The sequence below is a fragment of the Triturus cristatus genome, chromosome 12, assembly GCF_964204655.1.
Source record: "Triturus cristatus chromosome 12, aTriCri1.1, whole genome shotgun sequence".
Taxonomy (NCBI): domain Eukaryota; kingdom Metazoa; phylum Chordata; class Amphibia; order Caudata; family Salamandridae; genus Triturus; species Triturus cristatus.
In genome coordinates this window covers 122,575,473-123,152,188 of record NC_140595.1, presented here as the reverse complement: position 1 = coordinate 123,152,188, position 576,716 = coordinate 122,575,473, and the positions used below count along the sequence as shown (strand labels likewise).

At 47.7% G+C, this 576,716-nt stretch overlaps 1 protein-coding gene across 1 annotated transcript; it reads right to left on the bottom strand.

Moving 5' to 3' along the window:
- Window positions 1–128,953: 128,953 nt before the first annotated feature.
- On the bottom strand, window positions 128,954–533,819 carry TDRD10 (tudor domain containing 10). Its single transcript, XM_085637994.1, has 13 exons — window positions 533,729–533,819; window positions 513,603–513,631; window positions 512,634–512,704; window positions 485,895–485,953; window positions 438,834–438,904; window positions 336,527–336,686; window positions 309,937–309,970; window positions 289,785–289,866; window positions 233,424–233,571; window positions 205,251–205,393; window positions 132,403–132,557; window positions 132,079–132,149; window positions 128,954–130,418 (listed from the first exon to the last, which is right to left on the bottom strand). The coding sequence occupies exons 2-13, from the start codon at window positions 513,617–513,619 to the stop codon at window positions 130,380–130,382; spliced, it is 1,050 nt and encodes a 349-aa protein (XP_085494120.1). The 5' UTR covers window positions 513,620–513,631; window positions 533,729–533,819; the 3' UTR covers window positions 128,954–130,379.
- Window positions 533,820–576,716: the final 42,897 nt, after the last annotated feature.

Here is a 576,716-nt window from a genome sequence, read left to right as displayed (position 1 = left end):
GATGTCACCAGTAATCTTAAAAAAATATTTTCAACAATTTTATTGCTTATTTTCTAATCTTATATCTTCCTATCCTAAGAGGCACTTTCAGTTGTTTCCTATAAGTTCATGCAACACTTTTTTGTTGCAATTTTGTGGCATCTTTATTCGTAGTCTTGTGGATGTGATTGTATGAGGAATTTCGTGTTGACCAGTCATTCAATAATTCAACTTAGTCTGCCCTATAGGTTCTCTAGTTACGGAACAGTAAAGCGACCATCTCTTACAAAGTAACTGGCGTTTCTCTAGCTTCTCTGAATAGTTTGCATTTAAATCAGACTGCAAAATAATGACGTGATGTTAGTCTACCTCATGACTAATTCTGAGCTGGTGACAAACAAGTTACTTACCTTCGTTAAAGCCTCTTCTGGTAGTTTCTCTATCTAGCTGAAGATTCCTTACCTTGGAATTTTTCCCTAAGCCTCAGAATGGATCCGGTAATTTTTTCGTGAGCAGTACTCCTGCGTGCCGGTAGGTGGCGCCGTCCACACCAGAAGCGATGTGCGTACTGCCTGTATAGGCGCCACCCCAACGCACTGATATCAGTTTCTTTTCACGACTTTTAACACCAGTAGCAGAGAGCCACGAAGAACAATGACCACTGGTGGGGAAAACTAGAGCCCTGAAAGGGGAGCAGCCGTATCCCTAGAAATCAGTTCGCAAAGTGGGTAGGATGGGTGGGTCAGTAAGGAATCTGTGGATAGATAGAGTCTCTACCAGATACGCTGGTACTGAAGGTAAGTAACTTGTTCATCTGATAAAGGATTCTAGCTGCAGATTCCTTAACTTAGAATAGATACTCAATCAAAACCTCACGGAGATGGGTCTGTGAAACTATTTCACACTAGAAACTCCTGCAGGACCGAATGAGCGAAGTGCCAGTCACGATGGACCTGACTGTCCAGGAAGTAATGCTTTGTGAACGTGTGTAGAGAAGCCCATGTTGCTGCCTGGCAGATATCTGGGAGCAGAACTCTGCATGCTAATGCGGTGGTTGCAGCCTAAGCCCTGGTGGAATGAGCAGGCAAACCCAAAAGGGGTTCCATCTTGGCCAGTGCTTAGCAGATCTTAATGCAGAGCATGATTCATCATTAGATTGTCTGTTTCTGGATGGCCTTTCCCTTCTTCGCTCCGCAATACCCCACAAAGAGTTTTTCGTCCACCCAGAATTCTCTTGTGCAGTCAAGCTAGAACAACAACGCTCTTTTGGGGCCTGCCGCAAGCGAGTGGCATGGATAGAGGGAAGTCTATGAAGGGGAGGATGTAGAAACCAGCGGTCTGATGTTATTGACCTGTAGTCGGGTAGGTGAGGTTGTTTCCTGCCTCCCACAGGGTGCCAATGATGGTAAGAGGGCACACTACAGGGTTTTTTGGAGGCAGTGGCTGCCTTGGGGTGGTAGTGGTCTGGCTGCTTGACGCACAGGGTCTGTGCGTATCGTGTCCCCAGCCACGCAGAGACTGGAAAGCTTTGGTGCCCTGGTAGCTGGGCGGGTAAAGACGCAGCTGGAAGCCTCCTCCGTGGCCACAAAAGGTGTGAAGGTGTACTGGGATTTATGAGGGGCCATGGAAAGGCCCAAGGGCCTGGCCGTAGCCCCTCTGTCCTCAGGCGCTCCAGCGCTGAATCCGCCTTGTCTCAAAAGCGGCGGGAGCCATCAAAGGGCATGTTCATAAGGGGCGCTTAGACATCCCCTGGAAAGCCAGTTGTTCTCAGCCAGCCGTGGCACCGTAAATCCACCAACAAAGGAACCATTCTGCCCAGTGAACCGGTCAAGTCCAGACCACATTGGATCATGAACTTCGCTGTATTTCTCCTGTCTGTAATAGCTTGAAAAAGTAGGTCCCGGGCCTCCTCCGGGACCGTAGGCAGGCCCTGCGAAGCAAATCCCACAGTGCATGGGAATAATGGCCCAAATGGCATGCAGGGTCCTTGGACCACAGTGCCAGGCTGGTAGAAGGAATTCTTTTTCTTTCCTAAGAAATCCAGCCTCTGAATTCCATATACAGTGGACTGGTAGGGAATGTGCCAGGATTTACACGGGAGGCAGAAGGTTGGACCACCAAGCTCTCTGGGCTAGGTTCTTCCATGATGAAATTGGGGACCCCAAGGACAGGGCAGTGGGTAATCGCCCTGTTTACAGGAGCCCCTGTGCAGTGTTTGGACCATGTCCCAAGCAGGACGTTAATGAGGGCTTCATTAAATTGGAGAAAGGGTTTTGAGGGGGTCACTCCTGGCTGAAGACCCTCAGTCAAGATGTTAGTCTTGACTGCCACTGAGGGTAGGCTAAGGTCCGGGATCTCGGCTGCCTCTCTTACCACCATAGCAAAAGAGGCTCACTCCTCTGCAGTCATGGTAGGAGGTGAGACCATGTTAGTATCTGGAGAGATGTCCTGTTCACAGGAGTCCACACATTCCTCACACCAGTTTATGTTAGGGTCTAGGGGCTAGTCTTCTTGAGGGACCAGCAACACCTACAAATCTTCCCTGAGTTCCAACCCATCGTAATAAGGCTCAGGCTCAGTCCTAGAAGGCTTGGCTCCAGTAGGAGCCAGCATCTGACAATGCCCCTCCGGCTCCATGTCGGAGTCAGGGATGAGAATAGGAGAGGACCAGGAGCAACGGCTCTGGGACCGGTGACGTGGAAGCTCGAGGTGGTAGGAGCTGCGCCGGTCCAGATTCATCAGTGGATCCAATGGGCCTGACTGGAGCCGGGGCCAAACCGCCGGCGGAAAACCGGTGGGGGCCCTTCCCGAGCCCACGCAGCTCAAAGGCATGCCTACAGGAACAGACTACCCAAATATGAGGTGCATGGCCTGAAAGAACTCGTGAAGTTGGGCAGGGGTCACTTCTGTTGCCAGAAACTTTGGAGGCGTATAGCTGGCTCAGGTTCAGGCTCAACTGGGGACAATGCTTCCTCGTTACGTTGGATCACTTCGACGGACAGAGCGAAGTCAAAGACCTCTTCGACTTCTTACTTTTCTTTTTCCTGTGGAATTTACTCGAGAATGACTTCGAGTGTGACAGGCATCTTGGATTTCGCAACCAAGCCTGGGGCCTTCCTCACTAAAGGGGCCAAGAGGTTGCACGTGGTGAAGCAAGGAGATTAAGTGCTCCATTAAGGCCTTGGGGTGTGCAGCAGTCGACGCAGATCTTCGGGTTATGGTTGCACTAGAGGCACCAGAGGCAAACAAGGTGTGGGTCGATAACAGGCACCACAGGAGTTTAAGCCGGCCTACCTAGTTGACATCCTGCCACACGAGGAGAAGATTCTCAAAAAGACCAACAAAAAGGCAGAAAGGGTCAGTCAAAAAATGATTGGGGGTAGCTCCCTGGATCTGCACTGACTGGCATGCAAAGAAAAGAACTGACATCAGCATGCTGGGGTGGTGCCTATTTAGGAACCGCGCCCATCACTTCTGGCGCAGGTGATGCCACGCAGAGCCGAAAGATGCCACCTACGGGCGCGCAGGGGTACTACTCTCATAAACATTTCTGGACCCAGTCTGACACCTGGTGATAATTCTAAGGTAAGGAATCTACAGCTAGAAGTTGCTTATCAGATAGATGTAGCATTAAGGGAAAGGCAGACCTGTAGTAATATAATGTTGGTGTGTGGCCCATTAGTGTTAGCAAATTGAATTGCCAAAAGTAAATACTGCATCACTATTACTGATAATTGGAACTATTTTATGACATACCCAATATGGAACGAGTTAAATGCCCTCCACTGGCCTTGTTTGTTTGCCAGAACATCATGAGTCACAGATTTATTAACACCATGTGATTCAGTACTCCATGTTTCTTATACATGAATTGCACTACAATCATGAAGTAGTAACATTAAATCATCTTACCCTAAAGATAAATGACTATGAACCCCTGAAATTTCAAGACCATATTTTGTCAACTGATTAATTATGATGAGGGATTTGTGTATCCTAATGGGCGCTGTTTGCTTCACGAAAAATGCCTTTGCCATGGCCTCCAGTTTTGTTCCTCTTTCTTTCAAAGTGAAAGCAGTCTTCATTGAGTATCAAGGTTTGCTCCAAGGAATTGCAGTCTCGTCATAGGCTGGATGAATAATTCTCTGGAATCAAGGGCAGTCTTAGTTCCTGGACTAGGCTGATGGAGGCAGCTGTGGAGGCACAACCCTATCCCTTTCACAGAGTTTTGCTATGCGAGTCTTCCAAGTATGTATATTCTTGGTGACTTAATCTGCAAAGAAAGGCACCTACAGATGCCAGGCACTTTTTAAAGGTCCTAGCAAAGTTTTAGTCAAAATGGAAGTGCAATGCACTGATAATGCTCCCTCGCCACTGTAAATCACAGGTACTATCTCTGATTTGCATGGATTGGGATGTGAAGATACGCAGCCTGAAGATCTAGGGAGGTGAGGTATTCCCTTCATGAAGTATTGGTAGACCTTCTCGAGTCTCACCATTCAGAGATTGCTTTGTCAATACTTTATTCATTTTTTGCAGACCCAATATTGGCCTCCACTGGTAGGATTGTTTTCTTCATGTGCAAGAATATGGAGTAGAATTTTTGATACATTTGGTTTCTTGCTTCCTTATTTTATTGCTCTTTTATTAAAATGAGCATCTCTTTCCCCCGCAAGTGTAGCTGATGATCCTTATTGGGTGCACTAGTGAGTGGTTGTATTTTTTAAAATTAAAATGCAGCACGTGACTAAAATGCACTGTTTGAATCACCCAACAATCTCTAGTTATTCATTCCCAAATTGGAGCAAAAGCAGAAATTCTTCCCCATCAAGAAGAATTGAATTAGGTAATGGGAGCAGCTGATGACATCCAGTTTGCTTGTTCTTGTCCAGGAAATGTTGATGGAATGCTCCCCCTTGTGGGATGATGGTTTGCTGTAAATTTGGCGCTGACCTTTTTTAGGTCTAGGCCTGGAGAAAGCAGCGAATGCGCTGCTCTGCCATGCAGAGGCCTTTTGGAATCGATACGATTCCAGCGTGCATGCGGGGAGACAGATGTGCACTTGGGGATTGGATGCTTTACTGGCGGCGTGACACTCTGGGGACTTTTTTTTTCGCCGCCAGTATAGCCAGTCCCCGCGTGCACATCTTCTGTCCGCCCTGTAAAGAGCCGTTCACGTCCCATGACGGGCCGCAAAGGCAGCCGCTTGTTTATAATTGCATCACGCTTTCACTTAAAGTGAAAGCGCGATGCAATTATAAATAAGCGGCTGCCTTTGCGCAATGCCGAGGGCTTGTTTGCATGTGGGTGCTGGGTTGGTTTTGTGAGCGTTAAATAGAAGACGGCATTTGGCAGCCAGAGAGAGGCAGGTAGAGGAACGGGAGGTAAGTCACAGCTTTCACTCTCTTCTTCTGTACCCTTTTGGTACTGTCCGGGCCGAGAGCAAAGTTTTATGTACTCAAGGCCACGTATAGCACACACTCCACCCCGAGATTTATGAGGCAGCGTGTACTGGCATGACGTCACCTGGCTCGGGGTAAAACGCAGGAGGCCTCTTGGGAGACTTTTTTAAGCCCGTAGCCCAGGTGTGGTGCTTTCTGGGAGTTGTAGTTTCACTTCAAATAAATTACAGTGGGTTCTGAAAGGAAAAACCCAGAATTCGGGAAAGGTTTCCACCTGTATCCACAGTGTCAGGGCACCATGTTTCCAGGACTCGGATTTTGAGGTCACTGCATTCTGGGAAATGTAGTCTTGTTTGACATCACTTCAACTAGCCCACCTGTTACCTATGATTTGCAAGGGTAAACGTGTGTTGACAACAGAGAGGAAGGTGGCAACCCTCCGACATGCTGCCTTAGAACTATATGGCTGGACCACTGGAATTATGTGGCAATGGAGGCCCAAATGATGTAGCGGGGTTGACTGACCGATGCAGAAATAAAAGGTAACTTATGTGGTGGGATGTAGCGCATTGTGTGGCAGTATAATTTCACTATTTTGTCATTTTGACACAACTTAAAGCTGTCTGAGAGAAGGTTTCCCTTTATCAACATTTCTACAAGAAAAGGGTTACTAACTGGGGCAACTCTTTTCCGATGTGTTCAGCATCTGTAAAGGGGGTTAATTTGTTTCTTTCTATCCGTGCCAGCGCTTTTGGCTTCTTCCTTCCGACAAAAAATGTCCCCCTAGTTAGCAGCAGTTAACACCTTAATATATAGAGAAAGGATGCTAAAAAGGGCGCAAGTTAGCTTTTTCGCAAAGGGCATTCGTGCGTGTGTGGCGTGTGTGTGTGTGTGTTTGTGTTTTTTTAAATGTATTTATGTTTTTAATTCAGTTTCAGCTAGAAACGTTTTATTAAATCTGCAAATGACGTAATAGCAGATTATTTCTTAAATCCGTAATTATGCTGAAAACACTGCGACTGCAGGATTGCATAGTCCAGTGACCCTGGTTACAGATAAACCTAAGCATGAATAGCAAGTACACCCACCATGCACCCAGAGGTGTCCCACTGTGGCAAACACAGACCACCCTGCACCCAGAGGTGTCCTGTTGTATGAAGCACACACACCACCCTGCACCCAGATGTGTCCCATTGTATGCAGTACACACACCACCCTGCACCCAGAGGTGTCCCATTGTATGCAGAACACACACCACCCTGCACCCAGAGGTGTCCCATTGTATGCAGAACACACACCACCCTGCACCCAGAGATGTCCCGTTATAGAAGCACACACCACCCTGCACCCAGAGGTGGCCTGCTGTGGCAGGCACACACACCACCCTGCACCCAGAGGTGGCCTGCTGTGGCAAGCACACACACCACCCTGCACCCAGAGGTGGCCCGCTGTAGCAAGAACAGACCACCCTGCGCCCAGAGGTGTCCCGCTGTATGAAGCACACACCACCCTGCACCAAGAGGTGTCTCGCTGTGGCAAACACACACCACCCTGCGCCCATAGGTGTCCCGTAGTATGAAGCACACACCACCCTGCGCCCATAGGTGTCCCGTTGTATGAAGCACAACCCGCCCTGCACCTAGAGGTGTCCCATCGTATGAAACACACCACCCTGCGCCCAGGGGTGTCCCGCTGTGGCAAGCACACACCACCCTGCACCAAGAGGTGTTCCGCTGTATGCAGCACACACACCACCCTGCACCCAGAGGTGGCCCGCTGTAGCAAGAACAGACCACCCTGCGCCCAGAGGTGTCCCGCTGTATGAAGCACACACCACCCTGCACCAAGAGGTGTCTCGCTGTGGCAAACACACACCACCCTGCGCCCATAGGTGTCCCGTTGTATGAAGCACACACCACCCTGCGCCCATAGGTGTCCCGTTGTATGAAGCACACACCGCCCTGCACCCAGAGGTGTCCCATCGTATGAAACACACCACCCTGCGCCCAGGGGTGTCCCGCTGTGGCAAGCACACACCACCCTGCACCAAGAGGTGTTCCGCTGTATGCAGCACACACACCACCCTGCACCCAGAGGTGTCCCGTTGTATGAAGCACACACACACCACCCTTGCACCCAGAGGTATCCCGCTGTCACACAGTATGTAGGAATTGTTCCCAACTTGTTGTATTTTTTCCACCTGTACTTTCGACTACTTACAATCGCAGACTTTTAATAGCTAGGGTTGTCTGATCATGCCATCTGTGCTTTCTTTTATAAATCATGGTTATTTGGCTATTAGATGTGTTGGTGGAATTTGAATGTACCTTGAGCAAAACTCCCAGAATGCACGGATTTGTTAAATGAACGCCCGGGGCAGGAAACATGGTGTTCTGTGGACTTTGGGCAACCGTAATAACGAGGGCTGTGGTGGGCGAAGTGAAGGGGGGAGGGGTGGATTAGAGAGTTCAGTTTGGAAAGGAGAACACATTCTTCTAATGAACTACTTGCTCTGGACAGGGGAGACATTGAGGTCTGTACATGCATTTTATTTCTCTCTCTTCCTCTGTCTAACATTTTGGGTCGCCCCATCTCAGCTGTAATTGGTTAACTCAGACTAAATGTTTTACCTGTAGATTCGAGGTATTTCCGTCTTGTATTCCAAATTATAAACGAAAAATTACAGGCCTAGAATGTAAAGACAAGAGAAGCAACTCGCACCTGCCACGAAACAAACTCAAGCTTAGTGTATCGTAGGAGGTATTTATTTTTACAAAGGGAAGTTTTGCAACCCGGAGATTGCAGGGCCGGACTGGGGAACCGAAGCAGCCCTGGGGGAAAATTCTGAATCCAACCCGGCTCACTTCGTCTCCTCGCTCTATCTCTTTCCATCCATTATTTTTCTCTCCATCCCTCTGTGGTCGGGTTCTCTCTCCCCTCTCTGGAGCTTCCAGGGTCTCCAGACAGCTGGGGAAGTGCCCGGTGGATTAAAAGCCCCTCCGGCCCTGGCTGATTGCTTCACTGCACCGCGTGCTGCGAGGGCTTCCATCTTCCAAAGGCTCTGCAGCGCTTGTGGGTTGTTGCTTGTCCCGGAGGGTGGTTTGCTTTTTAGGTCTCGCGAGCCAAAGGCTCGAAGAGACATTTTATATGTGGGATTTTCAAAGTGCTACCCACAGTCTTTTGGCTGGCCTAAACCTTGCTTATTGTTAGGAATGTCACATGCACGTGCACAGCTGCTCCTCTGCTCATTGCATTCCCCCCTCCCTTCTCACCCAGCCCTTTGATGCTCTGCTCCATTACTTTCACTTTCGCCGCTTTGACCCTTGCATTCCCCCCTCCCTTCTCACCCAGCCCTTTGATGCTCTGCTCGCATCTCCCTCCTCCCTGGGCTTGAAGGGAGACAGAGCCATCCTGCTTGATTAATGGCTTTGCATTCCCATGTGTTCCCGTAGTAAACATGCCCGAGGCCCCAGTCGAGCACAAGGCTCACGGAGACATTCTCTTTACCCTCGTTAGTCCCTTATCTCTATTTCCTTCAGAAGCTCCTGCTTTCCCTACCTTTCTGCCCAGCGATTTGCTTGTTATTTTTGGATCTTTATATAGCGCAAACTAGACCCCACACATCGGGTATCAGAGCGCTTTACATGAGCACCAGTTTTGTTACAGATTGACACATTAATTTTTGTTACATCGTCCTTGCCGAGACTCGAACCCGGTTCCCCCGCTCCGAGGTCCACCGCTCTAACCCTAAGGCTACATGCTTATGTTAGCCCCATACAATCATTGGGGCACCCTATAGCAGCAACTCTATTAAGAGCACCCTTTTGTTACCCCTTCATTTTACCTGCACATTGTTTCCCAAAAGTTGTACCAATTGTAGGGAGCCTGAGGATGCGGGGAAACCATCAGCACAAATTAACAATTTCCAGTGTCCATCCTCAACTTTCCTGCATCCCTTCAAGGTTCAGTCAACTTGTTTTAATTTGCGGCAGAGACGGCGGCGCCGAAGTGGTTACTTCGGAGAGTGCGGGCGGAGCCGTCCGGTTGGGCTAGTTGCGGATCGTGTTGGTTTGTGTATCTCGAAGGCACCTCTCACCTACAGCAGCTTCGGGACGCACCGCCAGGAGCCGTGAGCCGCGAAACGACACCCTAAACGTCTATTCGCTATGTCGGTTTATATGCAAATGTTTACGCGAGTGCCGTGGGTAATGCTGCCCTGGTAAGTTAAAGGAGCCACAGAGCTGCATGTACTCTTGTAAACACCCCACTCAAAGAGCGTTGTAGTTTATTAGGACGAGCGAGACAGAAAACTATCGCGACCAAATACATTCATCGTTCCACCACGCACTTTTCTCCTGTTAATCCTTTTGCTTTATGTTGGATTTTTGAGGATTGTCTGCCTGGCAGTGTGTTCGAAAAGCTGCATGCAGTTTGTATTGTGAAGAAAACTTTCCAAAAGTTAGAACATAGATACATTTTTTTGAGGGGAGAGCTTAGAGCTGAAATATCTATCTCGGCACTCTTTTCTAGTTTAAAGGCTATGTTTCACGGCCATTGCTGCTATAGACTGCCCGCCCTAGGTTTTTGCATAACACTAATGCGATTATGAGGGAGTTCGATGTCGTTAAGAACCAGGCGCGCAACACCCATTGGACTCACAGGGCTTCAGCCCCCCCCCCCCCCCCCCGTCGTGTGTGGCAGCCCGGGATGAGACACCTTCCCGGGCAAAAAAGCAGCCGCACCCGAGCACTTCACAGGTCTTTAAAAGACCATTTGCATGTTAATGAGGCCTCGCTGGTATTTCACCCCTTCTAAGAGCCCCTGCAGCTCCACTCTGCCTATTGCTTACAGTTCAGCCCCCCCCGAAATTTTTGCTCAGCCCCCCCCGAAATTTGGCTCTAGTTGCGCCTCTGTTAAGAACTAATTGGAACTTATTTCTGCTTGTTTGCAGTACATTGAACAATTTTCACAGCTCGGACGCTCTTATTTTTAAGTTCAACCAACTTTTCTGTTTACATTCGGACTGAACACGGCTCTCTTCGGGGTCCATTATTTTCCATGTGCTACTGGTGCCCACTGGATGCGCTTAAATAGCAATTTGTGTAACTTTATCGTCCCGGCCCTGGCACTTTTCACTTAACCCTGCCATCAGTCAGTCTACTGTATTGTAGAATTTGTGTAGCGCTTTCCTGCCCGTTGATATTCTAAGTATTTCGGTGACAAGCCTCGGGCCAGGAGACGTGCTCGAGACCTGATGCAACCGATCTCCGCAGCACAACTTTCTTGGGGAACTCGAATCCCTTCCTTTCAGTTGTACATTATAACTTCATTCATATCTTTACCAGTAATGTTGGCTTGTTATTGCGAATATTGTTAGGAATGTCACATTATTGGTCGGACAAACATTGACAATGTTGGGAATCGCAAAGAATGACTAAAATGTACTCCATAGGAGTGAGCAGAACCTCCAATAAGCATAAAGCAAACAGGAGGGCAGTATTGTACAGCAGCATTTGTATAGCGCTTACTCCCCGTATATGAGGCACTAAAGCGCTTAATTCGCCCTGATGTCAAGCTTCACCTATACCCGAGCCTCTACTGGGAGTGTTTTCTTGTCGTGCGTGATGACCACGAGGTGCACCTACAGTCTTATGGGATGCAGCGCCTGGAGGTGTGATGGGTGAGGGTTTGTGTGAGAGAGAGAGACACGCAAATTATAAGGACTCACCAGCTTAGCCATGGGGGCAGTGGGATGCTGTGGGCACGGTCACCAAAACCGGGGGTAAATCACAAAAGAGCCAACAATACATATGCCGGGCGGAGGGGTTGTTGAAGGAACAAAAGGACACCTGCGAGCTAAGGATGGGAATTGGTGACCTAACCAGAAGTCGTGTATCATTTTTATTTATTTATTCAAGTGTTTTTTTTTTTTTTAGATGGGGATATTGTTAACTACTGAATACATACACCCCATGATGTAGGGAGGAAGTGAAAGAGCAATTGTGACCTGAAACCCGAGCAGAAACTACACAAACTTTAGACCAGTTATCTCTTACAGGCTGAGGTACAGATTGGCACAAAGGCAAAAAATTATGCCAGCGAGGTCCTCCCAGGACTGGAAACAAGCATCCTAGGACCGGTTTCGGGGTTTCACCCCTCTTCAGCCAGGATAGCTTGATTCCAGTGGCATGGAGCGCACGGGACCCACGTCTGGGCATACCCGTCCCACTCGGGGCGACAAATGCAACAAGCATTTGCAATGCAATAGGTCTCGCATTTACGCGAGTTTGAGCTGTTGGCATTGTAAATGATAATGCCTTTTATTTTTGTTCTAGTTTTAAAAACACAAATAAAAGGCTTTGTCATTTACAATGCCAATAGCTTAAACTTGCGTAAATGCGAGACCTATTGCATTGCAAATGCTTGTTTCCCTTTGCATTCTGGGACTCGTAGTGCTCTGTTTTTATTTTATATTGATGAAAGCAATGACTGTCACAAAATTGAGTAATGCAACAGGAGAGTGTGGGGTGCTCCTCCCTGACAAGGGATCGACTCGAGACATCGAAGAGTGTATGTGATGGGGGTTGGATGCACCCTAGTACATATTAACAGACAGTGGTCCGTCTGGTATCTGCACCTGTTGAATAGTACCGGTACAGGAGACCCCTACAAGCATTGAAGGCTCGTGAGAAGCCCGGGTTGTAGTGTGGGAGGCCTTCATAGGGGCCCCTTGCCACGGTATGCCTTAGCCAGTCATGACTCTTTGGTCAACAGCTTGTTGCATTCTGAGACTTGTAGGTTTGCATTTAATATTGAATATTATTGGAGCCTATTTTTGCAAAGTGTTGTTGACGTAAAAACCAAGATTAGGCAAAGGTGTGACAAACAGCATGGGGGTCACTTGTTAGGCCCCACTGAAATATAGCAGCTGCTGTTCACCACGCATGCCCCCCCCCCACCCCACCAACGTGCTGGCAGTAGTATAGCACCACTGCTTAGAAGTGCTGTGTGTGTGTGTGTGTGTGTGCGTGTATTACAATGCTGCATGCTTGTAAAGGACCCCCTCTTACTACTTTGTATGTTGAAATGCCCGCCTTCAAATTACGGCAGAACCACCCCCCTAAGAGTGGCCGCACTGAGACCCAAGCAGCGGCTGACCTCTGACCTCTCTGCCCTTCAGTGATTGCTTATAGAGGCGGCGGCTGTATGCTTGACTTGTGCTACCTGAATCCAGTCATGTCTAGTAAGTAATAACTTCACCTTACCTGCGCGGGTGTAGCGCATAGACTGCCAATAGAAGGGCCTCGTAGCGCTGGCTACCTGGAGCGCCTTTCCAAACAGATCCAAGGGTTCTGGGCTGTCCTGTGATGTGTTTTTGGATTTGTCTGTGTGCTCGTCCTGCTGTGGTTTTGGTGATGGGGAGGACATGGCTGGATCTCAGGTGTGGGGGTGTTGATGGTTGGGTGGTGGTGGTCGGGGAGTTTACCACTTTTTGCAGGCCTGCCCCTTAGCTCAGCAACATTCTTCGCAGTTAGAGGTGTTGTGAGGCTGTGTTGCTGGCTGTGTGGCGTGTTTCAGCTGTTTTGTGCTCTTTGTATCTAGGCCTTTGTGTCTGTGCAGTGCATGTGTGTTTATTGTGGCTTGGTGTTTGCACAATGCCACACTGGGCTGCCAGAACTGCTGTTTCATTCACGTTGTGTTGCCAGTGTGTGTGCAGGCTCCGGTGTGCTTTTTTTTCGTGTGTTCCCGTGGCTGGTGCGAGTGTGTGTGCAGGATATGCTGTGTTTTTGACCGGTGTTTTCTTGTGGCTGGTGGAGTGTGTGTGTGCACGTTCAGGGGTGTTTTTGTTTGGTGTGTTCCTGTGACCTGTGTCTCCATGAATTCTCTTGCTACCACCCTCCAACAGTGCCCCTCATCTCTTCATAGCCCTTCTCTGACATAAATTTCATATTTTATAGCGCTACTCATAATTCAATTACACTTCTGTTAGCGGCATGGAACACGTTTTTTACAGCAGGCTCATTAACCCTCTGTGCTATTTTGTGATGAGTCAAAACGGCCACTAGAAAAAAACTCTGATCTCTTTCCAGAAGGAACATTAATCACCAGAATTATCACTACATTTTTATTGCTGCCTGAAAATTGCTGGACACACAAGGAACTCTGCAGCAGGTGCTTTAAAACCATGTTATTTTTAAGCACAGCACCCCCTCTCAACGGGTTCGCACCGGGTGTGGCTGCATCAGTCGCCTTGGGTGGCATAATTAATCTGGCTGCTCCTTTGCCAGCACCATCTTGGTACTTGGTGGGCTCGTGCTGGGCTCGCAGAGTCTTTTCATCTTTGCACGGTGGTGAAAGAGTCGCAGTGTGAGCTGTTGTATTAGGATAGGTAACATAAAAATCCCTTTTACGTCCAATTTGGGAGTCTGTCACTTAAGCAGGGCCACTGTAATTATGTGGCAGAAAAGGGCCAAAATTATGCTGCATGGTTGAGTATATGTGGCAAGAAGAGGCAAATTATGGAGCATAATGCAGCACATTTTGTAATAGTATTTCTTTAGTTCGGCATTTATTTTTAACTTGCTAAGACTGTATGGACATTGTTTGAACCAGCTTAACCTCCAAACTTAGCAACAAGCCATGGAAAGGTGTGGAGTCCAGCTGTGCAAAGGGCCTTCCACTCCACAGCAACACAAACACATTTTAGTAACTTTTGATCCGTTTGAGCTAGAAACAATTTTTTATTGCCGGCCCCGGTAACAAAAAGCATTGAAAATGCAATAGGTTTCGCCTTTGATTAAGTTAAAGCCATTTGCTTTGCTAATGGTATTGCATTCTAGCTTTGAATTATTTAGTGTATATTTGTGATATGAGCATATATTTGCTCTCCCCTCGCCCCTTTCTTCTGCCTCATGCTTTTGTAATCCTCACTATATGAAATTAACACACATACTATTCTTCTATTCATTCACCTCCCAAATCTGAAACACTGCTCTTTTCCTACTAACGTTATGCTTTAAACTACTACACAGCTAACAAAACAATTCTAATTACATTCAACTACAGCATATCAGAAATATACACAAAATAATGCACAACTAGAATACAATACCATTAGCAAAGCAAATGGCTTTAACTTAATCAAAGGCAAGACCTATTGCATTTTCAATGCTTGTTCTGAAGAGTAGCCTTGATCATAGCTTGACTATCCAGGCCTCCATTTTGGGAGAAGCTCCCCCTAAAGGCCTACGATACCTGCAAGCCTCGAAAATGAGTGAAAGGAGAGTCTCTGATATGTAAAGCTCCTACAAAGCGAACATTGATCGTCTTCATGTTCTGTATAGTGTCTTCTACTATTTTTACAAACAATGTTTGGCCATCAAAAGGCATGTTTAAACTTTTCACCTAAACTTCAGGACAGAAGGATGTTAACCAAAGCCAAACCTGCCTGCACAGGACGGCTGCACCTGCTAGCTGTCAAAAACCTGCATTGGAAACAACCATGGCAGCATCAATGATGGCAGCCAATGCATTGGCAATGTCCTTAATAATAGTCCTGACCTCTTCCCTTCTGTCCTCTGTGATCAGGTTCATAAGAGGTGAAATGTCTTGGCATATAACAATCATATCATCTCAGGATGGCCAAGGCATTACCAGATTTTATGGACATCGCAGCCATAGCACCGACTTTGCGGCACAAACTGTCTATGCATTATCTGTAGGTGCAGAAGCTAGAGCTATGGGGCTTTTTGATCTACGCTAGGCTGCTGCTATAATGGCTTTAGATGGCCACTCAAGCATGCTGGGACAAATTATGGTGTCCTGTATTTCTTTTCCATAAGGGGGATGACTGCCTGAACTGTGGTTGGTGTATGCATTCGTTTGAAACCCTCCTACCAAACAAAATCCAGTATCAGAACTGATTAGATCTTTCCAAGTTTGTTCCTTGAATTTAAATAGAAAACCCTGCTGCTGCACGGAAGCTGAAGCTTTTTTGCTGCCCATTCTATCTGGGCATAGAAGCGGGTGATGTCTTTCGGAGGCCAGGTTGTATAGGCAATCGGTTGCCATCCTTGGGAAGAATATAGTCCTACCACTCATGACCATCATCACCAGCATCCAGCCCTAATCCAAAAAGTTGACCTTCTTCCATACATGACATACAGTCTGAGCCAACCATTGCCTGATCCCCCTTGGCGACCGTGGGGTATCCATAAGGTACTTGTCAATGAGGTGGCAACCAATGTTGAAGGTGACATCGTCGTAGGTTTTGGCACCAAACTGGTCTTGGACTGTGCTGTCGTCTATTAGGAACTTGTCAGCAACATGATGGTCAACATTAGGGCACTGCGCTTTAACAAACATTGAGGATGAGACCTTCCTTATCGCAGGTAAATCTTTGGCGTTTGAGTACTTTTTAGCACCGGTTGTTCTTCACCCCTTTATAGGGCATTTTCTGATGGATAGAGGAATTGGCTGTGGATGCTTATGAAGCAAATTCCAGCTGATGAAGCAGCTTAGTGGAATTAGTTGGTGGAGCACATTTTGCAGAATCTTTCCAGCTACTGCACAGCCAACCTCCTTTCCCTGACCGTATCCGACTTTGAAGGGAAGGTCTTACAGATGTCAAAACAAGTCGCTTAATGATTGGGATAAAGGCAATAAGTGCACTTATCCTGAGGACCATCATTGTAACGTTCTTTTTTCTTTACCAGCCATAGTGGCTGCCGGTGACGTTGCTGGTCCCTGTTGGCCAGCACGGAGGTGAAAATCACGGAAATCCCCTAAAACAATTCACAGTCTGATGGCAACTGAAGAAAGGGCTGGCTGATGTGGACTATGAAGTCAAGGCTGCGCAAGTACGCAATCTAAGGCCAAAAATAGGCTAGAGCAGAGCCCTCCTCAAGACTCCCCCAAACACAGTCTGAGGTAGAAATCTGAGCTATGGGGGCCTTTAGGAGGAGCAGAAAGCTCAGCACTGCCACTTTATTGGTCAGATATCAAGTTGTTTCAAATTAGGTGGGGTGTGCTAGTAAACAAAGACTGTTGCAGAGGCCCACAGTCATTTTAACACTGTTTACTGCTATTTAAAGCTACTGGGGAGTCACAAGTCTGAGGAACGTATGTTTAGTTGTGGTGAGTGGAGGGGGAGGAGGAGCTATGTTACGCTGCTCTGCACGGATTTCGGAGTCAAATGGAGACCTGAGTTCTGCTGACCTGCAAACCTGCTATCCGCTAACTTCTCACAGACCTCCTTCAGCCTTCTTGCGGTCCACTGGCCGTTTCGAGGCCATCATGAGAGGTCGACCTCTGTGGGCCCCTTGCAGAGCGCGTCTTCTACATAAGGATCCAGCTTGGAGACTCTTATCTACCCCTGACCGCCTGCCACTATCAGCATTTGCCTGTAGTTTTACTTGCCCCTCCCTTGGATAGTCAGGGCCCCAAGTTGTTGTGGCGGGGGGCTTCGGGGTACAGCCCGAAGCGTGGAGAGGTACAAGAGACCCATAAGTCATAAGAAAGCCTTGAGACAGTCTTGGGCCGTAGTTAGCGACTACAGAGAGAGAGAGCCCCAGACTTTGCGAAGGCGGCCCAGCTAGGGCTGGGTGTGGCTTATGGTGTGCCTGGTGAGCTCCCGCTCAGCCCCTATATTCCAAAATAGCTAGAGCTCTGAGCTCCCCACATCATTCTGCACACGGCGTGCAAGTGATTCCTGGTGACATTGCCTACGAGGGTGCCAGAGTGAGCAGAAGCCCGCAGGAGCGGAGTGAAGCGAGCAAAGAGAGACTTCACTAAATCTGCCAAACTTCAAGGATGCAGGCATTGAATACACAGATGTCAGAGGAAATAACAACAGAACCAATGACAGCAGCAAACTTGGTAGCCCCCGGTGGGGGGTCACACCAGCGAGATCGACCATCACTGTTGGCTTTAAATTGGAAGGTCTCCCACAGTCTTTGAGACCCGAAAGCTCAATGTCATGACCAAAAGAAAGCGGCATCAGTGGCGTCACTAGGGTTGGTGTCACCCGGTGCGGGTAACTCATGGTGTCACCCCCTCACGACTTACCGCATGGACCTCCTCCGCCCCAAGTCCGCCAGTGGACACAGTTGGCAAATAACGGGACCATACAGAATCCTTAGTAACGTTTGTAAATGTAGGTCCTATAGGTCCTATATTTACAAAATGTGCCTGTTAACAACAGTGTGATAATGATTCTTGTATCTACAGCTGTTAAACAATGTTTGGGAAACTTTTAATATTGCAAATTTTTTAACTGTGGTAATTCGCACCTTGAAGAAATGAACTGTACCCTTTTAATGTTTTTAATTGGACACGTTACCTTGTTAAACCTATCTGGGTTAATGTGTTTCTTTTTAAGTTTGGTAATCCACCAAAAATGAATTCTGTTTTTTAATATGTATTTATTGTAGTATGCTTTTATGGTTTGCACTTAAACCGAATAAAGACTTTATGACTGACTGATTCGTTAATCAGGTTGTACAGTGGGCTACCTGCTAGTCAACAGTTTATTGGAATTTATATAATATCATAGGTATGGTACTTTTTACTGGTGTGGTGTTCCCACTATCCATCAACACGATATATCAGTGGTCGAAGTGGGGGAAAAATAGCAGGGGAACTGTGGGCGGAGAATCAGAGGGTGGGAATAACCCAAGGATTGGATCAGTGGGCAGAGGCGTGGCCAGAATGCGCAAACATCCCATTTTTTTGTATTTGTTTGGTTTCACTGCCCAGTTTTATCAACCAATGGATACACATGATTATTTAAGGTTATAATGAGTTATTGACAGTAAAATGTGTTCACAAAGTGGGATATGCTTCTAATCACAGAATGTCCCCAAATACGATAAAATGTGGAAGCACAAGCCATTTGTCTCCGAGCCATGGAGTTTCTGTCATCAGCACTTCTCCCTTTACCAAAACAGCAGTTCAAACATGACTGGCTAAAAATCCTAGTTTGCAAATGTTTTCTAAATAATAATGGCTCTGCCATATTTGCCTCATAATGCAAGATCTGCAGCATGATCTGACCATTTAAACTAATAAATTGTTTGTTGCTCAAACGTATCAAAAGTTAATAAAAAATGTGACTTGTGTTGCTGCAGAGTAGATGACAGTTAATAGCTCACTGTTCTATGTTAGGATTTTAACTTATAAACTGCAAGTAACAAAAGGATCTCTCTGACAAAAGCAGTAGCCCACTGGCCTATTTACATTATGTGCACTTTGTGATCTGCATGGTACATGTTCTTTGCAGCAGGTACATTAACCCTCTGAGCTACCTTTCCATTAGTCAAATCTTCCATTAGACAAAATTCCGATCTCTCTCTAGGAAGAACATTAATCACCAGAGTCATCATGACATTTTTATTGTTACCGAAAATTACAGGAAGGAGGCAGCAAGTGCTTTTAAAACCATAATATACTTGCAAAAATGATGCCTCCACCGAAAGTGAGCACCTGGTGCGGTCACACCGGTTGCACCGCCCTAGAGCTGACCCTTCTCAAGGGTCCTGTGATCTCAGTGACAGGGTCACTGTTCTAGGGTGTACTGCTTCATAGGCCTGCAGCAAAACTGGAGGTGAACTTCAGTATGAATAGTGGTGGACAAGCCTTGAAGGTTAACCTACACTTGTCATGCTAGGGTCCACCTGCTGGTGCTACGACACCGGGGCTTCTAATGTCTTGCGAAGCCTTCTAAGGTCTAGCATGAGATAGTGCTCTCTCAGGAGAGTGGTCTGGCGGACTGGTTATTAAGGCTGAACCTGGTTCCCCAGTTCCAAATTTAGCAGCTCTGGCCATAGTGCCACATCCTCTCCCCCACTGAACACCATACTGCCCCACTGAGAAAAACTCAGACTGCCTTCAACTACAACCCAATTGTTGCCAGCTATAAACACCTGGATGCGGCTCAATTTAAATTACGCACTGGGCAAGAGCAATATGTGGCCTACAAAAAAAAGTGACAGCATCCTGGAAAAAGCAAACAATCATAGGGAATGCAACATTTTGCAAATCATGTGAAATGTAAGCAGGAACAACATGGTTACCTTAACGCTTTTACACTCACTGTTCAGAAATCAGTGAGTGCTTTTGCCTGAAAAGTTAAGGACATGACAACAGGGCCCTGAATGGACCCATTTCAATGGCTATTGCTTATATCCTTACAAAACGTAAGCAGTATGGTAAAAAAAGACAACATCCCTAGATACAGAGCAGCAGTACAAATTTTGTTTTTCAATCCTCACATTGCAGTACCTCCAGGATTGGTGCACTAGCTCCAAGCCCAGGGAAAACAAAGCCAAGACAACAAAAATAGCGCTTCACTGGCAAACTCTGTAAAAGTGGCGCTAATGTGTTTGGGTGTGAATAAAAATCAATCTGGACAGTTTGCTACCACTCTGTCTTACTTTATTTAGTTATTTATTTTTCATATTTTTAAACTTTTATTCCTGATGCTGCATTTTGGAATTAAATGTCAGAAAAATACGACATTGATTTCCAGCAAAAGTGATTTTCTTTTTTGGATCCATTTCACAGGGAAGCAAATAAAAGAAAGGAGAGGAGACAGTGTGCACTGCGCACAGGCACGTCCTCTTCCTAAAAGGTTAGGTTGCTCTGCGCACACGGGCCCCAGGGCCGGCTTTACCGCTGGTGGTGCCCTGTGCGACAATGTTTGTTGACGCCCCCCCAATGACCACCTCCACCACGGATTCTCTCACTAGCACCCTTTAACAGTGACCAAGTCACCATAACCACACTCTCTCAGATGCATTGAATTAGTTATATAGCGCCACTCATAAAAGTGTAGGGTGTCCGAGCACTTTGCATCACACACACATTACACAGAGACAATCAATCATAGGTGTGTAAATCCGTGTATAGGAAATGATACATAAACCAAAGGACTGAAAGTGTAGGAGTCACATGTCATCCATAGTGGTAGGCAGTATAGTTTAAGAGTGCTTGGTGTGGAGAAGCACAAACGCAGAGTCGAAAAAGAAACAACATAGTTGGGAGTTTTCTTTAATAATAAGAATCTATTTCTAACCAAATTAACCCTTTTTGCAACATTAATCAATGTTCTAATAATGTATATTTTGAGGTGTGTATGCAGTTCTATGATGAAAGTTAATAGTTCACTATTCTATATTAGGAGTTATAAATTGCAAGTAACAAAAGGATGTCTCTTTTGAAAGCAGTAACCTGCTGATCTGCACTCTGTAATCTACTTGGCACAGGTTCTTTGCAGCAGGCATATTAACCCTCTGCACTAACTTCACCTAAGTCAAAACCTCAACTTTACAAAACACTGATCTCTCTCCAGGAAGATAATTAATCACACCAGTTATCTTGACATTTATGTGAGGCCTGGTAATTGCTGGCGGAAAGAAACGCAGCAGCAGGTGCTTCAAAAGCATAATAAACTTTCAAACACAGCGCCCCCAGGAAGCCAGCACCCGGTCGCACCGCCCTAAAGCCGGCACCTGACGGGCCCTGTTGGTGTCACCCCACTTGAGGGTGTCACCCGGTGCGGTCCGCACCCCCCGCATCCCCATAGTGACGCCGCTGAGCGGCATAAGCTACAATCAAACACCCTGGAGGGTGGAAAATGGTGCTCGGGGCCAGTTGCCTGCAAATGTACCCTATACAATACGGCCATGATGCTGAGGTCAAGAGACGGTGGTGGGGAGAGGAAACAGCCCCGAGCTAACCACTGTAAAACAAGGTCAAAGCATCACTTCCTCAAGGAACACCCTGCACAACTACTTTGCAAGGGCAAGCCACCAAACTTCATCACTAGTAACACATGCCAAGTAACACAAGACAGTTTACCGCCCATGACGCCACTTAGGCTGGCATCTGGAGGAGATACCGATTAATCTAGAAAGCTTAAATCGGAGACACACAAGATGCTGCCCAAAACGATGTACTGACCATGAGATTATTGACATCATTAAACTTACGTCAACATTTTTAAGGGACAAGTACCCAACAGAAATTAAACATGAACATGGACCGCATCACAACGAACAATGTAGTGAACAAAACAACGCAGCCTTTGACAGGCCAGAGAAGCAATGGAAAACAGTGGCCCAAATTCACTAAATAGACAATGAGCAAACATGGCACAAGGCTACAGCAGTAATAAACTGGAAGGCACAACCCCCCTATGCAATTCCAGAGAGATGTGATGGTTTTTATATAACTCCAATAAGCAGACCCCCAAAGGGATTTTGCAGTCATTAAGCCCCGCAACACTTGAGAAGTTCACGGAAGAACCAGCTGAACAGCGTTTATTCAAAGATGGTAATGTTACAGGAGAAGAAGAAGGTATGATGAATACAATAGGTGGAAAGATGGGGCTCAGTACACTGGACGACTGTCCCGCTCAAAAGACTGAAGGCACACAGAAAGGGAACACTGTCTCTTCTGACACAATGCTTAGTACTATAAACTCCAACTTATTTGCAGACATTAACCCCTTAACAAGGCAGTCACATAAATTAGAAGTACAGGTGGGTCTTATACATACTGTAGCCCACACAATGGTAATGCTCAACGAGAGAATGGAAATGGATAAGCTTTACCAGAAGCTAGGCACCTCTGCAAGCACATATATGGGTCTTAACAACGCTGACAACATGGAGGGGAAAAGGACAAAACAGGAAATAAGAATCAGGGAGGACTGCCAAATGTGGCAGGGATGCCATAGTAGATAAGCGATGCACTCTACCTGAGCTTTTAACAATCTTAGTGAACCATCTAAAAATCATAGGGCCTGGGCCGGACACCAACTCGCAAAGCAATCAAATAATAGAGCGCGCCCAGGAAGTGAAGGAGAGCGACCGACTTGGCTGCTTGATAGGGAGCCACATTAAACCAAGCCCAGGTAATCAAAATATATCAAAGGCTGAGGAGAAACCCTTGAGAGAGGGAAATATTAAGAATGAAATGCACAAGGCTAATCGTGAGACTAAGCAAAATGGAGTAATCCCCTAACCTGGAGCATTTGGCACAATGATAATAAATGATTAAAGGAAAGGGGATTAGACTTTCCTGGAAGAAGCTAAGAAGGAAACTTGGAAGTGGCGGTATGGGGCTCCCGGATTTCCAATTATATTGCTGGGCATGTCAACTGAAGAATAGCAGGATGCTTCTACTACGGCATGATAGCACACTTGTGGGACGTATGTATAATGCTAGGCTGGTTAATATTGCAAAAGTGGGTTTCAGATAAAACTTTGAGGCTCTTTAAGTTTTCAAAAAAGTTTGGCTGAAGGTATTAAAGGCTGCAGCTAACAATTTTGTATGAATGTCAGTCTCTTCTGGGTATCTCATATTACAGTGAATGGGCACCAGTGTGGGACTCGCAAGGAACTCCAGAGTGATTATTGGACGGTCTGGCAAAGCCCTTGAAAACTTGTGGAATAACACGCTGGGGGGAGATGGTGGCAGGGGACAAATGCCGCTCTTGGCATGCATGGAGAGACTTGACAAATGATACGCTGTCTACGTTTAAGTTTTACTGAATATCTGCATGGTGCAGAAATAGACAGTGATTTGCCTCAAGCGAAAATTCGATGGAGAAGGACGTTCAAGATAAAGATAGAAGGAGGTTGCTTACTGGTATAGATATTTGGTTGCAGCATCATAAGAAAGCAATGAGATCCCCTTATCTGGTCTGGGAAGGTTGCTTGCCAAATGAAAAGCTGGATGAATTATGGCAGGTATGTTCATGTATGCTTTAATCTGTAATTAAGTCTGCTGCATTAAGGGGAAATCACGTATTCACCCTACACAGATTTTATTGTTAACCGCTGAAGCTGACAAAGAGAAGAGGCGGCGGGGAGGCCAAATGCAAAAGGTGTGGAGATCAAGAGGCAGATACCATCCACATGTTCGCTAGCTGCCCGTTGTAGGAGAGTAGGATCTGCTTCTTATGGTTACCCCCACTTTTTGCTGATGTTTCTCTGTTTTTTTTACTTTAGTCTGACTGGGGCCCTGCTATTCAGGACCCCAGCCTAGCTGCTTCCTCTTTAAATTGATTCCTAGTACCTTAGGTACACCACAGATTGGATTCTGGGGTGCCCTTATAAGTCCCTAGTATATGGTATACTATGTACCCAGGGCATAGGTACCCCAGAGGCCTACCAGGGGCTGCAGCATATATTATGCCACCCCTGGGAAGCCCTCCAAAATCACACCACAGGTCTGCTACAGCAGCCTGGGTAAGGTGGTGCACGCACCCCTTACTGAGATATAGGTTTACTATATCTCACCCTATCACTGCACATATAAACTTATCAGTTACCCCTATGGCAGGCCTTATCAATCCTGAAGGCAGGGTGCTTGGTTTTGTGTGAGAGGGTGCCCATTCATGAGCAGGGCCCCTCTCCAGCCTTCAGAATCTCTTCTCCGGGGTTGTCTGTGATGCAGCCTGGCCTTATACTCTTAAGTGCATTATAACCAAACGGTAAATGCTAACTTTGGACTGGCTGCACGGAAACATGTTGTGTTTGGTGTCAAACACCTTGGAATCATAACCCCACACCAGTAACTGGTGTAGGAGTATGATCCTGCCCTTCTAGAGGGAGAGACATGACAGCACCGGGATACCCGGTACCAGCTAACAGAGCCCTGGCATCACAAAATGGATGGTGCCAGCAACAGACACGGGTCTGGCCTCCTGCTGCTGACCAAAACTCCGGCAGGGGAGGCCTGGACAATAGGTTTCCTGTCACAAAGAGGTGTTACCACCTCCCAGACAGGCCTTAGTGGATTAGGGCTGGGTGGGAGCACTCCAGGAGTGGTTTGAAGTCTGCACTGGGGGCACATTTGGTGTCCCTGTGCATAGTCCAGCTCAAACCGGTTGCAGGGGCTACCAGCCCCTGCTCTGGCACAAAACTGGACAAAGGAAATGGGTGTAGCCACCCCTCTTTCCAAACCCTCCCATAGGTGGGTCCACAGAGTAAGTCCAACCCCTTCCTTGGGTATAAGAAAGGAACCCCTGACTACAGGATTTTAAATTACACCTGGACGAAACTCTGCTACAGCAATCCCGGAACTTCGACGATCTACACGACAGATGACTGAAGAATCTCCCTTAGAGTAAAGGAGTTGCTCCCCTGCTTGGCAGGCACCAAAGACGCATCTGACCGGTCTGCATCTCCGACGCTCCCACTGGACGCCGACGACTTTGCAGCCCAGGAGGTGGGTTTCTAGACTTGCCAGAGGCTGACCCGAGTCCCCAGCAAAGCTGAGACCCGTAGCCTTCGTGGGTGCCATGGAACCGGAAACCCTGGACACCGTGCACATTTGCAAGTGCATCAGCTTCTCGACATCCCTTAAGGCTGTGCATTGGGTTACTTGTAACCCAGACCTCGAGCACCTTTTCCACTGAAGATTGCTGGCCTACACTCCACTAGTGTTCCGTGAGCCCGCCCTTAGTGTGTTCGCTCGAGGCTCCTTCGCGATCCCTGGTCAGTTGACTGGTGGGTCCCTGTGAAGGCAATTTACTTCAATTGGGCTTCCCTGGTTGCTCCAGACGTGCCCTGACTCTCCATCCCTTGGGGAGTCCCCAGAACCTTGCTGGTCGGCACCAAAGCATTTCTTCTCTTCCTGCGTGGGTTGCAGTTGCCAAGGCTTGTTGTGTCCAATCCGGGCACCGACGCTGCAGCACTCTACATCCTTCGTGTGACAGCTCAAATCCAGCTCCTGGTCGTCCTCAACGCCTCCTGGTCCTCATGGCTGAAGAGTCAAGCTTCCCCTCTTCGCACCTGAAGCACCCGACATCGGTGGGTATTCGTCTATCGTGCCCCTGGTCACTGGCAAGTGACCCAGACTCTGTTCCCTCTGCATTCAGGTTCATTACATCTTCGATCCAGGCTTGGATCTCTTCGGACACTTCTCCTCTTCACGGCATCAGCACTTTTCAGTCTCCTGCCATTGAAAATGACGACGCGACCCGACACCATTTGACACCTATGCACCCGGCTTACCTGGGTGAGGTAACACGAGTGCTCCAGTGCTCCCGTGGGTGTTGGCCCTAGAACCATCTAAGTCCAAAAGCGTTTGTTCCTAGTCCACCTCTAAGTGTCCTTAAACTTTAAAATTCTAACCGTGACTTTCCCCATAGAATCTAACGGGAGCTCGCGGCTGTGTTCTCACACTGCACACATCCCCCGTGGGTCCCCTGTCTCACTACCTTGGGTGGTTCCTTGTGGTCCCAGCGATTCTACAGGCTCTAGGCCTTGTGTCTAGTCAAGTTGTGGTTCTTATACCACTTTCTTAGTATATGGTTTGATCTGCCCCTAGGGCCTAACGTGTATTGTGCTAATTTACTGTAATATTTGAAGTGTAACATATGTGTTTTTACCTCTAGCCTCATAAAAAGACAAGTAGGGTGTGTTTAGGAATAAATACATATATTTTATATATATACCTGGTGTGGTCTCCTTTCATTTAGGCACTCAAGAGATTATAGACTGGTAAAATAAGCTGCTTTACATTCCTTAGACTTAGCCTGAAGGATGCTCTCCATAGCAACCACTAGGATAGCTTTCAAATAAGGTTGTCTTTAACCTATCATCAATAAGGGGTTGTTTGGACTGGTGCAAGGTGCCCACTATAACTAGTGGACAGCATATACCAGGCAAACTTCTCACATTGGTGTGCAGCGGTTGGGATTCAAGCTTGCCATTGTTTTACCAGATAATCTCAAGTGAGTGACTAACTGAAAACCCCTAAAGGTACCTGAGGTACATATAATATAAGCTTAAACTACAGTAAGTTCTACTGAACTTAAGAGTTGTGTGTCAAGGGCTTAGCACACCGTTTCTACAACTCAAGAGAGTTTAGTAGGCCACATTAGTGTAGGTAGTGCATGCACCACACCTCACTAGTGATGTTTTCAAGGCCAGGAACCAGTGGGTCGCTGCCAGAGGCCAGTGGGCTTCTAGCCTCCAAGTATGACACACTCCCATTCTTGGAATTGAGAGCATTGTGCAGTACTAGGAAGTTGAAGACAGGGAAAAGTGCAAACACCCAATGCCTCATAGAGGTACTGCTGTTGGATGATCTCAAAGACCTCAGGGTCTGAAGGGGCAGGCAGAGGGGGTGGGGCAGCAGACGAGGCAGGGCTCAGGGGTACAGACACCCCTGACCTGACCTCTGGAGCTGGCCAGGAAGATGACAATGATCTTAACCTGGACAATGCAACTCCTCCTGAAGATGAGGAAGATTGCCATGATGGCCCTCTCTTTACTCCACCAGGAAGAGTTGGAAGTGTGCCTAGAAGGTCCAGATCTCCTTCTCAGGAGTCTAACCATTCTGACACCTCCATAGGCACCTCTGTTTCCTCTCATAGGAGGGAATTCTCTCATGGGAGGAAAGAGAGACTGCTCAAGTATGAGGAAGCTCAGCTTAGGATCAGAAGAGAGCAGATAGCCCTAGAAAGAGAGTCCCTAGAGCTTCATAGGGCTAGAAAAAAGTTGGGACTAAAGTCCCATGGTGGCAGCAACATCCCTATTGTTAGGGAGAGGTCTCATGACCATAGAAACCTAAACAAGATTGTCCCTCCCTACCAGAGTGGGGATGACATCCACAAAGGGATTACTGCACTGGAAAGGGCCTGTAAAGTACAGAGGATCCCCCAGGAGCAGTGGGCTGCAATCTTGTGGCTCTTCGTTGCAGACAAAGGAAGAGATAAGCTCCTCACTGTAAGAGAAGAGGATACTGATGATTACCAAGGAAGCTTGAAGAGTGAACTAATTGATGGGTTTGGCCTAACCACTGAACAATATAGGTTAAAGATCAGGGATACCCAAAAGGCACAGAATCAAGACTGGATGGACTTTGTAGATTGTGCTACTAAGGCTCTGGAGGGCTGGTTGCTTGGCAGCATGGTGTGTGATTTCAAAGGATTGTACAACTTAATTATGAGGGAGCAGATCCTTAATAATTGTCAAAATCAGCTGTTGCATCAGTACCTGGTGGACTCTGATCTGACCTCTCGCCAAGAATTGGGAAAGAAGGCAGCCAAATGGGTCAGAACCAGGGTGAAGCAGAAGGTTCAGAACCAAGGCGGTGACCCAAAGAAGCAAGATTCAAAGAACTCTGACCAGGGTGGGGAAAAGGGTAAAGACCAGAAGTCTTCTCAAGGTCCCCAAAAATCTGCATCTGGGAAGGGAGTCCCAATCTAACAAAGGTAAAGGCCAAAAGAAACCATGGTGTAAAATCTGTAAACAGAAAACTCATTGGACTAGTGACTGTACAACGTCCAAAGACTAAACTCCAGCCACCATTGCCCCTAGGGCAACTGTTCCCCCTAGTGCAGCTACAATTGGTGGTACTCAGAATAAGGGTGTAGTAGGGTTAACCATGGGTTTTGAGATGGACTCTGGCCTAGTCAGAGTTCCAACTCAGGCTGTCCTGATCTGTGATGGAGGCATGGATATGTCCTCCTTAGTGAGTTCCAGTAACTTGGGCAAATACAGACAGCAGCCTTTGATTAATGGAAAAAAGGCTTTGGCATTCAGGGACACAGGAGCAAGTGTCAAAATGTTGAGAAAAGATCTTGTGGCTCCTGAGCAGATTATACTTGGTGAAATGTACCAAGTGACCAATGCTAGCAATGTCAGGACAGACCATTCCTTGGCAGTTGTTAATTTCTCCTGGGGAGGGGTAACTGGCCTCAAAAAGGTTGTGGTAAGTGCAGACCTCCCTGTTGAATGCTTGCTTGGCAATGATCTAGAAACTTCAGCTTGGGCAGAAGTGGAGCTCAGGACACATGCAGAAATGCTAGGAATCCCTGCACATGTATTTGCTGTGATTAGGTCACAGGCCAAAATGTCTAACACTTAACAGGCCCTGGATTCTGGAAGAATGGACCAGGTGCCTCCCAAGAGGAGGAACAGTAAGGTTAAGGCAGTGCCTTCCCCCCTGACCCAGAATACAGATCAGCCTCCTGAGTGAGATGATCTTGGACCTGAAAAAGGAACTGTCCCAGAGGAGTTTGAGCCTGACCAGGTTGAGTTCTTGGGGACAGGGGGCCCTTCCAGGGCAGATCTGAGCCAGGAGCAGTTCAGCTGCCCATCTCTTGAACCCCTCACAAAGCAAGCTGCTGATGAGGCTGCTGGGAATGCAAGTGGGTCCCATAAAGTATATTGGGATGATGGACTCCTATATTCAGAGAGTAGAGACCCCAAGCCTGGTGCTTCGAGGAGGTTGGTAATACCTTTGAAGTTTAGGGGTTTCCTATTGACAATAGCCCATGATATTCCTCTAGCAGGACCCCATGGCCAAAACAAGACTTGGGACAGAATTGTCCCTCACTTTCATTGGCCCCACATGTCTGAAGACACCGAGGAGTTTTGTCGCTCCAGTGTCACCTGTCAAGCCAGTGAGAAAGCAGGTGGAACCACAAAGGCCCCCTTGATACCACTACCTGTGGTGGGGGTTCCCTTTGAGAGGGTTAGGTTGATATAGTTGGTCCCATGAATCCTCAAACAGCATCTGGGCACAGATTTATCCTGGTGGTGGTGGACCATGCCACTAGGTAACCAGAAACAATTCCACTTAGGACCACCACAGCACCTGTTGTGGCAAGGGTCCGCTTGGGAATATTCTCAAGGGTGGGTTTTCCTAAGGAGGTAGTATCTGACAGAGAGGCAAACTTCATGTCCAATTACTTGACTGCAATGTCGAAGGAGTGTGGAGTGAATTACAAATTCACTACACCCTATCACCCACAATGCAATGGTTTAGTTGAAAGATTCAACAAAACCTTAAAGGGCATGATCAAAGGTCTGCCAGAAAAGCTTAGGCGCAGATGGGACATCCTTTTGCCCTGCCTTTTATTTGCCTACAGGGAGGTGCCTCAAAAGGGGGTTGGTTACAGCCTTTTTGAACTTTTGTTTGGCCATCCTGTTAGGGGTCCTTTGTGTCTGGTGAAGGAGGGATGGGAGTTACCTCTCAAACCCCCTAAACAGGACATAGTGGACTATGTACTTGGTCTCTGCTTCAGGATGGCAGAGTATATGAAAAAGGCAACTACAAATCTTGAGGCTAGCCAGGAATTACAAAAGGCCTTGCATGACCAAAAGGCTGTGCTGACTGTTTACCAGCCAGGGCAGAAAGTGTGGGTGTTGGAGCCTGTGGCCCCAGCAGCCCTCCAAGATAAGTGGAGTGGCCCCCATACAATTGTTGAACAGAAGGGGGAGGTTACCTACTTGGTAGACCTTGGAACCCCCAGGAGTCCCCATAGGGTACTTCATGTCAACAGACTGAAACCATATGTTGACAGGGCAGACATGGGCTTGCTCATGGCTACTGTTGAGGAACAGGAGAAAGAAAGTGACCCACTCCCTGACCTGCTCTCTCAGAACCCTGATGATGGATCAGTAGATGGTGTAGCCTTGGCAGGCAGCCTCACTGTCCAGCAACAAACTGACTGCAGAAAGGTTCTCAGCCAGTTCAGACATATGTTTCTCTGACTCCAAGTAGGACCACCTGGTGCACTCATGAAGTGGACACTGGGGACAGACTGCCTGTTAAAAATAAGATTTACAGGAAACCTGATCATGTCAGGGACTGTATCAGGACACAAGTCCAAAAGATGTTGGATTTGGGAGTCATTGAACCCTCAGATAGCCCTTGGGCTAGTCCAGTAGTCCTTGTGCCTAAACCTCACACCAAAGATGGAAAGAGAGAGATGAGGTTTTGTGTGGACTACAGGGGTCTCAATGCAGTCACTACGACTGATGTCTATCCCATCCCAAGGGCAGAAGAGCTTATAGATACTTTGGCCTCAGTCAAGTTTCTGAGCACATTTAACTTGACAGCTGGCTACTGGCAGATCAGACTAGCTGATGATGCAAAGCCAAATACAGCGTTTTCTACCCCTAGTGGGCATTATCAATTTGTGGTGATGCCCTTTGGTTTGAAGAATGCACCTTCCACTTTCCAAAAGTTGGTGAATAAAGTACTTACAGGCCTGTAAGACTATAGTGCAGCATATCTAGATGATATTGCTGTCTTTAGCTCCACCTGGGAGGATCACCTGGTCCACCTAAGGAATGTTTTTCGAGGCCCTGCAGAAAGCAGGCCTAACTATCAAGGCTACTAAGTGCCAGATAGGGCAGAGTCAGGTTGTTTAGCTGGGCCACCTTGTAGGTGGAGGCCAGGTTCGACCACTACAGAGCAAAATCCAGACCATAATGGACTGGGTTGCTCCCACTACCCTGACTCAGGTGAGAGCCTTCTAGGCCTGACTGGGTATTATAGAAGATTTGTAAAAGGTTATGGATCCATTGTGACTCCATTGAATGACCCTAAAGGTTCAGTGGACAGTTAGCTGTCAAAAGGCATTTGATGACCTGAAGCAGGCCATGTGCACTGCTCCTATTCTGCAGAGTCCTGATTACTCCAAAAAGTTCATTGTGCAAACAGGTGCATCTGAGTTGGGGGTAGGGGCTGTACTGTCACAGTTGAATGGTGAAGGTCAGGATCAGCCAGTAGCTTTTATTAGCAGAAGGCTGACCCCCAGAGAGAAACTTTGGTCTGCCATTGAGAGGGAGGCCTTTGATGTGGTTTGGGCTCTGAAGAAGTTGAGGCCATACTTGTTTGGTACTCACTTCATTGTTCAGACAGACCATAAGCCCCTCTTATGGCTAAAACAGATGAAGGATGAAAACCCCAAGCTTTTAAGGTGGTTCATTTCCCTACAGGGGATGGACTATACTGTGGAACATAGACCTGGGAGTAACCATGCCAATGCAGATGGACTCTCCAGATATTTCCACCTAGAACATGAAGACTCAACTGATCAAGGTTAGTTTAATGTCCCTGCGTTGGGGGGGGGGGGGGGGGGTTGTGTAGGAGAGTAGGATCTGCTTCTTATGGTTACCCCCACTTTTTGCTGATGTTTCACTGTTTTTCAACTTTAGTCTGGCTGGGGCCCTGCTATTCAGGACCCCAGCCTAGCTGCTTCCTCTCTAAATTGATTCCTAGTACCTTAGGCACACCACAGATTGGATTCTGGGGTGCCCTTATAAGTCTCCAGTATATGATATACTATGTACCCAGGGCATAGGTACCCCAGAGCCCTACCAGGGGCTGCAGCATATATTATGCCACCCCTGGGAAGTCCTCCAAAATGACACCACAGGTCTGCTACTGCAGCCTGGGTAAGGTGGTGCATGCACCCCTTACTGAGATATAGGTTTACTATATCTCACCCTATCACTGCACATATAAACTTATCAGTGACCCCTATGGCAGGCCTTATTAATCCTGAAGGCAGGGTGCTTGCTTTTGTGTGAGAGGGTGCCCATGCATGAGCAGAGCCCCTCTGCAGCCTTCAGAATCTCTTCTCCGGGGTTATCTGTAATGCAGCCTGACCATATACTCTTAAGTGCATTATAACCAAACAGTAAATGCTAACTTTGGACTGGCTGCACGGACACATGTTGTGTTTGGTGTCAAACACCTTGGAATCATACCCCCACACCAGTAACTGTAAAGATGCATCTGACCGGTCTGTATCTCCAAAGCTCCCACCGGACGCCGAAGACTTTGCAGCCCAGGAGGTGGGTTTCCAAACTTCCAAGAGAATGACCTGAGTCCCCAGCAAAGCTGAGACCCGTAGCCCTCGTGGGTGCCATGGAACTGGAACCCCTGGACACCGTGCACATTTGCAAGTGCATCAGCTTCTCGACGTCCCTTGAGGCTGTGCATTGGGTTACTTGTAGCCCAGACCCCGAGCACCTTTTCCACCGAAGATTGCTAGCCTACACTCCACAAGTGTTCCGTGAGCCCGCCCTTTGTGTGTTCGCTCGAGGCTCCTTCGCGATCCCTGGTCCGTTGACTGGTGGGTCCCTGTGAAGGCAACTCTTACTTCTATTGGGCTTCCCTGGTTGCTCCAGACGTGCCCTGACTCTCCATCGCTTGGGGAGTCCCCTGGACCTTGCTGGTCCGCACCAAAGCATTTCTTCTCTTCCTGTGTGGGTTGCTGTTCCCAAGGGTTGTTGTGTCCAATCCGGGCACCGACGCTGCAGCACTCAACATCCTTCGTGGGACAGCTCGAATCCAGCTCCTGATCGTCGTGGCTGAAGAGTCAAGCTTCCCCCTCTTCGCACCTGAAGCACCCGACATCAGTGGGCATTCGTCTATCGTGCCCCTGGTCACTGGCAAGTGACCCAGACTCTGTTCCCTCTGCATTCAGGTTCTTTACATCTTCGATCCAGGCTTGGATCTCTTCGGACACTTCTCCTCTTCACGGCATCAGCACTTTTCAGTCTCCTGCCATTGAAGACGATGACGCGACCCGACGCCATTTGACACCTATGCATGCAGCTTCTCTGGGTGAGGTAACACGAGTACTCCGGTGCTCCTGTGGGTGTTGGCCCAAGAACCATCTAAGTCCAAAAGGTTTTGTTCCTAGTCCTAAAACTTTAAAATTCTAACCGCGACTTTCACCATAGAATCTAACGGGAGCTCGCGGCTGTGTTCTCACACTGCACACATCCCCCCCGTGGGTCCCCTGTGTCACTACCTTGGGTGGTTCCTTGGGCTCCCAGCGATTCTACAGGCTCTAGGCTTTGTGTCTAGTCAAGTCGTGGTTCTTATACCACTTTCTTAGTATATGGTTTGGTCTGACCCTAGGGCCTAACGTGTATTGTGCTAATTTACTGTAATATTTGAAGTGTAACATATGTGTTTTTATCTCTAGCCTCATAAAGAGACTAGTAGGGTGTGTTTAGGAATAAATACATATATTTTATATATATACCTGGTGTGGTCTCCTTTCATTTAGCCACTCAAGAGATTATAGACTGGTAAAACAAGCTGCTTTACATTCCTTCAAGACTTAGCCTGAAGGCTGCTCTCCATAGCTACCACTAGGATAGCTTTCAAATAAGGTTGTCTTTAACCTATCATCGATAAGGGGTTGTTTGGACTGATGCATGGTGCCCACTGTAACTAGTGGATAGCATATACCAGGCCAACTTCTCACACCCGTACTGGAAAAATTCTGGAAAAGAGTGGGTAAGACAATGTCTGACATTCTGGGCGTGGAAGTGAAAGGAAGGACCACTTTATTAATTTTTGGTATTATACAGTCAGGATCTGGACCTAAAGGCTTCTCGAAGCTTGAAAATGAGTTAATTTTCTATTTAATCCTCCTGGCAAGAAGGGAGATATGTAAAAGGTGGTGTGAGGCTACACCTCCCATTTGGAGGGAGTGGTGGAACTCCGGGAGATACTTTAGAGATCTTGATCAAAAGGTTAATCTGAATAGAAAGAAGATCGAAAATATGGGTTATTTTGGAATCTACTGGACTCTTAATGGAAAGATCATGAAGTCCATTGATTAAACCTCTTGGTCAGCTTGTGATGTATGGCGTTGGTTGATAATTTGCCGTAAATATCAGTTGAGCATAAACCCCCAATATATAAGCAATTGGGTCAGGAGGGTGCTTGCTTATTTGGGGTAATATGAGGACAAAGAAAAATAAATAAAATAAATGATTATGGGAAACCACCAGAAACATCCAACCCGGAGCCCCTCTACGAGGTGGAATACATGCAAAGGCCACAATCATGATGAGAAAAGAAAAGGTTGCAGAAAATAAAATAAAAGAAACACTAGAAACCAGAAACACAAACAAACCTCGGAAAATAATGACCAGCATTAACCAGAGGAAAATATAACAATTATCAAACAGACAAGGTGACAAAAACCAAAGGGTCCCCATGATTACTGACGCTGCCAACTACAATCAAGCTAGTTGGGGACTGCTATCGCCCACCCTAACATTCAACAATCTACCAAGGTCCTAGGACACGGCAAAAAAAATCAAAAACAATGCCATGCACAGTATAAGCTTAAGAAGTTGGAATGTAGCAGGACTGACTACTATTTTAAAGAATAAAGAAGCTCTTGACCTCTTGAACTTCTTGTTGTGCCTGCAAGAAAACTGGGCCACTGTACTGTTATCTATCTCAGACTACCATGCAATATATAAGACAGAACGGGCTTTCAATCTTTGTAAAGCTTGACCTTCAGCTAAAAATAAAAGAATTAAAAACGTCTAACCATGACCCACAGTGACTTGAACTTTCAGGTTTAGCATTTGACGGACAATATACATCTATCATTCTCTTCAACATTTATATTAAACCGCTGATGTAGCGCTTAAAAGTTTGAAAATTGTAGGGGTGCGTTATATTCACTGTTAGTTGGCACCCGCATATAATCAAATGTGTGCTCAGGTATTTTATGTGCAATGTATTACGAATTGTATAACCTATATCGATTTTAATAGAAGTGTTAGCTATGTACAAGCATCTTATGTATATATTGAAGCAATGCATAGAGCTTAGTCCTTTTTTTTGAACAATGTGATGTTAAACGTGTAGATTAGAATTCGTGTCTGTAGACTGTTTAGTTTGACCACACATGAAAGAAAGACGTAAATGTCAATACTGTGATTTAAACCTGCTTGTGTAACCGAAGTAGTGGCCAGAATTCGCATATATCGTTGAGGCGAAAGGCCTGGTATTTTCTTATGTTAGCCAAGGGCAATAGGCCAAAAAGGATTTATTCCAGTAGAGGTTTTAGGCTGTAGTAAATTGCAACTTAAAAGATGTGAAGAATGTCTGCTTTGCATGATCTCACCCCAGGTGCAAGGACAGTTGCTCGTTAGTAGAGAAGCTCTTTGTTCACAAATTGACTTATGTAGTAAAAGCCAGACATGGGAGTGTATTGGAATGTGCCAATCGTAACTCCTAGTGCGGATGGCGTCTGGGACTCAAGGCCAAGCGATGGACGATGGAACTGGACAGCGCTCAGTGGAAATTTACTGAAAGACGACCCCGCAGAAGAGGAGGCGCAAAGGGCGTGTTCTGGGATTTGGGGTTCTGTATTAGGGACAGCGCCCCGAGGGTGGAGGCAGTTCAGAGCAGCCCAGAGCAGAGGAAGGCTAGGCGAAGGGATAGAGGGGGCAACTTAGACCAAGCTCTCTAAGTGAAGTCTTCTTATGAAGTTTCACTCTGACACCTTTTACTCGATGAGGGTCTCAAGGGATTGCTAAGTAGGGATGTCATCTAGTGCAGAGTAGGGACAGAGATGGTATGGTTCAGTGTCCCTAGTATCGACATTTGCTTGGTGGTTTTCTACCTCATGCTTTTAGAGATTGTACTTTTAGTTATTTTTAGCCGTATGCGGATTCTCCGTAGAGTAGCTTTTGTGTTAGTGCCTATGTACTTGTTGTGCCTCGTATTGAGGACTTTGTACCTGCAAATCTTTATGCTGATAATAAAAACCAGAGAGCCAAGAGATTAAGTCTCGAGTCCTTGATTATGGCAAATTGCGGACAGTAATTTTGATAACTGTGTTTTTCCCTCCACGCTATTGGGCAAGTAAAAAGTTCCATCTGACCAGAGTGGGTTCTAGTAGATAATTGCCAGATACTAAAATGGGCCGGAGCAGTTGGTAGCAAACGAGGATGGTTTCTTTCTGATAGCGAGGGAAGATTAGATAAGGATAAGTGACCCTTGAGGCCCAAGAGACGATAAGTGATGCTGAATCATCAGATGGCGAGCAGCAGACGGCAGCAGATGAGCATCGACGGCGAGTAGCAGCGCGGCAGAAAGCAGCAGTTCCAGGAGTGAGTATGAACATAATGAGATGTTGTAGATTGCGGTGTTGATTTGTTGTGTGATGTCTTGCGGAGTTGTTGTGTATGTTGTGTGATTGTGAGATCAGGCTGTGAGCGCGCGCAGCCCGGGAATTGTGGTGTAGAAGACACCTGAGATAGATTTTGTTGACCACCCAAAGGAGATCGTGAGGTACCATCGATCACCTGGACCGAAATAGGGGGAACGAATGCGTGTGTGTATGGCAACTTAACGCTGGTCGTGGGTTGTAGTGTGCGGATCAGAGTGTTAGTAACCTATCAGAGGCGATCTGTCTGGCCGGACGGGGGCAGACGGGCGCCAATTGAGGTCAACAAGGTCGAGAGACTGTGGACGAACAGTCAGAGGCTGTGGACGGACAGCCAGAGAAGTAACTTAATTGGTTATTTCAGTGTATGAATGGGACGTGAGTAAGCGTGAAACGAGTTTTGGAGAAGGGAACTGCTGCGAACGAAGGAAGGTGACGTCAGAGAGTGTCGCGCTGTGATAGGCCGGTTGGTGTGAGTCGCGCTGTTATTGGAGGATTCGAGAACAAGAAGTAAATAGAGCGCGAGATCGAATTTGCTCATTATGAAGTGCCTTAGGGCTTTGCGGGAGTTGTGTAGAGGCGATAAGCATGTGGTTGTTCGTGGGGGAGAAGAAGCCCCTCCCGAGGATACCCCGGCACATTACATGGCACAGAATGTGGGGTTACATACTATAGTTTGGATCGAGAATTGGCACAAGATGACACAAGGCGAAGGGGAACTAGCTTTCCCGAGGTATGGCTCATTTAGACTAGCGGTGCTGTACCAACTGAAGACGGTGATGGGGTCCTTAAGACCCTTGCCAAGACCAGCACAGTTCGAAGCATTACATGCGTGGATTAGAGCAGCGCATGATAAGGAAAAGGGAAGAAGTCAGGAGAGGATGAGGAAGTCGATTAGGGCATTTCAGGATGCCAAGTGGGACGCAGCGGAGAAAAGATGGAGAGTGCAGACAATTGAGGAAGCGAAACTGTATCCCGTGATAATAGATTCGACGGGGATACGCCATGTGAAAGCACAGGAGAAGGCACAAGAGGAAGATAGTGATTCCGATGATGGGGTATTGCAAAGATTGCTAGACGAGAGACCACCCCCTTATAATCCAGATGAAGCGGATGATAGGTGGGGTGAGAGGGGAGAAACTAGGAGGGTAACAATCCAGCCTGAGACCCGAGTGGAAGGGTTGGTTTCGTTTGAAACCGCGAGTTCACAGGGTCAGTCTGAGGCTAGAGGGAGGATTGAAAGAGAGATGAGGTTACCGGATGCCTTGAGGGTACCGGTCACCATTGGACCGATTGTGTCGATATACAGTCCGGAATCAGAGGAAAGAGAGAGGTCAGAACGAGTGGCAGAAAGAACGAGGAGAGAAAGCGGGGAAAGTGAGTTGGAAGGGGCAACGGCCCGACCTCCAAGCCCTGTACAATGGAGTACACCATTAGCAGCGGTATCAGACACATCTAGGGGCGAGGAAGACCAGAGATCGGAGAGGCCGAGGACTCTGATGGAGTCGAGATCAGATTTAAGGTCATGGGTACCGCCAAAGAAGCAAATGAGCTGGAATATGGGCAAAGCGGGGACAACTCCAGTTGCCTTTCAGAGCCCTTCTGCTCCTGTAGAACCACCAGAAGAGAGGAGGGAGAAGGAGCCAGAATGTGAATATGATGAGGGACGTGGAGCAAGTTGTCAGGTGTTGAAAGGAGCCTTGAAGGCAGGGATGATAGACGTAGTAAGGCTTAAGGCGGAGGCAGATGAAATTATATATGGAAGTCTACCTCTTGAGAGGATAGTATCCTACAGTCCAGATGACCTGCTTTTCGTGGCGAAAGATGTGACGCGGAAAGCACGAATGGCACACGAGAAATTGAGGGGATTGGCGAAGGAATATGGTGTGGATCTGTCCAAGACTAGAGCGTTGCAAGGAAGCCATAGGATGCATTATACAGAGCGGGAGCTAGAGGAGAAGAGGGTCGTTGGACTGAGATCACATACTAGAGAACTGGTCCTAGCCATGCGGCCATGGTTGACGCTTGATAAATGGGAAGAGAAATGGTCAAAGAAAAAGACCTCGAGGGGAGCGGAAGGAGGAACTCCGGCAGAGGGGTTGCTATTAGCTAAGACCTTTCCCCTTAGGGAAGTGGCGAATGGAGGATATGTGCATGTACCATGGAGCAGGGGGGATTTGGCATCATTTACGAATGATTTTCCCAGGCTCAGGGAGAAGCCTGCAGAGTGGTACAAGCAAGTTGAGCGTTTTGTTAAGATTTCGAAGGTGTTGTGGATAGACCTGAACACCTTATTCGATATTGTGGTTCCAGGGGATCTGTGGAACGCATGTAAAATTGCTGTTGATTGGCCGGACTATGAGCCTGATAGGAACATGATTACAAATGGTCCGTCGCCCGTAGTGATGAGGCTGTACGATAAAGTAATTACCTGGTTGAAATCGAAGGTTTCACCCCAAGACATTGATTGGGTGAAGATAGACAGGACAGTGCAGGAGCCAAAGGAGACAGTACATGAATTTTATGAGAGACTTTTGAAGGCTTTTAAGCAGTACAGTGGCCTAGATGAGCTGGAAACGAAGGACATGGGACAGTTTGTGTCTAAGTTCGTGCTGGGTTTGAAGCCCGAGGTCAGTCTCATGATACAGCAGCATTTGATCTGTTGGCAGAATAAGCCCGTAGATGAGATCTTGCGGTATGCCAGGTACTGCACGGATGAGATTGAGTCCAAGCACAAGAAGATGAAGGATAACCTATTGCTCATTCAGATGCAAGCTGCTCAGGGACCGCCGAATGGGGGTCCGGTGGTGCGGAGACAGGGAAACTATCAGACAGGGAATCAGAATATGCAGGGTCAGGGAAGGCCGAGGCCCGTTGACCCTAGGACAGGCATAGATGTAGCGATCTTGAAGAAGACGACTGCTTGTCACCAGTGTCACCAGGTGGGACATTGGAGGCGCGAGTGTCCCTTGAACCCCTATAATCAACCGCAGATGGAGGGAGGAATGGGTCAGGTCCCTGGGGCAGAACAGGTACAGACGGTGACTGTACCGAGAATGATGCAAGGGGGGACCGGCGTCTCGCAGGTGCAGGTTCCCCAGCCACCCAGGATGCAGAACATACAGCAGGGAGCTCGGACTTATTTGCAGATGCCCATGTTCGAAGTGGGAGAGGAGAGGGATGCAGATTTGCTGGCGCAGCTAAGTTTAGGTCAGGATGATGATTGCATACTTAGGGCTATTCTAGAGGTAGATCAGAGAGGACCCTTTGTGGAAGCAGAACTCGATGGACACCCTACTACCTTTTTGGTAGATACGGGGGCTACCAGGTCAACTATAAGATCAGCAGTAATTCCGGGGGTAGCCCTTTCGGGGGAATGCATACAAGTGGTTGGAGTGGCGAACAAGAGGCTAGTGAGCCCCTTAACGGAACCGATTCCAGTCAGGATAGGAAACTTTAGGGATCGACATCAGTTTGTGGTGTGCGATTCTAGTCCTGTTTGTTTGTTGGGAAGGGATTTATTGTGTAAGCTCAATTGCACAATCTACTGTACCCCGAAAGGAGTAGAGGTACAGACAAGGGATGATGACGCGACCTTTAAGGTTGCAAATCAGCGGGTGTGCGTGGAAATGTACCCGGCTTTGACAGTGGAGGAGCTTCCACAGGATTTGAGGGAGTCTGTATCGACCGATGTGTGGGATCTAAGCGGAGAGGAGATCGGCTTAGTCAGGGGAGTGGAACCAGTGAGAATACAGGTTAAGCCGAACGCGGAATTCCCGAGAACACCCCAGTATAAACTGTCGCCTGAAACAATTGCAGGGATTAAACCTGTGATCGAGTCTATGATTAGGCAGGGAATTCTGGTGGAGATCATGGGTAGTCCATGTAATTCACCCATTATGGGATTGCAGAAACCAAGTTGGAAGTTCAGGATAGTGCAAGACCTGCGGAAAATAAACGACATAGTTGTTCCATGTTGTCCAGTGGTACCGAATCCATCTGTGATACTGTTCCAGATCCCATGCGAAGCTGGATGGTTCACAGTGATTGACTTGTGTCAGGCATTCTTTTCGATTCCCCTACATGAAGAGAGTAGGTTTCTTTTTGCATTTAGGCTAGAGAATCGTATATTAACATGGTGTCGTATCCCACAGGGGTATACGGAGAGCCCGTCAATTTTTAATCAGCTCTTAAAGAAGAATCTTGAAGGTCTTGTGTTGCCGAAAAACTCTGTTTTGGTGCAATACATTGACGACCTGCTTGTCGCGTCAGAGACAGAAGACGCTTGCAGGGTCGATACCATTGCGTTGTTGAATTTCCTGGGAGAGAATGGTCACAAGGTGTCTCCAAACAAGTTGCAATACTGTTTACCTGAGGTACAGTATTTGGGGCACAGGATTGAAAAGGGTAAAAGGAAAGTGTCTCCAGATCGCATTGATGCGATTCTGAGAATGCCAGTTCCCTCGACGCAGAGGGAAGTTAGAATGTTTTTGGGAATGGTGGGCTATTGCCGCCAGTGGATCCCAAACTTTTCCTTTGAAGCGAAGCCTTTACAGCGGCTGACGCGAAAGGATGTAAGTGATCCGGTACCATGGGACGACGACTGTTTGAAATCATTTCTGAGGCTGAGAGAAGCCTTAGGTAGCGCTCCTGCGTTGGGAATGCCGGATTACAACAAGGCATTTGCATTGTTCTGCTGCGAAAGAGAAGGTTGCGCATTAGCAGTGTTAACCCAGAATCATGGAGGTGTCCGTAGACCAGTTGCCTATTTCTCAGCTACTTTAGATCCAGTAGCTTCTGCGTTGCCCGGATGTCTCAGATCCGTTGCGGCAACAGGTGTCAGCATCGAGAGATGTGAGAGCATTGTGATGGGTCATCCTCTTACTGTACATGTGCCGCACTCTGTTGAATTGTTGATGACTAGGACTAAAACACAGCACCTCACGAATAATAGGCTGACTCGTTATGAGCAAGTTATCCTTGCAGCCGATAATGTGACATTGAAGAGGTGTGCTGTTTTAAATCCTGCTACATTGTTACCTGTTCCAATTATAGATGATAATGAAGATTGTGAGGACCATGATTGTCTCGACGTTACGGAACTATGCACCAAACCGAGGCCTGACATTGTCGATGAACCACTCCCAGTGTCAGATGAGATTTTCTTTGTGGACGGTTCATGTTTAAGAGACAGTGTCGGTCGATTGAGAGCAGCGTTTGCTGTATGCACCATCACGGGTGTGGTTGAAGCCGCTTGTTTAGAAGGAGTACACTCCGCGCAGGTGGCTGAGCTCATTGCCTTGACTCGTGCCTGTTTGGCAGCCGACAAGATCCGTGTAACTATTTACACGGACAGCCAGTATGGGTTTGGTGTGGTTCATGACTTCGGACAGCTATGGTCCCAGAGAGGGTTTATGACGTCTTCAGGTTCTCCTATAAGAAATGGTGAACATGTACGGAAACTGTTAAAAGCATTGCAAGGTCCTGATGAAATTGCTGTTGTTAAATGTGCTGCACACACAAAGGGAAATGATTTTGTTTCGTTGGGAAATAACTATGCTGATGAAGTAGCCCGATTTTGTGCAGAACAGGGATGCAACTTCACTGAGACCTACATGGAGGAGGAGAGGGTGTATGGTCAGATGTTAGCAATGGCAGACTCATGGGAGGAACTGAAACAGCTTCAGGAAGGGGTCTCGGATCAGGAACGTGACAGCTGGATACGAGCTGGATGTGAGAAGGGAGATGTGGATATATGGGTTTCGAATGATGGACGAGCGGTGTTGCCGGAAAGTTTGTTGAATCCCATGGCGAGGTTGATACATGGTGCTGTACATCTGGGTAGGGATGCCATGATGAGAGTGTTTCGTCAGACTTGGTACAACCCGAAGTTTCGTGCAGTGGCTGAAACTGTGTGCCAGAGGTGTGTCACTTGTCAACAGATGAATGTGGGGAAAAGAACCGCTGTGACGTTGAGCCACATAGGGAGGTCAGGGGGACCTTTCAATAGGATGCAGTTGGATTTTGTCGAAATGCCGAAGTGTAATGGGTTGAGGTACATATTAGTGATAGTATGTGTCTTTTCCAGGTGGGTGGAGGCGTACCCTACACGCAGATGTGACACACTCACAGTAGCGAAACTATTATTGAGAGAACTCATTCCAAGGTACGGGTTCCCGACGTCCTTTGAATCGGACAGAGGAACTCATTTCCACAGCGAAGTTATGAAGTTGCTTTGTGCTGCTTTGAATATAGACCAGAAGTTACACTGTAGCTATAGACCAGAAGCTTCAGGGATAGTGGAGCAGGTGAATGGAACTCTGAAGGCTCGGATGGCGAAAGTGTGTTCGTCTACGTCTCTGAAATGGCCTGACGCATTGCCTTTGGTCCTTATGAGCCTCCGAAGTGTGCCTGATAGAAGGACTGGGTTGTCACCCCATGAAATCCTCATGGGAAGAGCGATGCGTTTGCCTGCAATACCTGCTACTGCTCTGATAAATATCACTGATGATATGATCCTGGACTATTGTAAAGGCCTTGCTGATGTGGTCCGTTCTGTGTCTCAGCAGGTGCAGACAGCAACGGTTCCAGCTGCGAGTGACCGGTGCCACGACTTGGACCCAGGCGATTGGGTCCTAGTCCGAAAGCACGTGAGGAAGAGTTGTTTGGATGCTAGGTGGCGCGGCCCTTTCCAAGTGATTCTTGTCACGAACACAGCTGTCAAGTGTGGAGGTTTACCGAACTGGGTGCATGCTTCTCATACCCGTAGAGTTCCAGCACCCGTGGAAGATACAGCCCCTCTCGAGAACCAAGATCCCAGAGAGCCGACCGAGCCTCCTGAGAGGGCCAGTCAAGCTGTAAGGGTTGCTGAAGCGGCTGATGGCGCACTGAATCGGATTGGGGAAGAGCGTGAAAGAAGTACTGACCCAGAAACCGGCGAAGGAGCAAGAGGTGCAGTGGGTAGTACAGAATCAAGTTCTGCCGAAGAAGAGGAGGTCAGTGCACCGGGTATCGAAGAGAAGACCGGAGGTGCTACCGAAGCAGAAAGGGTTTGGCCCGCAAGACAGAACCGGGTAAACCTGAGGTTGGCTCCGGACACAGACCTTGCACCAGTTTCGGAGGAACCAGAAGAAGAATCAGGAGACGAGGAGAATCCTCAAGGTGGTGTGAGAAGGTCCAAGAGAACTCGGGTGCCAAGTCGGAAGTACGCTTCACCAGAGTGGGCATATCAAGTGACTGATGCCAGGGTTACCGAGCACGGGAAGGTTGAGGTCGATGACATTGGTCAACAGTGTCCCGCTCCAGAGGGTGGAAGTGTTGCTGAAAGTTCCGGGATTGGAGATCGAAGGAATATTGACGATTCATATTCCGAGTCCGCCATTCCTGAGTGTCATTCGAGGTATGATCTTGGACAATTTAGAGTTCCCGACGTTCACGACTGTGCCAGACCCACAAGAACTGATCATTCTTAAGCTCGAAATATTGCAGGGAGTCCTGGAACTGTTGGGACCAGCGCTTATGTTAGATTGATTTGAGAGGGTTGCAAGCAGAAAAGAAGATAACCTAGATCCGAGCGGAAGAAGAACAAAATTAGGGATTTTTCCGTTATAGAACGAAGAAAAGTTAGGGAGGTTTGCCTAAGTTCGCGAAAGAGACATAAATGAGAAAGAGACTTACCCTTTCAGAGACTGTATTGGACACTGAGTATATTCCGAAGATGGCAGATCCTGCAAACCCACATCGTAGGGCTAAATTGATAATAGGCACATTGGTAGGAGTTGTGATAATCACCATATTTGCGGTAGTGATAAGTTCATACATGGTGGCTCACAGGCAAGAGGGGAAGGTTCAGGGAGCACCCACACCTAATACCCCAGGGCAGAGAGGTGTCAGTATCAGAGAACAGGAAATATCGAAGTTGAGGGATGATCGCAGACTCCACATGGATTTGTCGAGGGGTGATTTTAAGCTTAATGCTTATGCAAAGTTGCTGTATGAGTATGTTGATGCGATGGATGTGAAGGATTGCTATGTGTGCATGCAGTTGCCTGCTTCAGTGGATGAGGGTATCAAGTATCATCATCTCCCATTGACATATGGGATTTCTTGTAGTTTATTGCTCAGTTTATTTTATGACAGGAGACAGTTCGAGTATTTCTTTTCAAATTTTGACACGGTACTTCCTGAAGTTCCAGCAATCAAGCATTTGAACAAATATGATTCTAACAAGAAGGAGGACAGACTCCTGAAGTATTTTAGACCGACTATGAAGTTGGATACGGCGCATGCTCACAGGAATAACCTGACATGCGCGTTATCTGAGACAGAGAAGAAATTCATAGATCAGGTAGAGGACAGATACAGAAAGTTGACCCAGACACGACACACCGGAGATAGTCCAGTAGATTGGACAGACGAGGAAAGGGCTCTTAAGGCAAACGAAAAAAGGATGGCGAAGCTCCAGGAACAGCAATATGCGAGTCTTAAGAGACTGGAGGGAGTTCGACATGGCAAGGTTATGACTAGCGCGGTCTAAGTCAGTTCTAAAGAAGAGAATTGTAATGGTGTGATGACGGATGTCATCAAAGGGGGGAACTGATGTAGCGCTTAAAAGTTTGAAAATTGTAGGGGTGCGTTATATTCACTGTTAGTTGGCACCCGCATATAATCAAATGTGTGCTCAGGTATTTTATGTGCAATGTATTACGAATTGTATAACCTATATCGATTTTAATAGAAGTGTTAGCTATGTACAAGCATCTTATGTATATATTGAAGCAATGCATAGAGCTTAGTCCTTTTTTTTGAACAATGTGATGTTAAACGTGTAGATTAGAATTCGTGTCTGTAGACTGTTTAGTTTGACCACACATGAAAGAAAGACGTAAATGTCAATACTGTGATTTAAACCTGCTTGTGTAACCGAAGTAGTGGCCAGAATTCGCATATATCGTTGAGGCGAAAGGTCTGGTATTTTCTTATGTTAGCCAAGGGCAATAGGCCAAAAAGGATTTATTCCAGTAGAGGTTTTAGGCTGTAGTAAATTGCAACTTAAAAGATGTGAAGAATGTCTGCTTTGCATGATCTCACCCCAGGTGCAAGGACAGTTGCTCGTTAGTAGAGAAGCTCTTTGTTCACAAATTGACTTATGTAGTAAAAGCCAGACATGGAGTGTATTGGAATGTGCCAATCGTAACTCCTAGTGCGGATGGCGTCTGGGACTCAAGGCCAAGCGATGGACGATGGAACTGGACAGCGCTCTGTGGAAATTTACTGAAAGACGACCCCGCAGAAGAGGAGGCGCAAAGGGCGTGTTCTGGGATTTGGGGTTCTGTATTAGGGACAGCGCCCCGAGGGTGGAGGCAGTTCAGAGCAGCCCAGAGCAGAGGAAGGCTAGGCGAAGGGATAGAGGGGGCAACTTAGACCAAGCTCTCTAAGTGAAGTCTTCTTATGAAGTTTCACTCTGACACCTTTTACTCGATGAGGGTCTCAAGGGATTGCTAAGTAGGGATGTCATCTAGTGCAGAGTAGGGACAGAGATGGTATGGTTCAGTGTCCCTAGTATCGACATTTGCTTGGTGGTTTTCTACCTCATGCTTTTAGAGATTGTACTTTTAGTTATTTTTAGCCGTATGCGGATTCTCCGTAGAGTAGCTTTTGTGTTAGTGCCTATGTACTTGTTGTGCCTCGTATTGAGGACTTTGTACCTGCAAATCTTTATGCTGATAATAAAAACCAGAGAGCCAAGAGATTAAGTCTCGAGTCCTTGATTATGGCAAATTGCGGACAGTAATTTTGATAACTGTGTTTTTCCCTCCACGCTATTGGGCAAGTAAAAAGTTCCATCTGACCAGAGTGGGTTCTAGTAGATAATTGCCAGATACTAAAATGGGCCGGAGCACCGCAAAAAGGAAGAAAGAAAGCGATTGTCCATATTTGTGATCTGAATCGGGTGCTCCTATACCATTACCCAGGTCATGATGTCACTTTGACAGGAGACTTTAACACGCAAAATTTAGGTCAGCTAGGAGGAGCTCAGAAGGACATTAATCAAAAATGCCTAGATACCTGCATCAAAGAACTTGACTTGTGCACATGCGATCAACAGGGAAATCCAGATGGCACATGACACGACAGCCTACTTTCAGAAACGTCTCTACCCTGGATTATGTGTTTTTGAGCAATCCCCTGCAAATCAGATGCATGGAATTCAAGGTCATAAGCAAAGCAGAAAGTGATCTCCATCCACTGACAATCAAAATCAACTTGAGTTCTAAAACCCATATACAAGCCATATACAAGCCAACCCACCAGGCCAGCCTGAGTGTCTTTACTGAAAAGGATAAAGGTGGGGACTGACAGTAAACAGAATTATCAGAAGTGGAAGGTACAACATAAACCTCTCTCACTTGATTATAAATCTACACTGATAACAAAAGTTTGAGGCATTTTAATGAGAGATCTGAATGCTGCACTAACCTTCAAGAAGTATGAAACCAAACCACGACTGCCCTCAAAACTCACAAATTAAATATATAGCAAGGATAAATAACTCAAATCAAGCAAAAAGCTGTGTCGGAAACCTGAAATCAGATGCAGCAGAAGGGCAGGACAATTTGCCGCAACTAGGCGAAAAGAGGCAAAGAGAAAATATACAAAATTAGCCTGGGCGTTAAAACAACAAGCATTGGCATAGCCAATAGGTCTCGCCTTTTGGACCTTATAAGTGTTTAGCCATGCAACAGTTGTTGTTGCACCAAGGATATTGTGCTGCATAACTAAATACTTATAGGGTCCCAAAAGCGAGACCTATTGGCTATGCCAATGCTTGTTCTTTAATTTCAGTAGAGTGGCCTCTGTGTTCAGTGCCCAGGATTATTTCATAAAAATGTATTCCATGTGTTTTTCTTCTACCAACCTGGTTGCCACAAGAAAGGCAGCGGGGGTCGGTTGCTCTCCAGAGATTGGATCTCATTGGCCAGGAGAAGGCCATGGTCTTCTTGGGCTCATAGCCAGAATTATTTTTGCATCGGGTGCCAGGGAATCACAGTGGGCATTTTTAAATTCATTAACTGTGCAAATCAGGTCAAGAAAAATAAAAATCTCAAGAAAGATGTAAACATCTCACAATTCAGGACTTACTTCTCAGTGGAACAGAAGGAGGGGAGAACCGAGAGAGATCCACAGTGTGAAGGATTAAGATGAGGTGTGAGGCGACTGCAGAGAGAACACAGACAAGGGAAACAAGAGGCATCGTGATCCTTGGATAACATGGTACATGTGAGGAGTAAGGCGGAAGGGGGCAAAGGAGGGAAACCTGAGAGAGAAAAGACTCAACTGAGGGGTGAGTTCCAAGGTGAAAGCGAAGAAAGGTGAAGCAAGAAGAGGGCTAAGGGACGAGATAAACAGGAGATGGATTTGGTCCTCTTAGAGGTCACAATTAGAGGATGGTGGGGTGAGTATGGGAGAGGTGTCTGCAGCGGGGGCACATGTATGTGGCTACAGAAAGAGACTGGATAATAGGAGGAGCGAGGCAGGAGGGTAGAGGCAGAAGGGTGTAGGGAGGATGCAACTGATAGCGACGAGAGACGAGCAGGGGTTTTAAAGGTATGCTTTTTTTTCACAACCTTCACAATTTTCTTAGAGAAAAATCACAAAATGTGTGAAGGTCACAAAGTTCTGCGCGTTTAGGCTTTTCCATAACAATCTGGACCCCTTCGACGTTATTATTTACTCATTCTTTCAATTTTAATCAAAAGATGCTTTGCAGCATCTGAAATATGTCACAGGAAACCTTCTGTCACTGCTGTAAACATGGTATTTTTGTTTACACCTGTAATTTGGCATTAGTTGAACTCCTGAGAAAAGGACCTATCCATTTTCAGTGAACACCAATACTTGCAAGGAAATCTCTGCACATCCGGTGTCAGAAGGAAACGGTTTCAGCTGCTCTCTTTGTAGATTATTCAAGCAATAAAGGGGTAAGTGTGGGGGGAAAATATGCTTGGGGGCAATTGACGGTAAAGCGGGAAAAACCATGAACTATGTGAATTATGTGGCCGCCAATAATCCGGAATTTTGCAAAGCTTTGATCGCCTCAAAACACTTCCCACACCCCAAAGGAGGAGTCAGGAGCTGATGGGCAGAGGGTACGGGGCAGAGAACCGAGTGCTTCAGGAGAGGGGTGGGTGAGCACGGATGAATCAGTACCCGAGTACGGGAGAGTATATGAGGAGGGAAAATGTACTGAGAGGTTGTGAATAGAAGAAGGCAAAGTGAAGTGAGTGTAAGGGGAGTGGATGTGCAGAAAGGTAGAGGGAGGGGAAAATTGAGGGTAAGTGTTAAGAGATTGAGGAGGAACAGTGTGATAAGTAAGGTGAGATGCACGGAAGGAGGAGGGAGGTAGTAGGGGGACTGATCAGGTTTGTGTGGCTGCCAGACCCGGTAGGATGGGCGGAAAAGAGGTTGTAGAAATAAGTATTTGGAGGGGCAAGGGGGGGGGAGAGACACCAATATTAAGCTCTATGTAGAAAAGACAGTACATTTCCACGGTCGCTAGACTTCGAGTGCTAAATGGAGTCCGAGGCAAAGTGGCTTATGGTTCCATCACTGACAGTCTTCGCTCTTAAGACTAGTCTTCGGGAGGCCTGAGTTGAATGAATCACTCTCAGCCCATGTAGAATTTATAGCAGCCTGTGGAGAGACCCTCGCCTGACATGCATGGACAAAACTAGGGGGTTGACACCCCGCCCGTGGTGTGCTTGGAATGCACCCCCTTTCATATCCCTAATGTAGGCGCGTGAACTGTTGCCATTTTTCTGTTGTCATTTTGTGACGCAAAGTGAACAGTCTATGACATGGAACTATGCCCCCCCTTAAATTTACCTCAAACTATATTTATTTTTATTTCTTGTGAACTTTTAATTATTTTCTTTTGCGTTGGTTGCTCTGTCTACTCTCGACATTGGTTGCTAATCCTAGTGTCTGCATCAGCTGTACCTGGGTTCCAGTAGGTCAGCCTCCTGTATGAAGTGACAACTATCAGGGCTTGGAAGATGGTGAGTTCTGTCCATGGCGCTGAATAGTAGATACTAGCCGCGGTTCGCCATTTTGATTATTACTATGATGGAGCTCCTCCACCCCGAATCCTCCTCTGTTTATTTATTTAGAGAACATGTTTCATGCAAGAAGCGAAAGGGAGAAGTAGCAAAGAAAAGATTTGACATAACTGGGAAGGAAGATTACACAACTCAATATACTTGGTAATGCAGCTTGATTATAAAAGCTTTCGTACGTTTTCTGAAATTGAGAAGATTAGATTATTTTTATTAGAGGCCTTTGGTGCAATCATTGAAAAAGATCTAATGTCTTCTCCCGTCTTATGAATTCTAGGAATTTTCAACAGAATTGTAGTGTTGGAGCGGCTTGGAACCGTGACATTTCCCTTCTCCCAAAAAATGAGTCCTTGTCATAAAAATATTGTGTGCAATTTACAGGTATTTGAATCAAACAAGTTTGTCTTTTAAAATACCCTTCCCCCATAAACACAAGAGGAACGCTGTTATTATCATCTGTTTGCAAGGACCAAAGAACTGCACTTTCTGCTAGTGCACCGTACCACATTTTAAATTGACATGGGATTGCCTAAAACCCCTGCTTGCAGCACTTCGTCTCATGCAGTAATAGGGTGGAGCCTCATGCAACGAGGTAGCCACGTATTGGGATGAAGATGGGGACAGTCACAGATATAATGCTGTTTGCCAATAGGTCTCTGTACTGGCCCCTCTGGTCTCCCTCAGGTTACAGGCAGATTCCACGCATGTAAACTTCATTTTACCATAATAACAACAATGTGTGAGTAGAATATACTTACCTGAATACAAGGTTATGTTAAAGGAAGGTTCTCCAGTTCAAGGCACTGCTTCCCACCCCTGCTTCATTCAGAGGACGAAAAAGAATAGGGTGTGAGACAGTGTCAAATGCAGCCGAGTGGCCAAGAAGGCTGTCTTAGCGTCATCTGAACATAGCTGAATGTCGCCAGTGCAGCTACTAGGACAGTTCCGCAGAGCGTGGTGGCCTAAGGCCAGACTAAGCGGGATCATTGAAACCTTTCTACTCCTGTTAGGCTCTTCGTCATTTGGGGTGTGCCAGGCAGCAGTGATCTAGATCCGTGGCTTGAGGGTAAAGACGTTTCTTCACCCTTCTTTTAGGTAGGGGTGCGAGAAGAGCAGCTTTCCAATGTGAGGGTACTTTCCCATTCTGTAGTGAATGGTTGATAAGTGCCACTGAGTTCTGAATGATAATGTGAGTGGCCGAATGAATCGTCTTCATACTGCACGGGTCCAGGGCAGGCCCAGTGTTAGTTGTCTTAGTTAGATTTGCCTCCATTGATTGACCATAGCATTGTCGAAAAAACTACTGCCAGCGGAAGTATTCTGAATGGGACAAGAACGTTCTGATGCTGCAAAGGTCAGGTTAAAGGTTAGTCTAATTTGCTCGACATTTTTCTTTACAAAATATCCTCATTACAAAAGTCCTGCAAAAAATGGAGATTGCATCTCTCACAACCATATGCAAATCTATCTGGGCCCATCCCTAAAAGCGAAGGTTGACTGAACCACTAGGCCATGTCCCCTCTGAATGGGAACGCAAGCGATGCAAGAGACTGCATCAAAGAAACCTTCACCACGCCATGAATTCATCTTTCCCCGCCCCCGCTTGAAGAAGGAATTGGACCGCCCCAGCAAGTGCAGAAAGGATCTACGATTACTGCTGATGGCTGACGCAAGAGTACTCTCAGGCGTCCTGTCTGTGGGTCAGGGAGGAGTGGGAGGGGCAGATAGGCTCAAGTGGGGGTCACACTCCGAACAGATTTCTAGCACAGCCCAGAGGCGGCATGCGAGTACTCCACAAAGCAATTAAGTTAATAAATAAATAATTACAAGAGAGTCCCATTTCTGTACCTAAATCCAGGTCCTGGGAGAATGCTTTATAATTATAAAATACTGCTGGTGGGTTTCCAGGCGCACTACACAACACCAATGCATTGCATGAACTGGCCACGTCATAACATATGGTCACGTGGGTGGGAGTCATGAGACCCGGTGTCTTTTTATTGCTTCCATTGGCTACGAAATGTACCGGTCGGGGGCAAATCACTTTGCGGTTCTGCATTGCCCATCCCTAGGCGCCTCAAAAACTGAGAGAATTTAAACCAGGCTACCGAGTGGCGCCGCAGGTATAAACTGCATATTTACACTTGGCAAGGACGAGAAATTCGGGAAATAGCACCCGCGGGTTCCACGGAGCGCAGGTCAGGAAGAATAGGCAATAATGTCTGTCTCCGAGGCCCAAGAATGACTTGCAATAACCGGAGCTTTTATCAGGCGCGGCTGATGCACCGGCAGACGCGTTGCGCATTCATTCACGGCTTCTCCCGCCCTCCGAGCACCTCTTTGTCTCGCACAGATGCCTTGCACAGAGCGTCTGTCAAGGGTCTCCGGATGTAAAGAGCTTCTGAAAGTTTGAATTTGATTAAAGCCTTTGCAGGCCCCATTATCTCTCCTAACACGTTCCTAATTATCTCCCCAAACACCTTGGGAAACGCCGGCAGCGACTTAAGTGCGGCGTGCTTCTGAATGCCTGGGCAGAAGGTTGTGTGTGAAGGATCCTGGCACCGATAAACGGCTCAAGAGGAGAAAAAGTTGGAAGACACGCGAGGAACAGAGAACAAGCATTGGTCGCACGGCTGTAAAAGTAACGGCCGCGAGTCCGCGAAATCGATCGCGATGAAAGCGAAAGTGATCGCGAGGAAGCGCTCTGTGGTAAGCACGCGAGTGGTGCGCGCGCAGCAGTGATCGCGCTGGAAGGGAGACAAATGGCGGCTGCGCGCGTGCACGCTCACGTGAAAGCAAGCTTTAGGCCAGCGAAGTCTGGCAGCACTTTGAAAACCCCAATACTAAATGTCTTGCAGGGCAGCGCATGCGCTGGCTCAGGTGAGACCTAAAAATGAATAGAGGAAGATTGTAAGCACACATATTCCTTACTGGTGTCGTAGAAGTCATGGAAAGTACGGGAATATTTAAATAGCCTGCTTAATGAAGCCATCAGCAAAGAGAATGCTGTTTGTACGGAAAAATGGATAGATCACGTATCTTGCCTATATGTTGACAACGAGAAACCAATGGACGTCCTGATGATCCACTCAGTTACACAGCACAAGAACATAAAGAGAAACCAATGTATTTAACTGAGGAGGAAACAAAAAAGATACGTCAATCAATCCGTAATGACGGCGCTCTAGGGCCAAATGGCATTCTAGGAAACATCTTTAGGGAAGACTTGGATCTATGCACATCCTCTTCTGAGACAGTATCATATCATCTAATATTCTGCCCTCGTGGAGTGGCTCCCTCTTGTACCCAATTCACAAAAAAGGCGGCAAAACCTGAAAACTACAGATTAATCGCCTTGTTGGATGTGTGAGGGGAAAGCCTTTGCTAAGGTATTGCTGAGCGAGTTAAAGGCCTTGGTAACAAACAACAATATCATCCCATACTATCAGACAGGGGTACGCCCAATGGTGTCAACAATGGATAATGTGATTGCTCTCTCATACTTGGTAAATAAGGCAGAACAAAAAGGTTCAAGCCTGCTGTATGCATGCTTCGTAGAATATAGTGCGGCTTTTGATGGTATTGATAGGAGAATCCTCTGGGTTAAGCTTACCGGATGGGCGATCCTGAAAAATCTATTGGTCACGATAATAGCCCTGTATACAGACACTTGGGTCCAAATCAAGTTAACTCAAACCCATGTCACCTCAAAAATAAAAACAAACAAGGGATTAAAACAATGATGCGCTTTAGCTCCACTACTGTTTAATTTGAACACTGCAGACCTTGGTCTAGGGCAGTCGAAAGAGAATCTCTTCCTTCCAAGAGTCAGGATCCTCAAATTACCAATTATACAGTACCCAGACAACTTGGCAATACTAGATCACACTTGCATTGGTATGAAGAGGGCACTAGGCGTACTATATAATTATAACATGAAAAACGGACTAAAAGTGAACGCTGCAAAGGCCAAGGTCTTAATCTTTGGACAGCGAGTGAGAAAATACCAGTAGACCTGGAACCCGGGCCCTCTAAACATATCTACAACCTGTAAATACATTTACCATGGTGTCTGGCTGTCAGACACAGTTAAGCTTTTCTACAGGCGATCGAGGAAAAGGCTGCCAAGACATAATTTATGGTAGGAATACTGCATTTTAATTTTGAGAGCCCATCAGCTAAAGGGATACGAATAGGAATCCGGGCCAAATTGTTACCAACAATAAATTATGGGAACCTTGTCCATCCCTGAATGCTTAAAAATATACTAAAGCAATGCCAAACCACAGCTAACAGGAAAATCTTTGGTAGCCCAAAATACATAAGACGTATATTATTATGCTTGGAGTTTGGGCTTGCGAACCAGGACACGGAATGCAAAACGGCCCTTGTAAAATATTGTCATCGAGGCCAAAGAAATCTCTATGAAAGCCGCACTGCGGGTGATTTTCAACCACGCAAGAAGTCCATGGATAAGATATCTCCACAACGCTTTCCCCACACTAAATCTTATACCAGGAAATTCAAAAGAACCAGCCATGACAATACCATCTAAAGTGCATCCTCAAAAAATAAGGAGGGCAATGGTCGAAAGATCTAGATTTGAATGAAATTAAGCACCTACCGGGCGGCCTGGGTCTCTGCAAGTCACATAAGAATGTTGTTTGTGAGCCATACTTGAAGGCTCCAGTGGGGAGATGAGCCCTAAAAAATATATTATTTACAAGAATCCTGGTGCTACTAATATGGAAATTTAGAACACACTGGAGATCAAAAATACCAGGACAACAGCAGTGCCGACTCTATGCCAGTGCTTTGGAATCAGTAAACCACCTATTGTACTATTGCCCAGCATTGTTGCCCCAAAGGCTCACTTTATTAACGCCAATAGTTCTGCAGCATGGCCTGAGAAAAAAATTAATTTCTTACCAGTAACTGTAGTTCTCCAGCGTTGGTATCTTTCATGGATTCACATTCTTCAATCATTCCCATTCGTAGAAGTGGGAGTCCCATGATACCATATAAAGCATTAGTCAAAGACCTACACAGAAGTCAATGTTAAAAGACATTCACTTTAATAGCTTATTAACCTCTTTTTGAAAAAAGAAATCGAAGTCCAGCCAATTAGGCAACACCACCCTTTAAAACCCTCACCACTGAGGCTCCAGTACCTCAGATTTTCCAGCACAAGTAGGATATAATACCATAGAGCAATAAGGCGAGCCTCATTGGGGAGGAGGGTGGGTCGCATGTGAATCTATTTAAGATATCAATACTGGAGAACTAAAGTTACAGGTAACTCATTTTCTTCTTCAGTATTGGATCTTTCATAGAAACTCATGCTTGAACCACAATAGTTAGAATTAGCACATAACAACATTTTCATATGATAGCCGATAGTGGGAAAGATAGTTAAGAATGGCTCACCTTGCTGAAATAGATTGTGCAACACTGCTTGTCTCACAGCCACATCGCTCTTGTCAGAGGAATCCAAGCAGTAATGTGGCGTAAAGGTGTGCCTGCTAGACCATGATGCTATCCTTTGTCTCAATTAATTAGTTGCAAGGCACTGACATCGCTCCGGGCTCCCGTTTGAAATCAACCAAGTTGGCGATTGATTCGCCCTGGAAACTCCAATTAATTGAGACAAAGGATATTGTCCCCACACCGCAATGTAAATGCGGATGGTGTTTACTTCGCCTACAATTCAAATGGGCCTGAAGATTACCCTCTCCACTAAATTTCGAGTTTTGGAATGTGGTGTCCGCTTTATCCACAACGTACATGCGGGTACTCTGGTACACATACATCATGAATAGGTTGTTTTTGTTATCAGTCATATCCAGAACAACTTTAAATAATGTTTGTTTACTGATTCTTTTTCTTTACCTTTACTTATTACACATGAGCACCCCCTTTCACGCACCTTTCCCTGAAGCAACCTTTTTCTTTAACTATGAATACGGTAGAGAGCCTACCAACTGTTGAAATGGAACTATGACAGAATAAACATATATTTTTTTATATTAAAATCAGGAAACGCCAAGTTTGTTGTTAGGTTTGATGCACATCTGAGTATTTTGTTTAAATTCAATGATTTTTCATTGCTGATTATATGCATGCATTAAGTTATTTATAAATTACCACTTGTGTCATTAATTGTTCGGAAAGAAAGGTCCAGGAGATCTAAAGCAGTCATGTGATTCCCATTATTGGCAAGATGTAAAATATTCTGCAGGGTGACCATGCAAAAGGATTGTTTTCCGAGGTATTTGTTGAGTTTCCAAAGGTCTAAGATAGGGTGCCAGTCTCCTGACGTTTTCCGTATTAAGAAGAAACGGAGCAGAAACTGATTCCCCCGAGTCTTTGGACTTCACCTACTGCACCCTTTGCCTGCATGTTCGATATCTCCAGTAGATGTTCTTTGAGATGGGGCCCCTTATGGAAGAACATTCGGTGGTTTGGTGGTAAATTAGTGTGTATCTTCAAGCTATGACATCCAGGTCATTTCTGTCTATTGTTATGAGGGACTATTGATGTAGGTACTTGGATATACGGCCTCTAATCTTTTTCAAAATGTAAGGGGTAACTGGCACAGTTGAAAGGTCATTGCCTCTGGGGGATTGGTTACCACTTGTTGTCTGTTTGTACGCTGCTGGAGGTGGTTGCCTGTATTGTTGGGTGCATTGGGAGCGATACTAACTTTGAAAGGGTTATTAACATGGTTGACCTAATTATTTGGTTTCTGATCACAGAGTGGAGGACCGTTTACATTGATAAGGGGCGTTGTTGCCTTTCTGGGGCTCTGATCTGCATTTGATCTTGTCCCGAGGGCTAAACTATGGGAAGTCCTGTACAGGATTGGGGTTCCAAGGGACTTATTGACTCTAATTCAGGTGTTATACTCTGAAAACTACGCGAGAGTTAGGTGGGGCCCCACAGGGGAATTAACTAACAAAATTCCTACTAGGAGAGGAGTCCGTCAAGGCTGTGTTTTGGTCCCTATGCTATTCCTCCTATACATGAATGCCTGTATCCTGTATCTTTATAATTGTGAAAACGATTCACCCAAGGTGAAGGACTCCAAAACACCAGGTCTACTCTTTGCAGACGACACCTTGTTGTCGAAAAGTCCTTGGGGTTTATCCATTCTCTTAGACTAGTTGTCCCTTTTTTGCAAAGAATATGATCTAGAAATAAACAATAGTAAAATAAATTATATAGTGTTTGGTGCCTGCAAAAAAATGAAAAAAAATATATTTCTAGGGGGAGAGATTTTGGAGAGGGTCCTTGAGGTCGACTACTAGGGTGCAAAATTGAAGGATTCTCATAGATAGGCAGCCAGGTTGAGAAGAGTGTTATCATCTTAAAACAAAGAGCTGGGTCAATTTTAAGATGTGCAAACACAGCATCTACTTTTTCTACCCCCTCCCCCCCGGAGATGTATAAGCTCTAAGCCTGTGGAGCCGCCCTGTATTGGGCGGACTTACGGTGGTACTGCAATTTTGACACTCTAGAGAAAGCTGAAAACACGGTCATAAAGAACCTGCTAAAAATCCCTGGGAGTGACCCAACACTCCCAATCCGACTGGATCTTAATCTTAAAACAATTTCTGATATAGATGTGTTGAGGCCTATCCAATATTGGGTAAGACTTTGGTCTATTGAGGACTTGGAACCTTATAAGGATTGGGTTAGGGGCATATTAGAGTGCCAGTCCTATGAGAAAATTCCCTGGTATGCCCAAATAAAAAGCTGGTTATTCAAGTTCGGCTTGAAGGATTTTTGGTTATATCCCTCGGCGTTTCCTTGGGATGCACATGCAAAGTTTAAATAGTCTTTTTGGAATTTGATTTGGGAGCCATAATTTCTGGGGTTACCTCAGGCAGTTTGGTGGATTCCCATCTGTAAGTGTGCTCCAGTTTTTGAGCCATATTTGAATATGGTATCCAAACCCTTTGCAAGTAAACTTTATGTCACATTTAGATTGGGGATCTTACCCTTAGCTCCCTTTACTTGTTCTTGGACCAAAAACAGATATGTCCGAGGGGATGCGAGGTAGTCGAAAACATTGAACATGTTTTATTCTTCTGTAAGGCCTCCAAAAAGCAACAATCATGCTGGATTAAGCCTCTTTTTAGACTCATTGGGCTTCGGGATCACCACACAGCTTTGAGGGTATGCAAAACCAACACTAAAGGCCCTACTGTATTCTCAGTTGCTAGCTGTTTATCTGCAATATTGCATATTAGGTTAAATGCCAATACAAAAAGATGAATATTGCTATTCCATACTGTCACTGCAAGTTGAAAAGCTTTTATAAAATTTTGGAATCTGTTTTTAGCAAAACCTCATTCACTAAAATATTATCATTATTTTATACTGAACTACATTGAAATTGCTTCTTTTTCATTTTTATATATTACCATATGAAATGTAATTGTTATCTTGCCCTATATTTGACATGAACGTAATATTTTGTACCTTTAATGGATCGTATGAGCCAAAATAAAGGAATATGCTCATGACTTTGAAAGGGTTGCTTCTGCCTGTAAGATTGAAATTCTCCTCTATGGGAGTGGGAACCCCTGCCTCTGGCTCCTCGAAAAGGCTGTCTCCGCTTTTGCAGGATTCCTAAGGACTTGGCCGTGTCCGTATGAGTCTTGATAGTTTGAAGAACATCATCGACATGCTCGCTGAACCATGCTTCAACGCCAAACAGCATATCCAGGATTTTGCTCTGGATCTCTGGTGTTGAAAGATGTTGCCTTCAGCCATCCTGGGCATTTAAGTATCGCTGCTCCAACTAGTTGACTAAATCCAGTTGAGTAAATGTCATTTGCAGAATCAATTATCTCCTCAGAGGACATCTCTCCCTCCTGAAGAATCTTTCTGGCTTCAAATTTAGCATCTTCTCGTAAAAAGTTGAGGTATTAAGCAATATCTGACTTTATTTGTCGCATCGTCCTAAAATTGCAAGGGAGTTGGCCGCTCTCACACTGGTGGCGGCCACGGTGGAAAAGCGTTTGCCAATATTATCTAGCCGATGATCATCCCTATCTGGAAGTGTTGTGATAGAGGTTGAAGCATTCTTTAAGTATCGTTGGGCCGCTAGCATAATGACAAAATCCGGTTTGGGATGACAACTTAAGATGCTGGTGAATCATCTGCTGCTTTGTATCCAATCTAGGCAGTACTGTGGACACCGTAGCTGGGTTTCTCTTTGTTTTGATGCCTTCCTCCCAAATGAAATCTACAGTAGGGATAGCCCTTATAGATTTTTATATGGGCTCCTTAAAATCATAGAGGCAGCAATCAAACTTTTTGGTGGTAAGGGGAAGCTGGAATATTTTTGTTGCCCTCTCTATGAGATTGTGGAAACCACTGATGTCATCTGGTGGAGAGTCCAATAGTGGTGGGACAGGAGAAGATGGTTTTGGGATTGAATAGGCATTCCACTCGTTGGGGATTGAAGCTGAATCCCTGATTTCTCCTCTTTCTCTATCTTCATTTAAGGAAGGGGGATTATCTGATGGCTTTTCCTTTAGTGTACTTACCAGTGTAGGTGTCATTGGTACTGGTAAAGTACGTGGTCGAGCGACTGGTGTCTGAATGCGTGGAGACTGGATGGGTTTCAATGGTTGTTGTGGAGAAGCAGATGTTGCTGGATCTGGGAACCGTTGTAGTAGTCCTACAGCATATGCTGGAGATTGTTGACCAACTTCAATGCCATTTGTACCAACTACTACTGCTGTTTCTGCTGTCCATAACCGGCGTACTCCTCCCCATATTGTTCTGGTTAATCACCTGCGTAATGTTGGTCCACAAAGTCGTCCTTCATAATTTTCCTGGCAGTTTACATGGAGTTCAGAGGGTCTGTGTGCTAGCCCAAAGGGGCCGTCATCCTCTGAATCATCATCAAGTAAAAAGGCAGGTGAAAAAGATAAAATTAACTAGGCGATGTATGGATAGGCAGAACTGTTGAGACAGGCATCAGAGGTGTTAGGGTGCCTTTGCTGATGGTGCTACCGCTTGAAAATGTTGTTGACGAGCTCTGTAATTTAGGTATCATCTTCGACGGGGCTGATGGGGTTTTTGTTGGCATTGTCTTTATCGACGGGGCTTCCGTCTGTGCTGCCGTTGTCAGAGTTATCTTCGTCGAAGGGGCTTTTATCTTTGTTGCCGGTGGGGTCATCATCAACTTCATCAATGATGTTGTTCACAGGCTGTTGGGCATCGCCATCAGTGCCATTATGGTCTTGGATATTTTGTGTATCTCTTAGTTGATTGTGCCATTGTTGAAAACAACCTAATGTTGTTATCGTCGTTGATGCCACTGGCAAGGAACTATCATTGGTGATGCCGCCGACGTGAATGTCAACGTCATGGTAGCAGTGGTGGTCGATGATGCCATAGTTGATGGCATTATTACCGACAAATACTCAAATTTAGGTGCAGAAACTGTTTTTTGAGATTTTGTCATCAACAGAAGGGATTTTGACAACCTTTTATGAGAAACTTCCTTCTGGGAAGAAGCTGTAGGCACAGATGTGGATTTTCGGAGGAGAATCTCCCCTTTTTGGAAGTTTGTGGACACTCCTCAGATCTCTTTGAATGTCCCAATTACCATGGTGGGTCTTCTTTAGAGCCTTTTCTTGGTGATTCTGGAGGCTCCCTTCATAAGACCTATCAATTTTATGGGATTTTTCTAAGAGAAGTCGTCACTATCCTCTTCAGATAGAGGATTTCCTCTCGATTTGAGATTCAGCAGCCAGATCAATAACCTTCCTTCTTCTTTTTCAGAAAGTGCAGCAAATGTTCCAGTCCTTCACATTATGTTTAGGATGGAGACAGTAAATGCACATCTCTTTTTATTTTTTTTATTTTTTTTTATTTATGCAGTTTGGACATACTGAAAAATAATTACAAAGAGGATCAACACATTTACAGACATTCTTTGTCTTCTCGTGCTTTAATAATAAAAAGAAAGGAGCCAGAAGTCCATCCTAAATAGACATTTCAGAATGCTAAATACTCTCTCCCTCTCTCATTCTAGACTCCCTCCAATTTGAAATGGGAGACCAGACAGATTTCCCAAAATACCCTGTTTTCTTCCCCTTCTGGGCATACAGGGAGATCTCTATGTTATGCATACCCAATAATCTGGACAGCCACATTTGAAATGAGGGAGCAGTAGTATCCTTCCAACCAGAGGAAATTAAGATCCGGAGTACAGCTACAGAAATAAAAACCAGGGCTTCCTCAGCTTTCCCCAATTTTAGCCTATTGTCCGTGCCCAATAACATCAGGGAAGGGGATAGATCGATCTTTTGACCTAGCAGCCCCTCCCAGAATTTTCCTATCTCTCCCTGAATCACGGCTAGCGAGCCACAATTAAAAAACATATGCAAAAGATCTGCATGACCCGTATTACATCTGGGACATCTGTCGTCTTCCCTAACCCCCCAAGCATAAAGCTTGGCGGGAGTGTAATATAGATCGAACACGGTTTTGTAATGCTGAGCCCTCAAGTTCATAGAGCGAAATAATGTTTTATTCAAGAGGAGGGCCATATCCAGATCGACGTCGGGATTTCCTAATTTTAATGCCAAAGTACGTTCAGTTTTCTCCAGATCATCTTGAATTTCTCCCATAAAGAGCATATAGACGACTTTTAGTTTCTTACCCCCTTTAACCAACAAATCCATCATGGGGGATTCTACCAGGGGTGACATCCTCGGTCTTAATGCCTTCAGCGAGCACGCTAATTGGACATACAAGAGCCAATGATTTGATGGGATACCAGCACTACGCTGAAGGACATCAAACCCCCAAATCCCATCTTCCCCTATTATATCCCCTAGTGTCTTAATTCCCAGGTCCTTCCATACCTGAAGGTTCCTATCTAGACCCACCCGCGGAAATAAGCTCGAGTTGCAAAGGTGGAGGTATGGGTTTATCTTGGGGATTTTACAGAACTTTAAGGTAGCCCTCCAGACCCCCCACACCCCTTCCAAGATCTTAAGACGGGCCCTCTTATAATATCTGCGATCAACTTCACACATCAAAAGGCCGTGTGCTTTTCTCCCCACTAGCAGCTAAAAAATTGAGGGGGGCGTCTGAATATCCTTGTTTACTGAACTATGACATGACTGTGACTGGAAAAGGATAGCCATTTGAGTCAATAAACAGGACCAGTGATAGAGCCTCAGGTTTGGTAGGGCCAACCCACCCCTTTCCCTAGGTAGTGACATTAGGTTCGTAGGACGCCTGATCTTCCCGTACTGCCATATAAAACTTATAAAGATGGACTCCAGGTTTTTGATTATTTTCTCCTCGATTAAAAGGGGTATGGCACGAAACATATATAGGATTTTAGGGAACATTGACATTTTGAATACATTAACCCTCCCAATCAATGAGAGGTGTAATACATCAATTCTTTTCAGATCGGCTTCTATAGATTTACTAAGTGGAACAAAATTCTCCGCTACTATTTTATCTATCGAGGCGTTGATTCTAACCCCCAAATAGCTTGCTGAATCCACAAATCTGATGTCTGGTTTGATAATATTTTTAGTGCATATAATTTGCGTTTTGGATTCATTTAATAGGTACCCAGATTGACTGCCGAAAGTCCTTGCCATTTGTGCCAAAATCAAGAGTGCCTGTTGACGATCAGTAGTGATTACTGCCAGATCGTCTGCATACGCCAAGATCTTACTTTCGTAGCCATTACACACCACGGGACTGATCCTTGGGCTCTCTAATATCTTCCGGATAAGCGGATCGATGTAAAGAGAGAAGAGGATTGGGGAGCAGGGGCACCCTTGACGCGTGCCTCTATTTATAGAAATTTTATCGGAGCTCTCCCCCATAACCACAACACGCGCGACTGGATCAACATACATCGCTCTGAGTGCTCTGATAGGTCTCTCACCAAATCCTCTCCCGACTAAAATCCCCCAAAGAAAATTCCAACTCAATCAAAAGCCTTCTCGGCGTCAAGCAGGATCATGGCCATCTTGCCCCCCGCGGCGACTGAGCATCGAACAGAGCTATTGCCCTCCTAATATGATCCGTGGTGCCACGCCCAGGTACAAACCCGTGCTGCCACGGGGAGACGAGGTCGCCGATGATCCTACCCAACCTTTTAGCCCATATCTTGGAATATAATTTCGTGTCCGCATTGATTAGCGAGATGGGGCGGTAAGATCCCGGCTTCTCCCTGGGCTTCCCTTTCTTATGAAAGACAACTATATTAGTTTCTCTCCATGATTCTGGGACCACTCCTGTACAAATTATACCATTAAAGAGATCGATCAGGAGCAGGGTGATCTCAGATTCAAAACATTTATAGACCTCCAGGGGGATCCCATCTGGACCCGCAGCCTTACCCGTGGCTAGCTCCCGCAAGGCAGCCATAAATGCACATCTCATGGGGGTCTTCTGAGTGCAATCTCTTTTTGCCACAAAGTCCTACCTGGCCTGAACAGTCCTTTTTTAGGTTGATCAGAAATAGCCAGGTAGAGTTCTAGAGAAAAGTAAATATATATCTGACTTGAAGAGAATTCTTCACTGTAGATTAACTGAAGAAAACTGAACAGAGCTCATGGAGACTCCCATCACAAGACGTGCGGTAGAAGATCTGAGGGAATGGAGCTTCTGTGGTGAGGGTTCTAGAGGGTACTCTTGCCTGATTGGCTGGATTGTGGGTCTTTTTTAAATGAGGTTAATAAGCTATTAAAGTGAATCTCTTTTAAGATTGGCTTCTATGTAGGCCTTTGACTACTGCTTTATATGGTACAGTGGGACTCCCACTTTGAGGACGGGAAATGATCTTAGCATGTGAATCTATGAAAGATCCAATACTGGAGAGCCTGCAATGGCGCAGTGATTTAGGTCTATATGGAATTAGCAAGAATTGCCAAATATTTTGCAATAGCAGGAAGTCTCCTAAGAGAGAATAGCCTGTAACTCTCTACCTTGAAGTGAATCACAATAGTGACTTATTTATGGGCATACTAACGGAGAAAGAGAACTTGCCTCCCTGAATACACCCCCTCAAAATGACGATTTTGCGAGAAAGGCTTAGTGGCACTTGGGGCGCTCCATCTCTGAAGGCATCACTACTTCGAACAAAAAGGTTTAGTAAGCATTGGCACTTTGGTTTAAATGCAACTACTTGCATACAGCAGTGATTCTTATTTTGCTTTCATTCCACTATGTGTCTTGTACTACTCCATACTTGCAATTTTCCAATTGGATTTACATTAACTCCTCGGACATGGGGTCCCCCAGTATCAATGCTTACAACACACGGTGCAATTCTCCGCAAATTTGCACTAATTTTAGATTAAGGTATGATAGAGAACTTTGTTTACCACTACGACTTTTTAAGACATCCTCTTTTTAAATGTCACTTATCACAGTGAAGTGTTTGCCATACAAGGCTGTCTATTGGGAGGGAGGGCTACACAGGGAATACCTGGTATTAATGTTTACACTTCAAGTTGCAATCTTTTGCATATTTTCATATTAAGGCATGACATATGAATTAGGTGCTGTTTTTATGAGTTTGCGTGGACTCTCTAAAAGTCAATGTTCGCTGTAAAAGTTTGCAATGCATGTACTGATTTTTTTTTGTTGATGTGAAGCTTTTATTGTGAAGCTTTTTTTTTTTTTTTTAAAACCTTTATTTCTTCAAGAGTCTGGACACAGCTATTCAGCCGACAACCCGGAGGTTCGGCAGCTTCCGTAGAGAAGGACAGAGAAGCGTCCACATTGCATTAATGAGCAGTGAAAAGGTTCCATTTTTAAATAAACGCAAACACACAACAAACCCCAGCAAGGCAAGAACACTGAATGCCCATGGTGATAGCCCCCCAGGGGAGGCCGGACCCCAATCATCTAACAGTCACAGTACTGTGATAAGAGGAAGAAGGGGGACAGCAGAGGCCCAAGAAGTCAATTAACCATCACATCCTATATACTGAGCTGGAAAGAATGTCAAAAAGAAAGCTGTTCCTTGGGGGGATCCAAATCAGGGGCAAGACATATTCCCCCCCTGTATTGATTCCACCGCCCCCAGATGGCGTGCCACTTCCGAGGGCGGCCTCTAGCGCAATATACTGTCTTTTCCCTGAGCATACTCCAGTCCATATTTTCTTTCCACGCGGTCAATGTGGGGGGCCCCACGGAGCCCCACAATCGCGCGATATCTCTCTTAGCAACCATGTTACCCAGAGTCACCCATTGGGTCTGTGCCTCATCGTGATCAGTGGGCCCCCAGACATTCAGGAGACAACACCGCGCTTCCGGCTGCATAGCAATGCCCGTCACCTCCCCCATCACTGCATGGACTCTCCTCCAGAATTCCGTGATGACACCACATTCCCAAATGATATGCAGGAAAGTACCCACCATACCACATCCCCTCCTACATAGGCCTTCCTCAGAGAATCCCATATGAACCAGCCTTGGCCCCGTCACATACACTCGATGCAGTATTTTGAGCTGCACCAGCCTCAGACGCGACGGGATCGCAACCTCCTTGGGAGAGGAAACAGCAGACTGCCAATCCTCGTCATCCAACTCGAGTCCATCCCTAGTCCACTGGTCCCGCAGCCCCAGAAGCATATCCGCCCGGACATTTATCAATTTCTTGTAGATGAGCGAGATCGTGCTCTCAGGCATATGGCCATCAAGGATCCGGTCCTCCAAAGGAGAGGACTCAGGCACCTTCTCACCCTCCACGAGCACTGACCGGAGGGCATGACGCACCTGAACATAGTGGAAAAACTCGGATGTCCCCAGCTCATACTCCTTCTGCAACTCTTCAAAGGACTTCACCCTCCCCTTAATCAGCACATCCCCGACCCTGGAGATGCCGATCAAGTCCCATTTATCAAAACCTTTTGTATGCCAAAGCCTACCCAATCTTTCAGATTCAAACAACGGGGTAGCAAGGGTGAGCCTATCCTTCCAGCCCAGCGAGTCAGTTGCCATCTTCCACACACGCACCGCCACCCCAGTGGGCCCCGTGAGGGACGAGTCCAGGGACCGCGAGTACAACGCCCTGTGATAGTTACCACCTGTAGGAGAGTAGGGTCTGCAATCCTATGATCACCCAGATTTTTTGCTTTTGCTTCATTGGTTTACGACTTTCTCCGGCTGTGGGCCTGCCAATCAGACCCACAGCCTAGCTGTTCTCTCTCGAAATTAACACACATGTACATTAGGTGCATCCACTAATTGGAACTGGGCCGCCTTGTCAGTCCCTGTCTCAGCATACCACAGGTATCCAGGGCATCGGTGTACCCAGGGCCTACCAGGGGCTGAAGCATGTATTATGCCACCCCTGGAATGGCCGCCCAAATCTGACACAACTGGCTGCACGACAGCTGGGGCCACGTGGTGTAATCACCCGTTGCTGTAGGTGTAGTATTCCTACACCTAAACCCTAAAATGGACACATGGATTCCTATCAGTCACTCCTATAGCAGGCCTTATCAATCCTGAAGGCAGAGTGCAGGGAATCATGTGGGACGGTGCTCTGGCGCGAGCTGAGCCCGTCGACGGCTTGCGGAACCAAGTCCTAATAGCCGTTCCATGGTGACGCGGGCCAACTACTTTTAATGCATTATAATCCTTGCGGTTATTTGCTAACGTTGGCATCACATCACCTACACATGTCGAGTAAGGTGTCATACGAATGGGAATACGAACCCCTCGCCAGTCCTGGCGACGGGGTTAGCATTCCCCCCTTTTAGAGGGACACGACATGGAAGTAACCTTGAACCCCGGTTAAAGTTGACTCAAGCCTCAGCATCACAAAATGGATGCTGCCACCAGACACAAGTCTGACCTCCTGCTGCTGGGGGACCTTCCAGCAAGGGGAGCTTGGACAAAGGGTTTCCTGTCGAGGGCGGTGTTAGCACCATCCCAGACAGGGTTTGTGTATCCCAGGTAGGCAGGGCTGAAAGGAAGGTGATTGCAAGTGGCACCCCGGTGCTCACTGTGCATAGCCCGGCTCAAACCAGTTTCGGGGGCACACCAGCCCCTGAGCTGGCGCGAAGCCGGACAAAGGATAGGGGTGTAACCACCCCCCTCCTGGCTTCCTGGCTCCACCCATAGGTAGAACCTAGTCACGGGCCAGCCCCTTTTCTTAGAATAAAGGTAGGAGCGAGTCCCCTTCCCAAATTGGATAATCAGATAATCGGATAAGTCCGAATCACGAACCACTTTCCACGAAAGGAACTCTTGACTATTTCTGAAGACTCTCCCTTGTGGCTAAGGAGTAGCCACCCTGCACCAGCAGGCACCACCTAAGCGCTTGCGGTTTGCTGTACGTCTCCTACGGATCAAGACTGCCCAGCTCGACGAGACCCGAGTTCCCTGCCATCTCTGACCTTTTACCTACCTCATCAGCCCAGCTGAGAGTCATAGGTGTGACGAGACCTGCGGGACCGGCTATCTTCAGAACCTGCACGACGCTTATCTAGCACGCCCACCGAGGGACCCTCGAGTGAGTGCACCTAGGGTTTGAGAAGCCCTAAACCCTGAGCAGCTCCAGCATCGAAGTCTGTCTCCCCAGCATCCACGGGATCTGCGTGGGGGCCCTTCCGCTTCTTGCTGTTCCCAGCGTTGTCCGACCACTTGCCGACCGGCTTGTGGCCCTCTTCACGACGCTCCAAGATTATTTGCATCACCGGTCTGGTTGCTCCAGACTGGCTCTTGCTCCCCTTCAACAGAGGAGTACCACGGACCCTCCTGGTCCACTCCCGACGCCATCTTGACTCCCCCGCTTGGGTTGCCACTGCCAAGATCCGCTGCCCCTTCCTGGGCCCAGCATCATCGACAGCAGACACCTTCGTGGGACAGCTCGCCCTCCATCCTGGTCGCCGCCGCGCCTCCTGGTCCGAGGAACAGCCGAGTCCGACGTCACCCACTCACCTGGTCGAGGTGACTTCAGCCGGCACCCCCCTGGTACCCACACGATCGCTGGCTAGCGGTTGAGAACTGAGTCCCCTCTGCTTTCAGGTTTCCTTCATCACCGATCCAGGCTTGGATCGCTCTGAACATCGTCACTGGTCGCCTGCCAGCAACTTCTTCTTTCAGGCTCCTGAGACTACACGAGGACTCCCGACATCTTGCCGAACTTCACGCAGCCGCAGCCTCCGGGCTAGGTAACTCGAGCATCTCGGTGCTCCATCGCAGGTTCGCTCTACAAGTGTCCAGTTCCTTTTTCGTTTAGTCCCACTGATCGGAACACTCCGGAATCAGTACCTCCAGACTCTAACCATTCGCATTTCACTGTTAGTGTAGATGGTTTCTCGTGCCCCTCGGGCATTTGTGTAAATTGTGCAACTGAAGTATTTTCCTAAGAGTTTTGTAGTGTGCTTAGCTCCCTGACTCATAAAGAGCCAGGGTAGTCTTGTTATAAATAAATATCCTTTTATTTTCATAACAACTTGTGTGGTGTCCTTTCACTTGGTGTTCAAGGGGTATATGTGATGGTAAACAGCTGGCTTAACACGCCCTCTAGAGTTTAGCCTAAGACTGCTCGTATCCACGCTACTAGGATAGCTGGTCTATACGGTTGACTTACAACCAATCATCAATAAGGGTCGTTTGGAATGATACACAGTGATCACTAGAATAGTGAGCACTACATATCAGGCCAACTTCTCACATTGGTGGCAGCGGTGGGATTTGAGCTTGCTGTTGTTTTACCACACACGTATCCTAAGAATATCGCAGTGAAAGATCACATAAGTACCCAGGTACATATAACTTAACTTAGAATACTCCGAGTTCTACTGAACCGGCTGTTGTAGTGTAACAGGGCTTAGCACACCCTGACTACAACTCTTAGCAAGGGATCAGTAGGTAAACCCATAGTGTAGGTAGGTGCAACACTTACACCTCACTAGAAAAGCATGTCGGTCCACGGAGAGTCTGCAGGGACTCCCTTAGTGATCAGTGACCCTCCACAGGTCGTGTCACGATATGCAACTCTTAGCTTCAAGGAGATGAGACAACTGTGTGCCTCCAGGAAGCTAAACCAGGGTTCTAACCCTACCATCGCAATACTGATAGGTCTCTTAGAGGCGTACGATGCTAGGAGGTCCTCTAACCCAGGTCCCCCCAGTGCAGATGGGAACATGCCTCCCTTAGAGGGAACCCTCGGTGACCCAGACCTCGACCTCCACACAGAGGAGGAGGACGAGGACGAGTTATCGGGAGACGAGGCAGACAAAGGTCCAGTGGTAGTCGGCAGGCTTACAAGGACCAACTTAAGCAGGCATGAGAATGGAACTGGGGGAGCCCCGGGCCCACGCTCAAGCAGGCTTAACCTTGGGAACGGACGAGCTAGGTCTCTCTCCAGAGGCTCTGGCAGATCGGTTCATACACATGTCTCTCAGGCATCTTCTCAGAGAGGAATGACTTCCCCTCAGAGGAGGGAGCATGAAGCGAAGATGCGGGAGGTCAATCTGAGGATCGAGCGGGAAGAACTTGCCCTCGCCAAAGAAAGACTTGCCTTGGCCCGAGAGCAGAAATTAAGTGGGTTAGACCCCACTGGTGGCAGCATTCTCAATAGAGAGAAAGACAGGGGTATAGACACTAGACACCTGAGTAAAATAGTGCCCCCCTTTAAACAAGGGGACGACATCCACAAGTGGATAACTGCCTTGGAGAGGGCCTGCACTGTCCAGTGCGTCCCCCCAAGTCAGTGGGCAGCTATACTGTGGCTTTCCTTTGAAGGTAAAGGAAGGGACAAGCTCCTCACTACAAGAGCTGAGGATGCTAACAACTACCAAGTCCTGAAGAACACACTGATTGATGGGTTCGGCTTAACCACGGAACAGTACCGGGTGCTGTTCCGGGACACCCAGAAAATTCAGTCTCAGGATTGGGCTGACTTTGTCGATTGTGCCACTAAGGCTTTGGAAGGCTGGTTGCTGGGTAGCAAGGTTACTGATTACACAGGATTGTACAATCTTATCATGCGAGAACAGATTTTAAACAACTGTCAGAACCAATTGTTGCATCAGCACCTTGTCGACTCGGATCTGACCTCTCCCCAAGAATTGGGAAAGAAGGCAGACAGATGGGTCAGAACAAGGGTCAAGCAGAACCAAAATCAGAACCAGGGTGGTCAGAAGAAAGCAGACCAAAAGGGTAACAAGAACGAACAAAATGACCAGAAGTCTTCGACAGGTCCCCAACAAACCAAAGAGGGTGGGGGTCAGGCTTCACAGAAGAAGAAGACTCAAGAAGGCCAGTCAAAAAGGTGGTGCCAATACTGTAAAAGTAAGACTCACTGGTTTAGTGAGTGCACCAAGAAAGGAGGGCAAACTCCTGCCACTGCAGCCCCTAAGGCACCTGCGCCCCCTAGTACAGTCAGCAGTGGTAGTGCGCCTCCCAAGGCATTAGTTGGGTTAACCTTGGGAACCGAGGGGAGTGACGACTTAGTCGGCACGCTCACTCAGGCCGTCCTTGTCTGTACAGGGGATATGGATATGTCCCCTGATGCCAGTCCCAATACTTTGGGCAAATACAGACAGACACCTTTGATAAATGGAAAAGTGGCTCAGGCCTACAGGGACACGTGTGCCAGTGTCACCATGGTGACGCCTAACTTCGTGGACCCTGGACAGATCATGCTAGGTACCAGTTACCTAGTGACCAATGCCAGCAACGTCACTACCAATCACAGTATGGCCGTTGTTGATTTCTCCTGGGGAGGGGTAAGTGGCCCGAAAAAGGTTGTGGTTAGTTCAGACCTCCCCGTAGAATGTCTGTTGGGCAATGATTTGGAAACGTCACAATGGTCAGAAGTGGAGCAGAGGACTCACATGGAGATGTTAGGCTTGCCAGCACATGTCCTTGCTGTGACCAGGTCACAGGCCAAAAGATGCCCCACTGAACAGGTGCTGGATCCTGGAAGAACGGACCAGACACCTTCCAAGAAAAGGAGCAGTAAGGGTAAGGCTTCGCCTTCCCCCTTGCCCCAGGTCGTGGATCAAGTCTCCGAGGAGGCTGACCTTAAAGAACTGAGGGAAACTGAGCCGCAAGAGCTTGAACCTGGTCAGGTTGAGTTTCTGGGCTCAGGGGGACCCTCCAGGGAAGACCTGGGGAAGGCACAGTTAGACTGCCCCTCACTTGAACCCCTCAGACAGCAGGCCGCTGCTGAGGCTGCAGGGAACGCCACAGGTACCCACAAAGTGTACTGGGACGATGGACTCCTGTACTCCGAGGCAAGAGACCCCAAACCTGGTGCGACCAGGAGGCTGGTCATCCCCTTGTCTCTGAGAGGTTTCCTTCTCACCTTGGCCCACGAGATTCCCCTTGCAGGTCACTTAGGCCAGAATAAGACTTGGGACAGAATTGTTCCACACTTTCACTGGCCCCACATGTCCGAAGATACGAAGGAGTTTTGCCTCTCCTGTGTCACTTGCCAAGCCAGTGGTAAGTCAGGTGGCACGACAAAGGCCCCCCTCATACCACTACCAGTGGTGGGGGTATCCTTTGAACGAGTGGGGATCGACATTGTCGGACCAATGGAACCCCAGACAGCATCAGGGCACAAGTTTATACTGGTGGTGGTGGACCACGCCACCAGGTATCCTGAAGCTATTCCCCTTAGGACCACTACAGCACCTGTGGTGGCACGGGCCCTACTTGGAGTGTTCTCCAGAGTGGGCTTCCCTAAGGAGGTCGTCTCAGACAGAGGTGCAAACTTCATGTCGGGATATCTGACTGCTATGTGGAAGGAATGTGGTGTCAACTACAAGTTCACCACACCCTATCACCCACAATGCAATGGGCTTGTTGAGAGATTCAACAGGACCCTAAAAGGGATGATTCACGGACTACCTGAAAAGCTTCGGCGGAGATGGGATGTCCTGATACCCTGCCTCTTGTTCGCCTACAGAGAGGTCCCGCAGAAGGGGGTTGGCTACAGCCCTTTTGAGCTTCTGTTCGGACATCCTGTAAGGGGACCCCTTTGTTTGGTAAAGGAAGGATGGGAGAGACCTCTCAGAAAGCCGGCATCAAACATTGTGGACTATGTGCTCGGTCTCCGCTCGCGGATGGCGGAGTACATGGAAAAGGCGTCTAAAAACCTGGAGGCGAGCCAAGAATTACAGAAAGCTTGGCACGACCAAAAGGCTGTCCTGACTGTGTACCAGCCTGGACAGAAGGTGTGGGTGCTGGAGCCAGTGGCCCCAGCAGCACTCAAAGACAAATGGTCTGGGCCCCACACGATCATTGAGCAAAAGGGAGAGGTCACCTACTTGGTAGACCTGGGAACTCCCCGGAGCCCCCACAGGGTGCTCCATGTAAACAGGCTCAAGGCATATGTCGACAGGGAGGGCATGGGCTTGCTCATGGCCACAGATGAGGGACAGGAGGAGGAGAGTGGCCCTCTCCCGGACCTGCTCTCTCAGAACCCTGACGATGGATCAGTAGATGGTGTTGTCTTTTGTGGCAGCCTCTCTGGACATCAACAAGAGGATTGTAAACAGGTTCTTCAATCCTTTCGACATATGTTCTCTCTGACACCCAGTCAGACCAAGTGGTGTACCCATGAGGTCGACACTGGGGACAGTCTGCCCGTAAAGAGTAAAATCTATCGGCAACCTGATCATGTCAGAGACTGCATCAAGACAGAGGTGCAGAAAATGTTGGAGCTGGGAGTCATTGAACCCTCGGACAGCCCCTGGGCTAGTCCCGTAGTGCTCGTGCCGAAACCTCACACCCAGGGCGGTAAGAAAGAGATGAGGTTTTGCGTGGACTACAGAGGTCTCAATGCGGTCACTAAGACTGACGCCCACCCGATACCAAGAGCAGACGAACTTATCGACCGGTTGGCCTCGGCCAACTACTTAAGTACGTTTGACCTGACAGCTGGGTATTGGCAAATCAGGTTAGCTGAGGAGGCCAAGCCCAAAACAGCATTTTCTACCCCGGGTGGGCATTATCAGTTCGTGGTAATGCCCTTTGGTTTGAAAAATGCACCTGCCACCTTCCAAAGGCTGGTGAATCGAGTTCTCACTGGGTTGGACGACTTCTGTGCGGCGTATCTGGACGATATCGCTGTCTTTAGCTCCACCTGGGAGGATCACCTGGTCCACCTGAGGAAAGTGTTAGAGGCCCTGCAGAAGGCAGGCCTCACTATCAAGGCCACCAAGTGCCAGATAGGGCAGACACAGGTTGTATACCTGGGCCACCTTGTAGGTGGAGGCCAGGTTCAACCATTGGAGAGCAAAATACAGGCCATCCAGGACTGGGCTCCTCCAACCACCCAGACTCAGGTTCGAGCTTTCTTGGGCCTGACTGGTTATTACCGGAAATTTGTCAGGAATTATGGATCCATTGTGACCCCGCTAAACGACCTGACAACACCACCACGCAGCAACCACCTGTCCATGGCATAACCAGGGCTGAGGACAGGGCCATAGAGACCATGATTAATTGCGCTCAGCTGGGCGGCCCAATAGTAGCGTCGGATGTCTGGAAGCGCAATACCCCCATCATACCATGGAAGCGTCAACTTAGCAATTGCTATTCGCGGCCGCCCATCCCACAACAACGTTCGTTGGAGGCTTTCGACCTCCCGAAAGTAGTTGGCCGGTACCCAATCTAGAGTATTCTGCAATGCGTAGAGGAACCGGGGAAGAGACATCATTTTGAACAAGGCAGCGCGCCCAACGAGGGAGAGCGGCAGCCTCCGCCAGCCCTCTACATCCCGCCGCAGGCGCGCCAGGGGGGGGAGCAGGTTCCTCTCATACCGCAAAGCGGAGTCCGTGGAGATAAAGATCCCCAGATACACGAAGCCCTGCTGAGCGATCTGGATCGAACAAGTTCGCGGGATCGGTGGAGCCTCGCCACTCAGAACATATAAATACGATTTACTCCAGTTGATGACGAGACCCGAATTCCTACCGAAAGATGTAAGAACGTCACAGACCACAATAAGTGATTTCTTGGGCGAGGCAAGATATAACAGGATGTCATCAGCATATAGCGAAATGCGGTCCTCGTGCTCGGGCGACCATCTAAGTCCCCGTATATCCGGGTGCCAGCGTATCCACGCTGCCAGCGGCTCAAGGGCGAGGGCGAACAACAATGGCGACAGGGGGCAACCTTGCCGAGTACCCCTCCCAAGCTGAAACGGAGTCGATGCCCGGCCATTTCCCACCACACTCGCAAGGGGTCCCTCATACAGCAACCTCACCCAGCTCACAAAACCATGGCCAAAGCCGAACTTGGCCAGCACAGCCCACAAATATGCCCATTCCACCGTATCAAAGGCCATCGTGGCATCGAGAGACGCCACAATAGCTGGTTCACGCAGCGTGCCCGCCCTGGCGATTACACCATGAAGGCGCCGAAGGTTTAACGCAGTGTTACGATGCGGAATAAAGCCGGATTGATCTGGGTGGATCAAGTCTCCAAGTACCCTGACCAATCGGGCCGCCAGGATTTTAGCCAGAATCTTCGGCTCGGCGTTAAGGAGTGAGATAGGCCTATATGAGGCACACTTATCTCGGGGTTTACCATCTTTGTGTATAACAACAATTGTCGCCAGTCGCTGATCCAACGGGAGGGTCCCACTCCCCCGCGCCTCCACGAACATGGCGCGCAGGTGAGGGGCGACCCTATCCGGAAACAGCTTATACAGGTCAACCGGCAAGCCATTCGGGCCCGAGGCCTTACCCGAGTTCAGCGCGCGGATAGCTCCCGCCACCTCATCGACCGTTATGTCACCATCAAGATCATCCCTATCTACGTCAGAGAGACAGGGCAAAGCGATATCACGCAAGAGGTCACGCGAGTCCTCGGGCGGCCTATCCGACACTGAGGCATAAACCATACGGAAATAGTCAGAGAAACACTGTACAATCCTCTCAGGTTCCACAATCACCTCTCCCCCCTCTCCCGTCAGCTCCGGCACTACTCTATTAACCCGTTCTTTTTTTGTCCAGCCAAGCTAGGAGTTTCCCGGCCTTGTCACCAACATCATACAGGCGGCCCTGCTGTTCCCTACTGAGGGTCTTAGCGGCATTCGTCACCAGGTCCTTATACTCGGCTTGCTTCAAGCTCAGCTCATGCAGTGAGGCCTCTGTAACCTCCTCCTCTAGCGCTCCCTCCAAAGCCACGATCTCCTCCTCAACCTGCATAACATCGCCATCTCTCCGCCGCTTGGCCGCCACTACAAGGGAGAGAGCCTCCCCTCGCAGCACGGTCTTAAATGCTTCCCACAGCGACACAGCCGAGTCCACGGATCCCTGATTTTCCTTGAAAAAATTATCAACTGTCTTCACCAGTGGGGGGCGTGGCTTGGCAGCCGACGGGCATGGACGCGTGAGCGAAGAGCTCCGCATCCAGCCCAGCCATTAATCCTGAGACGAGTGTTCCCCGGGCGGTTTGACGCTCCCGGAGGGCTCCCCCTGCCACCTCGGGACCCCTGGAGCAGTCGGACGGAGCGGACCGCGGCGCAGTGGGCGGACGCAGCGACGGAAAGGTGACGGAGGCGGGCGGCCGCCGGCCATCTTGGGCGGCCTCTGAGGAGACGGGAAGCAGCGGCCCACAGTGCTGGCGGAGCGGGCCGGAAGTGAGGCTGCATCGGCCGCGAGCACCGGAAGTGCCGGCCTGGTCCTGCTGGAGAGTGGCGGCGGGGATCACCCTCGGTGCGAAGCTTGGAGCTGAGGAGCCAGCAGTAGAGAGTGACCTAGAGGCGGTGGCTGCATAACGGAGCAGTGGCGACACGGCGGAAGGCTCTGGGCTGGTGGCGGCGAAGGAGGGCCTGGGGCGCCCGCAGCGAGACGCCACATGCTAGGTGGGCCAACACGGTGGGTGCAGTGACCCCTTGGTGGTAGCGGCTTGACTGCCCACAGACAGCGAACGGGCGGTTCTGGCCCCTGGGTGGTGCGACGATCCCGACGCCGCTTGGAGGACGGTGGAGAGGGCCGGACGCGGCCCTGGACTCAGCGGCTCTAGCGGCGACTGGTGGCCTCCCCGCTGAGGAGCCTGGTGAACAGAAGGAGGGCGCTGGTCTCCCGGTGGACTGCAGGCACGGTGGAGCGGGCCCCTGGGGCCGACGAGGGGGTGCGCTGCCCGCAGGTCTGGGGAGCGGCCCGGAGGCCGCCTGGGGAGAGCCTATCGGACGCACTGCCTGGTCGGGAGCATGGTCAAGCCACGACTCAAGCCGGGAGGGCAGTCGGTAGAGTCGGCGGGGGACCCTACCGGTGGCGGCAGGGGTGGCGCTGGCGCCGAATCTGCGGCGGGCCTACAGCAGCGACAGCTTGACCAGATCTTGCAGGCCATAGCGGACACAAAAACGGCGCTGCAGAATGATATCGCCCAGGTATCCTCGGACCTGGGGCTGCTCCGGGCGGATCACAGGAAGCTGGTGGACAGGGTCAAGACCACAGAGGACAGGATGGACCTGGTGGAGCCAGCGCAGAAGGTATTGGAGGGTCAGACAGCGGATCTCCTACGGCGAGTGGTGACTTTGGAAAAGAGGGCCGAGGATGCTGAAGGGCGCAACCGCCGCAATAACATTCGCGTAGTCGGGCTACCGGAAAAGATAGAAGGGGGAGATATGATAACCTACCTGGAGACCTGGCTGCAGGAGGTGGTGGCGCCCGAGGGACTCACGCGGTTCTTTACTCTGGAGAGGGCGCATAGGGTACCGGCCCGCCCCCCGGACCCGGGCAGGCCGCCCCGGCCGGTGGTGGCCCGACTGCTGCATTACACGGACCGGGACATTATCCTTCAGAGGGCCAGAACTTCGGGACCCTATCAGGTAGAGAACGCTCGGGTCTCTATTTACCCGGATTACCCCATGGAGGTTCAGCGCAGACGTACCTCATTCCTGGCGGTGAAGAGAGCACTGCGGGACGAGGGGCTGCAATATTCTTTGTTGTTCCCGGCCCGCCTCCGAGTGGTGATGGATGGGGAAGCTGTCTTCTTCACTGACCCTGCAGCAGCCTGGAGTTGGTTGGAGTCGGCCAGGCCCCGAGCGACGGCGCATGATGCCGGAGAGGGGCCACGGGGTACTCCGACGAAGGCCTGTCGCACCAGACGCAACAGGGCGAAGACAGCGGGGGCCCGATCTCCGGGTGCGTCCCAGACGGCACTGGAGAGGCGAGCCGCGCTGCGGGCGGTCTCTGTGATCTCCGGGGCCACGGCCTCCCAGCCCAGCGAGGATTCGGGCTCTGGGAAGGGCACTGAGGACTCCCAGTCGGATGGCGCTGTCGACGAAGTGGAGGAGCTGCCAGATGTTACCCAGGGGACGGCAGATGGAATGTTGGACGCTTGAAGGTTTGGGGAGTGCTTGGGCCCTGAACTAAGGGACTTGGGTTGGGAAGACTGGGTACGTGTGGAGAGGGACACTGCTTCGGGCTCGCTGGGGCCTACGGAGGGCCGAATAGCGGGTGGCGCACATGGCTGGACGGTCTGGAGATTCTGGGGGACCCCGGGGGTGGGGGAGCCTGCGGGGGATGGACTGCTGGGGGGGGTGGCATTGATGGAGTCTGGGCATGGATGCTTTGGGGAGGACCACTGTCAGCCCGTCAGGCGTAGAGTCACCACCTCAACCTCACGGACATAGTGAGACTCTGGTGGCTACCAGAGTATTTGGTTTCTGTTTGGGGGAGTATTTGGATGGGTGACTGCGGTTTAGAGCCTGTTCTGGGGAGGGGTGGGGATTCGGGGAGTTGGGGTGTTTTAGGGTGTCAAGGGATTGTCAGTGTGCCTCGGAGGGGTAGGATGGGATGGTTGGTCCGACGATGGGATGGGGACCCCCCTTGAATTGAGAATTGTGACTTGGAATGTGAGAGGGCTCACCTCTATGGTGAAGAGACATAAAATCCATGCATACTTAGTGCGGAGAGGGGTCCAGGTAGCCTTCCTTCAGGAGACCCACTTGGATAAAGAGGAGGGGAAGGCATTGCAGCGGCGCTGGCGGGGCCAACTATACTACACCACCTTCTCGAGGTTTGCTCGGGGGGCCCTGATCTGGGTGAGAGCGGGTGTCCCTTTCCAACCCCTGATGACATTGGTGGACCCGGAGGGCAGGTTTGTGGCAGTGCAGGGGCGGCTGGATGGGAGGGACTTGAGCATGTGTAGTGTATATGCCCCTAATGTAGACCAGGCGGCGTTTTTCTCCAGGCTGTCAGGGCAGTTGGCGGCGTATTTGACGGGGCCGGTTGTGCTGGGAGGGGACTTTAATTCTGTCACGGATGTGGAGTTGGATAGATCCCACCCCCCCCTGGCACAGTCGGCGGTGCGTCGGGTGGCCACTGCTCGGAGTAGCTGGCAGGGCACCTGGGGTCTGGTGGATACATGGCGCGCTCATCACCCGCAGGACAGGGATTACTCATTTTATTCTGCCCCCCATGAGCTGTATGTCAGATTGGATGGTATATTGTGCTCCTCGGACGTCCAACCGCTGATGCGACATAGTGAGTATCTAGCGAAAACTCTCTCGGATCATAACCCCTGTCTGGGGGTGTTGCAGTGGTCCAGGCAGCGGCAAGCTATTCCCACGTGGCGTCTTAACCCTCTGCTCCTGGAGGACCCGGTCTTCCGGGCTGAGGTTAGCGACTGCTTAACACAATATTTCGAGCGAAACTCGGGTACGACGGCAAGCCGGGCGACGGAATGGGACGCGCTCAAGGCGGTGGTCAGGGGGGTCTGTATCTCGTCCACGGCTGGGGTGAGGAAGTCGCTGCTGAAGGAGGTGGAGGGGGCGGAGGCCCTGCTGCGGGCGGCGGAACTGGCGCATCAGTCGGGGACCGGAGAGCTGGCTGCGGTCGCTGAGGCGCGCGAGGCGGTGGCGGTGCAGGTGGAGAGGCTCCGCTGCTTTGACCATAAAGGCTACCTAATGAGAGCGCACGCGGAGCGTGATAAGGTGGGATCCCTTTTGGCTTGGTTGGCGAACCCGGCGGCCCGGGGGGAACCGATACCGGCCCGTGGCTGACGCGGGGGGCGCCCCGGTGTATTCCCAGAAGGGGATAAATCAGCAGTTCGCTGGCTATTATGCTGGGTTATACGACAGCACCATGGCGGGGGAGCCAGAGGGCCTAGCGGACTTCTTGTCGGAGGCCCGCCTGCCTCGCCTAGACCCGGAGGTGGGGAAAGAACTTGGCGGTGCCATTTCGCTGGGTGAAATTCGGGCGGCGATTCGACATATGGCGCGCCGGAAAACCCCGGGGGCGGATGGGCTGCCTGTCGAGTTCTATGCGGCGTTTTCGGACCTGTTGGCCCCACAGCTGCAGGCCCTCTACGGTGAAGCTTGGCGACGTGGGCGTCTACCCGCCTCTGCTCGGGAGGCGATTGTGATCCCCTTATTAAAGCCCGGAGGGAAGGCCGACGCGCACACGGCTTATCGGCCGCTCTCCATGTTGACGGTGGACTATAAGATATTGAGCAAGGTACTGGCGTCGCGCCTCCTGGGTCATATGGCCGCCTTAGTCCACCCGGATCAGGCGGGCTTCATTCCTCGACGCAGCACTGCCACTTCTGTGAGAAGGTTGCTGCGAGTGATGGAACTGGACCGGGAGGTCTTCCCGGAGGCCTGTACGCTGTCGGTCGACATAGAAAAGGCCTTCGACAGTGTGGAATGGCCTTATTTGTACCGAGTGTTGCGGGAGTTCGGTTTGGGGGAGGACTTTGTGCGCTGGACCTCGTTACTTTATAGCGAGGCTACAGCCCGGGTGAAGACAGGGGTCACTATATCGGCCTCCTACCATGTCCGGAGGGGGACGAGACAGGGGTGTTCCCTCTCCCCCTTGCTGTTCGCGCTGGCCATTGAACCATTGGCGGCTCATGCCCGACGAGGGGGAGCGTATGTAGGGGTGGCCTTGCGGGAGGATACGCATTATATCTCCCTCTATGCGGACGATCTACTGATGTTCTTGGAGGACACGGCGGGTGCACTGGAGGGAGCGGTGGCCTTATTGGAGGTGTTTGGTCGGCTGTCCGGGCTTAAGGTCAATTGGCGTAAAACCTGTTTGTTCCCGCTGTCGCGAGGGGGACAGCCCCCGCAGGCGTTAGGCCAAATCCGCTGGGAAGGCAGCTGTCTCCGATATCTGGGGGTTAACATCTATCATACCCAGGCTGATTTGCTGGACGGTAATGTGGGTAGGGCGCTTCGTGGCCTAAGGGGTAGTATGGGATTTTGGAAAACGCTCCCGCTCTCGTGTGCTGGGAGGGTGGCGCTGCTGAAAATGGTGGCGCTGCCGCGGCTCCTTTACTATTTTCGCACCCTTCCAATATGGATCCCAGCGTCGTTTTTTGCGGCACTGCGGGTACTCACCACGAGCTTCATTTGGGGGTCGGGAAGGCGTCGAGTGGCGCTGACCACCTTGCGGCGACCGCGGGCGGAGGGAGGCTTGGCGGCTCCGGACTTCGAATGGTATTATCTGGCGGCCCAGCTCCAGTGGCTCACACAGGCGGTGGCCAGGGAGTACAGGGGCCCGGACGGTCCCCAGGGCAGGCTAATCCCGCGCCACGTGCTGGCCTTTATAGTCCTTCACCAGAGGCTGGACCTCGCCCAGCTCACCATGGAGGAACGTACCCTCCGGTTATGTTGGAATAGATGCCAGAGAAAGGCCGCCATAGTTCACCCCTATGCCCCTGAGATCCCTCTGGGGATGTGCACGGCGTTCCCGCATGGAGGAGACTGGTCGGGGTTGGCGGTCTGGGAGGAAATGGGGGTCCAGATGGTAGGGGATCTATTTCGTGAGGGAGTACTGTTGCCTTTCCAAGACTTGCAGGACTCTTATGGGCTTCCGCGGGGAGACTTCCTGCTCCATGCGGCCTTGGTGGCAAGCCTTCAGAGGCATTGGAATGTGGGGCTGTCGGAGCCCCCGACTGCCACGGGTTGCCAATATGTGGTGATGGCGGCGGGGACGGCCAAGGCCATCACATGCCTTTATCGTAGGCTGTCAACGGAGAGCCTCCCCCCATTGGGCGCCTTGAGGGGAAAGTGGGAGGCGGACCTGGGGAAGGAGATCCCTGAATCCACGTGGTCCACGCTGGTGCGGAGGGCATGGAAGGGGACGAGGAATGCCAGGTTCCAGCTTGTCCAGTTTTTTACACTACACAGAGCGTACCTGACGCCGGCAAAGGTTTTACAATATTTCGGGGGAGCGCACTCTCAGTGTCCGCGGTGCGGGGCGGACGGAGCAGACTTTCGACACATGTTTTGGGCCTGTAGGCAGTTGGGGGACTACTGGGAAGCGGTGGTGGAGTGCCTGAACCAGGTTACGGATCGCTCCATTGGTCCGGAGATGGGCACCTGCTTGCTGCTTTGGTTCCCCCACACCCGTCGCACGAAGGTCACGAGCAAATTCTATGATCTAGGGCTGATATTGGCCAAGAGGGAATTGACGCTGCACTGGAAATCCCGGGGGGGACCCAGTTTCCTGCGCTGGAGATCAGCCCTGGAGCGCTGGGCGGGGGCTGAGGGCACGCTCCGGGTGCAACTGGCCCTCCGGCGAGATGACGAAAAAGCGCTAGCGACAGCCCGGGCGTGGGAAGCGTTGGTGGTAGAACTCCAGGGGCTGATGTCCGAGCCGGGGGAGGAAGGGAGCGGGCCTGATGAGGAAGTGGTAGTGGGGAGTGGGGAGTAGTGGAGGCGACTGGCGGGCCCTGACCGACTGCACTCTGGATAGGGTTGGGGGGGAAGGCATCGTGGCTGTAGGGAGAGGTGGGGCTCCTGTGTTGCATTGATTGAGGGGAGGGGAAGCATCGAGCGTGGGACCGGGGTAGCAGACGGGGGCACACTGACAGAGGGTGGGGGGCGGGGGGGGAAGGGGCCGGGTGGGATAGCTGAATGGAAATGCTGGTATATGTGGGGTATTTCCTGACTGGGCGGGGATTGAGAGCTGGTTGTTGTATTGCTGTGTATGAAAACAATAAAAAAATGTTTCAACAAAAAAAACTGTCTTCACCAGTGCGCTGCGCATCTTGGGGTCTCGAAAGTACCAAGGGTTAATAGGAGCCACCCTTCCCCCTCCCTCACGGCCGACATCCAGCCTGACCCACACTGGCGAATGGTCCGATATACCACGCGCCATGTGCCTGGCCTCGGACACCAATGAGGCGTGCGCAGCCAGAGTGAGCAGGTAATCAATCCTAGAGAGGCTACCATGCGCCCCGGAGTGTAAGGTGTATTGGCTCTTTGTGGGGTGCCGGAGCCTCCAGCAGTCTATCAGGCCGAGTGTGTTTAGAAAGTCTGGAAGCCACTTCTGAGCCCCCCCTGTGTCTCTGGGCGGGTATCTATCCAGCAGCCCAGAGCCGACAGCATTGAAGTCACCCCCCACCACAAGCATACCCCCCGGGAGATCCAGCAAGGCCCTACCCAGATCTGTAAACGTGGAGGCCTGCAGGGCCGGCGGGACATAAACCGAAACTAAAACCAAAGTTCTTCCCTCCCACCGCCCCGCCACCGCCACAAACCTCCCCCTATCGTCAACAATGGTGGAGTCCACCTCAAATGGTAACGAGGCTCTGACTAGGATGCCCACACCCCTGGACCCAGAGGAGAATCCCGAATGAGCTATGAATTTATAACCCTTCCTATTAAGAGCAAAGCACGTGTTACCTATAAGGTGCGTCTCCTGCAGTAGGGCGACATCCGGCAATGACCGTTTCAAGAATTGCAAAACAATCCCGCGCTTAATGCGATCCCCCAAACCATTAACATTCCAGCTAATAACACTTAAACCCCTACCCCCATCCCCACACGTGAAGAGGCCCACCCCACCCCCGAAGAGCCACCATGGAACAGTCCTGAAAATAATCACTACGCCTTGCAGAAACGAACCCCCCAACAACAAACCCAAAATCCCAACTATCCCCCCCACCCTGCACCCCTGCTGCAGCTTACAAAGCCCCCCCAACTTGCAGTGTGCCTGTCGCCCTACCAAACCCAAAATCTACAAAAAGTACCCTAAGGGAGGAAAGAGCTCCCCTCGTCCTCCCACAACCCTCCGTATTTACTGCATTCTGTTCAAGTCATTAGCTAGAGTCAAATCGAGTCAGTCCGGTTCCGAAGACATCAACCTTGTTCATCCCGGCCACTGTCCCCGTCTGCGGCAGTGACCTCTCCCATCCGTCGTCGGGGCAGAGCGTCCAGCCATTCATCGGCCATGACAGGCGACTCAAAGAAGAATGTTCGGTCTTCGTACACCACACGTAGTCTGGCAGGGAAGAGCATGGCATATTTCAGTTCCCTCTCCCGAAGCCGCCTCTTCACCCCCAGGAAGCCCTGCCTCTGCCTCTGCACCTGCTGGGTGAAGTCAGGGTAGAAATTCACCGACGCGTTCTGGAAGGGGACCGGGCCCGTCACCCTCGACGCTTGCAGGATAGCGTCCCGATCTCGAAAATGAAAGAGCCGGGCGACAATCGGCCTCGGTGGGGCTCCCACCTTGGGCCTCCCACCCGGCACTCTATGGGCCCTCTCAACTGCGAAAAACTTCCCAAGACCCTTAGGCTGCAGATGGTTAAGCACCAAGTCCTCCACGAGCAGGTCTACAGAAGTCTCGTCCGAGGACTCCGGGACCCCAATAACGCGCACGTTGTGGCGCCTTGCCCGGCTCTCAAAGTCCTCCAGCCGACGGGCGGCGAGATCACTCTCGGTCCGCAACTTACGGACCTCGGTCTGTAGTTCCGAGACTTCATCAGCGAGGCCCGTGGTCCTGAGGTCCAGGGTTTTAACTCGTTCATTTGTTTTGCCCAGATCCGCGCGGATCAGATTAACGTCCACCAAGATGGTATCCACTTTGTGCGCCAGGGCATCAAACTGTCTCCCAATCGAAGTCTGCAGCCCTTCGAGCGCGCCCATGACATCCTGCAGCGAGAGCTCCGAGGCCAAGGGTGAGGCAGTCTTCTGTGTATCCGGCGACTGGCTCGATCCACCCGGTGACCCCTTCTGCTGGGCATAGCGGTCCATATTATTGGCTTGAGTATAGGCTCCCCGCCTGGTGGCCTTAGGCTTCAGCCGATCCACCTCTGCTTTGCCCGACATGGTTGGTTCAAGCAGGTCGGTTCAAACAGGACGGCCCTCTCTCAGGGAAAGGAATCAGGAGTGCTCAGTCCTGCGATGGGCCGCCAGAGTAGCGTGCAGAGCGTCCAAATGATAATAAAGCAGCCGAGAGCACTCCCTGGGCAGGGCAAACAAAGGGCGAGAAAGTGAAAGTGAAAGGATGGGGACCTCCGTAGTTCACACCTCGCCTGGCCGCTGTTGTTCAATTAGAGGTCGGGCATCCTGCCAACTCTAGCCCCCGGCATCCCTCGGAGATAGGCCTCAATCCTCCGCCATGCGTAACTCCGGTTCCCGGTGGGCGATCCGACCTTGGGTAGCATCAATCGCCTCCCTGACAAGTCATCTGCACGATGCCATGCATACAGACAGGATTAGAGACAGGATAGTCGACGGAGGGCACGAGGGTCTCGGGAGCTCAAAGCTCACGCGGCCATCTTGGTCAAGCGCTAGGCTCCTCCTCCTCCTCTATTGTGAAGCTTTTAATTAATTATACAATAACGAATCATTGATTCTTTCATTCAGTCAATACGACGGACAACGGGGAATTATTAAAAAGCATGTGAAAACATGAAAGATTCAATGCTGGAGAATTCACACAACCCTGGCAAAGATTTTAACTGCCAAATATTCCTGCCTTATGTCAGTAGGAGCTGTTGCTTAACTCTTTATTTGTGACTGCTTGTTCCTTTCCATCTCAGTGCCTCAGGCAGCTGTAAAATCACACATGATCTGTAAAATAGAAATATGCTATTTACCTGTAACTACTTTACTCCAACTTTAGTTTTGATTTATATTGACTAATTCCCTGTCATTTAAGTTGGGATGGCGGAGGTCCCACAGTTGCAAACAATAGCAGTAAATATCATTATCATGTCTAAAAGCTGTAAATAAGTGTTTATTTAGCAACACATAGCCAGCCGGACTGAAAAGAATCCAAACTTCAGCCACAGACATCCCTCTTGAGTCCAGCTTAATAGTTCAGATTTCAAAGTACAAGTATGGAAAAATAAAGACTAGATTTGCCTCGGATAATGTGCATCTATGAAAGATTTCAATATTTGAGAACTGTGGTCACAGTTAAATAATTTGTTTCTGTTCCAGCGTTGATCCCTTTTGTATATTTGCATGCTTCAAATAAAATAGCGAACTGCTCCCTAAGCGTTCGTAACAGTGTGATATAGAGGAAGGTGAGAAAAACTTTGCTTACAGGTTACAAAGGACTGCCGGTTCCAATGCGGATTTTTTAGCAAATTCTGTCTCCAAATATTAGTCTTGAGAATTTATGACTACTATTCCACTTGACTATTCTCAAATATGCACCAGCTGACACACCATAAATGGTTGCTGTCATTCCTCTTATCAAGTGCGCTGTCAATACGAGGAGCTTTACTTTAACACGGCAAAGGGTGCTAGTAGCTGCAATGATCTTGCAATCCTGTTCATAATGGGAGTGACCTTTCCATTGATGTCTAAAATCATAAAAAGCTGGCTGGTTGTCCTCAAAGAACACGTTACTTACCTTCTGCAATGCTCTTTCTGTTGCATAAGATTTCTAACTGCAGATTCCTCACTTTAGGAATACCTCCAGGTGCCAGACTGGATCCAGAGAATATTATCAGAAATTCCCATGTGCATCAGTAGGTATTGTCACATGGCTATAAACAGGATTTTCAAGACCAAGATGTCAGAGTCTTTCTGTCTGTCTGTGCCAGAGAGCTTTGAGCCTTAGTATTCAGATTGTACCAGTGTGCAGATCTCTAAACTGGAATCTAATTAAAATGGAGGAAAGGAGTCAATTTCAGTAGGATTCCAATTTGGTCAGGAAACACTGAGATCATAGCCGGTATGTCCGGGACTTGATGAGCTGCGGGAAGGCTTGAAAGAGCACCTGTCCAGGATGCTCTAATGAAGAGTAGCCTCTCCGTAGAAGTAAGGTGAGATTTCGCCATGTTGATGGAAAACCCAGCGATATCAACGGTTTGGCCGTCTGGAGGTGGTTCACGACTTTCTGCAGTGAGGCCACCTTCAGCAACCAGTTGTTTAAGTATGGAAAGACTAGTACCGCCAAAGATTCTTTTTGTGAACACCTAAAGTGCACTGAGAACTGAAGAACAAGTTACTTACCTTCGGTAACGATATATCTGTAAGAAACATTAGTTAGTTGGATTCCTCACCTTAGAATATCCCCAGGCATCAGGCTGGATCCGGAAAGATTTTTCGTCAGCAATACCCTTGCGCGTCGCTAGGCGTCGTCTGCGGCTCCACGTCTGTCGTCGGCGTCGTGCGCTAGAATGACATCGGAGTACTTAGACGCCGCCCTCGTGCGCTGACGTCAGTTCTTGTACATAGCTTTCCGCGCCAGGAATGCAGATCCATGCAAGAGACCGACACTGGTGCCAAAAAATTCTAGGGCCCTGAAAGGGTTGACCTCAACCCTAGATATTGGTTCGCAGAACGGGGAGGATGGGTGGGTCGGTGAGGAAACTAACTAATATTTCTTACAGATATATCGTTACCGAAGGTAAGTAACTTGTTCATCCGAAAGAAACACGTTAGTTAGATTCCTCACCTTAGAATAGATACCCCAGCAATACCAACCTCGGTGGTGGGCCTGCGAACCAAGATCACACCAGAAAGTCCTGGAGAACAGAACGGCCAAAGAAGCCGTCTCTCCGGACTTGGCTGTCCAGGCAATAGTGTTTGGCAAACGTGTGCAGCGAGGCCCACGTTGCTGCATGACAGATGTCCTGCAAGGGGAAGTGGTCGCCGCTGTGGCCCGAGTGGAATGGGCCCTCAGCCCTACAGGAGGTTCCTTTTTAGCTAAGGAGTAACAAGCTTTGATACACAAAACGACCCACCAAGAGGTGGTTCGCTTGTGCACCGCCCGCCCCTTCTTAGCGCACACGTAGCCAACAAAGAGTTGGTCGTCCACCTGGAACTGCTTGGTGCGGTCCAAATAAAAGGACAGTGCCTGTTTTGGGTCCAGACGGTGGAGCCTCTCTTCCTCTTTCGAAGGATGCGGAGGCGGAAAGAAGGTGGGCAACATAACAGACTGCCCGATGTGAAAGGCAGTTACCACCTTAGTGACAAAGGAAGGACGAGTCCTGAGAACAACTTTGTCCGGATGGACAGAAAGAAAAGGAGGCTTAGAAGAGAGAGCCTGGAGCTCACTCACCCTCCTAGCAGAGGTGATGGCAACCAGGAAAGCAGTCTTAAGCGTCAACAGACGAAGGGGACAATTATGAAGTGGCTCAAAGGGAGCGCACATCAGATACGTCAATTCCAGATTCAAATCCCACTGAGGCATTACGAAAGGGACAGGAGGAAACATGTGAGTAATGCCCTTGAAGAAGCGGGAAACAACAGGGGATTTGAAAAGAGAAGGCTGATCAGGAAGCCGTAAGAAAGCAGAGATAGCTGAAAGATAACCTTTAAGAGTGCCCAGAGCAGAGCCCTGCTGTGCCATGGAAAGAAGAAAGAGGAGAACCTCAGAAAGAGGGGCGGAAAGGGGATCCACAGCCTTTGCTGTGCACCATGCCACAAATTTGTTACACCTGCAGGCGTATACCGATTTTGTGGAGGGACGCCTGGCTGCCAGAATCACATCACAGACTTCAGGAGGCAAGTCAAATGGAATCAACTGTCGCCGCTCAATCTCCATGCATGGAGGTGGAGACTGGACAGGTTCGGGTGGAGGACCGTCCCCTGCTGCTGCGACAGAAGGTCCTGCTGTCGTATCGGGGGGTCGATCGACAGACTGAGTAGCCAGGATGACTTGGGCCCGGTCGCGCCTGATCTTCTTCAGCACTCTGGGCAGAAGTGGTATAGGCGGAAAGGCGTACAACAGACCGCAACTCCACTCGCGATGAAAAGCGTCTCCGAGCGAGTGCCGCCTTGGAAACTCCAACGCGCGGAACTGCTGACATTGTGCGTTCTATTCGGTTGCGAATAGATCTAACCAAGGATCTCCCCACTGCCGAAAGAGGCCTTGCGCCACGTCCAAGTGTAGACGCCATTCGTAATCAATCATGCACCGGCGGCTGAGTTCGTCTGCTCTGGCGTTCAGAGAGCACGCCAGGTGTTGAACCACCAGGGTGATGCCCTGATGTTCCAGCCATGTCCAGAGGCGCAGAGACTCCTGACAAAGGGTCTACGACCCCACCCCGCTCTGCTTGTTGCAATACCACATGGCGGTGGTGTTGTCCGTGAACACCTGCACTACACTTCCTCAGACAGAGGGAAGGAATGCTTTCAGTGCAAGTCGGATCGCTCTCAGTTCCAAAAGGTTGATATGGAGCCGAGACTCCGCCGGAGACCAGAGTCCCCTGATCTCCGCCTCTCCCATGTGGCCCCCCCATCCCAGGAGGGACGCATCCGTCACCACTACGTGCTCCGGTTGGGGTAGGGAGAGGGATCTGCCACTGACCCATTCGCGGTCCGTGACCCACCACTGCAACTGTTGTGCAGTGCCCTCCGAGATCAAGACATGGTCGGACAGGTTGCCTCGATGCTGGGCCCACTAAAACTTCAGGTCCCACTGCAGAGCCCACATTCGCCATCTGGCGTGATGCACCAACAGGATGCAGGAGGCCATCAGACCCAGAAGCCGCAGCACCAACCTTACTGAAACCCGGGATAGAGGCCGAAAGATGGGAATCAGAGCCTGAATATCCCGAACCCGCTGTTCCGGAGGATAGGCCTGGAACTGCACCGAGTCCAGAACCGCTCCGATAAAGAGGAGCTTCTGGGAGGGACACAGATGCGACTTCGGCACATTGATGGAGAAACCCAGCAAATGCAAGAGGTCGGTCATAGTCTGGAGGTGGGAGACGACTGCCTGGGGCGAGCCCGCCTTCAGCAACCAGTCGTCGAGATAGGGGAAGACTGGAACCCCGAATCTGTGCAGATGAGCTGCGACCACCGCCATCACTTTCGTGAACACCCGAGGGGCACTAGTGAGGCCGAAGCGGAGCACGGTAAACTGATAATGCTCTTGGTCCACCGTGAACCACAGGTAACGCCGGTGGGCCGGCAGGACGGGGATGTGAAACTAAGTGTCCTGCAAGTCCAACGCTACCATCCAGTCTCCAGGGTTTAGGGCAGCCAGAACCTGAGTTAAGGTGAGCATCTTGAACTTCTCCTTCCGGAGGAAGGCGTTGACGCTCCTGAGGTCCAAGATAGGGCGTTGTCCCCCTTTGCCCTTCTTGGGAACCAGAAAGTAGTGGGAATAACAACCATGACCTACTTCTGGACCAGGAACGCGCTCAATGGCCCCCTTGACCAAGAGGGTCGTAACTTCCTCCTGTAGAAGTTTTAAGTGGTCCCCCGACATGCAGTGGTACTGCGGTGGCATGGCTGGAGGGGTCACCTCGAAGGGGAGTGAGTAGCCCCTTCGGACGATTTGCAGCACCCACCTCTCCGACGTGATGGAACACCAGTGGAGCAGGTGATGGCGAACTCTGCCTCCCACTGGCGTGGAATGGGCCTGAAAGCACAGACTAGGAGGGTTTTGAGGCGGATGCTGCTGGGGTAGATGTGGAGGCCCGGCACGTTGTCCCCCAGTACCGCCTCGGCGGAATCCACGTCCACGGCTGCGTGGAAGATGGTTCTGCGGCCAGGCAGACGTGAGGGGGCACCCCTTCCTTGGCCATGGAAGGGGCGGAAAGCGGAGTTTTGCAGGCGCGGGGCCGAGAGGCCCAAGGACTTGGCCGTAGCCCTGGAGTCCTTAAAGACCTCCAGCGCACTATCCGCTTTGTCGCCAAAAAGGCAACTGCCATCGAAGGGCATGTCCATGAGGGTGCTCTGGACATCCCCAGAAAAACTCGTGGACCACAGCCAGGCGTGGCGACGAAGCGCCACCGTGGTCGACATTGTCCTACCCAGCGCGTCCGTAGTGTCCAGTCCACATCGGATTGCATGCCGTCCTGCATCCCGCACCTCGGCAAGAGCCTTGGCGAGCCGTGTCAGAGCCTCCTCCGGACACTGGGGCAGCACGTCCTCCAGCATATTCCACAGGGAGTGGGAGTAACGGTCCAAAAGGCAAGCAGTGTTAATAGACCGCAATCCCAAACTAAGGGAGGAGAACAGCTTCTTACCAAACTGGTCTAGTTTCTTGGATTCCCGATCCGGGGGAGCGGACAGGAAGGAGGTCTGGGAAGTAGAGGCCTGGATAACCAGGCTCTCGGGCGTGGGGTGTATGGACAGAAAACTGGGGTCGCCCGGTGCAGGGTGGTGGTGCCAGGCCACGTTCCGGTCCACAGGAGGTACTGTGGAGGGCTTGGACCAGGTGCCCTTCAGAACGTCAACCAGTGCTTCATTAAACTGAAACAGAGGCTCCGAGGAGCTTGCTGACAGTTGGAGCACTTCAGTGAGAAGGTTAGTCCTCACGGCCACAGCAGGTAGCTCTAGCCCAAGGGCTCTGGGCGCCTCGCGCAGCACCACAGAAAATGCAGCACCTTCCTCCGAAGCCACGGTCAGAGGAGAGATGAAGCCAGTGTCAGGGGAGGTGTCAAGACCACTGGCATCCCCCAGCTCGTCTGCCCAGTCCTATGAAAACTGGCCCTGCCGGGCCAGAGGGTCATCAGACCTCTCCCAGTCGTCACCGTCATCTGATTCCTGGTAGACAGGTGGAATGATTGGAGCCGGGCGGAAGACGAAATTGCCACCCATCGGCGTCGTGTGCGGCACTGGACGGCGCCGCTTCGACGCCGGGCCCGGACTGGGACTAAACCGGGGAACGGCGTCATCCGAAGGCGGCGCCGGGGGTGGCACCGGAGTCGGCGGAGGGGTCGTGAGGTCGACCGGCGCCGACTGGGATCCAGGCCTGGATCCCGCGGGGACCTGCGGCGTCGGGACCTGAGTCGACGACGGCGTCGGGACCGGAGTCGACGACGGTGCCGGGGCCGCAGGCTCGCTAGGCCTCCCAGTCGAGCCCGCGGGACCCGAAGGCGCGCCGGCAGGCATCGACGGCGGAGCCAGGCCTCTCATGGCCGAGAGGAAGGCACTGATCTCCGCTGGAGTCGCGTCAGTCCCAGGGACCAGCGGGTATGGGGACGGACGTGACTCCTGCGGCTCAGACGGAGCCGCGTGGGTGGTACCACCCGAACCCTCAGCCGAGTCACGCGACCGGCGAGGGGAGCCCGAAGAGCGATGTCGCCTCTTGGACTTCTTACTATGCTTCGACTTACCCGAAGACTTGGAACAGACGAGTGGTGGTGATGGCTGCGGCTCCGCGACCGGTCCCTCAACCTCCTCCTCGACCGGGACCGTGAACGGCGCGGAGCCGACTGCCAGAGCTCAAGTAGCTTGTGGGACCGCTCCCATCTAGCCTTCGAAGTCAAGGCCCGGCAGTCGAGGCACGACTCGGCATCGTGGTCGGCCCCAAGGCAGTAGAGGCACCGGCGGTGGTGGTCTATAACCGACATCAGTCGGTGACAGGAGTCACAAGGTTTAAAACCAGGCACCCTACCGGCACCAAAGTCGAGTCGAGTCGAGTCGACGAGAATAGACCAAAAGAGTCCAAAAAGTTTAGTAAAAAAATGACTAAAAGGGTAAGCTCTTCCCGGATCGGTGCTGTCTGGCGCGGAAAAAAGAAGAACTGACATCAGCGCGCGAGGGCGGCGTCTAAGTACTCCGACAACGTCATTCCGGCGCACGATGCCGACGATGGACGCGGAGCCGCAGACGACGCCTAGCGACGCGCAAGGGTATTGCTGATGAAAAATCTTTCCGGATCCAGCCTGACGCCTGGGGATATTCTAAGGTGAGGAATCTAACTAACGTGTTTCTTTCAGATAGTCTCGTTGCTTACCTGAAACCACATGTAGCACCTGTGGGACTGCAGGACAGGAATGTGAAAATAGGCATCATACAGGTCCAATGGCACCATCAAGTCGCTTGGATCCAGGGTAGACCAAATGTGGGCCAAGGTGAGCATTCTGAACTTTGCCTTCCTGAGGAAGGAGGTCAGAGGGTGAGGATAGGACAGAGGCCTCCACCCTTCTTTGGCATCAGGGAGTAACAGGAGTATCAACCAGTCCCGATTTATGATGCCAGGACCCTCTCCATGGCTACATTCTCCAAAAGAGTCTGAAACTCCTATCACAGAATTGAGACGCGGTACACAAAAAGTCATTGTGGTGCAGGGGGCAGTTTTAGAGGGGTAGAGAACAAGAGGGTATATCCAGTATGAATATATTGGAGCAGCTATCTGTCCGATGTGATGCTCTGCTGCCCATGAAGGAAGTAGGTGATCGACTTCCTGCCAGGCGACTGTGCACCACCAAGGACAACTTAAAGTGGTTTTGTTGGGTCTGCAGAAGTGGGGCGGAGGATTGGGTAGTTCGTGGACTCTGGCAGCCAAATCCCCAACCTCTACCTCAAAAGGCCTGGGAGGTCTGCTGTTAAGGCAAGGTCTACTGTGGCCTCCACTGCAATCCCGTTCCCAAGCCCTGAAAGAGGAGACATTTTTGTGGGACCTGCCGCATAGATGGTGCTATTCCAAGGTAGCGTGCTGTGGCTATGCTGTTTGAAGCACCCCAAGGTTCAGTCTGCCTTGTTTGCAAAGAAATGTGTGCCATAAAATGGCATACCCATTAGCGATTGCTGTACGTCACTCAAGAACCCTGTAGAGTGAATCCAAGCATGGTACTGAATCAACACACTGGTCCTGACTGCCCTACCTTATCAGTCAGTAGTGTTCAGAACCACACTAATCACATTTCTCTACATCCTGACCATCATATATGATCCACTGGACGATCATTCTGAGGTCCTCTGGGACTACTGGCAAGATCTCTAACATATTCCACAAAGCATGGAAATAGCCACCCAGGGGGCAACCTGAATTGACATAACGTAAGGCAAGGCTGGCAGAAAAACACATTTTTTGCAAACATCTCTATGTGTTTCAACTTGAGGTGAGGTGGTCGAAGAGGCATTTGGGTAGATGCCTGGACGACCACACTTTCCAGTCTAGGATGTTGCTAGAGAAAAGCAGGATTTTCTGTGGCAGGTCTGTGTCTCCATGTTATTTGTTAACTGGTGGGCATGAACCAGGTTTTACCTTGGTGACCAACAGTATATCAGTGAGAGCCTCATTAAAAGGTAAAAGAGGTTCCTGTGAGGTTGGCAGGACTTCTGTGATGACATTTTGCATGACGTCAGATGTTTCAGGTTGAGGACCCCTCCTGCCCCCTCGATAACCTCTGTGAAGGAAGCAGATTATTCTGTGTCTATGCTGGTAGTGGGCGAGTGTAAGCCAATATCAGGGGAGGTATCCAGGCCACGGGAATCTTGATGGTCCAAAAAGAAGTTTTCATAAATGTGAGCTATCATCAGGGTCTGGCAGAATGTAATTTAATAGAAGCTTCTCCGAATTCAAGTATGCTAGGGGACGGTGATCGGTGCAACAGCAGATTTGTTTTCATGCCTGAAAGGACTAGAGCCGCCTCCTCTGGCATTGGTGGCCACATTGACTTTTGGGGTGCCTGCATCAGTTGTGAAACTGTACAAGGTGTAGGGGTATGCACTGGCCCTGGGATCAGGGTTTACCCTGGAACTGGGTCAAGGGGCACAGTTGACCCGAGGATCTGCAGGTGGTAAACTGACTGGAGAACTCCATGGATCCTCAGTAACAGATTGCGCCCCAGAGGGATGCAGGTAGGGTGCCAAAACGTTGCGGCATCACCTCTTTGAAGGCCTGGACCTGTTGCAAGTGGGCCCAGAAACTCGGATGGAATCTGGAGCAAAGCCAAGATCAGTTCTGGGACAGCAGCCGCGACTTAGAGGTAACCTGGGCTGGTTCGACTAGCCAGGGCAAGACCAGGTCAAGCCATGGTTTGACTTTTCTTATGCTTCTTCTTAGACTTACCAGAGGACTTCAATAGAGAGGAAGAGCGCTCACGGATTGGCCTCAGAAATGAGAACTCACCCACACACACAACTTCAAGTGGGTCTGGGCAACATAGAGCTTGGCCTCGTAGTCCTAGATGACTTCTGGTTCATCCAAGAGTAATTGTTGCATGAAGCAGTCGTGTGAGGAGCCCAGATACAGACCTTGTGTGGGTTAGTCACTGACATCTCCTTGTGGTGAACCTTGGAGGGCATGGACCCCATCTTCTTAGAAGGAGACGTCCCTTGCACATTGGAAATTCTTTTTGTAAAAATAAAGTTTGAAGTAACTATAACTCCCGTGCCTGTCAGGCATAGTGTTGTCATGAAAGTAATTTCAGTGATGTTATCAGTGATGTCGTAGAACATGTCATGAGTGATGTAATATGTGAGGTCATACACTGTGCATGACAGGGCGTGAGTTACAGTTACTTTGGTCCAAAGCATCACAGAAAAATGTGATATTTGGTGGCTCTACCGTCTATAGCTCACAGACATAGCGTGTATAAGTAATTACAATGAGGACAATTATCTTAATTCACAACAACAGATGTGCATAGGCTCAAAAGGCATGCACATTAAGTACATGTGGACCATCGCTAAGGTTACAGTTATTTCAGTTAACTATAACTGGTGAATTTCAGTTTTTCAGAATTTAAAATGTTACATTTAAACTGACATTTTCACCTAAGCAAAAAGTCACTTTTATGGTTTCTCTGTGAATGTGTAAGCTTTTTCTAATGTCAAGAAAGATATTATTACCGTATCTAAATATATTGTCACTTTATCCTTTGGTTTTTTCAGTGACTACAATTCCCCTCTCTCCCCCACACATGGTTTTTCCTTGCAAAGAACTTGAAAGCCATCATGCTTACTGCTGAATTGAAGGCCCTAAGGAAACACGTCACTGTACTTAAGTTCGGACAGTCTTTGCACCTTTACTATAGACTTATAGCCCGCCGTAGCGGGCTATACCGGCTATTAAAGGCCCGCTCCAGCGTTCGGCTCGGGCCTTTAACAAGGGAGCGGGACTTTAATAGCTGGTATAGCCCCGCTTCGAAGGGCTATAAGGCTATTAGAACATTCTGCTACTAGAGGGCAGAATGTTCTAACAAATAAAACAAAGGCTTCAGGGAGCGTGAGGGGATTGGAATCCCCTCAGGCTCCCTGAAGCCTTTGTTCACAGCCACAGCTGTGAACAAAGAAACATTGCAACAGGCTTATACCAGCCATGATATGCCTGAAGCTACTCCATTGTTTTCAATGGAGCTACCAACATTCCAATGTTCTAATATAGCTTTATAGCCCGCTGTAGGGGGCTATACCGCTATTAAAGGCCCGCTCCCGCTTTAAAGGCCCGAGCCGAAGGCGAGGCACTTTAACAAGGGAATGGGACTTTAATAGCCGGTATAGCCCTGCTACGAAGGGCTATTACGCTATTAGAACATTCTGCCACTAGGGGGCAGAATTTTCTAACAAATAAAACAAAGGCCTCTCGGAGCTCGAGGGGCTTTAAATCCCCTCTAGCTCCAAGAGGCCTTTGTAAAACATTGGAATGTTGCTCTGCAGGCCTTTACCGGCCCGTAGAAGCAGGGAGCACTCCATTGTCTTCAATGTAGCTCCCAACATTCCAATGTTCTAATATTCCTGAAGTAGCACACACTTCTTTGGCTGTGGGTTTGATTTATCTTTGCTTTGTGGACAAGAATAGACATAAGTCAACAACTGAATCCTTAACAATAAACTCTATCTACTTGTTTCAGAGACACTTGATGGGAGGAGAAGGGTTGTACATCCTTACTAAATATAACTCTAGGTACAAGAGGCAAGATGTTCTATTTACAGGTCATAATTTGTGACCAGTATTTTTGTGACTAATAATACATTGCAAAAACCGACCTAAGGACTAATAGGACAGTTCATAAAATTCTGAGCTGTCGTGGGTCACAATCCGACCTATGACATGAATATTAATTAAATTAGGTGGGCCAAAAACCACTATGATTATAGGTCATCACTAGGATGGCTGCCTGCTTGGGTCAGCAGACCACCAGGTCTGTAGCTGCCTTGAAATAAAGTATTTTTTTATTTTTGAAATGCTGCCTGTTTTCCTTAAAGCAATTACACTCCACTAAAAAAGAAAAGTTTATGGTATTTTGCTTTGTTTGAGAGTTCGCAGTTGTCCTATGGACCAATCCATGCTCCCAAACAAACTTTTTAACATTTACAAAGATGGAGTCATTAAAGGACTCACTTCCCTTTTGGGATTGGGTTCCTACCCAAAGTAGGGAGTTTGTAGCTTTTCAATGGTTTACAACTCCTATATTAGAGACAAATGGATGGGAATCTTATTTGGAAGGGACGCCTGCATCCCACCCTTCCACAATAACAATTCCTTATGCATTATTAAACACATTGTAAGAGCCAGTAAAAAGTTACTGACTCAAAATGTTTAGTATATTGCTAAACGCAGTCAAACTCTGAATCGGTGCATTTGCAACCAAAAAATTGCTTTTTACATCTAACCCAAGACTTGACCCGGGGCCACTTGCTTGTCTGCTGCATAAAGTTAGATTTGCCCACTTGCACACAAAAATGAACCCCAGATTTTGACGGACACCTGGGGGAGGAGAACCCTAGTTACAGAATGTATTTCAGGTACTGCCTGTGGGGCACATTCTCTACGTCAGCTAAAGCTGTTCAGCAAAATTGGCAGGTGGGTTTTACATACTTCCCCATGGCTTTGAAGGAACATGAGAATTAAACCTTTCAACTGGTTCTTCAACAATGACGTCAGCTCTAGTATCTAGATGGATAGAATTCCAAACAGTTGCTTCACAAATATTTTGTATCTTGTCAAGTTTTCATTTCCCTTATGTGTGAGATTTCCATGTTTTTAGTATGTTTATAAGTGACATTTCAATTTTTATGTCTGAGACTTCTGCTTGATACCATGGTGCAAACAGATTAAAGTCCTTATGACCATTATTGAGATACATCTCATGAATTATCCTTCATTACTCAATATAACAAGAGGCAACCTTTAAACAGCTGCGACTTTCCTGAAGAACAAGTTACTTACCTTCGGTAACAATATATCGGTAAGAAACATAGGTTAGCTATAGATTCCTTACCCTAGAATTACCCCCAGGCTTCAGACTGGATCCGGAAAGTTTCTCGCCAGCATTACCCCTGCGCATTGGAAGGTGGCGTCGGTCAACTCCGTGTTTGTCGTGGGCATTGTGGTCGCCGGGATGACATGCGGTGGCTACAAAGACACCACCCTCGCGAGCTGACGTCAGTTCTGTACACGACTTTCCACGCCAGAAGCGCAGAGCCATGCAAGACACTGACCACTGGTGCACAAAACCAGGGCCCTGAGAGGAAGTCCTTAACCCTAGAAATCAGTTCGCAGAACGGGGAGGATGGGTGGGGCAGTAAGGAATCTATAACTAACCTATGTTTCTTACAGATATATCGTTACCGAAGGGAAGTAACTTGTTCATCTGAAAGAAACAGTTAGTTATAGATTCCTTACCTTAGAATAGATACCACAGCAATACCAACCCCGGAGGTGGGCCTGCAAACTAAGTTCAAACCAGAAAGTCCTGGAGAACAGAAAGGCCAAAGAAGCCGCCTCTCTGGACTTGGCTGTCCAGGCAGTAGTGTTTGGTGAATGTGTGCAGCAATGCCCACGTAGTTGCCTGACAGATGTCATTAAGGGGGACTCCCTGTCCCAAAGCAGTGGTGGCTGCTGTTGCCCTGGTGGAATGGGCACGCAGTCCCACTGGAGGCTCCTTCTTTGCCAAAGAATAGCAGGCTTTGATGCACAGAACGACCCACCTGGAAATGGTACGTATGTGCACGGACCGACCTTTCTTAGCGCCCACGTAACCAACTAAGAGCTTGTCGTCCACCTGCAATTGTTTGGTGCAATCCAAGTAGAAGGAAAGCGCACATTTTGGATCCAAACGGTGGAGCCTCTCTTCCTCTTTTGAAGGATGCGGAAAGAAGGTGGGCACAGTGATGGTTTGGCCAATGTGGAAAGAAGAAACCACCTTGGGAAGAAAGGAAGGTCTAGTTCTAAGGATGACCTTGTCTGGATGGACAGCCAGAAAGGGAAGCTTGGAAGAAAGAGCTTGTAGCTCACTCACCCTGCGTGCAGAGGTGATGGCCACCAGAAATGCAGTTTTCAAAGTAAGAAGCCTGAGAGGACAGTTATGTAGCGGGTAAAAGGGAGCGCACATAAGATATGTAAGGACCTAGTTCAAGTCCCACTGGGGCATTACGAAGGGAACAGGAGGAAAAAGATGAGTAATGCCCTTAAGGAATCTATTTACAACAGGGGACTTGAAAAGAGAAGGCTGATCAGGAAGGCTTAAAAGGCTGAGCGGCAGCCTTTGAGAGTGCTCAGGGCAGAGCCAAAGAAAGGAGGAACAAGAGAACCTCAGAAAGAGGGGTGGAAAGGGGAGCCACAGCCTTTGCTGTGCACCATGCCACAAATTTGTTCCATCTGCAGGCATATACCGTCTTAGTGGAGGGACGCCTGGCTGCCACTCTAACATCTCAGACTTCGAGAGGCAGATCAAACGACGCCAACTGCCGCCGCTCAATCTCCACGCAAGGAGGTGGAGGCTGAACAGGTTCGGTGGAGGACCATCCCCTGCTGCTGCGACAGAAGATCCTCCCGAAGAGGCAGTCAGATAGGAGGATCGATGGCCATGTTGAACAGCTCGGGATGCCAGACTCTTCGTGGCCAATCCGTAGCCAGTAGGATGACTTGGGCCCGGTCGCGCTTGATCATCTTCAGCACTCTGGGCAGAAGTGGTATAGGCGGAAAGGCATATAAAAGACCGCAACTCCACTCACGATGAAAAACCTCGCCTAGCGAGTGCCGTCTTGGAAATTCCAACACGCAGAACTGCTGACATTGCACGTTTTCTTCGGTGGCGAATAGATCTAACCAAGGCTCTCCCCACTGCGGAGAGAGACCTTGTACCACTTCCGAGTGAAGACGCCATTTGAGATCCAACATGCACCTGAGGCTGAGTTTGTCCATCCTGGCGTTCAGGGAACCTGTCAGGTGTGGAACTACCAGGGATATGCCCTGATGTTTCAGCCATGTCTGGAGGCGGAGGGCCTCCTGACATGGGGTCCACGACCCCACCCCACCTTGTTTGTTGCAGTACCACATGGCGGTGGTGTTGTCCGTGAACACCTTCACCACTCTTCCCCGGACAAAGGGAAGGAATGCTTTGAATGCAAGACGAATCGCCAGAAGCTGCAGAAGGTTGATGTGGAGTCTGGACTCCGCCGGAGACCAGAGGCCTCTGATCTCCGCCTCCCCCAAGTGGCCACCCCATACCAGAAGTGATGCATCGGTCACCACTGTGAACTCTGGTTGAAGACGGGAGAGGGATCTGCCGTCGACCCAATCCTGGTTCGCAAGTCACCACTGCAATTGATGTGCAGTGCCCTCACGAGATCTGGACGCAATCGGACAGATTCCCCCGATGTTGTGCCCACTGGAACTTCAGGTCCCACTGCAGAGCCTGCATATGCCATCTGGCATGGTCCACCAGCAGGATGCAGGAGGCCATCAGACCCAGCAGCTTGAGGGTCATCCTGACCGAAACCCGGGATAGAGGCAGAAAGATCAGTATCATAGCCTGAATACCCCAGACTCGCTGTTCGGGAGGTTAAACCCGAAACTGCATCATGTCCAGAACCGCTCCGATGAAGAGGAGCTTCTGAGAAGGGGTCCATGTTGATGGAGAACCCCAGCGAATGCAGAAGGTCGGCCGTAGTCTGGAGGTGGGAGACGACAGCTTGGGGCAAGCCCGCCTTCAACAGCCAGTCGTCAAGATAGGGGAAGATTGGAACCCCTCATCTGCGCAGATGAGCTACGACCACCGTAATCACTTTCGTGAACATCCGAGGGGCGCTGGTAAGCCCAAAGGGGAGCACGGTAAACTGAAAGTGCTCCAGCGTGTTGTCTGCCCTGTCGCCGAAAAGGCCATCAAAGGGCATGTCCATAAGAGTGGATTGGACATCCCCGGAAAAACCAGTCGACATCAACCAGGCGTATCGTCGAAGGCCTGTCTAGTGAGTGGCAGTAACCTGCCCAGAGCTGATGGTAAACTTTGCTACGTCTCTCCCCATCGCAACCGCACGGAAGAGCTCGGCCCGGGCCTCCTCGGGCCACAGGAGCAACACCTGCTCTACCATATCCCACAAAGAGTGGGTGTAGCGGCCCAACAGACATGCAGTGTTTACCGATCACAGTCCCAGCTTTTTGAATTACCTATCAGGTGGTGCGTTAGGGAATGCGCCTTTGGAAGTGGACGCTTCGACCACCAAGCTCTCGGGGGTGGGGTGTTGTGAGAGGAAAGTGGGGTCGCCCGGGGCCTGGCGGTGGCATCAGGCAATCATCCTGTCCACAGGAGCCCCTGTGTTCTTCCTGGACCAGGTGCCCAAAAGGATGTCTGTGAGGGCTTTATTAAACCGCAGCAGGGGCTCCGTAGAGCTTGTTGCCGTTTGAAGCACCTCTGTCTGGAGGTTAGCCCTGACTGCCACCGTAGGTAGCTCACAGTGGAGAGCCTCGGCCGCCCTACGCAACACCACTGAGTATGACGCTCCCTCCTCAGTAGCCACGGTAGAAGGAGACAACATGCCAAGGTCTGGTGAGGTATCCAGACCACTGGCTTCCCCCAGTTCCTCTCTCCAGTCTGGTTCATAACCTAACTGGTCAGTTAAGGGTCCACAGACCCCTCCCAGTCCTCATCACCCTCCTCTGGCTGTTAATCTGGTCTCAAAGAGCTAGGGTAGAACAGGGGCACAAAAGTACCCATCAGCATCAGATCCGGCGTCGGTTGACGCCGGTCCGGCTCCATGTCTACGTCGAGGTGGAAGCCGGGGTCTGACGCAGGCTCTGGATGTGGTGCCAGTGGAATCGGAGCGTAACAAGGTCAACCGGCGCTGATACGGATCCAGGCCTGGATCCAAGGGGATCCTGCGTCGCGGAGGCCGAAGCCGCCGAAGGCCTAGGTCCCCCAGCCGAGTCCGCGGGGCCCAAAGGCGCGCCAGTGGAGTTGGGCTGCCCAAAGATGGCGTGCATCGCTTCGTAAAACTGATAAAGCTGGGCAGGGGTCGCTCCCGGTCTCGGGAAGGGGGAGAAACTCAGAGCCAACCCTTCGTGCTTCGCACGCGGAGCCACGGGAGGGGCACCACTTGCATCCCCCGTCGCGTCGGCCGACGGACGGGGAGAAATCGAAGAGTGACGCTGCTTCTTCGACTTTTTGCGATTCGACTTCCCTGACCCAGAGTGTGAAGACTTGGATGAAGAATTGTGTTGGCTTCACGACCGGGACCTCGAGCGACGCGGAGCTGACTCCCGGGCCTCGAGTAGCTTTCGGGACCACTCCTGCAAAGACTTTGGGGCCATGGTCCGGCAATCGGAGCACGACTTGGGGTCGTGGTCGTGCTCCAGGCAGCAGAGGCATCCCTCGTGCACCAGGAGTCGATGAACTAAAAAAAACGAAGTCGCCAAAAACTGACTGGAGGTACCGCTCTCTCCGGATCTGCGCTTGCTGGCACGGAAAAAGAAAGAACTGAGGTCAGCGCGCGAGGGCGGCATCTATGTAGCTAACGTGACGTCATCCTGGCGACCACGACACCGAACGCGGAGTACACCAACGCCACCTTCCGGTGCACAGGGGTACTGCTGATGAAAAACTTTCCGGATCCAGTCTGACGCCTGGGGGTTATTCCAAGGTAAGGAATCTATAACTAACTGTTTCTTTCAGATGTGCTTATACAAGTTCAGTACATTACTTCTCTTTTCTAAAAGGATGCTATTGGAACCAGGTTCAAAATATTAATCAAAAACAGGATGCCTCGGTAGGCCAAGCACTGTTTTGTGTGACTGGGAAGCTGCGAAGGAGAAACTACAGCAAAAAAAAGTGTAATGCACAACTCCAGAACCAGGATTACCCTTAGAATGGCTACGGCAAAGGAATATAATCACATGCTGAGAAACGGTACCAAATCATCAGGTGACTGATTGGAATCTTGAACTTTAGCCAGCTTTAACCAAATTAATGACCATATGCCCTTGTGAAAAGTGTAACAAATTATCCCAAAAGGCACGGTGTCCTTAACTAAAAGGAGAGTACTGGTCAAAGGTTTCAGATACATAGTGCGTGGCCACTTAGTCACTATATGTGACACATCTTGAACATCCAACACACTCACATAAAAAGAGTTGTATGAAGGTGGGTACTTACATTTTTTTAAAACTAAAAACAAGGATTGGATGATATTCTTGTCCTCAGACAGAATGAATTACAATACTATAAAGACTTCTATTGGGAAAAACTTTAACGCCAGGAAACAAGGTCTATAATATTACTTGGATGAAGTCTTAATAAAAGGACACTAACTATATTATATGTATAATATAGTTATATATATATATATATATATACACATTAGTTAGGACCTACTTACTTACCAGAGGAAAAGTGTTTTTTGTTAATAACTTTGGTGCCGTCTGACGAATCTTCACGAAAATTTTAAAACGAGTTTGCCTCTCCCTTCAACTGCCGTTTGTGAAATATTGGAGAGATTAGTCAAGCAGGGCCAGAGAAAAAAGTGTGGGGGGGGGGGGGGGGGGAGATTGCAAATCTAATTTTGCCTATGCAATTTCCCATAGGGATTTTGAACATGACTACAGCCTGAACTGCTGAACAGAATACACCAAAGTTGGCAGAAAGCTAGATCTCGGTCCAGAAAGAGTGCTTTTTTGTAATTTGGAGTAAATACGTTCAGTAGTTTGAGTAATTAAAGAAAAAAGAATTATGTATATCTAGGGACACGGGCCTGGCAGATCTCGAGATGACATCTGATTGGCTGTCACCACTACAGTAATAACACAAAAAAGTTGATGGACGGAATGTTGAACATTGTCAAACATTCACCCCCAGTCACAAATCTGCGTTAAATCCATAGTTTTTTTGCTCACCATGCCACTAGATTCAAGCTAGTCTGGCTGATGAGGGGCGATACCCTGAAACCGGTCCCAGGATGCTTGTGTCCAGTCCAGGGAGGACCTGGCCTGGCAGGTCGGGCTGGACTGTTCAAATGAGGAGACAGTGATCAAAAGAATGATGGATTAAACCCAGATGTTTTGACAGGGGGCGAGTGGTGGAAAAGTTACATCACTCCGTCCATCATCTTGTTTTGTTTGCTATAGCAAGCACGGGACTCATGTCTGGGCATACCCTTCCCACTTAAGGTGACTACAGAAACACAGAAAGATGATGAACGGAATGCTGAACGTTGTCAAACACTTACCCACAGTCACAGATCAGGGTGGAATCCATTGATTTTTGCTCATCATGCCACCCCAGTTTGTACATAGCCATATGCAAATCGGTCTTGACCCTGCTCCCCATGGGAACAGGCCTGCCTGAACTACCCGGCCAGGTCTTCCCTGGAACCGAAAACAAGCATCCTGGGACCAGTTTTGGGGTATTACCCCCCTCATCGGCCAGGCTAGCTTGAATCCAGTGGCATAGCGAGCACGGGACACATGCCTGGGCATACCCTTCATACTTAGGGCGACTACAGCAACACAAAAACCCCAGTCACTTCAGTGGTGGCAGCCATCTTGGGACTCACAGGTTACATAAAACCTACAAGGGGGCAGGGTGGGAATACTGTGACTCCATAGGCTTGATGGTTTTTTTTTGCCCCCAGAGCCAGGTACTAGGGGGATATTTGTAATTATATTATGGGGAGGGGTTGCAGTCCGTCCCCTTCTCCGGGCCGTGACCTCATCGCCCGGGCTCTACACTGAAAGGGGAAGGGGACACGCAGCTCTCTTTACTGGGCTGATTTCAGCCCCTGGACACCATACCACAGTGCCAGTCCTTAAGTAGAAGTGAAAGGAAGGCACGGGGCCTCCCTCCCAGGCTCATTTAGGCTACTGGGACCCGATCCTCCGGGGCCTGGCTGTGCTTAAAAAGGTGGAGAGAAAGAGGCATGGCTTGCCGCAAAGGAAGATGGCTGTCCTTTAGAGTGGCTCCCTAAACCCACATAAATCCGGTACACCATCCGCCACGGGTCCGAGAGGTACAACAAGACAACCACACGGTGCCAACAACACCCTTGTGGGCCGAAATGGACCCGAACTTGAAAGTGGATCCGATGGTGCCTGCATGGGCCTAAAAGCCTCGGCCTCGAGTGGCAGAGTCTGAGGCGGGCCTGCCTTGCTTGGGACTCGGGAGGCTCAGGAGGGTCTCGTCGGGAGGGAAGAAGCCCCTCCCCCGATTGCACCATCAACGGCCGAGAGCAGCAATACTGCCATACTGGTAATTTGAGTTCTACTGAGAAGCGAGGTCCCACTGCCCAGCGCTGCCCACTGCGAGGCCCAAGCGGAGTACGGGCGCGGAGCGGGAGCAGACTGCGAGGGGGAGTGTCCTGGAGCCAGATAGATGCAAGTAGGTCCTTAGAGGCCTCCTGAATGGTGGGGTCAGCCAGCTCTTCCCTTGCCCGGTGTGGGGCTTCTGCTCACCTTGATGCATCGTGGCAGTGAGGAGAGGCTCTGTGAGACTGACTGGTTGAAACAGCCTGCATCAGGGATGGCTTGAGTCGTCTGCAGAGCCGCTGATCTTGACTGCGGAGGCCTCCGGAGCAGATCGATGCTTGGGAGACTGGGCGGAACGGGTGAGGAGTACTGGAGGTGAGAAACTTGCCAGGCTGCCAGGAGAGTGAGTGATACCTACCAGGGCAGGCGGTGGCGAGTCCCACTCCAGGGGCCCTCCATTCATCCGCTGAGGTTTGCGCCTGAACTAGAAGAGCTGGTCCCTGGTGGATTTGCGGGGCACCATGGGTGGCAGGGGACTGCGGTCCACATAGCAAACAAAATTAGATAAATAAGGGGTCGGCCCCTAGACCTGAGATGATGGAGGTTGAATCGGACCAAGGGGCCTCCTCTCCTCCTACTACCTCAGAGCCCACGCTGCAGGACATGATGGAAGCTATTCAGGGAGTTCAATCTGATTTGGCCAGGAGGATTGATTTGGCAACAACGGAGGTCTCCCTGCTGAGGGCTGACTTGCGAAATATGGTGGCGTGAGTGAAGGAGGTGGAGGGAGTCTTGGCTAGCCTTGCAGTGGACACAAAGGCTCTTCAGACACAAGTCCAGGATCTAACCATCACAACCAGGGCACTGGAGGCCAAACTGAAGGACCAGGTGGCCTACTCCCAACGTAAAAATGTTTGCATCATTGGTGTCCCAGAGAGAGTGGAGAGGCCGTCCATAGACCTATTCGTGGAAGATCTCATACTGAAAACGCTTCAACCCCGGGGGACAGTTGAGGTACTTCTCTGTGGAGCAGGCTCACAGGGTTCCGGGCATCTGGCTGCCTGCCCCGCCGTGCCCCATCATAGCATGAATATTTAATGACCTGGATGTGATTCTGCAGGCTGCCCGAAGTGCCCCCCGATCAAATTCAAAAACACCTTTATCACCTTTTTCCCCAGACTTCACCATAAAAGTGCAACAGGCACAGCACACTTTCCTTGAGGTGAAGAAGGCCCTTTGGGCAAAATACATCAAGTACTCCATGCCCTTCCCTGCAACACTCAGGATAATAGCGGATGGCAAGGTGTGGAGTTTCTCCATTCCGTAGGAGGTGTGGGACTGGTTAGATGGCTAGAGGATGGTGGGATGACCACGACGCACACATAAGGCCAGCAATACGTTGGAAGTGGCTGAGTTGGACATGACAACGATGAGGGGCCTCCTTGTCGGACTAGCTCCCCTGCGGCCGGAGGGGAATGAGGATATAACCTGGCGCACCATCGGACATGATTGAGCCAGTGGGTGACCCACACAGATAAGTGAGGCAGGGCGAGGGCATGGCTTGAGACAGCGGAGCCTCGGACTGAGACTGCCCGCGCAGCTAAGAATACAGTTTTCTTGTTGAATATCTTACATCCTTACAGAATGTGAGATTGCTTTGTTCCATGATGATGTTGCTGGCACATTCATTCACTGCATGGGGGGGGGACTCGGAGGGGAGGTGGCTGGCAGGCCTACAAATAGCTTAAGCCCACCTGATTTTTGGTAGTTCTGTTTTGACGCGACATGCGCTCTGCACATTGGGGTGGTGGGAGGTTTTGTGCCCACCGTGCAGGGTAGAAAGGAGGGGAGTTATGTGTTCAGGGGTTCAACGAACACACTCCAGTTGATGTGGTTTTCATGTTCAGTATGAGATTTTGCTTGGCACACATTGGGGAACAGGATGGCCTGACTGGGCAGGACTGGGGAGCACCTCCTTCCAGTGCAGCAGGGGTGGCAGGGCTCTGAGAAGGTTATCACCTAGACGATCCTCATGACTCGCTTGACTTGTGAAGCACCCTCTCTAGCTCCGACTCCCGTGCACCCCCCGAGGAAATAAAAAACTTGAGAATCATGACCTGGAACGTAAATGGACTCGGCAATAAAATTAAACGTACAATGGTGCTGCAGTATCTCTGCAGACATGCACCGGACATAGTCCTGAAATAGGAGCCACGTCTGAAAGGAAACACCTGTAAAGTTATAGACAGGTTTGGGTACAAACTATTGGCACTGGCGAGGTTCACTATGGGGTCACGAGGGGTAGGGATATTGGCCAAGGCAACCCTTCACCTTATAACCGGCTGGGTTTGGCACGATTGGATGGACAGATACGTGACACTTACGGGAAGTGAGAGGACAGAGTCCTTAATTTGTGTTAAGTGTACTTGCCACCCAGAATGCACTCAGACACTCTGCCTACACTTAGTACACTGCTTCTGGAGCTGTCCTGGTGATGGGTGGGGACATGAACGCTGCAATGGACCCAACGTGGGATAGTGTGTCAAGCTCGGGGAGGAAAACTGGGGTGGACTCCCTGAAGACTTTTACAGAGACTCTTGGGCTGGTTGATCTATGGCACGAGCACAACCCCACGACTAAACAATATACCTTTTACTCAGCACCTCACGGAGGGTACTCTTGAGTGGATTATATATTGACACACTCTACTAACGCAGGCTGTTTTCGGGGGGATTCAAAGAGCCAGAGATATATCTGACCATTCTCCAGTAGAGGTACGGCTGCAGAGACCCACTAGAATGTACACACTGCCACTCCGAATAGACCCATGGCTCCTCAAGGACAAACAGGTCAAGGACAAGATAAGAGAAAGAAAGGAGCAGTATTTCCAAGAAAATGTGGGCATTGTAGCCTCGGCCTGCATACTGTGGGAGGCCTACAAACTGGTAATAAGAGGATATGCTCAGGCCCTGGTAGGAGGGATAAGGAAAGAACAGAGGCTTCAGTATAAAACTTTGGAGAGGGAAATCACCCTGTTAGAATCTACAACCCGGCAATCTGGGGTACCAGACGCACAGGTTAGTCATCAAATCAGTCTTAAACATCAGGAGATGGATGATCCGCACAGTGCGATCTGCGAGACCGGTGAGGAGATGGCTGCAGTGTTTGCAGGTCACTTTGAACAGCTGTACACGTCCACATTGCATAGGATGGGGGCAGATTGTGCTAAACTCCTCCGAGATGCTGGCCTTCCCACATGATCAGTGGAAGATCAGGAGGAGATGGATAAAGATGTCACCGTAGAGGAAATAAGCAGTGAGATTAGAGACTTACAATCGGGGAAGGCGGTTGGACCGAACAGCCTACCAGCTGAATTGTACAAGGGAGTGGCAACGCTGGTGGCTCCACATATGCATATTATGTTCCAGGAGGCGTTGGAGCAGGGAAGCCTACCGGCAGACCAGTGGCTAGCCACGGTTTTGGTCATCCCAAAGCTGGGCAAGCCCCCTTAAGATTGTACCTCTTATAGGCCAATCTCATTATTGAATATGGAAGTGAAGGTGTTGGCAAAGGTAATGGCGATCAGACTCAACAGAGTGATAACGTCTATAATTCACCCCGATCAATCAGGATTTATGCCACACAGAAGCACCAGGCTTAATTTGTGACACCTGGCCGGACGAGGATACAGTGCTCCTGCCGTTAGACGCCCATATGGTGTTCGATAGCATTGAGTGGCCATACCTGTTCGCGGTCCTAGAGAGATTCCGTTTTGGTCCTAAGTTCTGTGCCTGGGTTCGGCTCCTCTAGAATAACCCTCTGGCCAGAGTACGAGTGAACGGGGTAGAGTCTAGGGAAATGGCTTTGTACAAGGGTACAAGAGTGGGCTGCCCTCTCTGCCGCATGTTTTTCTCTATAGCGTTAGAGCCCCTAGTGGCTTGGGTTAGGGGAGACCCACGGATAAGAGGAATTTCAGGGGGAGGAGGGGCCTGGGAGGAGAGAATATCATTGGATGATGTTGACATACTATTATATGCCACAAATCCTTGTTCCTCAATCAATCGTATACTTCAAATATTCCAATCGTTAGGCAGCTACTCTGCCTATAGGATACATTTGGATAAGTCCCAAGTGTGAGAAGGTGGCCTGATGTATGCTGTCCACTAGTTCTAGTGGGCACCTTGTATCAGTCCAAACAACCCCTTATGGTGATAGGTTAAAGACAACCTTTATTGAAAGCGATCCTGGTGGTAGCTATGGAGAGCAGCCTTCAGGCTAAGTCTTGAAGGAATGTAAAACAGCTTGTTTTACCAGTCTATAATCTCTTGAATGATCAAATGAAAATACAACCACACCAGGTATATATTCAAAATATATGTATTTAAGATAAAACACACCCCTCTAGTCTCTTTATGAGATTGGAGTTCGAAGTACTTAGTTTACAAAATAGCAATCATCAGGAATAGCACAAATACACGTTTGGGCCCTAGGGGTGTACCAAACCATATACCAAAAAAGTGGTATAAGAACCACGACTGGGATAGACACTAGGCCTATAGCCTGTAGAATCGCTGCGACCCAAGGAACCACCCAAGGTAGTGACACAGGGGACCCACGGGGACTGTATGCAGTGTGTAAACACAACCGCGGGTTCCAGTTATCTTCTATGGGCAATGTCGCGGTTGGAAATTTAAAGATTAGGGACACTTCTAATCGAGTCAGGACCAAACCCTTTTGGACTTAGGTAGATCTAGGGCTAGCACCCACGAGAGCACCGGTGTACTCGAGTTACCTCACCCAGGGAAGCAGGGTGCATAGGTGCCTTTTGGTGTCGGGTCGCGTCGTCGATTTCAATGGAAGCCTGCAAAGAACTGCTGCTGCCGTGAAGAGGAGAAGTGTCCGGAGAAATCCAAGCCTGGATATAGGATGGAAGGAACCTGAAAGCAGAGGGGACAGAGTCTGGGCCACTTGCCAGTGACCTAGGGCAGGATGGACCAATGCCCACAGATGTCGGGTGCTTCAGGTGAGTTGATGGGTGTCTTGACTCTTCAGCCACGAGATCCAGGAGGCGTCGACGAAGTCCACGAGCTGGATTTGAGCTGTCCCACGAAGTCTGTCGAGTGCTGCGGTGTTGGCGACCAGAATGGACCCAACAAGCCTTGGCAACGGCAAGTCACTGGAATTTAGAGAAAAGACTGCGGTGCAGACCAGCAAGGTCTGAGAGACTCACCCAGCGAGAGTAAGTCAGGGCACGTCTGGAGCAACCAGGAAAGCCCAAGCAGAAAAGGAGTTGCCTTCGTGGGGACCTGCTAGCCAACGGGCTAGTGATCGCAAAGGAGCCTCGAGCTGTCGCACTTGAAGCTGGCCCACGGGTCACTTGTGGAGTGGAGGCCAACTATCTTCGGTGCAGGAGGTGCTCAAGGCTGGGGCTACTCGGAGCCCAAAGCACAACTTCGAGGAGGTCCAGGAAGATAGTGTTGCTGCAAAAGATCACAGAATCCAGGGGTCTCAGCCAGACTAAGGTCGAAAAACAGTGAAACACCAGCAAAAAATGGGGTTACCCATGTGAAGCAGATCCTACTCTCCTACACCCCCCCCCCCCCCCCCAAACGCAGGGACTTTAAACTAACCTTGACCAGTTGAGTCTTCATGTTCTAAGTGGAAATACCTAGAGAGTCCATCTGCATTGGCATGTTTACTCCCATGTCTATATTCCACTGTAAAGTCCATCCCCTGTAGGGAAATGGACCACCTAAACAGTTTGGGGTTTTCACCCTTCGTTTGTTTTAGCCATCAGAGGGGCTTATGGTCTGTCTGAACCAGGAAGTGAGTACCAAAAAAGTATGGCCTCAACTTCTTCAGAGCCCAAACCACAGCAAAGGCCTCCCTCTCAATGGCTGACCAACGTTTCTCTCTAGGGGTCAGCCTTCTGCTTAGGAAAGCTACTGGCTGATCCTGACCTTCTTCATTCAATGTGACAGTACAGCCCCAACCCCCATTTCAGATGCATTGGTTTGAACAATGAACTTTTTGGAGTAGTCAGGACTCTGCAGAATGGGAGCAGTACACATGGCCTGCTTCAGGTCATCAAATGCCTTTTGACAGCTAGCTGTCCACTGAACCTTTTTGGGCATTTTCTTAGAAGCTAAGTCATTCAAGGGTGTCACTATTGATCCATACCCTTTGACAGATCTCCTACATTACCCAGTCAGGCCTAAGAAGGCTCTCACCTAAGTCTGGGTAGTTGGAGCAACCCAGTCCATTATGGTCTGAATTTTGCTCTGCAGTGGTTGAACCTGGCCTCCACCTACAAGGTGGCCCAGGTACACAACCTGACTCTGCCCTATCTGGCACTCTGCAGCCTTGATAGTTAGGCCTGCTTTTTGCAGGGCCTCCAAAACATTCCTTAGGTGGACCAGGTGATCCTCCCAGGTGGAGCTAAAGACAGCAATATCATCTAGATATGCTGCATTAAAGGCTTCCAGTCCAGTGAGAACTGTATTCACCAACCTTTGGAAAGTGGCAGGTGCATTTTTCAGACCAAAGGGCATTACCACAAATTGATAGTGCCCACTAGGGGTTGAAAATGCTGTTTTTGGCTTGGCATCATCAGCTAGCCTGATCTGCCAGTAGCCAGCTATCAAGTCAAATGTGCTAAGGTACTTGGCTGAGGCCAAAGTATCTATAAGCTCATATGCCCTTGGTATTGGATGGGCATCAGTCCTGGTGACTGCATTGAGAACCCTGTAGTCCACATCTCTCTTTTCCCACCACTGGTGTGAGGTTTTGGCACAAGGACCACTGGACTAGCCCAAGGGCTATCTGAGGGTTCAATAATACCTAAATCCAACATTTTCTGGACTTCTGTCCTGATACAGTCCCTGACATGGTCAGGTTGCCTATAAATCTTATTTTTAATAGGCAGACTGTCCCCAGTGTCCACTTCATGAGTGCACCAGGTAGTCTGACTTGGAGTCAGGGAGAACATGTGTCTGAACTGATTGAGCACCTGTCTGCAATCAGCTTGTTGCAGGGCAGTGAGGCTGCCTGCCAAGGCTACACCATCAACTGACCCATCATCAGGGTTCTGTGAGAGGAGGTCAGGGAGTGGGTCACTCTCTTCCTCTTGTCCCTCATCAGTTGCCATGAGCAAGCCCATGTCAGCCCTGTCCCCATATGGCTTTAGCCTGTTGACATGGAGAACCCTGTGGGGACTCCTAGGGGTTCCAAGGTCTACCAAGTAGGTAACCTTCCCTTTCTGTTCAACAATAGTGTGGGCTCCACTCCACTTGTCCTGGAGAGTTGCTGGGGCCACAGGCTCCAACACCCACACTTTCTGTCCTAGCTGGTAAACAGTCAGTACAGCCTTTTGGTCATGCCAGGCTTTTTGCAGTTCCTGGCTAGCCTCGAGGTTTTTGTTTGCCTTTTTCATGTACTCCGCCATCCTGGAGCGGATACCAAGTACATAGTCCACTATGTCTTGCTTTGATGGCTTGAGAGGTAACTCCCATCCTTCCTTCACCAAACACAATGGAACCCTGACAGGGTGACCAAACAGAAGTTCCAATGGGCTGTAGTCAACCCCCTTCTGAAGCACCTCCCTGTATGCAAATAAAAGGCAGGGCAAGAGAAGGTCCCATTTTCGCCTAAGTTTCTCTGGGAGTCCTTTGATCATGCCCTTTAAGGTTTTGTTGAATCTCTCAACTAAACCATTGCATTGTGGGCGATAGGGTGTGGTGAACTTTAAGTTCACTCCACACTTCTTCCACATAGCAGTTAAGTAACTAGACATGAAGTTTGCACCCCTGTCAGATACTACCTCATTTGGAAAACCTCCTCATTTGGAAAACCTACTCTTGAGAACACACTCAAGAGGGCTCTTGCCACTACAGGTGCTGTAGTGGTCCTTAGGGGAATTGCTTCAGGATACCTGGTGGCATGATCCACTATCACCAGTATAAATCTGTGCCCAGATGCTGTTTGGGGATCCATGGGACCAACAATGTCGATACCTACCCTTTCAAAGGGCACCCCCACCACATGTAGTGGTATCAGGGGGGTCTTTGTAGTGCCACCTGCCTTGCCACTGGCTTGGCAGGTTATACAGGAGCAACAAAACTCCTTTGTGTCTTCAGACATGTGTGGCCAGTGAAAGTGAGGAACAATTCTGTTGCAAGTCTTGTTCTGGCCTAGGTGTCCTGCTAGGGGAATATCATGGGCTAGTGTCAATAGGAAACCCCTAAACTTCAGAGGTATAACCAACCACCTGGATGCACCAGGCTTGGGGTCTCTAGTCTCTGAGTATAGGAGTCCATCATCCCAATAAACGTTATGGGTGCCACTAGCATTCCCAGCAGCCTCATCAGCAGCTTGCTGTCTGAGGGTTTCAAGAGAGGGGCAGGTTTTCTGCTCCTGGCTCAGATCAGACCTGGAAGGGCCCAGTGTCCCTAAGAACTCAACCTGGTCAGGTTCAAGCTCCTCTGGGACAGTTCCTTCTGCAGGCTCCAGATCATCTCCCTGAGGAGACTGATCAGTATCCTGAGACAGGTGGGAAGGCTCTGCTGGTCCATTATTCCAGAATCCAGGGCCTGTCCAGCTTTTGACATTTTTGCCTGTGACCTGGTCACAGCAAAGACATGTGCAGGGATCCCTAACATTTCTGCATGTGTCCTGAGCTCCACTTCAGCCCAAGCTGAAGTTTCTAGATCATTGCCAAGCAAGCATTGCACTGGTAGGTCCGCACTTACCACAACCTTCTTAAGGCCAGTTACCCCTCCCCAGGAGAAGTTAACAACTGCCAGAGAATGGTCTGTTCTGACATTGCTAGCATTGGTCACTTGGTACATTTCACCAAGTATAATCTGCCCAGGATCCACAAGATCTTTTGTCACCATTGTGACACTTGCTCCTGTGTCCCTGAATGCCCAAGCTTCTACTCCATTAATTAAAGGCTGAAGTCTATATTTGCCCAAGTTACTGGAACTCACAAAGGGGGACATATCCATGCCCCCATCACTGACAAGCACAGCCTGACTTGGTACTCTGACTAGGCCAGAGTCCATCTCAGAACCCAAGGTCAACCCTACTACGCCCTTATTCTGTGTATTCTCACCACCAATTGTAACTGCACTAGGGGGAGCAGGTGCCTTAGGGGCATTGGTGGGGGCCGGAGTATTTTCTTTCGCCTTGGTGCAGTCACTAGTCCAGTGAGTTTTCTGTTTACAGATTTTGCACCAAGGTTTCTTTTGGCCTTTACCCTTTCCTGGCTGTGAATCCCCACCTGAAGAAGATTTTGGGGGCCCTTGAGAAGACTTCTGGTCTTTACCCTTGTCCCCACCCTTGTCAGAGTTTTTGGAATCTTGCTTCTTGGGGTCACCACCTTGGTTCTGTACCTTCTGCCTCAACCTGGTTCTGACCCATTTGTCTGCCTTCTTTCCCAATTCTTGGGGAGAGGTCAGATCAGAGTCTACCAGGTACTGGTGCAACAGCTGATTTTGACAGTTATTAAGAATCTTGTCCCTCATTATCAGTTTGTACAATCCTATGAAGTCACACACTTTACTGCCTAATAACCAACCTTCCAGAGCCTTAGCAGCACAGTCAACAAAGTCAACCCAGTCCTGATTTTGTGCTTTTTGGGTGTCTCTGAACTTTAACCTGTATTATTCAGTGGTTAGGCCAAACCCATCTATTAGATCACTTTTCAAGACTTTGTAGTCATCAGCATCCTCTTCTCTTACAGTGAGGAGCTTGTCTCTACCTTTGTCTGCAAAGGAGAGCCATAAGATTGCTGCCCACTGACCTTGAGGGACCTTCTGTACTTTACAGGCCCTCTCCAAGGCAGTTATCCATTTGTGGATGTCATCCCCACTCTGGTAGGGAGGGACAATCTTACTTAGGTTTCTATGGTCAGAAGACCTCTCCCTATCTCTTGGAAAATTGTTGCCACCAAGGGACTCTAGTCCCTCCTTTTTACTAGCTCTGTAGAGCTCCAGGGCTTCCCTATCTAAGGCCATCTGCTGCTTTCTGAGGTTGAACTTGTCTGGCTCATACTTCAGCAGTCTCTCTCTCCTCTCCTGGGAGGTTTCCCTCCCTCTGTGAGAAGAAACAGAGGTTCCTATAGAGGAGTTAGACTGGATAGATCCCCTTGACAGAGATCTATCCCTTCTAGCCCTGTTGTCAGTCCTACCAGGAGGAATAAAGGAAGTGGCATTCTGGTCATCCTCCTCATCCTGGTGGTCTGTGTTCACCAGAGTCTGGTCATTGTCACCAGTCTGGTCAGCATTAGAGTTAGGGTCAGGGGAGTTTCCACCCCTGGACCCACCCTCAGGTGCTGCCCTACCCACACGGTCTAAATCATCAGGCCTACTAGGCCCTATGATATCATCCAGTTTCAGTATCTTTATGAGATGCTGTGTGGATGGACTTTTGCCTGTCCTCATCTTCCTAATGGAACATAAGGCCCTAAGCTGAGCAAAGGAGAGAGCCTCATACTTATAGGGAAGGAGCTCACTGGTTCCTGGTAGGGACTCAGTGGTTCCTGGCTGGTTAGACATTACTAATGTGGTGTGGTGTGGTGTATTGCACTACCTACACTAGTGTGGCCTACAGACCCCAACCTCAAGGATCGCAAAGAGCCAGAAGTACCAGCAAACCTATCCTCCCATGTGACAACGGGGAGGAAAAAGGGACAGCCTGACAGAAAGAGGGAAAGAATGTACTCATAGAAGACACAGCCACCCACAGGGAAGCGAGTGCAAAAGACCAAATCACAAGCTCTCCCAGAACGGGGAGGAAGGGCGGGCCGTGAAGGAATCTGCGGCTAGAATCGTCTCTACCAGATACATCGTTACCGAAGGTAAGTAACTCGTACATCTGATAGAGACTACTAGCCGCAGATTCCTTCACGTAGAATAGATACCCTAGCCATACCCAAGGGGAAGGAGGGTCTGCGAGAGGACCCCACCCACCGGAGCACAACAGAGGGCCGCACGGGGGCCGAGTCCGAAAACCGGACGAGGAGCCGCGTCCCCCAGGCAAAGGGAAACTCCCACCAGCAGGAGGTCACCAACCCCAAGGGGGGGGGGGGATGCGGGAAAGGGAGAGAATTAGATAGCCTGTCCTCACTCAGCAGAGGAAACAAGGCAAGGCGCTAAGAGGCCAAACACCCCACGCCCATGTGAGGCAACAAAACCTCCACCCAAGGCCAAGGCAAGGAAAGGAGCACCGAAGGAGAAGAGCAACCTAGAGACTCCAAGGAGAAGAGGAAGAGTGAAGGCAATCCCAGACAGGTCGGCACCGGCAGCAGGAAGCAGGCGGAAGCCGAAAAGGGGAACTCAAGGTCACCCAGGAAGAATCGTCCAGCGCCCTGCAGGGACAAACTGTGCCCGCAGAAAGGGTCCGGAATTCAGGGACCATCCCCCCCACAGGGAGAAGAGGTAGAACTGAGTGCAAGGCCCACTGGAAGCAGCGGAGAAGGTAGGTTGACAGTCCCATGAAAGCCACAAGAAGGCACAACGGTGCAGAAAGAACAAGAGGGCGGCACTGGCAAGCTCTGCCAGACGCCAGGGACACCACAGAATGAAACACTCAAAGCAAAAAGGCGAAGAAGAAGTGTTGTATCCGCAACATACCATAACGCCACAAAGAGCAGAAGCCCACAGGCGACCACAACTCCCCAGCACATACCAGGGCTATAGAACAGCCAACCCTGCCCCACATAGGGCATGTCATATCCCAAGACATGGGAACCTCTTAGGAAGAAACTTCCGCAGCAGAGGACAACAAAAAAGACCTGCGGCAAAAAACCCGGCAAAAGGCTAATCAAGCAGCCAGAAGGGAAATGCAGAAGGCCCAATCTCAGGCCCAGCATGGTGTAAAAAACCCAAAGGAAAAACACACAGTCAAAAAGGGCTGGCCAGCAGCCAACAGAACCACAGCCTCAGCAAGTGGACTTGAGTGGCCATGAAGCACACAGAACAGACAACCAGGGCGACCCGCCCCAACGGAAGAACAGCTCTAAGAACCAGATCAACACGCAGGTCACTGAGGAGGAGAAGAAGGAGAAGGAGGGGGAGGAGGAGGAGGAAGACGAAGCCCCGCCAAGAACCTCTGGATGGCTGAGTCCGTAGGGGCATGGAACAAAAGAGCACCATTGAAGGGAAGGTCCACCAGCCGTTCTCGAACAGTCTCTGGGAACACACTGTCCCGAAGCCAGGCATGGCGACGAAGGGCAACCTAAGAAGCCATGGCACGACCCAACACCTCCGAGATGTCCAGAACGGAGCGAAGGATAAACGCTGCCACCTCCCGACCATCCAAGACGTGATGTCACAAATCCACACAAGCACTCTCCTGAGAAGCGGCAGACATAAGGGACTCCGCCGAGTCCCACAAGCAAGAAGTGCCCCTAGCCAAAACACACAGTGAGTTAAGGGCCCGCAGAGGCACTGGTTGAGGCAAACATATTGCGCCCCCAGGAGTCCAGCCAGCAGGCCTCCTGTGACTGGGAGACAACAGCAGTGGCAAAGCAGGAAAGGCAGACTGCAAAAGGGGCCTCTGGTCGAAGGGTGAAGAGAAAGGCACACCGGATCACGCGGTGCCGGATGGTGGCGGTGCAGAAGGTGCTGGGGCACCGGGGCCCCCGTGGCGGGGCGGCCCCAAGTGAGAAGAGTGGAGTGAACCCTCGAAGGGAAGCAACAGGTCCCTACCACCAGAGCCCTGATGGAGAACCTCCAGAAGATGATCTGCGGGGAAATGGGTAGCTGGATCACCCATGCGCAAAATTCCCACAGCCATTGTAACAGCGCGGGCGAAAGCCGCACCTGCCTCCGTAGGGCCCCGCGGAGGGGAAAGCAGCTCCTCATTAGGCGACGGTTGCAAGTTAAGGCAGCCATCCCCCAAGTCAACCGGAGGAAGGAAGGGCCAAGGCTGGACAGAAGGAAGAGGGACAGAGGAGTGGGGGACCTGCGGCTCCTCCAGCGAAGACCGCAGTTGTGGAGACGGCGAGGAGCTGCCTTTAGACGAAGTCGGGGAAAAAGCCACGACACGGCGGCCCGTCTCCGGCGAGGATGACACCAGCAACTGCTGAACCTCTGGAGAAGAGGAGGCGTCCGAAGACGAGTCAACAACCCGATGTCGGCCCAGCGCCGTAGAGTCCGCAACCTGAGGCAGGACACCGTTGTCGACCGCCGCCGGAGGAGACGCCAGGGCGACCTCAGACACAGCACAGGAGACCGGAGCTGGGCCAGAGCCGGGGTGGCGAAGGGGCGGCGCCGGAACGGCGCTGACCTGACCTCCGATGAGGCAACCGCCTGCGTGGAGGGACGAGAAGGGCCCGGGGAGGGACGAGGGGTCCACCGCCAGCCGCGACTCATGACAGGGCGAGAAGGGCCCTCCGTCGACCCCTGTGGCGCGGCCAGGGCCAGCAGCCGCCGGCGCCTTAGCGGCGTCACCTCGGCCTTGGACAAGGCCGCCGCCTGTCCCGAGGACCGAGAGGGGCTTGAGGTGTGACCCGAGCCCCGGCGACATCCCGTGACACCACAGGAACTCCCGTGGGAGTTTGCGGCGAAGCAGGGGCGCCGTGGTCCGAAGGAGGGACCCTCGAAGGGCCCCACCCCAACGGCACCACATCCTCCGAGCCTGGATCCGAACCAGTCAGCGCCGGAACGCTGGCGACGCTGCGGATGACCCCGCACACTGCAAGGGATCCGCTGACATCCCAGGAGGGGAAGGAGGAGGTGGAGAAGCCAGCGAGGCCTGCAAAGCCACCGCATATGTCTCCATCTGGGCTCTGGTCGCCCACCACGCCAGGAAACGGCGGATAAGGGGACGACACGCGGGCCGCACCACCCGCGGAGAGCCAGTGCCCCGACCTGGGAGAAGATCGAAGTTGGCGAGGGAATCCGCGGGTCCGAGAACCCTCCGCAGGGGCCAGGCGAGATGACGACGCCGACCTGGACACACGAGCCGGGACTTCGGCTTCATCTGCTGGCACGCCTCACAATCAGTGGAGTCGTGGTGCTCCCCCAAACACCACATACAGATAGGGTGAGGATCCATCGCCGACATGAAGCGGCCACACAACGAGCAAGTTTTAAAGCCCGAAGGCATAAGTACACTGATCCCACACACGCAGCAATAGCGTAAGGGAAAGGCCTAAACAGGCTTGGAGCACAAACCGGATCCGCGTTGCACGTGGAAAAGGAAAAAACTGACGTAGGCACGCCGGGGTGGGAATTATGTGACCTCACCGAGGTCACGTACGCAGACTACGCCTGGCAGGATGACTACTGGGCAGAGGCAATACAGAGTCCCACAAGAGCACCGTTACAGCTCATACAATTCCGAATATTACATAGATCATGCACCACCAGGTCGATGCTCCACTGAATGGGTCGAAGCGATACTGACAGTTGTATAAGGGGCTGTGGCGTGGTGGGTACCTTTTTTCATACACTGTGGGCCTGCCCCCAACTTCAGCAGTACTGGAGTGAGATTGCTTGGGTGATGTCCGAAGGTGATGGGTCAGGAGGTCACACTGGATGCTCGATGGCACATATGTGTGGCTGGGAACAACCCATGGTCAAAATACACTAGGATATTACTAATGTTGGCCGATATTGTAGCTAAAAGGAATATTGCAAGGTGATGGGGGGGCGGCGCAACCTCCGAGGGTCAAGGAATATTGCAAGGTGATGGGGGGGTGGCGCAACCTCCGAGGGTCACAGAATAGGAGGCGGACCTTGATTGGTGCTGTGCAGCTGAAAAGGTGGTGTACCAAAGCTGTGGGTGCCCGAGGAAATGGGGCAAGGGTGTGGAGTAGGTGGGTGGAATATAGAGGAATTTGAAGCACCACAACTGAGAGCGGAAACGTGAAATGGGAGGACACTAATAACCTTCTCACTGCAATTATATGTCTTTCAGCTCGGGGTCCCCTATACTGTGCTGTCCTGGAAAGACTATTTTAACCATACATGATGAACCTGACAACCATGGCATGACCGGATGAGTCTGTGTACCTATGATGTGTAGCTGAGCATTTGTTTAATAAAAAGAATTAGAAAAAAAGGGGGTGGGGGGAGAGGAGCACACAGAAATTAGAAAAGGGAGGTGGGCCGCGCCCCCCTACTGGAGCCACATAAGGCCCTGGGGATCCATTACCCAGGGCCTGTTCTAGCTATGTTGCGGGGTGCCTTGCCCGGGACATAGCGGTTTCCCTCCACACACTCGCGTGGGCGGTGAAACCTGGGCCTGGCGGGAGCAATTTCAAAGCTTCCACCAAGACCGCAAATGCGAAATCTGCTCCCAGCTGGCAGAAGCTTTAAAAATGCTCCCACCAGCTGGGAGCGGACTTCAGATCTGTTTCTGAAACAGATCTGAAGATTGCTCCTGTGGGTGGGCACAATGACTGCTACCGCTGGATGTGGGGAGCCGGCTGGGGCAGCAGGGGCCTTGCCCCCCCAACCTCTCCCCTCCAGGGCCACCAACGAGGAGATGGTGGGTGTCCTGGGTGGGCATCACGACACCTACCGTTTGTCAGCCAGGCCCCAAGGGATGGGGCCCGGGGCTCAACACATTTCAGGGAGGGGGCCAGAACCCCCCCCCCCGCCCAGAAAAATACACCGGACCCCGCTTAATGTGGTCCCCTGGGCCAAAATTAGTCCAGGCAGGGGGGCATGTGCCCCTCTACCCCAGAAAATATGGCGGGCCCTGGGGGATGGCCTCTGGGGCTGAAACTTGCCCAGGTAGGGGGGCTGCGTGCTCACCCTCCCAGGTTAGCTTCCTTGGGAGGGGGGGGGGGGTTGGTTGCCGGGCCAGGCCCTGTGGCCACCCCCCTACTGTGCACTGCCTTGGGGGGTGGCTGGTTGGAGGGGGGCTTAGCCGCCGGACCTTGGCATAGACCAGGCACTGTGGCCATCATCGCCATTTGCAGATTTTACACACACAAAACCAAAGAATTTCAGCAGTTAGAGTTATCTTAAGTAACCATAACTCGTGCCCCAACGTAACTAACTCACGTCTTCGTCATATACTTATCCTACATATTACATCACTAATGACATATTCCATCATTGATAATATCACTGCAACATTTGTTGTAAAATTATTGCTAAGAAAATAGTGCATGGCTAGCTGGGAGTTATAGTTACGTTAGCGCACAAGTAAGTACGCGGATGGTGAAGTAATAGTCTCGAGAAACTATCTCTGGTGAATTTGCTTTTATGAGCCAATCGTTGAGGTATGGATAAATATACATTTTCCTTTTCGTATTAAAGACATTACTACTGCTATAAATGTTTAATACCAGCATTGCAAATATCGGTCTCTATAATTTTGTTGACTTTCCTTAGATCTAGAATCGATCGATGTTCAAATTTGTGGCCATTTTAGGAACCCAAAAATAATTTGAGCAGATACCAGTTCCCCTCTGTATTAGATGAACAGATTCCATTACTTGTTTTTGCAGTAGTAACAAAGTCTTCTTTCCTAACTTGTGCAGCTGATGCTTTGGTGCACCTTTTGAGGAGATTCAAATTGGATTTTGTAACCACATTCGATGATTTTTAGGATGCATCTGTCTGATGTTCTTGGGGTCCAGTCTTAAGTATTTTGTTACCCTGGAGTGGCAAACAGAGGGAAGGAACTGGAGGCTCATTGGACTGTGTCCTTGACTTGACAGAAGAAGACTGATGCTGATGCTGCTGATTTTGCTGGTCTCTTCTACAAGGACACTGGTGTTAGGGTGATTGAAACTGCTGTTCCTGTTGACCTTGATTACTCGTCTATAGGCTGACTCTGGGTATTTACCATCAGATGTTCCAGGTAATGATGTCACGTTGTCGCTTTTGTGACGTGAAGAATTCCTTACATTGCTCTAGGGCTACTACCTTAGTGGTTTTAGCTTTTTTCATGCATTCCATTTTCTCAATGGTTTGAGGGCCAAAGGAAAATTCAAGATTTTCAATTGTGAGTCAGATTTGAGGTGCAAGCCTCAGCCAACACACACCGAGACTCCATGACAAAACAGTGTAGCAACTAAGTAAGTTGAGTCAATAGGTGCCCTGATGACCTGTTTTGATACAAGCTGTCCTTACTTGAATTACCTCCAAAAAAGCTTGTTTACGCTTCTTCTGTAAATATTCGGCAAAAGAAAACGATGTCTCAAAAAGTGATCTGTCCTATGTTCTCAATAAGGCAGTATCAGTATCTGTTTTGAGATAGACCACAGCAGAGTCACACACCTTGCAGTCAGCAGTGCCAATTCTTTTCCTTTTTCAATCTGGGAGTACAGAGGTTTTTGGGGCATATGGATTAGTTACTAACCTGTAATCCTAGTTCCCTTCCAGGGGTATACTCATCAAAGTCATAAGAAATGAATAATCCCCGCCCACGTGCGGGATCCCGGAGCATATAGAAATATACATATATATGTGTATGTTGGGGGCCACAAGTGTCCAGCACCTCCGCGACATACATATATACATGTATATAAATACATAAATATGCAGCCTAAAATAGTTTCAATAGGGCAAAATGCCAAAATTACATAGGTTTTTCTTGTACAAAGATAATCTCCTACATACACTTTGTAATAGAGAACATACAAGAAACCTTTATTTTCAGGCAGTTGGTCCATAGGCTGCATAGATGAATAAACATCACAGTACAGTAAAAATCTGGCACCTTGCCTTTAAGGCTTCCAGGAACCTGGACACCGTGCCTTTAAGACCTCCAGGATCCCCTCTGCTCCCATCATGCACTATAGGTGACAGTTAGGTCAGTTCTATTTTACGGTGTACTAACTTGAAGCAACCTGAGTATAAGATGCAAACACTACATTAACGTACTATAAATGCTCGTCCGGGGAGGCGGGAGGGTTGCTTATGACTTTGATGAGTATACCCCTGGAAGAAAACTAGGATTACAGTTAAGTAACTAATCTTTCTCTTCCAGGGGATACTCATCAATAGTCATAAGCACTGAATAGAGTAGCAAGCCCATACCCACTACCTCGCGGACGAGCAAACAGTATTTAAAAACAGTTAACAATGCATCCTAACATGACATCAAGCAAATAAATTTCTCAGTGAGGCTTGCCCAACATGGGCATCAGCCTGTGTTTCAGAATCCAAGCAGTAACGGCGAGTGAAAGTATGAACTGAGCGCCAAGTCGCTGCTTTACAAATTTTTGACATAGGAACATTTCTAAGGAGGGCCATGGTAGAGGCTTTTCCCCTGGTAGAATGTGCTTTGTGTTTGCCTTGAAGAACCTTGTTAGCTAGTTAGTAGGACAAAGATATGCAAGAAACTATCCATCTAGAGATGGATCTTTTAGGAAGCTGCCGAACCGGTATTTATGGCACCATAGTTAATAAACAACCGGTCCGTCTTTCTCAAGGACTTGGTTTTGTCTAGACAACATTTCAGTACCCTCTTGAGGTCTAAAGAATGGAGGGAACTTTCCGGAGGGGTTGTGGGATTGGGGAAAAAAAGTGAGAAGAGTGATAGTCTGATTGATGTGGAAATCCGAGACCACCTTAGGTAGAAAACTCAGATGGGTACTCAAAACTACCCTATTTGCATGAAAAACAGTATAAGGTTCTCTACAACACAAGGCCTGGACTTCACTAACCCTGCGGGCAGAAGTGATGGTGACTAAAAAGGCAGTTTTCCATGATAAATGCTGCAGAGAAGCCTTGTGAATCGGCTCAAAAGGAGCACCCATAAGTTTTGTAAGGACTATGTTGAGCTCCCAAAGAGGAGATGGAGATCTCACTGGGGGGTAAACCTTTTTTATCCCTTCAAGGAAATCTTTTACCACTGGCATTTGGAAAAAAGAAACCTGCGTAGGGGACTTCCTGTATGCAGTGATGGCTGCTAAGTGCACTTTAATCTAAGAGAACTGCAGACCAGACTTGTCCAAATGCAATAGGTATGGCAACAGTACCTGCTCTTTACTCTGCACCGGATCATGAGCATTGTCCATGCACCACAAGTAGAACCGCTTCCATTTGAAAGCATAGGATTTTCTGGTGGAAGGTCTCTTGGCTTCCTACAGAATAGTCATACAATCCGCTGGTAAATCTAAGTGTCTGTATTGAAGGACCTCGGGAGCCATGCTGTCAATCTGAGGGATGAGAGATTGGGATGAAACGCTCTCCCCTCATTCTTGGACAACAGGTCTGGACGGCAAGGCAACCTCCGGTGGGGCATCTCGGATAATTGTAGAAGGTACCACCACTGACGCAGCCACTCTGGAGCTATCAGGATCATTCTGGTGTTGGTCCTGTAAAATTTGTTGATCACTGCAGGGATCAGCGGAACCGGTGGAAAGGCGTACAGTAATGTCTGAGACCAGCTTATCAAAAGGGCATTCCCTCATGATCCTGGTTGGGGAAACCTGGACGCGAAGACGGGGCATTGGGTGTTGGCCGCGTCTGCGAAGAGGTCGATGTCTGGCACTCCCCATTGTCGGAAGATGTCTTGCGCGACTTCGCTGTTTAGCACCCAGTTGTGCGCACCTACGAAGTCTATGCTTAGTGAGTCCGCTTGAACGTTCATGGAACCCGGAAGGTGAATGGCCACAATGCTGAGGTTCCTTGCGAGAAGCCACTTCCAGATTGTCTGCGATTCCAGAGAGAGAGTTCTTTACCTGGTGCCCCCCTGCTTGTTCAGATTATACATCGTTGTAGTGTTGTCTGTCTGAACCAAGAGGGAGCTGGACTGGAGAGAAGGGTACAGCGACTTGAGAGCCAGGTGAACAGCTCTTAACTCCAGGAAGTTGATGTGATACCCTCATTCTGTCTCTGACCAGAGACCTAGTACTTGAAGAGGCCCTATTTGAACTCCCCAACCTTGCAGGGAAGCATCCGTGACTATAGTCTGAGTGGGAATGTCTTGGTGGAATGGGACTCCCTTTAGAAGGTGTGACCGCTTCATCCACCATCTAATGGAGTCTTTGGCCGATTGAGGTAGAGTCACACGGTCTTCCCAGCGACCTGAGACTTGCATCCACTGGTCCTCCAGAGACTGCTGCAGAGGACGCATGTTCAATCTGGCATTGGGGACGATGAATACGCAAGAGGCCATGGAGCCCAACAGTGACGAAACCTGTCTGACTGTGGGATGACAGGCAATAAGGAGAACGCGACATTTGTCTCTGATTGATGATATCCTCTCTTCCGAAGGGGACACGCTTGCCTTTGCGGTATCCAGTGAAGAGCCCAGTTAATGGATTCTCTGGGTCGGATTGAAGACCGACTTCTTGAAGTCGACTTGAAGATCCAGCGTATTTAACAGCTGGAGACAGTAGTTGAGGTGATTCTGAAGCAGAGAAGGTGTGGCACTCTTCAGGAGCCAATCGTCCAGATAGGGGTAAATGAAGATTTTGCGTTTGCGTAGAAATGCTGCTACTACTACCATGCACTTCGAGAACGTTCGGGGAGCTGATTTGAGCCTCAACGGTAGAACTCGGAATTGAAAATGCTGATGGGTTACTTGAAAGCGGAGAAACTTTCGATACCTTTTGGACAACGGGACATGGAAGTAGGCGTCCTGCAAGTCTATAGCACACATCCAGTCTCCCTGATGTAGATGAGGGAAGATCTGGTGCAGAGCCAACATCCAAAATTTTTCCTTGCGGATGAATTTGTTTAAGAGCCGCAGATCAAGAATTGGTCTGTATTCTCTGGTTGGTCCTCTTTTTTCGACCAGGAAGTAGCGAGAGTAAATGCCTTGTCCTTGCTGTTGCTTTGGAACATACTCTATGGCGTTTTTTTGTAGAAGACTACCCACCTCTTTCTGCAACAGTAGGTGCCGTTGGATGGATCTTCTTTGAAGAGGAACTGATGGAGGTGGAGCCTTGAACCTCAGCAAGTATCCATTTTGAACAATATTCAGCACCCATTTGTCATTTGTTATTGATCTCCACTCTTCCAGATGAAAAGTGATACTTCCTCCTACTGGAGTAGCTAACGGGCACGGAGAAAGCCTCTGCTCATTGTTTGGCTGGTTGTTTAGCAGTTGAAGCCTGCTGCCTGTTGTTTCCTCTGCCTCTACCAGGTCATCTTTGATGTAATTGCGACCTCTGCTGTTGCTGATTCTGGAATGACCACTGAGGGGTTTGAACCCTCTGTTGGAAGGAGCGCCTGTCGTAGGGGTGGAACCGTTTGCGGAACTCTTTCTGCTTCTCTAGGCCGCTTCTCTAGGCCAACGGCCTTCACAGTGTCCAACTCAGTTTTCATTTTGGCCATCTCATCATCCACGTGAGACCCAAACAGCGAAGACCCATTGAAAGGAAAGTAGACAATCTTTCGTTGGGCATCTGGTTTCAGGCCTGTGAGACGCAGCCAGGCCGTGCGTCTGGAACAGATGCCGTGCATATAACCATGTGCGGCCAGATCAGACGAGTCTGCAGCTGCACTTATCACCTGGTTCGCCACCAAGCCCCGGTCTTGCAGTATCTCCTGAAAGTCCTGCTGGTCTTCTTTCGGGAGTTTGTTTGTGAATCTGGCAAGGGAGTCCCAGAGAGACCCATCATACCTCCCTAGGAGAGCCGAGGCGCTGGCCACCTTCATAGCAGAGGTATTACACATCTCCTGCCCAGTGAGTCCATATTTTTGCTGTCTTCCTCGGGAGGGACTGACGAGGAAGAAGTTGCAGAGTGTGCCTTCCTGGCCGCAGCCACAATGACCGAGTCTGGTTAGAGATCAGAACGAAGAAAAAGCGGGTCCTGATCCGGGGTTTATATTTCTTGGCAATACAAGATGGTACTGCGCCCACTGTGGAAGGAGTTAAGAAAGTCTGCATGGCAGGCTCAAAGAGGCCTGGGACTAGAGGCAGTAGAGACCTGGTTGACGATTGATGGTGTAACGTCTCGGATATGGAGACCGTCGGGCCGATATACTGATGTTGAGCTTTTTGGCCCCTCTGCAGAGAACGTCAGAGAAGGTTCCAATTTCGTCATCAATCGGGGACACCCTGGATGGTGGTGTTGCAGACAGGGTTGGTGAATAGTCCTTGATTGAAGATCTGGTGGATGTGGACCACGTTTGCGAGCTTCGTCTCCTCCTCTTGGGAGAGGAAGCATGATGCGAGCGAGACCGCTCCTGTGACCCGTGTGGCAGGAGAATGGGGACCTTGACTATCTCGGGGTTCTTTTCGGAGAGACCCTCGATGATGTCGCTGGAAGAGGATCCCTGGAAACTCTCGACGGAGAGTAGGTGCGAGAGTAATCTGAATCAGGACTTCCATGACCAGCACCCCTGTTGTCGTATCACCGGTACCTTCCAGCCATCTTGGCGAAAGATTGAAAGGATGTGACGACTTAGGCGCAACCGGAGTGCCCTCCGGCAAAATCTGAACAATGTTAATGCCCGGGGATGATGAAGGTCTTCTCGATGTCGAACGTCTTGACCTAGACATCGACCTCGCCCTCTCTGTCACCTCCTCGGAGACGACTACAGGGTTTCTGTCCCTCGAAGTCGACCGATGTTTTGACGACACCGACTGTGCCGTTCTCGACGTCGATCTCCTTGGTGGCGAGATACTGGAAGACCCTCATCTCCGCGCAGATCTCGACATTGTCCTCGATGTCGAACGCCCACACGGGTGGACAGGAGATTTCGACGACGATCTTCTCTGGCGCTTCTTCGACGTCGACTGTTTCGACGGTGAGGGCCTCGACTGCGATGGAGATCTCGGCAGAGTCTTCGCCGGCGAACCCCTCGACACCAGCCTCTGAGAAGGTGGAGGAGTCTTCCTCGCCGTCGACGGATGTTTCGACGTCAACGGGTGCCTGTCAGGTTGTTCGGGACCAGCATACTTCGAGCCCAATGTATGTCTCGACGTCGCCTTACTTTTGTGTGACGGAGAGTGTCGTCGTCTCGACGGCGATCTGTCCTTCGACGCTGAAGAGTGTCTTGCCTGCTTCTTTGACGGTGATCTCTACGCCGACGACGAACAGTCAGGTATCTGTCTCTTTCTGGACTCTGGAGAGGTAGATCTTTGCCATTTTTGGTGTTCATGACGAGAGGAGGGCTCTTGGGCGCTCCCAAGGCCACTCTTGTGATGACTTTTTCCTCTCTCCAGCATAGGCATGGAGCCTAATCTTCTCCCTGTACCGAACAGTCCTTTTAGAAAATTGGTGACAATATTTGCAAGTATCAGACTTGTGTGAAGATGGCAAATACACGATGCACACAGAGTGCGGGTCCGATTTTGCCATCTTTTTACCATATGAAGCACATTTGTTGAATAATGCTGGCATTCTGACAAAGAAAATATGGTAAATTGTCAGAAAGGTTTAAGAAAAAACAACCAGCAGTCAGAAATGTCCAAAAGTAAGAAAAAAAAACAATTTCTGACTAAAGATAATCAAAAACTGTCAAGCTCAAGCTCCAGGATCCTCACAGAAGGAGCCGGAAAAAAAACTGACCTAACTGTCACCTGTGGTGCATGATGGGAGCAGAGGGGCTCCTGAAGGTCTTAAAGGCACGGTGTCCAGGTTCTTGGAAGCCTTAAAAGCAAGGTGCCAGTTTTTTAATGTACTATGCTGTTTATTCATCTATGCAGCCTATGGGCCAACTGCCTATTACCTGTTTTTTCTTTTTGAAAATAAAGGTTTCTTGTATAACACTATTACAGTGTATGTTCTCTATTACAAGGTGTATGTAGGTTATTATCTTTGTACAAGAAAAACCTATGTAATTTTGGCATTTTGCCCCATTGAAACTATGTTAGGCTGAATATTTATGTATTTATTTACATGTATATATGTATGTCGCGGAGGTGCTGGGCACTTATGGCCCCCAACATATACATATATATGTCTATTTCTATATGCTCCGGGATCCTGCACATGGGTGGGGATTATTCAGTGCTTATGACTATTGATGAGTATCCCCTGGAAGAGAAGCATGTATTTTTCTGACAATAACAGAATCAAGTTTAGGTTCCTGATGCAAGAACATGGGATCTTGAACTCGTGGTCTGTACTCCTTTAGAAGTCTCCTGGCTGCCATCTTGATGGTCGCTGGTGATAACATGTTTTCTTCTACCAACTCTAAAAGACATGGTACTAGAAATAGTGTAAGTCTGAGAGAGTCTCTCTGTTGTAAGGTTTCCATTATAACGAAAACAGGGATTGGAGGTACCTCTAGTTGAATATTTCGTTTATTCGCACAATGTCATCCACTGGTGAGATAGGAAGTCGTGAAGCTGGAGTATAAGTATTATAAGTGCCTGTAGACATTGGAGACTATGGAGAGTTCGGTGATGGAGGGGACCTAATTGGTGTTTTATCTAGTGGTCTTTCTGGTGTCCATGGAATAATCGGTAAAGGAGATTCTTGAGGTGGGGACATGGATATGCTCCCTGGAATCATCATTAGTCTGGGTGGAATAGCCCAATGTGGTAACGGAAATTGAATAGGATCAGAAGCAGGAATTGTCATTCTAGTCATCTTCGCTGAAAGAGGAGACATTGAAAAAGAGAAAAGCAATTACTCTGGAGGAGATCCCAACATTGGAGTCATGGCAACACGTCCTGGCATCGATCAGAATGAAGAAGTATATATCAACATCAATTTGGAGTGTCTCAACATTCATCTATGAGACTTTAAATGTTTAGATGTCAGTGTTCACATCAATGCCGATGACAAGGTTACCAGTAAGGATAGGTTGAACGTCAATGGGCTTGAACTCTAAGGGCTTGTTTTCGACGGTCTCTGCATTAATGTCTCCGTTGCAGAAAAACGCTGTTGGTGATGTGACGGTCTCACCACTGACCGATATCAAGAGTGTTTGGAATGATGACAGTGATGTTTATGCCGCCTTTTCTACCTTTATTTAGCATCTCTGGAGTCCAACTTGAGAGGATGCATAGGTTCAGTAGAGAGCCCCCTCTCTGCCTTGCTGTTATTTTTATTCTTCCTGTTGTGAGTTGAGGTCTTCCAACTGCCCACTGAAGCACATTTTCTTTCTGTTCTTTAACACTCTTGTTAAAATTTTGTGGCAAAATTCACAGCTGTCTACAGAGTGGGAGGGTGGTAAACAGACCACACAGTGTGGCTCTGTGACAGCCTTTACTCTACCACAGGAAATGCACTTCTGAAATAGTGTAGTCATTTGGAAAGACAAAAATGCTCTTCTAAACAAACCAGAGGTTAAATATTTGGAATAGACAGTAAAAATGATGAATTAATTGAGGGGAAAAAGTAAGTAATATGAGGAATAAACATTGGGGAAACAGCTGAAAACTCTCCCCGGAGTGTTATAAGATCCAGCTAGAAAAAGCAGAAAAAAAAGAACTGAGGCTGTGAGGCCAACTGCCGGTACAAGGCATGCTGGGAACAGAAAACTGCTGACTTCTTAAAGGGATAGCATACTTTTAATAAACCATATGCACTTTGTAGACAGTCTTTATTTTCAATTGTTCCTCTATAATGAGAATGTCTACATCATTTTAAGGGATACATTTTCTAATTAGATGCTGCAACTGACGTTATTTTTAAAAGAAAACAATTAGGGTAAATGCTATCTGCATTTCTTGTTTTGAGGTGACTTTTTTGTAATTGGATTTTTTCAAAATAACCGTCTCCATTTACATAATTTGAGATATGTATACATCTACGAAATGAGATGACAGAACTGTTCTGGGGTCCCTGCACGCTGGCAGGAAATATTCTATGTTTAGGACTATCAGTGAGGATCCTACAATGCAGAATACACAAATATTTTCTGTCATCACTTTCTAGTCTTAAAAATAATGTGTCCCTTTGCACAATTGCATATTTTACCAAATAAAAGAGAAACAATAGTATTTGATAAAAAGATATTACTTAAAATGTATAACTTAATACTAAACAACATTTCCAGTAATTGTACTCCAACTTGGTGCTTGAATTAATATTAGGTCAATGTGAAAACAACTTAATTTCTTTTTTAACATAAAAACATTGAAAAGTTGAACATCTGAAATCTGATTATTTTCATTACAAACGAACAAAACAGTTGCAACTGAAATTTTCTGAAATTAGATATATCGCTGGAAAAACACATTCTTCCATCTATGAGAACACAAGAAACAGCTACTATAGAAACAATAGAGATCACTGAAACCAGTAATTGTTTCTCATCTGGCTCACTATTCACAGATCACGGGGAACAAAACAAATCAGGAAATTGCTACATTTTGAAGACATGTCTTAGGTTTATGTGATCATCAAACAATTTTAGGAATTAATGTAATTTGTTGCTTTCCAGGAGTAGTGGTATGCATCACATTTCGGAACGCAAAACTTCAATCTGGTGGAAACTTCTGCATGCCCAATGTGACACAAATGTGCTTTTCACATGTAACTTATTTATTCCTTCCAAAGGGAAAATGTACTTCATATGAGAAAACCTCCCTCCTCTGGACAAGATCCCACCCTAAAAATGTAAAACTTATAAAAGTGCAAAGTTTAGGTGCACAAATAACTGAGAATAGGCCCCCCTACTGTTTAACATTCAACCTATATCACCTCATGTCACAAAGCAGAACATCTGCAGAATATGCACACACTTTGTTCTTCTCCAACACAAATGTCCATTGTCAATGAAACACATCAGGGCTCATGCTAACCCAGGTAAAAGAAACAGATATGTCCAAGTGGGAGATTGCCTTGAAACAACGCTGTCTCAAATGCTGTTGCTGATCCTATGCAGACAAAAACTGATTTTCAGTTTGTACATTCTGCAGGACTTTTCCATCCAAGGCTGGTTGAGAGTTTGTGGAACGATGGCTTCAGATGTCCAACATACTACTCTTCAGCATTCTTTATAAACGTAAGAATGTGAGACTTTAAGAAAAGTACACAAAAAATTGAAGAAAAAGGAAAGATGTTAGATTTAGTTATACTCCTAAATCGTTCCTGTTACAACAATGTTACAGACTACTCAAATACACAAACGTTTTGCATCAGCACACTGAAATATTGATACATCTAAGTTGCAAGCATGACATACTTCACCACCATTGACTCCCACTGACTACAACAGGATCAGCCTCTTCAAATCAACTTTCAAAGCACCAACTGGCATCTCAAAAAGGAACTGTAAAATACACAGTAACTGACCTTCATTTGGAACTACAAGTAATCCACCCACGCAGACACACAAATGTCATAACAGACTATCAGATTGCCCCATGAGACCAGCACAACAGATCTCCATATGGCTTCTAGTAACTACTCAAACAGCTCCCAGAAGATCCACACATCGCTGCCATCAGACCCTCACATACCTCATAAAAATACCTCACATCACTACCAACAGAACTCTTCCTAGCTTACAACAGACTGTCGCATATCTCCCAATATACCCTTAGAGAGGCACAAAAACCCTTGTGCAGCTATCAGTAAATCCTTGCAAGATTGCCAGCAGAACTGGGCATGAGCTGAAGGTTCAGACCTCATCAGGCAATCACCAATCTTTAGACAGCAAAAACAAACCAGGACATTCCTTCCATGATCGCTACAGTTTCCAAACTACACTCATACAGGTCACAACAGTTCCTCATATGGTTTTGAATAGATCTACACATAACACGGACACAAGCACAGTCCCCAAAAACACTTCTCTAATCTCCAAATGACTGTCCGAATGCCACCAAACCTAAAATCACATAACCTGTATTGGCCATATCAGACCCAGTTTGAAACGTTTCTTCAGACAGTCCTTGACAGATACCGAAAGACCTTCAAACTGGTCCCAACAAACCAACACATGGGCTGAATAGACCAGGACATGGGTCCCAAAGAGACCTATATAACCCACACCAAGTCTGTCTATTGCATACAAAACACTCATACACCACCATAGGTCAACCCACATAGTCCCCTATAGTCTCTAACATAGTTTTTGCTTCGGATGCCACCAGATCTACTTGGACTACAGATTCACCCAGGCTTAACCTCTGAAAAAACTTCCCATACCCTCAAAAGACCCCATTCACTACAAAGGAAATCAAAAGACCCTTCTCATACAGTCCTTCCAAACCCTTGCACAGTTTCAAGAAAACCCACACACGTCTCAGCAGATCTCACAAGACATTTAGAGTTCCGAACAGATCGCCATATAGCCCCAATAGACCTTTGCATGGTTCTCCCTACACACAACCACCTTAGCTCAACAAAGACACCCACATAGTTAAAACCAATCACATAGTTCCCAAAGTACTCACACACTTCCCAAAAAGCCTCACAAAGTTACCTACAGATCTACACGTACAAATTCTCCACAATCTACTTGCCTAACCCTTAAAAATTCTCTCTGTAAAACCCACAAGATCCTCACAGAGCCCCAAATAACCTTGCAAAGCCTCTGAAGACCTACATCTAAACCAAGCGGTTCCCTTTCTTTCTTACTTTCTTATCCCAAACAAGTGCCTCGTTGCCTGTGCCTTGAGCACTAGGTGTTTATAACGCGGCCCATGATATAACAGACAGTTTAGAGTAATACCTCACTATGAGAACGGCCATTTATCTTCCCTTTCAAAATGCTGCCAACAATATGTTCTGAATGGAAGACACCTGCAACAACAAACAAAAGAGAAAATGGCTTACTGGTAACACCAGTCCTCTATCAAAGGAATGTATTTTCACTTCATAAACACTGATTAGTACCACCTATGCACAGAGATCCTGGAACAGCGTTAGAACGGCGAGAAAATAACTTTCCATGTGAAGCTAAAAAAGTAGACCAATGCCTAAACACAGGTAACATTTGGTTTACATTTTCTATTTTCATAAATGCAATTAAAACAAAGAAAAAATTGTTGAATACCATCTTGTAGCATAAATGGCTGCGTCAAGGGTGGTATTGCCCAGAATGTCTTGTCTTCAAGTGCTCTTAATGATGATGCCAGGACTGTGGCAGAGCGACCAAAATCCACAAAAAACACCACTGCCAACTCTTCAATAACTTCCATCACCCAGCACCTGCAAGAACAAGATGCCAGAGTCTTACTGCACCTACGCCGCTTCTTCCAATACATAGGACAAGTATTTGCTTGGTCATTTTCAGTGTCCAATCTTTACAACGGATGTTATGAGAGATGAGTGCTTAAAAAACAAACTTACCAGCACCGTAACTTTCTTAGACGATGCATATATAGTGTGTCTAGCATGTACATGACGACCTATACTCACACTGTACGTATGCATACTCTGTCATATAATTATGCCACCAGGGACTGAAACCCTCACCTTCCCTTCCCAAGTTCCCAAAGAAATTAACTAGTAACTCCAATTATCCTGTGTTGGTATCTTTCATAAACTTGCATGCCTGAATCATTACTGAGCGTCAGGCTGCGAATCCTCTGTAAATTTAAACAGTCAACAATGTGGAAATGGCCATAGGACCCAAAACACTGCTTTTTTTAGCAGCACACCCACCTTATTTTAAAGCACCCCAAACTTGGTCCAATGAGGTGGAAGAGCTATGCTCTGTACTCCGCCTAGACACCACCATAACGCAGACTTGACAGCACAGTAGTGAGCCTCTGACCGTAGAGGAGAGAAGGTTGTATGTGAAAATGAAAGACACCAATATTGGACAAGGTGCTTACCTGTTATATTAGTTCTCTTCCAGGGGAATCCTCATCAAGGTCTTTAGCACTGAATAGTCCCCCCATGACGCGGGGAACCCAGAGCACTCTCAAAAATGTTATATATATATATATATATATATATTATAAACTTTGTATACAGTACTTCATGTATATCTGCAGTCTAAAGACAAGCACTTTTCATTTGAAAAAGAATCCAATTACATAAGGATGTGTCATTAATAAACAAGCATTGTCATAGCCAATAGGTCTCGCCTTTGGGACCTTATAAGTGTTTAGCCATGCAACAGTTTTTGTTGCACCAAGGATATTGTGCTGCATAACTAAATACTTATAAGGTTCCAAAAGTGAGACCTATTGGCTATGCCAATGCTTGTTTTTAATGTGAGCGACCTACTTAGGACACCAAGCAAGACATACAGAGGGGAGTGAGAGGCCTTCTTAGTATGGGAGCAATTTTGTGGGTGGATGCACCTTTAAATGTAAAACTTTTCTCGGTGGAAACCTCCCATTGCCTTCTCCATACTGTCAGCAACGGTTTATCAAAAAAGTTTAGATAGGTTATTAAAAGAAAGTACATTTGTATTTGAATAGGCTAACGATCCATTTAGCAACCTTGAGGAGGGGAATAGGCATTGAGCAACTAGGAATTTGCCCTTCTGACAAAGGAGAGGGAACTGCAAGGGGCCAGGTGGCAAGACAAATGGCGGCACCCGTGCATTAGCTTAAACATCTTAAGCTAAAGTTGGGTGCCGAGATTGCTTCAAAAGTAAAGAATTGTCTATTTCTTTACTTTTGAAGCAATCTCAGCACCCGACTTTAGCCTAAGATGTTTAAGCTAAAGCACGGGTGCCACCTAACAGAATGGCTCATGGAGAACATAAAAGCGGCCGTGAAAGTGATCGCGATCAAACATCAAAGCGGCCGCGAAAGTGAAAGTATCAGCGATCACGCACATGCACTGTGGCTCTAGGCTGGCCATGGTAGCACTTTTTGGAGCCCTCACAAAAAGTCTCGCCAGACCAGCGCATGCGCTGGGTCAGGCGAGACCTAAAAAGGACTATAGAAAATCTTTCACAAACCTTTTTCTAAAAGGAAAGTAAATGAGATATTGTTAGCCAACAGGCTGTCATTCAAAGAACAGTAAAGAAAAATGGCACTGTACCTTTAAGAGCCTCACAGTACCCACCCTAAGTATTCCATCATGCCTCACAGGTGACAGTTAGGTCAGGTCATTTTCACAGAAATTAGTTATCCTGGGTGAGGCGATTGTTGTAGGAGAGTAGGATCTGCTTCACATGGGTACCCCCACTTTTTGCAGGTGTTTCACTGTTTTTCGACCTTAGTCTGGCTGTGGCCCTGCTAATCAGGACCACAGCCTAGCTGCTTCCTCTCTAAAATGGTTTCCATGTACATTAGGTACATATCTAATTGGATTCTGGAGTGCCTTATAAGCCGCTAGTATATGGTATACTATGTGCCTAGGGCATAGGTACCTCAGAGGTCTACCAGGGGCTGCAGCATGTATTATGCCACCCCTGGGAAGCACTCCAAAATGACACCATAGGTCTGCTACTGCAGCCTGGGTAAGGGTGTGCTTGCACCCCTTACTGTGGTATAGGCTACCTATATCACTACCCTATACAGACACATATAAACCTATAAGCCACTCCTATGGCAGGCCTTGACAATCCTGAAGGCAGAGTGCTTGGTTTTATGTGAGAGGATGCCCAAGCATGAGCTGAGCCCCTCTGCAGCTTTCGGAAATACTTCCTTATGGCTGTTCTGTGATACAGCCATACCATATACTCTTAAGTGCATTATAAACTAGCTGTAAATGCTAACTTTGGAATGGCTGCATCAAAACATGTCATGTTTGGTGTCAAACGCTTTGGAATACTACCCCCCTCCCGCCAATTCTGGCAGCGGGGGTAGCATTCCACCCTTTTAGAGGGAGAGACATGTTCACACTGGTTAAACCCGGTAGGACTTTCCTGAGCCCTGGCATCACAAAATGGATGCCTCTGCTACAGACACAGGGCTGGCCTCCTGCTGCTGACCGAAACTCCGGCAGGGGAGGCCTGGACAATAGGTTTCCTGTCGAGGGGAGGTGTAACCACCTCCCCAGAAAGGCTGATGTGTATTGGGGCTGGGCGGGAGCACTCTCTGGTGCTTTGAAGTCCTGCACTGGGCGCACACTTGGTGTCCCTGTGCATACTCCAGTTCAAACCGGTTGCAGGGGCTACCTGCCCCTGCTCTGGCGCGAAACTGGACAAAGGAAATGGGTGTAACCACCCCGCTTTTCCAAGCCCACCCATAGGTGGGGCCTTAGAGTTAGTCCATCCCCATAACTTAGTATAAGTATAGGAATCCAGTCCCTGGCACTTTAGAATACCCTAGACGAAACTCTGCAACATATATCCTGGACCTTCGACTTTCTATCACTACTAGAAGACGGAAGAAATCTCCCTTGGGGTCAAGGAGTGACTCCCCCGCTTGGCAGGCACCAAAGAAGCAACTGACCGGTCTGCATTACTGAAGCTCCCACCGGACGCCGAAGTCTTTGCATCACCAGAGGTGGATTTCCAGACTTCCCCGAGGCTACCCTGAGTCCACAGCAAAGCTGAGGCCCGTGGCTATCGTGGTTGACGTGGAACCGTGACCCCTGGACACTGTGATCTTTTGTAGCAACAGCATCTTCCTGGTCCTCCTCGAAGTTGTGCTTTGGGCTCCGAGTAACCCCAGCCTTGAGCACCTCCTGCACCGAATATTGTCGGCCTCCACTCCACGAGTGACCCGTGGGCCAGTTTCAAGTGCGACCGCTCGAGGCTCCTTCGCGATCACTAGCCCGTTGGCTAGCAGATCCCCACGAAGGCAACTCCTTTTGTGCTTGGGCTTTCGTGGTTGCTCCAGACATGCCCTTACTTACCCTCGCTGGGTGAGTCCCTCAGACCTTGCTGGTCTGCACCGCAGTCCTTTCTCTGAATTCCAGTGACTTGCCGTTTCCAAGGCTTGTTGGGTCGAATCTGGTCGCCGACACCGCAGCACTCGACAGACTTCGTGGGACAGCTCGAATCCGGCTCGTGGACTTCGTCGACGCCTCCTGGACCTCGTGGCTGAAGAGTCAAGACACCCATCAACTCACCTGAAGCACCCGACATCTGTGGGCATTGGTCCATCCTGCCCTCGGTCACTGGCAAGTGACCCAGACTCAGTCCCCTCTGCTTTCAGGTTCCTTACATCCTAGTTCCAGGCTTGGGTCTCTCCGGACACTTCTCCTCTTCACGGCAGCAGCAGTTCCTTGCAGGCTCCCATTGAAATCGACGTCGTGACCCGACACCAAAAGACACACACCTATGCACCCGGCTTCCCTGGGTGAGGTAACTCGAGTACTCCGGTACTCTCATGGGTGCTAGCCCTAGAACTTCCTAAGTCCAAGAGGGTTTGGTCCTGACTCGATTAGAAGTGTCCCTAATCTTTACATTTCCAACCGTGACATTGCCCATAGAAGATAACGGGAACCCGCGGTTGTGTTTACACACTGCATACAGTCCCCGTGGGTCCCCTGTGTCACTACCTTGGGTGGTTCCTTGGGGTCCCAGCGATTCTACAGGCTATAGGCCTAGTGTCTATTCCAGTCGTGGTCCTTATACCACTTTTTTGGTATAGGGTTTGGTACCCCCTAGGGCCCAAACGTGTATTTGTGCTATTACTGATGATTGCTATCTTGTAAAGAAAGTACTTCGAACTCCAGTCTCATAAAGAGACTAGAGGGGTGTGTTTTATCTTAAATACATATATTTTGATATATTTTGTGTGGTTGTCTTTTCATTTGATCACTCAAGAGATTATAGACTGGTAAAACAAGCGGCTTTACATTCCTTCAAGACTTAGCCTGAAGGCTGCTCTCCATATCTACCACTAGGATAGCTTTCAATAAAGGTTGTCTTTAACCTGTCACCATAAGGGGTTGTTTGGACTGATACAAGGTGCCCACTAGAAGTAGTGGATAGCATATATCAGGCCACCTTCTCACAATTGTTGCAAGCTGTAATAGCTTTGTTAGGGGGAGGAAGAAGGGTTGCTTAGGACTTTGATGAGGATTCCCCTGGACGAGAACTAGACCAATTGTCAATAGTCAAAAGCACTGAATAGAATAGTAAGCCCATCCCACAAGATGCGGACCTGAAACAAAAGCAGCTCCAACAATCACTCAAAAAGGTTCCTCAAAGAAGCCTGTCCTGCTTGAGTACCTGCTTTACAGTCTGTATCTAAACAATAATGCCTAGTAGAACAATTTACTTACCTTCGGTAACGATATATCTGTAAGAAACATTAGTTAGTTAGATTCCTTACCTTAGAATATCCCCAGGCATCAGGCTGGATCCGGAAAGATTTTTCGTCAGCAATACCCTTGTGCGTCGCTAGGCGTCGTCTGCGGCTCCGCGTCCGTCATCGGTGTCGTGATCGCCGGGATGACTTTGGAGTACTTAGACGCCGACCTCGCGCGCTGACGTCAGTTCTTGTACATAGCTTTCCGCGCCAGGAACGCAGAGCCATGCAAGAAACCGACACTGGTGCCAAGAATCTAGGGCCCTGAAAGGGATGACCTTTAGCCTAGATGTCAGTTCGCAGAGCGGGGAGGATGGGTGGGGCGTTCAGGAATCTAACTAACTAATGTTTCTTACAGATATATCGTTACCGAAGGTAAGTAACTTGTTCATCTGAAAGAAACACGTTAGTTTGATTCCTTGCCTTAGAATAGATACCCCAGCAATACCAACCCCGGTGGTGGGTCTGCGAACCAAGATCACACCAGGAAGTCCTGGAGAACAGAACTGCCAAAGAAGCAGTCTCTCCGGACTTGGCTGTCCAGGCAATAGTGCTTGGCAAACGTGTGCAGCGAGGCCCACGTTGCTGCCTGACAAATGTCCTGCAGAGGGACTCCCAGGGCAGTAGTAGCCGCTGTGGCCCGAGTGGAATGGGCCCTCAGCCCCACAGGTGGTTCCTTCTTAGCCAAGGAATAACAGGCCTTAATGCACAAAATGACCCACCGAGAGATGGTTCGCTTGTGCACTGCCCGCCCCTTCTTAGCGCCCGCGTAACCAACACAGAGTTGGCCGTCCACCCGGAACTGTTTTGTTCGGTCCAGATAAAAGGACAGCGCCCGTTTTGGGTCCAGACGGTGGAGCCTCTCTTTCGAGGGATGCGGAGGCGGAAAGAAGGTGGGCAACGTAACAGACTGGCCAATGTGAAAGGCAGTGACCACCTTAGGGAGAAAGGAAGGACGAGTCCTGAGAACAACCTTGTCCGGATGGACAGAGAGGAAAGGAGGCTTAGAAGAAAGAGCCTGGAGCTCACTCACCCGTCTGGCAGAGGTGAGGGCAACCAGGAAAGCAGTCTTAAGAGTCAGAAGATGGAGAGGACAATTATGAAGTGGCTCAAAAGGAGCGCACATCAGATAGGTTAACACCAGATTCAAGTCCCACTGAGGCATTACGAAAGGGACAGGAGAAAACATATGAGTAATGCCTTTAAAGAATCTAGCGACAACAGGGGACTTGAAAAGAGAAGGCTGATCAGGAAGCCGTAAGAAAGCAGAAACAGCTGAAAGATATCCCTTGAGGGTGCCCAGAGAAGAGCCCTGCTGGGCCAGGGAAAGAAGAAAGAGGAGAACTTCTGAAAGAGGGGCGGAAAGGGGATCCACAGCCTTTGCTGTGCACCATGCCACAAATTTGTTCCACCTGCAGGTGTATACCGATTTTGTGGAGGGACGCCTGGCTGCCAGAATGACATCACAGACTTCAGGAGGCAAGTCAAATGGCATCAACTGTCGCCGCTCAATCTCCACGCATGGAGGTGGAGGCTGGACAGGTTCGGGTGGAGGACCGTTCCCTGCGGCTGTGACAGAAGGTCCTACTGAAGAGGCAGTCGAATCGGGGGATCGATTGATAGACTGAGTAGCTCGGGATACCAGTATCTTCATGCCCAATTCGAAGCCACAAGGATGACTTGGGCCCGGTTGCGCCTGATCTTCTTCAGCACTCTAGGCAGAAGTGGTATAGGCGGAAAGGCGTACAACAGACCGCAACTCCACTCACGACGAAAAGCGTCTTCCAACGCGCAGAACTGATGACATTGCGCGTTCCCTTCGGTGGCGAATAGATCTAACCAAGGCTCTCCCCACTGCCGAAAGAGGCTTTGCGCCACGTCCGAGTTCAGACGCCATTCGTGATCCATCATGCACCGGCGGCTGAGTTCGTCCGCCCTGGCGTTCAGAGAGCCCGCCAGGTGTTGAACCACCAGGGTGATCCCCTGATGTTCCAGCCATGTCCAGAGGTGCAGAGCCTCCTGTCAAAGGGTCCACGACCCCACCCCGCCCTGTTTGTTGCAATACCACATGGTGGTGGTGTTGTCCGTGAACACCTGCACTACACTTCCCCAAACAGAGGGAAGGAATGCCTTCAGTGCAAGTCGGATCGCCTGCAGCTCCAATAGGTTGATATGGAGCCGGGACTCCGCCGGAGACCAGAGGCCTCTGATCTCCGCCTCTCCCATGTGGCCTCCCCATCCCAGGAGGGACGCATCAGTCACCACTACATGCTCCAGTTGGGGTAGGGAGAGGGATCTGCCACTGACCCAATCGCGGTCCGTGAGCCACCACTGCAACTGTCTTGCAGTGCCCTCCGAGATCAGGACGTGGTCGGACAGGTTGCCCAGATGTTGAGCTCACTGGAACTTCAGGTCCCACTGCAGAGCCCGCATCCGCCACCTGGCGTGATGTACCAGCAGGATGCAGGAGGCCATCAGACCCAGCAGCCGCAGCACCAACCTGACCGAAACTCGGGATAAAGGCTGAAAGATCGGAATCAGAGCCTGAATATCCCGAACCCACTGTTGCGGAGGATAGACACGAAACTGCACTGAGTCCAGAACCGCTCCGATGAAAAGGAGCTTCTGGGAGGGACTTAGATGCGACTTCGGCACGTTGATGGAGAACCCCATCAAATGCAGGAGGTCGGCTGTAGTCTGGAGACGACTGCCTGGGGTGAGCCCGCCTTCAACAACCAGTCGTCGAGATAGGGGAAGACTGGAACCCCTAATCTGTGCAGATGAGCTGCGACCACCGACATCACTTTCGTGAATACCCGAGGGGCACTGGTGAGGCCGAAGGGGAGCACGGTAAACTGAAAGTGCTCGTGGCCTACCGTGAACCGCAGGTAACGCCGGTAGGCCGGGGATGTGGAAATATGCGTCCTGCAAGTCCAACGCTAATTAATTAATTAATGTTTTGAATGTAACCACTTTTTCATATGTTGTATATATATTTTGTTTCAGTGCCAGCGCAATAGACGGTTTCCCTGATGAAGGCTGTCAAGCCGAAACGCGCGTAGTTCTCATCTACCGCATTGTATTTTTTCTACTGTATTGTGTTTATATCTTTTCGTGCTGTTGTTTTGTGATGTGTATATAGTGTGCACATTTCTTTTTATCCTTTAGGATTAACCCTATCACATGTTATTCTTAGATTTGCATTTATTGTTATATATATCCTAGAACTGCACACCATGTCAAACCAATAATGAATATATCATAAAAAACATCACTTTATAAAGAAATAAAAGTATTTTTCTAATTTATGTCTGTGCTTATATGATTAACACTGAAGTGGTTACATTGTATGATTTATCCTGGATATATATTATTTTGGACATTCATCCACTGGTTATAGTCCTTTACCTACCTAGTCCAACGCTACCATCCAGTCTCCAGGGTCTAGGGCAGCCAGAACCTGAGCTAAGGTGAGCATCTTGAACTTCTCCTTCCGGAGGAAGGCGTTGACGCTCCTGAGGTCCAAGATAGGGCGAAGGCCCCCTTTGCCCTTCTTGGGAATCAGAAAGTAGTGGGAATAACAACCCCGACCTACCTCTGGGCCAGGAACGCGCTCGATTGCCCCCTTGGCCAAGAGGGCCGTAACTTCCTCCTGCAGAAGTAGCAAGTGATCCCCCGACATGCGGTGGTAGTGCGGTGGCATGGCTGGAGGGGTCGCCTCGAAGGAGAGGGAGTAGCCCCTTCGGACGATTTTCAGCACCCACCTGTCCGACGCGATGGTACGCCAGTGGAGCAGGTGATGGCGAACCCTGCCTCCCACTGGCGTGGAATGGGCCTGAAAGGTCGGACTAGGAAGGCTTTGAGGCAGATGCTACTGGGGCAGATGTGGGCTGACCGGCTCTCTGTCCCCCTGCTTCGCCTCGGCAGAATCCACATCCGCGACCGCGTTGAGACTGGTTCTGCGGCCTGTGGCTAGACGGACGTGTGGGGGCGCCCCTTCCTTGGCCCGAAAGGGGCGAAAAGCAGAAGTTTGCGGGCGTAGCCCTGGAGTCCTTAAAGCAATCCAGCGCACTATCCGCTTTGTCGCCAAAGAGACGATGGCCATGAGGGTGCTCTGGACATGTCCGGAGAAATTCGTGGATCTCAGCCAGGCGTGGCGATGAATCGCCACCGTCGTCGCAATCACCCTATCTAGCGAGTCAAGCCCACATCGAATTGAGTACCGTGCTGCATCCCACCCCTCAGCAAGAGCCTGGGCGAGCCGTGTCCTGGCCCCCTCCGGACACTGGGGCAGCACGTCCGCCACCGTATCCCACAAGGAGTGGGTGTAACGGTCAAAAGGCACGCGGTGTTGATAGACCGCAACCCCAAACTGAGGGAGGAAAACAGCTTCTTCCCAAACTGTTCCAACCTTTTGGATTCCCGATCCGGAGGAGCGGACGGGAAGGCGGTCTGGGATGTAGAGGCCTGGATAACCAGGCTCTCAGGGGTGTGGTGCACCGACAGAAAGCTGGGGTCGCCCGGTGCGGGGCGGTGACGCTGGGCCACGTTCCGGTCCACAGGAGTGACTGTGGAGGGCTTGGACCAGGTTCCCATCAGAATGTCAGTCAGTGCTTCATTGAACTGAGGAGTGACAGTGGAGGGCTTGGACCAGGTGCCCATCAGAACGTCAGTCAGTGCTTCATTGAACTGCAGTAGAGGCTCCGAGGAGCTTACTGGCGGTTGAAGCACTTCAGTGAGGAGGTTAGTCCTCACGTCCACTGCAGGGAGCTCAGCACCACAGAATAGGTAGCACCCTCCTCCGTAGCTACGGAGGGAGGAAAGATGAAGCCAGTGTCAGGGGAGGTGTCGAGACCACTGGCATCCCCCAGCTCTTCTGCCCAGTCCTGATCAAACTGGCACTGCTGTGCCAGAGGGTCCTCAGACCCCTCCCAGTCGTCTCCGTTATCCGACTCCCGGTAGACAGGCTGAAAGTTTTGAGCCGGGCGGTGGATGAATTGCTCATCCATCGGCGCCGGGCGGCGCCGCTCCAACGCCGGACTGAAACTGGGGACAACGTCGTCCGAAGACGGAGACGGGGGCAGCACCGAAGGGGTCGGCGGAGGGGTCGTAAGGTCAACTGGCATCGACCGGGATCCACGCAAGGATCCCACGGGGGCCTGCGGCGTCGGGACCGAAGTCGACGACGGCACCGGGGCCGAAGCAGCCGGCTCGCTAGGCCTCCCAGTCGGACCTGCAGGGCCCGAAGGCGCGCCGGCAGGCCTCGACGGCGGAGCGAGACTCCTCATGGCCACGAGGAAGTCTCGGATCTCCGCCGGAGTCGCATTAGGCCCAGGGACCGGAGGGTATGGGGCCAGATGCGACTCCTGCGGCGCCGACGGAGCCGCGCGGGTGGTGCCACCCGAACCCTCAGCCGAGTCGCGCGACCGGCGAGGGCAGTCAGAAGAGCGATGTTGCCTCTTCGACTTCTTCTTACTGTGCCTCGACTTAACGGAATGCGAGGACTTCGATCCCGACGAGCAGTGATGGCTGCGGCTCCGCGACCGGTCCCTCGACCTCCTACTCGACCGGGACCTTGAGCGGCACAGAGCCGACTGCCGGATCTCGAGCAGCTTGCGGGACCGCTCCCGCCTAGCCTTCGAGGTCAAGGCCCGGCAGTCGAGGCACCACTCAGTATCATGGTCGGCCCCAAGGCAGTAGAGACACTGACTGTGGTGATCCGTGACCGACATCAGGCGATGACAGGCGTCGCACGGCTTGAAACCGAGCATCCCTACCGGCACCAGGAGTTGAGGTTGACTCGAAAGAGGAACCAAAAAAGTTTAGTAAAAAAGTGACTAAAGGGTATGCTCTTCCCGGATCTGCGCTTACTGGTGTGGAAAAAAGAAGAACTGACGTCAGCGCGCTAGGGTGGCATCTAAGTACTCCGACGACGCCATCCCGGCGATCACGACGCCGAACGCGGAGCCACAAACGACGCCTAGCGACGCGCAAGAGTATTGCTGACGAAAAATCTTTCTGGATCCAGCCTGACGCCTGGGGATATTCTAAGGTAAGGAATCTAACTAACGTGTTTCTTTCAGATAAGGTATGTACAGATCTCCAGGTAGCAGCTTTGCATATTTCAGAAATGGGGACATTTCTAAGAAGAGCTGCAGTTGCAGCCTTCCCCCTGATAGAATGTTCTTTAGGTCTACTAGGTAAGGAATATTTAGCCAGTTGGTACGAGAGAAGGATACAGGAAACTATTCACCTAGAGATAGTCTGTTTTGATGATGCCAACCCTTTTCTCACTGGGCCATAATTAATAAAGAGGTGATCTGATTTCCTAATTTCTTTGATTTTATCTAGGTAGAACTTGGGAATTCTTAACATCAAGAGTGCAAAGACCTTTCAGCTGGAGTATATGGACTAGGGAAGAAGGTTGGTAATGAAATGGTCTGATAAATAAGAAAGTCTGAAACTACCATAGGTAAAACATTTAGATGAGTGCTCATCACCACTCTATTATTGTGAAAAACTGTGTACGATTCTATAGAGCATAATGCTTAAATTTCACTCACTCTGGGTGCTAAGGTGAAGCCTTAAAGCTGCTTTCCATATCAGTAGCTGTGAGGAGGCTTTATAAATGGGTTCAAATGGGGGAACCATTAATTTGGAAAGAACAATGTTAAGTTCCCAAGGAAGGGATGGGGACTTAATTGGAGGGAGTACCTTTTTAAGAAGCCTTTAATTACAGGAATTTTAAATAAATACATTTGTGATGGAGATGTCAGGGCCCGTCCCCCTGGCCATTCCATCTCAGACCAGTGTGGGACGATAGCATATGCGAGGCAGGCGTTATTACATCTGCGCAAGGTATTGCCGTCTGAATGCGCACACACGCTGCACATGGAGCAATGGCCTCTGAAGTGTAAGGGTTGCGGCTATGCTATTCTCAGAGATCAAGAGATGTGTAAGGAAGGTAATGAACTTTCTGCCTTTCTGCTGAACTGTCGATCACTGAAACGGCATAGCCTGAATATATATGACATGTTGATAGATGACAACCCTGATTTGGTATTCCTGACAGAAACATGGTTGGATGAGCAATCCCTCCCTGATATTATTGAGGCCCTTCCATCTGGCTATAACATTCTCCAAATTAATAGAGGGAGTCAGAGGGGGGGGGGGGGCTAGCTATTGTACATAAAATTGAGCTGATATGCACTCTCGAACCGACTGTCATTAATAGCTGTGAAGCTGGACTTTTTTCCATCTCGATTAGCCCTAATTGCACTATTAAGGGCTACCTTATCTATCGCCCTCCTGGTGTGGCGACCGAGTTCATTGAGAGCCTCTTGGAGGCTCTTACGCAATCTGCTTTACGCCATAACAAATTTATGATTGTAGGAGACCTTAATGTGCATTTGGATGATGTCAATTGCAGAGAGGCTGTATCCCTGATTAAATCGCTGAGAGCTCTTATGTTTGTGTTGGCCGATAACAGTGCCACCCACCAAGCAGGGCATTTGTTGGACCCAATTTTTGTAAACTGGGAAGATACAAGCGTATCTACCCCAATTAAGATTCTGTGGTCAGATCATTATTTGATCCCTTTTAAACTCAGAAGACCGCCTAACAGAGGATCCTTACAGAAACCCCCTGCTATTAGGCGTAGAGACTGGAGGAAATTCAGTCACGATGTCTTTAGTCAAGCCCTAGGACTGGAATCCCCTAAGCTCAGTGATAACCTGATTGAGGCATGTAGGATGTATGATGAATGGGTTGAGAGTGCATTGAATAAAGTTGCCCCTTGGACTCTGAAAGCCTTGGCTCGGAGCACGAAATCCGCCCCATGGTTTACTACTGAGCTGCGAGCCGCTAAAGCTAAATGCAAGACTCTTGAGCGTAGATGGAGAGTAGAATACGCCCCTTCACTACGGGAAGTCTACAAGAGTGAATTAAAGTTTTATCATAGACAGATTAGGAAATCTAAAAGAGACTACTATAGTAAGAGGATTGACTGCTCAGAGAACACATCTAAAGAGCTATTTATGATTTTGAAGGAACTCTCCACCCCGCTAGCAAGTTTAGGGGAAGTCCCACCCTCGACAGAGTCATGCAATAAGATTGCAGATTTCTTTATTGGGAAGGTTGAAAAGATCTACGCATCTTTTCAGACTATTACAGAACCTACATATTCGCCTAACTCTAACTGCGAAAAACAGGTTATGAACAAACTTGGGAAGTTTGTGGTCCCCCAAATAGAGGAGCTAATTAATATCTTATCGGACATTCACTCTGGCTCTCCCTTAGATGCAGTCCCAGCGAGGATTCTTCGCAGTCACCTTCCCCAGGTAGCGGAGCACATAGGCAACATGGCCACGCTTTCCTTCCAAGAATGTCTAGTTCCGGACAGCTGGAAATTGGCCCAAGTTGTCCCGATAAAAAAGAAAGCCCATATTAGTATAAATCAACTAGACAACCTTAGACCTATCTCGCTCCTCCCTTACTGTGCGAAGGTAGTTGAGAAACTGGTTAACCGACAACTGGTGAGCTTTGTGGAGGAAAAAAAGCTCCTCCACTCGTCTCAGTCGGGATTTAGAGCCAAACATTCGACAGAGACCGCTCTCCTTCTCTCTATGGAATTGTTGCGGCGTCAGGCGGATGAGGGTCACACGACCGCACTGGTCCTATTGGACTTAAGTGCGGCGTTTGACACCGTATCACATTCCGTATTACTGGACCGCCTGAGCGAGAAGGGCATAACCGGGCCTGCCCATGAGTGGTTGATTTCCTTTCTTAAAAACAGGAGATTTCAAGTGCATTGTCCCCCATGTAAATCCAGTATAAGATGTCTTAGACAAGGGGTTCCCCAGGGCTCGATTTTGAGCCCCACGTTATTCAATCTGTACATGGAACCCCTTGCCAAACTGGTGGAGTCATATGGTGTTGCCATAGTCTCTTATGCAGACGATACACAACTGGTGATCAATCTGTCTCGTGATCCAGTTGTGGAGGCTGAGAAATTCTCGGCTTGCCTGGTGGCACTTGATGGGTGGATGAAGCAGAACTATCTCCGTCTCAATGGTAATAAGACGGAAGTTCTTATTGTTGGCCCTTGTCCTTCCAGCTGGACATCTGCCTGGTGGCCCATAGAACTGGGCTCTGTCCCTGTCCCGGTAGACACAGTCAAAAACCTCGGCATACTCCTTGATTCCAATCTAGCGTACACAAATCATGTGGGCAATGTTGCTGGTAAATGCTATGGCATTTTGAAGGTCCTGAGGAAAATCCTGGACCTACTGCCTCCTAGTACCAGAAAAACAATGGTACATGCCTTGGTTACCTCCCATTTAGACTATGGGAATTCCCTCCTATGTGGACTCAGCAAAAAAGGTCTAATGCAGCTGCAACGCGTCCAAAATGCAGCTGCCAGGCTCGTCCTGAGTCTCCCTAGGAGGGCCTCTGGGAAACAGGCATTGCGTTCCCTGCATTGGCTCCCAATAAAGGAACGAATTAAATTTAAAACGATGTGCATTACCCATCGCATAGCTCATATAAAAGCACCTGCATATCTTCAGGATTTGCTTCCTATTTACCGTCCTTCACGCCCTCTTAGGTCGATGGGCAGTATGTTATTAGTAGTTCCTAGGATTCACAGAGCAAGGATGGGAGGTCGTTCCTTCAGACACCTTGCCAGTAAAGGATGGAATGACCTACCCATCGAATTGAGGATGGAACCGTCCGAAATTAGGTTCAGACAAAGGTTGAAAACCCATCTTTTCCCCAAGACATACTCAGTATAGTTTTCCCTGGCCCTAGTGCTCCTCCTCCGTGAGCCACGCTCGTGAGATCTTAGTGGGATTGCCAGCGCGGGGACGCACTGCTCCTTGTGCAACCATGCGCTTAATAAATACCATTAATAATAATAATAATAATAAGATGTTCTATAGGCTATTACAGCGGCAAGATGCACCTTAATAGAAGAAAACTGTAACCCTGACTTTGCTAAATGAAGAATGTCGGGTAGAACTACTAATTCTTGGCACAAGATTGGATTGTTGTCTTTTTGAGTGTAACAGGATTAAAGCCTCTTCCACTTAAAGGCATATGATTTTCTTGTTGGAAGGTTTTTTAGCCACTCTCAAAATGTCTATGTCTTTTGGCAGGTATAAATGACCATATTGGAGGAATTCAAGAGCCAAGCTGTAAATTTCAGTGATAGAAGGTTGGGGTGTAGTATCTGTCCCCCGCACTTGTACATGAGATTCTGTGTGCATGGCAATCTCTTGTGTAGTCGTTCTGCTGGGTGAAGATCCGTGAACCACCATGGTCGAGGCTATTTTGGAGCTATCATTATCATTCTGGTGTTGGCCCTGGTCTGATGATCACTGTCGGGATGAGAGGAATTGGCTGAAATGCATACAGAAATTTCCCTGACCAATTTATCAAAAGGGCATTCCCTTATGACCCTGGTTGGGAGAATCTGGATGCATAGTCTCAGCATTTTCTGCTGCTTGCATCTGCAAACAAATCTATTTGTGGAAATCCACAGTCCTGGAAAATGTCTTGTAGGACTTTGCAGTTTAGAAACCCCGTCATGATTTTCTGGAAATACTCAACTGTGTGAATCTGCTTATATATTCTAAACCCCTGGAAGGTGGATGGCCGTTATGGTTAGGTTTCTTGCTATTAGCCATTTCTATATTGCTTGAGACTGAAGAGATAGAGGACAAGGGTGAGTCCATCCTTGCTTGTTCAGGTAGTACTTTGTTGTGTTGGGGGTCTGAATAAGAAGGGAATCTGTTATTGATGGGTAAAAGGGTTTCAAGGCCTGATAAGCTGCTCTCAATTCCAGAAGATTGATAGAAGTTGTTTCTTTTTCCGAACAAACCCCATGGGTTTGCAAGTGTCTCATATGAATTTCCCATACATGGAGAGAGGCATCTGTGGTCAATCTTTGAGTTGGTAGATCCTTATGGAGTGGTACTCCTACCAAGGAGGTATTTCTACCATGGGAGAGATAGAATTTCTCTTCCCAGTGGTCCAAGAGCTTTTTTTCAACTGGTCTTCTAAGCATTGCTGCAGGGGCCACATCTGTAAACTTGCATATGGAACCAGAAAGATGCAAGATGCCATCGAACTTAAAGGGATGCTGTTGGACGGCGATTGTGTAAGAGTTTGTGACACTTCAGATTGATTGATGAATACACTGTTGCAGATTGGGTATTCAGTATTGCTCACAGGTATTGTATCTTTTGTGCTCAACAGGTTGTAGACTTTGTGAGGTTTACTTGCCCAGACCCAGATTGGCTAGCGTTTTGAGACAGACTTGGTATGTTTGTCTCTGCTGGCGACATACCCTTTATTAACCAATCGTCAAAGTAAGGATAAGCAAAAACCTTTGTCTCCTTGGATAAGCTGTGACAATGGCCAAACATTTTGCAAATGTTCATAGATCTGATTTTAGTCCGAAAGGTAGGACCTTATATTGTTAATGATGGGATCCTACTTTGAATCGAAGGAACCTTTGATGCTTTGCTGATACTGAAAAGTGAAAGTAGGCATCTTGGACACCTATGGAACACATCCGGTCTCCTTGATGTAGCTGCTGATACATTTGGTGTAACGTTAACATTCTGAGTTTTTCTTTATGTACTTGTTTAGTACTAGCAGATCTGGAATGGGTCCAGATTCTTATTTTTGTCCTTTCTTTCTCACCAAAAAGCATCAGGAATAAATTCCCAGTCCACACTGGTGATGAGGAACCTCCTCCACAGCATGCTTCTGCAATAGTGTTGACTTCTTTTTGCAGTAGGTCTTTCTGAAAAGCCAATGTTTTTAGTGGTGGAAATGAAGGAAAGGGGACCTGAATTGAAAAGAATATTCAGTCTGAGCAATATCTAAGACCCATTTGTCTGTTGTTACTGAGCACCACACTTCCAGATGTTTGGTAATCCTTCCCCCCTACCGGAGCGGAAAACAGAGAAGGGGGAAGTAACAGCTCATTGCTTCCTCAATGCAGACTGCAGCTGTGTTCCTCAACCTCTTGATGGTTTTTAGGGGTGGTAGTGTTGTCCTGACCGCTACAGGTGCTGTTGGTGAGACCAGTGAGGGTCTTGAACCCTCCGAGTGAAAAATCTCTTATCATAGGGCCTGTACCTTCTATACTATGTTTTTTGTTTCTCTTTAGACCAGAGTTCTTCAATCTGTGGGGCGCGCCCCCCTGGGGGGGCGCGACACCATCTCAGGGGGGGCGCGCACTCCACTCTAATCTTACTTTCTTTCCCGAGAGAGGCGATATCGATGGGGCACTACGTGGCCATGCTTTTGTCTTGTTAACTGTCCCAGGAGGGGGTTAATTGATAGAGCTGAAAAAATGCTTCAGCTGCAGTGGGAGGCAGGACGTCTCCTCTGCGAAAACCAAAAGCCAACCAATACAGTCCTGTTCATTTGCTTTCGATATCATCGCGGAGGAGACCCCTGCCTCCCACTGCAGCTGAAGCATTTTAGCTTTATGAATTAACCCCCTCCTGGGAGAGTTAGCTCTTCCCAGAAAGGAGACAAAGTTTCCAGAGACCTTTTAAGGCATGGGCAAAGTGGGCTCTGGCCCAGGGCCCCAGCCTTTCAAAGGGGGTGGGGTGGGGGTGGCTGAAAGAGCCAGCTCTGTTCTATGGAGTCTTGCCCTCATGACCTTGAATAATTTTTAAACACAATGTTGTAAATAGCGTTTTTCTATTCATTTTTAATGTGTAAGAGTCTATTACAGACATTTTGCAGACAAAATGTGTTTATGCGTCATGCATATAAAAAGTTTATTTTAGCTCAAAAGAGGACCTCACTTATGAGAAATGGGAGGGTGTGACAGAGATTATTTGCAGTAATATTAGTGAGCTGCAGTTGTGTTACATACTAAAAACACACATCACTATCACTGAATCAGATGTACACACATTTAGTATTTGACCAAAGAAGGCATGAAAGAGCTGAGACTGGATCATAAAATCAAAGCTGGTCCGAACAGGGGCCCCCAAAATACATTTGGCCCAGGGCCCCCAAAATCCATAAAACGTCCCTGAAAGTTTCTTTTAAAATTGCACAGGCAGGCGCGCAAAATGCCAGCCAGCCGTGTGTTGTTTAAACAGCCTGCAAATTGCTTGTCTTGACACTAAATAGGATTATAAATAAAGAAGAATGTATTCATTTGTAATGTGACTTTTCTGTCTTTGTTCCCTTTTATTATCAGTCATTGATCATTCAGGCAGCTCTAGAAAACAATGAAAAGTACTCTCTATTTATATTTGCTGTTCAAAGTATACACAGACAAGTGCTGAAAATACAGCTTTAGGTGACTGCTTATTTTATACCATCTGTGACATCAAAATAATGAGCTGGCAACACTAATCATAAGACTGGAAGTTTGTTGAGGGATCAGCACATTATTTATTTCCTCCACCCTGATCCCTGGTTACTGCCATAATAGCAATAGTTTAACACATTTGAAACCCTACGCTGCCGTAAATAACATGCTGAGTTACTTCAAGTGTCTGGGATTGCACCTTGCATTCAGACATCTCGCTCCTCATTCTCGCCCTTCACTTTCACCCTCACCCTGCACTCACACTGATCCCGATGCACTCACACCATTCACCCGCTTACCTTCCACTCACAGTGATCACTCTGCACTCACAGCGATCACAATGCGCTCATGCTGATCACATGCACTCACACCATTCACCCACTCACCCTGCACTCACACCATTCACCCGCTCACGCTCCACTCCCAGTGATCACTCTGCACTCACAATGCACTTGCTCTGTTCAGCCTGTACCTCCCCCTGCAGACACACGAGCACACTACTCAACCTGCACTCGTGACACTTCACTCACCTGTCCCTCTCACTGCTCAATTTGCAATCTCACTTAAATAAGCCCACCACTACATTCATTTGTCCCACTCTGCACTAACATGCGCACCCAAATTCATATGGTCACCTCACTCACCCCTGTACACAAGTATGGGCATGTCGTGCCCCATCAAGGTTTTCGTCCTATATTACAAAAGGAGACATCTAAATGCACTGCAATTCAGTCTTCCAGGGGCCCCTTGATAGAGACAGTTCTGTTTTTGCCTTGATGGCCTGGAATAATTCCTAAACAGATTCTTGCAAACACCGTTTTGTTTAATTTCTTTTTAATGTGATTGATGTGAGGGAGTCTATTACTATTTGCAGAAAAATGTGTTTGTTTCATGCAACAACCATAAAAAAGTTAACCATAAAAAAGTTAGATCCAAGCGGGTCCTCACATATGAGAAATTGGAGGATATCACATATATTATGCACTGTAAAATTAGTGGGCTGCTGCTTTGTTACAACAGTGAAAACACATCACTATCTCTGAATATTAGATGTAAACGCTTTTAGAATTTCGACTACAGTGCCTGTGCACCATTAGAAGCCTGGCTAAATAGGGTATCGCAGAGCTGAAAGTAAATCCTTTAAACTCAAAGCTGTACTGAACAGGAGCCCCCAAATTACTTTTGGCCCAGGGCACCCAAAATCCCTAACATGTCCCTGCCATCACAAAGTCTGTCAGACAACATTACTCTGAAGTAAAATAGACAACATCATGAATTTATTATTAGTTCTATTTTTTTTTTTAAACATAAGCCTGACGTGTCCTAAACCCGCACTGCTTCAGGCAAGCAACTTATCGTACCACTAAGGAATTCTCAATTAGGTGTTTGTTCAGTGCCCCCTCTGTGGACTTTCAACTGTCTTCGGATCCATAACTGGTTGGTGGACAATTATCCCATTATGATGCTGCCTAAAACATTTGTTAATGATTTCTAGAGAAGATTTGTTTCTCTTGTACCAGCTCTGAGCTAGGGAGTGCTCGAAAAATCTGCTAACATTGTCTCCCTTACAGTCCCTGTCTTGGCTGAAAATGTCTGCAGAATATTCAGCTTTGGGAGAAACTGCTATCAAAACTCTCTTGCCTTTCAGCTCGTCCTATTTGTGTGAGATTGGGTTCTCAGCACTTGCGGTATTAAAGACTAAGTACCGTTCACGACTGGATGTGGAGCTCAACCTGAGGATGGCAGTAGCAAAAATCCATCCACAGATTGACCGTCTCTGAAAAACAGGCACACCTGTCACATTTATGTTGGTGGTGTTATTATCAATCTATGCCATGTGTAAAACAAAGCATCCTAGTAAAAACAATTTGCGCACATTTTATCTTGGAAAGTGGTGTTTTGAGCTGTGTAATAAGCCTCTGTCATTTCACCACACCCACTCACATACCTGCGGTTTACCAAACACTCTTAATGTATTGAACATTATTTGCTGGATATGCCCCGAATATGCGCGTGGCGGTCGATTCCAGAAATTTCTGTCAGGTGGTGGTGGTGGTGGGGGAGGGGGGGGGGGGGGGGGTACCCAACATCTAAAAAAATTCAGCTGGGGGGGCTCAACCTACAAAAGTTTGAAGACCTCTGCTTTAGACCAGCAGCCTTCAAAGTGTCTATCTCTGTTTTCATTCTGGACATCATGTCATCCACATGAGACCCAAAGAGTGTTCCCTGAAAATGGTAGATTTAAAATTCAATGTTCAGCCTCTGGTTTAAGTCTGGTTAATCTGAGCCAAGATGATCTACGTTCACAGATTCCATGACAATATCCATGAGAAGCATGATCCGATGTATCAGCTGCTGCACTAATTATCTGTTTCGACACCAGGCCACCTTCGTTTAAGATAGTTTGGAAATCTGCTCTATCCACTTTTTGGAGTTTTCCATAAATCTGTTTAATGAATGCAACAAGGATCTATCATACCTTCCCAACAAAGCAGAAACACTAGCTATTTCCCAGATCATTTGATTGCTTTCCTTGTCTGGTGGCACAGAAGACGTAGAAGCGTCCGTATGAGACTTTCTGGCTGCTGGACGAGGGTTTGCTCTGGGGAACAGTAGATTGGGGTCAGGTGGCTTATATTTAAGAAGTTGAGATGGAGCAGACTTCACTGATGCAGGTGTGAGGAATAACTGCATTGCAGGTTCTATTAGACCAGGAATCAAAGGAAGCAATGGTCGAGCAGCTATTCTGTGATGCAAAGTCTCAAAAATCACAGACTATGGCGGTAGCAGTAGTACGGATATCAATGATTAATTTTGTTGCCCCTCTTATTAACACCTCATTGAAGATAAGAAGGTCATCTATATGACACACTATTGCAGAAGGTATATCAGTCAGAGTAGGTGAGTAATCGGACTGATGAGCAAGTAGTGGTAGACCAAGAGGGAGCTCTCCTTTTACCGTGTCTATATCTAGACCAGTGAGATCTTCTAGATCTGGATGCAGATCTGGTTCTGGATGTCACTTTAGATTTGGAATGGGGACATAGTGGACTCCTAGATCTTCTTGTGGATTTATGCAGCATGGCTGTAATGTGGAGGATACTTAAGGGCCCTATTAGTCATAGGTAGCTCAGATCGTGTGCCAGGAGAAAATTAGGGAGATGGAAACCCCCTAGGAGAGGGTGTACCAGAAATTTGTATCTCAGGTGTGACCCTGGATGGTGAATAATTATGAGAGTACTCAAAGTCCGACATATGGGGCACAGGTCTATGATGTAGGCTTTGAAGCCAATGTGGAGGGATATTTAAAAGGGAGTGTGATCTGTCTCTAGATGTCCTAGATTCAATTGTGGGTATTGGTGTTACCTTTGCATATAATGTTTTTCTATTGATGCTGACAGAGTCATTTCCACTGTTTGCGACATCAAATGTTTTTCCCCCTCAACTGCAGCTTTGGCACTGGCTTCGACCCTGAAACCTGCTTCCTTGAAGCCGATGGGTGGCAGAATGTCAACAGTGACTTTGATGCTGATGTATGTCTTGTCGGCGAACAGTGAGGATGTTTTGACGTTGAGAGGTGGCTCAATCCTATATTCGACGCGTACCTGTCGACTGCGAGAAGACTTGTAACTGTTCGGTTCTCGGCGTCCAATCTCTCGACGTCGATCGGGAACATCTCCTTTTGTGAGGGAGAAATCTCTGTCTGGATCTCCTTCTGCGAGAGTCCTTGCAGTGAGAGGACGGCTCTTTGGAAGAAGACTGACCTTCCCGGAGGCCTCTTGATGAAGCAGATGTCCTTCTTTCAGGACATTTTTACACTCTCTTTAGGATGCAGATATATATGTAAAGTACTGTGTACAAAATGTATTACTTATATATAAAACTTTAAGGGTGCTCCGGAATCTCCGCACCTGGGCGGGACTATTCAGTGCTGAGGACTATTGATGAGGATCACCTGGAAGGGAACTGGAGTTACAGGTAATTAACTACTTTCTTCTCCAGCAGTGGATCTTTCATAGAAATATGTGCTTCAATTAGAATAGCCAGTAGTACCTCAAATGTGAATAAGGCAGGAAGCAGACTCTCCTTTACTAAAACAGGCAGCATAGACTTGTTTCATCCAATTAAGCTTCAGCACTCGCATTTTCATCCAGATAGTGGAGCTTGGTGAAATTATGCCTGATTTGCAACATTGCTATGCGGCAAATGCCTAGGTGTGTATAGCGCAGCAGTTGTTGCCATGCTTTTCAAGACATACCCCTAACTCAGTGTTGAATTGGGAGCGTAACTTTACAGTGATAAAAGGTGATGCAGGCTGACAGCCGGTGGGTAATTTCTTGTTTAGCTAGTGGGAGATCCCTGTCTGAGTGGCAAAACAAGACATTTAATTGCTCAAAAGCACACAGGTCTTTAATTTTGTTCATATAGAACTGGATATTTGCAAATTCAACAAATGTTAGGATATCACCACTCAAATGGATGAATTTGTGAAAAACTGAGCTGAATGAGACCGGTTCGTTAAGGGCACCTTGAATATGAACCTAGAGATGGTGTGCAATGTGACTATACTTTGTGCAGAAAAGGTATGGTTCCTTTATGATGAATGCTTGGAGCTCTCCTTTCTGAGTTAACAGACAGCAACAACACCGTTTTCCATAAGAGGTATTCAAGATGCGCCCTGTGGATAGACTCAAAGGGAGGATGCACCAGCTGGCCAAGCACTATACTCAACTTCCATGGGCGTCTCATAGGTGGACGAGCCCAAAAAAATAATTCCCAAATTTTTTGATGAAAATAATACTGAAACATCTTTCGTCCTCCTAAACCTTGATAATGTGGCCAAGTGATCCATGACTGAGGAGTATTTGAGACCTTATTGGGCAAGGTGCATTCAGTACAGCAGTACTTTATGGGCTTGCATCAGGATGAGGTGAACATCTTTATCCATACACCACACACAGGAGCACTTCTACTGAGCACTGTAAGGTTATGTTGTAGTAGGTGCCTGTGCTTGTTCCAGTATTTCCCTGCAGTCTGCAGGAATGTTGAAACAGTAAAGTTATAAGAGGTCAGGAATCAAGATGTCAGGATGAGTATCCTCAGGTGGTGGTGTAGGAGCTGTCAGTTGTGCATGGAGAAAAACCTGGCATGGTTCTTGAATTGTATCTGTGGATATGATGATAGTCTACAGACAGCTCTACTAGAAATGGTGAGGCCGCGCTGGAGCAATCTGTATCAGTAAGCAATGTTTTGCCTGGGCCTTCCTCACCACTCGAAAAATGACAAGAAAGGGCAGAAGCCCATAAGTGAAGATATTCAAACATATCATCAAAAAGGCATTGCCATTCTGCCCCGGTTCCAGCCCCTGCTGCAGTAGCAGAGGCATTTCTTTTTCTTCAGGGTGGCAAACAGGTCTACAGATGGACAACCTAATTTTCAGAAGACATTCTGCAGCTCATCCTAGTACGGCTCCCATTATTATAGTCTAACAGGGAGCGCCTGAGTGCTTCTGTTTGTTGTGTTGCCCCTCTAGTAAGAGTTCCTCATAAATATTCACCTTGTTTACTATGGCACAGTCCAATATCATCTGCAGCTCCTGACAGAGAACGCGACTCATGCCTCCCTGCTTGACGATGTAGTAGATGGAGTTCATGTTGTCTGAGCTGACCAACGTCGCTTGTCCCACCAGTCTCAGCAAGAAATGTTTTAATCCTAGCTTGAAGTCTCACACCTCTAGGATGTGCATGTGGAATGATTTGTCCTCGTCTGTCCACAGACTCTTGCGGACAGTTCTTGCATGTAAGCTCCCCAGCCATCAAAGCAATTAAAGCATCTATTTTCAGAACAGTTCTTTCCATGGTGGGTTAAAATGGAAGGCCTGTATTTAGGCTGTCTAGGAACGTCCATCTCTGCAGCACCTATTGGAGTCTTCAAGATACCACCACAGTGCCACTCCAAAGCCTGTTGACTGTCGCCACTGCAGATCCAGATCTGATCTTGTTGTATCAGTCTCATTCACAGCCTGCAGAAAGGCACTGGACTGGCATGAGGACATCAGAACCAGTAATGATTTCAAAATACTGATAGTCACGTTGTGGGGGTTGCAATAAACGCCGCTATCGTCCACACTGTGGCGATGCATTCCATTGATGGATATGTCTTTCTGTGGTGAGTGTCCAGGATTGCAGCTAGAAATTGGATTCTTGTGGAGTGACAAGTACATTGAGTACCAGTTCCAACCAATGGAATAGGTTGATGCAAGCATTCATGAAGGCATGGGCTTCTCCCACTAAGAGTTCTGTCACCAGACAATCATTCCGATATGGGAATATCTGGAGTCCCAGTCTCCAAATGAAGGCTGCCACAGGAGCAAGACACTTAGTAAAAATCTAAGGGGCAGATTTCTACAGAGAGTCAGTGCTTAAATTGATAGTCCAGCTCTGCCACAAGAACATTAGTACGGTCTCTAACTTGGGCAAAAGGGGACGTGGAAGTATGCAACCTGTAGATTCAAGGATGTGAGGAACTCCCTTTACTGCAACAACAGAAGGACATCTTTCAGGGTTACCATTTGAAAGGACTGTTTTTAAGGAACATGTTGAGTTCCCAAAGGTCCAGAATCAGTCCCCACCCTTAGGTTTCCTTTTTCATGGGAAAGAATTGGAAGTAGAAACCCTGGTTCCTTGGTGCCTTGGGAACCTTTTTAATTGGCCCTTTGATGAGAAGGACGAGGCTCTCCCACAACAGTTCTTGGAGGAGAAAGTGGTGTTCTTGTACCTGTGGTTTTTGAAGGAATTCCACTAAGTGACAGGATTTCACATTTTGTTGTACCAAGGTGTCAATAGTAATCTGCTGCATTTGCTCCTTCTTTAACAATGGTATTTTGTCCTGATTATTCTGTCCTGATGGATAAGGTTGACCAGAGGGCAAATGTGATGCTACATCTGCCAGTTGTACTGACCCATAACAGCGAGGGTCTTAGATGCATTGACGAACATTGCCAGCAAAGCGCCGACCCTTCGTTCCAGGATACCAATGAGAGCCTTGTCTCGATATTTGCTGGAGAAGGAAAAGTTACTTACCTATAATCCTGGTTCTGTCACGGATACGGATAAATTGTTAAACTGTAATCCTAATTCTATGTCAAGACAGGAGGCTCAGATTATGCAATACCTTTCTCCATTTTATTGCTCAGCAACCAAAAAAACAACATTATATCAAACAATAAAGAGTACAAATCCTATAAGTTTTTTGTTTTTCTTGTTCAACAGTTTAGCCATCGAGTCCACCATATAAAACATCCACAAGGAACAGCACTTCTCTTTCTTCAGCAGCCAGTTAAGCGCTTTTCCTTGGTGATGTTATTCCCATTTGATGTGATGGTTTCTTAATTTATGCATGCAAATACAGCTCTTTGCCGCTGTCTTAGCTGCTGTCAGAGCGCATTGGGGCATGGTAACCATAGTGGGGGCCTTCAGAGCAATTCCACCTATTGCCGTGCCTCCTGTGCACCATTAGAGGGCGTACAGTGTTTTACGATCCTCCTCAGGCCCGCCACGAGGCACAACGCATGCAGACGGAGCGTCTGCATTCCTATCAAATTTCTGGCATAGCTTTCTCTGCGTGGCTCATCAGCGCCGTTTTCTTTGGAAGGAAAGCTAGACCATATTGAGCGTGAACACTTGGAGAATAACCACCTGATCAATATCCTCTAGTGGTGATGTGTCTGCAATTTAGTTCAGGTTGCTCCAGCTGTGTGGTCTCGTTACTGCGGAGCGCATTTGTGTTTCATGTGCATTATATTTAGAGGGGCGCGTGCAACATTTTCAACATACTGGATAAACAAGCATTGGTACCCTAAGTTCCTGCCACCCTGCTGAAAATTAACAAGGCCCAAGAATAAAGAAGTCACTGTTCTAGCTATCATTTTTGCTGATTACTCATACTAGGGTTAACCCTACACACACTGCCTTTCTTTAGGGGTCTTATCTACCTGATTATCCATGGCAGGTTCCAATATTGAATACTGGGGGGCTGGGGACAAAGAGCAGTCTCACCTCCTCATTCATATGAAGTTGGCTGACGCCACTGACATCTCCCTCCAGAGAGCAATCTCGTCGGCCTTACAACCCCTGAGTAAGTCCAGGTTACAGCCCAGGGGAAGGGGTGGGACCTACTCATGACACTCAGGGTGCCTGGCAGGGTAAGCAGGCGGCAAAATCTTACCCCAAGACCAGGGCTGTAACACCCCAAGAGGACACATTCTAAAGGGTGCATAATGCTTTCTTGCGAGAGGATAGATTTTGCTGAGATGATCAGGAGTCTTGGCCTTCGTCAGCGAATGGTCCAGTTAGGATAGACAAATATTCCTTCCTTCATACAGCTGCAGCTACCACTGCAGTGCACTTGGAGAAAGCTCTGTGGGCAGACTTGAGGCTTAATGGGAAGAACTAATTAGCAGTAATGAAAGTGATCCACTGTGAACTGAAGGAACATTGCATCTGCTTTGAAGATTGGAATATGAAAAAAATAAATTCTGCAGGTCTGTTGATGCCATCTAGTCTCCCTGATTAGGGTTAAGGAAAATCTGATGGAATGCTAAAACTCTCTCCCTCTCAACCGATTTCTTGGCAGATCTAAGGACCTGAATGGGACAATTTTTTTTTTTTAATTGGACCTTTTTTTCCAAAAATGGAAATAAGAGCATATTCCTGTGTTCTTTTTCAGTTGAAGGCCCTTCTAGATAGCTCTTTTGTAAAGAAGCGTTTCAACTTCTTGAACTAGATGGTTTAGGTGTTATGGATTGAATGATTTCAGATATCTGGCAAGAGGGGAAAAATGGAAATTCTGAAAGTATCCTTCAAACGTAGAAGTCACTTACCTTCGGTAACGATGTATCTGGTAGAGACGATTCTAGCCGCAGATTCCTCAACGTAGAATTATCCCCAGGCGTGAGACTGGACCCGGAAAACTTTCTTGCCCAGCATCTCTGCGCGCCGGGGGGCGGTACCACGCGACTCAGCCCCGACGTCCTCCGCGGGCGTGACGTCAGCGAGGTCACATAAGCCCCACCCCGGCGCGCTGACGTCAGTTTTCTTCTTTTCGGATCTTGGCCTGTTTCAGGCCTTCTTTTTCCGCTTTTAGGCTATATTCTTGAGAACAGTGTGCGAATGCCTTCGGGCGTTAAGACGTAGTCGTCTTGCGCGCGCCAGATGTCGGCGACGGATCCTCACCCCATCTGCATGTGGTGTTTGGGGGAGCACCACGACTGCACGGACTGCGAGGCTAGTCAGCAAATGAAGCTGAAGTCCCAGCGGGAGCACTAGATGAAGCTCTTTTTGGCGCGCATGTCCCGGTTGGCGTCGTCGCCACGCCCGTCCCCTGCAGAAGGCTTCAAGACCCACCGCTTCCGTCTCCGACATCATCCCTCTCCCAGGCCGCAAGGGCGTCGCTGTTGGTAATTGTCGACGGTCCCCGGCCTGTTGGGGCCGTGGGTTCCCTGCGGGTGGTACGGCCCCGCGTGTCGCCACCCTATCCCCCGGCGCGACCAGAGCCCAGATGGAGGCCTATGCGGCGGCCTTGCAGGCCTCGTTGGCTCTTCCTTCTCCCTCTCTTCCTGGGACGTCTGCGGATCCCTTGCTGCGTGCAGGGACTCCTGAAACGTCCCCTCCGGCGCCGACAGGTTCGGATCCAGGTTCGGAGGATGTGGTGCTGTCGGGGTGTGGCCCTTCGGGGTTCCCTCCTTCGGACCACAGCACCTCTGCCTCGCCGCAACCACCCGCAGGGGTCCCTGTGGTGTCGCGGGAGGTTGCCGGGGCTCTGGGCGTGTCCTCGAGTCCCCCTCTGTTCTCTAGCCAGGCGACGGCCTTGTCCGAGGCCGAGGTGATGCCGCTCAGGCACCGGCGGCTGCTGGCCCTGGCGGCGCCGCTGGGGCTGGCTAGGGGTCGGGGCGTGTCCCCAGGCCCCTCTCGTCCCTCCACGCAGGTGGCTGCCTCATCTGAGGTCGAGTTGGCGCCTTTTCGGTTCCGTTCCTTAGCCGCCCTGGCTCCGACCCCGCCTCGGTCTCCTGCGCCGCACGTTGTGGCAGAGGTCGTTCCGGCATCCCCTTGGGCACCGGTCAACGTTGACCTGACGCCGGTGGCGGACTCTACAGCGCCGGGCCGACATCGGGTCGTTGATTCGTCTTCGGACGCCCCCTCTTCTCCAGAGGTTCGGCGGTTGTTGGTTTCATCTTCTCCGGAGACGGGTCGCCACGTCGTGGCTTTTTCCCCGGCGTCCTCCAAGGACGGCTCTTCGCCGTCGTCGCGCCTGCAGTCTTCGCCGGAGACGCCTCAGGTTCCCCATTCATCGGCCCACCCTCCCCCGTTTCGAGCTTGGCCTTTCCTTCCCCCGGTTGGGCTGGCGGACGGCTACCTTAGCTTGCAGCCGTCGCCCACGAAGGAACTGCTTTCCCCGCCGGCGATCCAGCTGCCCGTTTCCCCACGGATCATCTTCTGGAGGTCCTCCATCAGGGTTCTGGTGGTTGGGAGCTGCTCCTTCCCTTTGAGGCTTCGCTCCACACTTCTCTTTTGGGGGCTTGGGGGTGGACCCGCCACGGGGGACCTGGTGCCCCAGCAACTTCTGCACCGCCACCGTCCTGTGCCATATGATCCTGTCTGTCTTTCCCTCCACCAGGGGCCCTCTTTCACAGACTGCCATTCCCTCCCTGCCGTCGGTGTTGTCTCCCCCGTCACGGGAGGCCTGCTGGTTGGATTCCTGGGGGCGCAATATCTTCGCCTCCACCAGTGCGGCTTTGCGGGCCCTTAACACTCTTTGTGTACTGGCTAGGGCCACTTCTTGCTTGTGGGATTCGGCGGAGTCCCTTATGTCTGCCGCTTCTCAGGAGGGTGACTGTGTTGATCTGAGGCACCATGTGTTGGATGGCCGGGAGCTGGCGGCGTTTATTCTTCGCTCGGCTCTGGACATTTCGGAGGTGCTTGGTCGTACCGTGGCTTCTTCAGTGTCCATTCGTCGGCATTCCTGGCTACGGGATAGTGTGTTCCCGGAGAACGTTAGGGAACGGCTGGTGGACCTTCCCTTTGATGGTACTCTTTTGTTCCACGCCCCTGTGGATTCTGCCATTCAGAGGTTTCTTGCAGGGCTTCGTCCCCCTCAGTGACCTGTGAGTCAGTCTATGTTTCGGGGGGTGTTCTTCAGTTTTTTTCCTGGGGCCTTGTAGCGAGTAGCCCCGGTGTCTGTTCTGTGTGGTTGATGTGCCTTCGGGTCCTTTTGTTAGGACTTTGGTGCTGTTTTCTGGATCCAGTCTCACGCCTGGGGATAATGCTACGTTAAGGAATCTACGGCTAGTAGTCTCTGTCAGATCTCATATTTATCTGGTTTCAAACACCCTCACCTAATTGCATTACCAGCCTCTTCACTCCTCATTCCCTACTGCCTAGCCTGCAAACAGCATATGACAATTCAATTTCACACAACCATGTATACAATCTCTTCTATTCTAATCTCCACACTATCTTCAAGTTTGTACCTACCCATCCTCTTCTTAACTAACATATCAGTAAGCATCACTACTCTTGCTATCCCCACATATCATTTGGCTAAGGAATCCCTTTAATTGCTTGCTTTATACAAATGTATCTAATTATACTTTAATCACCTCTGTATCATTAATTAACACCACCCTTAGCTGTTCAAATTCCCCCAAAACTCCTTCTGCATACTGGTTAAAACAGCCATCAGAATTATAAACCACAATATCCACATACAACCTACATCCTAACCCATAACACCCTCTTACAAGGGAACAAATGCATTGCTAACATTAATAGCACTCAAGCTACATTCTGCTCCTGCTCCTAACACCATTAATGCACACTCAATTCACAAGCCAAAGACACAAAAGGAAAAGAGACTTTCACCATTGTTAACTAAATAGTTGGTTTCACCTCAACAAATCTCAACTACAGACTCCTATTATTCAAAACAGCAATCATTCTAGAATCACTTGCATTCAAGACACATCACAATTACCTGATAAATCTAACCCCCTTAAATCTCTACGATAACTCTTTAAATTTAAACAGAAAGTGACTCCTCAGACAACAATGACTGCACTACAACCCTGGCCTCTACATCCTCAACTCGTACATGTATCACCCACTTCAACGCACCTCACATCCTCGAACCCTCTCCTCTATCTCCCTAAACAGCACCTGTGCTGAAACGTACCTCAACTACCTTCTTTACTTGCCTCTGACCTAAACACTTCCCCATCTAAAGTGCCTGCTGGTTAATGAACAATAAATGTGCAAGAATAGATAAAATATCTTTGACTTACTGACAAATCATAAACTGATGTATTTTTTTTTATTAATGAAACCAGGCTAGGAGATTACATGGTACCAGTATTCTATAAAGCAACCCCACAGGATATCTAAGACATACACAGAAGGTTTAAGACCCTTGCTATGGGGATTGTTCGAGGACATAATCTGGAGGTAGTATTATAAATAGCCTAAGGGGATCAGCTTTATGCCAAGCTCATGTATATCAGTTTGGTGAAGCTTTAATAACAGGTTCTGTGCTAGCCTAAGATGCTTAAAGGTCATTATCACACATTATCCCCTCTTGTTTTTTCTCCAACGGCCCACCCATCCCACTCTGCGGACTATCAAGATGTCATTAGCTTTCAAGAAGGGAAAATCCATTTTGAGATGAAGCCAGTGCAAAACTTTATTCCTAAGCTGCGAAAATTATACAACTGCATGCTGGGGCAGTGGCGGAACATGAGTCATTACCATTACATATGGACAAGCGGCCGGGGGTAAATCAATCACAATGCTATTTGGAGACTGTAGGGTTGCAATTTGATTCCTTATACAATTAGCTGTCCCCGCCAGTGGCCTGTCATTTACATTGTGTAGAGCCAAGTTGACTATGGAAGAAATGCATTATTTACCCGTAACTGCAGTTATCCAGTATTGGTACCTTTCATAGATTCACATGCCTGAATCATTCCCCGTCGTCGGGATGGGAGCCCCCGGTACATAAGTAAAGTAATGTCCCATAAGACATAGAGAGTAATAGGCCTAAGTCCTCACCTTAGTAACAGATCCAGGTCCTTTTGTAATAAGGACCAAACTCTAGAGAACAACCAATCAGCTGTCACCACCCTCTGGAACCTTCCTGGAAGGAGCTCTAGTCCCTCAGATTTTCGTAAGCACAGTGCTATATAGAGGTACAACTGAGAGTACTAGGTGAGCCCTTCCAAGGGAGGCGGGTGGGTTGCATGTGAATCTATGAAAGATGCCAATACTGGATAACTGCAGTTACAGGTAAGTAACGCATTTCTTATCCAGTATTAGGGTATCTTTCATAGATTCATATGTCTGAATCAGAATAGAAAGCAATGATGAGCACATTTCCTTTTGTACAGAAGGCATAAATGCACCAGTTAACAAATATATCAACATTAAAATGCGGAGCAATAAGTTACAATTATGGCAAATGTGCGTCTAGAAAGAGACAGAGGTTGGTGGGATGGAAGGAAGGCTCACCTTTTATTGACATAGACGACGCAACACCGCCTGTCCCACTGCAGCATCCTTCATTAGCTCCGTATCCAAGCAATAATGCTTGGTAAATGTATGCGGCGTCTTCCATGTTGCTGCTCTGCAAATGTCTGTGATAGGCACGCCCGCAAACAATGCCATAGAAGTAGAAACTGCCCAAGTGGAATGGGCACGAATTCTTGATTGTAAAGGCTGACCAGCTTGTTGGTGACAGAAGACAATAGCACCAGAAATCCATCTAGAAATACTTTGTTTTGTAAGGGGAAAACTTTCCTAGGTAAACTGTAAACCACGAAAAGTTGGTTGGACTTGCGGAAGGCTTTTGTCCTGTCAAGGTAGAATTTAAGGCAGCGTTTCAAATCCAATGAATGCAGAGCTCTTTCAGCTGCTGTTTGAGGATTTGGAAAGAAGGGCTTTAGGACAATAGGTTCGTTAAGGTGGAAGTCCAACGGGACTTAGGGTAATTCTTCGGACTAATCCGAAATTTATACCCAATCATTCTTGAATTGAAGAAATGGATCTTGTATCATGAATGCGTGAAGCTAACTGACTCGTCTTGCGGATGCAAGGGCCAGAAGAAGTGCAGTCTTCCAGGAGAGGAATTTGAGGTCAGCTCTGTGTATCGGCTCAAAAGGATGTCTCATAAGCTGAGCAAGGACTGTGTTGAGCTGCCATGTTGGAGGAGGAGACTTTACAGGAGTGAAAGTCTGAAATAGACCTTTGAGAAATTGTTTTACCAGTCTACTGGACCAAAGAGAGGTTCCTTTAGAAGATCTCCTAAAACTGGAGATTGCTGCCAGGTGAACTTTGATGGAAGCGTGAGCGAGGCCTGAAGTTGCTAGATGGAGAAGGTATGATAACATTTCTTTCGGAGAGGATGTAAGGGGATGCACCTTAGAAGATCTACACAAGATACAGAACCTTTTCCATGTGAAAGATTAAGTTCTGTTTGTACTATCAGCGCGAGAAAGAACTGCCCTGCAGTCTGGAGGAATGTTCAGGCCCTGAAATTTGTGGAACTTAGGAGCCAGGCTGATAATCTGAGAGACGCTGGATCCGGGTATTAGACTTGTCCCTGGTCCATTGTGAGGAGAGATGGAAACGGTGTTAACGGAGTTGGAGGCTGCAGGGAGAGGAGACGGAGTTCCATGTACCAATGTTGGCGAGGCCATGCTGGAGCTATTAGAATCAGTGTGCAGGGCTCTGCCTTCATCTTCCTGAGGACCCTGGGAATACGCCGAACCATGCTATTGAAAATGCATTCCCCAGAGATCCCAGTTGGGGTTGCCAGCTTGTGAAGTGTTGGCATTTGGCGTTGTGCTGTGTGGCAAAAAGATGCAACAGTGGTTCGCCCCACTGAGAGAAGTTGCTGTTGAGAGTATCTTGGTTCAACTCCCACTCGTGCCAGGTTGTCTGTAGTCTGCTTAGCGAATCTGCCAATGTATTGTCTTTTCCTGGAACATACTCTGCCCTCAGGGAAATTTTGTGTTGAAGTGACTAGTTCCAAATTTTTTGAGTTTCTAGAGAGAGGGACAGCGAACTAGTTCCTCCCTGTTTGTTCAGGTAGTGCATCGTCGTAGTGTTGTCTGTTCTGACGAGCACTAGTGAACCTTTTATCCTTGGAAGGAAATCCAGGAGGGCTAGATAGACTGCTCTCAGCTCTAGGAGGTTTATGTGCAGGTTCCGCTCGGAAGATGACCACTTCCCGCTGATCTGAAGCTCCTGAAGGAAGGATCCCCAACCTTCTAGAGACGCATTCATGGTTATCACTTGAGGAGAGGCTTGAGTTAGAAAAGGTAGGCCTCAAGAGAGATTTCGTGGATGAGTCCATCAGTTTAGAGAGGCAACCATCTGAAGAGTCACCTAAATTACGTAGTCGAAAGATCCGTTGATTTGAATCCACTGAGTGGAGAGAGCCTCTTGGAGAGGACGCATGCGGAGGCGACAAGGGTACTAGAAGAATGCAGGAGGACATCATTCCAAGGAGGGATTTGAATAGGTGCACTGAAAGAGACTTTCTTTTTCGTATACGCTCTGCCAATTGCCGGAGTTTTGTTGTTGTTCCTGTGATGGGACCGTATCCAGGACAGCTCCCAGAAATGTTATCTGCTGCGAAGGTTGTAGGACCGATTCGTCCGGGTTGAGGGTGAGACCCATTTTTAAAAAAAAGCCGTAAATAGGCTCTGGAAGACTGGGTGCCTTGACGAGCCAGTCATCGAGATAGGGGAAGACTTGGTGATGCTGCTGCCTGAGGTATGCAAAAACAACAGTTGATGGACAGAATGCAGAACAAGGTCATACATTCACCCTAGTACAGAGATCTGGGCCTAAATCCAGCTTTTTTTGCTCACCATGCCATTCCAGTTTGAACCCAGCCCTATGCAAATCAGTCTTGACCCTGTGCCTCATGGGAACAGTCCAGCCCGAACTGCCAAGCCAGGTCCTCCCTGGACTGGAAACAAGCATCCTTGGACCGGTTTCGGGGTTTCACCCCCTCTTCAGCCAGGATAGCTTGATTCCAGTGGCATGGAGAGCACGGGACGCACATCTGGGCATACCCGTCCCACTCGGGGTGACAAATGCAAAAACAACAGTTGGACAGAATGCAGAACAATGTCATACATTCACCCCAGTACAGAGATCTGGGCCTAAATCCATTGTTTTGTTGCTCACCAAGTTATTCCAGTTTGAACCCAGCCATATGCAAATCAGTCTTGACCCTCTGCTCTGTCCATCATCCCCTTTGGTATCGCTTTGTTCGCCCTAAGTTGGCATGGTATGTCCAGACATGGGTCCCTTGCTCACTTTGCCACTGGATTCAAGATAGCCTGGCTGATGAGGGTTATGAACCCGAAACCGGCCCCAGGATGCTTGTTTCCGGTCCAGGGAAGACATGGCTTGGCAGTTCGGGCTGGACTGTTCCCATGAGGAGACTGATTTGCATATGGCCATGTCTGAACTGGGGTGATGGAGTGAGCTAAAGAATGATGATGGATTAAACCCAGATCAGTTGACTGGGGGTGAGTGTTTGATTTGCTCAAACGCTCCGTCCATCATCCCCTTTGGTATCGCCTGAGGTATGCAGCCACTGGGGAAAGACACTTTGTGAATATGCGCGGGGCTGACTTGAGTACGAAGGGCAGGACTCGAAACTGTTAGTGCCTGCCGGCCACAGCGAACCTCAGAAACTTTTGTGTCTTTTGTGGATAGGAATATGAAAATAGGCATCTTGGAGATCCAAGGATACCATGTAGTTGTTTGCATTGAGAAGCTGCAAGACTTCTTGAATGGTGACCATGTGAAACGATTGTTTCTTAGTTTCTTCAAGAATTTGTTTAGACTTCTCAAATCTAGGATTTGCTTCCATTTCTTTTCCTTTTTGCGCACCAAGAAGAATCGGGAGTAAAAACCTTGTCCTCTTTGATGAACAGGAACCCGTTCTATAGCTCCCTTCTGGATCATTGATGATATTTCCAGGATTAAGAGGTGTAAATGTTTGTGAGCCATAGGTTAAGGAGGTGTCGGTGGAGGAGTTTGCACAAATTCTAGAGAATGTCCAAACTGTACTAGTTGGAGAACCCAACAATCTGTTGTGATTTGATTCCAATTTTGAAGGTAGTGGGATATCTTTCCTCCTACTTTGGAGGGTGGAGATTAAACGGAGATCAGCGGTAGAGAAAAGTCATTGGCGTCGAGCGGAATCCTTCTGTCGTCCAGCCCTTCCGCGAAAGGAAGACTTGTTGTATGAATTCTGTGTCTGTTGCCTCTGTTGAATTTGTGGCCTGTATTGTTGGTTAGATGAGGAGTAGGTAGGATACCTATATTGCTGGTAGCCTCCTCTGTAAGAAGATTGCCCTCTACCCCTTGAGCCTCGGAAAGGGGTGCTTTTATATTGAAGGGTACCTAAAGCTCTGGCTGTATCTGTATCTTTTTTGATCCCTTGGAGGGCTTCATCGATGTGAGTTTCAAAAAGGAGTTGTCCATCATAAGGCATGTCAAGGATTTTGGTCTGGATCTCAGGCTGGAATATTGTTGCCTTAAGCCACCCTTGGCGCCTTAGGACCGCCGCCCCAGCCAGTTGGCGGAAACCAGTGGATGCGATGTCCATCGCACAGTCGATAATTTCAGAAGCTGATCTTTCGCCCTCCAGCAACACCTTTTTTGCTTCCTCTTTAGACTCTTGCGGCAGGGTCTCTAGGTATGGTGCAATGTCTGACCACATCTGCCGGTTGTAGCGTTCCAATAACGCCAACGAGTTAGACGCCCGTACAGTTAATGCCGACATGGAGGAAAAACGCTTTCCAATATTGTCTAAGCGCCTGCTCTCTTTATCCGGAGGTGCTGAAAGTGGGGCAGATGGGTTATTTGATCTGCGTTGAGCTGCCCGAGTAATCACTGAATCAGGCTTGGGATGGCCTATAAGGCAGGCCGGAGCATCAGGAGCTCTATACTTTTTATCCAATCTTGGCAAGACTGGAGGAACTGTAGAAGGGTTTTGCATTATTTTGATGCCTTGATCCCAGATATTATCTATGATAGGCATAGATCTAACAGATTTTTTGAAAGGTTCCTTGAAGTCGTAAAGGAAACCGTCCTGTTGGTGAGAAGGTATTGGAAGTTTAAAACGTTGTGCTGCTCTATTCAGGAGATTATGGAATCCTCTGATATCTTCTGGAGGCGAGTCTACCTGAGGAGGTAACAGCGACACTGGAAGAGGGATAACATAGTCGTCCCATTCGTCATGATGTGACGGAGTATCCTGAATTTCCCTTTCTTCTTGTGGCTCATCCTCTTTGTCATCTGTAGAGGGGAAAGGCGGCACAGGCACTTCAATGGCAGGAGGTGGTGGAACTTGCAAACATCTGAGGCGGAGAGAGAACTGGAGCAGGAGACGGAGCAGAGGTAGGGAACCTCTTTCTATAGTCTGAAATCATAAATTGCAGGTCAGAGACCAGGGCCGAAGGAAGACAAACCATCTGTGGTTGTTGATGATGGCGTTCGTCTTGATATTACGCCTGCTCATCCATATCTTGATTCTCATACTCACGAGTCCTCCTGATATTTAACATTGAGTTCAGAAGGACTTCTTGCAGCCCGAAACATACTGTCCTCGTCGGAATCATCATCTTCGTCCAAAAGATGAGAGGGAGGCAAAGGTTGGACCCTACTGGGTGATGTCAGGGAAGGCGTCAGCCTCTGCTTGCTGATTTTCTGTTGAAAATATGTATTTTCTGTCTTTGATTTGGGTGTCGTCGACGAGGCCGTCGTCAGTATATTCGTCGTTGACGAAGTATCCTCGATGGTCATACGGGGCACTGCCGCCGATGAAGGAACTCTTGTCGCCCTGCTCGTCGTCGAGCGAGCCGTCGACGCAATCGTCGAGGAAGACTTCTTGATCGTCGAGGACAAAGGGGTATGTGCCATCGACGAGGACGTCGTCGTCGACGAAAAAGATGCCGACGAGACTGAAATAGTGGAAACTGTCAACGAAGTCACTCCAGTAGCTGTATGAGGCGATCATGTCGTCATCGAGGCCACCGTCGAGTAGATGGTAGTCGACGGGGCTGAGGAAGGCTTTTTAAAAGTGTGTTTCACCCTCGGGGGAGGAGTAAGAGGGTCCGAAGCTGGTTTCTGCAAACTATGAAGGGGAGGAGACTCCCTGGCAGGCAAATCCTTAACCTTTGAAGCCTCTGAAGACTTTTTGTGCATCTTCTTTTGAGGTTGCTGCGAAGAAGGACCTGGAGAGACATCTCTGGATCTTTTTTGAGGAGGATCTTGATGAGCTCTCACTCTCCTCAGAGGACAAGGGGTCTTCTTTGTCCTTAAGCCTCTGCAGCAAAGTCAAAAGCCTTCCCTCACGGTCTTTTAACGTCTTTGTAGAAAAGGTACGACATACCTTGCAGTCTTTAGGTGAGTGGTCCGGATAAAGAGAGTAGAGGCAGTCCTTATGTTGGACATCGACATGTAACCTCTTCTTCTTGAAGTATAACAGGGCCTAAAAAGGCCTTTTTTAGGAGTGTCCGACAGAAAGGACTTCACTCAAAGAGAATCCTGAAGAAGAAACACTTTGAATCCAAGAAACAAGGAAAACCTGAGCAGAGCTCAATGGAGACTCCCTTAGCACGACGTGTGGTAGAAAATCTGAGGGACTAGAGCTCCTACCAGGAAGGTTCCAGTGGGTGGTGACAGCTGATTGGTTGTTCTCTAGAGTTTGGTCCTTATTACAAAAGAACCTGGATATGTTACTAATTTGAGGCCTTAGGCTTATTACTCTCTATGTCTTATGGGACATTACTTTACTTATGTACCGGGGACTCCCATCCCGACGACGGGGAATGATTCAGGAAAGTGAATCTATGAAAGATACCCTAATACTGGATAAGCAGCACTTCCAAACTTCTGAACCCTCCCAGAAGTAGTAGCCCCTACGCTATCGGATTGTACATGCTTAGAAGCAGGTGTGGGACAAATGGTGGCCCTTTCTCCTTCAGAGGGGCGGATACTACTGGCAGTGCCGTTATTGCAGAAAGATGACCTACGCACCTGGTAAGTGCTAGGGGGTTGATCACCCGTGAAACTTCACAGGACGTGTGCGCTGGTGGTGTGTAAAATGGTTGCATGCACAGTTAATGTTCTATGCCCTCTAACCACTCCTCAATCTGTAAGAGTAGCGGTTTAACAGATGCAGTACATTTACCCAATAGTGTTTTGCAAACCAAGTCCTCATGAGTGGACAGCCGAGGTGGTGTTTAAAGGTGGTAGTCAGTGAAGTTGAACAAGCACCAAGGCTTGAAGGTTTAGATTTTGAGGCAGGAAGACACTTTTTGCGTTTGACTGGTGGGCCCACGTCAGAAAGAACACGTCTCCGGGCCCTGATGAAAAAATGTAGTAGCATCAGATAAAATGTGCCCTTATTAGATTTGCGAGTGGCATTAGGGAGGCCTGTGGCAAAGTCTGAGGGTGATCCAGTGGAGGTCTGAGGGTTCTGATAGGAGTTCAGATATTCGTGAGAGGTCACATTCCATTTCTTTATTATTCACTCATACAGCCCACTGCAAAAATCAATCAACTGATGAATTTAGTGATGGCTTGGACAGAGATGGTAGTGCTTTGCACTTCCTCATGGTGTGCCACTCAAATGTTGGCTTAACAACAAATGGAGCAAAAAATGGAAAGCTTAAACAAAGCAAGTTCATAAAACGAAAAGGACCCAATAACTTCAGTCCAACCTAGAGCTGGTTGTGAACTATTTGTAAAGAGCCTTCCAAGTAGATTGGAGTGTGATAAGAGCAATGCACTTATTAGTTAGAAAGGTATAAATAGGGCAGGCCCCACTCTTGATATCGACTATTAAGTACACTTCCTTACTTGATAAAGAAGTTAAAGAAGTTACAGGTGGTCCAGAACGCCGCAGCCAGACTGTTATCAGGTCTGTCAGCCAGGGACAGTGTCCATAACCAGTTGCGCTTATATCACTGGCTGCCCTTAGCAGCCAGAGTGAAATTCAAATTACTGATTATGATCCACCACGCGCTCCATGGGTGTGGCCCTCTTTAATTGCAGAGGCGTGTTTCCTTCTATGCTCCTGCACGCTCTTTACGATCTTCGTCCCTATGCTTTGCCCATGTCCCACGTTTCAAGCGTCAGAGGATGGGGGGCAGTTCCGTCTCAGTTAAAGCAACGGTTGAATGGAATGCTCTTCCTCTGGTCCTACGCTCTATCCAGGATCCAGTTGCATTAAAAAAAAATTTAAAAACACATCTATTCACTTGAAGTCCTCTGCCGCACCCCGATGGTCTCGCGCCGGGACACTCATGAGTAGCAGTGCGCGTAACAAATTCATATAACATAACATAACTTGATATACAAGTGAAAGGATTCCAAAGCTGTAGATGTTAGATGGGGGCCCAGTCCAGTCACCTCCGAACATGGATGGGCCTGCCCTTGGCTTCACCTGCACGTGTACTGCGCTGTGGGTGTCAGGGTGCGCTATACAGCGCTGTTATCTCACGCCTTTACCCCTCTGGGGCACAGTACAGGATGGGGCTTATAGTCCCCATAGTCCTCAAACAACTAGCGCATCCCCTTTTCTGTTCTGATTTGTTTCTGTTTGCTGTTTTTGGAGACTGAATCAGAGATATCATAAGCATGAGTTTGTGAAGGCTCTCTTTATCAAGAGATAAGCCTTCTGTTCTCAAACAGTAATCCTGGCACCCAAAAAACTAAGCTAGAACAATACAGGCCGCATTTCTTGGTATTAAGAGTGAGAACCCTGACAGAAAGCAAGCGGATGAAAAACTAGCATGGTTGCTCAAGAGATGAAACCACGATGCCCCATTTATTGAGGCACAGGTAAACTGTCAAAACTAACCACCACAGGCATGCTGTCATTGGAACCATCCATTTGGTGAACATCTGATAAGCGAATTTGGAGACAAATTGGAAGAGCTTAGAAGTGCTAGTGCTATACATAACCAAAAGGCACAAATTCTTTCAGTGATAAATATCAACTTAAGTTATTAAAGTAAACATTCTCTAAATCAATGGAAGCCAGGAAGTGATATTCTCTGAAAAAATGGTGGGTTACCTAAAGTATGACCAGACTGGAACCCTGTTTTTTAAAATATTTTTTGCTCTCGCAGGTCTAGTATTTGGTGCCATTTTCTAGATTCGTTCAATGAATGAAAGAAGGTGAAGTAAAATCCCTGACATTTTAGAGATTCGGTTATGGTTTCTATGTTTCTCTTCTGAAGCAATTTGATAATTTTGACCTTTAGTTCCCACAAATGCTTTGAGGCCTCATTAAAAAGATGCACATAGATATGCTGTATTTAGTCCAAGGTGTGCTTGTGTTTGCAGATATTGAGCACCTAAATGTATGCGTTAATATTTCATGCCAATTATTCAGAAAATGTAAAACCCTGCCTCCCACTCACAGAGTCTAGTGGGAGATGGAATGCCCAGCAGAGTAAAGCTGGTTTGTTCTGGTCACAGGATGAGAGGGCTGCCCTCTTATGTGTTCTGGCTTGAATTATTAAATAGAACTCTTTGCTTTTGCTGTGGTTGACTAAAGATGGTTGTTTTCCATTAGTTCCTTATCAGTGATGTGAATGAAAATGTCAACCAAGATGCTGGTAGCCACTTTGATAGGTTGGCTCTCTGTAGTCTAAATACGGTGGTCCCCTTTGAAGAGTACCTAGCAACTTTTCTGTTTCTGTGCCAGGCTTGACAGCCTGTAAAGTGTCATCATCAACTTTCCTTCAAATAAATTGTACCTTTAAAAAATGTATGTGCATGATTTTTGTTTGGAAAATACATGATCTTATTCAAGACCTACCTACACAGCACTGTTGAATTTCCAGTCCATCTGAAACTGGCTGAGCACATCTGCAGGGAGGTGTCAATGAACGCAGATCAAGTTAGTTTTGTCCTTTATCAAGATGGCTCTACCTGTGCCTTCTTTTATAGCTACTACAGTAGAATTACAGCAATGATGTAGTGCCATATAATGGACATATATTGTAAAAATTGCAGAGGCACTAGAAATGTTGATTGAGCTGGTGGTCAGTACGTCGACCAACTTCCCCAGAGAGTTCCATTTGTGGCCCTCTCAACTCACTGGGGTTGTGCAAGGCATGGAAGGGTTCTGTGACCATTGGTGAATGAAGGATGTGCCACCAGAATCCGTTTTAACCTGTTTCAAAGGACAAACAGGAGAGGTGTATAATGCCTTATATTTTTACCTCAACGTGAAGTGAATAATGCTGTTTCTCCTTTGTGTTAATCCTAGCTTCTGAAAGTCATCTCAAATAGGAACTGTGCTACTGCCTCTCTGGGACTTCACATTAAAATTAGACAGAGAGCATGACTTCTTATAGGAGACAGGTAGGATTTTTTACGATTCCACTCTAGCAGATATGGAAAATGCCAAAAACACCAGGAGCATCCCATTCAGTATACATGGAAGTAGATGGCTCTTCTGGTCATCAAGAGAGTCTCAGAAGTAGTCCCCTTTAAATTATCCTCTTAGTTATGATCAACATCTTAATTGTCATCAACTTCTCTTTGCTCCTCACCTGAAACATGTGGCTACTGTTACGGAGGTGCAGATGGAGCCCATAGTGCAGTTGGTGGAGTAGGGTAGATTACAGCAGAGGAGCTGAAATTAGAAGAGGCTGAAGTCTTGGATGCTGGAACTTAGTTGATGGTAGTATATAACCTGAAGGAGAAGGCACTGGAGGAGGAATTCTTCTATAAATGCACACAATACCAGTTTGTAGATTAGTCAGAAATACCCAAACCCTTGGCAGATGAGGGCTATCAATGCGTCCGTCATCCTTGTGATGAAGCAAAAGTGGAAGTCATGAGCAGAATTCTCTGTGCCTGTAACAACGTGTATGCAGCTCTTCCTAGTTTTATTCCAAATGCACATTCCAGGGCTAGTAGCTCCTAGACCACTGTGTCTTGACTGTCAGAGGTCTTAACCTGCAGTACATCTTACTTCTCATCCTGTTCCTGATCTTAATACTTCCTTTCCTATTCAGAAAATGGGGACTCAAGCATCTTCAGAGCTTCATCGGCTACCCATACCAGCTTCATCATTTACACAACCAGTCCCTCTTCTTATCTTGCAGACAAGCTCTTTGGTTCTCAGGACATCATCAGACTGCAGATTAAGAAGTAAAAAAAGAAAAAAAACACCATGACTTTGCCATCTATTTACCAGGAATCTGGACCACTTCAAGTGCTGCTCCAATTTAGGGAACAGTTGAAGACTCACTTCTTTAAGAACACTTCTTCACAATGAATTAACCATCCAACACCCAGCTTCCTCTCCTGTTGAAGTTATGCTTACCTTTGACCAGGCACAGTGTTACACTGTCTTTTGGCTAGGTTGGCAGTATAGAAATACCACATACACAAACATACTTTGAATGGCCAGACAAATGGGGTTTGGCTAAAAGCAACAAATAGTTTATTTGTCTTGCACTCAATTTGATACGGGCAATGTAATGAATTAGAGCCCTCTTAATATTCAATGTGAGCCATGCTCTTTCTGCCACCGAGTGAGGTTGCAGAAAATAATGGTAAGTCAATGGTCTGATTGACATGAAACGAGGAGAAAGTCTTTACCAAGAAAGACAGATTTGACCATAAGAAAACCCAATCCATAAGAACCTGAATGAAAGGCTCTTCCACCATTAAGACCTACAATTCACTAATCCTCCAGATTCTATTTTGCATGTAAACACAGCTACTGCCAAATGAAGTCTAACAGTCTATGTCAACACTGGCTTAAGTGTAATGGGCAGTAATTGATGACATGTACCGAAGCTTGCAGACGCTGTGTATGTTTACTCATACATTAGTGGACAAATTGTTTCCATTTTGCAGCTTCACACACTTGCGTGGTGAGTCGAAGAACCTCATACAAAAAGAGCATACACTCATCTGGACGTTGTAGGTAACCAAACTCTAAGACGATAGATGCCAAAGGTTCATTTCCTTGTGATGATGATATCTCAGGAGACCCTGTTGCAGGAGATCTGCTCTTAAAAGCAGCTTCTCATGTGGATGGCAGACATTTCCATCAGCGTTGTGTACCATGGCTGCTTTGCCTACATAAGAGTGATGGCAGTAAGCAGCATGGATGTTTGTCTCAATCAACAAGTCACTTATCTTTGGTAATGCTATTTCTGGTGGATACTCCCATTTAACCGTAGATTCCTCACTTTGTGAATACTCCTTAAGTGTCCGACTGGATGCAGAAACGTTTAAAGCAATACTCCTAACTACTGGAAAGTGGTGTCCTGCGGGTCCATGCCAATGTCGGTCCACCCCAGAAGTGATGGGAGGAGCTGCATATAGGAGCCACTTGTATGTGCTGATGACAGTTGCTTTCGTTGGGTATTCTGCGCCCTCAGATGCAGAGTCCATAAGCAAATTGGTATGGCCAATGTGCAAAACTCAATTAGGATATTTTTGAATGGAAAAGATTACAGTTCACAGAATGGAGAGGCGGGAGGGTCGGTTATGAATTTGCAGTTAGGAGTAACCACCAGAAAGAGTTACTGAAGGTACGCAACTAATTCTTCTGATGGATACTTCTAACCATAGATTCCTCACTGTAAGAAAATATACTATAGCAGTACCTGCCTAGGAGGTGGATCTGTGATAAAATAAAATCCTGCAGGACTGAGTGGGCAAAATTGCCTTCTCGAAGGACCTGACTCTCAAGGCAGTAATGCTTCATGAATGTGTGCACTGATGCCCACGTAGCTGCCTGACAAATATTCCTGCTCTGTGTGCCAGCGCAGTGGTAGCAACTTTGGCTCTGGTGGAATGAGCCATTAAGCCCTCTGGAGGTTGCTTCTTAAACAATGCATAGCATATCTTAAAGCAGAGAATAATTCATCAAGGGGTCTGCCTTGTCCAGAGAACCCCACAAAGAGTTGTTCGTTGTTGTGATCTATATAAGAGCTGACTGCTCCCTCGGATCTAGATGACTGAGTCTCTCTTCCTCCTTGAAGTGAGGAGGTGGAGCAAAGAATGCCAGAATGGCGATAGCCTGTACGACATGAAACAGAGGCCACTTTCGGAAGAATAGACTCTTGGGTCCACAACACCAGCTTGTCTGGTAATAATGTTTTAGAAGGTGAATTGCCAGAAAGAGCCTGTAGCTCACTCACACGCCGAGATGTTGTTATAGCAATCAGTAAGACTTTCCTCAATTTTACGTCTCAAAGAGAGTACACATCAAAAAAGTAAGAACTAAATTCAAGTCTAAATGTGACATCAAAAGGGATTTGGTTGAAATAATTCTCGCAAACATTTAATAAACCAATCACAACAGGTGATTTAAATAAAGAAGGCTGATCCGGCAATCGTAAACAAAGCCAAAAGAGCAGACACAGTCTTTAACAGTGCCCAAAGCAAGTTGTTGCTAGGCCAGAAACAGAAGAAAAAACAAAACTTAAGACAGCTTGGCATGCAGCGGGTCAATCTGGCAAGCTCAACACAAAGCCACATATTTGTTCCAGCAACTGGCAAACACCTGTTTAGTAGAAGGATGCCCAGCTGCCAAGATGACATCAAAGACCTAAGGAGGAAGTCAAATGAAATACAGTGCCATTGCTCATTCTCCATGCATGGAGGTGCAGACTGCATAGGTCCGGGAGTAGGGCCCTCCCCTGCTGCGACAAAACATCCTCCCAAAATGGCAGCAACAGATGCTCATGTCCTAGAGCTCTGGGTACCACACTCTCCTGGACCAATCTAGTGCCACTTGAGTGGCGTGGGCGCCCTCATTACTCATCTCCTTCACAACTCAGGGCAGGAGAGTTAGCTGTGGGAAGGCATACATGAGTCTTGTGCTCCTCTCTATGTGAAATGCATCACAGAGGGGGAGCCTTCCTGGAAACTCCAGCGATCAAAAGTGCTGATATTACACCTTCTCGGTGGTGACATAAAAATCAAGCCAGGGTTCTCCCAATTGCTGGATGATGCCCTGCACCACCACCTTCAGGTTTAACTGCTATTCATGATCCGCTAGGCGCTGCGCGTTTACTTTGCTGCCCTGGTATTTGGAGATCCTGCCAAGTGGTTCACCACCTGAGAAATTGCATCCTCATCAAGACGTTTATGGCTTCCCAACACAGGACCTAAGACCCCATTGCACCTGTTTGCTGCAGTACCACATGGCTGTGATTTTGTCCATGAGCACCTGGACCACCCTTCCTCTGATGGTGAATAGTAAACCCTTCACTACCTAGTGAATTGCCCTTAACTCCAACAAACTGATCCATAGTCTGGCATCTGCCGGACACCAGATTCCTTCAGTCTTCACCTCTCCCAGATGGTCTCACTCACCCAGACATGGTGCAACCATCACCCTTTTCAAATCTAGATAGGGTAAGAAGAGGGGTTTGCCCCAGACTCAATCACTGTCAAGCAGTCACAATTGTAGATCTTTTGCAGTCTCCTCCGAAATCTGGATGCAATCTGACAGACTCCTCTTGTGCTGTGCCCGCTGGGACTTCATATCCCACAGCAGAGCCCACATGTGACACCAGCCATGTTTCACCAGCAGGATGCAAAAGAGACTAGCAATCCTAGCAGCCTCGGTTCACTGACAGAATATCGACTAAAAAAATATAGATGAAAAAAATACTGCTGAAAAAATATAAAATGCAAAAATATCGACTCCCTATACTTAAACAGATAAGTACAAAAATATCGGAAAAAAATATCAATGTAAAAAATAAAGTGGTACAAAATATCGATTTTATATATATATCTATAAAATAAAATGCATATTAAATATGTTTAATAAAACGAATATAACAAAATTAAGTAGATTTAATATAAATGTAAACAAATTTAACAAATAAACTTTTAAAAAGTTTAACATCTACATAATAATTAATACATATATTTATTTTAAAACAATAAACTATTAATTGTAATTGATTTCATAATTTTAAAATTATATAAACATTTACAAATATACATATATGTGTACAAATAACAAAATCTAATTTAAAAAAATCTATTATAAATGAAACATTAACCAATTTAAAAATCTTCAAACTTAAATTTTCCAGTCCAGTCAGTGCAACATTAGGGAAAGTGTTGGATAGTGGAGGGGTAAAAATTATGATTCCCACTCAAGTGAGTGTGACAGTAGGGAAAGTGTTGAATAGCGGAGAAGTAAAAATTACTATTCCCACTCCAGTGAGTGCAACAGTAGGGAAAGTGTTGTATAGCGTAGGGCTAAAAAGGACTATTCCCACACCAGTCAGTGCAACAGTAGGGCAAGTCTTGGATAGCGGAGGGGTAAAAAATACTATTCCCACTGCAGTAAGTGCAACAGTAGGGAAAGTGTTGGTAGTGGCGGGATAAAATTTACTATTCCCACTTTAATCAGTGCAACAGTAGGGAAAGTGTTGGATAGCTGAGGGGTAAAATTGTCCATTTCCACTCCAGTGAGTGCAACAGTAGGTAAAGTGTTGGAAAGCTAAGAGGTAAAAATTACTATTCCCAAATTGCAACACAGCCCACCATAGCCTATCAGAGACTCCATCCCCCAGCCTACTACATGGCAGGAGCTGCCAACGCCTTTCACATGCCAGGATGCGCTTTATCCTGTGGCGTAGGACGCGCATGGGCGTGCCCGGGCTGCGCCCGGGCCAAGGGCAGGCCAGTCTGCCCCCGTCCGCGGCCGACTGAGGTCGGGCCGGGCTCACCCTCTTGGTCCCACACTAGCGGGCCGGTAACCATCATTCACTGGTGGAGTGGTGGGTCCCTGTTGAACATCGGCAAGGTGCCAGTAGGGAAAGAAAGCAGTTTGGAGCTGCCGACCACAGGACAGTGATTGCTGAATCAGCTAGTGTGAGTACTTTTTCCCTCCCATCCTCTCGTCTTGTTACCCCTTAAGTATCCCTACCTTGTGCTGGGGAGGTGGGTTCACTAATTTGACTAAGAACACCATGGGGAAGAGGAAAGGTGCTCCCACGTGTTCCCCACAGGATTCAAGCAAGGGAACCATTGACTCTTTTCTGGTAAAAGCAGTGAGGGCAATCACCAAAGAGATAGATTGCTCAGAGAGGAGACTCTCCCTGGATAGGAAAGGGGCAGCTGCATCGCTCCTGGAGGAGTGCATGGCCCAGGTGACTGAAAAGTCAGTAGAGGTTGCCCTGGGTCAAGGCCAAGAAGAGGTAGTGGACGACTCAGGGGGTTCCAACCCTGGCAACAGCCTAATTAACATCGCGGTTGGCCAGGTCACACAGAATAGGGCTATGTTGACAAATACTTACGGTGCGGATCTAAGTGGCCCACCACTCCAAGGAAACAATGGAAAGTAACCAAGAAAATAATTCCCACAAAGAAAGGGGAAGGCACCGCAGGCTTAGACATCAAGATTGTCAAGGACTTTGAAGACTTGTGGGGGCCCCTGAAACAAAACATTGTGGAAACAGTGACTTTTGAATAACTTTTTTAATGAATTCTCAAATGTTCTGGTGGAAAAAAGGGCAACGCTTGATAAAATCGATAAAACATTATCTCCCTTTAGCTAGGCCACGCAGAGCGCAGCTGCTAACAACAATGATGCCCAACAAGTAACTCCCCCTGTAGCTCTTCCTGTAGAGACACACACTGAGACCCAGATCCCTCAAGTTATCCCCGGTGTAACAGGGCCAGTGACACAGGTCACAAACTCGGGGTCAATTATGCCTGGGCCTCGGACTTCCTATAACAGTGAGCCGATTCAAAGGGATCGCCAAGGGGGTCACCAACGGCAACAGCATCCAGTCAAAAGGGTTTCCTTATTTGCCCCCTAATACCCAAGACTCCCTCCAGCAAGCTGTCCTTATAAAGTGGCCCTGGTAGGCGCCCCAGGACCTAACAGTGCAAAGGACGAGTCCACCATCCAGTTGATCAATAAAGTGACTCACTGGCTATGTAAACATGCTGGGTTTAACATTGCTGAGCATAGGTACATCCTGATGGCTAGGACGGTAGCATGCATTGGTAGGACCAAGAAAAATTTTCAGGGGACAGTGTTATTGTCACGGTTAGGCATCCTGAATTGGTCCACAAGATCCTATTCCCCTCCTTGCAATCAGTGCCAGCAGAATCAGGGATTAAACCACTACTGCTGGGTTTCTTTTATAGGCCACCTCTTGGTCCTAAACCGTCCCAAAGTTTTGTTATGCATGAAGAGGGTTTTACCCTGGGCGGGGGACCCTTGACTTTAAGAAATGCATTTGCACCGTTGAGGGACCTGAATGACAGACTGACTACATGAAGGGGAGGGTATGGGTAGAGCTACTGACACCCGGGTCAAACCCTTCGCTGAATTATGTGTGAAGGAGGGGACTAAATCTAGGATAACAGAAAACTCCCACAAGCGCAGGAATCAAAGTTAGCTGGGACTGGACTGGATAGCATAGAGAGCGCTTCTATTGCCCCGCCCTGCTCTCAGGTGGGGTGTATCGGGGGCGACTTAAAAATGGTCTTGTGGAACGTGGCTGGCATAGCCAGTAAGTTTTTGGATAAGCAGTGGCTCTACTATATTAAGAGATTTCCATATATTATGCACACAGGAAATGTGGGAGCCAGATAATAACTTCTTTATTGAAGATTATAAAACTTGTTTTTGTCCAGCATTAAGGTCGAGTTCAGAGACAGCAAGGGGGGGGGGGGGGGGGGGGGGGCCTAATCATATTTATAGACCTTAGAATTCACAGTAGGTGGAAGACCTCGTCATGGGACCCTGCCGTTGCCCAAGGACTCCCATTCTCAAGTAACACTTACAGGCTAGTTTTAATGAACTTTTATACCGCAAAATCACACTCACAGGGGCTAACTAGCCTCGATGAATTAAGTAGACGTTGGAGCAAATACATGGCAAAGGTCTGTCACAGTCTCAACTGATTCTAGCCGGAGACTTTGTCAACTGTGCCCTAACTTGAGGGTGACTCATCGTGACTGGTCGACCTTCACACTAACAGAGGGTCCACACATGGAACACACTCAGGAAGGGCGAGACCAGAGTGTCCTGCTATACACATATGGTTTAACTCACACTCTGGACCTGATTACTACCCACTCCCATATATCTGTGCCCCGACTTACAAAGGTAGAGGCTGCTCATCATGTATTGATTTTATATTTGTGTGTCTCACACTGAGGTTTATATCCTTTTTTAATATCGACCACAGCATATTTAGTGACTATAACCCGCTGACCATGTCCCTTGTTGCCCCTCGGTATCACCCAGCACCTTACAGAATAACCAGGGAAACGATCTCCACAACTGACCAAGGCAGACAGCTACGTTGGACACAGGTTGATACCATGGTTTTTAATAATCACATTTTAACACAGGCAAGCATGAGATTCTGAAATGTCTAGACCCAGAAGTGCAGGGGTACTAATTAGTTCAGGCATTTACCGCTATTGCGTATCTAGTGGATGGTTTACTTACAGAGCCAGCTTACTCTACCAGGTGGGATGCCCCAAGACGGTTTGACGGGCAATGCTCTCGGGCCCTTAGAGATCTAAAGATGACTCTCAAACACTCTTCGAGAGACAGGAAACAGGTGGCGGCCTGCTGTAAAATTTATAAGCAAGCCGTCAAGGGGCGGAAGTGCCAACTCCAACAGAAGGCCTGGGAGCAGTTAACAGACGCATCTGAGCTAAAGGACTCTACCTGTTTCTGGAGGGTCATTAACAACCCCTGCTTTAAAGATTCAAATAATCCAGGGCTAGGACACAACATTTTACCTGAGCAATGGCAGGCTCACTTCGGAGATTGTGCAATCATTCCCACAGGGAGAAACAAACACAGGCACCAATTCCTGAACAGAGAGCTGATCCCATTACCTTCACTCTGGAGATGAGATTAGGAATTGAGGGTCTCTCAAGGAACAAGGCGCCGGGACCAGAGGGGATCCTGCCAGACCTCTTCCGATGTAACACAGAGGTATGGGCGCCTCTCCTAGTAAGGGTCCTAAATGCCGCAGTAGCGTCAGTAATGCCAGTATCATGGTCTACTGCCACCATTGGAAATAGGGACAGTCCACATTGCTATCGCCCCATATCTCTTATCGATGTGACAGTGAAGGTTTTGGGGCGGGTGGTACTAAACAGGTTGTTGGATTGGGCAAAGGCCAACCAAATAATGACAGACATCCAATAGGGGTTCCGACCCGGTAAATCAACTGCTGATAAATGCCTCAAACTTTATCTTGTCACTGCTAAATACACAATAGCCAAATCAGGGATGTTGTATTTAGTTTTTATGGACCTCACTGTGGTCTTTGGCCGAGTGAACCGCTGTAAACTTTGGAAACTTATGGGAGAGCTCGGGTGGACCCATCAATAACTAACACCCTAATGGCCCTTTATTCGAACACTACTGCATCAGTTAGATACACACAGGAGGGGAAAACCACGGATCATTTTAACTGCACTAGTGGGGTCAGACAGGGTTGTTGTTTAGCGCCGTTCTTGTTTACATTATGTATTAATGGTCTTGATTCTGCCCTGATGGCCTTACGAGCAGAAACCTTGAGGAAAGGTACAAGATAGATCCCTGTTCTGCTTTATGTGGATGACGCTGTACTCCACGCACTGCAGCGTTTACTAGAAGGGTTTGTGACTTTTATGAACAAGATGGACTTGTGCCATAATTTATCTAAATCCTGCATAATGGAAATTGGGAACAAGTGCAGGAAGCCTCACACTTACACAATAGGCACACATACCCTAGGGAAAGTACCGGCCTTCTCATATCTAGGTGTTTTATTCGATGAAAAACTGAGTTTTAAACATTTATTAGAGGAGAAGTGCCTTGGTTTGACGAGATCCACCGGAGTAATCACAAACGTTGCTCATAGATTAGGTCAATGGTCACCTGGGATTTTGAAGATATATAACTGCTGCAGTTCCAAAGTTTTATATGGTAGTGAGGTGTGGTGATTTAAGGTGGCTAATACATTACAAACCGAAAGAAACAAATATTTTAGGTGCTTGATGAAAGTCCCTCATAGCACCCCTGCACACATTGTTCATGAGGAATTGGGGTCAAAGTACATTTCTGATATGGTGGCTGTGAAACCCCTATTGTGTTGAGTGATGATCTGGTCCAACGACGTGGCAGGCTTTACCAGGCTGGCAATTCAGGACTGTCTCTCCCTCGATCATGCGCCAAATACCCTGTGGTTAAAATGTGTAAAGGACACCCTCCTCACAATAGGACATGCAGGTCTGTTTACCAATCTTGATAAGGTGAAATCACAGGGAAAAGCTCTTATCAAAGATCTGTTTTATAAATATGTTACTGCACAACCTGAGGAACAGGAGCTAAAAAAAAAAACACGGTCAGAGAACACATTATAGTTATGTCAATGCAGGGTATGGAACCCTGTTTATCCCGTATAACCAATGCACGACAGATTTTTAATCACATGTTTTAGGCTGAACTTATTTCATCACTTATTGGCTGACCCCCCCCTCCCCCCCCCCGGCTTTATGGCACACACCGAACATAGAGGGCCCTGTGGCTGCGACAATAAGTCTCCACAGGACACCTTTTACATTTTGTCCTCCTCTGTCCGCACTACTCATACCTGAGAGGAGTGTTCCTTAAGGGGCTTTTAAGAAAGCTTAGATTCTGACAGGCATGCGTTGCCTTACTGTTTTTACAACCGTCAACAGATGTTTTTACACTTTTTTGTGTTTTTAATTTTTCAAGATATGCTCTAAAGCTGAGAACCACCAGGGGTGTTTGAAGGCCACAAGATTCTTTGTCAATCTTGCACTGTGTAAGGGTGCCATAAAAGTCTTGATCTGTGGGTTATTTTTGTGGGGCCAGGCTCAATTTTACATGTTAAACGAATACTAAGAACAAATGTTACTTTCCTGTAAACTGTGGTTCTCCAGTATTGGTGTCTTTCATAGATTCACATGCTTGAATATTCCCCGTCGTCGAAGTGGGAGTCCCACGGTACATAAAAAGCAATAAGTCTCATGTATATAGATACATACATAAACCATATCAGAATAAAATACATATATAAATAAACTTTATATAGTTCAAAGTAACATATCAAGTCAAAAGTACCATAGGATAACATTGACACATAGGAAAGCATTGAAAACAAGGAATCACTTTACTGACATATCCATGTCGTTTTTATAGTCCAAACTCCAGCCAATCAGGCGCAAGCACCCTCTAGATCTAGAACCTTCTCCTCAGAGGCTCAGGCCCTCAGATTTTCGTAGCACAAGAGTGACAAAAGAGTCTAATGAGGAGAAGAGAGCCTCTGAGGGGAGGAGGGTGGGTCGCATGTGAATCTATGAAAGACACCATTACTGGAGAACCACAGTTTACAGGTAAGTAACATTTGTTCTTCTCCAGTATTGGGGTGTCTTTCATAGATTCACATGCTTGAATAGAATAGTGAGCAGTACTCTGCAGCCTGAAGAGGCCGTATCAACGTTGCATGAAATACAATAACATTGTATGATAAAAACACACAGCTGATAACAACCCAAGGAGGAGGGAAATAACAGAGGCTCACCTTATTTGAAGAGATTTCGAAGAACTGCTTGGCCCACAGCCGTATCAGCTTCATTGATTGCATCCAGGCAGTAGTGCCTCCTGAAAGTGTGCCTGCTGGACCACGTAGCTGCCCGGCAGATCTGATGAATGGGCACACCAGCGAATAAAGCAGTGGAGGACATTGCTCTTGTAGAATGCGCCCTCACTCCAGAAGAAAGAGGCTTGCCAGCCTTCTGATGGCAGAAAGATATCGCTGAAGAAATCCAACGTGCAATTGTTGCTTTGGTAACAGAATGTCCCTTACAGGTTCGCCTGTAGGCAACGAACAGTTGATCAGACTGGCGAAAGGGTGCCGTTCTGCTGATATAAAACTTGAGACACCTCTTTAAGTCCAAAGAGTGTAGACTCTGTTCCGCTGGAGATTGCGGATGAGGAAAAAATGTTTTTAAAATTACGGGTTCATTAAGATGAAAATCGGACGGCACCTTTGGCATGAAAGCTGGGTTAGTGCGAAGGATAACAGTCCGATTTAAATTGAAGAAAAGGAGGCTGGATTGTAAAGGCGTGAATGTCACTTACTCGGCGAGAGGAAGTCAGTGCAAGCAGGAGGGCGACCTTCCAGGTTAAAAATTTGAAATCCGCTGAATGGATTGGCTCAAAGGGCGCCTTCATAAGCTGCGCCAATACGATGTTAAGATGCCATGTGGGCAGAGGACGCCGAATGGGTGGAAACATCCGGAACAATCCTTTAAAGAATTGCTGAATTACTCCAGATGAAGAGAGAGGAAGAGCCGTCCTGACGAAAGCGAGAAATTGCCGCTAGAAAGACTTTTAAGGTGGAGTGAGACATTCCTGACTGTGCCAACTGCAAAAAGAAAGGCAGAATCTGTGCCGGGGAGGCGTGCACTGGGTGGATGTGAACAGACGAGCACCAGTGACAGAAGCGCTTCCACTTTAGCTTGTAGGTCTTCACCGTGGAAGGCGCCCGCGCCCTGGCAAGAACTTCCCTGCAGGCAGGTGGAATGTTCAAGTGAGCAAATTCAAGGTGCTCAGGTTCCAAGCAGACAATGTGAGTGAACTGGGATTCGGATGGCAGATCCGACCGTTGTTCATTGTTAGAAGGTCCGGCCGAGGGCGAAGAAGGATGGGCTCGCACAGCGAGGAGCAGTAGCTCCGAGAACCATGCCTGCCGAGGCCACCGTGGAGCAATCAGGAGAATGTGGCACGGTTGTCTCCGCATTTTCCACAACACTCGAGGAATCAGAGGGATCGGCGGAAAAGCGAAGGCAAATATCTTGCACCAGTCCATCGAAAGGGCATTTCCGCGCGACCCTCTGTGGGGAAGCCAACTTGCGTAAGACTGGCATTTGCTGTTCTGTGGTGTTGCAAATAGATCCAGGTTCGGGTGACCCCCAAAGGCTGAAGACAAAGTCTAGAGTCGGCTGATGCAACTCCCACTCGTGGGTCGATGACGTTGACCGACAGGTGGACTGCAGTGAGCGTGATCCGATGGAGTATGGCCCAATCCCAGATCTTCTGAGCCAGCTGGGAAAGCAGTGGAGATTTTGTCCCACCCTGCTTGTTCAGGTAGTGCATGCTGGTGGTGTTGTCCGTTTGAATGAGCACTGATTCCCCTTGAAGCTGGAACCGGAAGGATTTGAGTGCAAGGAAAATTGCCATCAGTTCTAGTCTGTTGATGTGCCAAGAACGTTGAGACAGAGTCCATTTGCCCTTGATGGACAGATCTTGAAGGTGTCCGCCCCACCCTTCCAGGGAGGCATCCGTGGTAAGAACAAGTTCCGGGGCGTTCGCCAGAAAAGAAGTTCCAGCTGCGATGTTGCGAAGATGTGTCTACCAGTGCAGAGCTCGTGCCATGCGAGTGGTTACGAAGATCCGGTCGCTGAAAGAACCGGAGATCTGACGCTATTGTTTGTCTAGTTCCTCTTGAATGGGACGACTCTTCAGTCTGCAATGTGGGATCAAAGAAATGCAGGAGGACGCCATCCCCAGAAAGGACTTCAATATGCGGACTGAAACGGACCGCTTTGATCTGATGGAAGCTGCGAGCTGCAGGATCCCTGTTTGCCGATCGGCGGAGACGAAAGCCATGGCCATGGAGGTATTGATGGTGGCGCCTAGGAACGTTCTGTCCAGAGCTGGCGTGAGCTGAGATTTCTGTATGTTGACAGTCCTAGAGAGTGGAACAGAGTCCGATAATACTGAGTATCTAGGGATGCTTGGTGGGAGGACTGAGACTTGATGAGACAATCGTCCAAATATGGGAATATTTGGATGCCTGCAACCGCAAATGGTCCACCACCGGGGCAAGGACTTTCGTTAAGACTCAAGGAGCTGAGCGAAGCCCGAAGGGCAGGACTTTGAATTGAAAGCCCCTGTGGTCTACACGGAAGCGTAGGTATTTCCTGTGGCGTGGTAAAATTGGCATGTGGAAATAAGCGTCCTGAAGATCGATTGTTGTCATGAAGTCGCCTTGAGAAAGGAACTGAAGAATGTCCCTCAGCGTGAGCATGCGGAATGATTGGTCTTTCAGAAACTTGTTGAGCGACCTCAGGCCGAGGATAGGGAGCCACTCCCCAGATTTCTTTAATACGAGGAAAAAACGGGAATAGAAGCCTAGCCCCTTCTGAGATTTCGGAACCACTTCGATGGCACCTTTCTTGAGCATAATGCTGATCTGATGGAAAAGCTCTTTGAAATGAGCGGGAGGAGGACCGGATGGAGGGGTGTTTCGAGGGAATTTGACGAATTCTAGGGCATGGCCCTTTAAAACAATGTCCAACACCCAATGGTCTGAAGTGATCAATGACCAATTTGAAAAGAATTTGGAGATCCGTTCTCCAACTCGGGACGAGGGGGCACTGAGGGGAGGGGGACATAAACAAAGAGAGTCATTGTTTTTTGGAGGAGTTCCCCCTATAGTTGGACTTGCCTCTGTAGGATTTACCAGTCTGTTGTCTGTAAGACTGTGGGTTTTGGGAGGAAAAACGTTGGTGTCCTTGGCTGTAAGAGCGGTATTGAGTGGAATTGCCACGAAAGGAAGAGGTGGTGCTGCGTCCGCGAGCAACCCGAAAAGGCTGCCTTCTAAACTGTAGCGTGCGAAGGGAACGAGCCGTCTCAGTGTCCTTCTTGATTGTTTGGAGGGCCTCATCCACATGCTGTCCAAACAAGGACTCCCCATCAAAGGGCATATCGAGAATCTTTGCCTGGACTTCTTGACAAAAAAAGTGGAACGAAGCCAGCCTTGCCTCCTTAAAACAGCTGCTCCAGCCAGCTGTCGAAAACCAGTGGAGGTGATGTCTACAGAGCAATCAATAATCTCTGAAGATGCTCTTTCACCTTCTTGCAAGATTTTGAGAGCGTCCCCTCTAGAGGGCTCTAGAATGAGCTTAATGAATGCCTCCATGTCCGACCACATTTGGCGATCGTAACGGCCCAAGATGGCCAAAGAATTTGCTGCCCTTACTGTTGTGGAGGTCATGGTAGAGAACTTCTTCCCAATGGCGTCCAGGCGACGGCCATCACGGTCAGGTGGAGAGGAAAGTGGAGACGAGGGATTCTTCGAGCGACGTTGTGCCGCCTGGGTGATGACTGAATCCGGCTTAGGCTGGGACACCAAGCAAGCAGGAGAAGAGCCCGGGCCTTATACTTTTTCTCCAACCGCAGAAGAACTGGTGGGATTGAATTAGGTGTTTTCATTAGCTTAATCCCCCATTCCAAATAAGGTCAATTATGGGCACGGCCCGAACTTGTTTCTGTGGTTGTGATTTGAAATCATACCGAAAGCAATCCTCCTCTCTCACGATCATGGGGAGATGAAATCGCTGCGCCGCTCTTTCCATCAGCTGATGGAAACCTGTAATGTCAACAGGTGGAGAGTTCACTGGCGACTTTGGAGGCGAAGAAGGCGAATTTATTTGATAATCATCCCAGTCGGCCATGGTGTCGTCGTCATCGCCCTGGAGCTCTCCATCTTCCGTATCCCGAAGAACGTCACCGTCACCCTCTGCAGAGGGTACTAGTGAAGGGGCGGATGGCGTTGGCTCCGCCGGCACTGGAGGAGGAGTCGGAAAGTTCGATGGTGCGTCACATGGAGAACTGTGAGAAGAAGGTGGAAAACGGCGATTGTAATCCTCCAATATAAATTGGAGGGTAGAGATGAGGGACAAAGGAAGCTGTGCCATTGGGACCTGTGTAGGAGGATCCGGCTCCTCTTCCTGATAATAATGATCGTCCAGATCCTCATCTTCGAAATCCTGACATTTAATGAAGAGTTCAGATGGACTGCGAGCAGCCCGGAATGTGGAATGAATGTCCTCATCAGAAGCAGAGTCATCCTCGTTGCCAGAGGCAAACAACTGTTGCGGTGGCTGAGTGGCCGGTGGCATAGTAATGGAGTCCAAAACAGCGTGACAACGCTGAAGCAAGGAATCGTCAACAGGAGCAGATGTTGGCGTAGACAACGGCACCAGAGGCAGAGATGCAAAAGTTGACAACACCGCCGACGAGGCCGCCGCCGACGATGTCGCCGTCAACGAAGCCACCGTCGACGAAGCCACCCTCGACGAAGCCAACGCCGACGAAGATTTAATCATCAACGACGACGACGACTTCTTTTTTATCGTCGATGAGGATTTGGACATCGACGGGATAACCAGCTTCTTCGTCGTCGACGAGGAGGATATAGGAATCGTCGACGAGACAGCCTTCAATGAAACACAAACCACTGTCGACGGAGAGAACGAAGGTTGAAGAAGCAGCAGATTTCGTCGACGGAGGGACCGTCGACGAGCCAGTCAACGGTTTGGCACGTTTTTGAGTAGAAACATGTGCTGAAGGAGTCACAGACGCCTGAGAGTGAGATCTCGGGGGCGTTGACGTAGTAGCAGAATGTACTGGCACCTTAGAAACTCCCAAAAGGTGAAGCTTTCTCTTTTTTAGAAAGGGAGAGGGCAAATCCTGTACACTACTACGCTTGGAAGAGACTCCGGTGCGAGCAGAAGCCACACTTGGACCTCAGAGAGAGGATTATCTGCGTCCTTCAATTTTTGGAGCCACAAAAGGAGGCGACCATCCCTGTCCTTTAGAGTCTTTTGTGGAAAAGTTCTACAGATTTTACAGTTGCCCACCTTATGGTCGGGGTAAAGGCAGTAAATACATTTTTCATGAGGGTCCTCAGAAAAAAGTCTTAACTTCCCACAAGAAGCACAGGGACGGAAAAGTGACTTCTTACTTGAAGACATGAGGATAAGTTGAGGAAAATCCAAACCAGAGAAATAAACCGAGCAGAGCTCAGGTAGACTCCCTTCACACGACATGCAGTAGAAAATCTAAGGGCCTGAGCCTCTGAGGAGAAGGTTCTAGAGGGTGCTTGCGCCGGATTGGCTGGAGTTTGAACTATAAAAACGACATGGATATGTCAGTAAAGTGATTCCTTGTTTTCAATGCTTTCCTATGTGTCAATGTTATCCTATGGTACTTTTGACTTGATATGTTATTTTGAACTATATAAAGTTTATTTATATATGTATTTTATTCTGATATGGTTTATGTATGTACCTATATACATGAGACTTATTGCTTTTTATGTACCGTGGGACTCCCACTTCGACGACGGGGAATATTCAAGCATGTGAATCTATGAAAGACACCCCAATACTGGAGAATGGTAGTGCCTAACCACCAGTCTGTTCACCACCAGTGCAGTAGTGGGCTACTTCGAGGCTGCCTTGAAGAGTTCTACTAAGGCTTCATTGAATGGAAGCAGAAGTACTGAAGTTAGTGCTGATGGAAGAAGACTTCTATAAAGAAGTTAGTCTTGACATCAACAATTGGCAGTTGCAGATCCAGCACCTCAGCTGCCTTCTTGAATTCAGAGTGAAATGACATGATCTCTGGTGTTCGGAGGTGAGAGGGGCATTCCATCTCCATTTCTGGTGAGGTGTCCAACTCACTAGCCGAGGAGTAGCCAGCCAACTCATATTGGTGCTCTCCCTCAGTATCCCCACCGTAAGCATAGAGGTAGAGGGGTCTGAACCGGATTCAAAAAGGTTGTGTTACATCTTCCTGTACTTCTCTTCTTCCAAGAGTCTTTGAGCTTCCCTCCTGGATCTGTCCTGAGGTGGAGGCAGCGCAGACAGTTCAGAGTCTGGCACTGGAGGTGGTGTGGTTTCTGAGGCGGGACAGGCCATCTATTTGGGGATGAAGGCAGCCAGATATGAATATATGAAAGATACCAAGGCTGGAGAACTGCAGTTATAGGTAAATAAATTGTGTTCTTTTGAAGCACTGGATATTTCATTAGCTTGAATCAGAATAGCAAGCAGTATTTACAGTTTTATTATACAACATCAAGAGGACAGTGAGAAAAATACATAGGCTCACCTTATTTGAAAAAATGTTGTAAAATCACTGTATCTGAATCTACAATTGCTTCGAAACACTTTGTAAAAATGTACTGTTTCTCCATGTTGTTACTCTGCAAAAATCTACAAGCGGTACACCATCATAGAGTGGTGACCATGTCGCAATACCTCTTGTGAAATGGGTTTTCATTTAGCTAGATAGAGGTCTTCCAGTTTTTATATGGCAGAAAAGTATTGCAGTCACAATCCATCTGGTAATACCCTGCATTGAAATGGGCAAATTCATAGATGGGATGGAGAAGGAGACTAGAAGTTTGATCAGTTTCCTGAATAGTTTTTTCCTTCTGGGTAGAATCTCAGACAACTCCTGACATCAAGCAGGTGTTAACACTATTTCTGGAGCAATAGAGAGATTTTGAAAGTAAGCTTTCAAAACCGGTTAATTCAGCTGAAAATCTGTTGGTACTTTTGGCTAGAACTTGGGCTTAGTTCCCAGAGTGATTCCAACTTTGGAGAAATGTAAGTAAAGCCCGGTAATTGGGAAAGCTTGACTATCATTTACTTGTCTCAGTGATGTAAAATGTCAGCAGTATTGTGCTCTTTCATGTGAGAAATCTTATAGACGATCTGTGGTTAGGGTAGAAAGGATATGATATCAACTCTGAAAGAATGGTATTGGGTTACATACATTTTGCAGGTGTCCTTGATGGTGGGTACACCCTAAATAAATCCTCTAGGAATTACTTAACACTCCTATAGGATCACATTGATGGCTTATTTGAAGAATGCTTATAATGTAAGATTGGTACGAGGGGAACTTTTATTGAAGCATGTTTTAGTGCTGATTTAGTCAATTCTATTAAGTAGGGTAAGATCTGGTGAGCTCGGCCTGAAAGGGCTGTAAACCTTTAGAACAGCACCATAGACAGAATATTTTCATTTAGCAAATAGGTTTAATTAATTTATAAGGTTCTCGGTGTGCTAAGCTATGTCTAAAGTCTTCCAAGATATCTATGTGTTAAAATTCATTGAATTCATGAGCCAAGCTGTCAATCCTAAAGACTAGGTCATGATGAAGTATTTGACCCTACCATCTCAATACCCGGTCCTAATAGAATGAGTGGAGCTTCCGTAAGAAGTAGAAGGTACATAAACCAGTACTCTCTGTCGGGTGGGCTCTATGAAATGAGTCTGTAGGGCTCCCTCTTAATTTTGGCAATCAATTTGAGCAATAGGGGAAGTAGAGGTAAAGTGTAGGGAAGCATTTTGCACAATCCTATTGAAGGAGAATTCCCACATAAGTTTGGCTGCAGATGCCTACTTGCATGGAAGCAGCAGTTCTTATTGCTGTACATGATGAAGAGATCTATGTTTAGTTTTCACCACGCACTGAACGCTTTGGTCAGAATGTTTTCTTTCAGCTCCCTCTCCGGACAATGTTCCAGTATTCTGCTTAGGTAGTCAGCCTGGTCGTTCTCTATCCCTGGGAAGGGTTCTCCTGCTAATGCGATATGGAGGTGAAATTCCCAGTAACACAGTTTTTGTGCCCAGAGCGACAGTAGTTGAGAGGGGGTTCCTCCCTGTTTGCCGATATACAACACTGTAGGGGATGCGGTCTATATGGATTAACACCATGAAATAGCGCAGGCATGGGAGAAATGATGTAGGTCTCTTCTTACAACTCGTCATTTGAAGTCTTATGTGCAGATTTCTTGTCAGTGGGCACCATAAACCTTTGGCTGACAGCTCTTGAAGATGGGCACTACATCCATTTATTGAAGCATCTGTCATGATAAAGTGAGATGGAGGCAGAAGACATTTAAGCTCTGGTCCTGTATTGTTTGGTTATGCCCAACAGGAATGTTTGTTTAATTGCTTTTGTGTCAGTGATACGTTAGGGCGAACCAGTCTTGGGTTGCTTGTGTTCCGGTTCAGCGAGGATCTGGCTTGGCAGTTTGGGCTGGACTGTTCCTACTGGAGCAGGGTCAAGACAAATTTGGTTGGGTCTAATCTAAGGTTGAATGGTGGACATAAGAACGATCAACTTAAATGCTACCCCAAGCGATTGCAAGTGGTTAGACTTAATGCAAGCATCCTTTACTCACCTTTTGTGTGTTTGATGCACTGCTCTTAGTGACCAAGGGTATATCCAGACCTAGGTCCCCTGCTCACTGTGCCACTGGAACCAAGCTACAGCTGACTAAAGAGCTCCAATCAGAGTGAAACCTGTCTTGGGTTATTTGTATTCCAGTTCAGAGAGGACCTGGCTTCGCAGTTCGGGCTGGACTGATCCTATTGGAGTAGGGTCAAGACTGATTTGGATGGCATGGTGGGCAAAATAACAATGGGTTGGAATGCTCTTGTGTTTGCTACAATTATAGCATCATTGAAAGATCCTAACAACTAAGCCCACTTGCTGCCCAACCCTTCCTGAATGGGCCGTATGTGGCGTCAATAGAAAGGAATCAGAACTGTACATGAAATCATCATGCCCAGAAGATGCTATTAGAGGCATACTTGGACTGTTGACTGCTTCAGTATCTGGCTTGCCAACGCACTGAGAGGGGGTTGCCCTTCTGCTGTTGAAACACAATTGTTCTGCTTGTGACCAAGCCTGTTGCTAAGAAGGATTAGTTACTTACCTGTAATCCTAGTTCTCATCCAGGGGTATACTCATCAAAGTCATAATCTATGAATAATCCCCGCCCATGTGCGGGATCCCGGAGCATATAGAAAATACATATATATAAATATATATATATATACATATGTGAAAACATATAAATGCAGCCTAATAATGTTCAAAACATGGCAATGCTGTAAATTACATATTTTTGCATAGTAGTGCCCCCGTAACCCGTAAGGAAAAAAAGGAAGCATCAGGCAAATTATAACACAGCACTGCTTTATTGCCATAAAGCAACATGTAATTGTAGGCATTCGCCAGTAGGCTGCAGTAGAGTATCAAGAATCCAAGAAAACTGACACCTTGCCTTTAAGGCATTAGAGTAGGGGGACCGTGCCTTTAAGGCCTGCCCGTGACCCCCTGCTCCCATGATGCACTACAGGTGACAGTTGGGCCAGTTCTTTTTGGCGGTGCCTCCGCACCTGAGTAGATCTGCCTTCCATACATCACTTATTTAAAGAGAAAACATTGCTCGTCCGGGGAGGTGGGTGGGTCGCTTATGACTTTGATGAGTATACCCCTGGATGAGAACTAGGATTACAGGTAAGTAACTAATCCTTCTCATCCAGGGGATACTCATCAATAGTCATAATCTATGAATAGAGTAGCAAGCCCATACCCAAAGTCTCGCGGACGAGCAACAAAGCAGTTAAAACATACATTAAAAGACACATCTTGCATTACAGTTATGCAAATAGGTTCCTCAAAGAGGCCTGCCCCACCTGGGCGTCGGCCTGTGCGTCTGAATCTAGGCAATAATGGCGCGTGAAAGTATGGACTGAGCGCCATGTAGCCGCTTTACAGATCTCAGACATGGGAACGTTGCGAAGGAGTGCTACCGTAGAAGCCTTCCCCCGAGTAGAGTGTGCTCTAGGTTTACCCTGCAGAACTTTGTGGGACAGTTGGTAAGCCAAAGCTATACAAGAGACAATCCATCTAGAGATAGATCTCTTGGCCGCAGCCAGCCCGGTATTAGTGGGTCCATAGTTAACAAAGAGCCTGTCTGACTTTCTAAGAGTAAGGGTCTTAGCTAGATAGAATTTCAAAACCCTCCGGAGGTCAAGAGAGTGTAGAGCTCTCTCCGGGGGTGTGGTCGGCTGAGGAAAGAAGGTGGGCAACGTGATCACCTGATTAATATGGAAGTCCGAAACCACCTTGGGCAGGAAGCTCGGATGAGTACGGAGCACCACCCTATTAGCATGAAACACCGTGTAAGGTTCCTTGCAGCAGAGGGCCTGAATTTCACTAACCCTACGGGCCGAAGTGATGGCTACTAAGAAGGCAGCCTTCCAGGTCAGATGTTGCAAGGAGGCCTTATGAATCGGCTCAAAAGGACCTCCCATCAGTTTAGAGAGAACGATGTTCAGTTCCCAGGAAGGGGAAGGAGACCTCACAGGTGGGTAAACTTTCTTAAGCCCTTCTAAGAAATCCTTTACCACTGGCATCTGAAAGAATGAGGTCTGGGTAGGAGACTTCCTATAGGCTGTAATAGCAGCTAAGTGTACTCTGATGGAAGAGTACTTTAACCCAGACTTCGCCAAGTACAGTAAGTAGGGGAGAATAACCTGTTCTTGACCCCGGATCGGATCAAGGGTGTTATCTCTACACCAGAAGCAGAATCTTTTCCATTTAAAGCCATACGACTTCCTCGTGGAGGGCCTCTTTGCCTCCCGAAGAATGCTCATACAGTCCGGTGGAAGATCTAGATGTCCGTACTGGATGAATTCAGGAGCCATGCCGTCAAGCGGAGGGAGGGGAGATTGGGGTGGAACACTCTCCCCTTGTCCTTGGTCAGCAAGTTCGGCAGGCATGGCAACCTCCTCTGTGGTACCTCCGACAGCTGGAGTAGATCCGGGTACCACCACTGCCGGGGCCACTCCGGTGCTATTAGGATCATCCGAGTTCTGGCCCTGTAGAACTTCTGAATCACAGCCGGGATGAGAGGGAGAGGAGGAAAAGCGTAAAGCAATGTCCTCGACCAGCTGATCAAAAGCGCGTTCCCCTGCGACCCCCGTTGAGGGAACCTGGAGGCGAAGACGGGGCATTTTTTGTTGTCCGCGTCTGCGAACAGATCGATGTCTGGTATGCCCCACAAGCGGAAGATGTCTTGAGCGACGCCTTCGTTGAGCACCCAGTCGTGCGCTTCGACGAAGTCTCTGCTGAGGCCGTCCGCCTGCACGTTCAGGGTCCCTGGCAGGTGAACAGCGACGATCGTCAGGTTTCTCGCCAGAAGCCATTTCCAGATTGACTGGGCCTCCAGAGACAGGACCCGTGATCTGGTCCCTCCTTGCTTGTTCAGATAGAACATAGTTGTGGTGTTGTCCGTCTGAACCTGAACATAGTCGGTCTGCAGGGATGGGTACAGGGACTTGAGAGCGAGATGGACTGCTCGTAGCTCCAAGAAGTTGATGTGATAGCTCTGCTCGGTAGCGGACCAGAGACCTTGTACTTGAAGCCGGCCCATATGAGCCCCCCAGCCCTGCATGGAGGCGTCTGTGACCACCGTCTGTGTCGGAGGCGCCTGATGGAATGGGACGCCGTGAAGCAGATGGGAGCGCTTCATCCACCACCGGATGGAATCTTTGGCGGCTTGATGAAGGGTAATGTGATCTTCCCAGCGGCCGGTCCTCTGCGACCACTGATCCTCTAGGTCTTGTTGCAGAGGACGCATGTGCAGACGTGCGTTGGGCACAATGTAGATGCACGAGGCCATGGATCCCAGGAGAGATGACACTTGTCTGGCTGTGGGATATTCCGTGCTGAGAAGCGTGCAGCTTTTTTGCAGCATGGAGGATAACCTCTCCTCCGAAGGACACACGCTTGCGCTTGAGGAGTCTAGAGAGGCGCCCAGGTAGTGGATCCGCTGAGTTGGATTGAGGATCGACTTCCGGTAGTTGACCTGAAGGCCCAACGAGTGTAGAAGGTTTAGGCAGAACGAGAGATGACTCTGGAGTTGAACCGGGGTGGAACTTTTTAAGAGCCAGTCGTCTAGATATGGGTAGACGAATATCTTCCGTTTGCGGAGAAATGCAGCCACCACCGCCATGCACTTTGAGAACGTTCGTGGCGCGGACTTGAGGCCGAATGGCAGGACCTTGTATTGATAATGTTGGTGAAAGATGCGAAATCTGAGAAACTTCCGATGTTTCGCTGAGACAGGAATGTGGAAGTATGCATCCTGTAAATCGATGGCACACATCCAGTCCCCTTGGTGTAGATGTGGGAAGATCTGGTGCAGTGCTAGCATCCTGAATTTTTCCCTTCTGAGAAATCTGTTGAGTAGGCGGAGATCGAGGATGGGTCTGTAGTCTCCGATCGCTCCTCTTTTCTGAACAAGAAAATACCGGGAGTACACTCCCCGATTTCTCTGCCTGTTTGGAACTTCCTCTATGGCGTTTTTGGAGAGGAGAGTGGCAACTTCGTCCTTTAAAAGCTTGTTTTGGCTGAGAGGGAGTGGCTGTTTCCGTGGGGGTACCTGCGGAGGGGGAGATTTGAACCTCAGCAAGTAGCCACGCTCTACAATACTCAGCACCCATTTGTCGTTTGTAATTGTATTCCACTCTGCCAGGTGAGCGGTGACACTTCCTCCCACCGGAGTGGCGAACGAGTGCGGAGGAAGTAAGTTTTCACTGCTTGGGAGGTTGCTTGTTAGAGGACTGCTGCTGTTTAGCATTTCCTCTTCCTCTGCCCCGGCCCCTTTGCTGAAACTGGGACCTCTGTTGGTTTTGAGAGGACCATTGGGGCGTTTGAACGCGCTGGTGAAAGGCACGTTTGTCGCCCTGGCGAAAGCGCTTGCGGAACTCTTTGCGTTTTTCCAGTCCCACAGCCTTTACAGTGTCCAATTCCGTTTTCATCTTGCTCATTTGGTCGTCCGCATGAGCTCCAAATAGCGATGATCCATTAAACGGCAGGTTAAGAATCCTTTTCTGCGCATCTGGTTTGAGGGCTGTTAATCTGAGCCAGGCCGAACGGCGGGAGCAGATGCCATGGGAGTAGCCATGCGCGGCTAGGTCTGATGCATCCGCCGCTGCGCTTATTACTTGGTTGGCCACCAGTCCGCCTTCATGTAGGATCTCCGTGAAGTCCTGCCTGTCCTCCCTAGGCAATTTCTCCACGAATCTGGCCAGGGAATCCCATAGGGAACGATCATACCTCCCTAGCAGGGCTGAAGCGCTAGCGACCTTCATGTGCGCGGCAGATGTGTTGCACATTCTCCTGCCGTAGGAGTCCATCAGCTTGCTGTCCTTCTCAGGGGGGACAGAAGCAGATATTGAGGCTGAGTGAGACTTCATGGCCGCCGCCACTATCACCGAATCCGCTGGCGGGTCCGCCCTCAAGAATAAAGGGTCCTCGGCCGGAGCCTTGTACTTCTTTGCTATTCTCGAGGGGACCGAGCCCGCTGTAGCCGGTGTAAGGAACGTGGCCATCGCTGGTTCTAACAATCCTGGCACCAACGGGAGCAGAGGTCTGGGAGCTGACCGATGGTGTAAAGTGTCAAAGATCACAGAAGTGGGTGCCTGAGGGGCGTGCAGTGCGATGTTCAACTTTTGCGCCCCTCTACCCAGGACGTCCGAGAAAGTTATAATGTCATCCACCGGGGACACTCGCGATGGAGGCGTGGATGAAAAAGTAGGAGAGTAGTCCCGGACTGAGGATCTTGTGGATGCAGTCCCAGTGGACGACCTGGTGCGTCGCCTCTTGTGGGAGCGTTCGCTTTGGTGAGCCCTTGATCCTGATCTGCGCTTGGACGGAGATCTTGGACGTTTTGGCGCGGTGCGACGGTCCCTGGAACGAGACCGGCGTGGTGAAATTGGCCGTGGATCCCTCGGAGGCGATTTACTCCTGCGCGGTGGGGAATACATGCGGGAGTAGTCCGATCCCGGACTCCGACATGCGGCAGCGCCCACATCTCGTAACCAGCGCGGTGACAGTCCAAACCGCTCTGGAGCCTCGGGTGATCTTTCTGGAGATATTTGCACGATGTGCAGTCCCGGAGATGATGACTGTTCTCCTGGGGACCTCTCCGCGGGCGGTCCAGTCTTCGCCCTCGACGTCGAATCCCTTGACGTCGACGACGTCTGCGTCACCATCGGCAAGTGTGAGGTATGCCGTTCTGGTCTCGACGCCGGTCGTGGAGACCTCGATGTCGATCTCCTCTTCTCTGGCACCTGACGTCGGCTAGATGACCTCGACGTCGGCCGTGTCTTCGACGTCGACCTCTCTCGCCGTCGACTGGGCGACTTCGACGTCGACCTCTCTCGACGTCGACTGGGCGACTTCGACGTCGACCTCTCTCGACGTCGACTCTTCGACGTCGACCTCTCTCGACGTCGACTGGGCGACTTCGACGTCGACCTCTCTCGACGTCGACGTGTGATCTTGACGGCGACCTCTCTCGACGTCGACTTCTTGACGTCGATCTTCCTCTCGACGTCGACCTTCTATGTCGCCGAGTGGGGGTAACCATCGACGGCGACCGGCCCACTCGCGGCGGAATGTACGTCGCCGCATCTCTCGACGTCGACCCCCTCGAGGGTGGCGGAGAGTGTCTCGACGTCGACGGAAGCCTCGACGTCGACGGAGACAGTTCAGATGTCACCAGACTAGCAGCCTTCGAGCCCGAAGGGCCGCCTCTCGACGCCGACTTACTTTTGCGCGGCGGAGACTCTTGATGGTGGGATGAATCCCTTGACGCCGAAGTTCTCTGCCTCTTCGCCGGCATCCTCGACGTCGACGGCGAACCTCTTGGACTCCTGGTCTTCTTGGAGCCCGGGGAGCTGGTATGTCGCCGTTTCTGTACTTGCGTAGCTGAAGAAGGTGGTCTTGATGAGGAATGCTCGCCTTCACGACGGCTTCGTTCCTTCTCCAGTCTTGCATGCAGTTTAATGCGCTCTCTGTCCCTCAGAGTGCGCTTTGAGAACTTCTGGCAGTGGGGACACTGGTCAGGATCGTGTTTTGATGGTAAACACACAATACACACCGAGTGTGGATCCACCAGTGCCATTTTATTACCACAAGAAGGGCATTTCCTAAATAAAGGAGACATTCTGACTGGAAAAAAATTGGAAAATTCACTGGAACCAGCAGAATTAGCCCTTATAAGCCAGAAAACGTCGAAAAAAGCTAGAAAAAAATGTAATTCAAAATTTCAGTCAAAAAACTGAAGAGCTCAAGCTCCAGGATCCTCACAGAAGGAGCCGGAAAAAAGAACTGGCCCAACTGTCACCTGTAGTGCATCATGGGAGCAGGGGGTCACGGGCAGGCCTTAAAGGCACGGTCCCCCTACTCTAATGCCTTAAAGGCAAGGTGTCAGTTTTCTTGGATTCTTGATACTCTACTGCAGCCTACTGGCGAATGCCTACAATTACATGTTGCTTTATGGCAATAAAGCAGTGCTGTGTTATAATTTGCCTGATGCTTCCTTTTTTTCCTTACGGGTTACGGGGGCACTACTATGCAAAAATATGTAATTTACAGCATTGCCATGTTTTGAACATTATTAGGCTGCATTTATATGTTTTCACATATGTATATATATATATATTTATATATATGTATTTTCTATATGCTCCGGGATCCCGCACATGGGCGGGGATTATTCATAGATTATGACTATTGATGAGTATCCCCTGGATGAGAATTGTCTTTGTGTCGGGGTCATGTAGGATGCTTTTGTTTAGCTTGAGTCCATAAGTTTTGAAGAGTGTGATGCAGGCTGTAATAAAGTGTTTTGTAAATGGTATATATTAGTGGGAAACAACCTTTACAACACAGTCATTACATCGCACTACATTTACAAGGCAGTCATTACATCGCAACATCCTTTACAACGCATGTCACTATAACGCAGCCATTACATTGCATGTCACTACCACGCATTTCATTACAACGCATGTCACTACAATGCAGGCATTACATCACGTCATTACAACGCATGCCATTACAATGCATAGTACCCCTACGCTATCCAACACTTACCCTACTGTTGCACCCCCTGGAGTTAGAATAGTAATTTTTACCCCTACACTATCCAACACTTCCCCAACTGTTGCACCCACTGGATTTATAATAGTAATTGTTACCCCTGTACTATCCAACACTTACCTTAAATGCAATGCAATGGTATGTGTTGTAATGGTATGCGTTGTAAAGAAATTATGCGATGTAATGGAATGCGTTGTAAAGGTAGTTTCTAAAAATGCGATGTAGTGGCATGCGATGTAAAATAATGCGTTGTAAAGGTTGTTGCGATGTAAAAACTGTGTTGTAAAGGCATGCGTTGTAAATGTATGCGTTGTAACGTTATACATTCATATTAGTCTTTGACCATCCAGATATCTAGGTATGGATAGACCTTGTTTCCTAAATGTCAGAGATGAGATGCCACTGGGTGGGGCCATCCGTTTCGTCAATATTCTGAGAGATGAGTAAAGGTCAAAGGGTAGTGCAGAAAACTGATACGAGCAACCGGTTACCTCGAATCGTAGGAATTTGCAGTGTTTTCTGTGTATGTATATGTGTAAACACGCATGTTTAAGAGATAGCAATGTAAGTATTTGTTCTTCATGAGTAACTGTTATACCTCTTGAAGCATTCTTATGCTGACCTAATGTTTCCTTGGAAAAAGATCGAGTTGTCTTAGGTCAAGAATGGGTGTCCATTGTTTTCACGTTGTCTTCCATAGGAGAAAGCATATTTAATAAAACTAACATTTTGATGTTTCGGGACTGGTTTAATATTTCCCTTTTATACCACGTTGCAAATCTCTGCTTTTAACAGACTTAAGTGCTTGTGTGACTCTTGCCAGGAGAGTTGTTGGTGGACCCTGAGTAAATTGTATTGTACGGCCACACCCGAGGACATTCATCACCTGTTGGTGCTTGGAAGCTGCCAATGATGTCTAGCATTCTGAACCTTCAGCTAAGCTGAATGAATCTCAACTATAGAGCTGTGTATGGAACTATCTCTATGCTAGAGTTTGTTGCTGTTGAGGGGCATAACCAACATTAATGAGGTTGATTTGAAGCATCAGTATGATTGACCTGATCCACGGCATGGGTTTTGTCTTGCCCTTTTCATTTTCTGCTTTAATGTTTTGGAGTGTGTAGTCAACATGCTTTCCAAATAGCAGTTCTCTGTCAAACAGAATATCCATGGCTTTGTTCTGGACTTCTGGGTAAATGAAATGGCTTTTAAATTAACTGTGGCGTCCGCGAACTGCCGCTCCAGCTAGTTGATGAAAGCCACTATTTGCTATATCCATGGGCAACTCAAGGAGTACTGCAAAAGCCTGTTCACCTTCTTGAAGAATACCCTTGACCTCGTGCTTTTTATCTTCTGTTAACATGTCCAGAAATGGGGCAATATATGACCACATTCAGGAGTTGCATCTTCCTACTACTGTCATTGAGCTGGCAGCTCTAATAGACTATTCTGTAACTGTGGAGAATCTTTTATCAGACATATCCAATCTGCATCCGCCCCTAACTGGTGGTGCAGTGCAAGTAATAATCTGATCTTGTGAGCAACACTGAGCAGTCACTTGCTCCACATATACGGATACATACTGCATTATTGGGTGGTGTGGAAAGGAAACAATTTGCCCGGAACATCAATTACTCATACATAATCAACCCAAATACTGAAAAATATAGGTTTTGCGGTTCAGTGTTATTGCTTACCAAATACATGGGAGAAAGTCACAATCTGTGACACTACAGAACATACAGAATACTTACAATTGAAGGTATTTACTGTAAAGGTCATCTTAATTGTTAAAATCAACAATGAAAATGTTTAAATATAAAAAAAAACGTTTTCAAGAAATATTTACAATTTTATTTACAAAATTATAATAACCTATGTGAGATGTACTCCTGATTTTTACACCACCTCGATCAGCCATGCGATTCACCCCATGTTCGCCAGGAAGTTCCCATCACCGCCACATCTTGAGATCATTGATGGCAACAATGGGTCAGGGTAATTTTGTGGGCAGTGGGGTTGTTTTGTGGGTTGGGAGGTGGGTCCGGAAAGTTTTGTGTGCTGCGGGGTGGGTCGGTAATGTTTATAGGCCGGGAGGAAGGGGGGTGGGGGGGGGGGGACGGACGGAGTCCGGGTAGTGTCGCTACGGACGGATAAAAGCAGAAAAGCAGCAAGAGATCCGCGGTGAGGTGAGTGGGGCTGGGTCGGGGTGGTTTTGTGGACTGGGCGGTCGGGGTAGTTTTGTGGGCATGGGGGTTGGTCGGGGGTAGTTTTGTGGCCTGGGGGTGGGTCGGGGTAGTTTTCTGGGCTGGGGGTAAATCTGGGCTAGTCTTCAGGGCTGGCGGTTGGAGGTAGTTTTTAAGGCTGGGGGTTGAAGCTAGTTTTGGTCGTTTTCAGGGCTGGGGGTTGATTGGGGCTAGTTTTCAGGGCTGGGGGTGGGACTAGTTTTCAGGGCTAGGGAGGGTGGGGCATGTTTTCAGGGCTGGGGGTCAGAGGTAGTTTTCAGGGCTGCAGGGGTCGGAGTACTTTTTAGGGCTGGGAGGGTGCCGAGGTAGTTTTTTTAAATTGGGGGTTAGGGTATTAGGCCTCAGAGCAGTGGGAGGGGAAAGGGTAGTCGGGGTAGTTTTTTAGGGCTTAGGGGAGGGTGGGGCAGGGCTGGCCAGGGTCTGGTTAAAGGACAGGGTTAAGGGACAGGGTTTTAGGCATTAGGGCAGGTGAAGGACACAGTGTGGGAGTTGGGAGGGGGTATGGGTATTTGCACCTCAGGACAGGAGAGGAGTTTGTACCCTAGGACGGTGAGGAGAGCGGTGGCAACCTTAGACATGCATACCCCTTTACCATGCGTGCCTTTACCACAAAAATTTGTGGTAACGGCATGCGTGGTTAAGACGCAGTCGTTATTCAGACCTCGTGGTTTAGGAATGTGGGTAGTGGAACTCGATCCATCATACAACCCTTCTTCTCCACTGCATACATATACCTCTGACGGCCAAAAGAAGTAAGGGTTATCAGAAAGTTTAGCCATGTGTCCACTCCCCCTATTTTGAGTGGGCGAATACATAGTCAGTTTTTATTTTCACATACTGTCATGTGGAACCAAAAACCTTTAAATTACCCCACACCATGGGAGTAAACTCCCATAGCGTAGAGAACATTGTTTTTTTTGTTGAAAAATTGTGCTTTGGGAGAAAAACAAAATGTTAAAATTACGGCGTATGGCTCCATTAGGATGACAAAACCATCTGTCAAACTTTCAATGCATTTACAGGAATCACTATGACGGGAGTTCCTTGAAATTCAGGAGACTTCCACTTACCAGTAGACATTTCTAAATTTGGTGGGCAGATAACCCTCACCATGGTGGAAGAAAAGTACTCCGCCACAGTGACCATAGATACTCTGTACTCGAAAGGGTAAATCAGGCCCTAAATTTCAATTCCCTCTGTATGGGTTAATCTCCTCTAAAAACATTAGCCTTCCACTACTACTACAGTGATGTTATGCAGCAAAGATACTACCAATGAACACCTACTCTGGCATTGTTTCTACCCCCCTTTCTGAGTGATCAACATGGCATTTTTTGGCTTTTGGAACTCAGTGCATCACAATGTCTTATTGCTCAATACCATTCAAGAACATCTGTGACAGTGGATTCCTTCACCAGCTTTATTTTCCATACTTAATGTTCCTCACCTGTTCCAAGCATCCCCATCACCGAGATTACATTTTGCCAGGCACCGTGTCCCACACTTGACATCCTTCCGCTGCAATGGCGGCTGCTTACATTCCGCTTCTGCCAGTGACCTGAACAGTTTCATCATTTTCAAATGCATTTCCTAAAAAATATCGAGGACACAATTAAGAGGGCTCAAGCACAAATAACTGCAGCCATTGAATATTCACAGCTAATAGTGCCTCAAACATCACATGATAACCCCATTCCAGAGCCAACTAGAGCAGGACATCTCAGAGAGACGCACATCAAAGATTCGAAACAGAAATGGATCATAATCAGATGCACGCTTACCCCCTCATGCAAACTTGGACCAGAGACTGGTTGAGCAAACCCATATGCAGAATCCCTGTTCTATGTAATTCCCACCAAGTGAGCTAAAGAATGATGATGGATTCAACCCAGATCTGTGACTGGGGGTGTGTCTCTGAAAAGTTTCAGCACTCCGTACATCATCTCCTTGTGTTTGCTTTGTTCGCCCTAAGTCGGCAGGTTATGCCATGACGTGGGTCCCTTGCTCACTTTGCCACTGGATTCAAGCTAGCCTGGCTGATAAGGGGTGTTACCCCAAACCGGTCCCAGGTTGCTTGTTTCCGGTCCAGGGAAGACATAGCTTGGCAGTTCGGGCTGGACTGTTACCATGAGGCACAGGGTCAAGAATGATTTGCATACAACTTTGTCTGAACTGGGGTGGCGAAGTGAGCTAAACAATGATGATGGATTCAACCCAGATCTGTGAATGGGAGTGAGTGTCAGAAAAGTTCCAGCGCTCCGTCCATCACCTCCTTGTGTTTGCTTTGTTTGCCCATAGTTGGCAGGGTATGCCCAGACGTTCGTCCTTTGCTCACTTTGCCACTGGATTCAAGCTAGCCTGGCTGATAAGGGGTGTTACCCCAAAACCGGTCCCAGGATGCTTGTTTCCGGTCCAGGGAAGACATTGCTTGGCAGTTCGGGCTGGACTGTTACCATGAGGCTCAGGGTCAAGACTGATTTGCATACAACTTTGTCTGAACTGGGGTGGCGAAGTGAGCTAAACAATGATGATGGATTCAACCCAGATCTGTGACTGGGCGTGAGTGTCTGAAAAGTTTCAGCGCTCTGTCCATCATCTCCTTGTGTTTGATTCCCACCAAGGCAATAATCATTTCATTTCAAGACCGGTTACAATCGTTTTGCATATATAATTTACTGCTACTCCATGTGCAGCCATTTAAAGCAACTTTTAACCAAATTAAAAACTATAGAATCGAGAGGAGCCAAGATGGCGACCGGGACGGCAGCGTAGACTCCCGGCTCCGTGAACCTCCGCATCCCGCACGGATATCCTGCCTGAGATCCTCAACCTGTGCTGTGTGGTCGTGTCTCTGAAGGAGAGGGGCTCCCGACTGTGTGACTCCGAGGTTTCTAGCTGCGGTATCGCCGGAGAAAACTGCATCGGAACTTTGCGGCCTGTGCGGCCCTGGAGCCGGGACCTCGAGTGGACGCCGTGGCCGGGTGGCAGTGCAACAACAGCGGCCGGTTGTGACTGGGTGGAGTCGGCCCACCGGAGCGGTGCCAAACTCGGCCTACATTTCGGCGTGGTCACTTCTACTGCCAAGCGTAGCGGACCGAGTGCATGTCCGGGGGTGCAATTCTTAGATCCTCCGGTGACTGCCCCTGCCTTGATGGTGAGCTGCCCGGCCGCCGTCCGTATCCTGCCCTGATCATTGCGGGCCGCCCCCGGATCTACGGGAGCTGGTCCGTGGTGGGGACGACTGTTGCCCGTGACCACGCAACGGATAGTTTTTTTTGCCTGCCCCCGGAACCCGGTCACCCGCGACGTGGACATCGCAACGCTTGTCCCAGGGTCCCGGCCCCGGTGAGGGTCGGGCATACTTGGCGGCCATCTTGTTGTGATGAAGCCTACCATCCTGTCCGCTGGGTCGCAGCGGGCCTGTGAGGGTGCGACTTTTGGGAGTGTGGCGGCGCGATCGCAGAGAGCTGTGCTGGGGTACGGCGACCTCCTCGAGGCTCTTGGTGCTCTTCACTCCTCCTTGGTTCATGGTTTCGGGGTCTTGGGGAGTAAGCTCGACGGTGTTGCGTCAGAGTTGGGGCAGTGGCGGCCCGCCTGTCCGCACGCACACAGGGACTACTCACACTGCGCACAGGAAGACACGGTGGCGGCCACCCCTGAGGTTAGTGCACAGCTGTACGCTCCGGCCAGTATACTACAGTGTGTTCGTCCTGCTGAGGGCCTGATCTGTCCCGGAGGCGTTGGACCTGAGTGGGATGTGGTGGCCTCGTCCCGTACGTGCCCTCCTGCGACCCAGAGACAACTCCAGCAACTATTGTCTGCTTTGGCTGCTTCTGCCTTCCTGGACCTTGAGTGCAGTGCACATCCTAGGGCAGCACTGGGAAGCCTGTTTCTCCACGCGGCGGACTGTGTTGATGCTCAGAGACTTCCACCCCACCTGTGTGCGTCGCTTCTCGGTCGTTTTTGGACACTCCTCTACCGTGGAACATTGGATATGGTGCTGGGTCGAGGGGTTGACATGGGCAGAATTCCAAGGAGTGGTCAGGGATAAGGCTGATCCTTCAGGGGTGGTCATCTAGTGGACGGGCGGGTTCAGGGGTTGCGTGCTCTCCGGGCATGACTACTAGCATAATAGGTGCCTAATGCTCCCCATCTTGTTTTGAGACGATTGACTTTGTGCTGTTCATTGTTCACGCTGGGGGAAACTTACCGTGCGGGAGGGAGAAGCCGGGGGTATGTTTTTAAGGCCCTCCTCCAGTTTATTAATACTCTCTCTACCCCCCCGTCCGGTGGGGTTCTTTTCCTACTTCTTTTTCCCTATTCTCCTATATTTCGGGTCTGGTTCCAGGGCGACAGGCACACTGCTGGGGGGGGGGGGCATACTCATCTGCAGAGGTGCGGGGTGGGGGTTGGGGGAGGGGATTCTGTACTCTTTCATCTCTTTTTCCATGGCCTCCTTTTTCTTCTCTGATTCTTTTTGTTTTTCTTTTTCTGGGATCAGCGTGATACACCTCCTTTGCTATGACTTGTTGCCGTTTCCTGTGTTCCACAACTTCCGGGGTGTTCTCGGGGAGTTCGGCGGGGGACTGCGGGCGCAACGGTCTATGCTATTCTTCCCCATCCTGATGTTCTTGTGTTTGCGCCATTGACCTAATAGATTGCTGTAAATCGCTAACGTCTATTACTCTGCATACTTGTACTCGCTGTTTGAAAATTGTTTGTCACCTGATCCTTCAGCCTTGTTTCATTATAAAATGAAAACCTTTTTCTCCTGGTGCCCTACTCATGCTGTCCACAGTATTAGCATTACGATTCTGCTCCCCGAAGTGCTGCCTGTGTTTATACTTGCCCGTTTTTGATCTGATTGCTTAGCGGCCGGCCCCGGGGGGTTGTAGGCCCATACTTGTTCTTATTGAAATGTCAATAAAGGTTTTCAAAAAAAAAAAAAAGAAAAGAAAAAAAAAAACTATAGAATCAGAATGAACATGGCACTCTATAAACCCTTGACCAGCAGCCATATTCCGCTTTTCTTTGCTGCTCCATATCAGTTAAGTATTTGCATTCTTGAATTACCTAATTATTGAATTAAAGGTTTTAGAGAGTGATACTGTGTGTTTAGCGGTTGATTTTAAAGCATAACTAATTACTAAATGCTTTTATTATATATTGTTTATTCCAATTTTGGGAACTTTTATGTGGCAGGTTATAAGGTGCACTGTTTATTAGAAATTGAGTTTTTTTAACTGGCTATACTTTTAAGAGTAATATGGCTTATTGGAGGATTAAATACCTTTTAATCCGTCTGACAGCTGAGTTTTGTCTTGTGTTGGCAGTTTGGAAGGGGACTAAACGGTCTGCAGCGCGAGACACTGCAAGGCAAGCGATTAGAGCTACTCAGGCGAGGGACGCTGCATGGTTAAGCTTGCGCTTGATCTACATGATCAAGGCCGCCTTAGGCCTTCAAGTTTGCAAATGCGATTATACCATTGCATACAGCGTGCTCGATTGGGTAATCACGCCATGAACGGCCATCTTGATAAAGGCTATGTTTTCCTATGGGAATGAAGCGTGCAGAGACCATGTTGTTTCAATGGCATGCACAATCGGATTTTGATGTGGCATTCAAACTATTATAACGGGCGCTTCATTTCTTCTCTGCATTCGGTAGTAGCTTTTTTTGTGTGGGAGTTACATTAAAAATAAGTATATATTTAGAATAAATAGTGCTGAGTTGAAGAAATAATGAATACAAACTAAGCGACTTCAGAGTCTTAGAGTCAGGGAGACTCCCTTAGGAAGGTGGCTCAGAACGAGGCGAGTCCTCAGTGAAGGAACTATTAAAGTCCATATTTAGCAAAACAAGGAAAGGAAGGGACCTCTCAGATTTGGACGAGGAGTTCTGCTCTCTGGATGAGGAGTACGTTTCTTGTGACAAGAAAGGGAACAGTAAAAAGAAAATAAAGAGAAACATGTAGAGAAAGGACTGAATGAGGACATATTCTCTTGGCAGAGAAGTGTTCTAAACACCACAGAAACTGAAGGGGTCCTACGAGGGCACAATGGATGTGTCTCTTGCAGCACAAAGAGATTTAGTCTAGATGTGATGAGGGAGATGCATATGGTCAGGATGGTGCTAGTTTAAAAAAAACATATTTGGATGAGTATGTTTTTGATGCTTATAGGGATGATTATCGGGATCTGTACTATGACAAAATATATAAGGTACATAAGGAGAAGAGTGTTGTAAAAGATCCTCAGGGTGAAGAGATGTTTAGCCGTGACACATGAGAAGCGCATTTAGGTGGCCTTTGACTCTTGTCTGATTTTACAAAACTTTGGATATGTAGACCTTTAGAGAAAGAAGCAAGGACAGTGATGAGGGCTAAATGTTCTCGTCCAGTTATTGATAATAAGGCTTGCTCACATCCGGATCTGGATCCAGATCTTACAGGTTTTTATATTGAAATTGGGCTGAGACCCCAGAAAGGGTTGAGAAAGCACTTAAAGGGTGCCTAGACAGGCTGCTGGATGTCACTGAACCTTTATCGAGATTACTGGACATGACAGAAGAAGCTACGTTTAAGGGAGTTTCTATAGATACAGATTTATTAAGGGGATGGAGTAAGAGAGCAATGTGTTTTATTGGCAATGTGAACACTGCTTTAGTGGCAGCAAGGCAATTCTTATGGGCATTAGTCCAAAACTAGAAGATTTTCCAAAGGGGAAGCCTAGTAAGGATCTCTTTGAAGAGGGTCTGGTGGAAGGTGTAGATAAATATGGGGCAACTTTAACAGGTTTTGATAAGGCTCAGTCTCCTATGAGGAGAGTGTTTGGGGAACACGATTTTGACAGGGCCTGAGCAAGGGTACGTTTCTCTGGCCGTGGTTTTTGACAGTCCCATTATCTAACCCAAGGGCGTGGCCACTCAGAGGATTTCAGTCTGCCACTGGTTTCTATCCTCCAGGACTGCAGGTTGGTAGAGGACGTCAGGCCAGAGGGAGAGCACAAAACTTGCAGGCAAATCAATGAAAGAATGAAGAGGTTTTTTGGTTCTTCCCAAAGGAAATGTAGGGGATCGGTTCAGAGGTTTTGTGAACAATTGGAAGAATTTGACAAGGGACCAGTGGGTCTTGAATACAATTCTGGGTTCTGTTATAGAGTCCAGAGAGAACAGATTTCAGATATTGGAACCTTTGGAAATGGTTTTTCCAGAGGAACAACAAAGGTTGGTGGACTTGGAGTTCAAGAGCCAGAGGAGGAGTTGACATTTGTGAGGACGATTGTTTTGGTCAGGAAAAAAGACAAAGGTTGGCGTCCTGTAATCTATAAACTAAAATAGAATTTCTGGTGAACAGGCATTTCAAGATGGAGGGTATCCATCTTTTAAGATATATTTTGGAAAATAACAATTGGATGGTCAAGTTCGATCGAAAGGATTCTTACTTTACAATTCTAACAGCAGATGTCAGTTGCAAATATCTCCAGTTCAGATGGTAAGGAGACCTTTACCAATTCACTTGTCTTCCCTTTGGGCTAGCGTCCGCTTCCTGGTTCAAAGGTTTTGAGACCTGTTGCTGCATTTCTCAGTGAGGGGAATTCGCATGATAATGTACTTGGACAAACTTTTGGTTATGTCTCAAGATCAAGAGGAGTTGAAGACGCAGCGGCTTCAATTAGTAATGGATAGGTTAGAATCCCTTGTGTTTCTGTCAGTGCTAGTTCCTTGTCAGGAAGTGAGTTTCCTAGGGTTTCAGGTGAATACTGTGCTTGCAACTTAGAGTTTACCAGGAAAGAAAGTTGGAAAAATAAAGACAGAAGTGAAACAGGTTTTGAAGAGGTGCTTTGTTACATTAAGGAGTTTAACAAGGATAATAGGTTTGTTTTCGACTAATATACAGGCATTTTTTCCAGGACCCCTTCATTACAGAGCCTCACAGAAGATGAAGGCAGAGAGTTTAAGGAAAGGTTTGTGGTATGGAAACCTGGTGGCTCCTTCGTCAGAGGCACATGAGGAGTTGAATTGGTGGCTGGATATTGGACGCTTGGAATGGCTGTACAATTTTTGGACTTTGTCCAGATTATGTACACGATATGGTTGTGAGTCTTTATGGTTGGGAAGTATGTTTAAATCAACAGGAAACAGGTGGCAGATGGTCATGGGAAAAGAGTTGGGAACACATAAATGGATTAGAAATGACAGCAGGTTGCATTAAAGCCTTTTGGGGACATTTTAAGGAACTGCAATGTCTTATTGAAGATGGACAATGTTTCAGTAGGACAATGTTTCAGTAGTACATTACATAAATCGAATAGGTGGAAGCAAATCCAAGAATAGAGCTTTGAAAGCAAAAGGGATTTGGGGTTTCGTCTGGAGCACAAGATGGGCTTGCAGGTGGATTATTTTCAGGGTTGAACAACACAATTGCAGATTAGAATTCAAGTTAACTGAACGATTACAGCAATTGGAAGTTGAATGGTCACATTTTCAAAAGAATACAGGAGATTTGGGGTCCCTTGGAGGTGGATAAGTTTGCGTTGAGATTGACATTCCAGTTACAACGGTATTTCAGCTAGAGACAAGATCCACTAGCGAAGCCAGAAGATGATATTCCGCAGGATTGGAGGAATCTTTGTTGCTATGCATTCCCACCATTTGCAATGATTCAGGGGGTGTTGTCGATGGTGAGGAGGCAGAGGTGTCAGTTCTGATTACTTCTTTTTGGGTAGCTCAGCCTTGTTTTCCAGGGCTAGTGGGTGGTGGAAGACCCTTTTTTGATTCCTTTTTTGATTCCTGTCTCAGACGGAAAGATATTAGGTCTGAAAGAAGAAGTTCATCCTTTGGTTGTAGAAGGGGTATTGAACCTTGTTGTTTGGAGGATTTCAGAGGAGGAGGAGAGCACTTTCCAGACATTTCAGAAGAGGCTAAGGAATTGCTCAGTGTCATGGGCCCCAGAGTCGCTATGTTAGAGTAGGAAAGAGTTAGGTTTATTGGTGCTTGGAAAGGGACTTGGATCCCATCAAGGCATACACTGCAGAATTATCAATGTATTTGTATATTGTTGAAAAAAATTTGAGATATAGGACCATTAATTGGTATAGATCTGCTGTGGCAGCTAGCCATTCTCCAGTAAACTGTTTTTCTACAGGGGGAGATAATTATATTGTGTAGACCACCTAGGACTAGATATAGTAATTTGTGGGATGTGAATTTGACTTTTTGGAAGACTGAAGAGTTGTGCTTCTAATGGGTAACTGACTTTACGACAGTCATCATGTAAATTGGTGACTTTATTGTGCTTGATTTCATCTAGGAGAGTCTTTGTTGTAAATCCTTGGAGGTAAGTAATCGATTTTATAACCCAGATGAGGTTTTATTCCAGATTACAACAATCATTTGCAATGCAATAGGTCTCGCATTTACGAGACTTTGAGCTATTGGCATTGTAAATGTCAATAGCTTAAATTTTCGCAAAGGCGAGACCTATTGAATTGCAAATATTTTTTATTTCCAAGCACCCCATGCCGCGCTTGCACATGAATAGAGGCCACGCCCATTTCTTTAGATGAGCCGTGTCTAAAGAAAGTGGCATAGCCACCATTAAAGTGAAAGCGCGGTATGGGGCTATTTTTTTTTTTTTTTTAATCAAAAAAGAATTTGTTTGAAAAACAATTATTTTTGTAAAAGAGCCCCAAACAGTGCTTTCATTTTGATGGTGGCCGCGCCCCTTTCTGTAGACACGGCTCATCTAAAGAAAGGGGCGTAACCTCTATTAAGTGCAAGCGTGGCATGGAGCGATTGGAAATAACCCCCAAAAAACTGCATTTGCAAAGCAACAGGTCTCACATTTGCGAGAGATTAAGGTATTGTCATTTAGAATGCCAATAGCTCAAACTCTCGTAAATGTGAGACCTACTGCATTGAAAAGAAGCGGCTGCCATTGTGCCGGCTGCTTGGAAAGTGAAAGCGAGCCTGGCACTTTGAATGTTGTTGCAAAGCATGTCATGCCTGTAGTAGAACAAAACTCACTAATATAAATAGTGCTTACAGACTAAATAACAAACCGTGTAACAATAGAAGTTAAAGGGCCAGTTCTCATGGGAGGTTACAAATAAAGCCAAAGAGGTACTAAGGAGGGACTAACAAGCCGATTATCAAACCAGAAGCCAGCATTTACAAAGGACAAAGACACAAGGCAATGAAAAATATGGGCGGAGAGTGGGCAGAGCTTCAAGTACATACTCTAGTGCAGGATGCCTCACAGAGCAGCGCATGCGCTGCCCTGGCTGGGCCTAAAAAAGGACACCAAGGCATCTCAGGGAAGGAATGTAAGTCTGTAAATTATTGAATGTATTGGTTTACGACACAGTCACACGAGTGCACGTTTGTGTACTGAAAGCAAAGTTGTGTCATTCTACTTACTTGAATAAATTGGTCACTGTATCTAAAGTGATCAGGCTCTTAACACAGTTTTAGCACATGAGCAAATGCTTTAAATATTAGGTAAGGAATAGCTTTATTTTGCTCCTTCTATGTTCTGAATAGGTTACATTATTCGGTATTTGTATACTAGGAGGTAGTTACGGACCCACCAAGCAAGACAAGAAGATGTGGATATGCTCAACTGGTCATTAAGCTGCACTAAGGAACAGTAAAACACTGACAAGCACAACATAACCGAAACAGAAGACCCAGTAAACACACACAGGTGTAGCAGCCAACGGGAAAACACGTAAGCAGAAGACAGCAGTCTGAATACCAAGACATCATCGGTGGCAAGAGGTCATGTAAAAGGATTTTTGTGTCCCATTCCAAAAAAATGCCTCCCATCAAGCACATATCGGTCATTGGTATAACACGAAAGCGCTGTGAGACATCTTAAATGGCTCTGGGGTCTGGAGTCTGGTTTGAAGATTGGTGGTTGAGACTTACTTGGCTGCTGACGTTTTATGAGGATGCTCTCGGTCATGCTTGCCTGTTCAATCTGGAGACAATTTTATGTATGTGTGCTGCTTGCCTGACATAGGTTCTTTTGTGCCTGTAAATTGTTCTTCAGGAGGCCCCAGTGATGAGATGTTGGTTTCATAGTGCTAGGGTTTGCATGCGTACTGTGTCGGACCATGGTTTTGTGATCCCAGAGACAGCAGTTATCCAGTGCCTGCTATTTCATATTTAAAGCGTGACATTTCTGGAGATTATTGTGAGCTGCCGGTTGTTATATGTTTGAATAGTGTGAGCCTGTGTGTAGACCTGATGTTAGGTATTTTCTATAACTAAGCTAAGTATACTGGGGCACAACTGAAGGTAAATAAGGACATAAGTGGCAGTGCGGGAAACCCAAGGCCGTCACCTATTGCTAGATGCAAAATTATGATATAGCTCACCACAGGGTTACACAACGTCATGTCCGAATTTCGTGCAGAAAAGTATTCTGCTACAAAACGATTGTAGCCAAAATATTGACTACCACAGTATGTTGAAGGTAAGTACCTCTAGGTAAGTGCACATGTCGTGGTCTTCACTCCAGATCTACATACCTTTAAAAGAGAGACATTGTCAGGGTACATACATGTGGAGGTAAGACTAGTACACTTACCAGTATATAGTTATCTTCCTGATATTGTGGAAGTCGTGATTGTCGCTACAATCTTTTTGTTGGGCGATATTTAATGTACGATATTCTGGCAGTGCACCCTTCCCATGTAATATACTGAGGCATTTTGAACCTCCTTCTCCATCTCGGACTCGGTGTTCCTGAAAGTGCTGGAGCTTCATCGGTTTCAATGAGTTCTTTCTGCATGACAGCAGGTGAAACATGCCGCAAAGGCCTCGCCGTGCTTCCTGGAAGCATGGCCGAAGGCGAGGCACTCCTCACTGCTGCAGACGAGTGGGGCCGGGCTGGAAAAAACACACTGCACAAACGTCTCTTACCTTTTGTACCTCCACGTCGTGTTTCTGTTGCATTGTAGCTTTTCTTCGTGGAATTTAGCTTCCATTATTTTTGTCTTCATTTCCAACTTTAAAGAGAACAAGCGCGTGTCTGCCTTGTACAGTTGCAGCGTGCAGTGAAACTAAAAGCTGAATCAAGTGCGCGGTGGGAGCATGTGAGCGCACGGTGGGAGCATGTGAGGCAGAGAGGAGATGCCATGCGCGTGCACGTCGCCTGTCCGTGCGCGCACATGGTTTGTCTCCCTTCATGCACCAAACCGACAACAATAGTCTCGCCAAGGCGAAGCAACGCATGCACTGTATTTGCTAGGCGAGACCTAAAAAGGTATAGTTTCTCGTCTGTAACTCCAGTTCTCTCATAGGGGTATTTCCATGATAGTCATAAGCGTTGAATATTCTAGCCCGCCTGCGGGGGACCCCAGAGCACTTTTTCCAATATATCTTCTTAAGTGCTGTAGTTTGCCTTTCTTCAGGAAGGCCTTGAAAAGTCACTTAAGAAAGTCATATTGCAACCTAAGGACAAGGCTACAGTGATCAGAATTATTCATCTTGGAGTGGCAAAAGAACAGACTGTAATAAAAAATGTGCTTAGTGCATAAATAATTTTGTAAAGACACAGAAAAAGAATCTTCACAAATCCTTTTGCTACTGCCATTCTAAGTAAAGAAAAAGAGATACTGTCTTTAAGAGCAGAGAGACCATAATGCTCAGCCAGCATGAACGTGTCTGTTTACTCCACCGGGGATGGGAGAGTTTCTTATGAGTATCATGGAAATACCCCTACGAGAGAACTGGAGCTACAGATAAGTAACTATACCTTCTCTCGTAGGGGATTTCCATGTATAGTCATAAGCACTGAATAGAGTAGCAAGCACATCCACCCTGAAGCGATGTAGCCGACAGGAACCAAAAGATAGGGAAACAGCTAGGCAAAGAGATTTCTGAGGAATGCCTGTTCTACTTGAGCATCTGCTCCAGCATCTGTGACAAGGCAGTAGTGCCTAGTGAATGAGTGGATTACTCTCCAAGTGGCTGCTTTGCAGATATCCGCCAAGGGGTTATTCTTCATGAATGCAGCAGTAGCTGCCTTGCCTCTAGTAGAGTGTGCTGTGGGCTTACCAGTAAGAGCTTTATTAGCTAGTTGATAGCAGAGGATGCAAGAGACCATCCACCTGGAGACTGACTGTTTGGAGGTAGCTAATCCTGTACGAACTGGGCCATAATTGATCAATAACTGTTGCGATTTAGGAATAGATTTGGTTTTATCCAGGTCGAATTTTAACACTCTTTACATTCAGCAAGTGGAGGGCTCTTGTCGCTGGAGAAGATGGGTTTTGAAAGAAAGTGGGTAAAGAGGTTGTCTGATTTACGTGAACATGTGAGACCAGTTTAGGAAGAAACTTGGGATGGGTGCGCAACACTACTTTGGAAGAGTGGAAGACTGTGCATGGCTAACGAGTACAAAGGGCCTGTATCTCATGAACTCTACGGGCTAATGTTATAGCCACAAGGAAAGCAGTTGTCCAAGTGAGATGTTGAAGTGATGCATTATGAATAGGCTCAAAAGGCGGAAGCATGAGGTGAAAAAGCACTACGTTCAGCTACCATGGAGGAGAGGGACGTCTAATCAGAGGAAAGACCTTCTTAAACCCCTCCAGAAAATCTTTAGTAACAGGGATCCTAAAGAAAGAGGTTTGTGAAGGACTTTTCCTGTATGATATGAGTACAGACAGGTGGACTCTGTTGGAAGAGAATTGGAGGCCAGATTTAGCAAGGTGTAAAAAAATATGATAGAATGACATCCTCTTGGCAAGAAGTGGGATCGATCTACCTGGAAGAGCACCAAATGCAAAATTTTCTCCATTTAAAGGCGCATGCAGATCACGTAGATGGTTGCTTTGCTTCCTTTACAATGTCCAGACAGTCCTGAAGTAGTTTCAGATGGTCATACTGCACTAGCTCAGGAGCCATGCTGTCAAACTCAAGGAGGAGAGGCTGGGGGTGTAGTAGTTGAACTCTGAACTTCGTGAAAAGGTCTGGCCTGCATATTACCTTGGGATGTGGACGGTGAGACCAGCAAAGCAGGTCAAGAAACCACAGTTGTCTGGGCCATTCTGGGGAGATGAGGATCATCTTGGCTGTTGTGTTTGAAAGCTTGTGCATGACTGCCGGTATCAGTGGTATTTGAGGAAAAGCGTAAAGAATGTTGTTGGACCAGTTGATCCATAGAGCATTCCCCAATGAACTTGGATGGTACAATCTGACGGCGAAGTCATGGCATTTTTTGGTTTCCCCTGTGGCCAAAAGGACTGTAGAGGGTGTGCCCCACAAGTTGAAGATATCTTGTACAACCACTTCGTTTAGCACCCACTCGTGGTTTTCGTTAAGAAACCCGCCGAGCGCGTCTGCCTGGATGTCCTGCACAGCTGGCAAGTGAGCAGCTATCAGTTTCAAGTTCCCAGTGAGGACCCAGTGCCAGATCATTTGAGCTTCTTGTGACAGGGCTCTGGACAGTGTACTCCCCTGCTTGTTCAGATAGTACATGGCGGCTGTATTATCCGTCTGAACAAGTAGGGTGTTGGCCGTGAACGAAGGATGAAACGCCTTGAGTGCCAGGTGGACTGCACGGAGTTCCAGGAGGTTGATATGGTATGTCTTTTCTCTCAAGGACCATAGTCCTTGCATCTGTAGGTGATCCACGTGGGCTCCCCACCCAAGCAGAGAGACATCCATCAAAATGGTCTGTGTTGGGTCCAGCTGGTGAAAAGGCATTCTCCTCAGGAGATGTTTTGGGGAACACCACCACTAGAGTGAACTGACAGCATGAGTGGATAGGATTGTCTTGTCCACCCAGTTCCTTAAGAACTGGTTCCACTGATCCTCCAAGCACTCCTGGAGAGGGCGCATGTGGAGGCAAGCATTGGGAGTCAGAAATATGCAGGAGGCCATTGAGCTGGGGAGCGAGGAGACTATGCAGAATGTTGGACGGGCCATCAACTAAAGGCTGTGACATTTCTAGAGAATGGATAAACATCGTTCCTCTGAAGGAAACACCTTTTCCTGTAGCGTGTCGATGGTAGCTCTTAAGTAGTGCAATGTCTGGACTGGTGTTGACATACTTTTGAAAACTGATGTGAAGACACAAGAAGTGAAGAAGATCGCAAGTCCATTGGAAATGCTCTTCGGCTTCTGGGAAGGAGGGTGCCTTTGATCAGCCCGTCGTCCAGATAATGGATAGAGAAAGATCCTGTGTTTTCGTGAGTGCGCCCCTACCGCAGCCATGCATTTAGAAAATGTCCTGAGTGCTGACTGGAGGTCAAATGGTAAAACCACGTATTGGTAGTGGTTCTGCCCCACGACGAATCTGAGGAACTTCTGATGTGACTTTGCGATGGGAATATGAAAATAAGCGTCATGTAGGTCTATTGAGCAAAGCTAGTCTCCCTGGTGAAGTTGAGGTTATATCTGATGTAACACTAGCATCCTGAACTTTTCCTTTCGGATCCACTTGTTAGTGATTCGTAGGTCGAGAATGGGACTGAACTTGTCTGCCCTTCTTTGGCACAAGGAAGTACCTGGAGTAAATACCCTGCCCTTGTTGGTTTCGAAGGACCGGTTCCACTGCTTTCTTGTGACACAGCATACTACCTTACTCCTGTAGAAGCACGAGACGTGGATGACCTTGCGAGAATGGATGGTGGTGGGGCAGTGAATCTTAGACAATAGCCATGTTTGACGATATTCAAGACCGAGGGGTTTATGTGTTGCCACTCTGCCAGGTAATTTGCAATGCTTCCCCCTTCTGGAGTGGGTAACAGAAAAGGGGGACAAAAGGATACAGGGTGTTTATCTTGTAGGTTGTTGGCCCCCTTGGTTAACTGGTTGAGTAGTACGTCCCCTCTGCTGCTTGCGCTGAGACTGGTAGGGCCGTTGATACTGTTGTGATCTCTCGGACTGCCATTGAGGGATTTGAACCCTCTGTGAAGGGAAACAATATTGGTAGGGTCGGAAAGAACGTCGCTGTTCTTTAGATTTCTGCAATCCCACTGCTTTCAAAGTATCCATCTCAGTCTTCATTGTTGCCATTACATCATCAGCGTGCAAACTGAAGAGAGTGGAGCCCGAAAAAGGTAAACATAGCTGAGCGTCAGGCTTCGGAGATGTCAGTTGAAGCCATGCATGTCTGCGAAAGGAGACCCCGTGACAGTAACTGTGGGTGGCTAAAATCGAGGAATTCACTGCCGCACTGATGAGCTGGTTGAAGACCATAGCTCCCTCCTGGACAATATCCAGAAAAACCTACCAGTGTTCTTTTGGGAGGTGATCTGCGAAGTGGAGAATGGAATCCCAGAAGGAACAATTGTACCTTCCAATGAGGACCGTGACGCTGACTACTTTCATGGACGTAGCCGCTGTGTTGCAGACTTTGCAGCCCTTAGAGTCCAATATTTTGCTCTCCTTACCAGGAGGAAAAGTAGCAGATGGAGACGTGGCATGGTATTTATGTGCAACCAATATTACCACTGAGTCAGGTGGAGGATCACCATGTAGAAACAGCAGATCTTCCTCTGGTGGGCGTATTTCTTCTGGAGCCTGGAGGCTGCTGATTTTGCTGTAGCTGGAGTGAGGAACACTTCCATAGCTGGATCAAGAAGACCCAGCACTAATGGGATCAAAGGTCTCGAGGCTGTGCGCTGGTGAAGAGTTTCAAAGGTTGAGTCAATGGAGTGGGAACTGCCAAAGGTATATTCTATTTTGATGCGCCTCAAACCAGAACCTCTTGAAGGTGTTGATATCATCAATTGGTAAGGACAGAGGTCAAAATGAGACCAACAAGGTAGGAGAGTAGCCCCTGGTGGACAATGACGTATCCCCATGGTGATGAGATCGGTGATGAGTCCGTGCGTGACTCGATCTAGTAGAGGAACGTGAAAGGTGTCCATGGCAAGAGCGATGGTGTGTCCTTGAGCGTGATCTCCTGGGCGCTGGTCTGATAGAAACCGGAGGCACCGCAGGATGTGGAATGGCAGGTGCGGTAGAGCTGGTGGAGGTAGAGTTGAAGTTTGAGGTACCAGAGGAGGAGGCAGAGTTGGTAGTGCCGGAGGCGGGGAGCTGTTGGAGCGCCAGGTTGAGGAGATACTGGAATGGGAGTAGAGGTACTTCTACCAGAGATGGAGACCTGGAGCGACAATCAGATGATGAGTAGATTCTCCTTCTTTTTTGCGGGTTTTCGCTGTCTTCTAGACGTCGATGATCTTCAACATCAACCTCGGTAGTCGTCGACCAGCTTCTCGACGACGATCTGCTTCTTGACGTCCAACCCTGTCGACGTCGGCTTGCCCTCGATGTCGACCGGCTTCTCGACATCGGCCACTCTCGTAGTCATTTGGCTCTCGGAATCAATCACCTACCTCTCGGTGATGGTAAGTCGGAATCCACTGACTTCGAAGCAGGTCTGGACGTCACCCGAGTGTTTCTTGACGAACGCTTATAAGACATCAAGCCAGTCAATGAGGTCGACCATTTCGGAGCTGTACCTCCTTGCGATGTCGAGCGAATAGACATCGACCGGGACCGATAGTGTTTTCTGCTTGAAAAATGCTTCTCAGACCTCCCATGACCACTGGAGGCTGAAGAAAGAACTCTGGTGGAAGAATTACCTTCCCCTCGCTCAAAGGTCCCACTGGCTTCTTGCTGTCTTCTTCTTTCTTCCCTTCCCTGCAGGTGAATCTTCTCCCTGTCACACAGGGTTCGTCTGGAGAAGGTCTTGTAGATTTCACAGGAGGCAGGAAGGTGAGAAGATGGTAGGCAGATAATAAAGACCTCGTGGGGGTCTAATTTGGCCTTTTTCCTGCCACAGTAAGAACATTTGTTGAAGAGAGAAGGCATTTTAAACAGAAAAAAGCCTTTTTCCTGTCAGGAAAAACCTCACTCAATAGAGAAACACAAAAGACGTAGAGCGAATCAAAAAACACCAAACTTTAAAGTTAAATTTTAAAGATAAAAAACCTAAAAAGGTTGAGTTCAATGCTCCCAGTGTCCTGTCATCAGGAGCCGGAAAAAAGAACTGAGGTAACTACCTCTGGCTGAGCATGATGGGATATCGGAGGTCTCTCTGCTCTTAAAGACAGAGTCTCTTTCCTTTACATATAATGGCAGCCTATGGCCTACATTACCCTGCACGTCTTCATCTCGGTTTCTCTCATAGCACAAGGGTTTGTGAAGGTTCTTTTTCTGTGCCCTTACAAAATTATTTATGCACTAAGCGCATATTTTTTATTACAGTCTCTTCACTCCAAGATGAAGAATTCTGATCACTGTAGCCTTGTCCTTAGGCTGCATTGTGACTAAGTGGCTTTTCAAGGCCTTCCTGAAGAAAGGCAAACTTCAGCTCTTAAGAAGATATATTGAAAAAAGTGCTCCGGGGTCCCCCACAGGCAGGAATATTCAATGCTTAGGACTATACATGGAAAACCCCAACAAGAAAACTACGTCATCCTCTGCGTTTTATCCACGGTTCGATGAACATTCTAAGTTATGTGTCGTGAGAGGCCTGAAAGAGAATGAATTCCGGAGGGATGGTGTGACGCAGTTGTTATGGTCTTATGACGGATGTTCTGTGGTGTACTTTGTCCGAGGAAAAAACGTTTCTTCCAGGGGATACTCATCAAGAGTCATAAACACTGAATTATCCCAGCCCACTTGCGGGACCCCGGAGCATATACAAAAATACATATATATGTGTATGTTTAGCTAAAAAAGTACGGAGTACCTTCAAACATACATAGATACATGTATACATACATAAACATGCAGCCTATCATATCATAACTCAAATAGGCTAATATGCCAAAATTACATGGGTTTTTCATTCAAATGAAAATAATTTCATATATCCTTTCTGTAACAGAGAACACAGACTCCTTTAGTGTTCCAACACAGCCCTTTTTTTCAGAGAAAAAAGCAAGTAATAGAAGGCAATTAGCCCATAGGCTGCATCGATGAAAAAACATCACAGGAATAAAACTGGCACCGTGCCTTTAAGACTTACAAGAACCTGGCAACATTGCCTTTAGGACCTCCAAGAGCACCCTGCACCCATCATGCAACACAGGTGACAGTTAGGTCAGGTCTTTTTTACGGTGTACTAACATGTAGAAATCAGGAAATAAGGTGTGAAAAGCTACTCTACTGTCAATATTTGCCTGGGGAGGTGTGAGTTGCTTATGACTTTGATGAGTATACCCCTGGAAGAGAACTAGGATTACAGGTAAGTAACTTATCCTTCTCTTCAAGGGGATACTAGTCACTAGTCATAAGCACTGAATAGAATAGCAATCCCATAGCCACTTTCCCGCAGACGAATAACAGCATGGATACAACAAAGAAAACACTCAAAGGATAAATTATCCAAACAGATTCCTTAACAAGACTTGCCCAAACTGAGCATCCGCCCGAGTGTCAGAGTCTAGACAGTAATGGCGCGTAAAAGTGTGCATTGATCGCCATGTGGCAGCTTTACAAATCCCTGCAATAGGTACATTTCTAAGGAGAGCCGTGATAGAGGCCTTTCCCCGGGTAGTATGAGCCTTTGGTGTGCCCAGGAGGGGCTGGTTGGCTAACTGGTCAGACAAAGTAATACATAAGACTATCCATCTAGAGATGGACTGTTTGGAAGCTGCACAACCAGTATTTATGAAACCATAGTTTACAAACAGGTGGTCTGATTTCCTCAACGCCTTGGTCTTGTCTAGGTAGAATTTCAGAACCTTCTTAAGGTCTAGTGACTACAAGGACCTCTCCTTGCGATTCGAAGGGCTGGGAAATAAAATAGGCAGAGTGACCGAGACCACTTTAGGTAGAAACCTCGGATAAGTTCTAAGGACCACCCTGATCGCATGAAAAATGATATACGGCTCTTTGCAGCACAACGCTTGTATCTCACTCACTCTGCGAGCAGAGTTGATGGCCACTAAAAAGGCAGTCTTGCATGAAAAGTGCTGCAGAGGCTTTGTGAATAGGATCAAATAGGGAATCCATTAATCCAGAAAGACCTATGAAAAGCTCCCATGGAGGAGACGAAGCTCTGATCGGTGGATAGACCTTTTTTTAACCCCTCTAGGAAGTCCTTAACCACAGGAAGTTGAAAGAAGGAAACCTGCATAGGGGACTTTCTGTATGCTGTAATAGCTGCTAAATGGACCTTTATAGAAGAGAATTGAAGGCCTGATTTGGCTAGGTAGAGTAAGTATGATAAGATCACCTGGGATCATGACCATTATTAATGCACCATAAATAAAACCGCTTTCATTTTAATGCGTATGACTTCCTGGTGGATGGTCTTCTAACCTCTTTTAGTATGTTCATACAGTCAGCGGACAAATCTAAATGCCCGTACTGGAGGACCTCAAGAGCCATGCAGTCAATCGTAGAGATGAGAGGTTGGGGTGGAACACCTTCCCCCCGTTCTTGGATAGTAAGTCTGGCCGGCATGGTAACCTCCTGTGCCGGATCTCTGATAGTTGATGAAGTTCCGGGTACCACCACTGGCGAGGCCACTCTGGTGCGAACAGTATCACCCTGGTCTGGGACCTGTAGAACTTGTTGATCACCAGGGGAATCAGTGGAATAGGAGGAAAAATGTAAAGTAATGTCTGAGACCATTTTATCAAAAGCGCATTCCCTCTGGAACCTGATTGGTGAAACCTGGATGCGAAGACAGGGTATTTTGCATTTGTCGCGTCTGCAAACAGGTCGATGTCTGGAAATCTCTCTTGGTGGAAGATGGCCTGCGCGACGCCGTTGTTTAACACCCAGCCGTGAGCTTTGACGAAGTCCCGACTTAAGAGAGTCTGCCTGGACATTGAGAGAACCTGGGAGATGTATTGCTCAAATGGTCAGATTTCTTGCAAGAGGTCATTTCCAGATGGTTTGAGCCTCCTGAGAGAGAGGTCTCGACCTGGTTCCCCCTGTTTGTTCAGATAATACATTGTTGTGGTGTTGTCCGTCTGAATCAACAGGGAACGCGAGCAGAAGGACAGGAGCAGTGATTCGAGTGCAAGATGTACTGCTCTCAGTTCCAAGAGGTTGATGTGGTAACCTTGTTCTGTCTCTGACTAGAGTCCTTGAACTTGAAGAGGAGCCATATAAGCTCTCCAACCTTGTAGGGAAGCATCCATAACGACTGGGAAGGTCTGGGTGAAAAGGAACTCTCTTCAGCAGATGCGAACCTTTCATCCACCATTGTCAGTAAAATTGCTCTCCCTCCCTCGCAGCTCCACCATTAAGTGAGGTCTTCCCCCGAGCCCCTGCACTGTCGAGTGTTGGTGTTCGAGGCCCTGCGCCTCATCCCTGGTGGTCCAGTGGACCTCTGTCTCCATTCTCTCCCTCCGCTTTTTCTCTCCTTTTTTCCCCTCACTTCTATCTCCCCCCTTCACTCTCCTTCTGGGTTTTTCCTCTGTTTTCTGTTGTTTTCCCCTCATTTCAAGTTCCCCCCTTCACTCTCCTTCTGTGTCTCTCCTCCGGTTCTCACTTGTTTTTTACCCTCATCTTAATCTCCCCCTTTCACTCTCCTTCTGTGTCCTCTGTGTCTTTCCTCCACTCTTTCTTGCACTTTTGCTGCCTTATTTGCACTTTTCTCTCTTTTTGCCTTTTTCCTTTCGCCTTTTTCAGCCCGTTTTTCCCCGCCGCTGCTGCTCCCGCGGCCCCTCCCCCCAGCATGACCAGTGCGATCGGCCCAATCCAGCTCCCCTCTCGCTCCCAGCCCTCTCTGACCCCTACTTAATGGCGGCCGCTGCGGGGACAGACGAGCAAGACCACTGACTCATTGTCAGTGAAATTGCTCTTCCTCCCTCGCAGCTCCACCATTAAGTGAGGCCTTCCCCTGAGCTCCAAAGGCATGCACGTCTGCGTCCATCCGCGACCCGAATGCGACCAGCGCTAGGAACCCTGGATCTCTGCACCGCCAACTCTACGACCCAGCGTCACTCCACGCTCTCAACCCAGGCCGCAACAACAACTGCAAGCTAGCATCACCAGCCGACACCCACGGACCCTTCGGCTGTCACCGCTGCCGGAACACCTGCAGCACCGCCAAGACCAAGGACCCAGCGCAACCCGCCCGCAAGAACACAACCGAACCGAAGACCCTGCAATGCATCCTCCTCAACGTCCGATCCCTCCACAAACACCACTGAAATCTGGAACCTCCTCGACAGCACCACCCCGGACGTAGGATTCTTTACCGAAACCTGGACCAACACCACCTCGGGAGCGGACATCGCCATCACCATACCCCAAGGATACAAGATCTCCAGGAAGGACCGCCCCACCAGCTCGGGAGGAGGAATCGCCATCGTCCACAAATCCACCCTCCGCCTGAGCACACTCCCCGACGAGCCCAAAGACCTGATGGAACACCTTCACTTCAAGATACTGGCCAGCTCTACCTCCACCCTCCGAGGAACCCTCATATACCAACCCCCTGGACCCCGCGGACTTTTTGCCAAATTCATCACGGACATCATCTCCCCGCATGCCATCGCGTCCACCAACTACACCCCACTGGGAGACCTCAAGTTCCACATCGACAACCAACTGGACCCCAGCACCACATCCCTCCTGGACAACCTCCACAACATTGGACTCCGCCACATCGTGACTGAACCCACGCACTCAGCAGGACACACCCTCAACCCCCTCTTCACAACAGGAAACACCATCACCTTCAGCCACACCACCGAACTCCCATGAACTGACCATCGAGGCGTCCACTTCACCTTCAGAACACCCACCTTCCACAGACACCAGCACCTGCTCCCACGAAGAAACTGGACCAGAATCACTGACGACCAGCTAACTTCATCACTCAGCAACTCCACCCAAACCATCGCGGAAAACGACAACCCTAAAACCGCAGCCCAAGCCCTGCACATCTGGATCTCCAACAGCGCCAACACCATAGCCCCCCCTCAAGAAAAACAACAACACCCATGCCAAAAAAGCTAGATGGTTCACCAACGAACTTCGAGAGTCCAGACACACTTGCCGCCGCCTCCAAAAGGCCTGGAGGACCACCAAATCCACTGAAGCCCACAACAACTTCAGAGCTGCCACCAACTCCTCAGAAAAACGAGGAAAAAAGCGATTGAAGACAGAATCTCCACTCATGCACACAACAGCAAAGAACTCTTCAACATCATCAAGGAGTTTACCCAACCCACCAGCGAGTCCACCGACACCCCCCCTCACAGGACCTCTGCGACAAACTCAGCACCTTTTCCCACCACAAAATCAAGAGCATCTACAACAACTTCGACGAAGACAACCAACACCCTGAACCCTCACCAACCACCCCCGACACCCTGAAGCCAGCGATCGAAAACTGGACAGCCCTCACCACCGAAGACACACTGAAGATGATTAAGTCAATCCACCCCGGGGCCCCCACAGACCCCTGCCCCAACCATATTTTCAACAGAGCCGCTGACACCATCGCACCCATGCTCTGCCACATCATCAATCGCTCCCTGGCAACCGCCTCGTTCCCCGACAACTGGAAACACGCTGAGATCAACCCCCTCCTGAAGAAACCCTCGACGGACCCCACCGACCTCAAAAACTACAGACCCATCTCCCTGCTCCTGTTCCCAGCTAAAGTCATTGAGAAAGCCATCAACAGCCAATTCAATTCATCGAAGAGCACAACATCCTCGACTCCTCCCAATCCAGCTTCAGAAAAAACAACAGTATGGAAACCACCCTCCTCGCTGCAACAGACGACATCTGCACCTTACTGGACAAAGGAGAAACAGCTGCCCTCATCCTCCTCGACCTCTCAGCGGCGTTTGACACAGTCTCTCACCGCATCCTAATACGCAGACTCCTCGACACAGGGATCTAAGACAAGGCCCTCGACTGGATCTGCTCCTTCCTCCCTGGCAGAACGCAGCGGGTCAGACTCCCCCCTTTCCTCTCGGACCCTACACTTACCACCTGCGGAGTACACCAGGGGTCCTCCCTCAGCCCTAGGCTCTTCAAAGTCTACATGGCTCCGCTCGCTCCCATTGTCAGAACCTACGGACTCAACATTGTGTCAGACACCCAACTCACCCTCTCCAACGAACCCAAAACCGCCAGACACAACTTTCGAGAAGGCATGGAAGCCGTCGCCAAATTGATGAAAAACAGCTGCCTGCAACTAAACACCAACAAAATGGAAGTATTCATCATGGGCCAAAACCCAGACGCCTGGAACGACACCTGGTGGCCCCCCGCCCTCGGAAGCCTGCCCACCCCCACGACCACGCACGCAACCTGGGAATCATCCTGGACTCAGAGCTCAAAATGGACTGCCACATCAACTCCGTCTCGTCCTCCTGCTTCGACACCCTCCGCCTCCTACGAAAGACCTTCAAATGGATCCCCCTCGAACACAGAATCACTCACGCCCTGGTCACCAGCAGGCTCGGCAACGCACTCTATGCCAGAATAAACAAAAACATCACCCGCAAGCTACAGAACATCCAAAACGCCGCCGCAAGACTGCCAAGAAACTGCCACATCTCCCAGCACCTGCTCACACTCCACTGACTCCCCATCGAAGCTATAGTCACCTTCAAGATGCTAACCCACTCTCACAAGGCCCTCCACGACACTGGACCAGCATACCTGAACAGCCGACTCAAATTCCACACACCCCAAAGGACCCCACGATCAGCCCAGCCCTCCTACGCCATGGTCTCCCGCACCAGAAAGACCAGATCGGGATGCCGCTCTTTCTCCTTCTGCGCGGCCAGAGCCTGGAACGACCTTCCGCTCCACTTCAGACAGACATCGCTCCCCATCTTCACAAGAAACCTCAAAACCTGGATCTTCGACAGACCCCCTCCTTGATGGATTGGAACCTGCGACCCCACCCCCTTGAGACCCTTACGGGTGAGTAGTCGCGCTTAACAAACACCTGATTGATCGATTGATGGAATCCTTGGCTGACTGTGGGAGAAACACAAGGTCCTCCCAGCAACCTTATATCTGCGACCACTGGTCCTCCAGAGATTGCTGCAGAGGACGTATATGCAGTCTGGCGTTTGGGACGATGGAGCTTCACGATGTCATCGAGCCCAGAAGTGCGGCAACTTGCCTGTCTAAAGGATGACTGGAATGGAGTAGATTGCAGCACTTTTTGTGGATTGAGGATAACCTCTCCTCTGAAGAACAGACGCTTGCACTTGCGTGGTCCAGATAATCCCCCAGGCAGTGGATCTTTTGGGTCTGGTTGAGGATCGACTTCTTGTAGTGGATTTGTAGCCCCAGATTGCTCAGCACTCGCATGCAGGATGAGAGATGATTCTGAAGCAGAGTGGGTCACGAGTTTTTCAGCATGCAGTCGTCCAGGTACAGGTAGACGAAGCTCGTTTGCTTGCGAAGAAAAGCCACAACTTCTGCAATGCATTTTGAGAACGTGCGGGTGCTGATCTGAGCCCAAACGGGAGAACTTTGAAATGTAAGTGTTGAAGCACTAACTGAAAACGCAGGAATTTCTGATGTTTTCTGGAAATCGGCATGTGAAAATAGGTGTCCTGCAGGTCTATGGAGCACATCCAGTCCCCTTGGTGCAGTTGAGGAAAGATTTGGTGCAGTGCCAACATTCGAAATTTCTCTTTGCAAATGAATTTGTTCAAAAGTCTCAGGTCGAGTATTGGTCAGTATTCTTCGATAGGACCGCTTTTTCTTACCAGAAAGTAGCGGGAATAGATTCCCTGCCTTTATTGCAGAGAAGGGACTGCTTCTATAGCGTCTTTCTGTAGTAGGATGTTCACCTCTGCCTGTAACAAGTGGTGATGTTGAAAATACCTTTCTCAAGGTGGTACTGATGGAGGTGGGGATTTGAATCTGAGCAAATAACCATTATGCACAATATTCAGTGCCCACTTGTCTTTTGTTATCTTTCTCCACTCGTCCAGGTGAAACATAATATTTCCCACCACCGGAGTGGGTAACGGGGATGGGGGAAGCCAGGGCTCATTGCTTTGCAGATTATTTCCCTGCGGAAGGTGTTTGTCTTGCAGCTCCCCAGCCTCGACCCGGTCTACGCTGATGGTAATACAACCTGGGTTGATACTGTTGCGTCAACCAGAGAGGGGTTTGAACTTAGCTAAAAAAGAGTCCCACAGAGACCTGTCATACCTCTCCAGAAGAGCAGAGGCACTAGCCACTTTCATGAAAGATGCAAATGTGTTACACATCTTTTTGCTTATCAAGTCCATTTGCTTAATGTCCTTCTCAGGAGGGACTGCAGATGATATTGCTGCAGGATATGTCTTCCTGGCTGCCACCACTATGACCGACTCCGGAGGAGGGTCCGATCTAAGGACCAGTGGATCCTGGTCCGGGACCTGTACCTTTTTTAAAAACATGGGGGAGCTGAATCCACTGTGGCCAGAGTAAAAAACGTCTGCATCGCTGGTTGAAGCAGACCCGGAACCAAAGGAAGTGGGGGCCTTGCCAAGGATCTGTGGTATAGGGTTTCAAATATAACCGACAGAGAGGCAGTCGGTACCGACATATCAATGTTAAACTTGCTGGCCCCCCTGCATAGAGCCTCATTAAAAGTTCTTATGTCATCAACTGGAGACACTCTAGCTGGAGGTGTAGCAGACAGGGTTGGTGAATAGTCTCTCATACATGGACCATGACGGAGACCTTCGCCTACTTCTCTTTGGAGTGGGGGAAGGGCGAGATCTAGACCGTCTACGTAGTGTCCTCGATCGTGAATGGTATTGAGGAGTTTCCCATGGAAGAGAAACGTTTTTTCCTCTGGCGAAGTACATTACAGACCAGCCATAGTCTTTTTCATGTACAAGACTGCATCCAGGAATGCTTCCCACATGCGGCCTGTCTCATTTGATCTGGAGAAGACATTTGGCACATGGCACTATCTCTTTTTAGGGCAGCGACTACTTGTCTATATCTGGTTACTCTATACCAAGCCGAACTCTCGGATATGTCTGGGCCTGATTTCCACTCCTTTCCCAGTGGATCGAGGGACAAGGCAAGGGTGTCCCCTCTCCCTCTGCTCTTTGCACTCACCATGGAACCCCTACCCATACACCTGCAAGGGGAAGACCAAGAGTAGGGTATATCCCTCGAGGACAGAACGCACGCAGTATTCCTATATGCAGATGACCTACCAATGTATCTCAGACATCACGTCTGATCTCTCCCCACTACGGGACCTACTAACTGCATATGCTGCGGCCGCAGGGCTTCGAGTTAACTGGGCAAAGTCAGCCATCTACCTGCTCTGTTCCGACCAGCCACAACTCATACTTGGGTGAGACCCCCTCCCCCCCACCCCCCTGCTGACACAAGGTGGCAGTCCGCTACCTGGGAATCCGCCTTTACTACGCCACATTGGATTTGTATGAGGGGAAGTCCCATCCAACCCTAGCAAGTAATAGATTTCAGGTGCACTTTTGGCAACCTTTAACCCTGGCCCTGATAGGTAAGGCAGCAGTGGCAAATATGGTAATTGTGCCTAGCCTTTCAGTCATCCCACCGTGTTCTTTTGAGAAAAAACTAGATTCCCTATTAAGAACCCTCATCTGGGGTAAGCATCGCCTTATTGCCTTCCAAAGAAATTACAGATTCCGGTGGACTGAGGAGGATTGGGCGCCCCACCCTTTGCGGTGTGCTTTTTAGGAACACAACTACAATCGCTGTCACGCTGAACTGCCTGGCGCTATTAGGTGAGATATGCAGCGAACAGGGAATACTGCTGGTCTCAACAATACAGGGCTTTCTCCTTATGAAAGTTTTGCCTTCCTCCCACTGGCATTTGGCAATAGCAGCAGCCCAGACGAGCATGGTCCGTATCCATCGTTTCACACATGAGACGCCAACATACGCCCCTGCGTTGCCCCTGATTGGCCTCCCCCACTTCCCGGGCTTTTACTCACGCAGGGACATGGCAACCTGGATAGAACACTTGCTGATTACATTAGGAGACCTCTTTGTAGACGGTGAGTTCCTAATCGAACAGCTAACCACAGACCATGGCCCCTTGCCACAGAAGTTCCTCCTTTATAGGCAACTTCGCATCATGTGCCGTACCCTGTGGGACTCCACGGAGACAGAACCTGCGACACATCCAGTATTACAAACCATACTTAACATTGGTCATGGCAGTCACCTTATCCCCTGGTTATACAAGGCTATTCACGAACTAACAATGGCTCCCCTCGACATGTTTCGAAAGAAGTGGGAGGCCGATTTCAGGGCTACACGAATGGGAACAAGCTTTAGAACTCCCCCAACAGGTATCCTGTAACTCAAGTTTTAAAAACATGCAGTTTGTTGGAATCCAGAGTGTACCTTACCCTGGTCCAATTGAAACACTACTTCCCTGATGCACAGGTAGACTGCACATGTTGCCATACCCCCGACACAGACCATACTCACATGCTAATGTCCTGCCCATCTCTACACGATTACTGGAGGTCTGTGCACAACACTGTGCAGGAAGACCCGGAACTACCAGACACACCTGTGAGGTGTGCTCCTTAGGCATTTTTAAATGTCACTAACAATATAAGGAAAGCGTCCACTTCGCATCACTGGAGTTCCTTGCCAAGCACACGCTCATCCTCCAATGGCACTCTCCAACGGCCCGATGGTAGCAGCATGGCATGGAGAGGTACAGAAGTGGGGAGCCGCTGATGACAATGACCTCCGCTATGAAGTAGTTCGCCACTTGCGGTGGGGAATGAGGACCTTCCCCTGTTACTCCTAAGCACCCCCCTTATATTTCACCGCCTGTACCCCCACGCACGCACTCCACCACGGTGCTGCCAGCCTTTTTATCGGTCCACATCCATTTCTCCATTGCACAGATGCAACCTGCCACTGCCTCCTAGTTCTTCAACCCTATTACTGCCCCATTTCCTGGCTATATCCCCACATTAAATTCTTGCGGCAGTGCACTCCCGGCATTTATAGTGACCCTCTGGGCGAGTGTACGTGTACACTGCTGTTCCACGTGCACTTGTTCATCTCCTGTTCCATGCTTTCTTACACAATATAATACTCATGCTACAGACTGCTGTGTTTGTCTTCTTGATGGACTCTGCCGATTGTATCTGTTGTTTATACAGAAAAAAACCAGTAAATATATTTTAAAAACAAATTTGTATACTCCAAGTAGAGCAATATAAATTACAAATGTGTCAAATGTTTCTAAAACTGTACAAGATGGCCCTTATGTTAATTAGCAGTACAGTTTCACGCAGAGACTTAAACTTGCCACTGTGTTTCTCTGCACATTTTCCACCGTGAACAACAGTGACTGAAAATATCAACTATATTGTCGCACAGGAGCAGAATTTATAAAAGCTGCCCTACAGATTCAAGTAGTCTTCTAAATATATGGCATGGGCATGACGTAATTTATTGAACACATTTCTAAACATAATTATGCTGCACCTGGAAGTCAAAAGAGTTTCTGCAAGACAGAGGGTGTCCCTCTGTCTACATTCTGCAAAAGGACTCCTGTAACAAAAACTACTTGATGTCTCTACTGCAGGTTCATAATTTTACAAAATGCATGCATTCGGTCTGCCCATTTGACTCCTAGCAGGTACCATTCTAACAAATCAAACAATACTGGATGCTTACCTCTGTGAGATACACTGCCCAGAAGAAAGGTGAGTTCGGAACAGTGTCTGTTATAAGCAGTCCTGCATCCCCATTCCGCCGACTGATGGATGCAAGCCAGTCCAGTTCCTGAAAACAATCCTTCAGCAGATTCACCAACAAAAAGCCCCTGATCAAGAAATCAGACTTTCACTCTGCCAGGTTTGAAATGAAAAGCAAAATAATTTTCACATTCAGTTAACACAAGTTAGCCCATATCGGTTTGACTCTACCATGGTGGAAGGAGAAACAGATGGTCTATTAATCTAAAACTGCTATACCTTCTGAACTAGCACCGCCCTCCTCTTGGGGAAGAGGGTGAAAACGTACATTTGTTATTTCTTAGAGGAAAAAAACCAGATCCTGCGTTCATAAAGCGATGTTTCCATGAGTGTGTCTTAGGATTGGAAATTCATGAGGATGTCACACCTAAACAGAGGGTAAGGTACAATTGCTAACTAACCTTTGCGACTCAGGCTCAAGAGACCTGAGTGATAAGAGGAAAGCCGGAGTACGCTACTCAAGGGACATCTAGAGGATAAATAAGAGTGTCATGTTCTGTTACCACTAACTATAGGGCTTCACAGACCAATGTATGGGTGCCTTCACTCACTCACTCACTCATGGTCTCAAGTATGCAATTACCAAAGCTCCCTGTTGAGAGTGGCCTGATCAAACTTGTGTTTCTGCAAGGCTGTTGGCGGATGCGGGAAGCATGTTAAACTTCTCAATAGTTCTCCTGCCTCAAAATTTCCTATTTTAAAACAAGATTGTCTAACCTGATCACCCGGAGCCATATGCACACTCAAAGCAATATGTCACTTTAGGCCTAAATCACTGCCTAGAAAATCCTCTGTACTGAAATGCAGCAGTGGGGGGTTGCGTTATACCCATTACTGTATGTAAATAAAACAAACAATAGTTTGTGCAAATACAAATTAGGCAACACTGCCATAGCTGTTGATCCAAAGAAAAACCACCTGCATATTAATATTTTATTTTTCTTGTGAATGTTGTGCTTGCTTGGCAGGAAAGAGGCATATGTTTTTGAAGAAAGCTACAATTTCCTCTCTCTAAATCACTGAGTTGTGATCAACTCTCAAAAGAATGCTTGCCTTTCAATTAAATTTTCAGGAAGAGTAAGCCAGTGAATCTTTAGTCTTCTGTCCTACAGATTAATGAGCTTTCCTAGCGGTAGGCCAACTAATGAATAGCTAAAAGACTGAAATTGAATCAGAGCCACCTACACATTCAGGAGTGTGTGCCCTCTTGTGCATCTAACAAATCCCCAAACATGTCCTTTTCTCAGCTCAAGTGCAATGAATTCCAAAGCCTGATGTAAAATGGTGTCTTGCGGTTAGTGAACTGACTTGTCTTTAGTAACCAGGTATCTTTTAAGGTCATTGGTTACATTCAGGTGTTCTTTCATGGCACTTTGTTTAAGCACTTGAATGCAATTGCCTTTAACGGCCTTAATGTAGCTCCAGCCCTCTCTATTTTTTCAGTCTACATGCACAGAAGGCACAGCCAGTGAAATTGAAAGCAGGATAGTTTGTCTGCAGGAGGGTGTTTCACGGACAAAAGAGCCAGCGCCTTTACCGAGAGTGTGACTGTTGGACTTGATACTTGTCAGGTCCCATTTCCCTAAACATTTTGCGTTTTCCTCTTATGTTTTCTGGCACTCATGTGGAGCTGCAAGGCTCTGGGCCCTTTCCAACTGTACTGCAGTGTGAAAATGCATGCACCCTTCTAACACATGTTAGGAAATGATGAGGATATGATGTTTGTAAACGTAGGTCAGGCCCGCCTGTGCGGCCTGGGAGCGCACTTGCACCCCTGGCATCATTTACCTATGTGTCTGACCTTCTACTGCATACCGGTGTGCGCACTCACACCGAATGTGTGTGTGTCCGACCTGCTACAGCAGATCTGTGAGAGCACCCTAGCGCGCAGACTCCGGCTTGCCTGTAATAAATACAGTCCAGCCGGAAGGGGGGCCTTTCACTGCCACTCGGATGGAAGGTGAAGGGCTGGACAGGTACTCACAGGTGTTCGCTGCCCAGGTAGAACGGAAGACCCACAGGGATTACCCTACCAAGGAGGCTTGCTATTCCCTTAAGTAAGCATGGGGGAGGGGTCACCTGAATTTTAAGCTGCAATAAGGAACTGCAGTCTCATGATTTTGGATCTGCTAGGCCAAACTAATTCCAATGTTAACAGTGGGCTTGGCATATCTTGCGTGAAAATGCCACATATGTAAAGTGGACATTTCTATGCATCAAAGTCTTGCGTGCCATGGTATTTGGCGCCAATCAAAACTAAAGGTGAGGGAGCACATCTGTGCATTCCCCAGCGACAGTCATAAACCATTGGGCATGCAATCGAGTTAGCCGACCTCTGCCATTTGCAGGCCTGGCAGAATATACGGAGCAGAGGTTGTGACACCTTGCTTCTGGGGCCAGTTCATGGCCCCCATAAAGGCAGAGATCTTCATTCCGTGGCCTCATGGCAGACAGGACGGAAAATTTAGGGGACACATCTGTGGTTCACAGAAATACTTTTTTAACCTTGCCCCAACTTCAAATGCCCATTAGGGTATAACTACACAGTGCCAACCCACAGGGGGAGACAACCGCGTGTAGGGATACAGGACTGGAGAACCTGGACTGTGTGGTGCACACTGTCAGAGGACTCTGTTGTGCACATGGAGGATAACTACCCGTGGAAAGAACTGTGTGCTTGTTTCTGGTCCAGGGAGGGACTGGCTTGACAGTTCGGTCTGGCCTGTTCCCATGAGGCAGAGGGTCAAGACTTATTTACATATGGCTGGGTCTAAACTGGGGTGGCATGGTGAGCAAAAGAACGATGGATTTAACCCAGATCTATTGACTGAGGGCGAATGTTTGATTTGCTCTACATTCCGTCCATCATCTGTGTGTCTTTTGCTTCCTGAATAGTAGCTGGCCTGGGCCTGCATTTAAATGCACACAGGTCCGTTCTCAATGAGCTGCAAACACTTCAACATGCAGCAGCACGTCGTCTTCTCAATATCCCAAAGTATCAGTCTGTGTCTAAACTCTGTAAAAGGCTCCATTAGCTACCGATTAAACACAGAAATGTTCCAGGCTCTTTGTATCGTTTTCAAAGCCCTGCATGACCAAGGTCCTACATTTCTGAAAAACAGCCTCAGCTAGTACATTCCTAACAGGGCATTAAGATCTGCTTTTGCCAAATTTGTGACTATCCCCAAATTCAAACGCATGGCCTGGGTGCCTGCAGTTTTATGTTTAGTGCTTCCACCGCTTGGAATAGTCTACCATTCTACATCAAATCTTCCACCAACCTTCTTACCTTCAGAAAATCCCGTAAGACATAGCTATTTAATACAATTTAAACGTAACTGTCCCTTTTTCCTGCACTCAGTAGCTAGCTCCAAGACGCCCCTGGGCATTCGTCTTGCTTAATAAATACATTTAACATAAAAACCTCCTGACTTGGGTCACCCTGAAGTGAGCTCCCAAGGATCAGTTGGCTGGTCTCCAGTTCTCTCGAAGGTCTCAGGGACATCAAAGATCTCCTACGAAGGGCCCACACCATCAACGGGTGACATCTGGAGAGCGGTGTCGTTTTAAATGCCTACATCGCCTACTGAAAGCTGTTCAGTGCAGTGTGAGCTTGGAACCATAGAATTGTACCTGCAGACTGGAGTGCCTAGCGTGGAGCTCAAGACATTTCCCGCATCTACGGCGAAGTAGTTCCAGTACTGCAGGGACCCCGGCGCGCATAAGCGTCTTGGTGGCCCGCTTCGTCGACTGTGAGGCATTTCTCTCACGCGCCACGCCGACTGCATGCTCATTGCAAGTGGTGTTCGTTTCACAGGTTGCTACCCTCGGAGGTGGGGGACGCATGCATTGCAGAGTCTCATTCTACCTCATTAGGCACTGCTGAACTTGCAGCCCTGTGTGTTTCAGGAATCGTCTGGTGCAACCCACATCAAGGTATGCCGGACATAGTGCATAATTTCCAGGAGGTGTGGAATTGTAACTACTTTGTGTAACCTGAAGTGTCTGGTGTGTCATCTTGTTGTGCGCCAGACCCTGTGCACGGATTGCTGGCGCACCACTTGTATCAATGTGTACCATATGGGGTGCCTCCTCAAGTCAAAAAGCTTCCCTGTGTGTTGTTCCCATCAATTGCTTGCTCCCTCACTGGCCCCATCACGTTGGACCAACTGCCCTCTCCCCATCTGGCCCTTCCGAAGACTTTGTGGCACCAGGTAGGAGAGAGAGGCATGAACTAGGCTGGAGGGATGCTTCTGAAAACGGTTTGGGAGCAGGTCAAGAGACTGCGTGACCCCCCCCCCCTGTGCTTTGCAGAACTGGACTGGTGCCAGAAGGCCCTGGTGGACCCCTATTTGTAATGAATTGTTGCTCGTGGCCCGTTTCTGCTTCGTAACTTGTTGGTAAATTTCTCAAGTGGAGCCATGATCCCTTTTGCTTGTGTCTACCTCTTGTTTATGCTTACTGTCTATCCCCATCTGCTTTCCTGGGACCCAGACGAGGTGTGACCTCAGACATAAGCGGCCTTGTGTTCGGAGGAAGGGTGTGGTGATCTTCTATCCAGGGTGTCTGGGACAGTCGGGGTCAATTGGAGGGTGGCGGGAGACTTGGAGCCATGAGATATGCAGCATGTTATGTATTAACCTGCTTGATATCAGGGGTACTGCATTAGGGTGTTAAGTGCGCATGAGTGTGAAAGTGCCCATAAGGACCGGGCTGGTATCTGTTGCATTGCGTAGCGAATCAAAGTGAGTGTCAGTGTATGGGAGTGACCATCTGTGGACCGCCTGTGTTTCATGGCACTAGTCGGCGGAGTTGGTTTATACGTTGTTCTCTTGCCAAAAGAAATTTACTTCTCATCAGTGGATGTGACCGCAGTGCCTCGTCCTGCGGCGCTACTTAAAGAGTTATACGGCTGTGTAAGCACACATTACGGATATCGTTGTAGCCCAGGGTGCACCCTATAGCCATGTGAAATTCAATGATTAGGACTGTGAGGGTGGGCTGGGGGGATTACAACGTGTCACCGCATAAGGGTGATCTGTGGGGTTTAGAATAGTACTCTTCCCATGTGTGCATTTTATTGGGATCTAATCAACACGAATTGGGCCTAGTACTGCTAGTAATATTATCAATTGAGATTTATGCCCAGAACTCCGCGATGGATTAGTTACTTACCTGTAATCCTAGTTCTCATCCAGGGGTATACTCATCACAGTCATAACCTATGAATAATCCCCGCCCACGTGCGGGATCCCGGAGCATATAGAAAATACATATATATATATACGCATATGTGAAAACATATACATGCAGCCTAAAATGTTTCAAACATGGCAAAAATGCTGAAATTACATAGGTTTGCATTGTAGTACCCCTAACCTATAAGGAAAAAAGGAAGCACTAAGCCAATTGTCACACAACAATGCTTTATTGCCATAAAGCACACCTGTAATTGCAGGCATTTGTCTGTAGGCTGCAGCAGAGTATCAAGAAAACAAAGAAAACGGACACCTTGCCTTTAAGACATTAGAGTAGGGGGACCGTGCCTTTAAGACCTGTAGGAGACCCCTTGCTCCCATGATGCACCACAGGTGACAGTTAGGTCAGTTCTTTTTGACGGTGCACATGCACCTGAATAGATCTGCAATCAATAAACAATGACTTGAGGAGAATGCTCGTCCGGGGAGGTGGATGGATCGCTTATGACTTTGATGAGTATACCCCTGGATGAGAACTAGGATTACAGGTAAGTAACTAATCCTTCTCATCCAGGGGATACTCATCAATAGTCATAATCTATTAATAGAGTAGCAAGCCCATACCCAAAATCTCGCGGACGAGCAATAAAGCAACTAGAACATGCAGTAAAAATTACATTCGAATAGCAGTTATGCAAATACATTTTTCAAAGAGGCCTGCCCCACCTGGGCATTGGCCTGTGCGTCTGAATCTAGGCAATAATGGCGTGTAAAGGTATGTATAGAGCGCCATGTAGCTGCTTTGCAAATTTCAGATATCGGAACGTTGCGAAGGAGAGCTACAGTAGAAGCTTTCCCTCTAGTAGAGTGTGCTCTTGGTCTGACCTGTAGAACCTTGTGGGCCAGTTGATAAGACAAGGCTATGCAGGAAACAATCCATCTAGATATAGATCTTTTGGAAGCAGCCAGCCCGGCATTTGTAGAACCGTAATTGACAAAGAGCCTATCAGACCTTCTAAGTGAAAGGGTTTTAGCAAGATAAAATTTCAATACCCTCCGGAGGTCTAGAGAGTGTAAGGCTCTCTCCGGGGGAGTGGTTGGCTGAGGAAATAAAGTGGGAAGCGTGATAACCTGATTAATGTGGCAGTCCGAGACCACCTTGGGCAGGAAGCTTGGATGAGTACGTAGTACCACTCTATTGGCGTGGAACACAGTGTAAGGTTCCTTGCAGCACAGGGCCTGAATCTCACTTACTCTGCGGGCAGAAGTGATGGCTACTAAGAAGGCAGCCTTCCAGGTCAAATGCTGCAAGGACGCCTTATGGATAGGTTCAAAAGGAGCCCCCATCAACTTGGAGAGAACGATGTTGAGCTCCCAGGGAGGAGAAGGGGACCTCACAGGTGGAAACACTTTCTTAAGCCCTTGTAGGAAATCTAGACTACTGGCATCTGGAAGAATGAGGCCTGGGTAGGACACTTCTACACCAAATGTAAAACCTCTTCCACTTAAAGGCATAGGACTTTCTAGTGGAGGGCCTTTTTGCTTCCCGAAGAATGTTCATACAGTCAGCCGGAAGATCTAAATGTCCGTACTGGATGACTTCAGGAGCCATGCCGTCAAGCGAAGGGAGGGGAGGTTGGGGTGGAAGACTCTCCCCTGGTTCTTGGTCAGTAAGTTCGGCAGGCAAGGCAACCTCCAGTGAGGCACCTCTGACAGTTGGAGGAGATCCGGATACCACCACTCGCGGGGCCACTCCGGAGCTATCAGGATAATCCTTGTTCTGGTCCTGTAGAACTTCTGTATGACCGCTGGGATGAAAGGGAGATGAGGAAAAGCGTACAGCAATGTCTGCGACCAGCTGATCAAAAGTGCGTTCCCCCGTGATCCCTGTTGGGGAAACCTGGAGGCGAAGACGGGGCATTTTTTGTTTGCCGCGTCTGCGAACAGGTCAATGTCCGGTACTCCCCACTGCCGGAAGATCTCTTGGGCGACGTCTTCGTTGAGCACCCAGTCGTGCGCTTCTACGAAGTCTCTGCTGAGGCCGTCTGCCTGCACGTTCAGGGTTCCTGGCAGGTGTACAGCGATGATTGAAAAACCTCTCGCCAGTAGCCATCGCCAAATGGACTGAGCTTCCAGAGACAGGACTCGTGACTTGGTGCCTCCTTGCTTGTTCAGATAGAACATAGTTGTTGTGTTGTCTGTCTGAATCTGAACGTGGCTGGTTTGGAGAGACGGATACAGGGATTTGAGAGCCAGATGGACTGCTCGTAGCTCCAAGAAGTTTATGTGGTAACTTCTTTCCGTATTGGACCAGAGACCTTGTACCTGAAGCTGGTCCATATGGGCACCCCAGCCTTGCATTGAGGCATCTGTGACCACTGTCTGTGTCGGAGGCGTCTGATGGAAAGGAACACCTTCAAGCAGATGGGAGTGTTTCATCCACCATCTGATGGAGTCTATGGCAGCTTGGTGGAGAGAGACCAGATCTTCCCAGCGACCTGACCTCTGCGACCACTGATCTTCGAGCGCTGGTTGTAGAGTTCGCATGTGAAGGCGTGCATTGGGAACAATGTACATGCACGAAGCCATCGACCCCAGTAGTGAAGACACTTGCCTGGCTGTGGGGAATGCAGTGTCGAGAAGCGTGTGGCATTTCTGAAGCATGGATGATAACCTCACCTCCGAAGGACACACGCTTGCCTTTGCAGAGTCCAGAGAGGCGCTCAGATAGTGTATCCGCTGAGTGGGATTGAGAACCGACTTTTTGTAGTTGACTTGTAATCCCAATGACTGTAGTAGATTGAGGCAGAACGAGAGATGGTTCTGGAGTAGTACAGGTGTGGAACTCTTCAGGAGCCAGTCGTCTAGATAGGGATAGACGAAGATCTTCCGCTTGCAGAGGAAGGCAGCTACCACCGCCATACACTTGGAGAATGTCCGTGGGGCGGATTTGAGGCCGAACGGCCGAACTCGGTACTGGTAGTGCTGACGAGAGATCTGAAACCTGAGGAATTTTCGATGTTTCACTGAGACAGGAATATGAAAATAGGAGTCCTGTAGGACGATGGCACACATCCAGTCTCCCTGGTGAAGGTGCAGGAAGATTTGATGCAGGGCTAGGATTCTGAACTTTTCCTTCTTGACAAATCTGTTTAGCAGACGCAGGTCGAGAATGGGTCTGTACTCTTTGGTTACTCCTCGCTTTTGAACTAGAAAATAGCGGGAGTATACTCCTTGATTTCTTTGGAGAGGTGGTACTTCCTCTATGGCGTTCTTGGAGCAGAGCGTAGCTACTTCGTCCAGTAAAAGCTGATTTTGAATTTGAGCAAGGTGCTGCCCCTGTGGGGGTACTTGCGGTGGGGGAGACTTGAACCTCAGCAAGTAGCCATGCTGTACAATATTCAGTACCCATTTGTCTCTTGTAATGGCTTCCCACTCTTCCCGGTGAAAACTGATACTTCCTCCTACCGGAGTGGCAAACGGGCGCGGAGGAAGTAAGACTTCACTGTTTGGGAGGCTGCTTCGTGGTGGACTGTTGCTGTTTGGCGTTCCCTCTTCCTCTGCCACGACCCCTTTGTTGGAATTGGGGTCTCTTCTGGTTCTGAGAGGACCATTGAGGGGTTTAAACCCACTGATGAAAGGACCGTTTGTCGCTCTGACGAAAGCGCTTCCGATATTCCTTGCGCTTCTCCAGCCCAACAGACTTGACGGTGTCCATCTCTGCTTTCATTTTTTCATTTGGTCATCGGCGTGAGCACCAAACAAGTACGATCCGTTAAAAGGTAAATTCAGAATTTTCTTTTGCGCATCAGGCTTGAGGCCTGTCAGTCGCAGCCAGGCTGATCGTCGAGAGCATACGCCATGGGAGTACCCATGAGCGGCGAGGTCTGAAGTGTCCGCAGCCACACTAATGATCTGATTGGCTACACGCCCACCCTCAAGGAGAATTTCGTTCAAATCCTGTCTGTCTTCCCTGGGGAGCTTTTCAGCGAACCTGGCGAGGGAATCCCAATGTGAACAATCATAACGTACTAGAAGGGCTGAAGCACTCGCGACCTTCATGTATGAAGCAGATGTGTTGCACATTTTTCTGCCAGAGGAATCCATCTGCTTACTGTCCTTCTCTGGGGGGACAGAAGATGAAACAGACGCAGAGTGCGACCTCATGGCAGCCGCCACAATAACTGAGTCCGCTGGCGGGTCCGCTCTTAGGAATAAGGGATCCTCGGCTGGAGCCTTATACTTCTTGGCGATCCTTGAAGGCACAGAGCCCACCGTAGCAGGAGTGAGAAATGTGGCCATAGCTGGCTCCAACAGTCCTGGCACCAAAGGAAGTGAAGGTCTGGGCGCTGATCGATGATGTAAGGTATCAAATATAATCAATGTGGGAACCACAGGGGTGTGCAACGTGATGTTCAGTTTTTGTGCACCCCTACCCAGAACCTCAGAAAAGGTAGCGATGTCATCGATGGGAGACACCCGCGATGGAGGAGTGGAGGAAAAGGTCGGATAATAGTCCCGGACCGAGGACCTCGTGGAGGAAGACCATGTGGGTGATCTTGTGCATTGCCTCTTGTGGGGACGGTCACTGTGATGAGCCCTGGACCGTGATCTGTGTCTAGAAGGAGATCTTGGCCTTCTGTGAGGAGAAGAACGATCTCTGGATCGTGACCGGCGTGTAGAAGGTGACCTTGGTCTACCAGGAGGAGACTTGCTTCTACGCAGAGAAATTCTGGAGGGCGAATACGTGCAAGAATAGTCCGAGCCTGGATTTCTGCAGCCACCCGTACCCACATTCTCCAACCAGTGAGGTGAAAGTCCAAACTTTTCTGTCGCCTTAGGTGATTTCTCCAGAGAAATCTGAACGATATGTAGACCTGGGGATGATGATCGATCCCCTGATGATGATCTGGATATGGACATAACTGCACGTTGGATCTCCTCCGTGGCCGCTGCAGTTTTATCCCTCGACGTCGATGAAGTTTGCGTCACCATCTGTGTCTATTGCTGGGAACGCCGCTCCGCTCTCGACGGTGGTCTCCACGCGGATCGCCTACGGTGATGCGGAGACCTCGAAGTCGACCTTCGTCGTCGGCCCGGTGACTTCGACGTCTATCTTCGCCGTCGAGTTGGTGACTTCGACGGCGACCCGGCGTTTTCTACGCCGATCTTCCATGACGTCGAGTTGAGGTCGATCTCCTCAACGTCAAATGATGAGCCTTTGACGAAGATCTTGACGTCGACAGGCCCACTTGAGGCGAGCTATACGTCGTCGCAGCTCTCGACGCGGACCCCCTCGAGGGTGGCGGAGAGTGTCTCGACGTCGACGGAAGCCTCGATCTCATCGGACTAACAGACTTCGAGCCCGAAGTGCCGTGCCTCGACGCCGACATACTTGTATGCGGCGGAGAATCTCGACGTCGAGATGGTGTTCTATCTCTTGACGCAGAAGAAGCCCTGGGTCTTTTCGACGGTGACTTCGACGTCGACCGCGAATCGCCTGGAACCTTGGTCTTCCTGGGATCAGGAGAGGTGGTATGTCGCCGTTTCTGAAGTCGTCTGGCTGAAGATGGTGGTTTGAAGGATGTATGGTCGCCTTCATGACTGTTTCTTTACTTCTCCAGCCGGGCATGTAATTTTATGCGCTCTCTATCGCGTAGAGTGCGCCTGGAAAATTTCTGGCAGTGGGGGCACTGGTCAGGATTGTGTGAAGTTGGAAGACACACAATACACACCGAGTGTGGATCTGCCAGTGCCATCTTATTGCCACAAGAAGGGCATTTCCTGAATCCTGAATAAAGCAGGCATTCTGACTGGAAAAAATTAGAATTATACTAAAAAACCAGCAGAATAAGCTTTCAGGAGTCAGAAAATGTCGAATTTTCTGAGAAAATCTGAAGAGAAAAAACTTTCAGTCAAAAAACGGAAGAGCTCAAGCTCCAGGATCCTCATAGAAGGAGCCGGAAAAAAGAACTGACCTAACTGTCACCTGTGGTGCATCATGGGAGCAAGGGGTCTCCTACAGGTCTTAAAGGTCTAATGCCTTAAAGGCAAGGTGTCAGTTTTCTTTGTTTTCTTGATACTCTGCTGCAGCCTACAGGCAAATGCCTGCAATTACAAGTTTGCTTTATGGCAATTAAGCATTGTTGTGTGACAATTGGCTTAGTGCTTCCTTTTTTCCTTATGGGTTAGGGGTACTACAATGCAAACCTATGTAATTTCAGCATTTTTGCCATGTTTGAAACATTTTAGGCTGCATGTATATGTTTTCACATATGCATATATATATTCACTGAAAAAACCATAGGTTTCACACATGTTATAGTTAGCGGAAATTTTACTGATAAAAAACCAGTGAAATTGCCCCGTTATAGTTCGTGCTGGCAACTATAACTCACGCGACCGCAATCCTCTGCTGATGCTAATAGTTTATTTAGACACTTATTTGCCCATGTCTTCTTCCATACATTTTTAGCTATACATATATTACAAATATTTTTTTTTCATGAAGACACATATGTCATCAGCAGAAGATTGTGGTCGCGTGAGTTATAGTTGCCAGCACTAACTATAACGGGGCAATTTCACTGGTTTTTTTATCAGTAAAATTTCCGCTAACTATAACATGTGTGAAACCTATGGTTTTTTCAGTGAATTTGCAAGGTTTTTTAAATGATGATTCCTAACTATAACGTGTGTGAAACCTATGGTTTTTTCAGTGAATTTGCAAGGTTTTTTAAATGCTAATTCCTAACTATAATATGTTTGATACCTATGGTTTTTCCAGTGTCTTTGCAAGATTTTTAAAATGGTAATTTCTAACTATAATGTGTCTGATTCCCAAATTCATTTAATTTGTATGGTTTTTTAAATGCAAATTTTTTTTATGTCATTTTTTGTAAGCCTTTTTATATAATAATTTATGTACTATATCCTGCATTATGGAAAGGTTTTTTTTTTTTTATGCATTTTTTTCCGTGCGCGTACGGTAAGCTGACGCTACGCGCTTGTAGGATACGCGTACGGTAAGCTGACGCTACGCGCTCTGGACGTCATTAGTGCAGCGCGCCTACGTGATACGTGCGTGCCGTACGCGTATACCCGGAAGCAACGTTGCGGTTACGCAGGGGCGTGTAATGCGCATGCGCGAAAGTGACGTAAGCGCTGCGTAAGCGCACCGTAAGCGTCACGTGCGCGCACGGCAGGTCATGTGACTTACAAAGATCACTTTTTATTGGTTGAAATTACTTTCACTTCCAGAAACTTCCCACACCACACCCATTCCCCTCATTTCTGCTTGTGATTCTCTAGGAGCAGGAGCTGGATTGACATTGGGATACAATGGCAGAACAGCACACCTCTTCTGAGAGTGAGTCCAGCAGCACCACCATGATCCAGAGAAGGAGGAAACAAAAGACTTCTTTTGTATGGGAGTATTTCACTTTTCCAGAGGGGGAGAAAAAGGTGAATGCTCAATTGGTCACTTGCATACTTTGTGATCGTGTTTTATCAAGAGGAAATCCAAGGAAGAAATATTCCTTTGGAAATCACTCTATGAAGAGACACCTTCAGGACAGACACCCAAGGACCTTTGCTCGACATACTGGAGAAAACTCTTCAGTAAGTCACCAGAGCCCAGCCTCAGATGCTCAGCCGAGTACATCATCGGCAGCTCAGCTGAGCCCTTCCTCTGTTGTTGGAGCATCACCTTCTTCTTTTCCTTTGGACATCAACCCTCGATTTGGGAGTGTTGAAATGAGGTGTACAAAATGTGGTGGTCTTATTGTTTTTGGGGAGGTCAGTCTTCCCCTTATTAACAATAAGATAGACCAGCATGTTTGTAGACGCTCATAATATTCCCATTCTTTCTTTCCTCTATCCCTGTATGAACCCAACGGCTCTTATAAGAGCCAACCTTACCTCACAATTTTTTTTATTTTTTTTTAAGCTTTCCTTTTTGCAAATTTTTTTTTGCCGTGCGCGCACGGTACGCGTAATTCCGCGAATTTCGCGGAATTTCGCAGATTACACCGTGCGCGTAGGCTACGCGCATACGGCGATTTTTCGAAAAAAAAAAAAAATTCATTTTTGCCCTTGAGGGTCCTTCTGGGACCCCCTGACCAAGGCTAGGGGGTCAGGAACTGTCGAGCCTGCCCCCTTTTCACATTATCCACCTTTTTTATTCACCCCCCTGACAGTGCGAGTGAGAAAATGGCGGCCGCCGCTTCCTGGTTTCGACCGATTCGAATGTTTACTATGATCTAACAGCCAATCAGAATCGCGCTCGAGCACGGCACCGTACGGTAAGCTTACCGTAAGCGCACCGTAAGCGCACGGTAAGCTGCCACAGATATATATATTGATTTAAATGCTATTTTCTCAGAATCTACTGAACAGATTTACACCAAACCTACAAAAGGCACTTCCTTGACCTGAGGACTACCTCTCTGCCAAATTTCAAGTAATTCTGTTCAGCCGTTCGGGCTGTAGCTGTGTCTAAAGGTCCTATGGAAAAATGCATGGGAAAAACGCGTTTTGGGACCCCCCTTTTATCTCAGCCCCCGCTTGACGAATCCCCCCCGAGACTTTCAAGGTAGGAGCGGAGCGTAGCGCCCCACCTATTTTGAAAAATTCACGAGGATTCGTCGACCGGCGCCAAAGTTATTCAAACTAGAATGTTGAGGTTTTCCTATGGAAAAGGGGTCCTAACTATAACTACCTACTGGCGACCGCCAGTAGGTAATGTATATATATGTATTTTCTATATGCTCCGGGATCCCGCACATGGGCGGGGATTATTCATAGATTATGACTATTGATGAGTATCCCCTGGATGAGAACTTCATGATACATTGTTTAATATAAGTGTTGAATATAAACGGCATTTCTTGACGATATTATTTGGGACACATTTCCCTGGGGGCGAGGCACCTTTCATCAGACCGAGTGAAAGCACTATAGGCAGTTCCCCATCCTATGGCTCAATCCAGAGTCCCCAACTTTTTGGGAAGGCAGGACACTGTCATCACTGGGTTTTGGGATATCCAGAGTCGGCTAAGCCTTTGAAAGATTTTACTAAGTGGTCTATCTTGGATCTCTTCTAATGGACAGAGAAGTCTTATCCGTTTTAAAGCAAGCCATAGATCTGCACCTGCACTGGGTCTCCCTGAATATACTCAACACTGCACCCTTTACAGCCATGAAAAGAATTGCTTTGCCACGGGGTTGCTGACACAGAAACAGAGATTAAAAATGTGCCCCTGCTTATTCTACTGTATTGGATCCAGTGGCAGCAGGCCTCCTGGTGTGTTGGAAATCCGTTGCTGCTGAATTAGTGAACTATTGTTCTTGACTCCACTTTGACAGTGACTGTTACACATGCTGTTGAACCTTTCCTGTTGAAATATAAAACACAACATTTACCAATCTTCGATTAAACAACTGATTCTCCTTGCACCAACTAATATGACCAAAGAGCAGGCACTATCTAGTGTGACCAAAGTCCTAGCCACATTGTTCCCTGTCCCAGCCAATGGGAAATCAACATGACTGTTTGCCTGTTGTGTTGTATATTGTAAAACCATGTGATTATTTCTTTCATTAGGCCATTTCTAACAATAATTGTGTTTTCCTCGTAGAAGACTCGTCTGTGAGCTGAAAATGGTCATTGGGTGGACTCAGTGCACTGTATTTACTGTTGTGGAAGCGAATGTTTTGAAAAATACTTCCTCTGCACAAGCTGCTGAACTGACTGATTTGAAAAGAAAATGTTTTCTTAGCGGAAAGTAAGAAACTAGTATACTGATTTTTAGTACGCCTGCTGAGTTTTCCATTACTTAAGAGGTTACTTTAATTCAACCCACACGTCGGTCCAAAATGAAACATGGGCAGCCCCAATGCTCACTGCCATCCAGTTACCATCTAAATGGCCTGTGGTCAAGTGTGCTGCCCATTAAAGAATCACTGACAGTGTTACCAGAGATAATAATTGTGGAGATGGTGTTGTGATGTTTTAGGCCTTCCATTTTCCTAATTAATAACAAGACTGTGAGAAGTTGGCCTGATATATGATGTCACTAGTTCTAGTGTACACCCTGTATCAGTCCAAACAACCCTTATGGTGATTGGTTGTAAAGTCAACCTTATAGACCAGCTATCCTAGTGGTATCATGGACAAGAGCAGTCTTAGGCTAAACTTTGTATGGCATGTGAAGCCAGCTGATATACCATTTGCAATCCCTTGAATACCAAATGAAAGGACACCACAACAGATATATTATAAAAATAGAATGTATTTATTCTAGTCAAAATACCCTCAGCACACTTTATGAGATTCGAGGTACGTACAACACAATCTTTTTAAGCATACATAAGTCACACAGGTAAGTAATACAGTTAGGCCCTATGGGCCACGCAAACCATATACTAAGTAAGTGGTATAAGAACCACTGTCACGAACACAGGTTAGGCCTAGGCCTAGGGAACGCTTGGGCTACACTATCCTATCAGTTGCTAGGCAGTGGGAGGCCCACTGGATTCAGGTGCAGAGTGGAAACACTCCTGCGTAATGCGTTAAAGTCGATAGAAATAGTAGTATTTAGAAATTAAGAGTTTTAGAACACTTCGGAAGGAACTAGGAGTTAGGGACTTGGAAACTAGACACTTGGATAGTGTAGGACCTGGGGTCTCCAGGCCCTATGGGGCGGTAACGTGACACGAGCGGTCGGGCCACCAAAGGTCTGTGTGTAAAGCAACCATACAACACGCACCTCACATGGGACGAGGAACACACACAATAAGTGACGCCACACTGTAGGAGTTATGTAAATACTCAAGTAGATCACGTTAGATGCAGTTCATGAGGTAGCAGTACATTTCATAAGCTTATAACACAATTCCTAGCGATATACATGTCAGTCAGGAGCTATAAAAGTTGGCCATACCCTAAATGCAATTCATGAAATTTCAGTACTGCCTGAGGGACAACTACTATTCACGTAGGTGTCCACGCGCGCTTCACTTTCCTGTAGCGCCTTAGGGGGGTGATTACAGCGCTGTGCGCGCTAACTGGTGACGACCTCAGAACGGGGCATCTAGCACCGAGAGCTACTCTTAATAGATGACATTTAGCACTTCAATATGGAACATGAATAACAGAGCGCTACTCGTAATCAATAGCACGTAGCACTTCAATATGGGCGTGAATAACAGAGCGCTACTCGTAATCAATAGCACGTAGCACTTCAATATGGCACATGAATAACAGAGCGCTACTCGTAATCAATAGCACGTAGCACTTCAATATGGCACATGAATAACAGAGCGCTACTCGTAATCAATTACATTTAGCATTTCACTACGGAGCATAACTAACATAGCGCTGCTCGTAAGCGATGACATTTAGCACTTCAGAACGGAGCAGGCATATCAGAGCGCCACTCGTACTCAAGGACAGTCAAGGTTTCCCACGGGGCTGTCAGCAGGGAGCGCACGGGACTTGCGGAGCGAGTCTCTCGGGCTCCGGTGCAGTTCGTAGGGCACCGCGCTTCACTGCAGTCACGGGGGCACCAGGGAGGGATCCCTCGGCGGGGTCTCTCTGTCGCGAAGACAAAGGGGACTCCCACGGAGAGGGAACCCGGGCTGAGGGTGCGGTGTGGCTCCCAACCAGTAGGGGGCGCACCAGGGACAATCCCAGCCTCCGGGCTTACCTCGTTCTCGGTGTCGGAAGGCGTCCGCTCCAGCGACGATGGGGGAACTTGGCCCAGGCCTCGCGCACCTTCTCACGCAGCTGCGACGGCAGCGGCGGGGCCCCGGGCTTCTCCGCGGGCCTCGCGACTCTGCAGGGCACTTCTTCCGGCCTCCGGGCCGCGGCGGTGAGCGCGCTGGCTTCCACGTCACAGGGGGGTGCTCAAGTTAAGGATGGGGGTTCCGCGCTCAGCGGAGCACGCTGCCGGGGGTGCCAGGTCAGGGAGCGCAGGGGTCACAGCGCTAAAACCTGGTCGATCCCCGGTGGCTCTTCAATCTGCTTTGCATACAGCTTCAGGGGTCAGTCTGGACACGCAGTCTCAGCGCTTGGCATATAGGTTTAGAGTTCAACCTGGACACGCAGTCTCAGTGCTTGGCATATAAGTTTAGAGTTCAATCTGGACACGCAGTCTCAGTGCTTGGCATATAAGTTTCTGTTCTCAGATGTTACGTGAAGTCTGGTTGGCGCAGATGTATCTGGCGCCCTTAAGGGGTTCTGTTACAGGGGGGTAGGGATGGAGAAGGCGACTAGGTCCTTCCTAGTCAGGCTGGGCAGAGGTTCTCTGGGTCCTCCTACTGCTGGGCAAGATCAGTGGGTTTCACAGGGTCCCTCACTCACTTAAGAGGCAGCACCTAAATCCTGTCACTCTCAGAGGCATAAGTCCCTGGCTAGGCCCTACCGCCTACACTCCTGGTGGATTCTTCCAGCTCTGCTTCACCCCACTGGCCAACTCACCACAAAAGGTTCCCTCCCTCACTTAAGTAGCCCTAGGTCAGGTGACCTCTAGCCAAGGCGGCAAAAGAAAAACCACACCTCCCTTCTAGAAGGTTCCAGCACATTCCAGGAGCTTCCCCACTCTACCTATGGGACAAAAAGGCGGGCTGGTGTCGCAACATTGTTGTGGGGTTCCAGCCAGCTCCTGGCAGCTAGGGTGCTACTATGAAAGACCACTCTGCAGTAGCAGGGGCCTGTGGCAGCCATCTTGGGAGAAGGGAGCACCTGCACCTTAACACTGATTGGCAATGAAAAGGCGCCCGGAGACCTAGTCCAACATAAAAATGAGGGTGGAAAAAATGAGGCACGATCAAAAATGGAAGGGGAGACCACCCTAGGGCTGACAGGTCCAACAGATAGTCAATACCCTTGTGAGCACCGGAGTACTCAAGTTACCTAGCCCACGGGCTGCGGGTGCATAGGTGTGAACTTGCGTCGGGTTTCGTCGTCGACTCCTATGGATGCCTGAAGAAAGTTGCTGACAGGCAGTCAGTGAAGAGTGTCCGTTGGATTCCAGGGATGAAATCAGGAAGGAGGATACCTGCAAGCTAAGGGGACAGAGTGTAGGTCACCAGCCAGGAGCCGGGAAGGAACCAGGCGATGTCGTGAAGATGCAGGTGAAGAGGTGAAGCTTGTCGCAGCAGCCACGGGTACCAGGAGGCGTCGAGGACGACCAGAACCAGGAGTCGAGCTGTCCCATGAGGGCTCTTGCTGTCGGCGGCATCGATGTCGAGTTGGGACACAACAAACCTTGGCAAGCGCAACCCACGCAGAATGAAGGATTCGCTTCTGTTGCAGACCAGGAAGGCCTGAGGTGCTTCTCTGTCACAGGGAAGCAAGGGCCAGTCTGGAGGAGCCAAACCAGCGGTGGAAAGTTACAGGTTCGCCGAAGAGGCCACTAGCCAACGGGCAAGCAACCGGACAGACGCGTCGAGCAGGAAAATGCAGAAGGGCCCCACGCAGAACTCGTGGAGTGTGGAGGGCTGATCTTCGGTGCAGATGGTGCTCGGGGTTGGGGCTTCTCAATCCCCAGAGCACAGCTTCGAGGATGCCTCAGAAGCTTCGCTGGAAGCAAGTCGCCAATTTTCCCAGGCAGCCGGTCCCACGTCTCTCGTCGCCTCCACGGATCTCAGCTTTGCTGTGGATGTGGATCAGGGTCAGAGAAGTCTGGAAGTCAAGGCGCTGGTCGGGCTCTGCAGTCGGTTCCTCGTAGAACATTGAGCAAAGCAAACGGCAGGTCGCTTGATGGTGCCTGTTTTCACAAGGTGGCCACTCCTTGGCCACAAGGGAGATTCTTCAGTCTTCTTCCGTAGTCGAATGTCGAAGGTCCAGAGTTTCTGTTCAATTTCAGTTATCAGGATAATCCAAAGGCCTAGGGACTCAGCTCCCACTCTTATACTAATCTGGGGGGCTGGGTTACCTGCTAGGTCCCTCCTATGGGTGGGACCAGGGAGGGGGGTGGTTACACCCCCTTACCTTTGTCCAGTTTCGCGCCAGGACTGGGGCTGGAGTGCCCCAGCACCGGTTTGAACTGGACTATGCATGGGACACCTTGTGTGCCCCAGGCAGTGTCTCGTTTCATTCATCCCTCCCTGCCCTAATACACTAAGGCCTGTCTAGAGTGGCGCTAGCACCTCCCAAGGCAGGAAACCTATTGTCCAAGCCTCTCTCGCTGGAAGGTCTCCCAGCAGCAGGAGGTCAGACTCGTGTCTGTGGCAGCAGCGTCCATTTTGTGACGCTGGGGCTCTGGTTAACTTTAACCGGGTAGTAGGTCTTCAACATGTCTTCTCCCTCCAGAAGGGGGGAATACTATCCTCACCGCCAGAAATGGTGTGGGGGTAGTATTCCAAAGTGTTAGACACCTTACACAACATGTTTTGATAAAGCCAAACCATAGTTACCATAACCGCGAGGATTATAAGGCACTTTAAGAGTATATGGTAGGCGATATCATAGAACAGCTATAAGGACATGGTTCCGAAAGCTGCAGACAGGCTCAGCTCATGCTAGAGCACCATCTCACATGTTACCAAGCACTCTGCCTTCAGGATTGTTAAGGCCTGCCATAGGAGTGACTGATAGGTTACCCATGTGTCTATATATAAGGTAGGTATAGGAATACTACACCTAAGCAAGGGGTGATTACACGACCTTGCCCCAGCTGAGTGATCAGCCAGTTGTGTCATAATGGAAGGCTAGCCAGGGGTGGCATAATACATGCTGCAGCCCCTGGTAGGTCTAGGGTACACCTATGCCCTGGGTACCTAAGGTACACTGTACAGGGTCCAAAAAAGGTGATCCTTACCAATTGGGTTATGTACCTAAAGTACATAGTGTGAATTTAGCGAGATAACAGCTGGGCTGTGGGTCTGATTAGCAGGCCCACAGCAACATCTAAGTCGAAAACCAGTGAAGCAAAAGCAAAAAGTGGGGGTGAACATAGAAAGCAGACCCTACTCTCCTACAAAGACCTTCCACTTGCTTTTCCTTTCACCCCCTAACCTAGTCTTCCCTACAGTGTCAGATAATTCTTTAAGATTTCTGTCCACGGTAGTTGGAATGAAAAGTTATGGGCAAATTCAGGGGGAACATGGCGGCCGCTAGTCAGTAACTGTCGCGAGCTCTCCTATGCCGGTGGAGCGAATGATACTTCAGAAGCCTTAGTATTGTGCTTACCGCTTGGATCCTACAGAGTGAAGGTAGAGTGGGGGTGATGCGCAGTCTGCGGGGCTGATTCCCTTCCCATTTTGTCACGTGTTCACGGTCGGTATCCCTGCCGAGAATCCTCGGAGCCTCGGCGGCGCGGAGGGCAAGGCTGAGTCGGTGAGACGCTGGAAAGGGGGCTGAGAATTGTAAGCACAACACAACCGCAGCAAATAAGGAAAAAAGAGGGAGGGCGAATGCCACTGCTAGTTACATAAGCACAGTAAATAGGTATACGTTAAGAAGCAGAGGAGCTTGGGGAAAGGAGGATTTGATTACTCTACATACCGGGAGTACAATTCCTAGAATTCAGGTGGTCTCTCCTCCCACGCAACCTGAAAATATCGCGGATAATTCACCAGCATATCTTTAGGGATCCAAGAGAGGTAAAAATGTTTATAGAGCAGATTAAGGCACAAACTATAATAGTAATATTCATTCGACCATCAGGACGTAGGAGAGTTCATAATGAGGAGTCAATAGTATAGCTCTAGTTGTTAGGGAGGGTTCCCCAGGGTGGGTGCGGAGGGTCACGGGCACAAAATTCAAGTATAGGAAAACTCAAAAAAAAGGATTCACAAAGGGTGGGGGAGAATGTGGGAGAAAATAAAAAAAGGGTCCTCATGTTATTTTCAGTTAATTTCAAGGTTAGTTTTTTCATGTTATGGCTGCCTTTGCTTTATGAATGACTGACCGATTTAGAATATTGTAGGGAAGTAATTTCATTCTATGGTAAGTCCAGATAACCCTAGATGTTTGAAAATCCTAACATGGAATGTTAACGGGTTGAGGGTGATACCCAGAAGAAGAAGGATACTGGAGTATCCGAAGTTGTGTGATGCAGATGTTATTTTTATTCAAGAATCATATCTTGTAAAAGAAGAATGGTCAGAAATGTTAAAAAGCCAACTATGGATAGAGCACTGCATCTGTAGCACCCAAGGGGTCACGGTAAAAGGGGTGGTAATCTTGTTTGAAAAATCTTCTCAATGTATTTAAGGTGAAACGTTGGTGAACTCATCAGGTTGATGGGTAATCGCAAAGGCAAAGATCCAGGGAATATGGCTTGCATTTGTTGGTTATTATGGTCCAAACCTGGATGATCAAACTTCCTTAAATACTTTATTCTTACATTTAATTGAGTTAAACAAACCTATCATCATGGAGGGGGGGATTTTAATGTAGTACTTGACCTAGCCCAGGATACAACCTCTAAGAGGGCGGCTGGTACTGTCTCCAAAATGAGAGCAGCTCTAAGGCATATAATCCAGGAACTGGACCTTGTTGATATTTGGACCCTTAAGGGCGTAAATAGAGGGGCAGAATCGGGTAAATGCACCTTTTACAATAAAAAACATGGTCACCGATCAAGAATAGATTTTTTTTAGGTAACGGCAGCCATTAGTAATCATATCAAGAGTGTCTCCCATATTCGGGAGCATTTATCCGACCATTCGGCAGTCTCTCTTCAATTTTTGGTCAAAGATAAGGCATCTGAACGACGCTGGACTTTGTAAATTGAAATTGTAAATTGATACTTGTATAGCGCACTACTCACCCGCAAGGGTCTCAAGGCGCTTGTACGAATACCGCTGTGGAACCCATCCTGGCTTTCCCTGTGAGGCGTCCACTCCTGGGCACCCCCAAGGTGGAGGCCAGGCATCCTTAGCGTTGTGGGGGCCGTTGTGGAGATTAAGCAAGCTATTGCCCAGAGTTGCAGAGTGGGACTCCATGACTGGAATGGCACCGAGGCGAGAATGATCAGGTCCGTGGAATCTTTTGAGCCCAAGACCCGCCGAGGCGGGGAATTGAACTCTGGTCCCGGGCTAGACCTCTGCATCAGGGTCTGCCGCTCTAATCATTGAGCCACACTTCTCCACTTTGATAGATCTTTCCTTTTAGACGCTTCAATAATTGATAAATTGAAAAATTAAACAAATGAGTTTTTAGGTCGAGCCTGTAACAGCGCACATGCGCTGTTCTGGCGAAGACTTCATGTAGGGGATTTCGAAAACGGACCTAAGAATCGCACACGCTTGTGCGTGTGCCTTTTGTTTTGGCCCACGCTAGTGGCCTTTGCGTGCGTCTTTTTAACAAAGACAGCATGCAATTGGCCAAAGGCGGGCGCATTGCTCCGCCCATGGCCTATTATGTCGGTTATCCGCACGGCCGCCATGTGGTTTCAAATATCGTGCCCAGATACGGGCGTGATAATTGAAACCAGATGTCTCGCTGTGGTGCGCGCGCGCGCACCAGTCGCATGCTTGTTTTAGGTAGGATCTTACAGATTGTCGGGGAGCAGAGACAGACAGGCGCTTGCTCATCCTTCGAGAAACTGCGAGCCTTGAGAGAGGTCGATCTGACGAAGTAATGTTCAAAGTGGGATCTTTCTCTTATAAGCTTCTGTTTGGAAAAATCATGTCAGAAGCAAGCGTTCTCATTCTAACTTGACTTTGGTCAAATCCCTGCACAGACAGACAGCGTTTTTAGCCTGGCATTGTAGACTGTAAAACTAATTCTCCCGTTCTGGGAATAATCGCCTTTCCCTTAAAATGTCACTGGGTGGTTAGTTTTCATCTCCTACTGCAATTCCTCCGCCCCCAGCCCCGAGGGGGTGGGGACTAATATCCGCACTTTGTTTTTGCCGAAGATCACACTGCTTTCCAAGAAATCCCAAAGAGGGTCTTACCCTGCGCAGATCCTGGCCGGGTCTGTATGAATAACTCCTGGTGCTCGGCGCGGGCTCCAGCTCCAAGAAGGAGTCTGTCTGCGAGCAGGGTCTGTTCAGCATTAATGCAGGAATGTCTTCCTCGGGAGAAGGGGGTTTCCCAGGCAGCCGGCCCAGTGCTGGCAGCAGCGAGCAAGGAGGGAGCTACTGGCCTGCAGGCCACATCCAGCAGAGAAGCAAATGTGCCACAGATCACACGCTTACTGTGAGGAAGGTTTTCAAACTAGCAATCATTGCTACTTACTAGCATGCGCTAGTACTGAAATCTGGTATAGAAAGTATGGTGCAGACAGAAAGAAGCAACAACAGAAATTACCTTTACACTTTTCACAAGAAAACTCCAAAATACAAAACAAGTGTGGGCTTTTATGTATGTCAGAAACTTGGTATTTTTTTATTTTAAGTTAGTTTTTTCTACTTTGCATAACAATCGGGTGTGGTCGTGCAGATATTCTAGTTGGCAGCAGACGCTGGTCACTTGGTTGTGCAATACTGAAATGAATAGTGCTATTGGGAAACTAGGTTACAACATTGCTGTCAATTCTATTTTAATATTCAGAGAGGGGTCATTAAAAATGCTCTTTCTTTCCCGATCAAGGAAAATAAATAATGGAAACCAAAGCCAGGCAATTGATATGGTTTAGTCTGGCTATTGTAAAATCACTATTATTCAGATATTAGTGAACAATTTAGGAAAATACTGGGCATCAAGTGTCAAAAATAATGTTTATTAACCTACTGCTTTACTGTGAGAACTAAGCAGATTTCATGATGCAAATAAACGCTGATCTCACTCCAGGGAGCGACAAACACATGTTTTTTGTATTACATGAGTCTATATATTATGTGCACTGGAGCCAAGAAGAGGCAGCTTCCAAGATGGCTGAATAACATGACAGGGTGAATGTAAAACTAGCACAACAGGCCTGATTTTGGGTATAAAGAAATCAAAACCCCACAAACCTCCCTAAATAAAATACCTGAATCGAGTCTGATACGTCCACCCTTTCCTTGCTTACGTGCCTTGACCTGGTTCGAACATTAACATTAATCATGTACCTTAAGATTGACACAGTTTGATCAGATCAGATCTGAGGGAAGACCTAGTTTTATGTGAAAATGAACACGATAAAACAAGCATTTGCAATGCAATAGGTCTCGCATTACTAAAAGTTTGAGCTATTGGCGATGCAAATAATAATGCTCAAACTTTCACTAATGCGAGACCTATTGCATTGCATTGCAAATGCTTGTTTTTACAGTGTCTCGAGGCGCTGCCTGGTGTATCTTTACGTTTCACCACAGGCGCAGAGACAGCTCCAGCAGCACTTCCCCGGCCCCTTCCGTGCTGAAATGAAACCAGTGGTGCGCGTGCACCACACAGGAGCGGGGGCGGGAATCGAAAGCAGTGGTGCGCGTGCACCTCAGAGGAGGTATAAAAGTTGGCCATACCCTAAATGCAATTCATGAAATTTCAGTACTGCCTGAGGGACAACTACTATTCACGTAGGTGTCCACGCGCGCTTCACTTTCCTGTAGCGCCTTAGGGGGGTGATTACAGCGCTGTGCGCGCTAACTGGTGACGACCTCAGAACGGGGCATCTAGCACCGAGAGCTACTCTTAATAGATGACATTTAGCACTTCAATATGGAACATGAATAACAGAGCGCTACTCGTAATCAATAGCACGTAGCACTTCAATATGGGCGTGAATAACAGAGCGCTACTCGTAATCAATAGCACGTAGCACTTCAATATGGCACATGAATAACAGAGCGCTACTCGTAATCAATAGCACGTAGCACTTCAATATGGCACATGAATAACAGAGCGCTACTCGTAATCAATTACATTTAGCATTTCACTACGGAGCATAACTAACATAGCGCTGCTCGTAAGCGATGACATTTAGCACTTCAGAACGGAGCAGGCATATCAGAGCGCCACTCGTACTCAAGGACAGTCAAGGTTTCCCACGGGGCTGTCAGCAGGGAGCGCACGGGACTTGCGGAGCGAGTCTCTCGGGCTCCGGTGCAGTTCGTAGGGCACCGCGCTTCACTGCAGTCACGGGGGCACCAGGGAGGGATCCCTCGGCGGGGTCTCTCTGTCGCGAAGACAAAGGGGACTCCCACGGAGAGGGAACCCGGGCTGAGGGTGCGGTGTGGCTCCCAACCAGTAGGGGGCGCACCAGGGACAATCCCAGCCTCCGGGCTTACCTCGTTCTCGGTGTCGGAAGGCGTCCGCTCCAGCGACGATGGGGGAACTTGGCCCAGGCCTCGCGCACCTTCTCACGCAGCTGCGACGGCAGCGGCGGGGCCCCGGGCTTCTCCGCGGGCCTCGCGACTCTGCAGGGCACTTCTTCCGGCCTCCGGGCCGCGGCGGTGAGCGCGCTGGCTTCCACGTCACAGGGGGGTGCTCAAGTTAAGGATGGGGGTTCCGCGCTCAGCGGAGCACGCTGCCGGGGGTGCCAGGTCAGGGAGCGCAGGGGTCACAGCGCTAAAACCTGGTCGATCCCCGGTGGCTCTTCAATCTGCTTTGCATACAGCTTCAGGGGTCAGTCTGGACACGCAGTCTCAGCGCTTGGCATATAGGTTTAGAGTTCAACCTGGACACGCAGTCTCAGTGCTTGGCATATAAGTTTAGAGTTCAATCTGGACACGCAGTCTCAGTGCTTGGCATATAAGTTTCTGTTCTCAGATGTTACGTGAAGTCTGGTTGGCGCAGATGTATCTGGCGCCCTTAAGGGGTTCTGTTACAGGGGGGTAGGGATGGAGAAGGCGACTAGGTCCTTCCTAGTCAGGCTGGGCAGAGGTTCTCTGGGTCCTCCTACTGCTGGGCAAGATCAGTGGGTTTCACAGGGTCCCTCACTCACTTAAGAGGCAGCACCTAAATCCTGTCACTCTCAGAGGCATAAGTCCCTGGCTAGGCCCTACCGCCTACACTCCTGGTGGATTCTTCCAGCTCTGCTTCACCCCACTGGCCAACTCACCACAAAAGGTTCCCTCCCTCACTTAAGTAGCCCTAGGTCAGGTGACCTCTAGCCAAGGCGGCAAAAGAAAAACCACACCTCCCTTCTAGAAGGTTCCAGCACATTCCAGGAGCTTCCCCACTCTACCTATGGGACAAAAAGGCGGGCTGGTGTCGCAACATTGTTGTGGGGTTCCAGCCAGCTCCTGGCAGCTAGGGTGCTACTATGAAAGACCACTCTGCAGTAGCAGGGGCCTGTGGCAGCCATCTTGGGAGAAGGGAGCACCTGCACCTTAACACTGATTGGCAATGAAAAGGCGCCCGGAGACCTAGTCCAACATAAAAATGAGGGTGGAAAAAATGAGGCACGATCAAAAATGGAAGGGGAGACCACCCTAGGGCTGACAGGTCCAACAGATAGTCAATACCCTTGTGAGCACCGGAGTACTCAAGTTACCTAGCCCACGGGCTGCGGGTGCATAGGTGTGAACTTGCGTCGGGTTTCGTCGTCGACTCCTATGGATGCCTGAAGAAAGTTGCTGACAGGCAGTCAGTGAAGAGTGTCCGTTGGATTCCAGGGATGAAATCAGGAAGGAGGATACCTGCAAGCTAAGGGGACAGAGTGTAGGTCACCAGCCAGGAGCCGGGAAGGAACCAGGCGATGTCGTGAAGATGCAGGTGAAGAGGTGAAGCTTGTCGCAGCAGCCACGGGTACCAGGAGGCGTCGAGGACGACCAGAACCAGGAGTCGAGCTGTCCCATGAGGGCTCTTGCTGTCGGCGGCATCGATGTCGAGTTGGGACACAACAAACCTTGGCAAGCGCAACCCACGCAGAATGAAGGATTCGCTTCTGTTGCAGACCAGGAAGGCCTGAGGTGCTTCTCTGTCACAGGGAAGCAAGGGCCAGTCTGGAGGAGCCAAACCAGCGGTGGAAAGTTACAGGTTCGCCGAAGAGGCCACTAGCCAACGGGCAAGCAACCGGACAGACGCGTCGAGCAGGAAAATGCAGAAGGGCCCCACGCAGAACTCGTGGAGTGTGGAGGGCTGATCTTCGGTGCAGATGGTGCTCGGGGTTGGGGCTTCTCAATCCCCAGAGCACAGCTTCGAGGATGCCTCAGAAGCTTCGCTGGAAGCAAGTCGCCAATTTTCCCAGGCAGCCGGTCCCACGTCTCTCGTCGCCTCCACGGATCTCAGCTTTGCTGTGGATGTGGATCAGGGTCAGAGAAGTCTGGAAGTCAAGGCGCTGGTCGGGCTCTGCAGTCGGTTCCTCGTAGAACATTGAGCAAAGCAAACGGCAGGTCGCTTGATGGTGCCTGTTTTCACAAGGTGGCCACTCCTTGGCCACAAGGGAGATTCTTCAGTCTTCTTCCGTAGTCGAATGTCGAAGGTCCAGAGTTTCTGTTCAATTTCAGTTATCAGGATAATCCAAAGGCCTAGGGACTCAGCTCCCACTCTTATACTAATCTGGGGGGCTGGGTTACCTGCTAGGTCCCTCCTATGGGTGGGACCAGGGAGGGGGGTGGTTACACCCCCTTACCTTTGTCCAGTTTCGCGCCAGGACTGGGGCTGGAGTGCCCCAGCACCGGTTTGAACTGGACTATGCATGGGACACCTTGTGTGCCCCAGGCAGTGTCTCGTTTCATTCATCCCTCCCTGCCCTAATACACTAAGGCCTGTCTAGAGTGGCGCTAGCACCTCCCAAGGCAGGAAACCTATTGTCCAAGCCTCTCTCGCTGGAAGGTCTCCCAGCAGCAGGAGGTCAGACTCGTGTCTGTGGCAGCAGCGTCCATTTTGTGACGCTGGGGCTCTGGTTAACTTTAACCGGGTAGTAGGTCTTCAACATGTCTTCTCCCTCCAGAAGGGGGGAATACTATCCTCACCGCCAGAAATGGTGTGGGGGTAGTATTCCAAAGTGTTAGACACCTTACACAACATGTTTTGATAAAGCCAAACCATAGTTACCATAACCGCGAGGATTATAAGGCACTTTAAGAGTATATGGTAGGCGATATCATAGAACAGCTATAAGGACATGGTTCCGAAAGCTGCAGACAGGCTCAGCTCATGCTAGAGCACCATCTCACATGTTACCAAGCACTCTGCCTTCAGGATTGTTAAGGCCTGCCATAGGAGTGACTGATAGGTTACCCATGTGTCTATATATAAGGTAGGTATAGGAATACTACACCTAAGCAAGGGGTGATTACACGACCTTGCCCCAGCTGAGTGATCAGCCAGTTGTGTCATAATGGAAGGCTAGCCAGGGGTGGCATAATACATGCTGCAGCCCCTGGTAGGTCTAGGGTACACCTATGCCCTGGGTACCTAAGGTACACTGTACAGGGTCCAAAAAAGGTGATCCTTACCAATTGGGTTATGTACCTAAAGTACATAGTGTGAATTTAGCGAGATAACAGCTGGGCTGTGGGTCTGATTAGCAGGCCCACAGCAACATCTAAGTCGAAAACCAGTGAAGCAAAAGCAAAAAGTGGGGGTGAACATAGAAAGCAGACCCTACTCTCCTACAAAGACCTTCCACTTGCTTTTCCTTTCACCCCCTAACCTAGTCTTCCCTACAGTGTCAGATAATTCTTTAAGATTTCTGTCCACGGTAGTTGGAATGAAAAGTTATGGGCAAATTCAGGGGGAACATGGCGGCCGCTAGTCAGTAACTGTCGCGAGCTCTCCTATGCCGGTGGAGCGAATGATACTTCAGAAGCCTTAGTATTGTGCTTACCGCTTGGATCCTACAGAGTGAAGGTAGAGTGGGGGTGATGCGCAGTCTGCGGGGCTGATTCCCTTCCCATTTTGTCACGTGTTCACGGTCGGTATCCCTGCCGAGAATCCTCGGAGCCTCGGCGGCGCGGAGGGCAAGGCTGAGTCGGTGAGACGCTGGAAAGGGGGCTGAGAATTGTAAGCACAACACAACCGCAGCAAATAAGGAAAAAAGAGGGAGGGCGAATGCCACTGCTAGTTACATAAGCACAGTAAATAGGTATACGTTAAGAAGCAGAGGAGCTTGGGGAAAGGAGGATTTGATTACTCTACATACCGGGAGTACAATTCCTAGAATTCAGGTGGTCTCTCCTCCCACGCTACCTGAAAATATCGCGGATAATTCACCAGCATATCTTTAGGGATCCAAGAGAGGTAAAAATGTTTATAGAGCAGATTAAGGCACAAACTATAATAGTAATATTCATTCGACCATCAGGACGTAGGAGAGTTCATAATGAGGAGTCAATAGTATAGCTCTAGTTGTTAGGGAGGGTTCCCCAGGGTGGGTGCGGAGGGTCACGGGCACAAAATTCAAGTATAGGAAAACTCAAAAAAAAGGATTCACAAAGGGTGGGGGAGAATGTGGGAGAAAATAAAAAAAGGGTCCTCATGTTATTTTCAGTTAATTTCAAGGTTAGTTTTTTCATGTTATGGCTGCCTTTGCTTTATGAATGACTGACCGATTTAGAATATTGTAGGGAAGTAATTTCATTCTATGGTAAGTCCAGATAACCCTAGATGTTTGAAAATCCTAACATGGAATGTTAACGGGTTGAGGGTGATACCCAGAAGAAGGAGGATACTGGAGTATCCGAAGTTGTGTGATGCAGATGTTATTTTTATTCAAGAATCATATCTTGTAAAAGAAGAATGGTCAGAAATGTTAAAAAGCCAACTATGGATAGAGCACTGCATCTGTAGCACCCAAGGGGTCACGGTAAAAGGGGTGGTAATCTTGTTTGAAAAATCTTCTCAATGTATTTAAGGTGAAACGTTGGTGAACTCATCAGGTTGATGGGTAATCGCAAAGGCAAAGATCCAGGGAATATGGCTTGCATTTGTTGGTTATTATGGTCCAAACCTGGATGATCAAACTTCCTTAAATACTTTATTCTTACATTTAATTGAGTTAAACAAACCTATCATCATGGAGGGGGGGATTTTAATGTAGTACTTGACCTAGCCCAGGATACAACCTCTAAGAGGGCGGCTGGTACTGTCTCCAAAATGAGAGCAGCTCTAAGGCATATAATCCAGGAACTGGACCTTGTTGATATTTGGACCCTTAAGGGCGTAAATAGAGGGGCAGAATCGGGTAAATGCACCTTTTACAATAAAAAACATGGTCACCGATCAAGAATAGATTTTTTTTAGGTAACGGCAGCCATTAGTAATCATATCAAGAGTGTCTCCCATATTCGGGAGCATTTATCCGACCATTCGGCAGTCTCTCTTCAATTTTTGGTCAAAGATAAGGCATCTGAACGACGCTGGACTTTGTAAATTGAAATTGTAAATTGATACTTGTATAGCGCACTACTCACCCGCAAGGGTCTCAAGGCGCTTGTACGAATACCGCTGTGGAACCCATCCTGGCTTTCCCTGTGAGGCGTCCACTCCTGGGCACCCCCAAGGTGGAGGCCAGGCATCCTTAGCGTTGTGGGGGCCGTTGTGGAGATTAAGCAAGCTATTGCCCAGAGTTGCAGAGTGGGACTCCATGACTGGAATGGCACCGAGGCGAGAATGATCAGGTCCGTGGAATCTTTTGAGCCCAAGACCCGCCGAGGCGGGGAATTGAACTCTGGTCCCGGGCTAGACCTCTGCATCAGGGTCTGCCGCTCTAATCATTGAGCCACACTTCTCCACTTTGATAGATCTTTCCTTTTAGACGCTTCAATAATTGATAAATTGAAAAATTAAACAAATGAGTTTTTAGGTCGAGCCTGTAACAGCGCACATGCGCTGTTCTGGCGAAGACTTCATGTAGGGGATTTCGAAAACGGACCTAAGAATCGCACACGCTTGTGCGTGTGCCTTTTGTTTTGGCCCACGCTAGTGGCCTTTGCGTGCGTCTTTTTAACAAAGACAGCATGCAATTGGCCAAAGGCGGGCGCATTGCTCCGCCCATGGCCTATTATGTCGGTTATCCGCACGGCCGCCATGTGGTTTCAAATATCGTGCCCAGATACGGGCGTGATAATTGAAACCAGATGTCTCGCTGTGGTGCGCGCGCGCGCACCAGTCGCATGCTTGTTTTAGGTAGGATCTTACAGATTGTCGGGGAGCAGAGACAGACAGGCGCTTGCTCATCCTTCGAGAAACTGCGAGCCTTGAGAGAGGTCGATCTGACGAAGTAATGTTCAAAGTGGGATCTTTCTCTTATAAGCTTCTGTTTGGAAAAATCATGTCAGAAGCAAGCGTTCTCATTCTAACTTGACTTTGGTCAAATCCCTGCACAGACAGACAGCGTTTTTAGCCTGGCATTGTAGACTGTAAAACTAATTCTCCCGTTCTGGGAATAATCGCCTTTCCCTTAAAATGTCACTGGGTGGTTAGTTTTCATCTCCTACTGCAATTCCTCCGCCCCCAGCCCCGAGGGGGTGGGGACTAATATCCGCACTTTGTTTTTGCCGAAGATCACACTGCTTTCCAAGAAATCCCAAAGAGGGTCTTACCCTGCGCAGATCCTGGCCGGGTCTGTATGAATAACTCCTGGTGCTCGGCGCGGGCTCCAGCTCCAAGAAGGAGTCTGTCTGCGAGCAGGGTCTGTTCAGCATTAATGCAGGAATGTCTTCCTCGGGAGAAGGGGGTTTCCCAGGCAGCCGGCCCAGTGCTGGCAGCAGCGAGCAAGGAGGGAGCTACTGGCCTGCAGGCCACATCCAGCAGAGAAGCAAATGTGCCACAGATCACACGCTTACTGTGAGGAAGGTTTTCAAACTAGCAATCATTGCTACTTACTAGCATGCGCTAGTACTGAAATCTGGTATAGAAAGTATGGTGCAGACAGAAAGAAGCAACAACAGAAATTACCTTTACACTTTTCACAAGAAAACTCCAAAATACAAAACAAGTGTGGGCTTTTATGTATGTCAGAAACTTGGTATTTTTTTATTTTAAGTTAGTTTTTTCTACTTTGCATAACAATCGGGTGTGGTCGTGCAGATATTCTAGTTGGCAGCAGACGCTGGTCACTTGGTTGTGCAATACTGAAATGAATAGTGCTATTGGGAAACTAGGTTACAACATTGCTGTCAATTCTATTTTAATATTCAGAGAGGGGTCATTAAAAATGCTCTTTCTTTCCCGATCAAGGAAAATAAATAATGGAAACCAAAGCCAGGCAATTGATATGGTTTAGTCTGGCTATTGTAAAATCACTATTATTCAGATATTAGTGAACAATTTAGGAAAATACTGGGCATCAAGTGTCAAAAATAATGTTTATTAACCTACTGCTTTACTGTGAGAACTAAGCAGATTTCATGATGCAAATAAACGCTGATCTCACTCCAGGGAGCGACAAACACATGTTTTTTGTATTACATGAGTCTATATATTATGTGCACTGGAGCCAAGAAGAGGCAGCTTCCAAGATGGCTGAATAACATGACAGGGTGAATGTAAAACTAGCACAACAGGCCTGATTTTGGGTATAAAGAAATCAAAACCCCACAAACCTCCCTAAATAAAATACCTGAATCGAGTCTGATACGTCCACCCTTTCCTTGCTTACGTGCCTTGACCTGGTTCGAACATTAACATTAATCATGTACCTTAAGATTGACACAGTTTGATCAGATCAGATCTGAGGGAAGACCTAGTTTTATGTGAAAATGAACACGATAAAACAAGCATTTGCAATGCAATAGGTCTCGCATTACTAAAAGTTTGAGCTATTGGCGATGCAAATAATAATGCTCAAACTTTCACTAATGCGAGACCTATTGCATTGCATTGCAAATGCTTGTTTTTACAGTGTCTCGAGGCGCTGCCTGGTGTATCTTTACGTTTCACCACAGGCGCAGAGACAGCTCCAGCAGCACTTCCCCGGCCCCTTCCGTGCTGAAATGAAACCAGTGGTGCGCGTGCACCACACAGGAGCGGGGGCGGGAATCGAAAGCAGTGGTGCGCGTGCACCTCAGAGGAGCGGGGTCGAGGGTGCCGGTCTGTGCCGCGCTGGTGCGCGTAACAGACACCGCGGGAATGGGCTGAGCAAAGGCGGGACATGCGCCCACCTTTGCCCAATTGCATGCCTCTTTAACAAAACAAAAAAAAAACACGCGAAACCCAATGGCTGCCGGCAAAAGCGTGTGGTCAGCTTCCAGAACCCCCTTACAAGACGTCTCGGCCTGCGCGAGCAGTGCTACGCACTGCAACGCTAAACGCGAGACCTAATAACGAAAGCAGCCAACATTTAAGGGAATGTGCTTACGAAGCATTGTTAACTCATATAAACAACAAAAATATACACTGAGCGCCGAAGCCACATATGTATTGGCTGTTAATAATGACAGTATTGTAGGTTTAGGGTTGGGTAGAACATTAGGGTTAGAATTAGTGTTGTTTTAAGGGTTAACCTAAACGCAGTTGTTAGGTTTCGGACTGTGTTTGATGTTAGAGTGTGACTAGGTTTTTGCTTAAATGTAGGGTTAGCATTGTGCTTTGATGGGGTTAGGGGCACAGGCGGTGTTGGATTAAAGTTAGTGCTTGGTCACTATTTTTTGGTCTGAGGTCACTGTTTCAATATGGGTGAAGCTCAGGGTTAGGGGGCTGGATTTGATATCTGCCAGGGACTTTCTTCAACACAGCATTTCTTCTCACTTTGTCTCCGTGTTTCCAGGATTTCGGCTCCCTCTCATTATGGAACCCACTCTGGCTACAGTATGCGTTGATTCATTAAGCAGCACTAATTGAATAGTCCTCGAGACCACCAAGGTCTTACTACTTCCTGTCCTTGACGTTCACTGACTGGAAAGGACTGATATGCACCTGTGTGTGTAACTATTTCGTGAAGGGGCGTAATGATCTTCAGGCGTGATATATGTGGATCTTACTATCAAGTAATCTCCCTTCTGCAACGATACAAAACCCATTAGCTAATTCTAATGATGTGAAAATGTCACATAACTGCAGCACAGGTTTTGCAGCAGGATGTCTGTAATAGATGTCCATGCTGTGTATAATTCAGCAACTGGTGGTTAGTCTTGACAGCTACATCTTTACAACTTTTTGAAAAAAGCATTGGCATAGCCAATAGGTCTCGCCTTTGGGACCTTGTAAGTGTTTAGCCATGCAACACTTGATGTTGTTGCACCAAGGATGTTGTGCTGGATAACTAAACACTTATAAGGTCCCAAAGGCGAGACCTATTGGCTATGCCAATGCTTGTTTCTTTTTAATCTTGACTCAGCCCCTTTAAATAAGGTTGGGACACATACAAAGCCTATCTTAGAGGCATATTAGCCAGCATTAATGCATCACATAACAAAAAGGTCAAGAAGGAGATTAATTCTTTAGAAGAGTCAATCAAAGCAATACAAGGAAGCATAGGGCGTAACCCAACCCATCTAACAAGTTAGATCTAGAAACAAATTTAGCAAAAGAAAAGCTAATCTAGCAGACTATTTGGAAATTAAAGTAAAACAAAAATGGGAAGCAAGTAAACTTGCTAATTACGAATACGGGAAAGGATGCGGTAAACTTCTGGCCTGGAAGGTCAAAGCAAATCAGGCCAGAAATGCACTCAAAGAACTAAAATGTCAAACTACTGGCAATATCATCACTGCCGATGGGGAGATTTCACATGCATTTGTCCAATTTTTCCGTGAATTATATACAGAAGATATAGTTCCGGTAAAGGAACACAACTTTTTTTCACGATCTGGATCTCCCCCTCCTAAGTGATAAATTTAGAGATGAACTATCTGACCCTTTCACAATAGATGAAGTCTATAGCGCAATAAAAAGTTTTTTTAAAAAGGCAAGGCTGCAGGGCCTGATGCCCTCCCAAATGAAATATACTCTAATTTGAAAGAAGAGCTGGCTTCTATCTTGCTTAATCTTTTTAACTCAGTCTATATATCGAAACAAGAGCTTCCTCCTTCTTGGGACCTAGCTACAATAATTATCCTGCTTAAACCCAATAAAAATCCAAGGGTATGTGAATCGTATAGGCCGATCTCTCTTCTTAACAGTGACTATAAACTGTATACACAGATACTTACTAAAAGGTTGGATCGGATGGTCGGCCTATTGATTCATAGTGATCAGAAGGGTTTTATGAAGGTGAGGCATTTACATGATTTGACCCATGAATTAATTGGGACAATAGACCTAGCAATAGAAAATGCCAGGCCCCTAACTGTGATGACATGTGACACTGCCAAAGCATTTGATAGGGTCAGCTGGTCATTTCTCCAAGAGGTAATTTCGCGTTTTAATCTGGGTTATACTTTTGTTTCTGATGGGTTTTCTATAAAAACCCATCCGCTCGAGTTTCAGTGAATGGAAACTTATCTAAACAAGTTAAAATAGGTAGGGGCACCAGACAAGGTTGTCCCCTTTCTCTCCTGTTATTTAATTTGTATATTGAGCCACTCACCATTAAACTAAGGACATGTAGGAATATTATACCATTCTCCTGCAATGGGTGGGAAAAGAAAATCAGGCTTTACGGAGATGACCTGATGATTTTTACTGGCCAGCTGCATTTGTCAATTGCAGCCATATGGGAAACACTAGAGAGCTTTGGCAAATTATCTGGATATGCTGTTAATCCAGTAAAGACAGATTATGCAATGGAACACAAATTACAGGAGTGATCTAGTTAGGCAAAATATCAGGTATTTGGGGATTGAAGTGGTCAAGAAACTCGAGTCATTAGCAAAAGTAAATTTTGATAAGGTCACAACCATATTTAAGAAACAACTACAACAGTGGGAATCTTTACCGTTATTTTTTCTAGGCAAGTCCAACCTTTTAAAAATGGCAATCCTACCTAAATACCCCTTCCTATTCAACTCAATTCCCCTAGAATTTAAGAAGGAGTGGTTAAAGAAAGTGCAAGGACTCTTTTCCAGTTTTATCTGGGAAAAAAAAAAAGACCTAGAATAGCTTGGCAGAAGTTTAGGGAAAAACCAGGAAAACGGAGGCATAGCAAGCCCGGACCTTCTCCAATATCAGAGAGCCTTCCACCTAAAAGTCTTCAGGCAATTGTTAAAAGATACCCCCAAGCTTTCACCACTTTTCCAAGCACTCACTTTCGGCCCTCCGGACCAATCCAGCTTTTTTCTCTTTAAATTTGGAGACCCGAATTTTTTTTAAGAAGGTGAGATTAAAAATCCTGCAGGCGGCATGAAAAGTTTGGTCGCAAATCAGGGATTTACTTCAAATCCCGTATTATAGCTACTACGCCCCAAATTGGAGATCACCTGGAACACCAGCATGCCTACAAGACTCTAGCAGTTCCAATAAAAGAAAGGAATCCATAGATGGGGTCAACTGTTAAAGGGTATGGATCTAATTTCTTGGCAGCAAATGCAGGAGATTTCAGAAGGTTCTGTCTCCAAATTTAAGTACTACCAAATGCTAAGCTGGGCTAAAACCTTAAGAAAAAGTGGAAGGGGAAATAAGTTTTACGAATCGAAAATGGTTACGCGTCCCCTGGACCAAAAGGAAGTCTCAGTATGGTACTTGATGTTGATACACCCTCATGAAGAACCGAAGCCTGGTTTAAAGAGACTTGGAGGAAGGAGCTGCCGGAGCACGATCTTGACACACTATGGCATGTATCTTTATCTTTTTTATGGTACAGTGTGAAGTCTGCACCTCTAAGGAAAAACCACTTATTTACCATCCACAAGGCATATTGGACTCCCCGAAGACTCTAAAAAATGGGCCTACAAGCTGTGAAGAAATGTCCAAAGTGCAGTGAAATAAATGCAGACGAAGCACACATGTTTTGGTAGTGTCCTCCTTTATATCCAAGTCTTCTGGCAGAAAGTGGGCACAACTCTCTCAGGTATTGTGGGGCATGAAATTAAGGTGAGTTTAGCATTGGTAATTTTTGGGGCGATTCCGGATGAAGACTCCACAAATATTTTATCTAAACAATATAAAACTCATATCTTTATGTTAATTCTTTTGGCGCGTAGAGAGCTCTGCATTAAATGGATTTTACCTGTCCCTCCTTTTGAATGCAAGTGGCTCAACTCAATACATAGAATAGCAAAAATGGATAGGGCAACTTATAACACGAAAACAACATTTTGGAGCTTGTGGGATAATTGGTGTAAGACTACACCTCTTTAATAAGATATTTTCTTATCATTTTACTTAACTTTCTTGCTTTTGTCTTTTCTTTTTTTCCTCTTCATTATTTACTAAGCCTTTTATTTAGGTTTATAATTAGTCCTATGATTAAGAATCAGTATCACAGGTTGTGAGGCCAGGAGTGGCCAAGAGGGATTGGCAGTCCTGGAAAGGTGAATCCATAAGCACCTGTAGATTTAGAGTAAAAGGAAAGGCAGCTAGGCTCGGAGGGGGCCCGATATGTAACACATCACCTCCCTGATAAGAGTGATTGGGTACCCCACACAATTTGTGCTAGAAAAAAAGCCGGAATTCCACTTTATCTTTAAACAAAATCTGTTCTGACAAATGAGGACATTTTTTTTTTTTTTTTTTTTAAAGATTTTTGTCCACAGGAGGAGAAAAGGCATGGTGGGGTATCAGACCTGGTTGTGCAAGAAGCTTACACAGTTTTTCTGTAATCCAATCAATCTCTTCATATACCTTCAGAGCTACTAAACACACTTCCAGAGGTATAGTTGAAAACAACCTCATGCAAGTCCCTATAGTGCACGGCCCCATCACAATTACTACTAAACCTCGGCTAAAATGTATACTTCTAAACTGTAGGTCAGCCTCAAGACATGCCGCTGACATAGCCGACCTCATACTCACGAATGATCCAGACATTATAATTCTGACAGAAACATGGCTAAACAAATCATCCACACCCACCCTAGACATACTTGTACCCCCAAACTATCACATCACAAGACTTGATAGAACTGAGAGAGGAGGTGGTATTGCTTGCATACATCGGAGCAACCTCTCTGTGATTCATTCCGACTCACAATTACCTACCTCCTGTGAATACATGGGCGTAGAGACCACGAATAACAACAAATTAATATGCTCATTACATGCATTCTACCACCCTCCAGGGGATAACCTTACCTTCATCGAACATCTCATGGGTATCATAGCTACAAATGCAGGTCAACAAAAGACTCAAATATTCCTTGGAGATTTCAACCTCCACTGGAATGACCTTGACGATCCAGGGGTTAATAGCCTCAAAGCGTTCCTTACAGAACGTAACCTCTCCCAAATCTGTGACAGCCCCACTCATGATAACGGCTCAACCCTTGATCTTGTAATCTCCAAAGCGGACTTGCCTCAGCTGGAATTGACTGGTCGGACCACCACATCATCACATTCCACATCAATGAATCAGTTAAACCACTTTCTGTCCAACCCCTGAGAAAGAAAATCTGGAAGAGAAACCTAAATAATGTAGTTTCCAACTTGCTCACATCCTCTAGTCCTAACCTCATGCATCCACCGGAAGGTTTAACCGATGTACAAGATCTGACTAACCACTATTTCCACTCCATGAACAGGGTACTAGACAACATAGCCCCCTTACAGCTGAAAAGAGTCACCAGAAAAGACTCAAAACCCTGGTATGATGGTAGGCTAAACAAAGAAAGATGTTCATTAATAGTAATTGAACGACGATGGAGATCAGCACCATCCTCTGACCATCTCAAACTATTAAGAAGCACAAGACATTCCTATTACAGAAAGATTAGAAGATCAAAAGCAGACTTCTTCAGTAAGCAATTAGACCAAGCCAAGAATCAACCCAAAAAGCTATTCGATCTAATCAAATCTCAATCGAAAGGTGGTTCGCACTTCCCCCAAGCTAACACAGACACATTACCAAACTGCGAGGAATTTCCCTCCTACTTCACTAGGAAGACAGAAAACTTAAACCTGCGCACCGACCTACTATCCCATACAGATACTCACATGGTCACCTCATTGCCCCCGCCAGGAGCCTCACTCTTATGCTCCGCAAAGTTTGACCGCAAAAACAACGCCTCCTGATCCGCCTTCAATACTTACAGCGAATAAACTATTTTGAGAACGCTTACAGCCCTGAGTCCCTCCAACCACTATACAGACACTCTACCCACAAACTACCTAAGAGACTTCATCCCAATGATATTGCCGTCATGGACCAAGATTATAAACACTTCTCTCCTCCAAGGAACTATCCCTGAAATCCTCTAAGCAGGCCAGGCATGCCCAATTCTAAAGAAGCCATCTGCGGATCCTGCAGAGCTGAATAACTAACGCCCAATATCCAACATCCCCACCTTGGCCAAATTGCTAGAAAAATGTGTTCACACGCAACTGGGCAACCACATATAACGATTCAGCTTGCTCGATCAATACCAATCGGGATTCCGTGCAGGACACAGCACTGAATCAGCCATGACCCCCATAATAGATGACACATTAACAATCTTGGTCCAAAACGAAGCCTGTCTACTTATCCTGCTTGACCTATCCTCGGCCTTCGACACCGTCAAACACGACAACTTGCTTGACCTCCTGAAACATAGAATGGGTCTATCTGGCTCTGTGCTTAATTGGTTCTCCTCCTTCCTCCAAGATAGAACACAAAGATTCAAGATCAATCAATACTTATCCAAGCCCACTCCAGTCACCTTAGAAGTACCGCAAGGATCATCCCTCTCACCAACACTTTTCAACCTTTTTATGGAACCACTCACCAAGCTTCTCAGGTCCTCAAATGTCCATTATCACATGTATGCAGATGACACACAACTTTATATAAAGATCCACTCACTTGAGGACATGAAGTCTCTCAATGCAACGCTTCAACAAACACAGTCCTGGTTGGCCAATAACCATCTGAAACTAAACACCCTCAAAACCGAATTCCTCTTAATCACCCCCCCCAGCCAATTGACCATCATCCTCGAGTGGATGAAACACCTGACAGCACTCAACGGTCAACCTCTCATTATCGACTTAGCGAAATCGCCGGGAGTAACTCTAGTCAGTAAGCTAAACATGCAGAAACATCAGTACCTCCACAAAAGGAGCACATTTTCAGATGAACACCTTGAGAAAACTCAAACCCTTCCTACCCGCAAATGACTTCAAACATGCAGTTCAAGCGCTAGTAATCCCTAGAGTGGACTATGGGAGTGTAGATCTCTGTGGCCTTCCCAGATCAATGACGGCCCCTCTAAGAGCTTCAATCAACTCAGCTGCTAGATTCATCACAAGCTCCATAAGAAACTGTCACATCTCCCCTGACTTTCGTGCCCTCAACTGGCTACCCTATGAGGCGAGAATACACTGGAAAATCGCCTGCATGACACACAAGGCATTACATCAAAAAACTCCTAGTTATCTAGCTGACAAATTGGTGCTCTCCTGTGGTAACAGATCCACCAGGAGCTCATATAACTTGCTACTGAAACCACAACGATTTGCGAAGAAGAAAACGTACAATCCGACCGTCTCAGGAATGGCCCCCAAGATTTGGAATGCCTTGCCCCCAGAAACGAGACGGAACCCTTCCACTGCATTATTAAAAAAAGCAGTGAAATCTAGTCTCATGGCCAAATTCACCTGAACTATTGGAGTATCCTGTATAGATTTGTCTTTTGTAATATTTTACTAGTACTGTTTTATGCTAAACTATATTTTTTTGTTTTACGTGTCTCTATTACTCACATCTGCCTGTACAGCACTCCGATACCCACAAGGGTCTTGTTCGCGCTATACAAAACCTTCAAAATAAAATAAATAAAATAAAACATAACCTGGCTTTCTACTACCAGCCTGTGTTGTCTCAGGATGGCACATGTCGGTAAGAGGATTGTGTCTTTTATCTAGTGGCACTGGTCTCGCCTGCATTTTCAACCCAAGCAGAACATTACTGCTGCTCCTACACTATCTACCAACCATCACATTTTAGAGAGTTGCCAACTGGGTTCTCGAAATAAGGTTGGTACGGCAGAACAATGTCTTAACCTCAACCTTATTCCGGGCAAATATACTGTAGCTCGCAAAACCCCCATCTACCTCGCCTTCATGGATTTATCCACCGCCTTCGGCCTCGTTAACAGGTCGCTGCTCTGGAAGGCATTATTGCAATATGGCCTGGATGAATCTTTGGTTCATTTCTTGGCCTATTTGCGTAGAGACCTGAAGGCCCGTATTAGGATCAGCCAAGGGGGCGAGGTGACCGACGTGGTGAGAGTACACAGAGGGGTTAGACAGGGCTGTGTTTTAGCCCCCCTTTTATTTATTATCTATATTAATGGGCTACATAAGTCCCTGGTCTCCCTAACCCGTGACGTCCCTAAAATTAAGGGCAATTATCTTCCTGCTCTGCTATATGCAGACGATGCGGTCCTTATGGGCCGCACCCCTAACGCGTTACGAACTCTAGCGAATGGTTTCGTCAACCATATGGACTCTCTGAATTTAAAGACCAATTTTAAGAAATCTTTTGTCATGTCCTGTGGCCCGAAGAAACGACACATTGGAAGTATTGCTGTGGGGAATGAGAGACTAGGGTCTAATAGTAGCTTCCCGTACTTGGGGGTGGTCTTTGCTGCGAACAACTCCTGGAGTGGGCATATCGCCCACTCAAGGGGTAAGTTCTCAAAGGCCATTAACTCCATTTTAAGTCTCCCCCGCCCCAAAAGGACGGGCGCATTGACCGCTACTTTAAAAATATATAAGGCCCAATGCGTTCCGGTAGCCACATACGGAGCTGAGGTTTGGGGAATATCTAGATGCTCACCCATCCTCGCAGAGGAAAACAGATTTTGCAGGAAGCTCCTTCATGTCCCTATCTCTTCCCCTCATTATATTTGCCATAAAGAACTGGGGTTGCAATTTATCGAGGACTTTATTCGTGCACGGCCGGCTCTTTTCTGGTTGGCCATTTGGAAAAACCCTGCCGCTAAACTGACCCAGGATATTATAGAGGATTGTCTATGTTGCGACAGAGGCATGTCTATTCCTTGGCTCTCTGGAGTGCAGAGCGTTCTTGGTAGTGCGAACTTTCAAAATGTTTTTTCTGACCCTACCACCACTCAGCTCCCACCCAAGTGTGTACTTAGACAAGCTCTCTACACATTGTTTAGCGACGAAAGGGCTGTGAGAGAGTCTGCGAAATCCAGTGTCACTAGATACCTTGCCTGTAATTTTTTAACACACCCCATGCCCTGTTATTTAACTCTTCCAATGAGTTCTTGGGAGCGAGGCCTTTTATTTCGTCTTAGGGCTGGCACTATTAAATATGCTCTGAGCTTCCCATTATGGAATTTTAACAATCAAATTGCTGTGCCCTGCCCATGTGACTGTCGGAGTGACCAAACCATCTTACACTTCTTATTCTTTTGTAAATTTTATTCCAAATATATTAAATGGTTTTTAATTCCGTATTTAAAAAAATTAAAACCGATTAGCCTGGATCTTTCACTACTTATGATATTAACCCTGGATGAGCCCGAACTAGTTTTCCGCGTGGGTTCTTTTTTAAAAACTGCGGTTCGTGCCCGTCTGACCATATCTTAACATTTGAATGAACTGTCGTTTTTATTATGTGAATATTTGTTCATCTTACATTTTTTCATGTTATTTGTATCTTGTGCTTTTATGGATTTTTCTTGTAATTCGAATAAATTCTTTTTGACCTTTTTGAACTTCTACCAACCACTGAACATAGTAAAAGCAGTCAGGACAGTGCAGGGAGAACAGTCCCCACCCTGGGGGCAATTTGTACAGATCGAGTTTAACTTTATACAGATGTCAAAGTTTCGCAAATTTGAATATGTGCTAGTTGTAGTCAGTTTGTTATCATGAAGGCCAGAGCCCTATCCACGCCCATATGCACATGAAATTACAGTAGCAAAATGCTTGTTGGAAGAAGTTTATCCAAGATATGGAATTCCAAGAAGAATGGACTCAGGCGATGAAAGTCACTTTCTAGGGGAAATCACAAAAACAGTGAGCAAGGCCCTCAATATTACACAACAATTCCAATGCCCCAGTCTTCCAGAATTCTCCGGGGCTGTGCAATGCAGGAATCGGACTCCAAATAACAAAGTTGCTAAAATATGTGCTGCACCAAAACTTTAAGTGACAGGACACATTGCCTCTAGCTCTCAAGTCTATAAACAACTACTCCCAATCAGAAGACAAGTTTCAGCCTCTATGAAGTTATTATGGGAAAGTCTATGAGAGCAATCTCTGTGCAACCATTGTGGGTTTGCAAATGTGCATTTGAATGATGATGTGATTTTGGACTATTGGCAAACATTGATCAAAACTTGAATTCTTTCCATCTACAAGTTCCTGCCGCACTGCAACAGCCCCCAGCGGATCTTTGCCAGGACCTGGAGCCTGGTGATGGGGTCGATACCATGGTGCTCAAGAGGAAATCAACTTTGCAACCACATTGGAAGGGCCACATCTGGTGCTGCTGGTGACCAACACGCTATATGTGTAACTAACATAACTTGTGTGAACAACAGTCACTGAAAATGGGCCACAGCACCTGTTCGTAAACAAAGGTCGAATGCGGGAGATGCACAAGTGCTAGTAACCTCAGGTGTGGAAAAGCGAGCAGTTCAGATTAAAGAGATACAGATGACAACCATGTTCATGATGAGAGCTATAATATCCATGACACCAGTTAACGGAAGAAAATGCAAGGAATATGATGGATGAACAACAAAAGGAGAACACTTGAAACATGTGGACAATAAGGAAATGCCTCTGTATGCTGGTAAGGATGATTGGTATGAACATAACATCATGGGGTGATGTGTGTACGAATTATACTTATCTGTGTAACTCATCATTTCCCAATATCACTTATTTGAATGCAACAATACCTTATAACTGAAGTAAAAGATTTGACGTTTCAAGATAATGTTTTTTGTGCAAATGGTGATGGATTATAAACAGGTGTTTAATGTAGGAAACTGTTCGATCAATGCCCACCCCGAGCACATTTGGAGGTCTGCCTACCTTACGCGCTCCTATTTCCATTGCTAGATCAACATTTTTGCTTAACATAACCCATAGGAAATAATATGGAAATACAACAATAACAGCAAATGATTTTGAATATTGGATTCTTTTATAATAATCTTTCTTGTTTACATAAAAAACTGATGTTCCACCTGCAGTAACAAATGTGTTCCCGGAAAATGAAAGAAATATTAGTCAAGAGTGGTTCAATTTTCGAAGTTAACCTACATCACAAAAGGGGAACTTTGCATCAAAGACAATGGAGACAAAGTCTTAGGATATACTGGATGTAATTGTTTTTTTAAGCTCATTAACAGATAATACGGATAAGTAATTGATGGTAGCATTTAAAATGATTATTTGTGGAGCTTAAGCTCATTCTTTGGTTGCCAGAGAATTATGGCCGTGTGATCAGCGCCAGTTATAATGATGTTTAACAGCCTAATATGTTTATGGGGCTGCCACCTCATTGGCTACATACTGATCACATGTTTATGGTATGAATGTAAAGAATTGAATCCACTGTGTATTAAGTAATGCCCGCCTGACCTTTTGTTTCCAAGAACACCCATGAACATTAATTTGAAAGAATGTATTTAAAGAACCTTGAAGTTTCCCAATGCTTTACTTCTTGATGTAGATTTTATTTGATCAATAACTTTCTTTGTGCTGGCGACTTTCTACTCCAAGCAAACCCTATTGTAAGGCATGAGCCCTAATAGATAAATCTAAGTGAGCATGGTCCTTCCATGAAGGTTTGGTTACCTGGGATGGGACAGAGGTAAGGTCCTACTTTGAACGGCTGGGATAGTGGGATTAGCACTTCCGTTGTTTTAATTTATTATTAGTTCACAGTACTGCGGATTTGCAAAGGAGCCTGACGGTTGCGCAGGGGGTAGCTGGACCCCAGTTTATTTCCACCTTATTTGTTGGCCACTGGTTCTGCCCTGGACTGGGACAGGCCCCCTACCACATGCGAGAGTATGTAAGACCACCTAGAGCGCGTCTCCGCAGTTCTGCTGATCAGGGTACAGTCGCCTGTAATTGACTGTGTTTGCTCATCATCTTTCATTTCCTTGTACGCACACGTGGTGCAAATTGGGAGGGGACTAGCTCCCGCGAAGTGGGCACGTCATACTGAAGTTACTTCAGCATTTCATTACTTTTATGTTTTTAAAGTTTCTCCTTGTTGTTTTGATTTGTTATAACTTCACAGTACTGTGCGATCGCAGGAGAGCCTGCTGGGCGTGCAGGGGGCAGCTGGACCCCAGTTATTTGCACCTTATTTGTTGGCCACTGGTTCGGACCTGGGACATACTCCCCTACCACATGAGAGAATTTAAGACAAGCTAGTGCGTGTACGCACAGCGTGCGCGCCGGTGGCACACCGAAGGTGGCCAAAGGCAAGTCTGTCTGCACCCGTCCGTGCTCAGCCCACCTGCTCATTGCCTCCCAGAAGACAAGGATTAGTTACTTACCTGTAATCCTAGTTCTCTTCCAGGGGTATCCTCATCAAAGTCATAAGCATTAGAACATTCCCGCCCATGCGTGGGACCCCGGAAACACTATATTATATGTTATATATATATATATATATATATATATATATATATATTACCTACTGGCGCTCGCCAGTAGGTAGTTATAGTTAGGACCCTGTTTCCATAGGAAATCCGCAACATTCTATTTTGAATAACTTTGGCGCCGGTCGACGAATCCTCGCGAATTTCTCAAAATAGGTGGGGCGCTACGCTCCGCTCCTACCCTGAAAGTCTCGGGGGGATTCGTCAAGCGGGGGCTGAGATAAAAGGGGGGTCCCAAAACGCGTTTTTCCCATGCATTTTTCCATAGGACCTTTAGACAGGGCTACAGCCCGAACGGCTGAACAGAATTACTAGAAATTTGGCAGAGAGGTAGTCCTCAGGTCAAGGAAGTGCCTTTTGTAGGTTTGGTGTAAATCTGTTCAGTAGATTCTGAGAAAATAGCCTTTAAATCAATATATATATCTGAGCCAGCTTACGGTACGCTTACTGTAAGCTTACCGTACGCGTACGGTGGCGTGCGCGAGCGCGATTCTGATTGGCTGTTACATCTAAGTAAACATTCGAATCGGTCGAAACCAGGAAGCGGCGGCCGCCATTTTCTCTCTCGCACTCTGAGGGGGGGGGCTGTAAACAAAGGCAAAAAACATATAAAGGGGCTGTTTAGACAGCGCCCATGCACATAGCCATGTTAGTTGAGTCCTCAAAGATCCCCCAAGGCCAAAAACAGTAAATTTTTATTTTTTGAAAATTTCGCCGATTACGCTTCTCGTACGCGTACGGTGCGCTTACGCTAAAAATTTTAATAAAAAAAAAAACACTCTCTGTGCATGGCATATTATTGTCATCACTTACAAATTAAATTTAACAGATTACCTATCACAAGGAAGCGCATAATATGTCCTCCATGTGCGCACGGTGCGTAACGTGGGCACGCGGTGCGCGTAGCGCACTGCGTGCCCACCTTGCGTGTACGGCACTAACTGCGTAAAGTGGGCGCGCGGTGCGCGAAGCGCACCGCGTGCTCACTGTGCGCGCACGGTGCGCGAAGCGCACCGTGCGCACACGGAACGAACTGCGTTAAGTGGGCGTGCACGCCACGAATGGCGTAAAGTAACTTAGCATTTAAAAAAACGTACAAATTCACTGAAAAAACCATAGGTTTCACACACGTTATAGTTAGGAATTAGCATTTAAAAAACCTTGCAAATTCACTGAAAAAACCATAGGTTTCAGACATGTTATAGTTAGCGGAAATTTTACTGATAAAAAACCAATGAAATTCCCCCGTTATAGTTAGTGCAGGCAACTATAACTCACGCGACCGCAATCTTCTGCTGATGACATATGTGTCTTTATGAAAAAAAAATATTTGTAATATATGTATAGCTAAAAATTTATGGAAGAAGACATGGGCAAATAAGTATCTAAATACAGTATTAGCATCAGCAGAGGATTGCGGTCGCGTGAGTTATAGTTGCCTGCACTAACTATAACGGGGGAATTTCATTGGTTTTTTATCAGTAAAATTTCCGCTAACTATAACATGTCTGAAACCTATGGATTTTTCAGTGAATATATATATATATATACACACACACACACACACATACACACACACACACACACACAGCTTGCTCCATTTTGCCGGGGGCCTCCAACTCTGCAGGGCGGGCTCTCACAAAGGAATGGAGAATCCTGTTACTTCAAACACCAAAAAACAAACGGAGCCCACAGCTTCGCCTCCTTTCATGCTGACACTTTATTGGTCTCATGCGCGTGGCAGCGCGAATAACTTGTATAAACCCTACGCGTTTCGGCGCCATGCGCCTTGTTCACAGGTGAGTATGTTTACTGTCCAAGTGGTCATGTGGTCACAGTTCAAAACCACTATTCCCAGAATGCATCAATATTCAAATTATGCAGCTTGGCTCGACATCGTATTTTCAATTGCATTAATAGCATTCAATTCTTGTCAGAGTCACTTTTTGCTGTAATACTACACGATGTATCAGGGAAAACAATTAAAATGCATAGTGCACTTTGCTGCCACGCAGTGAATACTTGCTTGAAATGAAGGTTTGAAGTCTGCCAACCAGAGGACAGTGCCTCCCTTAAACCCTTTCTCTTTGCCTCTACCAAATAGTCTTGGAAATCCGCTGACTGGTAAGGTTGCGAGCGAGTCATGCCCCCTCAATAAGATACACACAGCTTGCTCCATTTTGCCGGGGGCCCCCAACTCTGCAGGGCGGGCTCTCACAAAGGAATGGAGGATCCTGTTACTTCAAACACCAAACAAACAGAGCCCACAGCTTCGCCTCCTTTCATGCTGACCCTATTTGACGTCCAAATCCGAACTCGTTGTTTTTCGATTGTGTATACAACGTGATTTGGACGTCAAATAGGGTGGCTGAAAATTCGGGCCTTACGTACTTTGGCGGATTTATTAAAGAATATCGAAATATTTTGAAATTGGAGAATAAGTTTTGCAGTTACACATGACGTTAAAAAGGTTTGCAGTTCTTCATAAAGAGAGCCCTGAGGAAGTCGTATGGGTTAATCCCTTTGAAACGAGGAAACGCGTTGATTCCTCTGCACTAGTCCACGAATTGTGGGGTATGTACTATGTTAGTTGCATTTTACTATCACTATTCTATACATTTGTTATTTATATTACTTCCAGCCCTGAGGAAGTCGTATGGGTTAATCCCTTTGAAACGACGAAACGCGTTGGGAGTGGAAGAACCATGTGAATAAAACAAAGAAGATCTGAAGTCTTTACTGTATATGATCTCTTTTCTTACTGTCAATATTAGCATACATTTGTAGCGTGTGCATCAATAATATCTCACTGTCGTGGCCAGTCTGGAGCTATCAGAATCATCGTCATGCTGGATCTGAGTAGCTTGGACACCACTTTCAGGATCAGGGGCAGAGGAGGAAAGGCGTAGGCAAATGTCCCTGACCAGTCCATCAAAAGCGCATTCCTCCTTGTCCCTGGACGGTGGAATCCGGACGCGAAGGCGTGGCATTTTGTGTTTTCGTCATCCGCGAATAGATCTATTTCCGGACGACCCCACCGATGGAAAAGGTCCGTCACCACCTCGTCGTGTAGCACCCAGTCTGGTTGATCTTCGAAGTGCCTGCTGAGTGCGTCTGCCTTGACATTTATCTCTCCTGGAAAGTGTACTGCCACCACAGAGAGGTTCCGGGCGAGAAGCCAGTGCCAGATCGCCTGTGACTCCAGGGAAAGAGGACGCGACCAAGTTCCACCCGGTTTGTTTAGGTAAAACATGGTCGTCATGTTGTCGGTCTGGACCAGGACCGAATCAGACTCGATTGCCGGTAGGAAAGCTTTCAGAGCAAGGTGGACTGCTCGTAGCTCCAGCATATTGATGTGGTAGGTCTGTTCCTTCGCCGACCACCGTCCTTGTATCTGAAGGCACCCCATGTGTGCCCCCCAGCCTTGCAGAGACGCGTGTGTCACCACCGATTGCACTGGAAGTGGCTGGTGAAAAGGGACTCCCACCATCAGATTCCTCTGCTGCGTCCGCCATGTGAGGGAGGTTCTCGCCGCCTGGGAGAGACATATCTGATCTTCCGAGCGACCTGTTGACTGATCCCACTGGTCCTCCAGAGTCTGCTGCAAAGGCCGCATCCTCAGCCTGGCGTTGGGAATGAGAAAGATGCAGGACGCCTTGGATTCTAGTAGAGATGCCACCTGCCGGACTGTCGGATTCTGCACCTGGAGCAGAAGCCTGCACTTCTGTCTCATCGAAGACAGTCTCTCCTCCGGAAGATACGCTCTTCCCACGCTTGTGTCCAGAACGGAGACGAGGTAGTGGATGGTCTGGGTGGGCTGCTGCACTGACTTCTCCATGTTGACATGAAGGTCGAGATCGTGCAACTGTTGTAGACAGATCCGGAAGTCGTGCCTCACCTTCAGCGGGGATAGACCTTTCAGCAGCAAGCCGTCTAAGTATGGATAGACGAAGAGACCTTTTCTGTGAAGAAAAGCAGCCACCACTGCCATGCATTTGGTGAAGACTCACGGGGCCGACTTGAGTCCAAAGGGCAGGACCTTGTATTGATAATGCTTGTGGCCGACCACAAACCGTAGGTACTTGCGATGACGTTTTGCAATGGAAATGTGGAAGTACGCATCTTGGAGGTCCACCGAACACATCCAATCCCCCACTTGCAGATGTGGACATATTTGATGAAGGGCCAACATGCGAAACTTCTCCTTCACAATGACTTTGTTTAGAAGTCGAAGGTCCAGGATCGGTCGAAACTTGTGCTCCTGATCTTTTTTGGGGACAAGAAAGTATCTGGAGTAAACTCCTTTTTCCCTTTGCGAGGGCGGAACCTCTTCTATAGCCTGCTTTTGAAGAAGAGCCCTCACCTCCCTTCGAAGCAGTTGTAACTGGAGAGGACGAGATTTTTTTGGAGGTATGTCCTTTGGAAGCGCCCGGAAACGTAGCGCGTATCCATTTTGCAGTATATTCAGCACCCAGCAATCTTTTGTGATGCTGTCCCACTCTGCCAGATGTTGTGAAGCACTTCCTCCCACTGGAGTGGGCAACGGTGGCAGAGGAAGCCACTGCTCACGGCTTCCCTCCCGCTCTCGCCGTGGTAGAGGACTGCTGCTGGTGACCCCCTCTACCTTGAATGGACTTTCGTCCCCGAAACTGGGACTTCACCTGGCTCTTGTTCTGGGACCACTGAGGGGTTTGAACCCTCAGTTGAGGCCCCTTGCGCTGGTTGGATTTGTAGCGGCGTCTAAATTCCTTCTTTTTCTCCAACCCCACCGCCTTGAGGGTGTCCAACTCGGTTTTCATTCTATTCATCTCTTCATCTGCGTGTGTGCCGAAGAGAGATGAGCCAGAGAATGGGAGGTTCAAGATCCTCTGCTGCGCATCTGGTTTTAGACCTGTCAATCTTAACCAGGACGATCACCTGGCACATATTCCATGCGCGTAAGAGTGCGCTGATAACACCGCACCGTCTGCCGCTGTGCTAATCACTTGATTCGCCACCAAAGATCCCTCAGTGACTATCTCGTCGAAATCCTTTTGGTCTTCCTTTGGGAGCTTGGTTTTGAACCGCTCCAAAGAGTCCCAGAGAGCTCTGTCATAACGACCAAGCAACGGAGCCGCGCTGGAGACCTTAAGGGATGCAGCCGCAGAAGTGCAGGCTTTGCGACCCCACGAGTCCTGAGACCTGCTCTCTTTATCCGGTGGAACAGAAGAGGTGGCCGTTATAGCATGCGTCTTCTTTGCTGCCGCCACGATGACTGAGTCTGCAGGGGGATCCGTCTTAACGAAGACCAGATCCGCGGTAGCCGGCTTATATTTCTTTCGGATGCGCACCGGCACCGCTTTGATGGTTGCTGGAGTTAAAAAAGCGTCCATGACCGGGTCAAGGATCCCAGGAACCAATGGCCGAGAGGCAGCCTTCTGATGAAGAGTTTCGAAAATCACTGTCGTCGTGACTTGCGGGACAGACATCTCAATGTTGAGCTTCTGAGCACCCCTCTGCAGAACCTCATGGTATGTATTAATGTCATCTATGGGAGAGACCCTGGAAACCGGGCTGTCCGATAGTGTGGGGGAATAATCCCTTTTGGAGGACCGGGTAGAGGAAGTCGAGGAAGTAGATGGTGTTCTTCTACTTCGCCGATGAGCACGGCGCCTCCTTTCGCTTGATCTGACTGCGCGTTCCTCTCGCCTGGGGGAACGCGATCTATAGTGCCGTCTCTCAGGGGACCTCTCGTGTCTGGGAGGACTCACTCTGTCTACTTCGTCCACCAATCTCTGAAGAGGAGATGTATGAACCAGACCGGCATACTCCTGCATTCGCCGTGTCGCCCCGGAGTCCTGCAAGTGACATAAGGGCAGCTGCCATCTTGGGGACAACTGAATAGCCGAAGGGGCCTCCTTTTGTCTTGAAGGAGATTTGCGTACATGGCTAGCAGCTTCCGGAGTGGCTGACCTTGAGGAAGAAGTCCTCCTGGAAGAGTGAGAGGACGAATGGCGCGAGGCTGACTCCGTCACCAGGACCACCGATCCATCCCTAGACCTCACCGAGGCCTGTCTCAACGTCGAGCGTGCTCTCGACGTCGAACCTGCACGCATTCCAGACGTCGATCTTGGCTCCTGACTTCTCGCTAGTTGGACCTCCCGTCTGCTCGACGTCGAACGCCGTCTCGATGGCGACCGGTGCCGATGAGAAGCAGGTGAAGAATGCTGTCTCGACATCGAACGGCGATGAGAAGCCGACAACGGAGGGACTCTCTCTACGCCGAGCGTCGTCTGGACGACGGCGGAGATGTGTCCAATCTCGACGTCGAAGGTCTGCGAGACGACGGCAGAGGGGTATTTTTCGCCCTCGACGCAGAACGCCGTCGAGACGACAACGGAGACCTCATCCTCGACACCGATCGTCGCCGAGTTGACGACGGAGGAGTCTTCACTCTCGATGTCGATCGCTGATGGGACTGCGATGACAGAAGTGAGCCTGCCCTCTACGCCGAACGTCGAGCCGACGACGGCGGGGGAAGACTTCGCTCCTCGACGCCGATCGTCGCCGAGTTGACGCCGGCGGAGGATCTCTACTCCTCGACGCCGATCGTCGCCGGGTTGACGACGGCGGAGGGTCTCTGCTCCTCGACGCCGATCGTCGCCGGGTTGACGACGGCGGAGGGGTCTTGTCTCTCAACGTCGATTGTCGCCGGGTTGACGCCGGCGGAGGATCTCGGATCTTCGAAGTCGACGACGTACCTTTTCTCGACGGCGAGCTCGCTGTTGAAGGTCCTTTCTTGGATAAATGACCCACCGGAAGATCTTGTCTCAGCGCCGAACCCGACGCTGAAGCAGAAGGACGCAAGGACTTGCTTCTAGAAGGCGTTCTAGACCTCTTGGAGCCCTTCCTTACCGGAGATCTTCCTCTAGATGATTTATCTGCCAGGCCATACAGGCGAATTCTTTCCCTGTCCTTTAAGGTTCTTCTGGACAGGATCTGGCAGTGAAGGCAGGTCTTAGGATCATGATCCTCCGGTAGACAAAGAATACAGACCTCATGAGAATTTGTTTTGGCCTTCTTTTTACCACAAGAAGGGCAAGAGTCAAAAAGAGATGGCATTTTAAGTTGTTAAAAAATGCCCAAACCTGTCAGAAAAGACAGCTTCTTACTTCAAAAAATGAAAAACGTCGAAGTAAGGAATAGAAATTGTGAAAAGTGAAAAGATTTTCTGACAAAAAGCAGAAAAGAGTGGAGCTGTGTTGCCAGGATCCTTAATGAAGGAGCCGGAAAGAACAACTGACCTGACTGTCACCCCTGAGGCATGATGGGAAGCTGGGTGTCAGGAGTGCCTTAAAGGCACGGTGTCAGTTTATTGCTATACAGGTTAGCTTTTCAGTCTTTTTAGACTGGGTATTTGCAATGCAGCCTGGGAGCTTCCTATGCTTTCAGTGATTTATGAGAATTTCTACTGTTTGCTGAGCATTAAAACAGTTTCTAAACAAATGTTTGTTGTTGTTTCTCCTGTTTCTAATGCATGTTTCTCATGTATGGTGGAAATTCCTTACAGCATGATTCAGCTCTGGTGTTTATTAGGCTTCAATTGCTTATTTATATATACGTGTGTATATATATATATGGATATATATATGTGGGGCACATATAATATAGTGTTTCCGGGGTCCCGTGCATGGGCGGGAATATTCTAATGCTTATGACTTTGATGAGGATCCCCTGGAAGAGAACAAAGGGATACAGTACACTAAGAGAGAGCTAATGACACCAAATACGGTAGGCAGGACAATCTGTGCTTGTCCAATGATTGATTTTTATATCAAATCTCCACCCCGGTCGTGCTCCTCTTGCCAGACCACCTTTACCAAACTGATCTTTGAGGGGCCACCCAATTCGCCCTCCTGAAAGGCCACCTTCTCAAACAAAGATGAGAGGGAGAGAATCAAGCCTCATTGTTGTGCCCTGTTCAATGCAAGATTCATGGTAAAGCATTGTCTAGAATGTGCTGAGTACATAGAAACCTACCCCCCCCTTTGGGTTTTGAAATGTACACCTTGGACAGACCAGGCAGGACTAATCTCCTCTAACTTGACCATGCTGGGAGATTTTGACTTCAAACTTGGAAGTGGGCTCTGACGCAGTCAGCACGATTTATAGACGTCATGAATGGTTTTGGCCTGCCTCAACTTGTGTTAGGACCCACGCATGTCGCAAGCTATACGCTGGACGGCATTTCTTTCACACCACCCTTTTCTTTCATTTAAGGACATTTTGCCTATGACCTGGTCCAACCAATCTGCAGTTTTAACATCGCCATCTCGGATGGTACTGCCATGCTAACGACTAAAAATAACCCAAGGAAAATGTGTGGCTGGAAATAAAATTACCAGCAGTGACTTCAGGAGCTTCTTACTGCCTCTCAACCGGCCTACACTGAAGAGGTAGACAGGAATGCGAATAATTAACTCAACTGGTTGGACACAGCAGTAAACTCAAGTCGCCCCAGAATTAACCATCAAGGTAGGACGTTGTCGCCCTTCTGCACCCTGGTACTTGGAAACACCAGAAAACACAAAAATTAACCTGTAAAAAACATGAACACAGGGAGATCAGCATGTGACAGTAAGGAGTAGGACAAGTATAAATCTTGTCAACACATACAAACCCCTTCTAGTTAAGGAAAAAAACAAAGTACTACACCCAAAAAATCGAGAGCGCCAAAAATGCCTCTAAAGAGCTATTTAAGAAAGTTATGACTCTTACATCACAGCGCACACCTGAAATTGCTTGCACAGAGCAATTGTGTGACAACATTGCTGTGCATTTTGAGAGTAAAGTTAAAGATATCTTTAATGAGGTTTATCGACCTCAGATACCACTGAAGGGGTCTGCCATTCAAGTCAGTCGAGAATCTACTGGATTGGCCGGTTTTCTAGATTCTCCGACCTGGACGTTATGCAGGTAGACGAGCTCATTGCTAAGGCAAAATCAGGATCCCCTCAGGATCCTTGTCCAGTGGCAGTTTTAAAACTGGCACTGGACATCATCGTTGATAACCGTACTACAGTGTTTAACACTGGATTTGGATCAGGCAGTTTCCCCAAGATTTGGAAAGTTACCTCTAGGCTACCCATCTTAAAGAAACCTAACCTCAATCCCAAGGACCCAAACAACTTCCGCACTATTTCTCGTCTTCTGCTGCCCGTAAAACCTTTACAGAAAGCAATGAATCATCAACTCTCTGCTTTCATCACGAGGATAGCTTGCTGGATGACACGCAACACGGATTTAGAGGAAGTCATGGCACAGAATCAGAGATGATTACATCTGTGGAAGAAATCAGAGTGGCGCTATAAGGAGTTGAGGCCACACTGATCCTGTTGGATCTCTTGGTAGCCTTCAATACCGTCCAACACAATATCTTGGTGGAGAGGCTAGCAGCTTCAGGTGTCCAGGGGTCAGCACTTAATCTCTTGAGATCCTTCCTAGCAGATAGGAAGCAATTTGTAGCCTTAGATCCTTTCAAGTCTGAACCCTTAAATCTTCAATGTGGAGTGCCACAGGGCTCATTGATTAGTCCTACCCTTTTCAATGTATATGTAGCAGCCCTGGCGCCGGTCATCGAATCCTTTGGTTTTGCTCGGAATTAGTGTGCTGCCAAGTTGGTAGCCGGAGGAGTTGGGATGCCTAACTTGGCCGGTCGATAAAGCCAAAAATTTGGGAGTGATTATAGATAATAAGCTCTCCTTTGCCAGTCAAGTGAACGACAACTTCATCAACCTTCTTCAGTCTTACCCAGATTAAAAGGATCCTAGATTTTATTCCCCCCAACTCTAAAGAACAGTAATAATGGCCTTGATTTTGGCCATTTTAGATTATTGCAACAATCTATACATGAATCTACAGCAACACCTGAAGAAGCTACAGGTGCCGCAAAATGCTGCTGCAAGACTTCTGTCTCACACACCAAAATTTAGTTCAGTGAGAAATGTCATTCAAAAACTCCACTGGAAGCCAATGAGGAAAAGGGTACATTTTAAATCGCTCTGCATTGCGCACAAGGCACTTCATAACATAGGTCTATCTTACTTTACTCAGAAGTTCAAATGGTATGTACATAATAGGACACTCTGATCAGCTAGTGGCAAATCTTTGGTGGTATCCAGGTATAAAAAAACGGCATGGGAAGGTAGATTCTTCTTCACAGGCACTATTACGGCCTGGAATTACCTACCTCTGACAACCTGTGCCACCAAAAATCTGCTGGCCTTCAGAAAGGCTTTAAAAATCTGGCTTTTCTGTAATTAAGCATCACAGTTTTAACCAGGCACCGAGGTCCAGATCAGGGAGCTAGTGCCAGGACATCCCAGGGTAACAGTGCGCTCTAGAAGTTTAATTAACATAAAGGAAAAATTAGTGTATGATGCACGCATGTGTGCACAGGCAGGGAACGCTCCATAGCAGCAGCCAGAGAGACAGTTTCTGGTCATTCCACTAGGTATCATGGTATCCACATGGTTGAAAATTGCAAAGAGCAAAGGTGTAAGCTTATCTATCAGGCTCAGTCTTCGAACATTAAAAAATAAAAATAATTTTGACAGCAACTCTAAAAAAAATATATATATATATTTCATAGCAGATTACCGCATTTCCAAAGGAACAGCATAGCAAGCTTTCTTGGCCTTTGGAGTGTTCGGAAGCAGTTTCCCAAGACCATCACTGCGGCCTAAAAATCAAACAACCTCTTTAAAAAGAACCGAAGAACAGTGTTGTAAAAAAAAAAAAAAAAAAAAAGGGAATCGCCTATAAACGTTGGTTTAATATCATACAGTCAGAAAATACATAAAAGTAATAATGTAACATCTAAGTTGCTTTTGGGTCACGGCTGGACTCGGCAACTGTATTTCACGAGCACTAAGGAACGCGTTACTTACCTGTAACTGCGGTTATCCAGCATTGGTATCTTTCATAGATTCACATGCCTGAATCATTCCCCGTCGTCGGAATGGGAGTCACCGGTAAATAACAAAGCAATGTCTTAGAAGACATATACAGCAATAGGCCCCAGAGGCCTTAGCTTAGTAAGCTATCCACGTCCTTATGTAAAAAGGACCAGATTTTGGCCAGAGCCAATCAGCTAACACCACCCTCTAGAACCTTCCTGGTAGGAGCTCTAGTCCCTCAGATTTTCGTAAGCACAGTGCTAAGTAGTTGTATCACTGAGAGATCCAAGAGAGCCCCTCCAGGGGAGGTGGGTGTGTTGCATGTGAATCTATGAAAGATACCAATACTGGATAACCGCAGTTACAGGTAAGTAACGCATTCCTTATCCAGTATTAGGGTATCTTTCATATATTCACATGCCTGAATCAGAGTAGTAAGCAGTGAAAAGCACATTTCGAAAAATATGGAAATTATACAGTCACTAGATGAACACATCTATCTGTGAGAAACAACAGCACTACAGAAAACCAATGAGTCAGTCAAGGTATACATTATAGTGCGAAATGTGCATAAATCAGGATGGTGGGATGAAAGAAAGGGCTCACCTCTATTGAAAAAGATGACGTAGTACCACTTGACCCACTGACGCATCCTTCATGATGTCTGTATCCAGGCAGTAATGCTTGGTCAATGTATGCAGCGTCTTCCATGTGGCCGCTCTACAAATGTCTACAATGGGCACCCCAGCAAACAGTGCCATGGAAGTAGACATGGCCCTTGTGGAATGGGCACGGACTGTTGTTCTCAGCGGACGTCCAGCCTGTTGGTGAGAGAAGGAAATGGCTGAAGAAATCCAGCGGGAAATGCTCTGTTTTGTGAGCGGTAGCCCTTTTCGAGGTCTGCTGTAGGCTATGAAGAGCTGATTAGATTTACGAAATGGTTTCGTTCTATCAATGTAAAATTTTAAACATCGCTGAATGTCTAGGGAATGTAGAGTTCTTTCCGCCACTGTTTGTGGATTCGGAAAAAATGAGCGTAGAACAACAGGTTCATTGAGGTGGAATTGAGATGGAACCTTGGGAATGAACGCTGGATTGGTGCAGAGAAGGACCCTATCTTGTTTGAATTGCAGGAATGGGTCTTGGATAGAGAATGCTTGGAGCTCCCCCACTCGCCTCGCTGAGGTAAGGGCCAGCAAAAGTGCCACCTTCCAGGAGACAAACTTAAGGTCAGCTCTGTGGATTGGCTCAAACGGGTGTTTCATCAGCTGAGCTAGCACTGTGTTGAGATGCCAAGTCGGTGGAGCAGGCTTTACTTGAGGGAATGTTCGAAACAGTCCTTTTAGGAATTGTTTAATGAGCCTGTGAGACCATAATGATGGGCCTGAAGAGGATCTCCTGAAGCGTGAAATTGCAGCTAGATGTACCTTAATGGAGGCATGAGCCAGACCAGATTTTGCCAGATGTAAGAGGTACGGCAGGACTTGCTCTGGAGTGGAAGAAAGAGGGTGTAACCTGTTTGTTTTACACCAGATACAGAATCTCTTCCATTCGAGCGAGTATGTCTTGTTGGTACTATCTGCTCGAGCTCGAGCTAGAATTTGTCTGCAGTCTGGAGGAATGTCTAAGCCCTGAAGCTCTCTGAACTCAGGAGCCATGCTGATAACCTGAGAGATGCCAGATCCGGATGTTGAATCTGTTGATTGTTGAGCGTTAGAAGCGATGGAAACGGCTTCAATCTGATTGAAGGTTCCAGGGAAAGGATGTGAAGCTCCGTGAACCAGTGTTGGCGTGGCCAAGCTGGGGCTATTAATATCGGAGTGCAAGGTTCCGCTTTCATCTTCCTTAGTACCCTGGGGATCAGGGGAAACGGCGGAAAGGCGTACGCAAAGACGTTGCACCATGCTATCAAAAAGGCATTCCCCAGGGACCCTGGTTGGGGATGCCAGCTTGCAAAGTGTTGGCATCTGGCGTTGTGCTGGGTGGCGAAGAGATCCAGCAGAGGGGTGCCCCATTGAGCGAAAAAGTTGTTGAGAACTAGTTGATCCAGTTCCCACTCGTGGGACACTGCCTGCCTCCTGCTGAGATAATCTGCCAACACGTTGTGGACTCCTGGAACATAATCTGCTCGAAGGGAGATGTTGTGGCGGAGCAGCCAGTTCCAAATTTTTTGCGACTCGCGCAACAGTGTCAGCGAGCCAGTCCCTCCTTGCTTGTTCAGATAATGCATTGTCGTAGTGTTGTCTGTCCGGACAAGCACTACTGAGTTTTTGATTCGTGGGAGGAAAGCCACCAGAGCTAGATAGACTGCTCGAAGCTCTAAAAGGTTGATATGAAGCATCCTCTCCGAAAGGGACCACTTTCCGCTTATCTGCAGTTCTTGGAAGAAGGCTCTCCAGCCCTCTAAGGAGGCGTCCGTGGTGATGATATGAGGAGCAGCATGAAGCAAGAAAGGCAAGCCTTGCGAAAGGTTCTGGGAGCAAACCCACCATCGTAGAGCTTGTTTGATCACTGGGGTTACCTGGATGATGTCGTCGAAGGACCCTGTACACTGGATCCACTGATCCGACAGTGCTTCCTGTAGGGGTCGCATCCGAAGACGGCAATGCGGGATTAGTAGGATGCAAGAAGACATAATCCCGAGCAGGGACTTGAAAAGACGCACTGACAGCGTCTTTCTGGACATTATCCGGAGCGCCAGAGATCGAAGTTTGTCTTTGCGTTCCTGTGACCGGAATGCCTTCTTCTGTATGGTGTCTAGTGTAGCTCCCAGAAAGTGCATGCGCTGGGATGGCTGCAGGACAGACTTGCCATGGTTGAGAGTTAGTCCCAGCGACTCGAAAAGCGTCAGACAGGCGTTGGAAGATCTTGTCACGCCGTCTAGAGATGGAGACTTGATAAGCCAGTCGTCTAGATATGGGAAGACTTGGTGATGGCAATGGCGTAGGTGCGCAGCCACTGGTGCTAGACACTTGATGAAAATGCGTGGCGCTGATTTGAGTCCAAATGGTAGAACTCGAAACTGATAATGCCTGCCCGCCACCATGAACCGCAGGAATTTCTTGTGGTTGCGGTGTATTGGAATATGAAAATAGGCGTCTTGAAGGTCTAATGACACCATATAGTCGTTCGCGTTGAGTAGATGTAAAACCTCCTGAATGGTGATCATACGAAACAACTGTTTTTTTAGAAATTTGTTTAGATTCCTCAGGTCCAATATAGGGCTCCATTTTTTCTCTTTTTTCCGAATGAGAAAGAAGTGGGAGTAGAATCCTTTTTCCCGTTGGTTTGGGGGAACTCTCTCTATAGCTCCTTTCTGAAGCATAATCTTCACTTCTAGAAGTAAAGGACGAAGGTTCTTGTGAGTTTTTTGGCGGGGAGGAGTTTGAGGAGGGATCTGTATGAATTCCAGAGAATGGCCGAATTGTACTAATTGGAGGACCCACCGGTCCGTAGTTATCTTTTGCCAATTTTGGAGAAAATGGGAGATTTTCCCGCCAATCTTGGAGGGTGGAGAGAAGCTTGAGGCCGGCTGCAGCTGAAAGTCATTGCCGCCGCTCCTTTTTGTCTTCCTCCTTTGCCACGAAAGAAGGATTTGTGGTAAGAAGATTGCTGTCGCTGCTGATATTGCGGACGGTACTGTTGGGAGGAGGAGAAAGAGGAACGTTGTTGGAAATCTCCTCTGGTGGAAGTCTGACCTCTCCCTTTTGACCCACGAAAGGAAGGGTTCCGAGACTGTAAAGAACCCAAAGCCCTGGCGGTATCCGTATCTTTTTTGATACCCTGCAATGCCTCATCAATATGAGGACCGAAGAGCAACTGGCCATCATATGGCATGTCCAGCACCTTAGTTTGGACCTCTGGCCTGAAAGAAGTTGCCTTGAGCCAACCCTGGCGTCGGAGAACTGCTGCGCCGGCCAGTTGTCTAAAGCCGGTTGAAGCAATATCCATTGCGCAGTCTATAAGTTCAGAGGCAGATCTTTCATCCTCTAACAGAATCTTCTTTGTCTCCTCTTTTGATTCGTCAGGCAAGTCCGCCAAGTATGGTGCAATGTCCGCCCACATTTGACGGTTGTATCTTCCCAACAGTGCAAGGGCGTTGGAGGCACGCACTGTTAAGGCCGACATAGAGGAAAACCGTTTTCCTATGTTGTCCAGACGTCTTCCCTCTTTATCTGGTGGGGCTGTCAACAGAGCAGCTGGGTTGTTTGACCTTCTCTGTGCAGCCTGAGTAATGACAGAGTCCGGCTTTGGATGGCCTGCGAGACAAACCGGAGCGGTGTCTGGAGCTTTATATTTTTTGTCCAGGCGTGGGAGAACCGGCGGGACCGATGAAGGGTTCTGCATAATCTTTATGCCTTGGTCCCAAATATAATCAATAATAGGAATTGCCCGAACAGACTTTTTGAAAGGTTCCTTAAAGTGATATAGGAAACAGTCTTGTTGGTGCGAGGGCATTGGAATCTGGAAGCGCTGGGCCGCTCTTTCAATGATGTTATGGAAACCGCCGATGTCCTCTGGCGGTGAGTTGGCTGTGGTAGGGACAGGTGAAACCGGGCAGGGAAGGATGTAATCGTCCCATTCGACGGGCCTGTCGACGGTAGAGCCATAGTCGGCGTTACAGGTATAAACGTCGTCGACGGGGGTCGTCGTCGGTGTCGTCGTCAGCGACGAGGACGATGAAGATGGCTTATTCGTCGACGATGGCGTCGACGGCAATGGTCTCGTCGACAGTACCTTCGTCGTCGATGGTGTTCTCGTCGTTGAATGCTTAGTCGACGGTGTCGTCGTCGGCGCTCACGTCGGCAGTGTACTCAACGACGACGAAGACTTTTTAATGACCAGCGTCGACGAGATGGTTTTACCTGCTGTCGACGATGGAGTGGTCGTCGTCGAAGACATAGAATGGGATGCCACCATCGATAGAGTCGCCGTCGACGAGGTAACAGAAATTGCTGTCGACGGAGATTTTCTTGTCGAAGCAACCGTCGACGAGGCCGTCGTCGATGAGATGGAAACTGGCTTTTTGAAGGTATGGGACACCACCTTAGGAGACGTAATCCCTGGAGGAGGCAAATCTAGGACCTCTGAAGACTTTTTCTGCGTCTTCTTTTGAGGTGGCTGCGACGAAGGGCCCGGAGATGACACCCTTGGTCTTTTACGTGAGGAGTGAGACGAGATAGAGGAACTCTCACTTTCCTCAGAGGACACAACAGCTTCCTTGTCCTTTAACCTTTGCAGCCATATTAAAAGGCGCCCTTCTCGGTCTTTCAGGGTCTTAGAAGAGAAAGTCCGACATACCTTGCAGTCTTTTGAACTGTGGCTGGGATAGAGGCAATACAAACAGTCTTTATGCTGGTCGTCAATATGAAGCCTCTTCTTCCCACAAGAAGCACAGGGTCTGAACAAACCTTTCTTTGGTGTATCAGCCATGTTGAGATCTCAAAAGGTTGAGTAGAAATACTGTAAATCCAAAAGTAATGAGCAGAGCTCAGTGGAGACTCCCTTAGCACGACGTGCGGTAGAAAATCTGAGGGACTAGAGCTCCTACCAGGAAGGTTCTAGAGGGTGGTGTTAGCTGATTGGCTCTGACCAAAATCTGGTCCTTTTTACATAAGGACGTGGATAGCTTACTAAGCTAAGGCCTCTGGGGCCTATTGCTGTATATGTCTTCTAAGACATTGCTTTGTTATTTACCGGTGACTCCCATTCCGACGACGGGGAATGATTCAGGCATGTGAATCTATGAAAGATACCCTAATACTGGATAAACAACCGTATTAGCTTCAAATAAAACAATCACTTATGTTCAGTCAATCAGGTGCATAAGATCTTTAAAAAAACAGTGCATTCAATGCCTCTTGTACAAGTGCCTACACAACTTTTCTTCACTGGGGTATTGCATTCCAAGTCTAATTTCAGCTGGTTGCTGAAACGTTCTATTAGGCTCAGAGGCAGATGTGTTCTTGCTATTGACCATAAAAGGAAGGCATTTACTTTTAGACATGTACTCACAAGCTTATTCCTAAGGTTGAGTGCATTATATATACCTTTTGACGGTGGGGACGTACCAAGTCTGCATCTTCTTGAATTTGCAAAGTTAGATTACCTTAGCTTACCTCTAGTAGGCACCGTTTTAGTGAAAAAAAAGTTACAATGGGTGATGATTCTGGCTAGAATGGCCTTAAAAAGAAGAATTCTGCTGCTAAAAGTACTATTTTATCGCACAGAAATTTGAGGGTAAAAGCACCCCCACCTCAGTGGAAATCAGTTTCTCACCTGTAACTCCAGGTCTCCAAAATTGGTATCTTTTATATATTCACATGCTTAAATCATTCCCAGTCATCAGGCTGGGAATCCCCGGTACATTAAAATAGCAGCATGCACTGTAAAACATACAGTAAAAAACAGCCATAGGCCTGAAACATTGTACATTTAGTAGCACATCGACCTCATTTGAAAGCACCCAAACGTCAGCCAATGAGGTGGAAGCTTAAGCTCTCCTACTCCCCCTAGAGACCATCATAGCAGATTTCAAAGCACAAGTGTGAGAATATCGGATTAGCCTCTGACCGGGGAGGAGGGAGTGCTGCATGTAAATATATAAAATATATCAATTTTGAAGAACTAGATTTATAGATAACTAATTTCTTCTCCAAAACTGGATCTTAACATGCTTGAATTAGAATAGCAAGCAGAATACAATAAAATACTCAACAAGAGCGGGAAGCAGGCACACCTTTACCGAAACAGGTTTCTTTGAACTTCCTGTCCCACTGTTACATTAGCTTCTGCATCCACTTCTAGGCAGTAATGCTTCGTGAACATGTGCCAATTCTTCCAGGTGGACGCTTGGCAGATGTCTTCAAGGACAACCCAGCATACAGTGCTGCATTTAATGCCATGCTCCTAGTGGGATGCGCCCTCACTTTTCCCTGGAGAAGGCGCTTGGCTTTGGCCTGAAAGAAGGAAATACAGGCTGAGTGCAACCAAGCTATTCTTTGATTGGAGAGGGGAGACCTGCCGGTGGCTGTCTAAAAGACACAAACAGCTGGCCCGATGTGCGTATGTCCTTTTTCGTATCTCTGTAGAACATAAGGCATCTACACAGGTCTAATTAATGAAACTATCTTTCTGCTGACTTAGATGAATTTGGAAGAAAGATTAAAGAATGACAGGTTCATTTGAGTGAAAGTCAGTATGAACCTTGTGTATAATAAACTTGGGATTCGTTTTCAAGATTACTTTGTCTTTTACATACCCAAGTAAAGGTTTCTTGACAGTGAGCGCTTGAATTTCTTCCTTTCTCCTTGCAGATGTCAAGGCAGAAGAATTGCCGTTTTCCATGAAACAAATTTTAAATGTGCCTTATGGATAGGTTTGAAAGGGGGCAGCATCAATTGACTGAGGATACTGTTAAGTTCCCATGGAACTGGTTGCTGTCAAAGCGGTGGAAATGCCTAAAGAGCCCTTTCATTAATATTGTATGATTCTTTGGGCAAACAGGTTGACTGCTCAGTTCTCCTATATCTCAAGATTGCAGCCAAATGGACCCTGACTGAAGAGAATTTAAGCCCACTGTTCGCTAGACTCAATTAATACGGGTGGATTTGATGAGGTTTCAGGCTCAATGGATGATGACCATTATCTCACACCATCCACAGAAATGCTACAACCTGGCCTTTTAGCTCTTTGTGGTTGCTGGAGCTCGAGCCTGCACCAAAATATTTCTACACCCTTACGACAGATTCAAATGGCCAAACTAAGTGGTCAAGTACCAAGCTGTCAAGTTCAGAGACTTAGGATTGTGATGGATAGTATCTCTATAATATCTGGGAAGAATCCTGGGATGCCCTTCTAGAGGAATTGCTGGACGCGTTGATAACTGCAGCAGGTTGCTGTACAGATATTGGTGTTGCCATGCCGGAGCATAAGGATCAGAGTATCATGGTCTATCTCCACCTTCATCAACACCCTGGAGATCAGGGAAAAGGAGGAAAGGTGTAAGCAAATATCTAAGATCAACAGATCGAAAGAGCATTGCTCATTGTCCCTGGGTGCCAAAACGTGCTTGCGAAGCACAGGCATCACTGTTGCTTGGAGTTGCACACAGATCAATCATGGGGCGACCCCACTGATTGAAGAAGTAGTTCACCTGCTTCTGGTCTACTCCCACTCGAGAAAATCTGAAAGATGTTGGATTATTGCATCCGCCGGATCATTCTGGCCCTCTGGCAGATGTTCCACAGTGATGTTTATCTGTTGAGAAAAGGCCCAATTCAACAGCCATGTTGAGCATCAATAGGAATAAAGTTAGAAGAAACATGGAAAAACCCTGAATCACTATGTCCAAGAAATCACAAATCTGACAAGTGTGGCAAATTGTGTCTTCAGTCTCTCAGACCTTTAGATGGAGTCATAATTAATGGAAGAATTGAGTTTGCTGAACTCGTTACCTTAAGTAACATTCTCTCTGGCTATCTAACTGCAGATTCCTCCTCTTTTTCAGTACTTCCTGGCGCCAGATTGGATGCGGAAAATCTATTGCAGTACCCCTGCGCCACAGCAGGTGGTGCCAGTGACTATGTGTCAATGCTGTTCCGCACTGGATGTGTTGCACACAGGCCTATATAGGTGCCACCAATGCATGCTGATGTCTGGGTTTTTTTCTTCGCACTTCAGCGTCCACAAACGCAGAGCCAATCAGAATAGTAGTGATCAGTGTACAAATTACTAATTTGGGATCTTTTTATGTGATGAGACCAATTGATGGAACAGGGAGGTGGGATAGATTAGAGTCTGTACCAGAAAGAGCATTACTAAAGGTAAGTAACTTTTTCCTATGATAGAGATTTCCAAGAGCAGATTCCTCACCTTTTGAATAGATACCAAAGCAGTAACACCCATGTAGTGGGTCTGTGACCTGGCTCAATCAAAAAAGTCAAGCAGGACCGAACAAGCAAAATGCCCATCTTGATGGACTTGGCTGTCTAGACAGTAACGTTTCGTGAAAGTATTAGGTGATGCCCATGTAGCCACCTGGCAAATGTCCAGGATAGGCACCTATGCCAACGCAGAGGTAGCAGCCTTGGCTCTGGTAGAATGTGCTCGTAAGCCCTCAGGGGGCTGCTTGTTTGCCAGTGTGAAGCAGATTTGGTCCTGCAACAAAAAAAGACAAAAAGAACTGACAGGAGCCCTTTAAAAGTGTCTAAAGCAATGACTTGCTGAGCTAGGGACAACACAAACAAAAAAACTTTGGACAGCTTGTCATGAAGTGAGTTGATCTGTTTAGAAGCTCATTAGTAAATCAATGATAATAAAAGTGTGTAATGCACTCCTTGTTTTTACATACATATAAAAACTAATCACTGCATTAGTGTGCTACTTTGGATTGCATGCTGTCTAACATGTTACTTAATAGGGAAGTAGTCATGGTAGTGATTTTACTTAGGACATCCCACGTTTTGTCTACAGATACATGGGCAAGACAAGAGCAAATTGGATCACAAAAATATATCAGATCAGTTGCGCGATTGTAAATATGTATGTTGAAACTTAGTGGAACCTCAGTATGTTGACGATCTTGTCCCTTATGCTTTACAGAAATGACTGAGAAATATATCCCGCGGAAATTGGTTCTTTGAGGTTGATATTCAGTAAGTTACTGATACCCAAATGTGTTTGGTACACCATGGGAGAGAGGGTAATTATCCTCATTACGTATTTTTAATGGAGTTATAACCAAAGAGGCACATGTCCTATATGCAGCATGTGCACATGGTGGCATTTGTTGTGTCAGGAGTGATAAGATAACATCACATTTCGTTGTTTTGAGATGTGGGTTTAGAGACAGAATGAGAAAGAAAAAGCATAGAAAATCACTACAATGAATCAGCATAACATCTAGTCATCAACTTTTTTAACAACACACACTGTGCAATAAGTAGTATTGACATAACCCATCCCTGTATGATCTTATCTTTGTTTTTATACAGGTTGGCCCATGAAGATAGGACAGTCCCGAAATGCATTGGGCATGAGAAACATATTTGTATGTCAAGTCAGCAATCAAAAAGTGCAAAAATTTACATGTGTTGATATATGTATTATGTAATGACTATATGCGATTGCCAACATATAGAATTGATTTACCAAAGTTTATGTGTAAATACAAGTGAGAAGAAAAAAGTACAAATATAAATCAATTTGATGAAATTGAAAACACTGTTGATAATTTTTTGTGAATTGTGCACACTGGTTTCAAGTTTAGTAACTTGAATCAATGATACACATAGAAGCTCACTAGGCCACAAACTTATCCCAATTGCAGGCGTATAGAGATATGGTTGAGGGTTGCCTGGCTGCCAACAAGACAAACTACTTGGGGAGGAAGATGAAGACACTAGTCTGTCGCTGCTCAATCTCCAAGCATGGAGGTTTAGGTTGCATAACTCTGCCTTGCTGCTGCGACATTAGATCTTCCTTAAGAGGCAACCTGATTAGAGGACAAATGCTCATGCCCAGGAGATTGTTATAACATACTCTCTATACCCAATCCAGAGCCACTACGATGACCTGAAACTCGGGGCAGGAGGGGGCTGACCATGTCTTCCAGGTAGGGCAAGATTGGTACTCGAGACCGCCAAAGATGTGATACTACCACCACAATCACTTTTGTGAACACCCAACTGGCGCTGGTAAGGATAAAAGGGAATACAGATAACTGAAAATGCTTTGGTCCTACTGTGAACCGCAGAGAACACTTGAGGGCCAGCAAGTCAGGGATGACAATAAGTTTCTTACCTGTAACTGTAGTTCTCCTCTATTGGTATCTTTCTTAGATTCACATTGTATTGGATTGTATTTCCAGTCGAAGTGGGTCCCACGGTGCCATAGTAAGCATTGCATACCATTAATACAGACTATATTGGAAGTGAAACATTCCCTTCAATAGCTTATCCATATCAATTAAAAGAACCGAACTCCAGCCAATCAGGCGATAGAGCCCTCTGGAACACTCCCCACAGAGGCAGATTCTTCCAAGTTTTCAAGTTCTAGTGGCAAAGGTAATTCCTTAACAATAAGAGGAGCCTCTACGGTGAGGAGTGTGGGTAGCGTGTGAACCTGTGAATGATACCAATTCTGGAGACCAACAGTTGTAAGTAAGTGACCTATTTTCTTCTCCAGTATTGGATATTTCGCAGATTCACATGCTTGAATCAGGATTGCAAGAAGTTAAAGTATTGGTACAATCCTTCTGATAAAACCACAAATAGCGGATGGTGCTTATAAATACCCATACAGAGAAACATCCATCCACACACTAATACATTGATATATATATATATCGCACCACACTCTTCGATATGAAAAGTAACGCACGGACACACACACACACATCAAAACATCTGTATATGTACCTTAATCATGCACTTCTAAGGGAAAAAAGAAAAAGGCTCATCTTATTGAAAAAATAGCATAGTACCGCTAGTCCAACAGCTGCATGACTGCGCTGGGGTGATTCCAGGCAATAGTGCTGCGTGAAAGTATGAGCATTTTTCCAAGTTGCTGCACACGATATCTTCTCGAGAGGAACTCCAGCAAACAACGCAGTCGAGGTAGCGACCACTCTAGTGAAATGCGCCTTGACTTTATCCGTTAATGGCCTGCCAGCCTTTGAATGACAGAACTGTATGGTGACAGACCCATCGGGCGATGGTTGCCTCTGCGCCAACTTTACGAGTATATTCATATGTTAACAACAGTTGGTCAGTGGTCATGACCGGTTTGGTGCAATGCAAATACAACTTGAGGCATCATTTGATGTCCAATGTATGCAGGGATCTTTCCACAGGTGACGCGGATTTGGAAAGAAAGCGCTCAGTATTACAGGTTCATTAGGATGAAAATCTGCAGGGACATTGGCGTGAATTTTGGATTGGTCCTGACAATAACAGAGTCATCTGTAAGATGTAGGAAAGGCTCTTTAATTGTAAATGCCTATATTTCACTCATTCTTCTGGCTGTTGATGACAGCAGTAATGCAACTTTCCATGACAGGAACTTGGGGTCCGTTCTATGAAGTGGTTCAGAAGGGCTATTCAATAACTGAGTTAGCACTACATTTAGCTGCCGTGCAGGAGGAGCAGCCCTTACTGGAGAGAAAACTCTGAATAGTCCTTTGATGAATTGTTTAATGATCCTATTAGACCGGAAAGACGGAGCAGACGAAAAGCGCCTATATCTTGAAATTGCAGCCAGGTGCACTTTAATTGATGCATGGGCCAAAACTGATTTTGCTATTAATAGGAGATAAGGTAGTATTTGTTCTGGTGAAGCTTGAAAACGACGCACACTGGATTGCTGGCACATAAAGACAGAAAATCTTCCATTTCTATCTATACGTTTTTGTAGTGGTGTCTGCTCTATCCTTTAAAGAATGTCTCCACAATCTTGAGGTATAGTTACATCTGTGAAATTGTAGAATTCAGGAGTCATGTGGATAAGAAGTTGGGTCTGGATGAAGGACCTAACCTTGGTTCATCGTTAAAACAGAGTTTTGGATGGGTTCAGGTGAATGTGGTAGGTCTCTGACAACAGGAGTAGATCCGTGAACCAATGCTGTCTCAGTCATCTGAAAGCTATCAGGATTATTTGATAGTGCTTTGTCTTTAATTTGCTGATGACTCTTGGTATAAGAGGGATTAGGGGGAAAAGCGTATGCATAGTTCCCTGACCATCTGATCGAAAATGCATTCCGTCATGACCCTTGATGTCAACTTTCATAAAACCAGCATTTCCGGTTCTTTGCAGCTGCAAATAGATCCAGAGCTGGATTGCCCCACAGAGTGAAGATCCTATTCAAAGCAGTTTGATCCAGCTCCTACTCATGGTAGCTGCTCCTTGTTCTGCTGAGCATGTACGCTAAGATGTTGCTTGTCCCAGGAACATGTTCCACTTCAAGCGTTCTCATGTATCATGATTCAGTCCCTGATCTGTTGCACCTCCCTGGAGAGGGCTAGCGATCTTGTGATCCCCTCCCTCCTTGTTCACATAATGCAAGCTGGTGGTATTGTCTGTGCAAACTAAGACAGACAAGCTTGGTATCCTTGGCAGGAAAGCTTGCAAGCGTAGATCGATTGCTTTGCGTTCCAACTGATGGTCTTTTGATCTGGAGACCATCTTCCACTGATTTACAGATCCTGCAAATACCCATCCCAGCCCTCTAGGGAGGCATCCATGGTTACCAAGTAATCAGGTATTTGAGGCAGAAATCTCAAGCCTCTGGACAGATTATTGGCTTGTGTCCACCAGGTTAGAGCTTCTGTTATGCCTTAAGTGATCCTTATTAGATCATTGAAGGACCCTTTTGTTTGGTGCCATTGCGTGTCCAGCTCCTTCTGTCTCATTTTGAGACAGGAGAAAGGGATCTGAGATATCCCTGAGGACAGCATCGCTAGGAGCAACTTGAACAGCTGCACTGAAACTGACTTTTTTCTCAACAGCCGGAGGGCCAATTAAGAGTCTTTGCTGTCTGTTCTGAGATAAAAATGCTTTGTTTTGGATCGGACATAAAGCAGCTCCCAGGAATAATACCCTGTTTGATGGAAGAATCGATGATTTTTGGTGGTTGACAGTGATCCCTAAGCAGTTGAATAATGTGAGGCAGGCTTCCATGGCTGTTGACACTTAATGAGTCGTTGGTGCTTTTATTAGCCAGTCGTCGAGGTAAGGGAATACCTGATAACCGTCTGTTCTTAGGGAAGCTCCCACAGGAGCTAGGCATTTCGTTAAGATGCGGGGGCTGATTCGAGGCCAAATGGGAGGAATTCAAACTGATAGTGGGTGCCGGTTACTGTGAATCTTAGAAATTTGTAATGCTTGGGATGTATTGGGGTATGAAAATACGCTTCCTGCAGGTCCAAGTTTGTCCTGTAGTCTCCATGATTGAGGAGATGCAGGATTTCTGGGTTACCGTGCGAAAAGATGGCTTTTACAGAAATGTTAATTTTCAGAGATCCAAAATGGGTCACCATGCCTCACATTTCTTTTTTATGAGGTAAAAAACCGGGGGTAGAAACCCATTCCCTTTAGGTGGTGTGGAACTTTTTCTATTGCTCCTTTGCTTAACATGGTGAGGGTTTCCTTACCGAGTAAGTGAAGACAAGGTGGGTGCACTCCTTCGGTGGAGTTGTAGGCAGCCTCTTGATAAATTCCAGGGTATAACCATAGGTGATAAGGTCTAATACCCATCTGTCTGACGTTATTTGCCGCCACTGCTGGGTAAAGTTGGAAAAATGTGCCCCCACAGTTTGCGTTGTACTGCGTCTTTCAGCCCCTGCAGACGCTTCACTCGTCGCTCCTGATTTAATCTCACTTGCAGCCCGATTCAAACCACCGTCTGCTACGTCACTTCACGGCACCCCGCACCTCGTTAATTATTACGAACCGCTGCCGCCTGTTCCTCGGCAATCACAAACGCCCAGGTAAGGGTCCGCAATTTGCGTACCGAGTTGTATCCCGTCTATGCCCCCTTCCCACCAGTTCACCTAACTGGCCCCTTGCCTTTTCCTTTTGTATCCTTTAGGTCTCGCCCCCCTCCTTCCCCTCCTCGACCAAGGTGGAATTTGTTTGTATTTCCAGTACAATACACAGGTACTTGATCTTGCCCCTTTCTATTTAGGCTCACACACTTCACAGTCCCTCTTCACCCCTTCCTGACCCAGTATCCTCTTTTCTTCCCCAGCGACCACTATATTGATTTCTACGTGTCGCTTACTTGAACAGCGATTACTTCACCTTGTGTCACCAGGTAATTCTTTCTTAGTTACCTGCTCGGCGCCTTCCTTCTCATCTATTTGGGTTTTCCGCATTTTTCTCACACAGCACTACTTAAGAAATTTGTAACCAGCGTCCTGATGATGACCACAACTTAGACTGATCGAAACGCCGTCAACTTAACAGCGTTATCTGTGGCCACTACGGGGTAATTTGTAACTAACATTGAAATTGCATTTACATTTATCCTAATTGTATATATTTTTGACCCCCTATAATCAATTGTGTCTCACTGTTCCTCGCCGTGCCATGCTGTCCACATCACTTGTGTCACTGCGCTGTTCACTTTCACTAGCACGTCCAGTGCACATTTGGCTGTTTTGGTTACCTTAATCCAATTGTAATGTAGTGCTGTTTAACTAACTGCAAAAAACAACCTGCTTTTTCTAAATCTTATGGTCTCCCTCCTTTTGTTTCCCCCTCCCCCCACTCGCAAGACTGATGCACTTTCTTTAACAGTCTTTTCAAATGATTACCGGTTGAGACATTGTTGTTTTGATATACTACTTACACGGTCTCCACTGGGTTAACGGGTCCACTCCTGTATCCTGTTCCATGTACTGGGAGTACCCAGCACTTGAGAAAGGTTATTGTTTTCTATTGGTATCTCTAGCCTGGGTGGTCTATTTCTGCCTAGGCCATTGTTTATTACTGGGTGCCGCAGGTGGTGGTCGATAAGTCTGTTGCAGGTTGGATGGCCTATACTGTTGTTGGTAGGGTTGATACTGTTGAAAGCATTGATAACACCCTCTGTATGAGGCGAAACTCTTTCCTTGTGGGCCCCGAAAGGGCACTTTCCGAAACTGCAGGGTGCCCAACGATTTTTCCATGTTAGTATCTGCCTTAATGGCCTGTGATGCATCGTCCATGTGCTTTCCAAATAGGGCATTGCCCTCATAGGACATATCCAGGATCTTACTCTGCACCTCAGGCCAGAAAGATGTTGCTTTCAACCACCCTTGCTGCCTTAAGACCACAGATCCTGCCAGTTGCCGAAACCTTTTTGAGGCATGTCCGTAATGCAATCAATAACTTCTGAACATGTTCTCTTCTTTTCTTGTAGTATCCTCTTTGCCTCTGTTTCTCTGTCCTCAGGCACAAGATCGCTGATGTCTGACAACATCTGTTGGTCATATCGGCCCAAAATGGCCAAGAAATTGGTAGCACAAACCGTAATTGCGGCCATAGTAGGAATCTTTTGCCTATTTTATCCAGTTGCCTGCCCTCCCTATCTGGTGGAGCTGAGCTAGGCTCAGAGATTTTTTGACCAGCTCTGAACCACCCAGCAGATCACTGAGTCAGGCTTTGGGTGCCCTATTAAACAGGAAGGCGAATCTTCTGGAGCCTTATACTTCTTGTTAATTCACTGTAAAACAGCTGCAACCATAGCAGGATTTTTCATAATCTTTGTACCTTTCTCCCAGATATAATCAACTATTAGACTCACACAGATATCTTGGTAGGCTCCTTGAAATCATAAAGAAAACAGTCCAATTGTTTGACTGACATTGGCAGCTGGAACCTCTTTACTGCTCTCTCCATCATGTTGTGGAAACCTCCTCTGTCTTCCGGAGGCAAGTCTACTGGTTGTGGTGCAGGTGGAGATGGAGTGGGAACCAAACAATCATCCCATTCGTTGTGCGTAGATTGATTATCAGGTATCTCTCCCAACTCATTGTCCTCATCGAATGATCAGTGATCATCCATAGCAGGTACTGCGATGTTGGAGGCAGGTGTATTACTGGGTGTCAAGAGCGGCGGAATAGGCCTCGGCATTTGTGGGGATGGAGGCGGAATACTAGGTAGCGTTGGAGATTGTGGCCTTGTGGGCTTTGGAAACCTTTTATATTAGTCCTGCAGCATACACTGGAGGTTTTGAAACAAGGCCAAAGGACCCTGTACTACACCTTCTGGTGAAGGAGAACGGCCATATTGTTGGAAATGTTGCCCATGATATTTGGGTCTTTCAACACATCTTGTCCGCTCAGCATTATAGTATTCTTCATAATACTGTTGATCATCTTCATCCTCATGTTTAATGTGGAGCTCGGAAAGGATGTGTGCCGTTCCAAAAAGGCCATCATTTTCTGATTCTTTCACATACAGAAGGTGACTTGGAGGGAGAGCAGATACTTTTCTTGGGGAAGTGTGTTCGGGCCAAGGAATGGTCTGGTGATTTTTACTGTGGTTGACGATGTCCTCGTCAAGTCCGTGGTTGCAGTTTCCAACTGCAAGGGCATTTTTGTTTTCTGTAAGGTCGACAAAGCTATCCTCGTCGACGGGGTCTTCGTCGAGGGTTGCGAAGGTCTCGTCGACGAAGTCTTCGCCAATAATGGTCAAAAAGGATGGCGTCATCACTGTAGTATCCGTTGACGTCAACATCACTATAGTAATAGTTGTTGTTGCTGACAATGGTGTTGGACGGCAAGGTGGTGGTCATCGAGATTTTTCAAGCTATTTTTGCCCTTGTCATCAACAATTCTGTGGAGGACTTTATGCACTCCAGACTTTGAAGATGGAGAGGTGGGTTCAGACCTTGCTGTTTCTGAGGGGATTTTTTCTGTTTTCTCCTTTTTTCAACTGTCTCGGACAGAATCATGGTGAGTCTTCTTTAATGCCTTCATAGACTCATCTAAGGTCCCCTGGTCACGCTACCATTCCCTCTTATGTTACCTTTTCTGAGAGGTTGAAAAGGTGTCACTGTCTTTTTCCTCATAACAAGGTGATCTTTTAGATTTTGCTTTTTCAAGCCAAAGAAGAAGGCTCCCTTACCTACCCTTTAAGGTTTTAGTGGAAAAGGTATGACCAATCTTGCAGTCTTACCTTATGCTGAGGGTATAGGCAGTAGATACAGTCCTTGTAAGGGTCTTTAGATCAAAGTATTTTCTTCCCACAAGTGCCACAGGAAGGGCCTGCAAAGCCCTTTCTTAGAGGACTCTGACATGGAGGTAGTAGTAGATAAGAATGTCTAAAGTGTTTGAAGAAAACTGAGCAGGGCTCAGGGAGACTCTTCACACGACGAGTGCTAGAAATTTGAGGGAATCAGCCTCTTTGGAGAGTATTCCAGAGAGTGCTGTCTTCTGATTGGCTGCAGTTCAATTCTTTTTAAATTATGTGGATAAGCTATTGAAGTGAATGCGTCTAGGGAAGAATCCAGACCTCTGGCATCCTGGAGACCTTCATATCTATTGTCCTCATGATAGGACTGGGAAAACTCATTCCCAGCATTGTAATCGTCATTATTTGAATCTGCGGCAAACAAGTCATGTAAGACATGTGCTCGTCCGAGGGGCAGGGGCACTGTATCAGAATCAGAGGAGTGCCCAGTGGGCTGTAGCTTTTGTTTTCTTCTGCAGAATGCAGAACTGGTTGAGGTGGTGGCATCTAAGCATTTGACAGCACTATGGGTTGGCCGAGGTTGTCCGGTTTTTGTGGCGCTGTTGGATCGTGTTCCAGTGTGGGAGGTGGTGCTTCAAAGGGAGCTTGTACGAAGTCATCCAGAAGCCAGAATGAAACAAGAGTACCCAACTGGCCCAGAAAGCAGACCCACAGGTGAAAGCACACCAATAGTCCTGGAAATTCGGATTGCCTTGGGACAAGAGTACGAATTGGCTTCAAAGTGAAACAGCTTCTGGAGTGAGACCGGGAGGCAAGCTGAAGCCCTTGAACCTTCTCCGGAGTTAGACCAGGAGGCACACTGACGCTCTTGCGCCTTCTGTGAAGGTCAAAAGTGGTGGGTTGGGGTCATTTTCACATTGGACTTTTTGTGTTTTTTCTTCGACTTGCCCAAAGATTTGTACCTAGGTGACTACCTGTCACGGGAATGACCCGAGGAGCAGGACCAGGACGTCTCCTTGGACCTTGACCGGTCATGACATGGAGTCTTGCAGTGCTACATGATGAACAGATTCACTTTCTAAAAGTAGAAGGCCCTCGGGTGCATCAAGGCACAATCATTGCAGGCCTAGGAGTCGTAGTCCAACCACAGGCATAAAACATGCCGGTTTGCCACAGACCTCCGTTTGCAACATTGCACACTGTGGAAACATTTTTGGTACAAAAATTTAATTAGGAACTTGAAAGAGATAAGGGGTAGCTCTGGAGGTGCGCCTATTGGGGTGGAAACAAAAGAACTGATGTCAGCTTGCAAGGGTTAGCGCCTATGTAGGTTCTCTCACATCAATTTTGGATAGGAGTGAAATCGACATGGAGTCACTTGGCACTGATGCACAGGTGTATTGCTGGAGATTTTCCAGATCCAGTCTGACTCCTGGGGAATATTCAAAAGTGAGGATTCTGCAGTAACAAGCCTCCATAAGAAATGAGAGCTTATAAACGGCTATAAAAAAATGCTAGGCTATATACGGAATAATATGTATGCATATACTATGTGTGCTTTATTGATTATGTAAACTTTACCTCTATTTCACTACGTTTATTTTTACTAGGTTAGTGTATATAACTATATATAGTTAATGTATCTATGCATCTTCTGTAGGTGCTAAATACAGGGGTTATCTAAACGGAATCTAAGTACTGACTCTGATTTCCAATAACAAGTTATTAGGGCTCACGACTCCTGCAGTCACAAAAATAATCTCACGTTCCTTTTGGTACACAGCCCAGTTGTCTATACTGCCTAACATGGTTGTAAGGAATCATGTATTAAAGCTATCTATTTCTTGAAAAAGCATGTAAAAAAGGTGGCATGAGGAAGGAAAATGACAGTTCCATGATTGGCAAAGAAATTGTTTTTCAAAGTGATTTACATTCTGGAGAGAGATAAGAAACACAACCTCTTCTATTTCTCTCACTACACAATATGCACACAGTAACAAAGATGGATGTCTAAGGCATCGACCTGACTTGTAGACCAAATTGACATACATTTTTAAGACAGCCAAGTTGGGCTGGTGGAGGAGGGGAGAAAACAAAACTTGCGTTTCAACGGGTTCATAAGTGAATTTGTTTTGTGTGAGAATTTCAATACAAGCCTTGATCCCCTTACACCTTACCATTGCAATCCAACAGAGGAACTTTTTCCAAGATCTAAAACAAAGATAAAAGAAAGCACATTTTACCAGAAGATTAAAACACATTAAAACAAAAATAACATGGAGCGTTAAACAGGTGATGGTTTTTTAATGTACAATGTCAATCATATATTAGCACAATCATTACCAATAGAGGACCAACCTCCTACTGCATAGTGCAGACATGATGAGCTAAAGAAATACTGGGAATCAGAGGTGTTCTCAGGATGGGAAGGGTGTAGCCTTTCTCTGCAATTTGGAGGATCCAAGGTGATGATTTGCCAGTGTGCCAAATGGAAGTTTAGCCTCTCCCATAGGTGGCATATGCTCCCTCAAGCGTGAATTAAAGTAGTTTTGTTATGAGGATTGGGGAGGAGAGAGAAATGTTGTTGCTGCCCTTGATGGGCTGTGGAGCCACTATTCCTAATGTAGCTCCAAAAGAACATGTTGGGCTGCTGTGAGGGCAGGTGCAACCGAAAAGGCAGTTTCGGGAACCACTGTTGAGGAAACTGGTGAGCAGCGAAAGCCATCCTCATGCACACAGTGATAACCCAGCCTGGTTTGAAACCGTTCAGGGCTTTATCTTTGAGAAAGCGCACTCCATTGAAGCAAATGTCCATAAGAGTTTGTTCAACATTCAATGAAAAGCTCATGGAACACATCCAGGTGGGTCAGCAGATGGCAACCGCAAAAAACAATGGACCACACCAGTGAATACAGTGAATTTCGCCCAGTGTGAAGGATCAGCTTCACTTTTTGATAACTTACACCAAATAATCGCAAAGATGGTCCAGAAGATCAAAAACTGCTATCTGCACTATCTCCCACAGGGCATGGGAGCACCGGGCCAGGAGGCGATTTGTTTTCGTGGACCAAAGTGCAATGCTTCCTGACAAGAGTACCTTCTTCCCTATCCTCCTTGTCTCTATGGTCTTTGATTTATTCTCCCAAGGAGTGGAAGGAAAGGAGTCAGGGTCCAATTTGGAGGAGGGCAATTTCTGGAACACAAGGCTCTCTGGAGAGGATAAGCAGACAGAAATTGTGGGTCCCAAGAAGCCAGCTGAGCTGCAGTACAAAGCCATCTGGTCCCGTGCAACCAAAATGAATCCCATTAGCTCTTTCTTAAAGGGAAGAAAGTGCTCAAATGAGATGTAGGTCCATTGTAGGATTTTCTCGCCTCACAACAGTTATGGTTGGAACAATTGTAGGAGCACGCGCTAAGCAGACCCTACATTTTATTTTAGTCGACAGGAAGTAGACATGGCTACTAGTAGTCTTCTGTCATCTATTTTCATTATACTGCAAAGTGTGTGTGTGTGTGTATATATATATATATATATATATATATATATATATATATATATATATTCACTGAAAAAACCAAAGGTTTCAGGAGCGTTATAGTTAGGAATTGGCATTTAAAAAACCTTAGAAATTCACTGAAAAAACCATAGGTTTCAGGGGTGTTATAGTTAGCTGGACATTTCCCTCGTACAAAACCCTAGAAATTCCCCTGTTATAGTTAGTTCAGCCAACTAGAACTCGCGCCCCCGCAATGCACTGCTGATGACGTCACATATTACATCACTCATGACATGGTCACTGACATCACTGATGACATCACTGATGACATCTCAAATGACATCACTGATGACATCACTGATGACATCATACAGTGAGTAGGTGTTTCTGTAAAGTTTTAATATGTTTACTATATATAGGGAAAGGCCTGTTAAAGAATGAGTGGGTGTACAAGTGCGTGAATTGATGATTTTGTAGGTGTGTAACTGACTCTATAAGTGAGTCATTAAATGTATCTTACTACAGACTAGTGACTAAAATGTGTGAATGTCTGTATGTGTCTGTGTGTTGGTGTATAAGTGGCTGCATGGTTTTGTGAATAGCCATACGAGTGTCTATATGGGTTATTGATTGGTTGTCTGAGTATCTGTATGGGTGCCTGAGTGTTTGTGTGCGTAGGCTGTGTGTAACTCTGTGCATAGATGTGGGAGTGGGTGATTCTATGGGTGCATGGTTTTAAGAGTGCATCTGTGATGAACTGTATGGTTGAGTGAGTGTATGTATGGGTGTGTTAGGGATTGAATGTATATCTCAGTGGTACATTTGTGACTACCTACATATGTGAAAGGCAGTATATATGTGTGTAAGAGTATATAAGTGGGTATATGTGAGAGTGTGTGATTGTGAGAGTGGCTGTTGGATGAGTGTGTGCTTGTATCAATGATTGTATAAGAGCGTAAGAATGTGGTACTATTTTTATGAGTAAGTGAACTTGAGAGTGTAGATCTGCATAGGTGAGTAAATGGGAGTGTAATTAATTATTTGCATGACTGACTAGGTGTGAGAGTACCTCTATGGATGATTGGTGGTGTGCGAGTGTCTATGTAGGTGTATACATGCATATGATAGTCTTGTACGGAGTGACTAAGTATGAGTGACTGTACAGGTGAATGAGTGGGGGTGTATGTAGACCTAAGAGTTAATAAGTGGGTATGTAGTTATTGGTATTGGAGTATCTATGGTTTTGAGAATGGACGTCTGAAATTTTGAGTTGGTGTATCAACGGTTAAATTAGGGTGTCAGAAGATGCAGTAATTTATCACATGGAGGACGTCATCAGTGATGTCATTTGAGATGTCATCAGTGATGTCACTGACCAGGTCATGAGTGATGTAATATGTGACGTCATCAGCAGATCATTGCGGGGGCGCGAGTTATAGTTAGCTGAACTAACTATAACAGGGGAATTTCTAGGGTTTTGTACGAGGGAAATGTCCAGCTAACTATAACACCCCTGAAACCTATGGTTTTTTCAGTGAATTTCTAAGGTTTTTTAAATGCCAATTCCTAACTATAACGCCCCTGAAACCTTTGGTTTTTTCAGTGAATTTCAAAGGTTTTTTAAATGCCAATTCCTAACTATAACGTGCATGAAACCTATGGTTTTTTCAGTGAATTTCAAAGGTTTTTTAAATACTAATTCCTATCTATAACTTATCTCTAAAGATATCATGTTTAATGATTTTGATTGGATTTGTATATTTTTCAAATTCAGTGTGTCAATTTCATTAATTACGTTTTAAAAAAAATACTTTTTAATCACCATTTTTTAAACTTATTTTTTCAATTAATTATTTTAAAAATTAAAAAATATTATTTGAACTTAATGGGTTTTTTAAACATATTTTTTTATATTTTACAAAATATTTTTTTAACTATATGTGCAAAACTTTATTTTATATATATTTTTCAATGATTTTGGATCCGCGCACCCTAAGCGCACCGTTTCCGATCCCTACGCGATAGCATCCGCGCATGGTATGCGTTGGGTACGTGTTTAGTGCACGATCACAATGCGACCGGTACGCGACTCCCAGCGTATACGCGACACGTTCGATGTACGTAACGCGACGTTTACTCGCTTCCGCGATGCGTCATCTGCGTCTATGATGAGGTAGGTGCACGGATCCCGCGAAAATTTTAACATTTAAAAAAAACATATATATATATATGTATTTCATGTGAATATTAATTGAAGACAAACTCTAAACTAGTCTTAAAACTAATATATTTTTACATCTAATCCTATAATTTTTTTTTAATTCAATTTCGCGGATACGCGCTGGGTGTGTGCTGCGTAAGCGCAGGGTGCGCTGATCCCATGTGACCTGCAAAAAAAGAGATTTGATTGGTTCATTACACTTCCTCTTCTAACTATTGAAAGACACTTAGCTCTAACTTTTTTCAACCAAAAATGGCTTCAGGGCAGCAGGCATCACCTCATACTTCTGAGGATGAATTTTTGGCAGAGGCACCACCCAAAGAACGTTTTTTTTCAGTGGTTTGGAAATGTTTTACTTTTCCCGAGGGGCAGAATAAGACCAATGCCACCTTGGTCACGTGCAAGATTTGCAAAAGAGTGCTGTCACGAGGGGATCCTAACAAGAAATACTTGTGCGGCACGGCAAGTATGATGAAGCACCTGAGGAGCCTTCATCCAAACAATCTTGCACGACAAGAGTGCAAACGGATGAGAAACACTCCTGCTCCTGCGCCATCCACCTCAAGAGTGCATCCATCAGCCCAAACCTTGGACATCCGTCCTCAATTTCAATATTTAAAAGTGCTCTGCACTAAGTGCAATAAGACTTTGTGCTATGGTGAGCAGTCGATCGATCTGATCTGCCGCCGGCAAGAAAGTCACATTTGCCAGTTTTTTTTTTTTATTGTTCCCTGAAGTTCATTGTTTGGTTTCTCCTGTTTTTTGTTTTTTTTGCAGAAAAACCAAAAAAAAATTAAAAATTGTTCAGAAAACCAAAAAAAAAAATTATAAAAGAAGAAAGAAGAAAAAAAATAGTTCTTGTAAGAACTAACTTTCCTGGTTTAAAAAAAGAGCTAAATTTCTTTGTTAGTGTGTGAAAGTTTAGATGAATGTATGTGTAGTACGTAATTGACTGAATGAATGCATTAGTAGCGTATGGTGAATGTATAAGTGCAGAAGTGTTGGAAACAGCCCACTCCCACTCCGCAGGGTGGTGGTGGACTCCCCGAACACACTGTGGTAGCTTGGCTCGAGTGGTCAGGAAACAGGCACCGTGCTAAGCATACAATATACCCATACCATAACCATGCGTGCATCCGTTCCAAAAACGACTCTACACCGTAAAAATTATGAAAATATCTTTCTTTATCTTTTTCTCTTAGTTGCTGATTGGAAAAATAAATAAGACAATCACAATATATAAATCTTAAATAGTGCAGGTCAAATAAATACTGTCTGAAGATTCAATAAATAGGGATGATCATAAATACAAGGGACATAAATATAAGTGCAGGTAATACAGGCAATTAAATATTCTGAGGCAATAAATACTGAACCATTAAATATTGTACACCAACAAGTCCTGTGGACCAATAAATATAGTGAAGCAATAAATAGGTTAACACAATAAATACAGTGCCCCCCAATAAATAATTAAAAGTATACAGCAGCACTCATGTAATCAGATCACTTTTCAATTCCTAAGGGCTGATTTGGCCCAGGCACAGCTTGTAGGGTTGTGGAAGGCTTGAGGGGTTCTACTCCCTGGCTGGGACAAGGCTGAGGCCTAAACTGAGGTAGATCAAGGGGGGGAATACCAGTGCCCTGGCTTTCTCTCTCCACACAACCTCTCTAGGTTAGTCCCAATTCACCCCTGGCACAGTCAGGTTGGTTCCAGCACCTCCCTAGCCCCTTAGAGCAGTCTCTCAGGTCTCCACAGGGCCTTAGGCGCCCTCTACTCCACTTACTGCCCTTTTTCTGATGTTCCGACACCGCTGGAGTCGTGTCGATGCCGTGAGGCGGTTCCGGTTCGGTCTCGGCGGCCTCGGCACAATGTCAGTTCTAGACGACGCCGGTAGGCGGTTCCGGTCCGATGTCGGCGGCCTCGGTTCGATCTCGACCTCCGATTCGACGGCGTCGGGCAGTCTCTACTCGATGTCGACTTCGGGCGGCTCCGGTCCGATGGCGCTCTCGGCTTCGATGACGTCGGCCGGCCTGGCCTCGATGTCGACTTCCGGCGACTCCGGGGTGCGATCCTCACCCCCGACCTCCGGTGCTCCTCCTCTCAGGTTCCGGGCGACTCCGGAGTGCGATCCTCACTCCCGACCTCCGGTACACTTCACCTCGGTCTCCGACGACTCCGGAGGGCGGACTTCACTCCTCCGATGACGCCGCACACTCGACCTCGGTGAACTTCCTCCTCGACCTCTGGTATTCCTCACGACCTCCGTCGGCGCCCTCTCACGACCTCAGGCGGCTCCGGGCACGACGTCTGCTTCTTCAGTCAGCGCCGCTTCTCCACCTCGGGCTCCAGGTCTTAGGCTACTCGACGCCGGACTCCAGGGAAACCAGTTTCCAGGTCAGGATCTTGCTGCTTTCTGCTTCTAAGGCCTGTTCCTGCTGTCCAGGTCCTTAGGATGAGTTTTTCTGGCTTCTTCCCACACAGGGCTACAGGCTGGGATCCATCAGTAGGGACAAGTATCAAGGGTGGGTTTATGGACCCCACTCCAAGCACAAGTTTCTACCCCTGCTGCTTCACTCCTTCCTGCTTCACTGTTGTGCTGCTCTCTCTTCACCAGTCAGGTGCCAACTGCCAGCTCCAACTGCCAACTCTCTCTCTTAACTCCCCAACATTCCAAACCGCCTCCAACTGTCACAGAGTTCTGGAATGTTCTGGAAGGTGCTGGTAGGTTCCAGTGGATGCTGGTGATGTCACAGGTGGCCACCATTTTGTGCTCCAGGCCCTCAGACAGAAGTTTCAGGGGTAGGTAAAATGGCTCCCTGAATCTGCAGCAACACTAAAAAGTCTGGTGGTTCCCAAAAAGGAAAAATTCAAACAGGGTTTGAGGCAAAAGTGGGACAAAATAAATAATGATGAGGAGGGACCACCCAAAGGGCTGACAGGTCTAACACGCGTCCCCCCCAGCTGAAAGTGGGGAGAGCTACCCAACCCCTTGGGAGTTCTCATCACTAAGGCGGAAATACCTTGAGAGACCGTCTGCATTGGCGTGGTCCACTCCAGGCCGATGTTCCACCTGAAAGTCCATCCCCTGTAGGGAAATAGACCACCTCAACAACTTGGGATTCTCCCCCTTCATTTGCATCAGCCAACGAAGGGGTCTGTGGTCGGTCTGAACTAGGAAGTGCGAGCCAAACAGGTATGGCCGCAACTTCTTCAGAGCCCATACCACCGCAAAGGCTTCACGCTCTATTGCACTCCACTTCTGTTCCCTGGGAAGTAGTCTCCGGGATAGGAAGACCACGGGTTGATCCAGACCCTCTTCGTTGAGTTGCGATAACACTGCCCCAATGCCATGTTCTGATGCATCTGTCTGGACAATGAACTTCTTGGAAAAGTCTGGGGCCCTTAAGACCGGGGCCTCGCACATGGCTTTCTTCAATCTCACAAAGGCCTGCTGACAAGCCTCCGTCCAGACTACCCGTCGAGGTTGTTTCTTGGACGTAAGCTCCGTGAGGGGGGCTACGATGGTACCGTACCCCTTCACGAAGCGGCGATAGTATCCCGTGAGGCCCAAAAATGCTCGGACCTCAGTCTGTGTCTTGGGGGGTTCCCAGGCCATGATGGCCTCGATCTTCGCCTGGAGGGGTTGCACCGCTCCCCTACCCACCAAGTGTCCAAGGTACACTACCGACCCCTGCCCGATCTGGCACTTGCTGGCCTTGATCGTCAATCCAGCTTGTCTCAGGGCCTGGAGAACAGCTTGCAGGTGACGCAAGTGATCCTCCCAGCTGTTACTGAAGACGGCTATGTCATCCAGATAAGCAGCAGAGAAACTCTCCATTCCGGTGAGGATCTGGTTTACCAGGCGCTGAAACGTGGCAGGTGCGTTCTTGAGCCCAAAGGGCATCACACAGAACTGGTAGTGGCCATTGGGCGTGGAGAAGGCTGACCTTTCCCTTGCTCCATCAGTCAACGAGATCTGCCAGTACCCTGAAGTAAGGTCAAAGGTACTTAGATATTGGGCAGCTCCCAGCCGGTCAATCAATTCATCCGCCCTAGGGATCGGATGAGCATCAGTTTTTGTCACTGAATTCAGTCCCCGGTAGTCCACACAGAACCTCAGTTCTGGTTGGGCACCCGGTGGTGCAGCTTTCGGTACTAACACCACCGGACTAGACCAGGGGCTGCTAGAAGGTTCAATCACTCCTAGCTCCAGCATCTTAGTGACTTCACTATGAATGCTGGCCTTCACCTTGTCTGACATCCGGTAGATCTTGGACTTCACAGGTGGGCTGTCTCCTGTGTCCACGTCATGGACGCACAGGTGAGTCCTACCCGGGACAAGGGAGAACAACGAAGAGTACTGCCCCAGGACCTGGCGACAGTCCTCCTGCTGTTCAGGAGTTAGAGATGGGGAGAGAATCACTCCCTCCACCGACCCATCCTTTTCTTGAGACGCAAACAGATCAGGGAGAGGCTCGCTTTCCACGTCCTCTCCTCCGTCAGTCACCATCATCAAGATGACTTCGGGCCTCTCGTGGTGGGGTTTGAGGCGGTTGGCATGCAGCACCCGCAGGGGCTGACGCGGGGTCTTCAGGTCCACCAAGTAGGTAGCCTTACCCTTCTTCTCCAACACCTCAAAGGGTCCTGACCAGCGATCCTGGAGGGCGCTAAGCTCTCCGGGTTCGATCACCCACACCTTCTGGCCAGGCTCCAACTCCACCGGGTGAGCATTGTGGTCATACCACGCCTTCATTACTGCTTGGCTGGCTTCCAAGTTGTCAGAAGCTTGCTTCCACAACTTAGCCATTTGGCTCCGGAAGGCCAGCATGTAGCTCACCACATCCTGGGGAAGCTTTCTGGGAGTTCTTTCCCATCCGTCTCTCACCAGGTTGAGAGGTCCACGTACAGGGTGCCCATACAGAAGCTCGAAGGGGCTGAAGCCCACTCCCTTCTGTGGCACTTCCCTGTAGGAAAAAAGTAAACAGGGTAGGAGGACGTCCCATTTCCTCCGCAGGCTTTCAGGCAGACTTCTGATCATGCCCTTCAAGGTTTTGTTAAACCTCTCCACCAGACCATTGGTCTGGGGGTGGTAAGGAGTGGTGAACCGGTAGGTCACTCCACACTCCTTCCACATTGCCCGCATATACGCTGACATGAAGTTGGTCCCCCTGTCGGACACAACTTCCTTGGGAAAACCCACTCGGGTAAAGATTCCCATCAGGGCCCTAGCCACAACAGGTGCTGTTATGGTCCTCAGAGGTATTGCCTCTGGGTACCGTGTGGCATGATCCACCAGGACCAGGATAAACCTGTGACCAGCTGAGGTTGGCGGATCTAACGGACCCACAATGTCGATGCCCACCCTTTCAAAGGGGGTGCTAACGACAGGAAGTGGTTCCAGGGGAGCTTTCAGCTTCACCCCTGTTTTCCCACTGGCTTGGCAAGACACACATGTCCGGCAGTAGGTATCGGACGACACTTTCATCTGAGGCCAATAAAAGTGTGGGACAAGACAGGCGAAGGTCTTGTCTTGCCCCAAGTGTCCTGCCAATGGTATCTCGTGAGCCAACTCCAGAAGGAAGGCTCGATAACGTTGAGGAACTACCAAGGCTCGTGACGATCCGTGTAGAGGTGCCTTGGGTTCACTGTAGAGGAGGCCATCCTCCCAGTAAACACTGTAGTTCCCTTCAACGTTCCCTGCTGCCTGGGCTTCGGCCTGTCGCCTCAGCCCCTCAAGGGTAGGGCACTCCCTCTGGCCCTGGCAGAATTCCTCCCTGGACGGGCCTCCCTCCACGTGCCACTCGGCCGGGATGGGTAGGTCCTCCAGGTTGGTAACGTCCCCCACCGCAGACTCCTGGTCCACCACCTCCGGTGGCCTATCCGTCCTACGGGGTGGAGACGCCGAGGCAGGCTCCTCCTGTCCTCGGTTCTTCCCTTGACTGGCAGCTGGCTGGGCCTTTGTTCCAGGCTCCAGCCGAAATGAACTCCCTCTTCGGGTAGTCGCGGACCTTGTGCTAACACAGGCCCAGTCAGGTGTACCCAGCATCTCGGTGTGAGTCCGGTATTCCACCTCCTTCCAAGCGTTGTGCTCCATGTCATTCCCCAGCAGACAATCGACTGGCACGGCAGGGCTTACGGCAACTCGAAGTGAACCTGCAACCCCCCCCCATTCAAAGGGAACCTCGGCCACGGGATAGTGACCTGTTCTGCCGTCAGCCATCGCGGCTGGGTGGAGTACATCGGGAATTACCTGCTCTGGAGACACCAGTTGACTACGCACCATAGTCATACTGGCTCCTGTGTCTCTCAGAGCCTCCCCTCTTTGGCCGTTGATGGTGACCCACTGCCCATACTTTGCGGTATTTGCGGGCACCTGGATCTTAGGAACCATCTCCCGTTCTCCCAGGGACACTAAAGTGACACCCGCCCACTCCCTTCCCTTAGTTAAGGGCATCTCCTCCCCGAGCACTGCACTAGCTACTCCGGGGGTCTTTCCTCCAGTGGGAGGGGGTGGTCGTTTCTGGCACTTCGGATCTCCTTTATAGTGTCCAACGCCACCGCACTCGTAGCAATGGACAACCCTTGGCTGCTGGCTCTGGCCAGGATTAGGGTTTCTGGGTGGGTTAGCCTTAGAGGTGAATCCTGTTCCCTTCCCTTGGAAGTTATTTTGGGGGCCTTTGGAGAACTCCTTTTTCTTTTCCCCTCCCTCTTTCTTCTGGGGGGCGCCCTGTCCGGCCTTTTGAGTATCCCCTCCAGTCCCCCTTGTGGACACCCGGGTACTAGCCCAAATGTCCGCCTCCTCAGCAAGCTTCCGGGGACTGGTCAGCTTGCTATCCACCAGGTGTTGCCGCAGTTCAGGGAAACATTTCTCGAGCAGGTGTTCCTTCAGTACTAGGTCAAACAACTCCTCGTAGTTCCTCACTTCACTGCCCTGAATCCAACCTTCCATTGCCTTCTTCGCATAGTCCAGGAAGTCCACCCAACTCTGCGTGCCCAGGTTGTGACTACCCCTGAACTTCTGTCTGTACTTTTCAGGTGTTAGTCCAAACTTTCTGATGAGCGCCAGTTTCATGGTGGGGTAGTGGGTCTGCTCATCCTCCTCGAGGGCCAATAAAGCATCCCTACCAGCTGGAGGCATGTACTTATACAATCCCCCTCCCCAGTACTTCTCTGGAACCCCATGGGCCCTCAACGAGACCTCATAGGCTGCTAGCCACTTGGCGATATCATCACCCACCCCATAGCTAGCCACTATGTCCTTTGGCAGGTAAGGTTTGGGTTCCCTGGTGACCTCTTGGATTTGGCTGCCACCATTAGGAACAGGTTGTGCCCCGATTCTCAAGATCTGAAGATCTATTTCTTTCAGTCGCAATTCATGGGCCATCCTCTGCTCCTCCTTCTCCTTTTCCAGCCTTGCTAAGTCCCATGTGAGCTGTCTTTTCTCCCTCCGGTCTGTTAGCTCCACTTCAGACAAGCCACCGCTAGAGGCACTGCTGCCCTTCCTAGAAATGGTTCTGGGCCCTGCTGACAGGTTCCCCACCTCAGGTTGGTACATCTCAGCCCCCTCAGGGTCAGGCTCTCCATCCCTGTCTTCCTCCTCAGCCTTGCTTTCTCGGCGTGCCTCCCCCCAAGCCCTTAAGCTGGTTTGGAGTGCACCCTTCTTTGCTCCTGGGGGGCAGTACACCCCCTCCCGCTGGCAAAACTCCCTGAGTTGGGCCACCGTGTACGTTTCTAGATTTTCTAGTACAAACTCCATCTTGCCTACTCAGGTTAGAGGACAGGTTTTGTGCAGTAACAATGCAGGGGGGTACCTTTAATAATACCTCCTCCCACCACCAGAGTAAATTTGGAAAAAACAAAAACCCACAATTAGGAAGGCCGCTCTTGAGAAAACTCCCGGTGTAGGCCTATGGACTACCCACAGTTATTGTTGAGTATACGTAGGCACAGCTCTATCCCACCACTGAACACCAATTTATGTTGGAAACAGCCCACTCCCACTCCGCAGGGTGGTGGTGGACTCCCCGAACACACTGTGGTAGCTTGGCTCGAGTGGTCAGGAAACAGGCACCGTGCTAAGCATACAATATACCCATACAATAACCATGCGTGCATCCGTTCCAAAAACGACTCTACACCGTAAAAATTATGAAAATATCTTTCTTTATCTTTTTCTCTTAGTTGCTGATTGGAAAAATAAATAAGACAATCACAATATATAAATCTTAAATAGTGCAGGTCAAATAAATACTGTCTGAAGATTCAATAAATAGGGATGATCATAAATACAAGGGACATAAATATAAGTGCAGGTAATACAGGCAATTAAATATTCTGAGGCAATAAATACTGAACCATTAAATATTGTACACCAACAAGTCCTGTGGACCAATAAATATAGTGAAGCAATAAATAGGTTAACACAATAAATACAGTGCCCCCCAATAAATAATTAAAAGTATACAGCAGCACTCATGTAATCAGATCACTTTTCAATTCCTAAGGGCTGATTTGGCCCAGGCACAGCTTGTAGGGTTGTGGAAGGCTTGAGGGGTTCTACTCCCTGGCTGGGACAAGGCTGAGGCCTAAACTGAGGTAGATCAAGGGGGGAATACCAGTGCCCTGGCTTTCTCTCTCCACACAACCTCTCTAGGTTAGTCCCAATTCACCCCTGGCACAGTCAGGTTGGTTCCAGCACCTCCCTAGCCCCTTAGAGCAGTCTCTCAGGTCTCCACAGGGCCTTAGGCGCCCTCTACTCCACTTACTGCCCTTTTTCTGATGTTCCGACGCCGCTGGAGTCGTGTCGATGCCGTGAGGCGGTTCCGGTTCGGTCTCGGCGGCCTCGGCACAATGTCAGTTCTAGACGACGCCGGTAGGCGGTTCCGGTCCGATGTCGGCGGCCTCGGTTCGATCTCGACCTCCGATTCGACGGCGTCGGGCAGTCTCTACTCGATGTCGACTTCGGGCGGCTCCGGTCCGATGGCGCTCTCGGCTTCGATGACGTCGGCCGGCCTGGCCTCGATGTCGACTTCCGGCGACTCCGGGGTGCGATCCTCACCCCCGACCTCCGGTGCTCCTCCTCTCAGGTTCCGGGCGACTCCGGAGTGCGATCCTCACTCCCGACATCCGGTACACTTCACCTCGGTCTCCGACGACTCCGGAGGGCGGACTTCACTCCTCCGATGACGCCGCACACTCGACCTCGGTGAACTTCCTCCTCGACCTCTGGTATTCCTCACGACCTCCGTCGGCGCCCTCTCACGACCTCAGGCGGCTCCGGGCACGACGTCTGCTTCTTCAGTCAGCGCCGCTTCTCCACCTCGGGCTCCAGGTCTTAGGCTACTCGACGCCGGACTCCAGGGAAACCAGTTTCCAGGTCAGGATCTTGCTGCTTTCTGCTTCTAAGGCCTGTTCCTGCTGTCTAGGTCCTTAGGATGAGTTTTTCTGGCTTCTTCCCACACAGGGCTACAGGCTGGGATCCATCAGTAGGGACAAGTATCAAGGGTGGGTTTATGGACCCCACTCCAAGCACAAGTTTCCACCCCTGCTGCTTCACTCCTTCCTCCTTCACTGTTGTGCTGCTCTCTCTTCACCAGTCAGGTGCCAACTGCCAGCTCCAACTGCCAACTCTCTCTCTTAACTCCCCAACATTCCAAACCGCCTCCAACTGTCACAGAGTTCTGGAATGTTCTGGAAGGTGCTGGTAGGTTCCAGTGGATGCTGGTGATGTCAGAGGTGGCCACCATTTTGTGCTCCAGGCCCTCAGACAGAAGTTTCAGGGGTAGGTAAAATGGCTCCCTGAATCTGCAGCAACACTAAAAAGTCTGGTGGTTCCCAAAAAGGAAAAATTCAAACAGGGTTTGAGGCAAAAGTGGGACAAAATAAATAATGATGAGGAGGGACCACCCAAAGGGCTGACAGGTCTAACAAGAAGTATGAGGAAGTGCTGCAGCATTACACAGTAACCTCTTTAACTGCAGTGTGCTGTAGTACTTCCGAAGCACAGGGATGCAACATATGTACATAAATATGTTGCAAATCTATGCTTCTGTCTGCACGGCTGCTTAAACTGCAGCCATGTGGTGACCATAGTGCAAGGATATCTGTGTCATGTGCTGTTAGTTTTTCTGCAGGAAGACACACCTTCCTGCACAAAAACAAAAACAATGAGAAAATGCATTTTTCTTCGTCAATGCATGCTGAACATTTCAGCATGCATTGAAGATATAAAAATGTGGAGAAATGAAAACAATTCTCCTTGTTGTGCTTTCCTACACCAATTTTAGTATGGTGCACCATTCACACACATATCGAGATTTATGATTTCTGATGAATCTAGACATGTGTCTTGTTCTATGAGTATTCAGTGCAATCATGCACAACAACACTTATAGAACACCCTTTCAAAACAAAGTGGTCTGCATGAGGAGGTTGTATTTACATGGAGTATAAAAAGTGCACAGAGTGCCTTTTCCTCTCTTTGTAAATATGAAAGAGTATCTTACACAATAACTATGTTACAAAAAGTGACATATTTCCGTTTTTAAAATTCCTTGCGAATGATAAAAGGTAAGCACAGAGTTTTGTCTGAAAAGATGTTCAAAGAAGAATGATTGAAATAATTGCGGTCCTTCAATAGCTAAAATAGGAAATATTATGAACCCCTCAAATCTCTTTTTTTGCAGGTCACATGATATCTGATTATGGTCAGATTTCAAAACTACATAGGTATAAACAGAATGTTTTTAGAAACATGTTTCCACTTTGTAGCTTCTTGCAGACCTCCTCATTCAGCATATTGAGACTTAGTTAAACTTACCTTCACAGTAATAGGAATAAAAAATGGTACACATTTTTTCCACATTTTCATTCCAATCTAAATTCTTAAAAATTGCTTATTTTAAAATTTGGATCTGTGAAAGAAAAGGAAAAAAAAATTATAACATGTAATACATTTTTTACAACACAGCATAATTTCCACAAAGTAATGTTTTTGCCTTTTTTGCTGTTCTCAGAATATATTAAATTTCACTAAAAATAGTGATTTCAATCGTACTCATCACTTAACAGCGGGCAAAAAAAACACAATCTCAAAGATTGTTAAAAAAAAAACAACATGCTATTCTCCCAAAAAAAAAACAAGATACAAATCACAGATATATAAAATGCACACAGCTAACAATTTTTTTTAACTTTAGTTACAAAAACTGTAAATGATGTCGCTTTAAAATATTAATCGAATCTAAAGATGAATTTTTGGAGGATGCACCATGCCCACAACGTTTTCCTTCAGTGATGTGGAAATTTTCTACTTTTCTCGAGGGGCAAACAAAGACCAATGCCACCTTTGTCACGCGCAAGATTTTCAAAAGAGTTCTGTTACGAGGGGATCCTAACAAAAAATACTCATGCGGCACAGCAAGTATGATGAAACACCTAAGGACCCTTCATCCAAACAATCTTGCACGAGAAGAGTGCAAACAGATGAGAAACACTCCTGTTCTGTATCTGTAAAAAAGAATCACAAATAAATGTATATTAATAACTTTCAAATTTATACTATTCCATTACTGTACAAACACATTTTATATGAATACTGACTAAGAAACTATAGCCCTGAACCACAAGTGTGACGATGGTTAAAACACTACATGCATAGTGCATACTACTTTGAAGCAGTTCCTGCCCTAAAGCCTACCTCACTAAAACACTACATGCTAACTGACTAAATGATTACAGTACTATAAGGAGACACACTGGGTGAGTGACAGGGTGTTTGCTAGAAGTGTATGAATACTAACTAGGGAATTGAAGGTGTGAAACACAACTGTGTAGGTGATTAGAGGACTTCATCCATACTGCATAGGCATTTAAAGCAGTCCATGTGCTAAGGCCTGGCTCACTGCATGACTACTTGGGTACTGACTGAATGATTAGAGTACAGCAAGGAGAGTGCCTAGGTGAATTGATAAGTGGTAGGCTGTTCGCACAGGGAATGGATTAGTACTTGGTAGTAAATGGGTCACTAGAGGAGTGCAAAGGCAGTGACAGGATATTTGCTGGACTGTATGGATACTGACTAGGAAATTGAAAGTGTGAAAGACAAGTGTCTAAGTGGTTAGAAGACTGCATACATAGTGGATAGGGGTTTGAAGCAGTCCATGTGCTAAGGCCTGGCTCAGTGCATGAATACTTAGGCACTGACTGAATGATTAGAGTACTGCAAAGATAGTATCTTGGTGAATTGTTAAGTGTTTGAGTTTTTGCACAGTGAATGGATTAGTACATGATGTTGAATGGGTCACTAGAGGACTGCAAAGGGAGTGACAGGGTGTTTCCTGGAAGTGTATGGATACTGACTAGGGAATTAAAGGTGTGAAAGACAATTGTGTAGGTGGTTACAGGACTGCATGCATAGTGAATAGGGGTTTGAAGCAGTCCATATGCTAAGGCCTGGGTCACTGGATGAGTACTTTGGTACTGACTGAATGATTAGAGTACTGCAAGGAGAGTGCCTGGGTGAATTTATTAGGGTTTGGGTTTTGGCGCAGTGGATGGATTAGTACATGATGCTTAATAGGTCACTAGAGGAGTGCAAGGGGAGTGACAGGGTGTTTGCTGGAAGTGTATGGATACTGAATGGGGAATTGAAGGTGTGAAAGACAAGTGTGTAGGTGGTTAGAGGATTGCATGCATAGTGGATAGGGGCTTGAAGAAGTCCATGTGCTAGGGCCTGGCTCAGTGCATGAATACTTAGGCAGTGACTGAATCATTAGAGTACTGGAAAGAGAGTGTCTTGGTGAATTTATAAGTGTTTGGGTTTTGGCACAGTGAATGGATTAGTACATGGTGTTGAATGGGTCACTAGAGGACTGCAGAGGGAGTGACAGGGTGTTTCCTGGAAGTGTACGGATACGGACTAGGGAATTGAAGGTGTAAAAGACAAGTGTATAGTATGTCAGAACACTACATGCATACTGCATAGACATTTGAAGCAGTCTATTTGGGACTTAGAAACTGACTAAATCATAAGACTACTTTTAGGACAGTGCTTGGGTAAAACTTTTACATTTTCAGTTCTGCCACAGTGAAGAGAATAGTACATGGTACTGCACCTTAGTGTCAAACCCGGACTCATTTTATCAATGCATAAGCAAAGAATAGCTTCTAATGCTACTAAAACTTGACAACATGACAGGTTTTAAAAGAGTTATCTGCTAAAAAATACACGATGTTACCAAATGCTTCTCTCACAGTGGTTCCCAAATACACACAGACTCACAGTGTGATTCTAGACAACAACCACTATACCTAGGAGTTTACCAAAAATCCTTCACTACTGTGGATGTGGTAAGGGAGCTGCACACAATCTACATATTTTAGGACTGCACTTTTGTGTCAAAGCCCGACTCATTTAATCAAAGCATAAGCAAACACTGGCTTCTAATGCTACTAAAACCTAACAACATGACAGGTTTTAAAAACAGTTATCTGTCACCAAATACATGATGTTACCAAATGCTTCTCTCACAGTGGTTCCCAAATGCAGACAGACTCACAGTGTGATTTTAGACAAGCAACACTATCCTAGGAGTTTACCAAAACTCATTCACTAGTCTAGAAGAGTTAATGGTACTGCACACAATCTACATATTTAAGTACAGCACATTCGTGTCAAAGCATGACTCATTTAATCAACGCATAAGCAAAGACTGGATTCTAATGCTACTAAAACTTCACAACATGACAGGTTTTAAAACAGTTATCTGTCAGCAAATACATGTTACCAAATGCTTCTCTCGCAGTGATCCCAAATACACACTAACTCACAGTGTGATTCTAGACAAGCACCACTATCCCTAGGAGATTACCAAAACTCATTCACTACAGTGCAAGTGGTAAGGGAACTGCACACAATCTACATATTTCAGGACTGCACTTTTCTGTCAAAGCCGGACTCATTTAATCAAAGCATAAGCCATAACTGTCTTCTAATGCTACTAAAACTTCACAACATGACAGGTTAGGGTAAGTTACTTACCTGTAATCCTAGTTCTCTTCCAGGGGTATCCTCATCAAAGTCATAAGCACTGAATATTCCCGCCCATGTGCGGGGACCCCGGAAATAATAAAATTATATATGTAAAAAACACATATATACAGCTCTGTATATGTATAAACATATATCATTTTTTCCACGCAAATGCAGCTCCCATAAAAAGGCTAGGCAATGTAAATGTACACATCCAATAACACATATATACATATATATATATATATAAAGGTATAACAATACACCTAAATCTCTTTTTTTTTTTTTTTTTTTTTTAATGAGGTAAACACTCATGAGAAAGCAAAAAATAAAGAGAATAAACTGTGGAAAAACACAGATGTACAACACATTGCCAGCCTGCAGGCTGCATTGCAATATAATACCATAGAGACTAAAAAGCCCTGTACAGGTAAAAACTGGCACCGTGCCTTTAAGGCAGCCCTGACTTCCATATCCCATCATGCCTCAGGGGTGACAGTTAGGTCAGTTGTTCTTTGCGGGACCGTAGTCCTAAACACAAAGATATATCCTTTCCATAATGAATAATACACTTCTTCTCATTTGTCTGGGGAGGTGGGTGGGTTGCTTATGACTTTGATGAGGATACCCCTGGAAGAGAACTAGGATTACAGGTAAGTAACTTACCCTTCTCTTCCAGGGGATCCTCATCAATAGTCATAAGCACTGAATAGAGTAGCAAGCTCCCCTTCCACCAGCAGGCAAATGAAACTAAGGTTGTATCACCCATGGAGAAAGCGAATCATGAAAATGATTATGCATGGAACAGATTCCTCAAGGAGGCTTGTCCTACTTGAGTGTCTGCTCTGGTGTCCGAATCCAGACAATAATGCCTGGTAAAAGTGTGGACAGATCTCCAAGTGGCTGCCTTGCAGATCTCGGAGAGTGGGACATTATTGAGAAAAGCCGCGGTAGCCGCTTTTCCTCTTGTCGAATGCGCTTTAGGGCGCGCCCCCAATGGTTTCTGAGCCAGTTGGTAGGCCAATGTAATACTTGAAACAATCCACCTAGCAATGGAACGTTTGGATGCAGCAAAGCCCATACGTACAACCCCATAGTTCACAAACAATTGATCAGATTTCCTGACATTCTTAGTCCTATCTAGGTAGAATTTTAGGACCCTCTTGATATCTAGAGAATGCAACGCCCTCTCTGCTGGAGAGGAGGGGTTGGGAAAAAAGGTTGGTAAGGATATGGCTTGGTTTACATGAAAATCCGATACCACCTTGGGTAGGAACGAAGGATGAGTTCTCATCACCACCCTATTTAGATGAAAAATAGTGTAGGGTTCTTTAGAACAGAGGGCCTGTATCTCACTGACCCTCCGTGCTGAAGTGATGGCTATTAAAAATGCTGTCTTCCATGTGAGGTGCTGTAGGGTAGCCTTATGAATAGGCTCAAAAGGCGCACCCATGAGCTTCGACAGAACCAAGTTTAGCTCCCAGGAAGGAGAGGGAGGTCTAACAGGCGGATAGACTTTCTTGAGTCCTTGCAAGAAATCCTTCACTACCTGCACTTTAAAAAATGACTGCTGTGAAGGCGAACGCCTGTATGCTGTTATGGCTGCTAGGTGAACCTTTATGGATGAAAATTTCAACCCTGCCCTTGCTAAATGTAGAAGATAGGGCAAAATTACATCCTCCTGGCATTTAGTGGGATCATAATGATGCTGAGCACACCATATATAAAATCTTTTCCACTTACAGAAGTAGGAGTGTCTTGTCGAAGGCCTCCTGGCTTCCTTCAGTATGGACATACACTCTTGAGGGAGGTTCAGATGGCCATACTGGAGGACTTCAGGAGCCATGCTGTTAAGCTCAGCGAGGGAAGGCTGGGATGGTAAATCTTCCCCTGCATCTTGGATAACAAGTCCGGCCTGCATGGCAGCCGCTTGTGGGGTCGGATCGACATGTGCAGGAGATCCGTGTACCACCACTGCCTCGGCCAGTCCGGTGCTATGAGGATCATCTTGGCAGATGAATTCTGTAGCTTGGTCACCACCTTGGGAATTAGTGGGAGAGGCGGAAAAGCGTACACAAATGTCATTGACCAATTGATCAAAAGGGCATTCCCTAGGGATCCTGGTCGATGGTATCTTGAGGCGAAGCCTCGGCATTTTGTGTTTTGCTCGTCCGCGAAGAGGTCCACTTGCGGACGCCCCCATTCCCCGAAGATGTCTTCTAACACCTCGTCGTTGATTACCCAGTCCTCTGGCTCTTGAAAATGCCGACTGAGCAAGTCCGCTTGCACGTTGAGTTCTCCTGGTAGGTGCACCGCTTTCAATGAGATGTTCCTTGCTAGGATCCAGTGCCACAGGGACTGAGCTTCCAGCGAGAGCGTTCTGGATCGAGTACCCCCCTGCTTGTTCAGGTAGTACATTGTGGTGGTATTGTCCGTCTGCACTAGAATGGTACTCGTCGTGATCTCAGGCAGGAACGCTTTGAGGGCTAGGTGGACTGCCCTGAGCTCCAGCATGTTGATGTGGTACAACTGCTCGCTGCTGGACCACTGTCCCTGAGTTTGCAGAGTCTCAAAATGCGCACCCCATCCCTGAAGGGATGCGTCGGTGATTAAGGTCTGAGTTGGGGGCTCTTGATGGAAGGGGATCCCCACTTGTAGATTCCTTGGCTTCAGCCACCACTTGACTGACTGTTTGGCTGCAGAGGAGAGGCAAACCTTTTCTTCCCACAGGGAGTTCCTTTGATCCCATTTGTCCTCGAGATCCTGCTGGAGAGGACGCATCCTTAGCCTGGCATTGGGCACTAGGAAGATGCAGGATGCCATGGCCCCTAGCAGAGATGAGATTTGCCTTGCCGACGACAGATTGCTGGTTATAATCTGTCTGCCTTTTAGCATAATGGATGACTGTCTTTCCTCCGAAGGAAACACTTTTCCTACTACGGAGTCTATAGTTGCACCCAGGTAGTGGATCCTCTGCGTTGGTGAAAAATTTGACTTTTTGACATTCACTCTGAGACCCAACTTGCGACATAAGTTCAGGCATAGCGACAGCTGTGACCGCACATTCTGTGGCGATGAGCCCTTTATTAGCCAGTCGTCTAGGTAGGGATAGACGAAGACTCCTGAGCGCCTCAGAGCAGCCGCTACTACTGCCACGCATTTTGTGAATACTCGAGGAGCTGACTTCAGGCCAAATGGGAGGACTTTGAACTGATAGTGAGAGTTGCCTACCACAAACCTGAGAAATTTTCGATGATTCCTTAGGATGGGAATATGGAAATATGCATCCTGAAGGTCCAGTGAACACATCCAATCGCCCATCCGGAGAAGAGGATATATTTGGTGGAGCGCCAGCATGCGAAATTTTTCCTTCCTTATGTGTTTGTTCAGTATCCGTAGGTCTAAAATGGGTCTGAACTCTACCTTCACACTCCTCTTTTGGATGAGAAAGTATCTGGAGTAAACTCCCTTTCCCCTTTGGTTTATGGGCACTTTCTCTATTGCAGATTTGAGTAGAAGCGTCGCTACCTCTTCTCTGAGCTGCCTTAGATGCTGGGATGAATTGACAGGAGGAATCGATGGGGGGTGACTTCTGAAACGAAGCGAGTACCCATGACGCAGTATATTCAGTACCCACTTGTCCTTTGTGATGGACTGCCACTCTGGAAGATGATGTGCAACACTTCCTCCCACCGGAGCGGTGGACAGCATCGGAGGAAGCGGTTTCTCATTGCTTCCCCGGAGCTTTGTTTCCAGCATTAGACTGCCTGTTGTTACCTCGTCCCCTGGATGGCTTGCGGGACTGGTATTGTTGTTTCTTTTGACCTTGCTGGTCCTGGTTCTTTTGCCAATGAGGGGTTTGAACCCTCTGTTGGTAACTGCGCCTGTCATTTCCCTTGCGGCGTCGAAACTCTTTTCTCTTTTCAAGCCCGACAGCTTTCATGGTCTCCAGCTCTGCTTTCATACGGGCCATTTCTTCGTCTGCATGGGACCCAAAAAGAGAAGTACCGGAGAAAGGCAGATTTAAAATTCTTGCCTGCGCTTCCGGTTTCAAGGCCGTCAATCTAAGCCAGGATGATCTTCTGGCTGTGACTCCATGTGCATATTCATGCGCTGCCAGTGTTGCCCCATCCGCCGCTGCACTTATGATCTGGTTAGAAACCAGACTCCCCTCATGCAAAATCTCTTCAAAGTCCCGTCTGTCCTCTTGTGGAACTTTGCCAATGAACCTCTGCAGAGAGTCCCATAATGACCTATCATAGCGCCCCAGAAGCGCCGAGGCACTCGCCACCTTTAAGCTTGAGGATGCTGAGCCGCAAACTTTCCTCCCCCAGGAGTCTTGTGTCTTACTGTCCTTATCTGGTGGTACCGTTGAAGATCCAGCTACTGCATGTGTCTTCCTGGCAGCAGCGGTGATGACAGAGTCCGGTGGAGGATCTGATTTAAGGAATAGAGGATCCTCCGGTGCTGGACGGTACTTTTTTAGAATTCTCGCCGGCGCCGTTTTGGTGGTTGCTGGTGTGAGAAAAACATCCATTACCGGTTGTAGCAAACCGGGGACTAACGGCAATAACGGGTGTGACACTGTGCGTTCATGAAGCGTTTCAAAAATTATGGATGAAGTGGTCTCCTGAACCGGCATAGGGATATTTAATTTTGTAGCTCCTCTACACAACACTTCTTGAAACGTAGAAATATCATCTACTGGAGATACCCGAGAGGGTGGCGTCTCCGAGAGTGTCGGTGAATAATCCCTTTTGGATGACCTGGAAGAAGGGGAGGTAGAAGGGGTTCTACGGCGCCTTCTCTCCGATCTGGTCGACTCCCTTCTGCGGGAAGAGGACCTGGATCGCCTTCTTGGTGCTCGAGAGTGACTTCGGGATTCTCTTTCTCGAGATCTTGGTCTGATAGGTGTCGCTGGGAATACCACGCCCCTTATTCTTGTTAGCGATGCCTTTATCGCGTCTGGCACAGCATGGTCCTGAGGCATCTCCCTTACGGGACTTTGAGGTACCGCATTGTCCTCCTCCTGCGAATTTTCTCTTGCAGGTACTGGAGATTGATGCACAAGCTCTGGTGATTCTGATCTTGAACCTGAGCCTTCTGATCCTGAAGGCGAGATAGATATGAGACGCGGTGACTCAGGAGTTGTATATATCAGTCTATGAGGAGATTTTCGCCTTGAGACTGGTCGAATCGTGAGGCGAACATGCGACACCTCCTGCGTACCCTCAACAGAGGGCTGCCTCGACGGTGATAGTCCTATCACCGGAGATCTTTGACTCGAATCTTCGAGGCTCCGAGCTTCTTGTCTCGACGTCGAGATTATCTTCGACGGAGGCTTCATGTACCTCACCAAAGCTTTGGAGACCTGTGAGGACGGAGGCACCTGCCTCGACGTCGACTCCGACGGAGGCACCTGCCTCGACGTCGACTCCGACGGAGGCCTCTGCCTCGACGTCGACTCCGACGGAGGCTCCTGCCTCGACGTCGGCCCTGACGGAGGCGTCTGCCTCGACGTCACTCCTGACGGAGACTTCTGTCTCGACGTCGAATGCTCCGACGACGTCGAAAGCCTCTTCGCCGTCGAACGATGTTTCCTCGACGGCGATCTTGATCTTGACGGCGATCTTGGTCTCGACGTCGACTGTGGAGATCGCCTACGTACTTCTTGCGACGTCGAATGATGTCTCGCCGACCTCGACGTCGAACGATGTCTTTCTTTCGACGACGAACGATATCTCTGTGCAGACGTCGATCGATCTTCTCTTGACGTCGACAGATGCTTCTTCGACGTTGAACTGTGGCGCCGAGTCCTCGACGCCGAGCTTTTAGACGCCGTCGACGTCGAACGCATCCGTTTCGACGCTGAATCTAAAGTCGACGACGATTTTCTCTTTGCAGCATGACTTCCCCTTGACTCCTCACCTCTCAGCGACGATCCCGCCGCTGGAGTCTTCGACGCCGAGCCCGACGTCGATGGGGAGCAAACAGGGACCAACTGCTTCGACGTCGACCGTTCTGCTAGGCCATACAGCCTAATCCTCTCCCTCTCCTTTAAAGTCCTTTTGGAAAGGTCTTCACAATGATGGCATGTTGCTGGAGAGTGAGAGTCCGGCAGACAGATAATACACACCTCATGTGTGTCTGAAGCAGCCTTCTTTTTTCCACAAGATGGACATGGAACAAATAAAGAAGGCATTTTTCTGACAAAACAGCAAAAAAAGTCAGAAAAACACAGGATACTAACTTCCTCACAGATGTTGTAAGAAGAAGTCCAAAAAAAAAATCTTAAAGTTGTAATAATTCTTGACTAAAGAGTCAAAAAAGAAGAGAGCTGAATTCCAGGGTCCTGACTGAAGGAGCCGGAAAGAACAACTGACCTAACTGTCACCCCTGAGGCATGATGGGATATGGAAGTCAGGGCTGCCTTAAAGGCACGGTGCCAGTTTTTACCTGTACAGGGCTTTTTAGTCTCTATGGTATTATATTGCAATGCAGCCTGCAGGCTGGCAATGTGTTGTACATCTGTGTTTTTCCACAGTTTATTCTCTTTATTTTTTGCTTTCTCATGAGTGTTTACCTCATTAAAAAAAAAAAAAAAAAAAAAGAGATTTAGGTGTATTGTTATACCTTTATATATATATATATATGTATATATGTGTTATTGGATGTGTACATTTACATTGCCTAGCCTTTTTATGGGAGCTGCATTTGCGTGGAAAAAATGATATATGTTTATACATATACAGAGCTGTATATATGTGTTTTTTACATATATAATTTTATTATTTCCGGGGTCCCCGCACATGGGCGGGAATATTCAGTGCTTATGACTATTGATGAGGATCCCCTGGAAGAGAAAAACAGTTATCTGTCAGCAAATACACGAGGTTACCAAATACTTCTCTCACAGTGGTTCCCAAATACACACTAACTCACAGTGTGATTCTAGACAACCAACACTATCCCTTGCACTATATCAAAACACATTTCTTAATCTAGAAGAAGTACTACATTTTAGTATAGAAACATAACTCATTTCACAAATTCATACACAATGACTGGTTTCTAATTCTACCAAAATATAAAAACAGCACAGTTATCTGTCTGCAAACACATGAAAAACACAAATGCTCATCACAGAATGGTTTCTACATGCACACACACTGTCAATAAGATTGTAGAGAAAAAAAGTACTCCCTACACTTTAGCAGGAGAAATACATTAGTCTGATTAAAATCAAAATAGTCTACATACATCCCCCCACAATTAAATAACTCATCTTTCAAGTTATTTTGTAGATTAAGAAGTATATCAGTCACTTACTATATTTTCTTTTACAGAATCTCTGCACTGTGCACCTCTCAGCAAAAACAAAGAATGGAAACGTTTCCCTTTCATTTTCCACACATATACATGTAAACATCAAATCACAATCCTTCACACATAAACTCAAAAGCAAACACACATTTCTATTGGTTAAACATTTCAACCCTTTCCAACTGAAATACATTTCAACCCTTCCCCCAATCTGCCTTCTACCTGTTACCATAGAAACAGGTCATGGAACACTGCACAGAGCACACAGGTCAGAAGTTCAGCACACAATGTTGCTAAACAAGAGAGGAAGTGTGCTTCACTTTTCAACATAACAGCTAATCATATATAATGTTCCTTACAATCTGTCTTTGTTAACCAATAAGAATCTTACCTAAAAAACAGAAATATACACCCTACCTTTCAGTGTACAAAGTAGTCATACAACCAATGATTTCTTGTCTTTTTTAAAAAAAAACATTCTGTGGATCCGCGCACCCAACGCGATGGAATGTGCGCACCGTGCGCGCATTTCGCCGTTTTTTTTTTTTAAAAGGGGGGCCCCAGGGGGTCCTTCTGGGACCCCCTAAGCACCTCTAGAGGGTCAGAGTATTTCCACTCTGCCCCCTTTATATGTTTTACACACTTAATCCCCTTGCTTCTTCAGCCTCGCTTCTACCGAGGCAGAAAATGGCCGCCAACAGTTCCTGGTTTCGAATGTAGAGAGACACTCGACAGCCAATTAGCATTCAGCGCGCTATCGAGAGGGTGCGCGCTCGGTTCGGGGAGGGTGCGCATACGGTGCGGGTAGGGTCCGCAGATCCTCCCCGGCTATAGATATTTATGTACTTTTAACTCTTATTTTCTCCGGAACTACTGAACGGAGTCACACCATTTATGCAAAAGGCACGAGTCTGAACTGAGGACTACCTCTTTGCCAAATTTGGTGTCATTCCGTTCAGCTGTTCGGGCTGTAGCTGCGACAACAGATCCTATGGGAAATTGCATGTGGAAAACGTGTTTTGGGACCCCCCTTTTTTCTCGGCCCCCGCTTGACGAATCACCACGAAACTTTCAGGGTAAGAGCGGAGCGGAGCTGAGCTGGCCAAAAGTTTGGAAAATTTTGCGAGGATTCGTCAACCGGCGCCAGACTTATTGGGAATAGAATGTTGTGGATTTCCTATGGAAAATAGGTCCTAACTATAACTATCTACTGGCGACCGCCAGTAGATAATATATATATATCTGCAGTCTTGCAAACAATGCAGAAAATGTATCAGTAAGTGGGAATCAAGCTAAAAATAATCTGTTCAAGATAGAGGAGCCTCAGTCACAGTTGCTGTCTGCACTGTTTGTGGCTCTTACCTAATTTAAAGACCACAGGCTAAACAATTTGCTCATGTAACAAACAGTGTCACATAAGATGCAGAGTAAAGGTAGGTAGTACATAAAAATAAAATTCTATTAATAAGATTTCATTACAGAAATATCAATATGAGCATGCACAAAACCATTCCCCCTTTGGAGAATTAAATAAATGAGCAAAATCACCTTATCCGGCACCAGCAGCATGAAGGTCTCTGAACACTGGTACTCGTCAAATTGACTCTCCACCCCTACACCGAATCCACAAGGAAAATTATATGGTTCCAGAAAAAGTAACAAATAAAAGATAGAAATTACTCTTTTTTACCGGCATATCAACAGGGCTGCTGGTGTAATCAGGGCTCCTGATGCCATTCAACTTGATTGAGGGTTTCACAATGACAGACCGCCCACTGAACTTCGTGCCATGACATTTACTTATTACCTGCTGCTGGGTCTTACAAGAATCGAAGTCTACAAATGCAAAGCTGGAGGAAAAAGGTACAGCACATGGTTAGATTGGAAGCATTCTAGTGAAAAGATCATTAAAATGAAGGAGCTCAATCCAATATGCACTCCGCTCAGAACTTTTTAAGAAGACTACCAATTTCTCTTCCTCACACAGTGCTGATTTGTAATACAACCTTATGGGTGATCAAATATCATATCAAATTTTAATTCTGGGTTTTCTGGGCTTCAATGATGTTCTTATGCAATTCAGACTCTAAAATAATCTTGGTAAGAAATCTTGGTTTAAGCACCATCAGTTATGCAAGTCTAGCACAGTTTAAGAGTGTGGGCTTGGGAGTTTATGACTACCTCTATTCTGTAGTTTCTTGTGGCTCGTTCCACACTCTTCACAACCTTAAGCATGTGCTAGATCATGGGAGATTGATGAATCCAGTGTTTGCGTGTCTGGCTACACTAACCACAAATGAGGCACCTATTTACCTAACCCCCTTGTGTCATGGACTTAAACATGGCACAAACAACAGCTAGTGTCATGTTAATCTCCTATTTAATCTCATATATTAATCTGATTGTATTTTCCACCAATCTAGCAACATTTTCGACTATGTAAAGTAATTCGCTTTGTTTGAGCCACTGTAGGAATGCTGCTTCATATACCCGTACCAAACATGTACATCTAAAAAAAAATATAGATCTATTATGAGTTTATAATCAAAACAAAAGTTCATACACAAAGAAATCAAAGGGTATTCACTCCACTGTTTTCTAAAATCATAAAACAGGTGGCTGTTCCTCAGACATACAATGTGAGCTCATTCAATCTATGCATGCACTTCAGAAGTGTTGCCAGAAAGAGGCAAACCATAATACCAGATCATCCTCTAGTAACAATTCATTTATAAAGTGTAATGAATAGTATGGCATTGGAGTATTAAAAAGACCAATGTGCTCAACGCTTATCAAGGACTAGGCTTCATTAAAAAGAAATACACAATTCATCACAGTTCAAGTAGAGAGGTAATCATTCTTCTCAACATTTGATCTACAGAGTGCTGCAACACAGTAGCTTAAAAGTGCATTGTCTAAATTAATGGGCTCACAGTGAGCTCACACAAAGCCATTAAACAACTAATTTTGGGAAAAGTTGCTTTACTGATTGCCATTGCACAGACGCTTGGTGCATCTACCTTTGGGCACCTGGACCAAGACAATAGAAATCTGGCAGGTCTATAGCACATATATGGTCTCCTTGTTGGAGTATTGGAAAAATTTGGGCTGTGCCACCATTCTTAATGATTCTTTCTTTACCAACATCTCATGTTCAGAGTTGGTCTATATTCCTACGTTCAGAATGGGTATATAGTCTTAGATTAAACCCTTTTTTCTTAGTTCAAACTATTTTCACCAATACTGATTTGTTCAGTGTATCCAGCCTTCACAATAAATAGTATACACTAGTCACTTGCTATTCGTCACTGTTGGACCTGGCATCCTTGGCGTGGTTTCCTCTGACTTTTTACCTCCACCTCCTGTATTTTTGACTGTGTGTTGGATTTTGTTTTTACTGGCTTAGAAGCTTTGGGCGCTTTGATACTGCTGATCAGTGCCAAAGTGCAAGTGCTCACTGTGTAAATTGTAATTCTGATTGGTTCTCCATGATTGGTATATTTGATATACCGGTAAAACTTCAGTGTATGTCAAAGGTAGTACATGTACTGGTGTGTTTTACATGTCCTGATAGTGAAACACTGTGTATTTCGTTTTTAACAACAGCAAGGACCTCCTATAGGCTATCATTGGAGCTGCCTTGTAACATTTTACAAGTCTAACTTTCACTTGGGAACAGCTAGAGATTTGGAGTTTAGGCTCTCTGAGCTCAGAATTTAATCACACATCTATTAGTAAAGGTGATTTTATAATGAGTTTTTGAAAACGCCCTTTTTAGAAAGAGGGCATTTTCTGGTTTAACCATCCTGTGCATTCACTGACTGGCTTTAGACTGACAGGGGCTGTTTGTGTATTCACTCCAGACACTCACAAAAGGAGTTGAGCTGAGGTGTGGTCAGCATATGCTGATGGGCCTTCCTGGGCTAGACTGGTGGGAGTTGTTGTCACTGATACCTGACTAAGCTGTGGCTGCTCTGCACAATGATGTCACCACCTTCTGTAGTGAAACTGGACCGGGAGGACAGAACTGGTTTTACTGAGCAAGAGAGACTTTCTGATCAAAGAATTCATACGGAAAAAGGGCTATAAGTATTATTTATTTATTTGAAAGGTTTAATATAGCGCTGGCTAGACCCGGGGGAATCAGAGCGCTTTACATGTGCGAAAAACAAGATTACAGGAGTTGCTCAAAAAGCACAGTATAAACAATAAATTAAAAACATACGTTCCATTGAGGTCTAATAAACAGATATAGCAAGAGTTGATAAATTTACATATATAGTGGCGGGGGGCGGAGATTCAGGGCTGAGTTGTGGGTGAGGAAGAAATTTGAGATAGGATAGGCGGGGGAAAACTGATTGGGGGAGGGAAGATGGTCAGCCGGGCGGGGTTTTAAGAGGGAGGACGGTAGGGAGGTGGGAGTAGGATGGGGAAATAGACGGGGGGGGGTGAGGGAGTGAAGTAGCGGAGGATAGAATCGGAAGAGGTCAGAGGTCTGCTTAAGGACCCCAGTATTTGCCGAGGAGGTGCAGTTTTAAGGTCTTTTTTTAAGGCAATGTAGGAGGGGTTGCAGCGCAATTCCATTGGGAGGGCATTCCAGACGATCGGTGCGTTTCCAGAGAAGGAGCGAGATTGGGTGGTTTTCTTTTTGAATAAGGGGCGGATGAGGAGGAAAGTGTTTGTGCTCTTCATCGTTCTGGAGCTAGACCTAAAACCCCTGAACTTTAGACTGCTCCTGGAATCAAGAGGAATCTCTGCCAAGGACAAGAGCTGAAGAACTGTAAGGAGGAGTACTGCCCCTTTGCTGTGTGTTAATTTTCTGGGTTGGCCTGTAGTTGCTGCTTCTGCCAAGGAGAGGCAAAGGACTGGACTTTGCTCTTTTCCGGGCCCTTGGAGGTTGTTCCATCTGCAAAATCAGCGCTAAGTTGTTCTTGTACCATGCGAGAGAAAATTGACGCAGCGCCTGGCAGTGGCCCGGAAAATCAAAGCAAGCTAAATTCAATGCACCAGTCTCCAAAGTCTGAGACCCCTGCACCGAATCGGACACTGGCCCTGCAGCTAAAAGGATCGACGCATCAACTGTGTGCGGTTACGAAAATAGACGCAGAGCCTGGATCGCCACTGCATCGACCAGTAGCGGCTAAATTTTTTCAGGTTATGAAAAACAATTGGTCCTTCAAACATTACAATTAAACAATAAATATAGACAAGAATCAGTACTATGTTGTATTAAAGATGTCAAGCCGGACACTTAATTTAATGAATCAAGGTAATTAGTAGTGATCAAACACAAGGTGATCGAGTGGGACACATTTTTGTATCCTACAAGAACAAAGAGAAGACATTCACAAATAAACAAATTATCTATGCAAGCTTTTAACAGCTGTTGCACTAGTTTTAACAAATCAGTTTAACATGCAAGCTGTTAAAAAAGTCAACGACGTTTCGATCCATAACTAGATACTTGGATCATCATCAGGACAAGGAGATTTGCAGGCCTGAAGTAATACGCTGCCTGTGGAGAAAATGGAACGGGGAGGGAGGCAGGAGACATAGAATTAAGGTATTTAGGGAAAAGGTGGGAGAACATTGACCTCCTGGTGTTTAACACACTGTGATATAGGTGACAGGAGTAATCAAGAGGTGGTAGAATTTGAGTGTCAATGATCTAGTTTGTAGCCAGTGCGTGAAGGCAACAACCGAGGTGCCTACAAGCCGAAAAGCTGGGGCGGGTATAATGCATCGTTTCAAGGTCGTGGACGCGGTGAATTGAGGTGAGAACCGAGGGGTAAAAAAAGACCTTGCGTGAATTGCAAGGAATTACTCATGCTGTTAACTATGCTGGCCCTTGAAGCGGGTGCTGATTTTAAACAGAAGCGGTAAGTCGTAGTGAGGAGAGAGTGGTGGTTCAATTTATTTAAAAAAACGCTCGCGGCATTGCGCGAATTGCAAGGAAATTACTTTAAAGGTGCTGATGGATCTGGAGACGGGGGATAAGCAAATCACTTGTTATTAATGCGATGTCACTAGGGGTAAGCCCCGAGAGCCACGGACGTGTTAAGAAACGGGGTGGGTGAGCAGTTGCTAGAGTGGTAAAGCAAAGCGCAAAGCAGTGAGTGCTCACGGAATGAAACTGACCTGGATCGGGAGCGTGGAGGTTCAGTGAGCTTGGGGAATTAAATGAGGAAGCGAAAATGGAATCCACGTGGTTTGAGAACCTCTGTAATGAGCGTTCTGGAAAAGAAATGCGGGGGTTGTGATCTGATGCTACTGTGAGGGCACGGTTACGTGCTAGAAGTTTAAAAAGGGAAGACGCGCTTACCTAAGTGAAGAGTCAAGGTTGCTTTTAGGAAAACCTTAATGACAGAATCGGCGCCGCCATGCATTGAGGGCCGAGTAGCGTCCGATTTAGCAAAGCGCTGGCTTGGTGCCGATCACACGTTCAGCCTGGAAGAGAAAGGAATGCCGGACTTGTTAAGGGTCCATGAACAGTGGGGTGCCTAAGGGAGAATAGCGCAGTCGCTTAGAATGCTTACCGGTAGCGTGAGTAGGTTTCGAGTCGATCTCGAACACAATTGTAGGGATGCAGAGACAGCGAGCGGCCGGGTTCAAATACAGTGCTAAGGCACACGTGATCTACGGAGCAGCTAGAGTGACTGCGCACACGTGATCTATGGGGAAGGTGCGGCTAAAGTCATAGCGCACACGTGATCTAAGAGGAATGATACAGAGTCCATGTTGGGTGAGGGAAAAGGTAGAAAGGGTGGAAGGATTGGAACAAGGAGGCAAAAAGGGAAATATATACAATTATGTTGAATCACATATGTAGAATCGATATTTTCTTTTACAATTCATGGAAACATTTTAGCATTTATAAAAAGAAGGAAATTAGCAATAATAAGAAAAAAGAAAGTTGTGAGGCTCAGCTTTAGGAAACTAAATACAACTCAAAAATTGCTATTTGGACTAGGAGCGTCAGTCAATGTAATCAGAGCAAAGTAGTCCAGTCTTCATTTCTGTTTAGTACGTTTCTGATACTGTCCAGACGGATAATTAGCTTCAGTTCCTCTTTATTCAAGAGCTGTGTCAAATCAGCCCCTCTAGTTTCACAGTGTTTAGCACAGTCCATCTGATATCGTCCTCCTTGTGGCCCGCAAGGTTGAAATGCTCGAACAGGGGCGCGTTCGGTGTTTGGCAGCGAATCCTGCTGCGATGCTGTCGAATGCGGGTCTTGAGTTTCTGCGTGGTTTGTCCAATGTAATTTTTTGAGCAAGGGCATTGTATCAAATAAATGACGTTACAAGTGTTACAGTTGGAGAAGGATCGTGACTTGATAACAACATTATTAAAAGTGATGACTTTACCTTCCATAGTATAATCGCATATATTACAATTACCACATTTTGAGTGTCCTACTAGAGGTGTGAGCCCCCAGTGTGCATCCAATGTGAGAGATTGTGTGGCACTAGGTAGAGCTGCTCGTACCAGGAGGTCTTTCAAATTGCGATTTTTGCGAAAGGCAAATAAGGGATGTTTAATGTTTAGAGTACCAGCATTAAGTGACGGCCAGTGTTTCAAAATGGATTTTCGAATTGGATTAGAGACTGGCGAGAATGTGGTAACACAAACTATTCTATTGGTGTTGCTTTTAACCTTTGGTGATAACAAGATTTCTCTCGGGCAGTACCATGCTCGTTTTTGGGCATTGCGAACCAATCGTTTGGGGTAGCCATGTGCCTTTAGTTTGGTTGATAAAATGGAGGATTCTTGGAAATAATCTTCTTTTGCAAAGCAGTTAAGACTGATGCGCAAGAATTGGGAATAAGGTAAGGAGTCACGTGAGGTTCTAGGATGATTGCTTTCATACCGAAGAAGCGTATTACGCTCCATAGGCTTTCTGTAGAGTTTAGTCATTAATTCACTGCTGGAATGGTATATGGTGAGATCCAAAAAGGCAATAGAGGATCGATCTAGAGATAAGGTGAAGAACAAGTTACTTACCTTCGGTAACGATATATCTGTAAGAAACATTAGTTAGTTAGATTCATTACCTTAGATTCCTTACCTTAGAATATCCCCAGGCGTCAGGCTGGATCCGGAAAGATTTTTTGTCAGCAGTACCCTTGCGCGTCGGTAGGCGTCGTCTGCGACTCTGCGTCTGTCGTCGGGATCACGTCATCGGAGTACTTAGACTCCGCCCTCGCGCGCTGACGTCAGTTCTGTACATAGCTTTCCGTGCCAGGAACGCAGATCCATGCAAGAAACAGACACTGGTGCCATGAAACTAGGGCCCTGAAAGGGATGACCTTAACCCTAAATATCAGTTCGCAGAACGAGGAGGATGGGTGGGGCGGTAAGGAATCTAACTAACAACAGATATATCGTTACCGAAGGTAAGTAACTTGTTCATCTGAAAGAAACACGTTAGTTAGATTCCTTACCTTAGAATAGATACCCCAGCAACACCAACCCAGGTGGTGGGTCTGCGAACCAAGATCACACCAGGAAGTCCTGGAGAGCGGAATGGCCAAAGAAGCAGTCTCTCCAGACTTGGCTGTGAGGCAGTAATGGTTGGCAAATGTGTGCAGCGAGGCCCACGTAGCTGCCTGACAAATGTCCTGCAGAGGGACTCCCCGTCCCAAGGCAGTAGTAGCCGCTGTGGCCCAAGTGGAATGGGCCCTCAGCCCCACAGGAGGATCCTTCTTAGCCAAGGAATAACAGGTCTTAATACACAAAACGACCCGCCGAGAGATGGTCCGCTTGTGCACTGCCCGCCCCTTCTTAGCACCCACGTAACCAACGAAGAGTTGGTCGTCCACCCACGACTGTTTGGTGCGGCCCAAATAGAAGGAGAGCGCACGTTTTGGGTCCAGACGGTGGAGCCTCTCTTCCTCTTTCGTGGGATGCGGAGGCGGAAAAAAGGTGGGTAAGGTAACAGACTGTCCGATGTGAAAGGCAGTAACCACCTTAGGAAGAAAAGAAGGGCGAGTCTTCAGAACAACCTTGTCCGGATGGACAGAGAGGAAAGGAGGTTTAGAAGAAAGAGCCTGGCGTTCGTCCGCCCTGGCGTTCAGAGAGCCCTGTTTGTTGCAGTACCACATGGCAGTGGTGTTGTCCGTGAACACCTGCACTACACTTCCCCGGACAGAGGGAAGGAATGCCTTCAGTGCAAGCCGGATCGCCCGCAGCTCCAATAGGTTGATATGGAGCCGGGACTCCGCCGGAGACCAGAGGCCTAGGATCTCCGCTTCTCCCATGTGGCCCCCCCATCCCAGGAGGAACGCATCCGTCACCACTACGTGCTCCGGTTGGGGTAGGGAGATGGATCTGTCACTGACCCAATCGCGGTCCGTGAGCCACTACTGCAACTGTCTTGCAGTGCCCTCCAAGATCAGGACGTGGTCGGACAGGTTGCCCTGATGTTGAGCCCACTGGAACTTCAGGTCCCACTGCAGAGCCCACATCCGCCACCTGGCGTGATGTACCAGCAGGATGCAGGAGGCCATCAGACGCAGCAGCCGTAGGACCAACCTTACCGAAACTCGGGATAAAGGCTGAAAGATCGGAATCAGAGCCTGAATATCCCGAACCCGCTGTTCGGGAGGCTAAACCCGAAACTGCGCCGAGTCCAGAACCGCAACGATGAAGAGGAGCTTCTGGGAGGGACTCAGATGTGACTTCGGCATGTTGATGGAAAACCCCAGCGAATGCAGGAGGTCGGTCGTAGTCTGGAGGTGGGAGACGACTGTTCGGGGCGAGCTCGCCTTCAACAACCAGTCGTCGAGGTAGGGGAAGACTGGAACCCCTAATCTGCGCAGATGAGCTGCGACCACCGCCATCACTTTCGTGAACTCCCGAGGGGCACTGGTGAGGCCGAAGGGGAGCACGGTAAACTGAAAGTGCTCGTGGCCTACCGTGAACCGCAGTTAACGCCGGTGGGCCGGTAGGACGGGGATGTGGAAATAAGCGCCCTGCAAGTTCAACGCTACCATCCAGTCACCAGGGTTTAGGGCAGTCAGAACCTAAGCTAAAGTCAGCATCTTGAACTTCTCCTTCCGGAGGAAGTCGTTGATGCTCCTGAGGTCCAAGATAGGGCGTAGGCCCCCTTTGCCCTTCTTGGGAACCAGAAAGTAGTGGGAGTAACAACCCCGTTGCAAGTGATCCCCCGACATGCGGTGGTATGGTTGGAGGGGTCGCCTCGAAGGGGAGGGAGTAGCCCCTTCGGACGATTTGCAGCACCCACCTGTCCGAAGTGATCGTACGCCAGTGGAGCAGGTGATGGCGATCTCTGCCTCCCACTGGTATGGAATGGGCCTGAAAACTCGTACTAGGAAGGCTTTGAGGAAGGTGCTGCGGGAGCAGATGTGGACTGACCGGCTCTTTGTCCCCCTGCTCTGCCACGGCGGAATCCACATCCGCGACCACGTTGAGGCTGGTTCTGCGGCCTGTGGCTGGACGAACATGCGGGGGCGCCCCTTCCTTGGCCACGAAAAGGGACGAAAAGCGTAAGTTTGCGGGCGCGGGGCCGAGAGGTCCAAGGACTTGGCTAGATCCCTGGAGTCCTTAAAGCGCTCCTGCGCACTATCCGCTTTGTCGCCAAAAAGGCGACGGCCATCAAAGGGCATGCATGTCCATGAGAGTGCTCTGGACATCCCCGGAAAAGTTTGTGGACCGCAGCCAGGCGTGACGACGAATCGCCACAGTCGTCGCAATCGCTCTACCCAGCGAGTCCGTGGTGTCAAGTCCACATCGAATGGAGTACCGTGCTGCATGCCGCCCCTCAGCAAAAGCCTGGGCGAGCCTTGTCCTGGCCTCCTCCGGACACTGGGGCAGCACGTCCGCCACTGTATCCCACAAGGAGTGGGTGTAACGAACCAAAAGGCACGCGGTATTAATAAACCGCAACCCCAAACTGAGGGAGGAAAACAGTTTCTTTCCAAACTGCTCCAACCTTTTGGGCGGACGGACGGGAAGACGGTCTGGGATGTAGAGGCCTGGATAACCAGACTCTCAGGGGTGGGGTATACCGACTGAAAGCTGGGGTCGACCGGAGCAGGGTGGTGGCGCCGGGCCACATTCCGATCCACAGGAGAGACTGTGGAGGGCTTGGACCAAGTGTCCATCAGAACGTCGGTGAGCGCCTCAAACTGCAGTAGAGGCTCCGAAGAGCTTACTGGCGGTTGAAGCACCTCAGTGAGGAGGTTAGTCCTCGCGGCCGCTGCAGGGAGCTCTAGGTGTAGGGCCTCAGCAGCCCTGCACAGCACCACAGAATAAGTCGCACCCTCCTCCGTAGCCATGGAAGGTGAAGAGATGAAGCCAATGTCAGGCGAAGTGTCGAGACCACTGGCATCCCCCAGCTCGTCTGCCCAGTCCTGACTTAACTGGCACTGCTGCGCCAGAGGGACCTTAGCCCCTCCCAGTCCTCCCCTTCATCCGTCTCCTGGTTAACAGGCAGAAAGGACGGAGACGGGTTATAGATGAAATGGTCACCCAGTAGCGCCGGAGACCGCGCCGAGCAGCGCTGCTCGGACGCCGGACCCGGACTGAAACTAGGGGCGGCATAGTTCGAAGACGGCACCGGGGGGCGGCTCCATGGGGGTCGGTGCCGGCAGAGGGGTCGTAAGGTCAACCGGCGTCGACCAGGAGCCAGGCCTGGATCCCACGGGGACCTGCGGCATCAGAACCGAAGTCGACGATGGCGCCGGGGCCGAAGCCGCCGGCTCGCTAGGCCCCCCCCCAGTCAGACATGCGGGGCCCGGAAGCGCACCGGCAGGCCTCGACGGCAGAGCGAGACTCCTCATGGCCACAAGGAAGTCCCGAATCTCACCCGGAGTCGCATGAGCCCCAGGGACCGGAGGGTATGGGGCAATGCGACTCCGGCGCAGCCGCGCGGGTGGTGCCACCCAAACCCTCAGCCGAGTCGCGCGACCGGCGAGGGGAGTCAGAAGAGCGATGTTGCCTCTTCGACTTCCTTTTACTGTGCCTCGACTTACCTGAATGCGAGGACTTCGAGCCTGATGAGCGGTGAGGACTTTGGCTCTGCGACCGGTTCCTCGACCTCCTCCTCGACCGGGACCTCGAGAGGCGCGGAGCCGACAGTCGGATCTCGAGGAGCTTGCGGGACCGCTCCCGCCTAGCCTTCGAGGTCAAGGCCCAGGAGTCGGGGCACGACTTGTCATCATGGTCTGCCCCAAGGCAGTAGAGACACCGATGGTGGGGGTCGGTAACCGACATCAGTCGGTGACAGGCGTCACACGGCTTGAACCCGGGCATCCCATAATGTGAAGCCAGAGATAAAGGGATTTGTGGGTGATAGAATTACTGTGGTCTCTAGGAAATCCATGAAAAGTATTGCTAGATTGGGGGCAAAAACAGCCCACCTAGATGTGCCCTTATCCTGTTGATAAAACTCATTTTCAAAAGTAGAAAAGTTTCTGGTGAGACACAGTTCGAGGAGTTGTAGTATGAAAAGTGTAGGGATAATGTGGGGCCTGGGTCTAGAGTCTAGAGTTTTTTGGATGACTGTCAAACCAAGGGCCTGAAGTATGTTAGTGTACAAGGATTCAACATCCATTGTACACAACAGGTCCGATATCTGGTTGAAAGGGTGATGTTCCACCAAATTTATCATTGCCATACTATCCCTGACATAACACTCCGTTTTAGGGACAAAGTCTTTGATAAAGAAATCCACATATTGGCCTAGTGGTTCAAGTATGGAGCCACACCCTGAAACTATAGGGCGGCCAGGAGGACTTGTAAGGCTTTTATGTATTTTTGGTAGTTTGTAAATCACCGGCATTCTGGGTGATTTCACGTTTAGGAATTGGAATTCTTTGGGGCTAAGGCAGTGGTTCCCAAACTGTGCGCCGCGGCACCCCGGTGCGCCGTTATGAGTAGCCAGGGGCGCCGCGGCACGATGTGGGAAATTGCAGCCACAGCGCAACTTACGGGGGAGAGATGCCACCTGCATGATCAGGCAACATGGTTTGGCCCAAGCACTGCCGCCATACGTGCGTGCGTATGTACGCGCTTTCACAGGCGTAGTCTCTGCATTACGCATATGCAGCTCTGATCGTTTAAGGCGCGTTAATGCTGCCCGCCGTGCTCTGCTGTGCTTCGTGGGACCCGCTTCACATAGAACAGGTAAGTTCAGACCCTCTGGTTCTCCTCTTGTGTTATGGCCGACCCCTTCCCTTCCAGCCCCACACCAGAGCACGCACCTGGCGCAGTCACGTTCCTCCAGGAGCGTGGTGGGATCTGTAACTTCTCTGGCGGGTCCTGTCTTCGGCTGTAATAGCTGAGAGGGCAGCGGTCTGGAAAAGCGTTCTCGCTCTCAACTTGGAGTCGGGCTGTCGGCGTCTTTTCTTGTAGAAAGGAATGTCTCTGAGAAGCCGTCAGTCTCTCTTTCTTCCTTCCCTCCGCAGATACTGTTGGCTCTCACTCTCCATGTCTTCCTTCGGTGTCTTGGGGCTCTGGGATCCTTTCCTTTTACATCCGACTCCACTACCTCTTCCTATTTGAAGCCCCGGCATAAAACCCCAGAAGCCAGAGTGAAGGCCTTGGCTTTTATGATTTCTTTAACGAGCTCCGTGGAGCCTGCCTTTTTACTGTAAAAATAATGCTGGTGATACTACTATTAATCAAATGCCATGCCGATCTTTTGTCTAAAATCAGTTTTTTACTAACTAAAACTAGATTTTGAATACTGACAAGATCGTGTAAAAAACAGTACGGGTGTAAAATCTAGTTCAAGAAAAAAATGAGGTTGGGCAGAAGATCGGCATGGCATTTGATTAATAGTAGTATCACCAGCATTATTTTTACACCAAAAAGGCGGGCTCCATGGGGCTCGTTAAGGAAATCATAAGGCAGCCTTACACAGCCTCCGTCAGCGCCGGCAGGTGCAGGGGCAGCCTGGGCCATTCGATACCTGTGAGTGGATATTTGTGCTCCTTCCTAATTCCTCTGATAATTACAGGGCTGGGAGGGAGGGGACCGGCAAGGGTGAGAGAAACATGGCGCCCACCCTCCCCCAGGGTCAGGAACACGACAGAGTCTAGAGAACCTTCTCGGGTACACCTGAGCCCCTTGACGTCACACCCTTCCCTGTTTTAGAAACTGCGTTATTCTGTCAGGAAGTGAAAGGAAAACAAAGTTCACCAAACCTTACCCTTGTTACCTAACAAGGCCCCAGAATTCCTTTCCATCACCTTCGCAGCTGCCCTGCGTCTAGCTCGGGGCAGCTTGCACTCCAGCGTTGGCGGGCTGCAGGGCCCAGTGCTCAATTTGAAATATGAGTCCGGCACTCTTGGGTGTCGACATGCTCAACGCCAAGGCTGCCACGGTTTGATTCCACCTCATGTCTCTCATCCACCAGACACTATTTGCCTCTTCATCTCACTCCTGCAGGCTCTGTTTTTCATCTCGCTTTCTTCCTCGCTGTTTCGCTTTTCTCTATCTCTTGGTTTTCCCATTTTGGTTTTTTTCTCTCTCTTGCTCTGGGTCATGTATGATGAGGAAAAATAAGTGCCGCCCCCCATGAGTGCCTGTGTGCCCCACATACAACCACCGGCTCAAATAAGCACTAGCTTCACCTGATGTGGAAATCCGTTTTACACATAATAAGGCTTATCACGATCATGGTGTGTATGTGTGTGCAGCGCTGTATTTTCAGCATTTGTATGCGTTTATGTGTGAATGGTAGTGTATGTGTGTGTGCTCTCGATGAAATGTGCTCTGCTGCATTTGCTACTTGGATGCGTGTGTACTCAGCATTTGCAGAAATTATTTGTGCTTTGCTGCATTTGCAGCTACAGCTTGTCTCTGGTCTGCTGTATTTGCAGCATTGGTGCATGCAGGCATGTGTGAGCTCTGTTATGCATGCTGTATTGGCATGTTTGTGCTCCGTTTAAATTTGCTGCATTCATTAATATCCTCCTCTTTGCGGTACAATATGCTTAAGCCCCCGGCAAAAATGATGATTCTATTACCGATTTTTACCCTGTTTCCAAATTAAGAAAGTAAAACATATTAATTAGACAACAATTTGAAAAATGAAATACAATCAACAGGAAGTACTCCCGCGGTCGGGCTTACATCCCCACCCGCCCACCGGTAAAAAATATAGTGGGGAGCCACGGCCAACTGCCAATTAGGTCAAGGGAGCCATAGGTCAAAAAAGTTTGGGAACCACTGGGCTAAGGTAACCTTCTGTTTTAGCCTCGGTGGTAATTTGTAAAATAAGCCCTTGTAGTTCCTTGGTGGGGTTTGTAGGCAATCTACAATAGTGGTCAGTATTCAATAGTTGGCGCAGTATTTCAGCTTTATAGGAGTCTATTTCTTGTAGGACAATGCCACCACGTTTGTCCGCAGATTTAATAACAAGGGAGTCAATCTTTTTCAGAGTCTCAATGGCTTTCTTTTCTTAAAGGGATATGTTGTAGGGAATAAAATGTTTTTTATTTTCTAGTTCATTAAGGTCCTTCAAGACCATTTTTTCGAGGGGGACAATTTCTCCAGGGATCATGCTGGCTGTGGGTGAGAAAGTGGAGGGGGACGGAACGGTGTGTTGAAAAGAATGCTGGGTGTGGGATTCTGTAAAAAGTAAGCGTGTAGGCATAAGCGTCTGAAAAATCTCAACAACTAGACCTTTACTGAGCAAGGAGAGTTCGGAATCAACGAGTGTGTGTTGGATAGGTTGAAAATGGGAATGGTGGTCAATTGTCCTGAGTGGGTGGTATTCAGGTCTACCATTGGTAGAATTTCTGTCGGGTTTGGCGCTCTCCGGGTGGATTGTACCAGCGTTGAGCTTGTTTCACGCACCCCCGTTTTGGTTGTTCTGTTTGGCCTCTCCCTAAAAAATTAGGGTTCCTATTTGATGTGCTAGGCCCTTCACTTAAGTCAGAATTGTCTGAGGAATCGACTGATGTGTCGGAGAACCCTACTAGGGTATTGCGTTTGTTGAAGCGGCCCCAAGGTCTGTTGTTTTGGGAATTTGAGTATGTCCTATTGGTATAAAAGTCCTTTTGTAAGTAGGGGTAAGTTCGTTCGACACAGTAGGCTTTAATGTCTTTCTTGACTTTAAGTGACTTTTTGTTCTGTTCTAATCTATGAAAATCGTCAACTGTTTTCTGAACTTGGTCAAGTAGTTTCTTTCCTTCAGTGACTTAACTAGATTCTTTAATCTGTTTCTCAATATCAGCGATTTCTTCCTGGAGTGTTTTCAATGTCTCTGTAGCTATATCAATCCCCAAGACTAACCCATGTCTTGAACAGGTGGTGCTGATATAGCTAAAGTTATTAATATATTTGGGATTGTCTGTGAAAATGCCCGGAATAGTTCTGACTTGCAGTCCTATAGGGATTATATCGGCTTTCAGATACTCTGTGAGCATGCGGACCATGAGTTGGAGACGGACCTGCTTCTTTTTACATTTCTCTAGCTGCTCTGAGAGGGATATATTTAAGTTAGTGGGGTTATCAGTTGAGTCAGTAAATAGGGATGGACCCTCACAAATCTTCTTAATATACTCGTCTGAATATAAGGGTGCGTGGTCTGACATAGTAAGTAGTGTGTGAGCAGGAGGTCGGCAGAGGGTAAGAGTTAACGAAGAGAGGAAAAGGGCAGGAAAATACTCTCAAGTATCGCACCTGTGCACCAAATATTTCCAACTCAACACCTGCAGACCAGAATCCCCTTGGAAAGCGATGCCTCACTTCCCCCTACAGTCCGGAGTTGACACTCCACTTTTCCTATGTGCAGCAGAACTGTTGCCTCGCCTCCCCAACGACTCAGGAACTGGCCCCTTGCTGTGTTTTCCAGTGCTTACCCTCCCTGCAGCTGTTTTACATTGTGGATTTTGATGGAGTTAAGGTACTTTGTGTAAAAATCACACATCCATAGATTTCTATGGACAGAATTGCTTGAAACCTTTTAATGGTCATAGTATAAGTTATGCATGTTGGAGTTTTGGTCTGCTTTGGTTTAGATAAAGTTATGTTATTTTTCTGAACTGGTCTGGTGTCCATTTGAAGTGTTTTCACTGTGTTACTGTGTGTGTTTTGTGCAAATACTTTACACAGTGCCTCCTTGATAAGCCAGTCTGCTCATGCCAAGCTACCAAGGAGGTGTGCAGGGGTTACATAAGTAAGTAATCCCCTTATCCTCCAGGGTCGATCTGCGGCCTAATAGAGTCTCTACCTTTGGAAGGAAGGAGGCCCATGTCTTCAGAACCAGTTAATCTGTGTAAAATGTTGTGTAGGGGAGATGCACAGAGTGCTTGCAGTTGGCTGACCCTCCTAACATATGGTATCGCCACAAGAAAAGCAGTTTGTAAAGTGAGTAGGCGGAATTGGCAGTTGTAAAGTGGCTGAGAAAGGTTAAGACCAGATTGGGACCCATTGGGGCAAGATGAATGGTCTTAAAGAGTGAACAAGTGTTGAAGCCCCTTGATAAAAGAGGTGACTTAACCAAAGAAGGCTGGTCTGGCAACCATAAGAAAGCTGAAATCCCTGATAAGCAACTATCAATAGTGCTCCAAGCACAGCCCTGCTGGGACAAAGAAAGTACCAGCAGTAAAACCTCAGATAGGGGTGCAGTAAGAGGGTTGATGTCCTTGGATGCACGTCATGCCACAAATTGTTCCCAAAAGCAGATGCATACCATACTATCTTGGTGGAGGGACGCCTATCTGCCATAAAAACATCTTTGGGAGGAAAGTCAAAAGCTATCAACTGTTGCCGCTCTATCTCCATGTACCAAGGTGGAGGGTGCAAAGAATTAGCTGCATGATATCCCCCTGCTGATGCAACAGAAGATCCTCCCGCAGGGGCAGCCTGATCGGAGGACCAATGCTCATGCAAAGGAGTTTGGAATACCAGACTCTCCATGCCCAATCCGGAGCCACAAGAATGATTTAGGCACTGTTCCTGATCTTCTTGAGAACTCTGGCATGAGTGGTATTGGTGAAAAGGCAAAGACGAGGCCGGCGCTCCATTTAAGACAAAAGGCATCGCCCAGCGATGGCCGTCTTGGAAACTCCAGCATGTAGAATTGCTGACATTGCACGTTCACTTCGGTGGAGAACAGATCTAACCAGGGCTCTCCCTGCTCTTAAAGAGACCTTGCACCACCTCCGGATGGAGATGCAATTTGTGATCCACTAGGCATTCATAAGATGAGTTTGTCCACTCTGGTGTTCAGAGAGCCCACCAGATGTTGAACCACCAGGTAAATGCCCGAAGAGGCAGGGTCTCTTCAAAGAGGGTCCACGATGCCACCTCACCCTGTTTTTGCAGTACCACATGGAAGGGGTAGTGCCCAAGTATACCTACACCAGTCGTTCCCTGATTGACGGAAGAAAAGCTTTCAATGCCAATCGGATCACTCAGAGCTCCAACAAGTTTATGTGGAGGCCGCACTCTGCTGGAGAGCAGAAGCCTCTGATCTCCATCTCTCCATGTGGCCACCCCAGAAGAGATGCATCCATCACCAGTCCCTTCTGGGTGGGAATGGAGAGGGTGTCTGCCGCTGACTAAATCGTGGTTCAACAGCCACCACTGCAGATCTTTTACAGCCCCTCCCTTTCCCTGGACCAGGTCTCAGAGATTCCCCAGATGCTGTGCCCACTGGAATTTGAGGTACCACTGCAGAGCCAGCATGTGCCAACTGGCATGTGTCACCAGCAGGATGCATGAGGCCCAAAAGCCTCAGAGTTAGACTCACCAAAATTCAGGACAGAGGCTGAAACAGTGGAATTATAGCCTGAATATTCTGGACTCGACGCTCAGGAGAATAGCCTGAAACAGGACTGCGTACAGAACAGCTCAGAAGAAACGGAACATCAGAGAGGGAGTCAGGGGTGACTTTGGCACGCTAATAGTAAACTCCAGCGAATGCAGAAGGTCTGTCGTAGTCTGGAGGTGGGAGATGACTGCCTGGGAGCAAACCAGCCTTCAACAGCCAATTGTAGAGGTAGTGGACGACTGAACTCCATGGCTACGCAGATGTGCTGCAATTACTGCCACTACCTTAGCAAACAGCCGAGAGGTGCTGGTAAGTCCAAAGAGTAGTGCCGCAAACAAAGTGTTTTTTCAACCCATCGTGAACTGCAGGTAACGTCTGCAGGCAGAACGGAGATGTGTAATATGCATCTGACAAGTCAAACAATACCATCTTGTCTCCAGGGTCCAGTGCCTGAACTATGGTGAGCATCTTGATGAACTTCAGGAAGAGCTTGAGGAGGCACAGGTCTAGAATAGGACAGAGACCTCCATTTTTTTGGGACACGAGAAAGCAGTGGGAATAGCAACCACAACCTACTTCTGATGCTGGCACACTCTCGATGGCCCCTTTAGCCAAAAGGGCTACCACTTCCTGACAGGGCAAGAAGAGGGTTATTTCAAGTAAGTATCAGGATAGTCCTGTGTCCAGAGAGTCCTGATACTTACTCGAAATAACCCACGGACTCGGAAACGCCTGATACATTAAGCAAAACACTTTCTGATCCATATTTTAACTCTCTTAACGAATGGTACTATATGGTAACACTTGATGCACTAGAGGAATTACATGAGTGACCAAGGGCCGATACAAGTACAGTTGTATGCTGGCGTTTCCCATCGGGACTACCTGGACAGTGCTTACTAAAATACCTTGCCCTGAAGAAGCCCTTTCTAGGGCGAAACGTGTTGGCTGTGCCTACTTGTCAAAGGAATTGAAGAAATAAAGAATCTTTCTACGTACACAAGAAACCAGTGAAAGAACTATTATTGAACATTGAAGCATCGTCGTATAATTTGTATTGCCTCTCATATTTCTGTCTAAACAGTAAACTCCAGTACATTGATGCTGAAGAGGGATGATACTCATTTGAGTAAAAGAGCCTCCACTTACTGTTTGAGCAGATGTTCTGCGGAAAGATTGTGTCTGCGAGGTGGTACATTTGGAGGTGTGTTTGCGAGTTATGGTTTTCAAGGTAATGAAGAAATGCTGTAGTCATCCCCCGACAGGTGTTAAGTGTTCGGGGGGAATGAACAGCGAGCCACTGCTTGGAGTTGGAGGGAGCAGAACGTTTTGAGGCACCCCTACCTCTACCTTTTGAATTATTACCTCTGTTATTACTCCTGTAGTATCCCTGGAAAAGGAATATGCTACTTACCAGTATGCATCTGTTCTTGGCATGTAGAGCTGCAGAGTTGTACACTTAGCATAGGTCGCCATCTGGTGTTGGGCCCGGATGTTTGCAGTTTGTTTTTCTTCTTGGACCGTCTTTGGAAGTCACGAGTTTGGTGACTCCTCCTTCGGTCCGTACTGCGCATGGGCTTCGGCTCCATCCTCAGATTGTTTTTCGCCAACAGGGAAATGATGGAGCGTAGTAATAACAGTGAGAAACCCATGTGTGTTGTATCTAAATAAGATGGACTGGAACGGATACAGGTAGCCGGGGAGGCGGGTGGGCGTGTACAACTCTGCAGCTCTACATGCCAAGAACAGATGCATACTGGTAAGTAGCATATTCCGTTCGAGGCATATGAGCTGCAGATTGTACACTTAGCATAGATTATATAGCAGTACCCAACCTTAGCGGCGACCACCGGTATCCGTTGCAGCTGTTTGAAAGAGTGTTTTTAGTACAGCCTGGCCCACCCTAGCTTGCTGCTGGGAATGCACATCTACACAGTAGTGTTTTGTGAATGTGTGCGGTGTAGACCATGTGGCTGCCTTGCATATGTCATCTAAGGGTATATTCCCTAGAAAAGCCATAGAAGCCCCTAACTTTCTTGTAGAGTGGGCTTTAGGGGGAACAGATAATGTTCTCTTTGCCTTCTGATAGCAAATTTGTATGCATTTTACAATCCACCTAGCTATCCCTGATTTTGAGATGGGGTTGCCTTTATGTGGTGGAGAAAAGGAAACGAACAACTGTTTGGTCTTCCTGAAGGGTTGCGTTCTTTGTATGTAATATAGCAACGCTCTTTTCACATCTAGTGTGTGTAAGGCCCTTTCCGCAACAGATTGGGGTTGCGAAAAGAAGACAGGTAATTCCACTGATTGATTGAGGTGGAAGGGGGTAATGACTTTGGGCAGGAACTTCGGATTAGTTCGAAGTATGACCTTGCTGTGATGCATTTGTATGTAAGGTTCCTGTATGGTGAACGCTTGTATTTCACCAACCCTTCTAAGGGAAGTGATAGCTACAAGGAAAGCTGTTTTCCAGGTGAGAAATTGTAGCTCACATTTGTGCATTGGTTCGAAGGGCGGACCCATTAGTCGTGTAAGGACCAAATTTAGATTCCATACAGGGGAGGGTGGTGCCCTGGGAGGAATTACTCGTTTGAGGCCTTCCATGAAGGCTTTAATAGCGGGCACTCTGAAGAGTGACAAATGCTGTCTGTTTTGTAGATAGGCAGCGATCGCTGCTAGGTGTAGGCGTATGGATGAATACGCCAGGTTACACCTGTGAAGATGGAGCAGATAGCATATGATGTGTTGTATGGATGCATCTAGAGGGTTGATTGTATTGTTACGGCAGTACATTACAAATCTTTTCCACTTTGCGGCATAGCATGCTCTAGTGGTAGGACGTCTGGCTTCCATGATGATGTTCATGCAATCAGGGGGAAGGTTAAGGTACCCGAATTCTAAGATTTCAGGAGCCAGATCGCCAGGTTGAGCTGAGCTGGGTCCGGGTGCCTGATTTCTCCATGGTTCTGGGTTAGGAGGCATGGGGAAAGGTGCAGTTTTTGATGTGGTACCACTGATAGTTGTAGTAGCGTGGTGTACCACGGCTGTCTGGCCCACGTCGGAGCTACCAGAATGAGTGTGAGGGAGTGCTGTTGTAGTTTCCTGACCACTAATGGAATTAGTGGGAGAGGTGGAAAGGCGTATGCAAATCTGCCTGACCAGTTCATCCATATCGCATTGCCCTTGGACAATGGGTGTGGGTATCTGGCGGCGAAGCTTGGGCATTTTTTGTTTTCGTGGGTGGCGAAGAGGTCTATTTGAGGATGCCCCCACTGTCGGAAGAATGGGTGAAGAACTTGTGGATGCAGTTCCCATTCGTGTAGTTGTTGAGTCTGTCTGCTGAGCAGATGTGCTATGGTGTTTTGTACGCCTGGAACATGTTGTGCCAGGAGAAAAATGTTTTGGGGAATTGCCCATCTCCATATGCTCTGGGCTAAGCGGGAGAGCTGGGGAGAGTGTGTCCCCCCCTGTTTCTGTATATAATACATCGCAGTCATGTTGTCTGTGCGAATGAGGACTGCTTTGCCTGAAATCTGCTTTTGGAAAGATTTTAGGGCTAGAAAGATCGCCAAAAGCTCCAGATGGTTGATGTGGAGCGTTTTTTGCTGTGGCGTCCATAGACCTTGCATTGTGAGGTGTAAGAGGTGCGCTCCCCAGCCGGAGAGCGATGCGTCCGCTGTTAGAGTCACTTGGGGAACCGGGTCCAGGAACGGCCGTCCCTTGGAAAGGTTTGTGGTGTTCCACCACTGCAGAGAGTGATGTGTGCGGCCGTCCACCAACACCAGATCCGTCAGCTGACCCTGGGCCTGGTTCCACTGTTGTGCTAGGCACTCCTGAAGTGGACGCATGTGGAGTCTTGCATGGGGCACTATGAAGATGCAAGACGCCATCATCCCTATGAGCTTCATAAACACTCTTGCTGGTAGAGAGTGTTGAGGAAGGAATATTTTGCGTAAGGCTAGAATGCTTGTGATTCTGGCTGAGTTTGGATAGGCAATACCTTTTGAGGTGTCTATGGTGGCCCCGAGATATTGCTTTGTGTGAGATGGTATGAGGTGGGACTTTTGGTAGTTCACCGTGAAGCCTAGCTGATGAAGCAGTTGGATGGTGCTGTTTGTATGTTGCACGCATTGGTGGTAGGACGCGGCTTTTATGAGCCAGTCGTCCAAGTAAGGGAAGACGTGAACATGTTGACGTCTGAGGTGTGCTGCTACTACTGCTAGGCATTTGGTAAACACCCGTGGTGCAGTGGTGACCCCGAAGGGGAGAACCTTGAATTGGTAATGTTGCCCGTCCACCACGAACCTGAGGTATTTTCTGTGAGAGGGGTGTATTGGAATGTGAAAGTACGCGTCTTTCAGATCCAGTGTTGTGAGAAAGTCTCCCTGGCAGAGGAGTGGGAGGACTTGTTGTAAGGTGACCATGTGAAAGTGGTCTGAATGTATGTAGGCATTTAGAGGCCGGAGATCCAGAATGGGTCTGAGGGTCTCGTCTTTCTTTGGGATTAAGAAATATAGGGAGTAGACCCCTAGATTTCGTTGATTGTCGGGTACCTGCTCTATGGCGTGTTTCTGGAGGAGCGAGAGTACCTCTTGTTTGAGCAGTGTGGAATGCTCTTGGGACATTGGACGGTGCCTTGGTGGGATATTGGGTGGGGTAGATGTTAGCTCGAGGCAGTACCCTGACCGAATGATTTGGGTCACCCATTTGTCCGATGTTATGGACTCCCATACGTGGATAAAATCTTGTAGTCTGCCCCCGACCGGAGTGGAATGGTCTGGGGGGAGCGAAGGGGAGTCATTGTGCGGGTGGGGTGGCAGAACGGGTATTGTTGGTTTTGCCCCTGCCCTTATTGTTGTTGCCTCTGTAACCACCTCTTTGGTTGCCCTTTGAAAAGGTATTTTGAGGAGGGGATTTGTAGGAGGTAGAGGCATTATCGGTGGAGGAGCCTCTACCTGTGCCACGAAAGGACGAGCGTCGAAAGGAACGCTTAGAGGCTTGGGTCTGGAGCGCTCCCATAGACTTCGCTGTGTCTGTATCTTTCTTCATTTTTTCGAGCGCTTCGTCTACCTTTGGGCCAAAGAGTGTTTGCTGGTCAAAGGTGTGATTAAGTATTGATGTCTGGACCTCAGGCTTGAACCCTGATATCCTGAGCCAGGCATGGCGGCGAAGCAGGACACTGGTGTTTATGGCTCTAGAAGCAGTGTCTGCTGCATCGAGGGCACACTTAATGGAGGTGTTTGTGATTAGTTTGCCCTCCTGTATCAGGTCATGAGCTTGGCGTTTGTATTTCTCTGGAAGGTGCTGCATAAGAGCCTCTAATTCATCATAGTGTGCTCTATCATATCGCGCAAGCAGTGCTTGTGTATTTGCAATGCGCCACATGTTTGCAGCCTGGTAGGCGGTGCGTTTACCAGACGCGTCCAGAAGTTTAGATTCCTTGTCTGGTGGTGGGGCATCTCCTGAGGATTGGGAGTTAGCCCGCTTTCTAGCTGTGGAGACAACTAGGGAATCTAGAGGAGCAGGGCCCTTGATGTATGCAGGGTCTGTGGGTGCCGCCTTGTACTTCTTCTCTATTCTAGGGTTTAGTACTCTGGCTCTGACAGGGTCTTTGAATACCTCTGTAGCGTGCTTGGTGACACCCTTAAGCATGGGTAAAATAGCAGTGGAACGATCTTGTAAATCAAATGTATCCAGTAGGAAGTCTTCTTCCACTGGTTCCGTGTGCATGTCCACCCCATGGTAGTGTGCTGCTCTCTGCACTAAATGGTGAAACCCTAAAGAGTCCTCTGGAGGAGACGGCCTTGATGGGTATAGGTCGTCTTGAGGTACATTGGGTACATCAGGGTTATTATAATCCTCCCATGGATCTGGGGTCCCTGGTGGAGTGGGATCCATTGGGGCGTCCCCTGGGTCATTGTCCGGGTCCCCGTCATCCGGGTCTGGGGATGGGGCCGGATCGTAGTGAGGTAAAGGTGGAGGGGGTGGTGGTGGGAGGGGGGGTGGCAGTGGGGAGGGTACTCTAAGGGGAGAAGTAGCTGAGTCCCTCTTTTTGGGTGGAGGAGGAGGAGCCGGAGCCTCAAGGCGACGCTTCTTAGTAATCACAGTCAAAAGGCCAGTCTTTGGATCTCTGGACAAAGTCTTTTGTAAAGGGTCTGGTGTAAACAGAGCCAATGGCGCCGAGTCGTCTGTCGGCACCGGCGATTTCGGAACCGGAGGTTTCGATGTTCTGTGTACGCCCTGCTTTTTGGAGGTCTCCGTGTGTTTCGGCGTCGAATGCTGTTTCGGCGCCGGAGCGTCGGTGCCGACTGATTTCTGTTTGTGTTTGGTCGGCGCCGAGTGTCCAGGCTTCGGCACCGGTGGTTTCGGAGTCGAGCTGGATTTTGCAGGCTTCGGTGCCGAGTGGTGTTTATCGGCACCGGGCGTCGGCTGGCTCGATCCCGAGCTGCCGTGAGACTTTGAGTGCTTCGACACCGGGCCCGAAGGTGGGGTGATCGAGGCTTTGGTTTTGGTTTTGCCCAGGCCGGCAGGCGAGGGAGTAACCGGAGTCTCTTTGGTTTTCGGTGCGGGGCTGGGAGGGGGCATTGTACTCACGGCCCGCTGTCCTGGTGTTACGTCCTCCAGGTCGGAGTCGTCGGCCTCGGAAGCGCTGACGATGTCTTCTCCCAGTTCGGTGTGTGTCTGCCCCGAAGCTTCGGCGTCGTCTCCGAAGATGTCCGGTGGAGCTGTCGAGGATGAGTGCGCCATGGTGCGTCGAGCCCTTCGATCTCGGATCGTTTTCTTCGATCGAAAAGACTTGCAGGCGGGGCAGTCTCGAGCCTCGTGTTCCGGAGAGAGGCAAAGGTTACACACCTGATGGAGGTCGGTGTGGGGAAATTTAGACCCACATTTTGGGCACTTTTTAAACGGAGTCCTTTCCATCGGCCGGGACCGGAGTCGCGGAGGGCCCGAAGGCCGGTGTCGATGTACGGGATGGAAAAAGTGCCGCTTCGAGAGATGAAGATGATGAAGGAACTCGAAGAATCGAGGATTTTCCGTCGAGGCTGGAACCGTAGAAGTTCGAAGCCGGAGTACGAAGTATCACATCCGAGCCCGATGGCGGAAAAAAACAATCTGAGGATGGAGCCGAAGCCCATGCGCAGTACGGACCGAAGGAGGAGTCACCAAACTCGTGACTTCCAAAGACGGTCCAAGAAGAAAAACAAACTGCAAACATCCGGGCCCAACACCAGATGGCGACCTATGCTAAGTGTACAATCTGCAGCTCATATGCCTCGAACATGTTTGTTTTCGCCTTAAGGAGGAGGTAGAGGCATCAGGTGGTGGTGTTTAGGCGCCCTGTTTGTAGAAGGGATGCCAAATGGAGGCACGAGGAGCAGGGGTTTGTAACGCCCCCATTGACTTAGCTGCTTTAGTGTCCTTTTTTTATTTTTTCCAATGCTTAGTTCACCTAGGGACCAAATAGGTGTACTTTATCAAAAGATAAAATGTAATAATGTTTGTTGCACTTCTGGTTTGAAACCAGAGATACGTAGCCAAGCATGTTTATGTAACAAAACACGGTGTCAGCGGAGTCTAAAGCACATTTAATGGAACTGTTAGATTAATTTTCCCTCTTTTACATTTTCATGACCCCTCTTTTTATATTCCTCTGGAAGATGTTGGAGGAGTTCCTTCGTTTCATCCTATTGTGCCCGGTCGTATCTTGCTAACAGGGCTTGAGTGTTAGCGATCCTCCAATGGTTGGAGGATTGAGCTACTACCCGCGTCCCATAAGTATCAATAAGTTTGGGCTCCTTATCAGGTGGTGGAGCACCGGCTGAGGATTGCAATTTAGCTCTTTTACAAGCATCAGATACAACTAATAAGTCTGGAGAGAGCTGACCCTTGAAGTAAATAGGATCTGAGGGTGCAGGATTATATTTTTTGTTGACCCTAGGTGTAATTATGCATGCTTGCTCTAGGTGTCTTTGAAAATTTTATCTGCGTGTCTAAGTATACCTTTAGGCATAGGCAGGTATTGGCATGTTCTATGTGCATTAGACAAGGTTTCAAAGAAGAAATAATCCTCAATAGAGTCTTTGTGCAGAGGAACCTGATAATAGACTGCTGACCTAGTGATAAGGTCTTGGAGTGATGAAGCATCATCTGGGGGTGATGGTCTGGCCAGGTACAGATCTGCTACAGTATCGCCTGGGAATCAACATCATAATTATCCCATGGATCTGTGGGCTGTGGATATGTATCTTCCCCTCCCTGATCATTAGCAGGAGACTGTGGAGACCCCTCTGGTGTGAAGTCTTCTGGTTCACCATGTGAATCATGTGGTGAAGGAGGTGGAGAAGAAGGTGGAGGAAGTGGTGGAGTAGGAGGAAGAGGAGGATGCAAGGGATTTGCTGCAATATCCTTCTTTTTAGTAGGCACTGGAACATCTATGACCTCACCACAGGAAAGCTGGCGCATAGATGATTTAGATGCAGAATGGGCTAAAATACAGCCAGTTCAAGGCTGTATGTGTAGCCTTTTCTGCTTCGGATTGATCCTTTCCTGCATGATTTGGAGTATGGGTTCTGGATAACTTTAATGTGGAAGCCAAAGTTTTTGTGCTGAAGCAGGCTTCTTTTTCAGATCCAAAGATATTGTAGCCAAAGGAAGTGGTAGCTACTTGCTTGGAGCCAAAGAATTAGATGGTAGACTCAGTGCAGAGTCCAATTGTCTCAGTGCAAGCGCCTACTGTTTCATCTTGTATTTTGGTGTCGACCCTCGAGCGGCCCTCGAGCTTTTGACACCATTGGATGAGTGTTTATGCTGATACATTCAGCCTTCCCTTGTCTCATTCTTCGAGCGTTGGAATACTACACCTTGGGAGCACTGACTGGCCCCTTCCCAATTTTTCCAGCTTGACATCTGCTGCTGATGCTGGTGTAAGCCCTTTCCCTGGTCCTGATGAAGACCCCAACCCCAAGCAAACCAATTTGCTGGCTCTAACAGGGGTCGAAACGTCGACTTTTTCCTTTCTTCAATCAACACAGGAGATTGTCAGTGAATGCACAACTGCTGTCTTAGTCTGTGTTATTTAATTTAAGTTTTGTGGCCATTTAATCTGGCAGGTTAGGTTCTTCAATGAATTGTGGATGTTCCTAAATCTTTCACAGCCTCCCTCCCTCACTACGCCCTGCACTAATCCCAAAATCCTGCACCTATCACGTACCTTACACCTATATACATTTGAAAATGTTGATACTGTGATGCTTTTGGCGCTGTGTTGAATTACTGATCCTCTGTTTGACTGAAAAATTGGATATTCAATTAAATGATGAGCATACATGCAAGTAACAGGTGTTGTCGCAAAATTTGTTTGTATTGCTAACAGATGTATGTTCTTTTACATTTCTAAATGTGTTTCCACTGTGACAGTTCTTTGTGTACCGAGCCCAATGGAGGGGCACCCGAAGCAGAAGATCGGTGCCTACCGTGGCCTGATGGCAGTAGTGGTTCGGTTGCCTAAGATTCGGTCGAAAGCTAATATTTTTGGTGAGGTAAAAAAGGGGCCGTGTACTCCCTGTTCGCTGGCCCGAAGGAAGATCTTGTATTTAGAGTCCAGAGTCGAGGTTGCAATCGGAAGCAGAACTGGACTCAGAGTCATGGATGTAAAAGACCTCCTCCTCCACTGCAGAAGCCTCATGAAGCTCTTACTTTCCTGTTCAACATTTTGACCGAAGAAGTCTGGAGTCTCTTTGATGTTTTTGTGCAGCATTTCTTTGCTACGAACCCGATGGTCCCGCAATGTCTTTTTTGGTCGAAAAGATTGATGCACTTCACAGTCCACCTCATGATGGTCAGGAGACTGACATAGTTTGAAAACTTGATGGAGGTCAGTTCTCAGATACTAAGCGTGGCAGCAGGCGCAGATTTGGAATGCAGTTTGTCCCATTAGCAACGCATTCTCGGTCGAAGATGCCCCAACAGGCAAGGCCCGAGGAGAGTGATTGGAGCATGTCAAATCGAAGGGCGAAAGTTGTCTGATTATCCGGAAACAAGGATGGAAAACCCAATTGAAACAATATAGACGATGGTGTAAATGAATAGCGAACTGAAAGGAACTGAACACTGTCTAAAACCAGATAACCACAAAACACATACAAAGCCGACAGCGGAAAGAAAATAATCTAACAATGCAGTTGATGCCCATGCACACTATTACCATGAGGAGGAGTCGCTTTAACTCGTGACTCGAAAGACTTTGAAGAAAAACAGCTTGTACACATCCAGGCATAACACTAGATGGTGGAAGTATTCAGAGCATGTGTATCTACAGCCACACATTCCATCAAACATAGAATAATTGATGTCAGCTTGCCAGGGTGGTGCCTACGTAGGGACTGCACACATCACAAGCATGGGGCTAATTCTAAAGTAAGGAATCTCTGGCAAGAAGTCTCTATCAGATTTAGTACTTGTACAAGTATTCCATTTCTCTGCCATGTATCTATCAGGGCAAAATCTCTTGAGTCTCAGTAAAAACATGCCTGGGCTGTTATGTGCCAATCCGTTTGTTGTAATCATCGGACTCAAGTTTTGGATTTGCGTTAAAGGATATGAATCGGTTTATCTAAAGGGATCCACATTTGTGCTATATTTTTGCTAGATCACCTTTTGTCTAGAATGGCTGTATATTTAAGCTATTCCAGCAAGCCAGCTAATGTGCAGAGGTGACCCTACTTTAACCCAGTTTTTACTAATTTCTCGTCTGGCCAAAATCATCATACAAAACAGCAGTTTACCTTCACATCAGTGATAACTTCATTCTCTCCTTCTTGCCGGCACTTGGTATCCCAATTATTGTAATTGCAATAAGGGGATGGGTGTCTGCAGTCTAGAAGAAATGTATTCCACTACATTAGGACTGCTTGGTTAAACTGTAGCTACACCAGTCCAGACAGCACTTCATGCATTTAGAAGTGCTGATCATAAACTACAGAAACAGCACAAAACAATGAGAAGGCAGGTGAGATCTGTCAGGGATATACTATGTTGGACCTTCCCCAGTCCAAAATGCCTAGCATGTAAAAGAAAATGTAGTAGAAGGCTGGAACCAGTCCGGAGATGATCCAGCAGTGGTGTATGATCCAGCAGTGGTGTAACTGAAAAAATGATCATATCAACCTAGACAGAAGGAATTGGTGGAACGCCTGGGGAACCCAAAGCTCAAAAAGATAAATGTACATAGGGCTGTGCAAGATCAGGATGGTGACCTATGTGGATCTGGTTGATCTTGAAACCGAGATATAACCCTTTCACATTTTATATGATAACCACCTTAAATCCCACTAAAACCTGACTCACATGGTGATAAAGAGGGTGATAGATGGGCAGGAAGTAAAAGGGTGCATATTTACAACCTCCTAAACCTTAACAAAAAGATAGACTCTTTGCCAAAGAAAATAAACAAGCTTTCCGATAGGTAAATGTTCAAAAAGCTGGACCTGTGGAAGAATTCACACTCTAGTCATGCTTATCTCAGTAGCCTTGGAACTAAAGACCACCCCTCAAGGGCAGTCTTTGTGTATACTACTGGGAACTCACAGTAACCAAGAAGGATACAAGGACCATTTTTGAGGTGCTGAGCTCACTGATCAGTCAGGCATCTATAAAGGTCCTAAATACCTTTAATTGGATTTCATGATGCTAGCGGATTAGCTTAAGTGAGTCTGTTAAGCAAAGATGAACATTTTCAGCGAATGAAGGAAACTTTCAAGTTTAAGTGAAACTGTTGATTAAAGGATGCCATCAATGTCTCCGAAATACAGGTTATCAAGGTCCAGGGTGAAATAGAGAATTATCACCTACAGATTGCATCGAAATGTGTTTGGCGGATGGGAGACTGGTTCATAATTTAATAGGTCTGGAGGCTAGGTTGTGCCCCCCTGCAACGACCAACATTCAATTGAAGTACCAATTGGCACAACGCCTATTGACACCTGCCCTTTACTCTTCTAATACCTCTTCAGGCCACAACTCCATACTAGCCAAGAACTAATGAATTCAGAGTAGAGCCACTCAACCAGACATGGAGCCCAGCCCAGTCTTGTCTACCCTAGCCTCAAGTACTCCTCTGAACCATAGATTGCCAGATAAGGGTATCGCCAAGGCTAACATCATTCACGGGGACTCAACAAAAAAAGGGGCAAGCAGGGAACAAAGGAAAATCCTTTGGAGGTGAAACATCCCTTAATTTCCCTAACCTTGGTGCACCAAAAGTAGTCCCACAGACAGTCACCAACCCTCCGCTACTATCATTTCTTGAAGATGCATCCAAGCTTATGATGGTTTCATGGAATGCGTCAGGGGTGAAAAGCAAAATGCCCCTTCTGCACTGGAATACATTTATTCAAACCTTTGATATTTGCACCCGCCAGGAAACCTGGAGTGTACCACCCGTACATATGCCGGGCTATGTAACGCACTACTGTCCTGCCATCTCTAAAAGACCAGGGCGTCCCGCAGGGGACTACTGATATGGGTTAGGAATGCGCTCTATTGCTAAATTCTACAGCTCCCTTCAGACAGTCCAGACATTTTAGGAATACAGCTCAAGGGCCAATCAGATTACAGCGTAGACATTTAGAACATTTGCGCCAGGAACTAGGGGAGGGAGGAGATCAGGTACCCTACAAGAATTAGAAGAACTACTAGATGAAAGGTACCCTTCTTAACCCTCGATCTTAGCGGGTGACTTTAACATGACATTGGAGCCGCTGGATAGGGAGGATGTCTGTGGAGAGGGAGTGGAGGACAAAATGTGGTCAGTCCTCACCTTGACCTTCCCCAGTTAAAAAATGGTCTCATGTGGCGTTGCAATTAAAGGCCCTATCAGTAGAGTTTGGGCTAAGTGCCACAAATGGAAGGACTACATCAGACAAAATGGGAGCTAATACCTTTAATAGAACTAACAGCATGAGCCGCATTGATTACTTCTTGCTAGACCCAACGCTTTGGCCCTTGCTATTAGACATGACAGCGGGCACGAGCGTACACAGCGATCACAATCCCCTCAGTTTGAGCCTAGAGTCTCCCTGGAGTGACTTATCCAATAGACCCAGATGCCGCTAAACAAGGATAATTTACTTAACTGTAATCCTAGTTCTCTTCCAGGGGTATACTCATCATAAGCACTGAATATTCCCACCTAAGTGCGGGGACCCAGGAGCATTAACAATATTATATGCATATATATATAACCATATATAAAGATATATATATAGAATATGCAAATATCTACAATATACACACATGTATATAAATATGCAGCCCCAAATTAAAAACTAGGCTAAAATATGCTAATATTGCATTCTATTTTTCATTTGAAAAGCATCATATAAAATAACATTTCCGAAATATAGAGCAATGCACTCTCAGCTTGTTTGAAACACAACCTTTATTTTCAGAGAAAAAGGTAAGATGATAGCAGGCAGATTAGACTAGTAGGCTGCATATAGAACACTCAGAGCAAAAACTGGTGCCGTGCCTTTAAGACCTCCTGGACCTCCAGGCTCCCATCATGCCCCACAGGTGACAGTTACGTCAGGTCTTACAGGTGACAGTTAGGTCAGGTCTTTTTGATGTTGTATTACACTGTGTAAATAACACGAGGAAAAAAACATTCTGTAATAGGCATGGTATTCATCTGGGGAGGAGGGAGGGTTGCTTATGACTGATGAGTATACCCCTGGAAGAGAACTAGGATTACAGGTAAGTAACTTATCCTTCTCTTCCAGGGGATACTCATCAATAGTCATAAGCACTGGAGAGAGTAGCAAGCCCATCTCTGAATCCGGCAGACGAATACCTGCACAACAAATGTATATTGAAAAATATGACTATATAAATATGTTCCTCAATAATGCTTGCCCAAACTGAGCATCCGCTTAAGTATCAGAATCTAAACAGTAATGGCGGGCAAAGGTGTGGACTGACCGCCATGTAGCTGCTTTACATATCTCTTAAATAGGTACATTTTTAAGCATAGCCTAGTAGCGACTTTACCCCTGGTAGAGTGGGCCCTTGGCTTGCCAGGGAACTGTTTATGAGCTAGCTGATGCTTTGTGAATGGGTTCAAAGGGGGGACCCAATAATTTAAAAAGGACCACATTAAGTTACCAGGCAGGGGAAGGTAACCAAATTGGTGGGTAGATTTTTTTCGCTATTCCAGGAAATCTTTAACAACTGCCATTTGAAAGAAAGAAGCCAGAGTAGGAGACTTTCTAAAGGCTGTAATTGCTGCCAGGTGTACTCTGATGGAGGAAAACTTTAAGCCTGCTTTAGCTAAGTACAGAAGATATGGCAAAATAACCTGTTCTTGACCCATGATAGGGTCATGAACATTAGCTGTACAACATAGATAAAAACGTTTTAATTTGAAAGCATATCACTTTCTCGTCTAAGGCCTTCTCGCTTTATTTAAGATCTGCATACCGTCCTGCGAGAGCCTAGGTGACCATATTGTGAGAACTGAGGAGCCATGCTGTCAATCTCAGTGACAAGAGGTTGGGGTGAAAAACCTTCCCTCCTGACTTGGTTAACAGATCTGAAAGGCATGGCGACCTTCTCTGCTGTGTCTTGGAAAGATGTAGCATGTCCGTGTACCACCACTGGCGAAGCCACTCTGGTGCAATCAGGATCATCTCTGTCCTGGATTTGTAGAGCTTGCTGATCACCAGTGGTATGAGAGTGACTGGTGGGAAGGCGTAGAGTAATTTCTGTGACCAGTTGATCAACAGTGCATTCCCCCCTGGAGCCCGGTTGAGGGTACCTGCAGCAGATGAGGAGGCCCCCATGTGACCCTTCCTGGCTGCTGATACAATTACCGAGTCTGAGAAAAAGAGGGTCGTGTTCTGGGGCTCTGTACTTCTTTAGTATCCTCGGAAAAGCCACTCCCACTGAATCCGGCATCAGGAAGGTATGGAGAGCCGGTTGTAGCAACCCAGGCACCAAAGGAAGAAGAGGCCTAGTGGAGGATCTGTGATGCAGAGTCTCAAAAATGACAGATGTCGAGGGGACAGCTGTAGGCATTTCGAGGTTGAGCTTCGAAGCCCTTCTACACAGTACCGTAGTGAATGTGACAATATCATCCACTGGGAATACTCTAGTCGGTGGAGTGGATGACAAAGTTGGAGAGTAATCAGCCTTCGATGAAGTGGATTCAGAAGACCATGAAGTAGACCTGTGTCTTCGCTCTCAGGGCGAACGATGCCTAGATTTCGACCTAGAGCGATGAAAGGGAGATAGTATATCCTAGAGTAATTCTGATCGTGGGGTAACTTTCCGCATCCTCCAGTCCTTTATGCTCTCCAACCATCTTGGGGAGCGGTTAGGAGGCGGTGTCTGGTGCTCTGGAGCCAGAGAGCCCTCCGGCATGACCTGAACAATTCTTAGTTCCAGGGAGAGGATGAAGCACTCCTCGACGTCAGGCCTTTAGCAGTTAGATCGTGGATCTGCCTTGACGTCGACGGATTCCTAGACGTCAACGCTGATGATCGAACTGTTCTGAGTCTCTTGGCTGGTGGAGATCTATGGATGGAAGTAGGTCTAAATGTCGACCTCCTCGACAGTGACCTTCTCGATGTCAGAGATGACCTTCTCGACGTCGAGGGTGACTTCCTCGCCAGCGATGTCCTCAATGTCAACCTCCTCAATGGCGATGCTAGCCCTGAAGTCGGCGACGAAGCAGATGATTGGCTATGAGCCATGCTAACCCGAGCCGGAGTCTTCTGCCCCGAACTTGCCGGCGATACTCAAGGTTGAGATTTCGACGTTTGCGCCGAGGTTCTAGATGGCGACCTCACCTGACAGCAATACAGTCTTTGCCGCCGATCTCAACACAGGAGATTTTGACGCTAAAGAAGAGCACAATGGTATTTTCGACATAGACCGTTGCCTCGACGGAGAATTTGACCGATGTCGCAGTTTTTCTCCCTTTTTCTTGTGCTCTGATCTTTGAGAGGAGGGCTCTTTAGAGGGATGCCCTTCCCTGCACTTAGGGACTCCTTTCATTTCTCCTGCATGGCATCCAGCTTGATCTTCTCCCTTTCACAAAGGGTTCTTCTTGAAAACTGCTGGCAATAGTAGCACTTATCAGGCCTGTGCGTAGATGGTAGGCACACAATACAGACTGAGTGCAGATTTGACTTAGCCATTTTCTTCCCACAGGAAGTGCACTTATTAGATAAGGCTGGCATTCTGACAGGTAAAATAGCTGGAAAGTCAGAAAAAAGAAATGATCGAACTAGTACAATAAGTACTAAAAATGTTGAGTGTAGACAGAAAATCTCACTTGAAAAGACCAACTAGTGACAAAAAATCACTAACTGACAAGCTCAATGCTCCAGGATTCTCACAGAAGGAGCCGGAAAAAAGAACTGACCTAGCTGTCACCTGTGGGGCATGATGGGAGCCTGTAGGTCCTGAAGGCAAGGCGCCAGTTTTTTCTCAGAGTGTTCTATATGCAGCTTTCTAGACTAATCTGCCTGCTATCACCTTGCCTTTTTCTCTGAAAATAAAGGTCGTTTCAAACAAGCTCAGAGTACATTTCTGTATATTTTGGAAAATATATTTCATATGATGCTTTTCAAATGAAAAATACAATGCAATATTGGCATATTTTTGCCTAGTTTTCAATTTGGGGCTGCATATTTATATACATGTGTGTATATTGTAGATATATGAATATTATATATATATATATATATATCTTTATATATATGGTTATATATGCATATATCATTGTTAATGCTCCGGGGTCCCCACACGTGGGCAGGACTATTCAGTGCTTAGGACTATTGAGGAGTATCTCCTGGAAGAGAACCAGAGAGTTACATCTATCCAATGATAAGCATTGCCTTAAGTGGCACAAGATGAGTCCAGATGAAGGAAAGCTCCTGTTAATCACGCAGGAGGTATTAGCGTGCACTGCAGAGATAACCACCCAGTACAAGGAACAAGGAGAGTTGGATGCGATTTCCGCAATTCACGCGAGCCACTTAGAGCAGCTGGCCTTCCACTTTGTTGAACCCTTGCACCAAACTAACATTAGTATGAATGTAAGAGACCAGAAAGCCTGGTTTAATTGAGAGTGCAGAAAATAAAAAACAAACAGCTCTCCTCTGCAATTAACAAGAAGAGCATGGCCTCTGTGAGAGTAATGAGAAGGGCATACAAAACAGTTTTAGATACAGCAAAGAGGGAGTGGGATGAGAATACATGGAACCTCATTGGGGAAGCATGCTCCCATAAAGACTCTAAAACATCCTGGACCTTGGTTGTATGGGGGTGGGGGGGATGGGGGGGGAACCACATGTTGCCACCCTCCTTTGCTAAAAATATCTCAATCTCCGCTCCACAGATCATTTTAGCTTCTTAGATGTGGGAACGTGGGGAAAGCGTGCATGAAAAAACAAAATAAAAGCTTACCTTTTCGCCGCTTCCTCACCGGGTCTCTCCTTCATTGTCCTCCCTCACTCAGCCACAGGAAGCACACCCAGGCTCCCAGTCAGCCAATCACAACGCTACCTTAGCAGCACTGTGATTCGTCTGAGTGCTGTGTTTCGGCGCTCAGAAAGACACTGACTGGAGGCCTAGGCATCTTCTCCACGTAGGCTGCGATGCAGCCTGCATGGAGAACATGCGAAGTGCGTAAGAATGTTTGGGTAGCCTGAGAGGGCCAGACAAGCAGTCATTGTGCACTTTATGGTGCTGAGTTTTGGGGCTTTGAGAGAATGGATGACCTCTCCAGATCCTAGCCAAGAGTTTGAGGAGTTTGGTGTCACTACATCAGAGTACACCACTCCACCCTCTTAGGCTGGATATGGGCAGAAAATCCATTGCGACAAGGACAAATTACACCCTTTGTTAATCTGGAGGAGAATCAGGAGCACCCACAAACTACTTCTGTATTCCATTGCTCTCAAGGAAGTTAGTTCCCTGATAAAAACAACAATATAGGCTAGATAAGTAATGCGAAACGACTATTGATTGACACTGGGTTACAGGGTCTTTGGGACAATGCGGATCCTTTATCGCTTCCTCTCAAAGACCTAGTGAAATCACAGTACTGTTATTGGGTAGCACAGACCAAACTCAATAATACATTGCGGGGAAGACTACCCCTGGAGTTCATGGATTTCAAACTGGTTAGATCCCCGGAAAGCTACCTACACATAATCCAGATACCCAATGACAGGAATCTTTAGAACCAATTCAAGGTTGGCACACTTCCCCTGAATTGTTTCACAAGTAATTGGCACCATAACCCAACAGCCTCCCAGTTATATCCTAGCTGCACCGCAGCCACTGAATCAATTGAGTATGTAGTATTTGCTTGCCCAGCCTACCCTCTTCCAAGAGTAAAATGGCTCAAACATATATGCAAGCAGCTAGGAACACGTAATCACATTGAAGCACTGCGAATTTTAAGATCGGATCTAAGACCCCTGTTTGCATGCTCAGTCGCACATTTCTTAGGGGAGGAAGAGGCTCTGAACTATTTTTTCTCAAACAGTATTAACTGTGCAATTTTATACTATATTTTAAGATTTTGTGTGTGAAAATACATACGGAATTATTAGAAACTGACATTTAGAGATCTTAGACAGCAGAGGACCCTTCTAGCCCAAAACATGATCTTCCAAGAGGTTTCTGCTGCCATTGGTCACATTTGCTCATTAGGGAGGAGGGGAACTCAATGTTGATTGCCACTTGGTACTATCCAAATCCTTGACAATGTTCTCTGTATTATGCAAATCATGTCCGTGGAAGGGCCAGGGGAGAGTCAAGGCTGGTGTCAGGGGATGTGTCCAAGCAATGGGCATCTAGTAAGCCCAAAAATACATTTTCCCTCATCATATAGTTGCAGCTCATCATCTCCATCATCATCACCATGTTTTTCATGGTCTGAAAAAGATCACTGTGGATTTGGTTCCAAGTCCAATGGGACTATAGGTTCTTCCTTCAGTGGAAGCAGTACTGGCATCAACAAAGGGGGTAATGAGGAATCAGAGCAGGGAAGGTTACAGACTGGGGTCAAGAGTCACAGTTAGCGCTGGGGACGGATCGCCAGTGGGAACCCAACTGAAGAACTCCTCGGATCCATGGGACCGGATGGCTTGCCAGGGGGACCCAGAAGGGTACCAACAATCTCAAACATGGCTTGTTTTACTGTAGCATCACTAACAGTCCCGGAAATTTGGCCTAAATTGGGATAAGTTGAGGGATCTGCTCAACTGCAGGAGAACAGGATCGAGGTTGTGAGCTAACCGGATGTCCGCATGAGTTCTCAGGACAAGAGTGGCAGGAAGAAGGGGAGTCGAGCTTTGATTTCTTATGATTCTCTTTGAACCTGATGGTTTGGAGTTAAATGACTATCTTTCTCGGGAGAAGGTACACGTCTGTGACTTCGACCAAGGCCCTGCCTTACACAATTTTATACGCTGTTATGCTACGTAGAGTTTGACTTCACAGCCTTGGATGGCTTCATTTGAGCGCAATCATAGCATAATTTTAAATTATGCGAAGGCCCAAACACTAGAGAAAGTCCTCGTGGAGACACAGACATTTGCTTGTGGCAATTCTTGCATGGTTTAATCCTGTATTTTACGGGAAGACATGATCCTTACACACTGGATTTTTTTTCTCCAAAAATGCTTTCTGTCCGTGACAGAAACAGGGAGTGAAGTCCAGATTCATTTAAAGCACAGGAAGAAAGGAACTGACATCGACACGCACAGGAGATTATTTGTGGCCCTGAGGTAACTTCCTAGGTGAGGTTGCAAACACAGACCAACACAACGCCACCTATCAGAGCTTGAAGGAACTGCTAAGAAAAATTTCCGGATCCAGTCTTGCGCCAAGGTGCATTTAAAATGTGGGAATCTAAATGCAACAGTAATACAGTAAAAGGTTAAGTTTTACCGAAAGCCCAGAATCCACTTATCAATGTTTGCACTTTGTCCTTTAACCTTCAGCTCAAAATCCAATTTTATCTTCAAACAAATTTAAAAGACCTGTAACGTAGGCTCACGTCTCCCAAAACGAAAGAAATACTGTCAAAATGAGTTAAATATATTAAACCGATTGTAACTGGACTCCATATCGACCCTCTCCGCCAACCCCTCCACCACTGTCCTTCACACTATGACCTTAATGTTCCACTGCAGGAGCTCAATGCCAGCTTACTCCTGGATGGGGGTTGGAGGGAGGGCCCTTTAATGTGCAAGTATCATGCTCTCTACCACTAAAAATGGCAATCCCTGTTGATGCCAGGTGAATTTCTTAAGCTAACTCGACTGGAAACAGGAGAGAAACACTACATGCAATGGGTTACAAATAAGCAGAGCACAAATGGCATTCAGCCAAAAAATCAAGTACAGCAAACTAGTAACTACCTAAGATACACACACATTTGAGAGCCAATAGCGAGGCACACACACAGGGTAAGAATGATACAGAGTGCATGGTGTATATACACAGGGAATGGTATAGGGATAAGCAGCAAGATACAGCTGGTCTATAGCAGAGTACATGAAGTACAAGCCCAGTATAGCCAAGAGCACTTATACAGCATCACAAACCCAGAGAGCAAAAACAAGAAACACTTCGGAAAGCCCATGGGTACATGGTAGGGTACGCATACACCTGAATATACTGGGAACCCGCTAGAGAACACTGTCAGAGTGGTACGGGCCATGCTTGGCCCCAGGATTCTCGCCCACGTTGTTCTGTCTGAAAGGCATGGTCTGCATTTCTCAATTGTTCCTCAATTTCACAAACTGTAAGAGAGCAGTAGTAAAGTAGGTATACAAACTATGTGAAAATGAGAAAGTATGTATGTAACAGAAATGCTCCAATTCCATTGACAATTTCCTGGGGGGAAAAGGAAAAGTTGACATATAATTTTATGACTCACTTTATCTTTATATAATGGGTGACTGTAAGGAATGGGGTCTCTACTTGGCAGAGGTATGCACCCTGTCCAAGTAGTGACCCACAATTTAGTCAGGCTAATTGCAGTACATACTAAAGGTTTACCTGTGCTCACCTTCGGTTAGCTTGACACAGAGCATCAGGCTAAACTAAAGATGCAGTGTGTAAAGTATTAGTGCACACACAGTGAAAACACCACAAAAGTACTCCACGCCAGGTTAGAAAAATAGCAAATATCTAAGTAAAACAGGACCAAAACGACAAAAAGCCAACATACACAAGTCAAGATATGAATTTATTTTAAGAATTTATTTTAAGATTAAATCAAAATGCAGTGTTTAGAAGCCAATAGCTCCAACTGGGGCTATCTAGTCACCCTTGACCAGGACAAATCCAAAAGTTCAGTCTGAAGGCAATGAAGCGTGGGTCGGATACAGGAGTCATGTAGGCCCCCTTATAGTACCTTAGATGCGCCTAATATACAAGATGATGCGTCGCGCAGAGAAGGTGAGGCGTCAATTTCCTGAATGCAGTGCATGGTCGTTGATGCTTTCACGCTCAGGAGCGATGTGTTGCGCAGAGGAGGTGATGCGGCGGTAGCTGGGGCAAGCCCTCGGTTCCTGAAGGTAACGCGCCAGCGAGGATGAGTCAATATCAAGAGCACAGTGAGTCGATTCCTTGGTGTTGAAGTCAAACCGCTGAGCTGAAGGCGATGCGGAAAACGAGAGCCACGTGGGGCTGGGGATGTGTCGGAGTGACAATGCACCGAGGACATCGATGGAGCTGATTCCGAGACTTACGTAGCAGCAGTTCTTTGGAGGCGCTGTGGCAAAGTCGGGCTGAGTAGAAAGTTGAGGAAGTTCAGTCACACACTCGCTGAGTGTGTCCCTAGCTTCGGTGCAGGCAGGGGCGATGTGCCGATATTGCAGTGTTGCGCCAGTTCAGAAAATACACTTTAGGTCAATGCGTTTTCTTTCTTGGGTGCAGCACCAAATCCACCTCCGAGGGCCCAAGACTGTGTTTGGAGCCACTTGGCAGGTCAGGACTCATAGCAGACGAGTCCAGGTGCTGGTAGCAAGATCCAAAGATCCAGGTGAAGTTTTTTAGGTCCCTGAGACTTTAGCAACAGGATGCAAGCGCGGGCAAACCCTTGAAGAACCGTAGAAAGCAGGATGTAGAGAGTAAAGTCCATTCCTCTCACTCCCAAGCAAGATGCAGCAGGCAGCAGGCCAACAGAGCAAAGCAAGCACCAAAGTGACAGCCCTTCGTGGCTGAACAACAGCTCTTCTTCCTGGCAGAATGTCCTCGGTCCAGAAATGTTGCGAGTATATGGTGTCAGAGATCCAGTACTTATACCCATTTTAAACTTTGAAGTAGGGAGATTACAAAGAAAGGTCTTTGTACTGCCATTCCTGACCCTCGCTCCAGACGCACAACAGGGGGTTTTGCAGCTCTTTGTGTAAAGACAGGCACAGTGCTTTTCAAGCGCAAGTGTTAACTCATCCCACCACTCAAGCTCAGGAAGATCCATCATCCTGGTGATGGGCCATCAGGAGGTGCAGGGCACCCCTAATCTCCCTTTGTGTGTTACTGTCTATAGAGCGAATTCACAAAGCCCACCTGCCACCCTGACCCAGACGTGTATTCTAAGAAGAGGCAGAGGCACAGAATGGTTAAAGTAAGAACCCCATGCTAAGATGAAGGGGTGGAGTAGGAGTTCTCCATAACGACAAATGGAACTTTTCGCTACTCAAAATTGACGAGGTGGATGGCCTTGAACGTCTGGGTTTTGCTTTAAAAACTGGGAAAGGCAACGCCTTTTTAGGCATTTTATGCCACAGACCACCAGGGCTTTCCAACAAACATTTGGATTACCAAATACAGATTTTTTCAAATATGGCACTTGCCCCCTTAAATTTCTTCATATTGGTGGATGATTTTAATTTATGGTTGGAAGGGGATTATTCAACCCCATTCAAAGAACTGCAGGGGACATGTGAAGCGATGGGTCTTGCTCAGTTATTACAGGGCCCAACACACAGGGCCGGCCACACTTTGGACCTTATATTTGCACCAGTTAGGCTTATTTATGTGAAAGACATTCTCTCACTGGACAGATCATGCTATAATATCCCTCCACAAAATAGTGCAACATCTATGCCCTAATGGACCAGATTCAGGCCCAACAAGAAAAGGAAGGGCTTGGTAAAAGCTGAGCAAACCTAACATAAAAGCCCGTCTTCACCTTCCTAGAACCTTTCATCCTAGGAAATCAGTAGAGAACAACTGTCTAGCCTATGAGCAAGGGATCATCAAAAACTTAGATGAAGTAATCCCTTTTAATAATATGAAACTATGCTGTAGACCATCTTCACCCTAGTACAATGAACTTCTGAAAGAGCTTAAACTGAGATTTAAGAAGCTGGAAAGGAAATGGCGTATTGGCTACTCAGACTGATACAACATGTCTTAATAGTACTTTGAGTAAATATAAAAGAGAGGTCAGAAAATACAAAGCCGACTTCTACGCGAACAGTATTCTATCAGGAAATAATGGAGCAAAAAGAGCTTTTGAGATTCTCTGAGGGTTAACAGACCCAGGCTGTCTAAAGCAAGTAATCACACCCTCCCAGAAACTCTTGATGATTAGCCCAATTCCTTTGATAAGATTAACAAAATCCTGCAGAATATTAGATCCTCTGGCACGTATAACCCTCTCAATATGAATTTGAATATCACTGCTAACCCAGAGACAATGACTAGAGAGATTAATACTAAGGTTTCAGTGATTTGTCAATGACAGATATGGATAAGATCCCCCAGGATCTGTATATCAAAGAGACTATCAACTGCACTTTTAACATTTTTGAGAATATTAGAGAAGAGATCTCTTTTAGACATCGCCAGCTCAACTACCTCAAGCTCCCAATTGGATCTCCTACCTGTGAGAATGTGGAAGGAAGTGGGGGATGACTTAATTTCTTCCTACTCTGCAGTTGTGTAACCAATTGCTGGAGACAGAGGTGGTTCCACTGGATTGGAAGAAGGCAATGGTCACTCAGCTATTAAAGAAACCGGCTGCCGATACTCAGGTCTTAAGCAACTTTAGGCCAATCTTACTCCTCTTTTTTCCTGTGAATATTCTGGAGAGGTATGTAAGTAGGACCCTGTGCCAGTACTTAGAATCCCTCTCCCTTTTGCAGGATAAACAATTTGGCTTCCGACCAGGACACGGCACAGAGCCTGCCCTACTTGTCGCGTTACAAGGGTTACGAATGCAAGTGGACGGGGAGCAGTTGGCGGTTCTGAAAATGCTTGACCTGTTTGCAGCCTTATATACGGTGAACCATAAAATCTTTCTGTCAAGATTATCGTCAATTGGTATTGGAGGCACAGCTCTGAAATGAACTCCTACCTCGCGGATAGGTATCAATCAGGCTATTGCATTAGACCCTACCCCTCGGAATTCAAACACTTACAACAGGGAGTACCACAGGGCTCTGTGCTTAGTCCCATCCTGTTTAATGTCTATCTGAGATCACCTATCATCCTAATAATGGAACATGACATCAGATTAATTCATTATGCTGATGACACCCAGCTAATTTTTGCCTTCAACAAAGATCAATAGGAAGTAATAATTCTCTTTCGAAATGGAATGGTGGATATTTCCAGATGGATGAATGCAAATTTAAACAGTGATAAGACAGAATTTCTGTGCTGCTCAGCAAGTAAAATCCCCATGACCCTCCCCTCTAATTTCTGGCCCCTCTTGTCAGGACACAAGCTTGTACAGTCAGAATCAGCGCGCAATTTAGGGGTACCTTTGATAAAATGCTATCTCTGGAGGAAAATGTTACAAAAACAGCAGGCACGTTTCTCACTTTCGTGTAGTCTTAGGAAGGTGCTACCACTATTACAGTCAAATCAAACCTCTTGTAGAGCGTAGCGTTATACTTAGCAGTCTAGACTATTGCAACTCCTTGCTACTTGGTACTTCTGAATTTCAGCTCAACAGACTGTACAAAGTCCAGGTGGCAGCAGCCAAACTTGCCTTGAATCAATCCCACAGAACATCAGCACCTAATGTCTTGAAGGCACTGCACTGGCTGTCTCTGAGGCAAAGGGTTGTGTACAAGGCTATGTGCTTCGTGTTCAAAGCGCTACAGGGCTCTGGACCAGTGCCTCCAAGGTGAAAATTGAGAAGATATACCCCCGGACGTCTGCACTCTAGCACAGCAAATCTAGTCTGTGTTAGAAAGGTCAGGAAGGTAAAACAAGGTGGCCGGTCCTTATCTGTTAAAGCTGCACAAATCTGGAATAATCTACTATCATCATTACCATCCATTAAGGAATTGATGCATTTCTGGAAATCCAAGAAGACCTGGCTATTCCCCTAATAAGGTCTTCCATGTTTTAGAGTAGATATGTTTGGCGGTTTTGCACTTCTGTTTACTCGTTAGTACCACGATACCAGTTTTGGTGACAGTTGCGCTCTATAAATGATATAAATAAAATACAAACTTTCTAAAAGTGCCATTTTAAGACCTGCGAAGAAGTGGAGGAACCGGCAGAAAAGAAAAAGATGGAGCACGGCCTAAGCCTGCCACCAGAACACAGAGACCAAGGAAAGCCAAACTCTCTGGAGCATCACACCGAGGACCAAGACAAAACACAAGACAAAAATGTAGAACCGCTACAACCCGATGCCGCAGACAGCAGGCCAGACCAGCCAAGCACGTAGCGTCAAGGGGAAAGATGGCTCTAGCGCAAGCTGCTCCAATACAATTGGCAAGAAGATCGCACCTGCGACATACCGTGACGCCACGGAGAGCAAGGAACCCGGAAAGAGTGACCACCCCTCCCCTGCACAGGACAGAGCTGTAATAGCTACATGTACCCCACATAGGGTAGGTAATGTCCCAAGAACCATGGGAACACCTCTTAGGAAACAATTTCCGCAGCAGAAGACAAAACAGAAAGACCTGTAGAAAAAACCCGCAGACGGGGTACCAAGCAGCCAATAAAGAAGACACAGAAGGCCTAATCTCAGGGCCTACCAGGCTTACCAACAGCCAAAACCACAAGTCAACAAAGGGCCGGACCAGCAGCCAACAGCACCAAAGGCCCAACAAAAGGACCCCAAGGGCACAGGAACCATACAGAACACACAACCCTGGCTACCCGTTACAAGGCCCCAGGAAAAACAACGGAGAACACCTTCCAAAACACAGACCGACTGTATGGAGGAGGAAGGGGAGGGGGGAGGAGGACGAAGCCCAGCAAGAAACCGCAGAATGGCAGAATCCGCAGGGGTGTGGAACAACAGAGTGCCATCAAAGGGAAGGTCAACCAGCCGTTCCCTAACGTTCTCAGGGAAAACACTATCCCGTAGCCAGGCATGGCGACGAAGGGCCACCAACGTAGCCATGGTACGACCAAGTATCTCCGAAATGTCCAGAGCCGAGCGAAGAATAAATGCCGCCAGCACCCGGCCATCCAACACATGGTGCTGCAGATCAACGCAGGCACCCTCCCGAGAAGCAGAAGACATAAGGGACTCCGCCGAATCCCACAAGCAAGAAGTGGCCCTGTCCAACAAACAAAGAGTGTTAAGGGCCCGCAAAGCAGCATTGGAGGAGGCGAAGATGTTGCGCCCCCAGGAATCTAACCACCGGGCCTCCCGTAACGGGGGAGCAGAAGAGGCTGGGGCACCGGGTCCCCCGTGGCAGGACGCCCCCAGGCCCCCAGGCCCCCAAAAGAGAATTGTGGAGCGCAGGCTCAAAGGGAAGAAGCAGCTCCCATCCACCAGAGCCCGGATGGAGAACCTCCAGCAGATGATCCGTGGGGAAATGGGCAGCTGGATCGCCCATGCGCAAGATTCCTGCAGCCGTGGAAACATCTCGAGTGAAGGCAGCACTCGCCTCCGTAGGGCCCAGCGGCGGGGAAAGCAGTTCCTCCGTGGGCAAAGGCTGCAAGCTAAGGCGGCCGTCCCCCAGCCCAACCGGAGGAAGGAAAGGCCAAGCTCGAAAAGGAGGAGGGTGGACCAATGAATGGGGAACCTGAGGCGCCTCCGGCGAAGACTGCGGGCGCGGTGACAGCGAAGAGCCATCCTTAGAGGACGCCGGGGAAAAGGCCACAATGCAGCCACCTGTCTCCGGAGAAGATGAAGCCAACAACCGTCGAACCTCTGGAGAAGAGGGGGCATCCGAAGACGAATCACCGACCAGACGTCGGCCCGGCACCGTAGAGTTCGCCACCGGCACCAGGTCAATGTCGACCAGCGCCGAAGGGGATGCCGGAACGACCTACGACACAACACGCGGCGCAGGAGACCGAGGCGGGGTCGGGGCCGGGGCAACTAAGGAACGGCGCTGAAAAGGCGTCGACTCGACCTCTGACGAGGCAGCCGCCTGCGTGGAGGGACGAGAGGGGCCCAGGGACACACCCGACCACTCACCGGCCACTGCGGTGCCGCCAGGGCCAGCAGCCACCGGCGCCTGAGCGGCGTCACCTCGGACAAGGCCGCCGCCTGCCCAGAGGACCGAGGGGGACTCTAGGACACGCCCCGAGCCCCGGAAACCTCCCGCGACACCACAGGGACCCCCATGGGGGTTTGCGGTGAGGCAGAGGCGCCGTGGTCCGAAGGAGGGAACCCCGAAGGGCCGCACCCCAACGGCACTACATCCTCCGAGCCTGGATCCGAACCTGTCGGCGCCAGAACCGCGGGCTACGTCGCAGGAGTCCCGCACGCGGCAAGGGATCCGCAGACGTCCCAGGAAGAGGAGAACAAGGAAAAGCCAAAGAGGCCTGCAAGGCCGCCGCATAGGCCTCCATCTGGGCTCTGGTCGCCCCCGCGCCGGCGGATAGGGTGGCGACGCGCGGGCCACACCACCCGTGGAGAACCCACACCCCCAACAGGCCGGGGACCGGGCCTCGGGGACAAACTGCGACACTTACCAACAGGTGAGTGACGCCGGAGACTAAAACGGCGGTTCTTGAAGCCGTCCGCAGGCCTGGACATGCGTGCCGAAAGGAGTTTCCTCCGGTGCTCCCCCCGGGACTTTAGCTTCATTTGCTGACACGCCTCACAATCTGTGGAGTTGTGGTGCTCCCCCAAACACCACATGCAGATGGGGTGAGGATCCATCGCCGACATCTGGCGTGCGCAAGACGAGCACGTCTTGAAGCCCGAAGGCATTCGCAGACTGTTCTCAAGAAAACGCTCAAATTGGAAAAAGAAGGCCTGAAACAGGCCAGGAACACAATCCGGATCCATGTTGCACGCGGAAAAGAAGAAAACTGACGTCAACGCGCCGGGGTGGGGCTTATGTGACCTCGCTGATGTCACGCCCGCGGAGGACGTCGGGGTGGAGTCACAAGGTGCCGCCCCCCGGCACGCAGAGATGCTGGGCAAGAAAGTCTTCCGGGTCCAGTCTCACGCCTGGGGATAATTCTACGTTAAGGAATCTGCGGCTAGTCTCTATCAGATTCCCCTGTACAGTGATGGACATCGAGGGGGTGCGGCTCCCCACACCCACCGAGACCATCAGAGAACAGAGTGACTGCCCCGACGTTGGTGGTGAGTGGGAAGCGCTGGTCATGGACCGGATGACAGTCATCGGAACGCCGCAAGGGAGGACAGTTAAGGCCCTCGGGACCATAAAGGAGATAACGACACACCAGCAGAGATCAAGGAAGGTCTAGACATGCAGCGGGGGGCACCGGTAGAGTAATTACAACTAGACTCCTGCCGCCAAGCCTTTTACCTGACTTCAAGATGGCGCCCGCTCGCAACATACAGTGAGCAGGGAGAGGCCTGTAAAAAAAGAATACGAACTGGAAACTTTGGGCTGCACCGCGTCAAAGGTAGACATCAATGCAGGGCACCTCCTCCATTTGTGATGAAGGGCGAACAGCACTTTCCTCTGGGGCAGATCAAAAAGACATACATTGAGCTGAGTAATAGGGGGAGTAAGAAGATTGCAAGGTTCAATTGTTGGAGGGGCTGGAAAGTACCAGGAGTGGGAGTAAATCAAGAACCGAGAGGAGGAGAACTGGCAGGGCACCTGAGAGCCAGAGGAACAGGCCTGGGTCCACGGCTCGGAGCCCACTCAGATGAACTCAAGGTACCAGCCTGCAACTTTAACGAGAGAAGGCGGAGCAGCCTTAGACACTGGCACGATAAGGAGACCACACAGCCATACTGAGCCTACTGTGCGGCCTGAACACTGCCACACCCATATGGGCGCGATAGTAAGAGCCTCTATGCTGCCCAAAAAACTGCAAAGTAGAGAGTCTCCATGTACTTTACTCCCACGGTTACCAAAGAAATACAACCATCTACAGGAAGGGAGAACGGCATGGCGCTATCCAAAGATCTACTTCCCTCGCTGCGGGAATTTAAACAGGAGGTACGGGAGGAGCTCAAGGAGGACATGACTTAAAACCCCGCTCGGCTGACCACCCCCCATCCTGTTCCCCCCCCCCCGCATATCCTTTTTCAAATTTCTACCTCACCCACAGCTCAGCCCTGAATTTCCGCCCCCCCAAGCTACTATATATGTATATTTATCTGCTCTTGCTAGGTCTCTGTTTATTAGACCTCAATGGAACGTTTGTTTTTATTTATTGTTATACTGTGCTTTTTGTAATCTTGTTATTTGCACATGTAAAGCGCTCTGATACCCCCGGGTCTAGCCAGCGCTATATAAAACCTTTCAAATAATAAATAAATAAATAAATGACTAAGACCCTGGAAACACTAAAAGCCGACCTCAGTGGTAGATTAATTACACTCCAACAGGACATCGACTCGGTGGGGGCCAGGGTGATGGATGTGGAGACCAAAACTGCAGACCTTGAATAGCGAACGGACCAGATAGGAACCACCACGAAGGATCTCCAAACCCAGCTACAAGCAGTACTTCTGAAAAACGAAGACTTGGAGAACCGGTCTAGACGTGAAAACATCAGAATACGGAACCTGGAAAAAGGTGCAGAGCCCCGACCTTGACACCTTCACAACGAGCCTCTTTGCTGAAACCTTGGGTACAACATCAGTCAAAATTAAGCTGGAAAGAGTACATAGAGAGGGGAGACCTCATCAAGGAGATAACCGCCGACCAAGCGACATCCTAGCAAAACTACACTCATTTAAAACCAAAGAAGCCATACAACAAGCCACCAGGAATATGGATACGGTAAAGTTCCAGGGATTCACATGCGACATATCAAGACACAGCACCAGCAACCCTCATGCGTTACCAACAATTCAGACCCGTCACGAAAAAGCTCAGGCATAACAACATCAGGTACCGCTGGACTTATCCCTTCGGCCTGGGCTTCGAGTTCCGAAACAAAGCATGCCACTTCACTGACGTTAAAGAGGCTTATCGCTCTTCGGGGTCTCCCGATGTCGGGGGATGACTCAGGCTTCGATAAACACGACCCACAAGATAGCTCCCCTTAAGGTGCGGGGAAAAGAGGCTAATGGCAAACTCGCCGAACGCCCAAAACAGAGGAAACAGGGACTGCCCGAAATCCCATGAAGAATCTCAATACAATGGCTTTCCGTCTCGTTAAGGGATGATCTTTACACGGACCTACGATTCATGAACAGCAACTACAACTATCATGGCAGCATAGAGAATCAGGGGCCTACGAAAGTGACAATACTACACGATCTGGTTCTAATATAGGTAACGGTCAGTTACCTGAAACACATCAACGGATGGCGCCAGTAGGATCCAATGCGGCAAGATAGTCCTTATCTTCCAAAATAGACGATTTACAGGAACCTCGGCAGCAGACATTGGTCTAATTTGCCTCCAATGTGTAATATACCACAATGGTGAACTGAAGAGGGGAAACGTCCCAATGTTAACTGTTCTTTGGTTTGATTCTTATTTTTAATTTCTTTTAGAGGCCTGGGTGATAGGGAGGACACGGGGAGAACAAAGGTGAGTTGCAGGTACTGGGGAAGAAGGTTCGAGAAACAGGGAGGGGAGGAAAGGGGCGGGGAGGGAACGAAAAGAGTGAACAAGGGCACAATACTGTCATGGTGATTACTACGCTCTCATGGAACGTTAGAGGTATGAATGCTCCCTCCAAACGCCAGAAATCCTGGAAATTCCTCACAGAACAAAACTACAATATTGTAGCTCTACAAAGACCCACCCTAAGAGATCCGAAGATCATAGATTGAAAGATAAGGCATTCCCGCTAATATATAAATCCTCATCCTCCTTAAAACACAATGGGGTGGCCCTCCTTTTTCACTCTTCGCTTAAGTTCCAACCAGAAGACTACAGAAACGATAAGGACGGGAGGGTGGTATTAGTGAAAGGGCATATTAGAGGGAAATTTTGTACAATAGCGTCAATATATGTACCCAACTAGAACCAGGCGGCATTCAAACAAAACACCTTATCCCTACTAGGGGTGATTCGCAGGCAGAAACATAATCTTAATGGGGGATTTTAACCTCACCTGGCACTCAGGGACTGATAACACGCATCCAAATAGATCTCCTACAGGGAGCTTCCCGAAACAAGTGAAACACGCTATACAGGAATTGGGCCTCAGAGACTCCTGGAGAGATGCACACCCTGAGAATAAAGAGTACACATTCTTCTCCCACATCCATCACACCTACTTTCGACTCGACTTAATATTTATGAGCCAAGCCTTAAATAAGCACGTCAGAGAAGCCACCATACACCGCATTCTCATCTCTGACCATGCTCCAGTTTCGGTCTCCATGGAGGGGTATTGCCCCGGACACAAATTTAGCAGATGGCTTTTTCCCAATGCACTAGCCTGTGATAAAACACTCTGTGATGCGCTACAAACAACCATCAGTAAATTTTTCCAATGAAACGACCCCTAAGACACGTCCCTGGTGAACACTTGGGATGCTTTCAAAGCAGTGGTAAGGGGCTAATGCCTGACCCTGATGGCCGCCCTCAATTAGCAGAGAGCCACGGAAAGGCAGAGCCTACAAGGGGAACTGAAAACCATAGAACACACACACAAGGCTAACCCCACGCCTGCGCTCCAAAGAAAGTTTACAGCTGTCGAAGGGAAATTGCATGCAATCTACTCTAATAAAGTGGAATTGAAACTGCTACGCCTTAGGCAGACATCATATGCACAGGGCAAGAAGGTGGGATCACACTTGGCACGACATTCGCGAATCAAGAGAGAGAGGGATTACATTGGAGATATACAGGAACCCTCCAGAACTCACTCAGGAAAAGCTTGCATATTTAGGGACTTCTACAGCACATTATACACAGCTGATCAACCCAACCCATAGGGGTAGGCAGATTATCTTAGCACCGTGGAACTTCCACAGGTCACCCCCCACCCAGAACGAACTATTGAGTGAACCCATAACAGAGGGGGAAGTGCGTATAGCACTCAATGGTATGAAGCTGCCCAAATCTCCGGGCCCAGACGGCCTAACAGCACAATTCTATAAAACCTTTAGCGCAGAACTAATCCCCCATCTGACCCCCCTTTTCAATCACATTGCGAACACCCAGCAGGTGACACACACCATGCGTGAAGCCTTTATCACAGTAATCTCCAAAGTAGGGAAAGACCCACAGCAATGCAGTGCCTATCGCCGCATAGCACTTCTTAATTTGGATGCCAAGCTATACTCTAAAATACTGGCTACGTGCCTAGAGGATCTGATGCCGAGATTGATACACCCAGATCAATCCGGCTTCTTCAAGGGCACGCAAACACACAATGTACCCAGGGTAATACACTTAATAGAACAGACTATTAAAAAGCAGATCCCTGCAGTTCTTCTCAGCTTAGATGCCAAGAAGGCGTTTGAACGGGTGGATTGGTCATTCCTTTTTCACGCTCTACAGAGGTATGGCTTCAGTGAAAAATTCATAAACATGATTAAGGTCAACTTTGCAGCCCTAAGAGCCAGAATCCTAGTCAATGGGGTAAGCTCAGATCTTTTTTTACTGGGGAGAGGGACGAGACAAGGGTGTCCGTCATCCTCACTACTCTTTACGCTTAGCATTGAACCCAGGCGCAAATATTAGAGAGAACCCGATGATCAGCGTAATTGATTTCGGTCTCGACGAACATAAGATTTCATTGTTCGCCGATGACATACTATTGACAATCTGACCAGCAGGGCTCTCTAACCACACTTCAGGAGGAGCGGATAAGCTTCAAAGAAGTGGCTGGGCAACCCATTAACCTACCCAAATCCTTCCTACTTAACCTGACCTTATCGGAAGCAGAGATAGGTACCCTAGTGGCCACAACCCCGTTCCAGTGGGCTAAGAAAGAGCTAACATACTTAGGCATAAAATTAACTCCCAAAATCTCAGGACTATTTGCAGCTAACTACCCGCCCACTCTTACGTCAGCTGCAAGCAGATCTTAAGCAGTGGGCACCACTATACCTGTCCTGGAATGGCAGAATACATGCCATTAAGATGGTAGTTCACCCAAATTTTTTACATTTTACCTAGTGTTTACTCATCGACCTAAAGAGAGAGTTCTTACGGGGAATACACACACTCTAAGAAATTTGTCTGGAAAAATAAAAGACTGAGGCTCCCCTTTAACCTCCTCCGGAAGCTGTCGGATGAAGGGGGACTGGCGTTGCCAGTCTTGACACTCTATTACAAGGCAGCACAACTCCGAGTTATTGTGGAATGGTCCCACCGCGAGTGAGATAAATACTGACTACATATGGACCGGGCTCTTTCAGGAAGGGTGATATGGAATCTCCTTTGGAAATTGAAGCCGGACAGACTCGCCAATGCTTACTTAAGTACCCCTACTAAAACAATTCTTAGAGCTTGGGATTCCATGCTAAGTCAGACTGAATGGCAACGTTCCCCTCACCGTTCACTCCCATATACAACAACCCAGTTTCCTCCAGCGATACTGGCGGGGACTTTTGACGCATGGAAAGAGCAGGGGATGCCTCACCCTGGCGCATGGAAAGAGCAGGGGATGCCTCACCCTAGCTGACATTTTTCATACATGGGATATTTTAACTTTCAAACACTGCTAAAGGAATTTCCTCCTCCCACACACAGAATACTTCCACTACCTCCAATTACGCTACTGGGTGCTACAAGCGGGAGTTGGGGAAGGGAAGACTAGCGAACTTACAAGACTAGAACGCTACATGAAGGGGCAGGAGCAATAAAGGGGACAATCTCTTTCCTCTATTCCCTGCTGTTGCACACACTACCATCCAGGCACCCGCGGCACCCCAAATTCTGGGAGCGTACACTAGGCCACGACATTACAGAGACACAATGGAAGTCCCTGTGGAAGGATATTAGGGGACAATCATTCCCTGGGGAAACTTGAGGCTCATTACAAGATACTTTATGACTGTTACCTATACCCCACTAACTTAAAGATATTTCCTACCACATCAGACCTCCGCTGGAGAGGTTGTGGTCTCCTAGGTGACTTTCGCCACATATGGTGGAATTGTCTGACAATTCGGCTGCAAGGAGGATTACTGCGAGGTGGACCGGAAGTGGACTACGGCTGTGCCGCTTCAGCCCGGACCGGAAACAGGCAGCGGTCTAGCTATGGACCCGGCGAGAGGGGAGGAGTCTAGGACGGAAGCAGAAGTGGGACGCATAAATTACATAGGAGAGAAGATGAGGGCGCGCGGTGTCAGAGGACGGAGAGCAGGGTACAAGGAGGAAGGCGAGAGCGGAGCGGAGGAAGGCTAGAGCGGAGCGGAGGAAGGTGAGAACGGAGCGGAGGACGGTGAAAACAGAGTGGAGCAGGCGAGACGGAGCCAGGAGAGCATTATCTTCACAGCGACAAAATCCGGTGGGCTGAAGAGAGGAGAAGATGCCCCGGGTCCCGACGCCACAGTCTGGGGGACGTTCCTCTCAGGGGTCCGTTCGGGTGGGGCTGGTGGGGTGATACAGGGATGTAGGACACTCAAGTGGTGGCGATACGCTTTAAGAATCCTCAAGACCCCTCCTACACATAATTACTGGTGACTGTAGCGCAGACCCAAAACGTACCCATACGTATCGGTACTGACCCCGACTGGTTTGGTTTCCTTTTCTCCCTTCCCCACCTGTCGAGTGTATCCACGAAAGACTAAAGAGCACGGAGGTCCCGGTCCAATCCAATCCTCGACGTCCCGGGAACAGGAACCACAGTAAGAAGCGGTCTCCTGAGCTTTGTGTTTACCTTTTCGTTTGTTGTACAAACATTAGAGCAAGAACCCCCTGAACTCCACCCCTACTCTGCCTTTTGGGATCAAAATAAAAGAAGTTACACACTCCCGAACACAGTGTCTGGTGATCCATCTTCCTGTTGGGGGCACATCTCCCTTACACCGGCCCTTCTGGACCGAAATTCTAGCTCAAATTAAAGAGATTTTGGGGTACCCTATCCCAGATACCTTGGACTTCGTGCTCCTAGGTCTCCGAGACCCATGTTTGAAATATCAAACAACAGCCAATCAAACCATACTGTGGCTATGTCTGGGGGCGGCTAAGACTGTAAAAGCCGCCGCCTGGAATGTGAAAGAGGCTCCGGCCATAATACAATGGCACGCATGTTTATGGCAGGCACTTATCATGGAGCTCATGAGTGATATTTTTAGGGATGAATTAAACAATTTGGAATATGCCTGGTGCTCCCTGGTCAGCTACCTACCTAGAGGTCTACCGCTGACCACCTGCCCCTCGAGGGTTAGAGCACTGCATCTTTTCCTATTCTAAATAGCGCCAGTACCCACGCTTGAATTCACGCCAACGCAATGGTTCTGTCTTTTAGTTCTGTTGATGTTAGTTTTGGTTTTCCTTCTCACTTTTCTTTCCTTCCACCCATACATCGAAGCGATATTACAACAATGTTGAGGGTTTTTTCTTTCTGCCTTATGGGGAAGGGGAGGGGAGGGATAGGGGAGGGTTTCAGGGTAGGCGAGAGGTTTGAAAATGAACTATGAGCATCTCGGTATACATGAATATGCATTTGAAGAGGAGGCTACTCGGATTATCTGACAATCTCTGTACAAGGAAATAGCTATATGCGGGGGCATTGACTGAATGTATTACCATGTACGATGCCCAAGACCTTGAAAAATCAATGAAAACAAGTTTGACAAAAAAAAGACTGCTGGTTGAAGAGAGTCACAATCCACATTTCTTAAACCTTCTGATCTCCAACCGATCCCCAAGTGCAGCAGATGCAATGCACAGGGTCTAAGGGTTGGGCTGACCTGGACCTCCCTGGATAAACATCTTTGAGTGGGTAGACTCAGCAACACCACCTTCACCTTCTATGGAAAAGACAGACTGTCTGAATAGCAGTAAAGCCATGAAGGTGGATATGTTTAGCCAGTGGGGTGACAGACATTAAACAGGGTTGGGGATAATGAAGATTCCTGGGGCACTCCGTATGGCACAGCATAAGGATGTGATTTATGCCCTCCCATCGCAACAGTTTGTTCTCTGTTTGCTAAGAATGATCTTAGTATCTCGGAGGCTTCACCTATGATCTCCATTTCAGATAAGCGCCGAATGAGCACTTGATGGTTTACTGTATCGAATACGGCTGAGAGGTCTAGCAAGATTAATATTGCCATCCCTCCTCCATCTAGCTGGATGAGGATCTCCTTGGTGGCTGCAATGTCTGATTCTGTGCTGTGAAGAGGTCGAAATCCAATTTGTGCAGGGTCCATTTTGTCATTTGGCTCCGGGAAATACAGCAGGTCTTCGTTAAGGGCTTTTTCAAGAATTTAGAAGGAAACGACAGACAGGAAATCGGACGGTAATTTTTGACCTCCGTAGGGTCTAGAGAAGGTTTTTTCAGAATGGGCCATAATAAAGATTTTTTCCAGATGTTTGGAAAAGATCCAGCATTCAAAATGTTATTTAGAAGAGGTCCTAGATGGCCTGCAATGGTACTAGGAACCATATGGAGAACCATAGCCGGACAGGGGCCCAGTGGGGATCCAGACTTAGTAGACAAAATAAGTCTCTCCATTCGCTCAGGCGTGAGGTGATTGAAAGGGATCTTGAAAATAACTGTGTGGAGACAATCACCAATGACTAGTTAGATTTATTCTTATAGAAACCCTTGCTAGAGTCACTAGAATGAAAGAATCTTCTTGGAACTGAAGAAGGAATAAGTCCTCCATGCCTACAAAAATCAAGTATAATGAAAAGCTGGCAAGAGTTTCGCTCTTGATATAAGCTGCTTGCTGGGAAAACTTGCCCTGAAAAGCATGGCAATGGAGCTTGGAAGATTACAGGACAAGATGTTCTTTTGCGGTCCCTTTGAAGAGAGAAACCAGACGTACAAGACTGATGGTAAGTTGGAGGCTGGTAGATTTGCCTGTATTTCGGTTGATAGGGATCTCTCCTTCTCTATCCTTATCTGAGAACAAAGGATTTTACGGATCAGGCGCCTGTATTAGAGGGTGCAGCGTTATTGCAGGTATCACTGGTGGCAGTACGTCCAACAGGTGTGAAGGAAGCAAAGGGGGAATCTTGCTGAATGGAAATACATCCGAATGCAGAAAGGACTTGTCACCCTAGCAATATTCACCATAGTCGACGGTGGCGTCGACTGTACCGTGCCAGAATTTCTGTTGACGGTGTCGTTGTAGGTAGATAAGCTGTTGATGGGTTCTTCGTCATCGGTATCTCCGCCGACAGGATGGACGTCGATGGGATTGACATTGACGATGCCGTCGTCGCCAATAACGTTGGCGTGCCAGAGATAGCTGCTGTTGTCTTCGTTCCTGCCTTTGTCAGTTCCAACGATGACAAAGTGGTACTTGTCCTCGTCTATGATCGTGGAGTCTATGATGGTTTTTTTGTCTCTGTGCCTCAAAGGATCTGTGGAAGAGGCTCGAGGACATGGCTTTTCCTTGCCCAGAGGAGTGGTAGGTATTGATGATGTAGGCTCTGAGGAGACATTACGATGTTTCTTCTTTTTAGAGCTCTTACTCTCCTGGGAGGGTTTGAGAGGTTTCCTGCCCTCTCCAGAGGTGTCCTCCTGTGCTCTGGCTCTCTTGTGTGGTCTGGATGAACCATCACTGTCCTCATCAGATGTCTTCTGTTGCTTTGTGGACTGGAGCCACAGAAGCAGCCTCCCCTCTCTATCCCGCAGAGTCTTTGAAGAGAAAGTGCGACACATTTTGCACTGTCTTACCTCATGGGTGGGGTGGAGGCAATAAATAGAGTCCTTGTGTGGATCCTGCCACCGGCCTTAAATGGGCGGAAAAGGCTTTTTTTAAAAAAAAATCAGACATGCTGGTCAAGTCAGATTTCCAAGAATAAATTCCAGAAGGTTTGAAGTCAGGGAGACTCCCTTCACAGACGACGTGCAGTGAAAATCTGAAGGAAACTCCCTGTGGTGGGAGAGTTCTAGAGGGTGCTAGCAGCTGATTGGTTGTATTCCACATTTGGTCCTTTTTTTCAAAAGGACAGACAGGCTACTTAAACATGGCTTAGGTCCATTATAGCCTATGATAATTGTTATCTACTGCTTGATTATTTTACAAGGACAGAAGAAGTTGCACAGTAGAACTGACTTGACCCCAACCCTACCGGCCCGTCTGCAGTTTTAGAGATCCTGCTCCAAAAATCGACTTGCCCTGCAGCCAGTGTTGTCCAGAAACCCTGGGAAGACTGACTGTCTTCCACATAGACCGAATCTCCAGCAAACAGCAGCTCTGTTCCACAGAAACTGCAAAGAAAGACTCTGAGCCTGCTGAGGATGAAGAAACTCGACGCCTGGAACCACCACTGCACCCGTTGCTCACCTGTCCCAGCGAAGTCCCCTGGCACTCCAGTGTCGGAGTCCACCGTGGGCTGACCCCTGCAGTACTCCCCGACCTCGCCTGCAGCCTCTGCTCGAAGACCCACCCTCCAACCGCGAGTGGCCTAGTAAGGTGAAATCCGACCTCAAAAGGCACCCATGCATCCAACCACCCTGCACCCTGGAGAAGAGGACCTGAGGAGCACCTTAGTCGCCGAGTCCCCCAACTTAACTGCCCAGCTGCTGGTTCCTCCTGGAAGACTTCCTGTACCAAGCCTGCAGTCAAAATCCAAAACCGGCAACCTCCACAGGATCGCATTGGGCGCCCGACCCTCCTAAGCACCCGGCACTGGGCTGCCCCAGCGTCGCTGGTGGTTTGGACTTGGTGACAACCTGGGACGCCCTTTGCCCTGACCTTAACCCTAGGAGCTTGGCTCCCAAGACGGAGAGGCCTGCCCGTGAGCAGCCTCCAACTGAGGTGCCCCTTACTCTCTTTGGCGAACAATAGGCCCCTGCACTCTGCACCCGGACGCCCCAGTGCCGTTGGTGGTGCAATTTGAGTGCCTAACCGAACCTTGGGGAACCTTGCTTCTAACCCCCCAAAACTATTCTTGCAGCTCGTTTACTTACCAGCAAACAGATAACCATAAGAACCAATGTTACGAGTTTTGTTCCTAAAAATGTTGAAGGGCCACATGTATGAAAGTATGAAATAGCGAGTTCCTAATTGCGATTGCCTGCAAATTGCAATTAGGAAATTACTATTTCAAATGTATGAAACTCTTGAGTTTCATTTGTGATTCCAAGTGGGTCGCAAATAGACCTACCTCATAAATATTAATGAGGTAGATCCATATTTGCGACCCATTAGGAATCACTAAAATCAAAGGGATGGTGGCCTGCTGGGGTCAGCAGACCACCATGTCTCTGATTACTTTCAAATAAAGCAATATTTTTTTTAAATGTAGCTTGTTTTTCTTACAGAAAAACGGGTTGCGTAAAAAAAAACTAAAAAGAAAATGAAAAGTTTTCTTTGCATTTTTTAAGAGCAGGCAGTGAAGCACAATTTACTTACCTTCGGTAACGATATATCTTTAAGAAACATTAGTTAGTTATAGATTACTTACCTTAGAATCACCCCAAGGCATCAGACTGGATCCAGAAAGTTTTTTCGTCAGCAGTACCTCTGCGCGTCGGAAGTTGGCGTCGGTCGGCTCCACGTCCGTAGTCGTCGTGATGACTTTGCTGCAGCTACTTAGATGCCACCCTCGCGCGCTGACATCAGTTCTGTACACGACTTTCCTGCCAGAAACGCAGAACCATGCAAGACACTGACCACTGGTGCACAAAACTAGGGCCCTGAAAGGATGTCCTTAACCCTAGGAATTAGTTTGCAGAACGGGGAGGATGGGTGGGGCGGTAAGGAATCTATAACCAACTAATGTTTCTTACAGATATATCTTTACCGAAGGCAAGTAACTTGTGCATCTGAAAGAAACACGTTAGTTATATATTCCTTACCTTAGAATAGATACCCCAACAATACCAACCCCGGTGGTGGGTCTGCGAACCAGGATCACACCAGAAAGTCCTGAAGAACAGAATGGTCAAAGAAGCCGTCTTTCCGGACTTGGCTGGCCAGGCAGTAGCGCTTAGTGAACGTGTGCAGCGATGCCCACGTGCCCCCCTGACAGATGTCATTCAGAGGAACTCCTCTTCCCAAGGCAGTAGTGGCTGCTGTCGCCCTGGTGGAATGGGCATGTAGCCCGACTGGAGGCTCCTTTTTAGCCAGAGAATAACAAGCCTTAATACACAACCCGACCCATCGAGAAATGGTGCGTTTGTGTACGGCCCGACCCTTCTGTGCGACCACGTAGCCAACAAAAATGTGATCATCCACCCGGAACGGTTTCGGGCGATCGAGATAGAAGGAGAGCGCATGTTTTGGGTCCAGACAGTGAAGCCTCTCTTCCTCCTTCGAAGGATGTGCAGACGGAAAGAAGGTGGGCAAATTAATAGTCTGCCTGATGTGGAAGGCAGTGACCACCTTAGGAAGAAAGGATGGACGGGTTCGAAGAACCACTTTGTCCGGATGAACAGACAGGAAAGGGGGCTTTGAAGAAAGAGCCTGGAGCTCACTCACTCTTCTAGCAGAAGTGATGGCTAATAGGAAAGCAGTTTTAAGAGACGTAAGGGACAGTTATGAAGCGGCTCAAAGGAAGCGCACATTAAATAAGTTAGTACAAGATTCAAGTCTCACTGAGGCATAACGAAGGGGACTGGAGGAAAAAGATGTGTTAAGCCTTTTAAGAAACGATTAACTACCAGGGACTTGAAAAGAGATGGCTGATCTGGCAGCCGAAGGAAGGCAGAGATGGCTGAAAGATAGCCCTTGATAGTGCCCAGAGCAGAGCCCTGCTGGGCTAAAGAGAGGAGGAACAAGAGTACTTAAGAAAGGTGATCCACAGCCTTTGCTGGGCACCACGCCACAAATTTGTTCCACCGGCAGGCGTATACCGTCTTAGTGGAGGGACGCCTGGCTGCCAAGATTACGTCACAGACTTCTGGAGGCAGGTCGAAAGGTGTCAACTGCGGCCGCTCAATCTCCACACAACGAGGTGGAAACTGGACAGGTTCAGGTGGGGGACCGTCCCCTGCTGCTGCAACAGAAGATCCTCCTGAAGAGGCAGTCTGATCGGAGGATCGATGGCCATGTTGAGCAGCTCGGGAAACCAGACTCTTCGTGCCCAATACAGAGCCACAAGAATGACTTGGGCGTGGTCGCGCCGGATCTTTAGCACTCTGGGCAGATTTGGTATAGGCAGAAAGGCGTACAACAGACCACAACTCCACGCGCGATAAAAAGCGTCGCCGAGCGAGTGCCGCCTTGGAAATTCCAACGCTCAGAATTGCTGACATTGCGCGTTCTCTTCGGTGGCAAATAGATCTAATAGATCTAACCTAGGGTCTCCCCACTGTTGAAAGAGACCTTGCACCACCTTCCAGTGAAGAGGCCATTTGTGAGCCAACATGCACCTGCGGCTGAGTTCGTCCGCCCTGGCGTTCAGGGAACCTGTCAGGTGTTGAACCACCAGGGATATGCCCTGATGTTTCAGCCATGTCTGGAGGCAGAAGGCTTCCTGACATGGGGTCCACAACCCCATCCCACCTTGTTTGTTGCAGTACCACATGGCGGTGGTGTTGTCCGTGAACACCTGCACCACTCTTCACCAGACAGAGGGAAGGAAGGCTTTGAGTGCAAGACGAATCGCCAGAAGCTCCAGAAGGTTGATATGGAGCCCAGATCCGCCAGAGACAAGAGGCCTCTGATCTCCGCCTCCCCCATGTGGCGGCCCCATCCCAGAAGTGATGCATCGGTCACCACTGTGAACTCTGGTTGAAGAAGGGTAAGGGATCTGTCGTCGACCCAATCCTGGTTCGCAAGTCACCATTCGGACAGAATCCCCTGATGCTGCGCTCACTGGAACTTCAGGTCCCACTGCAGAGCCCGCATATGCCACCTGGCATGATCGACCAGCAGGATGCAGGAGACCATGAGGCCCAGCAGCCTCAGGCTCATTCTGACCAAAACCGGGGGCAGAGGCTGAAAGATCGGAATCATAGCCCGAATATCCTGGACTCGCTGTTCGGGAGGATAGACCCGAAACCGCGTCGTGTCCAGAACCTCTCCGATGAAGAGGAGCTTCTGAGAGGGAATCAGGTGCGACATCGCACATTGATGGAGAACCCCAGCGAATGCAAGTGGTCGGCCGTAGTCTGGAGGTGGGAGACGACTGCCTGGGGCGAGCCCGCCTTCAACAGCCAGTCGTCGAGATAGGGGAAGACTGAAACCCCAGATCTGCGCAGATGAGCTGCGACCACCGCCATCACTTTCGTGAACACCCGAGGGGCGCTGGTAAGGCCAAAGGGGAGCACGGTAAACTGAAAGGATTAGTTACTTACCTGTAATCCTAGTTCTCTTCCAGGGGTATCCTCATCAAAGCTATAAGCACTAGAATATTCCTGCCCATGCGAGGGACCCCGGAAACACAATCATATGTGACAAACATATATGTATATATGTATCTCTCTCTCTATATATATATAAAAAATAAAAAAGCAAATGCAGCCTTTCATAACCAGAGCTGGATAATGCTGCAAGGACTCCCCTGTACATCATGAACAATACCTTAAAAACCAGGGAAAAACAGCAAAGCATGTTTGAAAACTGCTTTAATGCTTAGCACTTAGCACAATCGGTCAGAAAGGACTGAAAGCATCGACAGCTCACAGGCTGCAGTGCAGAAAACATAGCCTAGAAAAGCTGAAAAGCTAACTCGTAGCAACATAGAAATAAACTGGCACCGTGCCTTTAAGGCAGCCATGAACCCCAGCTTCCCATCATGCCTCAGGGGTGACAGTTAGGTCTGTTGTTCTTTGCGGTGACTCAAAAGCCATGACACAAAGAGTTGACAATTCCTTAAAAACAAGGTTCCTTTGCCCGGGGAGGCGGGAGGGTTGCTTAGGACTTTGATGAGGATACCCCTGGAAGAGAAGTAGGAGTACAAGTAAGTAACTAATCCTTCTCTTCCAGGGGATCCTCATCAATAGTCATAAGCACTAGAATCGGATTCAAGACAATAATGCCTCGTGAAAGTATGTACCGATCTCCAGGTTGCTGCCTTGCTAATCTCTGCCATTGGAACATCATGCAAGAAAGCTATTGTAGCCGCTTTCCCCCTAGTGAAGTGTGCTTTAGGCGACAACAATAGGGGTTTATTTGCCAACTGATAAGCCAATTTTATACAGGACACTATCCATCTTGAAATGGACCTTTTGGAAGCTGGAAAGTCTGTCCTCATGGAACCATACATTTAAAAACAATTGATCGGATTTCCTTATGCCTTTTGTTCCCTCCAAATAGAACTTGAGCACCCTCTTAAGGTCTAAGGAGTGTAGTGACCTCTCCGCAGGAGTAGCGGGATTGGGAAAAAAGGATGGTAGGGAGATTGACTGGTTAACATGAAAATCAGATACAACTTTTGGCAAAGAAGCAGGGTGTGTCCTTAACACTACCTTGTTGTGGTGAAAAATAGTATATGGCTCTTTGACAGACAGCGCTTGGATTTCACTTACTCTGCGCGCTGATGTTATCACCACTAGGAAGGCGGTCTTCCATGTCAAATGCTGCAACATGGCCTTATGGATGGGCTCAAAAGGAGGACCCAATAATCTAGAGAGGACTAGATTCAACTCCCAAGGAGGAGGAGGAGGCCGAACAGGGGGATACACTTTCTTCAACCCCTGTAGGAAATCCTTGACCACCGGTAGTTGAAAAAAGGAAGTCTGTTTGGGAGACTTTCTGTAGGCCGTAATGGCTGCTAAGTGTACCCTGATCGAAGAATACTTTAAACCTGTTTTGGCTAAGTACAGGAGGTTAGGAAGAATTACCTCCTCCTACCCTGTAGTAGGATTAAAATGATTACGTGTGCACCACAAGTAGAATCTCTTCCACTTAAAAGAGTATGACGCCCTCGTGGAAGGTCTCTTTGCCTCTTTTAGGATGTGCATACAGTCCTGCGGTAAATTCAAGTGTCCATATTGCAGGACCTCATGAGCCATGCTGCCAAGTTCAGTGAGGGAAGGTTGGGATGGAGCATCTTCCCGTCCATCTTGGTCAGCAAGTCTGATCTGTAAGTTAGTCTCTTGTGGGGGAGCATCGACAACTAACAGGTCTGGATACCACCACTGACGAGGCCAGTCCGGAGCTATCAAGATCATCGTCATGTTGGATCAGATGAGTTTGGACACCACCTTCGGGATTACAGACAGGGGAGGAAAGGCGTATGCAAATATTCCAGACCAATCCATCAAAAGAGCATTCCCCCTCGTCCCTGGTCGGTGGAACCTGGATGCGAAGGCGTGGCATTTTTTGTTTTGGTCTGCAAACAAATCTATGGAAGGTTGCCTCCACTGAGGGAAAATATCTGCCACTACCTCGTCATTTAGCACCCAGTCTGGCTGATCTTCGAAGTGCCGACTGAGTGCGTCTGCTCGCGTACCACCCTGTTTGTTGAGGTAATACATGGTGGTCGTGTTGTCTGTTTGGATCAGGATTGAGTTGGACGTGATTGAGGGCTGAAAAGCTTTCAGAGCTAGATGGACTGCTCGCAGCTCCAACATGTTTATATGGTAGGATTGCTCCTTGATGGACCACCGTCCCTGCATCTGCAGGCAATCCATGTGTGCTCCCCACCCTTGTAGAGATGCATCCGTTACCAAGGACTGTGTCGGAACTGGTTGATGGAAGGGGACTCCCACTAAGAGGTTCTTTGGTCGAGTCCACCATAGAATGGACGACTTTGATGCTTGTGAAAGCACAATTCGGTCTTCCCAGTGACCCGATGCTTGGTCCCACTTGTCCTCTAGGTCCTGTTACAAAGGTCTCATTCTCAGCCTGGCGTTGGGAATTAGAAATATGCAAGAAGCCATCGATCCTAGCAGAGATGCCACTTGTCGGACCGCTGGACGAGATGCCCGGAGAAGAGTTTCGCATTTCTGCTGCATTGAAGAACATCTCTCCTCCGAAGGAAACGCTCTTCCTAAGTTTGTATCCAGAGTGGAGCCCAAATAATGGATCGCCTGGGTAGGCCGGTGAACCGATTTTTCCATGTTCACATGAAGACATAGCCTGCGGAGTAGATTTAGACAGACTTGAAAATCGCTCCTTACTTGCTGAGGGGATGGCCCTTTCAGGAGCCAATAGTCTAAGTACGGGTAAACAAACAGATCCCTTCTGTGTAGAGCCACCACCATGCATTTGGTAAAGACGCGAAGGGCAAGACCTTGAACTGATAGTGTTTGCTGCCGACCACGAATCATAGGTATTTGCGATGACGTGGAATGATAGGCATGTGGAAGAACGCATCTTGGAGGTCCATCGAACACATCCAATCTCCTCCTTCAAGAAGACTTTGTTCAGCGATCGAAGGTCCAGGATAGGTCTGAATTTGTGCTCTTGATCACTTTTTGGCACAAGAAAGTGCCTGGAATAAACTCCCTTCCCTCACTGAGAAGGAGGAACCTCTTCTATGGCCTTTTTTCGCAGAAGGGTTACCACCTCCTGTCGCAGTAACTTTAGCTGGTGAGGACGAGATCTTTTTGGAGGGATGTCCTTTGGAGACACACGAAAACGTAGTGCGTATCCATTGCGTAGTATACTGAGCACCCAACGATCTTTTGTTATGTTGCACCACTCTCTCAGTTGATGTGAAACACTTCCTCCCACTGGAGTGGGCAACGGCGCCAGAGTAAGCTCTTGCTCATTGCTTCCCTGCTGATCTAGCCGTGGTAGAGGACTGCTGCTGATGACCTCCTCTACCTCTGTTTGACTTACGGCTTTGGAACTGCGACTTTCCTTGATTTTTGTTTTAGGACCACTGAGGGGTTTGAACCCTCAGTTGGTAGCCCTTTCGCTGGTTGGGTCTGTATCTCCGCTGGAACTCTTTTTTCTTGTCTAATTCCACAGCCTTCAGAGGGTCTAACTCGGCTTTCATCCTAGCCATCTCCTCATCGCTATGGGTGCCAAACAGGGAGGAGCCAGAAAAAGGCAGGTTAAGGATCCTCTGTTGTGCATCTGGCTTGAGAGCGGTTAGTCTTAACCAGGCAGACCTCCTAGCGCAAATCCCATGCGCATATGAATGCGCCGACAGCGAGGCACCATCCGCTGCCGTGCTAATCACTTGGTTCGCTACACGGGATCCTTCCTTGATAACATCCTCAAAGTCCCATTGATCTTCCTTTGGCAGCTTTTCCTTGAAATGGTCCAAGGAGTCCCATAAGGCTCTGTCGTAGCGGCCTAATAAGGCTACTGCGCTAGATACTTTTAGCAATGATGCTGCAGACCCGCAAACCTTCCGCCCCCAAGAATCCTGGGACCTACTTTCTTTGTCCGGGGGACCAGCGAAGTTGCAGTCACTGCGTGCGTTTTTCATGCCCCCGCGATGATAACAGAATCCGCAGGCGGATCTGATTTCAAGAATACAGAGTCTGCTTCAGCTGGCTTGTATTTCTTCTGAATTCTAGCCAGTGTGGCTTTAATTGTAGAGGGAGCTAGGAAAATGTCCATCACTGGTTCCAGAAGCCCAGGAACCAGAGGCAGCAACGGTCGAGACGCAGATCTCGGATGCAGGGTCTCAAAAATCACAGTTGTTGCAACTTGAGGAGTCGACATCTCGATATTCAGCTTCTGAGCCCCTCTCTGAAGCACCTCATGGTACGTATTTATATCATCTACCAGAGACCCTCTCGATTGAGGGCTATCCGATAGGGTGGGTGAATAGTCCCTTTTAGAGGAGCGGGTGGAGGAGGAAGACCATGTAGGAGACCTTCTCCATTTGTGATGGGAAGTAGAAGGTCTGCGCTCCCGCGATCTGCCAGCACGGACCTGACTTGTAGCTGAAGGTGATCTATCCACCTCTTGCACCAACCTTTGCAGAGGAGATCTGTGGATCGGACTGGTGTATTCCTCCTCTCGTCGTGATGCTCCTGCCGTATTCTTACTCCAGTGATGGATGGGAAGAAGCCACCTTGGAGATAAGTGAACAGAAGAGAAAGCCCTCCTATGATGTGAAAGAGATCTTTGACGCGACCTCCCCGAATTTCGGTCTGGGGAAACAGATGGTGAATGCGTTGAAGGGCGTCTCAAGGAATGAGAGGATGAGTGCCGTGACGCTGATTCTGTCACTAAAACTACTGAACCTTCTCCAGACCTCACTGATGTGGGTCTCGACGTCTAGCGTATGACCTGCTCTGACGGAGCCCTTCTCGACGCCGACCTTGACCTCCTTCTCGCGTCGATTTTCAGCCAGGTGTTGGAACCGATTTCGACGTCGACTTTGTTCTTCGACGTCGCATGTCTCGCCGGCGACGTCGGAGTACTTCTGCGCCTTGACGCGGATTGTTGTCTGGTTGACGACGGCGAAGGACTTCTGATCCTCGACGCCGATCGTCGCTTTGTTGACGACGGCGGAGGGCTTCTGATCCTCGACGCCGATCGTCGCCGGGTTGACGACGGCAGAGGGCTTCCGATCCTCGACGCCGATCGTCACTTTGTTGACGACGGCGGAGGGCTTCTGATACTTGATGCCGATAGTCGCCAGGTTGAAGACGGCGGAGGAATCTCGCCCCTCGACGCCGATAGTCGTTGGATTAACGATGGCGGAGGGCTCCCAGCCTTGGACGCCGAACGTCGAGATGACGACGGCAGAGGACTTCTGCTCTTCGACGCCGATCGTCGCCAAGTTGACGAAGGCGGTGGACTACTGCTCCTCGACGCCGGGCGTCGCCGGGTTGACGACGGCGGAGGTTCACGACTCTTCGACGTCGAATGAAGCGACGTACCTGTATGTCGGCGTTCTCTCGACGGCGAGCCGTCCGTCGAAGGTCTTTTCTTGGACGTATGTCCCACCAGTGGTAGTGTTCTCAGCGCCGAGCCCGACGCTGAAGGAATCTTGCTTCTAGAAGAAGATCTGGCCCTCTTAGAGCGACCTGCCTCTGGAAGATGATTTATCTCTGTTAGATAAAGACTGGCAATGAGGGCAAGTCTTGGGGACATGGTCCTTAGGTACACAAAGAATACAGACTGCATGAGAGTCTGACCTGGCTTTTTTTCCACAAGAAGGGCAGGGGTCAAAAAGATGGCATTTTGGAGTGGAAAAAATGCCAAAAATCAGCCAGAAAAAGATAGCACCTTACTTGACAAGTTGAAAAACGTCGAAGTAAGATACATTTTTCCAGAAAACTGAAGATTATTTCTGACTAAAATCAGAAAGAAGTGGAGCTGTATAACCAGGGTCCTGCCTGAAGGACCCGGAAAGAACAACTGAACTGTCACCCCTGAGGCATGATGGGAAGCTGGGGGTCATGGCTGCCTTAAAGGCACGGTGGCAGTTTATTTCTATGTTGCTATGAGTTCGCTTTTCAGCTTATCTAGGCTATGTTTTCTGCAATGCAGCCTGTGAGCGGTCAATGCTTTCAATCCTTTCCGAGAGATTGTGCTAAGCATTAAAGCAGTTTTCAAACAAGCTTTGCTGTTGTTTTTCCCTGGTTTTTAAGGTGTTGTTCATGATATACAGGGGAGTCCTTGCAGCATTATTCAGATCTGGTTATGAAAGGCTGCATTTGAGATATATATATATATATATATATATATATATATATATATTTGTCTCGTATAGGATTGTGTTTCCGGGGTCCCGCGCATGGGCGGGAATATTCTAGTGCTTATGACTATTGATGAGGATCCCCTGGAAGAGAAGTGCTCGTGACTTACCGTGAACCGTAGGTACCGCCTGTGCCGGCAGGACGGGGATGTGAAAATAAGTGTCCTGTAAGTCCAACGCTACCATCCAGTCTTACGGGTCCAGTGCAGACATAACCTGAGCAAGCATCAACATCTTGAACTTCTCCTTCCACAGGAAGTGATTGACGTTCCTGAGGTCCAAGATAGGACGCAGGCCCTTGTCCTTCTTGGGAACCAGAAAGTAGTGGGAGTAACAACCACGACCTACTTCTGGGACAGGAACACGCTCGATGGCTCCCTTGGCCAAGAGAGCCGTAACTTCCTGCTGGAGAAGGGCCAGATGATCCTCTGACATGTGGGGGTATCGTGGCGGCATGGCTGGAGAGGTAGTCTCGAAGGGGAGGGAGAAGCCCCTTCGGACTATTTGCAAAACCCACCTGTCTGACGTGATGGTGCGCCAGTGGGGGAGGTGATGGCGAATCCTGCCGCCCACTGGCGTTTGATGGGCTTGAAAGGTCGGACTAGGAGGGTTTGGGGGCTGCTCCAGAGCGGTGGTTGATGGACTGGCTCCCAGAACCACGATGGTTGTTTCCACGTCCCCGGCCACGCGAAGGTTGGGTAACTTGCTGCGGCCTGTGGCTCTGGGTGGGACATAGCGGGGCACCCCTTTCGTAGCCACGAAAGGGGCGAAAAGCAGACTGCGGGTGGAGAGGCCCAAGGAATTGCTCATAGCCAGAGTCCTTGAAGCGCTCTAGGGCGTGGTCTGCTTTGTCGCCAAAAAGGTGAGGGCTATCACAGGGCATGTCCATCAAGGTGTTCTGGACATCCCCTGAAGAGCCAGTGGACCTCATCCAGGCGTAGAGACAAAGCGCTATCGACGTTTAAATAGTCCTGCCCAGAGAGTCGGCGGTGTCCAGCCCACAACAAATCGTAAACTTTGCTGCATCCCTCCCGGCGGCAACAGCCTGGGAGAGCACTGCCCGGGCCTCCTCCGGACACTGAGGCAGCACTTGCGCCACTGTATCCCACACTGAGTGCAAATAACGGCCCAAGAGACATGCAGTGTTTATGGCCACAGTCCTAAGCTGGCGGAAGAGAACATTTTCTTGCCAAGGTGGTCCAGCTTCTTGAATTCCCTTTCCGGTGGAGCGGTAGGGAAGGCGCTTTTGGAGGTGGAAGCTTGAACTACCAAGCTCTCAGGGGTGGGATGTTGGGAGAGGAAAGTGGGGTCGCCCGGAGCCGGGCGGTGGCGTCGGGCAATCATCCTGTCCACAAGAGCCCCCATGTTGGGCCTGGACCATGTGTGAGAAGTTGGTCTGATATATTATGTCACTAATTCTAGTGTACACCTTGTATCAGTCCAAACAACCCTTATGGTGATTGGTTGTAAAGTCAACCTTATAGACCAGCTATCCTAGTGGTAGCATGGACAAGAGCAGTCTTAGGCTAAACTCTGAATGGCATGTGAAGCCAGCTGTTATACCATTTGTAACCCCTTGAATACCAAATGAAAGGACACCACAACAGATCTATATATAAAATAAAGTGTATTTATTCTAGTCAAACCCTCAGCACTCTTTATGAGATTCGAGGTAAGTACAACACAGTCTTATTCAAGCATACATTAAGTCACACAGGTAAGTAATACAGTTAGGCCCTAGGGGCCACGCAAACCATATACTAAGTAAGTGGTATAAGGACCACTGTCACGGAAATAGGATAGGCGTAGGGAATCGCTGGGGCTACACTATACTACCCAAGGTTAGGAAGTGGGAGGCCCACGGGATTCAGGTGCAGAGTGGAAACACTCACGCGTATAATCGATAGAAATAGTACAGTTTAGAATTAATGAGATTTAGGACACTTCTGGAGTAGCTAGGAAGTCGAGACTTGAGAACTAGACACTAGGATAGTCAATACCCTGATGAGCACCGGAGTACCCAAGTTACCTAGCCCACGGGCTGCGGGTGCATAGGTGTGAACTTGCGTCGGGTTTCGTCGTCGACTCCTATGGATGCCTGAAGGAAAGATGCTGACAGGCAGTCAGTGAAGAGTGTCCGGTGGATCCCAAGGCCGGGATCAAGAAGGAAGGATACCTGCAAGCAGAAGGGACAGAGTCTGGGTCACTAGCCAGTGACCACGTGGAACGGGGAAGGAACCAGGCGATGTCGGGAGATTGCAGGTGAAGAGGTGAAGCTTGTCGCAGCAGCCACGGGTACCAGGAGACGTCGAGGACGACCAGGACCAGGAGGCGAGCTGTCCCACGAAGGCTCGTGCTGTCGGCGGCGTCGAAGTCGAACTAGGACTCACCAAGCCTTGGCAAGCGGAACCCACGAAGAATGGAGGACTTGCTTCTGGTGCAGACCAGGAAGGTCTGGGGTGCTTCTCGTTTACAGAGGAGCAGGAGCCAGTCTGGAGGAGCCAAACCAGCAGTGGAAAATTGAAGGTGTGTCGTCGCAAAGGTTACTAGCCAACGGGCAAGCAACCGGACAGACGCGGCAAGCAGGAAAATGCAGAAGGGCCCCACGCAGGACTCGTGGAGTGTGGGGGGGCTGATCTTCGGTGCAGATGGTGCTTGGGGTTGGGGCTTCTCAATCCCCGGTGCACAACTTCGAGGGTGCCTCAGAAGCTACGCTGGAAGATACTCGCCACTTTTCCCAGGTAGCCGGTCCCACGTCTCTTGTCGCCTCCACGGATCTCAGCTCGGCTGTGGATGTGGATCAGGGTCGGAGAAGTCTGGAAGTCAAGGCTCTGGTCAGGCTCGGCAGTCGGTCCCTCGTAGAACTTCAGCAAAGCAAAGGGTAAGTCTCTTGATGGTGCCTGTTCGCACAGGGTGACCACTCCTTGGCCACAAGGGAGATTCGTCATGTGAGAAGTTGGCCTGATGTATGATGTCACTAGTTCTAATGTACACCTTATATCAGTCCAAACAACTCTTATGGTGATTGGTTGTAAAGTCAACCTTATAGACCAGCTATCCTAGTGGTAGCATGGACAAGAGCAGTCTTAGGCTAAACTCTGAATGGCATGTGAAGCCAGCTGTGATACCATATATAATCCCTTGAATACCAAATGAAAGGACACCACAACAGATATATATATAAAATAAAGTGTATTCTAGTCAACGCTCAGAACTCTTTACGAGATTCGAGGTAAGTACAACACATCTTATTCAAGCATACATTAAGTCACACAGGTAAGTAATACAGTTAGGCCCTAGGGGCCACGCAAACCATATACTAAAGAAGTGGTATAAGGACCACTGTCACGGAAATAGAATAGGCCTAGGCCTAGGGAATCGCTGGGGCTACACTACACTACCAACAGTTAGGAAGTGGGAGGCCTACGGGATTCAGGTGCAGAGTGGAAACACTCACGCGTAATGCGTATAATCGATAGAAATAGTACAGTTCTGAAATAAGCAGTTTTAGGACACTTCGGGAGCAACTTGGAAGTCGAGACTCGGAAACTAGACCCTAGGATAGTCACTACCCTTGTGAGCACCGAAGTACCCAAGTTACCTAGCCCACAGGCTGCGGGTGCATAGGCGTGAACTTGCGTCGGGTTTCGTCGTGGACTTCTATGGATGCCTGAAGGAAAGTTGCTGACAGGCAGTCAGTGCAGTGTGTCCTGTGGATCCCAAGGCCGGGATCAAGAAGGAAGGGTACCTGCAAGCAGAAGGGACAGAGTCAAGGTCACTAGCCAGTGACCACGTGGAACCAGGAAGGAACCAGGCGATGTCGTGAAGATTGCAGGTGAAGGGTGAAGCTTGTTGCAGCAGCCACGGGTACCAGGCGTGTCGTCACAAAGGCAGCTAGCCAACAGGCAAGCAACCTGACAGGCGCGGCAAGCCTCTTGATGGTGCCTGTTTGCACAGGGTAGCCACTCCTTGGCCACAAGGGAGATTCTTCAGTCTTCTTCTTTCGTCGAATGTCCAGAGTTTCTGTTCAAGTTGCAGGTTCAGGATAATCTAATCTCTTGGGGCCCAGCTACCACTCTTATCCAAATCTGGGGGTCTGGGTTGCCTGCTAGGTCACGCCTTATGGGTGGGACCTGGGAGGGGGGTGGTTACACCCTCTTCCCTTTGTCCAGTTTCGCGCCCGGACTGGGGCTGGAGTGCCCCAGCACCGGTTTGAACTGGACTATGCATGGGACACCTTGTGTGCCCCAGGCAGTGTCTTGTTTCTTTCATCCCTCCCTGCCCCAATACACTAAGGCCCGTCTGGGGTGGTGCTCGCACCTCCCAAGGCAGGAAACCTATTGTCCAAGCCTCCCGTGCCAGGATCACTCCCAGCAGCAGGAGGTCAGACTAGTGTCGCGGCAGCAGCATCCATTTTGTGATGCTGGGGCTCTGGTTCACTTTAACCGGGTAAGTAGGTTTCAACATGTCTTCTCCCTCTAGAAGGGAGGGATAATTTCCTCATCCCCAGAAATGGAATGAGGGAATTATTCCAAAGTGTTAGACACCTTACACGACATGTTTTGATACAGCCAAACCATAGTTACCATAACCGTTTAAGATTATAAGGCACTTTAAGAGTATATGGTAGGCTATATCATAGAACATGGTTCCGAAAGCTGCAGACAGGCTCAGCTCATGCTAGAGCACCATCTCACATGTTACCAAGCACTCTGCCTCCAGGATTGTTAAGGCCTGCCATAGGAGTGGCTGATAGGTACACATGTGTCTATATCTAAGATAGGTATAGGAATACTACACCTAAGCAAGGGGCGTTTAAACGACCTTGCCCCAGCTGAGTGATCAGCCAGTTGTGTCATAATGGAAGGCCAGGCCAGGGGTGGCATAATACATGCTGCAGCCCCTGGTAGGCCTAGGATACACCTATGCCCTGGGTACCAAAGGTACACTGTACAGGGGCCAATAAGGTGACCCTATCCAAATAGGTTATGCACCTAAAGTACATAGTATCAATTTAGAGAGAGAACAGCAGGGCTGTGGGTCTGATTAGCAGGACCACAGCCACATCTAAGTCGAAAACCAGTAAAGCAAAAGCAAAAGCAAAAAGTGGGGGTGAACATAGAAAGCAGACCCTACTCTCCTACACAACCCCCCCCCCCCAAAACTTAGGGACATTAAACTAACCTTGACCAGTTGAGTCTTCATGTTCTAAGTGGAAATATCGGGAGAGTCCATCTGCATTGGCATGGTCAGTCCCAGGTCTATGTTCCACTGTGAAGTCCATCCCCTGTAGGGAAATGGACCACCTAAGAAGTTTGGGATTTTCACCCTTCATCTGATTTAGCCACAAGAGGGGCTTATGATCTGTCTGAATCTTGAAGTGAGTGCCAAACAAGTATGGCCTCAGCTTCTTCAGGGCCCAAACCACAGCAAAGGCCTCCCTCTCAATAGCTGACCAACGTTTCTCTCTAGGGGTCAGCCTTCTACAAATAAAAGCAATGGGCTGGTCTTGACCATCTATATTAAGTTGTGAAAGAACAGCTCCCACACCCAACTCAGAAGCATCTGTCTGGACAATGAACTCTTTGGAGTAGTCTGACTTTTCAGAATAGGTGCACTGCACATGGCCTGCTTCAGGTCATCAAATGCTTTTTGACAGCTTACTGTCCACTGAACTTTCTTTGGCATTTTCTTGGAGGTCAAGTCATTAAGTGGTGTCACAATGGACCCATAGTTCTTAACAAACTTTCTGTAGTACACAGTCAGGCCCAAGAAAGCTCTGACCTGAGTCTGGGTAGTTGGAGGAGTCCAGTCCTTTATGGTCTGGATCTTGCTCTCCAGTGGTTGAACCTGACCCCCACCAACTAGGTGGCCCAGGTATACAACCTTGCTCTGCCCTATCTGGCACTTAGTGGCCTTGATAGTGAGGCCTGCCTTTTGCAGGGCCTCTAAAACATTCCTCAGGTGGACCAGGTGATCCTCCCAGGTGGAGCTAAAGACAGCAATATCATCAAGATAAGCTGCACAGTAATCATCCAACCCAGTAAGGACTTGATTCACCAACCTTTGGAAAGTGGCAGGTGCATTCTTCAAGCCAAAGGGCATTAACACAAATTGATAATGTCCTCCTGGGGTCGAGAAAGCAGTTTTGGCCTTTGCATTCTCAGCTAGTCTGATTTGCCAGTAGCCTGCTGTCAGGTCAAATGTGCTCAAAAACTTAGCAGCTGCCAGTCTGTCAATGAGCTCATCTTCCCTAGGTATTGGGTGGGCATCTGTCCTAGTGACAGCATTGAGACCTCTGTAATCCACGCAAAACCTCATCTCTCTCTTACCATCTTGGGTGTGAGGTGTTGGCACAAGAACTACAGGACTAGCCCAAGGGCTCTCTGAAGGTTCAATGACTCCCAGCTCCAACATCTTTTGTACCTCAACTTTTATGCAGTCCCTGACATGGTCAGGTTGCCTGTAGATTTTACTCTTCACAGGCAGACTGTCACCAGTGTCCACCTCATGGGTGCACCAGTTTGTCTGACTTGGGGTCAGAGAGAACATATGTCTGTAGGATTGCAGAACTTGTCTGCAGTCCTGTTGCTGATGGACAGTGAGGCTGTCAGAAAAGACCACACCATCAACTGAGCCATCATCAGGGTTCTGAGTCAACAGGTCTGGGAGAGGGTCACTCTCTTCCTCCTGCCCCTCATCTGTAGCCATGAGTAAGCCCATGTCTGCCCTGTCAACATATGCCTTCAATCTGTTGACATGAAGCACCCTGTGGGGGCTTCTGGGAGTCCCAAGGTCCACCAAGTAGGCGACTTCTCCCTTTTTCTCAACAATAGTGTGGGGTCCAGACCATTTGTCTTGGAGTGCTGCTGGGGCCACTGGCTCCAACACCCACACTTTCTGCCCTGGCTGGTAAACAGTCAGCACAGCCTTTTGGTCATGCCAAGCTTTTTGGAGTTCTTGGCTTGCCTCAAGGTTTTTAGAAGCCTTCTTCATATACTCTGCCATCCTGGAGCGGAGACCAAGTACATAATCCACTATATCAAGTTTGGGTTGTCTGAGAGGTCTCTCCCATCCTTCCCTTACTAAACATAGGGGTCCTCTTACAGGATGCCCAAACAAAAGCTCAAAAGGGCTGTAGCCAACCCCCTTTTGTGGGACCTCTCTGTAAGCAAACAGAAGGCAGGGTAAAAGGATGTCCCATCTTCGCCTAAGCTTGTCTGGTAAACCTTTTATCATTCCCTTTAGGGACTTGTTGAATCTCTCACCAAGCCCATTGCACTGTGGGTGATCGGGTTTGGTGAACTTGTAGTTCACACCACACTCCTTCCACATTGCAGTCAAATACCCTGACATGAAGTTGGCACCTCTGTCAGAAATGACCTCCTTTGGAAAGCCCACTCTGGAGAATACTCCAAGCAGGCCCTTGCCACAACAGGAGCTGTTGTGGTCCTCAGGGGAATAGCTTCTGGATACCTGGTGGCATGGTCCACTATCACCAGTATAAATCTGTGCCCAGATGCTGTTTGTGGGTCAATTGGTCCTACAATATCTATGCCCACTCTTTCAAAGGGAACCCCCACCACAGGTAGTGGTATGAGGGGGGCCTTTGTGGTGCCACCTGATTTGCCACTGGCTTGGCAGGTGACACAGGAGCGACAAAACTCCTTGGTATCTTCTGACATATGGGGCCAGTGAAAGTGAGGGACAAGCCTGTCCCAAGTCTTGTTCTGGCCTAGATGTCCTGCAAGGGGAATATCATGGGCCAAGGTAAGAAGGAAGCCTCTGAACTTCAGTGGTATGACCAACCTCCTGGATGCACCAGGCTAGGGGTCTCTAGCCTCTGAATACAGTAGCCCTTCATCCCAATACACTCTATGGGTACCTTGAGCATTCCCTGCAGCCTCAGCAGCAGCCAGCTGTCTGAGGGGTTCAAGAGAGGGGCAGTCTAATTGAGCCTGCCTCAGATCTGCCCTTGAAGGTCCCCCTGTCCCAAGAAACTCAACCTGATCAGGTTCAAGTTCTTCTAGGACAGTTCCTTCAGGGCTCTCAGAATCATCCTCCTGTGAGGGCTGATCCAGTACCTGAGGCAGGGGGGGAAGGCACAGCCTTTACCCTACTGCTTTTTCTCTTGGGTTGTGACTGGTCCATAGTTCCAGGATCCAGCACTTGTTCAGTGGTGCACGTTTTGGCCTGTGACCTGGTCACAGCAAGGACATGTGCATCTATCCCTAGCATTTCTGCATGGGTCCTATACTCCACTTCAGACCAAACTGAAGTTTCAAGATCATTGCCCAGTAAACAGTCAGTCAGTCAGAAAACTTTATTTCGGCTTTTAGCCATAAAAGTACATAAAAAGACATGATATAATATCAACAGTTATTAAAATCAGTAAAACATTAGTCAATAAGACACGTTCATCATTACATAAGATAAGAACGTTTAATAAAATAAGAGTAATAACACCCAAGTTGCCTTAGTGGGGTAACAATTTTCTTCTAATTAGCCACATTGAGAAGAGAAATTTGGCAATCACAGTAACATATAAAGGGGAAGTGTCATACTTTAGCAACCTATGAAGTTCCATACAATGTCTAGCCCCTATATTCTTAGCTAGTTGGATTATCCATATTCTGTGAGGTGTTATGTATGCCGGGCACAAAAAAATAACGTGTGCCTCAGTTTCTTCAGAATATTTTCAACAATATCTCAGCAGGAATTATTGAATTCTTTGCAATTGTATGTACAAAACATTACAAACCACAAAGCAAGTAAAAAAGAGGCTTCAAATAATTTGATTAACGCGCCCGTAGGCGTCATGTATTTGGAGAAGATTAAGTGAAAAATATATACAGATTATAACAGCACTACTTGGTATGAATACCAACACAACCCTAAAGAAAGAAGTGCACAATGTGCTCGTGATAATGGAGTGACGGCGCAAGTGACAACGTGAAAGAAACCATAGCCAAATGGCGCAGGACAGTATTTACAAAATATATACAAGATGAAAGGTTCAGAAAACATCCAATGTTTGTCAATTGTTCATTTGGTATTTTTCGAAATTATTCGGAGAACCAAGCAATAGAGGGCGCCGGAAAGAGTTAAGGCTGATGGGCACTGGTCGACGACGTTTCGATCCTATTGAATTAGGATCATCCTCAGGACCAGGGTCGCAAAATTCAGGGAGTGCTGAGGCACGGGAAGGGGGGGCTCGGAAGTGGAAGGAACCGGAGAGTGGATGTTAAGCCATCACGGTGGGGATTCAATTGAAGGCACGAACGAATGTAGCGTGTCTGTTGTCAAGCTTCCCTTCGAATCCCTCCCTGGCTCCCTAGTTCCGCTCTTGTCAGCGAGACGCCAATTCCTCACCCTTCCGGATGTCATGCAATTCAATTCCTTGACAACAGACACGCTACATTCGTTCGTGCCTTCAATTGAATCCCCACCGTGATGGCTTAACATCCACTCTCCGGTTCCTTCCACTTCCGAGCCCCCCCTTCCCGTGCCTCAGCACTCCCTGAATTTTGCGACCCTGGTCCTGAGGATGATCCTAATTCAATAGGATCGAAACGTCGTCGACCAGTGCCCATCAGCCTTAACTCTTTCCGGCGCCCTCTATTGCTTGGTTCTCCGAATAATTTCGAAAAATACCAAATGAACAATTGACAAACATTGGATGTTTTCTGAACCTCTCATCTTGTATATATTTTGTAAATACTGTCCTGCGCCATTTGGCTATGGTTTCTTTCACGTTGTCACTTGCGCCGTCACTCCATTATCACGAGCACATTGTGCACTTCTTTCTTTAGGGTTGTGTTGGTATTCATACCAAGTAGTGCTGTTATAATCTGTATATATTTTTCACTTAATCTTCTCCAAATACATGACGCCTACGGGCGCGTTAATCAAATTATTTGAAGCCTCTTTTTTACTTGCTTTGTGGTTTGTAATGTTTTGTACATACAATTGCAAAGAATTCAATAATTCCTGCTGAGATATTGTTGAAAATATTTTGCATTTACCCTGATCTCAGTTGGGTCTATGGGTTACACTCCTGTGGTTTTCCTATATCAGTTTCTTCAGAAGCACCACAACCAGGGCAGGGTTGCCAAACTGAACCAGGCCACTTATTTGTTCTCGAAAAGAGCGGGAGGGAGCCATGCCTAAATTGTAGAAAGAGTTTCTTGGCGATAACTGGATGGATCAAATCTATTACAGGCTCAAATTTGTAACTATTTTTGACCTCAAGAAAAACAGAGGTCAAATTTGCTGTAGTAGCAGATTGAACAAGGTGGATCAGGTTTCGTTCCTCCAGAATTTTTGCCAAGGATCTTTTGAAAGAGAAAGGCATGCATGCTCAGGAGAGAGCCAGAGGTCTTCTCTCCCTATCTCCCTTAGTAATTTCTTTATGTAAGCTAGCCAAGGGATGGCACCTGCCATTGGGATCGACAAAATAGACTTCAATTCCTCCTGAAAATTTATCAATTCAGGAGTACTCCATAGGCGGCGCCAATACATTACTGGTCTAGAGGCAACCATATCCGTAATCGGTTGGATGCCTAAGTCCATCCTAAGTGGCTGCATAGGAGTACTCATTGGGAGTGCAAATATGTTTCTAAAAAAATTGTTTTCTGACTTAACTAAAATCTGGGAGGGGGTGTGGCCCCATAATTCTGCTCCATAAGCTTTCACACCCCTGGCCTGGGTTTTGTAGATCTCTACAAGTGGGCTGATCAATTTTAGGTGGCTATTTTTGAGCATCTTAGAGATACCCCCGGTTAGTTGGACAAGTTTTAAATTTACTTTAGAGATCTGGGGGCCCCAGGTCATTTTATTATTGAGGGTCAAGCCCAGATAATCAAATGTAGTCACCCGTTCTAGCGGCTGGCCGTCCAGTTTAGGGGTAGGATGGTTGGTGGTATCTGCATGGAACACCATATATTTAGTTTTACTTACATTAATAACTAAATTCCTTTTCCTGCAAAAGGATGCAAAACCGTCCAGGACTCTTCCCATCCCCATGGGAGTCCTGGAGAGGAGCAAGGTGTTGTCTGCAAACATTAATGCAGGAATTTTCCTACCTGCCAACTTGGGGGCATCTAGGTCTCTTAGGGCCAGAATATCCTCAACGAGCCCATTTAAAAATAGGGCAAAAAGGGTTGGGGCTAGGACACACTACTCCCTTTTCAACCCCAAAAGGGTGCGTGAGTTCTCCCTTTAATCCGAACCTGACCCTAGCGAAGGTGTCTTTGTGGAGTCGCTCTAGTAGGTCGCAAAGATACAGGGCTACTCCCATCTCCTTTAATAGCTCCCAAAGCTGACTTCGGTCCACCATATCGAAGGCAGACTTTAAATCAACGAATGTGAGATAAAGACTGCCCCCTTCTAGGATAATAGTTTTCCAGTGGATCATTTGCAGCCTAAACAATTGGTCCACGGTTGACATCTTAGCTCTAAAGCCCACCTGTAGAGGAGTCAAAATGTTAGAATCCACCATCCAGGTCTGGAGTCTCCCTAGGAGGATGCGAGCGAAGATCTTCTGAGCTACATCGATTAGGCTAATAGGCCTATAATTAGCCGGATCATGTGGGGAGCCCTTTTTATGAATTGGTATTATCTCGGCTCCGGCCCATGTAGATGGTAACGGCATTCCACCTAAGATTGCATTAAAAAGACCATAGAGATATGGGACCCAGATATCAGGTTCGCTTTTGAAAAGGTCTCCTGGGATCTTATCTAAGCCGGGGGCTTTATTAGGCAATACTTTGCTAAGAGCCACTCTAACCTCGCTAAGGGTGCACATCTCAGCCGGCCCCGGAATGGTAAGTAGGCGGGCATAGGAGCAGGGGGGGGATTTGTTCGCTATTGGTGCGTTAGAGGCATACAGATCTTTGAAGTAACTGCACCAGATTTCTTCCGCGAGATTGGGTTGGAGTGCTTGGTTAGGAGCTGATGATCCTATCTTAACTAGATTCCAGAAGGATCTAAGGTCCCTATTCTTCAGTGCAAATGAGATCTCCTCCCATCTAGTAGTTTCCCAATCTTTTTTTGCTTCATGGGAAATTTTCTTAAAGGAAGCCATTGCTTCCTTAATTTCTAACGTATTGCCATTCTTAAGGGTTGTCAGGAGCAATAACTTTGCTTCCCTACACGATTTATTGAACCAAGTAGACTTCCCCCTCGTGGGTGCTAACTTAGTCCTAATAGCTCGACTAAAGTGGGTCCCAAGGATGGCGCAAAGTTCAGTATGGGTAGATCCGAATAGTTCAGTATTTGCATGACCCTCAAATATGATAGATTCTCCCATTGTTTTCTCTAAGAGAGGATAAATCTCGGAGTACATTGCGCCAAGATCACTTTCAGATTGAGCAATCTTCTCCCATCTAATTCTCCGAGCTCCACCAGTAGTAGTCAGAGGTACTACGGTAAGTGAATCATTGGCGGTAATAAGAGAGGTAATAAAACCCTCCATAGTTACGACTATGGGATTGTGGTCACTTTCATGGCGTTTAATAACTTCAAAGTTCAAGATCCTTGGCCACAGTCCCATACTGATCATAATGTAATCAATAATGGAGGATTGCCCATTTCTTTCGAAAGTTGAGTTACCTGGGCTATCAAGGGGGAGCCTGCCATTACATGCTCTCACCGAAAAGGTGAGTGTGATTTGTGTAAGTTGTAGGACCAATGGCGTCCAGGCCTTAGTGGGGTAAGTATTGGGTGATGGTATATTCCAAACTTGATCCTCCTCCTGTGATACAGGCGTGATTAGCCCGTTCAAGGGTTCATGGTGGCAATTGAAGTCTCCACCGATTATAAGATGCTCAGGATTAGTAATCGTATTCAGAAAGGCCTCTAGGCTGACCAGAGTGGGAGACAATTGGCCATAGCTCACTGGGTGGGAATATATATTTAACAGGTTCAGCACCTGGCTATCCTGAGAGGACATGGCTAGGCACATGATATCCGGGGAATCAGTGCATATTTTTTTTTAAGTCATATCCCAAATGAGTTCGGACCCAGATAAGCATCCCTCCCGACGGTCTGCCCTTTTTTGACCTTACCGCGGGTTCCCAAAAGGTAGCGAACCCTACACGGTGGTAAGGCCTCAGTGCCCAGGTCTCCTGTAGTAGGCAGATATCATAGCCATCAATGAATTCCCCCCAATCGGGGAGTTCAAGCAGGCGTGTCAGACCTGCCACATTCCAGGATAGAATATTTAACCCCACAACCTGATTGGTAGTGGGGTTACCAGAATGAGTCATACAGGAGGTTGGAGTGATACCCAAGGGGATAGGTAAACTGTCCCTAATAATGTCTCTTGGTCCCAAATCTATGGGAGGAAGAGGGTGAGGCGTGTTAATAAGATGGGTGGAGGAACAGGGCACAGCTAACTTAGGAGAAATTAAATCCATTGACCTCACCGTAACTCGATTTTTTGGCCCTTTTACAAATTGTCCATCCTTGTACACGGTCGAGGTCAGAGTGGGAGAGATGCCCTGGCCATCAACTTTTCCCATAATAGGCCTAAAATCCCCTAATCTTTGGTAATCCAAGGTTAGCGAAGGGGGTCTTAGGGATTTTCCCCCCAAGCTTAAGTCATGGCCACCGTCACAGGATTTCCTGTTATCATAACCCAGAGATACCAAGGGATATGGGGAAATAACCAAACTCGGGGGTAGCTCCATCGATAATATCACGGCAGACCCTTGAACAGGATTAGGCTTCAGTCAATCTATACAGTCCAAGGGACTGAACCTGTTATGACAGGGTATATTGAACTGTAACGGATATGTATCAGCCTCTTGATTTCCGATTTGGCCAAAGCCCAGTCTCTCTCTACCTAAGTGGACATTAGCTATATCCCTCTTGTGGGTAAGTGATCCTAGGGGATAAAAGTGTGAAAGGGGAGAGGTATGTATTCCATTAGCAATGTCAGCCCGTCCCCCCTCAAACACATATTTTGGCACCCTTGGATCTCTAAAGGTTACAACTATACAGTCTCCCCTTATATTCTTCGGGCCCCGACCCACCCAGGAAACTCTTCGAACCATCAGAATTTCCCCATTCAAAATGGAAGGCAAAGGTCTATGTGTATTCAACCTGTGTATTGCCTTAAACTTCAGTGATAGATAAGGTTCGGCTCTATCCTTCGGGAGTTCGGGTACACCTGTTAGGACAACAACATATGGACTACAATCAGGCGGGAGATCGAGTCTCGGGAGGGTCTTGATATTGGGGAGAGTGTTAGGTCTAAGATTGATCGGAGGAGGGGGAGGAAGCTGAGTTAGGGGATCTACCAGGCTGCCAGCTATGGTGGGAGCGATAGTCTGGTATGGAGGAGCGGGAGGGAGAGGTCTACCATTCTCGGTGGGAGCTAGTTCCCCTATATTCTCAACTAAATTACACTGAGAAATATTCGATGTAATCCTTTTGCTAGGCATGTTAGAAGGCAATGTAGTTGAATAATGGCTAGGTGTTTTGGCGGCTGGATATACTGCAAGTGCAATGTCAGGTTGAATCTTTTCAACTAATGATGCTAATTTCACTTCTAAAGCAGAAAGGCGCCTAACTAGAGGGGACAACCTTCCGTCAAAATCATCAGCCATTTTATCCCAAAAGTCGCTGGGAAGCGACGCCCCCAAAACTTCCTCACTTGTAGTTGTAGGGATAATAAGTATATCGGTGTCCTGGCTCGAGCTATTTTGTGGATTTGTACTTCGCATAGGGGTATTATGGGCAGGATTGGGAACTAATATTTTTTGTTTTTTTTTAGAGGGATATATCATTACAGCACCCTCTCGTTTTTTGCCCTTTGTGACTGGGGGATTTATCCCAGTATTTTTCCTTCTAACAGAACGGTCAACCATAGACCTTGTTTCAGGACAATTAACAGTAGGTGCGGGGGCATGATTATCACCCTGAGTAGACCCAGAAAGAAACAAATTAGCTAAAGTAAAACCAACGAGGGGGGGTGAGTCCCTTATCAATGCCTCATCTATATGGTCACTTGTTGGGGGGGGGCTCAGAGTTATCGGGAGAGGGAGCAAGCGCGATAGCTCCCAATAAGGATCTTTTCCCTAGTAATGGATCATGGGATAATCTACGTTCTGTGGCAGCGATCTCATAGGCCAGAACGTTGCTCGCAAGAGTTATGAAGTTGTCCAATGTCCCCATAACATTGCTCCCCTTAATGCCCGTCCGCAACAGTCCAGTGGCCATTATATTTGCCTTACAAAGATTATCAACCAGGGGGAGAGGCCAGCCCAGCCTCGTACAGTCTCGAACGGCCTCAAACGGCCCGCTCTTTGCCCGGTCTTCGCCCCGGTAAGCGTCCCGTGCGCGTCCCGCTAGCGCGTGTGGGGAGGTATGTATATAGCAATATTGATGTCAATGAGGAGGCGGGCCGAAAGGAGCTACCAGGTGCGCCCAGTGATTTCCGCCGACAGCACCCTGGTCCTCGCAGTCCCGGCAATCAGGCACCCACAGCGTCCAGCGCTACGGCAACAACAACCTTCCCACAAGTCTGGCAATTCGGGCAAAGTGGACTCCCTGCTCCGGTAAGTGAAGAGTCAACGCCCACGAGCGGCACCCCACAGGAAGGTCTGAACTAACAACAACTTTCTTGAGGCCAGTTACCCCTCCCCAGGAGAAGTTAACAATAGCCACACTATGGGAGGTAGTGGCATTGCTAGCGTTGGTCACTAGGTAATTCTCACCTAGTATGATCTGTCCAGGGTCCACAAAGGCAGGTGTCACCATTCTGACTCTAGCCCCAGTGTCCCTGTAGGCCTGAGCCATTCTTTGGTTGATAAAAGGAGTCTGTCTGTACTTGCCCAGGTTACTGGGGCCTACAGTAGAGGACAAAGCTAAGTCCCCATCACAGATCAGTACAGCCTGAGTAGGTATTCTGACTAGGCCAGAATCCTCCTCAGTTCCCAGGGTTAACCCTACTACACCCTTTTGCTGGGAACCACCACTTACAGCTGAACTAGGGGGTACAGTTGCCTTAGGGGCAATGTTGGCTGGGGGCTTATCCTTTTTGGTGCACTCACTAAACCAATGTGAGTTGGACTTACAATAGTTGCACCATGGTTTCTTTTGGCCATCTATCTTTTTATCCTTTTTGGGACCACCCTCCCCCTGAGCCTTTTGGGGGCCTGGTGAAGGCTTCTGGTCTTTTTGTTTCTGATCATTACCCTTCTGGTCTGCCTTTTTCAGATCACCGCCCTGGTTCTGGTTTTTCTGCTTAACTCTAGTCCTGACCCATCTATCTGCCTTCTTTCCCAATTCTTGGGGAGAAGTCAGATCAGAATCAATCAGGTGTCTATGCAGTAGCTGATTTTGACAGTTAAGGATTTGTTCTCTCATGATCAAATTATACAATCCTGTATAGTCCTTAACCTTACTTCCCACTAGCCAGCCTTCCAGAGCCTTAGTGGCACAATCTACAAAGTCAGTCCAGTCCTGAGTCTGTGTCTCCTGGGTATCCCTGAACAACAACCAGTATTGTTCAGTGGTTAGGCTAAACCCATCAATTAGAGCACTCTTCAGGACAGTGTAATTGTCTGCATCCTCATCACTAACTGTGAGGAGCTTGTCTCTACCTTTCTCAGAGAAGGAGAGCCACAAGATAGCTGCCCACTGACTTTGGGGTACCTGCTGTACTTTGCAAGCCCTCTCCAAAGCAGTTATCCGTTTGTGGATGTCATCCCCACACTTGTAGGGAGGGACAATCTTGCTCAGGTTTCTATGATCATAGTGCCTGTCTCTATCCTTACGGATATTGCTGCCACCAGTGGGTTCTAACCCACTTACCTTTTGCTCTCTAGCCAGAGCAAGCTTCTCCTTGGCAAGGGCAAGTTCTTCCCTCTCAATCCTCAGATTAGCTTCCCTCATTCTGGCTTCATGCTCTTTTCTCTGGGGGGGAAGTCATTCCCCTGTGAGAAGAGGCATTAGAGATGCTAGAGACATGGGAGTGGATGGATTCCCTTGAAGGGGATCTGTCCCTCCTGTTTCTCTGGTTAAGCCCACTTGGGGGTCTGTATGGGGGGACCCCATGCAAACTCCCATGTAAGCTTAGGTTAGCCTGGCTAAGTCTTCCTACTTGGCCCTGGCTGTCTACCTCTTCATCTGAAGTCCCATCTGACTCATCTGTAGTGGGTAGACCCTCCCCTGTACCTAGGGTACTAGCCTGTGAGGCCCTAAGAGCATCATACTCCTCTAGGATCTGCACTAGCTGAAGGAGGGTAGGGTTTGCACCCTGTTTTAACTTTCTGGAGGTACACAATTGTCTCATCTCCTGAAAAGGTAGGGTATCATATCTAGAGGGGATCTTTCTCAGACCTGCCCCTCCTGAGAGAGAATCTCCTTGATCTCCTCCCAGAGACATGATCTAGTGAGGGTGTGGTGTGTGCACCTACCTGCACTAGTTGTATCTACTAAACCGCTCTAGTAGTTGTAGTCAGGGTGTGTTAGGCCCTTCAACCTACAACAACTAAGTCCAGTAGGACTTCAGAATTTATAATCTATGTTATATGTACCTAAACAATATCTGTGTGATCTTTCAATTTAGTACCCCAAGATTATAATGGTATTACAACAGCAAGCTCAGATCCCAACCGCTGCTCACCAATGTGAGAAGTTGGCCTGATGTATGATGTCACTAGTTCTAGTGTACACCTTATATCAGTCCAAACAACCCTTATGGTGATTGGTTGTAAAGTCAACCTTATAGACCAGCTATCCTAGTGGTAGCATGGACAAGAGCAGTCTTAGGCTAAACTCTGAATGGCATGTGAAGCAAGCAGTGATACCATATATAATCCCTTGAATACCAAATGAAAGGACACCACAACAGATATATATATATATAAAATAAAGTGTATTTATTCTAGTCAACCCTCAGCACTCTTTATGAGATTCGAGGTAAGTACAACACAGTCTTATTCAAGCATACATTAAGTCACACAGGTAAGTAATACAGTTAGGCCCTAGGGGCCACGCAAACCATATACTAAAGAAGTGGTATAAGGACCACTGTCACGGAAATAGAATAGGCCTAGGCAATCGCTGGGGCTACACTACACTACCAACAGTTCGGAAGTGGGAGGCCCACGGGATTCAGGTGCAGAGTGGAAACACTCACGCGTAATGCGTATAATCGATAGAAATAGTACAGTTCTGAAATAAGCAGTTTTAGGACACTTCTGGAGCAACTTGGAAGTCGAGCCTCGGAAACTAGACCCTAGGATAGTCACTACCCTTGTGAGCACCGAAGTACCCAAGTTACCTAGCCCACAGGCTGCGGGTGCATAGGTGTGAACTTGCGTCGGGTTTCGTCGTGGACTTCTATGGATGCCTGAAGGAAAGTTGCTGACAGGCAGTCAGTGCAGAGTGTCCGGTGGATCCCAAGGCCGGGATCAAGAAGGAAGGGTACCTGCAAGCAGAAGGGACAGAGTCAAGGTCACTAGCCAGTGACCACGGGGAACCAGGAAGGAACCAGGCGATGTCGTGAAGATTGCAGGTGAAGGGTGAAGTTTCTTGCAGCAGCCACGGGTACCAGGAGACGTCGAGGACGACCAGGACCAGGAGGCGAGCTGTCCCACGAAGGCTCTTGCTGTCGGCGGCGTCAAAGTCGAACTAGGACTCACCAAGCCTTGGCAAGCGGAACCCACGAAGAATGGAGGACTTGCTTCTGGTGCAGACCAGGAAGGTCTGGGGTGCTTCTCTTTTGCAAGGAAGCGGGAGCCAGTCTGGAGGAGCCAAACCAGCAGTGAAGAGTTTAAGGCGTGTCGTCACAAAGTCCGCTAGCCAACAGGCAAGCAACCGGACAGACGCGGCAAGCAGGAAAATGCAGAAGGGCCCCACGCAGGACTCGTGGAGTGTGGGGGGCTGATCTTCGGTGCAGATGGTGCTTGGGGTTGGGGCTTCTCAATCCCCGGTGCACAACTTCGAGGGTACCTCAGAAGCTGCACTGGAAGATACTCGCCACTTTTCCCAGGTAGCCGGTCCCACGTCTCTCGTCGCCTCCACGGATCTCAGCTCGGCTGTGGATGTGGATCAGGGTCAGAGAAGTCTGGAAGTCAAGGCTCTGGTCGGGCTCTGCAGTCAGTCCATCGTAGAACTTCAGCAAAGCAAAGGGTAAGTCTCTTGATGGTGCCTGTTTGCACAGGGTAGCCACTCCTTGGCCACAAAGGAGATTCTTCAGTCTTCTTCTTTTGTCGAATGTCGAAGGTCCAGAGTTTCTGTTCAAGTGGCAGGTTCAGGATAATCTAATCTCCTGGGGCCCAGCTACCACACTTATACTAATCTGGGGGGCTGGGTTGCCTGCTAGGTCACGACTTATGGGTGGGACCTGGGAGGGGGTGGTTACACCCCCTTCCCTCTGTCCAGTTTCGCGCCAGGACTGGGACTGGAGTGCCCCAGCACCGGTTTGAACTGGACTATGCATGGGACACCTTGTGTGCCCCAGGCAGTGTCTAGTTTCTTTCATCCCTCCCTGCCCCAATACACTAAGGCCTGTCTGGGGTGGTGCTCGCACCTCCCAAGGCAGGAAACCTATTGTCCAAGCCTCCCGTGCCGGGATCACTCCCAGCAGCAGGAGGTCAGACTTGTGTCGTGGCAGCAGCATCCATTTTGTGATGATGGGGCCCTGGTTAACTTTAACCGGGTAAGTAGGTTTCAACATGTCTTCTCCCTCTAGAAGGAAGGGATAATATCCTCATCACCAGAAATGGGATGGGGGTATTATTCCAAAGTGTTAGACACCTTACACGACATGTTTTGATAAAGCCAAACCATAGTTACCATAACCGTTTAAGATTATAAGGCACTTTAAGAGTATATGGTAGGCTATATCATAGAACAGCTATAAGGACATGGTTCCGAAAGCTGCAGACAGGCTCAGCTCATGCTAGAGCACTATCTCACATGTTACCAAGCACTCTGCCTCCAGGATTGTGAAGGCCTGCCATAGGAGTGGCTGATAGGTGCACATGTGTCTATATATGAGGTAGGTATAGGAATACTACACCTAAGCAAGGGGTGATTACACGACCTTGCCCCAGCTGAGTGATCAGCCAGTTGTGTCATAATGGAAGGCCAGGCCAGGCCAGGGGTGGCATAATACATGCTGCAGCCCCTGGTAGGCCGAGGGTACACCTATGCCCTGGGTACCTAAGGTACACTGAACAGGGGCCAATAAGGTGATCCTATCCAATTAGGTTATGCAACTAAAGTACATAGTATTAATTTAGAGAGAGAACAGCAGGGCTGTGGGTCTGATTAGCAGGCCCACAGCCACATCTAAGTCGAAAACCAGTAAAGCAAAAGCAAAAAGTGGGGGTGAACATAGAAAGCAGACCCTACTCTCCTACACCATGTGCCCAAAAAGACGTCTGTGAGGGCCTCATTAAATGGCAGCAGGGGCTCCAAAGAACGCGCAGCCAGTTGAAGCACCTCAGTCAGGAAGTTAGTTCTGATCGCTACCATAGGAAGCTCAAGGGTGAGAGCCTCAGACACCCTACGCAACACCACTGCGTATGATGCTCCCTCCTCCGTAGCCACGGTAGGAGGAGACAACATGCCAAGGTCAGGGGAGGTGTCCAGACAACTGGCATCCACCAGTTCCTCTCTGTGAGAAGTTGGCCTGATATATGATGTCACTAGTTCTAGTGTACACCTTGTATCAGTCCAAACAACCCTCATGGTGATTGGTTGTAAAGTCAACCTCATAGACCAGCTATCCTAGTGGTAACATGGACAAGAGAAGTCTTAGGCTAAACTCTGTATGGCATGTGAAGCCAGCTGTTATACCATTATAATCCCTTGAATACCAAATGAAAGGACACCACACCAGGTATATATAAAATTAGAATGTATTTATTCTAACATATACCCTCAGCACTCTTTATGAGTTCAGAGGTCTAAGTACAAACAATTTCTTAAGTAGCATACGTAAAGTTACACAGGAAAATACAGTTAGGCCCAGGGGCCACGCAAACCATATACTAAGAAAGAGGTATACGTACAACGTCACGAACAGGGAGTAGGCCTAGGGAATCGCTGGGGCTACACTACCCTACCAATAGTTAGGAAGCGGGAGGCCCACGGGAAGCGTGTGCAGTGTGGAAACACACACGCGGGTTACATTAAAGTCAATGGGAATGTAACAGTTAGAAATAGGAAGAATAAGGACACTTCTGAAGTAACTAGGAGGAAGCAACTAAAGACTTAGACACTTGGATAGTCAATATCCACTGGAGCACCGGAGTACTCGCGTTACCTCACCCACAGGAGACGGGTGCATAGGTGTGAAGATGTGTCGTGTGTTGTCGCTGGATCCTATGGATGCCTGAAGAACAGATGCTGGCAGGCGGCCAGGAGGAAGTTGTCCGGTGGATCCAAGGATGGATCTTGAAGGAAGAACACCTGCAAGCAGAGGGGACAAAGTCTGGGTCACTAGCCAGTGACCGTGTGGAACCAGGAAGGAACCAGGCGATGTCGTGCAGAACACAGGTGATGTCTTGAAGCTGGTCTCTGCAGCTGCGTGGACCAGGAGGCGTCGAGGACGACCAGAACCAGGGTACGAGCTGTCCCACGAAGGATCTTGCTGCTGGCGGAGTCGACGTCCCGATTGGAGTCAACAAGCCTTGGCAAAGGTAACCCACGCGGAATGGGAAATTCGCTTCAGGTGCAGACCAGGAAGGTCTGAGGTGCTTCTCTTTCACAGGGAAGCAAGGGCCAGTCTGGAGGAGCCAAACCAGCGGTGGAAAGTCAAGGGTTCGTCGTCACTGAGGATTCTAGCCAACGGGCAAGCAACCGGACAGACGCGTCGAGCAGGAAAATGCAGAAGGGCCCCATGCAGAACTCGTTGAGTGTGGAGGGCTGATCTTCGGTGCAGATGGTGCTCGGGGTTGGGGCTTCTCAATCCCCAGAGCACAACTTCGAGGATGCCTCAGAAGCTGCACTGGAAGCTACTCACCAATTTTCCCAGGTAGCCGGTCCCACGTCTCTCGTCGCCTCCACAGCTCTCAGCTTGGCTGTGGATGTGGATCAGGGTCGGAGAAGTCTGGAGGTCAAGGCGCTGGTCGGGCTCTCCTGTCGGTTCCTCGTAGAACTTGGGCAAAGCAAACGGCAGATCGCTTGTTGGTGCCTGTTTGCACAGGGTGGCCACTCCTTGGCCACAAGGGAGATTCTTCAGTCTTCTTGTCGTCGAATGTCTAAGGTCCAGAGTTTTGTGTCTAGTTTCAGTTCAGGATAATCCAAAGTCCTAGGGACTCAGCTCCCACTCTTATACTAATCTGGGGGGGGCTGGGTTACCTGCTAGGTCCCTCCTATGGGTGGGACCAGGGAGGGGGGGGTGGTCACACCCCCTTCCCTTTGTCCAGTTTCGCGCCAGGACTGGGGCTGGAGTGCCCCAGCACCGGTTTGAATCGGACTATGCATGGGACACCTTGTGTGCCCCAGGCAGTGTCTCGTTTCTTTCATCCCTCCCTGCCCCAATACACTAAGCCCTGTCTAGGGTGGTGCTAGCACCTCCCAAGGCAGGAAACCTATTGTCCAAGCCTCCCTCGCTGGAAGGACTCCCAGCAGCAGGAGGTCAGACTTGTGTCCGTGGCAGCAGCATCCATTTTGTGATGCTGGGGCTCTGGTTAAATTTAACCGGGTAGTAGGACTTCAACATGTCTTCTCCCTCTAGAAGGGGGGAATACTATCCTCATCGCCAGAAATGGTGTGGGGGTAGTATTCCAAAGTGTTAGACACCTTACACAACAGGTTTTGATAAAGCCAAACCATAGTTACCATAACCGCGAGGATTATAAGGCACTTTAAGAGTATATGGTAGGCGATGTCATAGAAAAGCTATAAGGACATGGTTCCGAAAGCTGCAGACAGGCTCAGCTCATGCTAGAGCACCATCTCACATGTTACCAAGCACTCTGCCTCCAGGATTGTTAAGGCCTGCCATAGGAGTGGCTGATAGGTACACATGTGTCTATATGTAAGTTAGGTATAGGAATACTACACCTAAGCAAGGGGTGATTACACAACCTTGCCCCAGCTGAGTGATCAGCCAGTTGTGTCATAATGGAAGGCCAGGCCAGGGGTGGCATAATACATGCTGCAGCCCCTGGTAGGCCTAGGGTACACCTATGCCCTGGGTACCTAAGGTACACTGTACAGGGGCCAATAAGGTGACCCTATCCAAATGGGTTATGCACCTAAAGTACATAGTATCAATTTAGAGAGAGAACAGCAGGGCTGTGGGTCTGATTAGCAGGCCCACAGCCACATCTAAGTCGAAAACCAATAAAGCAAAAGCAAAAAGTGGGGGTGAACATAGAAAGCAGACCCTACTCTCCTACACAACCCCCCCCCCCCCAAACTTAGGGACATTAAACTAACCTTGACCAGTTGAGTCTTCATGTTCTAAGTGGAAATATCTGGAGAGTCCATCTGCATTGGCATGGTCAGTCCCAGGTCTATGTTCCACTGTGAAGTCCATCCCCTGTAGGGAAATGGACCACCTAAGAAGTTTGTGATTTTCACCCTTCATCTGATTTAGCCACAAGAGGGGATTATGGTCTGTCTGAATCTTGAAGTGAGTGCCAAACAAGTATGGCCTCAGCTTCTTCAGGGCCCAAACCACAGCAAAGGCCTCCCTCTCAATAGCTGACCAACGTTTCTCTCTAGGGGTCAGCCTTCTACTTATAAAAGCAATGGGCTGGTCTTGACCATCTATATTCAGTTGTGAAAGAACAGCTCCCACACCCAACTCAGAAGCATCTGTCTGGACAATGAACTCTTTGGAGTAGTCTGGACTTTTCAGAATAGGTGCACTGCACATGGCTTGCTTCAGGTCATCAAATGCTTTTTGACAGCTTACTGTCCACTGAACTTTCTTTGGCATTTTCTTGGAGGTCAAGTCATTAAGTGGGGTCACAATGGACCCATAGTTCTTAAAAAACTTTCTGTAGTACCCAGTCAGGCCCAAGAAAGCTCTGACCTGAGTCTGGGTAGTTGGAGGAGTCCAGTCCTTTATGGTCTGGATCTTGCTCTCCAGTGGTTGAACTTGACCCCCACCTACTAGGTGGCCCAGGTACACAACCTTGCTCTGCCCTATCTGGCACTTAGTGGCCTTGATAGTGAGGCCTGCCTTTTGCAGGGCCTCTAAAACATTCCTCAGGTGGACCAGGTGATCCTCCCAGGTGGAGCTAAAGACAGCAATATCATCAAGATAAGCTGCACAGTAGTCATCCAGGCCTGTAAGGACTTGATGCACCAACCTTTGGAAAGTGGCAGGTGCATTCATCAAGCCAAAGGGCATTACCACAAATTGATAATGTCCTCCTGGGGTTGAGAAAGCAGTTTTGGCCTTTGCACTCTTAGCTAGTCTGATTTGCCAGTAGCCTGCTGTCAGGTCAAATGTACTCAGAAACTTGGCAGCTGCCAATCTGTCAATGAGCTCATCTGCCCTAGATATTGGGTGGGCATCTGTCCTAGTGACAGCATTGAGACCTCTGTAATCTACGCAAAACCTCATCTCTCTCTTACCATCTTGGGTGTGAGGTTTTGGCACAAGAACTACAGGCCTAGCCCAAGGGCTCTCTGAAGGTTCAATAACTCCCAGCTCCAACATCCTTTGTACCTCAATCTTTATGCAGTCCCTGACATGGTCAGGTTGCCTGTAGATTTTACTCTTCACAGGCAGACTGTCACCAGTGTCCACCTCATGGGTGCACCAGTTTGTCTGACTTGGGGTCAGTGAGAACATATGTCTATAGGCCTGTAGAACGTGTCTGCAGTCCTGTTGCTGATGGTTAGTGAGGCTGTCAGAAAAGACCACACCATCAACTGAACCATCATCAGGGTTCTGAGTCAGCAGGTCTGGGAGAGGGTCACTCTCTTCCTCCTGCCCCTCATCTGTAGCCATGAGTAAGCCCATGTCTGCCCTGTCAACATATGCCTTTAACCTGTTGACATGAAGCACCCTGTGGGGGCTTCTGGGAGTCCCAAGGTCCACCAAGTAGGTGACTTCTCCCTTCTGTTCAAAAATAGTGTGGGGTCCAGACCATTTGTCCTGGAGTGCTGCTGGGGCCACTGGCTCCAACACCCACACATTCTGTCCTGGCTAGTACACAGTCAGCACAACCTTTTGGCCATGCCAAGCTTTTTGGAGTTCTTGGCTTGCCTCGAGGTTTTTAGAAGCCTTCTTCATGTACTCTGCCATCCTTGAGCGGAGGCCAAGCACATAATCCACTATATCAAGCTTGGGTTGTCTGAGAGGTCTCTCTCATCCTTCCCTTACTAGACATAGGGGTCCCCTCACAGGATGCCCAAACAAAAGATTAAAAGAGCTGTAGCCAACCCCCTTTTGTGGGACCTCTCAGTAAGCAAAGAGAAGGCAGGGTAAAAGGATGTCCCATCTTCGCCTAAGCTAACCTTTTATCATCCCTTTTAGGGTCTTGTTGAACCTTTCCACAAGCCCATTGCATTGTGGGTGATAGGGGGTAGTGAATTTGTAGTTAACACCACACTCCTTCCACATTGCAGTCAAATACCCTGACATGAAGTTGGTACCTCTGTCAGAGACAACCTCCCTTGGAAACCCCACTCTGGAGAACACTCCAAGTAGGGCCCTTGCCACAACAGGAGCTGTTGTGGTCCTTAGGGGTATAGCTTCTAGGTACCTGGTGGCATGGTCCACTATCACCAGTATGAATCTGTGCCCAGATGCTGTTTGGGGGTCCATTGGTCCAACAATGTCTATCCCCACTCTCTCAAAGAGAACCCCCACCACTGGTAGTGGTATTAGGGGGGCCTTTGTGGTGCCACCTGATTTGCCACTGGCTTGGCAGGTGATACAGGAGCGACAAAACTCCTTGGTATCTTCTGACATGTGAGGCTAGTGAAAGTGAGGGACAAGTCTGTCCCGAGTCTTAATCTGGCCTAAGTGTCCTGCAAGGGGAATATCATGGGCCAAGGTAAGAAGGAAGCCTCTGAAACTCAATGGTATGACCAACCTCCTGGAAGCACCAGGCTTGGGGTCTCTAGCCTCCGAGTACAGCAGCCCTTCATTCCAATACACTTTATGGGTACCTTGAGCATTCCCTGCAGCCTCAGCAGCAGCCTGCTGTCTGAGGGGTTCAAGAGAGGGGCAGTCTAATTGTGCCTGCCTCAGATCTGCCCTTGAAGGTCCCCCTGTCCCAAGAAACTCAACCTGGTCAGGTTCCAGTTCTTCTAGAACAGTTCCTTCAGGGCTCTCGGAATCATCCTCCTGTAAGGGCTGATTCTCTACCTGAGGCAGGGGGGAAGGCACAGCCTTTACCCTACTGCTCTTTCTCTTGGGTTGTGTCTGGTCCATTGTCCCAGGATACAGCACTTGTTCAGTGTTGCATTTTTTTGCCTGTGACCTAGTCACAGCAAGGACATGTGCATCTATTCCCAGCATTTCTGCATGGGTCCTATACTCCACTTCAGCCCAAACTGAAGTTTCAAGGTCATTTCCCAACAGACACTCTACAGGAAGGTCTGAACTTACCACAACTTTCTTGAGGCCAGTTACCCCTCCCCAGGAGAAGTTAACAATTGCCACACTATGGGAGGTAGTGGCATTGCTAGCGTTGGTCACTAGGTAATTCTCACCTAGCATGATCTGTCCAGGGTCCACAAAGGCAGGTGTCACCATGGTGACACTAGCGCCTGTGTCCCTGTAGGCCTGAGCCATCCTATGGTTGATTAAAGGAGTCTGTCTATACTTGCCCAGGTTACTGGGGCTCACAGTAGAGGACAAAGCTATGTCCCCATCACAGATCAGAACAGCTCATTACCCTTCTGGTCTGCCTTTTTCTGATCACCGCCCTGGTTCTGGTTTTTCTGCTTAACTCTAGTCCTGACCCACCTATCTGCCTTCTTTCCCAATTCTTGGGGAGAAGTTAGGTCAGAGTCAGTCAAGTGTTGATGCAGCAGCTGGTTTTGACAGTTGTTAAAAGATTTGTTCTCTCATGATCAAATTATACAATCCTGTATAGTCCTTAACCTTACTACCCAATAACCAGCCTTCCAAAGCCTTAGTGGCACAATCTACAAAGTCAGTCCAGTCCTGAGTCTGTGTCTTCTGGGTATCCCTGAACAACAACCTGTATTGTTCAGTGGTTAGGCCAAACCCATCAATCAGAGCACTCTTCAGGACAGTGTAATTGTCAGCATCCTCATCACTAACAGAGAGGAGCTTGTCTCTACCTTTCTCAGAGAAGGAGAGCCACAAGATAGCTGCCCACTGACTTTGGGGTACCTGCTGTACTTTTCAAACCCTCTCCAAAGCAGTTATCCATTTGTGGATGTCCTCCCCACACTTGTAGGGAGGGACAATCTTGCTCAGGTTTCTATTGTCATAGTTCCGGTCTCTATCCTTAGGGATAGTACTGCCACCAGTGGGTCCTAACCCACTTAACTTTTGCTCTCTGGCCAGAGCAAGTCTCTCTTTGGCAAGGGCAAGTTCTTCCCTTTCAATCCTCAGATTGACTTCCCTCATTCTGGCCTTATGCTCTTTTCTCTGTGGAGAAGTCATTCCCCTGTGAGAAGAGGCATTGGAGCTATTAGAGACATGGGAGTGGATAGATTCCCTGGAAGGGGATCTTCCTCTCCTACTTCTCTGGTTAAGTCCACTTGAGGGTCTGAATGGGGGGACCCCATCCTGACTCCCATGTAGGCTTAAGTTAGCCTGGCTAAGTCTCCTAACTTAGACCTGGCTGTCTGCCTCATCTCCTGAAGTCCCTTCTGACTCATCTCGATCAGTGTGGTGAGGGGAGTCTTCTGTAGAGGGCAGACCCTCATTTGTACCCAAGGTACCATCCTGGGAGGCTCTCTGAGCATCATACTCTAAGATCTCCACTAGATAAATGAGGGTAGGGTTTGAACCCTGTTTTAACTTTCTGGAGGTACACAATTGTCTCATCTCCTGAAAAGTTAGGGTATCATATCTAGAGGGTATCTTTCTAGGATATCCCCCTCCTGAGAGAGAATCATCTTGATCTCCTCTCAGAGACATGATCTAGTGAGGGTGTGGTGTGTGCACCTACCTACACTAGTTGTATCTACTAAAACCTCTCTAGTGGTTGTAGTCAGGGTGTGCTAGGCCCTTCAACCTACAACAACTAAGTTCAGTAGAACTTAAGTATTCTAAGATTTTGTTTTATATGTACCTTACAGTACCTAATGTGATCTTTCAATTTGATATCTCAAGACTATAATGGTATCACAACAGCAAGCTCAGATCCCAACCGCTGCTCACCAATGTGAGAAGTTGGCCTGATATATGATGTCACTAGTTCTAGTGTACACCTTGTATCAGTCCAAACAACCCTCATGGTGATTGGTTGTAAAGTCAACACTTATAGACCAGCTATCCTAGTGGTAGCATGGACAAGAGCAGTCTTAGGCTAAACTCTGTATGGCAGGTGAAGCCAGCTGTTATACCATTATAATCCCTTGAATACCAAATGAAAGGACACCACACCAGGTATATATAAAATTAGAATGTATTTATTCTAACATATACCCTCAGCACTCTTTATGAGTTCAGAGGTCTAAGTACAAACAATTTCTTAAGTAGCATACGTAAAGTTACACAGGAAAATGCAGTTAGGCCCAGGGGCCACCCAAACCATATACTAAGAAAGAGGTATACGTACAACGTCACGAGCAGGGAGTAGGCCTAGGGAATCGCTGGGGCTACACTACCCTACCAATAGTTAGGAAGTGGGAGGCCCACGGGAAGCGTGAGCAGTGTGAAAACACACACGCGGGTTACATTAATTAAGTCAATGGGAATGTAACAGTTAGAAATAGGAAGAATAAGGACACTTCCGAAGTAACTAGGAGGAAGCAACTAAAGACTTTAGACACTTGTATAGTCAATATCCACTGGAGCACCGGAGTACTCGCGTTACCTCACCCACAGGAGACGGGTGCATAGGTGTGAAGATGTGTCGGGTGTCGTCGCTGGATCCTATGGATGCCTGAAGAACAGTTGCTGGCAGGCGGCCAGGAGGAAGATGTCCGGGTGATCCAAGGATGGATCTTGAAGGAAGAACACCTGCAAGCAGAGGGGACAAAGTCTGGGTCACTAGCCAGTGACCGTGTGGAACCAGGAAGGAACCAGGCGATGTCGTGCAGAACACAGGTGATGTCTTGAAGCTTGTCTCTGCAGCTGCGTGGACCAGGAGGCGTCGAGGATGACCAGAACCAGGGTACGAGCTGTCCCACGAAGAATCTTGCTGCTGGCGGAGTCGACATCCCGATTGGAGTCAACAAGCCTTGGCAAAGGCAACCCACGCGGAATGGGAAATTCGCTTCAGGTGCAGACCAGGAAGGTCTGAGGTGCTTCTCTTTCACAGGGAAGCAAGGGCCAGTCTGGAGGAGCCAAACCAGCGGTGGAAAGTCAAGGGTGCGTCGTCACTGAGGCTACTAGCCAACGGGCAAGCAACCGGACAGACGTGTCGAGCAGGAAAATGCAGAAGGGCCCCACGCAGAACTCGTGGAGTGTGGAGGGCTGATCTTCGGTGCAGATGGTGCTCGGGGTTGGGGCTTCTGAATCCCCAGAGCACAACTTCGAGGATGCCTCAGAAGCTGCGCTGGAAGCTACTCACCAATTTTCCCAGGTAGCCGGTCTCACGTCTCTCGTCGCCTCCACGGATCTCAGCTTGGCTGTGGATGTGGATCAGGGTCGGAGAAGTCTGGAGGTCAAGGCGCTGGTAAGGCTCTGCTGTCGGTTCCTCGTAGAACTTGGGCAAAGCAAACGCCAGATCGCTTGTTAGTGCCTGTTTGCACAGGGTGGCCACTCCTTGGCCACAAGGGAGATTCTTTAGTCTTCTTGTCGTCGAATGTCTAAGGTCCAGAGTTTTGTGTCTAGTTTCAGTTCAGGATAATCCAAAGTCCTAGGGACTCAGCTCCCACTCTTATACTAATCTGGGGGGCTGGGTTACCTGCTAGGTCCCTCCTATGGGTGGGACCAGGGAGGGGGGTGGTTACACCCCCTTCCCTTTGTCCAGTTTTGCGCCAGGACTGGGGCTGGAGTGCCCCAGCACCGGTTTGAACCGGACTATGCATGGGACACCTTGTGTGCCCCAGGCAGTGTCTCGTTTCTTTCATCCCTCCCTGCCCCAATACACTAAGCCCTGTCTAGGGTGGTGCTAGCACCTCCCAAGGCAGGAAACCTATTGTCCAAGCCTCCCTCGCTGGAACGACTCCCAGCAGCAGGAGGTCAGACTTGTGTCTGTGGCAGCAGCATCCATTTTGTGATGCTGGGGCTCTGGTTAACTTTAACCGGGTAGTAGGACTTCAACATGTCTTCTCCCTCTAGAAGGGGGGAATACTATCCTCATCGCCAGAAATGGTGTGGGGGTAGTATTGCAAAGTGTTAGACACCTCACACGACATGTTTTGATAAAGCCAAACCATAGTTACCATAACCGCGAGGATTATAAGGCACTTTAAGAGTATATGGTAGGCGATATCATAGAACAGCTATAAGGACATGGTTCCGAAAGCTGCAGACAGGCTCAGCTCATGCTAGAGCACCATCTCACATGTTACCAAGCACTCTGCCTTCAGGATTGTTAAGGCCTGCCATAGGAGTGGCTGAAAGGTTACCCATGTGTCTATATGTAAGTTAGGTATAGGAATACTACACCTAAGCAAGGGGTGATTACACAACCTTGCCCCAGCTGAGTGATCAGCCAGTTGTGTCATAATGGAAGGCCAGGCCAGGGGTGGCATAATACATGCTGCAGCCCCTGGTAGGCCTAGGGTACACCCATGTCCTGGGTACCTAAGGTACACTGTACAGGGCCCTATAAGGTGATACTTACCAATTGGGTTATGTACCTAAAGTACATAGTATGAATTTAGAGAGAGAACAGCTGGGCTGTGGGTCTGATTAGCAGGCCCACAGCCACATCTAAGTCGAAAACCAGTGAAGCAAAAGCAAAAAGTGGGGGTGACCATAGGAAGCAGACCCTACTCTCCTACACTCTCCAGTCCGGTTCACTGTTCAGCTGGTCAGTTAAAGGGTCACCTGACCCCTCCCAGTCCTCCTCATCATCCTCTGGGTGCCATTGTGGTTGAAAAGGGACCCCAGGAGTGAACAGGGGCATAAAAACCCCACCCGGCGCCGGATCCAGTGTCAGACGCCGCCGGTCCTGCTTCGCGTCGAGCGCTGTAGTGGTGCCGTCAGAAGCGGCGCCGGTGGAGGCGTAATGAGGTCAACCGGCGCAGATTCGGATCCAGGCCTGGATCCAAGGGGGGCCTGCGGCGCCGGAGTCACCGGCAGCGAAAACCTAGGCCCCCACAACAGAGTCCGCGGGGTTGGTCCACCTAAAGATGGCATGCATCGCCTCGTAGAATGTACGAAGCTGGGCGGGAGTCACTCCGAGTCCCAGAAAGGGAGTGAAACTCGGAGTCGACCTTTCGGGCTCCGCGCGCGGAGCCGTGGGTGGCGCACCACCCACGTGCTTCATCGGATCGGCCGACCGACGAGGAGATGTCGAAGAGCGACAATTCTTCTTCGGCTTCTTCTTTTGTTTCGACTTACCTGACCCCAATGGTGGTGGTTTCGCGACCGGTCCCTCGACCGGGACCTCAAACGGCACGAAGCCGACTGCCGGTGTTCAAGCAGCTTTAGGGACCGCTCCTGCAAAGCCTTTGGCACCATCGACCGGCAGTCGGAGCATGACTTGGGGTCATGGTCGCGCTACAGGCATAAAAGACACACACGGTGCGGATCCGTCACTGACATCATGCGATGACAGGATCCGCAGGCCTTTTCGGAGTCGGAGAATCTAAGAAAGAAGTTGACAAAAGTTGAGAAAAAGTTAGTAAAAAAAAATGACTGAGGTATCGCTCTACCCAGATCTGCGCTGGCTGGCGCGGAAAAAGAAAGAACTGACGTCAGCACCCTAGGGCAGAGTCTAAGTAGCTGCCAAGACGTCATCCCGGCGACCATGACGCCGGACGCTGAGCTGACCGACCCCACCTCCCGATGCTGACGAAAAAACTTTCCTGATCCAGTCTGACGCCTGGGGGTAGTTCTAAGGTAAGGAATCTATAACTAACGTGTTTCTTTCAGATCCTTAGGACCACTGCCTGCTCTGAAAAAAACATTTTCGCTACCATTCCCAAAGGGGAAGTGGTTCCTTGGGGACCCTTTCCCATTTACGAATGTGTTACCACCTACTTGAAGTAGGTGGTAACATCCAGATCTAGAGCTTTACTACAGGGTTGCTCAGGGCTCGCATGCTTATCACTGGAGTCAAGGTCCGTACATGTTCCCGCATCTCCTCATAGAGAGTATTGCCTCTGACCCTTCTCCACTTCCCTGGCAACTCACTCAGCCTCCCAACAGACATTATGGCGTTCTTGACTCTGTAAATTCAGTTGTTCATGCCTGGAGTGAACTATTAAAAAGGCAGGCAGGCAGGCACTCTGCTTTACTCTCCACTACTTCCGTTGGATTGGTGCCAGTGGTTCTCTTTGGGCACTAAAACTGCTGTCAAGGTAGTGCTTAGAAGTGTCCGTATTGCGAATATGGGTTCTCTGAAGGCAGAGTCCGGACGTGGGATGAGGTCGCCAATGTTGATCAGGGTGCTAGCCCCTTGGTGCAAATTCAATATTTCAGGGCACAACACGCCTTGAGGGCGCTGTTGGGTGATTAATATTTACAGCCTATGGCTCTTCCGTCTTTCACTTACGTTTTACGCCCCAAAACCCCGTATAAGTTGATTTCTAACATATACACCATGTCCCAGGAATACTCTCCGCCGAGAGCGCAGTGGCAGTCAGATTTAGACGCTCCCATTGATGATAGTCTATAGGGGTACTGCTGCGAAGTCACCCAATCAGTGTCCTTAAATGTAAGGCATAGAATGATACAGTTTGAGTTTTTGAATAGAACGTATTATACACCCTCCCGCCTTCACAGGTATGGCTTATGTGAGTCTGACAGATGTGAGCGCTGCGGGGCAAGCGGTGCAGATTTTTACCACATGACGTGGGCATGCCCACGAATTGCTGCTTTTTGGGCACAGATATTCATGGAATTGGGGAATATTGTTGCCACTCCATTTACTCCGGATCCCTTATTAGCCCTGTTGGGATACACTAAACCACACCCTAAAGGGGTCAGGAAGCTTCTGGGATTGGGCTTTCTTCTGGCCAAGAGGCGAATAGCAATGCGTTGGGCACAGGGATCCCCTTCCTCCAAATCAAAGTGGGAAAAAGATTTGATTTTCTGTAATATGCAGTCTGAAACATATAGTGAGTTAATGCCCCCATGGAGTCGCCCAAAAAACCTTTTGGGGGCTGTACGAACAGTATTTGTTGTCACGGGATGATGCTGGAATAGGTGGTGTTTAAATTTTCACTGTGCAGGAGCATGTCTTCTAAATTGTGATAGGTCATCGAAAGTGTAAATGTAGGATATGTTCATACTTCTTTTTTCTAATTGACTGCTGTCTTCCCTACATATCTAAGGGATATTTTTTTACCCCTTTTTTATTTTTTGCTTTGTTTATCCTCATTTGTATCTGGCTGACTGCATGATATTTCTCATTGTCATAATCCTACTGACATTGTGTTATTTACACTGCTGTGGATTGTTCAATAAACTTAAAATAAAAGAATTAAAAAAAGTAGGTGGTAACATGCAAATGTTTTTGAGACCGCTTTCCGGTCACAAAACATTCCTATATACAGCTACGATTCAGTATTAGGAAGGTATGCCCTAAACACGCCCCTTCCTAAAAGCCAATCGCTAACCCATTTTGTGATTAGGTAATAGGTTACCAAACCGCAAAATAGGGTTTGGTACATTGGAAAAGCCTTTTTTTCCCCCGGTCACAACAAGCCCGATTCTGCAAATCTGGCTGTTTGCAACCTTAAAAAAGGTGCATACATGTGGCCCCTAGTGTTGAACTGTTTTTGTATGAAAGAAAAGTAACTATTGCTTTAAACCAAAAAGAGTCTTACTTTCCTTTGTTTTGTACGATTCCAGGTGTGATATCTAGGCATATCACCCAGAGTAGTTGATGTATTCCAAAAGTAGTGCAAAAGTAATCAAAAATAATTTCTATGTATTTTAAACTGTTTTAAAAGCAATTACAAGCCTGTAACGATTGCAATTTCAACCAAAACTGCATTTCCTTGTAAAGTTTTGCATTTGAAAGCATATTTTACTTACCTATGCCAAGGCCTGCTTGGTTCTGGAAATAAAGCATAAGTATACTTTTTTATACTTACCTAATTGGTCTGGATTCTGACTGTGTGCAATAAGTCCTTGATTGAGTGAATACAATAAATGCTTAACACACACTCCTGGTAAGCCTAACTGCTAGAATACACTACCACAAAGAGAGCTGTTAGTGATCTAATTTAGCCTCTGCTATATCTCTGGAGAGCCCCTGAACTCTGTGCACACTATACCTTACTTTGGTGTAGTATATACAGAGCCTGCTCCCTACCAGCAGGACTTTTCATTCTGGGAGACAATTAGAGTTCTAGCTTTCAAACCTACATCAAGACACGTCTTGTTGAATTGACACAGCTTGGACAGGCCAGCACAGTGTGGTTCAACTGGATTAGTTAAATTGAATTAAAATCCCCCATTTTTCCACCTGTTAATTCTTCTTTAATTTTTAATATTGATGCCCCATAGTTTTTTTTAAACATTATTACCCATTTTTCACAAATGTTTATCTTTTAACTAACTAGCTGTGGTCTAATACAATATTTAAACTATATTGTTGTTTGGTAAGCTGGTTTGTACAAGCAACACATCATTTTCTCTCAGGGAAGCTTTGGCCTTACTAACCGTGCAAAGCATTCCTACTAGTCTCCTGTGGGTGTTACATTGTTTGGGCACTATGAAGGCTTAGTCACAGCTTATAACATTTGTGTAGTTTCTCTTTTCCAAAAAGCTTTCAGATTTTTGCAGGAGTGAGGTATGCCTCACAAAGATCCTTCTACATCATTAATGGAACCGAAGGTAAACTAAAAGCATGCAACGGTGAGCGGGCCAAATGAACAGATGGCTCTCTGCACAGAATAAGCAGATATTTAAAAACCTCTTTCATTTCCTGTTGATGCTAGTGAAGCTGTACCTCCACAAGTCAGGACACCCATCTCCACTGGGCACTGACAAACAACCCTGGTAACAGCACCACTGCAACGTACAATCTTTGTATCATATGATGAGTCTGCACAAGCCTAATCAATTACACTACCAGGATTGGTCCTTGACAGCTGTAAGGGTGATTCAAGTGAAGACTGTCATATAATCAAGAAGTAGACAGATGTCCCTTATTGAAAACAAGTAGGAACACACAAGAAGAGACATGAGAAAAAGCAAACATACTAAAAAAAGATGCAGGCCACATAGCCATTTGACGTAAGTAGTGCTGGGATAAGGCCACATAAAAACATGAAATATCTGTTATGTGCTAGGGGTGGAAGTAGGCTAGTGATGGGAAACTGTAAAAATAGGAAACTCCCATAATTGGGGGACTGGAGACCAGAAGCCTAAAGGCTGCCAGAACGTGAGTTGACTGCAGGTACCAGAAGGATCTAGTGGTTCCACATTGTGTAGAATGGAAGTTTGCAGAGCAAGGTGCAGAGCGTGACTCAAAGATCCCAGCAGAAACTTAGCAAAGTAAACATAGCTTAGAATGTTTCAAAGTCAGTGGTGATAGGACAGGGCATTTGTTAATAAGATAGCCCCAGGCATGACTGATGGCAGACACTTAACATGATGGCACACTGAGAAGACAGGAAAACAGTACAAGTGTGTGGTAATTTAGGAATCTTGTAGAGGACTTCCCTTTCAGTGAGGTTAAGAGAATAGCCACATCAGGGATTGGCAGATAAGGGCAAAGCAAACCAGTTATGTAGACGTCACATCACTATTGTGGAGCCCTGCAGGGTCATTACTACATTTGACATCGTTCACAGTATACAATTGTTTTTATAGTGATACAAGATTTCTTCATAAGATAATGACACTATTGTAGTTAAGACATTTGTGTCACACTGATGACATCAATATGACCACAATTCATGTAGAGCACAACCTTCTCCTAAAATGTTCATTTAACCTACTATATTTTCTTGCTTACTACTCTTGATCTATTGTTTGATCGAGTTTCTCTTTTCACTTTGGAAGTATTTTAGTTACGTGTTGGAACAGTCACCATTTCATTCCGCTTTGACATTTCTTGACATGTAGTGGGTTGAAGTCTTTAAAGAGATCCACAATTTGCTCCTGAGAAAGAATATAAAAAATAAAAGTGAGTAAAATAAGAGTGATAGAATAATAAAGTGCCATTACCTATTTCAAGTATTCAAACAAGCATTTGAAATGCAATAGGTCTCGCATTTACGCGAGTTTAAGCTATTGGCATTGTAAATGACGCCTTTTATTTAGGTTTCAAAAACAAAACCATAAATAAAAGGCATTGTCATTTTCAATGCCAATAGCTTAAACTTGCGGAAATGCGAGACCTCTTGCATTGCAAATTCTTGTTTTGCAAAGCATATAACATCCAACATAGTAAATGGATAGCACCTGTATGTCGCTCAATTGGCAAGACACTACCCATCAGCCTTAAGAGTTTTGAGGGCGGATACTGGAGAGATACGCATTTGGCATATCCAGATTCCCTCTGTCCATGTGATACCAGATGAAGAAATTGTCTAATAGAAATGGTAGGCATGGTTACTAAAACTTCTTTATCCTAGATAACTGCTAGAGTTGGCAATTTTTTTTTTTACGAAGCACTTTAGATCGTACAGCCACAAATTTTATATAAAATGTATAAGGATATATTTAAATTATGAAACTGAATTTTATATTGATTTTTAATATGGTTTTAACGCAATGTGATGGTTATACATTTATCATAATGTGTTCTTGTTCTAGTAGTGCAAAATTCACGTGTTTATGCTTTATGAGGTTTGACATTTGTTTTGGAAAAGGCAGACGTCAACAATAACAGCGCTTCATCAATTATGGCACTCCTAATGGCCTAATCCCAAATACAATTTTCCCCGTAGTCGTTTAGTACACAGGAGTAAGTGATAGTTAAGCTGGGAAATAAGAAAGTCCGGGACACCGAGAACACAACTAACACCACTTGAGAAAAGAAAGCTGTTACGAGGTGCACGGTCTTTTAACAGAGATTCAACTTCTGATAAAATGCCCTGTGGGGGCTTCATGCTAATTATACCAAGAAGAGCTGGAACTTGATAGTGAATAAGTAAATCATGAAACCAGGCGTTTAATACTGCTGCTTGGTAACGAAGAGGAGTATAAACCACCAAATATAGTTCCTAAATTTAAGGAGATGAGGAATATTGCATAATTGTAGAAAATGCATTTGCAAAACAAAATAAACAAGCGGCCGCAAAAGTAATTGCGGTCAAGCGCGGCGCGCACGCACACATGCACTGTAGCTCTAGGCTGGCCTGGCAGCACTTTTTGGAGCCCTCACAAAATGTCTCACCAGACCAGCGCATGCGCTGGGTCAGGCGAGACCTAAAAAACGGTTGATCAAATGACAAGTGATAGCCAAAAATCATCTGCTCACTTCTCCTGACCTAACATTTCATTGTACATTTCTCCCTTTGTCCATCCTACCCCACCCTCATTACTGCTTGTCGTGATACATTTGTCTCTGAAATACAACTACAGCTTGGTTAAAACGAAAACAATATTCCACTTGACATACAATTTAAGTGACCAAGTCAGGTAAAAGTACATGACTACACGATTGAGAAAAAGCCACTTTACTTTTAATATATAACTTAGGAGTAGCAGCATTTTCAAAACTGAATATACGCTCTCTTCTATGTTTGCTTCGTTCTACAAATCGGAAACCAGGAAGACCTCTTAGGGTCAAAGGTACAGTGAATAAGAAAACAAGTTACTTACCTGTAACTGTAGTTCTCCAGTATTGGAAGCTTTCATAGATTCACATGCCTGAATCATTCCCCGTCGTCGAGACGGGAGGTACCTGTACATAAAAAAGCATTGCTTAGCAGTATAACCAACAGAAAAAAAGGCCTAGGCCCGATTTTCCTTTGCAACCCATAACCATTGTTATGTAAAAAAGGACTAAACTTGTCTCTGAACCAATCAGAGCCTCTCACCCTCTATAACCCTCCTGAGAGAACCTTCTGCCCCTCAGATTTTCGTGCACTTGTGCCATAACGCTATATGTGCTAAATCCGAGGTGAGCCTCTCAGGGGAGGAGGGTGGGTCGCATGTGAATCTATGAAAGCTTCCAATACTGGAGAACTACAGTTACAGGTAAGTAACTTGTTTTCTTACTCCAGTATTGGAGCTTTCATAGATTCACATGCCTGAATCAGAATAGCGAGCAGTAAATAGATGCACATTTTTTGTTATCCAGACCCTGAAACCAGTAACCATATATAGTGTGACTAAAATAGTATTTCTAAACCAAAACACACAAATTAAAAATACTTTGTAAACTGCATTCCATAAAATAAAGAACAATAAAATGTGCAAAAGTAGATAACAAAGGAAGGAGGGATGATAAAGAAGGCTCACCGTTACTGGATAAGGTTCCTCAGCACCGCTTCTCCGACCGCCACATCTCTTCCTGTGGCCGTATCCAAGCAATAACGACTGGTGAAGGTGTGCGTATTTGTCCAGGTCGCCGCCCTGCAGATGTCCTGGATCGGCACACCCGCAAATAAAGCAGTAGAGGTGGAGACTGCTCTTGTCGAATGTGCACGGACTCGTGCATTCAGAGGTCGCCCAGCTGCCTGATGACAATACTGTATTGCACTGGAAATCCATCTGGCAATTCCCCTTTTTGACAAGGGGAAACCCTTCCTGGGTGCACTGAAGGCAACAAAAAGTTGCGAAGACTTTCGGAAAGGCTTAGTTTTCTGCAAATAGAACTTTAAACAACGCTGGACATCCAGCGAGTGGAGAGCTCTTTCCACCGCTGTTGTTGGTTGAGGAAAAAATCGTTTGATAATTAATGGTTCGTTCAAATGAAAGTCAGTTGGAATTTTTGGAATGAATCTTGGATTAGTCCTGAGTATTATTCTGTCCTCTTTGAATTGTAAGAAAGGCTCCTAGACCGTGAGAGCCTGAATTTCCCCCACTCTCCTGGCTGAAGTGAGCGCAATGAGAAGCGCAACTTTCCACGATAGGAATTTCAGCTCTGCCCTGTGTATTGGCTCAAAGGGCTGTTTCATTAACTGGGAAAGAACAATGTTCAATTGCCAGAGAGGTGGTGGAGGTTTTATTGGAGGGAAAACTCGGAACAATCCTTTCATAAATTGTTTGATGACTCTAGCAGACCACAGAGATGGACCAGAGGCAGTTCTTCTGAAGCGTGAAATTGCAGCTAAGTGTACCTTTATAGATGCATGAGCCAAACTTGACTTAGCCAAAAGCAAGATGTATGGAATAATCTTGAGAGCTTCCGAATGCAGCGGATGAATGTTAGACCTTCTGCACCATAAACAATCTCTTCCACTTCATCCGGTATGTTTTGTTTGTACTATCCGCTCTGGCTCTAGATAGAATCTCCCTGCACTCCGTTGGGATGTTCAGATGTTGAAATTCGCAGTATTCAGGAGCCAGGCTGCTAAATGCTGTGATTTCGGATCCGGATGAAGAACTTCCCCCTGGAACATCGTCAGAAGAGACGGTGTCGGCTGCAGGCAAATCGGGCGCTCCACCGACAGTAGAAGAAGCTCCGCGAACCAATGTTGTCTGGGCCACCACGGAGCTATCAGGATTATCCTGCATGGTTCTTTCTTGATCTTCATAAGAACCTGCGGCAGGGGGGCAATTGGAGGAAAGGCGTAGGCAAAGATGCCTGACCATGCCATCAAAAACGCATTCCCCCAAGATCCCCGTTGGGGAAGCCAGCTTGCGAAGAACCGGCATTTTCTGTTCTCCCTTGTCGCAAAGAGATCTACTGTCGGAGTTCCCCATTTCTGGAAGATGTTGTTCAAAATCTCGTTGTTGATCTCCCATTCGTGACAGACAGACTTCAGTCTGCTGAGAGTATCCGCTTTGGTGTTCTGGTCCCCTGGAAGATGTTCCGCTGTAATGGATACTCCCGTGTCGTAGAGCCCATTCCCATATCAACTGGGCTTCGAGATAGGGAGAGTGATCTTGTTCCTCCCTGCTTGTTTAAATAGTGCATTGCTTCTTGTGTTGTCTGTTCTTATTAACACAGCTGCACCTTGAATCCCTGGCAGGAATGCCAACAATGCTAAGCGGACGGCTCTGAGCTCCAAGAGGTTGATCTGCAATTGCTGTTCGCTCAATTTCCAGCGACCGCTGACCTGCAAATCCTGAAGGAATGCTCCCCAGCCTTCCAAGGACGCATCTGTCGTCACCTCTAATGGAGCTGGTTGAGTCAGGAAAGAAAGACCCTGCGAGATGTTCCGTTTCCGGATCCACCATGTTGCCGTGTGAACCATGATCGGTGTTACGCTGAGTATATCTTCGAAGGATCCTGTCGCTTGATGCCATTGAAGATCTAGCTGCTCTTGTAACGGACGCATCCTTAGCCTGCAGAAAGGTACGAGGGGAATGCAAGATGACATCGTTCCCAGCAATGATTTGTACTTGCGTACTGAAAGAGACTTTCTTTTTATAAAAGCCTGGGATAGAGATATTATTCCCCGCTGTCTCTCCTTGGAGGGGAACGCTCTGTTTACCTCCGTATCCAGAATTGCTCCCAAGAAGGTGATATTTCTTGACGGTTGAAGAGTAGACTTCTCCTCATTTAGAGTCAGACCTAAACTGGCAAACAGTTCCACGCAAGCCCTTGTTGACGACCGGGCTGACGCTGCCGATGGAGCCTTGACTAGCCAGTCGTCAAGGTAAGGAAATACTTGGTGTTTCTGTCTCCTTAGAACCGCTGCCACTGGACCCAGGCATTTTGTAAAAATTCTCGGGGCTGGTTTCAGATCAAAAGGAAGTACCTTGAATTGGTAATGATCTTCGGCCACCACGAAACGAAAGTACTGCCTGTGTGAAGGATAGATTGGGATATGAAAATACGCATCTCGTAAGTCCAGTTTGGTCATATGATCCCCTGGGTTTAATAGCAGCAGAATATCTTGGAGGGAGATCATTCTGAAGGATTGATCCTTGAGGTAAGTATTTAGGGATCTGAGATCCAAAATGGAGAACGTTTTTCTTGATCAGAAAAAAACGGGAATAAAATCCCCTTCCTCTCTGGGAATTCAGTACCGGTTCTATTGCTCCCTTTCGGAGCATTGTCCGAATTTCTTGACGCATCTGATGCAAATACTGGACCTCTTGATATCTTGGTGGAGTACAAGGGGGGATTTTCAGAAACTCTAGAGTATGAACGAATTGTATTATGTTGAGGACCCATTGGTCCGTCGTTATTTGCTGCCAATCTTGAAGATGATAGGAAATTCTTCCACCCAGGGGAACATGCGACATATGAGGAATAGGTGTCACCAGAGTTAGAAAGCTGTCATTGTCGCCGGGTGGTGTCTTTCCCTTGACGACCTCCTCGACCTCTAGGAGTAGTATTTCGTGAAACCTCCTGTTTGTCTCTGTGAATATTGTTGACAATATGGCTGAGATGATGTGGAGTAGGAAGTATAACGGCCTTGTTGGTAACCCCCTCTATAGGAGGCTTGGCCCCTACCTCTTGAGCCACGAAAAGGAACTTTTCTGTATTGCAATGTTCCCAGAGGTTTAGCTGTTTCCGTATCTGTCTTGATACTCTGTAAGGCCTCATCAATATGCTTCCCAAACAGATCTTCTCCATTGAAAGGAAGGTCCAAGATCTTATTCTGGACTTCAGGCCTAAAAGATGTTGCTCTCAGCCATCCTTGTGTGCGCAAAACAGCCGCTCCTCCCAAAGATCTGAAGGCCGTGGTGCGCAATCTATGACTTCAGCCGATGTCCTTTCACCTTCTTGGAGGATTTTCCTGGCTTCCTGTCTGTCAGCCTCCGGTATGCTGTCTATGTAAGGCGATAGGTCGCACCACATTTGCCTATCATACGTGCCCAGGATGGCCAGGGCATTCGCCGCCTTGACCAGAAGGGCAGACATGGACGAAAACCTCTTCCCCGCATTATCCAAGCGCCTACCCTCTCTGTCCGGCGGCGTTGAAATTGGAGCGGACGGATACCTCGATTTTTGTTGCGCCGCTTGAGTTATAACAGAGTCCGGCTTGGGGTGGCCTAGTAAACAAGCCGGAGCATCCGAGGGCGCTTTATATTTTATGTCCAGTCTAGCAAGTACTGGAGTAATCGTTGCCGGTGTCTCCATAACCTTGAGACCTTCTTCCCATAGATGACTAACAATCGGAAGAGATCGAACTGTCTTGCGAAACGGCTCCTTGAAATCATATAAGAAGCATTCTGTTTTGTCCGATGACATATTGAGCGCAAATCTCTGTGCGGCCCTCTCCATAAGATTATGGAACCCCCCGATGTCCTCCGGCGGAGAATCAACCGGCCTCAGTGAAGGAGATGAAGGGGACGGAATCAGATAATCATCCCATTATTTACTAGGGTCCGTTATCACCCCCTCTTCCTGCTCCTCATCGTCAGATGTGTGTCGAGCCGGTTGTGGCAATGGTGATATAGGCACGGGAACCGGTACCTCTTGTCTCCGCACAGGTGTACATGGAACAGAGTGCGATGTAGTCACTGGAATCCTTTGGGAAGAATGAGGTGAAGGATGCCTCCTTTTATAGTCATCCAACATGAACTGCAAATCAGTCAGTAGTGAAGATGGAACACTCACCATCTCTTCCTGATAGTGTTGCTGGGGGCGGTCTTGATAACCCCCATAATCATCCTCCCAGTCATCTTCCTGACATTTAACATGTAACGGAGAGGGGCTACTTGCATAACCAAAAGGACCCTCATTATCTTCCTCCTGCGAGTCTTCCACCTCCAACAAGTGGGATGGAACCAGAGGTGTTACCTTACTAGGAGATGTAATGTCCGGGGTAATCTTCCTTTTCCTGGCAATATCCCGTTTTTCTCTCGTCAACGAGCCCGTCGACGAGATTGCCATCTAAATCGCCGACGACACGGTCGTCGCCGATGCCGCCGTCGACGCTACCGTCAATCCCGTTGTCACTGTCGTCGACGATCCCGTCAACGACGTAGTTGTGGTCGTCGTCACTGTCGTCGTCGCTCTCGTCGTCGACACTGCCGTCGACGATGCCATCGTCGACGAGGGTATAGGTTTAATAGTGACCATTACCTCACTTTTCATCGGCGACGACCCTACTTTCTTCGTCGACGATGCAGATTTTTCTAATTTCTCTTCAGGCGATGTAGAGGCTGTGTTTTTTAAGCAAATGTTGAATTTTAAGGGGTGATTTTGAAGGCTCTAAACTCGTCTTTTTTTAATGTTTCACCCCTGAGCATGACCCTTGCTCTCCTTTTCCTTAATCTGAGGAGATTTTGAGGGACTGTGCTCTGAAGACCCAGATGTGATCTTTTTAAGAGCCTTCTCAGGTTTTTCACCTGAGGTATGAGCCTGAGGAGATCTACCTCTTTTCTGAGACCTCCTTGAAGCAGTTGACGCCTCATCGCGGTCACTAGACACGAAAGGCAGTATATACAATCTTTAGGAGGGTCGTCAGTATATAACCTCTTCTTAGAACAGGTGGCACAGGCTCTAAACAAACCCTTCTTCTCCTTGTCAGCCATTCTCCAGAAGATGAAGAAAAATCAGTTGAAAAAACTCTTCAATCTAGAACCAACTGAAGAATTTGAGCAGAGCTCAAAGGAGACTCCCTAGCACAACGTGAGGTAGAAAATCTGAGGGGCAGAAGGTTCTCTCAGGAGGGCTCTGGAGGGTGAGAGGCTCTGATTGGTTCAGAGACAAGTTTAGTCCCTTTTTACATAACAATGGTTATGGGTTGCAAAGGAAAATGGGCCTAGGGCTTTTTTTCTGTTGGTTATACTGCTAAGCAATGCTTTTTTATGTATCGGAGACTCCCGTCTCGACGACGGGAATGATTCAGGCATGTGAATCTATGAAAACTCCAATACTGGAGTAATTTGTTCTGTCCCCTCTGCAAGAGCGCAAGTGGTTCGTTTCATGAAATGCCTGCAGCTGACTGTAGATAAAAGGGTGCAGCCATATGACTGAGGTGACTCAAGATCCCTAGTCGCAGCCATCACCTAAGCACTACATCAACTGCCACCTACAGAACATTATGGGGCACTGTAGGCATTATGCCCTTAAAGGCGCAGTCTTCCATTGTCTTTCTAGCATTGCTGCATCCTACAGTTACATTGCCTTAACCTTAGCAACAGAACATTTTAAAATAAAAAGAAAAGAGTTTATGAAGAATGTTTTTAAAATGCCATATTTCATGCCTTTTGTGACCATTTTGAGGATTTCCGTAACTTTTATCTTTTAAAGTAAATTCAAGGAATTGGAAATATAGCTTGTTTTTATGTTGCTAAATTATATATTTGTGTCACATGTACTTCTTGGCCTTCCCGGAGTAAGGTAAAGATACTACACAAAATGCGACTTTGGAAAAGTGCTCCGGGATCCTGCAAGTAGGCCGGGCAATTCAGTGATTCTGATTATCAATGGAGAGCCCCTGAAGAAAAATAGATTTTTACAGGCAATCGTTTGCTAACTCACTGGCTATTTCCAGGAGTCGATATATAGACGTAGTACTGGCAGAGCTCTGTGAATACATGCATGGTGTATTGCCTGAAATAATATTGCATACAAATGTCAAATTAAGCAGTTCGAGTACAGGTTGGAAGAGGGGAGTGGATTATTATAATGTTGCACTCCGACTACTACCTCCAAAGTGATTCGCATAAAACAGAAAACTCTTTAAACAAATTACAGCTGACATTTATCTTCAAAAAAATAGCAGATGTAATTCACTGTAAAACCTTCAGCATGCTTTGTTTATACTCACTTCAATGATAACCATAGGATGTATAATGAAAAAAGAAGGTCCCAGAGCATATACATAATGTATTAAGAAAAATCAAGAAGCCAGAGCAATGCCAGGTTTCGGGCTAAAGGCACCACATAAGAGTTGGGAAACATATCACAAGGAGGAGAAAGAGAATAAGTCATGAAGGACAACAGCTTCAAGGCCAGGGTCTGAAACTCTCTGCCCAATGCACCAGATGACCATCAGTTGACTTTCAGGTAAGAGAGCAGAGTACTATAAAGGGTTAGTGGATGCATAAGATCGTGTCTGACAACATAGGTTGTTTTGGCTCCCTCGTTTGGCGTTACATTTCGCACCTGTAATTCAGTTTCCTCACCTCTGTTATTTTTTTCCCTCTGTCAGTTGCTCTGTCTCACTTCTACCGCTTTCTTGAACTGAGCCCGGTTTTTATATTTTTTTAACGGATCTTGGCATCTTGATGTGGCTAATGTTTTTTGACTTTGCTCCAGTTATCTCTTGCGATTTGGCTTATTTGACTAGGAACCTGTTTTTTGAAAGGACTGCGGATTTCCCCTTTTGGTTTGGCAACTACTATTCAGCTTTTTGGTGGAGTACAGCACAATTCAGCTTCTGTTCCCTGGCAAGTTTCTGGGTTTGCCTGTGAGCTACATAAAGTGACAGTTTTCTTAACACCTGTCAAGCCACTTCAAGTATTTCTACAGGACTCACCTGTTATAAGAACCCTTCTTATGTTATTTGCTACTATCTACTGTTTTCTTTCTGGTCAGTTAATCATATTCCACCGGTGTGAACCAGTGCCATCCTATATTTCAGAGAGTCTAGTCTACGTCTTCTATCAACCATCCCTCAGGTGAAAAAAAGTGCTCTCTAACCCCAACCACATCTTCCTGTTTTTCCTATATGGCGATACAGGAATTAGGACCACCTTGATGGTGAGAAGGTGGAATTAACCTCGTTGTCCCTCGCCCTGAATTGCAAGGGTTGTCACAAGTATGCATGTCACCTCCGCAGCCAGACTCTTCCTCGACCTCCAAACTGAACCTACACCACACCAATGGCTCCCCATCCAAAAACGCTGCCAGTTCAAACTTCTCACACGTACATTCAAATCACTACACAACACGTAACCTGCATAACTCAATCACCAGCTTTACTTCCATCAACCCTCCAGACAACTTCAGTCAGCATCACTCGTACATACACCCGGCATCCAAAGAAGCAGGAAAGGAGGTCGATTTTTCTCCTACCAATCTGCCAAATCCTGGAACGACTTCCCCCAACACATCAGGGCCTCCTCCTCATGTCTTAAATTAAGCAAGAAGCTGAAGACCTGGCTATTCAATTAGTGTTTTTGCAGGACCGTCAAGAACACCTGTCTTCAGTCCTAGCCTCAACACGTCTACACTCACAAACTTAGCGCCTGGACATGCTCACGGGTGAGAAGCAGTGCTCTACAAATTCATCTTACATTACAATTACATTACATTACCCCATATCCAAACTCAAACTTTTCTTTCTTTTTTCTACACCTGATATTCCAAATACACTTTAGTCAAGACGGAGTAAGAGAATGGAATGTTGGCTCGAATGAAAAAGAATTGAAGGAGCAGCAAAGTTACATCAGCGAATAACCTGTACTCACTCAGTACCTCAATTGTTAGCCAGAGAAGTGGAAAGCTCATCAGAAATTAATTACAGAGGGAGATGCATTAGAGCAAAATCCTTTGCACAACTGAGTCAAAGATGTTTCCCAGCATGGCTTGGTGAACTTGGGCACTAGACCTGGCACTAGCAGTTAAGACTCGTTTTTAGGTCTCGCGCCTAGAGTTGCAGTGAGATACCTCATGTAGGGGGTTTGAAAACGGATCTAGGAATCGCACACGCTCTTGCGTGTGCTTGCCTTTTGGCCCACACTATTGGCCTTTGCGTGCGTCTTTTTATCAATGATAGCACGCAATTGGACAATGGCAGGCGCATTGCTCCGCCCATGGCCTATTGGTGTCTATTACACGCACCGCTGCCATGTGGTTTCTTTTTTTTTTTTTTTTTTTTTTTTTTTAGACCTTTATTCGGATTTCATAAAATCCATAAAAGTGCAACAAAAGAAAACAACACATTTATACAATACTACAATCCATAAAAAACACCACAATCACAACAATTCATTTTCAAATATACAGTTGACATAAATAATTTTCAGGGGTTTTCCATCGTTTTGCGTGCGTGTACTATTAATCTCAGGAAAGTGCTGGTGCGAAAGATTAGTTCATCTGTATCCAGGGAAAATAATAATGAACAGGATTCCCCCAAAGAAAGGGGTCTTAATTTTCTAAAATAGGGAGTTAAAAACCAATTAATATATTTTAAGTAAAATTTACAGAAAAATAGGAAGTGAATATCATTCTGTTTACTAATTCCATCACACGGGCAGGGATTGTATTCTACTGTATGATGATACCCCAAAGGGAAAGCCAACAGGAATTTTACAGAACCTGCCCTTAAACGAAAAAGCAACGATTGTTCCCAATTAGACATGGGGAGAGTTAGGTAAGATGGTAGTGGGTGCCTACACAAATCATACCCCATATATGTGGCAACAGAAGATTTAAGTGACTCCCTCCCCATTCTTTCTGAATTGAAAAGTGCATAAAGTGCTTGTTTAACTACGACCTTATCGTTGTTCTCAATTCCAGTGGGTTCTGAGAAAAGATCGCCTTTATCCACGGCACATAATGTTTTGGAAACCTCGGCTAACCAAGGTATTGACATATAGTGATCACATTTTAGGCAATCCATTATAATGTTTTTTGTTAGGGTCGCTGAGTTATTTGTCCAAATCCTAATCCAAAATAGGGCTGGTCTGGCTCTAATAAAATCACAAACGTAGGGGAGATTTAGTTCTTTGTGACAGATGAATTCAGAAGCGGAAAAAGGAGCACCCAATATTTTCCTACAAAAACGGTTTTCCTCACGCTGAATCCCTGAGTTTCTCCCTGAGCCCCAGACCTCAGCCCCATACGTAGCCACAGGAATGCACTGTAGTTTAAAATTTTTTAAAATGGCCCTAGTGGCACCTATTTTCTTCGGGCGTTGGAGGCTCAATATAGAATTGGTGGCTTTCGAGAACTTGCCCATGGCGTGGGCAGAATGCCCACTCCATGAGCCGTTCGCAGCGAAAACCAACCCTAAATACGGAAAAGAGGTTACGGATTCTAATTTATCCGAACCTACATTTATAGTATTGAGCTTCCTTTTCCCGGGTCCACAAGACATGATAAAAGATTTTTAAAAATTTACACGCAGATCTAGTGCCTCCATATGCTGGACGAATGCTCTAACGAGCAAACGAAGAGCATTAGGAGTGCGGCCCATAATGACCGCATCATCTGCGTATAATAAAACTGGTAGTGGATTCCCCTGGATGATTGGAACGTCTCTCGTCACTTGTTTCAGGGCTTTGGCAAGACCGTTAATATAAATAATAAATAGCAGAGGTGCTAAAACGCACCCCTGCCTCACCCCCCTACCAATTTTTATGGGTCCGGACACATCACCACCAGACCCGATCCTAACTTGCGCTTTAAGGTCAGTGTGAAGATAGGCCAGAAAGTTTACAAGAGTTGCATCCAGACCATAGTTAGAAAGCATAAGCCATAATTTGGATCTATTAACTAGGTCAAATGCAGATGAAAGATCCATAAATGCGAGATAGATTGGGCTGGATCGAGCAACGTTATACTTATCAACAATCAATTTCAAGTTTAAACACTGCTCCGCCGTGCCCACACCACTCCTGAATTCCAACTGGCACGGATCCAATAGATCTGTATCTTCAGTCCACTCTATCATCCTATTATAAATAACTCGTCCAAGGATTTTTAAAGTATTGTCCAAGAGCGAGATTGGACGGTAGTTGGCTGGGTCTGACCTATCCCCCTTCTTAAAAATGGGAACTATAGTACTGGTCGCCCAGGTGTCAGGCATAGGCACCATGGGTAAACTATTAAAAACATTAAAAAGAATTGGTGCCCATAAATCCGTATTATACTTGATAATATCTATAGGAAGCCCATCGGGACCAGGGGCCTTGTTACCAAGGCTCTCTTTAATGGCTGTGACTATCTCAGGGAGGTCAATCTTGAGGTTGCATGACACCTTCAAAGGAGGAATGGTTACTTCCCTAGAAGGGGTAGCATATATTTTGGCAAAATGGGCCTCCCAGCTACTGCTAGTAATGTTACAGCTAATTGGGGATAAATGTTTCCCCATATCTCGCGTCTTCCTAACCGCTGACCAGAAGGGGCCGCTACTCTTCAAATTTGCGCTCGCAACCAATGTTTCCCACTGTTCCGTCAGCAGGGCAGCCTTCCTTTCAGTTGTTTTTAACTTATAGTTTTTCCTGGCCAGCTGTACCTCTAGTATACACCTTGGCTTAGAGGACAATGCTTCGCGTAGTTCCCTATTTGCCCTAGAACAAGTTGAATCAAACCATCTTGGTTCTTTCACTATCTTTGGCAGTGGGACTGACAACAATTTTTTAATTACTAAACACAGTTTGTTAAAGTCAGTGATTATTCTATTATTATTTCCATTTAAAAGTAGACAAGAGTTGATTAAATCAGAATGATCATTCTGCACATTTTCTAAAATAGCTCCGCTATCAATCCCCCTCCATTTTAGCCGCAGGCCATCACCTGATGGTGTAATATCTCTTGCACCATTAGATTTCGCGTATACAGGGCGGGAGCCTAAATGCAAAGTAACTGTGAGGGGGTTATGATCGCCAAAAGATGTCTTTATCACCTTGGATTCCAATACGCGGTCCAATAAATCAGGGGACATAAAAATAAAGTCAATGGTTGAACAACAATCACGCCCCCTAAACGTAGGGACATAGTCCATGTCAGGTGTTTGAGACACTTCCATGGCATTTCTAAGGGTGTGTTCGCTCAGTATCTTTACTAATTCAAACCCCCTTTTTTCAGCTTGGTCCGTGATGTTGTTAGTGTCCTTGGTCCAATACTTCTTTATTAATTTGGCATTAAAATCTCCGCCGATTAGAATCCCGGTCCCCTCCTCTGGTTCCAAGTTTATTTCCAATTTTCTTAGAGTCTTAGAGAGGGCTCTATAATTTGTATTGGGTGTGGAATGAAAATCATTATTATAAAAATTAATTATATAAATCCTGGGTTTTAATTTCAGCTCGAGAACCTGAATATTCGGGTTTCCTTCTGATAGATCTTTGATAGTACCTCCCACCAATGTGCTGACACCTATAAATAATCCTCCCACTGCACGGCCAAAAATGGGCTTGTTTGAGGTTACACTAAAACAATGGTAACCCTCAATAAATAAATTGCTGACAGCCCATGTCTCCTGGAACATAACAATATCTTTGTTGTCCAATAGCTTGATCCATTGAGGGTCAAGCAATCTTGGTTCCAACCAGGCAACGTTCCAACTCAGGATGGACAATTTGGAACGTTTTGGGGCACAAGAGGCATTATAGCCACTAGGCTGCTTAGGTTGAATTGGTAAAGTAATTGTGTTCTCATGTGTAACTAGGGACATAGCCGGAACAGCGTGTGGTGCCATTATCTCAATTTCATTACATTGTACATAATGAGGGCTTTCCCTGATGGTAGTTGGTACATCCTCACTCCCTCTATTTCTTTTCCCCAGTCAATCTTGACATTCCAAGTTGGAGAGAGCATGTTCAAAACGGTTATGCGTTGGTATGTTATATATATACCTTGGCTCGTTCTGGGGCATGTTAAAATTTTGTTTGGGCCTTGCATAGGGTCTCTCCCTTGGGTTGATATATGAGGGAGTGGGGAGAGGTAGATATGGCATTTGATGTAGTGGGGGTATAATCCGTTGGCCTAATAAACGACCATTCCTAAAATTAGTATTAAGATCTTGATGAGGATATTCATAGCCGTTAATAATGTTGTGGTTCATACCTGGTTGATCTGCTAAAAAATTAATCCCGGGGTTAGAATAAAAGTCAATTAAATGTCTATAAAAATACCCAAGAGGAAGCAGAGTAGTATTAAATTCCCAAGGTGAGGGCAATGGGGCTTTTGAGAGTGTAGATTGCACCCATTGTGGGGATCTAAAGTTTATAATAATGCAATCTCCTTCAAACTTTTTTCTCATTGGACCCACCCACCCTACCCTCTGGGTATGAATGATTTCCCCTGCTCCTTCCATTGGAAAATTGCAATTTACAGAAAGCCAATGGAGGGTTCTGTTTCTTAAGCTTGTATAGTTTTCCTCTTGGGTTTCCCTCAGTTTTGGGACGTTGGCTAAAACCAAGACATACGGTCCGCAATCTGGGGGTAAACTGATGCGGGCCGGAATCTGTCTCTCACTAATCACTTCAATTATATCAGGCTTATCTGTTGAGTGGTGTTGGTTAACATCGTGCACTTGTCTCGTTGGTGGCCTATTGCTTATATCAGTAGATTTCTCCCTTCCTCCAGAACTAACTGTTTTAGTGGTTTTGGTATCTAATACCTGTCTGGATAAAGGTTCTGGGTTTAATTGATCTTTACTTCTACTTAGTTTGGATGTGGAGGGAGAGGCATTGGTCTCCACTATACTTTTCTTGTTGACCAAAGTGTGTTGTGGTTTATATGTGTTAATGTTAGTTGTACCAGGGTGTGATGTAGTTATGGGATTACACCCTGTACCTAATTTTAACACATGATCATCCAATGCCCTCAACCTCTTATCGATATTAAGGACTTGTTGATTAATGGGTCCTAAGAGAGTGGTTATTAAGGTCTCCATTCTCCCCCAAAATCCTTCATTCCCCAGGAGTGCATTAGTTAATGAAGTTTGTTCATTATTTTTACTAAAATACACTTCACTATGAGCATGGTTTTGTTCTACAGGAGTGAGAGGCCTCCTCAGTTGAGGGCGCCCACCATTCTCTCTACGTTTGTCTACTGGTGGCTCTGTTTGTTTCCCTTTTCGCTTTGCTTTTTGTTTTCTTGCTTTCTGTCCCCTTGTTCGTGCTGGTGTACTATCACTTTTTTCCCTATCTATAATCGATACATCCGTATCGGCGCATAATTCTATCCCTTCCAAGTGAACCTGCTCATTAGTTAAGGATGGGATAGTGTCAGTGCTCTTATTAGCACTTGATCGTAGCATAGACGGGGTTTGTGATAGTCTATTATCCATAGTACGATGATTAGGGGATACGCTGTCCAGGATTATGCAATTCACATTAAAGTCAGTGCCTGGTAGCCCCGCGTACGATGTTATATCCGATGTGGCAACCAGGGAATCCAGTGTATTGTCCTGCAGCAGAGGTGGTTGCCAACTTAATGGGAGCGAGAGGCGTCTTTCAGTGTTTTGGATGGCAGAAGCCACAACGCCGATCGTCCTCTGGAGCATTTTATCGATAGCAGTCAAACTGGGCAATGGGGTGGGGGCGGTGACAGTTGAGGGAGATGTTAGCTGCTTACGGGTAGATTTGAGCACAGGTGGAACTTTTTTCCCCATTTTCCAATATGTGTTTGAGTATACTACGCAACAAAAATTGGTTGATTCCCAGTCACAATCTGTACTATACTCACACACTTGACGATCTCTTACAACTGAGCCCCAACTTTAAATAGGCCAAGGGGGGTTGCCCGGCCCGACCTCCAGCGACCCCGGACGGCCACAGACGGTCCCGCCCTTGTCCCGGGCTTCTCCCGGCGCCGCGCGTGGCGGAGGGAGTTGTCTTCCTTTATACGCCTCCAGCCGCGGGAACCGGGTGGTGGGCGGTGATGCAGGGCCTGCTGGGGGATGTAGTCCGGCCCTCGTCGCGGCTGCGCAGCGGCACAGCGGCGGGGGCAGCCCAGGCGCAGCACTCTGCACTCCCCGGTGAAGCAGCAAACAGCAAGATGACGTGAGGCGCAAGGGAATCCTCCCCAACAGAGGTACGTAACAGGCAAATGTTTCCCGCTCACCGAAGGGAGCTGCCTTCCTTTATACGCCTCCAGGCGCGGGAACCGGGTGGTGGGCGGTGATGCAGGGCCTGCTGGGGGATGTAGTCCGGCCCTCGTCGCGGCTGCGCAGCGGCAGCGGCACAGCGGCGGGGGCAGCCCAGGCGCAGCACTCTGCACTCCCCGGTGAAGCAGCAAACAGCAAGATGACGTGAGGCGCAAGGGAATCCTCCCCAACAGAGGTACGTAACAGGCAAATGTTTCCCGCTCACCGAAGGGAGCTGCCTTCCTTTATACGCCTCCAGGCGCGGGAACCGGGTGGTGGGCGGTGATGCAGGGCCTGCTGGGGGATGTAGTCCGGCCCTCGTCGCGGCTGCGCAGCGGCAGCGGCACAGCGGCGGGGGCAGCCCAGGCGCAGCACTCTGCACACCCCGGTGAAGCAGCAAACAGCAAGATGACGTGAGGCGCAAGGGAATCCTCCCCAACAGAGGTACGTAACAGGCAAATGTTTCTATTATCGTGCCAAGACACGGGCGCGATAATTGAAACCACGTCTCGCTGTGGTGCGCACGCGCACCACTCGCAGGCTTGCTTGCTTGCTGTTGTGCCGCGATGCTGTTCCCCGACGCCACGAGGGCTCGAGCAGCATTGAGTGAGGGGTAGCCCATTTAACGCATATTCGGGTGCCCTCGGGTGTATGACATTACCGGACACCGAAGAAGGCGCAGAGAAGTCAGAGCCGGGCCACAGAGAGCCTTCAGTAGAACAGGACCGTTAAATGTATATTTTGGCTTCTTTTCCACAACATCTTTTTACTTTTCCTCTTTATACAATTGTGTCAATATCTAGCATTTCTCTTTCCAGATATGCAACTTCGGCCAAATACGCCCCTTTCTCTCTGTCCGTTAAAACTTGTTGACCTTACATTTGGTGAGAATATTTTCTTCCCAGAGCATTTCACTGTTTGAAATATCCAACCCTTCTGACATTTCCTGTGCTTTACTCAAGCCTCTCTTCACCCAGTCACATCCTGCTTGGCATCAACCAGCCGCCATCAATTTTAATAGGAACAACTCTCCTCGTGAACTGAGACTCTTTCATTGATAACTGTCGCTACCAGGGCAAACTTTGCCAAAGCGTCCCTTAAACCTGCCTGAAGGAACCTTCCTCGCAGCTGCCTCTCGTCAGACAAGCATTACAATAGCCACCATGTTCGCCAGTGACGTGGAGCTGACATTTTCTCAGTTCTACCAAATAGTATCCATTCATTGGCACCACCCCTGACATCCACTTCTTTAGAGACAGCCTACCTCTCTTCTATTCCCTGGCCTGACAATGAATGCTTCCACAAACAGCCACCCACACCTGCTGAACAGCTGCTTCCTTTCTCTGGGATGACGGGAAGTGGGTGTTTGTTTTGCACATGGTCGGATTGCACCCAAATGTGAATAAACAGCATGTTCTGGGTCATGTGGGAGCCTGGCTCAACACGGCAAGGGCTGACTGTCAGCAAGGGCTGACTCTGGCTTCAGGGGGAGCCTGCCCCGCTTTACAGAGCCACCCAAAACCAAAGCACATCATATACTGCCAGGGTCGGACTGGGGCAAAAAAACAATAGGTCCTGGCACAAAAATAATAGTGGCCTAGTTTTGAACCAGATAGCTTACAAAAACAAGCATTTGCAATGCAACAGGTCTCGCATTTACGCAAGTTTGAGCTATTGGCATTGTAAATCACAATGCCTTTTATTTATGTTTTGGTTTTTGAAGCATAAATATAACGCATTGTCATTCACATTGCCAATAGTTCAAACTTGCGTAAATGCGAGACCTATTGCATTGCAAATGCTTGTTTTAAATGCAGAGTAGCCATGATAGTTGTTTTGCAGAAGACATCAAATGGAATATGGTTCTCAAAATGGAACATTGCACAATATCCTCCTGCAGCGGGAACTTTAAGGGTGTTCGATCATTGTTTTGTGAACAGATAAAGGGGAGGAAGTGAGTGCATGAATTTCCACCACCAGTAAAGTAGTGCATTCCCTGATGAGGAGACTGATAGATATCCACCTTCCTACAGCGGGGACACTGACTATGGTTACCCCCAACTTTTTGCCTAGTGTCTAGCTGGTTTTTCGACTTAGTTGGCCTGAGATCCTGCCATTCAGGGTCTCAGGTTGTCTGCTCTCTCTTTAAAATGGACTCCATGTACCCTAGGTACATACACAATTGGTAAGGATCACCTTCTTGGACCCTGTACAGTGTACCCTAGGTACCCAGGGCATAGGTGTACCCTAGGCCTACCAGGGGCTGCAGCATGTATTATGCCACCCCTGGCCTGGCCTTACAATCAGACACAACTGGCTGATCACTCAGCTGGGGCAGGGTCGTGTAATCACCCCTTGCTTTGATATAGTATACCTAGATCTACACTCACAATAGACATGTGTACCTATCAGCCACTCCTATGGCAGGCCTTAACAATCCTGGAAGCATAGTGCTTGGTAACATGTGAGATGGTGCTCTAGCATGAGCTGAGCCTGTCTGCAGCCTTCGGAACCATGTCCTTATAGCTGTTCTATGATAGCGCCTACCATATACTCTTAAGTACCTTATAATCTTACCCGGTTATGGTAACTATGGTTTGGCTTTATCAAAACATGTTGTGTAAGGTGTCTAACACTTTGGAATAATACCCCCATACCATTTCTGGTGATGAGGATATTATTCCTCCCTTCTAGAGGGAGAGACATGTTAAAATCCTACTTTGCTGTTTAACTCTGACCAAAGCCTCAGCATCACAAAATGGATGCTGCTGCCACAGACACAAGTCTGACCTCCTGCAGCTGGGAGCCCTCCCAGCCAGGGAGGCCTGGACAATAGGTTTCCTGCTTGGGGGGGTGCTAGCACCTCCGCAGACAGACTTTAGTGTATTGGGGCAGGGAGGGCTGAAAGGAATGAGACATGCCTGGGGCACACAAGGTGCTCCATGCATAGTCCAGTTCAAACCGGTGCTGGGGCACTCCAGCCCCAGCTCTGGCGCGAAACTGGACAAAGGAAAGGGGGTCTAGCCACCCCCCTTCCTGGTCCCACCCATAGGAGGGACCTTGCAAGTAGCCCAGCCCACTAACCTAGTATATTAGAAGGTAGCTGAGCCCTGCAGAATTAGATTATCCTGATCCTGCATCTTGAACAGAAACTCTGGACCTTCAACATTCTACTACGGAAGAAGACTGAAGAATCTCCCTTGTGGCCAAGGAGTGACCACCCTGGGCAACCAGGCACCATCCAGCGACCGCTGCTTGCTTTGCGACTGATCCTACGAGGGACGACTGCAGAGACTGACCAGCGCCGTGACTTCCAGACACCTCTGAACCAGATCCACATCTACAGCAAAGCTGAGATCCGTGGAGGCAACGAGGGACGTGGGACGTGGGACCGGCGACATGGGAAAAGTGGCTAGTAACTGACTAGCGCGACTTCAGAGGCTTCCTCGAGGCTGTGCTTGGGGAATTGAGAAGCCCCAATCCCGAGCACCATCTGCAAAGAAGATCAGCTCCCCACACTTCACGTGTTCTACGTGGGGCCCTTCTGCACCCGAGTTGCTCGACGTGTTGTCCGGTTGCTGGCCCGTTGGCTAGTGACCTCTGTGACGACGAACCTTCAATTTTGCCTTGCTGGTCCGGCTCCTCCAGACTGGCACCCGCTCCCCTGTGAAAGGTAAGCACCCCAGACCTTCCTGGTCTGCGACAGAAGCAAGTCCTCCATCCTGCGTGGGTTACGCTTGCCAAGGCTTGTTGGGTCCTAACTCGACACCGACGCCGCTGACAGCAAGAGCCTTCGTGGGACAGCTCGCCTCCTGGTTCTGGTTGTCCTCGACACCTCCTGGTACCCGTGGCTGCTGCGACAAGCTTCACCTCTTCACCTGCATCTTCACAACATCGCCTGCTTCCTTCCTGGTTCCTTCCCGGCTCCTGGCTGGTGACCTAGACTCTGTCCCCTCTGCTTGCAGGTATCCTCCTTCCTGATTCCATCCTTGGAATCCACCGGACACTCTTCACTGACTGCCTGTCAGCAACTTTCTTCAGGCATCCATAGGAGTCGACGACGAAACCCGACGCAAGTTCACACCTATGCACCCGCAGCCCATGGGCGAGGTAACTTGAGTACTCCGGTGCTCACAAGGGTATTGACTATCCAAGTGTCTAGTTTCCAAGTCTCTAACTCCTAGTCCCTCCTGAAGTATCCTAAAACTCTTAATTTCTAAATACTTCTATTTCTATCGACTTTAACGCATTACGCGTGAGTGTTTCCACTCTGTACCTGAATCCCGTGGGCTTCCCACTGCCTAGGAACTGATAGGATAGTGTAGCCCCAGCGATTCCCTAGACCTAGGCCTATCCTGTGTTCGTGACAGTGGTTCTTATACCACTTACTTAGTATATGGTTTGCGTGGCCCCTAGGGCCTAACTGTATTACTTACCTGTGTGACTTATGTATGCTTAAATAAGACTGTGTTGTACTTACCTCGAATCTCATAAAGAGTGCTGAGGGTGTTTTGACTAGAATAAATACATTCTATTTTTATAATATATCTGTTGTGGTGTCCTTTCATTTGGTATTCAAGGGGTTGCACATGGTATAACAGCTGGCTTCACATGCCATACAGAGTTTAGCCTAAGACTGCTCTTGTCCATGCTACCACTAGGATAGCTGGTCTATAAGGTTGACTTTACAACCAATCACCATAAGGGTTGTTTGGACTGATACAAGGTGTACACAAGAACTAGTGACATCATATATCAGGCCAACTTCTCACACCCGCTATGAAACATGAATGGGAAATGGAGTATTCTCATTAGGCCTTCAATGCAAAATGGGTGGGATAAGTGGGCGTATATACCACATGTGGTAAATACTATTTCCCTAGGGTGAGGTACTTACCACATGTGGCAAGAACATCCTATTCTGAGTCTTTAACCTGAATATGAGGCATAATAGGCAGACTTTTTTTAGGACTCTGAATACAACATGTTTTATCTTTTTCCGGGCCTTTTCACCCAATAACATTTTGGCAAGTTTGACCTGCTGGAATCTATCATGGGAAAACTGTAAGGGTGCACTAATAATCACATAACTCAGAATTCCAATCCATGTACAAACTCTTATTTCCACAGGGATCAGTAGATCACCTATACAAAACCTGTAACAAGGACCTTAGATGGCAAAAGGCCCAGAGGACTAACTACCGGCATCTCGTCCAGATGGAGAACTTGCTTCTATACTCCATTTTGTTTGTTCCTCTTTCTGTGTTTCCCTCTAGGTCATCAACAGTTTTGATTCTCAACACAGCTCTTTTCTGAACGTATTTCTGTCTGACTTTGCTGTGATAATGTTGTAAATCGCTCCGATACCTTCAGGTCTGGCAAGCACTAAATAAACCCGATCTTCTAGGGAGGTTTTGGAAAAATTGAATCCTATGGGACTCTCTTTAAAAGCCAGACACCAATCTGGGTGTCCTTAAGTTCCAAGCCTACTAGGTTTATTCAGTTGATCTCAAATACAATGCTGAAGCTGGCACCCAAGGAAGGGACAGATGTGAAAGGGTATAAGCTTGCCAACTCAGCAGGTCTCCTTTCTACCCTACAAGGCTTTGAGGCAGAGAGCAGCTGGTGGACTTTGTGAAAAAATATTCAAACTAGCCTAGAGTCTTCTTTTTCCTGCATTTTGTTTCGCATTTCATTACTTGGCGATATTTTCATGAAACTCAGACAAACATGACCCCATTAAAGCCCACAAACTTGCCATTTCTAAAAAAAACAAAAAGAAAAGGCAGGGGGAAAAATGAGCACTCCTAACACTGAGGGCCCAAAAAATCAATGGCCGGAATGATTCCAGCACTTTCTAGATGATCGGGAAAGTGGGATAGATGTGAAACTAGAGCAGGGAGCTATGCAAGCTGGTGCTTTGGGAGCCTTATGAATGTAGGGTTGTATTCGCTGTGCAGCTGTTAATATTGATAATTACGATGTCGATATATACACCATGATATATGCACATAATCGCATTTTTGTTCATTTCATCCGATATGACCTCCCCCTCAACCCTGTGTCAGAAATACGAGGACCTAGGCCCGAAGCAACTGACTGACAGATCACAGGGGGTGGACACATAACCCTTAGACAAACGTGTGAACAGGAAAACCCAGATCAATCCCACAGATAGGCAGCACCACCACAATGGTCTCAGGAGATTTGCCCCCAATAAAACACACTTGGCCGGAGGGGCCAGAGTTCACAAAACACCATAAAGCCAGAAGCCTCACTAAGTTAGGAACACAGGATGCACACTGCACGCAGTGATGACATGCTCCCCATGTCCGACATCTGGACACGTACCCACTAGCTCCACATTGTGTCCACATAGGATCCAGACCCACCTGTAGGAAGCTGGTTCTGCACATACTGTACCAAAGTGAGGTTTAGTGTGCAGACAGTACAGAGGAACCCCAAAGGTAGGCAGAGGTAAAAGTAGATAGCACCATACTCTCTATTTGTGATAGTGTGGTAAAGCAGTAAGGCTGTATCAGAGGGTAGTGTTAAGCATTTAATGTACACACTCAATCAGCAAATTATATCACACACTCAAAGACTGAACTTCAGACCATTCGGTTTTGTATAAAAATATTCTTTTAGTTATTTTATTTTCTAGAACCAAGCAAGCATGGCACAGGTTAGCCATAAATACTTAACAGTAGTAATGCAGTTTGTAAACAGTCTGAATTGCAATTGTATATGCACTTTGATTAGATTACAGTAGAGCTACAAGTAATGCAATGCTTTTGATATACTGTACATATACTTTGTATTGGCTTTTTAGTAGAATGTCAAGTAGATTACTTTACAGATTACTTTTCTTACACAGTGCAGTTTACCTGGATACTGCACTGGAACATTTAGTGTAAACAGGTAAGTAAAAGCGTTTTTGTTATTTAGTTACAGTTTTAAAGGGTTTCTTAGATTTTCCAACTCCACACTTAAAATCTTTTCACAGAAAAACAGTCAATGTTATCCTATGGAGGAAAATAGGGTTATCGGTTCAAAGGTAAGTATTCGGTTGTGGGAGTTGGTATTCTGGGGGTAGACTCAGGGGTCCCCCAGGGTCAAGGATCCACTCTGGTTACACCCTCAGCGGCACTAGGGCGGCCAGGTGAAGAGTGCTGAGGCCCAATGTTATCCAATTGTGGCTGCTGACGAGCAGGTCACTGGGTTGTGGGAGCAAAGCTCCTAGACTTAAGCTCAAGGCGAACGGGCATTCAAGCCAACACAAAAGGTGCACCCTCAGCGGCACCGGGGCGGCCGGGTGCAGAGTGCTGCTTTGGCGTCGGGCGCACTTGTAGCTTTCAATGGGGAGTCTCCGGTTTGCAAAGACACTACAGGCTCGGAGACGAAGGTCTTCTGGGTGTGACCACCACTTAGAGAGGTAAGTTGGGATGCTGGAGGTTTGTTAGGCACCGTTGGTTGGGCCACCCAAGGCCGTGGGGCATCGGGTGCAGGGGTGCCATTTAGGGTTGGATCTTCTTACCTGCTCCTGGTCGCGGTTGGGGGGGACCTTCTGGTTTGAGGCTGCAGGCGTCAGCTGGAAGCTTGAAGCACATCAGGAGTCAACGGATCTCGGGTCAGGATCAGCGGGGAGACCTCCTCTTTGTGTTGTGCCACTCAAACTTGGGCCGTGGGCGTCGGGTGCAGAGTGGTTAAGACTCGCGGACTTTGCCGGACCTGGAGTCTGTTGGTGCACAAATCCTGTGTTCACGGAAGACAGAGTCTTTTCTTTTGAAGGCAGGGCAGGTCGTCGGGGTTCTTGAGGCTGCTGGCTGCAGGACACACCGGAGTTTCGATTCTGCAGGTTCGAGGTGGGGAAAGGCGGATAGGGCATGGGCCAAGTCAGTGGGCGTCCTCCTCTTGTTAGCTTCGGCACGGCTGTTCAGTCCATCTTCTTCTTTTCTTCTTCTGGTTTCTTGTCTGAGGAAGCAAGATTCAGGAGTGCCCCTAAATACTATACTAGATTTAAGGGCGTTACAGGTAGGTAAAAGGTTGGGACCAATGGGCCCCTTTCCTGGGGTAAGTACACCCCTATTATGCCACCCTCCAGTGGGAGGGGGGCATAAGCCTCACCCTGGTTTGCTGGGTCCCCCATCTGCAAGATGGCGGGAACTGAGAGCTGTGCTTCACCTCACCTCTCCCACCTGAGGGGTGGAGTTGGCAGAGGTAGGTACACCTCCCTCCCTCACTTAGTTTTCCCTCCGGGTCTCCCGCCCAAAGTGGGGGTCAGAACCGGTGGGGACCAGTTGCTGAAGGCAGCAAAAAGCCTGGGGAAGCTCACAAAGGCGGCAAGCCTTTGAAGCATCCCCTTCGTGGACCCTGCCCATCCTGGGGGAGGAAGCTTGGCACCTCATCCCAGGACGTGTATTGTTTCTGGCCCCCCGAGAGCAGTAGGTTCTTGACCCAGGGGTCCAGAAACATGTCTGGTGGTGGCAGCTGAAAGCAGCCACTCAGCCTAGACACTAGTGGTTGGTCGTTTTTCAGGGGGCATCTCTAAGATGACCTCTGCGTGTATTTTTCATTAAATCCCACACTGGCATCAGTGTGGGTTAAAGCGCTTAGAAGTTTGATACCAAACTTCTCAGTTTCCAGTGCAGCCATCATGGTACTGTGGAGTTCGTAATGACAAACTCCCAGCACAGTATACTCTTAATGGCAGCACTGCACTTACAATGTCTAAGAATGGACTTAGACACTGTAGGAATACAGGGCTCATGCACCTGTACCCGCACCACTGGTATAGTGCACCCAGCTAGAGGGGTGGCTGATCTATGCCAGGGCATTGGGTTGTAGGCATGGCACACAGGGATGTGTGCCATGTCGACTCTTCACTTTGTTCTGCACCAAAGCATGCAGCCTGCAAAGGTAGTATGTGAGTGTAAAGTGCAGGGCCTCTAAGGGTGGCACAATAAGTGCTGCAACCCTTAGAGGCCTCCCCTGGTCACAGTGCCCAGGGTACCTGTGGTACCATTTACCAGGGACTGACCTGTGGCCAGAGATGCCAATTGGGTTTTGTTATGAATGCAGTTTTAGGGAAAGAACATAGGCCCTGGGTACCTGGTTGGCAGGAGCCCACGGCACACTCAGTCACAGCACATCAGCAGATCAGCAAAAAGTGGGGGCAGCCATGCAGAAAGAGGGCACTTTCTCACACCACCTGTGTTTCTTATCAAGTGACCTGAATTATGACTCCGTGACTAGGCCAAGAAAACTGTTCTAAAAAGAATGGAGATATTGCTTTATTACACTTTGTAAAATGTATACTTGTAGAAATATAACCAATTGAACCGGACCAGTGTCCCAGGCGCAATGCTGAACACACAGGGGTTTGCAATTTTAATTACTGCACAATACCGGAAGGGCACTATTAAACAAGCTGATCAGGCAATAGGCAAAACTATTCCAATGATCCCTGAAACGGACTTCCTATAGTTTGATGTCATGTACTACAAAAAAAACAGCACTGATTAGGTGTGTAGATCTGGCAATGCTCCTGGCCAAGAGAGAAATATACATGCAATTAAATGTTGATGTCTCTCCCCCCCTGCCCCCCCCTAAGACAGGTTAAAGGAGAAGAGATCTAATTAAATGGGTAGCCAGACAGCACTGTCATGGCATTAGATAGGACCGGTAGGAACAAACCGATACCCATTCCTGACTGGGACTCAATCCTGCAGAATGCAAGCAACATAAATGATGACAAAGCACACTTAGCAGGATCTTCACCAGAGAGCAATTCCAAATATGTTAACCTACACTTCTGAAAACGAACAGTGGCAGCCTTCAGGTGTTGCCTCCTCCCATTTTACAAACTTCTAAGGCATACACACAGCCTAGCAATAACAGCTGAATAATCACTGCCTGACCAAGGGTGCCTAATAAATATCACATCTCCTGCCCTCCCCTCTAGGTCTTTTCTCGACTCGATCAAAAACAAAATACTAAGCTGTAACACAACTGTACATGACAAATACAGCACATTCACATATAGGACACACAGAAGAACACAGAACTACCTGTTATAGAGCAGAACATGAAGTAAACAGCTGCTTAACATTTTGTGAACGATATTCCCATATGTAATATGATGTAAACAAAGATGTAGTGATTTCTTACCTATAATCCTTGTTCTCGCTCAGAAACATTGCTAGTGAAATCAAGATCCTTGAATCTGAAGGTGATCCATGTAAGCACCCAACCCCAACAGGGAGGCATCAGGCACAATGGTTGGTGTTGGGATGAAAACTCATTCCATTGAGAAGATCTTCTGGAAGACACAACCTGCTGGCTGAGTGTTGGTCCTACTGATCTTCCAGACACTTGCAGAAGTCTCATGTTCAGGCATGCAGTCGAAACTAGGAAGATGCATGATGCCACTGATTCTAGAGGAGAATATATTTGCCTTACTCTTGGATGGCTGTTCTCTTCAGAATGCGACATTCCCAAAGCATAAATAGTCATCTTTCTTCCGAAGGATACACTTTTGTGAGTACAATGGGAGTCTTAAACTGGATTTTAGCATTAGGTGTTTGGGGACACTAGGATTACCATAGTACACCCCCCCCCCCCCAACACACACCTCCCAGTCCTCAGAGCTCAGGTTTAGAGCTGTTGAAGGTTTTTGCCATCTTGAAAATGCCCAAAGTGGGTAGCGTTGGCGCCAAGAACTTCTATCCCATGGTTTAGGGCATGCCCAATAGCTCATGCAAAGCAAAGATGTGGTATCTCCTGGCACCGACTTCAGAAGACTGCTGAACCTGAGGAAGAAAGGAAGAAGACTGGACCCGCAGTCTGATCTGAGAGGAGCCCTGAAGCATTATACCTGCTCCCTCTTTCACCCAGGACTCCAAGGGCCTTAAGGCTTATCTACTGATCAAGTTACAGGTATATAACAAGCTACAATAGGCCTTTCCTGTAACTGGCCAGCTGACATGTGACATCAGACCTGAACTGGACTCTGCTCTTCACCCCTGCCTGACACCCTGTAAGTCTCAAACTGCCTCCCCTGAGGTCCAGGGAGGGTTGGGAGCTTTAGAAGTTCACTCCTGTGGTGGATTGGCACTTAGAGGACTGAGGGCGTGATTTACACTACGGTGTAGAGGGTCCTCTGTCACACCAGAGCATATCCTCTCAGACAAAGAAAAGTTCCGTCCCTCTCATTCAGAGTCGGGTAGAACTTCAGAATGTAGATGATGGAGACTGTTCAGTCTCCGCTGCCTACATACACCTCCGATGGCCCACTGAAGTAAGGACTGTCAGAGGTTTCACCATGTGTCCACCCACCCTACTTAGAGTGGGCAAACACATGGCCAGTTGTCACTGTCCACTTCTGCTAGGTAAAACCTGGAGCTAAGGGGCAGTAAAAACGGCCAAATGACCCCCCACACCATGGGAGAAAGCTCCTAGGGCAAGGGCATGACTTTTTTTTTCTAAAAACAAAATCCCACTGTAGGATATTGTTCCCGCTCTGGGATTTTGTTTTGAATATAATAATAATAATAATGATAATAACAAAAAAGTTTGATGTTTGGCTGTGTAATGTTGGCAGAGCAGCCCATCAAACTTTCAATGCGTTTACGGGGAACTGCCATGATGGCGGCTCCTGGAAATAAAGTATTCCACCATGGCAAAGGTACATACTCTGCTCACCAAGGTCTAAATCAGGCAGCAGGTCAGAAGGTGAAATCTTAGACCTGGGCGGGCCTGGCTGGTTTATCTGACCCATGCTCCATTGAAGTCAGCTTCGAATTGCGCTCGGCCCTGGCCTACCGCAATTGTTAATCAACATCAGGGTTTTGTGCTTTTTTTCCGCTATTTCAACTTAAAACTTAAGTCCTCATTGGATTTTTGTCATTTGGTGTCATTTTGTTTACAACATTTGACCCTAATTTTCTAATTTTAACTTTATTACTGTTTTGGTACAGCATAAATACTTTACAAATGACCCTAAGTTAAACCTGTTTGCTCTGTGCCCTAGCTACCAGAGGCACAGGCTAATTCAGGGACTTTGGGGTTCACCCTAACAAGGATTGTGTTTGTTACTTGAGGTCGATAGTCACCCCCATTAAATAACCCATTTTTTTTCTAATCGCATTTCCACAGAAAAGCGGTCTTGATCTGGTACCGCCTTGCCTGTTCAGGTAAAAACATATTTAAATATGGATGGGTGATTTATTCTTCTTTAAACATAGAAGAAAAACCTTTAGAGCTAGGTGGGCCACTCTCAGCGCTGTAGGAGATTCCTTGTCTGCCATTGCCCCTGAACTTCCAGATTTTCTAAATGGACCCCCAATCCTAACAGAGAAGCATCAGCCACTATGAATAGCAAAGGTCGCTGCTTTTGAAAAGCGACTTCCTTTTGGACGGCAGTTGAGACCTATGTTCGATGGTTGATTTGAAGACCTAGCCAGAGTAGTAGCTCTGAAGTTCTTATAAAGTCCTGCTTCACCTTTGCCTGAGTGAGAGCTTTCAGTAGCCAGCTGTCTGGAAAAGGAGAGTTAAAAGGCTACTATGAATGCCATAAATTTTGAGAACGTGTGAAGAGTTGATATGAGACTGACTAGCAGAATTGTATATGGATGTTGAATCTGCAACATGTTCTGTGAGGCTTCGCTATTCGGATGTGAGGACACACATCTTGCAGATCTGTTGCACAACTCCATTCATTATACTCCAGGTGCGGATAAATCGAACGCAAGGTAAGCATTGTGAACTTTTCCTTCTTGATAAACGGGTTAGTGAATCATAGGTCCAATATCAGTCTGTTGTATTCCTCTTTTGGGCCTTTTTTATGAACCAGCAAGTACCTGTAGTAAACTCCTTGACCTTTGTGATGAGAAAGGCAAAGATGAGCGTTTCTGTGTCCTTGAAGACATTGTTGTTGTTGCAAAGTCCAGTAAGAGGCTAGAACCCCACATTGGAAATACTTCAGAACCTTTATCTTGTAATGCTGCTTGAAGAACTTCTTACTTTCTTCTTGAAAAACTGACTTCAGGGGTCTCAGTCCCGTTTTTCATCTTCGCATTTCTTCCTCGATGTCTTGTCTAAACAAGGCGAATCCTGAATACCAGAGGTTCATTATTTTCAACTGTGCCTCTGGCTTTAAGGTGGTATGGCTGAGCCAAGAGGAGCTACAAATGGATACCCATGACAATATCCTAGTAGCTGTAAATTCTGCCGAATCAACTGCAGCACTTATGATCTGCTTGGAGACCAGTGAATTTTCATGTAGCATTTCTGCAAAATCTTTTTGGAAGATCTTAGACACACCTTCTCATGCATTCTCATATTTCACTTTGATAGCTTTCAAGGAGAGCAGTTGCAGTGGAATTTTTAAGATGGGTACCTACCGTCTCACATTCATTCTTACAAGCTGCATCAAGTCATTTGCTTTATCGTTCTGGTGGAGGGGTAGTCTACGAAGCTAAGAAATGCCAGTGTCCTTCAGAAGAAAATCAGGATCCTTTTGAAGGGCTCTATATTTGTCAACAGACACAGAGTAGTTGCATTCATAGTGTCTGGGGTAAGCAACATTTGCTCTGAAATATCAAGTAGGCCAGGAGTTAAAGGCAGCAGGAGCAAGGAGCTGCCCTTGGCTACAAAGTTTCCAAAATAGCAGAAACCTCTGTCTGTAGTGCCTCCAAAGGTATGTTCAATTTAGCTGTTCCACAGGCTAAGACCTCTTGATTGAAAAGACACTAGAGTAGGATGTGCCTAGTGACTCTAGTGTAGAAGATGGATGGGGATCATCTGGGACCAAAAAAAGAGACCTGGATCTGAAGGAAGACCTGTATCTTTTTCTCATTCTGTTATGAGAAGAGAGAGTGTCAGAGATCTGTGGTACATAGGCTCAATGGCTATCACTGGTGTCCAAAATAGGAGACCTGGATCTGGAAGGTGATCTGTCTTTTCCTCCTCTTTGGTGTGCGAGGAGAGGAAGCAGATATCTGTGGCCTCAATACCAACTGAGAGGTGACTGTTGCAAAAGTTGTAAAGGAATTTGTACCGTCTCTTCAAAAGGGATTGTTGGTTTTAATGATCTGAAAGGTAATAAGGATGAGGCATACCTTGAGGAATCCATGAAGGGTAGGCTACTCTCTTATGTAGACAAACAGGTGGAAAAATGAGTTGTCATGACAGAAGACAAGCCAATTTGATGAGTTGATGACAGCCTTGGCCAAGTGATAGAATGGATGGCGATGATGTAGCAATCAAACGTATTGACATCACGGGTTATAGCGACAGCCTTGATTTTTCCAATGTCAATGGTGATGGCCTGTTTTTTTTGCATTTTTGTATTGCTTTTCTAACCGTAACAGCAGGGTGCAAGTGGAAGGTAACTGTTTGACATGTCAGCCTTAGGGTGGTCTCCCCCTACATTTTTGCCCTTTTTTGCCTCCCACTTGAACTCACATTTTTGTTGGACTTAGGACTCTGGGCACCCTCCCAATGCTAAACAGTGCTAAGGTGCAGGTGCTCCCCCTAAAAACATGGTGACACTGGCATACTTGCCACAGGCCCCTGCTATCGCAGTGAGGCCTACCCCTCCATAGACTAACATTGGGAACCCGTCCTATGGGATAACTTCTGACAGGGACCTAGTCGGTATATCATGTTTGGTATAGTTAGAATCGTGGCGGGGAGCTCTTTCTAATGATATATGGGGTTTGGGCACTACTACTTTAGAAAACCCACTTTTAGAAAGTGGACATTTTCCTGTCTGCACTAAGTTTGTGAACTGCAGACTCCCAATCCCATCTGCATGCTGATAACCTTCCTGGGCTGGGAGGAGGGAGGGGTGATTCACACCTTTACACATGAATAAGCCGGGCCCGGCTGCCCCACAATAGGCTTAATGACCCTGCCTTTGTCACTGTAGACAGCCAGGAGCCAGGTCAGGGAAGACAGGGAACACCCCAGAAATCTCTAGCCGCTGTAGTTTTATCCCTCAACGTAGAACGCCTCGACGTCGATTAAGTCTGCGTCACCATCGGCATCGACCGAAGAGATCTGCTCTGGGAACGCCGTTCCGCTCTCGACTGCTGTCTCGACGTCGATCGCCTACGGCGATGTGGAGACCTCGACGTCGACCTTCGCCGTCTGGTTGGTGATCTCGACGTCGACCTTCGCCGTCGAGCTGGTGACCTCGACGTCGACCTTCGCCGTGGGTCCGGCGCTTTCGACGTTGACTCGGAGTCGATCTTCTCGACGTCGAATGATGGGACTTTGACGACGTCGACAGGCCCACCTGCGGCGAGATGTTCATCATCGCAACTCTCGACGCTGGCGGAAGCCTCAACGTCGACGTTGACTTTCCGGGTCTCATAGGACCAACAGCCTTCGAGCCCGAAGTGCTGTGCCTCGACGCCGACTTACTTGTATGCAGCGGAGAATCTCGACGTCGAGATGGTGTTTCATCTCTTAACGCCGAAGACTGCCTGGGTCTTTTCAACGGTGACTTCGACGGCGAATCCCCTGAAACCTTCTTCCTGGGCTCAGGAGAGGTGGTATGTCACCGTTTTCGATGTTGTTTGGCTGAAGAGGGTGGTTTGAAGGGTGCATGGTCGCCTCCATGACGGCTTCTTTCCTTCTATAGCTGGGCATGAAGTTTTATGCGCTCTCTATCGCGTAGAGTGCGCCTGGAAATTTTCTGGCAGTGGAGGCACTGGTCAGGATTGTGTGAGGATGGAAGACACACAATACACACAGAGTGTGGATCTGCCAGTGCCATCTTTTTGCCACAGGAAGGGCATTTCCTGAATAAGGCAGGCATTCTGCCTTGAAAAAATTAGAACTAAACTAAAAAAAACAGCAGAATAAGCTTTAGGGAGTCAGAAAATGTCGAGTTTTCTGAGAAAATCTGAAGAAAAGTCACTTTCAGTCAAAACACCGAAGAGCTCAAGCTCCAGGATCCTCATAGAAGGAGCCGGAAAAAAGAACTGACCTAACTGTCACCTGTGGTGCATCATGGGAGCAGGGGGGTCTCCTACAGGTCTTAAAGGCCCGGTTCCCCTACTCTAATGCCTTAAAGGCAAGGTGTCAGTTTTCTTTGCTTTCTTGCTACTCTGCTGCAGCATACAGGCAAATACCTGCAATTACAAGTTTGCTTTAAGGCAATAAAGCATTGTTGTGAGACAATTGGTTTAGTGCTTCCTTTTTCCTTATGGGTTAGGGGTACTACAATGCAAACCTATGTAATTTCAGCATTTTTGCCATGTTTGAAACATTTTAGGCTGCATGTATATGTTTTCACATATGCATATATATGTATATATATGTATTTTCTATATGCTCCGGGATCCCGCACGTGGGCAGGGATTATTCATAGATTAGGACTATTGATGAGTATCCCCTGGATGAGAAGGAATGGTACGACCAGAATTCTCAGCCTGTGGAGTTAGAGCCTGGACAGAAGGTGTGGGTCATGGAGCCAGGAGAGCTCAGTGCCTTCCAGGACCGTTGGACTGGCCCCTATGAGATACTTGAGAAGAAGGGCAAGGCCAGTTACGTAGTGGACCTTACCTTATGACCCCCAGGCAACCCCACCGGGTGTTACATGCCAACCGCCTCAAACCCCACCATGAGAGGTCTGAGCTCACCTTACTGATGGTGACTGATGGGGCAGAGGAAGAGGAAAGCGAACCTCTTCCTGACCTCTTTGCTTGCCAAGAGAAGGACGGATCGGTGGAAGGAGTGGTCTTCTCCCCATCCTTGACGCCTGAGCAACAGAGGGACTGCCGCCAGGTCCTGGAGCAGTACTCCTCTGTGTTCTCCCTTATCCCTGGGATTACCCACCTGTGTACTCACGATGTGGACACACGGGACAGCCTCCCTGTAAAGACCAAGTCTTACAGGCGAGCTTAGAAACTAACGCAGGACGGAAAAAAGGAGGTGCATAGACCATGGCGTGACCTTTCTTTGGAAGCTTTTAACAAGGCTTTCCATCCGAAACCACCAGAGAGTGACATGGACGTATCCAAGATGTTGGAAGGTTTAACTCTGCTTTTGTGACAGCATTGGACATAGTAATTCTACACAAAAACTATGGCTCTCTTCAGCGGCGGCCGTCAGCCCCCTGGTATACATCTGAGCGAAAGACTGAAAAATCCAAATGCAAGATATTGGAGAGACTCTGGCAATCTAGTAAGGACCCTCAAAACAGATTACAGTACAAATAGTCTCTGTCCAGCTATAATCAGAATATAAAAACAGCCAGACATTGGTTTATCATGAACCAAATAGAACACGCCAGCAGCTCCTCAAAAGCCCTTTTTAATATAGTAAGGGATTTTGTGTCCCCACAAGTCTGTAGACAATCCCCACTGGAATCACAAGAGTTCTGCAATTCATTAGCGATCTATTTTCAAGAAAAGATCTCTAACATCTATGCGAATTTTCCATCTACCGCTTCTCAGAACCCTGATTCCTTCACTAGACTAGGAGAATCAGGAAAGGTGGCACGCAGTACCCTAGGGCTCTCCTAGCCACTAGCTGTGCCCCAGCAATTCGAAATATTTATAACCGCTCGATACAAACGGGTATCATTCCCACAACATGGAAGGAAGCGTTTGTACGACCAATATTGAAAAAACCCACGGCTGATCCTCAAGTACTTAGTAATTACCGTCCTATTTCCTTGCTACCCTTACTGGGTAAGCAATTGGAAAGTATAATAAACAGGCAGCTAAGTCTATACCTTGAATCTAATAAAATTCTGGATCTCTCGCAATCAGGTTTTCGACAGTGTTTCAGTACTGAGACTGCCATTCTGGACGTGACTGACTCCCTTAGGCAGGTAATGGACGCGGGAGTAGTACTGATCCTATTAGATCTCTCCGCGGCGTTTGATACCATCTCACACTCAATGCTCGTGGAGAGATTATACTCCTGTGGCAATCAAGGTACAGCCTTAAAATGGCTGCAGCACTTCATGTCGGACAGACTACAAAACATTATGTTAGGGCCATACCTGTCAGAAAAAATGCGTCTGGATAAGGGCGTACCTCAGGGCTCCTGTCTAAGCCCGACATTATTCAACATATGTAAGGCCCCTCTGGCAAAAATCGTAGAGCAGCTAGGCTTTGAGATAATTTCATATGCTGATGATACTCCGCTTATGTTTACCATCTCCCCCAATCTAGAAGCAGAGAAAATTCGGTTCTCCAGCGGTATGCTTACAATTTCCAACTGGATGACAGTGCACTGCCTTCAGCTGAACCCTGGAAAAACCAAGATCATGCTAATGGGGAAAACCTCAGCCATCTGGTCGGATGAATGGTGGCCCCTACAGCTGGGAGCAGCTCCCGTTCCTAAACAATGTGTAAAAAACCTAGGTCTAAAACTGGATCAGATATTAACAATGAAACACCATATTGCTGCCACTACCAGTTCTGGTTATTATAGCCTGCGTCTACTGCGTAAGATTCTTCCTTATCTGCCCACTAATCATCGTAGAACTCTGGCTCAAGCTATGGTGATTAGCAGATTAGACTATGGTAACGCTGTGATGGCCTAAGTGGGAGAAACCTTGCTTGCTAAACTACAGGTGATCCAGAACACTGCATCAAGAATGATCCTGAATCGCCCAGCAGGCTCTCCCTCTGGTCCCTTGCAGAGAGAGTTACACTGGCTACCCGCGAGTATGAGATCATTCTTCAAAATTTGCTGTCTCACCTACAATGCCTTGAAAGGCAGAGGCCCTTGCTATCTGCAAAAGAAACTCGTAAAACATGTACATTGCCGAAATCTTAGATCCAGTACACTAGCCCTTTTACAGGTACCCCGTATACGTCTTAGTCGCACAAGGGGTAAGGCATTCTAGTATCTTGCCCCAAGATACTGGAATACATTTCCTATGGCTCTGCGTGAAATTTACATATATAGTACCTTCAGCAAACAACTAAAAGCTTACCGGTTTTAATCTTGCTGCTGGTCTGATTTTCTGCTCTCAAGTTTTCTCTCTAGTCAAGCGCCGAGATGCCCCCGGGTGAGTCGCGCGCTATAAAAGTAATTGTAACATAACATAACAGACTGTCAGATAAGGTGAAGAAGGCCAGCATCCAGAGTGAAGTCACTAAGATGCTGGAGTTGGGGGGTGATGGAGCCCTCCAACAGCCCCTGGTCCAGTCCGGTGGTTCTGGTACCAAAAGCTGCCCCACCAGGCACCACACCTGAACTTAGGTTCTGCGTGGACCACAGAGGGCTAAATTCTGTGACCAAGACTGATGCTCATCCCATTCCTAGTGCGGATGAGCTCAATGACCGGCTGGGGGCTGCCCGATACCCGAGTACCTATGCCCTTACATCAGGGTACTGGCAGATCACCCTGACGGATGGAGCTAAGGAGAGGTCCGCTCTTTCCACCCCAGAGGGCCACTACCAGTTTAGGGTGATGCCCTTCGGACTAAAAAACGCTCCTGTCACCTTCCAGCGGCTGGTGAACTGGGTACTCTCCGGTTTAGAGGCCTTCTCCGCCGCCTATCTGGACATAGCCGTCTTCAGCAGCAGCTGGGAGGACCACCTATGTCACCTCCGGGAAGTGCTTCCGGCCCTGCAGCAAGCAGGCCTGACTATCAAGGCCAGCAAAAGCCAGATAGGGCAGGGGCAGGGGTCGGTAGTGTACCTAGGACACTTGGTGGGCAGGGGTAAGGTGCAGCCCCTACAGGCCAAGATAGACACCATCCTGGCCTGGGAGCCCCCCCCAAGACACAGACTGAGGTCAGGGCTTTCCTGGGCCTCACTGGATACTACCGCAGATTTGTCAAGGGTTATGGCACCATTGTGGCCCCCTTGACTGAGCTAACCTCCAAGAAACAACCTAGAAAAGTGATTTGGACCGAGGCTTGCCAGAAATCCTTTGACTCCCTAAAGCAGGCCATGTGCACAGCTCCTGTGCTCAGGGCCCCGGACTTCTCCAAAGAGTTCATTGTCCAAACGGACGCCTTCGAGCATGGCATAGGGGCAGTACTTTCGCAACTCAATGAGGAGAACCTGGACCAACCAGTGGCCTTCATCTCCAGGAGGCTATTCTCCCGGAAACAATGGTGGAGTGCGATAGAGAGAGAAGCTTTCACGGTGGTCTGGGCTCTTAAGAAGCTGAGGCCATACCTTTTTGGCTCACACTTCCTGGTTCAGACCGACCACCGGCCCCTCAGATGACTCGTGCAAATGAGGGGCGAAAATCCTAAATTGTCGAGGAGGTCCATTTCTCTACAGGGTATGGACTTCAGGGTGGAACACGACCCAGAGTAGACAATGCCAATGATGACGGTCTCTCTAGGTTCTTCTGCCTTAGTGACGAGAACTCTCTAGAGGTTGGGTAATTCTGCCCACTTTCAGCTGGGAGGGGGGGGGGGGGGGGACACGTGTTGGACCTGTCAGCCTTAGGGTGGTCTCCCCCTACATTTTTGCCCTTTTTGCCTCCCACTTGACCTCACATTTTTGTTGGACTTAGGACTCTGGGCACCTTCCGACTGCTAAGGTGAAGGTACTCCCCCCTAAAACATGGTGACACTGGCATACTTGCCACAGGCCCCTGCTACCGCAGTGAGGCCTACCCTTCCATAGACTAACATTGGGCTCCCCTCCTATGGGATAACTTCTGACAGGGACCTAGTAGGTATATCATGTTTGGTATAGTTAGAATCGTGGCGGGGAGACCTTTCTAATTATACATGTGGTTTTGGCACTACTAATTTAGAAAACCCACTTTTAGAAAGTGGACATTTTCAGGTCTGCACTTAATTTGCGCACTGCAGACTCCCCCTCCCATCTGCATGCTGATAGCCTTCCTGGGCTGTGAGGAGGGAGTGGTGATTCACACCTTTACACATGAATAGGCTGGGCCCGGCTGCCCCACAATAGGCTTAACGACCCTGCATTTGTCACTGTAGACAGCCAGGAGCCAGGACAGGGAAGACAGGAACACCCCAGAAACCCCTAGACCCTTCCAGAAGCTTCTACCCCCTTCTAGTGACTGGGTGCCAGGGTATAAAAATGAAGGTCTTGGCCACACATCTCTTGTTACACTACTGGACCATGAGGAAACTCTGCTGGAGTGAAGACTGCTGCACAAAAAGGATTGCCACTATCTACTGAGACTGACTGCTCCCAGGAACTGCTGCCCCAAGCTAGCTGATTTGCCCTGCCTGCCTGCTGATCTTACCCTGCCAGAGGAAAACTAAAAACCATCACCTCCAGGGTGTCTCCACAAGAAGACTAACTGATCCCCCTGGGCACTGGGATCGCAAGGATAGTAACAACTCCCAGGATTGTCCCTGTAACACTGTGCGCGAGAAACTGCCTTGCTTCCAGGAGGACAACAGCGTGTTATTTTGAGAAGACTGCCTCTACAGCGCTGTGAGCCTGAAATCGCCGCCGCCGCCCGGGAATCCGAGGGTGCTGTGGCCCCGAAAGCGCTGTCAAAGGAAAACGCTGTAACACCCCTTCCACCGCCACCAGCCCGGGATCTCTGCGAGCTCTGCAGTCGAGACGCTGCGTGGGGCTGCCTAGCGAAGAGAGGCTCGTCACCGGAGGCAGTCCAGCGGCACACAGGAAGGAAGCGGCATCCTCTAGCAACCAAGGGGAAGTCGGTGCTGATTGCACCCCGCCCAGCAAGACGTCATTCCGGACTGGGAGGAGGGAAGGCTCGTTCTCCCCCGGAGGAGCGCCGTTGTAGGAGAGGGCCCCCCGTCGGAGGTTCTCCCCGTGCACACGCCCGTAAAAAGCAGACTCTGCAGGTAAAGCGCTTCCAGCCGCTCTGCTGCATGTTGTGTGTGGCCGGGATCGGGTTGGGAGTTTGTGGGACGGCGCAAGTAACTTTACCCGGGGCTGGTGGCTCCACTGCATTTTAAAGCGCAAGTGCGGCCCATACCGCCCCAGCCGACAAGCGGTGGTACCGGGGGCTGCCCACCAAAGCCTATGTTGATTACTAGCATTACAGGGGCACTGTTGTGTTCCAATTGTGACTCCCTGTAGTTTGGGTGATTTACTGGGGCATATAAACTGCACATGGCAGACTATCACCGATCGCAAACAACGCGGTAGCGGACTGAACCTTTGGCGGCTCAGTGGCATAATTTAGATCCAAACCAGTAGCATGAGAGGGTCTGCGCGCTAGGGAAAGTGCCCACATCAAGAGACCTCATTATTCTCAGCCCACAACCCGTTTTCCCACAGAACATTCCACACTACCCAAGACTGAACTTTTGATTTCTCATGAACATTGTTCCAAGAGAGTTCCAGAAACCTGCACGTTTATACCCCTTTCTCTTTTATAAAGCACACTTGGAAAGTAGTACACAGGAAAGCTCTTAGCATATGTGAACCGCCCATGTATCTTGCCTGATGTTTTGATAAAGATACCTTTATTTTTATAAGAACAGGTGTGATGCCCTTTTTAGGTACAATTTCACTGTGTTGGTGTGAGTGCGTGTTACATAAATACTTTACACATTGTCTCTTGAGTGAGGTCTTACCACTCTGCGCCAAGCTACCAGAAGGTGGTCCTGGGTGCTTTTGGACCTACCTTGCCGGAACCGTTGGTCCCTATTTGGATCAGAGTAATATACCCCTGCCAAATACAGACCCCATTTCTAACAGTAATCTACAATCGAAAAGACACAGCTACTTTAAACATTGGATATACAGACCCTTGTCAATGAGCCATCTATTACATAATGCTGGACTACGACTTAGATGTAATGGTGATGGGAACTTGATGGTGCCCTGTGGAGTTGCCTCTTTGACAATGAGGAATATAAAAACAAGAGATTTTCTGGCTTTGATGAGAGAGGTATGGAGAGTCCAACGGACGTCGATCAGGAAGCAGGATTAAATGTTTATAATGATAGTGTTCTTGTCAACGTCGATCAATGGGTTGTCTTTCGAACGTTTCTTTAGGTGTTGGGTGTTTCAAGTGTTTGGCATGTTCTCCATAAAGTCAATGAGTGCTAGACGTCGATCCCGCCTTCGACCGACAGTAGGTCTGAGCTGATGCCCTCGATGTCAATACGGTTACCTTATAAGGTGATCTTGAACAACTTTGATAATTAGGTTGTCAGTATCTTTCCTTTCCAGACAATATACTTGTTCTTTTTCTCCTTTTCAGGAGTAAGCTATCCTTTAGAAGAAGATGCATAAAAGGATGGCTTTTATAGTCTCCTTTTCTTCTTCCTTTATTCACTTTCATATATTGCATAATATCTCCGAGCATCATCCCCTTTTGGATTTTTTTTTAAAACAGATGTTGACTAAACACGAGGTTGATGGGTACACCACTGAGGACTTGTGAGGATCAGAGACAGCCTTGTTGCTCCCACACAAGGGACATTTGTAAAAAAAAGAAGGCATTTCAGATGCGAAATTCTTTCAGACAACATAAAAGAACTCTTCACTGGATGGAATGAAGTAAAAGACGTTGGGTGAAATTGAAATTTTTATTTAAAAAAAAACCACAAAAAAAAAAAACAGGTGGTGTGAAACCTCATACTTGCTCTGAGATCCTACAACCAGGAGCCAGGGCAAATAACTCACTTTCTGAGCCAGTTGCCAGTAGCGTGCATCATGTATAGGGGAAGCTCCAGTAAATTTAAAGATACATGACACGTTTTTCTCAGTTTTCATATCAAGCAGCTTTTTTTCCAAACATTTTACCCACTTGTACCCCTTTCTTCAAGTGCTGCAATGCAGGCTTGAAAATGCTTATTGAGGGTTGATCAGTTTACTTCCAGGAAACAATTTAGCATTGGATAAGCTATTACAGGTGCTGGTAATTGTAAGTACAGAAGGAAACTGACGGTCTTTTCTATAATAATTATTTTGAAGTATGAAGTTTGTCATTGCATAGAAGGGTATTTGGCACTTAGAGGGAGTAAAGGGATTCTTGTGTGGGGGAAAATAATGTCGGACTCCTAGGAAGGGCAGTGGTGGAGTGCAATATCTCTGGGCGTGGCAGTTAAAAGATCACTGGGACTGGTTGGAGAAAGTTCTTGGGGCAAAGGGGCAAAACATCTGTAGATGGGGAAAGGATCTCAAAGATGTATGGGAGGGGCTTCAGGGACATGGGGAAGTCTGTGAGTAAGAATTACTGCACCTGAGGAAAAGAAAGCTGAAGAAAGTTGGTAAACTCGGACTTCAGCAAAGTCTCTGGTAAACTATAGTCTCAGGTTGTGATAAGGAATCTATTACACTAGAGGTGGAAGTTCTCTGGAGTTGGGAGGAGGGGAAGGAACTCTGGAACCACAGAGGAAAGGGATGATTTCTGCTAGTGGGAAATGTTCTCTGAGACTGTAGGGGTAAGGCTCGAGTGTTGGAAGCATCAGACAACATTAGTCTATGGGAAAAAGGATCACAGTGAGGAAGATTTCATTTTTCTGTGGGAGGCAGGGGTTGGGGGAGAATATGTGTGGCAGTGAGGACGAGGAATCCTAGTAGTAGTCTGAGTGGAAAGACCTCTGTGGCTGTTTACAGAAAAGCAATCTCTGTGGCAACGAGGCCAAAGCGTTGCATGGCTGTGGTAGAGCAGAAAGTGTCGACATAGCTACCAACAGGAAGGGGATGGAAGGGAGCACCTCAAAGGAAAAGCATTATCTCCAGGTGCAGGGGAAAAGCATTAATCTGGCTGTTACAGAAAAATATCTCACTTGCTGCAGGAGAAAAGCAACTTTCCAGCCAGGGGGGAAATTAATGTATCCGTTTACTGGTGAAAATGCATCTATAGCTGCGAATAAATACATGTGAGCAGCAGAACACTGGCAGTGAAAAAAAAGCATCAATGTTGCTTCAAGAAAAAAATAGGCTGGGGCAAAGTGACATATCTGAGTCTGTCAGAGGATCCAGAGGGGGTGAACATATTTCTAAAGTGAGAGGACACAGGCCAAGGAGTCCGTCTTAGAGATGAATCTCTGGAGCAAAACAACATCTTGTGAACTGGATAAGGAATAGTGTCTTTTTGCAAGAACAGCAAAATGATCTCTTAGCTTGCGGCTGGAATAAGAAACTATGGGCTGGAATCTGAATGAAGGTGAGCACTAACCAGGGGAAGGATTCTGTGGAGGGCAAGAAAATCAATGTGATGACTGCAGTGCGGCAAAAGGTGCAAGAATTTCTGGGGGATGGTAGAAGGAAAGGAACAGTTTCTTACCTGTAACTCCAGTTCTCTCATAGGGGTATTTCAAAAAGCCATTAGCACTGAATAGTCCTGCCCACGCTTGGGGACCCCGGAGCACTTCTTTTAGATATATCTTCTTAGGTGGATATTTTTTTCCACTGTTCTTCAGTAAGACCTGTAAAGACACTTAAGAGATAGAGAGACAGATAATGCAGCCAAAGTATTCATCATGAAGTGAAAAAAGGGCAAGTATACACAGAATAAATCTACACAAAACCCTTTTTCATGCTAGAGATGAAGGAGAGTAGGACAGAGTAGCCTCATAGGCTGTCATTATATGGCTAAAAAATTAAGGCTGTGCCTTCAGGAACCCAAAGACCACCAGTATCATCATGCACAGCTGGTGGCAGTAGCTTCAGTAATTTTTGAAGGTGGTGTGAGACCTATGCAGATTGTCTGGACACCTCTGTCTATTCCACTGGGGAGGAGGGAGGGCTGCTTATGACTTATCATGGAAATACCCCTACGAGAGAACTGGACTTACAAGTAAGAAACAGTTCCTTCTCCCTTTAGTGGATTTCCATGTATAGTCATAAGCACTGAATAGATTAGCAAGCCCATCCCAACAGAGCGCGGTGGAGAAGACAGAGGATCATTGGGAAAACGGTTAAGCAAAGAGGTGACTTAGGGAAGCCTGCCCTACTTGAGCAACTGCCTTAGCGTCAAGTCTAGGCAGTAGTGTTTTGTGAATGTCTGAACTGACTTCCAGGTCGCCGTTTTGCAAATATCTAGAATAGGAATATTGCAAAGCAAGGCGGTAGAGCTGCTTTACCCCAGTAGAGTGTGCTTTAGGTCCAGCAAAGACAGTTTTGTTAGCCTTATGATAATAGAGTTAAAATACATGAAACAATCCATTGGGAAATGGATTGCTTAGAGCTGGCTAAGCCTGTATGGAGGGAGCCATAGTTGATTAACATTTGGTCTGATCTCAGTATATATCTTTTGTCGAGATAGAATTTGAAAACCCGTCTAACATCCAGGGATGGAGGGATCTCTCCGCTGGAGTAGAAAGATTCTGAAAAAATGTAGGGAAGGAGATTGGTTAACATGGAAATCCGAAAACACCTTAGGGAGGAATTTCATATGAGTCCTCATGACCACTTTGGAAGAATGAAATATGATGTCTGGCTCTTGAAAGCAGAGAGCTTGGAGTTCACTAACCCTGCAGGCGGATGTGACAGCCACAAGGAAAGTTGTTTTCCAAGACAGGTGTTGCAGAGATGCCTTATGTATAGGCTCGAAGGGTTCCTGCATAAGTGACAGAACTACATTAAGCTCCCATGGAGGAGAAGGACGTCTAATGGGAGAAAAAAACCTTCTTCAAACTTTCCAGGAAATCTTTGATGACAGGGATGCTGAAAAAGGAAGTTTACGAGGGACATTTTTTGTAGTCAGCAAGAGCTGCCAGGTGAACCTTAATGGAAGAAAATTGCAAACCAGATTGCGCCAAATGGAGTAAGTATGGAAGGATGGTATCTTCCTAGCAAGAGGTAGGGTCCTCGTTCCTAGAAGAACACCATTTGCTAAATCGCTTCCATCTGAGAGCATATGCGGAACGTGTAGAGGGCCACTTTGCTCCTCTGAGGATCTCCATGCAGTCTTGTGGCACGTTCAAGTGTCTGTACTAAACTAGCTCAAGAGGCATGCTGCCAAACTCAAAGAGGAGAGTTTGGGGAGTACCATCTGGCCTACGAAGTTCGTCAGTAGATCGGTCTTGCATGGCAACCTGAGATGTGGACGGATAAAACAGTGAAGGAGGTCCGTATGAACAAGCAGGGAGGTGGAAGTGAACAATGGCTGAAAGGCCTTCAGTGCCAGATGGACTGCGCGTAGCTTCAGGAGATTCATATGGTATGTGGACTCCCTCTGACGACTTGCCCTGGATTTGAAGGTGGTCCATATGGGCTTCCCATCCTAGCAGCAAGGCAACCGTGACTATGGTCTGAGGTGGTATCTCCTGTGAAACAGAATACCTCGTAGGATATTGGCTGGAGTGCACCACCATCTCAGGGAAAGCTGGGCATGCTGGACCAGTTGTATCCGGTCGTCCCAATTACCAGTCAGTTGGTCCCACTGATCTTCAAGGCACTCCTGTGGGGGTCTCATGTGGAGGAAGGCATTTGGCGTGAGAAAAATGCAGGAAGCTATCGAGGCGTGATGAGACTTTCCTCACGTAGGATGAGATAGTAATGAGATTCTGAGTCTTCTGAAGTATTGATAAGAGTCTCTCTTCCGAAGGACACACACTTGCCCATAGGGTCTGCAAGGAAGCCCCCTTGATAGTGAAACAATTGCACTGGGACAGAGGTTACTTTGCATGGTTGTCATGAAGGCCCAGCTGGTGTAGTAGGTTGCATGCCCAATTGTAGTGAAGCTGAGCCTCCTGAGACTTGGTCACCTTGATCAGCCAGTCGTCTAGATTAACACTTTGCGTTTACGGAGATGAGCAGCAACCACTGCCATGCATTTGGAGAAAGTCCTGGGCGCTGACTTCAGGCCAAATGGAGGTACTTGGTTGTGCCCCACTACGAACTTCAAGAACTTGCAATGCTTTCTGGCGATTGGTATGTGAAAGTACGCGTCATTCATGGCAATGGCGCAAAGCCATCCTCTTGGTGTAATTGAGGGTTAATCAGGTGTAATGCCAGCATCCGGAACTTCTATCACTAAATCCACTGGTTTGCTATTTTGAGGTCGAGATTGGGTCGGAACTCGTTCTGGTCTTACTGTTGATGAGAAAGAACCTTGAATATAACCCCGTGCCTCATTGGAGAGGAGATACAGGCTTCACCACCCGCTTCTTTAAGAGAATGTTGGCCTCTGATTGTAATTGTTGAAGTTGGATGGTTTCAGAGGTTTGTACGGTGAAGGACTGGTGAACCTGAGACAGTATCCATTGCGAACAATATTCAGCACCCAGGCTTCTTGTGTGATGTTATGCACTCTTCTAGGTAATGCTGGATGATCCCCCCCCCCCCCCCCCCCCCGCCGGAAAGGGTAACGAAAAAGGAGGATGGAAAGATTAAGGGTTTCGATCCTGTTGGTTGCTTGCCCCCTTGTGCACGCTGCTGGTTTGATTGTCCTCTAGCCTGTCTTAGTTGATAAAGGCTGATAGGATCGCTGGTACTGTTGTTGTGTACCTGTCTCGCGACTCCGATACCGGCAAGGGGTTTGAACCCTCTGTGAGGAATAATAGCATTAGAATGGCCTGAAAGATTTGTGTTATTCCTTAGGTTTCACCAAGCCAATAGCTTTCAGTGTTTCCATCTCCGCCTTCATCCTGGCCATCTACTCATCGGTGTGAGTGCCAAAGAGAGTTGTTCCAGAAAATAGGAGATTGAGAATCTGTTGTGATTCTGGCTTAAGACGAAGCCAAGAGTGTCGTCGGAGAGCAACACCATGACAGTATTCATGCGCTGCCAGTACAGATGAGTCTGCTGCCACATTAATGATTTGGTTAGAAACCAGGAGAGCTCCTGTGTGCTTTTCATTAAATTCTTCTCGCTTGTCTCCATGGAAACAGTCCATGAACTGTTGCAGTGATTCTCACAGCACTCCATCATGTCTGCCTAGCAAGGCAGTGGCGCTGGCTGCCTTCGTTGTAGTTGCTGCCGTGTTGCAGACTTTCCTTCCCACAGTCTAGCTTGCGGCTCTCTCCTTGTCAGGAGAAACTGTTGCGGTAAGTGCAGTGGCATGTCGTTTTTCATCGCTACCACAATGACAGAGTTCGGTGTTGTAATTGACGTTGGTACCCTCTGCCTCAGTGTAGATCGGCGGCGTTTCTTTGACATCCATCAGTGGGCTGACAGCAAACAGGTCGGCGCCGTACCTCCTCTCAACGTTGTCCCCGACCGGCAACACTTTTCAGCCCCGTTTCTTCTGGCAAGCCCACCAGAGGCTGATGACAGAGCCCTGGTAGAGGACTGACCCTCTCCTTGCCCTGAGGTCCCACCTGAAGATTGGGTCTTCCGCTTTGGCCGCTCTTCTACTCCCTGAAGGCGAATCCTTACCCTGACGGGAATAGTGCGCTTCGAGAATGTCTTAAAATATGACAAGAGTCAGGAACATGACCTACTAGTACTTTTAAACAGAGTGAGGATCATTCTTGGCCTTCTTTCTACCACAGTCTGGACACTTATCAAAAAGAGATGGCCTTTTGTAATTGAAAAGCCAACAATTCCGGTCAGAAAAAGACAGAACAAGGTCAGGAAAGACCAAAGACGTCGAGTGAACCAGTTGTGAGTAATAATCAGAAGTGACGTTTGAAGAGAAAAGACAAAAATTGGCCAAACTCAATGCTCCAGGGTCCTGTCAGCAGGAGCCAGAAAAAAGAACTGAAGCAACTGCCACCAGCTGTGCATGATGGGATACTGGTGGTCTCTGGGTTCCTAAAAACACAGCCTCCATTTTTGATTTTTGAGCCATATAATGGCAGCCTATGAGGCTTCTCTGTTCTAGTCTCATTCATCTCTATCATGAAAAAGGGTTTTGTGAATCGGATTTATTCTGTGTATTAAACATCTCAATACCTCTCAAATATAATGTACTGGCCCTTTTTTCAATTCATGAAGACGACTTTGGCCAGTGTAGCCTATGTACTTAGGCAGTATTATCTGTGTCTTTACACGCCTTACTGAAGAGAGGCGAAAATATCACCTTAAGAAGATATATCTAAAAGAAGTGCACCGAGGTACCCGCACGGCGGGGGTGGGGGGGGGGGGGGGGGGGAAGGGGGAAGGGGGTAGGCGGGAGACTATTCAGTATGTATGACTGTACATGGAAATCCCCTACGAGAGAAGAAAGCTTTCCTGATACAGAGAGGATCTGTATGTGTGAAAATTAAAGTTTCTGTAGACTGAGCGAAATTACTTGTGACAATTCTGTGGCAGGGGAAATTTCTTGGGTCGAGTGGTGAATCTCTTGTGCTGGTCGGACAAATAGGCTTTGAGCCAATTTGGGGAAATATCAGATGCTGGTCAGAGTGGTTGTGTTAAAACTTCTTAATAAAATGTATCTCAAGAATAAACATCAGACATCGAATCAATACAACATTCAGACTATAATAACAGAAAGTTTGAACAATTACCTCAGTCACCTCACTTGAAAGATTCCCAACATAAACTTGGCAGGATCTATCAAAAGGTACTTGGAAAAAAAAGGAAACATTTATTTTTCATTTGTTGGTGTGTTCCCTTATATTAACTATGCCATATTTTTGCATTTTAAGTTAGCAAATAGAACATAAAAAGAAAAACCCCTCAAATCAACATTTGGAAGTCTGTCAATTTGTTGTAATTGGTATAATAAGAGCCCCTGGGTTTCTGCTATTTTACGACTATGGAAATCCTAGAATTAATAATTTTGCCTCATTTGTCAAATAATGCACCCCCATCAGGTTGTGGCAATTTTAGGAAAATAACATTTGTCAGTGTTATAAATAAATAACACTGATGGATAATTCAATTAAATCAGTGATAAACGTTCCCTGCCCACCTTTCAACCGCTGACTTGATATTCAGAACTGGAAAAGGTGAGAACTTTTCTGCAGATTAATTGCCTTAATGTATCTCCTATCCTATTGATCAGGCATATTATGGTGTTCATTTTCAAATTAAAAATCTGCATCTTTAAATACATTTATATCAGGATAGAGTATTATTTTTTTTAGCATTTTCTCTGCTAAAAACTTACACAATTTACTGTAAAGAAGAGCATTATAATGAGCTTTCCAGATTTCTATAATAAACACCAAGATGATGAAAGAATTACTTAAAATAATCACAGCCACTGGCGATCATGAAGATGCTACTTACCAGTGTGCATCTGTTCTTGGCATGTAGGGCTGCTGACATTCATATCTGTGCATAGATCGCCGCCTAGTGTTGGGTCCGGATGTTTGCACGTTGTTGTCCTGGAAAAGTCTTCGAAGTATCACAAGATAGGTGACTCCTCCCCTGGACCACAGTGCGCATGGGCATCTTCTCCATCCTTAGATTGTTTTTCGCCATTGTGGCAATGATGGAGTAGATACAGTAAGTGATGACCATGCTATACAGTAATTCTGAGAGCTGCAGCTGCTACAGGCGCCGGGGAGGAGGGTGGGCGATATGAATGTCAGCAGCCCTACATGCCAAGAACAGATGCACACTGGTAAGTAGCATATTCAGTTCGAGGCATGTGGGCTGCTGAATTCATATCTGTGCATAGAATACATAGCAGTACCTCCTATTAGCGGTGGCTACCAGTGCCAGCTGCAGCAGTCTGAAAAAGAGTTTTGAGAACAGCCTGTCCTACAGCTGCCTGCTGTTTTGAGTGTACATCTACGCAGTAGTGTTTGGTAAATGTATGTATAGTGGACCATGTGGCTGCTCTACATATTTCCTGTAATGGAATGTTTCCTAGGAAAGCCATGGACGCCCCTAACTTTCGTGTTGAGTGGGCTCGTGGGGGAATTTGCGTTTAGCTTTTTGATAGCAAATTTGAATACATTTAACGATCCATCTGGCTATACCTGCTTTGGAAATGGGGTTGCCCTTGTGTTGTGGAGAAAAGGCAACGAAAAGTTGTTTTGTCTTCCTAAAGTCCTTAGTTCTGTCTATATAGTACATGAGGGCCCTCTTTACATCTAGTGTATGGAGCATTCTCTCAGCGACATTTTGTGGATTTTGAAGGAAAATAGGCAGTTCAATAGTTTGATTCATGTGGAACTGCGATATTACTTTAGGCATGAATTTGGGGTTGGTACGTAGTACGACCCTGTTTGCGTGAACCTGTATGAATGGCTCTTGAATGGTCAGTGCCTGGAGTTCACTAACTCTTCTTAACAAAGTGATTGCTACTAGGAAATCTACTTTCCAGGTGAGGAATTGAATCTCACATGAGTGGAGAGGTTCGAAGGGTGGACCCATTAGTCTGGTGAGGACCAAGTTGAGGTTCCACACCGGTGCTGGTGGGTGTCTTGGGGGAATTACTCGTTAAAGTCCTTCCAAGAAGGCTTTGATGGCAGGCACTCTGAATAAAGAGAGGTGCTGCCTGTTTTGGAGATAGGCTGCTATTGCGGTTAAATGGATACGTATTGAGGTGTATGCCAGATTGCATCGGTATAGGTGTAAGAGGTAACAGATTATGTTTTGAATGGATGCGTCTAGCGGGTTAGTGTTATTGTTGTTGCAGTAAATGACAAACCTCTTCCATTTAGCTGCATAGCAAGCTCTGGTAGTGGGTCTCCTGGCCTCCTGGATGATCTCCATACAGTCAGGTGGCAGGTTTAGGTAGCTAAACTCTAAGACTTCAGGAGCCAGATTGCCAGGTTCAGCTGTTGCGGATCTGGGTGCTGAATTTCGCCATGGCTCTGCGTTAAGAGTGCAGGTTTTATCCGCAGCCTTTGATGCGGCACCACAGAAAGTTCCAGAAAGGTGGTGTACCATGGCTGGCGCGCCCACGTTGGAGCAACTAGGATGAGTGTCAGTGAGTGCTGTCGCAGTTTGCGTGCCACCAGCGGTATTAATGGCGCTGGGGGAAAAGCGTACGCAAATCTGCCGGACCAGTTCATCCATATCGCATTGCCCTGCGACTGTGGATGTGGGAACCTGGCGGCAAAGCTTTGGCATTTTGCGTTTTCGTTTGTGGCGAATAGGTCCATCTCTGGATGACCCCACTGTTGGAAGTACGGTTGGAGTACTGATGGGTGTAGCTCCCACTCGTGCATCTGGTGGCTGTGTCTGCTGAGCAGATCCGCCATCTGGTTGTCCTTGCCTGGGAGGTGTTCCGCCATGAGGAATATGTTCCTCTGAATGGCCCACTTCCACATGTTCTGAGCCAGATGAGACAACTGTGGAGAGTGTGTTCCTCCCTGCTTCTGTATGTAGTACATGGCAGTCATGTTGTCCGTCCGGATCAACACAACTTTGTTGCACAAGTGTACTTTGAATGCCTTCATGGCGAGGAAGATTGCCATCAGTTCCAGAACGTTGATGTGCATCTTCTTTTGTTGTGTCGTCCATAGTCCCTGCACTGTGTAACTGAGTACATGAGCTCCCCATCCCTGGAGAGAGGCGTCCGCTGTCAGTATTATTTGTGGAATAGGCTCTTGGAACGGTCGGCCCTTGCAAAGGTTTTGTGGATTCCACCAATGCAGAGAGTTGTATGCCCGACCTCTCACCAACACTAGGTCTTTTAATTGCCCGTGAGCCCGATTCCATTGACGTGCCAAGCACTCCTGAAGCGGGCGCATATGTAGTCTCGCGTGCGGGAGTATGAAAATGCAGGAGGCCATCATGCCTATCAACTGCATGAACACTCGCGCAGGAAGGGAGTGTTGAGGTTTGAACTTTGAGATCAGCAGTTGCATGCTGTTGATCCTCACTAAATTTGGCTGAGCTGTGGCTGCCAGCGTGCCTATGGTCGCGCCCAGGTACTGTTGTACGTGTGCGGGTTGGAGATGTGATTTTGGGTAATTTAGTGAGAATCCCAGACTGTGAAGAAGGTGAATGGTGAGGGACATGTGGCTGGCACATTGCTGGGCTGACTTTGCCTGAACAAGCCAGTCGTCCAGGTAAGGGTAGACGTGAATGTGTTGTCTCCGTAGATGTGCAGCCACTGTAGCTAGGCACTTGGTGAAAACCCTGGGTGCTGTTGTCACGCCGAAGGGGAGGACTTTGAATTGATAGTGCTGTCCCTGAATAGTGAACCTGAGATATTTCCTGTGTGATGGGTGTATGGGTATGTGGAAGTACGCATCTTTGAGGTCTAGTGTGGCTAGGAAGTCTCCCTGGCTGAGCAGCGGGAGAACCTGCTGTAGAGTGAGCATATGGAAATGCTCTGACAGAATGTAGTGGTTGAGGGGTCTCAGGTCTAGTATAGGTCTGAGCGACCCGTCCTTTTTTGGGATTAGGAAGTACAGAGAGTACACCCCTGTCCCCTGCTGGTTGACGGGCACGACCTCTATTGCACCCTTTTGCAGCATACTTAGCACTTCCTGCTGCAATAATGCTAAGTGCTCTACGGACATAGGACAGTGCTTTGGCGGTATGTTGGGTGGAGTGGAGGTTAATTCGAGACAGTAACCGTGCTGGATAATGTCCCTGACCCACCTTTCTGTGGTGATGGTTTTCCACGTGGACAGGAACCGCTGGAGTCTCCCCCCGACAGGTGTTATGTGGTCGGGGGGAAGGGAGAGGGCGTCACTGTTTGTTCTTGGGTGAGGACCTGGTGTTGCCGTAACCACGTCCCCTGCCCTTGGTGCTGGAGCCACGATATCCACCTCTGTTGGTTTTATCGTAGGTACTCTGTGTGCCCCCTTTAGTGTATTGCTGCTGTGACCCCTGGCCTCTAGCTGCTCCCCTATTCCCGGGGCGACGAAAGGAGCCACTACGAAATGTCTGCGTTTGCAGAGCCCCCATTGACTTCGCAGTGTCAGTGTCTTTCTTTATTTTTTCTAAGGTGGTGTCAACTTCTGGGCCGAATAAGTAGTCGGGGTTGACTGGCTGATTCAGGATGTTGTTTTGAATCTCTGGTTTGAATCCGGAGATTCTTAACCAAGCGTGTCGTCGTAACATGACGCTGGTGTTAATTGCCCTTGCTGCTGTGTCGGCAGCATCCAGTGCGCACTTAATGGATGCGTTGGTAAGAAGTTGTCCCTCTCTGATGAGGAGCTCCGCTGCCTCTTTGTATTCATCTGGCAGATGCTGGAGTAGTGATTCTAGCATGTCGTAGTGTGAACGATCATAGCGGGCCAGGAGGGCCTGTGTATTGGCAATGCGCCAGATGTTTGCTGCTTGAGCTGCAATTCTCTTGCCTGAGGTCTCCAGCACCTTGGACTCCTTGTCTGGGGGAGGAGCATCACCTGTTTGCGAGTGGGCTCGTTTGCGAGCGTTAGCAACCACCATGGAGTCCAGAGGTAACTGACCTCTAATGTACATAGGGTCTCCGGGTGCAGGTTTGTATTTTTTTTCAATCCTGGGGTTTAGCACCCGTGCCCTGGTTGTTTCTATGAAAATGTCCTTTGCAGGTTTAAGAACACCTTTCAACATGGGCAAAGGTTTGACAGTTCTCTCGGAGGAGGCGAAAGTGTCCACTAAGAAGTCTTCCTCAACCGTGTCAGAGTGGAGTTGTACTCCATGATTGGCTGCAGCACGTTCTATGAGGGCATTGAAGGCAGCAGTGTCCTCTGTGGGAGATGTTTTGGCGCCGTAAAGCTGCGTGTCCTGGGCATCTGTTGCGGTACCCTGGTCTGTAGGGTCATCCCATGCTTGATCTGGGTCCTGCTGCTCTTCAGGATCGATATCCCTAGGGTAGGTGGTATCATCACCCATGTAGTCCTCCAGTGCGTCTGTTTCGGAGGGCGTAGGAGAAAAGGACTGGGGATCCTGATAGGAGGTGTGCAAGCGTTCATACAGAACCGGTTCCGACTCTGCTGGCAATTTGTGCTTCAGAGGTATTCTGTAGGAGTCCAAGGCCTTCTCTGGCGTGATCTTCCGTTTGCGGAGCATCAGTCTGCCAGTGTCGGCGTCGATGAATTGTGGCTGTGAAGGCTCAGAAGGTGAGTGTCCAGTAGATGGGGAATTTGTCTGGCGGACACGTGTTCGGATCTCGAACATCTTCGGCGCCGTGGATGGCGGCAAACCAAAAGTGATGTTGGTTGGTGCCGAGGGTGCTTTTGGAGCCTTGTTCGTGTCGGGGCCCGACGTGGATCGGAGGGCTGCCCGTTCCCTGATGCGTTGCAACGACGCCGCGACTTGTCGCACCGAGAACGCCGAAGGTTCTTTGGTGCCGGTCGGTACCGTAGAGGTAGGCGTCGACTGCTTTGGAGCCACAGGGTCATCGATCCGAAGAGAGGTATCAGCGGTCGTCGGAGCCGATGACTTGACGTGTGTCGCCGTTTTTGAAGTGGACTCAGATGGAGCGGCCATTTTGACTTTGGTGGTCGGGGCCGACTGCTTCGGTGCCAGGGGCCGAGGCGCTTTTGTGGGACCGAGGGCCTTCCTTTTAGGGTTGGTACCGATATCCGCTGCAGCGAGTTCGGCGCCGAAATCCCTCTTAGTACGTTCGGAGCCGATGGTCTGTGTCGGCATCGAAGGAGTGGAGGTCTTCGAGGGCTTCGAGCCGATCACTGCCAGTTTCACTTTTGGTTTCGGTGGAACTGGTTCGACGATTGGTTTCGGTTTCGTTGAAGGGAATCCAGTCGTCTTTGGTAATAATGGCTCGTGCTGGATGTTCGAGGCCGGGCCCGAAGGCGGGGCCGAAGAACTTTGGGATTGATCTCGGGTAAGGCCCGGAGGCGATCCCTTGACCTGAGCCGTAGAATGACGCACTTTGACGGCCTCCGTATCGACGGGTAGGCCTGGCTCTTCGCTAGAGCTATCTTCTTCGGCCCCAAAGGCCTCATCGTAGTCTCCTACCTCGTCGACGGCTTCTTCCCTGTGAAAAAGCGCTTCATCGGCGTCTTCCGATCGGGAATCGTGTTCGGAAGCGGGGCTGGAGTTTACTTCTTCCACGCTCTCAACATCCTCATCCTCGGTGCTGAAGATGTTGGACGGGACAGGCACCGATTGCTGCGCTTCTAATCTCGCTGCCCGTCGATTCCAGAGAGTCTTCTTTGATCAGAATCGGGCACAGGCCATACATTTCGATTCGTCGTGATCCGGTGAGAGACATTTGTTGCATACCGGGTGGACGTCGATGTGTGGGTATTTGGCGTGGCATACAGGACACCGTTTGAATGGGGTCCTCGATTCCATCGTCGATGTAAGGTCGATGTTCGGATTAAACGGATCCGAAAAACTGGAAGAAGTTTCTAAACTAATTAAGAAAGCAGTCGATACCGAACGGGAACAGTACCGACAAAAACTAAAGGCCTTTTGGCCTTGAACTAAATTTTCCTAACTTGAGCTAAGATAAGCACATCCGAACCCAATGGCGGAAAAAAACAATCTAAGGATGGAGAAGATGCCGATGCGCACTGTGGTCCAGGGGAGGAGTCACCTATCTCGTGATACTTCGAAGACTCTTCCAGGACAACAACGTGCAAACATCCGGACCCAACACTAGGCGGCGATCTATGCACAGATATGAATTCAGCAGCCCACATGCCTCGAACCTTAGTGTCACACTCCAGCCCATCGTTTTTCACTCACTAAACAACTTTGGACAGAGACTCACAATATTTATCCAGTTCATCCCAAACTGCCAGGTCTGGACCCCTCCAAATAGGAACACAAACAACCCCAGAATGTTTCCGACCTACTTAGGCCTTGTCAGTGAAGTATGATAGAGTCTAATGGCACTGTGAGAAGATTAACCAAGTCTGGGCATACCTGTTGCAACCACAGCTACTCAGCTACTAGTGATCACTTGGGTATCTCTTTATTGTTTTTCACCCACTATACCACTCAAGACTGAGATCACAGTCAAGCAAATCAGCCTTGGTAGTGCTCCAAAAGGAACATTCCAGGCTGAACTATCAGGTCATATCACCTCCAGACGGGAACACATGCAATTTCCGACCCATATAAATCTACTTCGACCTCGTCAGAGAAGGAATATGCTACTTACCAGTATGCATCTGTTCTTGGCATGTAGAGCTGCAGAGCCACTCACTTAGGATTAGATCGCCATCTGGTGTTGGGCTCGCATGATTGCAGGTTGTTGTTGTCTTCGGAAGAAGCCTTTTGGTCACGAGATAGGTGACTCCTCCTCTGGACAACAGTGCGCATGGGCATCCACTCCATCCTCAGATTGTTTTTCGCCATGATGGGAAATGATGGAGTGTATAAGAATAAAGAGAAAGGATGTCCATGTGTAGTGTCTAATTAAGACAATGCTGGAACAGATACAGGTCCCGGGGAGGTGGGTGGGCGTGTGTGGCTCTGCAGCTCTACATGCCAAGAACAGATGCATACTGGTAAGTAGCATATTCCGTTCGAGGCATATGAGCTGCAGATCACACACTTAGGATAGACTATATAGCAGTGTCTCCCCTAGCGGTGGTCACCTGTATCCGTTGCAGCAGTTTGGAATAGAGTTTTTAGGACGGCTTGGCCTACGGAAGCTTGTTGTTTGGATTGCACATCAACACAGTAATGTTTAGTGAAGGTGTGTGTGGTAGACCATGTGGCTGTATGCAAATATCTTCTAAGGGAGTGTTCCCTAAGAATGCCATGGAAGCCCCTATTTTACGTGTGGAGTGCGCTCTAGGGGGGAACTGTAAGAGTGCGTTTAGCTTTTTGGTAACATATTTGGATACATTTAACTATCCACCTGGCTATACCTGATTTTGAAATGGGGTTGCCTTTATGTGGTAGAGAGAAAGCAACAAACAGGTGTTTGGTTTTGCGAAAAGGTTTGGTTCTGTCGATGTAATAAAGCAAGGCTCTTTTAACATCTAAGGTATGAAGGGCTCTCTCAGCTACTGAGTCTGGATTAGGGAAGAAGACTGGCAGCTCGACTGATTGGTTAAGATGGAAAGGGGAAATGACTTTTGGTAGGAATTTTGGGTTTGTCCTAAGAACCACTTTGTTACGATGTAGTTGTCGAAATGGTTCTTCAATAGTTAAGGCCTGTATCTCACTTACCCTTCGCAGGGATGTGATTGCGATAAGGAAAGCCACTTTCCATGTAAGGAATTGCAGTTCGCATTTATGCATAGGTTCAAATGGAGGGCCCATGAGCCTTGTTAGAACAATATTTATATTCCACACTGGGGAAGGTGGTAATCTTGGAGGAATAATTCTTTTGAGACCTTCCATGAAGGCTTTGATGGTTGGTACCTTAAATAGTGACAAGTGTTGTCGATTTTGTAAGTAGGCTGCTAACGCTGCTAGGTGTAGACATATGGAGGAATACGCTAAATTGCATCTTTGCAAGTGTAGTAAATAGCAAATAATGTTTTGGATGGAAGCATCCAGTGGGCGTATATTATTGTTAGTGCAGTAAATGGCAAATCTTTTCCATTTTGCAGCATAACATGCCCTAGTAGTAGGTCTTCTAGCTTCTTTTATGATATTCATACAGTCTGGTGGGAGATTGAGATAACCGAACTCTAAGACTTCAGGAGCCAGATCGCCAAGTTCAGTTGCTGTGGATCTGGGTGTCTGATTTCTCCTTGGTTCTGGGTTAATAAGGCCGGGGAAAGGCGCAGTTTTTGGATGAGGAACTAGCGATAGTTCCAGAAGTGTCGCGAACCAGGGTTGACGTGCCCAAGTGGGAGCTACTAGAATCAGTTTTAGAGATTGTTGTTTGAGCTTGCGTACCACAAGTGGAATAAGTGGGAGAGGCGGAAAAGCGTACGCAAATCTGCCTGACCAGTTCATCCATATTGCATTGCCCTTCGACTGTGGGTGTGGAAACCTGGCGGCGAAGGTTGGGCATTTTGCGTTTTCGTGTCTGGCGAACAGGTCTATGTCTGGTTGGCCCCATTTTTGGAAGAATGGGAGTAGGACTTTTGGGTGTAATTCCCATTCGTGGATTTGCTGCGTCTGTCGACTTAGGAGATCGGCCCCCTGGAAGGTGTTCCGCTAGCAGGTAGATGTTTTGGGGAATTGCCCATCTCCAGATGTTCTGTGCGAGTTGGGACAGTTGAAGAGAATGTGTCCCCCCTGTTTTTGTATGTAATACATGGTCGTCATGTTGTCTGTGCGGATGAGGACAGTTTTGTTCCTTAGATATACCTGAAAGGATTTCAGTGCTAGGAACACCGCTAGAAGTTCTAGGTGATTGATATGGAGCAGTTTTTGTTGAGTGGTCCATCTGCCCTGAGTGGTGTGTTGAAGGAGATGGGCTCCCCACCCTGTGAGAGATGCGCCGGTTGTCAGCACTACTTGTGGAAGAGGCTCTAAGAACGGTCGCCCTTTGGACAGGTTGATGGTGTTCCACCATTTCAGTGAGCGAAGTGAGCGACTGTCCACCAACACCAGATCGGTAAGTTGTCCATGAGCCTGGTTCCACTGTTGTGCTAGACATTCTTGCAAGGGACGCATTTGAAGTCGTGCGTGAGGCACAATGGAGATGCATGACGCCATCATGCCTAACAGTTGCATAAACACTCTTGCTGGAAGAGAGTGTTGAGTTTGAAATTTTAAGATGAGGTTTTGTATGTTGGCTATCCTGTCTGTGCTGGGATAAGCTATGGCCTTGGAAGTATTTATGGTGGCTCCCAGATATTGATGTATGTGGGAGGGCTGCAGTTGAGATTTGAGATAGTTGATGGTAAATCCCAAGTTGTGTAAGGTTTGAATAGTGCGGTGAGTGTGGAGAACGCATTTGTAGAAAGTATTGGCTTTTATGAGCCAATCGTCGAGATACGGGAAGACATGGATTTGTTGTCTCCTGAGGTGCGCTGCCACTACTGCGAAGCATTTGGTGAATAACCTGGGTGCAGTTGTTACTCCGAATGGGAGGACCGTAAACTGATAGTGCTGTCCGTCTACCACAAATCTTAGGTACTTCCTGTGAGCAGGATGCATGGGGATGTGAAAGTATGCGTCCTTGAGGTCCAATGTGGCAAGGAAGTCGTCTTGTTGAAGTAGTGGGAGGACTTGTTGGAGAGTGATCATATGGAAGTGATCTGAGTGTATGTACTGATTTAGTAGTCTGAGGTCGAGTATGGGTCTTAAGGTCTCGTCCTTTTTGGGAATTAGGAAGTATAGAGAATATACTCCTGTACCCTGATGTTGGAGTGGAACTGGTTCTATTGCTTGTTTTTGAAGCAAGGACCGAATTTCCTGTTTGAGGAGTGTAAGATGGTGTGGTGACATTGGACGGTGTTTGGGTGGTATGTGTGGGGGGGTGTTTGTGAGTTCGAGGCAGTAACCAAACTGGATAATTGGTCTTACCCACTTGTCTGTTGTAATGGAATTCCAGACAGGTAGGAACTGTTGGAGTCTTCCCCCGACCGGAGTGGAATGGTCTGGGGGGAGTGGAGGCAAGTCACTGCTTAGTGGCTGGAGAGGTGCGGGTGTTGGTATTGCCCCGACCTCGGCCCTTGGTGTTGTTTCCCCTATATCCTCCTCTAAAATATCCTCTGTTAGGGGATGTTTGTGCGGAGGTTTTGAAAGTGGAAGAGGTGTCTGTTCCAACATTTTTGGAGGCTCCCCTATAGAAGGAGCGTCGAAAGGAGCATCGCGGTTGTGGAGACTGTAATGCTCCCATTGATTTAGCAGTCTCGTTATCTTTTTTCATCTTCTCAAGTGCAGTATCTACTGCGGGCCCAAATAGTTGCTCTTGGTTGAATGGTTGACCAAGTATTGTTGTTTGTACTTCCGGCTTAAAGCCTGAAATACGTAGCCATGCATGGCGTCTAAGTAGTATGCTTGTGTTGACCGCCCTAGAAGCGGTGTCCGCGGCGTCTAGTGAACATTTGATTGATGCGTTAGATATGAGTTTTCCCTCTTGGATGAGGTAATTGGCCTGGGATTTGTACTGATCTGGCAGGTGTTGTAAAAGATCTTCTAACTGATCATAATGAGCCCTATCATATCAGGTTAATAGGGCTTGTGTGTTGGCAATACGCCAATGGTTGGTAGCTTGTGCTGCAACTCTTTTGCCCGAGGCCTTTAATAACTTGGACTCTTTGTCTGGGGGCAGTGTGTCTCCTGTTTGGGAGTTAGCCCGCTTTCTTGCGTTTGAAACTACTAAAGAGTCTAGAGGGAGCTGTGCTTTAATGTACGCGGGATCTTGTGGGGCAGGTCTATATTGTTTTTCAATTTGGGGGTTAAGAACCCTAACTCTGACAGGGTCTTCAAAAATCTCTGTGGCGTGTTTTATGACTCCCCTAATCAAGTTCTGAACTAATTTTTGAGACTGTTTGAATGTGTCTTCTTCGGGTGTATCTGAGTGCATGGTGACGCCATGGAAAAGTGCCGCCCTGTTTATCAGCTGCCCAAACCCTAGGTGGTCATCTGGAGGGGAGGGTTTGGAGGGGTATGTAGTGGGATCAGGAATATCATGTAAAGGGTAAGCCCAGTCATCAAAGGGTGCCGTATCCGGGAGTGTGAAAGGATCATTAGGGTCATCCGGATCACCCCCTCCCCCTAAGTCATCATCATCATCCTATGGAGGTGGTGTATGTGAAGGAGATGGTAGAGGAGAAGGAGATGGGGGCAGGGGGGGGTGGGATGAGAGGTGATATAGAAGAGGAAGGACGAATGGGTGAGGTGGTGAAGTCCTCCTTTATGGGAGCTGGAGGAGGTGTTGTGTCCAGCTTCCTTTTCTTGTATGGCACAGCGGTGACATGTCCGGTTTTTGGATTGATATAAATCCTTTTTTGCGTGGGATCAGGACGAAAAAGTTCTTCATTGTCGAAAGTGGCTTTGGTGCCGACTTTTTCGGTTCCGATCTATGTTTTGGATGATCGGTAGTCTTTTTGGACTTTAGACAGTCTTTTCGGTACCGATGATGGTTTCGGTGCCGATGATGATTTCGGTGCTGAAGAACGTTTCGGTGCCGGTGGAGATTTCGGCCTCGATGGTTTCGGAGCCTGCTTCGGTGCCGAGAGGTGTTGAGTCTTCGGTGCCGAAGGTATTGTGGGCACAATAACATGTGGTTTGCTCGAGCCCGAGCCACCTGTAGGCTTATATTTCTTTGGAGCCGAGGGCGGGGCTTCTGAAGACAATTTTCGGTCACGACTGGGGCCAGCTGGCGGAGACTTGACCAATGCCTTTTTTGGGGGGGTTGGGGGTAGGGGCACTGGTACTCACTCGTTGCCCCGGAGTTATGAGGTCATCAGAATCGTCCGCTTCGGATACGATCTGGAGGTCTTCGGAATCGTCTTCCGGGACATCCTGGGCAAAGATGTCCTCTGGTTCTGGAGCTGGTCTGGCCATGATATGGCGTCGAGCTCTTTGGTCCCGGATGGTTTTCTTGGATCGGAATGCGGCGCAGGCTGGACAGCTGGATTTGTTATGTTCCGGCGAGAGGCACAGGTTGCAGACCTCGTGGTGGTCACTGTGGGGGAACTTTGCTCCACATTGGGGGCATTTTTTAAAAGGTGTCCTTTCCATGAGCCGTATCCGGAACCGGTCCGATTGGATATCGACGTCGAGTTCTAAAGGTTTTTCGTTTCGAAAGCTGGATTTTCAGAAGTTTCCAGCCGGAGTGGAAAAGTTCATCCAAACCCAATATCGGAAAAAAACAATCTGAGGATGGAGTGGATGCCCATGCGCACTGTTGTCCAGAGGAGGAGTCACCTATCTCGTGACCAAAAGGCTTCTTCTGAAGACTACAACAACCTGCAATCATCCGAGCCCAACACCAGATGGCGATCTTATCCTAAGTGTGTGATCTGCAGCTCATATGCCTCGAACATATCATTTAAATCCTATGGCACATTGAGCACGTATAGAAAATCAAAAGGAACTAGCCCCACAGTCAAGGGGGATATGTGTATGTAGATATGAAGAAACAGAATAGTCTCTTTAATCAAGGGAAACCATTTAGGTTTTTAAGAAAGGCCTCACCCACCAACCTAGTTGATGGCATGCTTCATCATCGGCCCCCACTCGGGGTACCGAATGTACCCCAAGTGTGCTGCGACGCCTGCAATTGCAGCGGAGCTGGTTTATTGTCAAGGTGAGTGTGCAGTGATGGTGTAGTGCGTGTATATTTAAAAGCTGTCCCTCTGGTCCCAAACACCAATTAGAATTATTTAATAATGGGCCATGGGCAGCATTAAAAAGAGGCAGGGGATGGCTAAGGAGGTATCAATGGCCGCCACCATCCAGTGGGGTCAACATGTTTCAGCCAGTGCCTGGAAACTGGGGCTGGCTTTCATCAGGACCAAGAAAGTGGAAGGTGAGAGGACAGGTCTAACAGAGTGTGTATAGCTGTCTATGTGCGGCGCACGCTAAGGTGCCTTAACTGGCAGAGGGGGTATTCCTCTTATTTCCAATCCTGTGGGAGGGAAAAGACAAACATACACAAAACATACCACATATAATGTTAGCCTCAAGCAATATCAAGTAACATGGTATACTGCGGTGGAGGTGCAGAGCGGTACGGCACGTGAGGCCGCATCAAAAGCGTGCTATAAGTGGCGGTGCACGCTAAAAATACGCAGTAATGTGTCAAGTGGCTCAAGGACACGGTAAAAACATGGTGAACAAAAAAACTAGAATGAACCCATGAATGCTTACACCAAAGATTAAAGGGACAGGCTCCATGAGTCAGGAGTAGGGGTATTCTGTCACAGCTACCATCTGGACAGGGTAAAAAAGAGAGAGAAAGGGACCAAAAGAGGGGGAAGTAAATAAACTTAACCGGCAAAGGAATCAAAGCCGGTCAGAGATTAGATCCCACTTACTTGTAGCTGACAGAGCTCATACCGCAATCCTGTGTGGCCTCTCGCCGACTCAGTGGTTGGAAATGAGCAGAGGAAGCGGAGGCTTAAATAGCACACCCGCCAAGATAGCGCTCAGGTGTGGGGAGCAGCTGTAGGCAATTAACAGGCAGGTGTCTGCAAAAAAAGAAGGAAACAGAAGACAGACACACAGAGACCGGTAAAATACCGGGCAAAAAGAAAAGAAAGACTAAAAGGACTAATAAGACCAGCACGGCACACAGAAGGTGTGTAACCGCGCATCGGCAGTGAAGTGCTGCTCGCACATGCCAAGCAATGTGGCGAGTGTATTATGCGCATAAGCAGAGAGGCCAATAGCCGGGGGTAAATCGCGCACGTGACCGACAAAGGGGCATGTATGTGTGGTTCATGGGCAGTGCCTCCAGAGTGGGTAAGGAGTAGCGCGAAGTTACTTATGTCAACTACAAATCACAGAAGAAGTCAAAAGTGAAACCAAATATAAAAATAAAAATAAAATAAAATAAATAAAGCAGAAGAAGCGCAAGTGTGGAGGGACGTTCTTAATTATTCAGGGAATTCCAAGGTATCTGGTCATTGAGACCTTCCACATGGGTGGACAGAAGGTATACCCAGCGTTGCTCCTCGTCAAGAAGAAACTTCACCATGTTATCATGGGTAGGGTTAAATTGTTCAATCACAGTCCAGTACATGTCATTGGGGGTATGACCCCGTTGAACAAGTTACTTACCTTCGGTAACGATGTATCTGTAAGAAACATTAGTTAGTTAGATTCCTCACCTTAGAATATCCCCAGGCGTCAGACTGGATCCGGAAGATTTTTCGTCAGCAATAACCCTTGCGCGTCGCTAGGCGTCGTCTGCGGCTCCGCGTCCGTCGTCGTGCGCCGGAATGACGTCTGAGTACTTAGACGCCGCCCTCGCGCGCTGACGTCAGTTCTTGTACATAGCTTTCCGCGCCAGGAACGCCGAGCCATGCAAGAGACCGACACTGGTGCCAAAAATAAAATCTAAGGGCCTGAAAAGGATACCCTTAACCCTAGATGTCAGTTCGCAGAACGGGGAGGATGGGTGGGTCGGTGAGGAATCTAACTAACTAATGTTTCTTACAGATACATCGTTACCGAAGGTAAGTAACTTGTTCATCTGAAAGAAACACGTTAGTTAGATTCCTCACCTTAGAATAGATACCCAATCAATACCATCCCCGGTGGTGGGTCTGCGAACCAAGATCACACCAGAAAGTCCTGGAGGACAGAACGGCCAAAGAAGCCATCCCTCCGGACTTGGCTGTCAAGGCAATAATGCCTGGCAAACGTGTGTAGCGAAGCCCACGTCGCCGCCTGACAGATGTCCTGCAAAGGGACACCCCGTCCCAAAGCAGTAGTAGCCGCTGTGGCCCGAGTAGAATGGGCGCGGAGCCCAACAGGAGGGTCCTTTTTTGCCAAGGAATAGCAAATTTTGATGCACAAAACGACCCACCGAGAGATGGTCCGTTTGTGCACAGCTTTCCCCTTCTTAGCACCCACATATCCAACGAAAAGTTGGTCGTCCACCCGGAACTGCTTTGTGCGGTCTAGATAAAAGGAGAGCGCACGTTTTGGGTCCAGACGGTGGAGCCTCTCTTCCTCTTTCGAAGGATGCGGAGGCGGAAAAAAGGTGGGCAAGGTGACAGACTGCCCAAGATGAAAGGGGGTCACCACTTTCGGAAGAAAGGAGGGACGAGGCCGAAGGACAACCTTGTCCGGATGAACAGAGAGAAAAGGAGGCTTGGAAGATAAAGCCTGGAGCTCACTCACCCGTCTAGCCGAGGTGATGGCTACCAGAAAAACAGTCTTAAGCGTCAGCAGACGAAGAGGACAATTATGAAGAGGCTCAAAGGGAGCGCACATTAGAAATGTGAGAACAAGATTCAAGTCCCACTGAGGCATTACAAAAGGGACAGTAGGGAACGTGTGAGTAATGCCTTTTAGAAAGCGTGTAACTACAGGGGACTTGAAAAGAGAAGGCTGATCAGGAAGCCGTAGGAAGGCAGAGATAGCAGCAAGATAACCTTTCAAGGTGCCCAGGGCAGAGCCCTGCCGGGTCAAAGAAAGAACAAAGAGGAGAACCTCAGAAAGAGGGGCGGAAAGGGGATCCACAGCCTTTGCTGTGCACCATGCCACAAATTTGTTTCACCAGCAGGCGTATACCGTCTTTGTGGAAGGACGCCTGGCTGCCAGAATGATATCACAGACTTCAGGAGGCAAGTCAAATGGCATCAACTGCCGCCGCTCAATCTCCACGCATGGAGGTGGAGGCTGGACAGGTTCGGGTGGAGGACCGTCCCCTGCTGCTGCGACAGAAGATCCTCCCGAAGGGGCAGACGTATCGGAGGATCGGTCAACATACTGAGTAGCTCGGGATACCAGTACCTTCGTGCCCAATCCGGAGCCACCAAGATGACTTGGGCCCGGTCGCGCTTGATCTTCTTCAGCACTCTGGGCAGAAGTGGTATAGGCGGAAAGGCGTACAACAGACCGCAACTCCACTCGCGACGAAAAGCGTCGCCGAGCGAGTGCCGCCTTGGAAATTCCAACGCGCAGAACTGCTGACATTGCGCGTTCTCTTCGGTGGCGAATAGATCTAACCAAGGCTCTCCCCACTGCTGAAAGAGACCTTGTGCCACCTCGGAGTTCAGACGCCATTCGTGATCCATCATGCACCAGCGGCTGAGTTCGTCTGCTCTGGCGTTCAGAGAGCCCGCCTGGTGTTCCAGCCATGTCCAGAGGCGCTGAGCCTCCTGACAAAGGGTCCACGACCCCACCCCGCCCTGTTTGTTGCAATACCACATGGCGGTGGTGTTGTCCGTGAACACCTGCACGACACTTCCCCTGACAGAAGGAAGGAAGGCTTTCAGTGCAAGTCGGATCGCTCTCAACTCCAACAAGTTGATGTGGAGGCGAGACTCCGCCGGAGACCAGAGGCCTCTGATCTCCGCCTCTCCCATATGGCCACCCCATCCCAGGAGGGACGCATCCGTCACTACGACATGCTCCGGTTGGGGAAGGGAGAGGCTCTTGCCCGCGACCCAATCGCGGTCCGTGAGCCACCACTGCAACTGCTGTGCAGTGCCCTCCGAGATCAAGACACGGTCGGAGAGGTTGCCGTGATGCTGGGCCCACTGAAACTTCAGGTCCCACTGCAGAGCCCGCATGCGCCGCCTGGCGTGATGCACTAGTAGGATGCAGGAGGCCATCAGCCCCAGAAGCCGCAACACTAGCCTGACCGAAACCCAGGATAGAGGCCGAAAGATGGGAATCAGGGCCTGAATATCCGGGACCCGCTGTTCCGGCGGATAGACCCGGAACTGCGCCGAATCGAGAACCGCTCCGATGAAGAGGAGCTTTTGAGAGGGACTCAGGTGTGACTTCGGCACGTTGATGGAAAACCCCAGCAAATGCAGGAGATCCGCCGTAGTCTGGAGGTGGGAGACGACTTCCTGGGGCGAGCCCGCCTTCAACAACCAGTCGTCGAGATAGGGGAAGACTGGAACCCCTGATCTGCGCAGATGAGCTGCGACCACCGCCATCACTTTCGTGAACACCCGAGGGGCACTGGTGAGGCCGAAGGGGAGCACGGTGAACTGAAAATGCTCCTGGCCCACCGTGAACCGCAGGTAACGCCGGTGGGCCGGCAGGACGGGGATGTGGAAATATGCGTCCTGCAAGTCCAACGCTACCATCCAGTCTCCAGGGTCGAGGGCAGCTAGAACCTGAGCCAACGTCAAAATTTTGAACCGCTCCTTCTGGAGGAAGGCATTGACGTTCCAGAGGTCCAAGATAGGGTGTAGGCCCCCTTTGCCCTTCTTGGGAACCAGAAAGTAGTGGGAATAACAACCACGACCTACTTCTGGGCTCGGAACGCGCTCGACGGCCCCCTTGGCCAAGAGGGCCGAAACTTCCTCGTGGAGAAGATTCAAATGATCCCCCGAGATACAGTGGTGCTGCGGTGGCATGGCTGGAGGGGTCGTCTCGAAGGGGAGGGAGTAGCCCCTTCGGACGATTTGCAGCACCCACCTGTCCGATGTGATGGACCGCCAGTGGAGCAGGTGATGGCGAACTCTGCCGCCCACTGGCGTGGAATGGGCCTGAAAGCTCGGACTAGGAAGGCTTTGAGGCGGATGCTGCCGGGGTGGATGTGGGCTGACCGCGTCGTCCTCCGGAACCGCCTCGGCGGAAACCACGTCCGCGACCCGCGCAGGTTGGTTCTGCGGCTGGTGGCTAGGCGTACGTGAGGAGGCACCCCTTCCTTGGCCACGAAAGGCGGAAGTTTGCGACCGCGGGACCGAGAGGCCCAAGGACTTGGCCGTAGCCCGGGAGTCCTTAAAGCGATTCAGCGCACTGTCCGCTTTCTCACCAAAAAGGCGAGTGCCATCAAAGGGCATGTCCATGAGAGTGCTCTGGACATCCCCCGAAAAAGACGTGGACCGCAGCCCGGCGTGACGTCTAAGCGCCACCGTGGTAGAAATCGCCCTACCCAGCGAGTCCGTAGTGTCTAGCCCACATCTGATAGCATGTCGCGCTGCATCCCTCCCATCGGCCACAGCCTGGGTAAGTCGAGTCTGGGCCTCCTCCGGACACAGGGGCAGCACGTCCTCCACCGTATCCCACAGAGAGTGGGAATAACGGTCCAAAAGACAGGCGGTGTTCAAGGACCGCAGGCCCAAACTAAGGGAGGAGAACAGCTTTTTGCCAAACTGTTCCAGCCTCTTGGAATCCCGGTCCGGCGGAGCGGTCGGGAAGGAGGATTGGGAGGTAGAAGCCTGGATAACCAGGCTCTCGGGGGTGGGGTGTTGGGACAGAAAACTGGGGTCGCCCGGGCAGGGCGGTGGCGCCTGGCAACGTTCCTGTCTACAGGAGGAACTGTGGAGGGTTTGGACCAGGTGCCCTGCAGAACGTCAATGAGGGCCTCATTGAATTGCAGCAGAGGCTCAGTGGAGCTTGCTGCAGACTGAAGCACCTCAGTGAGGACGTTAGTCCTCACAGCCACGGCAGGCAGCTCGAGCCCAAGGGCTGCGGCCGCCTTGCGCAGCACCACAGAGAAAGCAGCACCCTCCTCCGAAGCCACAGTCGGAGGAGAGATGAATCCAGTGTCTGGTGAGGTATCCAGACCACTGGCCTCCCCCAGTTCATCTGCCCAGTCCTGTGACAGCTGAGCCTGAACGGCCATAGGGTCCTCGGACCCCTCCCAGTCGCCCCAGTCATCCGATTCCTGGTAAACAGGAGGAAGGATCGGAGCCGGACGGTACACATAATGTGTCTCTAACGGCGCCGAACGCGGCGTCCATTGACGCCGTAACGGCGCCGGGTCCGGAGCGGGGCTGAACTGGGGCTCGACGCCGAGCGGAGCCGGAGGTGGAACCGGTGTCGACGCCGGCGGAGGAGGCGTGACGAGGTCGACCGGCGTCGGCGGGGACTCGGGGACGAGTCCCGCGGGCTCTTGCGGCGTAGAGGCCGGAGCCGCCGGCATGCAAGGTTGCCCAGTCGGGTCCGCGGGGCCCGAAGGCGCGCCAGCAGGCGTCGACGGCGGAGCCAGGTTCCTCATGGCCGAGAGGAAGGCACTGACTTCCGCCGGCGTCGCGTCAGTCCCAGGGACCGGCGGGTATGGGGACTTGCGCGGCGCCTGCGGCTCCGCTGGAGCCACGGGGGTGGAACCACCCTGACCCTCGGCCGAGTCGCGCGACCGGCGAGGGGAGTCCGAAGAGCGGTGTCGCCTCTTGGACTTCTTGGAGTGCTTCAACTTACCCGAAGACTTGGAGCCAGACGATCGATGATGACGTCGGCTGCGGCTCCACGTCCGATCCTTGGACCTCCTCCTGGACCGGGATCGAGAGGGGCGCGGAGCCGAGTGGCGAAGCTCGAGAAGCTTACGGGACCGCTCCCGTCTAGCCTTCGAGGTCAGGGCCTTGCAGTCCGAACACGACTCCGCGTCGTGGTCGAGGCCCAAACAGTAAAGGCACCGGCGGTGATGATCCGTAACCGACATCAAGCGGTTGCAGTCAGCACAGGCTTTAAAACCAGGCATCCTACCGGCACCGGAGTCGATCGACAAGATCAAAAAGGATCAAAAAACTTAGTCAAAAAAGACTAAAAGGGGTAGCTCTCCCGGATCTGCGCTTACTGGCGCGGAAAAAAGAAGAACTGACGTCAGCGCGCGAGGGCGGCGTCTAAGTACTCTGACGACGTCATTCCGGCGCACGACGCCGACGACTGACGCGGAGCCGCAGACGACGCCTAGCGACGCGCAAGGGGTATTGCTGACGAAAAATCTTCCGGATCCAGTCTGACGCCTGGGGATATTCTAAGGTGAGGAATCTAACTAACGTGTTTCTTTCAGATCAGCGTAGCGGCTGGTCAATTTTCTCATTGTTTTTTTGCAACTAATTGTGCTGCGGTGTTCCACAATCCTTAGCCTCACTTTTCGAGTAGTCATGCCAATGTACCTTGCTACTCCCAGACACTTTATCATTCAGTGTGCAACCCTAGCGCTGAAAGAAAACTTTTTTGAGTACGAAGGCAAGATATACTTACAAACCAACGGTACCAGCATGGGTAGTGTTTTCGCTCCTAGCGTGGCGGGTTTATACGTATATCACTTTGAACTTACGCACATCCTGGGCAACACCAATCCATTCAGTTCTAATATTAGACTGTGGCGTCGCTACATCGATGACATCCTCCTCATATGGAGGGGCTCCACAGAGATGTTGCTTGCCTTTACCACCTGGCTCAATGCCCGGGACACCTTCTTAAGGTTCACCCATACAGCCAGTCCCGACTCTTTGGACTTCCTTGACCTGACTATTAGGAGCGAGAACAGCGTTCTCACCACCACCACCACTTTCCATAAACCCACTGCCAAGAACTCCTTGCTACACTTCAACAGCTTTCACCCCAGACCGCTGCGGGAAAACCTACCATTTGGCCAGTTTCTCCGCCTCCGCAGAAACTGTAGCTCTACTACCGATTACAAACACCAAGCGGCTGACCTGTCAGTGAAGAAACAACAGAGGGGCTACCCACGCAAGGTTGTTGAAACAACGAATAAAAGGGCTCGCAACCAAAACCGTGATGCCCTGTTGGAAGACTACGCCAAGGCGGAGTCCACTGCCCCCCTCACCTGTGTTACCACCTTCAATACTGCCAGCAATCAAGTGATGAAGATCATTAGAAAAAACTGGATTATCCTGAATACTGGTACTAGAAACTGGGATCCACCTCTATTTGCACACAAACTAGCTACCAGCTTAAAAGATCGCCTGGTCTCTAAATGGCCTAAACTCAAAGAACCTATCCGCAACACTATCTGCGACAGTTGGGGCCGCCCCAAAGTCACTGGCCACTACCCTTGTGGGGATTGCAGCATCCGTCATCTGACTAGACCATTCAAAAACCTGGACTTGGAACCAGGCAAGGTGTGCTACCAACAAAAACACACTAACTGTAACTCCACACATGTGGTATACGCTGAACGGGGTCATACCCCCAATGACATGTACTGGACTGTGATTGAACAATTTAACCCTACCCATGATAACATGGCGAAGTTTCTTTTCGACAAGGAGCAACGCTGGGTATACCGCCTGTCCACCCATGTGGAAGGTCTCAATGACCAGATACCTTGGAATACCCTGAATAATTGAGATCGTCCCTCCACACTTGCGCTTCTTCTGCTTTATTTAATTTATTTTATTTTTAGATTTGGTTTCACTTTTGACTTCTTCTGTGATTTGCAGTTGACATAAGTAACTTCGCGCTACTCCTTACCCACTCTGGAGGCACTGCCCATGAACCACACATACATGCCCCTTTGTCGGTCACGTGAGCTATTTACCCCCGGCTATTGGCCTCTCTGCTTATGCGCATAATACACTCGCAACATTGCTTGGCATGTGCGAGCTGCACTTCACTGCCGATGCGCGGTTACACACCTTCTGTGTGACGCGCTGGTCTTATTAGTCCTTTTAGTCTTTCTTTTCTTTTTGCCCGGTATTTTACCGGTCTCTGTGTGTCTGTCTTCGGTTTCCTTCTTTTTCTACAGACACCTGCCTGTTAATTGCCTGCAGCTGCTCCCCACACCTGAGCGCTATCTTGGCGGGTGTGCTATTTAAGCCTCAGCTTCCTCTGCTCATTTCCAACCACGGAGTCGGAGAGAGGCCACAGAGGTTTGCGGTATGAGCTCGATCAGCTACAAGTAAGTGGGATCTAATCTCTGACCGGCTTTGATTCCTTTGCCGGTTAAGTTTATTTACTTCCCCCTCTTTTGGTCCCTTTCTCTCTCTTTTTTACCCTGTCTAGATGGTAGCTGTGACAGAATAACCCTACTCCTGACTCATGGAGCCTGTCCTTTTAATCTTTGGTGTAAGCATTCATGGGTTCATTCTAGTTTTTTTGTTCACCATGTTTTTACCGTGTCCTTGAGCCACTTGACACATTACTGCGTATTTTCTGCGTGCACCGCCACTTATAGCACGCTTTTGACGCTGCCTCACGTGCCGTACCGCTCTGCACCTCCACCGCGGTATACCATGTCACTCATGTTACTTGATATTGCTTGAGGCTAACATTATATGTGGTATGTTTTGTGTAGGTTTGTCTTTTCCCTCCCACAGGATTGGAAATAAGAGGAATACCCCCTCTGCCAGTTAAGGCGCCTTAGCGTGCGCCGCACATAGACGGCTATACACACTCTGTTAGACCTGTCCTCTCACCTTCCACTTTCTTGGTCCTGATGAAATCCAGCCCCAGTTTCCAGGCACTGGCTGAAATATGTTGACCCCACTGGACGGTGGAGGCCATTGATACCTCCTTAGCCATACCCTGCCTCCTTTTAATGCTGCCCATGGCCCATTATTAAATAATTCTAATTGGTGTTTGGGACCAGAGGGACAGCTTTTAAATATACACGCACTACACCATCACTGCACACTCACCTTGACAATAAACCAGCTCCGCTGCAATTGCAGGCTTCGCAGCACACTTGGGGTACATTCGGTACCCCGAGTGGGGGCCGATGATGAAGCATGCCACCAACTAGGTTGGTGGGTGAGGCCTTTCTTAGAAACCTAAATGGTTTCCCTTGACTAAAGAGACTATTCTGTTTCTTCATATCTACATACACATATCCCCCTCGACTGTGGGGCTAGTTCCTTTTGATTTTTTACATTTGTAATCAGGGGAATTGAACCAGCTTCCTTTTTTCCTCTCTCTCTCTTTGATTTATATAACATTGAGCACGTACCCATGTGAGGTCATACCAGATGCACTTAAGGAGACTACTTTAACAAACAACAAGGTGATGGAAGGAATGGAAAATTAACCTCTACCACTGGTGTTCTCTTGGACCCTACTTCAGTCCATCATTGTTTGTCACACCAGACAGAGACCATGAGGTTGATTTAGAGATTGGATCTCAAAGGTTGAGTCAGTTAAGGGGGGGAAGGGAGTACTTTACCCCTATCATACCGAGGGTCCTCCACACATCAAATTTAAAGTTGTCCACCAGCCCCGTTGACAACTTTTGAAAATTGTCAGGAACCGCAATGACAGCAGTTCTGTCAATGTATTAAAAGTTTGATGTACGATCCCATCAAAATGATTGTACCATCCATCAAAATTTCAAACATGTTTTAGTGGTTTAAAAAAAAAACAACCTCCAAGTGGGACTTTGTTTTTTGGAAAACTAAAACTAATGACTCTCACACTATAGGAGATGTCACTGATTGTTCTGGGGTCATTAAACCTCGTTTTTCATGGCGGTAATGGGGAGCAAAAACTGGCAATTTGACCACCCACTCTAAATTCGGCAGATGGTCAAATGGGAAACCTCTGATGGCCTGTACTCCGTCAGCAGATCGAAGGAGTATGTCAGAGATGGAGGGTCTCCATGGTTGACATACTTAGGGTCCGACAGTCTGTAAATCAATAGTTGCTCCACCAAACTCCAAATCAACCCTCAGGTTTGAGCTAATATTGTTTCTTTGGATTTGTTGATTTGTTCAAACCTTTGCACAACTTGATTGTTGTAATGCCCGTAGTTTTAAAAAGTTAATAAACCAATGCAATTACAGGACTCGAAAAATCCACTCACCTACTCCCAATGTCAAGTGAGATTTTATCAGGTCGAGCTATTTTTAGCATTTATTCGATCTTGCTGGCGAGTTAATTTAAATTGAAAGGAATAGGTGTTTTGTTAATTCATAAAGTGAATGAGGAATAAAGAGGCTTTTAAATCTTGTTTTTGTCTTGACACATTTGCTGACTGAGGCCTTTAAATCTGGTTTTTGCCTTGAAACATTTGCTGTCTGTTCAAGGACAGAGGTCAAATGTCGGTTTCTCTTTTTTTTAACTAATTGTTGCTGATCTGTTCCTGGAAATGGTTTTTACTTTTTCTTTCCCTTATAGTTATTCCTTTTTGTCAAGTGAGTAACTGACAATAATTATGAAACAAAAGGTTACATGTAAAACGTCAGTTTTTTTCTAATACAATATTTAAACAGCCTGTAAATGAATAGTGCAGTCATTTCAAAATATATCAGGAATTTTGAAATAACTTTTTTGTAATTCAGAAGTGTGATTCAAACAAAGATTGACTTAGGAGCAAAACTAATCACAACATATTAGGTGATGTGCAGATAACATATTTGCACAAACTTGATTTCCAGACATTGTACACAATATAGTTTTAAAAACACATGTCAGTGGGAAATTCTGTGAGCATTTCAATGTAAAATCTGCTTATTGCAAAAGAGTGTGCTGCTACCTCATGCTTTAGTTATGTATTTATTAAGGATGTATGACATTACAACGCAACTTCCATTACAACACATAGTTTTACAACACCGTTTTTACAACGCAACTTCCATTACATAGCATGCTATTACAACGCAAGCCATTACAATGCATGTACCATTACAACGTAAGTTACTATTAAAACACCGCTGGGTGCTTATCTCAGGGAAGGTGCTGGTCTGTGAGGCATATGCGTTATAATGGAATTTGTACTGTATTAGCTGTGTTGTAAAGGCATTGCGTTGTAAAGGCATTGCGTTGTAATGCCTGCGTTGTAATGGAGTAACTGAGGCAAGTCAGCGTTCATGTGTATCCTATATGTGGCTAGATTTTTATTATATATGGAGCAAAAGTTTAGTCTATTAAACCAAACAAGAGTTTTCTGTAAAGCAGGCATGCTGAACTCGCGTATTTGAAGTTGCTCTCAAATGTGATAAAGAAGAAAATGGTGTCTCACTGAATTAAAATACTTGCCCAGGATCACATCATTTGAAACCAGTTTATGGGTCAAGGGCATTATAATTAGGTCAAGTATATTTTTTATGAGATTTTTCGAGGCCTGAATTATATAATTTCTTACATTAGGGCATACATACAGAATGTGAAAGATGTTTTAATGCTATTTCATCACTACCTTTTAAAAGACTTTCACTGTGGGTCAGTGACTGTCCTATAATTATTTTAGACTGATTTAAACCAAACTCGTTGGTGTACCACTACTCATGAACTGATGCAAGTGAGGACTTTCCTAAATGTTGCAACATCAGTAAACATATGGTTCAATTAACTTGCTTAGTTATATTTTTTTAAACATATTCTTAGCTTTTGCGCAGAGATTGTCAGCTTCCAGATTTTAGGGTTGGACACTGCTTTGATAGTGTGTCGATTCAACTACTTTTATCATTATTTTATTCACCACACAATGTTGTAAAAATAACTGAAAAAATGTTAAACGCTAAAATGTTGTGCAATGTAGTTAGTTTCCTTATAAGGTGGCACTATCCGCATCCATATACATGCACAATTGCCTCAAGGAGACAAGTGTTAGATTAAAACATACGTGTTATGGTTGGAATAAGAGGGGCATTCCTTACATGATGATAAAGAACATTTTGGGTGCCATCTACTTAGCTTCCATCTTTTTTAAAACAATTTTCTAAAACATTTAGATTTTTTTTTAAAAACCCACGTATATTAAACAATATATTATAACTAGATGATAAAGCCATGGGTTGCGTCTGAACAAAATAATTAACTCGTACAATATGCCACATAATAACCATCTGTCAGGTCACTGAATTTACCCAGTGTTTTTGCGTAATGTGGTTACCTTTTGACACATAATTTCAGAGGCCCTGCAGAAGGGATGGAAAAGTGAGCGATAGAATGTGGAAAACAGAACTAAAGACAGATTCAGAATTCTCAAATTCTACCTTCTTAAAGCATTATTTATCCGGTTTTAAATAGACTACACCGAAAAGATTTGCGATCAGACATTGATGCGGTTCATGACATCCACTTGCACACTATCAAAAATGAAATGTAAATGCTCTTTAATTGGTGGCTCCCCACAGGAGTAAACAAAACATCTGGGCATACATTTAATGAGAGATGGATGAAGTGTAGGGGGGCATCCAGGGTTCAGATAAACAAGAGAGAAAAGGAGGTGCACAACTACTCCTTACTTGAGCCTTTCTGTGGTTCATATTTCTTGTCCTTAGTTTGCTTGAAGAACTCGTGATCATGGTTAACGGACCTGTAAAGGGGACAAACCACTAATACCAACTTCTTTCTTAAAAAATGTATTTGCATTAGAGAATAAGTAAACTGTTTTAGTTTTGGATAGTGAGCCTGAAAATTAATGTGTTTCTAAAGAGTTGGATTAAGCCTACAGGGAACCATGATTTCACACAAGATTGCAACATCTGAAGGGAGTACCTGAGGCACAGTTCAAGACTACTATTTTCCTACAATACAGTTCAAGGCATAGTTCAAGAACACTAACTTTTCTACAAGACAGGACAACTCCAATGTTCCATGATGAGCACAGTCAATTAAGAGAGCTTATAAAAGAAAAGACACACGTGGGTAATAAACTGTAAGTTTAAGATCAATGCTTAATTTGAGCCAGTGGTTTACGGTGCTCGGCACCGGCACTTAATTGTCAACACTGGCACTTTTGATAGTCTGCTATGTGGTGGTGCGGTTTGTCTAATTTAGAAATTAGCACAATGATAGTAGTTTATTAATTAAACATACTTAACAGTGACTAATACCTGCCGCCCAAACCATTCTTCTAGCTTTTTGGGCCTGGAATAGTCAAACTGTCACACTTTTAGGGTGTGATGGTTAGTAGTTGTGTTGGTTACCATCTTTTGGAGCGCTGGGAGGGGCAATGGGTGGTGCAAGCTGCCATGGCCTTCTGACAATGGCCCTGGCACTTGTGTGTGTTTTTTTTTTTTTTAACAAAGTAAGCACTGGCTAAGATGTACCTCAGAAAATAGTCATAAAGCAGTCTGTAAATACCATCCGCGGGAGCAACAACCAATTCTAAAACACAGAAGTAATATCATAGCTAGATGTTCTTTCTGGTTTAATCCAAGCATCCCACGCAATGCAAAATTGTCCATTATGAAAATCAAAACAATACTCACATTTTTGCTGTTTCCATTAAACAGGACACCTGTAGAATGAATAATGAAGTACGTTATTAGTAGTCGTGATCCAGGTTTAACAGACACCATTCAGACAGATCTCCACATTGGTATGTGTAATTCCAAATTCTCTTTCTCTGTTGGACTGCGCAATGAGCATGGGGTTGATGGACAGTAATGAGCAGCTTGCACTGTCACCAAAACTCACAGACCATTCTAGCCATAGAAAGCTAGAGGGGATTCATCTCAATGTGTGAGGAAATGTCAGTTGCTTCTTTGCAGTTTTTTCCATCGGGAGCGCAGTCACATGCATGTCATTACATCAACACTACCTTTTCACATGGCTTTATGTCTGCAGTCCTTTACTTGGCAGGTAAGTAGGTATTACTTTCAATCCTTTTTTTATGCATGTTGGTATATAAAGCTTAATTTATATATTATACCATCTGTGTATATAGAATTACTTTAATGCATTTTAATAAATTACATTTCATTTTAAACTTAAATTGTAACATTTTAATTGATATTAATTTTAAAACCCCAATACTTTCAAATTTCCCCACTACCCTATACATTACCCATCTTTGAACCCTAAAACCTCTTTGCTACTCCAATACACTAACCATTCGATCCCAAGAAAACCCTTTTTTACCCTATGCATCTTTCAAACCTCATTACCTCTATATACTGGCCCATCCAAAACCCCTTAATATCCGTATCGCTGTAGACTACCCATCCCATGAGAACTACAAGCATCGAAAATGCAATAGGTCTCGGCCTCGTTCAAGTAAAAGCAATTCTGTTTGTAATTAGGTGGCTTTTTACCTTTGCTTTTATAGTGTTTTTCAAACTTTCATGTACATAACATGCATATATGTATATGTATGCATGCATTTATACTTGTATTTATATAGATATGCAGATGTATATATATGTTTATATATGTATATATGTAAATATATACACATACATATATATACAAATGCATATTATATATATATATTTTTTTATTGTATTTTTTTTTTCCACTGAAAAAGCCATAGGTTTCAGACATGTTATAGTTAGGAATTAGCATTTAAAAAAACCTTAGAAAATAACTGAAAAAAACACAGGTTTCAGGGGTGTTCTAGTTAGCTGGACATTTCACAAGTACAAAACCATTGTAATTCCTTCGTTATAGTTAGTTCTACAAACTATAACTCGCACACCCGCAATGCACTGTTGATGATGTCACAATTACATCACTTTACAACTTTACAGAAACACACAGTCACTGGATGATGTAACCAGTGATGTCATTTGAGATGTCATCAGTGATGTCACTGACCATGTCATGAATGATGTAATATGTGACATCATCAGCAGTGGATTGCGGGCGCGCGAGTTATAGTTAGTAGAACTAACTATAACGAAGGAATTTCAGTTTTGTACGAGTGAAATGTCCAGCTAACTAGAACACCCCTGAAACCTATGGTTTTTTCAGTGAATTTTAAAGGTTTTTAAAAATGCTAATTCCTAACTAGAACATGTCTGAAACCCATGTTTTTTTCAGTGAATGTCAAAGGTTTTTTTGAATGCTAATTGCCAACTATAACATGTCTGAAACCTATGGTTTTTTCAGTGAATTTCAAAGATTTCTTAAATGACAATTTTTAAATGTAATAATAGTTATATTTATTTTTTTGATACTGATTTTCTAAACTATTTATTTTTACATATTTTATTTTTTAAATTACATTATATGTTTTTAATGTAAACGGGAGAACATTTTTTTAAAATATTGAAACTCTAATGAACTATTGAGGAATGGACACTGAGCTTACTCAAAGTTATATTTTTGAATCACCTTAAAAGACTATAAGCCCCACAATGCAGCATGATATGTTGGTACGCCGTGATTGGCAACTGCTTAAATAAAGGATGTGGTATTGGCAGTCAGGTGACTCGTCAGTGATGTTCCGCATGAGCCCTGGAAGAAGAGGCGCCATAGCCTCGAAACGCGTCGGCTTGTTCTCAAGATCAGGGAACTGTTTCTGAAAGCTAACAAGGACACAGCCCGGATGGGAGGGGTGCGGTCGAGTGACCGTATCGAAACGTTACGGCGTGTGTGTTGGATTGTATCTTTGAAGGGCTGGCTGGGCCTCGTAAGGAGCACCATTCCCAGCGGAAGCGCACATATGGGAAGGCTGAGGACCTGAACTACGTCGGATCCATCAGCATGGCACCCTGTGGTAATTGAAGCAATCGCAATTAGTTCCCCACCTACTAAAGGTGTACAAATAAATGAACTATTGAGGAATGGACATGGAGCTTACTCAAAGTTATATTTTTGAATCCCCTTAAAAGACTAAAAGCCCCACAATACAGCGTGATATGTTGGTACGCCGTGATTGGCAACTGCTTAAATAAAGGATGTGGTATTGGCAGTCAGGTGACTCGTCAGTGATGTTCCGTATGAGCCCTGGAAGAAGAGGCGCCATAGCCTCGAAACACGTCGGCTTATTCCCAAGATTAGGTAACTGTTTGTGAAAGCTAACGAGGACACAGCCCGGACAGGAGGGGTGCGGTCGAGTGACCTTATCGAAACGTTAAGGCGTGTGTGTTGGAATATATATATTACCTACTGGCGGTCGCCAGTAGGTAGTTATAGTTAGGACCACGTTTCCATAGGAAATCCGCAACATTCTATTTTGAATAACTTTGGCGCCGGTCGACGAATCCTCGCGAATTTTTCAAAATAGGTGGGGCGCTACGCTCCTACCCTGAAAGTCTCGGGGGGATTCGTCAAGCGGGGGCTGAGATAAAAGGGGGGTCCCAAAACGCGTTTTTCCCATGCATTTTTCCATAGGACCTTTAGACAGGGCTACAGCCCGAACGGCTGAACAGAATTACTTGAAATTTGGCAGAGAGGTAGTCCTCAGGTCAAGGAAGTGCCTTTTGTAGGTTTGGTGTAAATCTGTTCAGTAGATTCTGAGAAAATAGCCTTTAAATCAATATATACATCTGAGCCAGCTTACGGTGCGCTTACGGTACGCTTACCGTACACGTAAGCCGGCGTGCGCAAGCGCGATTCTGATTGGCTCTTAGATCTTAGTAAACATTCGAATCGGCCGAAACCAGGAAGCGGCGGCCGCCATTTTCTCTCTCGCACTGAGAGTGATGATGAAAATACAAAGCACAAAAACATGTAAAGGGGCTGTTTAGACAGCTCCCACACACATAGCCATGTTGAGGGAGTCCCCAAAGATCCCCCAAGGCCAAAAACTGAATTTTTTTTTTTCGCTAATTTCGCCGATTACGCTTACCGTACGCGTACGGTAAAAAATTATATAAAAAAAAGAAATTATCCACACTCTCCCCACCCTGTGTGCAATTGGTGGCCATCAGGCCACCAATTGCGCATGGCTTAATACAATGAGATAAACTATAATATTTAAAAAAATAAATAAAAAATTATCCACACTCTGTCCACCCCGTGTGCAAATGGTGCCCGAAGGGCACCATTTGTGCATGGCTTATAAAAATTACGAAAAAATTAAAATATTACCTTTCAAAACGAAGTGCATCATATGTCCTCCATGTGCGCATGGTGCGCGAAGTGCATCGTGTATACATGGCCCATCTAGCGTAACGTGGCCACGCGGTGCGCGTAGCGCACCGCGTGCCCACCGTGCGTGCACGGCACTAACTGCGTAAAGTGGGCGCGCGGTGCGCGAAGCGCACCGCGTGCTTACTGTGCGCGCACGGTGCGCGAAGCGCACCGTGCGCGCACGGAACGAACTGCGTTATGTGGGCGCGCACGCCACGAATGGCGTAAAGTAACTTAGCATTTAAAAAACCGTACAATTTCACTGAAAAAACCATAGGTTTCACACACGTTATAGTTAGGAATTAGCATTTAAAAAACCTTGCAAATTCACTGAAAAAACCATAGGTTTCACACATGTTATAGTTAGCGGAAATTTTACTGATAAAAAACCAATGAAATTCCCCCGTTATAGTTAGTGCAGGCAACTATAACTCACGCGACCGCAATCTTCTGCTGATGACATATGTGTCTTTATGAAAAAAAAATATTTGTCATATATGTATAGCTAAAAATGTATGGAAGAAGACATGGGCAAATAAGTGTCTAAATACAGTATTAGCATCAGCAGAGGATTGCGGTCGCGTGAGTTATAGTTGCCTGCACTAACTATAACGGGGCAATTTCATTGGTTTTTTATCAGTAAAATTTCCGCTAACTATAACATGTGTGAAACCTATGGTTTTTTCAGTGAATATATATATATATATATATATATATATATATATATATATATGTGTGTGTGCATATGTGTGCGCGTAGAGAGAGGTAGAGGGTGGTAGAGAGGTAGAGGGTGGTAGAGAGGTAGAGAGTGGCAGAGAGGAGAGAGTAGTAGAGAGAGAGGCAGGGAGAGAGGGTAGAAGTGGGTAGTAGAGAGTAGTACAGAGTGAGCAGTAGAGTAGTAGAGAGTGAGTAGTAGAGTAGTAGAGTGAGTAGTAGAGAGTAGTAGAGTGAGTAGTAGAGAGTAGTAGAGTGAGTAGAGAGTAGTAGAGTGAGTAGTAGAGAGTAGTAGAGTGAGTAGAGAGTAGTAGAGTGAGTAGAGAGAGAGTAGTAGTGAGAGAGTAGTAGTGAAAGAGTAGTAGTGAAAGAGTAGTAGTGAGAGAGTAGTAGTGAGAGAGTAGTAGTGAGAGAGTAGTAGTGAGAGAGTAGTAGTGAGAGAGCTGTAGAGAGAGCTGTAGAGAGAGCTGTAGAGAGAGCTGTAGAGAGAGCTGTAGAGAGAGCTGTAGAGAGAGCTGTAGAGAGTGAGCTGTAGAGCGAGCTGTAGAGAGTGAGCTGTAGAGAGCTATAGAGAGCTATAGAGAGAGCTGTAGAGAGAGCAGTAGAGAGAGCAGTAGAGAGAGCTGTAGAGAGAGCTGTAGAGAGAGCTGTAGAGAGAGCTGTAGAGAGAGCTGTAGAGAGAGCTGTAGAGAGAGCTGTAGAGAGAGCTGTAGAGAGAGCTGTAGAGAGAGCTGTAGAGAGAGCTGTAGAGAGAGCTGTAGAGAGAGCTGTAGAGAGAGCTGTAGAGAGAGCTGTAGAGAGAGCTGTAGAGAGAGCTGTAGAGAGCTGTAGAGAGAGCTGTAGAGAGCAGTAGAGAGCAGTAGAGAGCAGTAGAGAGCTGTAGAGTGAGTAGTAGAGTGAGTAGTAGAGTGAGTAGTAGAGTGAGTGGTAGAGTGAGTGGTAGAGAGAGTAGTAGACAGTAAGTAGTAAGTGAGTAGTAGAGAGTGAGTAGTAGAGTGAGTAGTAGAGTAGTAGAGACTAGCAGAGTGAGTAGTAGAGAGTAGTAGAGAGAGTAGTAGAGTAAGCAGTAAGAGAGTAGTAGAGCGAGTAGTAGAGTGAGTAGTAGAGAGTAGTAGAGTGAGTAGAGAGTAGTAGAGAGTGAGTAGTACAGAGTAAGTAGTAAAGAGTAATAGAGTGAGTAGTAGAGACAGAGTGAGTAGTAGAGAGTAGTAGAGAGTGAGTAGTAGAGACTAGTAGAGAGTGAGTAGTAGAGACTAGTAGAGAGTGAGTAGTAGAGAGTAGGAGAGAGAGAGTAGTAGAGTGTGTCGTAGACAGTAGTAGAGAGTAGTAGAGAGTGAGTAGAGAGTAGAGTAGTAGTAGAGAGTGAGTAGTAGAGAGTAGTAGAGAGGTAGTAGAGAGAGAGTAGTAGAGAGTGAGTAGTAGAGAGTTGTAGAGAGCAGAAGAGTAGTAGAGAGTGAGTAGTAGAGTGAGTCGTAGACAGTAGTAGAGAGAGAGTAGTAGAGTGAGTAGTAGAGAGTAGAGAGGAGTAGAGAGGTAGTAGAGAGAGTGAGTAGTAGAGAGTGAGTAGTAGAGACTAGTAGAGAGAGTAGTAGAGAGTGAGTAGTAAGAGACATAGAGAGTGAGTAGTAGAGAGAGTCGTAGAGAGTGAGTAGTAGAGAGTGCATGCTTAAATGCCTGGTGAATATTGAATATTGTGGAGAGGTGTGGCTCACTAGTTAGAGGCCGCAGACCAGTAAGCAGAGAATCGGCCAGGGACCAGGGTTCAATTCCCGACGCGGCAGGGTCGTGGACCAGGGTCAAAACGGACTTGATAATTCTCGCCTCGGTACCTACTCTAACCAGGAACACACTCGGCAACTCTGGGCATAAAGCTTGCCTCATCTCTACAACGGCCCCCCACAGACGCCGGGGATGCCTGGTTTCACCTTGGAGATACCCAGAAAGGGACCATCTCACAGGGATAGCCAGGACGGGTTCCCCAGCGGTCTACAGCGCCGGGACGCCCCGTTGCTGGGGTAGCTGTGCGCTTAACAAGTCTACAACATTTACATTTGCATTTGAATATGCACCTTCCAAACCTTAGACTGTTTATTCAAACTAGCACAAACCGAATCAGCTACAAGAAACATCAATTAGTCCCGTCAGACATAAAGTTCATGCAGACTATAAACACACGTATTATCACTAAGTGAAGAATCAAGTTTTAATTAACCCACGTAACCAAGCGCTGTGTCTGCTGAACCCAGGCTGACTCTACTTAACTCTGGGGCCTTACATGGCGTATCTGACCAGTGAAGTACAATTTGTCAGCAATACCCCTTGCGCGTCGCTAGGCGTAGTCTGCGGCTCCGCGTCAGTCGTCGGCGTCGTGCGCCGCAATGACGTCGTCAGAGTACTTAGACGCTGCCTTCGCGCGCTAACGTCAGTTCTTGTACATAGCTTTCCGCGCCAGGAACGCAGAGCCATGCAAGAGACAGACACTGGTGCCAAAATATTCTAGGGCCCTGAAAGGAATGACCTCAACCCTAGATATCGGTTCGCAGAATGGGGAGGGTGGGTGGGTCGTTGAGGAATCTAACTAACTAATGTTTCTTACAGATACATTATTACCGAAGGTAAGTAACTTGTTCATCTGAAAGCAACACGTTAGTTAGATTCCTCACCTTAGAATAGATACCCCAGTAATACCAACCCCGGTGGTCGGTCTGCGAACCAAGATCACACCAGAAAGTCCTGGAGAACAGAACGGCCAAAGAAGCCATCTCTCCGGACTTGGCTGTCCAGGCAATAACGCTTGGCAAACGTGTGCAGCGAGGCCCACGTTGCTGCCTGACAGATGTCCTGCAAGTGGACTCCTCGGCCCAGGGCAGTAGTCGCCGCTGTGGCCCGGGTGGAATGGGCTCTCAGCCCTACAGGAGGGTCCTTTTTAGCCAAGGAGTAACAAGCTTTTATACACAATAAAACCACCGCGAGATGGTTCGCTTGTGTACTGCCTGCCCCTTCTTAGCACCCACGTATCCAACAAAGAGTTGGTCGTCCACCCGGAACTGTTTGGTGCGATCCAAATAAAAGGACAGCGCCCGTTTTGGGTCCAGGCGGTGGAGCCTCTCTTTCTCTTTCGAAGGATGCGGAGGCGGAAAGGAGGTGGGCAACGTGACAGTTTGCCCGATGTGAAAGGGAGTCACCACTTTCGGAAGAAAGGAAGGACGAGTCCGGAGGACAACCTTGTCCGGATGGACAGAAAGAAAAGGAGGCTTAGAAGATAGAGCCTGGAGCTCACTCACCCGTCTAGCCGAGGTGATAGCTACAAGGAAAGCAGTCTTGAGAGTCAGAAGACGAAGGGGACAATTATGAAGAGGCTCAAAGGGAGCGAACATCAGAAATGTCAAGACCAGTTTCAAATACCACTGAGGCATTACGAAGGGGACAGGAGGAAACATGTGAGTAATGCCCTTGAAGAAAAGAGAAACAACAGGGGATTTGAAAAGAGAAGGCTGATCAGGAAGCCGTAAGAAGGCAGAGATAGCAGAAAGATAACCTTTTACGGTGCCCAGAGCAGAACCCTGCTGGGCCATGGTAAGAAGAAAGAGGAGAACCTCAGAAAGAGGGGCGAAAAGGGGATCCACAGCCTTTGCTGTGCACCATGCCACAAATTTGTTCTACCTGCAGGCGTATACCGTTTTTGTGGAGAGACGCCTGGCTGCCAGAATCACATCGCAGACTTCAGGAGGCAAGTCAAATGGCATCATCTGTTGCCGCTCAATCTCCACGCATGGACGTGGAGACTGGACAGGTTGGGGTGGAGGACCGTCCCCTGCTGCTGCGACAGAAGGTCCTCCTGAAGAGGCAGTCGTATCGGGGGATCGATTGACAGACTGAGTAGCTCGGGATACCAGTACCTTCGTGCCCAATCCGGAGCCACCAAGATGACTTGGGCCCGGTCGCGCCTGATCTTCTTCAGCACTCTGGGCAGAAGTGGTATAGGCAGAAAGGCGTACAACAGAGCGCAACTCCAATCGCGACGAAAGGCGTCCCCGAGCGAGTGCCGCCTTGGAAACTCCAACGCTCAGAACTGCTGACATTGCGCGTTCTCTTCGGTGGCGAATAGATCTAACCAAGGCTCTCCCCACTGCCGAAAGAGGCCTTGCGCCACGTCCGAGTTTAGACGCCATTCGTAATCCATCATGTACCGGCGGCTGAGTTTGTCGGCTCTGGCGTTCAGAGAGCCCGCCAGATGTTGAACCACCAGGGTGATGCCTTGATGTTCAAGCCATGTCCAGAGGCGCAGAGCCTCCTGACAAAGGGTCCACGACCCCACCCCGCCCTGTTTGTTGCAATACCACATGGCGGTGGTGTTGTCCGTGAACACCTGCACCACACTTCCCCGGACAACAGCAAGGAATGCCTTCAGTGCAAGTTGGATCGCTCTCAGCTCCAAAAGGTTGATATGGAGTCGAGACTCCGCCGGAGACCAGAGTCCTCTGATCTCCGCCTCCCCCATGTGGCCCACCCATCCCAGGAGGGACGCATCCGTCACTACTACGTGCTCCGGTTGGGGTAGGGAGAGGGATCTGCCGCGGACCCAATCGCGGTCCGTGAACCACCACTGCAACTGCTTTGCAGTGCCCTCCGAGATCAAGACATGGTCGGACAGGTTGCCTCGATGCTGGGCCCACTGAAACTTCAGGTCCCACTGCAGAGCCTGCATTCGCCACCTGGTGTGATGCACTAACAGGATTCAGGAGGCCATCTGACCCAGAAGCCGCAGCACCAACCTGACCGATACCCGGGATAGAGGCTGAAAGATGGGAATCAGAGCCTGAATATCCCGGACCCGCTGTTCCGGAGGATAAGCCCGGAACTGCGCCGAGTCCAGTACCGCTCCAATGAAGAGGAGCTTCTGGGAAGGACTCAGATGCGACTTCAGCACATTGATGGAGAACCCCAGCAAATGCAGGAGGTCGGCCGTAGTCTGGAGATGGAAGACGACTTGCTGGGGCGAGCCCGCCTTCAACAGCCAGTCGTCGAGATAGGGGAAGACTGGAACCCCTGATGTGCGCAGATGAGCTGCGACCACCGCCATCACTTTCGTGAACACCCGAGGGGCACTGGTGAGGCCGAAAGGGAGCACAGTGAACTGAAAATGCTCCTGACCCACCGTGAACTGCAGGTAACGCCGGTGGGTCGGCAGGACGGGGATATGAAAATAAGCGTCTTGCAAGTCCAACGCTACCATCCAGTCTCCTGGATCCAGAGCAGTCAGAACCTGAACTAGGGTAAGCATCTTGAACCTCTCCTTCCGGAAGAAGGCGTTGACGCTCCTGAGGTCTTTTTGGGAACCAGAGAGTAGTGGGAATAGCAACCACGACCTAGTTCTGGTCCAGGAACGTGCTCGACGGCCTCTTTGTCCAAGAGGTCCGTAACTTCCTCCCACAGAAGATTCAAGTGATCCCCCGACATACGGTGGTACTGCTGTGGCATGGCTGGAGGGGTTGTCTCAAAGGGGAGGGAGTAGCCCCTTCGGACGATTTGCAGCACCCACCTGTCCGACGTGATGGAACGCCAGTGGAGCAGGTGATGGCGAACTCTGCCTCCCACTGGCGTGGAATGGGCCTGAAAGCTCGGACTAGGAGGGCTTTGAGGCGGATGCTGCCGGGGTGGATGTGGACTGACCGGCACGTTGTCCCCCGGTACCGCCTCGGCGGAAACCACATCCGCGACAGCGTGCCAGTTGGTTGTGCGGCTGGTGGCTAGGCGGACGTGAGGGGGCGCCCCTTCCTTGGCCACGAACGGCGGAAGTTTGCGGACGCAGGGCAGAGACGCCCAAGGACTTGAAGCGCACCAGCGCACTATCCGCCTTGTTGCCAAAAAGGCGAGTGCCATCAAAACGCATATCCATGAGGGTGCTCTGGACATCCCCTGAGAAAGAGGTGGACCGCAGCCAGGCGTGGCGGCGGAGCGCCACTGTGGTTGACATCACCCTACCCAGCGAGTCCGTAGTGTCTAGTCCACATCGTATAGCATGTCGCGCTGCATCCCGCCCGTCGGCAAGAGCCTGGGCGAGCCGTGTCCGGGCCTCCTCCGGACACTGGGGCAGCACGTCCTCCACCGTATCCCACAGAGAGTGAGAGTAACGGTCCAAGAGGCAAGTGGTGTTCAAGGACCGCAGTCCCAATCTAAGGGAAGAGAACAGCTTCTTACCGAACTGTTCTAGCCTCTTGGATTCCCGATCCGGAGGAGCGGACGGGAAGGAGGACTGGGAAGTAGAGGCCTGAATAACCAGACTCTCGGGCGTGGGGTGTTGGGACAGAAAAGTGGGGTCGCCCGGTGCAGGGCGGTGGCGCCGGGCCACGTTCCGATCCACAGGAGGTACTGTGGAGGGCTTGGACCAGGTGCCCTTCAGAACGTCCACTAGCGCCTCATTGAACTGTAGCAGAGGCTCCGAGGAGCTTGCTGACGGTTGAAGCACTTCAGTGAGGCGGTTAGTCCTCACGGCCACAGCAGGCAACTCCAGCCCAAGGGCTTCGGCCACCTTGCGCAGCACCACTGAAAATGCAACACCTTCCTCCGAAGCCACAGTCGGCGGAGAGATGAAGCCAGTGTCCGGGGAGGTGTCCAGACCACTGGCATCCCCCAGCTCATCTGCCCAGTCCTGTGATAAGTTGGCCTGCAGGGCCATAGGGTCCTCAGACCCCTCCCAGTCACCCCGTCATCCGATTCCTGATAAACAGGGGGAATAACTGGAGCCGGACGGTAGATGAAATGGTCCTCCATTGGCGTCAGATGCGGCGCCAAACCGGTCCAGGTCTGAACCGGTGAACGGCGTCGTCTGGAGACGGTGCCGGAGGTGGAACCGGTGTCGGCGCCGGCGGAGGAGGCGTTGTGAGGTCAACTGGCACCCACAGAGATCCAGGCCTGGATCCCTTGGGGACCTGCGGCGTCAGGACCGAAGTCGACGACGGCGCCGCACTGCAGCTGCCGGCTCGCTAGGCCGCCCAGTCGAGCCCACGGGGCCCGAAGGCGTGCCGGCAGGCGTCAACGGCAGAGCCAGGCCCCTCATGGCCGAGAGGAAGGCATTGATCTCCGCCGGAGTCGCGTCAGTCCCAGGGACCGGCGGGTATGGGGACAGACGCGGCTCCGACGGAGCCGCAGGGGTGGTACCACCCTGGCCCTTGACCGAGTCGCGCGACCGGCGAGGGGAGTCCGAAGAGCACTGTTGTCTCTTGGACTTCTTACCGTGCTTCGACTTACCCGAAGACTTTGAACCCGACGAGCAGTGATGATGGCTGCGGCTCCGCGATCGGTCCTTCGACCTCCTCCTGGACCGGGACCTTGAACGGCGCAGAGCTGAGTGTCGGAGCTCGAAGCTTGCGGGACCGCCCCCGCCTAGCCTTCGAGGTCAAGGCCTGGCAGTCAAGGCACGACTCTGCATCGTGGTCAGCCCCCAGGCAGTAAAGGCACCGGCGATGGTGGTCCATTACCGACATCAGTCGGTGACAGGAGTCACAGGCTTTAAAACCAGGCATCCTACCAGCACCAGTTCGAGTCGAGTAGACAAAAGAGTCCAAAAAAAAGTTTTGTCAAAAAGTGACTAAAGGGGTAAGCTCTTCCTGGATCGGCGCTGTCTGGCGCGGAAAAAAGAAGAACCGACGTCAGCGCGAGAGGGCGGCGTCTAAGTACTCCGACGATGTCATTCCCGCACACGACGCCGACGACGGACGCGGAGCCGTAGACGACGCCCAGCGACGCGCAAGGGGTATTGCTGATATAAAATCTTTCCGGATCCAGCCTGACGCCTGGGGATATTCTAAGGTGAGGAATCTAACTAACGTGTTTCTTTCAGATTGACACTTTCATCGTCCAAAAGTTCTTACATTTTTGGCACGTTTACTTGTACCAATAGCCAAGGTCACAGTTTGGAGTCCTGACAACATGGCACCGCCGTGTATCCTTTCGATTGATAACAACCCGTAGTAAGACTGATTTAATGTTTGGTGCCAAACTGTTGGGGTGCGAAGGCACGTCTAAGACAGCCTGCCCTCTGAACTTAATGTTTGCTACAAGTACAGCAGCCATTTTTGGGGGCTTAAGTGCTTACAATCACAGCGGGAGCACTTTCAGAGAAACTGCACAATGCCAACAGGACATAGCATGACGGCTCGGGCAGAAGTTTACATTGTTTGGTTTTTCAAGGACTCCATCAAAATAAAAATAATTTGGGGCTTGTGAAAACAAACAAAAAACGTATTACAAAAACACACTCCAAAAAACCTAAGGGTGTGTGTCTTGAAACCACCATGAACTGCATGGTAAACCAATTCCAAGAACGGGTGAAAGGCACCAGATTCTTGTACACAGCAGGTGTTCCCACCAAAGACAGCACGCTGCACACTGCTGAAGTCTCCACATTTATCAAGAATATGTGTCAGCTCAAGAGAAGCTGGCATATGGGTGTTCAGAGACTTAGACGGTGGAGGCGCAAACTCTCCCAAGCACTTCCTACGGGACTACTGCTGAAAACAAAGGAGACACAGTATTGCGGCGAGGCAAGGTGTCTGAATATTGTGGAGAGTTTATTTTTAAGGATCCGTTTGGATTCCTAAAGTGCTCATAGATATTTTAATCAAATTTTGGTTCATACTCTTCAATTCAATAATGTACTTACAAAATGTCCGGCTACAAATGTATCGAACTTCATCACTTACACACAAACCATTAGCCTAGCATTGTCACATCTATGGGGACATCTTTAACTGGGCGGAGCGGTCCCGAAAGAGGATCTATTGTCTTTATGGGGCCATAAGTTTAAACACATGGCCCCATTAAGATGAGAAACCTTTTATGCCAGAAGGAAAGCAGGAGAGCCCGTCTTAGTGGGCCGTCCAAAAAAGCCAAAGGGAGGCAACTTAAAACCCTCCTTTTCAATGGGAAGCCAGCGTTTAACATAAATGCTGACGCTACCCAATGAAAATGAGGAGCGCGCCTCGAGTCCCCTTCTCCCAAACTAAGCTGATTACTATAAGTCTTGAGGCGAGGAGCGCATGCGCTCCAACACCAGCCGAGACCTAAAAAACTACCACTACAGACTTCCCATCCCTGAATCCTAAAACTTCCTTCCTTCAGAGTTATGCCAACCATTATAAAATAACTCATCCTCATTATTCTAGATGGTCAGAGAAAGCCTCTGTGAATTTTGATATTTTTATAATTGTATTTGTATAGCGTTTACTACCCCCGACGAGGTGTTGAATCGCTTTTCGGCGAGTAGCATGCTACTCCAGAACAAAAGGATTAGGAGTGGATAAGTCTGGGAAATACAAGTTGTTTGGGAGAACATATTAGTTAGATGAGGTTTGGGATGAGTCAAAGTAGGTATACAGGAAGTAAGAGTTTAGGAAGTGTTACTTTGGGATCATATTAGTAAAATGAGGTTTGGGGTGGGTCAAGGAGGGACATAGAAAGGACGAGTGTACATAGGGTTTTATGGGAGATCACAGCAGAAGACTTAGGTTTGGGGTGAGTCGAGAAAGGATCTTAGGCAGATGATAGTCCTAGAATGAGGTTTGCGATGAGTCACAGAGTGGTCGTAGAGGCTATATTGAGAGAGTTATAGGATGAAACAGTAGTGCATTGGAGGGAGTGGAGGTTTTTTTTCACAATGTACTGCAGGGGGAATAATAAATATAAATGCACACACACACACACACACACACACACACCCACCCACACACACAAATACACACACACACACAAATACACACCTTTACAGTTGTACAGAAAGCTGTACAGTGTTGACACTGGTTTTATGGGACAATTCTAATTTACCACAAAGGATTCCATATAAAGCTTGTTTGAAAAAAAAGGTTCAAGATGGTCATTGCAGTGCACTGCAATAAACTGCTAGCTGTGATGGCCTCAGACAGTTGAGAAGTACATGTGCTCACTACCTAGTGCCTTGAGACCCTAACAGGTGATTATTCTCGCTCTATAAGTACCCTGATTGATTGATACCATTCAAGATGGGAGAACTTCTCATCACAGTTTGGGGTCAGTTGCAGAAGTACACAAGCCCAACTGCATTCTTGATTATCACATGTACGCATGGAGTTGATAAACTTGACCAGCGCCTTCAACCATATGGTAGACTCGCAAAGCTTGAACGTTTTCTGTTCAAGAAGTTTGTTATCCACCTGATCCATTTGGCAACGTACAAAGCATATGTTGTCTATTCTCAGAGTATCAATCAAAGACTGATGTCCTTCCTTGACTTTGAGTTGGTGGTTATCGTTGGCCTCTCTGCTGTAGAAGCAGTTGCCTCCATTTCTTCTGTCACGGAGGTGGTTGCATGGCTAATGGATAGACACTTGGCAGAACTAATTTCTGCAGCAAAGAAGAAGAGTAAACCATACTGCAAATGCAGGGTTCATACTCTGCAAGGAATGTAAGCCAAGCATGTATCTTCCAACTTGCTTCACTTTATACCACACGAAAAGGAATTCTGGGAAACTGCTTGAAACGCAACAGTCCATTTAAGAGTTAGTATGCCAATTGGATATGCCTAGATACACAACTTTCATGGCACGATGCGCGACTTGCCCAGGCAGCCTTTCAAACGCCTTCAATCTAAGATAGAAAATCTATTTAACAGTTCACACTCATTGCATGGACAAGGCAACATAGCCAATCAGATCTGTTATTAAGCAGCCCCGCTCCAGCCGTCTATATGCTACGGAATCCTGTGGTGCTGACCCCAAGAGACGTAGCTCAATCACCCGAGGGTCATCTGGAGAGTAGGGCTGTGCCTGAAGACTCACTCAAGCGCAGGAAAAAAAACTTGCCAACGTCTTAAGGATTGCCTTTCTAAAGACCGGTGGCCGAGGCCCACCAATGCGGGAAACACAAAAAAACAGAAAAATAGGCAGTAAGGAATAAAGGCTGCACTACCTTACTATACACACACTGTAGATATACTTCTAGGTCAATGTTGCCTATCTCACTGGTCCACTGCCACAGGGCCACACAAATAAAATATACTTTAGAGCACACAGAGAGGCAGGTGACTCAATCCAGACTCTTCGGTAATGTGAGATATGTTCCTTTTAATGGATTCTTGAATCATTCATGGCGTAAGATGATCGAACAAAGCAGCAAAAAATACAACCAACGCGTTTCGCCCCTATGGGGCTTCCTCAGGCAGTTACTAGAATCCTATAGAAAAAACAATAGAAAAAACAAAACTTCCTACACTATATCACTTGAGTAGAAGACAATATGTCCATACAATGAAATGATACCCACAGCAAACGGTATGTAAAACTGTATTATTTCATTTATTGATTATTTTTATCATTTTTTTATATATTTAAATCATTTTTTTGATCAATTTTTGTGTAATAGTATATACAATATGGTTTACATCAAACTGTAGAAGCACAATTTGTAATTAATTGTACAACCATTATACAAATGACAAAACATATATACCATATATAGACGCACAATAGAAGACAATAAATCTGTAACAATTAACAGTTAAAAATCATTGGTTGTAGATTATGACCATAGGACCAACGCCTACGCGCGTTTCGGAGCTCAAATGTGATCTTAACCGGCTCCTTCTTCAGGGCGTGTAACTGTGGTCTTTCAGAAGAGAAAAAAGGCTTCAAGAACTAGTTTGATGTTCAATACTCTTATGCAACAGTTATACAGAAATCTTTTTTACAGCCGTAGATCTGTGGGTACAAAGAATCACAATGAGTGATTGGGAATTTATTTAACTACCTTTACATTTATTTAAGGCTAAAATGGAGCAGGAGTCATAGAAAGAGAAAAGAATACAGACCACAATTTATATCTGTGTTGATACAAGCACCCAAAGATAGAGGTTGATATGTGTAATAGTCCCAAATCACCTAAACTAAGAGAAGATGAAACTAGAGAATAGATAGACGAAAATTTTTTTTTTGAGTAATGAATAATAATCTCAACATACTTGCCAGTGGCAGATTCTTATATATAGGGGAACCAATACGGACAATCCTAAATCTTTAGCTAAGATATTTAACCCTATGGAGGGAAAGAAACAATGACTAAAATTAATAATGATGGCATAATGGGCTCCCAGAAAAGTGCCAATTAGTGCTTGCCACGAGAGTACAAGGCGTGGAGGAGTTCATTCTAAGTTGGGAGTTCTTTTACAATTGAAAGCTGTACCTTCTGGGGAAAATATAATTATATTCAATTATTTATCCCGATAGAGAGGGATTTACACTTCCCGTTTGATGCCAATATTATTTCTCGCAATGCACCGGTCAGATATGTTTAGTAACTTATCAACTGCCTTAAAGGCTACACAAAGTTCAATTTCAGAGAAGATAATGGGGAAGCGCGTCCTAAAAAGTAATGTGGATGAATGCACGGTTTAATTAAGTGCAGACAGACTGGTTACCTGTTCTCTTTCTTAGTGCAGTATATGCGAACGACTGAAAATCTCAAGTGTGGTTCTGGTCGGTCATGTAATGCTCCAGGCACGAAAACGTCAGTCTAAAATAAATTTATAATGGGGTTGACTGAAATGACGGCATGAGGAAAATACTGTCATTGTTATAGGAACAGACAAGAAATGATAATAATCAGAGGAGCCTCTTACCGGGCAGTAGGGCCGAACCTTGTCAGGAATTGCCACGTACTTGTTTAAAGTCTGGGTTTCAGATTTGTTGGTTCGTCCATAAAGTGACGAAAGGTCGCTAAGCGTATCCGATTTAGAGTATAATTGCCAATGCTCAAGCAGTACTTCTGTAAGAGAATAAACCGGCGTTTAGAAACAATTACTTAACTGAGCCTGCAATAGTTGATTCCAGTCTTCTACACGGATAAAAGGACGTGGGGATAGAGAAATCGGAGCTACATGTAATTCTTACCGTTCCGATCAGCTAAGGTTCGGGAAGGATGCCATAGCTTGCGCTCTTCGTCATTAGCAGGTGATACCTGGCGTTTCCCTTATAAGGAAAGTCAGGAAGTGGTGATTACATAGTGAACGCATTGTCAGGCCGCGTTCCCGTCTCATTTGTAGTCCGACCTCAGTGTCCACTATGTAATCACCACTTCCTGACTTTCCTTATAAGGGAAACGCCAGGTATCACCTGCTAATGACGAAGAGCGCAAGCTATGGCATCCTTCCCGAACCTTAGCTGGAATCAACTATTGCAGGCTCAGTTAAGTAATTGTTTCTAAACGCCGGTTTATTCTCTTACAGAAGTACTGCTTGAGCATTGGCAATTATACTCTAAATCGGATACGCTTAGCGACCTTTCGTCACTTTATGGACGAACCAACAAATCTGAAACCCAGACTTTAAACAAGTACGTGGCAATTCCTGACAAGCTTCGGCCCTACTGCCCGGTAAGAGGCTCCTCTGATTATTATCATTTCTTGTCTGTTCCTATAACAATGACAGTATTTTCCTCATGCCGTCATTTCAGTCAACCCCATTATAAATTTATTTTAGACTGATGTTTTCGTGCCTGGAGCATTACATGACCGACCAGAACCACACTTGAGATTTTCAGTCGTTCGCATATACTGCACTAAGAAAGAGAACAGGTAACCAGTCTGTCTGCACTTAATTAAACCGTGCATTCATCCACATTACTTTTTAGGACGCGCTTCCCCATTATCTTCTCTGAAATTGAACTTTGTGTAGCCTTTAAGGCAGTTGATAAGTTACTAAACATATCTGACCGGTGCATTGCGAGAAATAATATTGGCATCAAACGGGAAGTGTAAATCCCTCTCTATCGGGATAAATAATTGAATATAATTATATTTTCCCCAGAAGGTACAGCTTTCAATTGTAAAAGAACTCCCAACTTAGAATGAACTCCTCCACGCCTTGTACTCTCGTGGCAAGCACTAATTGGCACTTTTCTGGGAGCCCATTATGCCATCATTATTAATTTTAGTCATTGTTTCTTTCCCTCCATAGGGTTAAATATCTTAGCTAAAGATTTAGGATTGTCCGTATTGGTTCCCCTATATATAAGAATCTGCCACTGGCAAGTATGTTGAGATTATTATTCATTACTCAAAAAAAATTTTTTCGTCTATCTATTCTCTAGTTTCATCTTCTCTTAGTTTAGGTGATTTGGGACTATTACACATATCAACCTCTATCTTTGGGTGCTTGTATCAACACAGATATAAATTGTGGTCTGTATTCTTTTCTCTTTCTATGACTCCTGCTCCATTTTAGCCTTAAATAAATGTAAAGGTAGTTAAATAAATTCCCAATCACTCATTTTGATTCTTTGTACCCACAGATCTACGGCTGTAAAAAAGATTTCTGTATAACTGTTGCATAAGAGTATTGAACATCAAACTAGTTCTTGAAGCCTTTTTTCTCTTCTGAAAGACCACAGTTACACGCCCTGAAGAAGGAGCCGGTTAAGATCACATTTGAGCTCCGAAACGCGCGTAGGCGTTGGTCCTATGGTCATAATCTACAACCAATGATTTTTAACTGTTAATTGTTACAGATTTATTGTCTTCTATTGTGCGTCTATATATGGTATATATGTTTTGTCATTTGTATAATGGTTGTACAATTAATTACAAATTGTGCTTCTACAGTTTGATGTAAACCATATTGTATATACTATTACACAAAAATTGATCAAAAAAATGATTTAAATATATAAAAAAATGATAAAAATAATCAATAAATGAAATAATACAGTTTTACATACCGTTTGCTGTGGGTATCATTTCATTGTATGGACATATTGTCTTCTACTCAAGTGATATAGTGTAGGAAGTTTTGTTTTTTCTATTGTTATTTTCCCTGAGCCCTTCCTCGCTTATCTATTTATTCAGGGTCCCTCTGTTGTACTTTATTTATTAGTTACTAGAATCCTCCAATCTTATGGTGATCACTGGCGTAACTGGATCACTATATTTTGTACTTAACGCCAATATGTAGTCTCCCTTCCGAAACCAGTAGTAATCAGAGAAAATCCTCAGTTTCTCCCACACTTTCTATTAGTAGTCCACAATTGCTTAGAAGCATCGAATCCTCAAACTGTATGTCGTAATCCAAATTAAATTATCTCATGTTCACTTTGATAGGTGACTCTCCATGTATTAAAAGTTCTTCATTATGGGCTCCAGTACGATGCCGTGCTTCTCAGCCCGCCGCCAGTCTTTGAAAATCCACCGGAAACCACCCATGCGGGAAAGCCTGCAACACCTGGTGGCCAGGAGGAAATGGCAGGGCCCTGCACCCAGCGTAGTGAGAAGACAGCCCTTGTGGAACCTTCTGCTTGCCGTGGAGGGGGTATGCGCAACTGCCAGTGCGGATGCCCTGGGAGCAGCACAGCAGTGGATTAGAAGTGGTGCAGAACATCTGGGCTGCATACTGCAGCCCATCAGGCCCCTAGAAGGGATTTTAAGACCAGCAACAGCTATGGTCATGCAGTGGCCTTGTCGACTACTGGAAACTTGGTGAGAGCCAGGGGAGAGGAGTGGCAGATTCGTGACTTGACCGCACCGTCTTTGTTGTCCCTGTGGTGACACAAACAGGTTGAGGTCCTGTGGGGACAGGAAATACAGTGGATACATCACCATAGAGCCGGCAAAGCACGTGGTAAGAAGGGACCTGCGTAGGACTTTGAGTTGAACAGAGACTTTTCCTACACCGTTGCGGGTGCCAGGTTGGGAGAAGCAGAGCATTGGGACAAGACCCCAGCTTTGGGTGGGGGCACTGTGAAACAGAATTTTTCTACATAGGGTACTAACCACAGCAAGGATAAACCCCAACAATGCTCACCCACTGGGCCTCCTCACAATTGAGTAAGGGCTTGCCCGCATCGCCAACCTGGGCTCCATGGCAAGGGAGTCTGGATCGGCCATCACCATGAGAAACACTGCAAAGAAAAGCGGTAAGAAAGTGAGATTGTGGAGAGGGCTCCCTGAATGATTCAATAAGTTGAGGGTCATTCCAACAACAAGATGGGTGGGCAAAGACAAGGCTCCAAACCCTACAGGGCAGCACTAGGATCCAGTACACGACCACCCAGTTCATCCCCAGGCACACAGAAAATAGATGACCAGGAGATAAAGGCTTAAGAGCCCTCAAGGGCATTTGACATTGTGACCATGCAGGGCTCACAAACACCGCTGTAGGGGTAAATGATATAGTGACAAACAAATGGCACAAATGATGACCCGAACAAATATACTGGAAAACAGGCCTGAGAATTGGCTATTCCTGGCTAAATAGTTTGTGAGTTTCCAGATTCCTGAAGCTTAGGGCATGGCAATGGAACACTTTCTGGAAGATTCAATGTGGCAGGAGCCACATCCTTGAGGACTCTCAGATAGGTTTGTGGTGGAAAGGACACACAGGACATTGGTCCCGACTCGGCCACTTGAGACCACCTAGAGCCCTCATAGCAAGGACTGTTCATTACAATGACAGCATTCTACGAGCAGCTAAGGAAGCTGCACAGCTGTAGTTTGACAACTATACTAGTGATAAATACTCAGATTATACAAGAAAGGTTCAAACTCAATGATAAGCATACATTGAGGTTATGAAAAAACTCTGGTCAATGGATCTCAGCAACATGCTGGCTCAGCCAGGCTCTGTGTAATTTCTGAGGAAAAAAGTAACTTTTCGATACACCGGAGAATGTCTGGGCCTGGTGGAGATTTGGGCCAAGGCCGGACCACGATGAACCAGCCCTTTCAAAGATAGACTTGGACGAAGGCATAAAAAACAGAGGGGATCAAGAGGCAGACTACGATCCAAAGGCCAACGGTACAGGGAACACAGAACTACCCTGGTGCAGGAGGATGAGACTATAAAACTAGGAGAATCCTCTTCAGGGAAAGGAAGATCCCTGGTTGGCTTCTCGGTACGCTCTGCTGCAACTGTGCCAATGAGATGGAATTGTATGTGGTGGAACTTTGTGCGGAGTTTGACAGCTCTAGTTATGACAAATCTTGTGATCAATGGGATGAAGATTATATTGTTTGCTTGTGATGTTAGCCCTTGGGGATAGGTTTAACTTATTATAAATGGAATTCATATGAGAATAGAATGCATAAAGCGAATTGGACTGGTGGGCGGAGGTAGGAGGTGTAGGCTCTATACAATATAGTTTACTGTAGAGATATCTGGGATATCAAATTAGCTGGGGAGTTCCCCTGGATAGGGAAGAGCCTCTGGCTGACTGAACATAACCTGCTACATGCACAACATGGTTATGGGTAGTACGGTTGTTGTATAAAAGGTAAGTGTGGGAAATTGTGTAGGGCTCCTTGATGGTACAAGCGGAGGATCATAGCATACTTGGGCGAACACTGAGTTGTGGGTATGGCAGTTGCCCGAAGGATGGCGATGGGGACATCTGGAAAGTTCTCTTTTTAGATACCCAGATGGACAGGCCAGGGAGAGATCCATACTTTACGATATGAGGCTGGGAGGCACTGTCAGGCAGATATTGGTTAGTTGAATATACCACTTTGACCTGATTTTAGAATGGCAGCTATAAAACGAACGTTCAGAACTTGGAATGCACAGGGGTTTAATATGTTCCCCAAGATATATAGGGCTTATTTTTCCATGAAAAGATGTGACTAAGTAGCTATTTTCCAAAAAAAAGCATTTGTTTTCAGAAAAGGTGATCCGAGCGGGGTAGAAATGGAGCAGTCACGTCTATGCTATGAGTTATTCTACCTTTTCAAGGGGAGTCTTTACATGGATTTCACCAGAGGTTCATTTAAGATGCAGGAGGATCCACCCTGGAGATATGTGGTAATTCTTAGTATCTTGAATGGGGTGGAGACATGTTTTTGGAACATATATGCCCCAAATAACAATGATACAGTTTTTTTCCCTCCGTCATGAAGGCTGCCTAGCAATACATAGGCACAAGATTTATTTGGGTAGGGTGATCACAATTCTGTAGGGAACTGGAAATTTGATATGCACCTCCCCAGGCTAGGCATAAAGCCTGGAATGGAGACGGCACTGGTGAAAAGGACAACAGAATCGGACATAATGTATAGCTGGATGTACCAACATCCTAAGGGTAAGGTTTATTCCCGGTGCAAAACACATACAGCAAAATTAACTTTGTGTTGGGTAAAAGGGTATATGTGGTCTGGTTTAAATATCCAACTTACCTGAAATGATTCCTATCTGACCACTCCTCGCTTTAAATAAAACTACTCCGGTCTAAAATCTCTAAAGGAACGATGACGACAGAAGTCCTTATAGATGTTGCCTTCCTCGCCCACATGAGACTTCACAGAGTTTCCATCAGGCAAACTAGGAGTTCACAAACAGGCTACAGAATGGGAAGGCTAAAAGGTAGATGTAGGTCGCAAACCTTTGGTGTGAGGACAACTGGAGAAGACTCTGGTGGACTTGGAAACAGTACTGGCAAACCTGGAGCCTAGGGCTGTTGCAGACCCCAAATGTGCAAGATGGATGTTAGAGACATAAGGGAAGATGTAAGATATATGGACCTTACTAGATTCATATACACAGAAGACAGACACAGATTTAGGTAGGGGGGATAAATCAGGCCACCGTTTGGCCTGGCAGCTGAAAGGCATGAAACCCCACACATATAAATTATAATTAGAACAGGGAGAAGGAAGGGAGGTGCCTGCACGGGAGCACGTAAACGAACTTTGCCACAAATTCTTTGAAGGTGGATACACAAGACCGAATATGGAAGAGGACTAAGAAATAAGAACATACAATCATAGGGCGAGACTCGCAGCGACACAGAGCGATATCCTGGAGGCTTCGTTAGGGGTGCAAGAACTGAAGGAGGTATTAGGATGAATGACAGGAGGGAAAGCCCCGGGGTTACATTGCATACCATTGGATCAATTCCAGAAAATGCCAAAGCTGCTCCTGGACAAATTGCTGGTGGCGTTTGAAGAGGCCAAGGTGGCGGGTCAGCTGCAGCCTACAATGAAAAAAGCGGTGATCCTCCTAGTGTCAAAAGAGAGAAAAGACCATGTTCCAAGGGTCAACATAGTGACCACTATACCTGATAAATACCAATACCAAAGTGCTTGGATAGTGAGTTACAAGATGTCATTAGATCTGTTATACATGAGGGCCAAACTGGGTTCATCCCAGGTAGAAGTACAATATTTAACATAAGACAAATGCACATCATACTGGCCCTGACCCTGACTGAATGGATAATGATTATGGCCCGACAGCTCTAGAACTGGAAGGAGCGTTCATCACAGTGAGTTGAAGATACTTTTGGGTGGTGTTGGAGTGTATGGGGTTCGACCATAATTGTATTGGTTGGGTGAAACTGCTCTATGCCACTGGAAGAGTACAGTCAGGAGGTGTGATCTCGGACACATAGAACTCAGACAGGGAACCAGGAAGGAATTTTCTCCTTTCTCCTACAGGGCTCGAAAAATCATTACATTTTTACTAGACCTGAAGGTCTAATGCCTGCAAAATGTACTCTACCTAACTGAAATGCACTTGACCTCAGTTTCTGAAAGTGGAGCAAATGTGACAAGTTAACAAGATTTAAAGGCATTTTTATTGCTCATTCACTTTGTGAGCAATAAAGATGCCTTTAAATCTTGCTATCTTGTCACATTTCCTCTGCTTTCAGAGACACAGGTCAAAAGTCATTTGGTCTTCCAATTGAGTAGGACCTAGAAATAGTTTGCCCTAAGTGAATTTGGCTTGCAAATGTAAGCGGATTTTTCAAGCCCTGTCCTATGCGCTAGTGGTGAAGTCACTGCGTCCTCGTTGCGAGATGATTTGGTGGCTTGGGGAATCCAAGTGGGCTCCCAGTTACGCACTGTCCTTTTATGCAGATGATACGTTATTATGTCTGAAGAACACAGCACAATTAGTGCCATGTATGCTAGCTTAACTGGAGGAGTTTGGGAAAATATCAGCATTAAATACCAATCAGAACACTGAAATGTTGCGAACTCCATTGAAAACAATGGAGTGCTCTGGGCCTCTAATGGCCAGTAGAACCGCGGCGCTCCAACATTCCAATGTTTCCGTTCACATCTGTTGCTGTGAACAAAGCCTTACGGAGCCACAATGGATTTCAATCCCCTTGGGCTCCATAATGCCTTTGTTTTATTTGTTAGTGTGAGAAGTTGGCCTGATGTATGATGTCACTAGTTCTAGTGTACACCTTATATCAGTCCAAACAACCCTTATGGTGATTGGTTGTAAAGTCAACCTTATAGACCAGCTATCCTAGTGGTAGCATGGACAAGAGCAGTCTTAGGCTAAACTCTGAATGGCATGTGAAGCCAGCTGTGATACCATATATAATCCCTTGAATACCAAATGAAAGGACACCACAACAGATATATATATATAAAATAAAGTGTATTTATTCTAGTCAAACCCTCAGCACTCACGCGTAATGCGTATAATCGATAGAAATAGTACAGTTCTGAAATAAGCAGTTTTAGGACACTTCTGGAGCAACTAGAAAGTCGAGACTCGGAAACTAGACCCTAGGATAGTCACTACCCTTGTGAGCACCGAAGTACCCAAGTTACCTGGCCCACAGGCTGCATAGGTGTGAACTTGCGTCGGGTTTCGTCGTGGACTTCTATGGATGCCTGAAGGAAAGTTGCTGACAGGCAGTCAGTGCAGAGTGTCCGGTGGATCCCAAGGCCGGGATCAAGAAGGAAGGGTACTTGCAAGCAGAAGGGACAGAGTCAAGGTCACTAGCCAGTGACCACATGGAACCAGTAAGGAACCAGGCGATGGCGTGAAGATTGCAGGTGAAGGGTGAAGCTTGTTACAGCAGCCACAGGTACCAGGAGACGTCGAGGACGACCAGGACCAGGAGGCGAGCTGTCCCACGAAGGCTCTTGCTGTCGGCGGCGGCGAAGTCGAACTAGGACTCACCAAGCCTTGGCAAGCGGAACCCACGAAGAACGGAGGACTTGCTTCTGGTGCAGACCAGGAAGGTCTGGGGTGCTTCTCTTTTTCAAAGAAGCGGGAGCCAGTCTGGAGGAGCCAAACCAGCAGTGAAGATTTAAAGGTGTGTCGTCACAAAGGCCGCTAGCCAACGGGCAAGCAACCGGACAGACGCGGCAAGCAGGAAAATGCAGAAGGGCCCCACGCAGGACTCGTGGAGTGTGGGGGGCTGATCTCCGGTGCAGATGGTGCTTGGGGTTGGGGCTTCTCAATCCCCGGTGCACAACTTCGAGGGTGCCTCAGAAGCTGCGCTGGAAGATACTCGCCACTTTTCCCAGGTAGCCGGTCCCACGTCTCTCGTCGCCTCCACGGATCTCAGCTCGGCTGTGGATGTGGATCAGGGTCGGAGAAGTCTGGAAGTCAAGGCTCTGGTCGGGCTCTGCAGTCGGTCCCTCGTAGAACTTCAGCAAAGCAAAGGGTAAGTCTCTTGATGGTGCCTGTTTGCACAGGGTAGCCACTCCTTGGCCACAAGGGAGATTCTTCAGTCTTCTTCTTTCGTCGAATGTCCAGAGTTTCTGTTCAAGTTGCAGGTTCAGGATAATCTAATCTCCTGGGGCCCAGCTACCACTCTTCTCCAAATCTGGGGGGCAGGGTTGCCTGCTAGGTCACGCCTATGGGTGGGACCTGGGAGGGGGGTGGTTACACCCCCTTCCCTTTGTCCAGTTTCGCGCCAGGACTGGGGCTGTAGTGCCCCAGCACCGCTTTGAACTGGACTATGCATGGGACACCTTGTGTGCCCCAGGCAGTGTCTCGTTTCTTTCATCCCTCCCTGCCCCAATACACTAAGGCCCGTCTGGGGTGGTGCTCGCACCTCCCAAGGCAGGAAACCTATTGTCCAAGCCTCCCATGCCGGGATCACTCCCAGCAGCAGGAGGTCAGACTTGTGTCGTGGCAGCAGCATCCATTTTGTGATGCTGGGGCTCTGGTTAACTTTAACCGGGTAAGTAGGTTACAACATGTCTTCTCCCTCTAGAAGGGAGGGATAATATCCTCATCACCAGAAATGGGATGGGGGTATTATTCCAAAGTGTTAGACACCTTACACGACATGTTTTGATAAAGCCAAACCATAGTTACCATAACCGTTTAAGATTATAAGGCACTTTAAGAGTATATGGTAGGCTATATCATAGAACAGCTATAAGGACATGGTTCCGAAAGCTGCAGACAGGCTCAGCTCATGCTAGAGCACCATCTCACATGTTACCAAGCACTCTGCCTCCAGGATTGTTAAGGCCTGCCATAGGAGTGGCTGATCGGTACACATGTGTCTATATATAGGATAGCTATAGGAATACTACACCTAAGCAAGGGGTGATTACACGACCTTGCCCCAGCTGAGTGATCAGCCAGTTGTGTCATAATGGAAGGCCAGGCCAGGGGTGGTAGAATACATGCTGCAGCCCCTGGTAGGCCTAGGGTACACCTATGCCCTGGGTACCTAAGGTACACTGTACAGGGGCCAATAAGGGGATCCTATCCAAATGGGTTATGCACCTAAAGTACATAGTATCAATTTAGAGAGAGAACAGCAGGGCTGTGGGTCTGATTAGCAGGCCCACAGCCACATCTAAGTCGAAAACCAGTAAAGCAAAAGCAAAAAGTGAGGGTGAACATAGAAAGCAGACCCTACTCTCCTACACAACCCCCCCCCCAACTTAGGGGCATTAAACTAACCATGACCAGTTGACTCTTCATGTTCTAAGTGGAAATATCTGGAGAGTCCACCTGCATTGGCATGGTCAGTCCCAGGTCTATGTTCCACTGTGAAGTCCATCCCCTGTAGGGAAATGGACCACCTAAGAAGTTTGGGATTTTCACCCTTCATCTGATTTAGCCACAAGAGGCGCTTATGGTCTGTCTGAATCTTGAAGTGAGTGCCAAACAAGTATGGCCTCAGCTTCTTCAGGGCCCAAACCACAGCAAAGGCCTCCCTTTCAATAGCTGACCAACGTTTCTCTCTAGGGGTCAGCCTTCTACTTATAAAAGCAATGGGCTGGTCTTGACTATCTATATTAAGTTGTGAAAGAACAGCTCCCACACCCAACTCAGAAGCATCTGTCTGGACAATGAACTCTTTGGAGTAGTCTGGACTTTTCAGAATAGGTGCACTGCACATGGCCTGCTTCAGGTCATCAAATGCTTTTTGACAGCTTACTGTCCACTGAACTTTTTTTGGCATTTTCTTGGAGGTCAAGTCATTAAGTGGTGTCACAATGGACCCATAGTTCTTAACAAACTTTCTGTAGTACCCAGTCAGGCCCAAGAAATCTCTGACCTGAGTCTGGGTAGTTGGAGGAGTCCAGTCCATTATGGTCTGGATCCTGCTCTCCAGTGGTTGAACCTGACCCCCACCAACTAGGTGGCCCAGGTATACAACCTTGCTCTGCCCTATCTGGCACTTAGTGGCCTTGATAGTGAGGCCTGCCTTTTGCAGGGCCTCTAAAACATTCCTCAGGTGGACGAGGTGATCCTCCCAGGTGGAGCTAAAGACAGCAATATCATCAAGATAAGCTGCACAGTAATCATCCAACCCAGTAAGGACTTGATTCACCAACCTTTGGAAAGTGGCAGGTGCATTCTTCAAACCAAAGGGCATTACCACAAATTGATAATGTCCTCCTGGGGTCGAGAAAGCAGTTTTGGCCTTTGCATTCTCAGCTAGTCTGATTTGCCAGTAGCCTGCTGTCTGGTCAAATGTGCTCAAAAACTTAGCAGCTGCCAGTCTGTCAATGAGCTCATCTGCCCTAGGTATTGGGTGGGCATCTGCCCTAGTGACAGCATTGAGACCTCTGTAATCCACGCAAAACCTCATCTCTCTCTTACCATCTTGGGTGTGAGGTTTTGGCACAAGAACTACAGGACTAGCCTAAGGGCTCTCTGAAGGTTCAATGATTCCCAGCTCCAACATCTTTTGTACCTCAACTTTTATGCAGTCCCTGACATGGTCAGGTTGCCTGTAGATTTTAGTCTTCACAGGCAGACTGTCACCAGTGTCCACCTGATTGGTGCACCAGTTTGTCTGACTTGGGGTAAGAGAAAACATATGTCTGTAGGATTGCAGAACTTGCCTGCAGTCCTGTTGCTGATGGACAGTGAGGCTGTCAGAAAAGACCACACCATCAACTGAGCCATCATCAGGGTTCTGAGTCAACAGGTCTGGGAGAGGGTCACTCTCTTCCTCCTGCCCCTCATCTGTAGCCATGAGTAAGCCCATGTCTGCCCTGTCAACATATGCCTTCAATCTGTTGACATGAAGCACCCTGTGGGGGCTTCTGGGAGTCCCAAGGTCCACCAAGTAGGTGACTTCTCCCTTTTTCTCAACAAAAGTGTGGGGTCCAGACCATTTGTCTTGGAGTGCTGCTGGGGCCACTGGCTCCAACACCCACACTTTCTGCCCTGGCTGATAAACAGTCAGCACAGCCTTTTGGTCATGCCAAGCTTTTTGGAGTTCTTGGCTTGCCTCATGGTTTTTAGAAGCCTTCTTCATATACTCTGCCATCCTGGTGCGGAGACCAAGTACATAATCCTCTATATCAAGTTTGGGTTGTCTGAGAGGTCTCTCCCATCCTTCCCTTACTAAACATAGGGGTCCTCTTACAGGATGCCCAAACAAAAGCTCAAAAGGGCTGTAGCCAACCCCCTTTTGTGGGACCTCTCTGTAAGCAAACAGAAGGCAGGGTAAAAGGATGTCCCATCTTCGCCTAAGCTAGTCTGGTAAACCTTTTATCATTCCCTTTAGGGTCTTGTTGAATCTCATAACAAGCCCATTGCACTGTGGGTGATAGGGTGTGGTGAACTTGTAGTTCACACCACACTCCTTCCACATTGCAGTCAAGTATCCTGACATGAAGTTGGCACCTCTGTCAGAAATGACCTCCTTTGGAAAGCCCACTCTGGAGAACACTCCAAGCAGGGCCCTTGCCACAACAGGAGCTGTTGTGGTCCTCAGGGGAATAGCTTCTGGATACCTGGTGGCATGGTCCACTATCACCAGTATGAATCTGTGCCCAGATGCTGTTTCAGTCCATTGGTCTTACAATATCTATGTCCACTCTTTCAAAGGGAACCCCCACCACAGGTAGTGGTATGAGGGGGGCCTTTGTGGTGCCACCTGATTTGCCACTGGCTTGGCAGGTGACACAGGAGCGACAAAACTCCTTGGTATCTTCTGACATATGGGGCCAGTGAAAGTGAGGGACAAGCCTGTCCCAAGTCTTGTTCTGGCCTAAGTGTCCTGCAAGGGGAATATCATGGGCCAAGGTAAGAAGGAAGCCTCTGAACTTCAGTGGTATGACCAACCTCCTGGATGCACCAGGCTTGGGGTCTCTAGCCTCTGAATACAGCAGCCCTTCATCCCAATACACTCTATGGGTACCTTGAGCATTCCCTGCAGCCTCAGCAGCAGCCTGCTGTCTGAGGGGTTCAAGAGAGGGGCAGTCTAATTGTGCCTGCCTCAGATCTGCCCTTGAAGGTCCCCCTGTCCCAAGAAACTCAACCTGATCAGGTTCAAGTTCTTCTAGGACAGTTCCTTCAGGGCTCTCAGAATCATCCTCCTGTGAGGGCTGATCCACTACCTGAGGCAGGGGGGAAGGCACAGCCTTTACCCTACTGCTCTTTCTCTTCGTTTGTGACTGGCCCATAGTTCCAGGATCCAGCACTTGTTCAGTGGTGCACTTTTTGGCCTGTGACCTGGTCACAGCAAGGACATGTGCATGTATCCCTAGCATTTCTGAATGGGTCCTATACTCCACTTCAGACCAAACTGAAGTTTCAAGATCATTGCCCAGTAAACACTCCACAGGAAGGTCTGAACTAACAACAATTTTCTTGAGGCCAGTTACCCCTCCCCAGGAGAAGTTAACAATTGCCACACTATGGGAGGTAGTGGCATTGCTAGCGTTGGTCACTAGGTAGTTCACAACTAGTATGATCTGTCCAGGGTCCACAAAGGCAGGTGTCACCATTGTGACACTAGCCCCAGTGTCCCTGTAGGCCTGAGCCATCCTATCATTGATAAAAGGAGTCTGTCTGTACTTGCCCAGGTTACTGGGGCCTACAGTAGAGGACAAAGCTATGTCCCCATCACAGATCAGAACAGCCTGAGTAGGTATCCTGACTAGGCCAGAATCCTCCTCAGTTCCCAGGGATAACCCTACTACACCCTTTTGCTGGGAACCACCACTTACAGCTGAACTAGGGGGTACAGTTGCCTTAGGGGCAATGGTGGCTGGGGGCTTATCCTTTTTGGTGCACTCACTAAACCAATGTGAGTTGGACTTACAATAGTTGCACCATGGTTTCTTTTGGCCATCTTTCTTTTTATCCGTTTTGGGACCACCCTCCCCCTGAGCCTTTTGGGGGCCTGGTGAAGACTTCTGGTCTTTTTGTTTCTAAACATTACCCTTCTGGTCTGCCTTTTTCTGATCAACGCCCTGGTTCTGGTTTTTCTGCTTAACTCTAGTCCTGACCCATCTATCTGCCTTCTTTCCCAATTCTTGGGGAGAAGTCAGATCAGAATCAATCAGGTGTTGATGCAGTAGCTGGTTTTGACAGTTGTTAAGGATTTGTTCTCTCATGATCAAATTATACAATCCTGTATAGTCCTTAACCTTACTTCCCACTAGCCAGCCTTCCAGAGCCTTAGTGGCACAATCTACAAAGTCAGTCCAGTCCTGAGTCTGTGTCTTCTGGGTATCCCTGAACAACAACCTGTATTGTTCAGTGGTTAGGCCAAACCCATCAATTAGAGCACTCTTCAGGACAGTGTAATTGTCTGCATCCTCATCACTAACTGTGAGGAGCTTGTCTCTACCTTTCTCAGAGAAGGAGAGCCACAAGATAGCTGCCCACTGACTTTGGGGTACCTGCTGTACTTTGCAAGCCCTCTCCAAAGCAGTTATCCATTTGTGGATGTCATCCCCACACTTGTAGAGAGGGACAATCTTGCTCGGGTTTCTATTATCATAGTGCCTGTCTCTATCCTTAAGGATATTGCTGCCACCAGTGGGTTCTAACCCACTTACCTTTTGCTCTCTAGCCAGAGCAAGCTTCTCCTTGGCAAGGGCAAGTTCTTCCCTCTCAATCCTTAGATTAGCTTCCCTCATTCTGGCTTCATGCTCCTTTCTCTGCAGGGGGGGGGGGGGGGGAGTCATTCCCCTGTGAGAAGAGGCATTAGAGATGCTAGAGACATGGGAGTGGATGGATTCCCTTGAAGGGGATCTGTCTCTCCTGCTTCTCTGGTTAAGCCCACTTGGGGGTCTGTATGGGGGGACCCCATGCAAACTCCCATCTAAGCTTAGGTTAGCCTGGCTAAGTCTTCCTACTTGGCCCTGGCTGTCTACCTCCTCATCTGAAGTCCCATCTGACTCATCTGTAGCGGGTAGACCCTCCCCTGTACCTAGGGTACCAGCCTGTGAGGCCCTAAGAGCATCATATTCCTCTAGGATCTGCACTAGCTGAAGGAGGGTAGGGTTAGCACCCTGTTTAAACTTTCTGGAGGTACACAATTGTCTCATCTCCTGAAAAGTTAGGGTATCATATCTAGAGGGGATCTTTCTCAGACCTGCCCCTCCTGAGAGAGAATCTCCTTGATCTCCTCCCAGAGACATGATCTAGTGAGGGTGTGGTGTGTGCACCTACCTACACTAGTTGTTTCTACTAAACCTCTCTAGTAGTTGTAGTCAGGGTGTGTTAGTCCCTTCAACCTACAACAACTAAGTCCAGTAGGACTTCAGAATTTATAATCTATGTTATATGTACCTAAACAATATCTGTGTGATCTTTCAATTTAGTATCTCAAGATTACAATGGTATTACAACAGCAAGCTCCGATCCCACTGCTGCCACCAATGTGAGAAGTTGGCCTGATGTATGATGTCACTAGTTCTAGTGTACACCTTATATCAGTCCAAACAACCCTTATGGTGATTGGTTGTAAAGTCAACCTTATAGACCAGCTATCCTAGTGGTAGCATGGACAAGAGCAGTCTTAGGCTAAACTCTGAATGGCATGTGAAGCCAGCTGTGATACCATATATAATCCCTTGAATACCAAATGAAAGGACACCACAACAGATATATATATATAAAATAAAGTGTATTTATTCTAGTCAAACCCATAGCACTCTTTATGAGATTCGAGGTAAGTACAACACAGTCTTATTCAAGCATACATTAAGTCACACAGGTAAGTAATACAGTTCGGCCCTAGGGGCCACGCAAACCATATACTAAAGAAGTGGTATAAGGACCACTGTCACGGAAATAGAATAGGCCTAGGCCATCGCTGGGGCTACACTACACTACCAACAGTTAGGAAGTGGGAGGCCCACGGGATTCAGGTGCAGAGTGGAAACACTCACGCATAATGCGTATAATCGATAGAAATAGTATAGTTCTGAAATAAGCAGTTTTAGGACACTTCTGAAGCAACTAGAAAGTCGAGACTCGGAAACTAGACCCTAGGATAGTCACTACCCTTGTGAGCACCGAAGTACCCAAGTTACCTAGCCCACAGGCTGCGGGTGCATAGGTGTGAACTTGCGTCGGGTTTCGTCGTGGACTTCTATGGATGCCTGAAGGAAAGTTGCTGACAGGCAGTCAGTGCAGAGTGTCCGGTGGATCCCAAGGCCGGGATCAAGAAGGAAGGGTACCTGCAAGCAGAAGGGACAGAGTCAAGGTCACTAGCCAGTGACCACGTGGAACCAGGAAGGAACCAGGCGATGTCGTGAAGATTGCAGGTGAAGGGTGAAGCTTGTCGCAGCAGCCACGGGTACCAGGAGACGTCGAGGACGACCAGGATCAGGAGGCGAGCTGTCCCACGAAGGCTCTTGCTGTCGGCGGCGGCGAAGTCGAACTAGGACTCACCAAGCCTTGGCAAGCGGAACCCACGAAGAACGGAGGACTTGCTTCTGGTGCAGACCAGGAAGGCCTGGGTTGCTTCTCTTTTGCAAAGAAGCGGGAGCCAGTCTGGAGGAGCCAAACCAGCAGTGAAGATTTAAAGGTGTGTCGTCACAAAGGCCGCTAGCCAACGGGCAAGCAACCGGACAGACGCGGCAAGCAGGAAAATGCAGAAGGGCCCCACGCAGGACTAGTGGAGTGTGGGGGGCTGATCTCCGGTGCAGATGGTGCTTGGGGTTGGGGCTTCTCAATCCCCGGTGCACAACTTCGAGGGTGCCTCAGAAGCTGCGCTGGAAGATACTCGCCACTTTTCCCAGGTAGCCGGTCCCACGTCTCTCAGCTCGGCTGTGGATGTGGATCAGGGTCGGAGAAGTCTGGAAGTCAAGGCTCTGGTCGGGCTCTGCAGTCGGTCCCTCGTAGAACTAAAGCAAAGGGTAGTCTCTTGATGGTGCCCGTTTGCACAGGGTAGCCACTCCTTGGCCACAAGGGAGATTCTTCAGTCTTCTTCTTTCGTCGAATGTCGAAGGTCCAGAGTTTCTGTTCAAGTTGCAGGTTCAGGATAATCTAATCTCCTGGGGCCCCATAACTTAAACGGTTATGGTAACTATGGTTTGGCTTTATCAAAACATGTCGTGTAAGGTGTCTAACACTTTGGAATAATACCCCCATCCCATTTCTGGAGATGAGGATATTATCCCTCCCTTCTAGAGGGAGAAGACATGTTGTAACCTACTTACCCGAATAAAGTTAACCAGAGCCCCAGCATCACAAAATGGATGCTGCTGCCACAGACACGAGTCTGACCTCCTGCTGCTGGGAGTGATCCCGGCAAGGGAGGCTTGGACAATAGGTTTCCTGCCTTGGGAGGTGCGAGCACCACCCCAGACAGGCCTTAGTGTATTGGGGCAGGGAGGGATGAAAAGAATGAGACATGCCTGGGGCACACAAGGTGTCCCGTGCATAGTCCAGTTCAAACCGGTGCTGGGGCACTCCAGCCCCAGTCCTGGCGCGAAACTGGACAAAGGGAAGGGGGTGTAACCACCCCCCTCCCAGGTCCCACCCATAAGGCGTGACCTAGCAGGTAACCCAGCCCCCCAGATTAGTATAAGAGTGGTAGCTGGGCCCCAGGAGATTAGATTATCCTGAACCTGCAACTTGAACAGAAACTCTGGACCTTCGACATTCGACATTCGACGAAAGAAGAAGACTGAAGAATCTCCCTTGTGGCCAAGGAGTGGCTACCCTGTGCAAACAGGCACCATCAAGAGGCTACCCTTTGCTTTGCTGAAGTTCTACGAGGGACCGACTGCAGAGCCCGACCAGAGCCTTGATTTCCAGACTTCTCCGACCCTGATCCACATCCACAGCCAAGCTGAGATCCGTGGAGGCGACGAGAGACGTGGGACCGGCTACCTGGGAAAAGTGGCTAGTATCTTCCAGCGCAGCTTCTGAGGCACCCTCGAAGTTGTGCACCGGGGATTGAGAAGCCCCAACCCCAAGCACCATCTGCACCGAAGATCAGCCCCCCACGAGTCCTGCGTGGGGCCCTTCTGCATTTTCCTGCTTGCCGCGCCTGTCCGGTTGCTTGCCCGTTGGCTAGTGGCCTTTGTGACGACGCATCCAGAAATCTTCACTGCTGGTTTGGCCCCTCCAGACTGGGTCCCGCTTCCTTGCAAAAGAGAAGCACCCCAGACCTTCCTGGTCTGCACCAGAAGCAAGTCCTCCGTTCTTCGTGGGTTCCGCTTGCCAAGGCTTGGTGAGTCCTAGTTCAACTTCGACGCCGCCGACAGCAAGAGCCTTCGTGGGACAGCTCGCCTCCTGGTCCTGGTCGTCCGACGTTCCCTGGTCCTCGTGGCTGCAGCGACAAGCTTCACCTTCACCTGGAATCTTCACAACATCGCCTGGTTCCTTCCTGGTTCCACGTGGTCACTTGCTAGTGACCTTGACTCTGTCCCTTCTGCTTGCAGGTATCCTCTCTTCTTGATCCCAGCCTTGGGATCCACCGGACACTCTTCACTGACTGCCTGTCAGCAACTTTCCTTCAGGCATCCATAGAAGTCCACGACGAAACCCGACGCAAGTTCACACCTATGCACCCGCAGCCCGTGGGCTAGGTAACTTGGGTACTTCGGTGCTCACAAGGGTAGTGACTATCCTAGGGTCTAGTTTCCGAGTCTCGACTCTCTAGCTGCTTCAGAAGTGTCCTTAAACTGTTAATTTCTAACTGCTAGTAATTCTATCGACTTTTACGCATTACGCGTGAGTGTTTCCACTCTGCACCTGAATCCCGTGGGCCTCCCACTTCCTAACTGTTGCTTGTGTAGTGTAGCCCCAGCGATTCCCTAGGCCTATCCTATTTGCGTGACAGTGGTCCTTATACCACTTACTTAGTATATGGTTTGCGTGGCCCCTAGGGCCTAACTGTATTACTTACCTGTGTGACTTAATGTATGCTTAAATAAGACTGTGTTGTACTTACCTCTAATCTCATAAAGAGTGCTGAGGGTTTGACTAGAATAAATACACTTTATTTTATATATATATCTGTTGTGGTGTCCTTTCATTTGGTATTCAAGGGATTATATATGGTATCACAGCTGGCTTCACATGCCATTCAGAGTTTAGCCTAAGACTGCTCTTGTGCATGCTACCACTAGGATAGCTGGTCTATAAGGTTGACTTTACAACCAATCACCATAAGGGTTGTTTGGACTGATATAAGGTGTACACTAGAACTAGTGACATCATACATCAGGCCAACTTCTCACATTGGTGAGCAGCGGTTGGGATCTGAGCTTGCTGTTGTAATACCATTGTAATCTTGAGATACTAAATTGAAAGATCACACAGATATTGTTTAGGTACATATAACATAGATTATAATACTTAAGTCCTACTGGACTTAGTGGTTGTAGGTTGAAGGGAGTAACACACCCTGACTACAACTACCAGAGAGGTTTAGTAGAAACAACTAGTGTAGGTAGGTGCACACACCACACCCTCACTAGATCATGTCTCTTGGAGGAGATCAAGTAGATGCTCTCTCAGGAGGGGCAGGTCTGAAGAAGACCCCCTCTAGATATGATACCCTAACTTTTCAGGAGATGAGACAACTGTGTACCTCCAGAAAGTTAAAACAGGGTGCAAACCCTACCCTCCTTCAGTTAGTACAGCTCCTAGAGGAGTATGATGCTTTGAGGGCCTCACAGGCCAGTACCCTAGGTACAAAGGAGGGTCTACCCACCACAGATGAGTCAGATGGGACTTCAGATGAAGAGGTAGACAGCCAGGGCCAAGTAGGAAGACTTAGCCAGGCTAACCTAAGCTTACATGGGAGTTTGCATGGGATCCCCCCATACAGACCCCCAAGTGGGCTTAACCAGAGAAGCAGGAGAGACAGATCCCCTTCAAGGGAATCCATCCACTCCCATGTCTCTAGCATCTCTAATGCCTCTTCTCACAGGGGAATGACTTCGCCTGAGAGAAAGGAGCATGAAGCCAGAATGAGGGAAGCTAATCTGAGGATTCAGAGGGAAGAACTTGCCCTTGCCAAGGAGAAGCTTGCTCTGGCTAGAGAGCAAAAGTTAAGTGGGTCAGAACCCACTGGTGGCAGCAATATCCCTAAGGATAGAGACAGGACCTATGATAATAGAAACTTGAGCAAGATTGTCCCTCCCTACAAGTGTGGGGATGACATCCACAAATGGATAACTGCTTTGTAGAGAGCTTGCAAAGTACAGCAGGTACCCCAAAGTCAGTGGGCAGCTATCTTGTGGCTCTCCTTCTCTGAGAAAGGTAGAGACAAGCTCCTCACAGTTAGTGATGAGGATGCAGACAATTACACTGTCCTGAAGAGTGCTCTAATTGATGGGTTTGGCCTAACCACTGAACAATACAGGTTTTTGTTCAGAGATACCCAGAAGACACAGACTCAGGACTGGACTGACTTTGTAGATTGTGCCACTAAGGCTCTGGAAGGCTGGCTAGTGGGAAGTAAGGTTAAGGACTATACAGGATTGTATAATTTGATCATGAGAGAGCAAATCCTTAACAACTGTCAAAACCAGCTACTGCATCAACACCTGATTGATTCTGATCTGACTTCTCCCCAAGAATTGGGAAAGAAGGCAGATAGATGGGTCAGGACTAGAGTTAAGCAGAAAAACCAGAACCAGGGCGGTGATCAGAAAAAGGCAGACCAGAAGGGTAATGATCAGAAACAAAAAGACCAGAAGTCTTCACCAGGCCCCCAAAAGGCTCAGGGGGAGGGTGGTCCCAAAAAGGATAAAAAGAAAGATGGCCAAAAGAAACCATGGTGCAACTATTGTAAGTCCAACTCACATTGGTTTAGTGAGTGCACCAAAAAGGATAAGCCCCCAGCCACCATTGCCCCTAAGGCAACTGTACCCCCTAGTCCAGCTGTAAGTGGTGGTTCCCAGCAAAAGGGTGTAGTAGGGTTAACCCTGGGAACTGAGGAGGATTCTGGCCTAGTCAGAATACCTACTCAGGCTGTTCTGATCTGTGATGGGGACTTAGCTTTGTCCTCTACTGTAGGCCCCAGTAACCTGGGCAAGTACAGACAGACTCCTTTTATCAACCAAAGAATGGCTCAGGCCTACAGGGACACTGGGACTAGTGTCACAATGGTGACACCTACCTTTGTGGACCCTGGACAGATCATACTAGGTGAGAACTACCTAGCGACCAACGCTAGCAATGCCACTACCTACCATAGTATGGCTATTGTTAACTTCTCCTGGGGAGGGGTAACTGGCCTCAAGAAAGTTGTTGTTAGTTCAGACCTTCCTGTAGAGTGTTTACTGGGCAATGATCTTGAAACTTCAGTTTGGTCTGAAGTGGAGTATAGGACCCATGCAGAAATGCTGGGGATAGATGCACATGTCCTTGCTGTGACCAGGTCACAGGCCAAAAAGTGCACCACTGAACAAGTGCTGGATCCTGAAACTATGGACCAGTCACAACCCAAGAGAAAGAGCAGTAGGGTTAAGGCTGTGCCTTCCCCCCTGCCTCAGGTGGTGGATCAGCCCTCCCAGGAGGATGATTCTGAGTGCCCTGAAGAAACTGTCCTAGAAGAACTTGAACCTGATCAGGTTGAGTTTCTTGGGACAGGGGGACCTTCAAGGGCAGATCTGAGGCAGGCTCAATTAGACTGCCCCTCTCTTGAACCCCTCAGACAGCTGGCTGCTGCTGAGGCTGCAGGGAATGCTCAAGGTACCCATAGAGTGTATTGAGATGAAGGGCTACTGTATTCAGTGGCTAGAGACCCCAAGCCTGGTGCATCCAGGAGGTTGGTCATACCACTGAAGTTCAGAGGCTTCCTTCTTACCTTGGCCCATGATATTCCCCTTGCAGGACATTTAGGCCAGAACAAGACTTGGGACAGGCTTGTCCCTCACTTTCACTGGCCCCATATGTCAGAAGATACCAAGGAGTTTTGTCGCTCCTGTGTCACCTGCCAAGCCAGTGGCAAATCAGGTGGCACCACAAAGGCCCCCCTCATACCATTACCTGTGGTGGGGGTTCCCTTTGAAAGAGTGGGCATAGACATTGTAGGACCAATGGACTGAAACAGCATCTGGGCACAGATTCATACTGGTGATAGTGGACCATGCCACCAGGTATCCAGAAGCTATTCCCCTGAGGACCACAACAGCTCCTGTTGTGGCAAGAGCCCTGCTTGGAGTATTCTCCAGAGTGGGCTTTCCAAAGGAGGTCATTTCTGACAGAGGTGCCAACTTCATGTCAGGATACTTGACTGCAATGTGGAAGGAGTGTGGTGTTAACTACAAGTTCACCACACCCTATCACCCACAGTGCAATGGGCTTGTTGAGAGATTCAACAAGACCCTAAAGGGAATGATAAAAGGCTTACCAGACCAGCTTAGGCAAAGATGGGACATCCTTTTACCCTGCCTTCTGTGTGCTTACAGAGAGGTCCCACAAAAGGGGGTTGGCTACAGCCCTTTTGAGCTTTTGTTTGGGCATCCTGTAAGAGGACCCCTATGTTTAGTAAGGGAAGGATGGGAGAGACCTCTCAGACAACCCAAACTTGACATAGTGGATTATGTACTTGGTCTCCGCTCCAGGATGGCAGAGTATATGAAGAAGGCTTCTAAAAACCTTGAGGCAAGCCAAGAACTCCAAAAAGCTTGGCATGACCAAAAGGCTGTGCTGACTGTTTACCAGCCAGGGCAGAAAGTGTGGGTGTTGGAGCCAGTGGCCCCAGCAGCACTCCAAGACAAATGGTCTGGACCCCACACTATTGTTGAGAAAAAGGGAGAAGTCACCTACTTGGTGGACCTTGGGACTCCCAGAAGCCCCCACAGGGTGCTTCATGTCAACAGATTGAAGGCATATGTTGACAGGGCAGACATGGGCTTACTCATGGCTACAGATGAGGGGCAGGAGGAAGAGAGTGACCCTCTCCCAGACCTGTTGACTCAGAACCCTGATGATGGCTCAGTTGATGGTGTGGTCTTTTCTGACAGCCTCACTGTCCATGAGCAACAGGACTGCAGACAGGTTCTGCAATCCTACAGACATATGTTCTCTCTGACCCCAAGTCAGACAAACTGGTGCACCCATGAGGTGGACACTGGTGACAGTCTGCCTGTGAAGAGTAAAATCTACAGGCAACCTGACCATGTCAGGGACTGCATAAAAGTTGAGGTACAAAAGATGTTGGAGCTGGGAGTCATTGAACCTTCAGAGAGCCCTTGGGCTAGTCCTGTAGTTCTTGTGCCAAAACCTCACACCCAAGATGGTAAGAGAGAGATGAGGTTTTGCGTGGATTACAGAGGTCTCAATGCTGTCACTAGGACAGATGCCCACCCAATACCTAGGGCAGATGAGCTCATTGACAGACTGGCAGCTGCTACGTTTTTGAGCACATTTGACCTGACAGCAGGCTACTGGAAAATCAGACTAGCTGAGAATGCAAAGGCCAAAACTGCTTTCTGGACCCCAGGAGGACATTATCAATTTGTGGTAATGCCCTTTGGTTTGAAGAATGCACCTGCCACTTTCCAAAGGTTGGTGAATCAAGTCCTTACTGGGTTGGATGATTATTGTGCAGCTTATCTTGATGATATTGCTGTCTTTAGCTCCACCTGGGAGGATCACCTGGTCCACCTGAGGAATGTTTTAGAGGCCCTGCAAAAGGCAGGCCTCACTATCAAGGCCACTAAGTGCCAGATAGGGCAGAGCAAGGTTGTATACCTGGGCCACCTAGTTGGTGGGGGTCAGGTTCAACCCCTGGAGAGCAAGATCCAGACCATAAAGGACTGGACTCCTCCAACTACCCAGACTCAGGGTCAGAGCTTTCTTGGGCCTGACTGGGTACTACAGAACGTTTGTTAAGAACTATGGGTCCATTGTGACACCACTTAATGACTTGACCTCCAAGAAGATGCCAAAGAAAGTTCAGTGGACAGTAAGCTGTCAAAAAGCATTTGATGACCTGAAGCAGGCCATGTGCAGTGCACCTATTCTGAAAAGTCCAGACTTCTCCAAAGAGTTCATTGTCCAGACAGATGCTTCTGAGTTAGGTGTGGGAGCTGTTCTTTCACAACTGAATGTAGATGGTCAAGACCAGCCCATTGCTTTTATAAGTGGAAGGCTGACCCCTAGAGAGAAACGTTGGTCAGCTATTGAGAGGGAGGCCTTTGCTGTGGTTTGGGCCCTGAAGAAGCTGAGGCCATACTTGTTTGGCACTCACTTCAAGATTCAGACAGACCATAAGCCCCTCTTGTGGCTAAATCAGATGAAGGGTGAAAATCCCAAACTTCTTAGGTGGTCCATTTCCCTACAGGGGATGGACTTCACAGTGGAACATAGACCTGGGACTGACCATGCCAATGCAGATGGACTCTCCAGATATTTCCTCTTAGAACATGAAGACTCAACTGGTCAAGGTTAGTTTAATGTCCCTAAGTTTGGGGGGGGGGGGTTGTGTAGGAGAGTAGGGTCTGCTTTCTATGTTCACCCCCACTTTTTGCTTTTGCTTTACTGGTTTTCGACTTAGATGTGGCTGTGGGCCTGCTAATCAGACCCACAGCCCTGCTGTTCTCTCTCTAAATTGATACTATGTACTTTAGGTGCATAACCCATTTGGATAGGGTCACCTTATTGGCCCCTGTACAGTGTACCCTAGGTACCCAGGGCATAGGTGTACCCTAGGCCTACCAGGGGCTGCAGCATGTATTATGCCACCCCTGGCCTGGCCTTCCATTATGACACAACTGGCTGATCACTCAGCTGGGGCAAGGTAGTGTAATCACTCCTTGCTTAGGTGTAGTATTCCTATACCTAACTTACATATAAACACATGTGTACCTATCAGCCACTCCTATGGCAGGCCTTAACAATCCTGGAGGCAGAGTGCTTGTTAACATGTGAGATGGTGCTCTAGCATGAGCTGAGCCTGTCTGCAGCTTTCGGAACCATGTCCTTATAGCTGTTCTATGATATAGCCTACCATATACTCTTAAAGTGCCTTATAATCTTAAACGGTTATGGTAACTATGGTTTGGCTTTATCAAAACATGTCGTGTAAGGTGTCTAACACTTTGGAATAATACCCCCATCCCATTTCTGGGGATGAGGATATTATCCCTCCCTTCTAGAGGGAGAAGACATGTTGTAACCTACTTACCCAGTTAAAGTTAACCAGAGCCCCAGCATCACAAAATGGATGCTGCTGCCACAGACACGAGTCTGACCTCCTGCTGCTGGGAGTGATCCCGGCAAGGGAGGCTTGGACAATAGGTTTCCTGCCTTGGGAGGTGCGAGCACCACCCCAGACAGGCCTTAGTGTATTGGGGCAGGGAGGGATGAAAAGAATGAGACATGCCTGGGGCACACAAGGTGTCCCGTGCATAGTCCAGTTCAAACCGGTGCTGGGGCACTCCAGCCCCAGTCCTGGCGCAAAACTGGACAAAGGGAAGGGGGTGTAACCACCCCCCTCCCAGGTCCCACCCATAAGGCGTGACCTAGCAGGTAACCCAGCCCCCCAGATTAGTATAAGAGTGGTAGCTGGGCCCCAGTAGATTAGATTATCCTGAACCTGCAACTTGAACAGAAACTCTGGACCTTCGACATTCGACGAAAGAAGAAGACTGAAGAATCTCCCTTGTGGCCAAGGAGTGGCTACCCTGTGCAAACAGGCACCATCAAGAGACTACCCTTTGCTTTGCTGAAGTTCTACGAGGGACCGACTGCAGAGCCCGACCAGAGCCTTGACTTCCAGACTTCACCGACCCTGATCCACATCCACAGCCGAGCTGAGATCCGTGGAGGCGACGAGAGACGTGGGACCGGCTACCTGGGAAAAGTGGCTAGTATCTTCCAGCGCAGCTTCTGAGGCACCCTCGAAGTTGTGCACCGGGGATTGAGAAGCCCCAACCCCAAGCACCATCTGCACCGAAGATCAGCCCCCCACGAGTCTTGCGTGGGGCCCTTCTGCATTTTCCTGCTTGCCGCGCCTGTCCGGTTGCTTGCCCGTTGGCTAGTGGCCTTTGTGACGACGCATCCAGAAATCTTCACTGCTGGTTTGGCCCCTCCAGACTGGCTCCCGCTTCCTTGCAAAAGAGAAGCACCCCAGACCTTCCTGGTCTGCACCAGAAGCAAGTCCTCCGTTCTTTGTGGGTTCCGCTTGCCAAGGCTTGGTGAGTCCTAGTTCAACTTCGACGCCGCCGACAGCAAGAGCCTTCGTGGGACAGCTCGCCTCCTGGTCGTCCTCGACGTTACCTGGTCCTCGTGGCTGCAGCGACAAGCTTCACCTTCACCTGCAATCTTCACGACATCGCCTGGTTCCTTCCTGGTTCCACGTGGTCACTGGCTAGTGACCTTGACTCTGTCCCTTCTGCTTGCAGGTATCCTCTCTTCTTGATCCCAGCCTTGGGATCCACCGGACACTCTTCACTGACAGCCTGTCAGCAACTTTCCTTCAGGCATCCATAGAAGTCCACGACGAAACCCGACGCAAGTTCACACCTATGCACCTGCAGCCCGTGGGCTAGGTAACTTGGGTACTTCGGTGTTCACAAGGGTAGTGACTATCCTAGGGTCTAGTTTCCGAGTCTCGACTCTCTAGCTGCTTCAGAAGTGTCCTTAAACTGTTAATTTCTAACTGCTAGTAATTCTATCGACTTTTACGCATTACGCGTGAGTGTTTCCACTCTGCACCTGAATCCCGTGGGCCTCCTACTTACTAACTGTTGCTAGTGTAGTGTAGCCCCAGCGATTCCCTAGGCCTAGGCCTATCCTATTTCCGTGACAGTGGTCCTTATACCACTTACTTAGTATATGGTTTGCGTGGCCCCTAGGGCCTAACTGTATTACTTACCTGTGTGACTTAATGTATGCTTAAATAAGACTGTGTTGTACTTACCTCTAATCTCATAAAGACTGCTGAGGGTTTGTCTAGAATAAATACACTTTATTTTATATATATATCTGTTGTGGTGTCCTTTCATTTGGTATTCAAGGGATTATATATGGTATCACAGCTGGCTTCACATGCCAGTCAGAGTTTAGCCTAAGACTGCTCTTGTCCATGCTACCACTAGGATAGCTGGTCTATAAGGTTGACTTTACAACCAATCACCATAAGGGTTGTTTGGACTGATATAAGGTGTACACTAGAACTAGTGACATCATACATCAGGCCAACTTCTCACAAAGGCCGTATTAATATTGCATGAAATACAATGACAATGTATTTAATACGCAATTGACAATACCCAAGGAGGAGGGAAGTCGCAGAGGCTCACCTTATTTAAACAGATTTCGAAGAACTGCTTGTGCCACAGCCGTGTCCGCTTCATTAATGGACTCCAGGCAGTAGTGCCTCGTGAACGTGTGCCTGCTGGACCGCGTAGCTGCCCGGCAAATCTGATGGATGGGTACACCAGCGAACAGGGCAGTGGAAGAGGACATTGCTCTCGTAGAATGAGCCCTTACTCCAGAAGAAAGAGGCTTGCCAGCCCTTTGATGGCAGAAGGAGATTGCTGAAGAAACCCAACGTGCAATCGTGGGCTTGGTAACCGACTGTCCTTTACAAGAGCGTCCGTAAGCCACAAACAGCTGATCCGACTTGCGAAAGGATTGTGTTCTGCTGATGTAGAATTTAAGGCATCTCTTTAAGTCCAAAGAGTGTAGACTCTGTTCCGCTGGAGACTGCGGATGCGGGAAAAAGGTCTCCAAGATTACTGGTTCATTGAGATGGAAATCAGATGGTACTTAAGGCATGAAAGCCGGATTAGTGCGGAGAATTACACAGTCCGATCTGAATTGAAGAAACTGAGGTTGTATTCTAAAGGCGTGAATGTCACTTACTCTGCGGGAGGAAGTCAGTGCAAGGAGGAGGGCCACTTTCCATGTTAAGAATTTGAAATCCGCCGAATGGTTTGGCTCAAAAGGCGACTTCATGAGCTGAGCCAATACGATGTTAAGACGCCACGTGGGTGGAGGACGCCGAATGGGCGGGAACATTCGGAAGAGACCCTTGAAAAATTGCTGTATTACTCTAGATGAATAGAGAGAGGACGGGCCGTCCTGCCGAAAGCGAGATATTGCAGCTAGAAAGACCTTTAAGGTAGAGTGTGACAGTCCAGACTGCGCTAAACTGCAGGAAGAACGTCAGAATGTGTTCTGGGCAGACGTGCACTGGATGGATGTGGACCGACGCACACCAAAGACAAAATCGCTTCCACTTCAGCTTATAAGTCTTCGCTGTGGAGGGCGCCCTCGCCCTAGCTAACACCTCCCTGCAGGCCGGTGGAATGTTCAAATGAGCAAATTCAAGGTGCTCAGGTTCCAAGCCGACAAGCTGAGTGAACTGGGATTCGGATGGCATATCCTCCCGTCGTTCATAGTTAGAAGATCCGGCCTCGGGTGAAGATGGATGGGTTCGCATTGGGAGAGGAAGAGCAACTCCGAGAACCATGCCTGCCGAGGCCACCGTGGAGCTATGAGAAGCACGTGGCACGGTTGTTGCCGCATCTTCCGCAACACTCGAGGAATTAGAGGGATCGGCGGAAAAGCGTACGCAAATATCCTGTACCAATTTATCGAAAGGGCATTTCCACACGACCCTTTGTGGGGAAACCAGCTTGCGTAGGACTGGCATTTGCTGTTCTGTGGGGTTGCAAAAAGGTCGATAGTCGGGTGACCCCAAAGGCCGAAGACAAAGTCTAGAGTCGGCTGGTGCAATTCCCACTCGTGGGTCGATGACGTTGACCGACAGAGCATCCGCTAGAATATTGGAAATGCCGGGCAGGTGAACTGCCACGAGCGTAATCCGATGGACTATGGCCCAACTCCAAATCCTCTGAGCCAGTCGGGAAAGCAGCGGAGATCTTGTCCCGCCCTGCTTGTTCAGGTAGTGCATGCTGGTGGTGTTGTCCGTCTGAATGAGGACTGACTCCCCCTCGAGCTGGAGGCGGAAGAATTTCAACGCCAAGAAAATGGCCATCAGCTCCAATCTGTTGATGTGCCAGGAACGCTGAACCATCGTCCACTTGCCCTTGACAGACAAATCTTGAAGATGTCCGCCCCATCCTTCCATGGATGCATCCGTGGTAAGAACGAGCTCTGGGGCTGTCGTCAGAAAAGATGTTCCCGCTGCGATGTTGGAAGGATGGGTCCACCAATGCAGCGCCTGAGCCATGCGGGCTGTCACCACGAGCTGGTCGTTGAAGGAACCGGAGACCTGACGCCACTGCTTGTCCAATTCCTCCTGAATGGTACGACTTCTCAGTCTGCAATGTGGGATCAAAGCGATGCAGGAGGACACCATCCCCAGAAAGGACTTTAATATGCGGACTGAAACTGACTGCTTTGCTGCGATGGAGCTTGCGAGCTGCCGAATTCGTGCTTGCCGCTCTGCAGAGGCAAAGGCCATAGCCCTGCTCGTATCGATGGTAGCGCCGAGAAAGGTCTTGTACAGAGCTGGCGTGAGCTGAGACTTTTGCAAGTTGATTGACAAGCCCAGAGACTGAAACAGAGTGAGACAGCGCTGAGTATGGAGGGCCGCTTGGTGGGAGGACTGAGATTTGATGAGACAATCGTCCAAATACGGGAATATTTGAATGCCCGTTAGTCTCAAATGGGCCACCCCCGGGGACCAGGATTTTTGTGAAGACCCGAGGAGCTGAGCGGAGGCCGAAGGGTAGGACCTTGAATTGGAAATCCCTGTGACCTACACAAAAACTTAAGTATTTCCTGTGGCGTGGGATTATGGGCACATGGAAGTAAGCATCCTGAAGGTCGATTGTCGTCATGTAATCGCCCTGAGAGAAGAATTGAAGGATGTCCTTTAGCGTGAGCATGCGGAATGATTGGTCCTTGAGAAATTTGTTGAGAGACCTTAGATCGAGGATGGGGCGCCACTCCCCAGATTTCTTTAGTATGAGGAAAAAACGGGAATAGAACCCCAACCCCTTTTGTGATTTCGGAACCATTTCGATGGCCCCCTTTTTGAGCATTATCTGGATTTGGTTGAAAAGTTCTTTGAGGTGAGCGGGAGGAGGTCCGGGTGGAGAGGTGTGTGGGGGAACCTTTACAAACTCTAGGGCATGGCCCCTTGAAATCATGTCCAAAACCCAACAGTCCGAAGTGATGGAGGACCAATTCGAAAAGAACTGGGAGATTTGTCCTCCAACTGGAGAAAGGGAAAAACTGGAGAGAGGGGACCCTTGATGTACACAGTCATTATTTTTTGGAAGAGTTTCCCCTGTAATTGGATCTTCCTCTATAAGATTTGCCAGACTGCTGCCTGTAAGACTGCTGCGGCTGTGAGGAATAACGTTGTTGTCCTTGGTTGTAGGAGCAGTACTGGGAAGAAGACCCACGAAAGGAAGAGGAGGTGCCGCGGCCGCGCGCACCCCGAAAAGGCTGCTTCTGGAACTGGAGAGTGCCGAGGGAGCGAGCCGTCTCCGTGTCCTTTTGATGGCCTGCAAAGCGTCCTCCACATGCTGGCCGAACAAAGATTCTCCGTCATACGGCATGTCCAGAATCTTGGCCTGGACCTCCTGACGGAACGAGGTGGAACGAAGCCAACCCTATCTTCTTAAAACAGCCGCTCCAGCCAATTGACAAAAACCCGTGGAGGCAATGTCGACGGAGCAGTCGATGATTTCGGAGGATGTCCTCTCACCCTCTTGCAGGATCTTTAGAGCGTCCGCTCTAGAGTCTTCCGGAATAAGCTTGACAAAAGCTGCCATGTCCGACCACATTTGTCGAACGTAAGGACCGAGGATGGCCAAAGAATTTGCTGCTCGGACTTGTTGAAGCCATGGTCGAAAACTTTTTGCCAATGGCATCAAGGCAGCGGCCGTCACGATCCGGAGGCGACGTTGTGCCGCCTGGGTGATCACAGAGTCTGGCTTAGGCTGAGACACTAAGCAAGCTGGAGAAGAGTCCGGGGCCTTGTACTTTTTCTCCAGTCGCGGGAGCACTGCCGGGATGGAGTTAGGCGTTTTCATTAGCTTAATGCCCTCATTCCAGATAAAGTCTATAATGGGCACGGCCCGTACCGGTTTCTGCGGCTGGGACTTGAAGTCGTACAGAAAGCAGTCCTCCTCCCTAACCACCATGGGAAGGTGAAAACGTTGAGCCGCCCTTTCCATCAGTTGATGGAATCCTGTTATGTCGACAGGTGGTGAGTTCACTGGCGATGTTGGAGGTGATGCGGGCGAATTGATTTGATAGTCATCCCAGTTCGCCATAGAGTCTTCATCATGAAGCTCTCCCTCCTCCGTATCCAGATTATCCACAACCTCATCTGTTGCAGGGGGAACCAATGCAGGTGCGGATGGTGTCGGCATCGTTGGCAACACAGGAGTAGACGGAACGGCAGATGGCGTCTCACGTGGAGAACTATGAGAGGAAGCCAGAAAGCGACGATTGTAATCTTCCAACATAAATTGAAGGTTGGAGATGAGCGACAAAGGAAGCTGCGCCATAGGAACTTGTGCAGGGGAATGTTGCTCCTGCTCCTGACAGTAATAGTCCTGCGAATAGTCATCCTCCTCGAAATCTTGGCATTTAATATGGAGCTCAGAAGGACTACGAGCATCACGAAAAGAGGAGTGAACATAGTCATCAGAATCCGAAACTTCCTCCTCACCCGAGGGGAATAGCTGATGAGGTGGCCGAGTGACCGGTGGCATCATGACAGAGTCCAGCACAGCATGGCGATGCTGTAGCAAGGAGTTGTCCACGGACCCTGGCGTTGGTGTAGACATTGGCACCAATGGCATAGTTGCAAAATTTGACACCACCGTCGTCGAGGTGATCGTCGACGAAGTCGCCGTCAACGAAGTTGCCGTCGATGAGGCTGCCGTCGACAAGGCTGCCGTCGACGAGGCTCTCGCCGACGAGACTGTAGTCGACGACGACGACGCCGTCGTCGATGCTGTGAGCGCCGGCGGCGATGACTTCTTCTTTTTCTTTATTATCGACGAAGAAGATAATGGAATCGTCAACGAAATAGTCTTTAGGAAAACGCACACCACTGTCGACGGTGAAAACGTCGACGAAGTAGTAGTCGACGACGCGGGAAATCTGCTCGTCACCGTCGTCGGCGAGGTTGATGAAGTGGCAGATCTCATCGACGGAGGGACCGTCGACGGTTTTGCGCGTTTCTGACCAGAAACCTGCGCTGGCGGAGTCAGAGACGCCTGAGAGCTAGGTCTCGGGGGCGCTGGCGTAGTAACAGAGACTTGGCCTGCAGACACTTCCTCAAGATGAAGTCTCTTCTTTTTCAGAAAGGGAGACGGCAAGTCCTGAACACTATTACGATTGGAGGAGACTCCTGTTCGAGCAGAGGCCACACTTTCCACCTCAGAAAGGGGGTTATCCGTATCCTTCAGTTTTTGAAGCCACAATAATAGGCGACCCTCCCTGTCCTTCAAAGTCTTTTGAGAGAAAGTTCTACAAATTTTACAGTTGCCCACCTTATGGTCAGGGTAAAGACAATAGATACATTTTTCATGAGGGTCCTCAGAAAAAAGTCGTAACTTCCCACAAGATGAACAGGGACGGAAAAGAGACTTCTTACTTGAAGACATGATGATAAAAAAAAAAAAAACTCAAACCAAACCAAAGACTGAGCAGAGCTCAGGGAGACTCCGTTCACACGACGTGCGGTAGAAAATTGTGACCAGAGAAGGCCCCTAAGGGCAGCAGCACTTATTGTGCCACCCTTAGAAGCCCTGTACCCTGACACACACACATTGCCTTTGCAGGCTGAGTGTCTGGGTGCAGAACAAAACAAACAAAGAGTCAACATAGCACACATCTGTGCCATGCCCACAACACACACTGCCCTGGCATACCTCAGTCACCCCTCTAGCTGGGTGCCCTATGCCAGTGGTGTGGGCACAGGTGCACGAGCCCTGTGCCCCTACAGTACCCAGGTCCATTCCTGGGCACTGTAATTGCATTGCTGCCATTAAGAGTATATGGTGCTGGGAGGTCATCAACACGAACTCCACAGCACCATGATGGCTACACTGAAGACTGAGAAGTTTGGTATCAAACATCTCAGCACAGTAAACCCACACTGATGTCAGTGTGGGATTTACTGTAAGATGCACGACAGAGGGCATCTTAGAGATGCCCCCTGAACCTAACCTACAATCCACGTCTCATCTGAGGGGCTGCCTTGGCTGCCACACAGCAGACATTTTGCTGGACCCCTGGGTAGAGAGCCATCTGCTCTCCTGGGCCTGCAACAATGCACATCCTGGGTGAGGTGCGAACTCTCCTCCCCCAGGATGGGCAGGGGAAACTTCAAAGGCATTCCGCCTTTGTGAGCTTCTCCAGGCCACTTGATGTACCCAGCAACTGGCCCCTACCGGTTCTCAACCTCCTCTCAGGCGGGAAGACTGGCCGGAAACCCCAAGGAAGGACAGGGGGTGTGCCAGCCTCTGCCAACCCCACCCCTCAGGTGGGGGAGGCGAGGTGAAGCACGTCTACGGACTCTCGCCATCTTGAAGATGGGGAGCCCTGCCCAATCAGGACTAGGCCACTGCCCCCCTCTCACAGGAGAGTGGCAGGATAGGGGGTGTACCCACCCCAGGGCAGGGACCCAGTGATCCCTGCCTTTTACCTACCTGTAACGGCCCTAAATTTAGTATATAGGGGCACCCTGAACTTTCCTTCCTTAGATCCAGATTCGAAAACAAGCAAGAAGATCAAGAAACCAGAAGACCCGCCGCGCAGCTGCTAACAAGAGGACGACAACAACTGACTTGGCCCCAGCCCTACCGGCCTGTTGATCCTTGAACCTGCTCCTGTGGAACTCCAGCACATTCAGTGGTCGGCAACCTCAAAAACCCCAGAGGACCTGACCACCTTGAGACTCTGCCAAGACTGGGACTCCCACGAGCAGAGGTTCTGCTCAAACAACAATACCCCGGTGCCAGCCAGGAACCGCAAATCCAGCACACTCTGCACCCGCTGAGCCTGGCCTGTGACCGAGTGGACAAAGACCCCGAGGACGTCCCCAGGCGATTCTGACCTGGAATCCAGTGCCCAAGGACCCTCCTCCACGACGCCTACCGCCTCAGATCCAGACACCCCTCCAACCGTGACCAGCAGGGGGTAAGATTTTCCGACATCAAAAGCCACCCCAACGCCCCACGGCCCCCTGCGCCCAACTCCTGGGTGCCTACCTATCCTCCAAGATCCCAACTTACCCCTCGAAGTGTTAGTCGCTCCTGAAGATCCTCGGTCCCCGAACCTGCAGCCTTTGTTCACTTTCCAAGATCTCCATTGAATAACATTGACTGCCCGACGGCTCTAAAGCACCCTGCACCCAGCCACCCGAGTGCCCCTGGCAGTGCAACCTATGTCCTAATCTACTTCCCCATTTGCCCTGAGCAAGTGACCAGGAGCCCAGCTCCCACAGCCGCGTGGCCTGCTCGCCAGCAGCCACCAACCGAAGGCCCCCTGCCTCTTATTGGATAACATTGGGCCTAACTACCTCTGCACCCGGCTGCCCCTGTGCCGCTGAGGGTGTACCAACTGTACCTACCTGACCCTGGGAGACCCCGGAGTCTATGCCCAGAACCTTAACTCTGCCAGTCGTGTACTTACCTAAAAGCTGATAACTCACTTTTCTTCCATAGGCTAACATTGACTGGTTTCACTTGGAAATTCTTCTAAGTGTGGAGTTTTGGAACTTTAAAATATTCATCTAAAATCAGCCGAACAACAAATTCCGATTTACTCACCTGTTATCAGGAGAGACCCTCAGTGCTGCATCTTGTAGCTCAGTACTGACCCTGAAAAGTAATTTTGACCGTACTTACCAGTAACTTGAATTTCCTTCCATAGGATATCATTGCCTGCTTTTTGCTGAAAAAGTTTCTAAGTGTCGATTTTTGCAAACTACACATATTCTTTAAAAATCATACCAACTGTGAAAACGTAATTACTTACCTGTTTTAGATAGATGTCCCAGTACTGAGCCTAGGAGCCCAGCACTGGATTACAAAAGTAACGAGAACATACTTTACCCCTAACTTGAATTTTCTTCCATAGGAAACCATTGACTGTTTTTCTGTGAAATTTCTTCTAAGTGTCGATTTTGCAAACGTATAAATATGCGTTAAAAATCGCCTATATAACTTAAAGGCAGTTTCTCAACTGCTTACAGGTGGTACACTAGTGCTGGATCCAGGATCCAACATTGACCTAGAAAAAGTAACCATAACCCGACTTACCTGCTAAGTAAACTTCCTCCCATAGGATAACATGGTAATTTGATTAGAAAAAGTTTTTAAGTGTCAACTTTTAAAATAGCAAAATATTGCTTAAAAATCATAACAGTAACTAAAACGTATTTACTCATTTGTTTCCAAGAACTGTTCCAGGACTGAATCTGGGATCCAGTCCTGGAGTTAGAAAAGTAATCCTGAAAGTAATCAATTGCATATACCTTAAAATTCCCATTGAGCTCAATGTATTATTGTGTTTGAAATTGTGTTGCCTATTGCAACAAACTGTAACTATTACATGCAAAAGTCAATTGCCTATTGCAAAGTATTTAACTAAAGCATCTCATTCTGAGTAAGTATATTTTGATACCTATTGTAGGTTCTAAAATAAAACCACAATTTATTTTTATTTACAAACCATTGGCCTAGAGTTCAGTTCTTGAGTGTGTGAGACCATTTGCTGACTGAGTGTGTACAACACATGCTTTACACTGTCCTCTGATACTGCCTTACTGCTCGACCAAGCTACCACTTTAGAGAGTAAGGTTATATCTAACTTTAGCCTCTGCCAAACCTCTGGGGACTGTGGACTGTGCACACTGTACCTATTTGGGAACAGTATATACAGAGCCACTTTCTCACACACCCTTAATACAGTGAGCAAATGAATTGAATTGAAATTGAAATTACATTGATAAAGCGCAGCATATACCCGAAGGAGTCTTGGCGCTGTACATGATCTGAGAACATTCGGAAGGCCGCGCTCAGATTTAGAAGTTTTAGGCGATTTGTGTAAATAGCCATGTTTTCAGGTCTTTCCTGAAATGGATCAAGGAGTGAGCTGATTTTAAGGTGATGGGTACCGTATTCCACAACCTAGCTGCTGATCTAAAAATGCTCTTTCCTCCCCAGGGGTGATTGTCACGTTCCTAGCTGTTCCGGACCGCAGGGTTCTGTCAGGAACATACCACTTCAGTTTATTTCTAAACTGTGTAGGTCCAAAACCGTGCAGTGATTTAAAAGCCAGGCATAAGACTTTAAACTGACATCTCTGTCTGACTGGGAGCCAATGTAATTTTTTTATGGCTTCTTTGGCAGAGACATTCTTTGGAATGTTCAAGATGAGGCGTGCTGCCGCATTCTGTACAATCTGGAGCCTGTTAAGCAGGCCCGAGTTGGTGGTAAGGTAGAGGCTATTGCAATAGTCTAGACGGGAAAGGGCCAGGGTTACAGTTTTTAAGAGATCCTCTGGTATAAACTGCTTTATTTGGTTAATTCGTCTAATGGCCCCGAAAGAAATGGCTGTGATTTTGTTAATTTGGGCCTTGAATTCAAGTTCTTTATCTATGATAATACCCAGGTCTTTAGTTTTAGCTACGGGTGCTGGAAGCACTCCAAGTACAGGTGGCCACCAATCGGGTGTCCAGAGAGAGGGTTTATTACCAAAGATGATGACCTCGTCTTAGTTGCATTCAATTTTAGACAGTTGACATCCATTCAATCGCTCACATTCTTAATGCAGTTCTTAAAGGCTTCACCCGGGTGTTTTTCTTCATTTGTTAAAGACACCACAATCTGTGTATCATCAGCATAGGAAGCTAAGACTAAAGCAGCTTCATTTATTATTGAGGTAAGTGGTGCAACATATAGAATAAAATGTGTGGGGCTCAGGGCAGAGCCCTGTGGAACTCCACAAGGTAAAGAGAATAGTTTAGAGGTTGCTGATCCCATTGCTACGTTAAGTTGCCGATTGGTTAGAAAGGATTTTAGGAGTTCTAGTGCCATGCCTTTTATTCCTGCTTCTTGCATACGGGCAGCCAAGATCTCATGGCTGATCTTGTCGAAGGCTGCCGAGAGGTCAAGCAGCACCAAAGCGGCCGTGCCTCCTTCGTCTAGAAATGACCGAATATCCTCAGTAGCGGTGATTAAGGCGGATTCGGTGCTGTGAAATTTCCTGAAACCATGTTGTGTTTCATCCAGTAAGCCAGAGAAATCAATGTATTGAGTAATTTGTTTATTCATTAACTTCTCAATACATTTGGCAGCGAAGGGTAATCTTGTGATAGGGCGATAGTTACCAACTTCTGAACTATCAAGATCAACTTTCTTCAAGAGGGGGAGAATTGAGGTCTGTTTCCATTCAGTGGGAAAAATTCCACTGGTGAATACTGTGTTAATGATAGAGCCCAGATACACTGCCATTTGTGTGGGGATCAAATGCATTATACTGGGTGGGCAGAGATCATATGGAGAGCCTGATTTAATTGATAGAATAAGGTCTGATATTTGTTCAACTGAGGGCATTATAAAATCGGATAAGCCAGTTAGGTCTTTCTTGGAGTAGGTTTTATAGTTACTCTGACGGTCGATGCTTGTGAAGTTATCATAAATGTCAGTCACCTTTTTTTGAAAAAAGTTTGCCAACTCATTACAAAAGTCCTGACTTGCTTCATCATGACAGCCCTTATTGGGTTTATTCAATTTGTTAACTACCAAAAAGAGAGTTTTATTGGTATCACAGGCATTACTTATTTTTTCAGTAAAATAGTCTGACTTGGCCTTTAACATAACTTTTTTATGTTTAGCAATTTTCACTTTGTATGCTATTTTCTCCTCCGCCTCGTAGTTCCTTCTCCATTTTTGTTCCTGTCTCCGACATTCCAGTCTAGATAAACGTACATTCTCATTATACCAAGGTTGAGACAGCTTCTTTTCTTTTTTTAATGTACGGGAAATGGGGGTTATATTATCCAGCATGGTATTTAGCCAACAGGAGAAAATTTCAATATTGCGGTCTGCGGCTGCATTCACCTCAAGTTGGCAGGGAGTGGTGGCAATCGCCTCTGTCAAAGCGTGTCTTAATTTTGTGCTAGGGTCTACTAGTAGTATATAATGTAATCGGTCTATGTTGTCCTAATTTTGTGGCCAGCATGGACCAGGTAACCACCCAATGATCTGACCAAGTTATTGGGTAGGATGGAGATAACATAAGATTTTCCCAATTGGAGAATAAACCATCCAACATGTGGCCAGCTTTGTGTGTTGGACCGGTCTTAACTAAGGGCAGTCCAAATGAGTCCATGAGGTCAATGAGTTTAATGGAGTTGGGGGTCTACCAAATTCTCTAGATGAAAATTAAAATCACCCAGCACCATGCATCTGTCATTAATAGTAACCGTTTCCATCAAGGAACTAAGTGTGCCTATAAAACAGTTCCTATCTCCTGGGGGACTTTATATCAAGACTCCTTTGATAGCAATTGAGTCTGGAGGTTCGATCGTGAAGGTCATAGCCTCAGTACCCAATATTTGTAATGGATCAAACCTAGCCTTGTAATTGTCACGGTATAAAATTGCCAGGCCACCACCTCTTTTGTGTTGCCTATCTGATCTGAAAATATTTTATCCAGGAGGTGTGGTGGCAATTATATCGGGATCAGAGCTCTCATCTGCCCATGTCTCTGTTAAAAAGGCAATGTCTATGCTCATTGTGAGACTCAGCTCATGAAACTCTAATTGATGTTTCACCAGAGATCTGGCGTTGAGAAGCAGGCAATGGATATTAGATTCATCTTTTGTGGGGGGCTGAGTTCTATTCACTGATGTTGAGCACCTGGTACTCAGAGGGGCGCCAGATAGCACTCCATCTATAGCCGATATATTACTTTCTCTTAAGGCCAGTAGTTCTTCACGGGAGTATTCAATGATGTATTTATGGTCCGGAATTCCAGGACCAGGGGTTGTGGCGCTAGGCGCGAACTGGGCGCAGACGGGCTTGCCTTTGGCGCGCCTTCGGCGCCCGCTGCGCGCTCGCGTCAGTTCCTGTTTTTATGTAGCCTGACCTGATTGAGTGGCGGGAGACTAGACCGCCGACCCAAGCAAGATGGCGGTACTACGTGTCCCCAAACCAGGAAGTGCCTTACCTCTGAAAATATGGCCGTTCCCCGGGAGAAAGCATGGGTGAAAGCTATACCCTGGGGGATTAACATACAATAGTAAACTGAAATAAAAAGGAGGTGAAATTCTATAATTATGTGACATGGAGATATAATTGGTGATAGGTCCACAACATACAACGTTGGTGAATAAAAACCACACAAGGGGTGTATATAGAGAATCTGGAGGATATAGAGGTTTCTTTTTCTTTTATCCTTGAAGGCATATAAATTATTTTAGGAAATAATTCTATATTTCTGGCCATTACTCACAGAGTGTTTGTATCATATTTAGAACATACTCAAAATGTATGTTGGAAAGAAGACCAAGTGATCTAGGTCCTGGTTATAAAGCAATTATTATACAAAAACTTTCGTTGATGGTTTGTGGAGGTCCCCAGATATGACGTATGATTGTTGAAGACAAAGAGGATGCGCTCCATGTTGGGCCAATAAGGATTTCTGGTGGTGTTTAGAAGGAGTTTGTGTGAGAACGAATAGATGGTATGTATGAGAAAGTTTGGAGTAATGTGTTGGATTGATGAACGTATGTCTATTATTGAATAAGAATGATAAAACAACTTTTTTCAATATAGTACTATTCACATGACAGATTTTATATAAAGAATTGTTAATAAAAGTGATACAAATGATGACAAGGTAAATACATGTGTTAATTAATAGAGCTGGGTCAGTATTTTGTTGCATGATTAAATCTAACAAGAAGAAATACAGATTAAGCGGGAACATTTATTGTTTTTAAAGTTATTTCCTCATTGCCTAAAATAGAACCTGATATTGCCCATTAAGAGGAAGTGTTCTTCATCCACAAAAATAGATCTACAAGGCGTTTGGGCGATGCTACATTGGTGTCCAGTGTGTCTGTGTACAACAAGAGGACGAAGTTCCCCTGTGATTCAGGATGAAGATGAGGGAAGCTGTAGAGTGAGTCACTGAAGACCACTGTTATGTATGCAAAAAGGGGGGGGGGGGTTGGTGTGGGGTTCCCCTTGTCGGAACTAGGGCTCTCACACACCCAGCAAGCTAGGTGTCATGCTTCATCATATGAGCCTGCCCCTCATCAGGTCAGCGCTGCAATACCTGACGGGCACCCAAACCGAGGCTCTTTGTCGGGGATCTTTTGTTCCTGCCGGTGGGTGCAGTGGGGGTGAGGGGCCTACTGTGTGTAGATGTGAAGGGTAGTGAATCTAAAATAGGTCAGTTAGTCCTAGCCAACAGTTTATTAAGAAGGTAAACTGCCTAATATAAAAGAGCGAGAGGGGCAAGGGACAAGTGGCAATGTATCTAGTTGTACGTGCCCTGCTCTCGGGTGATCGACATGTTTCGTGCCATAAGTGTCAGTTAGATCAGGGCACTTACTCAGGATCAAAGTAATGCTATCTACACTAAAAGGGTAAATAAATTCTAAATACCATGTTCTCTGGTTGGTAGCCTGTACGGTAGAAGAAAAAGGGGGGAGGGGACATGTTGAAAATACATGGTTTGTGTAAGACTACAGTTTCTCATCAATTCATATTATGTGATCTAAAAGAGCGAACGTGCTGGCGAACAACATATGAACACACAATGTCATCACTGTATCACACAGTGCAGGACAGTGAACTTGTAATGGTTTGCACTATTGTGTGCTCAATGTGCTCAGAATACTATACAATTTATAAGTCAATGGCAAGGACAATGGCTAGTTGAATCAATATGAGTCAGAACGATGGTGGAACTCACCTATACTGTCAACAAGTAACTACTTGCAACAGTAGCCGGCGGTTAAAAAGGACACCGATTGGGTCCTGTGAGAGAAAGGAAAATTAAACATATTGGGAAATTGCAGGACACTCAAAGAGCAAATCTCAGCCAGTAGCCCGGAAGGTAGCTAGAACACTGAAGGAGTAGTGGGTCAGGAATCCCGATCGAACGACAGTGACCCGATCCATGTGGGGACCCCACCTAGTGTGCTCTCTGGAGCGTTGGGACACCAACCCATGTCGCATAGGCCTCAACAGGGACATCGGTGATACCAATGTGTCCTGAGTGCGTCAGGCGACCTGTGCGAGCGACCGCAATGTCCAAAGCAACTCACAGATGCATGGCTCCCCAGTGGGTAAGTCAGGGTTATGGATCCGTTCCAAGCAAGAACACACTCACCTCCAATAGCGGTAAAGTCAACATTCCCGTCGGGAAATAAGAGGTCACTCACCGGCGTGAAAACGCTCCTCGCGTATGACCTACCCTGCCACCGACACCGGGATGATAGGTGGTTGCCGGCGGACAGTGTAGATGTAGTGTAGATCCCAGTGAAGTCAGACCAGTCACGTGGGTAATCAATGGCACGTGATTACTGGTGCTGTATGTGACGTGCTGGGGAACGGATGGTGAGCCCAGCGGCCATATTGGAGTGTTTACAAAGTGCTGGTTACTATGGGGTATTGTATTGAAGTATATAGGGATGACCATGCGACCTGTTAAGACCAGGATAACCGAACATCTGGTGCCAAAGGGTCACTACGAAACTGTATACACAGTTTAAGGAAGCACAACACTCTCCTGAATAACTTCGCTGGACGGTGTTAGAAGCCCACCCACAGATCACCAAGACAACATTGTTCAAAGCCGAGCAAAGATGGGTTCTTAGACTTTCCACACATACTGCTGGACTCAATGACGACATACCATGGGGCTTACTGACTTAAAGGAATATGCTACTTACCAGTATGCATCTGTTCTTGGCATGTAGAGCTGCAGATCTATACACTGTGCATAGATCGCCATCTGGTGTTGGGCCCGGATGCGTGGCGATTACAGTTTACATAAACCACATCACTCAAAATTGGTCTAATAATGACCAGACCGGCTCGGTAATGACTACTCTGTCTGACTGTATTACCACACCCCATGAGTGTGAACAAGTCGTCAATGTATGAACAGTGTGGTCAAGTACATGCATAGATGGGGGCATGTGTGCTCCAGTCAACCACACGTCCATCGGGATAGTAATCAATGGTGCTCCTGACGTGTGCACAAAGTGAACTAGGTGTGGTGGCTCCCAAGTAATCATATGTTCGAGGCATATGAGCTGCAGATTATACACTGTGCATAGATCGCCATCTGGTGTTGGGCCCGGATGTTTGCAGTTTGTTTTTCCTCTTGGAAAGTCTTTGGGAGTCACGAGGTTGGTGACTCTTCCTCTGGTTAGCATTGCGCATGGGCTTCGGCTCCATCCTCAGATTGTTTTTCGCCAGCAGGGAAAGATGGAGCGTAGTAGTAACAGTAAAGAAACCCATGTGTATTGTATCTAAATAAGATAAGACTGGAACGGATACAGGTAGCCGGGGAGGCGGGTGGGCGTGTATAGATCTGCAGCTCTACATGCCAAGAACAGATGCATACTGGTAAGTAGCATATTCCGTTCGAGGCATATGAGCTGCTGATTATACACTGTGCATAGATTATATAGCAGTACCCAACCCTAGCGGCGACCGCCGGCATCCGTTGCAGTCGTTTGAAACAGTGTTTTTAGTACAGCTTGGCCCACACTAGCTTGTTGCTTGGTTTGCACATCTACACAGTAATGTAATGCCTTGCAGATGTCATCTAGTGGTATGTTCACTAGGAAAGCCATAGAAGCCCCTATCTTCCTTGTAGAGTGGGCTTTAGGGGGAACCAATAGCGTTCGTTTTGCTTTGTGGTAGCAAATCTGTATGCATTTTACAATCCACCTAGCTATCCCTGATTTGGAAATAGGGTTGCCTTTGTGTGGTGGGGAGAAGGAAACAAATAGCTGTTTGGTTTTTCTGAAAGGTTGTGTTCTCTGGATGTAATAAAGTAAAGCCCTTTTAACATACAGTGTGAGTAAGGCTCTTTCCGCAACTGTTTGGGTTTGCGAGAAAAAGACTGGTAATTCTACCGACTGATTTAGATGGAATGGAGAAATGACTTTGGGTAGAAATTTGGGATTGGTGCGGAGTACAACCTTGTTGTGATGCATCTGAAGAAAAGGTTCCTGTATAGTGAGTGCCTATATTTCACTAACTCTTCTGAGGGAAGTGATGGCCACTAGAAAAGCTGTTTTCCATGTGAGAAATTGCAGCTCGCACTTATGTAATGGTTCGAAAGGGGGTCCCATTAACCGTGTGAGGACTATATTCAAGTTCCAAACAGGTGAGGGTGGCACTCTGGGTGGAATTACTCTTTTGAGGCCTTCCATAAAGGCTTTGATGGCAGGCACTTTGAAAAGTGAGAGGTGCTGCCTATTTTGTAAATAGGCAGCAATTGCAGCGAGGTGTAACCTAATGGAAGTATATGCTAGGTTACACCTTTGTAAATGGAGTAAATAACATATAATGTGCTGTATGGATAGATTTAAAGGATTGATTGCGTTGTTGTGGCAGTAAACAACAAATCTTTTCCACTTTGCTGCATTGCACGCCCTAGTAGTAGGGCGTCTAGCTTCCCTGATAATATTCATGCAATCAGGGGAAGGTTAAGGTATCCAAATTCTAGGACCTCAGGAGTCAGATCGCAAGGTTGAGTTGAGCTGGGTCCGGGTGCCTGATCTCAACACGGTTCTGGGTTAGTAGGCATGGCGAGAGGCGTAGCTTTTGGTGTGGTACTACTGAGAGTTCCAGCAGCGTGGTGTACCACGGTTGTCTGGCCCATGTTGGAGCGACTAGGATCAGAGTTAGGGGATGCTGCTGTACCTTTCGCACCACTAATGGAATTAGAGGGAGAGGTAGAAAAGCGTATGCAAATTTGTTTGAACAGTTCATCCATATCGCATTGCCTTCGGACAATGGGTGTGGATATCTGGCGGCGAAGCTTGGGCATTTTTTTTTTCGTGGGTGGCGAATAGGTCTATGTGTGGATGCCCCCACTGCTGAAAGAACGGATGAAGAACCTGTGGGTGAAGTTCCCACTCGTGGATCTGCTGTGTCTGCCTGCTCAGCAGATCTGCCACGGTGTTTTGTACTCCTGGGACGTGTTGGGCTAGGAGAAAAATCTTTTGTGGAATTGCCCATCTCCATATGCTCTGTGCTAACTGAGAGAGCTGTGGAGAGTGTGTGCCCCCTTGTTTTTGAATGTAGTACATGGCAGTCATGTTGTCTGTGCGAATGAGGACTGCCTTGCCTGAAATCTGCGCCTGGAAGGATTTTAGGGCGAGGAAGATCGCCAGTAACTCCAGATGGTTGATGTGGAGTAACTTCTGTTGCGGCGTCCATGTGCCCTGTGCTGTGAGATGTAACAGACGAGCTCCCCAGCCGGAGAGCGATGCATCTGCCGTTAGGATTATTTGTGGGACCGGGTCCAGGAACGGTCGACCTGTGGAAAGGTTTGTGGTGTTCCACCACTGCAGAGAGCGATGGGTGCGACCGTCTACCAACACCAGATCTGTCAGTTGTCCCTGGGCCTGGTTCCACTGGCGCGCCAAGCACTCTTGGAGTGGGCGCATTTGGAGTCTTGCATGGGGCACTATAAAGATGCAAGAGGCCATCATCCCTATGAGCTGCATAAACACTCTTGCTGGGAGAGAGTGTTGACATAGGAATTTTTGACGCAGCGCCTGTATTTTTGCAATCCTGGCAGGATTGGGATAGGCTATGGCTTTTGAGGTGTCTATGGTGGCTCCGAGATATTGTTTTGTGTGTGATGGTACCAGGTGGGATTTTTGATGGTTCACCGTGAAACCTAGCTGGTGAAGTAGTTGGACCGTAGCGGCGGTATGTTGCACACATTGTTGGTAGGACGTGGCTTTTATCAGCCAGTCGTCCAGATAGGGGAAGACGTGAATGTGCTGTCTTCTGAGGTGTGCAGCCACTACTGCCAGGCACTTGGTGAAAACCCTTGGTGCTGTTGTTACCCCGAACGGGAACACCTTGAACTGGTAGTGTTGTCCGTCTACCACAAACCTGAGGTACTTTCTGTGAGACTGGTGTACTGGGATGTGAAAGTACGCGTCTTTTAAGTCCAGAGTGGTGAGAAAATCGTTCTGGGAGAGAAGTGGAAGAACCTGTTGGAGGGTTACCATGTGAAAATGGTCTGAATGAATGTAGGTGTTTAGATGTCTGAGATCTAAGATAGGTCGTAGGGTCTCGTCCGTCTTTGGAATTAGAAAGAACAGGGAGTAGACCCCTAAATTTTGTTGATTTATGGGGACCTGCTCTATTGCTCCTTTTTGCAGGAGGGAGATCACCTCTTGTGTTAGTAGCGCAGTATGTTCTTGCGACATAGGGCGGTGCCTGGGTGGAATGTTGGGGGGTGTAGATGTTAATTCTAGGCAATAACCTGACTGAATAATTTGTGTCACCCATCTGTCTGAGGTGATTGTCTCCCAGACGTGAAGGAAATGTTGTAGTCTGCCTCCGACCGGAGTGGAATGGTCTGGAGGGAGCGGGGGAAAGTCATTGGGTAGGAGGTGTGGCAGAGCGGGCGGTATTTGTTTTGCCTCTGCCCTTATTATTATTGCCTCTGTATCCGCCTCTTTGATAACCCTTCGTGAAGGTAGATTGAGGAGGGGATTTATAGGACGTGGATGCACTGTCCGAGGAGTAGCCTCTGCCCGTGCCCCAAAAGGAAGAACGGCGAAAGGAGCGCCTGGGAGTCTGTGTTTGTAGGGCTCCCATAGATATCGCTGTGTCTGTATCTTTTTTCATTTTTTCGAGGGCTTCTTGAATAAGTTCATTAGCCCTAGTCTTGTACTTTTCAGGGAGATGGTGCATGATGGTCTCTAGCTCATCATAATGCGCCCTGTCGTATCGGGCCAACAGTGCTTGCGTATTGGCAATACGCCATATATTGGCCGCTTGTGACGCGGTGCGCTTCCCTGACGCATCTAGGAGCTTGGACTCTTGGTCAGGTGGGGGTGCCTCGCCCGACGCCTGAGAATTTGAGCGCTTCCTAGCTGTAGATACCACTAGGGAATCTAATGGTGCAGGGCCTGTGGGGGCGGCTTTGTATTTCTTCTCTATCCGAAGGTTTAGAACCCTGGCCCTGACTGGGTCTTTAAAAACCTCAGGGGCATGTTTAATTACGTACGACCTTTAACATAGGTAGAATGGCAGTGGACCTATGTGTATCGTCAAAAGTGTCTAGGAGAAAATCTTCCTCCACTGGGTCGGTATGTAACTCCACCCCGTGGTAGTGTGCCGCCCGTTGTAACAAATGGTGAAAACCCAAGGAATCTTCAGGAGGGGATGGCCTCGATGGA

What these genes read in the sequence shown, in the direction of transcription:
- TDRD10 (XM_085637994.1), bottom strand. An exon ending in GATGGGGATGCTTGGAACAG is followed by an intron (nt 132,558 to 205,250) that starts GTGAGGAACATT and finishes TTGTTCTTGCAG; the next exon opens with GTGCTGGGTGATGGAAGTTA. An exon ending in ATGGCCGTTCTCATAGTGAG is followed by an intron (nt 130,419 to 132,078) that starts GTATTACTCTAA and finishes CTTTTCTTAAAG; the next exon opens with TCTCACATTCTTACGTTTAT.